The sequence below is a fragment of the Phacochoerus africanus genome, chromosome 9 (assembly GCF_016906955.1).
Source record: "Phacochoerus africanus isolate WHEZ1 chromosome 9, ROS_Pafr_v1, whole genome shotgun sequence".
NCBI classification, from domain to species: domain Eukaryota; kingdom Metazoa; phylum Chordata; class Mammalia; order Artiodactyla; family Suidae; genus Phacochoerus; species Phacochoerus africanus.
In genome coordinates, this window is record NC_062552.1 from 89,360,225 (window position 1) to 89,936,940 (window position 576,716).

The window sequence follows — 576,716 nt, forward strand, 5'->3', positions numbered from 1 at the left end:
AAGCTGAATAGGAAAAGAAAAAGGGATAGAAATGTGCAGTATCTTTTAGAAAGATTTCCTTGAAAGATTGTTAACAATAAGAGAAAATTTAATGCTCTTTGGGAAATGACTGGATATAATGACTCACTTCTCAAGATCTCTCGAGAAACAAGGGTTTTTGTTTTGTTTTGTTATAATGATGCTCAGGGTAAAAGTATTTTGCTGCAGTCAAAGCTCCGCATGGTTTAGGAACACTGTTGCTATTAGAAACTAATTGTCACCAAAGATAATATGGAGAATCTGTCTAGTAGTATGACATTTTTATCTAAGGCAGGACCATGAGTGCTAATATGGCAGCATTACCCAAATGTGTCACTTGAGCAGGTGATCAGGTTGGCACCTTGCTTGCAGTTAGCAGTTGCATGGTGCCAGAGTGAATTCCTCCTTAAATGTTGAGCCCCAGGTACCTCATGTGCCCCATCCTAGTCCTAGCCTTACTTCCAGACTTCAAAATATAGACAGCCTGAACAAACCAGTTTCTCAGCTGTAAGTTGGACGAGTGATTCAAGATTATCTCTAGAGCTCTAATTCTAAGATTCATAATAATAACTACTGAACATGGACTTCTGTTTTACCATTAGGCACCTTATCTATCAACATATTTAATCCCTACTAAAATCTTTTGAGGAACATCTTATCATTCTCATTTTACAAATAAGAAAACTGAGTTTCAGGAAAACAGAGTAAATTCCCCATAAACATGGAGCAAGAGGGTGAAGAAACTGGGAAGAGGATGACCAATCACCCTGGTTTTCCCAAGTCTGAAGGCTTTCCCCAGATGAGGGACTTCAGTACTAAAACTAATGAGATGAATTGGTTACCCTTGATGGGAGGCCAATCCTAGATTCCTGTGACTTCAGAGTCTGTATTCTTTCAGCTGTACCACACTAGCACTCCGTTTCTTAGAGACCCCCTGAGAATTGTAACTATTAAAGCAAGCAAGACAAATCATGTGTTTTCAAGGGGAAGTGGGAATAAAGATGTTGTCTTGAAAAACAGGAGAAAGTGGTAGGCAAGGAAACCTATATTTATATTCTATATTGTTCAGTTTCAAAAATAATTGGTGAATAGAAAGAATGGCAGACAAGCAATTAAACTTGAAATGTGTTAACATGAGAAAATAAGACAGAGGAACATGGAATTTATATATATTTTAAATGTCTTATAGAAGTTTTAATAAATAATGTATGCTCCTCAGAAGCAAATGCTAATAAAATAAATCTAGGAGGATGGTTTGCAGTAGGATTTGAGATCAACAGATGCAGAACATTAATCCAAAGTTTGGCAAGAGTTAATGGCCCTACACGCAAGAGAGCCTGCTTTCTCAGAATTGCAGCTTGCACAGATTTAACCTCCCTTCTCTCCATAACCTTGCTTTTTGAATAAGTGTTCCTTTGCTGAAAAAGTGTGGTGCATTCCTCAGGGAGCAGAGTAGCACATCAGGCAAAACACAGAACCAGCAACAGCTTGGAGGATGCCAAACCCAGTGACCGCTGGAGCAGAATTGGGTAGCAGATGTTGTGTTACCATGGCAACCAGTGGATGGCTCCAAATGAAGAAGGGACTCGATTTCCAAGGACTGAGACCTGAAGGAGACTTTGACCCTGCCTTTCTCCAGAGCTCAGTGGCTTTGGAAATGGTGGGGGCAAAAGGAGATATAAAGGAGGAGCTATCACAATTTTCTGTCCTCATTGCTATTGTGCTGTTGGTAAAAGAGAAAGACACACACACAAAAATCAACCTTTTGACAAGAAACATCTTGCCAGCTGTGAATTAATGAGTTGCCTTGCCTCCAGGAGACTTGATAATTCCCCTAACAGTTGAACTGCTGGCTCCTCCCACAATCTTCTTCCACTTCGTTCTATTCTCTGGCTAAGTAATCCTGCAGAATGACTGCTTGTAAAAGGCAATTCGCAAGCCACTTCCCTTCCTGCTCTCTGGTTCTCGTATTTTGCCCTAAAGCAAGGCATCCACCGGTCTACCACTGCAGGAGCCCAGCGTCCATTTAGCATGATTCACATACCCACGAGGGCTTCAGCCATCTCGCCAAGCACAATTATGCACATACCTGCCTAGAGACTGAACTGAATGGAGCCATAAGACACCATCTCCAAATATTCTTCATTACCATTCTACTGCTTCTGTGTGCTCTCAATTAACTTTTCTCAGAAACTCTCTAAATTATCTTGCGAATAGCACAATTATATTGCATTCTGTTTTATGTCACAAGCCTTATTTTTTTCAAGTATAAACAAAGTATTTCTTGATATTTTAACCGTTTTTGCATATCTTTGTTTTTCATTACTACATTGTGAACCTCAAAAAAAAAAAAAATAGCGGGGCTCCCTGGCCTCCCTCAACCTCCAGGAGGCCCTGGAGTCTGCACATTGTGTTAGGATGGGCAAAGGCTCTGTGAGCAGGCAGATTCCACAGCATTTGTGAACCTTAGCTTCTGCTTCTAGGACATGGATCTCCAGAAGCAGTCCACTGGGTTGCAGACAGAAAATATTAAAACCTCTATTTTTCATTTTATCCTCTAGAAATCTAGTTTCTATATTTGTGTTAATGCATTGGAGTGTGTATGTGCATAATTTTAAATTTAGTAAATATGGAGGTTGAATCCAGTCATTTCTTTAAGCAGCTTTAATTCACATTTCATACAATTCATCCATTTCAAGTATGCAATTCAGTGATTTTACTATTTTCCAACAGTTGTGTATCTACCACCAAGATCCATTTTAGAACACTTTTTTTAACCCCCCCAAAAGAAACTCCACATCCGTTAGCTATCATCTCCCTGAATCCCGTTCATCCCCCTTCCCTACCCCAGCAACCATTTATGTATTTTTGTCCTTAGAGATTTTCCTATTCTTAGTATTTTATGTAAATAGAATCATACTAATTGGCCTTTTGTCTCGGGATTGTTTCACTTAGCATCATATTTTCAAGGTTCATCCATGTTGTAGGATGAATAAAATTCTATTGGGGATATACCATCTCTTATTTACCCAGTTACCACTGGTCTCATGAATATGCAAACATTGTAGACCCCAATCTATATAATCTGTCTACTATATGCATTATACATCAAAGGTGATCTTCAAAATATTCAATAATAGGCACTAACAAAGAAGAACAGATGTTGTGTAAGTATTGAAAGTGGTTCTGGAAGCCCACTTAGTGCCCAGGGACAGCCGTCATTTGCTGAGACCCAGAAGGTTGAGGGGCAAGGTATTCAGGGGGCCCAGGACAGAGGCTCTTTATGAACTGTCATGGAAACACTTCAATTTTAAACAACTGGTGTGGCCGTATGTGTGCATTCAAGCTGACATCTCCCTGGCAGATCAGCCGTGAGGGTTAAATGAGGCCATGCACATGGAGGAGCTAGGGGTTCTTAGCACATGTAGCAAGCACAACTGTCGGCCTGAGGTCACTGTTCCTCATTCCCTTCTATCTTGGACTGCTCCCCGCAGCTGAGAAAGTCCCTATCCTAGAAGCCTATTTTGTTATGCATCTAAAGGGAGTCATAAGGTCGATGGCATGGGCCAGGCATCTCCCACTCAGACATCAGAAGGAAGATCTCTTGCCTGGTCCAATGATTCCTTCCCTGGCAAAACCCGGCTGGAGTTTGATGGAACAGCCTGGATGTGAGGCCCCTGGGATGCAGGAAAGAAAAAATGTCAAACAAAAATCCTATCTTTTGGTTCCCCACTTGCCTCACATTAGCCTTTGTTCCCAGAATATTCCCTGATTCCATCCAGAGCCTGTGGGTCACTTCCTATCTTTGCCATTAAGTCCCAGAATTTAGGAGGAAACCAAGAGAAACCCAGATAGAAAAAGTTACTTGCTGATGATCACATACAGATAGTCTGCTTGTGAAGAGCTGAGTCAAGAGCAGAGGTTTCCTGATCACATGCTAGAGCTTCTTGCAATTCAGCAGCCCTGTGAGGAAAGCCAGTCTAAGAGCATTGGCTAAAATGACTGTTTAATTCAGTTCAACAAATAGTGAGTTTCACTGAGTGCCTTCTCCATCTAGTAACGATGCCACACACATGTTCTATACTCAGCTTATGCTCATAAAGTGATTTCATATGCCCAGGCTCTTTCAGGCCCCCTTGGAACCACGTACAATTGAAGTTTTAATTAGAACCTTGGCTGCTAGATGATCTGGACTGGAACTGAATAATAAAGTTAGAAGATAACACTTAGGAGAATGGACTCAAAGGATTTAGTCTGAAGGAGAGAAAGATGTTGTGGCATGTTGATGACATTTCTGATGTTCTAGGCAACAAAGATTCACTATAAAGAGAGGAGAGGGAGGCTTCTCATTGCCCAGAGATGGTGGAGGAAGAGAATTGCAGTGGGGTCCAGGTGGCGTGTAAATGAAAGTGTGACCCTTGCCGATGAAATTTCATTGGTGGGCTAGGACTTATTTTCCCAGTAATGTTTGTCATAATCTCTTTCTGGGTATTTGAATGCACCAACCTATTTGGCAGTGTTTTTCTGAAAAGAGAGGAAGGTATTGAATGCAAAACAGCAGATGTTCTTGCTGAATGATATGAAGGAAGTCACAGATCACCTGAGCTGGGGCACAGTGCCACCTGCTCTACTCTTCCCACCTCTGTGTCATTAACTGGAATCCTGTATGGCACCCAGCCCCTATGGGACTCTTCAAAGTGTCCAGAGTTATAGGGGCTTTGAGATACAAGTAACAGATACCCCAGCTCCAAGTGGCTTAACCAATAATGAGAGGCATTATCTTCCATCATGGGACAAGGAGAACTGGTAAGGATTTCAGGGTGCAATGGTGAACTTCTTATCAATACCATCTAGGCTCTGACCTCTTCATTTCCTCATTGCAGGTGTCTTCAGCTTTGCCTTCATCCTAAAACTTCCCTTGATGGTTGCAAGATAGAAACAAAGAGCCATTGGGGTCACATGAATTTTTATTTTATTTTTTATTTTTTTATTTTTTTGCTATTTCTTGGGCTGCTCCCACGGCACATGGAGGTTCCCAGGTTAGGGGTCTAATTGGAGCTGTAGACACCGACCTACGCCAGAGCCACAGCAATGCAGAATCCGAGCCGCGTCTGCAACCTACACCACAGCTCGCGGCAACGCCGGATCGTCAATCCACTGAGCAAGGGCAGGTACCGAACCCGCAACCTCATGGTTCCTAGTCGGATTCGTTAACCACTGCGCCACGACGGGAACTCCAAAAATGAATTTTTATTGACAGAAGAGGGAAAAGATGGCCATCTATTTCCCAGCCATGACATAAACTTTTCCTTTTCACCTGTTTTGACTAAATTATGTGTCTGTCTGTCTCTCTCTCTCTCCCTCCCTCTCTCTCTCTCTCTCTCTCACACACACACACACTTGTTCTTAGGCCAAAATCAGTCACCAAGGAAATAACATGAACAACTGTTGGCTTTTAGACCAAAACAGTGTGATTGGACATTTGGGAGTTAACTACAATGCCCACCACACTTCTTTTCCAGCAAGACAAATTGTCTACACACAGAGCCTGTCTGTGTGAGGACCAAGGCTGGGGCTGCTGGCTCTCATCCTGCTGAGAATGAGTGTGTTTCTGAATCCAAATTCTGTCTTCTTTCTACTGCCATTTATGTTACACTTTGAAACATCTATCATGCAAGTGACACCTTCACATTATTTTTTGCAATATCAGCATACCATCTGTGGTATTCCTTACTAGTTTTCTTTAAACAAGCTCACTTCTTTCTTTAGCTTGTTTAAAATGAAACCTTATCGCTGTTGGAAATAGGAAAACTGTATCTCTTGCCAAAATGTAAGGTTGCCATAAAAACAACTATGATAAACAATGTTAATTAATTTTATCTAGACACAGGTACTAAGACAGCTTCTTTAGAAGAGATTAGCAAGTGTTTGAAAGTGTTAAGGACACACCAGCACCTGACAGAGAGACCAAGACATCCTCTTTAAGCAGATGAATTGAAAGAAATTAGAAATTCAAAAAAGAAATTGTAAGTAAAATAGCTTTCCCACGATATGACTCAATGTTATTTAATGACACATCTGAGTACCATATTTTAATAATCAGTGTGATTAACCAATAACCAAAGTAAATAACCAATTTGATTATAACATTCTTTCTGGGTAACATTGGACCTAACTGCAACTTGTGTACCATTAGTGACCTGTGCCCTTCTTTTGGCGAAACAGTTTATTATAGTCTGCTGCTTTCCTTCAATCTTCGTTCTTCCTCTTTATTTTTTGGCCACTCCCATGGTATATGGAATTTCCTGGGCCAGGGATTGAATTCAAGCTACAGCTGTGACCTGCACCACAGCTGCAACAACACGGAATACTTAATCCACTGTGCTGGGCCAAGGATCAAACCCACGCCTCAGTAAAGGCCTGAGCCACTGCAATCAGATCCTTAACCTATTGCATCACAGGGAGAATTCCCATTCCTCCTCTTTAGCACTCAAGTAGTGAGAGCTATTGGGAAGGTATGGACATTGTTTGCAACACATGGACCCACTATCAGTGATCAAACTATATAAGCATTTCTTGAGCACTTACTATGATTTTAGGGGGTATTAGGCAGAGCCCCTCTCTTCAGTGCAGTTACAGTCTAGGTGAAGAAAGAGGACCAAACAGCAGAATGAAGAAGGGGAAAATGTGAGTGGGCTAGAAAGAGCAGCCTCTGCCCTCCTCCTATAGCTCAGAGGAGATCCAAGGTGCCTAGTGCACTTTGGCTTCTGACTAGTGTCCACGGGATGAAGGGCAGGGACCTGGCTCACTATTTGGCTCCCTGATGTGGAATGGATTTTATACCCCAGTGAAGGCAGAGCTGAGAGCCCCACACTGTCTGCTCCTCCCATCAGCCTCACCAAGTTGCCAGCCAAGCCCTGAAGAAGAGAGATGTTCCTTGCCTTCTAAAATACCCTTTAATGGCCAGCAGAGGTAGAGGGCGCTTTGGTCTAGTTAAAGGAGATAGGTGCTCAAGTCTCCCTCCAAAGTTGAGGGAGTCTGGCCTTTTGTGGAGGCCTAGCCAGACCCTGGAAGCAGGAGGGAAAACAGGATGAGGCTGCTGCCTTGGGTGAACTGAAGGGTCACCCTCCCTCTGCATAGAAGGATGCAGTTCCTGAAGAGAGACTCTCTGTAAAGGCAGGTCCATTTGCTTAGTTTGAGACGATTCCCTGGGCTGGTTCGTAGCTGGAATTGACTCCTTTGTTTTGTGCTGATGTTGGTTGGAGCATTGTGCTCACTGCAGTGGGAGGGATGCCTTTGGAAAGTGGTGGGGGGAGGGTGGCAGGGGATGGAGAAGTGAGTGTCTACTCTGCCATGAATAACAACTAAAGCTCATGCTCCACCAGAGAGTTCTCCCTCTGGGCCATCAGCAGGCACATGGCTTCCCTTTTACGCCAATGTCATTCATCCATTGTCTCCTAAGGCTTGTTGAGAGCTGACCCAGTCAGGCTCAGGCCCCACACAGACCAGCCTATAGCCCACTGCTTGGATTCCACCAAATATGCTCTTTCCTCCTCCATGGCACCATGGCCATGTTCTCTTCTCTTGGTCCCTGACCTCCTGCTTTTACACTCCATCTGTCATCAGTTGGATTACTCATTTCTCATTCTTGCCCCTCTACCAAACTTGGCTTTTAAATTATTTGGCAAAACCTGACTAATTAAAAAGAGGCCTTTTCAGGAGTTCCCGTCGTGGCGCAGTGGTTAACGAATCCGACTAGGAACCATAAGGTTGCAGGTTTGGTCCCTGGCCTTGCTCAGTGGGTTGACGATCTGGCGTTGCCACGAGCTGTGGTGTCGGTTGCAGACGCGCCTCGGATTCTGCGTTGCTGTGGCTCTGGTGTAGGCCGGTGGCTACAGCTCCGATTAGACCCCTAGCCTGGGAACCTCCATATGCCGCAAGAGCGGCCCAAGAAAATGGCAAAAAAACAACAACAACAAAGAAAACAGGCCTTTTCAGCTCTCTGTTTAATGTTTTTAAAATTACCTTACTAGGTAAGGAGTCCAGGAGCTTCTTGTTGATTTGGGTTGGGACTGGGAGAATGTTTTACATCTTCGTGGCTTGCACCTGCTCTGGGTCCTACTCCTTAAATCAGTTCCCCACCCCCAGAAATGCCACCCCCAATATCAGCTCCCCCGAGGTGAAAACAGCATGGATCAGGGAGTTAGATGAGATACTGGGGAGGCAACCTCTCCAGCCTTCACATTTCTCATCTGTCACACAGATGTAGATGTAGATGTAAATTTCACAAACTCAGGTATACAATATGTGTGATTTTATTTTTCCATAAGAATTTAATTCATGTTTTGAGTCCCTATTCCACGTGGTGGAGGAAATGTCCTGTCAAATAATTTAGGATTTCTTGGCCTTTTCCCAGGTTTGCATTTATGTTCTAGGGTACTTATCTAAAACATCATCATCCCAAGGGCCTAATCTCTTAGCAATGTCATTTGGACATTTGCTGACCTCTCCTTCCTTTGTGGGTCTCTGTTGTTGATCTGTGCAGTTTCCAAAGACAGTCACCTATTTGGAGGATCCCTCCATCTGGAGGGATTTCCTCTCCTTCTCATCATTCTCCAACACTGTCTAAGTCTTCCTCCACCTCTCCAGTTGTGTGCAGGTAAATGTTTAATGACCTCCTCTGAGGGGTGGAGAGAGGAAGGTCCTAATTTTCAGAGTTTTCCAATTTCTGGGGTATAAATGCTCCCACCATGACTGATTTTAAGTTACTTATGATTTAACACTCAGCTCACAAAACTCCCGTAAGTGTACCAATCAACTCTAGCTAGCCAGGTCTAGCACACCACTGCATGACACATCTTGTAACCAAGTCTCTGGAGATGAACTATCTTCCTGCCACAGACAAGACAGAAGTCTTTTTGCTCTCACACCCCTAAAACAAATCTGAGATTTTTTCTACCTGCTCAGGTTCAGCCCAAGGAGAGAGGACAGGACCACATTTAGAGGGGCCTCCCATCTTCTATGCTGTCTCATTGTTTCTTTTCTGACTTCTTCTTCCAGCCTGGAGAACATTTTTCTAGTTGGCAAGATGGCTTTGAGCTGGAGGTAGTAACTTCTGTTACTCAGTCCAACTCTTAAGCTTGAGTGATTTTCCTTGCCAAAGGGCCTTGGCTTTTGAAATGGCTTTTTTATCTGCTCTGGTTCCACATCCTTCCCCTGAGCAACTAACAAAAATAGCCTACGTGATTGAGAGGAGAAAAAAGGGCCAAGGGAGAAAAGTAATTACAAAAAAGGAAAATTCATCAGTATTTCAGAAGCATTATTCTAGTACATTAATACAGTAGTACTTCACTATTGGGAGGAATGTTTGGAGGAATAAGACAAGATACGAGAAGAGCTCTAGACAGAGCATGACAGAAAAGTGATTCCATGGCATGGGTTAACCTTCTCTTTCCCCTCCGGCTGAAAGCACCCTGTCTCCTTCCCATCCCTGACCCCGAGAGAGTGTGACTGTCTGTGATCAGAATGGACATTGTGCCTTTCCATTTAGAAGTGAAAAAAGAATTACTCTTGGAGTTCCCACTGTAAATCATAGGTAATGAACCCAACTAGTATCCATTAGGAGGCACGTTCGATCCTTGGCCCTGCTCAGTAGGTTAAGGATTTGTCGTTGTGTGAGCTGTGATGTGGGTCACAGACATGGCTCATATCTAGTGTGGCTGTGGCGTAGGTCAGCAACTGCAGCTCTGATTTGACCCCTAGCCTGAGAACTTCCATATGCTATGGCTGTGGCTATCTGCAGATCTTATGTATAGCATATTTTAGCTAAAGAAGTTAAAGAGTAATGCCATGGAAGGCTTAATACATGTTTATATTGTTTGAGACTCTGTTTTGGCACTCACTGAATCCTCAGGGTGAAAAGTATATTAATGAGGATATCATCTACCTTAAAGGACTTGCCATCCTCTTGCTTTGTGTTGTGGTTAACTGTGTTTTTGACCTCAGCCTTCCTGCTAGATGCGGGAAGGACAGGACTAGCAGAGAACTGTGTCAGTGGTTACAAAATAGCTGCTGAGGATTTCCCATCATGGCTCAGCAGAAACAAGTCTGACTAGCATCCATGAGGATTCAGGTTCAATCCCTGGCCTCACTCAGTGGGTTAAGGATCCAGTGTTGCCATGAGTTGTGGTGTAGGTCTCAGATGAGGCTCATATCCTGCATGGCTGTGGCTGTGGCTAGCAGCTACAGCTCTGACTTGACCCCCTAGCCTGGGAACCTCCATATGCTGTGGATGAGGCCCTCAAAGACCAAAAAAAAAAAAAAAAAGCTGCTGAATTATTTTCTTGATTTCCTGGTTTCATTATGGGTTTCCCCCTATAGCAAGGTACCCACTTAAGAAAGAAATGGAAAATGTATAATTACTCAATTGCTTGACTCTTGGCTTCTAGCCCTATCTCGATCTATCATTTCTACTGGTTCTATTCTAAATGACCTTCTGCACTGGGAATACTAATTGCTCTTTCTCTAGGGGAGGGCTTGGAATGTGATAGTCCCATTCCAGCTTTATTCAGAGTCTTCTACCTTGGAGATGCCTTTCAACTTCCATAGGACATGGCTACATTTAGAAACAGAAGTGGTCTTTGGAAGCCCATGGGGGCTTGCTTTACTCTGGCTCAGGAAAGGAGGGAGATTTCAATTTGTCTCATCCTCTGAAGCACAGACACTCTGCATGGCTTCTTTTGATCTTGGGGAGATGGAAGTAAGGAAGAAAACTGGGCAGAGGGAATTGGAGAGCATTTGTTGGCAATGAACTACACCACGTCAACATTTACACTGGATTTCGTGAGTACCAACTGACAACAACCCTGGGTGGGTCCTTGAGGAAAATAACATGGCCAGGTTCTAGCCTGCAGATCAGGTCAAATACAAAGGCAGACTCTTGGCATGGGGGATAACAAAGGATTCCTGATATTTTTTTTTTCCTTTCAAGAAAAACTGAGTGGATATCTTTTCAGCTATGACATATCTAGAGGTTGGAATGGGAGAAGGAATCTCTGTAAATCTTGCTGCAGAGTCTCTGAGCTCGGAGTCTCAATCTCTATGCCTGCAGTGGCATAAAAATATTTTGTAGGATTAGGAAACAACATGATTCTAGTTATCCTCACCCTTATTAAAAATTATTTTAGTCCTTTCTCATTTAAACTACCCTCTTAGGCATCTATTGTCTCAATAAAGGATTGGTAGAGCAGGAAAGGAGAGGAAAAGACTTTTAAAGCTTAGAATTTTGAGTATCAAAATTCAAAGTCTTGGAGGAGGATTGTCAGAAGCAATTTCTTCCCTCACCCTCCTCACTAGTTAAAAGTCTTCTGAGGTAGGAGAGGGAGAGGGGAGAATTAGAGGGTGGGTGAGACACACAGGTTAAACTCTGGTGTGGGTTTTAAGAAGTATTTTGAGTTTTCATTAGTCATTCTGGGGTGGGGCAACCTCATTATGGAGCTCCCAGGTAGGATGGAGTTATGCGTCCAGAGTAGTTGTGTTTTACTGTTAGATTGGAGCCTGGGTAATTGGCAAGTTATAGAATCTCCTTGGGGTCAGCATGGCATGGAAAGGAATAGATTAGAAATGGCTGCTTGGTATTTCTTTAGGCAGAAACATCCTGGGACAGGGAGTTCCCATGGTGGCACAGTGGAAATGAATCTGAATAATATCCATGAGGATGGATGTTCAATCCCTGTTCTTGCTCAGTGGGTCAGGGATCCAGTGTTGCTGTGAGCTGTGGTGTAGCTTGCAGATGTGTCTTGAATCTGACATTGCTGTGGCTGTGGTGTAGGCTGGCAGCTACAGCTCGAATTTGACCCCTAGCCTGGGAACTTCCACATGCCATGGGCGCAGCCCTAAAAAGGAAAAAAAAAAAAAGATCATCCTGGGACAGTCTTAAGAGTTTCCTAGAGCTTCCATCAAGTATAGACAGCAAGAGGACAAGATGGCGGAGGAGTAGGGGGACACGCTCACCCTCTCCCACAAACACAACAAAAAAAGCACATATACAGAATAAATGACTCGCACAGAACAGCAACCAATCGCTGGCAGAGGAACCTAAACTCCAATAATGGCAAGAAGTTCGTGACATTACTGGACAGAACGGGAGAAAAGAGGAGAGTGAGAGAAGGTGAATCCGAGCGGGATGGGCGCTCCCGAAAGGGAACTGCGGAGGAGAAAGGGATCCCGCACCCTGGAAAGTCACCTACCAGGGGAAAGATCAAACAAACCGGAGGAATGTCCAGATGCAGAGAAGAGTGTAGCAGTAAGTTGGAGTACGGAAAAGCCGATCAAGAACCCAACAGACCATCTGAACTCTGGGCACAGTCACCAAAAATTGAGACGCCTGGGTGGGGGCTGGGCACCGAGACCTCGGCTCCAGAGGTTAGTCCCCAGGCTGGGGGGGCGGGGCGGAGCGGAAACTGCTTGGGAGGTCTAGAAACCATTTGACGGGGCAGAGACTGCCTGGGAGACTAGAAAACAAAGCTGTCACAGAGGAAGGGAACAATACTCTAGGGGCGGGGAAGTGGAAAGCCGCATCAGAGGGAACCTGGGAGAAGAGCCTGGTCTGCACCCGTGCTGGGGAGGGGAGAGAAGAAGGGGTGGGTCCCCATAGAATACCCCCCACACCACTGCAAGCTTACAGGCCTGCTAGCAGAAAGCTGTGCTTCCCAGTGCATCCCCTCCCCCCACCCCCGCCACCCCCTACGCTCTCCCCGGACCTGGGGCTGCCTGCCATCCAGGAGGGCTGGCCTCAACAATTGCCTGAAGCCTACCACCGCAGGGGCTGTCCCTGCACAGGCCTGCTTGCCCTTTGGAGGGGCTACACTTCCGCAGAGCAGCACCAATCACCACCAGCCCCCGAGAAAAGGCCTGCAGCCCAGAAAAGCTAGAACAAGCCTAGCCAGGCCGTGAATAGATCGGCCTAATTCTCGGATGGTTTTTCTGAGTCGGGCTGCCCCGGGGAGGAGCCTCTTCGGTTTCCAATGGCCCTGCTACCCGCCCAAGCCCCCAGGGGGTGCCTTAGTGGATCAGCTGCATAGGACTGCCAGCTCCAGGCAGGACCCCCTGCAGCCCAGAAAAGCTGCAACAAGCCTGGCTGAGTTGGGAAAAGATCTCAGACGGTCTTTCTGAGTCGGGCTGCCCCAGGGAGGAGCCTCTTGGGTTTCCAATGGCCCTGCTACTCGCCCAAGCCCCCAGGGGGTGCTGAGACCTAGTGGACCAGCTGCTCAGCACCATCAGCCCCCTGGAGGAGCCCCTGCAGCCCAGAAAAGCTGCAACAAGCCTGGCCAAGTCGGGAAAAGATCTCAGACGGTCTTTCTGAGTTGGGCTGCCCCGGGGAGGAGCCTCTTGGGTTTCCAGTGGCCCTGCTACCCGCCCAAGCCCCCAGGGGGTGCCCCACTCCCACGGAATAGCTGCTCAGCACCACCAGCCCCCTGGAAGAGCCCCTGCAGCCCAGAAAAGCTGCAACAAGCTCGGCCAGACTGTGAAAAGATCCGCCTACATTCTCAGGCTGTCCTTCTGAGTTGGGCTGCCCTAGGGAAGAGCCTCTTAGGTTCTCAGTGACCCAGATAGCTGCCCCAGCCCCCAGGGGGGGTGCTGCACTCCTGAGGAACAGCTGCCCAACACCGCCAACCCCCTGCAAGAACCCCACAGCCTAAAAACACCAGAGCAAGCTCTGCATGACCAAGTGAAATCTGCTACCATTGTGGTGTGGACCTCCCAGTCCTGTCTGCCCTCAGGAAGTCCTCCTTTGCTTCAAAGAAACACTGTCAGCCCCATCAACACTCCAGAAAAGCCACACTGCCTCAAAAAAGATTGACCAACAACGCTAGCCCTCAGGAAATATTCCACGGCAGTGACAAGGCAAACACTGCCCGATAACGGAGAGTACAACTCCCTCAGGAGAAAGAAAACAACAAGCAAGATGAATAAGATGAGAAACCACCCCCAGTCAAACCAACAAGAGAACTCACCTAAAACAGTCAACAATGAAACAGATCTCTGCAGTCTGACAGACCTGGAGTTCAAAAGAGAAATAGTGAAAATACTGAAGGAATTAAGAGAAGATATGAACAGTAATGCAGATACCCTCAGAAAGGAACTAGAAAATATAAGGAGGAGCCAAGAAAAACTAGAACATTCATTTGCAGAGATGCAAACTGAACTAGAGGCAGTAAAAACCAGAATGAATAATGCAGAAGAACAAATCAGTGATATTGAAGATAGAATAATGGAAATCACTCAATCCAGTCAACAGACAGAAAACCGAATCGAAAAGCTGGAAAGCAATATAAGAGACCTATGGGATAATATAAAGTGGGCCAATCTACGCATAATAGGAATTCCAGAAGGAGTAGAAAAAGATAAGGGGATGGAAAATATATTTGAAGAAATTATCGCTGGAAACTTCCCAAATCTAAAGGATACTGGGTTCAAGACACAAGAAGCACAGAGGGCCCCAAACAAACTGAACCCAAACAGACCCACACCAAGACACATCATAATAAAAATGGCAAAAGTTAGTGATAAAGAGAGGATCCTAAAGGCAGCAAGAGAAAAACAGAATGTTACCTACAAGGGAACCCCCATAAGAATATCAGCTGACTTCTCTACAGAAACACTACAGGCCAGGAGGGAATGGCAAGAGATATTTAAAGTGCTAAAAGGAAAAAATATGCAACCTAGAATACTCTATCCAGCAAGAATATCATTTAAAATAGAAGGGGAAATAAAATTTTTTTCCAACAAACAAAAACTTAAAGAATACAGCAATACAAAACCCAGGTTAAAGGAAATATTGAAAGGGCTTGTCTAAACCAAAAAGAAAGGAAGGAAAGGGAAGAAAAAAGAAAAGAAAAAAAAAGAAGAAGAAGAAGAGGAAGAACTAGGACTGAGGAAACCGCAATCAGAGAGCAGTCACTCAAATAAGCCAGCATACAGATTTAATCATGAACAGGCCTCAAACAAAATAACATTAAAAATAAAAAAATAAAAAAGAGTCATCAAAACCATAAAATGTGGGCAAGGGATGTTAGGAAGTAAATAACCCTTTTTGTTTGTTTGTATGTTTCTCTTCTTAATTTTTAATATAGTAATGAAGTGTTTGAACTTACAGGACCATCAGGCTAAAACACACAATTATGGGAAGGGGTTAGCATACTTAAAAAACAGGGCAACCACAAGCCAAAACCAAATATTGCATTTGCAAAAAATGAAAAAAAAAATACACTCAAGCAGATAATAACAGGAGACCATCCAACCAAAAAAAAAAAAAAGAAAGGAAGAATGGAGTACCATAGAATCAACTGGAACACGAGGTTCAAATGGCAATAAATAATCATCTATCAACTATCACCTTAAATGTCAATGGACTGAATGCCCCAATCAAAAGACACAGAGTGGCTGAGTGGATAAAAAGGCAAAAACCTTCAATATGCTGCCTACAAGAAACTCACCTTAGGACAAAGGATACATATAGATTGAAAGTGAAAGGGTGGGGAAAAATATTTCACGCCAATAGACATGACAGAAAAGCAGGAGTTGCAACGCTCATATCAGACAAAATAGACTTTAAAACAAAAGACATAAAGAAAGACAAAGAAGGACACTATTTAATGATTAAGGGATCCATCCAAGGAGAGGATGTTACTATCATCAACATATATGCCCCAAATACAGGAGCACCCAGATACATACAACAAATATTAGCAGACATAAAGGGAGATATTGATGAGAATACAATCATAGTAGGAGACCTTAATACCCCCCTCACATCAATGGACAGATCCTCTAGACAGAAAACCAATAAAGCAACAGAGATCCTAAAGGAAACAATAGAAAAGTTAGACTTAATTGATATCTTCAGGACACTACATCCAAAAAAAACAGAATACACATTCTTCTCAAAGGCTCATGGAACATTCTCAAGAATCAACCACATATTGGGACACAAAGCTAATCTCAATAAATTTAGGAGCATAGAAATTATCTCAAGTATCTTCTCTGACCACAATGCCATGAAATTAGAAACCAACCATGGGAAAAGGAAAGAGAAAAAACCTACTACATGGAGACTAAACAACATGCTACTAAAAAACCAATGGGTCAATGGGGAAATCAAGAAGGAAATTAAAAACTACCTTGAAACAAATGATAATGAAGACACAACCTCTCAAAATCTATGGGATGCTGTGAAAGCAGTGCTCAGAGGGAAATTTATAGCAATACAGGCCTTTCTCCAAAAAGAAGAAAGATCCCAAATTGACAACTTAACCCTCCACCTAAATGAATTAGAAAAAGAAGAACAAAAAAGGCCTAAAGTCAGCAGAAGGAAGGAAATTATAAAGATCAAAGAAGAAATCAATAAAATAGAGACTCAAAAAACAATAGAGAAAATTAATAAAACCAAGAGCTGGTTCTTTGAAAAGGTGAACAAAATTGACAAACCCCTGGCCAGACTCACTAAGACGAGGAGAGAAAGAACCCAAATAACCAAAATTAGAAATGAAAAAGGAGAAATCACAACGGATACAGCAGAAATACAAAAAACCATAAGAGAATACTATGAATAACTATATGGCAACAAGTTTGACAATCTGGAAGAAATGGACAATTTTCTAGAATCTTACAGCCTGCCAAAACTGAATCAAGTAGAAACAGACCAACTGAACAGACCGATCACTAGAAATGAAATTGAAGAGGTCATAAAATCACTCCCTACAAATAAAAGTCCAGGACCAGATGGCTTCACAGGTGAATTCTATCAAACATATAAAGAGGAATTGGTGCCCATCCTCCTTAAACTCTTGCAAAAGGTTGAAAAAGAATACTCCCAAAGACATTCTATGATGCCACCATCACCCTCATTCCAAAACCAGGCAGAGATACCACCAAAAAAAGAAAACTATCGCCCAATATCATTGATGAATATAGATGCAAAAATTCTCAACAAAATCTTAGCCAACCGAATCCAACAACATACCAAAAAATTATACACCATGACCAGGTTGGGTTCATCCCAGGTTCACAAGGATGGTTCAACATACGCAAATCAATCAGCATCATACACCACATTAACAAAAAAAAAAGTCAAAAATCATATGATCATCTCAATAGAAGCAGAAAAAGCATTTGACAAAGTCCAACATCCATTCATGATCAAGACCCTCGCCAAAGTGGGTATAGAGGGAACATTCCTGAATATAATCAAAGCCATTTATGAGAAACCCACAGCAAATATAATCCTCAATGGGGAAAAACTGAAAGCCTTCTCACTCAAATCTGGAACAAGACAGGGATGCCCACTCTCACCACTACTCTTCAACATAGTTTTGGAAGTCCTAGCCACAGCAATTAGACAAACCAAAGAAATAAAAGGCATCCATATAGGAAGAGAAGAGATAAAACTGTCACTGTATGCAGATGACATGATACTATACCTAGAAAACCCTAAGGACTCAACCCCAAAACTACTTGAACTGATTCATAAATTCAGCAAAGTAGCAGGATAGAAGATTAACATTCAGAAGTCAGTTGCATTTCTGTATACCAGCAATGAACTATTAGAAAAGGAATACAAAAATACGATACCTTTTAAAATTGCACCTCACAAAATCAAATACCTCGGAATACACCTGACCAAGGAGGTAAAGGACCTATATGCCGAGAACTATAAAACTTTCATCAAAGAAATCAAAGAAGATGGAAAGAAATGGAAAGATATTCCATGTTCCTGGATTGGGAAAATCAATATTGTAAAAATGGCCATACTACCCAAAGCAATCTACAGATTCAATGCAATCCCTATCAGATTACCCATGACATTTTTCACAGAACTAGAACAAACAATCTAAACATTTATATGGAACCACAAAAGACCCAGAATCGCCAAAGCAATCCTGAGAAACAAAAACCAAGCAGGAGACAGAACTCTCCCAGACTTCAAGAAATACTACAAAGCCACAGTCATCAAAACAGTGTGGTACTGGTACCAAAACAGACAGACAGACCAATGGAACAGAATAGAGAATCCGGAAATAAACCCTGACACCTATGGTCAATTCATCTTTGACAAGGGAGCCAAGAACATCAAATGGGAAAAAGAAAGTCTATTCAGCAAGCATTGCTGGGAAACCTGGACAGCTGCATGCAAAGCAATGAAACTAGAACACACCCTCACACCATGCACAAAAAGAAACTCCAAATGGCTGAAAGACTTAAATATACGACAGGACACCATCAAACTCCTAGAAGAAAACATAGGCAAAACATTCTCTGACATCAACATCATGAATATTTTCTCAGGTGAGTCTCCCAAAGCAATAGAAATTAGAGCAAAAATAAACCCATGGGAACTCATCAAACTGAAAAGCTTTTGCACAGCAAAGGAAACCAAAAAGAAAACAAAAAGACAACTTACAGAATGGGAGAAAACAGTTTCAAATGATGCAACGGACAAGGGCTTAATCTCTAGAATATATAAACAACTTATACAACCCAACAGCAAAAAAGCCAATCAATCAATGGAAAAATGGGCAAAAGACCTGAATAGACATTTCTCCAAAGAAGATATACAGATGGCCAACAAACACATGAAAAAATGCTCAACATCGCTGATTATAAGAGAAATGCAAATCAAAACTACCATGAGATATCACCTCACACCAGTCAGAATGGCCCTCATTAATAAATCCACAAATAACAAGTGCTGGAGGGGCTGTGGAGAAAAGGGAACCCTCCTGCACTGTTGGTGGGAATGTAAACTGGTACAGCCACTATGGAGAACAGTTTGGAGATACCTTAGAAATCTATACATAGAACTTCCACATGACCCCGCAATCCCACTCTTGGGCATCTATCCGGACAAAACTCTCCTTAAAAGAGACACGTGCACCCGCATGTTCATTGCAGCACTATTCACAATAGCCAGGACATGGAAACAACCGAAATGTCCATCGACAGAGGATTGGATTTGGAAGAGGTGGTATATATACACAATGGAATACTACTCAGCCATAAAAAAGAATGACATAATGCCATTTGCAGCAACATGGATGGAACTAGAGAATCTCATACTGAGTGAAATGAGCCAGAAAGACAAAGACAAATACCATATGATATCACTTATAACTGGAATCTAATATCCAGCACAAATGAATATCTCCTCAGAAAAGAAAATCATGGACTTGGAGAAGAGACTTGTGGCTGCCTGATGGGAGGGGGAGGGAGTGGGAGGGATCGGGAGCTTGGGCTTATCAGACACAACTTAGAATAGATGTACAAGGAGATCCTGCTGAATAGCATTGAGAACTTTGTCTAGATACTCATGTTGCAACAGAAGAAAGGGTGGGGGAAAAATGTAATGTATACATGTAAGGATAACCTGACCCCCTTGCTGTACAGTGGGAAAATAAAAAAAATATTAAAAAGTGTAGACAGCAGCTGAAATTCCTTAGAGCCCCAGAAAAGAGTGTGCAAGTGGCTAGGATAAAGCCAGCTTTGAAGAACCCAATGATGGCAACATATGTAGGGTATGTAATGATGGACTTCAGTCTCTATACCTTTGCAACAGATCTTTTTTCTAGTAGAAAAGAAGTAGTGGCTGCGATTTCTTGCAGAATATAAACTAATCCTTGCCCAGACACTTTCCCACCCTTTAACTTATGACCTCCTCCTCCTATAGAATTTCCACCTCTTAGCCCCTTATCTTCAAGAGGGGTGTAGTCTGATGTTCTAGGCATGTACTAGTAGCCACTTGATGCAAATGACCATTTAAGTTAATTAAAATAAAATCAAATTAAAAATTGAGTCCCTCAATTGTACTGAATGTTCAAAAGCCACATGTGGCTACCATTTGGGATAAGAGAGTACAGAGTGTTTCCATCATCACTGGAAGTAGTATTGATCAGTGGCCTTTGCCACTGCTCCTGCTAAGACAGTGACACTGACCACTTCCTCCTCCCCTGAGATCCCACACCCCCACCCACAAGCAGATTGAGTCCAGAGAATTCTGTCACCAACCTCTGAGCTGGCATTTTCCTGGATGTGGCCGCTTCCAATTAGTGGCGTTAATTTGCAGACATTTCTAGTCTCCACCACCACCATTTCTGACACTTCAATACTAAGTATAAGCGACCCAGCATCATGAAGCCTCAAGGTGGGCAGTCAACCAGGAAATTTGTCTGCTCCCCCAGCAGCTATCTCAGATATCAAATCTCTGCACAATCTGAAGCACATGGATGTTCCAGGACTCACAGGGCATCCTGTGCCCAACAGAGCCCACAGAGTTGTCAGCGACATGACGACATGGTGTTAAGGGATCCTCCTAGGGGCCTGTTGTCTGGAAAAACAGCAATAGAAGGATTTCCATTCAGAATCTAGAGTTTCCTTAGTCCCCAGAACCTACCAACCCCATCAAAACCATCTTCTGATGTCAGTCTCTTAAAACTAGAAAGAGAGGTGAGCACCCTCTAGTGGAGACAGAAGTCACAGAGGTTGGGTCTTGGACCCCAGCTCCACCCATTCTTAGCAGGGACTTTGAACACCTCTTTCCTTTTCTGAAAAAAATGAGATAACTATGCATACCTAATAAAATTGACTGTGGGGATAAAGGTAAGATACCTAGGACAGTGGCTGCCATATAATTGAGCCTCAATAAATAGCTGCTGTTTTTAATTTCTTAGCTGCCCTCTGGGATAATCTGCATATTTAGGGTAGAACAGTAAGAGGAAAGAAAAACAACAGTGGCTCCCTGCACCTCAGGTCACTCTGTCTTGCCATCTGGCATAATGAGATGTCATCCTGCTTAATTTGTGAAAACTACCTCAATGCTTAGGCTATACCTGATTTACTCTGGTGGGTGTTGGTCTTTTTTCAGGTGTGGCTGTGGCTTCACATGCTTGGAGGTGTGCATTTCAAAACAGACATTGGAGTCTGCCTTCAGGGCTTTTTGGAGAAGTAATCCAAAAGCTCTTTTAGGGTAGAGTAACCTAGGTCTGTGCTGGCCAATATCCAGCAGGATCTCTGGGAAAGAAAGAGGCACAGTTTCCCAGGTTATGAGTATTCAAAGTGAGTTGACCTTAATCCTTGTAAATGGGTATCAGCAGAGTCACAGGAGAAAAGACTGTTTACCTTGCTCTTCCAGACTAAGAGTGGCCCATTCTGCCTAGGTTGCACTGGAGAGATTCAGACGGAATACATAAATAATTCAGGCTACACACCCAACATGCTAGGAGAATGTAAATGTTCAGAAATGGATGGTAAGGGAATTGGATTAAGAGGTAAGAGGACCCACTGCAGCTAGAAATTTGTCCCAGCCTGAGTTCAGGATACTTCTGAACTACACAGAGTTTGGAGGAAGGCTTTGGATTGATTATTGCCAGAGGAGATGATGTTCGCCTCTCATCCAGAAGATGCCTATATTGAACATTCCAGTCTGCTGAGCAGCATTTATTTCTCACCTCAGAGCTCAGAGAAAAGCAATAACGCTAGAAGTCCCTCAGACTATGCCTGCCATTTTCTGACATAAGAGCTATACCCTAGCCAGGTGGACAAATCACAGTTGTCTCCTAGAAGTATGGACTGAGAATTGATGCATTGTCTACCATTTTCCCAGGGGCTATGAACTCTTCTACAGCTTCCTAGACCCATGCAATTTTACACAGTTAAAAACAAAATCCTGAAACCAAAAAAAAAAAAGAAAGAAATCCTGGTATCCCAAAGCAAGAGTTGGGTACTTGTCCTGTTCCATGTCCACCTGCAGCTCAGATATGAGTTGATTCTTGATTTTCCTTCAAAGACAGAAATAGTGCAGTGGAAGAAAAAACACTTAAATCTTGGAGGAAGTTACACTAAACTCCTAATTACAGCTCTATCACTTGCCAGTCAAGTAACCTTGGGTAAGTCACTTAACCCTTGCAGCCCCAATTATTCCTCTTTGTTGTTAGAGAATCAATAAAGATCATGATTGCAGGAAAACTTTGGGAATTCTAAAATCTTATGTAGGCATAAAGATCTATCAATCCAGAAAACTCTGATTTGAAAAAAAAATGCGTTTATTCCAATGTTCTTTGAGGAGCCATTTACAATAGCCAAGACATGGAAGCAACCTATGTGCCCATCAATAGATGACTATATTAAGAAGATGTGATATACACACACATCAATCTATCAATCCATATGTGATATACACACATATCTGGATCTATCCAAAAAACTCTGATTTGAAAAAAAAAATGTGTTTATCCCAATGTTCATTGAGGGACCATTTATAATAGCGAAGACATGGAATCAACCTATGTGCCTATCAATAGATGACTATATTAAGAAGATGTGATATACACACATACACACACAGTGGAATATTAGCCATAAAAAATGAAATTCTGCCATTTGCAGCAACATGGATGAACCTAGAGATTATACTAAGTAAATCAGATTTAGAAAGACAAATGTATGATATCACTTATAAGTGGAATCTAAAATATGACACATGGAATTCCCGTCATGGCGCAGTGGAAACGGATCCAACTAGGAACCATAAGGTTGTGGGTTTGACCCCTGGCCTCCCTCAGTGGGTTAAGGATCTGGCATTGCCATGAGTTGTGGTATAGGTTGTAGACATGGCTCAGATCTGGCGTGGCTGTGGCTGTGGTGTAGGCTGGCAGCTACAGCTCTGATTTGACCCCTAGCCTGGGAACCTCCATATGCTGTGGGTGCAGTCCTAAAAAAGACAAAAAAAAATGACACAAATGAAGTTAATTACCAAACAGAAACAGACCGACATAGAAAACAAACTTAGGGTTATGAAAGGGAAAGTGGGGGCGGATAATTGGGAGTATGGGATTAACAGATGCACACTGCCATATATATAATAGATAAAACAACAAAGATTTACTGTGTAGCACAGAGATCTCTATTCAATATCTTGTAATTATGATGGAAAAATAATTTCAAAAGAATATATATATCCAAATCACTTTGCTGTGCACATGAAACTAACACAATATTGTAAATCAACTATACTTCAGTAAAAAAATTATCAGTCCAGAGTGAATGGTTTAGATTATGCTAAAAGGAGATGGAGAATAATAAGACACTTTCAGTTCTGGTCTTCCTTATGTAATCTTAGGAGCAATTTTGTCAATCATGGATGACATGTATGGTTAGAGTGGCTGAGTATCAGACCTTCCTCCTGGCAATGTTATCTATCTTTTTAGACTACCATATAAGTAATTGACAATGCATTAAAATACCTAATGTGCTTTTATACATATGTTATCTCAAGCACTATCTGACCAAAGAATTTAAAAAGATACTGTCTTTAAGGAGTATATCTCTATAGAGGAATAGAACTGATGGACCCAAACATAATTAATACAGTAAGTATAAGTGCTGTGAAAGCAAAGGATTGTGGGATCTCATGGGAAGGCATCACTCCCAGTGAAGTTATGGGGAATGTGAATCAGTGGACTCTCCACTGACTCATCACTGAACTCGCTGGTGCATTAAGCCTTTCCCAGCCAAGTTGCTGCCTGTGAGGCCCCAGTGGAGGGGCCAACCTGAGTTTGAAAGATGCTTTACTATAACCATCCTGGGGATAACTGGGATTGGTAAAACATCACATAGAACTATAATGTGAACTAGAGACAATGAACTATTGGCAAAAAGCCAAGCTTAATGAACCAATCATAGAGAACCATCATGATTCTTTATAATATTTGTGCATGATGTTGAAAGACAGATGGAATTTAAACCACGGGAGGCAGTGGGGTCATAACAGGGATGTCAGGTCAAAGAAGCTGATGGAAAATGCCCGCCATGTTCTGTATACAGGTCTTGGGGAAAGATTAGAGGTGGCCGGGAACTTAAGTCTTGATTACAAGGGGTCCTAAAAACCCAAATCCTGTCATGTCCTTCCTCTGTCGTCCCCCCCCCACACCTTTATTTAGGATAGATGTAAAGAAATGTAATTATGGATCACATATTAAGAACACTTAAATTTTTAATAGACATTGGCAAATTGTCTTTTGGAAAGTCCTATAAATTTATACTCCTGAATCATATGAGAAAGTCAGTTGTCTTGTGCCCTGACATGAGATATTATCAAAAGAATTACCATCCTGATAAATATGGTCTTTAATTTTTAAAAGGTTTTTATTTCCTTGATTACTAATGAGTTCTAATACTTATGGGACATTTGCATTTCCTCTTACATAATTCCCACTCATGTTATTTGCTCTGTTTTCTATCAGATTTACAGAGATAACAATGGAAATGGCAGCCCTGGACCTGTGTAATTCAGCAGTTCTGGTTGTGTCTACTTTTTGTGTCAATATGTAGGGATTCATTATATGTTCTGACAGTAATTCTTTGTCATTTGTATATTTTAAATATTCTATTCTCTTTATATTTTGTATGCACTGTTGCTTATTTATCTATTTATTTATTTATTTATTTTAGGGCTGTACCTGCTGCATATGGAATTTACCAGGCTGGGGGTTGAGTCGGAGCTGTAGCTGCTGGCCTACACCACAGCCACAGCAATGCGGGATCCAAGCCATGTCTGTGACCTACATCACAGCTCACGGCAATAAGGGATCCTTAACCTACTGCATGAGGCCAGGGATCGAACCCTCATCCTCATGGATACTAGTCACATTCATTAACCACTGAACCATGATGGGAACTCCTGTTGTGCTGTTTTAGATTGCATAGATATTTTGATTTTGAAATAGTCAAATCTGTTATTTACAGATTTTTGTATTTTGGATCTTTTTTCATTCTGATCTTTTTAAAATTAAAAGATAGTTGATTTGTAATGCACCAATTTCTGCTATACAGCAAAGTGACCACTTCCCTTATATTATCTTCTATCACCGTCTATCCCAAGACATTGGATTTAGTTTCCTGTGCTATATAGTAGGACTTTCATCTGCTTATTACTCCAAATGCAATAGTTTGTATCTACTAACCCCACACTCCCAGTCTATCCCCCTCCCTCCCCCCTCCCTTTGTCAACCACAGTCTGTTCTCTATGACTGTGAGTCTGATTCTGTTTTGTAGATAGGTTCATTTGTGTCCTATTTTAGATTCCACATATAAATTACATTACATGGTATTTGTCTTATTTTTTTCTAACATACTTCACTTATTGTGATAATCTCTAGTTGCATCCACATAGTTGCAAATGGAAAGATTTTGTTCTTTTTTAAGACTGGGTAGTATTTCATTGTATATATGTACCACATCTGTATCCATTCATCTGTTAACAGACATTTAGGTTGTTTCCATGTCTTGGCTCTTGTGAATCATGCTGCAATGACCAGAGGGGTGCATGTATCTTTTTGAATGAAAGTTTTGTCTGGATATGTGACTAGCAGTGGAATTGCTAGATCATATGGTAATTCTATTTTAGATTTCTGAGGAAACTTCATGCTATCTTGCATAGTAGTTGTACCAAATTACATTCTCAGCAAAAACCTAGGAGGGTTCCCTTTACTGAACACCCTCTCCAGCATTAGTTATTTGTAGACTTATTAAGGATGGCCATTCTGACAGGTGTGAAGTGGTACCTCATTTTAGTTTAATTTGCGTTTATCTTATAATTAGTGATATTGAGCATATTTTCATATCCCTATTGGCCATTTGTATGTCTTCTTTGGAGAAAGGTGTATTTAGGTCTTCTGTCATTTTTTTAAATCTATTTATTTATTTATTTAGTCTTTTGGGGGTCATACCCATGGCACATGGAAGTACCCAAGCTAGGTGTCGATTCAGAGCCACAACTGCCAGCCTACACCACAGCCACAGCAACTGAGCCACATCTGCGATCTACATCACGGCTCATGGCAACACCAGATCCTTAACCCACTGAGCAAGGTCAGGGATTGAACGTGCGTACTGAAAGATGCTTAGTTGGGTTTGTTATTGCTGAACCATGACGGGAACTCCCATCTTCTGCCAATGTTTTGATTGGGTTGTTTGGGTTTTTTGTTGAGTTATGCAAGTTAGTATATCTTGAATATTAAGTGCTGGTCACTCATTTGCAACTATTTTCTCCCATTCGCTTAGGGTGTCTTTTCAGTTTATTTATTTATTTATGTTTTCCTTTGCTGTGCAAAACTTGTAAATTTGATTGGGTCCCATTTGTTCTTGTTTTTATTTCTATTGCCTTGGAACACTGACCTAAGAAAATATTTGTATGGTTTATGTTAGAGAATGACTTGCCTATGTTCTCTCCTAGGAGTTTTATGGTGTCATGTCTTAGATTTAAGTCTTTAAGCCATTTTGAGTTTATTTCTGTGCACAGCGTGAGGGTGTGTTATGGTTTCATTGATTTACATGCAGCTGTCCAGTTTTACCAGCACCACTTGCTGAAGAGACTGTCTTTTTTCCATTTTATATTTTTGCATCCTGTGTTGAAGATTAATTGACAGTAGGTGTCTAGGTTTATTTCTGGGCTCTCTCTTCTGTTCCATTGATCCATATGGCTGTGTTTGTACCAGTACCACACTCTCTTGATCACTGTAGCTTTCTTATATTATCTGAAGCCTTGGCAGACTTATGCCTCCAGCTTTGGTTTTATCCTCAGGATTGCTTTGGCAATTCTTGGTCTTTTATGGTTCCATATATGTTTTTGGATTATTTATTTCTAGTTCTGTGAAAAATGTCACTTGATAGGGATTCTGTTAAACTATAGATTTATTTGCATAGTATGGCCATTTTAACAATATTAATTTTTCCAATGCAGGAGCATGGGATATCTTACTACTTCTTTGAATCCTCTTTAATTTACTTGATTAATGTTTCGTAGCTCTCAATGTGTAAGTCTTCCACCTCCTTGGTCAGGTTTATTCCTATGTATTTTATTTTGGGTGGGGATATGATTTTTCAAGGTATTGTTTTTATATTCCTCCTCTAATGTTTCATAGTTAAGTAGAAACAAAATCAATTTGTTTTTTCTTTCCTCGGGTTTTTTTGTTTTGTTTTGTTTTTGGCTGCCCCATGACATATGGAATTCCTGGACCAGGGATCATATCTGAGCCTCAGTTGTGACTTAAGCCACAGTTGAGGCAACACCAGAACCTTAACCCACTGTGTCAGGCTGGGAATTGAACCTGCATCCCAGCACTCCCAAGATGCTGCTGATCCCATTACACCACAGCAGGAACTCCAACACAACCAATTTGTAAATATTAATCTTGTATCCTGCTCTACAAGATTTGCTGAATTTGTTGATCAGATTAAGTGGTTTTTGTGTGGCACCCTAATGGTTTTCTATAGATAGTATCATGTCATCTGCATACAGTGACAGTTTTACCTCTTCTCTTCCTATTTGGATGCCTTTTATTTCTTTTGTTTGATTCCTGTGGCTAGGACTTCCAATAATATGTTGAATGAAAGTGGTGAGAGTAGGCCTCCTTGTCTTGTTCCAGATTTTAGCAGGAATGCGTTCAGCTTTTCTCCATTGAGTGTTATATTGGCTGTGAGTTTGTCATAATGGCTTTTATATGTTGAGATATGTACCCTCTATACCCACTTTGGTAAGAGTTTTTATTACGAATGGATGTTGGATTTTGTCAAATACTTTTTCTGCATCTATTGAGATGATCATGTAGTTTTTGACTTTTCTTCTTAATGTGGTGTATTACGTTGATTGATTTGGGTATGTTGAACCATCTTTGTGAACTTGGGGTGAATCCCACTCAGTCATAGAATATGACATTTTTTTGTTTTGATTTGGTTTGCTAAAATTTTGTTGAGAATTTCTGCATCTGTAATCATCAACGATATTGACCAGTAATTTTTCTTTTTTGGTGGTATCTTTATCTGATTTTGGTATTAAAGTAATTGTGGCTTCACAGAATGTCTTTGAGAGTGTTCCCCTAACTTCAGTCTTCTAGAAGAGTTTGAGAAGAATTGGTATAATTTCTTCTTTGTATGTTTGGTAGAATTTGCTTGTGAAGCCATCTATCTTGTCCTGGACTTATGTTTGTAGGGAGTTTTTTTTGTTTGTTTGTTTGTCATATATTCTATTTCATTTTTAGTTATTAGTCTGTTCAAATTATCTATTTCTTCTTGATTTAATTTTGGTGGGTTGTGTGTTCCTAGAAAGTTGTCCATTTTGCCTACAATGTTGAATTTGTTAGCATATAATTGTTTAGAGTGTTCTATTTAATAGGTTTTTTTTTTTTTGTATTTTCACAGTATCAGTTTGGATTTCTCCTTTTCATTTCTTATTTTGTTTATTTGGGGTCTCATTCTTTTCTTCTTGGTGAGCCTGGTAAGAGGTTTGTCAACTTTGCTAACCCTTTTAAAAGAACAAGTTCTTTGTTTTATCGATTTCTTTCTATTTTTTGAATTTCTATTTATTTACTTCCTTTCTGATATTTATCATTTCCTTCCTTCTGCTGACTTTAAATTTGTTTGTTCTTCTTCTAGTTCTTTTAGGTGGTAGATTAGGTTGTTTATTTGAGATTATTTTTTGTTTTTTAAGGAAGGCCTGTATTTTTTTTGAACTTCCCTCTAAGAACGGCTTTTGTGGCATCATGTAGAGTAGATTTGTATGGTTTGTTTTCATTGTCATCTGTCTTAAGGTATTTTTTAATTTCCTTTTTGATTCCCCATTGACCCATTGGGTTGTGTTTTATTTATTTATTTATTTATTTATTTGGTAGCATGCTGCTTAGCCTCCATGTAATCAGTTTTCTCTCATTTCTCATGCTTGATTTCTAGTTTCATTCCATTGTGGATAGAGAAGATGCTTGAAATAATTTCTGTACTCTTAAATTTGTTGACAGTTTTATGCCCCGTTATGTAGTCAATGTTGGAGAATGTTCCATCTACACTTGAAAAGAATGTATATTCTGTGTTTGTATTTTTTTTCGATACAATGTCTTGAAAATAGCAGTTAAGTTTATTCTGTTGTGTCATTTAAGATCTCTCTTGCTTTATTGATTTCCTGTCTAGAAGATATGTCCATTGATGTCAGTGAGGTGTTAAATTGTCTGACTATTATATTTCCACACATTTCTCCTTTTATGTCTGTTCATATTTGTTGTATGTATTTGGATGCTCCTATATTAGGTGCATATACGTTGATGGGTATAATATCCTCTTGTTGAGTTGATCCTTTTATCATTAGTGTCATTTTTATCTTTCTTTATGGCCTTTGTTTTAAAGTCCTTTTTTTCTGATATAAGCATTATGACACTGCTTTCTTGTCTTTTCTATTTGCATGAAAAATCTTTTTCCATCCCCTCACTTCCACACTATGTGTCCCTGGCCCTAAGGTGGATCACTTTTAGGCAGCATGTTGTAGACTCTTGTATTTTCATCCAGTCTTCCACGCTATGTCTTTGGATTGGAGCATTCAGTCCTTTGACATTTAGGGTAATTACTGATAATATATATTTATTGCAATTTTAAATTACATTGTTTTAAAATTACATTGTTTTCTAATTGATTCTCTGTTTCTCCTTTGTTCCTTTCTTTTTCTTTTTGTGATTGGATAATTTCCTTTTAAGTATGTGCCCTCTTCTTTTTGGTATTTGTGAATCTATTGCTTGTTTTTGACTTGTGGTTAACATACCTGTTTTTCAAGTAATGTTAACTCCTTCCTATATCTGCTTACTTTAGACTGATATTTGTATAAACTCAAGCACATTCTTTAAAAAGATTCCAGATTTTTTTACTCCCCTTCCCCAAGTTTCATGATTTTGAAGTCCTTGTTTAAATCTTCATATTTATTCTTTTGCTTTTCCTTGTTTTATCATCACTTACAAAATTCACCTTTGATCTGTATACTGGCTTATTTAAGTGATTACTTTCCAATTTTGATTTCCTCTATGCTGTATCTTCTTACCTTCTTTTTCTGTTTAGAGGAGATCTTTCAGTATTTCTTTTAGTATGGGTTTAGTATTGCTGTATTCTTTTAGTTTTTGTTTGTCTGATAATTTCTTTATTTGAAATGATAATCTTGATGGGCAGAATATTCTATATTTCATATTTTTTCCCTTTTAGAAATGTGACTATGTCCTGCCAATCCCTTCTGGCCTGCAACATTTCTGCCGAGAAATCGGCTGATAGCCTTATAGGGGTTCCCTAGAATTAATTCTTGTTTTTCTCTTGCTGCTTTTAGTCTCCTCTCTTTTTCTTTAACTTTTGGCATTTTTATTATAATATGCATAGGTCTGTTTAGGTTCAACTTGTTTGGGACCTCTGTGCTTCCTATATCTGGACATCTGTTTCCTTCTTCAGATTTGGAAAGTTTTCAGACATAATTTCTTCAAATATATTTTCAATCCCCTTCTCTTTCTTCTCCTTCTAGAATCCCTATTATGTGTAGATTGTCATGCTTTATCTTACCCCATAGGTCTCTTATATGGCTTTCATTTTTTTCCATTTGGTTTTCTGATTGGATGTTTTCCATTATTCTATCTTCCAAGTTCCTTAGTCATTTCTCTGCATATTATTCATTTTGCTATTTATTGCCTTTAGCTCAGCTTTTGTCTCAGAAATGAATTATAATTATTATTGTTATTAAAGTATAATTTATTTACAATGTTCCATCAGGTTCTGTTGTACAACAAAATGATCCAATCACACAGATTTCCCTGTGCGGTACAATAGGATCCCATTGCCCATCCATTCCATATCCCACATAGAACAGTTTACATCTGAAAAACCCCCTAATTGCCCATTCATCTCACTCCCTCCCCTTTCCCCCTTGAGAACACCACATCTGTTCTTCTTGGTCATGATCTGTTTCCGTTTTTTTGTTGTTGGTTTTTTTTTAAAATATTTAGATAGGACCATCTGTTCCATATTTTAGATTCCACAAATAAGTGATATCATATGGTATTTGTCTTTTTCTTTCTGGCTTCACTTATTATGAGAGTCTTTAGATCCATCCATGTTGCTACAAATGGCACTAATTTGTCTTTTTTATGTCTGAGTAATATTCCATTTTATGTACGTACATCTTCTTAATCCATTCATCTGTTGATGGACACCTAGGTTGTTTCCACGTCTTGGCTATTGTGAATAATGCTGCTATGAACATAGGAGTGCATGTACCTTTTTCAATGAAAGTTTTGTCTGGATATGTGACTAGCAGTGGAATTTCTGGATCATATGATAGCTCTATATTTAGTTTTCCGAGGTATCCACACAGTTTTCCACAGTGGTTGTACCAATTTATATTACCACCAACAGTGGATGAAGGTACCTTTTTCTCCACACCCTCTCCCGCATTTGTTATTTGCTGACTTTTAATGATGGCCCTTCTGACAGGTGTGAGGTGGTACCTTGTTGTAGTTTTGATTTGCATTTCTCTAAAAATTGGTGATATTGGGCATTTTTTCATATGCCTGTTGGCCATCCATTTTTTTCTTTGGAGAAATGTTTATTTAGGTCTTCTGCCCATTTTCCCTTGAGTTGTTTGGTTTTTTGGCTGTTGAGTTGCATGATTTGTTTGTATATTTTGCATATTAGGCCTTTGTTTGTTGCATCATTTGCAAAGATTTTCTCCCATTCTCTGGGCTGTCTTCTAATACTTAAATGTTTTTCTTTGCTGATCAAAAGCTTTTGAGTTTGAATAGGTCCCATTGGTTTATTTGTGTCTTTATTGTCATTATTCTAGGAGGTGGATCAAAGAAGATCTTGCTGTGATTTATGTCGAAGAATGTTTTGCCTATGTTTTTCTCTAGGAGTTTTATAGTGTATGGCCTTATATTTAGGTTTTTAATCCATTTTGAGTTTGGTTTTGTATGTGGGGTTTGATAATGTTCTAATTTCCTTCTTTTACATATAGCTTTCCTGTTTTCCCAACACCACTTATTGAAGAGGCTATCTTTCTTCCACCTAAAGTTCTGTTCTCTTTTGTCATAAATTAGTTGATCATAGTTACTTGGGTTTATATCTGGGCTTTCAAATCTGTTCCATTGTTCTGTATTGTTGTTGTTGTGTCAGTACCATATTGTTTTGATGAACTGTAGCTTTCTAATATTCCTAAAGTCAGGAAGTTGATTCCTCCATTATTTTTCTTTTTAAATATTTCTTTGGCTATTTGGGGGTCTCTTGTGTTTCTATACAAATTTTAAAATACTCTGTTATAGTTCTGTAAAGAATGTCTTTGGTGATTAGATAGGGGTTGCACTGAATCTGTAGATTACCTTGGGTAGTATAGTCATTTTGATAATTGATTCTTCCAATCCAAGAGCATGGTATATATTTCCACCTGTTTGTGTTGTCTTTGATTTCTTTCATCAATGTTTTATAGTTTTCAGCATATAAGTCTTTTGTCTCTTTAGGTAGGTTTATTCCTAGGTATTTTATTATTTTTAATGTGATTGTAAATGGGATGTTTTCTCTGACTTATATTTCTGATCATTCATTATTACTATATAGAAGTGCAAATGATTACTGTGTATTAATTTTGCAGCCTGCAACTTTACCAAATTCATTGATGCGTTCTAAGTGTTTTCTAGTGCTGTCTTTAGGGTTTTCTAAGTAGAGTATCATGTTATCAGCAAACACTGATAGTTTTACTTCTTCTTTTCCAATTTGGATTCCTTTTCTTTCTTTTTCTTCTCTGATTGCCATGACTACGGCTTCCAAAACTATGTTGAATTATAGTGTTAAAAATGTGCATTCTTGTCTTGTTCCTGATCTCAGTGGAAATGTTTTCAATTTTTCACCATTTAGAATGATGTTAGCTGTGGGTTTTTCATATATGTTTTTTATTATGTTGAAGTAGGTTCCCTCTATGCCCACTCTCTGGAAAGATTATCAGAAAGGAGCATTGAATTTTGTGAAAAGTCTTTTCTGCATCTATTGACATGACTATGTGGTTTTTATTTTTCAGTTGATGTGGTGTATCACATTGACAGATTTGCAGATATTGAAATATCCTTGTATCCCTGGGATAAATCCTACTTGATCATGTCATATGATCCTTTTAATATATATTTTCATTCAGTTTTATAGTAATTTTGTTGAAGATTTTTGCATCTATGTACATCAGTGATATTGGTCTGTAATTTTCTTATTTGTGGTATCTTTGTCTGATTTTGGTATCAGGGTGACAGCAGCCTCATAGAATGAGCTTGGTAGTGTTCCATCCTCTGCCGTTTGTTTATGAGTGTATTTATTTATTTATTTATTTATTTATTTCTCAGTGAATTTATCACATCTGTAGTTGTATAATGATCATCACAATCTGATTTCACAGGATTTCCGTCCCACAACCCAAGCACATCCCCCCACCCCCCAAACTGTCTCCTCTGGAGACCATAAGTTTTTCAAAGTCTGCGAGTCAGTATCTATTCTGCAAAGAAGTTCAGTCTGTCCTTTTTTCTGATTCCACATGTCAGTGAAAGCATTTGATGTTGGTGTCTTATTGAATGGCTGACTTCACTTAGCATGATAATTTCTAGGTCCATCCATGTTGCTAAAAATGCTGGCATTTCATTCATTTTAATGGCTGAGTAATATTCCATTGTGTATATATACCACATCTTCTTGATCCACTACTCTGTCGATGGACATTTAGGTTGTTTCCATGTCTTGGCTATTGCAAAGAGTGCTGCAGTGAACATTGGAGTACATGTGTCTTTGCGAGTCATGGTTTTCTCTGGATAGATGCCCAGGAGTGGGATTGCTGGATCAAATGGTAGTTCTATGTTTAGTTTTCTGAGGCATCTCCATACTGCTTTCCACAGTGGTTGCACCAATTTACAATCCCACCAGCAGTGTGCTAGTGTTCCTTTTTCTCCACACCCTCTCTGGCACTTCTTGTTTGTAGACTTTTTGATGATGGCCATTCTGGCTGGTGTAAGGTGGTACCTCATAGTGATTTTGATTTGCATCTCTCTAATGATGAGTGATGTTGAGCATCTTTTCATGTGTTTTTTGGCCATCTGTATGTCTTCTTTGGAGAACTGTTTAGATCTTCTGCCCATTTTTGGATGGGGTTGTTTGTTTTTTTGGTATGGAGCGGTAGGAGGTGTTTATAAATTTTGGAGATTAATCCCTTGTCAGTTGATTCATTTGCAAAGATTTTCTCCCATTCTGTGGATTGTCTTTTCATTTTGTTTAGGGTTTCTTTGCTGTGCAGAAACTTTTAAGTTTCACTAGGTCTCATTTGTTTATTTTTGTTTTTACTGTCATTACTCTAAGAGGTGGATCCAAGAAGATGTTTTTGTCATTTATGTCAGAGAGTGTTTGGCCTATGTTTTCCTCTAGGAGTTTTATAGTGTCTGGTCTTATATCTAGGTCTTTAATCCATGTGGAGTTTATTTTTGTGTATGGTGTTAGGGAGTGTTCTCATTTCATTCTTTTCCATGTGGCTGTCCAGTTTTCCCAGCACCACGTATTGAATAAGCTGTCCTTTCTCCATTGTATATCCTTGCCTCCTTTGTCATAGATTAGTTGGCTGTAGGTACGTGGGTTTAATTCTGGGCTTTCTATCCTGTTCCACTGATCTATATTTGTGTCTTTGTGCCAGTACCATGTGGTTTTGATGACTGTTGCTTTGTAGTATAGTCTAAAGTCCGGGAGCCTGATTCCTCCAGCTCCATTTTTCTTTTTCAGGATGTCTTTGGCCATTTTGGGTCTTTTGTGCTTCCAAACAAACTTTAAAATAATTTTGTTCAAGTTCTGTGAAAAATGTCTATGGTAATTTAATAGGGATTGCACTGAATATGTAGATTGCCTTAGGTAGTATAGTCATTTTGATACTATTAACTCTTCCAATCCACAAGCATGGTATATCCTTCCATCTATTTGTGTCCTCTTGATTTCTTTCATCAGTGGCTTGTAGTTTTCAGAGTACAGGTCTTTTGTCTCTTTAGGTAGGTTTACTCCTAGGTATTTTATTCTTTTTGATGCGATGGTAAATGGGATTGCTTCCCTAATTTCTCTTTCTGCTCTTTCATTGTTAGTGTATAGAAATGCCATAGATTTCTGTGTATTAATTTTGTATCCTGTGACTTTGCCAAGTTCATGGATGAGCTCTAACAGTTTTCTGGTAGAATCTTTAGGATTCTCTATGTATGGTATCATATCATCTGCAAATAGTGATAGTTTTACTTCTTCCTTTCCAATTTGGATTCCTTTTATCTCTTTTACTTCTCTGCTGTGGCTAGGACTTCCAAAACTATGTTGAAGAATAGTGGCATCCTCTGCTATTTTTTTAGAGTTTCAGAAGAATAGGTGTTAACTATTCTCTGAATGTTTGATAGAATTCTGCTGTGTTTCCATTGGGTCCTGGACTTTTGTTTTTTGGAAAAATTTTAATCATATTTTCAATTTCAGTACTTGTGATTGGTCTGTTCAGACTTTCAATTTCTTCCTGATTTCAGTCTTAGTAAGTTGTGCATTTGTAAGAATCTATTTGTTCTAGGTTGTCCATTTTATTTTCATATAGTTGTTTTTATTAGTCTCTTATGATCCTTTGTCTTTCTGGGGAGTCAGTTGTAATTTCTCTTTTTTCACTTCTAATTTTATTGATTTTAGCCCTCTCCCTTTTTTTCTTGATGAGTCTGACTAAAGGTTTATCAGTTTTGTTGATCTTTTCAAAGAACCATCTTTTGGTTTCATTGATCTTCTCTATTATTTTCTTTGTCTCCATTTCATTTATTTCTGCTCTGATCTTTATGATTTCTTTCTTTCTGTTAATTTTGGGCTTTGTCTGTTCTTCTCTAATTGTTTTATGTGTAAGGTTAGGGTTTTTTTCATTTGTTTCTTTCTTCTTTCTTGAGGTAAGAGTGCATTGCCCTAAACTTTCCTCTCAGCTGCTTTTGCTGTGTCCCAGGTTTTGGGTTGCTCTGTCTTCATTGTCATTTGCCCCTAAGTATCTTTTGATTTCCTCAATGATCCATTGGTTGTTCAGTAGCATATTGTTTAGCTTCTAATATTTGTGGGTTTTGCTGTTTTTTTTTTTCTTTTTCTTATAGTTGATTTCTATTCTCACAGTCTTGTGGTCGGAGAAAATGCTTGGGATAATTTCAACTTTTTAAAATTTACCAGTGCTTGATCTGTGGCCCAAATTATGATCTATCCTGGAAAATGTTCCATGTGCACTTGAGAAGAATGTATATTCTGTTGCTTTGGGATGGAATGTTCTATATATATATATCAGTTAAATCTATCTGGTCTACAGTATTGTTTAAGGGCTATGTTTCCTTGTTGATTCTCTGGATGATCTGTCTCTTGATGTAAGTGGGGTGTTAAATTCCCCCCACTATTATTGTGTTGCTGTTGATTTCTCCTTTTATGGCTGTCAGAAGTTGCCTTATAAATTGAGGTTCTCATATGTTAGGTGCATATATATTTACAATTGTTATTTTTCTTCTTGGATTGATCCTTTAATTATTATGTAGTGTCTTTCTTTGTCCCTTGTGATTTTCTTAATCTTCAAGTCTATTTTGTCTGATATGAGTATTGCTACTCCTTCTTTCCTTTGATTTCCATTTGCATGTAATATCTTTGTCCATCCTCTCACTTTCAGTCTATGTGATCCTGGATCTGAAGTGGGTCTCTTGTAGACAACATATATATGGTTCTTGTTTTTGTATCCATTCAGGCAGTCTGTGTCATTTGGTTGGAGCATTTAATCCATTTACATTCAGTGTAATTATGGATAGGTGTGTATTTATTTTCATTTTATTAATTACTTTGTGTCTTTTTTTTTCTTCCCTTCTCTTGTGATTTGCTGACTATCTTTAGTGTCGTGTTTGGATTGCTTTTTCTTTTTTATATGTGTGTCTATTGTACTTATTATTGTGGTGTGGTTCTCTTCAAGTGCATTTTTGATGTTCTGTATTTGCCTTTCCTCTTCTCATGTCTGCTAGTTTTCACATCATTTTTGTCAATGGATGATTTTCTACGATTATATTATCTTTGTTTTTACCACTGATTTTTCTCTTTTGAAATTTTCTTGTTTCTAGTTGTGGCTGGGTGCATGAATTTCCAGGAAGGTGGGGGCAGTGGGCAGTGCCCAGTCACAGGGCCCTCCACAGTGGGATAGATCCCTGGCGTGGTCAGGATGGGAGGCAGTGGTGGGCCATGCCCACTTCTAGAGTTTGAGATGGCTCTGGAGGCTTGTGCCCACCCATGTAGCCTGCTTGAGAGCCCATGAGTGTGCAGAGAAATAACTTCCTATGGCTGTCCTGCCCCTGCCTCCTCTTGCACTCCCCAACAATGGTGCCTTGTTTCTCTGGGACTCCCCAGGCACTCTCTAGTTTTCCTTAGGCTGTTTCCATACTGCCAACTCTAGTCCTCTCCTTAGGACTGACCTCCAAAGCTTGAGCCTCAGCGCATATCCCCCACCCAAGTGTCTCAAGCTATAGGGTGTGAGGTGGTGGAACCAATCATCTGTACAGCTCTCCCTCTGCTTTGCACTTCTCAGCCTGGATGCATCACTTTTCTCTGAGGCTTTGAGGCTCCCCCTCTGACCTCCAAGCTGATCTCTCCACCACCCAGGGAACCTTCCTGTGTGCAGATTCTTCTCCTATTTTACAGCTCCCTCTCAGGGAGTGCTGATCCTGTTCTGATTCCTTTTTCTCTCTTTTTGCTCTGTTTTGTTCCCCTTTTGTCCTACCCAGTTATATGGAGGTTTTCTTGCCCTTTTGGAAGTCTTAGATCCTCTGCCAGCATTCATTAGATGTTCTGTGAGACTCATTCTATATGTAGATTTTTTTAAATGTATTTATGGGAAAAGTAGTGAGCTTTGTGAGCTCCACATCCTACTCCTTCACCATCTTGATCCAAAGTATATTTTGGATCTTTTTAGGAAATTCTCAAACCATAAATGTGTTTTGTTTTTCCTAAATCTTCCTTGTTTTTTTTGTTTTGTTTTGTTTTGGCTTTTGTAGGGGCACAACTATGGCATATGAAAGTTCCAAGGCCTAGGGGTTTAATCAGAGCTTCAGCTGCTGGCCTATACCACAGCCACAGCAACACCAGATCCAAGCTGCATCTGCATCCTACACACACCTTGCAGCAATGCTGGATCCTTAACCCACTGAACAAGGCCAGGGATTGAACCTGAATCCTCATAGATACTAGTTGGGCTCATAACCACTGAGCCACAATGGAAATACCATAAATCTTCATAGTTTTTAAATACTTTTAACTATAAAAAAACATGTAGGATATGTACTCTTCCCTGGTGAGAGATAGTGAGTCAAGTTCACTTCTAGATTATGTCACCATACTGTTAGTTGAATAATCCAGCATTTTCCCCATAATTTGCAATACTCTTACTATATTTCAAGTTCCCCAGTATATTTCACTGTCTGTTTATAGTTGCTCATCTGAGCCTTTGATCTATTTTCTGGTTCTGTACTAATGCCACAGCTTTTTAAGTACTAGAGCTTTATTAACACATTGATTTTTGAGGATACTACTATTCAGTCATTACTCTTTTTAATATTTATGTTCAGAATTACTTGGCTATTCTTGAGGTACTTCCATTTGAGTTTTGTAATTGGTTTGTGAATTTCCATAAAAATTCTTAAAATTGAGATTTTCTTGGGGATTGAATCACTGTTATTTCTGGGGGTAAAAAAATCACATTTTCCAAATATTTAGTCTTTCAATCTTGGAATATGGTAGAACTCTTTATTTCTCACGATATCACCTTTGTCTTTGAAGATGGCTTACAGTTTTTCTTTAAAAAATACTCTGCATTTCTGCTGGCATTTTCCCTGGTTATGTGTGTTGCTCTCATGAATGAGACAGCATCATTATTATTGTGATTTTATGAAGTATGAAATAGCAAAAGCTTTGTAAATGAACTCAGCTGAGTGTATACTTCCCTGTAGCTATGAATTTGCATTTTGCTCTTTTAGAAATTTGCACGCTAATCGGGTAGTTTTCTATTTATCAGGACTTGAGCAACGGAACCATGTCTCTACACTCAGTATGCCCCAGATAGAATGTGCTGATTTCTACCAATAAGGGATGACTTATCAGTTGTGAATCTGAGCCTACACAGGCAGCAAAGTGGTGAATGTCTACTTAACACATTACTAATTTGTATACACAACTACGGATGCTCTTACCGCCATGATGAGCCATCCATTCATACTAGACTCTTGAAAAGATGATCTTATATTTTTATAAAGGTACAAGAATCTTTCTAATATCAAAAGTTTCAGGTAAATATTTAGAATGGTCATTAAATGGTTTTCCAAATACTTGAGGATTGTACCAATTTGGCTATACTTCAGCTCTAGTCTTATTAGGTTAGATAATTCATGAGCTTGGTTTGGTCCAAGGATATATTTCAGTGTATCTTGATAACTAACCATGGTTTAGACTCTGAGGGAGTTTTTAAGTGTGCAGAAACTATTGAACATATCCATTTTTACTTCTCCAATAGCTTCATATGAAAATTTCTTTTTCATGTGTGGAAATGTGCGAGTGAACCATTCTTCTAGGCCAATAAAAGCTTGTGGTGCTCTCTGGCAAACATTTTGGAATTCAGTAAGAAGATACTTTTATTTTCCTCTGTCACAGAAATGAAGTAAGTACTACGGGGAAGACACCTTTCCTCTACTGAATTTTTCTGGTAGTAAAATAAAGTTCTATGCCTTCCTTATCTCTACCCCATATTAGTATTTCAAGCACCTGAGAAGAGCACTGATGTTGACTGCCACCAAAACTTATAAATGTAGAGCTGCATCTAAAGTTATGAAACTAACAGATACTAATTATCTTGAGGCTTTGGGAGTGATAAACAGTAGAAAAATATTAGAAATTAAAGTTTAGAGGCCTGTGTTCATAAGTATAAGAACATGTAGGGTATTGGGCAACCCCAAAAGGGAAAAGGAAAAATCCTTTATCACTCAAGGTCCATAAATTTGGACCCTACCAATTACTTCTAGTTTATGGGGAAGTTGATGAGAATTACATAGTTTGTAAACTCAATTTTAAAAGCTATTTTGAGCCAAATCTGCATATGATCACTATATAAATTTTTTATCCTTAAACTCTCCATGTTATTTAAATTTGCTTATTGAATACATTATGTCACATTTTTGCCCACAATTTAAAATAAAATTCTCAAACCATGAAACATATTATTCACTTGAAATACTTAAAGGATGGACTTTACTACAAATTCTATGTATTTTATACATCTATTCTTATATAAATATCAGGTGGATTAGTGTCTGTGTGGCTTACCAAACCATTTAGTCATAGCTTCTCAGAGGTCCATGGTGTTTATAAGAGTTGGATGCATGCTGATTTTGGAAAGGAATTAATATGTAATTTGAATTCAGAGTTACAAGCTTTTAAACATGATCCAGCTTGGAGAAGCATTTTGGAAATATCTCTGGGGAATAAATTTATTTTATTAATCCAATCAGCCATTGAATGACATTTTTCCAGTTTAATTACATTTATCTGCCAATGGGTGACTCTGCTTCTTATGCATGTAATTTCAGTAGGTGCAAATGGTGATGGCAAATAATTGTCCTCAGGGAGATAATTGCTTTTATAATTATTTACCCATGCAAGTTAGCTCAGTTAAAAATTTAATCCTGTCAAATGACCAGCAATATGGAAGAATGTGTTTCCTACATTCTCAAATGGAGTAAGAGCCTTTGCATTTCTTAGACATTTCCTGGGTGCCAGGCATAGAGCTAAGCGCCTTATGTACACTGTTCCACTGAATTCCGCAATCTTCTTGTAAAGTGGGCATGATTGGGAAACCTGCAGTCTTGTAGATGGCGAGTTAGGGAACATAGATTCAAACCAAGGCCAGCAAGCTGGTATGAAATAATTCCCATTTTATAGGGTGTTTGCAAGGCTTAAATGTGGAGGCAGCACATGTAAAGAATTTAGCCCCGTGCTTGGTACGTTTTTATCTTTATCCCCATATCTGTCAAGGACATTCTTACTTCTGTGACTCCTGCCTGCCTCTTTCCAGAAACCCATTCCAATGGACAGGGCAAATACCTGAAACCTAAATGAAAGAATGGGTTACTTGCATACCCCACCTCCTTGAGAATACTTCATCTGGCTGCTCTAATCCTTAGGGATTCTCTCCTCTCTGAAGAGTCATCACTGTCATGTCTCTGTTTCTTAATAATAGTGCCTGGATGTAGAGTGCATTGTAGAGGTCTTTTTATTATATGGTGACTTGCTTTTCCTCAATCTATTATTATTGTTGTTGTTGCCTTTTGTCTTTTTAGGGCCGTACTTGCAGCACATGGATGTTCCTGGGCCAGGGGTATAATTGGAGTTATTGCCGCCAGCCTACATCAGAGCCACAGCAATGCCAGTTCTGAGCCGCATCTGCAACCTACACCACAGCCCACTCAACACTGGAGCCTTAACCCACTGAGTGAGGCCAGTGATTGAACCTGCAACCTCACGGTTCCTAGTCAGATTTGTTTCTGCTGCGCCATGACAGGAACTCTGCTTTTCCTCAATCTAGATTGTAAATTTATTGTGTACAGGGCTTCCTTGGATCTCTGCACAGGGCATCCTATGGTACAGGGCTCCATACAAGGCCCTGTATAAATACTCTTTGCTTAAAGGTGAACCCTACAAGTCATTAACTACCTGAAGGCTAGAAGGTGCTGAGGGTTCCAGAGCAAGGCAGCAGCTCGTTATGCAAAGGTGGGAAACTTCTCTTGAGGGACCATCATCCATGATCAGTGCCACACATTGGCTGGCCTCTTTCGACGATATTAGCATAATGTGGTGGTGTGCCACTCCAGGGGAGATTGTTGGGTTTTTCCCTCTTCAGAAAAACTGGCAGTGACAACTCTTCCCTCTTTCCCTATGTCCCAACTGTGTCCCCACACAAAGGTCTATAGAAGGGGGTGAGAGGTCACTATTTTGCAGGGAGAAGTGATGTTTGTTAAGAGTGACATTGAATGGTTTTCTGCCCCCAAATTGAGGAAAAGGGGTCCCCAAAGAAATTGCTCATAAAATTTGCAGTTATATTAAGAAGGGGTGGCTGACAGCCTGCACCCTGGATGCAGAGGTGTGCTGCTTTGTCCTGTGCTATCAGAGCAGGCTGGGGAGAGGTGTAGGAGTACACTGGAGAGATGGAGCTGGGCAGGAGGGAGTCAAGGACAGTCCTTGGATCCAGTCTGTTACAGGAAGGGCCCTATAGTGGCCCTGCTCCTTACCCTAGGCCTAAGCTCAGGCTAGGAGAAGGTGAGTTTGGAGGCTAAAGGTTTCCTAGAGAATAACTCAGTGTTGGGGAAATAAGTGCTTACTGTAGGGCAATGAAGCCCATGGCTGGCGACTGAGATCTGCCTGCAGTTGGAGCTGTTTCTCAAATGAAGTCACAGAGCCCAGGGAAGCTCCTGGGATGGGCTCTTTCTTCAGCTGGACTTACTGTGGCCTGCCTGCTTCCACATCAGTACTTTGCAGAAGGGTCTCAGTTGGCAGTGATGGCAGGTGATAATAGCAAGTTTAGCCATGGGAAGTCTGGTAAGCAAACCATGCCTTTCTCTTCACTTCCACATCATGGTCTAGAGCGAAGTATAGGCAAAGAAGAGGATGGAGAGAACAGACCAAGCTTCTCTTCCCTTTAGGCCCTCAGAGCCACAGATCCATCAGGCCTGCCCTTGTGGGGGGAGGGCTTGAATGGAATATGTGTCTGGAGTTCTCAAATGGTCAGAACCAGGTCTTAATAATGAAGGGAAGCTATTTTAATAAGATGACTCAAAAATTAAGAAATTGACTAAGTTATTTAAGGAGTAGCTACACAGCAAGAAAGACAGTCTCCAAAAAGCAGAGCAGTAGCAAATATTCATAAATGGAAGGTGATTTGTATGTAAGTGGCCAAGAATGAGACTTCTCAGTGAAACTCATCACTTCTTAAGCCCCACTGGGGATAGATGCTGGACTGTGCATATGCTAACTTCTCACGATTTCTTTGCTGAGGAAATTGAAATCTCCCTTTCTCAGAGTTACATGCAGCTCAGGTTCAGAGTGGTGACTTGACTTGCTGCCCTGGCAAAGTTAGTAAGCAGCTGAGCCAAGATGCATACCTGTTACCTGCTCTTTCCGTCAGGCCATTCTGCTTTCCTACTGCCCCCAGCTGTAGGGTGCCTACGCTATGCAGACCACCTTGCAGGGTCCTGTCTATACTAACTGAAAATCATGGCCTTGCTCTAAACCTAACATACAGCAGTTTGACATGTGGAATGGATGGAGGAATACCAACCATCTCCCCCAGTGCTCATATTGCCAAGAAGCATAGATGATGTAAAGGATGGCAGGGGTGGGGGGTGGGGAACCAAGTCACATTGAGGGCCTCCGAGTGTTTGTTAAACCCTGCCCTCTCTCACATAATCTCAGTTCTCATCTCTCCTCCCTGTCGTGGTCATTTATTTTCAGGATTGTTCTGCTCCTGTCATCTGAGGGAATGATTGGCGACCACACGCTTCTTCAAGGGTCACGTTCACAGAGACAGTTGCCATTTATTTATTTATTTTTTTCTTTTTCAGCCACACTTGAAGCCTATGGAAGTTCCCAGGTCAGGGACTGACTCCAAGCTGCAGCTGCAGCCTACACCACAGCTGCATTGATGCCAGATCTTTAACCCACTGCTCTGGGCTAGGGATTGAACCCACACAGCTGCAAAGACAATGCCAAATTCCTAACCCACTGTGCCACAGTGGAAACTCCACAGTTGCTATTTAAATAAAATCTTATCTCAAGTGTCCTGCTCAAGACATCCGTCTCCTTTTCTAGCATGGCATTGTAAAGCTGAACCACTTGTATCAAACTTAAAGAGCTAGCCAATGATTGTTTTAAAAACAGCTGAAGGAGCAGCCATTGCAAGGAGGGGGCTTTTCTTTTTTTAATCTGTATTGAGCACTGATGTTACTATGAAAATTTAGTTGTCTTCATACAGGATAATTCCCTAAAGAAGTAGAAGTGTTGGCATGGGGGTGAGTTAAGCTTCTGGAGTTAGAAAGGAGCCTATTGCTAAGCTGGGGGTGTACAGCGCGAGGACAGGTTCCCGCATCCACTTCATGGGGAGGGGTTTCAAATGCACCTGTGGACCATGGTCAGGTTCTCCGTGACTCGTTATGAAGAGGAACCTCACCTGTGGATCAAGGCCAAATTCTCAGTGGTATGCCACAGACAGGAGCCTTACAGTCTCTCTTCCAAAGGAGGCTGCTGGCTTCTGCCATGCCATCTCTGAGTCCCTGAGGGACTCAGAGTTTTGTACATCCCTGGTCAACTGAACTCATGCCTTTGTCACCCTGCTTTTGTATGTTGGGTTAATTGCCTCCTTTATTTCATCCCTTAATTACCTTAGGAGGAAAAGAGAAGTGAGAGTGCCCATTGAAACACTCTTGTAGATCTGCAAAGCCCTCCTCTGGGGATCCAATAACTAGGTGTTTATGCATTTCAAACATGGGAACATTAGAACTTAGAAAGGTTAAGACTTTTTTATTAACGCGCCTTTTAGAAAGGGAAAGCTAGTCTCTGCACTCTGCATTAATTATAGACATTTCTCTGCAGAGTTATGGAAACAGTTCCATAGCAGGAGTTCTGTAAGTAATAAAGCCTAAAAGGAAAAAAGGTGGGGGGGGGAGGCAGTTTTTTGTAAAGTGGATATGCTCATGGTTCTGAATCCACATTCGAGGGCACAAAAACAGCCTGATTTTATTTAGGTTGAGCCAAACGCTTGAGTGCATGGCTAGCCCTTTCACGAAGACTGAAAAAAATGTCAAGTTGGATTTTCAGATCTGGATCAAGATGGACCAAATGTATATGTAGTTCAAAGCCTTAGTGGTCCATGGTAGCTGATAGGACATTGGGAGGAATTGGCATTGGGAATTTAATCTAAGCTGTATATTCTCCCTGAGTTGAACAACCTGTGTCAACAGTTCTCTCACAGGCCTGCTTAAATATTGAAGGATGAATCTCTGGATTCCAAATAAGTAACAGTTCTTTGTGAAGTTCAGATAAAATGGGGGGAAAATAAATTTCCCATAAATCAACCACCTTTATGGGGGAAAATTAGCAAGAGAAAAGAAATTGGACTATGGCTGAAAAACAAATGTGAAATATTGGATGGAGAGCATGGATGCCATAAGCAATACCCTCCCCAGCTTCCTTCTTCTGCCTGAAACTGAATTTCCAGTGCAAATGAAGCCCAGCTCCCGTGAGGAATCACTAACCACTTTTTCAGCCGTTTCAGCATCTTTTCACATCATGATGGAAAATGTTGAAATTGCATTTTCTTGGGATTTTTTATGCTGGAGAGAATAAATCATGTTGCTTTGCAAAAAAATAAACAATCACATGAATAACAGGGTCAGGCTAAAAAGAAGTCCTGAAGGCACCAACATTCCAGGTAAATGAGCCTCAGAGAAAGTAACTCGCCCAAGCACACTAAAAAATAATGCAGGGCTGAAGGAGGGTGCAGTCTTCAAGTCATATCAGCTTGAAAGCTCTGATTTCAGGTAAACTCAATTGCAAATGATGGGGTGTAGAGGGAAAGACCCAGGCTGGAAGGGGATATGAGAACGTGGGTCAGTTATTAGGGCAGGCCTCACAGGAGGAGTGAGGCCATCCTGGGTCTTTTGTTCAGATGGCAGAGAGTGACCATCAGTTCCCCGAGCTCCTGTCGGGCCAGGGATACACTGAATGCAGTGGGGACTCTAAGATGCACGTCAGTGGCAGGCATCAACCTGACTGTCCATGTGAGAGGTAGGGGTCCTGCCAATGAACTAAGGATGCAGAGGAGAAGCTAGCCAATTAGGAAGAGGCCTCACAAGGACTGGGAAGGCAACTGGAGCTCCTTCCAGGGGGTGAGGCTTGTGGGAGGATCTAAGGACCTAGAGAAGGGAAGGCAAATGCTCTCTCAGGGGAGTGGAGCTAAAATCAAAGCCCCAGAGGTTGGTGAGTCTGGGGTTGGGTTTGTTCATCATTCATTCATTCAATTGTACAATGAATATCTGCCAAATGTCATGCCCTAGCCTCAGCAGTATACCCCAAGAGGAAGTCATTCTCTGCTCTCCCAGAGTCTACCAGCAGTGCGAGAACCAGCAAAGAAAACCAGATGCTGACAGTACAGGACAATAGAATGTATCAATAGGAGCTATGTCAGTGCCGTGGAGCATCTAATTCCAGCCAGGGCCTGGGAAGCAGTGAACAAGTGCCATTTCTCTGTGCCTACTCTCCTGCGAGGCACCATGCCGCCTTCACCTGGGATCTCCCTCGAGTCTTACCACAATTGTGTAAAGCAGGTGACAATATTCCCATTTTACAGATGATGAAACTGGGGCTCAGAGGAGTCTGATCACTTCCCCAATGCCACACCAGTAGCAAGGGCTCGGGAAGACTTGAACCCAGGTCTGTCTTGGCTCCAAAGACCGTGCTCTTTTTGAATAATTCAAAGCCCATAAGTATAGAACACACACAGCCAGAAACACTCCCCTCAAGAGTCTTTTAAAATCATTCTACTCAAAGACATGAGAGAAAGACAATAGAGATTACAGCGTGAGACCGAGGAAGAATTAAAATAGTGCTTTTAATATAATTTTCAGCAAACGTACAGTGTGTTCTTTACATTGCGTATTTCTAAACTCATCTGGAAAATATAAGCTGCAAAAATACAGAATGCCACACTCAAAATCTATTGAGTATGTGCTTTTTCCCCCTTCCCTTCTGTGAAACAGGATATTTTTTACCTTCTCCTATGAAAAGCCAGCCTTGGCTGCTTGCAGAAGAATCGTTGGAGCCCTCGGTCAGAGAAGCGTTCCCAAGAGGGGTTTTCTAAAGCATGTCAGCAGGCCACCCCCACAGGAACCAAAGGGGGGATGGGTGGAAGGAAATTTGCACACCAGGCCAATATTACTCTTTAGTGATCCAGGAAAAATGCCTACTCCAAGGGTTTGGAGGACTCTTGGCCACAGACACCACCTTAGTCCTTGTCACAGGCCTGGGCTTGGGGCCTCAAAGGACCACACACTGGCCAAAGAGTCTATACAGGGACCCTTGGATTCTCGGGCAGGGCAGAGCACTCTAAGTCAGGCCCGCGAGGTCTGTTCTCTGCAGCAAGAGGAAGAGGGCCGGGCCCTCAGCTTCTTACAAAGGAGTCTTCTGAAGGTGACTGTGACTCGGGGCAGGTTTTCTCAGTCTCAATGTCTTGGTACTCAGTGCCTAAAGGGGGGAGGGGGGAAGAGAGCCAAGAGGAAAAAGAGATCGATCGGTCTTTTCTGGTTTTCCTACTTTTTTTTTTTTTTTAGGCTTATATAATAGCATCCTGTGACTGGACAAGAGCTGGAAACAATGCCAATAAAAAAACTGAGTTTTGCTCCATGTCACCCCGAGGAACCAGACCCCAAAGCCTAGCCCTTTGTCAAGGCTAAAACTTTCTGAGAAGCCTTGTTCGCTTTGAATCTATACCAACACCCATGTGGATGTTTCTTCTACAGCCATTAACTTCTCTTTATCTTATCTAAGTCACCAGTGACAGACCCTGTCACTGCAATCTCTATTGAAGAGGTGGCTGAGGGCTAGGGAGGGCCTCCGGGTGTCCTAATGTCATTTTTCTCCTCCAGCCAGTTTGCTTTTCATTCAGCCACCGAGTCACCACCTGCTGAGTGAAAGAATCTCTTCATTGGAACAATGTTTTTAAGCTTATGCCACGCTTCCAAAAGAGAGGTGTGGCTTCATTTAAAATGCATTAAGAACCCAGCTTAGTCCCACTGGTGATTTACAAGCTGTGTAGGTCTGCATGACCATGACATTCAGCTTTCCTGTTCTGTGACAGGCATGGTGGAGCCATAGAAACCCCTGCTCATTTCCTTGTCCTCTCTAGACTTGGACCCAGTGGTACAAAAGGTGACAAGTGTGGGAATGTCACGCCTTTCCTCAGGATTTTGCAGCTGAGATCTGGCTTGTAGAAGCAGGACCCCACATGCTCTGAGCAGTTTGGATCATGCTTCCTCAACTTTCATAAGGCTTGAGTTCTTAGGGGCTCTGTTAGAGAAGCCTCAGGAGAAGGGAGTTGGGGAAGGCGGGGGAGGGGGGGATAGAAATGAGAGAGCTGAAGTTGGTTCTTTGCACAGAATGAATAAAGGCAGAGAATGATGAGGGCTGGTCAATTTATGCTGACATGGCAAAGGTAAGAAAAGGAAGGTGTTTTTTTGTTGTTGTTTGTTTTTAAGGGCTGCACCTGCAGCATATAGAATTTCCCAGGTTAGGGCTCAAACTGAAGCTGCATACCACAGCCACACCACATCTAAGCTGCATATGCTTTCTTCATTGCAGCTCACAGCAACGCTGGATCCTTAACCCACTGAGCGAGGCCAGGGATCAAACCCACATCCTCATGGATACTAGTCAGGTTTGTTACCGCTGAGCCACAACAGGAACTCCAAGAGGTGTGTTTTTAAAGGTCTCCAATGTTTATTAAAGTAAAGAGTTCTTCTCATTTTAGATTTCTGTGCCTATAGGCAAAATTTGGCAGAGGTTTTCCCCTGCAGCTCTTGGTTCATTTCTCTATGAAACTATCAGGTTCTGTTGGCGGCAGGGGCTTGATTTCCTAACAGATGGCTTGCTGGCCTCATTGAAGCTTCCTAAGCAGCCAGATCTGTGTTCTCACTTTGGTAGCTTTTGAGATGAAGCAAAAAGAGCACTGGTTCAGGAGTCAGACAGACCTGGCATTGGCCTCTAGTGACTTTCTAACCAGCTGTGTGACCTTGGGAAGCTTTGGTTTACTGAGCCTTAGTTTTCTGATCTGTAAAGTGGAAACAGTTATACTTACCTCACAGGGCTGGGGTGAGGAAGCTGCTGAGAGCATTATCTGGGATCTTGCCTTAGGGCACCCAGCACATGGGTAGCAGGCTCTTAATAAACATGAGCTTCCCAGTCCCCTCTCCTCCTTTAAGGGGTTGGGCTAGAGAACAAGTGACGTGTTAGTGGGTTCCTCTTGTAAATGAAACTTCCTACATTGCATACTTCCACTTCATTTTATGGCCTTCCATTATAAAATCCAACAGTCTTTTTTTTTTTTCAATGGCTGCACCCATGGCATATGAAAGCTCCTGAATCTGAGCCACAGCTGTGACTTATGCTGCAGCCAGGGCCACACTGAATCCTTTAACCACTGCGCTGGCCTGGGGATCAAACCCATGCCTCCACAGGGACTCAAGTGGCCACAGTCAGATTCTTAACCCACTGCACCATGGTGGGAATTCCTGAAATCCAACAGTTTTGATAAATATATCTCTGGGAGAGTTACCTTCTATGAAGTCAGCTTGAATTTAAGAACATTACTTTCTGGGATTCCATGGGAGAGTAAAAGTTCAACCTACAGAATGTTTAATCTCCAGAAAATTTACTATGTCTTTCCAGCTGCTCCCAGTAAGAGAACATAATCACTTTAACTCACAGAAAAATATTCAGTATCTGTGCCAATCATCAACTATTGTTGATCTGAGTCATTGATTGTTGATCTAATACAAAAATGGAAAAATCTAGAGACTTTGTCCCTAAAAGTCTAATATCTGATAATAGAGCAATATATAGCTCCAACCACTGACCGGCACTGGTGAGTCCGAAGGCCCTGGGCTGGAGCCGAGCTCCTGAGGCTGATGCTGAGGACCCCAGGGGTGCCAGGTGGGAGAGGAGGCTGGCGACCAGGGCTGAGGGCTGCCTGCCTGGCATCTCAGCACTGTGACACTGCATTTCAGAATGCATTAGAGCAGAGGAATCTCCTGTTTCCTCTTATCTGCCTGCTTCTGGTAGAACTCCTCATAAATGTTGACCACTGGGCTCTGTGGTTAAGACCAGGTATAACACAGAAAGAGTGGATGCTGCCAGAATATAGCTGTTGCCATGTCCCAGGTGGTTACATTAGGGGGCATGTGAGACTGAGGGGCCAGAGTCTTCTGATAAGACAGTGCCTACAGGTGGGGAAGCTTCTCTCATTTCTTGCCCAGTATGGAGGGAGTCCTCATAAAGGCTAAAACTTGAGCTTTGGTTTCACAGACCAGGGTTTGAACCTCTGCTTTGTGATCTTGAGCTAATTCTGGGAGCTTTCCTATTGGAAACCATGGAACAGCAGAACACTGCAGAAGGCAAATATCTATGGACTCAAGAGTTTTAAAGTCCAGAGTTTCCTCCAAAGACAAGATGAAGGACTTATGCATTAACCAAGTTATTCTATAAACAGCTGCAGTATGTCCTAAGGATATTACTAAGATGATAATCTCCTTATTGCCCATGCCTGTCCCTGCCCACAAATCTTGCCACCTTCATTAATCCCATCAATAATAATCTCATCACCTTCCTTAATAAAAAGATAGGCTAAACCCTAGGTGCCTTTGTTCTTCACAACAGATTGCCTCCTGGTCCCCCACTTTCTAAATGTAAGAGTCTTGGGTGTTCTGTTATACCGCACTGCCCCCCTTCCAGGATTCCCCGTTTCCCTGCAACGCTGGATGCAGCACTTTCCCAGCCTCATTTTCCTCCTCTGTAAACTGAAGCTTAAAAACACTTTCTGCCTCCCAGAACTATGGTTGAGATTAAATGAGTTAATATAAGCAATAAGCTGGTTCACAGTAAGTGCTTGGTAAGTATTAGCTACTATATTATTAGTTATTATTAGTGCTTACCAGTTATTACACTTAGCATATCTATTAGCTTTACAATCCAATGTCTTGTGTTGGTAGGAAAGGGAGAAGGAATTTGAAATACTTTTCATTATCTGGATTCACTCTTCTTTGTCTAGTTCCTACGTTTTCCTCTCCCATGCCTGTTTCCATCCCTTAGGAAAAAAGAATGATTATTCTGGTAGAACTAGGGAGTAAGCATCAGAGCTGGAAGGGACTGTAAATTGTGTAGTTCAAATTCTCCTCATTACCCAGGAGAAAGACGATGTTGCTTTCATTATTAACCCTGACAATAGTGGGGTACTTACCTCATTCTTGGAAAATGGGATATGTGAATTAGGTCCTTGCAGCTGAAGGACCCTTCCAATGCTTGACTCAGCCCATGCTACAGCAGCCTTTGCTGCTATAGCCACCCCAGCCTGTATGCCTTGCTACTTCAGACCTCAGCCGTTTTCCAGAACAGATCAGCACACTACAGCCCTCCCTCGGCCAAAGCCAGCAAATGCCTGCCTTGTAAATACAGCTTTAGTGGAGCACAGCCTACTCATTTGTTTAGGCATTGTCTAGGGCCACTTCCATGCTAAGACAAAAGAGTTGAGTAGTGGTGACAGACATCATGGCCCTCAAAGCCTAAGAGGTTTGCCACCTGGCCCTTTATAGAAGGTCTGTGACCCTGCTCGGCTGGTCCTCTTAATGGAAGGGCTCTTTCCCCGTCTCCCAGGAAGACACCCACTTCTCTCTCGTTCTTGGTTTCTAGACCATCCACTCTCTGGAGCTTCCTGACCCTTAACACCGTGAGGCAGAACTTCCCAGCTCCCTGAATCAGCCATCCCGGTACCCAGACACAGACAGGCAGACCTGGGCTCTTAAAGTGACTATTACATTGCTTTTGTTTGTGTTCTGGTCTGACTTATTAAATTGTGAGTTCTTGTAGGATGGAACCATGACTTATTAACCTTTGTACCTAGTGTAGGGCCTGGCGTATAGTGAACATTTTATTAAAGGAGTGAGTGAATAAATACGTGTTTGGAAAATATCAGGCTCATACAATGCTCTCCCAAATGGCACGGATCCTGCAAAGAAAACCATGCTACCATGTGGGCGGCCTCTGAGAAGCATGAGCTCTGCCTGTCTCCATGGCAGTCCCAGATTTCTAAGAAGCTGGAAGATTCTTGCTTTTGCGAGTTCCCCACTTTAGGCTTTTTTTTTTTTTTTTTTTTTTCTGTTTTCTTTTCTAGGGCCACTCCCGCGGCCTATGGAGGTTCCCAGGCTAGGGGTCTAATTGGAGCTGTAGCGGCCGGCCTACACTAGGACCACAGCAATGTGGGATCTGAGCAGCGTCTGCGACCTACACCACAGCTCATGGCAACGCTGGATCCTTAACTCACTGAGCAAGGCCAGGGATAGAACCTGCAACCTCATGGTTCCTAGTCAGATTCGTTAACCACTGTGCCACGACAGGAACTCCCTCACTTTAGGCTTCTTAACTCGTGTCCTCCCTGCCACAATAACCAAGCGCTCAGAGGTCACCTACAAATGTGAGAAAGGGGGGCGTGGGCGGGTGGCTGCATGCAGACAGTGTAAATTCCACGTGTGATCCTCAGCAACAGGCCCTGTAAGAGGCATCTAAGCAAAAACATCTTCCTTTATATTCTGCTGGTTAGACATTACTCTGTTTCACCAGTTTACTCTTGGGCAACCATAATACCCTGGGAAGCAAAGTGCAAAGGCTGTCATCAGGGCTTGGTGGCGCTCAGAGTTTCAGTCTTCGTAGCTGTTCAGGATTTAGAGTTTGAACTGAGTTAGAAGAAGTGAATACAGAGGGATCAAGGAGCGAGAAGCAGAGAGGGGAGGAAAAGGACTCTCTTTACGTTCCAAACTAATTTCCCAGCCAGATTTAATTTCACTAGCACCCTCTCTCGGAAAATGTGACACCCCTTAGGTATCTGACTTGGATTCTAACCTAAAGGGAAACACAGATCTTGGCTGAGAGGAGGCTGTTGAGAGGTAGTGACATGAGGTCAAAGGAGCAATCAAGCCCCTACTCTGCATTTGGTACCTTCTACTGTCTTCTGGACCGATAGCTAATTCTCCCAAACCATCCAAACAGGTAAGAACAGCGCAAGATGGCAAATATTCTGTCTGTTGGACTGAAAAACTGCTTGCCTGGTTTTTGCCTCATCTCACCACACTTACAAACAATGATAAACCACACTTACAAATAAAGATAAAATACAGGATAACACCACCAAACCAGAGAGAAGCGGACCCTGTCCTGTCCCTCTGCTCTGGACTGGATGATTGGCTGCACTGATTTCTCCAGGTTGACCTGTGCTGTTTCACGCTGCTCAGGAGTGCACTCAAGACGCCCAAAGAGGGCTTGGGATACAGGCCCACCTGACGAATTTGACTGGGTGGAAAAGAAACCACCCTTCCTGGGACCTGAACTGCAGGCAGCGAGAAAACCAGCCCTGCAGGCTCACGGGGCTTTTCCTCGGAGGGGTTCTCTGTGAGTATATCTATATACATATTTCCATGTTGTGTGTTCCTCATGAATGGCTTGCTTCAGAAGCATAGAAGATAATCCATTAGCAACCATGGCAGAATCTTTTTCCTGAGAAAATTCCTCAGGAGTAGCATGGCTCCCACTCCAGGGACCGGCTGGTTCCCTGTATGGGACGTTTCTGCAGGTACCCTTGGGCCTGAGAGCTTCCCACCATGAAGGCAGGGGAAATCCTGCCATGGCTGAGTGAGGGGACACCCTAGGTCATTCCCGGAGAGGGGCAAGTGGAATCAGCCATGTGAATGTAGACGCCACTTAACTGTACACATCATTAGTAGGGGAGGCAATGCCACCAGAAGGCGGTGAGAAAGAAGCAATTTTTATGGAGAAGCACATTCCTTCCTGCTCTGAAGACACTGGGAAGCCTATCAAAGGAATCCTTAGAAGCTCTTGGTTTCTCATTATTTTGCCTGTTGAGCGCTGCAAGCAAACTCCTTAGGGGACCCCGCGGGCAGAGGCCTCTCTGGCTTCTTGGTTAGCTGTGAGGAAAGCCCATATGCTGCTGCCTCCTGGAGTGGCCATGTCCCCTGGGGTGCCTGGACTCTTCAAAGCCTTCCTCTGTGGAGGCATGAAGAAGGCAGCAAGGCTGCTGGGCTTCCCTGTCAGCCTTGGCAGGAAGAAGACAGCAAGCCCGGTTCCCCAGAGACAGATCCTTTTATAAAATGTGTTCATTTCATATGCAGGAATAATATGGGCAGAAAACTTCTTGGAGCGACACAAATCTGTCACATGCTGCAGCCAAGAGAGCCTTTTCCATCCATCCCTGGACACCTTCCACTAAGGTGGTGGAGGGGTTTGGAGCGGAAGAGAGAGAGTATTCACATTCACTTTCTAGGTTCTTCCGTCCCTTACATTTTTGTTTTCTGTAAGTCCAAGGGCACTCTCTCCAGGAAATCCTTCCCTTCAAAATCCTGCTCAAAACCAAACAAAGAGCCAAGGAGCTGGAGCGATCAGGGTATGCACAAGGGTTTTTTTGTAGCACAAAAGGAAAATTAAAGCTAGACTAGGTTTTCGGTTCTGGAGTATATGAGAGAAATCAAAATTTTTAAAGATGACAACAATACACACTAGAGCCATCTTAAAAGAGGGGACTTAAAATGTCTATCTGATTGCTAATAAAACTGAGCCCCGGATTTGCCCCGGAGGAGTTGTTTTCTTTTGTCATCCTAACATCTTATTCAGCTTAGAATCTTGGGGAAAATATCTGAAATGCAAAGAGTTTTCAAAAACCTTTTTTTTTTTTTTTTTTTAAAAAGCAAATAGCCCTGTAAAACCCGAGGTCTTGTGGCCTCAGTGGGTGTGGACTGTGTTTGGAGAACTACACAATCTTTTACAAGAGGACAGTCATCCATTAGCAATACATTTTCAAAACAAAACCAACCGCACACCTATACAAGATGGAATCCCAGCTTTTGGAGCAGAGACAAAGCATACATACTTTGTAAGTTGGCTGGAGAACAATCATGACTTTAACGAGTCAGCATATTGAGGAGTGTCCCATTTTCAGGAACAAGGACAGACTCAAGCAAGACAGATGAAAGGGCTGTTGCAGAAGCATCCTGTCCCCAGCAGCTGATCACTGTGGCCCCATGTCACCACACCAGCTTCTCTTTTGGGCATTTGCTCCATGCGTGGTTCTTTCCCTCGTTTGGGGCTGTCAATCAAACTGCCCTATTTACTGGGTTTGTTAACATTTTGGTACAACACCCCTCTCTTCTTCCACTCTTTTTTTGGTTGGTCTGTCACTAGATGAACCGCAAATACATGTCAGTGGTGAAAAAGCAAACCAACCAACCCACCCACCCTTGGGGTCCTTCCAGGGCCAGATGTGCTCTGGACCAAGGTCACCATAAAGGCACAGAAAGTGGATTAACTGGGCTCTTGTGTGTGTACCTGTGCTCTCACCTAAGCTCTGCCCCTTCTGCAAATGGCCTCATTGGGCCCCATTTGCTGGCTGCAAGAGGTTTTCTCATGATTCTTACCCTAAACAACTGTGGGTTTGCTTCCAGCTGTTTGAGGTTCCGTCACTTTCAAAACACACACAAAGGACTCTTAGTTCAAGACTGACCCTGAAAACATTACGGACATTTTCAGGCAGTGGACGTTGTGGAAGCTCCCAGGAGCTTGTGGGTCTATTCATTATCCCAGACACCACAGGCTGCTCAAAGCTTGTGCTAGGGAACCGTTCTTTCTCTCCTATCCCCAGAACACACAACCCACAACTATGTGCCTCCTCCACAGGCTGAAAAGAACGTCTCTTGGCATGTGAAACAGGAATATGAAAGGGCTTCCCATGACAGTGATCACTGAATCAGGGGAAAGAAATTGAGAAGGCACATTTGCAATTCATCACATTATCCCCTGTTGTCTCAAATGTGATTCTTTTAAAGGCAGGCTGCATATCCACTCTCTTTTTCAAGCATTTTCTTTCTTCTGTTAATACACTGCATATTCGTTTCCACAGAATATCCGAATGAGGATAAAATGATAAAAACATTACAATAGATTAATTGCATCCCTTGAATCACATTATATTTTTGGTGCATTAAAAAAAGGAGAAAAGTAAAAGCAACCAGCATTAATAAACTCGGCCTAGAGAACTGTGTTAGTGACTGAAGGGTTAACACAGATTTGAGAAGTAGTTAAAAATAGTATCAGAGGGTTATACATACAACAGTTTGAAATTCATATGCGTGGCATTTTTTTTTTTCTTCTTAAAAATGGCAAAATGTTTGGCAAATGTAAGCAAATGAGTTGGACTAGGTTGGGTTTCACCGGCTCTGAGCGAGGTCAGTCATAGCCAGGTGAGGCCCACTGCTTCCTGAGGTCACTCTGTGGGGCTGGGGGAGGGGGCACCCCCTGCTGGGAGGTGCTGCTGGGGAAGGGGTGGTGCTGGCCCCCCAACGCCGGGCCCCCCGGGGGGGCCCTCAGTCTTGAGAAAATGGAAATGGAGCTGGTGAGAGGTGCCAATTACAGACTCCAGCATGGGTCACCCTTTAGCATCGCTGAGAGAACTCTGGGGCCTTGAACCACATGTAGACTGGGTGAGTCGTCTACACAGCGACCCATATTGCAAAAGTTAGAGAGGAGCAGGCCTCCACTCCTCCGACTTTCGTGCCCCTGTACCCTGTGTGGACAGGGAGGGTGGCACCGGGTGTGTCACTAATGCTTTTCCTGGCAATGTTGTCAACTTGGGTTTTTTTTTTTAGTAGACTTTTTAAAAGTATTTTTTTGTTTTGTATGTGTGTGTATATCCAGAAAGGTCCGTCCTCCAAGCTGGCCACCACTGTTCCCTGAATTTGGCAGTGCCTGTTGCTTGCAGCTGTCAGCATCCTGAAAAACCATTGAGGTGCCTTCAAAGAGTAGACTCTGAGCCCCAAGGTCGCACGTCAACCACGTGATCCCACGCTCTCCTTATTCTGAATCCTGTCTGGCTCTGATTTTGAGAAAAAGGATAAAGGTGCCGTGTGTACGTGTGTGTGTGTCTCTGTGTGGGTTTTTTTTTGTTTTGTTTTTTTTGGAAACTTTTTTTCTTTTTTTCTTTTTCTTTTTTTTTAGGAAATATGACCCTTGGATGACTAATACAGAGTTCAACCCTCCTCGGTCACTATAAAACAGACTCCATGTTCTCACACCACTCATGATCTTCAAGGTTATAGATAAATTTTGTCCTATGTGTCTGGTTGGCGGGCACGGGGTCCCTCCCCAGATTGTCTAGGGTCAGAGTAGAGGCAAAGAACTCACTGGTGCTCAGCCCGCCCTCGTGGTTTTTGATGTAGCGTTTATAGTTTTTCCGCAGGCACTGCCACGTGGTGGTGTAGAGGATGAAGGCAAAGGACTTGAGCGCGATGGCGATGCTGACATACAGGTATCTGTAGGCCACGTTGTCGTAGAGGACGCAGGCGCCTTGCTCCCCACAGAACGTGCTCCAGAACAGGCAGGTGGAGTCGATGCCAGCCCCAAAGATGAGGGGCGGGGGGATGAAGCCTGTCAGAGGGAAAAGGACCGCTAATGAATATTCCCGCTCTGCCAGCCCATTGGATGGAGAGAAGGGGTCTCCTCCCTCTTATGTGCATGTGTCTTCCTATGTGACCACAGGGCTCCCGGGCCATATTGTGTTTCTGCGGCGCGGGGCGGGGGGGGGGGGGGGACCCTGTCGGGAGGTGGAACTGCTGGGGTTCAAATCTCAGCTCTGCCTGACTTACAGCACAAACCTGTGCCAGTTATGTAAGTCCTCTGGGCCTCAGCTTTCCCATCTACTAATTGGGGTTAATAGCATCAGATTGCTGTGAAGGTTGAGTCATTGAATACAGGGAAAGCATTTAGACTCGTGCCTGGCACACAGTAAACACAAAAATAAGTGGCAGCTGGTATCATCGCCATCATCCACTGAGAATCTGAGAAGGAAGAGAGAGTCTTCCTTTAAGGGAGGTTTTCTTGGTTTCACTCAAAGAAGTGCAACCTTGTAGAGGAAACTGCATTGTACTCTGTGCATTGTTCTTTTGCACGGGGTGTTCAGGGCTATGTGTGCTCTTGAGAGGATGGAGCTGGAACCCCAGAGGGACTAGAAGTTGAAAACAAGTACATTATACGTTACGTGTGTGTGTATACACATACATCCATGTGCACACACGTAGATAGACATGAAGTATGTGTTCACGGTTGTAAATATACATGTGTATATGGTTTACAATAGAAAATATCTGCATACGGAATTCCCATTGTGGCTCAGCAGGTTAAGGACCCAGAGCTGTCTCTGTGAGGATGCAGGTTCAATCCCTGGCCTCACTCAGTGAGTTAAGGATCCAGTGTTGCTACAAGCTGTGGCAGCTTGGATTTAGTGTTGCCACTGCAGCTCCAATTTGACCCCTGGCCTGGGAACTTCCATGTGCTTCAGGGGCAGCTTTTTTTTTTTTTTTTTTTTTTTTAAAAGGTATCTGCATGCATACAATTTTCCTTTCCCTAGATATCACCACTGGATCAGAATATTTTTCCTTCTGAACTGGGACCTGGTTTTAAAACCTTGACAATAGATCATTCCAGGCACTTACAACCAGTCATCGAAAAAGGCAGATTAGACGGAAACTGCTCACCACCCTTAATTCAGTTCCATGTTACTGTTTGTGTTCACGTGTCTGTTATTCTCAAGCGCAAAGGCCTGGCTGCACATTCAAATTATCTGAGGTATCCTACACCACAATCACAGCAATGCAAGAGTCAAGCCATATCTGCAAGCTACAGCTCGTAGCAATGCTGGATCCTTAACCCTCTGAGCAAGGCCAGGGATCAAAACCACACCCTCACGGATACAAGTCAGGTGCATTACCGCTGCACCACAATGGGAACTCCAAGTTTCACTTTTTTAAATTAAGGAAAGTCCTGCTAAATCAGATTCTTTTTGATTATAGGTTATTATAAGATACTGAACAGACTTCCCTGTGCTATACAGCAGGTCTTTGTTGTTTATCTGTTTGATATATAATTGCATGTATCTGCTAATCTCAAACTTCTAATTTATCCCTCCCCTGACTGTGCCCTTTGGTAACCATACATTTGTTTTCTAAGTCTGTGGGTCTGTTTCTTTGGTTTTAATGACAGGCCTGGGATGGGGTGGGGGAGGGCTGCACTATCCATCAGTGTGATGAGGTTGGCAGGGCTTCCTCCCTGGGCCCAGGCACCTTAGCACTTACCCTTAGCGCTCTCCAACTCTTGCTTGTAACGCCAAAGAAAAAAAAAAAAAACCAAAAGAAGGATTTTTCACTGAAACCTCATTAAACCTCCCTGGCAGCTTGATTGAATACATAAGCCCCAAGCTCAAAATCCCACACAACCTATTCCTTCTTTGCAGCTTCCAGGTCAGCCTGGCCTTGGTGGTAGAAACTCGCATTTCTATCATTCTCTGTCCTAAAGGCTGCCCAGGTATTTGAGACCTACCTTACCAACCAGTGTCTTCTCCCAGCTCCCCAACAAATGCCTTTCTTAACTGAAAAAGGGCCAACTGGTGGAACGGCCATGGCAGCCGCCAGAGACACGAAGCCACACTCCCCATGATGGGGTAAAGAAATGATGATCTGGAGCCAATTTAGATTATGGATAGACTGGGGATCAGTGGAACTCATCTGGCCTGTTTCTATGGCCCAAGGGGAGAATGCCGATCCATTCACCTTTCCATTCGTCGGGGTCTTACTAGGTGATGCATTCCCCACGCTCCTCCCTCCTCTTCCTTCTGCCTCTTTAGCCTCACCTGCCCATCAACGGGTAATGAGAAGATAAGAGCATGACGCTTCTGCTATGAGCTTTGCCAAGGGAATGGATGGTACAGGGGCCCCCTGTCCACAGTGCACAGGTGCTGAAGAGTTGTATGCAAATCCAGGTTGGGCAAGTCAGGTTTAAGCACACTGGAGGAAATCTGCATTCTAATGCGACCATTAATACTTGCTTAAACCAAAAGAAAAAAAAAAAATCCCTCTAAAGTGCCAGTATGTAACTCCTTCACATATCTGTATCCCAGTGAGAATTTTTATGATATTCAGTTGTCTTATAGTAGGGCATACTTCTATGTGCTAACGGTGTTGATTTTATCCTTGTCAAGCTCTACCATTGGATGACAGGGCCCTGGAAAATGTTGGAAGAAGCCTTCAAACAGAAATTAGAAAGCTAAGTGTCTGGCAAAGTTTTTCATATTTTGCTCAATATTTTGGAGAGCATTTGTGGATGAGATGAAAGACCCTCTGACTTAAGGAGCTGAAAGATTAGGGTAAGTCACCTTTCTTGGTGCCCCAGTTTCTTGATCTTTCAAATGGAACTAATACGATCTTGCCTGGTCAGGGTCAAGGTGAGCACTGGTACAAATGAGGGGAGTGCTATGCAAGGGTCTGGTCCTTCCACATGGCCAGAACTTTTGCTTCCTGATTCATCTTGTCCAGGTGACTCGGAGGTGAAAGTTTAGAATAAACTTTAGGCTGAGTACCTTGAAAGTAGTACCTCATAACCTTTATGAGATTCTATGTTTCTGGAGAGAAAATATTAGCTTCCTTTGCTGCCAAATTCATCTTTTCTTTTTTATTGACTTCAAATGCTTTCCCAAAGGGGAACTCTAGTGCTCAGGTCCTGGATTCCAGGTGTATAGAGATGAAGAACTTGCTAGATCTCTTTTATTAGAGGCCTTTGCTATCCTAGAACTCATCTGATTAATGACAGAAGGCAGTTCCACTTGGTGATTAATTTTCACACATGGCCACTCTTTTTTTTATGGCCGAACTCGCGGCTCATGGAGGTTCCCAGGCTAGGGGTCAAATTGGAACTACAGTTGCTGGCCTACACCACAGCCACAGCAACGCTGGATCCTTAACCCACTGAGTGAGGCCAGGGATCGAACCTGCAACCGCATGGTTCCTAGTCGGATTTGTTTCCGCTGCACCACAACGGGAATTCCCGGCCACTCATTTTTATGTGTTTACCATTCGGGGGGACCCTCTAAAAGCCCTTGCAGCCCCTGCATGATGCTGGTCCCCCAGGTACCAATGGGACACAGCTACGGTGTGATGACTATAATAGTAACTCCTGTCTACCAACTCCCCCCACCCCACACTGCATGGGGTGCTCATAATACAGCACAAACTCCCCGTAACCCCCTTATTATACCTACAGAGAAACTGAGGTTGAAAGGTTATTTTTCCCAGGCTTGGTATTTCAAAACCCCCAATCCAATTATCTCCTTCCTGCTAATTCAAAGTTTGCTGATTTGAGGAGAAGATTTTAGAGCTCTTATCAGAGATTTCCAGGGCTACACAGAAAACATTTACCCTTCCTCTGAGCTTCTGGGAATCACTGGTTTTGAAGCCTGGTTTTGAAGCTTTCCACAGGGGTTCTGGTCTCTGCAAAGTGTGGCAGGGGAAACACACACACCCACACATGCAGGGAGTTCTGATCTTTGCAAAGTTGAGATAGCATTTGTGAAAGGCCCTCATGTTGTGGGCATCTCAACAAATCTGGTTCCTTTTCTGTTCTTTGGCTTTTCATTTGCATCAATGAAAATTTGTCTTTTTTTTTTTTTTTGGGGTCTTTTTGCCTTTTAGGGCCACTCCTGCGGCATATGGAGGTTCCCAGGCTAAGGGGCTATCTAATTGGAGCTGTAGCCACTGGCCTACGCCAGAGCCACAACAACGTGGGATCTGAGCTACATGTGCGACCTATATCACAGCTCATGGCAATGCCGGATCCTTAATCCACTGAGCAAGGCGAGGGATTGGACTTGCAGCCTCATGGTTCCTAGTCGGATTCATTAACCACTGAGCCACGATGGGAACTCCTTTTTTTTAAATAAATTTTTTTTATGGCCACTCCCAAGGCATAAGGCAACTTCTGGGCCAAGGATCAAATCTGAGCTGCAGCTGCAACCTACGTGACAGCTGCAGTAACACGAGATCCTTTAACCCACTGCATCTGGCTGGGGATCAAACCCTCGCCTCCACAGTGACAGGAACCGCTGAAGTTGGATTCTTAACCCACTGCACAGAGTGGGAACTCCAAAACTTGTCTTACATCACCATCTCCGGAGAAAGATTTTCAGAACATCCTTCCAGCCAAGATTCAGCAAATAATCCCAACTGGCACGAATCTGTCACATGCTAAGAATAAGTCAGTTTTGGAGGATAATCAGCTGCTACCATGAAGGGATGAAACTGGATACAGCCCTGTGGGCTCCTGGGTGCAAGGACCTTTCTGCATCCCCCATTTCTCGTTCTTAGGAAATGGGCCTCCTTCGGTCACCATGACCTTCACTGAGTTCCTAGGGACAGGTCCAGACAGTTGCTGATCAGGGAAGGGAGGAACAGTCAAGCAACAATGATACAGCCTTGGGGCAGGATCCTGGTTCCCTCTCAAGGAATACACATAATAATATGGGCATCTACCTAAGAGAAAAGTGATATTCCTTACGTTTCTTTTAGAAATGAATACTTTAGGAGTTCCTGTCGTGGCACAGTGGAAACGAATGCAACTAGTAATTGTAAGTTTGCGGGTTCGATCCCTGGCCTCACTCAGTGAGTTAAGGATCTGGTGTTGCTGTGAGCTGTGGTGTAGGCCTGCATCTGCAGCTCCGATTAGACCCCTAGCCTGGGAACCTCCCTCCACATGCCATGCGTGTGGCCCTAAAAAGCAAAAAAAAAAAAAAAAGAAGAAGAAGAAGAATACTTTAAAACTGAACAGCTTAGATGCCTTCCTTGTCCTTCTCCCTGGTTTAACTGCACCCTAAACACAGTCTCCTGTAAGCTAAAGATTAGGCACCCTCAGCATACTTCCCTGTGGGTTAAAGATTATTAGCACATGATGTTTTTCAGGAACTTTCCTGGTTGGTTCTACTCTCTGATCCATCTGCCCTTTTTTGCAAGTATTCTTATTCGCGGCAATAACCCAGAAGACCACCATCATGGACATCTCCTGACTCCAGCTTTGATGACTAAGATTCCCCCAAAGAAAGAAGAATGCATGTTTGTCCCAATCCTGATTCCTATGTGAAAACCTGTTTTTCTCCTTTTTACTAGAAAACTCGCAATTCTTTCTAAGAAGTGGGGGGGGACAGTCTTTAAGGCATTAGCCTGCTATGGCCCCCCCTTTGCCTGGCAAAGCGATAAAGTTATTTTTTCCTCCTTTCCCCAAAACTCCGTCTCTGTGTTTCAGTTTGGCACAGAATTCTGGCAACAAGGAGGCTGCGTGGATCAGGTGTATGTTAGTGCCTGTGTCTGCTGTTAGGCCCTCAAGTGACCTAAGGAATAAGGAGGCAGGTGATAATGATACAGTATTTCTTTAGAAACTATACACACACACACACACACACACACACACACATATATTTTTTGCCATTTCTTGGGCCACTTCTGTGGCATATGGAGGTTCCCAGGGGAGGGGTCTAATTGGAGCTGTAGCCGCCAGCCTATGCCAGAGCCACAGCAACGCGGGATCCAAGCTGCGTCTGGGTTCTACACCACAGCTCACAGCAACGCCAGATCCTTAACCCACTGAGCAAGGCCAGGGATCGAACCTGCAACCTCATGGTTCCTAGTTGGATTCGTTAACCACTGAGCCACAATGGGAACTCCTAGAAACTATATTGTAAAAGAACACACTCCTCCCTGGAGCCTGAAGGAGCAGACCTCTCCCTTTTATGTTCTGTTCTTCCTGTGTCTCCTCAGGAACTCATGCAGGAAGCAGGCATTAACCAAGGTCTCATCACTGGGAACCCACCATATGTTGGGGAGGGTATCCGGAGGCTCGATGCTGTTACATGCTATTACAGAGAATATTAAAAGGATTAAATCTTACTTATTACACTGGAGCCCAAATTGCAGCCATATTTCAATGCAGAAATTTCAGCACTGCTTAAGGAAATTGTCTCTGTTTTCCTGAAATCTATTAACAAAGATTAAACCTCAGGGTCTTGTATCTTGGCTACTTAATTCACTAACCCTGGGCTGAAAAGGCCAGGCCTATTTTTATTCTTTGGTCTAAACTTAAAAGGTGAATTGAAAGGCTTTTGTAAGAAAAATAAATTCACATTCCTTTATGGGACAAAATGGAAGCTGCAAATTACTCTTGCATTTACATTTCCCTCCCAGCTTAACTGCCAAGACCTGAATTCACCACAGACTCTCTATTCAACCTAATGGAATTACTGTTATGTCCAGTGCGAGCTAGACAGAGGGCTATTGGGGAAAAAAGTACTTCTCTTGAAAGGATTGAGGAGTTTCTCTGTTTCAGCGATGCCAAGAAAGAGAATGGACTGTCGACATGGGCCTAACATTCACTTTTCTTAAATAGGAGAAGTTGTGGGGGAACTATTCTCATTTCATTCCTGGGTGCCTTGCTAAAACTCACTGAGGCTCAGAAGGCTTAAATAACCTGCCAAAGGTTTCCCAGCCAGAGATGGCAGAGCTGGACTCAACCTGGGTGTGCCTGTCGGCAGAGGGTTCCATGGCAAATATGTGGTGTCACCTTAGCACAGGTCAGGAAGGAGATCTTTGGTGCAGGTCCCTCAGGAGGTCAAACACATCATGGGTGCTTAGGAAATGTTTGCCGAATAAGCAAATAAATGCAGAGGTGAGTGGAAGGGGTCTCCTGTGCATCCTAGCCCCTGTAACCCGTGCCCAAACATCCTACAGCTGGGGGCACAGCCTCTTACTTGGGGTCTCCCGCACACCATGCTTACTTCCAATGTGTTTGTTTCTCTCACTTGCCTCTAGAACCTCTTTATATTCTAGACTTCACAATAGGAGCTCAACAAACGTTTGATGCACCATAGCAGAAGCTTCCAAGATGTACTTCTCCTAGACTAGTTCATCACCAGTCACCCAAGACCTAAGGAGCATCTGCTCAGGAATGAACCTTGTGTACAGAGGTGCACCCTGAGGTTGACCTTCCCAGTGCTCTTTGCCCAGCTGGTTGTTCTGGAAAACTAAGAGCAGGCATTTGTGGGAAGAGAGTTCGTGGTGGTGAGCCCAGCACTCATAATTCCCCTGAGACATCTGACTGTGGCTGTTACCTTATCCTATTAAAAGATTCTCTGTAGGTTCAGTCCCAGGGGCTCAAATCTAGTCATTGGGGTCAGGGTGGGGTGTCAAGAGATGTTACCACCACAGTATGGCTTCCGTCTGTTCTTGCCTTATAATCCTGCTGCTTTACCCTAGTCGGTTTCTTTTTATCTCAATGCTTTAGTTATTTTGCATCCTGCTGAACTACCTTGCACCTTTCTTCCAGGCTGATCTTCCTAAATCAGAATTCTGAATGTATATCCATTCTTCCACCTCATACTGTCATGCCTTTCACACTGGCAACTATTCAGCCAATCTATTTTCCGTTGAAATCAAGGTCCAAACTCTTCCAGCCCTATCTATTCCCTATACTTTCTTCATTCTCCTACTGGAGCCCCCTGAAGGCAGGCTCTGACTCCTGTTTATTTTTATATCCTTTGCAGCATCTAAAAGAGTTCTTGGACACAGCAGGATCTCAGTGAATATTTGCCTCCATTCATTTAATTTGATGTAACACCTATGGCATGCAGTAGACTCCAAGAGCAAGATTCTGGATCAGACCCTCGAGTGGATGTTATGCCCACATCCAGAGAGCAAAGCAGTGATCAAGGCATTTGCAAAAAGATGCAAGCCAAGGACGGATTTGATAACATCAGGCATTCTGCTTTGAGTAGGTCATTTGGTTTGCTCTGAATTTCCTACCTTTACCTAGCTCAGTCGTCTCCCCTACTCAACTTCCACTGCTGTCCAGGATGACCTGAACTTCTCCATGGACATAAGCTTTCAAAAACTCATCCTCAGAGTTCTCGTTGTGGCTCAGTGGTAACAAACCACTGAGTATCCATGAGGATGTGGGTTTGATCCCTGACCTTGATCAGTGGGTTAAGGATCCAGCGTTACTGTGAGGTGTGATGTAGGTCTCAGATCTAGTCTTGCTGTGGCTGTGGGGTAGAATGGCAGTTGCAACTCTGATTCGACCCCTAGCCTGGGAATTGCCATATGCCATGGGTGCAGCCCTTTAAAAAAAAAAAGGCAAAACTCATCGTTGATGTCAAGGCTGTTCCCATCCTCTCTGGTCATACTGCTGCACCCTGGGTTTTGACATCTCTCATGCAACAAAGCTTTGGCCCCAGATTCCAATCCTTTTTTTCCTATGAATTACTACATTCAGTGATCTCTTTGTCCTCTCTCCCGTCTCCTAGTCCCACCTCTTCCTTATCCAGCCCAGGCCCCATGGTCAATCACTGCAGCCCCCCTGTGAACACTGTCCTTAATTTCTTTGCTCCACACTCCTTCCACTGCGCCTGTCATTGATATCACCAACCATATTCCCACTTGACTCTAGGGTTGCCACTGGCTGCTTGGGAAGCTCTTGGTGTCACACTGACCCAGGCCACCGCAGTTTCTGCCTCTGCCCTTTCTAACGACTCCTTTCCAGTGGCATTTATAACAACAAGGGAAGACTACCTTGCATTCACTCCTGAGTCTTCACAGCCAAGCGTCTGTGAAGAGTAGTCTCCCCTTGCTACCTTCACTTCCTCAAGCTCAGATTCACCAATGGTGGTGCATCAAAGACTGAGCCTTGATACCCACACTGCCCTGCATGACAGCTACTGGCCACAGCTACTTAAATGAAAATAAAAATGAAGTAAAGCTAGTTTACAGAAGCCACATTTCAAGTGCTCAAGAGCCCCATGTGACACAGATGTGGAGTATTTTCACCAGCACGGGAAGTTGTGTTGGACAGTGTTGGTCTGTACCACTCCCTACTTGCTCCTCATCCTGCTCCTCCTGTTTTAATTAATAATATCCTGTGCACCATATATAGCCCAAACTTTTTATAAGGAGTTGTGACTGTGGGTTCCTCCTCCTTGGATACTCCACTCTGTAGACTTCCATTCAGAGACTAAGCCTTGACAATTCTTCCTCTACCCACATCTCCCCACCTCGGTAGCCAGCATCTCAGCACAGGTCTCCATCAGCTACTGTTATACCAGCAGCTGATTAGTTTCCACATTGTCCATGTGGCAGATAGTGACCCTTTGTAAAAGTGCACAATGGATCTCATCTAAAGTTCATCAGTGACTTCATTTGCCTTAGGGACAAAGGTCAAACTTGTCAGCAGGCCAGCAGCCCTTCCCGATCATGTTTCTGACAGCCACCCTACGCAGCCCCATCTTCTGCCAGTGCCCCCAGCCACATGGGCTTCCTGCAGCCCCAAACATGCTGCAGCCTTTGTTCACTTCCAGGCTGTTACTCCTTTAGGTCCCTCTGTCTAAAGCGCTCTCTCCCCTTTTTCAGCTGTGTAATTGTTCCTCCTCCTTCATAAGTGGACATCACTTCCTTTCAAATGCACGCCCCTGCCCCCACCCCAAGGCCAGCCTTGGTGGCTCTTCCACATGTCCCTCTTCTGCTTTGAGTAGGTCATTTGGTTTGCTAGATCTCATCTCACTCCACTGCAACGTCCTCACTGTATCTCCCTTCTCCACGTGAGGTCAAACACAAAGGTTGACAATGTCATGAAATCTGATTTCTCAGTTGGCCCTTCATTAACAGTAATGGTGGTTAATCGTATTGGGTACTGTAGGAAATGGAATCAGGCCAAATATGAAGACTTCTTTGATAAGCCACTTTTAATTAAAAGGTGAAACTGTGGCATATCATTCTAGAGCTGTTTTCTCAGCTGTGATTTAGGACCCATAAGGGCAATAAAATCAATACAGGGGGTCATGATCCACTATTTAAAAAGCATGGAAGAAAACAGAAGCGAAAATATCAGAACACATCATTCATATTAAGGGCGAACACTTTTTTCATGAAATCTTTGTTTCTGCTATATTTATGCCTATGTATTATGTACTGGGCCATAATGTAAAAGCTCATCTCTTGCTGTGGTTCACAGTCACAGAAGTTGGAATATACTCTTCTAAATAATGCCTGGCTGATTATTCCTGGGGCAGACATACAAATAAAGAAACTGCCTCAGAGCAACATACAATGATCTTAACAGTGTCACATCATACATGCTCTATAATTTTCAGTCCTGTCTTCAAGGGTCTTATGATTTTCATTAACTTTTCAAAAAATAGCTTGCAAGTTTTCTTTCATTTTATGCTACCAAGATTATTCCGAAGGATAACTCTCTCTTACTTGCTATACTGAGTCCTCAGCATTTGTTTAGAGATACAGAGACCTCTATAGTGATTCTATAGATGAGGCCTCTCACCTTCCCTGGTCAGTTTCCAAAAGAACTCCCTAAGGGCAGTGCAGGGTTCACGTGAGCATGGTCCATGGAGCTCTGAACACATTAGGCACTCCATAAATGTCAGTTTGTTGAATGAGTGTGTATGGGGAATGGTTTCACTATTTTCACAAATAAGGGTCCCTGACTTTCTACCAGATATTACATTTATCTATCTATCCATCCATCCCAAACAGGGTGGGAAGTTGAAGGGATCAAGACACATGCCATTTTCCATTATTTCAATGATAGAGAAAAAAATCAGCATAATTAGTTCTTGTGTAGCTACAGAGCTTTAAAAGCCTCCAAAATTTCCAGGAAGGACTGAAAGTTTTTGTTTGAATTACTGCTGAACTTGTTTTAACTAGGTATTATTACACCCAGAGATTTTCTATTCTCCATGAACTAGAAATAAGACAAAGACACCAGGTACGTTTCCCTATGTATATCAATAAACATGGATTGATAGTGGTTGAAGAGATTCAGAGGTCTTTCTTGGGCATGGCAAAAGTGATCTTGGCAAGTGATAGGAAGTTATTTGCAATAGGCAGAGAAGGGGCATACACCATGTATGTGCCATTCTCCAGGGAAGACCTTATCTTATTAATGAACTTAAGGGTGAATATTTTTCTTCTTTCATGTGTTAATAACATAGGAAGTAATGTCATTATGAGAGTAACAGACAAATATATATACTTATTCAAATTTTAAAAGACATTTAGAAATTATCACTTATTGCCTCGCTATTCAATGATAATAGTGGATATCATTTCCATGTCAAGCTTCTCAATATTCTTTCATGTTTATATGCACATTAAGAGTATTTGCATATATAACATACCATAGACTTCTTTTTCCCCTTCCACCTATCATGTGCCCTTTCCAAGTCTAGAAAATGTTTCTTTCCAGAATTTAAAAGGGGAACCCATAATGGATTTTACTAATTCCCTGCTTGTTGGACATTTAGGTTGTTGCCAATTTTTCACTTTTATAAACATTTTAACACTTCTATAGTTATTTCTTTGTGCCCTCCCCCCATGGTTATACAGGATTTAGAATGAGAAATTTTATTTTTACTCTGGAGATAGAGGCCATGGTTATTTCCCTTTCTCTATTTACCATTTAATGTCCATTAAAGAAGACCACTGCTTTATTATTTAAGAAAAAAAGTTATCCTATCTTGATCTTGGCCTTGACAAAGGGAGTTGACAAAGCACCAGTGTGGCCTAGAGGGAGAGAGGGTTAGGGCATAGCTGGGAGGTGGGATACCTGGTTGGACTCTCCAGCTTTTCCCTAGCTGGTCCCAGAACCTTGGGAGAACCGTGGGCCATTTCATTCTTGACTTCTCATCTTAAAACCTGGCGGGGGGGGGGGGGATGTCAGACTTAATTCCTTCTATCCATACCAAACCTTGGAATGCAGACTCTAAGGCATGGAAGTCATATTTGCCCCATCCTGGAAACCCAAGGTAAATAAACTAAATCAGTTTGGAAAAATTTAAAGGCTGCAGAGTTTCCATTTGTGAAGCACTGGGAGAATGGCTCTCCCCCCGCAGCTGGCAGCCCCATAAATGAAGCATTTCACAAGCTGCTCATGGGCTGCTTAATGAGGGTGCCAAATGACACCATCAAATTATTTTCCCCTTGGTGTCATCACTTTTCCTCCTTGTGTCAATGAGAATTCAGGGTGGCATGAAGGCAGAGTTGTTATCAACAAAAACTCTGCAAGATCCAGAGTCTAGGTGTAAACCCTGAGCAAAATTAACATTTCTCCTATTTACCAAACATTGAATTTCATAGGAAAAAAAAAGCAAACTAAAGAACGGGGACAATTTCACTGATATATACTCACCTAGTCATAGGCATCCGATTCATCATTGAGAGAATAAAGAGATAATACGTACCCAACAAACGGAGGAGGAGGAAAAGAACTCCCAGGGCATAAGACTTGAGTTCAGGGCTGACTGTCCTACATGCAGAGAGATGAAGAAGGAAAAGAGAAAAGATTCTTTAATTAACAGACCTCAGAGTCATCTGCTGCTGTCCATCAGTCTTTCTTTAGGAAATTATTAATGGTTTCGTGCTTTTGTTGTTTTTTTCTTTCACTTTCCCTGCCTAAAGTCTGAAAAATCACGGCAATTGCAATGACAGATAAGTTTAGGAATTTAACTTTTTTTTTTAATAACTAAAACTAATCTTGTTATTTGAAGGATGGAATGCAAATATGGTTCATAAAGTCTTCATTTAAAGGCATTTTGCATTTGCCAGGACAGAAAATCATCTTAAGTTGGTGGGTACTTGTATTAGGAAGTATCGATGGGGAAGATAGTTCCCCTCATGCTGCACAAACAGGCCAGAACCACAAACACCTCTGTCATTCTGGTACCGTTTTGTGAAATCACGCAGACCAGCATAGGGTTGATTCCCCAGATGGACCATTTGTGAAACAATCCATTCATCCATATCCAGTTCGTGTTCCTTTTAAATTGGAAAGGTACCTTCATATGATTGCATCTGTTTGAACTGACATCATCCTAGGCATTGGTTTACCCAGAACAGTCCCTGGGTGTGACTTTTTCACACATTTTCTAGAACAGTAGAGGGGCTTGTTTGGAAATGATGATAGATGATGATGATTGATTCCAGATGGAGAGGCCATCACAGCTGGTGACAGGGCTCCTTTGTTATGCCTCTTACTCTTTTTTAAAATTGAAGTATAGTTGATTTATAATGCGATGTTAATTTCTGCTCTACAGCAAAGTGATTCAGTTATGCGTATATACATTCTTTTTTATATTCTTTTCCATTATGGTTTAATCACAGGATATTGAGTATATTTCCCCGTGCTATACAGTAGAAGCTTTCTGTTTATCCACTCTATATATAATAGTCTGCATCTGCTAACCCATGCTTCTTACTCTCAAAACTAGTACTTACTCAACACTTGTCTAGTCTCCTTGAAGCCAAGGACTGTTTGTGTCTTGCCCATCATCAGCGTGGTGTGTGGCATGCAGCACATGCTGAGTGAATGTGTAGGGGGGGGTGCAGGGGCAGATATCTCCCACTGAGCCTGGGGGCCCCATCTCTCCAGTGTGCTGGTAGTGGGAGAGGCGTTCGACAGATCACATGTGCTTCAGGTCATCCTGAACACCACTGGCAGGGAAATTTCCTCTTGTCCCATTGCCATCATGAGTCCCTAGGGGAGATGGGGAGGTAAGCACTCTGCTATGCTCCCTGGAAGGACCAGGCTGGGCCTAGAGACAGTCGGAGGCGGCTGAGCCTTTGGAAACACCAAGAACATTTCAGTGTGGCTGAAAGACCGGAAAGACCCTCATGCAATCAATTCTGCAGAAAATAAGCATTAGAAATGAAGTTACCAATGGGCTATCTCAGTCCCATGGGCTGGTTGGTACCTGCCTGTGGACTTGGTAACTAGAATAATATTCTTTTCTTTCTTTCTTTCTTTCGTTTTAGGACTGCACCTGCAGCATATGGAAGTTCCCAGGCTAGGGGTCAGATCAGAGCTGTAGCTCCCGGCCTATGCCACAGCCATAGCAATGTGGGATCCGAGACACACCTGCAACCTACACCACAGATCATGGCAATGCCAGATCCTTGACCCACTGAGTGAGGCCAAAGATTGAACCCACATCCTCATGGATACTAGTTGGGTTCATTTTCGCTGAGTCACAACGGGAACTCCTGGAATAATATTCTTAACCCCAGGGGTCATTCCTCCAACCATCCAGTGGCATCCATCCAATGATCTACCACCTGGTTTGCGTGTCAGATGGGCATGCCTTTGGCTTTTTGGTATATGAGGCCAAAAGACACTGTCAAACCCAAATTACAAACCAAACTGTCAAACCGAAAACAACATGGATATCATTTTCACAATCTCTGCCCTCTTTCTGAGAGTTTCAGAGAAAACTAAACGTGTGATTCTTGGGGAAATATACATAATATGGGTTTCTTCTCAATTGTGAAGAGTACAGTATGGGTAAATAATCCCAGGGCACCAGGTCAAGACTTTGAGTGATGGGAAAACCACTCTCTGGCTAAGCCAGATGCCTGTGCAATATCAGGGATGAGGTCAGTGTGTCTGGACAGAAACAGTTCCCTTTAGAATGTGCATGGGACAACATCCAAGTTCTTCAGAATTAATACTGGCTTCGTGGTTTCAGTTTTCGCACATTCATTTGAAGGCATTGACTTGAAAGACACAAAGATAAAGGCAAATTCTCCTTATCAAGAAAACATTCTGGCATAATGAGCTAGAATATTTATCACTTGAAGTCTGATTTCCTTTTAGCTATCATGTCACTAGGAATAAAGTGAACAAGATACTAAGCTCTCCTTTGATATCCTTTTGGGAAACTGGTTCCCACAGGAGGAATAATTGTTCTGGGATTTAGCTGTGGAGCAATGGAGGGCTCAGGTCAACATTATTGAAAGTCCCAGGCAAGGCCAGGGAAAGAGCCTTGGTTGCACAACTTACTAGCTACATGACCTTGAGGACACTGGTTAATCACTCTCTGAGCCTCTGTCTCCCCTTTCGTATGTTAGTAAAGACACAAACACAGGAAGTTAAAACAAGAGCCCAGTGCTGGCACTTCAGTGACTACTACTATCCTCACCTGTGGACGTCCTGAGCCCTTTCGCTGGCAGGTACATTTCTGTCTGAGTGGATCCACTGCTCTGGGGCAGGACAAGGGCTGGTGCCCATCTGGGCTGTGGCTCAGAGTGTTTGTCCCCTTGTACCTCCCTACAACGTCTGTGATGGCATGTGGACGATGATGGACTATGTATGGTATTACCCTGGACCCTTCAAAAGGCACGTGGGCACCCTAGTAGTATGGAGCTATGAGGAGGACAAGGCTCAGCCTAGGTCATTCAGGCCAACTGTTTCTGGCTCATTGAAAAGGAACCAAGGAATTCCCGTTGTGGCTCAACACGTTAAGAAACCAAAAGAGTATCTGTGAGGATGTGGGTTCAATCCCTGGCCTATCTCAGTGGGTTAAGAATCCAGCATTACTGCAAGCTGTGATGTAGGTCGCAGGTGTGGCTTGGATCCAGTGCTTCCATGGCTGTGGCATAGGCCTAAGCTGCAGCTATGATTTGACCCCTAGCCTGACAACTTCCATATGCCACAGGTGTGGCTTTAAAAAAAAAAGGGAATCAAATATCTCCTGAAAAATTTCCAAGAGCTGCTTATCAAGCTAAGATACGGAAATGATTAAGATTTCAACTGACTTTCTGTGCTGGCTCTGCCAGTCCCAACTACTGAACTGGGGTTTTGCAGAGGAATCAAGGGGAGGAAAAAGAAAAAAGGGGACTAGTCATTGCTAATGGTGGTCATGAGGGTCATTTTTCCTGCTTCTTGGTGCCTTTTGTGTGTGAACAGTACAATATAACTTCCTGGGAATTTCTAAGAACAAAAAATAAACTCTCCATAATGCAGCCCCCCAAACCCACACCTAAGATCTGATGGGTTTTATCCACACGCACACTGCATATAATCATCCTCCATATATAATTTAAATTCAATGGTTCATTTCATAACACTGTTCACATTCTTAAGAATTTTCATTATTCCACTGAGCTGTGGCACTGTAATTTAACTCACTATTCCCATTCAGATTTTTCTGCTATTATAGTTAACACTGTAATAAAAATCTGTCTGGATTGAGCTTTTTTCTTGTAGAGAAGTATTTTCTTAAGATAAGTGGCAAGGGGTAGGGTTACCGCATAAAGAATCTGAACATTTTTATGGCTCTTGACTCATATTTACCATATTGCTTTTTTGAAAGGAGCCACATGCTTTTCAATGCCACCAGCAATATGTGATTTTACCCATTTTGCTGCAGCCTTATAAGCACTGGGTGTGAGTTTTTTAAATTTATTTTTCAAATTTAATAAGTATAAAATGGCAATTTGCTCTAGTACCCCTAATGGTTCTGCACATTTAAAAAGCTTTGCTAATGACTTTCTAGACAACATAATTACTTTTTGTTTTTTCTTTTTAGGGCTGTACCCTCAGCATATGGAGGTTCCCAGGCTAGGTGTCTAATCAGAGCTACAGCTGCCAGCTTATGCCACAGTCACAGCAATGCCAGATCGAGCCATGTCTGCAACCTACAGTACAGCTCACGGCAACGCCAGATCCTTAACCCACTGAGTGAGGCCAGGGATCGAACCTGTGTCATGGATGCTAGTCAGATTCGTTTCTGCTGAGCCACGATGGGAACTCCCATAGTTCCTTTTAAAATCACCCGCAGAGTCTTCTTGGGGACATGATGAAAGTGTAGTGTTCTCCCTTGGGTCCAGCTTTTGACTTTTGGTGTGAGGTTCCTATCGAAGGTAACTGATTTCTGCCAGCCCGGGAAGCTGGCTTGAAAGACTCCTATAGTCCCAGAAGTTCTGATTTCCAGGAGAACTGCAGACACACAGCAGGTGGGGAGGGGGAGAGGTGAAGCTGGCTCTCAAGGCCCTGGGGCCAAGCTTACCTGATAAGGATGATGACCGAGGGCGTCTGAGCCATTGCCCCAATCATGCTGCAGACACACATCACACACAGGAAGGTGAGGAAGGCCTCTTGGCACCCGGGACTGGGGCACTTTCCAGGAACCACAGTTGCATTCTCAGGCGGGACAGTCGTGAGGCATGCACAACCAGTGAGATTCTGAAAGGGAAGCATTCAGCCCTTTTAACCAGGGGTACATACCTCTAGTTTACAAATCCAAAGCCATCCATTGGCTGGAACTGTCACTGCCTTATTATGCATTCTGTAGCATTCCATTAATTAGGTCTGAATAAAACGAGTTAGCTTTTTAAAGGAGGATGCCAAACACATGCAAATAAAGGAATATTTATGGGGAGCAGAGCCTTGGCCTCCTGTGTATTTCATGACTATGGCTCAAGAATCCCTCAATAAGCAACACCATAGACACGTGTCCCCCCCCCCCCCAATACAATTAGAGAGGAAATTGTGCTTCCACAATGTGATAAAACATTGCCAAATTAACATTGTAATCACATGCTGATTTGTCCTCTCTTTTCTGCAGTTATAATTACCCTGAAGTGTATTAAAAGAGGTAATCAGGTAACCTGCATAGGGTGGCTGGTTCTGCCGCCGATGTGGCACTTGGAACAAAGGATATGCACTGTCATGCATGAAGCTGCTGTGCTCGCTCTAGGGCCGTGCAAGGAGAGAGCTAATGGGAAAGTTCTCCGGGGGCTGAGAGAGCCAAGAGGGTGCAGAGGTGTCAGGGAGCTGAGAGCAGGGCGTGGGGAGCGAGCTGAAGCCCAGCGAGATCCGTTTATTAATATATGATCAGAGCAGGGAAAGAAAAGCGGCTGCATTCCGTTTGATCTTTAGGTGGATTCTTGCCCAGCCACCCCTGCCCCCCAGCACGGTCCTGGCTCACGCTTCAGGAATTTCTGATGGTGAAGGGAGGAGCAGGGGCTGGGAGAGGCAGTGCCGAGCCAGCGGCCAAGACAATTAAGGTTCGATAATAATAGTGCGGAGGCCTTTAATGAATACAAAATGAAAACAATCATAAATGATTCATGGCTTTTCTTTCCAGGACTGCTCGGCTCTCAGAGCACATGTGGAGGTAAATCCTCCTGAGGGTCAAACAAATCCCCCTTGGCTTTTACATTTCTCCTCCTCAGCCCCTCTCCTCCTCCTCCCTTTTTCTTTCCCCATAGGACATACAGATTGAGGTTTTTCTTATCCCATAAAGATACGTGGGTAGCTTCAGGGGTGTCCAAAGCCTGGCCCCTCCATCCTGCATGGCCGTATCCTGCTCAGGAGATTTTATTCATGGGAAAGAGGGGGAGAAATTGTGTGGGGCTGGACCCTTCTTCCTAAGCCACCTGCCCAGAGCAGGTGTCTTTGTATAAATGGCCAAATTATAGGAGTTCCCATGTGGCGCAATGGGATCAGTGGCATCTTGGGAACGCTTGGACACAGGTTCTATCCCCTGCCCAGCAGAGTGGGTTAAGGATCCGGCGTTGCTGTAGCTGCTGCTTAGGCTGCAACTGCAGCTCAGATCTGATCCCTGGCTTAGGAATTCCATACGGCTCCAGGCAGCCAAAAAAAGAACAAAAAAATGGCCCCATTACAGCCCCTGGGGGGTTTTACTGTCATTCCCCAAAAGGTGCTGAGGCCCTGCCCCTCTGACCTTTCTGTTCACCTCTGCCTGGAAACATCCTAGCTCTTCTTCAGGAGCCAGTGCTGACATCTCTGTCTGGGAGGGCATACCTGCCAACCCCATCTGCGTCATTATTTCCTTCCAAAAGGATGCGCTCCACACCCCTCGGCAGAGACCCTCCCCATCCTCCTGGAGGAGACCTTGAGCTCCATGAATGAGAATGTCTCACCTGTGATTCATCACCTCCCAGCACAGCACTGAGACACAGTAGACAAACTCAGAAGATGGTTTTAGAATCCCTATGTGAACAGGACTTCCTCCGCTTTTATCAGGAAGCAGGGCTTCTCCCCAACTCTGAGGATGCTACTTCCCTTCCTTCTTGGGGAAAGAAACTGCTCCTTCTCCCCCTCTCCCCGACCCCAACTTCACAGCTAAACTTTTCTAGCTGCTCACAATCTCCATATCCTCCCGTGCTCTCAATTCACTCCAGATAGCTCAGATCCCCACATGCAGGAATCGGACTGGCTAAGCTGGCCATTGGCCTCTGAACGGCCCCACCATCCACTTCTCTCTGGAGCCCCACCCCCCACCTCCGATCACAGGCCTGTGACCTACTCCCCCTTGGCTTCCCCGGCTCACACTCTGGTTTCCTTCTTCCCTCTCTGGTTGCTCCTTTTTAACCTCCCTTGCTGGCACCTTGCCCATCTCCTACTTTAAAATGCCAGGGTTCCTTGGGAGTCTGGTCCAGACCTTATTCCCTTCTTGCCTTGACTCTTCCCTACATGGTTTTACATCTATGTGCTTTCTGAAGACTCTGCTAAATAATCTCTGGGAGATTCCATATCCCTCCCAGACCCACCAGGGATGATCCTTCCTAGATCCCAAGTGTACTGAGATTTCAACACTGACTCCAGGGAGGAAAGCCCTGTGTAAGACTCTGTGCCAGCATTTTGGCACTAGTTTTCCATCCATGGCGGGGAACTATTTCCATAGGATTCCCTTCCCTGCATGGATGAGAGCTGGGCCAGAAGAGAACACAGGTGAGATTTGGAAGGTGGAAGTGAAGCAGAGGCTTTTGCTCTCAAATGTTCAGACACCGGGACAGACACACACAGAAGTGCCCAGAAGGGGCTGGTTGGCCCTGGCTTCCCTCAGCATATCTCCCTTCTTTCCTGACTGCCCTGCTGACAGCAGAGACCCTGTGCCCACCTCTATTGACTTGGATACAGACTTGCTGGTGTGCTTCCCCAGATCCTTCCCTGAGCACCCCCTCATCTCACTGAGCAGCCACCTGAGCACAGCTTCTTGGGAATTTTCCATAAGCCTGGACTTGCCCACCTGAGCTTGTGCTTCTGGGGATGTAGTGAGTGACTGTTCTCTCTCAAATCCTTTATCTCACTTCCTCCACATCTTAATTCCCCAACTCCTCCATGTTCGTTAAGCTCTAATTCCCATGCTAAACCCTTTATTTCCACAAGACTAGTGGGTGCTGTTTTCCTGACCAAACCCTGACAGAGACATATCCCCCCAGCCCCAATCTCCTTTCCCTCCATATCTCTTGCCTAAGAAATGACACTCCTTGGAGTTTCCATTGTGGCTCAGTGGTAACAAACCTGACTAGTATCCATGAGGATGCACTTTGATCCCTGAACTCGCTCAGTGGGTTAAGGATCTGGCATTGCTATGAGCCACGGTGTAGGTTGCAGACATGGCTCCAATCTGGCATTGCTGTGGCTGTGGCATAAGCTGGCAGCTGCAGTTCTGATTTGACCCCTAGCCTGGGAACTTCTATATGCAGCAGGTGCGGCCCTAAAAAGACAAAAGGAAGGAAGGAGGGAAGGAAGGAAGGACCCTGTTACCTCTATAGAAATCAGGCAGTAATTCTGGACCTCTCTCCTTAACTCCTATGTCAAATCTTTCTCATGACCATAAGGCTAATAAAGAAGAAACCACTGTCGTATTTATTGAACACCATACCATTTATTGAATGAATGAATCAATTCTCAAGTCCTATTCATTTTACCATATCCTAAATCTCTCTCAAGCCCTACCCTAGTCCAAACCACTCCCATCCTTCTCTCTTTGATCCCTCCTGTAGCAGAGATCAGGGTCCTTAGAACAAAATGGACTCAAAGAGTGCTTAGGGAACAGGCTGCTCATGGATCGGATAAGGTCTTGTTTAGCCAAGTAACCCAGGAACTGAGTTCTGACTCATGTCGTCCATGATGAATGTGATAAGAGTATTGGAACTGAGCGCTTAGAGCCAGAATCCTCTGAATGAACTGTGTGACCAGAGAGCTTTGTTTAATTTATTAAGTAATCTGTAATTGGAAGTTACACACAGTCGTAGACTTTTGCCCCATATCTAGCCCATGGCTCAACTCTATTACATTTACCATAAGAGGAAACTGCCCCGCCCATCTCTGCTCTGAGAAGTAAAAAACCCCTTCTGCAATGGGTCTACTCTGGATTAGGCCTGTGATCATGGCCCTCACTGAATGGGACAGAAATGAGACACCTTTATCTCAGTGATTACACAGCTTGTCTGCTGCAGGTAAGATGAAAGGGTCCAGGAAGGCAACATCCTGTGAATGGCGTGAGTGGACGGCAAAGCTGAGCCACAGTGGGATCTGCAGCAAGGCAAAGGGGACCAATGAGAGCACAAAGCCAGGGGGTGGGAGGGGACAAAAGTGGGCCCAGGGAAAACCAGGCCAGCTGGATAGGAATGAGGTGTTTATATAGTTACTGACACCAGGAGAGGAGGAGCAGGAAACTGATACATGACCAGTGATGAGGTCCACTTGTTGGTGCCAAGGAGAGAAGCTGGAAATGGATGGGTCCCTCCCAAAGGCTCTAGGCAAGTTTGTACTTTATTCAGATTTAATGTATCCAAGAGGAGCTGTGAAAGAGGCTGGGGAGGAGGTAAGCCGGAGTGACCTAGGCAAGGACTTGGAGGGTTTCCTTTTCAGTTAAAGGAGTTAATTCAATAGAATGAACGGAAACCTGCAGCCCAGAGAGCAAGCTGGGATGTTCTGGGGCCTTTCCCGCAGGGTATCAAGGGAAAATGCTAAGCCTGCAGTCCTCAGGCAAGGGATGGGAAACATCCTTTATTTGGGCTTAGGTGGTACAGGAGACTACAGATTGACCTGGGTGTCGGGCTAAAAGAGATGTGGGGTTCTGGGCACATAAGGTGCTTGTTAGAGAGGAAATTTCCACCCCCACGTCACAGTGTGGTGGGAATAATCACCCCAGGATGTGTAATTGGAAGAAGTGATTTTCCACCAATGCGGTTTCACACTACAATCCCAAGCAAGAAGGAAATATCAGGACAGCCCTTCCGCTGATATAAACTGGGCATCATCTAAGTGGGGGCCCCTGGAACTCCAAAGCACCAGGCAGTAGGAAGTTTAAAAGGAGAGAGAGAACCTGGGTGTGAGAGAAGGAGATGACAGAGGTTGGGGTTCTAATTCTCACCCTGTCTGTTTACAATGCAGATACCTTAGCAACTGCCTGTGGCCGATCATGACCTGAATGAAGTGGGTACGTCTCTAGTGCTGTCCTTGGCAATCTCCAATATATTTAAAAGCGCACTAGGCTTCTGGAGATTAGTTCACCATTCCTGACGGGGCAAATGTCCAGTTTTCCCTCCTCATGGCAAAGGAATGTCTTCCCAGTTTGCCATTCTCTGAGGAGCTAGGTAGTCCCCCCTGCTTCCGTGAGAGTTGGAGTCTCTGCCTGGAGCCACATGTGCGTGTCAGATGGAGCTTTCCCAGAAGTAAGTGTGTCCTGACAGATCGTGCTGTAATCAGATGACACAGGTGCTCACAGCAGAACTGGCTTGATAAGATGTGGAAGCAGTGGTGATCTGGCAGACAGAGTGGGACTAGCTTATAAATTCTACAAGAACTTATCCTACAGAGAGACTTGCCCAGGCACAAAATGATATGATCAGACTATATAGCACAAGGAACTAGATCTAATTTCTTGGGATAGAACATGATGGAATACAGTGGGAAAAAAAGAATGCATACATATGTATGACTAGGTCACTATGCTGTACAACAGAAACTGGCCAAACACTGTAAATCAACTATGCTTTTCTAAAAAAAGAATGGCCATATGATTTAGGAATCCCACTCCTGGGCATATATCCAGAGAAAACCATAATTTGAAAAGATACACGCACCCCAATGTTCACTGTGGTGCTATTTACAATAGCCAAGACATGGGCGCAACGTAAATGTCCATCAACAGAGGAACAGATAAAGAAGATGTGATACATATATACAATGGAATATTACTCAGCCATAAAAAAGAATGAAATAATGCCATTTGCAGCAACATGGATGGACCTAGAAATTACGATACTGAGTGAAGTCAGAGAAAGACAAATATCATATAATATCACTTCTGTGTGGAATCTAACAAAAATGATACAAAAGGACTTATGTAATAAAAGGAAACCAACACAGATTTCAAAACCATGGGAAACCATGGTGGGAATGGAAGAAATAGGAGGATTGGAATAACATATACATACTACTATATAAAACAGATGATAAACAAGAATCTACTGTATAGCACAGGAAAATCTACTCAACAGTTTTCAATAAGCTATACGGGAAAAAAGAATGGATATATTTATATGTATGACTGATTTATTTGCTGTACACTTAAAACTAATACAAAATTGTAAATCAACTGTACGCCAATACAATTAAATTTAAAAAATAAATAAAATGATGTGAACAATCTGAGTCACAATGCTGTCTGCAGAAGTTAAACATCTGCAGTCATATGAATGTCCATCAGTAGGGATTGTTAAAGGGGACAAGTGGTGGGGTAGATGGACTGGGGACCTGCCATATACCACAGAGAACTCTATCAATAGTATGTGATAATCTATGAGGGAAAAGACTCTGAAAGAGAATGGGAAAAAAAGAAAAAAGATAGGGATTGGTTAGATACATTCCAGTACATCCAAACAATGGAAGATTATGCAACTGTCAAAAAGGAATTAGTGCTCTTCATGTACTAATGTGAAAAGAACTCCAAGGAAAATCGTTAGCAAAATTGAAAACCAAGAATAAAAAACTATGGTATAAAATAGACAACCAACAAGAACCTACTGTATAGCTGAGGGAACTATACACACGTGTGTGTGTAAACTGAATCACTGTATACCTTGATGAAATTAACATTATAAATCAACTATACGTCAACTAAAAAAAAATAAACAAGGTACAGGATAATGCCTTTATAGGTGGATTAAAATCCATAGGACATATAAGAAACTAATAATAGTAATTACCTATCAGGCAGGGTGATGGGTTGAAAAGTGAGTGAACAGGAGATAGAGGTGGAAAGCAGAATTTCTCCTCCTCCTTTTTATAGTTTTTGGTTTCTGAACTGTACAAATGTATTGTCTATTGAAATATTTAAAACTCCAGAACATTAAAAAATAAAGAAGAAATTAACCAAAGAATAAAAACACAGTCACTGAAAATTGTACTCTTACTCTACATTCGGTCATTAATTTAAATTGAGAAATGTTTCTATTCACATGCAATGATGGGGATAAATAATTACAATAAAGCCAGAGACCATAAAAACAGAAAAATGACTCTGTGGAATCTTGGATTCATTCTCTATTGATGAAGGAAATCATAAGCATGCTATTTTGACAGCTCATATTATAGGAACAAAATACTTCTCAGCAGTGTTTCAAAAACATCTGGCAAATAAAGTTGTTTTTGTTTGGTCTTTTCCTCCCATATTCAATACTGATGAATCAATTCCTATTAATTGCACAAATAAAACTAATCTCTAGGTTGAAAAATGACTTTTCTAAGGGGACAAGGGTGGGGGCGGATGATGTTATTTGTATTAAGAGAGAGCCTGTGAAAACGTGGAAGTTTCACTCTCACATCCTGGAATATTGTGTTTCGTTTTGTTTCTGAAATGTATTCAGTTACCAGGAAGAAATGACAATTTCTATTAACTGTCAGGCCCCTGTCCTGCAGTTCAGAGAGGGGGGTTGTCAGAGGGAGCGTTGACACATGCAGTGTTTTGCCCTGCTTTTGCCTGATGACCCAGATGGCAAAGGACTGAGATGGTACCACAATGGCTGGGATGTCTTCTTTTGAATAACAACATACTCCCATGTGTCTGAGACTTTTATGGACCCTTTCATGATTCAGTGAAGTTCCTCATACATTCTCCTGTCATTTATTACTGTCTTTTTGTAGCTTAGAATCTCTTCACCTCACTGGCCCAACCCAAGCCAGTATTTTCAGATGCAGACCTCAGAATGTGTCACAAAGAGCATCTCTGACAACGCACGTGCCTCCAGGCAAAGGGAATATTGAAACACTGCAAGAAGAAATGTGCTCCCTTTTTCCCTGGCAGGGTCACTGGCTGAAGGATAATGGCCAGGGAGAAAAACTCTGCAATGAAAGCAAGACTTCTGTCCACCTTTCACCCCCATAACCTGGACCTCGCAGGAGAAGAGCACATCCCCTTGGAGCCTTAATTATCTCCTGCCGAAGGGGAGGAAAGGGCTGTTCTTTGGGGAGTGGCCAAGCTCGCTTTTTGCTCCAGCTGCTGCAGATGGAAATGTGTGCAGAGCACGGAGGGGACAGATGTGCCTGCAGCTCAGAATGACAGTAGGCCCCTCCCTCCAGCTTTCTCTCCCCCCCCCCCCCATCCAAACCAACACCTTGCCCTTGTCATGAGGCTCAAGCCTCCCCACCATGCCTGTGTCTGCACACCTTCTGTGCTGGGATGTCTTTCCATCCCACCCACCAGGCAAGTACCCATGCCTTCTCTGAGGATGAGGCCGGCCCTGCCCCTCCTCCAGTAAATAACCTCCACACTCTCTCCTTCTAGCCCCAGTCTGCCCCGGATCAATTCCTACCCAAACAGGCATCAGCCTCTTTCTAGCCAGCCAACTGCTGCCCCTTTGCGGTGCAGATGCCATGTTAATTCTCAGCTTTAAGTTATTAGATTGTAACCATCTAACCTTTCATGTATGATTTTTAAATAAAGTTTTTCCTTATTAGAAAAAGGATGAATGTTCATTTTAGATAATTTAGAAGTATACAGAAAAAATATAAAGAAATATATACAAATTAAATTTTCAGTCCTAGCCAGAGATAATGTTCTACAAACATTACATATAATGGACATGGAAGCAACCCGAATGTACATTAACAGATAAGTGGATTAAGAAGGTATGGTCCATATATACAATGGAATACTACTCAGCCGTAAACAAGAATATAATAATACCATTTGTAGCAACATGGATGGACCTAGAGATTATCAAACTAAGTGAAGTTAGTCAGACAGTGAAGACAAACATTGTATGGTATCACTCATATGTGGACTCAAAAAAAGGATATAGATGAACTTATCTGCAGAACAGAAAACAGATTCATAGACTTTGAAAACGAACTTACAGTTACCAAAGAGGACAGCAGAGGAGAGGGACCGACTGGGGTTTGGAGTTGGCATAGGTACACTGAGGTATGTGGAATGACTGGCCAACAGGGACCTGGTATATAGCACTGGGAACACTTCCCAATATTCTCTGATAATCTATGTGGAAACAGAATCTGAAGGAGAATGGATTCGTGTACTTGTATAACTGAATCACTCTGCTGTACAGCAGAAATTATCACAAACATAAATAAATATACTTCAATAAAACTTTAAAAAATGAAAAAAAGATAACAAAAAAAATGTAACAGCCTATATATCCCACCAATGTTTTTCCATGCGGAGGTACACAAATATCTAGATTGTTCTTTTTCTTTACTAAAAGGGGGCATAATCTAGATACTGTTTCATAATGTGTTCTTTTCACTTAATGCTACATCATAAACATATAAGGCCAGATTAACTTCTGCTCTTGGGTGTTTCCCAGTATATAACTCGACTAATATACCTCTTCTTATAATAAACATGATCTATTTACCTTATTTATCTCTATATTTCTAATGTCTAGCCCAGGGCCTAGATCTATATTAAGTGTTCTGGGTGGAAATGCCACCGCCATTGGGCTTGATTTCAGAATATCCCCAAGGTCCCTTCTGACAAGCCATCACCAGGATGAGGACAGACTTTTAAATCAGTTCTGGAAAATGGGGTCAGGTTATACAAGAGGATTTGCCAATGCTAAACCATTAGAAGACAAATAAGAAAAATGGTACAGGTTTAAGGGGTGGGGACTGTGGCTAAGAGGCGATCAAGTGTTTCATCTAAAGGGTCAGCCATTTCTCAGCTCCAGCCAACTGCTGCCGCATCTGGGTAGAGGTGCCATGTTAATTCTCACCCACCTTTTACAGAGAGATGGGAAGCCTAGACTTGTATATGAAATGCCCAGGTAGTTAAACCTCAGTTCAGTCATGGTAAATACACCCTCAGGGCAGACAGGAGGTATAATCAGTTTGTTTCTTCTGAAGAAATATGCTAATATGGCACCTCTGACCTCCAGCTTGGTTTCTATCATGGGTGAATCCAGGAATGGTGAGAAGGGAGAGGAAGCTGAAGGATGAATGCTCAGCATCAGCTCTGATGACGCCGTGGTTCTAGAATTTTTTCCCCCCCATGGCTGTACCTGTGGCATATGGAAGTTTCTGGGCTAGGGGTCGAATTGGAACTGCAGCTGCACCCCTACGCCACAGCCACAGCAATTCCAGATCCCAGCCACATCTTAGAGGATTTGCAAACATAAATTTGATGTACACTGCCGCTTGCAGCAACGCTGGATCCTTAGCCCACTGAGGGAGGCCAGGGATCAAATGCTCATCCTCACAGAGACAACTTTGGGTCCTTAACCCACTGTGGCACAACGGGAACTCAAAAACTTCAAGAATTCATCCTTTTGACTACAGCAGTGGTTCATAACTGGGGTGGGTAAGGAAATACCCAGAGATGTTGGTGGTTTCACAAGTGGCAGGGGTAGGGCGAGGTGCGGTGCTGCTATTGGCCTCTGGTGGGTAGAACCCCAGGGATGTTGTTAAATATCCTCCAGTCCACAGGACAGTTTCCACAACAAAGAATGATGTAGCCCCAACTGCCAACAGTGCCGAGTGGTTCTCATCCTTGGTTATGTGTCAGACACACTTGCAGGGGAGAGAGGTGTTTAAAAGGTAATGGCTGGGTCCCGCTCCAGAGCGAGGGAGTCAGAATCTCTGAGGATGGGAGCTCCTGTGGCTCAGGGGGTTAAGACCCCAACTAGTATCTGTTAGGATGTGGTTTGATCCCTGGCCTCCCTCAGGCGGTTAAGGATCTGGCATTGCCAAGAGCTACAGGTTGCAGACACGGCTTGGATATGGTGTTGTGGTGACTGTGGTGCAGGCCAGCAGCTGCAGCTCTGATTCAACCCCTGGCCTGAGAACTTCCACATGCTGTGGTGGCTCAAAAAATTTAAAAAAAAAGAATCTCTGCAGATGGAGATCAGGCCTCATATTTTAAAAGCTTCCAAGTGATTCTGAAGTGCAGCCAGGACTGAGACCCATGATACTGAAAGAGGAACCCCCTGCATGTTTCAAAATGGGGCCATCCCCTCCCTCCCTGACACAGCACCTACTTGGGTCTCTGTTCAAAAAGGTTTTTGATAAATACTTGTCACCTGGATGGGGGTATAGATTAGTTGTATATCACTAGTCCCTTATAAACTGCTGTGCTGGACTGGGACTGACTTTCAACATTCTGTCAGTGGCTGATAGAAGCTTTTTTTTTTTAAGTCAATTATTCAGTACATCAAAAGGATACAACTTGCAGCAGTCAATCAGCAGCTACCAATATGCTTTCTCTCAGAATAATTACCTCTGAGAGAGAAGGATACAGAAACAATCCGGACAATATATTCATGCCAAAGGAAGCTCACAAAATTAACTTGCAATCTTTTTCATCACCCCTCCTGGCCATAGGCAAGGAGAAGAATTAGAAATTGTATATTTAATGCAATTCAGGAAACTTCCATCACTATCACTCAAGGAGAAATGAGATGAGACAACAGAAAACAAAGCCCAGACCAGGGCAGGAAGGAGAGTCGCATATCAGAAAACTGCTAACTTAGTGAACCAGATTTCCTAATAATCAGAATGATTTCGTCAGTGACTTATTCACATCTAATCAAGTTAGGGGAAATTCTCCTAAGTCTGGATGGAAGCTGTTAAGTGGTGAGAGATGAGCATTGATGAGGTGCTTAGCACTGAAATCTGCACCAGCCAACCTGCCCGCCTGCCAGTTGTGACATTATCACCCCCTGGCTCCCTGGGGCTCATTGAAGTCAGCTCTGGGCCTCCATCTGGGCTTGTGGGAAGCCTGGAGCCTTTATCCAGGGCTATGGCTAACACTGGGAATGCAAAAGTCCACAGCACAGCCATACCTCTGGATGCTAGAGACTAGTGAGGGAGCTGGGCAAGCATAGGGGCCATTAGATCTGGTGAGGGGATGGGCAAGAAGAGCCCTGCTGGGAGGGCAGGGGCTGGGGCCTCTCAGGAGGGGGGGGCCAGTGCAGCCTCAGAAGTGAGGAGGTGGGAGGAGGCTTCTCAGCTGAGGATAAGGAGGTGTTAGGCACATAAAGGGCTCAGGAGAAGACCAGCCCAGATAAAAGGGACAGCATGTCTGGAGCCAAAGGAGATGGTCAGGGGGTGGGGGGATGTGCTGGGGTCGTGGGATGGAAATCCTATAAAATTGGATTGTGATGATCATTGTACAACTGTAAAAGTAATGGATTCATTGAATAATAAAAAAAATTAAAAAAAAAGAAAATCAGGGAATACAAACCTCCAAAGCCCTCCTTTTCAATGAATATTCCTCCCATTCATCTGTATGTCCCTCAACCAGCCTGCCCAAGAAATGCACAGCAGCTGCCTGCCAGTCTGCCCACCTCCCCTCTAGAGGCATATTTCTCACTTAAATAAATCCTCCTTTACTTTCTCAAAAAAAAAAAAAAAAAGAGCTCGGTATGTTGGGGCACCCCAAGAAGTCTGATAGAGCCAGTAGTCCTGCTGGAGATGGGCAGAGTGGGCAGGTTGAGGCTAGGGAGGCAGCAGGGCCTTAATGGGAAGGCACCACATCCCACGTGTGGGGTGCAGGCCTGGAGAGCTTCCTTCAGGTGGGAAAGAGGTAGGGAAGCTATGCAGGGCTGTCACAGGGTCAGAGGAAGACACTGGGATTGCCGTCCGACAGACCTTACGTTCCAACGCCATTGTCACTGTGTTCTGCATGACATGGGGCAAGTGACTAATCTGAAATCAAGGAACAAGTATAACAGCTCCTTGATTTCAAGGTTATGAAGAGGATGAGTGAGAGAATATGTGGGGCTGGGATGTAGGTAGAAGAACAGCTGCATTGACTCTAAAAAAAGGACTCTAGCTGATGCAGAAGGAATGGATATGAACAGGGAAAGAGGGAAGAGAGATGGAGAAGGCTTTGAAAACTGAGGGAGTTTTGTTTTTATTTTCTGAAAGCTTGGCACCAAGAAGGAAAGGAGAGCAGGAGGGAGTAAACGTAGCAGGAATATAATGCACCATGTGGGCATTTTCTCAAATACTTTAAACGACTGAAATTGCTTTTTGCTCCTTTTTGGAGACTGGCCAGAGATTCTGCTGACTCTGAGCCAAGCTGCCATGGGCCATCACTGTCATGTGGAAGACTCGGTCACCTGGCTGGCACAGGCGCTCGGAAAAGCTTGCTGCTGTTGCAAGTTTCACAGTTGTGGTGGTTTTTAGGGCAAGGCTGTCACAAGGGCCCCTTTCTAAGATAAGCCTGTGTCCATCTGTTGGAAGCCAGGGCCTCCAGAGCTTTGCCTCCCTGCAGAGGAGTGTTCCCTGCATCCCAGTCCTGGGCCTTTCTCAATCTCTGCCTTGGAATCGCAGGGGGATATAACCTCTCTGCCTAGCCCCCAGCAGATGATATGAGGCTTCCAGTAATGTCAAGAAAAGGCAGGTGTCTGGAAAATAAATGATTATTCTCCAGACTAGCTTGCCCTGTGACGATAACTGCATTCCACGGCTTGCTGTTTCAGCAGCCAGAAGCAAACATAGGTCTGGTTAGGTTCTTATTCAATAAGACCTGTCCATGCAAGATCGGGGAACACACATTTCTTAGACAATGTTTTGCTCAGAGAAGCTCTGGAAATAGAGACTCATTTGGGCTCAAGACACTAGCCTATACTGAGTCAGTAATTCTTACCACAGCACAGTAACCCAAACTTATTTTTAATATAATGTTTTGGATATTAAAATGTTAATGAAATTGTTGTCATGAAAAAGAATAGCTTGGATTTTTATTTTAACCATTCTCAAGGTCCCATCCCCTTTTTAAAATTCATTTCCACTCACATAAAGGAACTACTTTATCACCTAATTAAAAAAAATCAGCTTCTCCCCGCCCTCCCCCCAGGGTGATTTATTTTCTCTATAGAAAAATATTAATAACCGGCCAAGAATCTAAATGTTAAGTGCAAGGAAAAAATGAGATCTTTGGAAATGAAAATAAATGATCGATTTTTCTTCCTTTAGAGAAATCACTGCTCCCAAAAGATATAGGGATGGAAAGAGGAAGAAATAAGATTTCAACTCTAAGTTTCCTTCAAAGCAACCACCCAGCCCTCATATCTTCCTTTTAATCTATGCATTTCTGGACATTTATGGAACACTTGTGGACGCTGGCTCTGGAAATTCATGGGTCAGAGCAGATGACAAACACTTTTAACATATCCTTGAAGTGAAACAAGAGAAATGCCCCCCATGAGAGACAGGTACCAAGACAGCAGAGGCAAAAACCCCAAAGATAAAGGAGGGCAAGGACGGTTTCACAGGGGAGGGGGCATTTGAGTAGGGTACTGACAGGTGAGTAGGAGTTGTCTAGTTGGAGGAAGAAGTATGAAAAGTCGTATGTGTAGGGAAAGCTGAACACTCCAAACTGAAAAGATGCACAGCTGTAGAACATGGCTGAGGATAGCCATGTGCTAAAGACATATACAAACCCAATTCAGTACCTAAATCTAATTTTCTAGCTGATAGTAGCTTTAGAAAGTGTCATATGCAGTGTTACCAGAAATCATTCTGGCTATAGTGTAGAAGACAGACACAAGGGGGCCATCACGAGTTGTGAGGCCAGGGAGTCAACTCCAACACTGGTCTAACAAGAGATCAGGGCCAGCACCAGGGCAATAGTGATGTGAATGCAGAAGAAGGACAGGTGCAAGACACACCTGCAAGGTAGGACCAGCAGGACTAGGTGGCCAGTCCCTTAGCATCAGGTTTTCAAGCAGAGAATGTGGAAAGCTGCAGGCTGACAGTTAATGGTACAATTCATACTGAGAAGAGACAAAAAAACAACAGACAAACAAAAAACAAGCTAATAGTGGGAGGATGGAAAAAGGTGTGAGGCATTTAGCTGAGGAAATAAAGGGAAATGGAACCTGGTAGAGGTTGAATTACGTGTCACATAATTCAGGTCTGGAAGAAGTCTTTCCTGATAAATGGTTTTCTAGCCCCCCCCCTCCTTTTTACATACTTCTGTTGACGGGGAGCTCATTACCTGTGGAGTCCTCCTACTCCACAGACATTTTTTGTGAGTGCTTTGAATCACAATCTTTTTCTCTGACTCCATATAGCTTCCTTTGAATTTTTTTACTTTCAGTTACTCAATGACATTTTTTGGAAACATATTTGATTTAGCAAGAAGCAGATGGATAGCCCGGCAGGCCTCCTATCCTGATGCTGGAGAATCCTCCACTAGAACAGGGTAGTGGCTGAGACAAAATCACAGTGCAGGAACACAAAGTGTGGAACACATGTGGTTGCCCACTCTTGCCCCAGATCTTGGGTTTCAAGCTACTCTGGCTGCCTGAGTCCCCCACCCCGTACCATTCCATCAGAAAATCACCCATACCGTGCTGTTGCAGCCAGCAAAGCAGGCAGACAGGTACGTGATGCCATCTGCCCCACACACGGGAGTGAAGGAATCAGTTTGGCATTCACAGTTTTTATTGCAGGGCGAGTAAGGGTCCAGGGTCGAGCCAGGTGCTGAGCTAGAAAAGAAAGGAAATATGGAACCCATCAGAGAAAGGTCAACTTCTGTTAGATCCCCCCAGTGACAGCCCTCTGACCTCTGTGGTCACGGTGGCCACTGCGGTCATGGTACAGGGATGGAGGCACATTGGTGCCTGGACCGTGCATGGATGTAGAGAAGCTGCCACTGCCTATGTTCTCCCATTCTGCCTGTGTGACCTCGCAGGGTGGCAGATAAGGCCAGCTCTACTATGTCCCCCAGTGTTTTTCTTTTTGGTTGCACCTGCACCATATGGAAGTTCTGAGGCCAGGGATTGAATCCGAGTTCAGCTGCAGCAACACTGGATCCTTTAACCCACTGTTCTAGGCTGGGGATCCAACTCACACCTCTGCAGTAACCCGAGCCACTGCAGCTGGATTCTTAACCCATTGTGCCACAGCGGGAACTCCACTCCTGCATCTTCTGACTTAACTTCAGAAGAAGGCCTAGTGTCCGGCCTCGAGGAGGAGACTGCCATGGAGAGGAACTGGCATCTTGCAGGCCAACCATGCTGCAGCTTCGATGCTCCAGCCTCAGAGTCTCACACAGAAAAGAGGACAGGTATTGGCTCTGGGTACATAAGGCCTCTCTGTAATTCCTTCGAAGGGCAGGTCTGATTGGAGTTTACTTCAGAGTCTTGGGATAATAACTAGGAGATAAGGAAAGTGGTCCCACAGAGCTAGCTAACTTCCTCCCTTCTCTCCTCTCTATCCCCATCTCTCCCTCCAACACTTACCAATACGTGCCATGGGCTGGACCCTGTGATTACTCTCTGAGTCTAATGTGAGCTTCTGATAGTTTAAGGAACTGTTGAAGGATCTTCCGTCTTTTATTTTAAGCTGAATTTTAAAATAAAACTTGCTTTTTACTATCTGTCTTCAGGTCATTTCTAAAGTCAAATAGGCATTCGAGTCCTTGGGGGATGAGCATCTGACTGTCTCCCCAGTGCTGCCCTGGCCACCCTGGGAGAGCGCTGCGCCAGTAAAGTCTGCCCTCTCTGCCTGGCACGTTCACCTTGACTTTTCCACCACGGAAGTAAGACGCAGAGGCATCACTGACTTCTGGGCTCATGGTTACCTAGGGACAAGGCTGGCTCCACTGACCTACCCCAGAGAGAGTCCTGGGCAGGCAGGGGGTGATGACACCTTTCTGGGACTTACGTGTTTCCATAGGGAACAGTAACCCCAGCCACAGGGCCCGTGTCACAGCCCAGGAAGAGGAAGGAGACGTAGCAAGCGGTGGACACCAGGTTGACGAGCATGGCCATCCGAATGGCCCCGAGGGCGGACAGGCTGAGTTTCTTCACCAAGAGACCGCCTAGGAAGATTCCCAGACAGGCACATGGGATCGCAGTCATCCCTGGGAGGAGGGCAGAGGGGCGGAACCATTAGCAGGGGAAGCTGGACCAATCGACACAGACAATGGGCGCCAGGCCCCCGGCTGAGCCCCGTACCGACAGAATTCCCTGAGTCTTCGCTCTCCACATCCTCCACCATGTCCTGAGGTTTCCATTAGGGGCCTCATTTTTGCCCTCCAGGAGCTCAAGGACAACCGGGGGCAACAGACACGCAAAAAACTCAACAATTAGGAATCCAAATCATGCATCTTTCACGCCAAGTGGAGGACCCTCATGGGAAAGACACAGCTGATTTAGGAACAACCAAGAGACAGCTTAGACTGGGAACATGCATGCACATTTGAGGAAGGCATCAGGGATCTGGGATGCGTTCCCAGGGTGTTTTCCAGGGGGTACAGAAAGGGGGGCTCAAGATCACTTGGGGATTTTTCCTCCCCTTCTTCTAATGAGACAAGGAATGGTCTGGAGGCTGTTTAAACAGAGGGACCAGAACTCACCAGCCTGTGGAGATAGTGTTTTAACCAGCTCCATGGCCTCTCAGGAAGTAGCATCAATCCAACCACTATGTTTCGTAGCTCCTGGTGAGTAACTGGCATAATTTTTTCCCCCTTTCTTATAAACAGAGCTATCTGCAAGGCAGCAGGACCATAAACCTGTTATTTCTGATTCTTGGAGACTCAGGGCATTTTAGGAGGACCAAAGGATCCTAGGGTTCCAATCTCCTGCTTGCTTTTGCTCTATTCAGATTCACTTCATCTAAAACTCAGCTTTAAATTACCATGTGTCATTTATCCACTGTGTAGATGCTGCATGGCCAATTTTCCAGTTTAGGCTGCCTCCTCCTTGCCAATCAACAGACCTCTAGGTCAACTGACTACATCAATCAGCTGGCATGTGCTAAGGGAATGCAAATTCATTTTAATATTAGGGTGAGAAAAACATAATCAGGAAAGCTGAGTTCTGCAAAGAAAATAGCACGAGTCATATATTTTTTTTAAAAAAACATAATATCTCGACATTATCTGATGCTCTTGGATTATTTGTGCTGGGTTCTTTCTTGTCCTGGTATAGAGCTGATATGCACAACCTCCTCACTTCTATTTGCCTCTCCATGCTGGCCCCATGCCTCACTGCCCCCTCCAACCATGCCCAATCCTCTTTCACTCTCTCCCTGAAACAGGCCAAACTCAGGCTCCCAGTCTTTGCATTTGTTGGTCGCTCTTCTAGAACATCCTAAGACTTTACTCGGCCGGGCCCTGCCCTCATTAGAGAGGCCCTGCCAGGTCTCTAGAGTGGTCCTGAAGCCCACTCTGGCATTTCCTACTGTTGCTTGCCCTGCTTTATTGTTTTTATGGCTCCCCCCACTATCTGAAACTGCCTCGTGTATTTTCAGTTTTCTTGTTTCTTGTTCTCTCTTCTCCACCTCCGATACAACTTCCCTGAGAACAAGAACCGTTCCATCCTGTTCAGTCCCGGTTCCCTATGCCTAGCATGGTGCCCAGCATAGAGTGGACACTCAAAGATTATGTTCAGGATGAATGAAACAGCAAGCAGACTGAATCTGATGACCACAGCCCACGCCTAGAAAGCAGGTGGCAGTTTGTTCCATTTTTTGTAAGAGGCAGCAGGGAGCGGCACCTGGTGATGATGGTAACTATGGCAATAACAGGCTTTGGGTACCATTTTTTTGAAAGCCATCATCAGCCCCTCCCCCCCCCCAATGTGTGTGCAGCCTTAGCATGTGGGTGGTTATCAGAACTTCCCCCAAACTCTATCCTCATTACCTTAACCTATGCAGATTGAGTCCTTTTTATCTTCATGCATAAATCAGTGCCATCAGCCCTTAATCATCTGTGTTGCTCTTTTATGAACTCTGCCCCATCTGCTGATGACTTCATGGGGGGCACAGAGCACTGCACTGATGGCCCAGATGACTGCATGAGTCCCATTCCCTAGATCTGCAGGAGCTACTAATGAAGCATTTTCAGACATGAGCCTTGCTTTATGCTTCTGGTGCCCCTCTCTGTCCCCTAAAGGTCCAATGACAGTCCCCCCCCTGCAGCCAGCCCTCCAGAGCCATGCTATCAGAGTAACGTTCCAGGCAGGGCACGGTGAGAGGGCACAAGTCCCGCTCGCTTGATGGGCAGACCGACAGACAGGCCACTGGGCTGCCTTTCCGTGAGGCAGGTGAGGGTTCTCCTGTGCCAAGTGCTCTAACAGACAGTCACTAGGAAAGCAGCAGGTGCAGGAAGGTGAGATTGTTTTTTGACCTTCTGCCCTGAAGGCTATTGATTTGTTTGTACTTAGAAAACTTCGGAATCTGTTCTGAAATAGAACAAAGTTCCGACTTTGAAGCAACTGTGCAAATGTAATCAGAATGTAAGGAGCTACAGCAGAGAAATCAGGAGGTGAGAGATAAACTCTTCGGGTGCTGGAGGGCAAAGGCTGAGAGATCACAGGTATAACGAAGAGGTTGTAACTTTAATTATACAGAGACACAATTTACCCTATTTCTGTCAGACAGGTATTAAAGGGCTGGCTCCATTTTGTTAAAACTTCTTGGAAGAAATACTTATAAAATAGTGGGATATAAAGAATTATTAATAAAAAGGGGGAAAAATAAGGCTTATGCTGCTCTCATAGTTCCCAGGGAGAGGTGCTGTGATCTGGCCATGACATTGCAGTAGGGTTTTCGTTTTTTTTTTTTTTTTTTTTTTTAACTTGATATCTTATGTCCTGAGAGATTCACAAAGCTGAAGGGACACTGATGAATGTTTGAATCTGTATACACTCTTGCATTAAAACATTTCCAGCAGCCCCAGGGGCTCCTTGGTACTTCTGTTCCCCTCCACCCTCAAGGGTAGCCATCATTCTGGCCTCTATCACTTTAACTTTTCCTCTTTTTAACTCTTATAAATGCTACTTCTCATGAGGGCAAATTGGTTTTCTTTTTTCTTTTTGTCTTTTTTATTTTAGGGATGTACCCGAGGCATATGGAGGTTCCCAGGCTGGGGTCAAATCAGAGCTGTAGCCACCAGCCTATACTACAGCCACAGCAACGTCTGCGACCTACACCACAGCTCAAGCTGGATCCTTAACCCACTGAGCAAGGCCAGGGATCGAACCTGTGTCCTCACGGATGCTAGTCAGATTCATTTCCACTGAGCCACGATGAGAACTCCACAAACTGGTTTTCTTTAGCATATCATTGCCAAAGGATTAGAAGCAGATGCCTGTCATCTACTATTGAAAAGACTGGTAAGGTCATGCTTGAGCTTGGGGAGATGAAGAGTCATGATCCATTAATTATATCTGTCATGGCCACAGGGATGGAGGGGAGCATATGGCTTCTGACCTCTGTATTTGCTGACCATGGTTTCATGCTGCCAAGAATATTCTTGCTTTTTAAAGTTCCTGACCAAAGCCTACTCACCTTTCAAGACCCACCTTGATTCCTCTCTGCCTTTATCGCATATTCCTCCAAATTCTCCAGAGCACACCAATTTATGCACACTTTATACTTTAGCTCTTTATTATCATGTACTTTTAGCAAATGCCTCAGACAGGTATATCTGACCCCAAGAATATACCTTGAAATTCCTCTGCACATGAAACATACATACATGCTGTAGGGGCAGCACAGTCTGGCCCTTTGGCGGGTCTCAGTCAATTCTTACAGAATTATAGGCATCATCAACCTCCCTCCGACTTCCCAGGGGACTGAGAAACAGACTCACCGAGCAGCTGGTTGGCAGAAGAGGTGGTGAGGTTAAACTGCTGCTCCAGATACTTCCCTAAGAAGGCAGCGAAGCCAGCCACCACTGCAATCTCCATGCAGGCGGCCAGGATAATGCAGGTGAACACAGGGTTTGAGAGCAGGTGCTTGGTGACCTTCGGGATCACTGAGGGAGAAAAGCAGAGGCCCAAGGTCACACAGGCTGCACTCTCAGGCCTTTTTCCCCCAAGATCTCACTTTGACCCATCTCAGTAAACAGCATCAAGAGTCACCTTGTTGTTCAGGCCAAAAGCTCTAACCTGTAAGTCCCCTAATTGTGAAAACTCTGGCTTTGAAATATACACTGATATTTCATCAATGAAACTGACAATGACTAAAGCAGGAGAGACTATACCATGCCTTTTTAGAGTGCACTGGCAAACTAAAATATTTTCTAAGCCAGCACAAGTTATTTTCATCTAAAAAAAGAAAGAAGAGTTTGAGTTTGTTTCTCGAGGGAAAATATAAATTATATACTATAAATTACAAAGGTATTAATTATGGTATAACAATATATCTAAGTATAGACATTGCAATATACCTATGATGAATATTCATAACTGTATAAGAAAATATTTAAACTTAACTATTTCAAGAAAAAATATACACATATATATATTATGCTTATATATGCACATACATATATATATGCATAAAATCCAACCTCCACCCCCTCTTCCTTCTCACAACCACATTTACCTGACCAAGCTTCCACGAGCTCTCACTCTGGGGAGACTAGGGTTTAGTTTTCACTCTTGATCTAACAGAATCCTTCCCTATATAGCAGTTGATGGGATCAGCTCAAATTATTTTCCTACTCAAAACTCTTCAATGGCCAAAATCCATACTTATTACGATGGCCCCTGGTCTGCACCTTGGCTATCTGATCATGCTCTATCCTCCCTCTGGACCAACCCTGCCTGTACCTGATCCTCCCCACCTGAGTCTTTGCACTGGGGCTCCTCCCTTCACTAGAATGCTCTCACCCCTGATCTTTCCTCCATCTATTCCCTCTTCCTCAAGTGGTTTTTTGGGGTTTTTTAAATGATTTTTATTTTTTTCCATTATAGCTAGTTAACAGTGTTCTGTCAATTTTCTACTGTATAACAAGGTGACCCAGTCACACATACATATAAACATTCTTTTTTTCTCACATTTTCACGATCCATCATAAGTGACTAACTCCAGTGGTCTTTCCTCATCACCCAAACCAAGCTAGAAGCCACCACCCACTCAGTCCTGGTGCTCAGGGTTCAGATGAGAGTTGATGGTGCAAAAGTGCTTTGTAGCTTGTGCCCCACTTTAATTACCAATGGAGCCGAAGCAGGTCTTGCTGAAGTGATGCATTTCAATTTTATTTTATTGTATCCTATTTTTCTTAAAGTATATGGCTTCATGAACCACTAATAAGACTTCCTTTTAATTGGTGCTTTTGCAAATGAGAGATTTGGTTTTATTAAAGTCCTTTGAAAGTAATCACGTTATGTGGATATTTCCAGTGATTAGAACCCCTGGTACGTGGTCTTAGACCAGATTGCCTGAACTGTGGTGTGCTAACAGTATGCAAGGGGCCAGAGGGTACCAGGACAACCCCATCATTTCAATATTTATGCCATTAGTTCAGTGTATACTTAGTAAAAAAAAGTTAACTAAGATAAAAGTGATATATCAAATGTGTTATTTCACAGTTATCATAGCTTAAGATGATGCTAGGTCAAAACAAGTAGGTTTAAAGTTATTTAAAGGTAAGTCTTATGTAAATAATGGTACAGGTGGTAAAGAGAGAAGGCAAATATTTGTAAAGGTGGTGCACAGTGACAAGTTAGGGACCTCTGCTCTACTGTAATTATAATAATGTGGAACATTTGGCATGTGATGTACTTGTTTCTACCTGTGTGCATAGAAAAAGATAAAACAGAGTCCCAGATGAAGTACTATTCCAAGTCTAGGAAAACCAGTCAGTGCCCATGGTCATAAAAGTAAACAGGTGAACAGTGTCTAACATTGCCTTCCAAGGTGATGGATTAGCCAGCTGTCCTAAAGAAGAGAGCTAATTACACAGGCTTAACTCATCTCCACAGAGGTGAAACCTCTAAATGGCCCAACTAATTAGAATAAAATAATAATAGAAGATACGTAAGTTTTTAATAATGTTAACAGACGAGCTCAATAAATCAAAATGACAGAACAATGGGTCAGGAACTGGCAGTTACACACAACTTAAAATTTATCATTTCTGGGAAAAATACCAAGTTTCAAAAATGAAAATCTAGGAGTACCCATCATGGCTCAGTGGTTAACAAATCCGACAAGGAACCATGAGGTTGTGGGTTCAATCCCTGGCCTTGCTTAGTGGGTTAAGGATCCGGCATTGCCTGTGAGCTGTGGTGTAGGTTGCAGACACAGCTTGGATCCCACGTTGCTGTGGCTCTGGCACAGGCTGGCAGCTACAGCTCTGATTCAACCCCTAGCCTGGGAACCTCCATATGCCATGGGAGCATCCCAAGAAATGGCAAAAAGACAAAAAAAAAAAAAAAAAGAAAATCTATATAAAAGATAGAGACTTAAGGATCCTTTGACATAATAAAAGGAACTTAGTTATGGGAATGGACTGAGCCAGATGACTGCAGAGCTAAAATCACTGTAGGCTGAGCCAGCTGATTCCATATTCCAACCAAGAAACAACCGGACAAATAACTACAAACTACCAGACAAGAACTAGTGCAGATAGCCTCAGCTGTTCCACAGTGGCTTCTGCTAAATTTCTAAAACCTTAGGACGGCGACTCTTTGATTAAATAAATGCATACATACACATTCTCTCTCACACACACACAGGGATAAAACAAAAATTTTTAAAAAGGGTCTGAATAAGAATAAAGGTGAGAAAACAACTTTACATCCATGCTATTCATTTACTCATACCTTACTTTATTGCAAGTATACTGGCCTTTATGTGTGTGTGTTTTATTTTTAACATGGTTTTAAGCTTTTGAGATAATCTGTTGTTTAGAAATGTCATTTCAAATAAACACCTAGAAGAGGTTACAGTTAAAATCTATGTTTAAATGTTGGAAAATTTTCCTTTGTTAAATCCACATTATTAAGTATTGTACACATATTTAGAGGGATGTTGACTGTGTAATGTTTAAAAATGTGCACTGTTTAACAAAAACAAAAGATGAAGATGTTAGGCATAAACCAAAGGTAATGAGGTATTTGTCTTCATGAACAAACCCCCCTGGACATTAAGACTCCATCATCATAAATCACAACTAATGAGTGAAAGCCGATTTGCTATAGCGTGTGGTACATCGTGATGGTGTAATGTACCCATGACAAGGGACCAGTTGATTATGACATGAAATACCAGGCTCCACAGAAAGTGGTACAGATCACATCAGGTGACCACGTGCTTCCTTGTAATAAATGAATTTGAAAGCCTCCAGCTGTTCATGTTTTGGCAGATAGAAACACTGTTGCTCAATCACTATAGTCTTTGGCATCAAGATATCTAAACTCTGGAAACATTGTCAATAATCGGTAGGTAGGTTGGGGACATTCCAGGAATACCATTCTTTGCCACACTTTTAGGGTGGGCGCCACTTCCTCTGTCACGGCACAGGCTCTTCAGATTTGGAGACTTCAGAAGAAGAAGGCACCATAGCCACACTTGCTTACAAATAAAATCGCTGCTGAACTACCACCACCAGCATCCTCTAATTAGGAAAGTTGTTTTGTGGCTCAGAAACGAGGCCTGTGAGGACTTGTTTGATCACATTATCTATCAGGGGCCTCGGAACCTCCTTGTCCTTGATCACGCCATCCCAGTTTATCCGGGGATGAGGAGGGCACCTCTCAACAGAGGCGACTCCAGCTAATGGAACATTTTCATCCTTCAGCAAGCATTTTAATTATTCCAGAGATAATTCCATTTCACTGGGAAGGACTCTTTGTTGAGATAGGAGCCTGCCTGCTTTGTCTTAATATCTAATGACTAATCTGGCCTTGGATCAGATGTGAAAATCATTAACTTTGAGAACATCTGACTGAAAGCCCAGGGAAGAGTCAGTGGGCCTTACTTACATGAGAAATATTCTTTTTTCCCCCTCTACCTGGCCGATTTGCCTCCAGAAACAACAGCTTTTCTTGTGTTCTGCTGTTTTCCTCCCAGGTTCTTCCTCCTATCCTGGGTTTTACTGCAATGACTTGCAGTGTTCTCAAAGAAGATTCCTCTTCAAAGGTTTAACCTACCCTTCAAAGCCTCAGTTTGAAAAGGGCTATTAATTAGCTTGATCCTAGGGCTATCCCAGTGTTCCAAGCTTTTTCAGGCCAATGGAAAGCCCATAAACCCTATAAAATTCTTATTTTCCAAGGTGACCGTAGCTAATGAAGTGGCCCAGACACATAGAAATTGGTGAACCTGCAAACGATTCAACCGACAAAGGCTTAATCTCTAAAATATACAAACAACTCATTCAGCACATGGCAAAAAAACAAAGAGCCCCATTTAAAAAATGTGCAGAAGACCTAAATAGACATTTCTCCAAAGAAAACACATGGATGGCCAACAGGCATGTGAAAAAATGCTCAACATCACTAATTATTAGAGAAATGCAAATCAAAACCACTATGAGGTACCACCTTACACCCACCAGAATGGTCATCAACAAAAAGTCTACAAACAAGAAGTGCCAGAGAGGGTGTGGAGAAAAAGGAACCCTATTACACTGTTGGTGGGATTGTAAATTGGTGCAACCACTGTGGAAAACAGTATGGAGCTGCCTCAGAAAACTAAAAATAGAACTACCATTTGATCCAGCAATCCCATTCCTGGGCATTTATCCAGAAAACACCATGACTCTAAAAGACACATGTACTCCAATGTTCATTGCAGCATTCTTTGCAATAGCCAAGACATGGAAACAACCTAAATGTCCATCGACAGAGGAGTGGATAAAGAAGACGTGGTACATATACATAATGGAATATTACTCAGCCATTAAAAGGAATGAAATGCCAGCATTTTTAGCAACATGGATGGACCGAGAAATTATCATGCTAAGTGAAGTCAGCCATACAATGAGACACCAACATCAAATGCTTTCACTGACATGTGGAATCAGAAAAAAAGGACAGACCGAACTTCTTTGCAGAACAGATGCTGACTCACAGACTTTGAAAAACGTATGGTTTCCAAAGGAGACAGTTCAGGGGGGTGGAGGGATGTGCTGGGGTTGTGGGATGGAAATCCTATAAAATTGGATTGTGATGATCATTGTTAATAAATTCATTAATAAAAAAAAGAAAAAAGAAAAAAATTTGTGAACCAAGGCCACACCATACCACCAAACCCCTACTGTTTCCTATAGCCATTTGCTCCCCACCTTTAGACTTAGCCTCAGAAGTTGGGAGCTGGGGTGGGAGGCAGGCAGGCTTGTATCATGCAGTATCACAGCTAGGGGGACGTTTTCACCTCTCATCAGGAGCATAGAGCTGCAACTAGCAGAGTGGTACAAAGCTGGAAAAAGTGGTAGGGGAGCAATCTCTAGGGAGAAAAGATTTTCTACTGCTAGTCTTTGGAAGGAAGTCTCGTAGGAAGGAGTTTCTTGCAAACTTGTGGGTCCTCCAAGAGAGAGAAAGGCAGGTCTGGAGAAATCGTGAGGACTACCGCTGACAGAGCATCACCTGTGTGCCAAGTACCATTCTAACTGCTTACACATCTCCTTATACAATCCTCACAACAAAACTGTGATCTGGGGATGGTTAAAGTCTTCCATTGGCAGATGAGAAAACTAAGGCAGAGAGTGGTCCCACGATTAAAGGAGCAAAGCTGAAACTCAAACCCTGGCACCTGCTGCCACGCAGTGTGTTGGTAACCTTTGTGTTATTCTGGCCTGGGTTCTGCGCAGTGCTGTTGTTGTCTGAGGACTAAGCATCAGGCTACCCCTGGCAGTCAAAGTTTGGCTTAATTCTCAGAATGAAGAATAATAAAATATTCCCAGTGGGTTTGGGGAAAATGGCCATGTCTGGCAGGACTAAGGGCATAGTCCATGTGTTTTGAAGGAGGAAAAGGACAGGAGTGAAAGAAAGAAAGGATTGGTGAGCCTGGAGAAGAGCCCTGAACTACAGAAAAGGTTTCACTGAATGGGGTTGTTTAAAATAATGGCTAAGAACATAGTCTAAGGAGCCAGGTCACTGGATTTGAATTCTGGCTTCAAGATGGAGTAGGTCTGTGAGCAGAACACACCACTCCATCCCATAAATTGCTGCAAAGATGAAATGAGACCCACTGCATGTAAAGTACATGGCCCAGTGCTTCTGGAACACAGGTCCAATAGGATTAACAACAAGGACTGACTGCACAGCCTGAAGAACCATATTCAATAGCTAGTAATAAACTAAAATGGAAAATAATAGAAAAAAAAATATATGCACATATATAAGTGAATCACCTTTCTGTACACCTGAAACTAATACAACATTGCAAATCAACTATACATCAATGAAAAAGAATCCAATAGGATTAATAATAATAAGTAGAATAGAATCCTTGGCTCTGTTAGAGAGAGACCCCTTGAGCTCAGAGGACATCGAGCTTCCTAAGAAATGCCTATGTGATCAGACATTGTGAGAAGATGGAGCAGGGAAGAGACTGTGGTGGGTCAGCCTGGGAGCAGAAGGCTTTCCAACAAGATCCCCCTTCACTGTACAGCAGGTCAGGGAGTCAGGAGGCACAATTCCTTGTCCACCGCCCTCCCCGGGAATGGGAGGTACTCTGGGAAGTGCTCACTGTGGGGCCCAGTTATCTTCCCCTCGACCCTCAGATATCTCTGCTTCAATCTCTATTGCAATTGGCCTTGCCTGTCTTTCTCATTAATAACACTGCTGTCAATACAGCATGGATAGAATTCCCAAAAGAGGAGATGGAGCCAGTCTATGCAACTGTTCAGTAATTATGACAATAACAGCCAAGGCTTGCCTGGCAACAGTGTTGGATGGGCACTGTGGTAAGGGTTTCTCACTTAACTCTCACCACTATTACAACAGGGGGGGTCCTTACCAACCTCCACTTAGACCCAATGAACAAAGGCTCCCTCGTGAGGCTGAAACCCAACAGCTCCTACCTGGAAGGGTAAAACTGAAAGGTGAAGAAAGGGAGATTCAAACTCAGGTCTGCCTGTACTTCAGAGCCCACCTCTCTATCTTCAGGTTTCTGGATGGGGCCTTGAATCAGTGGAAAAGCATTTTGCTAAAAGATGAGGGACTGTGAGGCCTTTCTCAACCTCCAGGACTCATGAGCAGGAGAGAACAGAGGTGGGCGAATTTGGATGGGATGAGATAAACAACAGTATTCAAGGCATTATCAAAAAAAAAAAAAAAAAAAGAAAAGAAAGAAAGAGGAAGGAAGAAATAATGATGATGTGGAAAAACGCCATCATGGAGGCTCAAGAGTAAAGCCAAGGTAGAACAAATCCTGTGAAAATCGAAGTTTCTTGGAGTAGCATGAGTATTCAGCACCCAACGGGCTGGTCCCCACATGCCCAGGGCAGGCTATCATCCTGGCACCTCTGACCCTGCTGGATGCCCTTGCCTGGGTCCTCCTGTCTTTCCCACATGAGCTGAGATGGAGCAGCTCCATCCCCAGACATGGGCACTGTGCCTAGTAAGAGCAGATGCTTAATACATGCAATGTAGAGGAAAGGATCCCATAAAAAAACAAACAAATTGCACAGCCTTGAAAAATAACTATCATCATCTCTTAAGGAACAGAGACCAATATATGTTCACACCATTAATAATATTCTACAGGTTCATGGGCTATGAGGGTAATAGGAATACTAAGCTAATAGGGTAATTTGCATCACTGATTCTGGAAGATCTCAAACCATCCCTCAGGTAGGGAGGCCTGCGGTACCTGTTAGCCTCCTGGAAGCGAATACCCACCACGCAATGGCCCCAAACCAGCAGCCAAGTGGTCTCATCACTACAGAGGAGCCCATCCCCCAATCTCCACCCCGGGAACCCAGGGGAGATTCTGGTACCCCCTCACTGCCAGCTTTGAGAGAAGCAGCTACGAGACTTGTGTCTACCCATCTTCAGTGAGGGAAAAGGCAGAAGGTAATACCTCCATGGTAAAGAGAAGGCTGTGGTTTGAGTGAACAAACAAGAAAGCATTACCGCAGGAAAAAAGTATCTTCAGTGAAACCCAAGTGTCAGATGGGTGTGGACCGGTCAGGACAACCCAGAGCCATCAATTCCACTGATTCTTTAAAACTCACAAGTTCCTTGCAGCTCCACCATGGAGGAGTAGTGTGTGGTTGCCCATTAGCGGGTTTAAAGCAAGAACAAAGCATCCACAGAGACATGCCCAGTGCCTGCAAGCTGTGGCTCTAAATTGGGGTCAGCCCCGCCATTTCCTGACATCAGGAGTGTAAAGTCAGAGACATGATCACCACAGGATTTCCGAGGTGGGAAAATGAGACTGGGAAGCTGAAGGCTCTCATTCAGACCCAAATATTGCATCTTTCCATGTTGGCAAAAGATAGGAAATGAGTAAGGAAATAGTCTTTTGTAAGCAAACCACTTTTATAACTTCAGGCCAGCCCCTAGAACCTTCGCTGGGAGCAAGGTGCCCCACCTCAGTGGTGGCCAGTATTCACAAAAACACTGACAATAGGAGGGTTCATTCCTGAGAAGTCTGGAGCAAGAAACAGCAATGGTCAGAAAAGAAATGTTGAGGCCAAACCACCCAAGTTGAGGTACATGCCTGTCTCTAAACCTAGGCTTCCTAATGCTGTTTCAGGAAGTGCTGGGTTTGCAGCAGTCCTTCTCAGAGCCTTCAGTATGCTAGCGTTGACCTCCAAGAGTCATGTCACAGACTGTCCCAAGCCAACCTCCACCCCACCAGTCTCAGGCAATGACAAGGCCCTAAATAGTTCATTCATAATTTTACTAAGACTTAGGGGTAGCTTTGGATGCCAGGAACTCTGCTGAGTGTGGGACCTGAGACCAGCCTACCTTCTATCATGACCTTCTCTAAATCCTATTCCCCAAACCAGAGGTCTCTCTCCCACATACATCTCGAGCATTTCTGTCCCCTGCCCCTGCTAACAACTGTCTCCCAGCCCGGAAACCCTTCTCCTCCCTCCATCCATGGGGATCCTGCTCATCCTTCCACATCCAGCTGAAAATGCCACATCCTTCCACACCCATCTTCAAATCCTCCCTCTGTGGTCCTTACTACATCCCTTTGAACTGTCCATAATCCTTGCCACATTCTACCCTGTGTTCTAGCAACATTGCGTGAGGGCCTGGAGAGTTAACATGAATGAAAGAGTCCTGGGATCACATGAGTCTGAGAAACATAAAGCAAAGTCAGCCAGTATTCCTTAGAGCTGGCCTTTTCAGAGCCTTTAATGCAAACACAATGTATTAATATCCAAGGGGGCCAGAGTATACAGACAGTTTCCCAACGTGTTGGGCTATGTAACCACTCCTCCCTATTACTGTCGATTTGGTTTTCCCTGAACACCTCAGAGGACTCATGTTCCAAGGAACCCTCACTGGGAAATGCTGTTCTCTAGTTATTTCCTCCCTCCCTTCCTTCCAAATCCAGGAAGGGCATCCACAATGTGCCAAGCATCGTGCTAGGTGCCCTCACCTATGATCATCTCAGGCACTTTGCTGAAATAGCTTGAGGAGGGGAGCCGTGGCTGATTCACAGACATAACCCCCAGCGCATCTTTCATCAATGCCGATACGGACGCGATGAAGCTACTGACAGGCTGGCCCCTGAGGACCTGTAAAAATGACTCGTGCGCCACGGCAGCACCTGACCCACAGCTTAGCACAGAATTCTAAGCGGTTAGGAAGGCAGATGGCTTCCTTGGCCATGGAATTAAGAAGGAAGAGTTTCATGGGAAGTCCACACGAGGGGAAAACACATTTCAGAAGACAAATCACAGGATAAAAAACACTCAGCCATTTAGCCTGCAGAACAAGGACGCTCAGATCACCAGGCTCCTCACATTAACATTATGTGGAAAAAGGCACAGGCCCCTAATTAAGAAAAATGTAGCAGAAACCGACTGCTGGCTGGCAGATGATGGAGGCGGCCTGGCAGAGATGCGGAAGCTGGAGGTGTGAGCTGGGACCCGTGGCCAGGCCAATGCATGTGAGCGCCTGCAGAACAGTGGAGGCACAACAGTGGGGGTAAGCGGGCACCCTGCCTAAGCAGCAAAATGCCTGCCAGGAAGATGGGAAAGACACACAGCCTGAAGTCACAGTGCAGGCCAACTGGGCCACTGAGCCAGAAGACCCTCTGCTTCAGTGGCCAGGGCACCAGGAGCAGACCCTCTTCCCTATACAGGGGTCACCTGTGGACCAGCCATGACACTGAGCACAGATGGAGCTCCTACTAAGCCAGTGTCTGCAGGTGGGTCAAACACAGGCAAAAGCTCTGGGAGTGGCAGCTTTAGCAAAAGCAGCAAACTGTGCTGGGCTGGGCCATACCTCTCCAGCAATCCATGCATCCTCCCATTTATCAGATGTGTACTGAGCACCAGTCATGCACAAGGGCGTGGACAAAGATGGGTTTGGTCCCAATCCTCATGGAGCTTTCAGAGTAAGTAAATGATTGGTCCTAGAAAGGCCTCATTCTGAATATGACACAGAGAGAAACATGCTATGGAGAAAGTGCCACCAGGAAAACATCCCTGGGCACACAATGCATGAGCTGATATCTGAAGGTGAGATCAGAATTCCAGTGGTTGGAACAGCAAGTGCCAAGTCCTGGGAGGAAGGCAGCCTGGGGAACACGGAGGGCTAAAAGGCCGATGATGTGAGGCTGGAGGGGCAGAACGTCACGGGGCTGTGGCCACGTGAAGGGCTTTGCCTCTCAGAATCAGGTGCATTCTGCAAACATCCTGCTATGGGTGACAGCCAGGAGGGGTCAGAGCAGCCGGGAGGGCTGGAGAGCCCAAGAGCAGGATGGAGAATTTTGTAGGGGTCAGATCAGCAGAACCCACTGACAGATGGCATCAGGGGTATGGGCAGGAGAAGGGTGGGCAGGTATCAATCCAGGCAGGTTTCATCTCCCCTAAAAACGAAGGTCTTCTAAAGTCGAGCTCTGCATTTTCTCTTTGGGGCAGGGAACAGGTAGACATTAAGAGTGGAAGTTCTGGGGAGTTCCCCATGTGGCTCAGCGGTAACAAATCTGACTAGTATCCACGAGGACGCAGGTTCAAGCCCTGGCCTCACTCAGTGGGTTAAGGATCCAGTGTTGTCATGAGCTGTGGTATAGGTCACAGACAGGCTTGGATTCTGTGTTGCTGTGGCTGTGGTGTAGGCCAGTAGCTGCAGCTCTGATTTGGACCCTAGCCTGGGAACTTCCGGTATGCCATATATGGCCTGAAAAATTAAAAAAAAAAAAAAATAGTGGAGGTTTCTCCAACACAGTAAGGGCTTCTGTTCCAACCACCTAGACAGATTCCTTCTTCTCAGGCAGTGCAGTAACACTTGAATGGCCCTTTATGGGAAACAGAGGGAACAGCTTGAGATTGGGAGTCCAAGACCTGGGTCCTGTCCCAGCTGCATGCTTCACAGCCACGGGCACCTGGCGGCATGGTTTAAGGCCCCAGGGCTCTGTGTCTCACAGGTGGCTCAGAGATTAGGAACAACACCTGCTTTACGGGGCTCGTGGGAAGATTTGTGCAAGGGCTTTTGCAAGTGGCCAACCATCCTCTGCATTTTGGGGGTGGTTTTTAAGACTCTGTGCCTGAAGCCCCACCCCTACCCTGCCAGCTCAGCCCTGCCATTGTCACCTGGTGCAGCTGTCTTTTCTGGGACCAGAAGAGGCCACTCGGCAGTCAGCGTGAAGCGCGTGGAGACAAGAGCACTCAGCTTTTGATTGCTCTGCTCTCTCTGTGATCAAAGGTGGGCTCTCCCTTCAGATTTTAAACCATGGCTACAGCGACACTCATCTCAGCTGGACATCCATCAGAAGGTCAGGACACACAAGTGCTTGCAGGAAGTTGGTCCTTCCCTCCCTTTTAGGCTGTACCTTTGTCTAGAAGACTCATTGCTTTAGGGCACATCCGTGTGGCTGGAGCCACAGCCGGGGTTTTAGTGCATGCAGTTGAAAAGTCACTTAGCATCTGCGGATACCACTTTTTCCTTTAATAGAGGGTCTGGTTATTGCCTGAAGACACAGGACAATGTCGTGGTTAAGAAGATAAGCCCTGAGTCCCTCCCATGGTTCAAATGCCTTTCTTTTCCATCTGTAAGCCTCAATTTCCTTGTTCGTAAAACAGTACTGATGTCTCATGGGGTTGGGGGGATTAAATATGATACTGTGTGGAAAACAAACATTAGTTGCTATTGTGGGTGTATGTGTGCGTGTGTGTGCGTGCGTGTGCATGCATGCTGGCAAGAAAGTGTTCATTTGTTTATTCCTTCCTTCATTCAACCTGTATCTCCTACCTGTGAGGCACTGTCCTAGGCATTGGGAACAAAAAGATGAATGAGAGCTTTGTCCTTGGAGAACCCACAAGCTTTGGGAAGATAAAGATAAGCAGACAGGCCACAACACATAGTGGGGTAACAAGCGCTTTGCAGGGACTTTGAGGGCGACAGAGGAATGTGGCTAATCTAGCAGTGAGAATACGGGAGCGTTTGTGCAGACGGGCTGTAGGGAGGGCCTCCTGGGGAGGTGGGGACCGAGTGCAGTCCAGAAATGGGCCAAGGGAGGTAGGGGGTTCCAGGCAGAAAGAGCAGCTGAGAGGATTGTGCCTGATGTGTTCTAGAAATTGTACAGAACGTGATGGGGAAGCTGGACAAACATGTGGCTGCAGAAAGGGCCCACATCCCAACTGTAAAGGCCCCTCCATGGCAAGTGACACTGGAGTCAATTTCCAAATACAACACAAAACTGTGGATGTGGGAGTAACACTAGTTAATGATGACACTGTACATGTGTGTATAACAGGCCCCTGATCTAGACTTTTAGAAACCGTTCTGCAAACTCTCAGCATCTAGGCTCGAGGAGGCCACACTAAGTGCAGTCCTAGCTCCCAGGGGCTCATGGCTCAGGAAAGGAGGGGGAGTGGACACAGTGAGTGCTGGACACAAGAGGAAGGATGTGGGGTGGGGGTCCTGAAAGCTGAATCAGTAAAATGCTTTGAAGAACAAGTTGAGGGAGGAGGGGCTTTAGAGCCAGGGAGAAAAGGAAAAGTTATCTGGTGGCCCAGCTGAGATGCAAGAATGTGTCTCAGATTGGCAGACCTAGGGGAGATGCCGGAGCTTTACAAGGCCAAGCATTTGTTTACCTGCCACCTGCTTTGCAAAATGGTTATGTGACTGTTACCTGGGGACTTCTGGGCTGTGCAAGAAGTGACAGCTTTTCCACACAGTTCTGGAACAAGACTCTGAGCTTTTCATCTCTCACCTTCTTACAACAATTGCAAAACCCAGAATTCCCACTGTGGCACAATGGGATTGGTGACATCCTGGGAGTGCTGGGATGCAGATTCGATCCCTGGCCCGATACAGTGGGTTAAGGATCTGGCATTGACACAGCTGCAGCTTAGGCTGCCACTGCAGCTTGACTTTGTTGGAAACAGACCTTCAAAGCCTGCTTTTGGGGAAAAGCACTCTGGAAAGTGACCACAGGCTTGATGTCCTCTGTCTCCCAAGTGGAGCTCAGTTTTTTCTCCTATAAATGGTCATAAGTAATAATATTGACCTTATACAGCTGTTGTAAAGATTAAACCAGACACCTTATGTTAAAGCCAAGGGGAGTTGAAAGGCACGGACAAGATAGCATGATGAGGAAGTGGCTGAGCTGGATTTGAACCCAGGTGAGTAGTTTCACGGCTCTCCCAGGAGCAAGAGGCTGGGTGTCTCCATCCCAGTGGGGAAGCAGGGTGGAGTGGCTGCTCCCAGGCCAACACCAGCTCTTCCCAGAGACCCTTGCTGCCTGAAGAGCTTGGCAGGGGACACTGATTGATGACCAGAGAAGAAACCCATTTGCAAGCTCAAATGAAATGGATGAGAAACTGCAACATTCATATCTGTAAAGCAATGTTAATTCCTCCGATATGTGCAAAGATGCTCCGCTTATCTGCAGCCATAAATGTGGTGCATGCTGCCTGCAGACCGGCAGGGCTTTCAAGGCTACAAATCGAAGGAAGCATCTGGGAGCACCCAGCAGCACCGCAGGGTACTTTTGGTGGGAATGCCCACGTGGCAAAAACATTTTGTCTCACACAGAGAAAAAATAAAGACTGCGAACCACCGTGGCCCCTACTCCTTGTGCTGGCCTGTGTAAAACTGGTTTGTTAGCGTAATAGCTCGCTCCACTGTGCCCTGGCTCCTGGGGATTCTTCCAGATGCACTCACTGCCTTCCTTTCCTGCTGGAACATCCTTTAGGGCCATTAATGGACCTGATGCCTCTGGGAACTGCTAATTCTAAATTAAAAATCATTAATTATCTGAGTGGAGGCCACATACACGTAGGCCACAACTTGTGATTGCAATGGTCTAGCAGCGCATCTCAGGCCATTGACCCAACGGCGCACTTGTCATCTCAGCTGTAGCCCGTCCACTGCTGACCTGGTCATTGACTTTGTCCACTGTGTGCCTCCCCGGCTACATTACAAGCTCCAGAATATAAGCTGCCTGGGTCACCGCCGTGTCCCTGGCAGGGTCTCAGTGAATGCTGGCTCAGTTAACAAATGGGTTAACAAGTGACTCCATTGGAGCCTGAGAATTCTGAGGCTGTGGTGTCCCTCAGGACGCAGCTCAGCTCTGCCTCGGACCCAAAAAGGGGGCCTTCCCTGCCTGTTGGCTGTATTTCCCTAACTTCCAGGGCTGCCTGGGACTGCAGTTCTTGCCAGATGAGGCTGCCTTTGGTGGCTTGCTGGCCTCTCCCTACGATGAATGGTGAGCTGTTTGATGTCATGATTGTATCTTTTTTCTCTGTGTATCCCCAGAGATGAAAGACGAGCAATTCCAGGGGAAGCTCTTTCCAGCAGAGCCTTAGGAAGGCAGGGCCATCATCTTGGGATGAGGAAGTGCCTGAAAGGGTTGCCAACACGCAGGTCATGGTGTCCCCTGCAAGGCCCACTCTCCCGCCAGCCCCATCTCCTCCTGTGGATTTGGCGTCTGGGACACTGTGTGTGGCAAAGGAGCAGCAAAGCACTTCTCTCCAGCCACCTGGGGGCTCCTGAAGGGGGCTGCTTCGGGGAACTTCTTTTATTAAGCGCATACTCCTGAGGGTCCCAACCAAGGCCACCTCAGAGGACACAAAGCAGGTGGCCTTCTCATCTAACACTGCATTCTGGGACCTAGAGATGAATGTTAAGATCCGCTATAGACAATTTCACAGCCTGACTCTGGTAGAAGCCAGCGCAGAACATGGAGTCAAACATGACATTAGGCTCTTAACTTAGTCGCTTCTGGGAAACATCTCAAGTTCTCTGAATTCCTCCCTGGCTCACGGTATTAGTGGTTTTAACAGACAGTCTTCCACAGGCAGTGTCTGAATTCTCATGACCACATTGTCACTGAGGAACGGTGTTACAACTTGACACTTGCGGAGCTTTAGCGCAGAGAAGTTAATGATCGCAGAGCCAGAGAAGGGCCGAATGGGGGTCAGAGCCCAAGGTTGCCTGGGGTTCTCAAGCATCTCCATAGAAAGTGCAGCTCATCAGACAGAAGCTCAGTAAAAAGACATTCATCAAATCTCTAAATGGAGCACTGCAAGACCATGGGGGCAGCGGCTGAAGGCAGGCCTGGCTGTGTGCCCGGATCCTGCCAAGAGGTGACCGTCCACCTCTTTCCCAGACACCCCAGCCTTGCTGAGAAGTAACCCCAGCCTTGCCCCTGCCCACTTCCAAATCCAGCAGGTTCTTCAGGACACCCGGCAGGAAAGGGTCCTATGAGTCAGGGAGCATTGCACATACCTCTCGGCGGGGAAAGGGCCAGGACAAACGCTGAGCTGCCTCAAGCCTGCCCTGTCATCGGCCCCACCTCTAAGAGACTGTGCCAAATGTGGAAGCCATGGGGGCTGGGGGGACCCCTCATTTGCATTCTGCATCACTGTTTGGGCCTTGCTGTGTTGTCAGAAAAGATGCACTTTTTTCTTCCAGAAATGATGATGAGCGCTTTGCAGCATTCTAAAGTGTGGCTCCGTTATCAAGCCTGAGTTAATATTTCTTTCCAGGGAACACGGCTCTCATCTCTAATGGAGGGGAGGGGAGGACAGAGAGAAGCTAAGGAAATGCACTTCGAATGTGACTTTTCAAGAATGCCTGCATCAGGCAAAGGGAACCGACTTCAAAGTCCTTTCTTGCTTCAATGCTCTTGTAAGTAGCCTGAAAGAGCTCAAGAGGGTGCTGTGAAGTGTCCAGCTCCCTCCTTTCCAGGCTCACTTTCTTCTTTCTACAGACATTTATATTTATTATACAGCAGGTGCTATGTTAGCCACTGGGGTCTCAGCTGCGGAGGTTTGTCTGCTGCCCTTTCACTAAATGATAGTGACTTTGCTTTTGCCCTCCCCGTTTTTTTCCTTTTTAGGGCCACACCTGCGGTATATGGAAGTTCCCAGGCAAGGAGTTGAATTGTAGCTGCAGCTGCCAGCCTATGCCATAGCCACAGCGAGGCTAGATCTGAGCTTCACTTGTGATCTATGCCGCAGCTCGTGGGAACACTGAATCCTTAACCCATCGAGAGAGGCCAGGGATGGAACCTGCATCTTCATGGACACTATATTGGGTTTTGAACCCACTGAGCCACAATGGAAGCTCTCTTTTGTTGTCATTGTTGTTGTTAATGGAACAACATGGAAGTTCCCTGGCCAGGGACTGAATCTGAGCTGCAGCTGTGACCTGGCAACACCAGATCCTTTAACCCACTGTGCTGGGCTAGGGCTCAAACTCATGCCTCCACAGCAATCTGAGCCACTGCAGTCAGGTTCTTAACCCACTGTGGCAGAGCAGGAACTCCTGCTTTTGCTTTATTAAGTGCATTCATTTCTCAGGGGTAAGTAAAGCACAGGACTCACTCAAAACCAAGGTGATTCAACCTCAAGTCCCCCAGTGTCCGGCCCTGAGTGCCACCCACAGACTGGGCACCCTTACCTCTCAGCTGCTGGAAGCAGGAGGCGCTGGTGTCCGGCTCCAGGGGGTGCCTCAGGACCCCGTTGCTGGGCTTGGGTCTCTCGTATTCTCTTTCGGGGAGCATGGCCTGCTCGCTCTCCAGGGCAGGGTCTGAGTGCGGGGGCAGAGACTGTGGAAACCCGAACATCAAGAGGGAAGAGAAGAAGAGTAAGGCACCGCAGAGCAGAAAGCCACCCCACCAGGCTCCAATCCAGCGGGGGTCGTCCGGGGTGATGTCCAGGTTACCTGCAATCGGAAAGAGCACAGTCAGCGGGACGGGAGGGGACCTGGTGGGGCCCGGCATTTGGCAGAGGTCTGGAACCAGTTGTCCAGATGGGCTGAGGGCTCTGGAGATGGCCTGGGATGGGGAAGACTGGACGGCAGGCAAAGCAGCCTATGGCTTCACACCCACGCTCCTGTTTCTCCCCAAGCTGAAGGCTGATCGCTTTTTCTCCTTATTTTCCCTGCCAACCCTGTGCCTGCATCAGTCTAAACAAAAACAGTGAGAAGCCAGACGCCCCCTGAATTTAGGCTGGAATCAACTGGCTTGGCAGAGTTACCAAGGTCTGCTAACAAAAACACAGGGAAGCAAATATATATATATATATAGTTTAAGGGTTTATTTTTACTCTGCATACCACTTGCACCCCCTACAGAGCAGCTAACCTGGGATCCACACCCCACTCCATCTTAAATCTGTTCACAGATCATATGAGGCGGCACTGACTGGAAAACAAGAGCCAGGATACCTGGATCGAAATCCTGCCTACTTCTCACCGTGCGACCTCAGGCCAGCGATGTAAACTTTTTGTGGCTCAGCTGACTGGTCTGGATAATACAGATGCTTATGATGTACTCACCCTTACCAAGCTGGGGCGATCAAATGAGCCACGCCAAGCAGAAAGTGCTCAAAACAGTGTGTAGTATGTGCTTAAGCAATTCATGGATGTTGGCTTAATATTTATGGCAAGGGTCCTGTTTCCAAGCTGTGAGGGGACGGGCTGATTCCAGCCTTGGTGGTGGCCTGTGGTGTGGGGCTAGGCCTCTAGGAGAAAGCTCTGCAGCCAATGTCTATGCTCAAATGCAGCAAGCATGTGGTCCGGCTGGCTCGCGCTGTTACTTCTTTGACTTGCCAACTGAAGTCAAGAAGACGACAACCAGATCTCACCCCTTGGTTGGTGTTTTCCCTTCTCTCTACGACTGCCTTTCAGAGCATCTCTCTCAGATGAGCTGCTTGTAGATGTTCCTTTAATGATAATCTCATACCCTTGGAGCCTGGAAAGAAATTCTTAAAGACCTGGACCACAGCATATGAGCTAAGAGCTAACTGGGTTGCAGGTCTGGACCGGATGGATGGACGGGCTTGGGAAGAGAGATGACCACAGTCACCAGATGAGCGTGTCCCTGTTTCTAAAGCATCTCTAAAGATTCTTTAGTTAACAGTAATGAAAATAGCAGCCATCTTTTTTTTTTTTTTTTTCCCATGGCTGCACCTGCAGCATAAGTTCCCAGACTAGGGGCTGAATCAGAGCTGCAGCTGCGGCCTGCACCATAGCCGCAGCCACACTGGATCTGAGCCACCTTGGCAACCCTCACCAAAACTTTCAGCAACGTCAGATCCTTAACTCTCTGAGCAAGGCCAGGGATCAAACCTGCACCCTCACAGACACTATGCCAGGTTCTTAACCCACTGAGCACAGTGGGAATGCCATCCTTTATTGAGGGCTGACTCTGCACAGCACTATGCAGAGTGCATTCTTAGGTGTTCCAACCAGCCCTCCCACAACCCTACAAGGGAGAGCCCTTAGCGTCCTACTTCGTGTAGATGGAGAAATCAAGGCTTAGAGGGGTTAGGTGCTTTGCTCACATCTATGGAGATGAACCTGGGAACACAAGCACCCAGGTGCCAAGGGCCACGCTCTTCTCCTTTTGACTGTTAGGTCTTTGTTTTAAGATCCTTGGGCTCCTGGAGGGCCTTAGTGGACCACTAATTCCCATGCTTTGCGCAATGGGCTACGACCACCAGCTCTTCTGGTAGGTGTCAAGGTGGCCTTTGGGACATCAGTGGTCTCTGTCCTGGAGACCTTGACATCAACCCAGCAGCAATAACCAGGGCACCAGAATGGACTAGATGCTTTTGCACTGCTGCACAGTGGAGAGGAGAGTGTACAAAATCTCAGGTGGGCGTGGGGTTGAATCCCTGCATTGTTACTTATTAGCATGTGATGCTGGGGAAGTTACTTACCCTCTCCCACCTTTAGTTTCATCATTTGCGAAATAAAGATGATATCCATGGAGAGTGGTTACCAGGATGAGAGGTAATGAGCAAACATCTCCTCACACACAGTAGGCTCTTTGTCTGCGGGAGCTCTTCTGTTTTTTTGTTTTGTTTTGTTTTGTTTTTTACTTTCAGGGATATGTTTATATAAATGCAAATTTTAAGATACAGATGTTTTTTCTTTTTTAAAGGCTGCACATGTGGCATATGGAAGTTCCCAGGTTAGGGATCAAATTGGACCTGCCACTGCTGGCCTACTCCACAGCCACAGCAACGCAGGATCCAAGCTACATCTACAACCTACGCCACAGCTTGCAGCAATGCCAAATCCTTAACCTGCTGAGTGGGGCCAGGGATTGAACCTGCATCCTCAGAGAGAGCTCTGTCTGGGTTCTTAACCTGCTGAGCCATGATGGGAATTCCTTTAAGATACAGACTTTTAAAAAGCAGTATGGTGTGGGAGAACTCTGGGTGATCTTGAAAACCTTTTTACGCAAACAAGAGAAAAGGAAGTCACACTGCCTCGGGTAGCAACACTGTTTGCACCCGTCACTTAACTGTTTTTCTTCACCTGCTGCCAAGCAATGAATGAAAACAAAAGACGGGAAGAGGGAGCTATGTATTTCCCCCTATGTCTACTGGCCCCATGAAGGGGGGGATGGAAAGCTAGCAGATGTGAGCCAGTAGGGAGAGAGGAATCCTGGCAGTTGTTGGGGAGAACCAAATTAGTAGCGCATGGAAAGCCATATTGTAGAAAGGAAGTTAGTGACTGCTCTACGTGTGAGAAAACATCCCCGGGAGAGGGCTGCACTGAAGGAAGCGGATGTTTACATGAACGTGGCACCTTCTCCCTGTGCCTGTGCCTGTAGGTGGAAAGCGTGTGATTCCTAAGACCAGGAAGGGTACCTGAGCATCAGAGCACGCCTGCCTCTTGGTTTTTCTTTTCTTTTTTCTTTCTTTCTTTTTTTTTTAAGCCTGCACTTGCAGCATATGGAGGGTCCCAGGCTAGGGGTCAAATCAGAACTGCAGCCGCCAGCCCAGGCATAGCAACACCAGATCCAAGCCACGTCTGCGACCTATACCACAGCTCACAGTGATGCCGGATCCTTAACCCACCGAGTGAGGCCAGGGATCAAACCCACCTTTTCATGGCTCCTCGTCAGTTTCATTACTGCTGAGCCATGACGGCAACTCCACGCCTGCCTCTTGAGAAGGAGAGGGAGACAGGGCTGCAGGGAGGCATGTGGAGGGCAGGGTTTTGCAAAGCCAGGAAAATCACAGTTGACTATTTGGGGAAGTATTGATTTTTCCCCTCCATTTCAATTATCCAGAGGACGATGGCAGGGAGAGAAATCACACTCTGAGAAGAAATCCCTCAGCTTGGAGCCTGCTGCCCTCAGGACAGCATGGGCCTCCTGAGTGGAGCTTCTTTTCAATTTTGGGAAGACCGTGGATGCTTGACTCAGGCCTGAGAAATGTTTTTCTCGGAGGCACTTTTCTCTACTCATTTCCACAATGAATGGTACTTTGAGGAGGCATTTTGGCAGTGAAGGTGGATATCTCTTCCCACTTTCCTGGCAACTGTCACTGCCCAGCAGATACTGTTCTAGTATCATGGATGTTGAGGGTAAGTTCTCTACGTGGACTGGCAAAGCATGCATGCTGGATGCACGGGTCTCCCTCTCTGAAAACAAGGAAGACTTTACCTCCCTTACTGTGGAGTTAGGTGTGGCCATGAGCCACACAGCTTTGCCAATGAAATGAGAGAGAGGGGACACAACGTCACTTCTGTGTGGAGGCATGGATGAGCTGCTGTGTGACACCCCCCCCCACGCTCTTTTTTCCTGCCTGGTCCCAAAGCATGTGAAATTCTCCCTAAGATGATACCCAAGAAGCTACAGTGAACAAAATGTTCCTGCTGACCCATATCTGGTATATAACACGATCAGGAAAAAAACTTTAAGTGCTCCAAGTGCTGACATTTTGGGGGTATTCATCATGGCAGCATAACTTGGCCTGCCCTGACTAGTACAAAAGGCTCAGGACACAAAAACTCATACCCTTTAAGAAAAGTGGTCCTGGGCAGGCTTAGCATAGCAAAGGTATTCTTTTAGGTTCAGGTAGGAGGCAAGGCCTGGAAACGTCTCTATCTGGGTCCCGTTAGTGTCTTAAAACGACTGCAGTTTCAGCCTTTTGGCAAAGGCTGCTATCAGGAAGCTGCCCAGAACACAACTAAAGAGCACCTGTCTGCCTCATTTACGTAGAATGTATCAAACTGCCAATGAAGGTAGAACCACGGATAAAGAAAGATGCTGAAAAGGACGGGGTGAGGACAGTATCCTGGGCCATGGGAACAGCCGAGCAAAGGCACAACATTCTCAGGGGACTCTGAATGGACTGGCTAAGCTCCCTTCAGCGACTTGCCTACCCCCTCTGCCCCAGGTCATTCCAGGCCCCAGGAAAATGTGCTGAGAAGGAAGCAGAGGAAACAGGGAGGGTCACACAGTGGGCCACCATGAGGCTGGCACCGGGTGGGCCTGACTTTGCATAGGCATCAGCGGGCTTGTTAGGATTTCTGCTTTATAAAATCCATTGATCTGACTCTTTCACCCTTGGAATCTGATGTCTGGAGTGCCTTGTGGTTTCGCTGGGTGAGCTGAGCAAGCTTTTGGCAGCTATTTGTCCCCTTTGTTGAAGGTCACATAAACACATGGGCTTTGTTGCGATTTCTCCCTATTTCCAGGGACCACTACCACTGTAGGTTCAAACAACAACAAATCCCTGGGAACAGGGTTAAACCGGTTTAAAGCTAACCAACCAACCCACCCATGAGGATACCCAAGACTGTGAGAAGGGCAGATCGAAGCAGCTTGGGAACATTTACTTCATCCCAGGCCATACACTGGCTTTCTGAGCAGTCCCCCCCCCCCCCCCGCTTCCCCCAGTCCATATACCTATTTGTCTAACCTATTTTGCAAAACTTTTGCTGTGGGACTCGAGAATTCCAAGAGTATCATTAAGGTACAGACCTAATTAGAAACTCGAGACAGCAAGGGTCTCGGGGTGGAGGGCAGCGTGAAGCATTCAGAATCCCAGCCGTGGGGCTCATTAGTCCAACATGAAGGAATCTGGTGGCAGCAGCCAGCCCTAGAGTGGCAGAGAGTTCAAGATTCTATGCTTTTTGATCTTTTTTGGTGAAGTTAACAGCTGGACATATCTTTTGCAGCTGTAGACGCTATGCAGCTGGAGCAGGGTGGGCTGGCGGGCTGGTGTACCTTAGGCTGTATGGAGTTGCTGGCCAAAGCAGGTCATCTCAGCATGAGATGTTCCTTTGTTCATGGAAGTGGGAAGCCTTCTGGCTAAACTCCTAGACAGGATTCGGGGCAGCCAGGTGCCCAGTGTGGGGTCAGACAGGCCTGGGCTTTGAATCCAAGTAGCTGTGGAAGTGAGTTTACCTCTCGGTTCCTAATTACCCCTAATTTTACTGTATGCTTCCTACCCCCTAGGCACTCTGCTAAGTGCTTTGCAGGATTAACTTCTGCTAAACACACACAGACCCATGAGGACAAATGTCCCCAGGATCACACAGCTCAAAAGGGGTGCAGCTGAGATCTGAAAGGAGGTCTATTTGACCCCAGAACACAAAATCACCATGGGAGAACACCTCCACTGTTAAAGGGGATCACAGCAGGGCCCGCCCTCCAACGGGATGCTCTGAGGTTCCATTGAGGCAGTTCACGTACAGCTTTAAGAAGCAGGTGATTCATGTCTGCCATTGTCATCAAGCTGTTAAACCCACACTGTGAAGGAGGGTTGATCAGTCGAACACTTAGGGGCCTACTCTGCTACCAAACACGTCTTTTTTTTTTTTTTTAAAGAGTCTGCAACATATGGGAGTTCCCAGGCTAGGGGTAGAACTGGAGCTGTAGCTGTTGGCCTACACCACAGGCACAGCAATGCAGGATCCAAGCAGCATCTACAACCCACACCACAGCTCGTGACAATGCCGGAACCTTAACCCCCTGAGTGAGGCCAGGGATCGAACCCACATCGTCATGGACACTAGGTCAGGTTCTTAATCTGCTGAGCCACAACGGGACCTGCCAAGCCCTTCTTTCTATGTCCTGTCCTTGACTGGTCTCAGTCTTACAAAGATATTCTAAAAAGATTCCTTGCCCAGGCTGTCAGAGGCGGTGTCCGTCCTCTTCAAGAAGAGGGGAAAGGGAGCCACAGAGGGATCAAACACAGATGAAAAGCAGTGGCGGCAGAATCCTCGTGTCTAAGCATTGCCCATGGAGCCCTCCCAGGGAGCTGCCCATGGGGTCTCTCTGGCCCACAGCTGGCCTGTTTTCACAACCCACCACCTCCCCGGCACCTCCAGCTTCATCTGCACACACATTCCAACCAGGGTCTCACTGATCTCTCCCTTTCAACCCTGCTTCCTCCGCAGCTGTCAGGCTACCAGGCAGGAAGCACATTCTGTCCGCCATCTGCCCTCTAACAGGGGCCTTCCAGGGACCTGCCTTGCCCACCTCGCACAGTTCCCAGGCTGCTGGTTCCCAGGTCCTTTGCCCAGGTCTCAGCTGGAATTTCAGAAACATATGGCTGCATGCATGGCCCCTGTATATGCAGGCTTAAGGGCACGCTCCCCTCAGCTCGATGGCCCTATAGACCGGCTCAGTCTCAGTGGGTGAGGAAAAGACAGGAAAGGGCCATCCCATTCCTTGAAATACAGCCACCCAGAGACAGAATGACAAGTTTCCACCGCTGGATTAGAAACAATAAAAACTGCTGGGAACTACAGAATTCTGTGGCTGGCTCTTGGAATAGAATAAATTATATTCTTCTGCCCTCTGCTGGTAAAGAGCAGCACCAGCCCTCCCGGGGCCTTCAGAAAGGCTGCAAACAAAGAGGGAGACTCACGCTGCAACATTAGATCTGAAGTCCACTATTAACTCTGTAGAAAAGAAGGCTGCTGGCAGCAGGATGCCGGGAGGGAATGGAAACAGCCCCTCTGTCTTAGGTGGGGAGGTGTCAAATTGCCAGTGAGCCCAGGACCACGGGTGACACCACCTCCCACTGGGCCCTGAAGGGCGAGGACAGAGGTGGAGCAGAAAGGGTGGGGACAGCGGTCCAGCCTGAGGGAACAGCCCAAGCAAAGGAAGGGTGCACCCAGGGGATACCCTCTAGCCACCTGTCTACTTCTTGGTCATCCCAGGCACTGAGAAAAGATGCAATTTCATCCCCAAGACGAATCTTGGCGAGGGGGGATCTGGAAGTGGAAATACCCACATGCTGGCTCGGATACATCCCTTAGATTAGGCACAGCCTTTTCTCTCACTAGGCATCAGCTTCCCGGTCTATAGAATGCAAGAGCTGAAAGTGAATGATGTCTGAGGTGCTTGCGGCTATGGAATTCTGGCATTTCACAAGCCCTGAGTAAAGGGGGGCATGGCTGGCATGCTGGGGGCAGGATACTGCCTGGACATCCGCCTTCTCACCCCAGGCAGCCTTCCCTGTGGCCCTGGGAATGTGCCCGCTTCCCTCCCCTTCTGTCTTGTGCTGCCTTTGGTGCAGCAGTGTAAGCTGCCTTTTCATCCATAGAAGCAAGATGGCAGCTGGCTCCCACCCTGGTGTGTTTCTCTGACCAGGCCACCCCGCCACCTGCTCGCCAGGAATATGGCACAAAGGGCCAACCAATGCTACAAAATGGCAGCATACAATCACTGCCTGAACAGACCCAGTGCTTTAAAAGAATAAATAAATAAATAAGGCTCCATTGGATTTTTTTTTCCCCTCCCTTTTGGAAATTTGTAACATCATTAGCTACAAGTAAATATATCAGTGGGATTAATGGAGTGAATCACCAAGTGACTTGATCGGATTTAAAACCACATTATTTCTTTGGGGTGAATTAGTAAATTTAGTACTGTCGAGAGATGATGAATTGAGAACCGGGGGACTGAGAGTCCTTATTGATCCTGAGACTAGATTGGGAGGGGGAAGAGAAGCTGGACCTGCTTCCTGCACTGTTTTCACAGACAGGAAACTTGGCTTTTCAACTAGCTAAGATGCACAGGAATACAGTGTCCTCTTTCGAGCATGCAGTTGTGACCCCACAGAGTGGGCAGTCCCAAGATGGTCTTCAATGATCCCCACCCCTGGAATCCATGTCCTTGTGGAATGATCCCTTCTCCCAAGTGCAGACAGAAACAAGTGGCTTGTTTCTAACATACGGGGTGCCACAGAAGCAATGAGGTGTCACTTCTTAGCCTAGGTTATAAAAAGACGATGGCTTTGTCCCAGGTGATCTTACCCTTTCTTGGGTTGAGGGCTCCAGGAGAGTCAGGCTGAGGTTAGCCCTATAGAGCGGTTGGTGGGAGCCAGCCTGAAAGCTGATTTTCCAAGGCTTGCCAACAGCCATGGAGTGAGCTTGGAAGCGGAGCCCCTCCAGTCGGGCTTTCAGATGATTTGAGACCAGTCCAACACCTTGACTGCAGCCTCCTGAGAGATTCTGAGCCAGAACCACCCAGCTAATTAAGCTGCTCCTGAATTCCAGACCCAGAGAAATAAACTGAGAGATAATAATGATTGTTTTAAGTCACTGAGCTTGGGATAATTTAGCACAAAGCAATAGAAGGCTAATACATCAGGTGGCTTGCTGTGGCTTTTGAAATGTGTGTAGAAACAATACATGTCATTTCTGAGCAGTTGCTCAGTGTGCCACAGTCTGGTTTCCTGCCTTGGCAACCAGGTGGATTGGGGTCAGACGAAATTTCTGGGTCCTAGAGGGCAAGCCTCACCCTGCCAACACCACCAACCTGCACTGGATATGGTACAGCTGAGAAATAAACTTTGGTTGCATAAACTCACTTAGATTTGAGCACTGGCTATTACCACTACATAGCCTAGCCCATCTCAACCAGTAGTCTATTTAATCAAAGTGTGCTCAGGGATCGGGGTTGGGGGGTGGGGAGGGGCGGCCCAGAGCAAGCTGAGAAATACATTTGCCCCTGCTGCTGAGAACACAAGAAGTGTTGCTTGAAATGGGCTTGAGGTGTGGTGTGTTTCTCTATAAAGCCCTTTACAACAGTATCTTTCTTACAGAAATGATTTTCAAATATCCTGTCCCCTTGACCCCATGCATACACTTGCATTTCTAGAACAAGTACTTCAACTTTTCGTTTAGAAAACAGGGTCCTCGTGTGGGTTAAGGGACCAGTGTTCAATGAGTATGTGACATGCCAGGCATTTCCACATCTGTTCTCTGATGTATCTTACAGTAGCCCCGTGAGGCAGATGTACATTTTATTGCTCTTAATTTACAGATGAGGAACGTTCAGATTTGAGGAGCAAAATCAATGACAATGGATTATTTATTTGGCTCCTAAGGAAACACGGGCAGAACACACACTTGAGTCCAGGTCCTGTGAACCACCACTCATGCTCTTTTCTCAAGTCTCAGACCGGCACCAGCTACACATCCTGCTGCTGAGTTGGGAAGGTCTTAGAACCCAGAGGCAGGGGCTCCTTTAAGTGGTGGAAGGGTTTATGGATGGCGCTTAGAAACTGAGATAAAACTCCTTACTTGTGTCAATGAAGACTGCATCCACATAGATTTTGGTACAGAAAGATCCCAGGATAAATCCGCAGGCGGGTCCAAACACCAGCATCGTGAACAGGATACCTGAAAGAAGAAGAGAAAACCAAGATTAGATTAAAAGCAGAAGCCATTCAATGAGCAAAACAGTCAAAGCTCAAGAAAACTATTTTTACATTGATCAGATGGGAGGTCTAATTAGACAAATGACTTTGGAGGAATCAGTCTAAAAATCCTAGAGAGGGAAGGTAGTATTTCACATTTTTGGAAACTCTATTAAAGTACTACTAGGCAGAAATTTTATAGTTTTTGATGGGTTGCTTTGAGATGACTGTGGGCTCCAAGCACACTTTTAGAGGACTCCACCCCACTTCAAACCTATTAAAATATATTCATGTCTGCTATGAGATCATTTTTTTCCTCCACAAACATTTTTGAAAGGATGTTTATAATTTTGCTTTCACATTTTTTTTTTGGCTTGATGTAATTCATTTAATTTAGTGTTGAGATTTCGCAGCACTCATTGTGCAAACTCAGGAATTCTTGTGAAGTGAGGAAAGTTGAAGCCACAAATTATTCGCAAATGTACTGAAATATTTACGGGCCTTGAATTTAGCAAATAACAAAGCTCACATAATGGTATGCTTTGAGCACATTTAATCAGACATTTTTAAAGTTTCGATTCTGCAGTCCCTCCATGTTTTTGGAATGGCTGTTATTGTTGTAACAGCTGTTCAGGACTCTCAGCTCTTCCGCTGGACTCAATAAGATGGTATAAGGCACATGCTTAGTGCATATCTGGTGGATATGTTACCCGGACTTTTGCAGAAAACTGTTGGATTACTGTGGAAAAAGCCCAAACTAAAACTCCACAGCCTGTATCTATTTAAATTTCAAAAAGGACAAAATAATGTCATTTGCAGCAACATGATGGAACTGGAGACTCTCATACTTAGTGAAGTAAGTCAGAAAGAGAAGGACAAACACCATATGATATCACTTATACATGGAATCTAAAATGTGGCACAAATGACCTGTCTACAGAACAGAAACAGATCATGGACATGGAGGGCAGACTTACATTTCCCAGGCGGGGAGAGGGGAGAGAGGGGGGCCATCGGAGAGTTTGGGGTTGGTAGATACAGATGGTTACATTTGGAATGGATGGGGGATGGGGCCCTGCTGTACGGCATAGGGAACTGTATCCAGTCTCTCCAGTAAGAAGCTGATGGAAAATGGGCAAAAAAAAAAAAAAAAAAAAGGGGTGTGTATGGGTAGCTGGGTCACTTGACTGTACAGCAGAAATGGAAGTATAAATTAACTATACTTTAATGAAAATCAAATGGAATAAATTTCAACTTGGTAGACATTTCCTAAGCACTGACAATTCCCAAGGCCCCAGGGATAAAAATAAGGGTAAAGAAGTGACCCTTTCACAAGAGGCTAGCCACCCATGGGGACAATCAGTATGTGCTGATTGGGTCAATTCAACCCAAGCAGAGGGTCCAGAGGGTGGGTGCTAACAGGTCCGTATGACGCTTAAAGAACAAGGTGGGAGACAGATTCAACCCGAGGGAATGTGAGCTCGGCAGAGGGTCATTCTGGTCTGTTCGCAGGGTGGACTATAACTCAGCCTGAAATCTCTCAGTGATGTCATCACGGAACCACTCAAATAGTCATCCATTTAATCAATACTTATCGAGTTCCTTCTATGTGCCAATAAGCAGCATGATCATTAGGATGGGGATTCAGCACTGGACCAAACAGTCAAAAATCCAGGCCTTCCTGGAGCTCACTGTCTTGGGGAGGCGGGGAACACAAGAAACCATAGACAGGAGCCTGACTGGTTTCTACATACCTGGCAAAGGAAGCCACATCTTCCCCATTCACGGACAAGAACCCAGAACCCCAACACAGCCATTTCAAGACGGCTTTTAAGGGATGAAGGAAGGAATGAAAAGAGGATGGGTTCTATCACAGGAATGGGGCTGAATCCGCCCTCAGTGAAATCCTGCTCTGTGATGGGGAGCAATCTAGAAGCTCAAGTGTCTCAAGGTAGCCTGTCCCATAGCCAGCTGGTGACCCTCAGTCTCACAGATAGTCCTCTTTACAGGAATCTGGAAAGGAGCACATTTGTTACAACACTGGCTCTGGTTGGTCACAACTTAGGTTCAGACAACTGAACAGAGAAAGCTGAGAAAGGTGGGGATATTATTGGAAAGTAGGGATCGTTCAGGTATGTGCTAGATTTAGGAGCGTTGTCCTTGGTGGGGTATCATTGGGGAGTAGAGCTGGCCTTGGCCCCATTCCACAGATGGAGGTAAGTGAAGCAGGAAGGGATGCTAAGAAGGATGCGGGAGGGCAGAGCCATGGGGAGGTGTCTAGGGCAAGAGCAGAACCCAGGAGAAGACTGAGTGAAGGGCAATACGGTGAAGCCAGCCGTGTCCTCCTGTCCAGGCTGCAGGCTGTGGTCACCCATTGGTGCTCTAAAGATGCCTCGGCAAGTAAATTAACCGCCCAGAAGAAAGGGACACAGAGATATAAACACAATTCTCTTGCAAACGGTGCCGCAACTGCCCTTCTGACTCTCCTCCCATCGTTGCAGCAGACACTCTGATCCCCAGCAGCAACCCCCCGCCCATCACGATAATGCACCTCCTTTCACGCAAATGAAATAAAAATGTCAATCAATGAAATAATCACTGGTCCATCCCCCATGGATGAAACAATGAAAATTATAACACTGAATAGGTCCAAGGACCAAGCTTTTAGTATCACTGGAAAGAAACATCCAGTGAGCCTTGGAACCTGTGTCCAGATTGTTGTCACTCTTTCCCGACATGGGGGCAGTGGAGAGTGTGGACAGGCCAGACAACACGGGAAAGCGGGAGACTCCAGGTCCTGGACCTCCTGCCCTTGTGCAAGTTATGACACAAAAGGAAGGGCATCCCTCAAGCTCAGCTCTCCAGAGGAGCCCAGCGGGGCCCAGAAGGGCCAGCCACCCATTCTGGCAGCGTGGATGGACAGAGCCTCATGGAGAAGCCATGTGCCAAGGTGGTCTCTCCATCCAGCCAAGGGCACCTCCCACCCCAGGCCTCCAGGACAGGGCACAGCTTTCCAAAATGCTGAACTGTGGCTTTCCATGTAATAGGACAGAGTTCTCTCCCAAAGAAACCTGATGAGACCCCCGTTCCAAAAATCAAAGAAAGAGGTAGGATGCCTATTTTTGTGTGGACAGCATTCCCCCACTCAGCTGAAATCTCGGGAACATTTTTCTAAGCATTTTCCTTTATCAGAAAGATGTCAAGTAAACCTCTAGCAGCAGTGGGGTCTCGAATATTTCCCAAGGGATGAAGGAGGGGGCCTTTCCGCATCAGGAAGTGCCCCTCTGCACTTGAGAAATGTCTCAGGATAAAAGCACAAATGAAGCAGCGTCAGAGAGCATGGCCCTGGGTGTTTAGGGGATGCTGTTCCCCAGAGAGCAAAGAGGCAGACTGTGATCTCCCAGAAAGGAACTTTTGAATTTGCTTCCTTGCTCTCTTTTTGATTCATCCCACCAGGCTGTGATTTTGCTCTTGTTTAGCAAAATCCCCTCAAAAAGTTCTGCCTAAATGACGAGAAACAGACGGTCGGGCACTAAAATCCTGAAGCCCTGCGTTGAGCGTCTCAGGTCCAGGAGAGAAGGTTCTTGAGTGGCTCAGTGCCTCCCCCTGCTGGCTGCAAGATTTATGTACACGGGAGGGGAGGAGACACGGAGATCAGAAATGCTCACTACCACCCTGAGCCCGCTGCTTTACAAGCATAACCTCCTGTAATCCTTTCAGTGATGCCCGCGGGGAGTCTACTGCACCCATTTCACAGGGAAGGAACAGAAACTCAGAAAAGTTTAAAAGGTAGAATGTGTATATATATATATATAACTGGGTCACTTTGCTGTACTGCAGAAATTGACAGAACATTGTAAAGCAATGATAATAAAAATTTAAAAATAAATAAAAAAAAAAGTTAGAAAGCAGCACAGGCAGGTTCTGAAGCCAGGTTTCTCTCATTCCCTCAGGGAAAACTGTACTGGAGGAAGCTCAGGAGACAGCACCGGCCACCTGAGTTCTAACCCCGCTCCACCACTTCTGAGCTCTGTGAACCTTGGGAAAAGTCTACTGAACTTCCCCGTGCCTCAGCTTTCTCATCTGTAAAATGGGAATGCTATTCAGCTTATTTCATGGGGCTTCTAGAGAAGATTTAATGACCTCATGTTTGTAAAGCTCTGAGAATAGCATCTGGCACCCAGAAAGTGCCCCAGAAGTGTTTGTTATGTAGATGACGCCCCTGTCCCTTCTGCTACAATGAGGGCCAGCACAGGTATGTTCCCCGGCCTCCTCTCTCCAGAGTGTACTGCACCCCCCGCCCCCAGTCTCATTTCCTAAAGCCACCACCGGGGGAGACAGGCTGGAGCTGGCAGCAGGCCAGACCCCCCAAGTGGGTTCCTCAGGAGAAGCAGCTGTGATCCCAAGACCAACTGGCCCTTCAGAGTCCAGAGTTCATCCCCCTGCCCACCCGCCAAGCTCATTCTGATGCTAACCTGGCTTTCTAGGGATGTGACAACTGGACAAAGGGAGAGGGTATGAGATGACCTGGGTGATGACATTCTGGTCTGGCATCCTGGTCTCAACACAGGCTTTCTGCATAAATCTCCAGTTCCCAAACTGTGTGCCGAGGCACTTCGGGGTTCCGCAGTGAATTCACAGGGGCACAGCAAAATGTTTTATGTTTTTGAGGGAAACTCAGCACTATCTGACATCTGTTAGAGGCCCCTCGTACAACTACCTACTCAAGGTAGCTGATGGTTTCGATACTGGATTGAGCTCCATTCCTTTCAACCACATCACACCTTTGTGAACTAAGTTTTCAGTGGTCGCCGTGATAAAAAGCAGATGCTGTGTGCAAATCAATGCAGAACAGGAAATGGGGGTGATGGAATCCAATTTGATTCCAAGGTTTGAGAATATGTGCAGTCCCCAGGCAGGGAAACACAACCTATTAGTAAGTAATTATGCTTACTTAAAAATAGAAATATTTTTTCTTTCACTTCATGTGTGTTCTTTTTCTAAACAGGCATGAAGTAACGACATGCTAAACATGACTGTGGGGCATTTCTTGCAGACTCTGGGCTTTAGGAAAATAAGACACTGAGGGCCCAGTGAACCAAGCACGTTTGGGGACCTCTGGTGTAACTGTGCAGCCCAGATATACATCATATACACCATGTATCTGATGCTATATAATCTTAAGGCTTAGTACCAGCCATCTCTGGACCTGGGGAAAGACATAAACTGGACAAGGCATTTTCTCTGAAGAAACTCACTGTCTTATTGGAGAGACTTCCAATCATTCTCCATCATTCAAAATATGTAATGGTGCTTGCAGGTGCTGGGTGCTGTGAAAGGAGCTGGGATATGCCTGTGGACAAAACAGACAGAAGTCCCTGCTTTTGTGGTGGAGTTTGTATTCGGGAAGAAGAAAGGCCACGACAAATCAACCTACCACAGGATGTCAAAGAGGAGAGTGCAAAATGGTGCGGGGCTAGAGAACGACCGCCCGCTGTACCGTGCGCTGTAAATAACACGAACAGCAGTGCATTATATGTGTTATCGAGCTGGGGTGAGCAGACTTGCAGGCTAAGTTCCATCATGTGGGAGGCAGAAAAACAGTCCCCAAAGTTGTCCGTACCCTAATCCCTGGACCTTGCATCTGTTACTGTAATTGACCAAAGAGAAATGAGGGCTGCAAGTGAAATTGAGGTCACTAATCAGTTGCTTTAAAATAAAGAGATTATGCTATTATCCCAATGAGCCAATGTAAACACAAAGGACCTTTAAATGTGGAAGAAGGAGGAAGATGACTCAGAGAAGGAGATGAGACCCCAGAACCTGAGCAATGGCATCACAAGAAAGCCCTGACTAGTGACTGCTCGCTTGGAGGATGGAGGGTGGGGTTGAGACCCCCCAGAATGTGAGCAGCCTCTAGGAGCTGAAAAGGCAAGAAAACGGATTCTCCCCTCTAGAAAGGATGCTCCAAAGGGAGGCAGCCCTGCTGACACCTTGACTTCAGCTCAGTGACAGGCATTATGGACTTCTGACCTCCACAATTAAAATCATAAATTTGTATTATCTTAAGCCATTAAGTTTCTGCTAACTTATTAATAGCAAAGACAGGAAACGAATACAATTGCTATGCGAATCTGAGGACAATCTCAGATCTGATACCTGCAAATATACATGTGAATCTCCAAGAACAGGATGCTGTGTGAAGCTGCTTGTTAATTACTTGACCACAGGACATTTTTTGTGGGTCATTTTTCAGACATGGCAATGAATGCTCAGGGCTCAGTCCCAGATACGCATGAGGCAGAGATGCTGCCTTATTCTTTTGTTCTGTTCCAAGTCTGGCCCAGTGTGATGGTCATCTCACCCTCTGCTGAAAGGATGTGTGAACGAGAACCCCAGTCACAGCAGTGACACAAAAGGGGAAGGGAGCAACTCTTCTCGGCCAAGGTCTGCCCAAGTTCAGCCAGCCGACTGGGGGCAGAGCTGGGACTCAGCCCCGAGCTGCTCTTTCCCTGAACAGTGGTCTCTGCATGTGGCTCTCTCAGTGCTGAGGACTCTCCCATCAACATGCCTCTTTCTAGATACAATGTGCCAAGGGGACTGACAGGATGGCCTGACAAAAAGGGGTCGGACCAGACACATAGAACCAAAAGAACCTGAATTTCCTGTTGTGGCTAGGCAGGTCAAGAACGCCACATAGTGTGAGGAGTGCAGGTTCGATCCCTGGCCTTGCTCAGTGAGTTAAGGATCCCGTGTTGCTGCAAGCTGTGGTGTAGGTTGCAGACGCAGCTCAGATCTGGCATTGCTGTGTCTGTGGCATAGGCCTGCAGCCGCAGTTCCAATTCAACCCCAGCCTGGGAACTTCCACATGACGCAGGAACAAACCTAAAAGGAAAAAAAGAGAGAGAACCAAACGAACTTGAAAAATCCCAATGAAGACTTTTATGTATTATATTTGGAATTGCCCGGCCTAGGAAGAATTAATTGACTTTATTATTATAATTAATAAAAAACGAGAGACTATCTTTTGTGTGTTCGTAGAATGTGACACACTGATTCCAAATTATGTGTAGACATGCTGAGGGTGGAGGCCAACCTGGATATCTTTGAAGAAGAATTGTCAAAACTTGCCCCACTGGATATCAGGACTTCTTTGAAAGCTATAAATGATGAAGACAGTGCGTTTCTGGCACAAGATACAGCAAATGCACAAGTGAAGGAGAAGAGAGAGGCCAGAAACAGATCCATGCTTGCGTGGACATCTGATTTACGACAAAGTATGCATACCAAGCAGCAGGGGAAAGAATGATCTTTTCCATAAATGGTGCGAGGACAACTCGAAATTACAGGGGAAAAAAGTCAGCTGCAGAACACATGTAAAAAATCAATTCCAGGCAGATTGGAGACCCGTGTGAAAAAGCAAAACAATAAAGCTTATGGAGGAAAATAGACAAAAGTACTGTCACGATGTTGGGAGCAGGGAGAGATTTCTTTTCTTCTTTCTTTTGATGGGGGGGGGATCTTTTTGTCTTTTATGGCTGCATCCATGGCATATGGAGGTTCCCAGGCTAGAGGTCCAGTCAGAACTGTAGCTGCTGGCCTATGCCAGAGCCACAGCAATGTGGGATCTGAGACGTGTCTGTGACCTACCCCACAGCTCACGGTAATGCTGGATCCTTAACCCACTGAGCGAGGCCAGGGATCAAACCCCCATTCTCATGGATCCTAGTTGGGTTCACTAACCTCTGAGCCACAATGGGAACTCCAGGGAGAGATTTCTTAAATCCAACAAAGACAGCCCTAACCATTAAAAGAAAAGCTTGACAGATTGGTCTACGATAAAATTAAGAAGGGTCACTCCTCAGATTTATCAAAAGAGCCCACTAAGAAAGCAAAAACATAGGAAACTATATGTGTAACACACATTCTTGAAAACACCCAAACAAGAATTACAGAGCTGAAATCAAGACTATACAAAAATTGCTGTAAATCAATGAGAAAAAGATGAACCACCTGAAAAGGAGGCAGAAACCTTAACAGGTACCTTGCCAAAGAGGAAATTCAAATAAACAATGGAAGAGGACAAGATGCTCAAGCTCATTAGACTCCAGGGACATGTATATCACAACCCCGATGAAATGTAAATGCATTTTCAGCTGATTAAAGAGCTTGACAGTACCGAGTATGGTCAAGGATGTGGGGGATCTGGGCCTCTTGCACACGCCTGGTAAGAGCATAGATTAGATAATCACTCTGGCAAAGCTTTGGCAGTGTCTATAAAAGCAAAGAGGAACTCACCTGATGACCCACAATCCTAACTCCTAGGTAAATACCCTACAGAGAGTCTGACACCTACTGGGAGACACATCCAATAATGCTTGTTCCTAACACTGTGAGATACCTGAACTGGAAACAACCCCCATGCCCATCAGCAGCACAACAGAGAAACAAACTGTGACATCTCCATATGCCGGAACTGCTACACGGCGAAGAAAACAAATCATTAATAACACAGATGAAACTCAAAAGATATAATTCCAAACAAAGGAAGGGACACAGGCAAGAATGCATACTGATGCGATGATACCACTTACACAGAATTGAAAACAGCCAAATTAAACCATCTAGGGATATATATGTATACATGTTTGTCTTTTGTTTTTTAGGGCCACACCAGCAGTATATGGAGGTTCCAAGGCTAAGGGTCCAATTGGAGTTGTAGCTGCTGGCCTAAACCACAGCCACAGCAACGCCAGATCCAAGCCACATCTGCGACCTATCTCACAGATCATGGCAGCACTGGATCCTTAACCCACTGAGCAAGGCCAGGGATCGAACCTGTAAACTCATGGTTTGCAGTCAGATTCGTTTCCGCTGTGCCACGACGGGAACTCCCATCTAGTGATATATAACTAGGCAGTCCAACGCTAAAGAAGAACAGAGCAATGAATAATAGAGAAGTCAGGACTGTGGTTACTGTTGCCTGGGAGTGAGAAACTATGCAGGAGGTGGGTTGGTGGGTGGGTATTCTTGAGTGCTGGTTTTGTTTGGTCTATTTACAGGCTGCATGGATGTTTGTTTCACAACCATTTGTTAAGCTGTAATATGTTTTCTGCATTGAAAACATGATTATTACATTTTCTTATCTGTCAATACACATGTAACAGAAGTATCTATAGAAAAATGACCATTGACTATTTATTGAGCGTTCCTTGTATGATGTCAGGGACTGGACTATGTCATTTATACACATTATCTTATGATTCCTTCTAACAATGCAATGGGGCGGGTATCCACAGAGGTTAAGCAACTTGCTCCAGGACACATGGCTTCTAGGGGGGCAGTTGACCCCTATGCCCTCTGAAGAACTGGGTCCTCAGTTAGCTCAAGCACAAAAAAGCAACGTTAAAGAGCAAACATCGAATCCAACCCCAAACCTGCTACTCACAGGTAGCCAGCCACCTGCTTCTCATACTTGCCCCACAGAGGAGGAGGATGTGGATAGAAACTATCTGGCTTCAGAGGTGGATGTGGTGGGGTTAACACTGGGTTCTACTGGGTTGGGTGGGACTCCTGCTGGCCGTCCCCCAGAGGAGCCCCTCACCCTCTCTGTCAGTTGCCACATCTGAAAAGGGGAGATGCTAATATGGCATATTTCATAGCGCTCTACGGAGGGATAAACGGGTAAACGAGAGCAGATGTTAAGGGCCCCGCATGACCTCTGGAACAGAAGCACTTCATAAATGCTGATTTCCACCCATGCTCCGTGGCTTTGCTGGGTGCTGTAGGAGTTAGAAGAACCTGGGGAAGGGAAATGCAATGTGGGTCTTTTCCTCCTCTCAGCGGGCCTTGAGGCTTAAGCATTCAGGCCCACCTGAAGGTCTGCACTTTGCTGCCCCCTAGTGGACCCACAGAAGACCCCTGTCCCTGGTCTGGCTACAGTAGCACACAGGGTGTTGTGTGAAGGAGAAAATGCTGACCTTTCCCTTCCAGCCTTTATTTTTCCTCTCTGCTGGAGGGTGACACAGGGCCTGGCTTCTGTGCCAACATCCCACCAGGCCCAGGACCCAGGGGTGAAGGCTGTCCCTGGGGAGCTGAAAGCACAAACTCTTTTATGTTGCGGAAAGAAAAGCAAAAAGGCCATCCAGACCTCCAGGGTTTTCTCCTAGCCCCTCTACTCACTCTGTAATCAGACAAACCCACTCGTGTTTCTGAGAAGCACCAGTGGAACAGAACAGGGATCACACACCTTAAGGGTAGGTCAGGATACTATAGGAAGGGCAGGGTCAGGCTCCATTGTTCACCGTTTATCTGTGAGCACAGAGCAAACGCTCCCTGCACCTCAGTTCCCACCTCTGTAAAATGGGCTCACAATAGCTTAGACCTCCTTAGGTACCTTTGAGGAGCAAATCAGATAATTTCTTGGAACGCAGACTCTCTAAAGAAACATTAGCTGTTACTCTTCTCACTGGTACTTCTAACAGCAGGATTTTCTTTTCTGCTTTATATGTATTACTTTTTTGATTACTTAGGTAAGAGATGCTTACTTTAGAGAATGTGGGTGATCAATACAGAATCATATAAAGAAATACCATCGTTCCTATATTTCCCATGGACATTACTGTATTTGTATCAAATTTATTTCTATGTGTTTTTTGCACTGGTGGGAAAATAGAGGTTCATTTAAAAACAAAACCTCTCTTCTTCATCTTAAAAGACATATAGGCTCACTGAAAAATCATCCGAGAATAAAGCAAGGATGGAGAGGCACCACCACACAGGGGCCAAGAATACAGACCTGCCTGGAGCTGGCCAGTGTCTGAACTCGCTGTGTGACCTAGAGAAAGGTATTCACCTTCTCTGAACCTACATGCTCTCACCTGAGAGTGGAAATAGTAACAGCACCTACCTTGCAAGGTTGTTTCAAGGTCGAAGTGATTAATACAGGTCAAGGGCTCTCCACAGTGCCTGGCATATGATATGTGTTTAATGCATTTTAGCTATTGTTATTATTAAAAGGAAGATGGCACAAATCGCCATCTCTCATCACCCAGAGGGAAACACTCCTATTCATTGAGACATTCACTTCCAGTCTGTCCCTATATATAAGGTCAATTTTAGTAAAGAGTCATTTAAAACATACCCAATAAAGTCAGGAAACAAATGACAATATTTTCCAAAGAACGTATTTTTATTGGTTTGTATTTTTAAGGCCACTTCTGTGGCATATGGAAGTTCCCAGGCTAGGGGTCCAATAGGAGCTGTAGCTGCCGGCCTACACCACAGCCAGGCCAGATCCGAGCTGCACCTGTGACCTACATCAGAGCTCACGGCAACACCGGATCCTTAACCCACTGAGCAAGGCCAAAGATCGAACCTGCGTCCTCATGGATACTAGTCAGATGGATACTGCAGAGCCACGACAGGAACTCCCAGAGTATACTTTTAAAGAACAGAATTTTCTATGGCAGTAGAATTTATGGTGAGGAAAAAAGGGAATTTAGGGGGCAGGCATTTCTCGGTGGCCCTCAGGGCAGTCAGTGGTGAAGGAGGAAGCATATACACTTAAAAACCACAATGCCTGACACCCAAGTTCTAGCTCCAGATCCCTTCCTGGGAGGGAGGACACCTGAGGACACTGGGATCTCATGTGACAGTCCTGACTTAGCACTGAGGTGGGCAGGGGCAAGGCAATGTGGGGCTGAGGGTTCTGTGCTTGACAAGAGGACAGACCCCTTCAGGGCAAGTCAGGTTTGCTCTGGAGAGATCCTCAGATTTGCTTAATACAACTTCAAGAAAATGAGGGAGTTCCCATCGTGGCTCAGTGGAAACAAATCTGACTAGTATCCATGAGAACACAGGTTCGATCCCTGGCCTTGCTCAGTGGGTTAAGGATCTGGTGTTGCCGTGAGCTGTGGCATAGGCTCCGGTCTCGAGTTGCTGTGGCTCTGGCGTAGGCCGGCAGCTACAGCTCCGATTAGACCCCTAGCCTGGGAAACTCCATATGCCGTGGGTGCAGCCCTAAAAAGACAAAAAAAAAAAAAAAAAAAAAGAAGAAAGTAAGAAAGAAAATGAGACAACACCTTTCCAGTAGTATCTATCTGGGCTAGAACATGGGGGTGAATCTTTTGACCTCTTTTCTGAGGAAAGTGGGCTAATTAATCCTTTGTTTTTGTCTGATTGTAAAAGTAATGCAATCAGATATTTCATTATTAGTATACATAAAACAGACAAGCAACAAGGATTCACCATATAGCACAGGGAATTATACCTTACACCTTTTAATAATCTAAATGGAATATCATCTACAAAAAAAAAGAGCCACTATTCCATACACCTAAAACTAACACAATATTGTAAGCCAACTGTACTTCAATAAAAAAGTAATGCATTCAAAACGGGTGATAACTTCCTATTATCCTATTGTCCCGAGACAATCACTTTCAAGTTTTTTTTTTTTCCTTTTGGATATAATTGAGGTCAAACGAAGGCTCTCACGATCGCTTGATAAGTAAGATACATGTTATTATAAGCTCTTTTTACAGATGAGGAAACAGTGAGGCTAGTCAATTGCCCCAAGTCCACACAGCTTATACACAGTAGAAGTGGATTTGAACTCAGGCCTCCAGGACCACCTAGGTTCTCAGAGAAAGAACAGACAGGGAGTTTCTGTTGTGGCTCGGTGGTTAATAAACTCGACTAGTATCCATGAGGGTGTGGGTTCGATCCCTGGCCTCGCTCAGTGAGTTAAGGATCCAGCGTTGCCTTGAGCTGTGATGTAAGCCGGCAGCTCCACCTCCAGTTTGACACCCTGGCTTGGGAACCTCCGTGTGCTGTGGGTTCAACCCTTAAAAAAAATAAAGCTGGTGATTCTAGAAAGTAATGATAGTTTTATTGTGATATCACAAATGTAGCTCTGAAGGCTTTAATGAAAAGAAGAGTCCCAAAATTATTTAGATAAATAAAGCATTTGGAGATAAGATATTGAAGGATCTTGATTGAATTTAAAAATTCTGATACAGTTATACCTCATAAGGTGAAATAATGTTGACCATTCTTTGAAAGTTGTATTTAGATTTGACATTTAGTTTCAGAGCTATAGACACCCCCAAAATAATTATCATATATCTGGTAAGTATAAGAAAAAGGATGCGGAGTTCCCGTCGTGGCGCAGTGGTTAACGAATCCGACTAGGAACCATGAGGTTGCGGGTTCGGTCCCTGCGCTTGCTCAGTGGGTTAACGATCCGGCGTTGCCGTAAGCTGTGGTGTAGGTTGCAGACGCGGCTCGGATCCCGAGTTGCTGTGGCTCTGGCGCAGGCCAGTGGCCACAGCTCCGATTCAACCCCTAGCCTGGGAACCTCCATATGCCGCGGGATCGGCCCAAGAAATAGCAAAAAGACAAAAAAAAAAAAAAGAAAGAAAAAGGATGGGAGTTCCCATAATGGCTCAGTGGAAATGAACCTGACTAGTATCCATGAGGATGCAGGTTCGATCACTGGCCTCACTCAGTGGGTTATGGATCCGGCATTCCCGTGGGCTGTGGTGTAGGTCACAGATGTGGCTCAGATCTTATGTTGCTGTGGCTGTGGTGTAGGCTGGAGGCTACAACTCCAATTGGACCCCTAGCCTGGGAACCTTCATATGTCACGAGTGTGGCCCTTAAAAGACCAAAAAAAAAAAAAAAAATCAGACAGAACCTCATGGTGAAGCCTTTGGAAACAGCCAGACATGTCTGGGAACAAGAATATCCGCCTTGCAGGACAGTGAGACTTAGAGGTAGTGAGTGCAAAGCTTCTGGTACCTAAACTATACATGCTTTCTAGAATTTTCTTTGTGTCTTTGGGATGATGAGTCCAAGACAGGAGGCCTGCAGAGCTGGTCTTCCCAGGCATGTGCCTGCTTCCTTAGCTGGTCTCAGAGCGATTTAGACCCTGGAGGGTCTCCTCAAGTCGGCAGCAAGCAGGAAGCGGGGTCGACTGTGGCTCTTCCCCACTAGAGGGCAGCGCTGGCTCAGAAGAGAGAGAGAGAGCTCAGGTTTGCAGAACTTCCTTGTCCAACTGCCCACCAAGCCCTCAGTCAGAGAATTGCTTTTCTCTTCTCTCACTTGCCTTCCGTGCCCTCAATTTATCTAAATGTATTCTTCCATCTCGAAATCTGCAGGCTGAAATTTCTCCTCTAAGAAGGAACATTCTGCATCATACGTACATGAATAAAACATGATGCATAAACAGCAGGCAGCCTGCAAAACATGCGATACCTATTTATCCGGTGGCCTCTGCCAACAGCCTGACAGCATTACATAACTGCCCTTGCTTAGCTAGGAGGGGGAGGGGGGCGGAGGGGAGAGGATGAAGGGGTGACCATTTGCTGAACATGAACACAGATAATGGGCCAGACAGTGCACGCAATTGGTGTAATAGCATCGTCCCCATGGCAAAGTTTATAAACAAAACTAAATAAAACACTCATGTTGCTAAGGCTGCCAGAGCTTACGGGCCCCTCCTCCCAGTGTCATACATGTTGCCTCCAAGGTCAGCTATGTTACTGGGTCTCAAAGTTGGGTGCATTTTAGAATCACCTGGGAAACTTAATACTAACCCCCAGGCCCTGCCCCCTGAGAGCTGATGTAGGGGGTCTGGGGTGCAGCCCAGGCCCGGGGATTTTTTTTTTCCAGGCTCTCCAGGTGATTCTATGTGCAGCCAAGTTGAGAAGCACTGGCCCTGCCCTTGCTGACCTTGCCCAAGGAATCAGCTGGGACCCAAAATGCATTTAGGCATGTGGGAAAAGGGAAGGATGTCAGAGCCATCTGATGTCAGCTCTGCGAGGTGGAGGCATGTGGCCAGACCTGGTCACCGTGCATAGTGGCAGAACCCAAGTTGCTCTTGTGCAGCCAGTCAAAGCAGCCCTGCATGCCACCACAACTGTGTGCTCCACTCCAGAACCCTGCCTGGCATACCCGACCTCGGTGCTGCCTGCGTTCCAGGCTTCCCTGTTGGTTTTCAACCCAGCTTCTCGCTTTCCTCCAGGCCCTGGGCAGTGCATCAAAGCTCTCCCCTCCACTTAAAGCCTGCCTTGAATACCACCTCCTCCAAGGAGCCTTCCGAGATTTTCTTTCTTCTTCCTTCTTCCCTCTTCTGCCATGGTACCTAGTCTGAGACTTTTCCTATAGTTCTGCTTACTGTCCTCCTGGATGCAAAAATAAAGTTTCATGGAATAGGCGTGCTGTAATAACTGTAGACTCATGGAAGGCAGAGATTTTTTTTTTTTTTAAGGAAAAAAAAATCCTGTTTTCCATAGAGAGGGATGCAGTTCTTTGCCTGGACAAGGGACTCCATGTTTGTCTGTTGAACCATGAACTGATGACCACCCAGTCCCAGGAGAGGCGGGGAGCCCTGGCACCCTGGAGAACCATGTATCTAATGAAAGCATCTACAAGGCCAGGATTCTTAGAATGCTCGGCAAGAGTCAGTAATTGGTCAAAGCTACAGTTGTTGCTGGTCTTGTTTCTCAGTCCAGCTAAGAGAAGCTTCTCTCCCCACCGTCCTGCCCAGCAGGGCCTCGCCAGGGTGAGGGCACATGTCTCTTTGTCTGGCCAGCTGCTGGGCCTCTGGATGTGACGCCCACTATCAGGAGGAGCCAGGCCATGACTCCTCATTCAGAGCCCCGTGGGGCTGAAGTGTCACAGCTGGAACTACCAGCACATCGCTTTCTTTGCGGCAGGTACCGAGGAGCAGGGCTGGAGCTGGCTGGCTCTCTTCAAAGCAAGTGAGATCGGCCTGCCCTTCCTCATCCCCCGTGAAAGCCCCGGGAAAGCCGTGGGTCCAAGCATGCTGAGACCACCCTGGCTGATGAAATGAGAAAAGGCTGCGGGCAGAGCAAGGGCTAGGAAGCCACGAGCCACACAAGCAGGAAACCCTCTCTAATAAACAAGAGACTGCTTCTTCCTGAAGGGCCCACATCCTGTTTGCAAGCTAAGTAGGCTCTTCCCAGAAGTTCTCTCTAGAGATCCTCTGAGCTCGAAGGGCAGCAGGGTTCCTGGCTTCCTGTTGTTCCTGCCCTTTGCCTCCAGCAGGGGGCAGTGGAGAGATGGCTCGGCCTGGAGTCCTCCAGAGTCAGCCTGGGTGCAGAGCCACTACAGAAGGAGGCTGTGCTCAAGGCACTCACCCTCCCTCAGCCTTGGCATCTCCAGCTGTCAAATGGAGCAAGCACCTGCCTTGCTTACCTCCTGCTGGGGGATGAACTGTGCCCACCTCCATCCATTTGTGTATGTCCTATCACCTCCATCCCGCCCCACAAAGGACCTCAGCATGTGGCCTCTAAGGAGGTGATTAAGTCAGAATGGAGCCCTTAGGATGGACTCTAATCCACCAGGACTGGTGTCCTTATAAGAAGAGGAGACATCAGACATGGGCAGAGAAAATGCCTGTGAAGCACAGGGAGAAGGCAGCCGTCTGCAAGCCAAGGACAGAGGCTTCAGGAGAGACCAACCCCGATGACACATTGATCTCAGGCTTTCAGCATCCAGAACAGTGAGAAATAAACGTCTGTTGTTTAAGCCACCTGGTCTGGGATGTTCTATAGCAGCACCCTAGCAGGTATACGCCTCCCAAGACTGGTGTGAAGAGTACACGTGGCAATTTGTGAGGAGGTGCTTGGAAACTCAGAGGGCACCCAAATGGCATGGAAATCAGACACAGAAGTTGCGCTAATAAGCATGAATGAAACTGTCTCAGGATGTCCGCACAACATCAGGAAAGAATCAACAAACAGTTCCCTGCATAGGTGTTACCCCCTGGGTAGTGCTGGCAGAATGCAAAACCAGCAGGGGGCTCTCTTGCCTGTGTGGGACCCTCGTCTTATTTAGTACCTCCCTCCGAACCCTTCTCTGGGTCCACAGGGGTATGTTTGCCGCACATTGTATAAATGGCCAGTGGTTCTGACACAGGATGTGGGCTGCAGAAAGAACTGCAGTAAACCAGATGCAGGCAGCAGCCATCCAGAACCAAGAGCTGGAGTCAGGTTTTGAATGAGGACTATCATGAGGGACGATGACAGGGTGTGGGTGGTGACGGGGGCACGGACACCTGGCCAGTGGAAGGACTTTCCACTATCCCGTTCGATCCTCACAGCAGCCTCAGCAGCAGATGAGGCCCCATTTCACCCCTCCGGAAACTGAGGCACAGAGAGATCAAGGTACTTGCCAATGATTTACAGACACTGAAGTGGGAAGCAGAAATAAGAACCAAGGATTTAAGGAAAAGGAGGAAGGAGCAGAAGGGCGGTCCAGGAGAGAGCAGCAGAGGTGGCTGAGGCCGGGATATGAAGCAACCCTGGCGCGTGCATGGAGCCTCAGGCCACAGGGCTCCAGCAGCTCCTGGGCAACGTGTGTGTGTGTCCCACAAAAGCTGTGTGTCAGGAAGAGAAACCTGGTGCCAGGACATGGGGGCAACAGAGAAAATGAGTGGGGAAGCTCGTAGGGATCCAGAGAGCAGGGGAGGGCCGGAATGTGGGTGGGATGAACCGGGCACTGAAGGCGCCCGGATCTCTGACTGGGAGCAGGAGATGTATGTGCCCTGCCCTCCCCCGGCAGTGCTGCATCTTAGACCCCTGCCTCAGAAGTGGGTCACCGCCCAGTGAACTTGCTGGACTCGGGGGACCCCATACTAGCTTCCTCTGGCCCTCCGCTAGCTGCTCCTCAAAGAAAAGTTACTTGCTAAAGAGGGTGTGTCTTGTTCCCTGACAGGCACAGCCTCTACCTTCAAAGGGCTTTGGAATCTTCATGAATGTTCTCTGTGGCTTCGGGAGGCTCTCTGATGGCAGGGATGCTGCTGTGGAGGTTGCTGAGGCTCAGAGAACCGGAGTGATGCACCCAGGCCTCAGGGAGGCAGCAGGACCCTGCATAGGAGGTCAGACCCAGCCCCTGGGGTGGGAGCTCCTGCAGGTCAGTTCTTAGACCTTGGTAAGCATTTCTCATGCTCATTCACCCAAGTCCTCAGGTGTTCATGCAAGGCGAGCTCATTTTGTCTTCAGTGCTCAGGTTCAGAAAGCCCACCACTACTTCCATCTGGCCATACAGATGCCATTGCTAATCAAAAGGAGATAACTCTTCCTTAAGCATCTTTCAGGTACCAGGTGCCTCAGACTTGGTACATAACTGAATCCTTATGCTAACCCTGAGACCTGGATCTGTCCATCTCGTTTCCAAATGAGGAAACTGAGGCCCAGAGAAGTTAGGTTACCCACCCAGAGCCACACAACCAGATAGGAGCCCAGATTCCATGGGCTCCCAATCCTGTCCACGCTCCACCTACCATCCAGCGGGGGGAAAGGGCAACAGAATGCTTGTGGGTTGTGGAAAAATCCTTCTAGTCACTCTAAAGGAGCTGGCACCTGATGGACAGAATTACTGGACCCGAGCATAGAGATATGTACACTCAGCCTGTCTTTAACTTGTGTTCACTTGGCTTTAACTCAACAAGTGTGCTTTCCACCATCAGCGGAAACAGAAGGCAAATGCCTAGGCGTTTCCTGGTCACCAGAGGGAGCCAGACACCTGCTCATGCCCAGGATGGATGCTTCAGGGAAGCAGAGAGATTCTGGCAGAAGCAGCAAGGTCCCCCACCTGCTCCTCTAAGGGCAGCTTCCTCACATGCAGGAGGACACAGCGGGCAAAGGACTTGGCAGATCTGTGGTCCTCAGGGAAGGTCCTGGTACTGTGCCGTCAAGAAAAGGACTGTCTCCAAAATGCCTTGGCAGCTGGAAGGAGGTCTTTGGGATCATAACTTGTTAACCCAACCGTGGTGCCTCGAACCCCACAACCTGCAGAGTCTGTCCTTGACTAGATTCACCTTCCTAAAACTTGTCCAATCATACCCCCTGCCTGAAACTATAAAGTCGGGGCTCCGTACTTTACAACATAATGTACAAATGTGAGGCGGCGGGCACTGTCATGGGCAGGGGGAAGGTTGCAGTGCCAGCCAGCAGAACCAGGTCCCTGCCTGCCACAGTGTCTGCAGCATGCGCTCAGAGGCCAGTCTACCCAGCACGAGGGGCCTCTGAGTAGGCTGAATAGACTTGGGTAGCCTCTGGGTAGACTGGCCTCTGAGAGCATGCTGGGGACACCGAGGCAGGCCGGGACCTGGTAAGTCTCCCCCTGAGTGTACACTGAAGGGCAGGGCTGCCTGGCTCTGAGCTGATGGGTGCAGAACACACATTAGCAGTAAGCCTGGTGTCCAGGAAGGCTTTTGGTGTCCAGAGTGCCAACCTAGTGTGAGTGAAGCGTCAGAAGCAGGCTTTGGGGCCAAGGAGGGTGGGCTAGAGGAGGTCCCCGGCATTGTCCATCAGGCTATCAGTGGAATGAGAGCCCCTCCATGTAAGGAAATGAGCAGAAGGCCAGCTGGTATTCACGGGGCAGAAGACGGGGATGGGAGCTGGGAGACTGCATGGAAGCAGAAATTCCACCATCAAAACTGTATCCTGTGTCCAGAACTAACTGCACTGTAGCCTTGAAAGGTGCCCCAGAACAAGGGCTGCCACTGCAGAAATCTCTCCATTGAGAGGTGGGGAGGCGGGGAGGGGCATTCTGAGGTCCTAACCAGGGCAAGACAAGCAGATCACAGAGGTGATGGCTAGTGGGACCTGATGGCTGCCTTCTTCTGTTTCTGATCCTATCTCCAGCAGTGCCTCTGCACCAGGGGTTTTGTTTGAAGAACACTGGAAAACAGAGGAGGTATGAGTGAAATGCAAATTTCATCCTGACTCATCATGAAGAGGGCACGGCTGCTTGCTGAAAGATCAGGCTGGTGAGGTTGAAACCTGACAGAATTCGGGAATGGGGTATTCAATGAGCGTTCTCAGAGACGGGGGCCGTCGCTGTCAGAAGTCAGCAGAGTGCCCCAGGAAGCGAACCCACCAGCTTCATTTCCTCTGTGGTTTTCTGATGGGGTTGGGAGGCTGATTAGATTGGGGGATGTCATCAACACACGATACCATGAGGCAGGCACAGGCTGGGCGAGGACACAGACCCAGAGCCGGTGGAACACCTATGGCCACCAGAGCAGGTGCAGGGAGTCTTGTCAGGCAGGAGGGAGTTTCGCGCCTACCCCACTGGTAAACACGATGGTGCACAGGCACATTTGCAATACTGAAGGAAGGATAAAGGCTCAAGATAAATGGATGCAATAGGTTAAATCCATGGACCGAACTACCAGGATGAAACATAGCCAGCACCCGTGGATGGGAACTTGAGGATGGGCTGGAGAAGGTGCAGTGGGCCAACTGGTCAAGGCAGGAAGCCTCAGCATGAATCATCATTAGCGAAGAAGCACTTGTCTCAGATGCCGATGCTCCCTCAGCAGCACTGACAGAACCTGGGATGTGAGTGGGTGGCCCCCCAACCTCACGTGTCAGCCCCAGTGTGAGGCCAGAATATGGTCAAGCCAGAATATGCCATCAGAAAGGGCCATGCCATGCTGGATTATCTCCTGGAAGGGCACCTGGGGGAGGGAGCGATCTAGAAGCCATGCCGTGAAATGCCTAAAGGGCTGAAAAACAGGAAGGGACCTCTCAAAAAAAAAAAAAAAAGAATGAGCTGGTGGTGTGACTGATGCCCTGGGGTGGGGACAGGGGCTCCACCACTGTGTATTTTTCCAGAAGCCAGACCCAGATTCAGGATGCTGCTGTAGGGAAGCAGATGACCAGAATGCTGGGCACAGGTGGACTGGCTGTCTTAGGAGGGAGTGAGCTCCTTGCCACTGGGGGTGTTCAAGTAGAAGCCAAGGTGTTGGGTTGAAAGGATGGCTTTCCTGCCAGATGGTTGGAAGGCAGACAAGGCAGATTCTGAGATTTTTATGATTTTCATCTAGGCCAGGGATTTCTCAAGTTCCTCCCCGCACTGGGCATGCAGGGATTGAGGCACCTCCCTACCCACTGCTCCAGAAGAGCGGGTGGGAGGGCCCTTTCCAGAGGGACAGGGGAGGCAGGACAGGGTGAGGATCAACCAGAAAGCCATGTCACCCCCGCCGTCCTCCCACTGCCCTGCCGTCTGCCCCCTCAAGAGTCTGAGTCTGAATCAACACCAGGTGCTTGATTTCCCTGTGTCTAAGTCCCAGGAGATGGGCTTTCTGCAAAAGTCATCTCTGCAGATACTGAATTTCTCTAGGGAATGTGGAGGGGCAGGGTTCCAAGTCACTGACTGGGGCATGGGGAAGAGGAGTTGCTGAGCGATGGCCATTTCTGAAAGTGCCACAGGACAGATGGAAAGCATGTCTCCGGAAGAACCTCGCCCACCTGGGGGACTGGGAGAGGTCCTCAAGGCCCTTTTGAGATCCAATAACTGGACCCAACACTGCGAGCCTCCTATTCCTGGGAAACCCCTTCTGGTTCTGTGTGGAGAGGAGGGGGAGGTCATTAGGCAAACAAGAAAACCCAGTGGTTTCCTGGTGATTCTGGCTGTACTTTTTTTGGTTAGAGGTTAACTAAAGTGACTGGATCAAAATCCTCTGCCAGAAGCCCTGGGCAGGCTGCAGCTTGTGTGGTTTTGTTATTTTATTTTATTGCCTTTTTAGTGCCGCACCCATGGCATATGGAGGTTGCCAGGCTAGAGGTCGAATTGGAGCTGCAACAGTCAGCCTGCACCACAGCCACAGCAATGCAGGATCCAAGCTGAATCTCCAACCTACACCACAGCTCATGGCAATGCTGGATCCTTAACTCACTGATCAAAGCTTCGTCCTCATGGATACTAGTCAGGTTTGTCACCCCTGAGCCATGACAGGAACTCCATTTTAATTTTTACAAGGAGAATGGCTGTCTCAGTTCTGACCCCTGACAGGCTGGCTCAGGAGGGGACAGTTTCTCTAAAGCAGTGGTTCTCAACCAGTGGCAATTCTGTGCCCCAGGGGAAGCCATGTCTGGAGACATTTCTGGTTGTCACACTGGGGTGGGGAGTGCCACTGGCCACTAGCGGGTAGAGGCCAGGAATGCTGCTGGAGAGCCTAGGATGCACAGGACAGCCCTCATGACAAAGAAGGATGCAGCCTAAAATGTCACTAGGGCCGAGGTTCAGAAGACCTGCTCAGAAGCAGCAGGCTGCCCTGGACCTCAGCTTGGCCCAGCTCCAGCCTGTGGTGTAGGCAGGCAGAGGTAGGGGCAGGGTGTGGGGAGAGCATGTCTATTTATCACACCCTGTCTTCTGGCACTTAGAATCGAATAAGCTTGAGATGCACCTTCATTTCTGCAGGGAAAAAGAAAAGACATCTCTGATCCCTACAACTTTAGATGCTCTCAATTGCCTCTAAAAGCCATTAATGACTTTTTCCACTGGTTCCTGACGCCCCCTTGCTGTGCAGTCAGATGCATCCCTATAATCCCCGGTCCTCTGTCACCTGTTTCCAGCAGGGGGTGGGAGTGAGGCAAGAGGAAACTGATGCCTGAGGACAGTCAATGTCACGGAGACCACAAGTCAACACTGCAGTGTAGATCCAATACTTCTCACGGACAATGACACAGAGAGGTCCAGGTGTCCTTCCCAAGCCTAGGATTTGACTCCAAAGTCCCCCAAACTCTCGCTACTACAGCTCTGGTTTCCAAACTCGGCTCCTTGGTGCCAAAGGCTGTCAGGTGGAGGGCACTGAATGTGTGAGGTTGAGGGCTTGGATGTGATGGACCCAGGGCCCCTCCTTCTCCAGTCTATCATGTGGACCTCTGTGTAAGGTTTCACAGAGGGCTGAAGGATGATCCCCCAAAGGGATGCCCACACCCCAGAACTGATGAATGTGATTTGGAAAGATGGTCTTTGCAGATGTAATTAATTAAGGACCTGGAGAAGTGAGGGCCCATAAATCCAAGTGTCCCTAAAATATACACAAGATGGAGAAAAGAAGGCCATGTGAGGTCAGAGCCTGGAAGGACACAGTCATAAATCAAAGAATGCCCAGAACCACTGGAAGCTGGAAGAAGCAAGGAGGGAATTCTTCCTCGAGCTTTTGGAGGGAGGCTGGCACTGCCAACACCTTGATTTCAAGGTAGCCTCTGGAGCCATTGGAGAAGAAATCTGGGTTGTTTTAAGCCAAGTGTATGGCAATTTGTTGTGACAGCCCCAGGAAATGAACATAATTTTCTTTAAAGAAAGAGTCTCATGGGCCAAAAATTTAAAAGTCGCTGCCACTCTTGGGCCATCTATTGGGCCCTGGGTCTTCCATCAAGTTCAGGGACTCAGAAAACAACTGTTAAATGGAGGTTGAGTGAATAATGGTTTGAGGTTGGGCTGGGCCAAATATCCTTGAAAATATATGATTCAAAATCCAGTGTGCATGCATGTGTGTGCGTGTGTGTGTGTGTGGTGAGTAGGTGTGGAGGAATAAAGGGGGGTGATACTTGGAATTTCTCAGTTATTTCCCAAAGCCTCCATTTTGCACCATCCCAAATCCTTTGAAACCTATTAACTAACTGAGAAGTTACTGGAATCCATGAGGGAAATGGAAAAATCCGAGCACCTTGTAAGGAAGAGGGGATTAGCGCCACTAACTGTACTCTCAGTGACAGAGGAAGAAAGGCGGGCCCCTGCTCTAGAGACCTTCCCAGGTTCTGGCGCAAGTTACTCAGTGGAAGGAACAAGAACGCACCGTGTCTGAGCCCCCAAATCACAATGAAGACACGTGCTGTGTGACTGGCCTGCGGGGGCGACCCTAAAGTGGCCTTTCTGCATAAACTCAGTCACAGAGCAGTCAACCAGGGTCCTTAGAGATGGCCTGGCTTATTTCACAGACGGAGACACAGAGAACCCAAAGATGAAGTAACGTGTCCCCAGGTGTCACAACTGAAGAATCAGGACCAGAAGGGAAGTCACATTCTGCCTAAGACCCTCGGCTCTGTCTCAGCACCCCTCACTTTCACCTCCAGTGGCAGGTGAGCACCATTCCTCGGGAAGAGTGCTCTGGGCCATCAATCATTTCTGTAAATGCTAATGCTGGAGGAAAATGGTTCTGAGACAGGTGACACTTAGCTTCAAATGACTCAATCTCTGACATGTACTTTTTTTAAAAGGCTAGAAACGGAGTGGTGATGGCTCCGCCTTCATCTGTTCTGGAGTTGAAATTACTGAGCCAGGCACTCGGACGGCCCCACACTCTTGTCTGAATGCCTTCCATCTGCACTGCATCGCAGCCAAACAGGAGGACTTGGCCTTCTCTGAACTGCTTCCTCTGCAAGCTGTGAGCCTCCCCAAACACAGGGCCCTCCCTCCTTCCTGCTCACCCTCCTGGGGAAGGAGAATCAGGGCTTGTCTGTTGCTCCCTCTTCCACTCCATCCATAAGCTCCCACTCTTCCAGGTCCAGTTGGGCCTTGGCAGCTCAGGGCAGCGGTGCCAAAGCTCACCTCCAGGCCCCCACCTGGGGAGAGGCCATCCTTTCACCAGCTCTTAGCTCCCCAGGGCTGAGCTGTACCCTCTTCATCCAGGCTTGCTTTTTCCCTCTGATCCTGGGTATCTCATGCACCCTCTGCCCCAAACATACAGATTTGAAAAACTGACTTTAAAAGACATACAGCTATACTTAAAACAGTGATAAAATTTAACAGAAAACTGACCATCATACCTACTTTGAAGTCTACAGTTCAGAAGGGTTAATATATTTACATTGTGTGTGATCAGCCTCCCAAGCTCTTTACTAAGATATCTTCTAAATATTCACAAAGAATGGAAAATTTCAAATATGAAAGTAGAGAGCCCAGACTACAATAATGAAGGTCCGGGTTACCCATCACTAGCCCCAACCTTCCTCCTGATACTCGTGGTCTACTTTCCATGTATATTCCATCTACTTATCCTACTATCTGTTACCTTAAAGCAAACCCCAGACCTCATTTTGTCCATAACAATGCCAGGATCTATCTTTAAAAGACAAAGACAGCTAGGTCTTTAATCCATTTTGAGTTTAGATGGATTAAAGACCTAGATATAAGACCAGATACTATAAAACTCTTAGAGGAAAACATAGGCCAAACACTCTCCAAAATAAATGATAGCAACATCTTCTCAGATCCACCTCTTAAGAGTAATGACAGTAAAAACAAAAATAAACACATGGGACCTAATTAAACTTAAAAGTTTCTGCACAGCAAAGGAAACCCTAAACAAAACGAAAAGACAACCCACAGAATGGGACAAAATATTTGCAAATGAATGGACTGACAAGAGATTGATCTCCAAAACTTATGAATACCTCCTACCACTCAATACCAAAAAAAAAAAAAAAAAAAAAACCCATCAAAAAATGGGCAGAAGCTCTAAACAGACAATTCTCCAAAGAAGACATACGGATGGCCAAAAAACACATGAAAAGATGTTCAACATCACTCATTACTAGAGAAATGCAAATCAAAACCACTATGAGGAGTTCCCATCGTGGCATAGTGGTTAACAAATCCGACTAGGAACCATGAGGTTGCAGGTTTGATCCCTGGCCTTGCTCAGTGGGTTAAAGATCCGGCATTGCCGTGAGCTGTGGTGAAGGTCGAAGACGTGGCTCAGATCCCACCTTGCTGTGGCTCTGGCGTAGGCCGGTAGCTACAGCTCCAATTAGACCCCTAGCCTGGGAATCTTCATGTGCCACGGGTGCAGCCCTAGAAAAGACAAAAAGACAAAAAAAACCCCAACGAAACAAAACACTATGAGGTACCACCTTACAGCTGCCAGAATGGCCATCATCAAAAAGTCTACAAACAAGAAGTGCTGGAGAGGGTGTGGAGACAAAGGAACCCTAGTACACTGTTGGTGGGATTGTAAATTGGTGCAACCACTGTGGAAAACAGTATGGAGATGCCTCAGAAAACTAAAATTAAAACTACCATTTGATCCAGCAATCCCACTCCTGGGCATCTATCCAGAGAAAACCACAACTCGCAAAGACACATGTACTCTGATGTTCATTGCCACACTATTTTCAATAGCCAAGACATGGAAACAACCTAAATGTCCATCGAAAGAGGAGTGGATCAAGAAGATGTGGTACATATGCACAATGGAATATTACTCAGCCATTAAAAGGAACGAAATACTGGCATTTTTAGCAGCATGGATGGACCTAGAAATTATCATGCTAAGTGAAGTTAGACAATGAGACACCAACATCAAATGCTATCACTTACATGTGGAATCTGAACAAAGGACACAATAAATTTCTTTGCAGAACAGATACTGACTCACAGGCTTTGAAAAACGTATGGTTTCCAAAGGAGACAGGTTGGAGGTAGGGGGGATGTGCTGGAGATGTAGAATGGAAATCCTGTAAAATTGGATTGTGATGATCACTGTACAACTATAAATGTAATAAATTATTGAGGAATAAAATTAAAAAAAAGACAAAGACAAAACCACAATGTTCTTATCAGACCCCCAGCCATTCACCTAACTACAGAAGGCTGTTTAACTTTCAAAGCCTGAACTCATTTATCTCCCAAACAAGGCTTTGAGGTGCCAGCAAGACCCATTGTGAAGACTGGAAAACAGATGCTCGGAGGATGAGTGATTCCTCAGAACACCGACACTGAGACTGGAGACTTTCTGTGTCAGAGGCTCCTGTTCTGTCCACTCTCCCTTCCTCTGTTCGGGAGGACAATCTGCTTGGAGAAGCCAGTTCTGAATGAGCCCAAAGCCCTCGCAATGGAAGAAAATCCTCACCATGCTCTGACCTTCCCAGATCCTCACTTGGGTTGCCTCCCAGTTTGGCCCCTTTCAGCACTTCTGCTTTCTTTTCCTGTTATAAAAGTACAAAAGTGACTGGAGTAAATCATCTTAAGTAGTTTACATGTTATTTTTAGTCTTTGCGGGCAGAGGCAAGAAAGGAACTGGGAAAGTGGATTTATGTCACCTGGGTGGGTTCTGAGCCACTACCGTCAGGGAGGCCTTTCCCCAATGAGTCACCAGGTGACTCATTTATAATTCTGCCTGGAGGACCTCTGTCGAGGACTGAAAGCCACCTCCCAGCTCTGGTTTGGGTTCCCTCCGTCCTTTGGGACCCTTGATGGGGGTGGAATGTGACGGAGTAGGAACAGAGTGTCAGAAGAGCACTGGGTTCCATGAGTTGGGTTTCTGTCAGCTGGAGGGCTGCTTCCCTTGTGCAGCACACGCAAAGACCACTTTCTTTCTTGGATGTTTGCACCCAGCCTGAGTCCTTGCAGAAGTATTGCAATGCATGAGGACAAAAAGGACAACCTTCTACTGAGAACCGTCAGATCTAGGCCCCTGTGTGCAGAGCATTTGGTCTAATTCTCGTAACTGCCACCTCAGTGCACTGACACGTTTTTGCTTGCACATCTGGGTTGACCTACCTAGACCAGGTTCTCAACCTTGGCACTACTTAGAGGGTGAGTCATTCTTGGTTGTGGAGGGCCGTCCTGTGCATTGGAGCATCCTGAGCCCCACCCCCTGGTGTCTTCCTATGAGATGCCCCCGTCTTAACCACCAAAAATGTCTCAAGCTATGCCTGATGTGCTCTGAGGGCAACGTTGCCCAGATTGAGAACTACCAATCTAAAGCATGGACTTCTTTTTTAACCATACCATAAAAATCATGGCTAATATTTATTGGGTACTCACTACATAATTAGTATTGGATATAAAAATTAGAGCCAGGAAGGCAGTTCCCATTGTGACTCTGTGGGTTAAGAATCTGACTAGTATCCATGAGGATGCGGGTTCGATTCCTGGCCTCACTTAGTGAGTTAAGGATCCAGCATTGCTACCAGCTGCGGTGTAGGTCGCAGAAGTGGCTCAGATCCCTCATTGCCGTGGCTGTGGCAGTGGCTGGAAGCTGCAGCTCCAATTCAACCCCTAGCCTGGGAACTTCCATATGCCACTGGTGTGGCCCTTAAAAAAAAAAAAAAAAATTAGAGCATGGGCTTCTGAGGGCAAGAGTCTCTGTCTTATTCCCCTTTACCTCCCAAGAGCCCCGCACAATGCCCAGCACAGAGTAGGAATCTCCAAATATTTGTGGATCTCTGAGAATCACCCTGTGAAAATGGACATGTGACCAAGCATGTTAGAGATGGGGCAAGGGAGGCCCAGAGAGGTTCTGGATTTCCTGGGTCACGTGACTAGGGAGGGACCAGGTGAGTAACTCCGCAGCTGCACTGCTTCCAAATGCTGCGATAAGGGGAGGGAGCGAGCAGGTAGCTTGAAAGAGGATCCTTCTGAGTTCAACGTTCAAGCTCTGGCCGCCACAGAAGCGAGTCTGTTAACGCCATTTGGACAGAACATTCCAAGTGCCTGCAGCTGTTAATTAATGAGGAGGGTGTCTTGAGACATTTCTGGTGTGGAGCCTCTGTGCTGACTGCGATCAAAGGACTGGAGCCACGTGGCCCCACCAAGTATGAGAAAAGCCGCCTTCTTTTTTAAATCTTTCTAGTAGCTTAAACCTGAATAAGAGATACTGATCTGAATCAGGTTTGCAATAGGTCAGAGGAAGCTTGGTGCCCAGTGCAGTGGGGCTGTGAATGAATTTAGTTAGAGACTTGAAGTGCTATCTTAATTAGGTTTGGAGCCTGCTTTCCTTTCTGAAGAGGAAAGTAGAACAGAGTAAACCATCTGATTCATATTTAAATGTGGGAGCCAGGTGGGGGTGGGGGCTGGACTCATGTGTTCTGGAAGCTAGTGAGCGATTCGCTGAGCAGAAGAGTCTAATTTCTAACTCCATCGCTGCCTGGGCGACTGTGATGTTTGCCTTTAAAAGCATGCTAATGAGGGAGAAAACAAATTACTTTTTTTTCTTTTTGTTATTATTATTTTTTAATAGTTATTTCCCCAATATAATTTTTTTTCTACTGCACAGCCTGGTGACCCAGTTACACATATATGTACATGTTCTTTTTTCTCACATTATCAAGCTCCATCATAAGTGACTAGACATAGTTTCCAGGGCTCCACAGCAGGATCTCATTGCCAAACCATTCCAAAGGCAATAGTTTGTATCTATTAACCCCAAGCTCCCCAACCACCCCACTCCCTCCTCCTCGGCAATCACAAATCTATCCATGATTTTCTTTTCTGCGGAAAGGTTCATTTGTGCCTTATATTAGATTCCAGATATAAGTGATATCATATGGTATTTGTCTTGAATCTCTACCCTGGAGCTCAGGCAGGCCTGCACCCCACCCTCACTCCCCATCCCCAATGTCCTTAAGAGGTAGCCTGAGCCAGATGTTTCTAATTCCAAGTGGTCAAGTGGCTGCAAAGGAGAATAGTCTGCACCGATCCTGGTTTCAGTCCCAAAAGATGCACATGGTCCTCGTGCAGTCTTGCAATGCTTAATGACTCTTATTTAATGATTCAGTTGTTGACATGTGACACGAGGTTAATGCCTTAACCACGATAGGCTTGTAGGTTTCACTACTGCCAATGTGTGAGAAGTCCCTTGTATCCGAGGAAGGGTTCTAGTGTCACCATATGACATCCTCCATCAGCTTACTATCCTGTAAGAATTCCCTCACTCCTTCATCAGGGGTGCAGGACATGTGGCCTGGGACATGGAAGGTGGCCCTGAGGTGGTCTGGAGGAAGGTGAGGGGACACCATTCCAGGCTACAGAAACCACATGGGAAGTGGAGGGAGGTGGGGATGAGATTTGGTCTGGAGCAGAGGGCTGCAAAAGCAGATCTGGGCTGGATCATGGCACACCCAGAATGCCAGACTCACAGCTGTGGTCACCAGCAAACAGCTGTGGGAGGACAGAAAGGTTTCCAGGAAGAAGAGCCACACTGTGGGAAGATGACCCTGACAGCTCTTTGGTGTGGGTAGGGAGGACTGAAAAAGAGAAAGAGGTTCTCGTCGTGGCGCAGCAGAAATGAATTGGACTAGGAACCATGAGATTGCGGGTTTGATCCCTGGCCTTGATCAGTGGGTTAAGGATCTGGCATTGCTGTGAGCTGTGGTGTAGGTTGCAGACACAGCTTAGATCCCACACTGCTGTCTGTGGCTGTGGTGTAGGCCGGCAGCTGTAGCTCCAATTTGACCCCTAGCCTGGGAACCTCCATATGCCGCAGGTGAAGTCCTAAAAAGCAAAAAAAAAAAAGAAAGAAAAAAAGAAAGAAAAAGAGAAAAATTAAGATGCATACATGGTGCCTGGCAGATGCAGTGGCCCCCACTAGCTGATGAGAATCCCAATAGGAGGATCCTTTTAACCACGCCTTTCTCCCCACAGCTAGCATAATGTCTACCATTTTTTTAAGCTCTCCCAAAAATGTTTGCTGAGTTGACTCAACAGGGCATGTATTTATTGCCATGCTCAATAACCATGTTCTCAAGTTGCTGGTTAAGTTCTTGGTGAAAGAGGCAGACACCCAGGCAGGCAGTGAATCCCTAGGATCACAGAGTCCCCTATGAACACTTGGTGGCTCTGGTGGGGTCGTCTTCTATTTTTTTTTTTTTTTAAAGGGCCACACCTGTGGCATATGGCTGTTCCCAGGCTAGGGGTGGAATCGGAGTTAAAGCTGCTGGCCTTCCCACAACCACAGCCATGCCAGGCCAGAGCCGCATCTATGACCCATGCCACAGCTCCTGGTAACACCAGACCCTTAACCCCCTGAGTGAGGCCAGGAATCGAACCCACATCCTTAGAGATACTAGTTAGGTTCATTTCCACTGAGCCACAATGGGAACTCCTGGTGGGGTCTTCTTGTGGTGGCCTCAGAAACCCTCCACAAGCAATTATCTGAAACATGAATAGGCTGGAGCTCCTAAAACATGCAGTGACACTGAAGAGAAGCCTTCCAGCGGGTCAGACTTGACAGCTCAGGAGCTCACGTGTGATGTGGAAATGCTGGCATGGAAGAGCCTTTCTGCGAGAGCCACAGGACGGGATGTGGGTGATGAAGAGGCTGGAGGGGTGGCCTCCCCTTACTGAGGGCTTAGGTTGCTCTGCTCTCGCACGGTGAAGCACCTGTGGAAGGAATCTTGATATGGAAGGAAAAGCTCCCTTTTCTCAACACTGATCCCCCACAGGTGTTTCCCAACAATGTACCCTCCTGACATTGCCCCACGAAGCACGAAGACAGCAGCATCTGTACGGCTCCTGGAAAATGGACAGGGTTGCTCTCTCCTATAGTGACCAGCCCCAGGCTCAGTGCCCCCCAGGCCCTGCCCAGCTAACTCCAGGGGCATCACATCTTGCCACACCTATTACCCTTGCCTGGGGTTGGGCAGGCTTTTCCCTGGAGAGAAGTATCCAAGAACCACAGTGTTTCAAGGAGCTTGAAGATACTCCAGCTCAGCATCCGCCCAACTTGACTTTTCTCTTTTTGCAGTGAAACCCTTTCTTTGATCTAAACCAGATGAACAAAAGGATGCTCTGATTGAAGGTGGGTGACCCCCTCTTCCTGGCTCCTCCTTGGCTCCAGAGACAACTTGGTGAACCCCCAGGCTCCCTGGAACGTAATTTCGAATTCAAGGCTCTAATCTAGTCCAACCTTTCCATTTTACAAAAAGAGCAGCCATGAGACACAGGGTGTGAGTGTCCCCACAGGGTCCATGCTTGCTAGGACTCCATGGCATTTCCTAATATGATGCCGGAACCAGCAGCCTGGCACTCCTTCTAAGCTGCCTTCTTACTACCTTCCCTAAGAGGCTGGGGAAGCTTCTAGCCTTCTAAGGCGGAGCTTCTTCATGTTAAACTTTCCACTCACGGGTGCAACAGGACCAGCCCATAACTTTTTATCTGCTTTTAAACAGAAATAGCAGGGAGGTTGTAAATGTTTTAATATTAGATTGTGGTGATGGTTGGACAACTCTGTAAACCCTGCACGTAAACCGAGTAAATTTTACGGGATATAAATTATACCTCAATATAAAGGAAAGACATAATGAGGTTTTTAAAAAGAGCTATAAAGGAGTTTGAGCACACAGACCTTCCTTAATTACCGCAGGAAGCAGGGGCTACATGGGAAAGGCTGGCCACATATTTACGGTAACTCAGCTGAATGATCCAGCTCACTCCCTTTTTCTCCTTTGCCGGAAAAACTGAAATTGGGACTCCAATTCATCCAACTGACTTTTAAGCTCTGGTGAAGGTTGGGGGGGGGGGATGTCAGAGACTCCAAAGCAGAGTTTTGCATAAGGTGGGGCTCATCCATGGGGGTCAGTGCCTGAAGGCCCAGTGGGTTAGGAGACTGCCCAAGGCAGGACCCAAGGCAGCTGCAAGGTCAGCCTGATGCAGAGGTTAACTTGCCCCTGAGCACTAGTAAGCTCAGAGTAAACACATCCCTAAGACTCACCCATTTCCCTGATAAAATTTACAAAACTCAATGAAATTAAATTTAGTACTTACTCCATAAAATTGCCCTAAGGGTTAAACAAGGTAATCTATGGAAAATGCAAAAACTTAGAACAACGCCTGGCTGGCTGATTTAAAAAAAAAATAATATACTACTGCAAGTCTAGGCAGAGCCCCCAACTAATGGAATCTTATGATTTCGAGTCTTCACAATAATCCTGTGCAATGACTTTTACTGTCCCCATTTTGCAGACAGGAAAAGAGAGGTTCCCAGAAATTAAAACAATGGTCCAAAGTCATCCAGTGGATGGGCAGCAGAGCTAGGATTTGAACCCAGGCCTGCCCTTGACGCAGTCGTGGCTCCACTATCCCATTATGACAAGGACCCCACCCTTCTAGGGTTTGGACTGAAATGAATTTAACTGATTACCCACATGAGGGGGTGCTGATCAGTATCTGTCCCATCAGCAAAATACCCCCTCTTTGCTGAGGTCCACGTTCCCAGTTGTCAAACCTCAAAACAGGCCTCAGTGAAACATCACAGCCCTCGAGGTTCCCGAATGGTTAAACAGCCCTTCAGCTTGGTGCTAAGTACTTAAAAGCAGAACCTGAACTAGCCCTCAGGGGCTATTTTTAGCTTCCCGTTTTTTTTTTTTTGTTGTTGTCCTTTTTGGGTGATCTGATAGCATAGGCTGAGCTAACATTTCCTGTTCTGGTGTTTTCTTCTCACCAACTCCCACCTTGAGAAATGCTGAGACTCCAAAGGGCTGGCCCAGTTATAGAGCCGCAGCTCCTGACTTAAGGAAAAAGACCTGCAGGAGGCTGGCAGGGAGGCTCTGACCTAGGCACCCTCCCAGGGCTGCCTGGGGTGGGACATGGATTGGATGGGAGCCAATGGCTTCCAGGCACACCCATTTCCAAGGAAAGCCTTAATGAGCCTCTGGCAGAGGGACAGCAAAGAAAATACCAGTGGCTACGCTCCAAGCCATGGGCATGCCACATGAGCAGGAGCCTGAGAGAGTGGCCTGGCTTGTCAGAAACTGCCTTGGGGCTGTGGCTCTGGATCTCACCACTCACTTGTAACTCCCCTAATAGCTTGCTGGAATCTAAGAGTCCACAATTAGAAATGCACTCCTTGGGCCAACTGATCGCCTGGTCGCCAAGCCCTGCCCTTTCCAAGTTTCTTCTGGTGCTGCCAGCAGAGTTGCATTCTCCGAGACACAGGTGTGACCATGCCAACCCCTTTCAAAACTCATCAGGAGACCTTTATTGCCTTCTTGTGAAGTTCACACATCCTGGCACAATTTATAGGAACTCTAGCCCCTTCCCAGAGTTCCCTTCCCTACGTGCCATTCTCCAGGTTGCTGAGTCCCTGCACTTCTCAGCAAGCCTGATGTGACTTGGACAGGGTCTAGCTGCTCCCTGAGCCACCCCTATAAAATCCATAGGGAACTCAAATGTCACCTCCCTCTTAAAGCTGCCCCCACCCACCCCACTGAGCTCTCTGAATCTTATTCCTCTGAGCATAATAAATGCTCAACCCAAGTTTGCTGCATTGAATTAACTCAAGGCATCTGCCCTCAATTAAAATATGCAAATTCATCTGGAAAAGGAAGCATTCCTTAGTCACTGGCGCTTCTGTGCCAAAGTGCTGGCTGGGTGCTTCCCTGAGTGCAGAATCTGATGGCAGAAGGATGACTGAGGGCCAGATGCAGGGAGAAAGGAGAGGGCACGAAGCTAACCCTGGGAAGTCCTTGACCCCTGCCTGGGACTGATGAGGGAGAGCCGTGGGGGCAGCCAGCTGGAGTCTGTGGCCTCTCTTTTCTCCCACTCCCCAAATCCAACTGAGAGTGTGTTTCCGAATCTTATTTGTCATAATAGTATAATGGAATGTTACTAAACCATACAAGTCTAGCTTAAAAAAAAAAAAAAATCTCTAAACGACAGAAGTTTGTCTTCTGTTATTTTGTTCCTGTTGTGCTTCTGCTGAAACTGGATCAAGAAGCTCACAGTCTGATGGGAGATACTGGGGTGGGGGGTGGGGGGGGAAATGGATCCTTTTGGAACAGACTGTGACCTGCTGCAGTAGGAGGTGAGAGTTTCTAAGTAACCATAACCGCCTGCTGTCGTCAAAGTAGTTTCCTTCTGTCTCATTTATGGATGGAGAACCTGAGGCCCTGACAATGCGTGACTTGCCCAAGATCTCTGTCGCCTCCAACATGCTCACGAGTTTGACCACAGGACATTAGGGCCGGTGGAGCTTGGTGCTGGTCATATACCAGGTGGCACCAGATACAGGGGGCTTGGGATCCTTTCCCCATCTTGAGAGAACTTCAACTTCAGCTTGGGGCTGATGCAAGTGACATTCAGCATGACTTTGTATCAAAAAAAAAAAAAAAAAAGTGTTCACATAGAGAAAGGAAGGGGACTGACTCTGGAATTCCTCTGACTCCCGGGGCTGAATGCAGCCAAAGGCTGATGTCAACTAGTGTCATCTCCTCTGTGGTGTCCAAGCAGGCTGCCACCTGCAGGCACACAGACAACACATGTGCAGCTCTCTGGCCACACAGAGACCTCAGAAACAGCTGAACAGGACAGCTCATGGGGGCACTAGAAGGATTCGTACCCAACAATCCCCTCCAAACAACCTATTAAGAGCTAACCCTTATTATCAAGTGCTAACCCAGTGATAAGCGCTTTTATCTTATTTAAGATACTAACTAAATGGTCAACCTAAGATAGGTTGTTTTCATTCACATTTTATAGGGAAGAAGCTGAACATCAGAGATGCTAAGTCACTTACTGACGGTCACACAGCAACTCACGGTGGAGTCAATATGTGAACCCAGAAAGGGCGAACTTCAAAGTCAGCTCCTTTCACTGTGGTACCACACAAGAAGCAAGAAACTCAGCTTTACATCTTCATACTCAGCTTGGAGCCTGGATCCCAGCTATGTGCTCAGGAGATATTTATGAATGAGTGAGCAAATGAGCTCATGTTTGTAAGCTACAGGTAAGCATTACCCAGAATTCTTAGGGAGCTGGTAGCCCCGGGGGGCACCCTGAATGTGGTCAGTCACCCCTTCCTCCTTCCTCTGAGTAAATGCTCTTCTAGTGCCCAGAAGGAAGGAATTAGGAAGAACTGTCAGCGCCCTGGGGCCCAGCCTCCTTGCTTACGGTTCCTGTGGGGTTTCTCTGCTCTTACCCTCTGGCTGCCCTTTGCCTGGAGGAGCAAGGCTGCCCGATGGAAGCAAATCACAGGAAAAGGTCACGCAGACAGGGATCCCTTCCTTTTTTCTGCAGTCTGCAGTGGAATGCAAATAAGCCCTGAACCGCTTGACAAAAACAGCGAGGAGGAGGGACCCTTGAGAAAGAGGAGGGGGTGGTGACCGTCTTCAGTGTCACACACAAGCCTCCTTTGGCCACAAGGGCCATGTGACAGGTCCAACCAGACTGGGCTCTGGGGAGCCACAGACGCTGTCCATTTGGTACCCCAGCTTCAGACTGGCTCCGCTCCTCAACAATGCCAGGGAAGGTCAACCACCATGGTTTCCATGGGCCAAGGGTGCACCTCCAGGGACTCCTGGGGCAAGAGCAGTGGGCTCGGGGGACTTGCTGCTCTTGACCTTGCCCCCTCCTCTGGTGGTAGGGAGAGGACCGGGGGCCACACCATCCCACCCAGCCCGGGACACGAAGCTTTTCTTCCCAGGTGAGGCCAGCCACTGGAGGATGTATAGGCAGCCCTTCTGGACCACATCTAGGGGGGGGCACAGCTTAGTGTGGGCTGGAGCTGAAGGTGCAGAACATGGACTTTGGTCCCTATGCTGCCATCCTTTTCCCCTAGTGGTGCCTCCGCTTGATTGAACAGTTTTCCAAAATGAAAACACCGCCTCCCTACTCCACTGTCCAGATGATAATGATGAATCAGATTATTAAAATTATGCAAAGCCCTCTGAGGCCCTCAGGATTCTGGAAAGAACCAGTATCAGAGATTGCTGTGATAATCCTGGGGGAATAAAGCCCTCTCTTTAGTGGTACAACCTGAAATTCTACTATTATTTTAGACACTGATCATTTAAGATGTCAACAAGTGTCTCCAGAGCTCCCCCCCCCAAAAAAATAAGCTGCCTTTTCAGGCCCTCAAATACCAGTTTCCAGCAGGATGACCTCAGTGAGTGTCCCCAACTGCCAGGGGACCCCTCACTCACAGCGGGAGGTTCTCATGCCAAGGGCCTGCTTCTAAGGGACTAGGAGTTCCCTCACGCTCATTCTGCAAGGATTTTTGTCACCTTAAAAACTTTCTGGGACAGAATGTGATATAAGTTGTGTGAGTGTGTGTGTATGTGTGTGTGTGTGTCTGTCTGTCTGCCTTGTGCAGGTATCTGAAAGGCTCAGAGTTGGGTAATGGCTCGGGTTTTCCTCCTGGTTGAATTTCCTCAATGTTCAGGGTTTGCTCGTCACCATATTTTGGCAGTGCCTCCAGAAAGGGCCTGCGCAGTGCATGGAGGCAGCAGAGAGCATCATCCCTGGGGCGGGCCGGTATGTTGGGCACAGTCTGTCAGTGCCTCATTGGACAGCAGCAGGAAGGCAGCTGCTGCGGGTTTGCCCAGAGCCTCCACATCACCTTGCAGCCAGATCTTGTGGCTCAAAAGGGGAACCCCTTCTGGGAAGGGTGGGCCTGTGCTCTTGGGACCAAGCCATAGGGGCATCTGAAGGGGTGACATGGGTGCCTGGAAGCCAACCTTGCCAGGTCCCTCCTTCTCTCCAGTGCGCTGCTTACCCCTCAGTGTTCCCACAGCCCAGAAGCCCCTATAGCCCCACCTCCACCAAGATGGCCAGTAGTGGGGAGTGGGGGAGGGGTGTGTGCACACCCCCTACCTCTTAGGTTTCTTGGGATCTGCCCAGCAGTTCCACCAGCCCTTGGGTTTTAGAGATTGTATAGCTAATCACTCACTGCAGGCAAACACCTCCGCAGTGATTCAATGAACAAACCCCAGGGAAGTCTCAGAATTTCAGGACTCTCTGGGGGCAGTTATTCATAACGAAAAGTTTGATTCAAATATGAGTCAGGGAGAGAAGGCTTCTGCCATGATTTTTCTTCCTCTTTAATCCCTGGGATGCAGCTCAGCTGAGTCCTCGCTACCATCCAGGTCTATGATCATTTCTGCCTGCTCTCAGCCCGGTGTGCAGCAGCTTGATGTGGGATCTCAGTTCCCAGATCAGAAATAGAACCTGGGCTGCAGCAGGGAATGGGCTGAATCCTAACTACTAGGCCAACAGGGAACTCACTCCCTGCAGCCCTGTAATTCAGACAGGGCTGAGGAATAGGCCTGAGCCAACTGACTTTCAAACACTCCTGGACCCAAGCAAGGGGGAGTCCCCAGAAGAACAAGACTCACTTATTAGGCACCTACTATATGCCAGACCCAGTGCAAAGGAGAAGGGAAATGGTTATTAATTCAAAACCTAAACTGTACTTAACATGGGTAAGGCACATCCTTAGGTCCCATGGATACCAAAACGCAGATACCAGTGCCTGCGAGAGCTCAGATACAACATGCTAATAAGCATATATCAGAGGCTTTTCTCGACACAGTCTGAGCTGTGTTAGGGCTGCAGAGTGCTCAATGGCTAGTTTGATGCAGTAACAGGGTCTGCCATGCTCACAGAGGCCACTCTATCTATACACTCCCTCCACTCCATCCATCGAGGTTCTGGTTTCTAGATCCAGAGAAGTCAGCCACTAGCCTTACAGTGGAACGTGGAGCCCTGAGCTCCTCATGTGCCATCTGATCAGGGGCACGGAACCCACAGCGGGCATGATACCAGCTGCTGCTCACAGGCTGGATAACAAGTGAAGCGACAAGCTTGCCGACAGGCCAGGCATGTGTCCTGCCAAGCTGGACACAGGTGATGGAGGCGGGGTGGTGAAGGTGACATCTCCCAGGAAGCATGTGTGCTGCCCGGGAAGGGGATGTGTGCCAAGGTGGGGGGAAGGCTTGGGAAATCAGGGGCTCTAGCTCCATGCCTCAGGGTGGAGGGAGGCCTACATCGGCCCTGATACAAGGCACACATCTGCTTCCTCGGGATGGCCAGACACACATTTTGCTTTGCTTTTTTTTTTTTGCTTTTTTTAGGGCCACAGCAGAGGTATATGGAGGTTCCCAGGCTAGGGGTCCAATCAGAGCCACAGCTGCCGGCCTACACCACAGCCACAGCAACACCATATCTGAGCCTCATCTGCGACCTACATACACCACAGCTCACAGCAACACTGTATCCTTAACCCACTGAGCGAAGCCAGGGATTGAACACACAACCTCATGGTTCCTGGCCAGGTTCATTTCCACTGCGCCACGATGGGAACTCCAGTGCAGCTCGCTTATTTATTTATTTATTTATTTATTTATTTATTTATTTATCCTTTTAGGGCCATACTTGTGGCACATGGAAGTTCCCAGGCTAGGGGTCAAATGGCATCTATAGCTGCCAGCCCACGCCATAGCCGCAGCAACGCCAGAGCTGAGCTGCATCTGTGACCTACACCACACCATCAGGAAAAGTCAGATCCTTAACCCGCTGAGCGAGGATGGGGATCAAACCCATATCCTCATGGATACTAGTTGTGTTCTTAACCCGCTGAGCCACAACGAGAACTCTCATATGTGCAGCTCTTTTTTAGAAACCTGTTCCAGGACCTTGGCTTCTGGCTTTCTCTTCCGCTGGGACTCGCTCCCTGAGAAGGAAGTTGGTTTACTTGGTAAGCAAGGTTGGGACAGAAAGCACTCATTTCCTTTTCACCTACACCACAACCTTCCATGGCTTCCTGAACTGCTGATAAACCATGATAGAATGCTGATATAAAGGGCTGAACAGTGGCTCCCAAATATATATGATCAAATCCCAACCCCAGTACCAGTAACCTTGACCACATTTGAACTTATTTGCAAACAGGGTCAGTGCCAATTTAATGAAATTACAAATCTCACAATGAGATCATTCGGGATTTAGGGAGGGCCCCAAATCCAATAACAGGTGTCTTTACAAGAGAAAGGAGAGGGAGACACAGACCCAGAAGGCAAGGCCACATGATGATGGAGGCAGAGGATGGAGTGATGTTTCTACACACCAAATAATGCCAAGGATTGCCAGAACCACCAGGAGCCAGGAAGGAGGCATGGAATAGATTCTCCCTCAGAGCTGCTAGAAGGAATCGACCTGCTGACACCTTAACCTTAGTCTTCTGGTCCTCAGAGCTATGGGAGAAAGCACTTCTGTGGTTTTACACCACCAAATGCATGCTACTCTGTCACAGCGGCCCCAGGAAACTCAGAGACTCAGGACTCTGCTGCCATGTGTCTCTGATGGGGCCTGTGATGTGGGCTCAAGTTAACTGCCTCCCAGAGAACAAGCATCCTTAAGTGGATGGAAGGATGGTCCATGTTTGCCAGTTCTCCTCTTCCACAATCTGCCAGATGGGTCACCCAAGGGGGGTGGGTAGCCACACTCAGAAGGACATCCCGTATCCTGCCTTCAAGGTTATCTGAGCACCACTCCCTACAGGGAAAGGACTGAGGGTGTGCGTTAAGGTTGACCTCAGCCTTCTGGTTGATTTTAACTCATTGAGTAAAAGGAGAAAAACTCAAGGAATGAGTCCTGCTTATTCTTTAACTCTATAGCCAGGTTAGAGCTCATGGACCTCTTAAGATTAAATAGTAGAAAGGGCAGGATTTGATCTCAGTTTCCCAGTCTGCGGAATAATACTCCCACTTCCCAGGGACAAAGAGAAGCTTCATAGATCAGAGTGTGTGTGTGTGTGTGTGTGTGTGGTGCACGTGCACAAGCCTGCTAGTAAGGGAATCCAGCACAGCACTCAAAGCTGGCTGCATTTTAATCAGGGGTGATGATGAGGCTCAAGTCCAAGGCCAGCTTGACTCCTTCCCCATCTCTGGGTAAGTCATATCCTTTTTCTGGGACTGAGTTTCCACATCTACAAATCTAGGGATAATACTAGGTACCTTTCAGAGTTCCAATAAACATGAGAGGTGACAAGTAGCATAAAGCTTCAACACTGCCTGGCACACGTTAGGCTTACATTTGATGTTAGACATGATTGTTGACCATTACTGGAGCCGGATGGAATCTGAATACTGTCATTCTCCTGCTATCACCTGGGGCAAGGAGCCTCTCCTTCTGCAACCCAGGGGTCCTCATCTGTCCACTGAGGGATAGGCGCTGACAACTCAAGGACCCATTCAGCCTCTGACAATTAGTAAGATGGCCTAGGAGGTCCGGCAGGAGGCAGGAAAACTCAGCAGGAAGCAAAAAAATGCTCTTGTCAATCAATGTCTGGGTACCGCTTACCTGCTTTCTTCCCTGCTCTTTGAAGATGGGGAGATTCAAGAGTGAGATTTGGGCTGGGTTCTCCATGCCCTGAGTGGGGCCCAAGGAGACCCATCTCTTTAGGACTCGGGTCTGCATGGATGGACTGGTTTTTTTTTTTTTTTTTGGAGGGGGGTGCTGCACCTGTGGCATATGAAAGTTTCCAGGCTAGGGGTCAAATCAGAGCTACAGCTGCCGGCCTACACCACAGCCATAGCAACGTAGGATCTGAGTTATATCTGTAACCTACACCACAGCCACAGCAACGCAGGATCCGAGCCGTGTCTGTGACCTGCACCACAACTCACAGCAATGCCCAATCCTTAAACCCACTGACTGAGGCCAGGGATCGAATCCACATCCTCATGGATACTAGTCAGGTTTGTAACCCATTGAGCCACAGCAGGAACTCCTGGATGGGCTGGTCTTATGTGTCCATCTGCAGAAGTGCTTTAGCACTTCCAGGGAGACAGCCCTGTCAGTCCCTGAGACCTGCCTCAATGTTCTGATTGAAAATCTACTGCATATTTTCTTCTCCAAGCACTGCATGTGATGTTTGGTGCCTGCTGACATTCTAGGCTCTAAACCTTATTTCCAGGCAAAAGTAAGCAGCTCAGAAGTAGTAAGAAAATGACTACAATAACCTCTCTCCCAGAGCTAGCATTTCCCGGTCCCTTCACTCAGTGTAAAGATACACCACACAGGCTACAGTGGGGAAGGGTGGGGGCATGGGATTCATCCTTCCCTCTGCAGCCCTGTCTCAGCCTGAACATTTTCACCCGCAATTCAAGTGGAAGTTGGGGCCCAGAGCCTTCCTTCCAGTGACAGGCAACCAAGGACTGACTCATGAGGCAACCAAGGACTGACTCATGAGCCCACCAGGCTTGCTGAGGCTGGCATGGCAGAGGAGCTGGCTGGCCACTCTGACAAATGAGAAGGGCAGCCGCCAGGAAAGCACTGCCCTCTGGAAGGGAACAGGCAGAGAAGCTGTTAGATATTTGGGAATGTATTTTTTTGGCTGGAAGGGAAAAAGTGGTGTGATATTTGTCTATCCATGATGAAAGAACCAACGAGGTGACATGGTAAAGGAAACCAGAAATATGTCCAGACACAAAAATGGGAAGGGGCTGAGCTTGTTCTTTTCCTTGCAAATCCAGGCACTGGAGTTAACCTGAGGGTCTTGAAGGCCAGGTACCTATAAATGTAGACATCCTCCTGCCAGCAAGACTTTCTTAGGCAGACAACCAAAGGGGTGTCTTCTCATCAATGGAGGAAGTAGGGAAGGTCTGGACAGACCCACTCTGTCCCAGAATCAGTACTAGCATTGGAGGGCAGATCCACTCTGGATGTGAAGTACCACCACTCAGGAGGAAAATGGCGAGATGAGTCAATAGTTGAAATGCAAACCCTTAGATCAACCTAGGGTTGCTAATGAATGACCTGCTCTGAAGGATGGATGCAGAGTGGCAGGAACTTCTAAGCAAGGGTTGGTGCTGCTATAAGCCCTGAAGTGACTGAGATTCTAAAAAATAAAGGCTCTAGAAGGGCATTTTTGGAGCAGGAGGAAACAGCAGCAAAGGATGAGTCTTTCAATTTAGAGCAGATGGTTCAGCAAAAAATCATACTCACTTAACTATGATTTTGTATATATATTTTTTTCTTTCAAGGGAAATGTTCTTCAAGCCCCAAAGGCTGAACAAATGTGGTTATAAGAGAACCAGAACCCAGAAGTAAAGGAAAAAAAAGGAAAAGACTTCTAAAGATGTTTTCCAATGACTTCCAGACTCCTGGCTTACCCTAGGTACTGGAGGCAGACAAAAGCATATAAGCACACAGAGACTGCATGGGAAAAACATGTAAAAATGAAGAAAATACCACAAAACTGGCACTAGGCAAGTATCCCATTTTTAAAGACTTATAGGCAGATTCTGGAAAATCATGAAGGGAATTTCACCAATGGTTTATGGGCCTTTAAGGGAAAATGACAATAAATATGGGTAAGGATAGGTTTCCTGAAAATACATCGAAGGTAATGACCTCATTTCCTGTTTTCAAGAGGTCACTAGGTTGAATAAATTAGAGAAAGCCGACAGAGAGGGACTCTTATCTGACAATGTCTTTCCTGGCAGCCATGATTCAAAACGGCGAAATGTGGCCAAGGAGGACCACACGTAGACTCATGCTGGTTGCCGGGTGCAGCAAGCTGGAGGGGCCACAGGTGGCCCTGTCCTTGCCTTGTCTGCATGGCAGACCTATACATCAAATGGGGGGAGGGCATGCAGTGGAATCCAGGAATCCAGACTGCAGGAGACTGGAAGGCTGCCAGAATGAAGTGGGATCAAGATGAGAATGACCAGGGGAAGAAAGTTCTGCATTACAAAAAAAATAAATAACTACACAAGTACAGAACAGGGAGCTTGAATGTAGGAGATGCTTCAATGAAAACAGACTTCCGAGTCACCTTCAGTGTGGGGATACAGCTGTTAAAGATGGCTGTGAAAGAAGCATTAAGGGTAGTTCCCGTCATGGCTCAGTGGTTAATGAATCCGATTAGGAACCATGAGGTTGCAAGTTCGATCCCTGGCCTTGCTCAGTGGGTTAAGGATCCGGCGTTGTCATGAGCTGTGGTGTAGGTTGCAGATGCGGCTTGGATCCCATGTGGCTGTGGCTGTGGCTCTCGCGTAGGCCGGCGGCTAAAGCTCCAATTGGACCCCTAGCCTAGGAACCTCCATATGCCACGGGAGTGGCCCAAGAAAATGGCAAAACAACAACAACAAAAAAGTATTAAGGGATTGGCAAAATGAGTGAAGCAAATCAAAAGGTACTAACTTCCAGTAATAAATAAGTCCTCGGGATATAATTCCAACGTGGTGACTAGAGTTAGCAATGCTGTATTCTATATTTGCAAATTGCTAAGAAAGTAGATCTTAAGTTCTCATCACAAGAAAAAAAAATTGTAACTACGTGTGGTGATGGATGTTAACTAGAATTATTGCGGTGACCATTCTGCAATATATATACAGGTCTAGTCACTGCATTGTATACCTGAAACTAATATAGGGTTATATGTCAATTACAGCTCAATAAAATAAGTCTGGGGGGAAAGGCAGGACTTGTGGCAACTCATTTTATCTTTACTACAACTCCACAAGATAGGTACAAAAATACTCCTATTTAATACAAGATGAGTTTTGTAAGTAGTGGTGCCAAGAAGTAAGGAATTGCTCAACAAACAAACGAACAAAAACTAAACTCAAGTCTCACGTGGATGGGGGTATGTCAGAAGGTCACAGAAGCCACAGAAAGAGCACCCAATGGCTAAAGCTAGAACAATTTTAGCAATCTATCCCAAGATAACTAGCCTTTTAAAAAACCACCACCAACAACAGCTTTTTCTTTTAAAGTCAAGGAAACAGAGGCTCAGAGAGGTTAAGAGGCTGCACCAGTCACTCAGGCTTGACCCCTTCCCAAGGTGAAGGAGAGGATGGTGGTGCACCCCGCTGGGTCTAGGTGCTCTGTCTAAGGAAAATTCTCTCAAAGGCCCCAGGCCAAGTGCACTAAGCTCACTTGGCAGTATGGGGTGAGGAAGGGCAGAGGACATGCACTGTGATACAGGGAACACTGCTTCTGCTCTGAATTCAGGGCCCTGGGATACAGGCACTAGGTGAGCAGAGGCTAGCTTTGCTCACAGTAGCTGTGTCATCTGGTCTGTAAAGTCACACCCTAGTGAGGTCATCACCTGCTCCCAGAACATCTGCCCAAAATAGCCCTGACATCTGGATGTTCCAACAAAGACTCATCACTGTGGAATTATAGAGAGCATCTGACCCTCATCGTGCAGCACTTGTGTTTCGGTCTGGCTTGAGCCAGCAGGGGTGGGAGAAAGCCATCGGGAGAAAACGCGTGTCTTCTTGCCAGGCTCATGGCCGTTTCCCTTCACCTTCTCTCAGACCAGCACGAACCCACCCCACAACGGAACGCTGCATGGACTTTCAGTTCTAGATGGGTTTAGAAAACAGGATCTTGGCACTCCAAAGCTTTTTCTAGAGTCTCACCTGAAGCTGAAACTCAAGCTCCTGATTTCAATACATTCTCCCTCTCTTGCCAGGCTTGGCTTCCAGTGACTCCTGTCTATTTAAAAAAAAAAAAAAAACTCGGAGCTCCCATTGTGGTGCAGCAGAAACAAATCTGACTAGGAACCATGAGGTTGCGGGTTTGATCCCTGGCCTGGCTCAGCAGGTTAAGGATCCAGCATTGCCGTGAGCCATGGTGTAGGTCGCAGATGTGGCTCAGATCTGGCATTGCTGTGGCTCTGGCGTAGGCTTGGCAGCTACAGCTCTGATTAGACCCCTAGCTTAGGAACCTCCATATGCCATGGGTGTGGCCCTAAAAGGACAAAAGACAAAAAAACAAAACAAAACAAAAAAACTCAACTTCTCTTTCAAACGTTGACTATTGGGTTCCATTGTGCAAATCCAGGAGGTCTGGTGTGTTGTTCACTGAGCATGCCTAACCCCCTACTGCCCACCGGATGAAGTCCACATGCTCTGGCGTGGCGTTTCTGCCTGCGTCGACTCTCATCCCGCCTTCCTGTGCAGTTGCGTGACAGGCACATGGCCCAAAAGCTGTTTCCTGAAATGACACACTCGCTGGCCTCTGTGCCTTTGCTTATGCTGTTCCCTTCTATCCACTCTTTTTTTTTTTTTAATTTTAAATTTAGGGCCGCACTTGTGGCATATGGGGGTCAAATTGGAGCTACAGCTGCCACCTACACCACAACCACGGCAATACCAGATCCAAGCCATATCTGCCACCTACACCACAGCCTGGCAACACTGGATCCTTAACCCACTAACCGGGGCCAGGGATCAAATCCACATCCTCATAGATACTAGTCGGGTTCATTTCCACTGAGCAACAACAGGAACTCCCCTATCCACTTCTTGACCTGGCAGGTCACACCTCTGCTTCAAGTGCCAGCTCATATGTCATCCCCACCCCTGCCTCTGTCCCTAAGTGTGATGTGTTTCTTACCTAGTTCTGATGATCTGTATCTCTATCACAGCAAAATAAACAAACAAGGTAATTCCAGAAATAACAAAGAAAACACAACAGGAAAACGTGACAGGGGGGACGTGGGGTGGGAGGCAGGGTGGAAGGGTGGCCAGAGAGTCTGCTCAGAGGTGAGTCTGAGCTGGGGCCTGAGAGATGAGAAGGAGGCAGTTTCTGGGGGCTGAGACCCACGTGGAAGGAAGAGGGAGTGTGAAAGCCTGAGGTGGGCTTGAAGGATCTCAGGAACAGCAAGAGGGGCTGGGAGGCTGCATCATGACAAGGAGGGACTAGAGACAGAGTGTAAGCACTCAGGTTGGGAAGGAAGGCAGGCCCTCTCACGGTTCAGGGTAAACACTCTGGGTTTATGGTACAGCGAATGGGAAACCATGGGAGCATTTTAAGAATGGACAGGGAATAAAGATGATTCTGGCTGCTGAGTAAGTAATGGATTACAGAATGGATGTAGCTGGTGGTGGCGAGGGTGCACTGGACTGACCCAGAGGTCAGGGGACAGAGCAAGGTGATGGGCTGAAGAGAAATTCAGAGATGGGGCTGAGAGCACTTATTGATGGATGAAATGCAGGGAATAGAGGCAAGGGATTCTGACCCCTTCCCACAAGACAAGCTTCTAGAGAGCTAAAGCCTACTTTATGAATCCCTGGATGGCACGCCATGCTCCCATGGGTGCAGGCTCTGTGCAACTGCACCCTATCTGCACGACGAGCCTTAGAAAGTGCTCCGCCTGTGCATTATTTCTATTCCCCTTAGAGCTCACAGCACCCTGTGCTGTCATCTTTGCTCTCAGGTCAGTCATCCCTCTGTGCCCCCTGAGACCCCACATTCAGAAGCCAGGCAGAGCAGGTAGTCTGCGGCGGGTACCCTCTCACTCTACTGGAGGTTGACAACTCATACTGAGAGCGATAGGCGTAGCCTCCCAGAAGCAAGAAGCACTGCTCAGGTGCCTGCGAGAGCCGCCTAAGTGTGTTGGTTAGAGGTCAGTTACACTGACCTTCAGTCACCCAGTTATAGGGCAGGGAGAGGACCAGACCCCGTGGAGACAGCCTTGATGACACCAAGGGGTTCTGGGCCTCTGGGGCTGGTTGGGTTCCTTCTGAGTTTAAGGGAATTCTGCCCAGATCTGTTGCTCCTTCTGTTCTCAACTCTCCTATGATGAAAAGACTCCATGCCCCACTTGTGCTCTTGCCCAGAGATGCTAATGCCACTGTACATCACCAAGCTGCCACCTAGGCTTCTCCCTCCACCTCCCTCGCTGTACCCGAGACCCTCTGTGACCATTTCCTCCCGGATACCTTCCCGAGTGGCCCCGAATGGCAGTAATCTCTTGGAAATTGGCCACTGCTGCTGCTAATGTCTGGGTTGTCAGACCCCTAACAGCCTTTGGATTTGTCATGGGCTATTAACTAGCTAACTCTTCATTAAGTGTTGGTAAAGATCAATTTCTGGGGGCTGATCTGGCTCCACTTGTTTGCTAAAGACAGATGTGTCTGCTCTCATCTTTTGCGGTTTCACTCAGTAGGACCCGGTGGCCTAGGTGCTGGTCTGTAAAATCCTCCACCTTTGAGGTGTTGGGTAGATGGGCCTCTGTTGTCATGGTGACAGTCCAGCAAGGGCAGCAAAGGGGTGGTGACAAGGGTTCAGGGTGTCTGGGAGGCCAATCACTTCCTCCCCTCGCCTCCCCTGCCCTCAAACCACACAGCTGATTGGACCAAGAACAAATCACTCAGCCTGGCTGAGCCAGTCACCGTGCTTCTGGGAATCTGGATTTCCCACAGATACTGGAGCATTTCAGCCAGGTTGGGAACTTGGCACCGTAGCAGAGTTGGGGAGGGGAAGCCACTGTGTGGAAAGAGGTGTACGTGCAGTCATGAGCACTGAGAGGAGAGAATGTGAAACTGGCTCTCAATCTTCCAGTTCTATTTCTGTGAGGCCCAGTCAAACCTCACTTCCTGTCTTGAGCTGCCTGTGAAACACCCTATTGTGTCCTTAAAATAAACTCTGCCTGTGGGTTTTCTTTTCCTTGCAACTATACTTCTGTAAGATAATCGGCTTCGACATCAGAACAACTTGGATTCAAATCTGGGTCTTGGGACTTACTATGTCATCCAATCCATTCACATGTAACCCCTTCAGGCCTCAGTTTCCTCTTCTGTAAAATGGGGCTAATGCCACTTGCCTTATGGGGTTATTGCAAGGACCCAGTCAATGCAGATGAAAGCTTCCTAGTTTCCCAGTAACATCTGTTGACTGGCTCAGTTTTGGTGTATGAAGATATCCGTGATGATCACATCTGCCGGGGTGAGGGGGCTGCTTATGTCTAGTGGGTAGAGGCCAGGAATGCAGCTGAAATCCTGCAATGCATCGGACATCCCCACAGCAAAGGATTATTCAGCCCCAAGTGTCAACAGTTCGAAGGCTGAGAAGCTCTCCCCTGAATCTGGATCACTACCACCAGGGACCCATGGTCACATTTCACACCAGCTACAGCACTTCTTCTTCTTCTTTTTTTGGTCTTTTTTCCATTTTCTTGGGCTGCTCCCATGGCATATGGAGGTTCCCAGGCTAGGGGTCGAATTGGAGCTGTAGCTGCCAGCCTACCCCAGAGCCACAGCCACGTGGGATCTGAGCCGTGTCTGCGACCTACACCACAGCTCACAGCAATGCCAGATCCTTAACCCATGAGCAAGACCAGGGATCGAACCCACAATCACATGATTCCTAGTTGGATTCGTTAACCACTGAGCCATGACGGGAACTCCTACAACACTTCTAAAGTGACCCTTTCTGGGACCCCCTGTCTCCCCAACAACTCCTCGTCTATCCCCCTGCTCCCATTGCACCTCCTCTCCCCCACCCCACCCTCCCTTTCTTGAGGGGAATGGAAGTGCCTTGAGCTATGCCCCAATCAGGACTCCCCTTTCTCTGAGAGAAGCCCATGGAGACGTGATAATGAGAGCCTGGAGGCAAAGGCTTTGTGCCTACTTGCTCTTGTCTTTGGCTTGGAAAGGAGGAGAGAAAGCACCCCTTTGGCTGGTGACACATGGAACCCACCGTGTGTGCCAGTAGCCGACAGGGGAGTGGGTCAGGCCAGGGGGCTGGGCATGACGCAAGCCCTTCTCCTGGCCCCTCCTCTCAGCAGTCTCAGCTCCTGGGATCTATTCTTCTCCCACTAGTTCGGCTGTTCTCCCAAGACCCATCAGACAGTCCAGCTTTACCCGGAAGGTCTCATAATCACCTTGATGGTTAGATGCACATTTAAGAGCCACAGAGCCAGCAGCACTAGGGAAATGGGGGGCAGTTTTAGATTTGGGAGTGAAAGGAGAAAATATGATTGTATTCAGACTGGTTTTGGCCATGAGTACTTGGGACACTTCACAAGGATGGGCAGAAGGGAAATGAGTAGACAGGTGTGGTACTGGGACTAGGGGACTTCTGGGACTTCCCCAGGAGAAGAGGGGGGTGGCAGTCCTATTTCAGAATCAGATGTGGTAAGGCAAAGAACTCCATCAGGCTGGCTGCCTGTTCCCGGGTCTGATGGAAGAGCATGGATGGCAGGAGAAGGTCCAGACATCAGTGAAATGTGCATGTCGGGGGTGGAGGTGGGGTGGAGTTAGATATTAGGGTTCTTGGGGGGGGGGAACTTGTGGTAGTTCAAACAGGCCTCAGATTCCACTTAGGGACAGATCAGGAAAGCAGTTCTTGCAGAGAAGAGATGGTCCAAGGCAGGCAAGGTGGCGGATCTAAGCCACATCTGCAACCTATGCCACAGCTTGTGGCAATGCCAGATCCTTAACCCACTGAGCGTGGCAGTCAAGGGCCCCAGGTAAATGGCTGGGGTCCATTAGGGGCACACACAGGTGAGCATAGGCACCATAGTTCAGCAAGCACATGATGGTCTTGTGGACCTAATCCCTGGTTCTCAAGATCCTCCGTCTGGGCAACGAGGTGAGTTCAGTCTCCACCAGCTGCTCAGATGTGGCCTCTGCTCAACTGCCAGACTTGGGGAGGATTCAGGCATGAGGAGGGGCTGAAACTGTAGCAGGAGGGCCTGAGGCTGAACAGAAAGGCAAAAGCACTTTGGATTTCAAATGATGTACAGGAGTGAATGATTTGCATCACGTGGGTTCTGCCATCTTAAATAGCAGGGCTGATGACATGAGAACCAGTGGCATGACCTGCCCTCTAGCATCTTTTTAATGGCCTAAGATTGTGGCTTTAAAGTGTGGTCCTCAACCAGCTGCAACAGCATCCACCTGGGAACTTGTCAGAAATGCAAACCATCAGGCTCCATCTCAGCCCCAAAGAATCAGAAACTCGGGGAAGGGGGCCAGGCCAGCTGTGTAGGAAGGGGCCTCCAGGTAACTGACAGTCTTGCCTAAAGAAAAGAGATCCAGGCAAACGGGCAATTAAAAGCTGGATTTTAGGAGTTCCCATCCTGGCTCAGTGGTTAATGAACCCAGCTGGTAACCATGAGGTTGCAGATTCGATCCCTGGCCTCGCTCAGTGGGTTGGGGATTGGGCGTTGCTGTGAGCTGTGGTGTAGGTCACAGATGCAGTTCGGATCTGGTATTGCTGTGGCTGTGGCGTAGGCCAGTGGCTACAGCTCTGATTCGACCCCTAGCCTGAGAACCTACATATGCCATGGGTATGGCCCTAAAAAGACAAAAAACAAAAACAGAACAACAAAAAAAAGAAGTTGGATTTTAATACTGTAGGGGATGAAATTCTTGGCTGGGATCATACTCTTCTTATGGCTCTGTTCCACCTGGAGTTCATGAAGGCACCTGCAGCTGAGGAACGGCAGGGCCCAGCACGGACTCTCCAATCTTGATGTGGTACAGTGGCTACAGCCCCTGCTGCATTAGATGAGACAGCCTCTTCCACACGTCCATGTAGCCACAGACGCTGACACATGAGCACAGGAAAAATAAGTCTACATGATGAAGACAATAACTCTTTAATGATTGCCTTTTATGTAGCTACCATAGGCTATCCAATAGAGCTGACACCCTGACATTGTAGATGCCTGGTAAGCCTCTCAGCTTCTTCATTTATAAGATGAGCAAGTCCCTTCTGGCTCTAATGAGGTCTAAGATTAAGCCTAGAGGTTCACAAAAGACATCTGAGGGCATCTTATAATCCAGCTGGGAAATGGTGGTAAAATCCATGAGGCTGTTCACTGCTTTCATTAAGTCTTAGCTCGCCTGCAGATGTCCATGGCTATGCACTCTGAACACCATCAGAGGGCAGGGTGATGGGGGTTGGGCATGGGATCAAAGGCTGGGCCTGAACTGGGACCTCATCACCTACTTAGTGGGTGACTTCAGTCAAGTGACATGAGACACTGATGATGTCTACTTTGCAAGGTAGCTCTGAGGCGTAAGTAAGAAAGGAAAGCACTAAGCAGGGAGGTTGGCACCCAGCAGTAGTTCAATCAATGTCATTTGGCTCTGCATTATTAAAAGAAGCTAAATCATATGATATAGAAAACAAACAGCTAGAGTGAGGGGAAAAGGACATTTGTTATTTACAATATTGGAAGGCTAGAATCCATGACATGCCCTCTGGCAGGAGACAGGCTAAATAAATCAACGGCACATCCATATGATGGGCTATTATATGGCTTTAAAAAATGCTGCTGCAAGATAATTCTCTAGGATGGGAAAATTCCCCTAACAATTACAGAATAAAGAAAGAGCAAATGTACCAATAGCACAATGCCAATGATGTAAAAAGAATATATACATACCCTTTTGTATGCATGTGCATTTCATCTTTGAAAGTCATGTGCAAATTATAACCAGAATGTCTGGGTGGTAAAATTATAAGTTTTTTCATCTCTTCTGTATGCTTTTCTGTACTGTATGGATGTATATGTTTATTTATTTACTTTTCTTTTTAGGGCCACACCCGCAGCATATGGAAGGTCCCAGGCTAGGGGTCCAATTGGAGCTGCACCTGGTGGTCTATGGCACAGTCACAGCAACACTGGATCTGAGCCACACCTGCAACCTATGCCACAGCTCGTGGCAATGCCAGATCCTTAACCCACTGAGCAAGGCCAGGGATCAAACCCACATCCTCGTGGAGACTACTTTGGGTCCCTAACCTGCTGAGTCACAATGGAAACTCCTCTCTGTACTTTAAAACACATTTTACAATGAGTATGGGTTATTCTAAGAGAGGATACATTTTACCTCTAAGTGTTATAAGAGGAATCAGGGTTGGAGGCAAGACTTGGTGGTTGGCTAGGAGATGGAAAGAAAGCAGAGGAGGGGTTCAGGGCAGGGAGGAACAGAGGGAAGCACAGAGCAGGTGTGTGGAGGGTGCAGGTAAGGATGCAGGGACCCGCCTGTCTGCAAGGGCGAGGGAGAAACATCTCACTAGACAGACTGGGTGGTGGTTTGGGAAGAAGCTGGAGTGTCTGGCAGGCTAGATGTGATACAGCAGCTGAGAGGAGCGGGGGTGGTTTCTCAAGGAGGGGACAACATAATGCAGATGCGGCCCCTGAGTTCAGGGTGGCCTGATGACTTGGGGGCCTAGATAGAAGAGGAGGAGGTCGGAGTTCCTGTCGTGGCTCAGTGGTTAACGAATCCAACTAGTAACCATGAGGTTGTGGGTTGGATCCCTGGCCTCGCTCAGTGGGTTAAGGATCCCCTGTTGCCTTGAGCTGTGGCGTAGGTTGCAGATGCTCAGATCTGGTGTTGCTGTGGCTCTGGCGTAGGCCAGCAGCTACAGCTCCAATTAGACCCCTAGCCTGGGAACCTCCATATGCCGTGGGTGTGGCCCTAGAAAAGACAAAAAAAAAAAAAAAGAGGAGGAGCCACTGACCATAATGGGATTCAGGGCGGGCTCTTGGGCCAGGAGGCGTCCGGAAATGAAGATCCAGCAGGACTTATGCTCTGCTCTGGCAGGAAGGGAAATGGTTGGGAGTAGCTGGAGATGCCTCCCATCTGCTGGCCTGAGAGACTGTGTGCGCAGCTGGGCTGTGACAGAAACTGGCCGAACAGGCGATGTGACCTAGCAGACACCTTCGGGGAGCTGGGCTCATCTAGAAAGGGAGGGGATGAGTTCCCTGAGAGATAGGAACAGAGATCCAGGAAACTGGCATCTCCTTTGGGGCTGGAGATGGAAGGGGAGGCCCTCAGGGGAGGAAGCAGGGGTCAGCAAGGGAGGTAGTTAGCCTGCTGCTCTCTCCCAGGAAGCCGAGAGAGGATAGCACATCAGGGAAGGTGATGGTGGTGATGAAACAGGGGTCACCTTTGAGAGGCAGGGCTGAAAATCATCCTAGGAGGCCAAAAGTCTGTACCTCAGACCATGGAGCCACTGGATATGGTTATGGGAAGAGAAAAAGAAAGCCAGACCTCAGCTGGAAGGAGCAGCTGAGCCAAGAGAAAGGTTTAAGAGAGGGGAGGTGGAAATGATGGAAGTGTGTCTGAAGGCACAAGGGAAGAAGGCTGTCCGTAGGGATGGCAAAAACCAGACAGAAAGAGGAGGAGAGAGGAGGAGAGAGGTGCCGAGGGCTGCTTAAGCTTCTCTGAGCTTCCCCAGACTCACCTCCATTATAACCAGGGTTATTATAATTTTAATCTTTCCAAGTTCTAAGGAAGGACATAATGATTTAACACATGCAAAACGCCTGGCAGAGCAGACATTCCATGCATGGAAGTGGTTGTCATTATATGGAAATAACTAGAGAAAACGGAGGAGGTGGCAGTGGATCAAAAAATGAACCAGGAACCAGGTGAGAACCTCACTTAGGAAAATGATGCACATGAAACAAAGATCCCCTGTGCATGAAGCTTGTTTACCACCTGACACTCGAATCCCGGCACCACAGAAAAAAACGTACCAAAGGTTTTATCTATGGGACACCAAGTTCTCTATTCAAGGTTGGACGGGGTGGCCCAAGAATGGGTCTTACTCTTCACGCCTTGCTCTTCCAATCTTCAAAAAGCTTGTATCTACTCACTCCCAAACTAATCAAGCGCCTCTTCTTGAGTTTCGATCCAAAACCAAGTCAGGCTGACACATAATGGATCCATGAAGGATACTGAGTATTTGTCAGAAAATGGCTGTTGGGCATCTTTTGGTTTTCATGGCCTGCCCTGGGGAGATGAAGAATATCTATCACCCCTTGGGTGATGCCCTTCTCCCAGTCCAAGCACTTCCACTGGTCCTTGGGGTAAGGCCAAGCCATGTCCAGGAGGTTGACCTCAGCCAAGGAACAAAGTCAAGTTGAATGGCATCCATGGAAAGAAAACACATGCTTTTGGCCAATTACTAACATCTCAGCCCAAACGCCAGGGCCAGTGACCCTCAGCTGATCTGGCAGTCGTGGCTATGATGCCTGCACAGAGGTGGGTCACAAGAAATCTTACAATTTACCTGGAACAGAAGAGCTCTTCCTGGTCATTTTGTTTCTAGAATTTCTCCCCTATCTTCTAATCACTCTGTGGCCACCTGAGTCATCCTCCTAAAATAAACATCTGAAAACCTGCTGATGACTTCCTATGGCCAAGAATCACCTGAGCCCCTGGGGAAGACACACTCCCCATAATATGACATCAACTTTTTAATTCTCCTTGACCTTGTCCTCTGCTTGCTGGTTTCCCAGTGCACCTTGTTCTCTTATCTATCTATACTTCTGCATCTTGGCACACACTATCCCCTCAGCTGGGCTGTCCGTCCACCTCCCTTTCTAACTGGGGTATTCCAATTCACCCTCTGAGGCTCGGCTGACGCTGCGCCTTATCTGTGGAGCCTGACCCTCATACTCTGACCCTATTCCCCCTCCCTCCAGTCCATGATGAGCTACCTGCGTTTTCACTAGGCACGGGCAATGCCAGGCTGCCCTGTGAGCTCCTCTGAAGCAGAAAGTGCCTCCTGCATCTCACGGTGCCCGGCACAGTGCCTGCCACAAAGCTCCTAGGTGTTCAGAGATGCATAAATAAGCCAAGACCGCCTGAAAACCTCACCCCCACTTGAACTGGCTGGACATGTGTGTGCCCCAGAAAGCATTTTCTAGGTGCCATGGCAAAAGAATCCCATCACGGCCCTTAGGTCAACCTCTACTATCATCTCCAATATTTGACATCTTTTCGCATTTGAAAATAATTTTAGGTTCACGAGGTTTTGCACAGCCTCTGACTGGCACATTTTTGATATCGTATGAATGTTAAATGCTAACAGTCAAACGAAGACTAGAAGGGTTTGCTTAAGGAGAGATGCCAACAGCTGAGCTGCTCGGCTGAGCTCAGATGATCTACCTGGCTGAGGGTGGGCCCCAGCCCTCAGCTGAGAGAGGAAGACCGCTAACCCACTCCTAGCCCCTCTCTCAAGAAGGTGAACTCTGCTCACCGCTTAGTCTGAAGCTGAGCGTTCATGGCTCTTAAAGGAAATAAACCTCCTCTTCCTGCCAATCCTCCAATTAAATGATTAGACTGCGCTCAGCATCACTTAGCTAGGCATCTACGGCGAAGAGATTTTCTGAAAGATTCAAATTAAACATTTCAGCTTTGTTTCAATTACCTTCTGTGTTTATACACTTCAAATTCATCATCCCTTTTAGTACCTAAGCCACTCCAGCTCCCTGGGCCTTGTGGTTCTGACCTCTAACACTCAGCGTGTGTGGGAAGGATGGGAGGCGTGGTAGAGCCTCTAGATGAGTGTAAGGTCCTTTTAGATCCTAAAACTCTTAAGATTCTATTCATACATATGTACACATAGGTTCAGTGAACCCTGACTGTCTCCATCTGCATTTAAAATATACATGCTGAAAGGTCATACAGTTCATCCTGGAAGCAAGGGCAGGAATTGAAAGCACTGTTTTCCCCCCTTCTCTGCATCCCTAGCATGCAAAACACTGTACAATTTAGTCTTCTGCTGCATTTCAGCTGATTTCCTAAGAGGTCTGTTTGTTTAGCAAACATGATTTGGCTCAAATGCCAAAGCTCTCCTCCAAAAGCAGGACTTCCAGTCCATGGTGCAGGCAACCCTGGACAAGAAGGAGAACTGGATTTTTTTTCACACTCCCTAGGATGTAGGGCAGCTTATGGGGCCGTTCCCACAAGCCCTTTGGGTGCATACAGGTGTGCTTGCATCACTCAGCGGTTTTTTATCTGGAGCGTCCACCTCGCTCAGCAGGCACTGCAGGGGCAGGGAGGGAGACACAAGTGATGTGTCCAGGGTTGCTCCGAGAAAAGGGCTGGCACTAATGCTTACTGAGCCCCTCTCTAGTCACCTGTTTGCCTTCATGAGAAAATGTCCTTTTTTGAGACTATAATCACTGCTATTTTTGAAAAGATGAAGGCATACAGAAATGTTATAGTGATATTAGTGAAATTGAGTATCAAAATTACACATAGCCTTCCAGCCTCTTCTACATCCCCATGCATTTTCCTCTTCCACAGATCACCTTTTTTCCTGTTTGCAGATGAGTAATGATCTTTCACATTTGTACAGAACTTCATAATTTGCCAAGTACTTTTATGCATATTAGCACAAACATTTTCCCCTGGCCAGCCAGGGAGATTTTTCAGTCTGGGAGCATTATCTCCTTTTTAGAGATGACACAGGGTCAGAGAGATGAGGAGGCTCACCCACACACCTGGCTCTACCTGTTCCCGGAGAAAAAGCTGCACCTGAACACAGATATTCTAGCTCCAGTGCACTTTGCTATGCTGTATCTGACCTTTATGGGAGGCTCATACTCATCTCCAAATAATTTTTGCAGTGAGCAAAGGATGGCTTCAGGTTTTATCACTGCACGTGTGAGGCTAATTGCTCTTTTCATCCCATGGGACAATAGTGGTCCAGGAGCAATGGTTAAGGATGGACCATCCTGTCATTCAACAGAGACCCAGATGATGGTGTTGAAGTCAAGACTGCCAGGATACTCACCACCAACTGCTATGCTGGAGAGTAGGTGGTGGGGAAGGGGAGAGGGATCAAAAGCAAAAGCGGACGATTTTCCATCGTGGCTCAGTGGAAATGAATCTGACTAGTATCCATGAGGACGCAGGTTCAATCCCTGGCCTTGCTCAGTGGGTTAAGGATCCGGCATTGGTGTGAACTGTGATGAAGGTTGCAGACACGGCTCAGATCTGGACTTGCTATAGCTGTGGTTTAGGCCAGCAACTATAATTCCAACTCAACCCCTAGCCTGCGAACTTCCATATGCAGTGGGTGCAGCCCTAGAAAAGACCAAAAAAAAAAAAAAAAAAAAAACGCTGAGAGAATGGAATCCTCATGCATCAGTAGGTCCAAGAAGGTTGATAAGGTTCTAATAACTGAATGAATTACTGGAGCAGGGCAGTGTGAGTTGCAGAGACGTTTGGGTCTCAGACTGTGCCTTCCAGGGGACGCTGTAGCCAATTTCGCACTGAGAGTAAGAATGAATAAGAATAAAGTAACAGTTTGGCATGTCTTTTGGCAACTCAAAACAGGTGTCACAGCAACAGTAAGCAATAGAAGCTTAGTAAGGATAGCTTCAGAAATCTGTCCGGAACTTGACTTAATGCTGGGGGTGGAGGATCACGGCTAGCAAATAGGACCTGTATAGCAAGTTCTAGATTTAGAGTTCTAGAAACCAACTCCCTTCATATAAACACATGACTTTATTATTGAGATTTCAGTTGCAAGAAGCATGGATTTAGGATCAGAAAACTCGGTTGGATAGCTACCTTACCCATTTTCTTCAAAATGTTACCGTACACCAGCCTCTGAGCCTTGGGTTCCTATCTAGTCACAGATGAGTAGTTTGGAGGGTCTAATGAATGATGCATGAATTTCCCCCAAGTCAGGCCAGATAAGAAAAGACAGTCCTGTCTGGCAGTAAAACACATCATTTGGCATAGACATGATTACAAAAACACTATGTGGGAGAAGATGTCTGTTCATCTTAAAGAGGATGGTTATAAGCAACAGGCAGATCACAGAGGATCAAGGCTCTAGGCTTCTAAGATGCAATCAAGCATCCCACAGCATGCTGCTGCAGTATAAGCTCCAAGGGCTTTTGTTCCATTTGCTGCATCCTCAGCACTCAGAACAGTGAGTGGCCCCTAGAAGGCATTCAGTTACTGGTTTTTGAAATAATGAACCCTCTCGAGTTGGTCACCAGAGAGCAGGACTTGGAGTAATAAACCCAAACACTCACAACGTGCCTCCCCTAGCCCCATCTCCTTCGAGGTCACATTCTAATGCTCTGGTGAATGAAGATGTAACTTTGCCATGAAATCTGGGAGCTTTCCAGCACAGCACAAGGTGAGAAGTTACAAATCCACCAAGTCACAAGACTTTAAGGCTGAGGATATCGCAGAGGCAGCCTGACTTCACCCTTCCAGAGAGAGGATGAGGCTGAGGCCTGGGAGGTGAGTTCCTAGTTACATAACTGGAGAGAAGCAAAGCTAGAACTCAGAACCAGGAAGTGGTAACCGAAGCAATGTTATTTTTTTTTTATTAAAAAAAAAATACAGACTTTGGCTTGGAAGGAGGCATATGGTTCCCTATCAAGGTGAGTGAAAAAGCTGGATTAACAGATGCCTCTGCCCAGGTGGGGAGGAGGCAGGGCTGTCACTTTCTAAAACTGAAGGACAGTCCTCAGGAGATGAAGCCCCTTAATTCTTGGCACACTGGAATCTTCAGTGAGCGGAGAAGAAAAACTTGAACAGAATCATTAAAAAGCCCCAGGAGCTTTCTCAGATACTAAGCAGCCCCTCTTCAACAACAGGCTGGCAAAGGAAGTGCATAGATTAGATTTCCCAGAACAAACTCTCAGGCTGGCTTTAAACATTAGACAAGAATGTGCTTCAGGCAAGACTCATTTTGGGTTTCACGAAGCCCAGCCGGCTAGAAGGACTGTCAGACACGCAGGAGAAATCCAGAAAACAGATGGGTGTCTTCCTTTAATTGCAACATGGCCCGGGGAGGTTCTGCAGTTGGAGCGTTGCCTGGTGGTGCTGGTCCAGACCTGGGGCAGGGGTCCTGCCGAGTTACACCGGATAAGATGGTTTTGGCCATCTCTGGCTGTCACCATAGTCTGAACTACGCATGTATGAGCACCCCTCGCTATCAATGTCCAGCCTCCAGGACCCCAAACTGTGGTGTCTTCTCCAGCCATCAGCCCCTACACCCCAAAGGCGCTGCCAACAGCACTGAGCTGCACTGCCACCCTGGAGGAGGAAGGGAGCAGACTGGGGACTTTGATGGGTTAGGGAGGGAAACTCGATGGGGGCAGGTACTCAGGCTCTCAGGGCCCTCTCAGGGATGGGACTTCTCATGGATGGGCCACTGCAAGTAGGGGCACCCTGAGGTCTGGGGCTCCATGGGTGTTAGAACTCAGTCTTGCTAGTTGGTTGTAATTCGGGCATTGGAAAGCTCCCCAGGGAGGGAGAATTCAGTTTGCTGCCCTTCACCAGGTGCTGGTCGAAACTCAAATCAGGTGACCAGCAGCCTCATTCCTGGTCCCCCACCCCCACTCCCCACCCCAGATCACTCCGCCCGAATGAGAATTGTCTTAGAATTCACAGTTCTATATGTGCCTATGTACGTGAGTTTGTATATTTTAAATTCAAACATATCTGGGTTTCAATATCCCTTCAGGCCATACAACAGGGATTTTTTTTTTTTTTTTTAAACCAAACCTAGTTTTGACAAAGGAAAAAGCAAAGGAAAAGAGTGACATTTCCCTCTGGCAAAGTTTACCTTTGCACCATTATTGACATAACACACACAGCACAGAAGGAGTTTTATTAGCCCTGTTACCAACCTAGTCTTACTTCTTTATACAAATGCATTGAGAGGGCTCTGGGGACTCATGAGGTCCCCTGCGTGGCTGGCTCAGGTGTCAGAGACTAGTAGCACGTGGCTCCCTCGGGGGCTGTTCTGTGCCTATAGGACTAACTGGCCTGGCCTGAAAAGCCGTGGACCTGGGAGCCTGTCCTGGATTCTTGGTCCCGCTCTGCCCCTTTCCCTCTGACTTTGGATAAGCCGTTGAACCTCTCTGAACCTCAGTTCCCTTGGCTGTAAAAGGAGGTGACTTCACAGCACTGCAGTGGGAACTAAATGAGAGTGTGCATGTGTGGCCCCTGACACATCACAGGATACCCAGAGGTGGTGGTTAGGCCTGTCAGGATGAAAGCAGAGACACAACTGATCAATGGAGGCGTTATCCTCACTGGGTCTTTTCACGACAGCTACATGTCACTGCTAGAGGGACCAAAGGGGATGAGGCTTCCTCAGGTATGAATGGATGAATCCAATGGCCACTGTCATCCTACCTGATCCTCTGCCACCTTGGCCCAGGTGACCCCTCCTCCTCCTGGAAGTCCTTTCTTCCCTGGGCTGCCCAGATCCCACCCACTCCAGCCTCCCACCCTGCTCCTTCTGGTCTCTGGTCCAGGTCCTCCTCTCCTGCCCGCTCAGCATGGGAGGGCCCCAGGCTCCCTTTTTGACCCACACCCACTCCCTGGGCCACCTTGTCCAGCCTCTCAGTTTTAAGTACGATCTCTACACCAATGACTCCTGCACTGATGGCTGCAATGCCGGGCAGGGGGGGTTTGGGTGCAGATGGCGTGGGTCTCACTGAGATTGGGACATGCAAGGAAGGACTTCAAGGGAGCGAGGGATAAGCCATGAGGTTATCAGGAGAAGACATTCCACACTGGGAAGCAAGGGCCAAGGCCAAGGCCTGGGAGCCCATCTGCTCTGTAGCGGGAAGCAGGGAGGCTGGCCTGGCTCAGGCACAGTGAGGTAGCGGGAGGAGGGCAGAGTCTGGGGGCTGCGGCAGATTGCATAGGATCATGGAATCTTGTCCACTGCTGGGGTGATCTTGTTTTTTTGCGTTTTTTTTTGTTGTTGTTGTTGTTGTTATTTGTCTTTTTAGGGCCACACCCATGGCATATGGAAGTTCTCAGACTAGGGGTCGAATTGGAGCTGTGGCCACCGGTCTACACCACAGCCACAGCAACGTGGGATCTGAGCTGTGTCTGTGACCTATACCACAGCTCACAGCAACGCCGGATCCTTAACCCACTGAGAGGACAAGGATCAAACCTGCATCCTCATGGATACTAGTTGGGTTCATAACCCGCTGAGCCACCACGGGAACTCCCGTGATCTTGGTTTCAGGCAGAAGGATGGAGAGCCACTGCAGGGTCCTGAGCAGGGAAGTGACCGGATGTGAGGACTCCTGTGTACCCTGTTGACAGTGGGCTGTGAAGGGACGGGGAGAGTGGCAGGGCTCCATGCAGGGGGATGCAGAGGGATCTCTGGGAGCTGAGGCGGGGAGGGGTGGGGGGGGGATACCGACAGAGTGTTCTGAAAACTACTGTGTGGAAAGTGGGGGGTGGGAGAAGGCAAGAAGGGGCTGAGCCACTGGATGGGTGGGGCTGCCTTTAGGATGGTCAGGGCTGCCGAGAGCAAGGGTGAGGCTGAGAGTCAAAAGCTCCTGTGTGGAAGTGCTGGGTTTGAGAACACACAGATGAAGACGTCCCCCGATATGTCAGACAAAATGCTCAGGCAGGGCTTGTTTTCTCTCATCCTCCCCTTCTTCCCCACCCAGACGTCCTATCACCCCCCCCAGCTACACAGATTTGGAACCACAGAGTAAGCGTCGTCACTTCCCGGCCCTTAGAAGCCCAATCCAACCAGACCCCCCATCTTTCTCACACTGCTGCTGTCATGTTCCTCAAAGCTGTCTTCTCATTGCATCTCTGATGTGGTCTGTGCCTTTCCGATGGCTTGCCAGGAGTATGACAAAAACCTTCCAGGGACCCGAACATCTGCAGCTATTTCCCACTCCAGCCCACCCAATCACCACAGCCAGAGCTTTCTGCCAAAAACTCAACGCCTCTCCACTAGTCAAAAGCTTCCAGCGGCTCACTCATTACATATAAAGTAAAAACCTGAAAATCAGCAACCTTCTCCAAAATTCCTCCCTTGCAGTTTCAATTTCATTTATGCCTTCCACGTCCTCTAGGCTGGTGGAAGCAGAGCACAGCCCTGAGACCCTAAACCTCACTTTCCCAGCCTTCCCTGCGGCTCTTCCCACCATCAAAGACACCACTCCAAAGCCCCCTCTTGTTTTGAGACTCAGGTCACGCATCGTCAAGAAGCACCCCAGATGCTCCTGGTGAGGCTCAGTTTTAGTCTTCACACCTGGCCCCTGATGCCCTCCCCCCTTCTCCCCTGGTCACATGCCGGCAAATACTGTGGTCCTCTGCGTTTGAGACAATCCTGGACAAAGTTTATCACCAGCCCTCTCTTAGGGAACGCTGTCTCCTGGTCCCTGTCTTGGCCAAAGATCGCTACTGTGGAGACTTGCACATGGGCAAGAGCCCAAGGTTAAGGGTAGGCTGACTATCACCACCACCATGATGCCCACGGATCGACTAACTCAGCACTTAGTTCAGCTGGGTGGGCACAGCTGACAATCCATTTACAGGGGCACAGAAAAGTCTTTGCCACTTGGCCAGCACCACATAGCTGGTTAAGTGGCAGAACCTAGGATGAACCATCTCAGCCTTGCTCCCAAGACTGTGCTCTCCCCATGGCCCTTGACCCCTTCCCCAGGAGGGAAAGTGGCAAAGGCAGAGAGAGACCAACCAAAGACACACCACACCTCTCCATTTCTCCTCAATGAAATTCCAAAGAGAGTCAAGGTTAGGGATCCATGCGAGCCTTTGGAGGTCTTAAGGAGCATGAGGGGCTTATTAGCAGAACAACGGAGCAACCAAGGAATCCCCCTTATTTGGGGTTGTGGAAAGTATTTATCATCAGATGGCTGCTTTCAACCAAACAAAACAGGCTCCCGTTCCTGCTGCGTGCCGCACAATTTCTTAAAGGTTAACGTAATTAACACTCTTTCTTTCCTCTCATGCTTTTCAAGTTCTTTTTTTACTGCTATTATTTCTCTACTGACTCATCTCTTTGAAAAACCCTCTTAGTGTTTAGCTCCTTTACTTTTTGCCTCATTCAAGGCACCACCAATTTCCTTTGTCTTTTTCTTCCTTGCTCCTGGCTTTCATCCGGGCCTTGGCACAAGGAAATGAGGCCCGAGGGGATCCTGGGCATCCTCTGTGCAGAACATTTCTTTGAAAGGATAACGGATATTCATGCCACCCTCACAGGGCATGACCCAGCTACAGATCAGATGCCAAAGTGCTGCTAGGGGTGTGTGTACCCAATTCCACAGGCACTTAGTCCAGTTCTTCACAAAGTGGCAACGACATAAGTTGGCATCTGTTTTCAAGTAATCAGACCCCTGAGCAAAGGGTGTTTCTCATTTCCATGGTACCCTGTGACACATTTCCGGTGCTCTTAAAACATGAGCACAAAGAAGTTCCCTGGGGGCACAGGAGAGGCATGGCTTGGGTTTCAGGTGACAAGGGTTCTAACCCCACTCTGTCCTGGTGGGTGTGACTCAGTACATGATCCTTGACCCTGGCAGACCCTCAGGTTCCTCATCTGTAGATCCAAGGTCTAGGAAAAGATGACCTCACAGACCCTGTTAGATCTAAAATTTCCCAAATCTTTTATCCCTGAGGACAGAGCCCTTCAAAGTTCACACTGGGTTACTCGATCCAATCAACAGTAATGACGGGTGGGATGGTAGTGGTCCCTCTGTCTACTGTGTCTCTGGCAAGGAGATTAATCACAGAGGCCTAGGCCCCTCCCACCAGCACGCCCTCCTCCCACAGACACGCCCCTTCCCACAGACACACCTCCCTCCTCCCTTGCTTTTGAGCTCCTGCCAGAGGCGCTCCAGAAGGTGAGAAATCCTCCACTGTGTGTTCCCAGGATGAAATTTTCTATTTTGCAAAGATCTTTCCCCCTGGTATTTGTCTAAGAAAAGCATCAATGCTTAAATCTCAAGGCCAGAGAAGGGGGAAAAAAAAAAAACAGCCAACTGTGTTGAACACGCGGCTTTTGAAAACCAACTAACCCTTTGGGGCATTCTGCAGAATAAAATACACAGAAAAGAATCAACAGGAGGATGACATTTAAATTATTCAAAGGAACATCATTAAAGCAAACTTTGCCATGCAGGTGGGGGCTTGGGCACAGCTCCTGTTCAAGATAAATGCCTAATCCCTCTGGGACTCCTAGTAGCAACTGTTACAAAATTAGAGCTGAGAACATTTTATTAGAGCAATCATGCACCTTGATAAGTGTGACTGAGCAGGCAGGCTGCAATTCTGAACCGCTCTGGGGGAACTGACCTGTGCCTTACAGCTCACAGGCACACCGAAGCTTCACCTGAGCCAGGAATGTGCCTGATTGAATCATAGCTCTTTTTACCTTTCATGACACCAGATGGAAGAGTTCTTTTAAAATGTATGAAGGCAAGTGAGCAGGCCTCAGCTGGAAGGAACACCCAGCTCCTTGGGGCAGAGGCCATTCACCTTTCCTTTCAACAAAATCCTATGAAATAATTCATTTATACAGACTGCATAGATGTAGATGGGGAAAAAAAATACTGGGGGAAAAAAAAAAAGACAAAAATGTCCTTTATCCCAGAGGTGTGGGAAAAATGAATGGTTCTTATTTTTCTTCTTAGCTTTTATTATGTTTCCAAATTTTCCATGGGGAGTATGTATTCTCTTATGCAAAAATATAAACATTTTTCAAAAACAAGTATTCATACAGGTCTTTGCTCCGGCAAATGACTATGTTTATGTAGGTAAAAGAAGCAAAATGGGGAACTGTATACCAACGCTTACCAAGCCCGGTAATAATCCCTGCTTTGGGCCAGCACAAATATCTTTAATTTCCAGAGCACAGGGGCCCGTGGCTCACCCTCATATCAGTGCACGGACCTGGTCAGAATGCAGAAGGATCCCTGACAGCTGTTCCCACACCGCCAGAGGCAAATCCTAAATTTGGCATCTTTTGGAAGTGAACACAGTTTCTCTCTGTCCCTCAGTTAGAGACCTGAGATGTAAATATTTCATACTGTGGAGAGTTTTCAAATAAATATTTTCCCCTTGAAGAAAGCCATCTAGTAACTGCAGCATAACTTTCCCAGAAGGGATTCCATTTACTGCCTCTTCTTTAAGAAATTCCTTGGCAACAGGATGCAATTTAATTATTTACTTAAATGTATACCCCCTGGGGCCTGAAGGAAACTGGGGTACTTTTTCAAGCAAGAGACAGTTTGGGGGGCTGTATGACTATGGGTCAAGCTTTGTCTGATGTTTAAACACACATGTGGGTGCGCGCACACATACACACACACTTCTGAAGCCAGGAGTCAAGATCTCCTAATCAATATGCCTGCAAAAAGCAAAACTCTCTCATTTTCAGATCCTACAAAATTCCCTGGGCATGCCAAACTCCTGGCATTCTGCACTTGGCCTCAGAAGGGATGGAAAAAGCCCCAGCTGCCGTATGTTCTCAATGAAAATTAGAAACTGCGATTTCTTTGTGGAATAAAATCCACTTGGGGGAAAGAAAAAAAAAAAAAGTCCTGACCTTTTTAGCCTAAAGAAGTTATTGTCTACTTGAGCTACCTGAATGTTACATTACGTCCAATATCCCAGTAGTCCTCTTTCTGAGTTAGAAGAACGTTTCCCAATGCTGAGGGCTGGTATTTGTGTCTTTTTCTCTCCTTTTCTTTTCTATTTTTTATTAAAAATGTTCCCAGGGCCTAGAAAATTGTCTGGTGCTGTTGGTTGTCAATAAACATTTACTGAATAAATATGTTTGCTGAATGGAGTATGGCCAGAAGAGTCCCACTGCAAAGGAACAGGTGTGCCTTTCTGCTCCCGGGGCCAGCATGCCAAGCCAGGCTGGAGGGACAGTCTTCATCACCGTGGCTTCCCCGTAGTACTAACTGGGGCCAGGGGCCCGGATTCTGGTTCTACAAGATCATCCCATCCCTGGAGACTTGATCAAATCAGGGACATGCCCTGGATGCCTGCAGCCTGCACTGTTACTCCTCTCATTCTGGCTCCATCACCACCTGACATAAGAGTGACTAGCTTTCCCCACAGCCCTCACCTTCTCTTTCTCCATCAGGTGCTCTGCATCAACCCAGCCCTAATGGCACCCAGCCGGCATTGATGGCAACAAGTCTGCAGAAGGTTCTGGTCTTCTGCCTGCTGTTAACCCTCAGCAGGAATTCTAGGGAAGATTCTCAAATAGGTGGTTTGTGCAGATTGAGCAGAAGGTTGTGACGGAGGAGTCACCACAGGCCCTTCACTGTCCTCATCCCTTTCACGGACTCCACTCATTTTTTTTTCCTTTTCTTTTTTCTTTTTTTTTTTTTTTAGGGATGTACCTGAGGCATATGGAGGTTCCCAGGCTATGGAGCCAACTGGAGCGGCAGCTGCTGGCCTACACCACAGCCACAGCCACAGCCACACAGGATCCGAGCCACATCTGCGATCTACACCACAGCTCACAGCAACGTTGGATCCTTAACCCACTGAGCGAGGCCAGGGATTGAACGTGCATCCTTATGGATATAGTTGGGTTCATAACCCACTGAGCCACAATGGGAACTCCCTGGACTCCATTCTTTTTTTTTTTGTCTTTTGTCTTTTTTTTTTGTTGTTATTGTTATTGTTGTTGTTGTTGCTATTTCTTGGGCCGCTCCCTCGGCATATGGAGGTTCCCAGGCTAGGGGTTGAATCGGAGCTGTAGCCACCGGCCCACACCAGAGCCACAGCAACGCGGGATCCGAGCCGCGTCTGCAACCTACACCACAGCTCACGGCAACGCCGGATCGTCAACCCACTGAGCAAGGGCAGGGACCTAACCCACAACCTCATGGTTCCTAGTGGGATTCGTTAACCACTGCGCCACGACGGGAACTCCTGGACTCCATTCTTAAGTGCCTCTCTTGCCCAGGTGTGGCTCACCTAAACATTCAACTGAAAGCCATGATGCAGAAATGGACAGTTTGCAGTGGCTCTCATGGTTTCTGCTCACTATGGGGACAGAGGAGATTATTTTCTGTCATTCTGTGCATGACCTGTTCCTCCAGCCTGGCCCAACGGTTTCACTTACATGGAAAGTGTGCCTTTATGTTTTCACTCCAGTCATGGATAAAAAAATATTGAACAGCACAAAGCAAAAGGAAGCTCCTGTGGCACTCCACGCCAGAGGTCTTTCCAAACCAATGTCAATCCATTAATGAATCCTTCGAGGGCAAATGGTGCAGCTACAGTAGACCCTAAGAGGCAGTGTGGTATCAAGGTCAAGTGTAGGGAAGGCTGAGAATCCAGGATAAGACTCCTACTCTGCCCTGGCAGGCTGTGGGACCTTGGGCAAGTTGCTTAATCTCTCTGAGCCTCAATTTGATCATCCGCAAGATAGGAAAAACAATGATGAGAGTATCTTCTTCAGATGTGGGATCTGAGGCTTATGGGTGACAAGGTGCAAAAAGGCCTTAGCCTGTGTCTATACATGACTTCTCCCTCAATAAATGGAAACGCAGTGTTTCTGTTTAACAAGCTCATAAGGATATTAAAAGAAAAATTGTGATGCATCTCCAGGAAGTCACATCTTGGGCCGTCTATTTGGCCTAACAGCAGCCTTAACAAAAATGGAAAGCATTTATTTGACTTTGTTTTTACAGAATTCAAGACAACTCCCAGTAATCTATCAAAGCCCCCATCTGTTTACTAATCCACTCCAGACACTTTTGGGCAATACCGCCACTCTCTTGTGGGTCCTGTCTGTTGTTTTCAGATCCATCTTTTTCCTGCTTAATGAGAACCATGACAACTTTCTCACCTCCTTTGCCCACCTGACTTTTCTCATTCCTCCTGACTCTTTTGAAAGAACCAGACAGCAGATCCATGCACTCACAACTCCAAATTCTCCAAAAGAAAGAGACAGGAGAACTCAAAGAGCCCCAGAGCCCCCGTTGCTCTTTTTCATAATTGCCAGGGACTCTGGTCACTCTGTGAAGCTGTCTGCCCCACTCCTCCCATGGTAAGCTGTTCTAATCAGTGGGAAAAATAAGCCTGAAATGGGAATGAACTAGTTCCACTTTCTCTCTGACCTGTGTTAAACCTACCACCTGTCCTGGTCATTCCTGTGCTCTTGGTGAGAAATTCTTAAAGACTCAGAAGAGGAAGAGCCCAGGCAAAGAACCAACCAACAAATAAACAAAACCCCTCTTCCTCCTTCATAACCCCATTTTGCTGGTGAGAAAGCCCAGGCTCATGTCCGTTGCCAATTCTATTAAAGCAACCATGGTGAGAGGGACACCTATCCAGACTGTAGTTCCCCCTGATCAAATTTCCTAATGATAGTAACTCAAAGAGTCACAGGACACAGAACCAGAATCCCCTGTCCCCACACTTGGTAACCAGCGGTGGACGCTGGCTTGGGCGGGAGCAGGGCAGAGTGTCCCAGTGACGCCCTGGCTGGGGCAGAAGGAACAGGTGAATGGACTCAGATGTGCAAACAGTCAGTGCCAATAAGCCATCACCCTGGCCCAATAAAAGGCCTTTATGAGATAATTAGTGATTCATAAAATCTGTTCAGCAACTTAGAAACCTCTGCAATCTCTCCTTTAGCCTTTGCCACTGCTAAAGAGGCCCTGGGGAAATATTAGCTCCTACTCAGCCATGAATCACACAGCATTGGCAAGGGGGCTAGCGGAGCATAACTCAGACATTCTTCCTGCTTTGTGGACTTGAGAGGATGGCCTCAAGTTACCCCAGTTTAAGGGGAAGGTTAATAGGAGACCATGTGGGGACTGGCAAGGAAGGGACAGAATAGACAGTTGCCTGAACTACAGCCTTATTTCCCTCCCACATGGAAGGAGGTCAAAAACTAGAAGCCAAGAATGTACAGGGCCTGGCCCAGTGTCTGGCAAGTGCTCCCAAACCATTGGTGGCCTCCATCAGTGTTTGCCAGTCATGGCAGAGTTGGCATTTATAATCTGCATGTACTCGGTAACCCTCTAGTCTTCAGAAGAACCCTGTGAAGTATCACCTGCGACCCTGGGACCTAAGATGTAAGGACCTTACCTATGAGCTCATAACCGTAAGTGCTTCTTCAATGTTAAAATCTCTTAGGACTGAAAAACTCACTCTTCTAACACAATTAAGAAACTCAAAAGTAAACTCTTTTGTAGCTAAAAAGCTCTAAAGGAAGAAATAACTTTCATTTTGGCAGCATAATATTTTCATAAACTTTCTTTTTTTTTTTCTTTTTAGGGCCACTCCCATGGCATATGGAGGTTCCCGGGCTAAGGGTTGAATCCAAGCTGTAGCTGCCAGTCCACAGCCACAGCCACGCCATATCTGAGCCACATCTGCAACCTACACCACAGCTCAAGGCAATGCCACATCCTTAACCCATTGAATGAGGCCAGGGATTGAACCTGTGTTCTCATGGATACTAGACAGATTCGTTTTCACTGAGCCATGATGGGAACTCCATATTTTCATAACCTTTACAATGGCTGAGGCCTGATTTTCTTTGGAGACTAAGGCCTGGTGGTCTTGGGGGTGGTGGTGGCGGGGAGTCTCAGCCAGGCCCGTATAATTACAAGACTGTAATCTAGACACGAGTAGAAAGAGATTCTCCTTAGAGAAATCACTGAGATGGAAAAAAAAAAAGGGGGGGGGGGTTCCGGTTGTGGGTCAGTGGTAACAAACCCAACTAGCATCCATGAGGATGGGGTTTGATCCCTGGCCTCACTCAGTGGTTAAGGATCTGGTGTTGCGTGTGAGCTTCAGTGTAGGTTACAAATGTGGCTCACATCTTGCGTTGCTACGGCTGTGGTGCGAGCCAGTAGCTGTAGCACCAATTCTATCCCTAGCCTGGGAACTTCCATACGCCTTGGGTGTGGCCCTAAAAAAAAATAAAAATAAAGAAATCACTGGGCTGAACTCTGCCTGTCGTATGTAAAGCAGTGGGGTTACATCAGTTTCTTTCATTTGCTTTTTCGTTCATTTTCTTACCCATCAGGGGACAGGCCTGTGCTCTATTTGGAGTCCTGCAGCCTGGAGAACTCACAGCAAGGAAGGGACCATTTCAACACTAGGTGCTAACCAGGCATGGCGAGAAGTGCTGGGAGCCCAAGAGGCAGAAGTACCAGGGAGCAGACTGTCCAACTGATTCACTAGATGGTTCCAGATACTGCATGCTGGGCTCTACAAGAAAACACATCCACCCCACCACCACTGTGAAAGCAAAGATAAAGGTTTCAGCTCAAAAGCCATTCGGGGAATAAAGATCAAGGGAGAAGGGTCCAGCTTTCCAGGGTGACTTCCTGAGGGAGGAGGGTAAGGTCCATCGCCACTTTCAAGGTTGTAAATTAAAAATCAATCTTGTCCCTTCAATGGCTCCGCTTTCTGAAAGTCCCAGTTTGCTTCTCATAGAGATTAACAAAAGACAAAAGAGAATTTTTCAAAACGTAGTGAATTTCAATCCACTTGTCTTGAAAACAGCCTAGCCTTTTGGCACATGTGTGGCCATTTAGGATACAAACAGCCACTAGGCTTTTTTCCCTGTAAGTTCTGTAAAGAGCGGTGGAGTCCCTTTAAGCTGAGTCTTATCCTGGGAGGCTGCAGAGAAACATCAAGAAATCTCGAGAGGCCTTAACACACTTCTCCCCAAGCCCTCATGTCACACTTGAAGAAGCTGAACCCCAAAGGGCACACCCAGGTTCTGGCTCAGATTCTTCCCTATAGTTGTGTGACCCCGGGCAAAAGCCACCCAACCCTCTCTGAGCTTCCACAGCTATAAAATGCGTGGGTTTGTTGGGATGACCATCCACTCCGCCATTCCAAGAATCAGATCATCTGTCTCTGCCCCAAGACCCGCAGCTCCAAGCTTTCCTTGAAGGCAGGACGGTATACACATCTCCCACCACCCAGCGTCCTTTCTTCCTCAGCAATTCTTGGAGCCATGGATGTCAGCAGCTATTTCAGAGATGATTCCCTGACAGACCATGCAGTTAGCTTCTCGAGTCCTCTATACGCTTCTCATGGATGTGTCAGACCATTTATCAAAGCAGCTTTTAACGGTATGTTTGCAGTCCTGGCTGTGCCCCCCTGAGAGCAAGAGACCAAGTTCAAAGAGAGATGAGGTGAGTGAATTCTCGATGGATGGATTCATAAACAGAAGAATGCATTGATTTAGGTTTATGTCTTCTCTCACAGGTACTTAGTAAGAAGGCAAAAATAATGCATTTTGAGAAAATTACCACTTCGACAAGGCACAAGCTTTTTCTTCCATCCCAGAACTTTCCACACGTTAGAGCAAATGGGCTAATGCCATCTATTTCCGTAAGAGTTTTACTGGTGACTATGACCCTGGGACTAATTATTACTTTGTGCCACCCCCCCCCCACCCCAAGGTGCTGTCCTTTTGAGACTAACCACAAACATGCACCGGCCTTAAAACATCCCAACTCTAACAGGAGGATGTGTCTTATTTTTGCTCCCAAACACAATGGGTCTAATCCACATACGGCACCTAAATTGGCATGAGAAACTGTATAGCTGGAAGCTAAAAATAATTTTGGAAAAAAAGCACCTCTAAATATCCAACTTCCCTGGCTAAAAATTTCATCCTTTTAAAGTCAAGAATTCTTCGGCATCACTTGAATATTACTAGACTTTTTTTTTTTTTCCCCTTCCCTTTAAGGGCTCATTAGGATTTCATGCCAGCGGATGGGAAGTTTGGTTTCAGACAGGATTTCCTGCCTCATCTCTACACCTTCTGCTTCAGTCTAGTCCCAAAGCACTAAAATGGATTGACTCTGTCTTCCTGCCACTCCCAACAAGTGGGAGGCTCTCATTCCACACTGGCTCTGGCCTTTCTTTTCTAAAATCCAGGGGTCAATTCTAAAAAGTGACATGGAATGGTGAGAAAAGGGGGACTCCCCCTGCCTCCCGCAGACTCCCTTCCTTTCCTGGGGGGGGTTCCCCGTGTCTCTGGAACCTGCTGACCTCAGAGTCATCATTAGAGAGAGAAATGATGTGGAGGCTCACGTGAGCATCTTTCCACAGGGGAAGCTGCTTCAGGGCAGGGCCTTATTATTTTTTATTTAATTTGTATTAATTTTATTATTGTCATTACTCATTTTTGTGGCCTTAATTTCCTGGTACATAAAGAAGTTCAATAACTCTCTGAATGAAAACCATGTCTTTGATAAGCTGCACCATCCAAGATACAGTATACTTGGGCCACCCCAAAATGTGAGGATGTGAAGAGGACAAGAGGCGCCTCAGTCATGTTGGTGACCAGAGGACTGTGGCTGCTTTGCACTGAGTGCTTCCTCTACGTCTAGGAAAACCCCCATATTATTTCATTTAATCCCTGCAAAAATTCTCTGGATGCTAAAAATTCCACGTAACATTTCCTGAACATTCCATTCCATTTCCTTAACAGCCAAAGAAGATGGTTTGGAGAGAATATGCAATTTGGATGACGTCACACACCAGTGAAGCCAGGAGATATATATATATATATATGTGTGTGTGTGTGTGTGTCTTTTTGCCATTTTCTTGGGCCGCTCCTGTGGCATATGGAGGTTCCCAGGCTAGGGGTCGAATCGGAGCTTTAGCCACCAGCCTACGCCACAGCCACAGCAACATGGGATCCAAGCCATGTCTGCGACCTACACCACAGCTCATGGCAACGCTGGATCCTTAACCCACTGAACAAGGCCAGGGATCGAACCCGCAACCTCATGGTTCCTAGTCAGATGCGTTAACCACTGCGCCACAACGGGAACTCCTAGATATGTTTTTTATGTTGTTAAGATCACTTCTGACCATATAGCCCACAAAAAATGAAATGATTACAAATAGCTCTGAGGTGACCTGGGAGAATACATATTTTTGGAAAACGCTGCCCTGTGCACTATGCTACCTTCTGGATTTACTAAATTCTCCCCTGGTGAGCACAGTGATTAAGATGTGGAAACAGGTCTCTTTCGAGCGCTGATGTCAAAGAGGAGAGCAGCCCGCCTTTAGTCACCGCCCTGCTGAGCCAGCTTTCTCTCTGTAGGGGGACTGGTGGGTGGGACACAAGCCTGGCCGTCTTGTCTTCCTTCCTGCCCACCCTGCTCACTTCCTAAACACCACTCCACACAACACAACAGGACAGCCAATAGCGGTCGTGTAGAAACCTAAGAAAATAGAAACAAAACGTGACTGCTTTTCAATTCTAGTTAGCTCCCTAAACCTAAATGTGCTTTGTTTCTTTTTTTTCTTTCTTTCTTCTTCTTCTTTTTTTTTTTTTTTAAATCTCTCAGGGCAGAGTTCATGCAGGCCAGCCCACATGGTTTCAGGAATTCAGTATTTCTTCCAAAAAAGTCTGCTTTTTTGGGACTGTTAACTCACGGAGCTGACAGATTTCAACATTGCTTTAAACCAGAAGCATCAGGACCTGACAAAGGTGTGCTATGGAGGGAAAGAAATATTGTCTGAGGTTATAAGCCTACATGGCTGGTGAAAATCTTGATGTAATTAGAGAAAAACTTGTGTCCCAGACATACAACCGCTGGGAAAACCCGTCTCCCACCCCCACCTCTCCACCCCTGGAGAAGGGGCACATCCTGGGGGATGCTGAGAGTTGGGGAGCCATGGGGGCACGCTCCCTCTCGGGCCCTGCTTCTACTCTCTTCCCCCATGTCTCTTCTCCCACAAGGCTTCTTGTGACACCCCATAGAGGCACCAGGCAGAGCAGAGCCATGAGCAGCTGGGGTATGTCCTCCAGGACCACAAGGGCTCTGTGCAGAGCTGACCCAGACAGGCAATCCTCATGGAAGGTGACAAAGCCTCCTCCCCCTTTCCTGCCTGCCCAGGAAGAGAGAGAGAGTGCTGTCATAAGAGAACCATCCTCTCTGACCCTGACTCCCTGCTGTCAGCAAACTGCTAGACATCCTTCAGGGCTCAGCTCAAAAGGCTTCCTGTTCATCCACAGAGGAATGGATTTAAGAAGATGTGTTACATATACACAATGGACTACTACTCAGCCAAAAAAAAGAACAAAATCATGCCATTTGCAGCCACCTGGGTGGACCTAGAGATTCTCATACTAAGTGAGGTCAGTCAGAAAGAGAAAGACAGATACCATGAGATATCACTTATATGTTGGATCGAAAATATGGCACAGAACAGAAACAGACCTGCAGAAATGGAGATCAGACTTGTGGTTGCCAAGGGGTGGGGGGAGGGAGTGGGATGGACGGGGAGTTTGCAGTTAATAGATGCGAACTGTTACATTTAGAATGGCTAAGCAATGAGGTCCTACTGCACAGCACAGGGAACTATATCCAACCACTTGGGACAGACATGATGAAAGATAACATGAGAAAAAGAGTGTGTATGTATTTCTGACTGGGTCACTTTGCTCTACAGCATAAATTGACAGAACAATATAAATCAACTATAATAAAATTTGGAGAAAAAAGGCTTCCTGCTGTCCCACCAGCATGCCTGGGCCAGGGGCAGGACTTAGCCATAGCAGTGATTAACAAAGTTTATAAATGAAAGGAAACCTCTGGCGGGGGGGGGGGGAGGGCCTGACACTTACTGACCCCTGATCAAGGAAGAGCTAGATGCTTCCCCTGATCTGACCCTCCCGTGAATGTCATGAAATCAGTCCTCTCATTATCCCAAGGTACAGATGAGTACACTGAGGTTCCAGAACAAGGTCAAGGACATAGCTTGCCCAAGGTCACAGAGCTGTTCAGTAGCAGGGCCAAGGTTTGAAAGCCAGCAGTCTGACTCCCGAGCACCAGGAATCTCACACCCAGGGAGACAACTTCCATGGTATCTTCCGAGATATAATAAGCAAAGCCACAGTGGCAGCACCAAAAGCAGTGGCCAGCAGACGCACATCCCGTTAGGAACAGCGTCAGCCCCTCTGGGGTGCACCCACCTGCAACCTCCTTAATGACGCACATGCTCCTACTTAAGATATAGCATTCACAGCGGCGATGCAGCTGGAGCACTCTAAATATAGCCTCCTGGGGAAAAAACATGTTCTTACGTGGCACCTTGTCCCCAGGTCAGGCACAAGGGGAGCATGGGCAGTGGCATCAGATGCTGCAGTCACATTGCTGTAGCTGAGGGGCACACAGTTTGCACCCAATAGTCACAGTGTCTGGACACTGAGGTTCACAGACCTGTGAGGTGGGAACGGGAAGGATGCTGGGGGCACCCCTGTATTTGGATTCCCCACTCCCAGGCTGCTCTCTGTATTCACCCAATCAGGTAGAGCCCACCTGAGACCGGGGCGGCTCCTCTGGGTGGTCCTCTCCCCTGTCTCACTTTACCTGACTCACTGTGATGGCCCTGGTTTACCTGCCAGAAAGTTGGTGAGAGCACTGATTTAAACCTGGCTGGGAAATTCAGAGCTTCCGATTCTAGAAGAAGGAGAGTGGGGATGTCACAAAGCACCGGGCTGCCTGCTGTTGCTCCTGACACCACAAGCAAGGTTTGTGGACACTCGGACTTGAAACAGGCTGGAAGGAGGTGCCAACCCGAGTGGCTGTGGAGTCTTGAGACTGGTGCACCCAAGGCTGTGCTAGGATTCCCCTCCAGGGTCCCGGGTGTCCCGCTGGACCACCTTGCGGAGTTAACAATGTAGGGATTACTGCTGATGGAGCCCCTGATCCAGCAAAAGCAAGGGATGTGGCCAAGGCCACATAGCCACTTAGCAGCAGAACTGTTAAAACTAAAATAGCTGCCTCGCAGCCAGTGGCCTCCGACTACACCACTCGTATCCCCTTCGCAGGGCCGGCCTGCACCTCTCATCTTCAGCCTGTGCCTCTCCATCCCCCAGAAGGCTTGATCCCTCGCACTTGGCTCTGCATCGGCCACAGTGCAGCCCTGAGCAACAGCATCACCCTCCTGGCTCCACATCTGTGGTCTCAGTTTGGAACAACCCCCCCCAACACACACACACACTGCCCTGTCCCACCGTGTGCCCCATCCAGCTTTTCTACCCATCATCTGCTTAGCTTCCCCCTCCCAGAAGCTCCTTCCAACTTCTCCAAACCTCATGCCATCAAGGGCCTCCCTTTATGTTTCAGCTAACTCATGTGTGTCCCAGGCTCATCCACCCCTCCAGCCTGGTCTGTGGAGCAAAGCCCAGTTCAGGGTCCCCTGCACACACTCTTCTGACCATTGTGGGGGGTGTCATGGAGCCCTGTGGCTCACTTCACCCTGCCCTCTTCCCCTACTGATACCTGAGCCAATCCCCTGCAGTGGTCCCTCCTGCATTTCTCTTTGTCCCCAAAGCCGACATTTGCCTTCCCCTTCCCTCCCCCTGCCCCGCCACCCATAGCCACTGCCCCTCTCACTGCGTGTTTCTAAGAAGACAGCAGCTATGTGGTGGAAGCACCCCTTCTCTGGTCCTCTCCACTCCCAAATATTTGCACCTCTACAACCATTTCTTCTATGGCCCCGTGTTCTTTGAAGCATAAGCTCCCTGCTCACGTTCATCTTTCCTAGAGCACCCTTCCTGCAAGATCCCCTTTTCCTCTCCTATCCATTAAATACCAGCTCGTTTCCCCTCAGGGAATATCATTGTGTCTCACTTCTAGCTTTGGAAGTTTGGTGGCCCCTCTGCATCCTTTTCCAGGCTTTTTGTCCACACCACCCACTCTTTCCCTATGCCCACAATTCCAGCTCCTCTGACTCTTTGGAAACAACATGTTTGAACATCCTCTAGACCTCGGAGGGGTCAGTTCCAATGACTGGATATTAACCATTTTCTCAAATCTACCTGCAGCAGCTTAAATTGCCCATGTCCAATGTTTTCTTCTTTGGACGCTCCCTCACCGTGGCAAAGGGCACCTAATAGCTTTGTGGGGCTCCCTCTTAACCTTGGATTTTCCCTTGAGCTTCTCCTTGTCCTTCTTCAACCCACCCCACCTGGTGTTATGCTGACCCTCTGCATCCTTTCCCTAGAGTTTCCTCAGACGAAGTGGTCTCCACCACAACTGCCCGAGATCCACTCCACAGAGGAGACTTTGAAATCCACAACCCAGCCTGACCCTTCCTGCCTCTTGACCTCATCTGACAACCTTGAGATAGCAACACCCAGATGCCCACTGCCACCTCAAATCCACCTGCTCAAAGCTCACCCACCATCTTCTCCTAATCATCCCCTCCTCCTCTTTTTATGACTGTGACCACCTGTCATTTACTCATGTAGTATCTATGGGCTTTTCTCTCAGTCCTGTCCTCTCTTGCTCTGATCAATCTCTGGAATCTATTTCTTCTCCTCCATTTCCACTGTCACATTCCTGACTCAGGCTCTTGTTGATTCATAATCTTCCCACTGGTCTCTCTGCTTCCCGCAGGAGTCCTCCCCATTGGTCTCTCTGCTTCTCGCAGGAGTCCTCCCCATTGGTCTCTCTGCTTCCCGCAGGAGTCCTCCCCATTGGTCTCTCTGCTTCCCGCAGGAGTCCTCCCCATTGGTCTCTCTGCTTCCCGCAGGAGTCCTTCCCATTGGTCTCTCTGCTTCCTGCCTCTTTGCCCCATGCTGAATACTTCTGCCATGTCAACCTACAGAGGCTGTAGAGTCCCAGTGCCTAAAAACCATGGTCAGGATCAGGCCCCTTCATTGGCCTCTAAGCCTTTCCTAGTCACATCCCACACATCTGCAACATCAGAACCTGGTTTGCAGTCTGCCAGCCTTCCAGGCCCGGGTCTTCTTCCACCTCGCTCCTTTCGGACCTGAGAAAATCCTCTAAGGCTGAGCAGAAACTTCAGCTCCTCCCTGGAAGTACCCCAGCCCGAAATCCTTTCCTGCCATCCGTCAACCCTCTAACAAGCAATGTCTTTCCAATTCCCTTGGTAATGACTCATGTGCTGACTTACTGCAGCTCTTCCAGCAGCCCTACATCTTACGTCTCCAACTAAACTATAAGCTTCTGCCTTCACCAGGTTTCGGGGCCACTGTTTCAGAAGCCATCCCTCCACAAGCTCAGGCCCTCCCGATTCAGGGGCAGAAGAGGTCAGGTGCCCCAACCCTACCAGTGAGCGGGGGAATAGCCTCAGGCTCACAGCTGGAAGGCAGGGGCGGTGCCCCAATGCTTATCCTCAGCTTGCAGCAGATTGTGCACCCAGCACCTCACAGCCCAGTGGAAACACTGGCTTCTGCCCCAACTTTCTGCTCGCTTAGCTTTCCAGCTCTCCCTTAGGAACGGAAGCTTCCCTGGACACCATCCTACTGGCAGGATGTATGGAAGGCTCCCTTAAAATGGCATTACATTTACCAAAATGCTCATCTCCAGGACTAGCTTTTGTCTGGCTCAGCATCCTTGAGGATGGAGCTTGCCTCTCATAGGCCACTCCAGATGGCTCTTCCACCTGGAACTAGAAACTGCTGCTCCCCTGCCTTCAAGTAGCTCCTGCTTTCTAAGGCTTTTGTCTGCCCTACCTGCTTAGCTATGGAACCAAGTCAGAATGCAGCTGACTCTGGGGCTTGCACTCTGGACAGTGGAGCTTTTCCCCTGGGAACCTACCCATCAGCAAGGTCTGTTTCCCCATATCGGCTCCTGGCCACTGCCTCCTCCTCTGTGCTCCATCCTCCCCTCCCCTCGTCACCAGGCCGTGCTGCTGAATTCCCAGAGTGCTTTGGGTCTGAGCCCTCCCAGCTTCTCCCTGTACAAAGAAGGACAATGCCCTGAAAGTTTCCATTTCCCTCTTTGCATCCAGCAAGAGCCTGGCACACTGGGCATTTGGTAAATTTTGTAGATCTGATTTTGGAAGGCAGGTATCTGACTGGGCAAATGGAGCAGAGGAGGTGGATGCTTGAGTAATCAGCCTGGAGGAGCAGGCATGTTTTCTTTCTCCTACTGCTCTTTAACCATTAAGTCTCTTTTTCTTAGAGCTGTTTGCACACCACTTCTAAGAGGCCTGGCTGATTTCCTGGGTTTACAGAGCCCAGGGCAAGTACAGTTCAGTGCCCATAATAGCAATAAATTATGACTGTAATTTAAACTTCAGGCCTGGAAGAAAACCCTCATCGTAGGGTTTTCTCACCCCTGTAGCCCTCCCAAGAGTGCCAGTTTTCTTTCCAGTGCTTTCCCTGCCTCTTTGCACCCATGCTTCATATCCGTGCACAGGTGTTTGGCTCACACCAGGGTTGCACTGAGAAGGGCCAGCAGGTGGTCAGTTGCCTACACAGCCCCGGGAACTGTGGGCTCTGGAGGTAAGCTACCCAACTGCTTATGTGCCTTACTTGTTCTTGGGAGGCCCAAAGGCACTGACTTTCCCCATATATTTTTCCTCTGTGAGGTCCCAAGGGCAATGTATTAAAGCTTTGGCCTGATGGGGGAGATGAGGAGGCCTTAACCTGACTCTTTGGAGGAAGGGCAGATAACAGGGAGCATGGAGGCTTCACCATCATTGTTTCCATTTGTGGGAAGTACCCTCAATGGACCAATTCCCCCCCCCTCCCCCAGGGCTACATCCATGGCATGTAAAATTCCCAGGCTAGGGGTCAAATCGGAGCTGTAGCTTCCAGCCTACACCACAGTCACAGCCATGCCAGATCCTTAACCCACAGAGCAAGGCCAAGGATCATCCCTACATCCACACGGACACTAGTCAGGTCTGTAATCCGCTGAACCATAATGGGAACTCCAGGCCTAATCTTTTACATACAGTATCCAGCTCAATCTGCCAGGCCTCTGTCACCCATTGGATGAGCACTAATTTTGTGCCATTCAACAAGGTGAGAAACTGAGGCTCAGCATCCTGCCCAAGGTCACAGAGCTGTGTGGGGCAAGTCCAGGAATGAAATCCAGTGTGTCTGACAAAGTTCAAGCTCTCTGCCAACATCCTCCTGCCAGCAGGATCTCTGAAGGTCCTTTTGGATGCCACGATTTTATGATGGGTCTATGTCTCGGCTGGATTTAAAACCAAGTAATGAAGTCTGGTTATGAGTGACATTTTCTATCTCATTGGAAAATGACCTTTTGCCTATTTTTAATAGTTTACATCCTCAGCTGACAAGTCCAGTCCCACTCAGGTGGTGGCCCCAGCTTGCCTCACCACTGACGGGCTCCCTGGAGCTCATCAGACCACAGGAACAAAACCCACATCCTCTGGCCTTTTGCCACAGCGGGGTCTCTGCCAGGAAGACCTGCGGGGGTGGCATTGGATCACACTACCCCTTCTCTCACAGCTGCAGCCAACCCAGCACTGGGGCCTAAGCATGGGCCACACATCTTGGAAATACTAGAAAAGGGCAATGGCCTTTCCTCCAGCAGCAGTGTCTGTGTGACCTGGAGCGAGCCACACATCTGTGTGCCTCCACATTCCCATCTGTGAAATGGGGCTAATCATACTAAACTCACAGCACTGCTGAGACAGCTGCTGAGCTTAAGGTGTGAAAGAATTTCAATCTAAAATAAAATTGAAGAATTGACTATGTCTTGATACTTATATTGCAACAGAACAAAGCAGGGGGGAAAAATGTATACATGTAAGAGGAACTTGGTCCCCATGCTGCACAGTGGAAAAAAATTAAAATAATAAAACAAGAAAAAATAAAGTTGGAGAATTTACAATGCACAGCCTCACGTTCTCAGGAAAACAAAACCCAAGGACCAAGACACTGACTTCCCATAAATGCCTGATTTACAGCAAAGTGATACTGCTGGAATTTTCTCAGATAATCAGCACCTGTCTCCTATCAGTCTGGGGAAGTCCTCCAGAGCCATGACCAGAGGTGACCCAGGGCAAGCTGGAAGCACCAAGTGAGCTTTGTTTGTGTGACTGGACTGGTTTTGTCTGCTAGGGAAGCTTGCAAGGCTGGTCTCCATTTGTTTTTGATTTGACCTGAATGGAGCTTGAACTCTCCCCTCTTTGGGTTCCCTGTGCCTAAGCACACCTGCCCCACACCCTCAGTGACTGTCCCGTAGCTAGTTTCAGTTTGCTTGTCCCGAATAGCAATTCCTCTCTAATCCTTAATAAACTCATCTTTTGGAGCTTGCCTCAGTTTACCTCTTTCTTGAGGTCAACAAGGGGTTTATAGTTCACACTCCCCTTGTATTGGGTAAGCAGGGTCCTGTCTTGCCCCATGAGGGAGCCCAGAAGAGCCGCCCTCTCCTCTAGCTTCCGGGTCTGCTGTATCGGAAACCCACCCCCCATCCCCACTCCCCACTGGCACAGTCTCCCTCTCTCTTTCCAGCCCTGCAGGGACACTGGTCCCCCAGGAAACTGTGTTCCCAGAACAGCTGGGCCATTGTCTGGCTTCTTGCCAGATCATGTGACCCGGAACCATCCAGCTTTCCATGTGCGGCAGCTGTGGTCAGTGAGCTGCTACCTGGGAGCTTCTGTCGTGGCTCAGAGGTAATGAACCTGACTAGTATCCATGAGGATACAGGTTCAATCCCTGGCCTCGCTCAATGGGTTAAGGATCGGGTGTTGCTGTGAGCTGTAGTATAGGTCACAGACGCAGCTCAGATCCTGTGTCGCTATGGCTGTGGAGTAAGCTGCAGCTACAGCTCCAATTTGACCCCTAGCCTGGGAACGTCTATATGCTGCCGGTATGGCCCTGAAAAGACAAAAAAAAAAAAAAAAAAAAAGAGCTGCTACCAAACTTGTACTTTTACATCCAGCAAATGGCCCCTCCTTTCTTTGCAATGCCCTTCTCTGAAGTTCTCTAGCCTTCTATTCATCTGTGATTCTTCTGTATGTTCTCTGGCCCCCTGGAGAGTCTCTGAATTTGCTTGTACTTCAATCCTATGAGGCCGAGCATGGAATCTGGCTGCACAGCCTGAGCTCAGAAGTGTCCTCATCACAGGAAGACCCTTCCCATGTCACCTCTGGGTGAAACCATTTCTAAAGCCAAATAGGCAGTAGCAGGAAGGGGACCCTCTCCTTGAGGCCACCAGCACCTTTGGTTGTCACTGCAATTTTCTTATTGGACTTTGCCAAGCTGAGTCATGGAATGAATGATATCTGTGGTCCTATGGCTTCAAGGTGACTTGATTCCTAGAATCATGGAACTTCTGGGACAGGCAGGGGCTTTCACAGCCTTCACTTCTGATTTGCTCACTTCATTGCAGGGAAACTGAGGCCCAGGAAGACTGAGCCGTTTTTGCCCTGTCAACCAAAGCGACCCCTCCTGGTGAGTTGCTCAGGTGCAAACCACTATATTCTCAAAGGCAATTCAAATACAAATGAGAGTATGAGAGGCAACGAGGACAAAAGCACTCATGCAAAAACCAATCACTACTATTACAGGAAAACCACTGTAAAGGGATGGGGCCCTGCTGGCATCACAGCCGGGGGGGTTCTGCAGACTTTGCCCTTGGCCTTGTCTTTAGTTGTCTCTGCCCCACCCCTCCTCCTCTGAGGCTCGGCCCCTGCCCACACACACCACTGAGGCTCTGTCTCTCGCCTTCAGCCCTGACAATTTTACTCAGAAGCCTCTGAACCTGGGAAGAGCTGCCAGGCTGAACAACTCCAAATAACACCGCAGACTGAAAAGATCCCTGGTGTTCAAAACCTCCTACATGTAACTCATCACGGTCGCGTCACTAGCGAAGGATGGCGATAGCTATTACTCATCCATTCAACCCCTAGATTCTAAAGTCGGTCTGCTTGACAAGCATGATGCTAGGAGCTGGGGAAAAAGGCCCTGCCTGGAGCCATCTGATGCCCCCTTCCCCCCAACCCAGGAGGAGACAGTAAACAAACAACTGATAAATGTATCACATGTCAGGCAGAACGGATGTTGGGGGGCTGGGAAGAAGTGAAGAATATAGAGGACAACTACTGGGGAAGGCGTGTGGGGTAGGAGAGGGCTGCTCTTTTATACAAGACAGCCCGGGCAAGCCTCTGTGGTAAGACAGCATCTGACAGGCACCAGAAGTAAATGAGGGGGCAAGCCACTTGGATATCACAGGAGAGAGTGTCCTGGGCAAAGGGAAAGAGCATGTAAAGCTTGTGAGGCTGGCCCCTGCCTGGAGCATTCTGGTGAGAGCAAGGAGTCTGGGGTAGCTGCGGCCGGGTGGGGAGGAGAGGGGGAGGGACCCTGGTCATGCATAGCCTGAAGGGCCATTGTCAGGACTCTGGCATTTCCAGGGTATTGGACTGCCTTGTTCTGACTTGGGTTTTTGCAGGATCTCTCTGGCTACCGTGTTGGGAACAGTCTGGTTGGGCAGCTACTGTGATGGTCCAAGTGAGACAGAATGATACCTGGAGCAGGGTGATGGGAGAGGGAGGTGCTGAGAGATAGGGGGCCTCCTGGATGTATAACACAGCAAAGTTAATTGGATGATTCCTATAGCTGTTAAAATAATCAGGGCCTCTCTGGGACTGCCCAGTGGGTCTTGTCCCATCACTTGCAAGTGATTTGAGGCTTAAGGCAGCTCATGGGTCATCATGCAAAGAGATCAGCAGGAATTCTGAAGTGGGAAAATGAGACGGGCCAAATACTCAGTCCCTACTGATATCAACAGCAAAGCATGGGTAGGGGGAAAAGTTACATGAAGTTTGTTTTGCAGTCAGCCCGGGACAGTAGACCATAAAGGAAGCAAATATCTCATGGAGGTCTCACAATGACATGAAAATGTATGAGGATTAATGATTATAGACTTATTCTAGTCAATATGTCATTGATGAGAGTCCCCAATATGCGTGGCCTGGAAACAAGTGGGAAAAAAAATTCCCCAGATCAAAATGAAGCTGGAAAACACTGGGATGAATGATACTAAACGGGTTTCTTTGTACAGGACTTTTCAGGGCCTTTAACACATATGCATCACCAGTTTCCAAAAGAGATCTTCAACAAGCTTATGTATTTTCTTGTTGTTGTTTAAATGGGGCTCCTTCCTAAAGTAGTATCATTCGATACGCTTTGGGGAAACACTGACTAGATAGAACACATCACTTGAGCACCTCTTCTGTGCACTAGCATCCCATAACTCAAAGTTTCCCAGGGACCTTCTCTGTGTCCCCATCACTGTGCTGAGTAAAGGGACACAAAGAAAAATAAGGACGCCCAGTATCATGTGGTAGTTTGGGGTCTCAGGGGTACCTGCTCCCTCCCTCCTAGGCTGCCAGGAGTTAAGGAAAGGCTGCAAGGTGAGAAGAAAGCCTGGAGCAGTCCAGCCCCAAGGGTGCTCCTCCTCCATAAGACTTCTTGGCCCCGTGTCCCTTTCCATGAGCACAGGGATTTGGAAAATGCCTCTGTGGAATGCACATTCCTCTTTTCACATCACTTGCACACCTGAACTAGTCAAAAGGGAATCAAGGAAAGCAACATGTGTAGAATGAGCTTCTTCAGCCCCTTTTACACAGATCCTTTCCCTTTAATCCTCATTATAGCTCCACAGCAATGGAGCTAACATTTAGGAAACTCTGAGGAGCCTTTTGGGAAGCCTTTTCATGCAGCATCCACTTGGAGCTCAGAACATACCTTTGAAGAAGGTGGTTACTGTTATCCAAACTAGAGAAAGTGGGACCTGTAGACATTTGGTACCTGCCCCAGATCACACAGATCATAGTGGCAGAACCCAATTCAAAGGTGGATCTATGTCAGAATCTTCTCTCTTCCTGATACACCAGTACCTGGTTTATTCACTGCACAGCTGTCCAACAAGCAGAGGGCCCTTCTGATAACCCTATCAAATGGACTCGCAAAGTTCAGAAACTGAGTAGGCTGAAGGAATTTAACCCAGGCCACTGCTCGGAGCCTGAGCCACCTAACCAGACCCCTAAGTGGTAGAAAGGTGGAGACATGGCAGAGCCCAGGGCACCTTGTATGTATTCCACCAAGACTGAGCTACGTGCTCAGTTTATGGCCCCAGAAGAACTGGCTCTTGCTTATTTCAATTCCAGAGTTGTTCCTTTGGAAAACATTTTGATGGTAAGGCTTAAAGGTTCACTGACTTCCCAACTGTCACTCAGCAGATGGCTCAGCAGAGCACAAAATTTGGGGCAACAGGCAGCCCTTGACTACTTGGATGATGGCTGGGGTCACTGAGAAGGAAAACAAGTTGGAGCAAAGAAATGTCATAGTATACAAATGTCACTTCAAAAAAAAAAAAGACGTCAGAAGGAACATATTTTTCATTCTCCCTACAAATGACTTCATCTTTGATATGGTACAAACTCATTTTACACATCAGAAATCCAGAAATCTATAAAATCTCTCCAAATAGAGTCTCTATAGCTATAGCATTGCTCTTCTGGATAAGCATTGACTTTATTTGCCTTCCTTGATCATGAATGATGCTATCCAAAGCATATCTGTTTTAGGTAAAGACTCACATTTAGTTTCAATTTTACATTTGCGCTTATCATATAAAAGCTCATATTAGTGTTTTCTGCGCAGAACAACCACATTTGCCAATTTTAACTGAAACATATCATTGAGAAAACAACCTAGGCCTGTTGAGTGTGTGTGTTTCTGTGTCTGTGTGTGTTTACAAGAAGGGGGGAAATGTTTTCTGATTTTGCTCAAGGGCCATTTGTCGATCAAGTATTTAGAGTTGCTCAGCTCACTCAAGAAGTGATGTCGGTAGTGGGTACTCTGAGATAGCTGACTTCTTTATCAAAGGCAACCTCTTTGGTCCCACTGAAGACTGGACTGGACATGTATCCCATTGGTCTAGGAATGGCAAGTTGCCCCAAGACTATCAATCTGGCTTCTTCTAAAGGCATCTACTTACTTCTTAAACAGAGTCTTTCAAAGATTTAGAAAATAAATAACTTTGCACCCTCATTGAGCTAGTACCCTGCAAGTCAGGAGAGTTTGGCTCTCCATTTCCAATTAAAAAAACTTATATTAACCTTAGGACACCCCTGTTTTATGTTTAGGGGATTATTTTAATACATTTGACCTGTGATGCCTTGAAAATTACAAGACGGGAAAAAACAAATGTAGCAATCTCTCTCCCTCCACCCACTTCTTCTGATTTTCAAAAGAGCCCACTTCTACAGACCTATGAAGAGTTCTTGCCACCAATTAAAATGATCCACTTCTCGTGTGCCTCCTTGAAGAGGTGCCGTGATGCACCACCAGGCAAGCGCCTCATGCAAAAAGACGCCCCTTCCTCTGTGTTGGCCTTAAACATCTGACACCTTTTCTCCTCTCTCATACATCCTTGTATGAGGGTTTTCATTGATTCAGTGTAGGAGAGGCCACCCAGCCTCACATCCCAGCCATGCACCCGACATGTCTGTCACCTCCAGCTCAGAGTCTGCAATGACCGAACACCACTGTCCTTTCCCTACAGAACAATGCCTGCCTAACTTGTATTTGCTTGTTATCCCATCAACTTTCACATGAACCAGGAAGGTTTTAGAAGGAAGTCCTTCCCTTACTCTTAGCAGCATTTGACATGAATCAGGCCCTTGCCTAGACAAGAACACATTCTGCTGGCCTGAATGATTCACCACAGACACACATCAGCCCTCTTTTGCATAGGCTGGAAGGTTGCTTATTTCGAGTATAAACCCTTGTACCATACACGAGTGCTTAGTAAGTATGACATGATGTGGAAAGTTACATAACTCGATGTGGCACAATTCTCAAAATATCATTTAATGGGCCTTTCTGCAACTTCTTTTAGAAGTTCCTTCATCTAGCAAAGGACTCCAGCCTTCTTAAAGAGAGATCAAACGAAGGGAGATATTGCTAAGAGGATAAATGTGGGGGCTTAAACGGGCATCTTAATTAGCATTTTCTCTAGAAGGGAACTCCATTTCTGGATGTGGTACTTAATGAAGTACATTTAGTCAGTAAAGAAATGACTGACTCATCGTTGAATACATATATCCTATTTATTTATTTTTTATTCATTTTTTAATTTTTTTTTGTCTTTTTGCCTTTTTCTAGGGCCGCTCCTGCGGAATATGGAGGTTCCCAGGCTAGGGGTCCAATCAGAGCTACAGCTGCCAGCCTAGGCCACAGCCACAGCAACACGGGATCCAAGCCACGTCTGTGGCCTACAACACAGCTCATGGCAACGCCAGATCCTTAACCCACTAAGCAAGTCCAGGGACCGAACCCGCAACCTCATGGTTTCCAGTTGGATTCGTTAACCACTGAGCCACGATGGGAACTCCATATATCCTATTTATTAAGTTCACTATATTTTGTCTTCTGGGGCTCAAGTTTTGATAAGAGTTGAGTTGTTATCAATGACTGCAGTCATTAAATGAATAGAAAATCGGTTTTTAGGGGTTTTTTTTTTCCCCCAAGCTGGATTTTTTAAAAACTCAGCATACCTTAACATACTTGACAGGTAGAAGTGTCAGAAGCAGGAAAGGCAGGATCAGGCAGAAACAATGTCTGATCTGAACAGAAGGTTCAGCAAGAACCTCAGAACTTTCCTTTTTTTTTTTTTTTTCTTTCTTCTCTAACCAAAAAGCATCTTTCCTCTTGAACTAACTCAGGAGCTGTACTGGGTCCAGTAGAACTCATTTGTGCCTGACAAAGAACTTGTGTTATCTGATTCACAGGCAAGTTTTAGCTCCTCTTATGCACCTTTAGCTAATGTCACCTCTTTGCAGATGTCAGTAAGACGAGACGTCTACTCTTAGAACTAGAATGGGAAGAAGCCTTGCCTTTCCCCCAGGTGCAGAAGAAACAATAGCAACATCCTTCAGCAACTCCAGCACAAGCCGAATAGGTGAACCTAATTAACCTCTGGATTCTTTTCTCCTTGGTGCCTTGCAGGCTTTATGAAAAATAGATTAGCAAGTTACCTAATTGCATGCCCAAGCTTGAGACCACAGAGCACTCAGCAGTGCACCAGGCTACATGGAGCACTCCTGGAACGGAGATACCTACTTCCATGTATATGATATCTTCCTTATTCTTCATTAGAGCTAATTAACCAGCATATTCCTCGGGTGACAGAAGGGCTGAGGCTCAGAGAGGCTATCACTGAGTCCCCAGGTCCGTCTGGAGCAGACTCAGGAGTTGAATTCAGAAACACCTGATTCCATAGCCTTGTTTCTTCTTCCACATGGATGGGCTGCCCTTACAGAGGTGAGAGTGTCTCAGACACAAGTGGATTATATTGTGCATGAGGCTGGGGACTCCCTCCAGGTTACCCAAAAAGTAACCTGGAAATGAGCAAGCTGGAATGGCTTCCCTGGGGGCAGGACTGTACCCAAACTCAATTCCTCCACAGCACCAGGTGCCCCCCAACTTTCCAGGTAAGGGGCAGCTGGCATTTCTGAGCACTTCTTTAAAGAAGCAGCGAGGTGCTTGAGACTACCAAGTATTCCTCTGCGTGGGTCACCCTCAGGCTCGCCTTGAAACATGGAGACCAACTGGAAGGGGGTCTCTTACCAACACCCCAGACACACTGTGAGTCCAACAGCAGGACATCAATATGACAGGACCTGTGTGCCTGCTCATGACAGGGACAGGTGGGCCATCAAATTCTGGGTGCTCCTGAAGTCACCACATGTGGCCGTCACCACAATTTCACGCAAGTTCTGAGTGCTGAGCTAGTAGCTGGTTCAAGCCATGAGGGCATTAACCCACTGATGGTTTCCATATGCAAATGACAAATTTGCAGGGCGACCATGGTGGCTCTATTGATTTTTCAAAGGCCAGTCACATTTCAGAGACTCACTTCCTCCAGGGAGTTCCTGGATCCAGGAAAGCTCCTCAATCGGGTTTTATATACCACTCTTTCAAAACAGCTAGGAGAAAATTGGGCTATTTATTGAATTAGGCTATATTTAAAATAAATAGAATGCAGACATCAAGAACTTTTCATTTCACCCATGTGCTGCTCTTTAGTGAGGTGTAGCAAATCAAGGCATTGCTGTTTATTATGGTTCAATAAAGGTGTTTCAGAGATTTCAGGGCTTAGAGCCACGTACCATGCTTTGAGTGCTATTTTACTTATTGCCAAACACCACTGCCTTAGGTAAATGCTCAAATACAAGCCTTGGATGCATCTAGAACCTGGGTCTCCCAGATTACAAAATAAAAGAAAGATGTTTTAACATAAGAAAAATCATCAGAGTTCAGTTGGGACTAATGCATTTAAGGGGCAACAGAGAGGAAGCTCTATTGCTTCTGTGGCTTTATCTGCTTTATATTCTCAAATCACACACAAGCATACATCCTCTGACAACTCAGTTACAAGGCTTGCCTGAAATTGGTTTTTTTTTTTTTGGGGGGGGGGGGGGTTGCACAGACGACAGTGACAGCTCATCCAGGGAGCTGAGGTCTTTAGTGTTCAGGTTTCAAAAAGTGCCCCACAATTCATTCTGTGTTCAATCTCACTCAAGCATCTCTTTGCTGGACATTGTGGTAAGCAGAATTAGGGAAACTCCACCCCCAGGTTGGTCTTCATTGTCTTGTCACCACTGTGTCACCAACTAACACTCATAAGTACTTGCTGCAGGGCAAACACATGGATGGTGCCTCCCACACATTAACTTAATGAATCCTAACAAGTCTGTGATCCAGACACCACCATCATCATCCCTATCATACATCATCCCTATCATACCCCCTCCAGGGGTCCAGGAGGGGTGGCATGCCACAAGCCACGCACATGGCAGAGCCTGGACTCACACCCAGGTCTGTCCAGATCTGAAAGTCAGCCTCCACCTCTCCCATGAATGAGAATCCACTGGAGCCTGTTTAAGCTGGAGCCTTCTCAAGCCTCTCCATCCCACCCCCAGAACCTCTCCCAGAAGGTTTGGCTGGGATCCAGGAATCTGCATCTCTAATAAGTGCCTGAGATGCTCCAGGTACCAGCTACCCGACGCACTTGCCCCTCGTGCACATTTCAGTTAATGTGGCTGATCATCAGGAATCGGAGATAGAGGCTGACAGCTCCAGCTGTGGAGCAGGTGACAGCACAACTCCCATGGGAACCATGAGGCTGGCTGGTCCCCGGCTGAGCAGGGCTGACAGGTGGCACTGCCAGGAGATGCCAGCTCCAGTACTGCCCAGCCAGAGCCAACTGGCAAGGACTATAATCTAACCAGGTGTCATCTGCTGCCCTGGTCTCCGTGAATCCCATGGGGAACTGGCTGTACTGTGTACCTGACTTGTTCACTCTTGTAGTTAAGGCACACGTCAGATGGGAAAGCTCATCACTACTGGATTTGCTCTTGCTCTCACTCACCAATCCGTGGCCTTTCCCACAAGCTGAGGATCCCTCGTCCATTCAGCAGAGAAAATAAGTGTGTTTGCTGAAGGAATAATGTGAGGTCCACACTGACCAATGGAGCTTAATACCAGGAGGCATAATGACTAGATTTGTTGGTGGATGCCGAGACCAGTGTAGGATGGGTCAGCTGATGGAACCTAAGCAAAAGGGGTATTTATTCTCTGTAGTCAAGGGCATTTATTAACACTAACCACTGGTCATGAGACGAGTTGTGTGTAAATTATTCCAGCAAATCTGTATCCAAGCACATAACATGAATTGGACCCCTATCTTGCATGCGTGCACTTATTCAGTGAATAAAAATTTATACCATGCCTGCACTATGCCAGACACTGTTCCAGGCACAGAGATACAGCAATAAACTGTGTCCAGAATGCCCTGTCCCCATCAAGAAGTTCCAGAACATGAGGTGGTGGGTTGGAAAATATAAAGGCACATAAGATGTGTTTCCTACTATCTAGGTACACACAACCTGGAAGGAGTCCAGCAAGGTGATTTTAACACAAGAAGAGTGATAATATATATGTATATACACACACAAACATATACATACACATATATGTTTGTGTGTGTGTATAATCTCATCTTTATGACACACTATGAAGACAAGTAAGTGTCTTACTCCCCCTTACAGATTTGAGAACTGAGACTCATGGTACTAAGTAACTGATTACATCATAAAGCTGGTAAGTATAAGAAAAGGGATGTGGCAATGGAGATGCCTGCGCAGAGTTACTATTTGGTGTTATCAGCACAGGCATGCATTGTGTTCTATCACAAAAGGGTATTTTAATGAACCAAGTTCACTTAAGTTGCAAACAGTACACATTGGGAAAAATTTTAATTCAAATCCTACAAAGATAGTCAATGAAAAATGAGTCTCTTGCCCAGCTCAGACCTTTCCAGAGAGACAATCACTATTATCCAATTCTGGGAAGAACTTTGCTATGAAACTCTTCATTTACCAAGTGTGCATCAAGCAAATAAGATTGTTTGGAAAGGCTAGAAGCAGTAAGAAGAAAAATTCTCAGAATGTCAGATAGGAACCAACAGATCCCAATTCCACATTCATAATGCTTTTTCTTACTAAAAAAGAGAGAAAGCACTAAATAAGTTTATGCTAGGCTGCTCCCAGTACCTGGGCTTTAAAGAATTTTAAGAACAGTTATCAGACTTATAAAATGCATCACTTTGTCCAGACAGGTCCTGAGCAGGTGGCTTTGCAGAGTAAACCCATTGGCCAGTTTCTCCCTCTTGATGCTTTGCACCAGGGCTGAGGTCAGGGTACCGCCTGCCTGGACAAAGGGCCTGGCCCATTATCAGGGACAATCAATACCTGCGGTGGTGACAGGTGCATCTGTGAATGTGCATCTGTACTGAGACTGATGGGAAAACCACACATCTTCTCCACGGGTTCAGAATCTTTGTGTCTTCACTGGATCGAGATCCTGAGTCCCAGCAGCTAAGGGCTCCTCCTGACCCATTTATTCCTTACCCAAGGGCTCTGTGTGATGGTCTCAGAAATGTGGTAGGAAAAGGAGGCTCTGAAGACCCTATAAGCAAGATGGAGGAGCCTGTATTGACTTGCACCTGTCTAGGGGAGGTGCCAACTTGGCTAACAGAAATCATGCAGTCTCCGTGGACTTGATTTCCCATTCCAAAAGGCGGATAGGAAGTACTCAGTAGACACTAGCTGGCTGGCTGATTAGGTTAGACCAGAAATCTTTCACGTGATCAGCTTTAACATTGACAAATTTAAATCGTTCTGTGCTGATAAAAAGCACATGTTTAATTTGTGTTTCTTTATGCAGCCTTCAACTCACCAAGAAATCTCCCGGGGGGTATATCTGAAATCAAGAGCCTAAGCAACACTTAGGTATCTTTCTCACATCAGTTTCTGTCCTTCAGCCCCGAGCACCGGGCTCAATCACTCCAAGTGACACCCTGGAAGACTGGTACACACAGCAGGCCAGTGGGCCCAGGAGGCTGGGCAGGAAATGCTGGCATGCTCCCCACTAAAGTCCAGGCTGGACAAGAAGCAGTTCAAGCCAGGAGATTCTTACAGACCACAGGGACCAGAGGAAGGCATCTACTTCCTGGGCACTAGGCAGCATCCTGTGACATGCACTCGTGTCCAGTTTCACAGCCCTCCCCACCCTGCCCACCCCCTCCATGGCACTCCCAGTGATGGGAAAAGGGTCTACGATGCAAATAGAGCATCTTTCCCTTCAGATCTTTAAAGCATATTGACTGCTTATTTAGAGGAATGGTTTCAGATGGTAAATCTGGTTTGTTTTTGATTAGACACTTAAGAGTTATCTCCTAGGAATGGCTGGAAATGAGATATATGAGCTGAAAGAATAGCTAAAAGATGATGAAGATGAGGTGAACTGCATATTTAGAAGACAGGGAGACAAAGGCAGACAGACAGACAGACGGATCAGCCTTGCTTCGGACTGCATTCCTTGAAGGGAAAGGAACAGCCAACAGCCAACGTGCAAAGCCATTCACCTATCCCCAATTCCGCAGATGCGGGGCATTCCAAGTTGCCAAGGCAACACCAGCTGAGCAGGAGATGAATACAAGCCTGGGCACACAGAGGCACGGGTGCCGGTGCACAACACCTCCCTCGACGCAGGGACATGCCTGTAGAGAATGGTTCCACCAGCAAGGGATTCATTTCCACAAAGCTCCTCTGGGCAAATCAGAAAGGTGCTGGTGGTTACTGCTTCCAGAAGGATTTGAAACATACATCTAGGGCAAATAACTTAATTTCCATAACCTAGCTTAAATCTAATGTTAACATTTTACAAGACTGATTTCAGGTCCCTCTTTTTCATTTTGATTCTATTTTTTTTTAATTTGTTTGTTTCTTAAGAAATAAAACATTACAGAGTTGAAGCCTACTTTTTACTCCAGCTCCATCCAACCTTCCCACTTTCCCTTCCAGAGGGCACTGCTCTTCTGACTTTCCACATCTTTTCCATGCATGATTTTATAATTTTGGTACTTAGGTATTACTATAAGCCATAACATGCTATTCTGTGCTTTCTTTTAAAAAAAAGTTACATGAATGGAATATTACTTGGCTGCAACTTCTTTTCTGATTCAACATTAAGCTATCCAGATTCATCTAATCCATTCATTTAATGTCTATAGAGTGTTCTATCTTATGCATATACAATACTTTATTCATCCATTCCCTAAATGATGGACATTTGATTGTTCTCAGGTTTTCATTCTTTCAAAGAATGCCATAGCAAACACTCTTATGTGAATATACTTCCACATTTGCACACCTGGATTTCCTCTGGAGTCTATCTATAGATGGATCTTCTCCAGAGTGTACCTGTAAATGGAGAACTGCTGAATTGTAAGAGAAACTGTCACTTATTCTCCAAAGTAACGTTATCAGTTTTCATTCCCAGCAGCACTGTATGAAAACCCCAGATTTTTGCCAACCCTTGGTGTGGTCAGATTTTCATTTTTGCCAGTCTGAGAGGTGTGGGGATATACCTCACTGTGCTGTTTTTAAACTGCCTCTCCCTGATTACTGGTGAGTTTGAATATCTTTCATGCTTACAGTCCATTCAGTTTTCTTGCCTCTGATTTCTCCCAGTTTCCATCCTGTACCCATTTTTCTACAGCTTAGCCCTTTATCTTAGTGATTTGTAGGAATTCTTCAAATATTCTGGATATTAATCCCTGACTGATTATGCAGAGCAGTTGTCTCACATTATGTGATACATCTTTTAATTCAGTTTATGGCATCCTACTATGAAAAAGGTTTTGATTTTAACGCAATCGATTTCTTTTTAAGGGTTTGTTCTTTTCTTCCTGAAAGTTCTAAACTTGGGGATTTTCATATTTAGGGCTTTAATCATCCTTTTAAATTGATTAAAATACTTAACATAGTAAGAAGTATCTGATTTTACTTTTGTTCCTTTAAGCTTGCTGACCATTCAGGAGATACTCAATGAACAAATAATTTTCCCTCACTTATTATAACATCGCTGCTCTTATTTATATGTCAATGCATGTATAGATTGGCTTCTGGTCATACCAGGCAGTTTTAAATGATATATATTCCTATGTCCCTGTGCCAATACCACACACTTGAATCACTATAATTTATAATCCAGATAATTACTAGAGCAATTTCCCCTCCTATATAATCTGTTTATATAAAACTACGTTAATTATTCTTGGTTTTTTTAAATGGCCACACCCACAGCATATGGAAGTTCCTGGGCCAGGGAATGAATCTGAGCCACAGCTGCAATCTATACCACAGCCACAGTGATGTCAGGTCTTTAACCCACTGTGCTGGGCTGGGGATCAAACCCACACCTCCAGAGCAACCTGAGCCACTGCAGTTAAATTCTTAACCCCCTGCACCATTGTAGGAACACCTGCATTAATTATTTTTGATCAATTACTTTTCTCCATGATCTTAGGATTATCTTGTATTGTTATACACACACTTATACATATATACACATGCACGCGTATACATACACACACATGCACAGCCTGTTTTTTATTGCAATGGCACTGCAATTACAGATTATATTTGGAGAGATATAACTTTTTTATTTCTTTTTTTCTTTTTTCTTTCTTTGTTTTTTGTTTTTGTTTTTGTTTTGTCTTTTTAGGGCCGCACCCACACATATGGAGGTTCCCAGGCTAGGGGTGGAATCCCAGCTGTAGCCACTGGCCTACACCAAGCCACAGCAACACCAGATCCAAGCCATGTCTTCGACCTATACTACAGCTCACAGCAACGCTGATCCTTAACCCACTGAGCAAGGCCAGGGATCCTCATGGATACTAGTCAGATTCATTTTCCACTGAGTCATGACAGGAACTCCAATAATAACTTTTTGATACTGAGTCATTCCATCCATGAACATGGTATATTTTACTCTTTGTTTGTTTAAGTCTCCTTTTATGCCCTTCAATAGGGTTTTAAATATTGTCCATAAATGTCTTGCTTATTTTTGTCGATTTCTTTTCCTTACGTTATGTCACAGTTTTTGAAGCTGACATGAGTTTTTGGCTTTTTTTTTTTAACTTTTTCTTTTTCTACTTGGTTTGTGTTTCTCTATAGGAACACTATTGATTTTTGTACACAGATCTTGTATCCATCAAACTTGAATTCTTACTAATAGTTCACAGATTCTCTTTTTTGACACTGATAACCATCTCATCTGCAAATGTTGACAATTTTGTTTGTTCTTTTCTGACTTTGTACCCCTTTTTTTCTTGTCTGATTAAGCAGCCCGAATATCCAATGTGATAGTGAATTAAAGAAGTGAAAGCATCCTGAAATCATTCCTAAAGTTTCACAATGAAGTATCATCTTTACCATAGTTTTTTAAAGACATATTTTATCAGAATAAGGAAGTTCCCTTCTATTTCTAAATTGCTCAGACTTTTCTGTTTTTTTTTTCTAGTTTTGTATTTTTAATCATGAATATGTATTATACTTTAAGTTGTTAGGTTTTTTTTCCTTTCACCTGCCTTATAAGAGATGCACAAGATTTTAAAAGAAAAAGTATTATCAGTGTGTATAACTACTTTTATCCTGCAGGGTCAGAAAAATAGACTTGAAAAGGTGAAATCTCTCATCTCCCAGCCATGCTAGGTCTAAGCAGCCAAGGCTGGGCTCTGACATCCCACTGGGCACCACCAAGGACCACTCAGGTCTGAAACTCTTCTGTAGTTGCCTGGTGGGTTGCTGCAATGCTGTTTTGGTTGAACTTATCCATCAATTTCCTTTGGGACAGAGGAAAATCTTGTAGAGATTTTAATTCCTAACCATCATCTGTCCAAGACACTTGCTATCCAACACAGTCACGATGAAGAGAAAAAGAACTCATCCTGATACAGGGCATCTACATTATCCCACAGGATCTTCACAGAAATGAATGAAGTCAGCATCATTATCCTCATTTTCTATTCAATGAATCTCAGGAAGGTTAAGTAACTTGCCTAGTGTCTCATGTCAGAAAGTGCTGGAACTGGATTAGAACCCCAGTCTGTGTGACTTCCACACCGTGCACTTTCCACTGCATGTAGCTTTATCCCTGAATCTCCAAGTACAGTAGGCCCTCTGTATCTGCAATTCGTGTCCATGGACTCAACCAACCCCAACCAACTGTGGATCAATTGTGTACTATGCTTACCATCTGCTGATGGTTAAATCTGCAGATGTGGAACTGTGGATATGGAGGGCCATCTGAGGAACTTGGGCACCCATGGGATTTGGTATCCATAGGGTGCTCCAGACCCAATCCCCTGCGGATACTGAGGGACAACTATATACCCAATAGAGGTAACATAATTACCTCTGGCTTCATAATGTAGAGCTCAAAAAGCCAGCAGAACCACTCTCCTTTCTTTGTTTTATTTTTGCCTTTCCAACTACTTGGTAAATTAGTGGTTGGGGTTCCAAACCGCCCACTCTTCAGAGTGCTGTGAATAATGCAATTAAGCACAGGAAATGGTTTGCTGTTGTTAGTCTGCATCCTGGCAATGAAGGTCAGGGGATGCTCAGGAAGTTGGTTTTTCCTACGTGAGAATTCAGGGCAGAGGCCCAAATGGGTGTCTCCTTCAGAGAGCTATGATCACGTGGGCAGGCACACCAAGGAGCCTCCTAGCCTCAGAGCACAGGCAGCACCCAGGCATGGTGCCTGGCTGCAGGACCCTGGGCAGAGAGCAGTCACTATCTCCAGATGACCAAATTCCCCTTGAGTGGCGACAAACAAAAGGTACTGAGGAAGGCAAGGGGAACTCAGGTGTGCTGACTCACCAGCTATAGGCCTGTTGTGCCTTACCTCATTTAATCTTCAAAATACCCAAAATAGGAATTGGTATTATTTCAGGTTTTCAGTCACATGGACAGAGACTCAGAGAAGTGATTTATTCAAGACCCCCCCCCAACACATATATACACACAATCCTGGAAGGTGACAGGGCTGGGTTCAGAATGCAGTTCCCTCCTCTCCTTGATCCTAACCCTGCCTTTCATCAGCCACCTGATTTTAGAACTGATTTCCTAAATCATTTCCCTCTTAAACGACTACATGATATACTTGCTGAGAACAAGGACTCTGGCTAAACTGCTTATTTCAAATCCCAGTTCGGCCTTCTACAACTTGCGTTAACTTTGGGCAAGTCATTTAAACATCTCTGGACTTCAGTTTCCATATATATAAAATGACTATAACAACAGTACCTACTTCAAAGGGTTGTTATGACGGTTAATAGGCCACTATTTGCAAAGGTCTTAAAAACACGCCTGGCACATGCTCAGGGACATGTATTAATTATCTATTGCTGTATAACAAACTGCCTCGAAACCTAGAGGCTTAAAACAACAACAAGCATTTATTATCTCACACAAGTAGAGGTCGGGAATTTGAGCAGTTCTGGCTTACAGTCTCTCATGAGGCTGCAATCAAGACCTGAGCTGGGCTGCAGGCATCTGAAGGCTTGACTGGAGCAAGAGCTGCTTCTAAGATGGCTTGTTCACATGGCTGGCAAGTTGGTGCTGGCTGTGGCAGGAGGCCTCAGTTCTCCACATGGGAGAGTCCTCCCAACATGCAGCTAGCTTCACCCCAGAGCAAGTGGCCCCAGAGAACAAGGAGGAAGCAGTACCATCTTTTATATCCTAACCTTGACAGTCACACAGCATCACATCCCCATCATTGCACTGGTTACACAATTCACAGTGTATGAATACCAGGAAGCTAGGATTACTGGAGGACAACCTAGCAGGCTAGTTACCATAAGACCAGGTTGGTTAAATGAAGAAAGGTCATGGATCTCAACTGTTCTTGCATTCTGTGTGCCTGGCATTTGGTGAGATAGTCAATACATATTCATGAGAAGAATGCATGTATGAATGAAAAGAAATACTCAAGTCATGCGGCCAGGTTCCACTTTTGCTCTCCGTTGTTTTAATACCTGCTTTCTGAGCCACTCCCAAGGAAGGAATGATTTGCTCTCTATTTCTGCTATTAATCATTATCCCTGTAAATTAGCTCTCAAATTTCATCTTCCCATAAAAGCATCTGGAACGTTAACCTCACACAAGAAGTGCTCCGTAACTTTCTCCTTTACCAGGTATATCGCTATGAAATACTTCCTCTAGAATCAGGAAGGCTCAAAACAAGGTTGACTGAAATTATACTTCTTGGCTGACACATCTGCACCACTGCGATCACAGAGAGACCAACATATGCCCCCAGACAATTGTGGGAATGTTCCTCCCTTGCACAAAGGCAGACAAACTGTGTCCTCCTCTCCCCACCAAAGCTGTACCCAGGAGATAAGCCTGGCTGGAATGCACAGGAGGCTGCTCCTTGAAGCCAGTGAGCCCAGAAGCAGGGAGGGATGGAGTGCCTAAGGACGGGGAAACAACACCTCTGTGAGCCTTTGGGGTCCCCTTCAAGGTCCCGCCAACTCCTGCTTCTTAGCAGCTTTCCCATGTCAGATCCATGCCAGGGATTTTTGACATGGGGACTGGTCACAGCAATGGAAGCCCCCTCGGCCCTAGGATGGCCTTTCCAACAGTCTTGGCAGTTCAACCCAGAATGACATTCTCAACTGCACCACTGCCCTAACTCACCAGAGATGCAACCACTGGTTCCTAGAAAGCACTGATGACGAGGATCTTCCAAGTTACCAATGTGGTCTCTGACGACATTATACTCAGGTCAAATTAAGTATGGTGACAGCGTCCCAAGAAGATGTCCTACTGTCCCTGGTTCCCTCCAGTAGGAAAAGAGCATACATGACCACGTTTTGGTTTTAATAAAGGTGTACAGGACCTGGTGAGAGTACAATATGTTCAGAGTATGATTGCCATGTTGTTGAGACTTTACTCTTGGAAGATGCCAAGGTGGTTTCTATGATCATGACCATCAGTTTTGCAGCCTCAATGGATTCTTGAGTGTACCAAGCTTGGGGTAATAAGAAAACACAAAAACAGTGGAGTTGGGAGTCAAAAAAGGGATCACTGGTGGTCACAGTCTTCACTGGCCAAAGGGGACAACAGCTCCAAGGCTCTGATCCCCAGTAGGAATGTACAGTGAAAGTAGGTATATTGGAAATGCTTATTTTTAGCAGTGAGTGTATTTGCTAAAACTTAATTGAATGACAAAGTCATCACTGATTTCAGCACATCTGCCCCCATTTTACCCTCACTTCTATGATACTCACTTTATTTGTTTGTTTTGCTTTTTAGGGCCACACCCTTGGCACATGGAGGTTCCCAGGCTAGGGGTTGAATTGGAGCTGTAGCTGCTGGCCTACACCACAGCCACAGCAACTTGGGATCCAAGCTGCGTCTGCGACCTACACCACAGCTCACAGAAACACCAGATCCTCAACCCACTCAGAGGGGCCAGGGATCAAGCCCACAACCTCATGGAGACTAGTCAGCTTGGTTACCACTGAGTCACAATGGGAACTCCCAATATATTTTAAATGCTTAAGGACAAAAGCTCACCTTGACATTTCAGAAGGACAGCAGCATAGTACTGATCCAAAGTGTAACCCCAGCTCAAAGTGTGGATTAGAACGTCAGCTATAAATTCCTGTGTGACAGGTAGAGCTCCAAGCAGAAAAATCTCATTAAAAAAACTGATCAGCCATGCACGAGAGGCTTTCGAAAGTCTAACTGATCACTCTGGTGCCACTCAGAATTTTTTCCCATGTAGTTCTCTGTCATTTTTAGACTCATCCTTCTCAGAGCTGTTATCTTCCACTTTGGTTTATCCTAAATTCAAACCATCGAGCTCTATGCAAACATAAGAATAAAATATCTCCTTATTTTCTGTGCATGTAATTAATTCTTGTTCTTCACCATCAGAGCTATGATGTCCAATACAGCAGCCAGAAGCCCCACGGACCTTGTCCACAGTGAGTCGTGCCATACGTGTAAAGCACACTCCAGATTTCAAAGACTTAGTGTGCAAAAAACAGAAGGCAAAATATCTCATCAGCATTTTTTTCTATTGATTACATGATGAAATATTTTGGCAATACTGGGTTAAATATATCATTAAAATCAATCACCCTTGTTCTTTTTTTACTTTTTATACTGTGGCTGCTAGACAATTTTATTTATTTATTTAATTTTGTCTTTTTAGGGCCACACCCATGGCATATGGAAGTTCCCAGGCTAGGGGTCCAATCAGAGCTGTGGCTGCTTGCCTACTGCTGGCCTACGCCACAGCCACAGCAATGTGGGATCGAGCCGCATCTTCAAACTACACCACAGCTCACTGCAATGCCGGATCCTTAAGCCACTAAACAAGGTCAGGGATGGAATCTGCATCCTCATGGATATTAGTCAGGTTCGTCAACCGCTAAGCCGGGAACTCCTGCTAGACAATTTTAGATCCTACATATGGTTCACATCTGTTTATAGGACGGTGCTGGGTATCTTGAAATTAGAGACTGCAAACTGGCAGCTGAGGTCCACACAGGACTGATACAGTCTGTATGAGTTATGAAGTGTTAGGTCAAAAGGTGATTTTAATGTCAACCACATTAAAATGGTCACATTTTGACCATTCACAAAATCAGGTGACTAAAAACAAATAAATAGACTCCGTATTCCCTTTAAAAGCAAAGAAATGTGTAACACCAGGCCCTAGATGGCACATTCTTAGATGCTAAGAATGGCCGGGAGCTGCCCCTTTTTGGACAGGGCATCCACCCTGCACTGCTTCTCTGTCCCCACCAGGCCCTGTTGTTCCCCAACACTGAAGCTAAATATCAGTTGCCATTTTCTGCGCCACCCCTGCCAGCATCACATATTCAGATTCCCTTCCTGGCTTTCTTAGGCATTTGTATTTGAGAGCCCCATTCCAGAGTGGGGGTGGGAGGGATTTTAGGCAAAAGCAAAGGCAGTGGGAAGGCACTGGGCAAGGCAAGTGCAACAAGAGAAAAGATCTGGAGTTCCCATTGTGGCACAGCAGAAACGAATCCGACTAGGAACCATGAGGTTGCGGGTTTGATCCCTGGCCTCGCTCAGTGGGTTAGCATCCAGCATTGTCATGACCTGTGGTGTAGGTGGCAGATGTGGCTCAGATCTGGTGTTTCTGTGGCTGTGGTGTAGGCCGGCAGCTATACCTCCAATTAGACCCCCAGCCTGGGAACCTCCATATATGCCACTGGTGCAGCCCTAAAGAGACAACAGACAAAAAAAAAAAAAAAAGAGAGAGAGAGAGAGAGAGAGAAAAGATCTGGCAAGAGAGGTGGGTTTCAGCTGAGGGCTCTTTTCCGTTTTTTCTTTTTTCAAGGCTGGACATCCAAGTGGAGATGTCTCAGGGGTCTTTGGAAATACATAACTGAATACATATATATATATTCTGAATACATAATATTCAATTTATATATATTGAATATTATGTATTCATAATATTCACACACACACATATGTGAGCCAGAGGTAGGAACAGAGCCTTAGGGACACCCAGAGGCAAGAGGAAGAAAGATGAAATGAAACCAGCTCAAGGGTTTGAGAAGGATGGGTGAGTCAAGACGGAGGGAGGTACACGGGGTGAGTGGTGTGGAAGGAACCAAGCTTGCCGAGGGGCTGACAACAGAGGGCACAAGCTTGCTCTGGTCCTCGGATGGACTGCCATGACAGCCCTGCTATCATCTTCTTTTAATCAAAACTACTGCATTACCTCAGGCAGTGGATAAGGAGAAAAAGGCCAAACCTAAAGCAATTTCACAGAACTCTAGCATGCCACAATTTCTTCCAAACTCTGCCTTCCCCTGCCCACACTATAGTCTCCCAGCTAATGCTTATCTCTCAAAAAATTGCCCATTTTCTTCAGCAGAAACCACTGTTCTCCCCACTCCATAATTTCAAAAATTCTATTGTATGTAGAGCACAGAAGTGATGAACGCTGTAATTGAAAATACGCATTAGACATCATGGACCCTAGTCCATGATAGTGGATTTTGAAATATTCTAGATGATTACAATTCTGCAGCTACTCTTTTCTAGGTAAATGGAAGAAATTTTCATTCTCATAATCTTTTTACCATCTCATCAAATATTTTCCCAAGTGATTATGTTAGAGCTGAGGATTCAGACACTGGTCCTCTGATTCATTTGATAACCTCTCATTGTGACCAAAATATAGAGGAGACTACAGGCGCTTATGGGTAACGATTTTGTAATATTCACTCATGTCCCTGGGCTGGTATCAGCAAATTGCTTTCTATTCGTAAATAACATTTTGGTTCTTCCATGAAGCAATTAATAGAAGCAGAGTTAGATTCGGACTTGGCTGTGATGCAGAGCAACGTAATGGAAATCTCAGGAATTCTCATTATCGCCTTATTTGTACCATGACTCTGCAACTCTTTTCCAAATATCAGTTATATGAACGTGCTGCATTCCATTTATTGGTCGTGATTTCATTCTATTTATTTTTATAGCCTGAGAAATCCGGGATGCCTTCACTAAAGCATCCAATCATGAAGTCCATAAATATTTACTGTGCATCTGTTATGTGTAGGCTGGGAATGGGGTTACAACACTGAAGAAGCTATGTCAGATGTCCCCCAGTAGCTCTGGCAAAGTAAGGGGACTATATGCATTACAAAGAATAATATATAAGTGCTGTAGCAGGGTCCTTGAGGAAGGACAAAACCTCACGTGGGTTAATGCAGGGGAGGAGTTTATACAAGGGCATAGCAGGACGAACAGCAACGTGGTGGGTCTGGGAAGCCATGAGCGCTGGTTGTTGCAGCTTCTGCAGAAGGGCAGTGTCGGAATATGAGCCAAAGAGAAGGGCCAGGTCACTGAGAGGCGAATGTTAATACCCCCACAGGGAAACACAGACAGACTGTTGACTTCATCAACCACACCAAGGTCAGCCTAAGGCTGTGATGAAAGCATATACCGAGTTGCTGTGTTTTTCCCCCAATTCTTGCTGCACCCATGATTGGACAATATCCTATCTTTTCTGCATTATAGGATGTGTGCCCCAAGCTGACACCAACCACATGAAACTGAGGCATGAGGTTGCTGCACATCTAATAACAGCAATGTAATGAAAGAGACTAGACTCGAAGCGTGATTCCTGGACCAACAGCTAGCCCCTGGGAACCTGTCAGAAATGCAGATTTCCAGGCCCCACCCAGACCTACACATTACAAACTCTGGGGGTGGGAGCCAGCAATGTGTGTTGTAACAAGTCCCCCAGGTGATCCTGACTTCACTCATGACTGAAGGCCACCAATAGAGACACAAAAGCTCTCGTTATTTTCCTAACTGAGCTCCAAGTTTTCTTTTCCTCCCAACTCCTTACATCAAACCATCCCATGGGATAAAATTTTTCTTTGGCTCACTTGATTTTTATCTTTTAAAATACTATATACATTTATTTATTTATTTATTTATTTTGATTTTTAGGGCTGCATCTGCAGCACATGGAGCTTCCCAGGCTAGGAGTTGAATTGGAGCTGTAGCTGCCGGCCTACACCATAGCCACAGCCACAGCCATGCCAGATCCGAGCCATGTCTGCAACCTACATCACAGCTCATGGCAACGCCAGATCCTTAACCCACTGAGTGGGGTCAGGGATCGAACCTACATCCTCATGGATACTAGTCAGATTCGTTACAGCTGAGCCACAATCGGAACTCTGAAAATACTGTACGTTTTTCAATGAGAACTTATTTAATTTTTTCACATGTTGTTTGACTGATGTGCCAGACTTCTGATCTATGCCATCACTTTAATTTATATCTCCTTCCCAGCAGCCTCTAGAAAACCCTAAATCTGTAAATGGGAAACAACTATTTGTCAAGTTACAGACAACAGCCCAGAAATAGGTTTACGGACCAAACTCAGTTTACAGCACGTGTTCTTAAAGGGATCCCCTTAATCCCTGGCAGCCAAATCCCACATCCTACTAGTGTGGCCAAGAGATACTTTGAATATCTGTTGTACCTGCTGACTAGTTAAATTTCTAAGGCTCAAGATAATTACTGTTTTTTTCCTCTGAGTACTTTCAGAGTAAGTCACATGTCAGAATTTTATTTGAACTGTGTCAACCTTGAGTGGTGGTGTTATTATTGTTACTACTACTACTACTTTTTTTTTCAGGCTTTTATCTATTTATTTGTTTTATTTATTTATTTATTTATTTATTTATTTATTTAGTGTTTTCTAGGGCCAGACCTGCAGCATAGGGAGGTTCCCAGGTAGGGGTCTAATCGGAGCTGTAGCCACTGGCCCACACCAGAGCCACAGCAACGCGAGATCCGAGCCTCATCTGTGCCCTACAGAACAGCTCACAGCAACACTGGATCCTTAACCCACTGAGCGAGGCCAGGGATTGAACCCGAAACCTCATGGTTCCTAGTCGGATTCATTAACCACTGCGCCACGATGAGAACTCCACTACTACTACTTCTAACAAGAACACAACAGGCTTCTCATCAATGACACAAATTCTAAAAGAGCAGGAACTCCATCTTTTCACCATTGTATCCTCAGAGTCTAGAACAGCACCTGACCCCCAATACATGATGGGCGCTCAATGAACGCACATTGAATGAATGAGGTGATACATTCGTATCTCTAGGAATGTATGGGAAGAACAAGGTAGATCTAATTTCGGAGTTCCCATCGTGGCTCAGTGGTTAACCCTGGTTTATGCCAGATCCCTGGCCTCGCTCAGTGGGTTAGGGATCTGGGGTTGCCATGAGCTGTGGTGCAGGTGGCTGATGTGGCTCAGATCCCAAGTTGCCGTGGCTGTGGTATAGGCCAGTGGCTACAGCTCTGAATGGACCCCTAGCCTGGAAACCTCCATATGCTGCAGGTGCGGACCAAAAAGACCAAAAAAAAAAAAAAAAAGGTAGATCTAATTTCTTTCTTAATATGTTAGTATCTCTAGGAATATATGGCAACAACAAGGCAGATCTAATCTCCTTCTTCATAAAGCACCTACCTACATGCAAAAAGCAAAGGCCTAGGTGCTGTACAGCCCCAAAGATGAATACTAATTGGACATGGACACACAGAGATGGACAGGACCAGATCGCCCCAGCTGACCATAGCTGCCTCCAGCTGTCCTCACTCTTTACATTCACCCCTCCTGGCATCTATGAGCACAAGCCCAAATGACAACATATTTACCATATGCTTTAATGGTAAAAGTTTGACTCACAGACATAGAGAACAGACTAGTGGCTGCCAAGGGGGAAAGAGATGGGGGAGAGATTGACTGGGAGTTTGGGACTAGCCACTAGAAACTATAATATATAGAATGGATAAACAATAAGCTCCTACTGTATACCACAGGGAACTCTATTTAGTATCTTGGGATAAACCATAATGGAAAAGAATATAAAAAAGGAATACAGAGTTCCCGTCGTGGCTCAGTGGTTAACGAACCCGACCAGCATCCATAAGGATGTGGGTTCGATCCCTGGCCTTGCTCAGTTGCTCAGTGGGTTAAGGATCCGGCGTTCCCATGAGCTGCAGTGTAGGTCACAGACGCGGCTCAGATCCCGAGTTGCTGTGGCTGTGGCATAGGCCGGCGACTATAGCTGCGATTCGACCCCTAGCCTGGGAACCTCCATGTGCTGTAAGTGCAGCCCTAAAAAAGACAAAAAGACCAAAAAAAAAAAAAAAAGGAATATACGTATGTGCATAACTGAATCACTCTGCTGTACAGCAGAAATTAACACACTGTACATCAACTGCACTTTAATAAAATATAAGAAAAAGTCTAAAAGCAAGCTAATAAGTTGTTAAATAAAATGTTCCCCTCCTAATTTTAAAAATATACCTTTATAACAACAAAATTCAAACTATACAAAAGCCATAGTTCACATCAGATAACATGGAAAGTGCAAAATCAAATTAATTTCACTTCCCACCACAGGACTGTACCACCCAGGAGAGGAGCCAAAACCACTGGTCTGACCTGAGACATGCTATGTGCACATTTACACATTGAATTTCACCACTTAGCACACAAAAAGAATATAAATTTCTTGCCAATAACTTCTGTCTATTGACCACTTGTTGAAATTACAATATTTTGGCTACACTAGGTTAAAATACATTAAAATTGATTTCACCAGTTTCTATATTTTCTTTTTTAATGCGCGCACTAGAGCATTTAAAATTACACCTGTGGCCCACAGTAAGCTTCTGCAGGACGGGGCTGCACTAAGAAGACGCAGCCCAGGAGGCTGGAGCAGGATGGGAGGGAGGGAAGGCGAGGGGTGCTGCTTCCAGGGTCCAGCCGTTTGCTCCACTTCCTATTCCCATGGCTCTGCGATACACAGGATAAATGTCACTTTCCGGTCTTCTTCACTTCGGGGTGCAGGGAGGCTCTTCATCTACCAGCCAAGGCCCAGCAGCCGGCATGCCATCACTCACCCCCAAGTCCCTACCTGGACACCCAGCAAAGGTGGAGCATCACACAGCCTCTGCCCACAGGTGCTCCCAGCACCTTCCTCCACTGGGTTTGTCTTTCCACACTCCTCAGAGGAACTTGAACTTGGAAGGACATGTCTAAACTTGGAATTCTCAGCTGCGCAGCATTGGCAGCTCGCTAGGAGGGGAAGAGCTGGCTCATGGTTCTGGTGCCCCCTTCTCCCACCGTAGGCTCCATTCTCTCTCATGGGCATGGAGATCCAGGAGCCCACAGATGCAACTTCCATGCACTCACTCCTCCATCAATCTCATCACCACCAAGAGCATCTCCTGGAGACACTTGGGGCCACTGTCTGCAGGACATGGAAGCCCTGGAAGTGGTCCCATGGCCCTTGAAACAGGGAACTCCAGGGCCCCTAGTGACTAGAACTCCAGGGGGTGGGGGTAGCCCTCTGGACGCCTCAGCCTTCTGAGGAGCAGTAGAGCGGAGCCCTCTAAAGGGTCCCCAGGGCCTAAAGACCCTTGTCTGACCTTGACTTGAGCTGCTTCACTAGAGCAGCTCAAGTCAAACAGACGAAAGAAAATGTGGTACATATACACAATGGAATACTACTCAGCCATAAAAATGAATGAAAGTTTGCCACTTGCAGAGTTCCCTTCGTGGCTCAGTGGAAACGAATTTGACTGGCATCCATGAGGATGCAGGTTTGATCCCTGGCCCTGCTCAGTAGGTTAAGGATCCGGTGTTGCCGTGAGCTGTGGTATAGGCTGACAGCTACAGCTCTAAGTCAAGCCCTAGCCTCCACATGCTGCAGGTGCAGCCCTAAAAAGACAAAACAAAACAAAAAAATTTAATTAAAAAAGGAAAGGAAGTTCAGGAGTTCCCACTGTGATGCAGTGGGTTAAGAATTTGATTGCAGTGGCTTGGGTTACTGTGGAGGTGCAGATTTGGTCTCCAGCCTGGCACAGTGGGTTAAAGGACCCAGTGTTGCCACAGCTGCAGCTCACGTCTTAGCTGTGGCTCAGATTCTGGCCAAGGGAACTTCAATATGCTATCGGTGCGGCCATAAAAAGACAAAAAAACAAAACAAAACAAAAAAACAGTTCACTTAAAAAGAATGGTTCCTACAGAGAAAAGGGTTGAAGATATATGAGCAATACAAACACAAGTAAATAACAAAAAACAAACAAACAAAAAGGGCAGGGCCTCATGCTTCCCTAGTAAGAGCTTTCGCCAGCCATATTACAAAGTTTAAAACAATGACCAAAAAAATCAGCATAAACAATGTGAATTATAAAGAAAATAACTTAAAATATGGATTTATACTCAAAATCATTTACAATAAACATCACTCAAGTGTACATTTTTGTCTTGAGATATCAGTGGATAGTAGAAAACGATCAGGATTAGTTAGACATTTAAAAATATTCGTCTTTATCTCTTTTTATGTACATTTTGGCTTGTTCTTTAATTTGTATTTTATATGAACAAAGAAATCCAAGTATGAATGTATACATAAATAAAAAGTATTATTGGTACTTACAGAAACTTTCACTGACAGGTTTAAGCAAAACCATTTGGAAATCCTTATTTAGAGACATTCCCATAAATATACCATCTTATCTCTCAGAAAAAGGCACAATGGTATCTAGACTTTGTGGAAATTTTTCTCTTTTAAAATTATTCACAAATCTCCCATAAGATGGACAGTTGAATCCTCCTGGAAATCCATTTTAAACTTTCATTTTCTTCTTTACTTGTGAAAACACAGCTGAAGAAAGGTTATCAAATAGACCTTTCTCTCCTTTTGAAGCTTTGGAAAGAGTCTGGAAAGAGGATTTAGGTCTCTGCGCTGGGTTCCCACCACTGCCCCTTGAGAAAAATCAACAAATTGGGTAGCCCAGCAGCTCATGGGGCGGCCAGGCAAGCCAGCAGAAATGAAGGTGCAGACCCCTCTTTTCAAGGGGTATGACCAAGTGCACATCTGACCCTGCAGCTCCCAGTCTAGATAAACAGAACCCTTGTTTGGCTGGGAGAGGGTCAGAGGTACAGCGGCTGAACTGGAAAACCAGGGAGCCAGAATCAAGTCCACTCTCACGAGCATCTCACCTCTTCCATAGCAACCGTCTTCACTGTCCTCCTTTGATTGATTATCCTAGTTACCATAGATGGATTCACTCCATAACATATGGCAGCATCCAGACCCAAATTAGGGTGCTGCTAGGATTCAGGAATGTACCACGAGTTGAGGATCTTACCGCAGGGCTTCTACAATCAGAGATCTGTACATGTGTTTGTGAATTCCAGCTGCCCTTCATCCCCTTTCTGCTCCCACGGCAAATTTCATATAGCTCTCACACTTCCATCCTTCAACACTATTTTATCGCTTTTGGTCACAAACATTAAACCTTGATTTTTGCCAAGTTACAGTCCCCACAGCCTTCCCATGCCACAGCCAAACAAATGTGCTTTTACCGCTTTGAGGAAATAAATACTTTTAAAAGTGTGCTGAGCACTCGGAGGAAATTCAGCCTCGTGTTTCCTCCTGATGGGTTTCAGCTCTCAATCTGTCCAAGAAAGTCAATTAAAGATTAAGTTGGAATTGGAGAGAAACTGTTTCCGCTGGCTCAGCTGGGGCAGCTCACCCACTAGATCAGGCAAAGGATAAAGACGAAGGATACAGACCCACCTTTCCTCACAGGGGCAGCCTAAGGATTGTCTCTAGAAATAAGTAGCTACCACTCCCCCTGCCCAGTGATTCTCAGGGCCATGCTTCAAGAAAAATGTGGGGAAAAAGCACCTGACCTTGTTATCAAAATTCTTAACTGGACGACATTTCTAAGATGGGAATGTTGTAAGAAATGAAATGCATAGCACCCAGGACCTTGCCTGCTCAGGTTACTGATTCTACAGAAAAATCAAGTGCATCTTGTAAACCACAACTTGTTAAAAAATAAAAATAAAAAATGACTCCTACGTCTGACTAGCCCTCCCCCCGGCCTAATGGACCTAAGTCCGGTGCGGGGTGGGGGTGTACACGGAGAAGATACTCCACTTTGGATGCAGCCTGTCTTTCGCTGCTGCTCCTACAGACACACATAGGGATGCCATTCTGAGAAGGGACAAAGCCCTCCAGTGCTTGATCTGTGGCTGATGCAGGTAAGTCACACCTGATTCCTGTTCCCCTCATTAGGTGCGGTACAGAAAACCTGGGCTTGGGACTCACAGGGGTGCTTTCCTGATCAAGCTGTGTGGTTCTGGGCAAGCCCGGGCAGCACCTGCCCACCAGCATTCACTGCATGCCTCCCGCAAGGCTGGTGGACAACACCTGTCCTTCTGCCATGCTTAGCCTGTGTTTTCCAGCAACCCAAGCCACTGATGATTCTGGGGTATTGATCTTCTTCACTAAAGGCTGTTTTCTCAGATACTCAGTAGAGGGAGCCGGCTGGTGGGAGCACAGAATTTCAAGCCCCATTGTACCCTTCACCCAGAAGACTCTACTTTGTCATTTACTATTTTGGATGCCCCCCTAAGGTTTTGTTTCATTTTACTGTTTCTTTTTTGACCCCAGCTAAAAAAAGGGGGGGGGGTAGTTATCTCTCTACTAGGTGGGTTTAATCTCATTAATTCTTCAAGGAAACTTCAAAAGGGCTCTTAAAGTGTAGAAGTGATAGGGATGGAGTAAGCTAGTTACAGAGGTAGTTGTAGAGGTCCCAATAGGGGACAAATAGGGAACTTTGGGAAATCACTGTAAATTAATAATCGCTCCAGAAAGCCATCAGAATGAAGCAGGCTTACCACCAATAAAAGCATGAGCTATGCCTCAGGTCATTGCCCTTAGGACCAAGGGCAGGAGTTTAAGGACTGCCCTTCTATTGATTTGAATAAGCACCTAGACCATCCTAGTTCGACCTTATAGGGTCAATTACTCTCTTACCGGATGCTAAGTTGGAGCTGCTACTCTAAGAAAGAGGAAGAGGCGGTCTTTTCCGACCCCTACCTTCCCTTAGATGATAAAACTCTAGCCCAGCTAATCCTCAGGGCAGAGCCTCCTTGCCTGCCCACCTGTATCTCTCCCAAGCATCCTATCTTAATAAATCTATGTCTTTCCTATCACTTTGTCTCTCAATGAATTCCTTCTGCACTGAGGCACAAAGAACCTGAACCTCAGTTAAGTCCAGACACCAGGTGAGTGATTCTAATTTAAAAACTGTGGGTTCAAGTCCTAAACTGGGTTTGAGTCCTGCCACATGGGTTCAAGTCAGTCTGGGCTCTGGCTTGGTTCAAGTCATAAGTGTTGTCAGTTTCAGAAGTAACTTTTCTTACAACTATTTCTCATACAGTCCCCCCGACCCCCACCCCACAAAGCCAAGGCCAGACTGTAAGGTTCATTCAACAGGCACTCTTGCGTGTAAGCTAAGTTACACTACAGAGAGCTGGGGCTTTGCTCTGATCACTGAGTGATCCAGTGATGCAGCACAAGAAGCCATGGCTGGCCTTCCATCTCAAGGAACATGTGGTTGGCATGACCTGTAGGTGATCCTTTTCTGGCAACCATCAACTGTTTCCTGCCACAAATTTGGCAGGATTTCCTCTGGTAGCTGCTTGAAGTTGGGAGAGCTTGGTCTGCCAGCTAAATCAGGGTCTGAGCCTGGAGTGCCAAGGCTTTGTGGCAGGGGCTCGCCTGCTCTTGTGCTGATGTGGGTCACTTGGTGGAGCAGCACTGGGGTGCAGAGGAATGCATGTAGAGCCAGTAGCTCTGTGCCTGGCACGCAGCATCCAAACTCGCTCCCTAACAGGTGGCTTCTCTGAATAGAAATGAACACCATCTTTAAGCAATGAGCTGTGCTGGGTGCTGGGGAGGGGCTGGCAGTCCCCAGGGAGTTTAGATCCCAGGGCAGGAACTGAACATTTAGCTGGATGCCCATATTCTGCAGTGGCACGGGATCTATTCCAACAGTTTTTCCAAGAAAGAATAGAGGGAGCCTGTAAAGGGAGGGACCCGTTTCTTTTCAAAAGAGGGTGACCTCACAACCTGAATTGCCCAGGCACTTCTGGTGTGTGAATTTTGTTTTGAGACAGTCCAGGGTAAATGATAAATCCTACGATGTCCTTACAGAGGGAGGACTTGGCACGCGAGCTGGTCCTTGAAGGAAGCAATCCTTGAGGATGCGGGCGGCGGAGCGGGGTCGGGGGAGGAAAGAGCTGGAGCAAAAGCCACTAGTGTTTGGGAAATGCTGAGGAGCCAGTTTTGGCTGGAGCACAAAGGGCACGGGGAGGAGTCGGATGGCAGGTTCCCAGGGGCCTCACAGGCTGAGTCAGGTTTGCTTCCCCTTGGTTGATGATGGCGTCCCAGTGGAACTTTCTGAGCAGGACCAGGGGGCTCGGAGGAGAGGTTTAGCACAAAGGAGTGGAGGAATGGGAGGACGGAGCCAGGAGAGGAAGGCAAGCCTAGCTGGACAGGAACCCTGGCATCCCAAACATCTGGCCCAGCCCAGCCCAGCCGCTACCCAGGTCTCCGCCCTCCCTGGCCCCCTGGGATGAGGAGCCCTGGCTCACCCTCCCCGTTGGAGGCAACCCGCTCACCACTTCCTGGACGCACACTGTTCCCAGGATGGGCTATTTTTGGCCCTCCCAGGCCAGTGTTTGACAAGAAAGGCGCAGCTGCTGGGCACTGACCCACTGTTCCATAAAGGGCCTGAGTTATGGTCCCCTGGAGGGCATGGGGTGGGGGAGGGGGTTGCTCCTTCCTAGTGCCACCTTGCACGTATCTCCTGGGTCTGGGGAAAGACAGTGAATGGCCTTTGCTCGGCACATGCTGAACCCAGAAAGCTGTCATTCCGGGGCCGTGTCTGCTCACGGATCGCTAGTGGCAGGGGACACTCACATCACAGTGACTCTAGCCTGCCCTCTGTTCAACCACAGCTGTAGCCTGTGAGGGAGAACACTGCCTAGGGAGGCACAGCCTGACCAGTCCCGCAGAATAATCCCTGAGCAAGAGGGATTTATAGTCAAGGAGTCAGGTTTAGAAAGAACCCACTCAAAACAAGCTTAGAAACTTCACACAGACTGAGCTTCATCCTAGCCTCTCACCCACCTCCGCTCCATCACCCTCATCCACTCACCATGTTATGCCTGGATTGCTTTAAAACTCCCTACTTTCCCAGGCCCCAAGTTCTTGCCTCTCCAACACATCCTCAAAATCCAGGCCCCAGATGACTGGCCCTTTGATGACAAAGTTAAATCTCCCTTGATGTTGCAGTGCAAGGGATAGTAAAATATACGTTAAGTGAGAAAATGAATGAATGCACAAAGGAATGAATGGACTGACTCAGGCAGCTCCATCTGGGCAGAAGAGGGTCTTCTCCCAGCAGCCTCCTTAGAACTGTGTGGGGTGGGAAACACATGGTGCACAGCTAAGGCTGGGCAGATTGGCAGAGGACACATCGAGGGCTCTGAAGGAAACCAGGCAGTGGATCCAAAGTAAATGTGCAAACCCAGCCTCTCGAATGCCTCCCCTTTATTTTTAGTGACACCACATTTCAGAAGGTGAAACTCAGAATGTATTTCCCCCAGGAAGACACCTGTTCTCTTTGTTTGTGAGAGCAGACCTCAAATGGCAGAGGTGAGGCAGACAAGTGTGGGCAGAGCCGATGAAAGCCACGATCCTCACCAACACTTTGCGCCTCGGGAAGAAACTAACGATGATTATTACACTGATGATGACAATAATATGTGGGACCATTTAGTTAGTACACACCAGGTGCAAGGCTTTCTGCTAAGTGCTTAACATGCATTAATTATTCACTGAATAGTCACAATACTACTAGGAGACAAATACTATTATGATTGCTGTTTTGGGAGGAGGTTTAATGAGATTATGCATCTTGCCTGAGGTCACATAGCTGGTAAGGGTAGAGCAGTGATTTAAACCCAAGCTGTCTGATTGCAAATTTATCAGTACCGTGCACCATAGCACCATTTAATTTTTTCTTTCATGGATAAATGGTCATGCTCATTGGGGAAGAGGTAGAAAGAAGGAAGAGAAATACAGATGGTGGGTCTGCTAACTGCCAGGTATCATGCTAGGTGCTTTATATATGGAAACTCAGTGTAACACTCAAAAGTAGCCACCTGTATGTCAGAGGTGAAACTGCAGGTATGAGGTCATAATTAGTCCAAGTGGTGAGTACAGGGATTGGTAATTGATTTAGGCAACCAATCAGGAAGATGTGGTAGAGATCAGAGAAGGAGATGGGGTAGGTGGGTGGCAGCTTTAGTCTTAAGTGTTGAACTAGAGCAGAGGTTGGCATTGTTTTCCTGTAAAAGTCACTGTTATAGGCTTTACTGATAAAAACAGGATTTGGCCCGTGGGCCATAGTTTGCTGATCCCTGAGTCAGATGACGACACATGGAAAGTATGAAATCTCCAGAGACTCCTGTTCCAAAGAGCAGCTTTCATATATCAATTCATTCATGATTTCCGAGAGAGTACTTTGTTCTATGAACCTAGACTCATTAGCATATGCTGTCAAAAGGCAAACGCCTGGGTAACTACTAAATTGACTCTGGTGGGAAAATTCTAAGGCACGTACAACTTTTCTAGTGGGAACAGAAAGGGGAGCATTTTCCACTGAGTGGGATTGAAAAAAAAAAGGGAGGGCACATTCTCGTACTCTGAGCCCTGAATAACAGAACAGATGCTAAGACTTAAATTGACATCCAAATCCTTTCCTCCTCTTTGGAATATGGACCGGGGCTTAGACGAGTTGGTGGTTTGTGAAATTAAGAATGCTAAAGATCACTGGCTTTCATTCTAAAGGCCACAAGCACACAGAAAGCTTCTTCCTTGTGCGGATGCCAGAAACTTAGGCACAGCACCATTTTCACTGAAGAATGAAGGAGCTTAGTTCACTGAGGAAAGAAAGAATTAAAGGATTGGAAATATCGACATCAGAAGTAATCCATCTTCATAGACAGTAATTGGGGGACAGGGGGTTCAGGATTGAGGCCATCTCTTATGGGAGAGAAAATCCCTCCAGTGACTGATTTATGGGTTTGACTTTGACCAACGGCCTCCAGCAGACATGCTTCCTAGCCCTGGAGCATCTCAGAAATCCATAAAACTCCCCAGAAGTGGTGATGAGAGAAAGCCAGCAAGAAGCAAAAGGCAGATTTGTTTATTTAGGAGATTATCTGGTCCAATATCTGATTTGATCATCGATATTTCTATTTTCACTATCTGAGTCAATATTCAGTGTTTACTGAGTGAGAGTCTACCCTGCGCCTGGCCCCATGCAAGGACTGAGGAGACAACCGCTGCGGGGACATCATTTGGAAGATACATTTTTATTTTTAACCTCAACCATTAAAAGTATCTCTCGTAGGGTTGAGCTTGCAAAAGAAAGCTCTGCCTCTGGTCCTTCTTTACAGAGATGTCTTAGGACTCCATTTCCCCAGGGGTACATTCTCAACATTTTTTCTTTCTGCCCTAGTTAAACCAAAATGTACTGAGCTACCTGGGCTTCTCTGGAGCTGCTAGGAGATGCCTCCTCTAAATGCATCACATGGAATGTATCATGATATCCTTGGACAGCAACTTCACTTCTCCCCATGGACCATGAGGACATAGCTAGGTGGTTAGGAGCTTGAAACTGAAGCAGCGTGTAACTTGCATACAAAGAACAGTGGTCAGACTGATCTTAGCTTACTCCCCTTTCCCACCAGAAGTCAACAGCCCCCTAGTTATAGGAGAAAGTGACAGTGACAAATAAGTTTTCTATCTGGGCAACTTATTATTGAGGTGGAAAGAAACATAAAAGCCTTCTCTGATACTCAAGAACTCTGAAAACATATCACCCACATGCCTTCAATGAGAAAACATTTCAGACATACTCTGACTAAATAAATAGCTAAAATCAAGGTCTCAAGAATGAGAAAGTCTCAGTATAGGAGGAAGAGCAAGGAGCAATGACATCATCTAAGTTTAAAGAGCTAAGTATAAACAGCTGTTAAAATTATGGTTTAAAAGTTGGTTATAAAAGCCAAAAATTAAGCTTGAAGAAATATTTTATGCTATAAATAATTATGCAATGGTAACCTCAGTCTATACAGAATTAGAAACTGTATAACCTTTGATTACATTAACAATCGGAAACTGGCTGGGGGCAAGATGAAAAAAGAAGGAGGAAAGTGCAATGAATTTATTTTGTCACAGGGAAAGGAAGATCTTACTCCTAGGTTTTTTTTTTTTCTTGTCTGTAATGATTAGAGAAATGCAGGTCTACAACTTAATGAAAAGCATTACTAGCGTTAAAAAATAAGCTATCTTCCAAATCATACCATTAACTAACAAAGGGAAAGATAAAATGTATAAACAGCAAGTAAACACAAAATATAAAACTCCATATAAGAGGACAAAGACAAAACAATCAGAAATTTCATTAAAATCCAAAAAAAATCCCAGAACGAATTAAAAAGTAAATCATAATCTAATTATATGCTGTTTGATGAAGCACATAAAACACAGGAACTATGAAGTATAGACATAAAACAATGGACGGATAAATATCAGGAGCATAAATAAAAGGGGGAACAATATTAAAATAAGATAAAGTAAATTCATATTAGAAAAGCATTATATATTATACAACCCAACAGTCCCACACCGAGATATTTGCCAGAAAGAAATGAAAACAGACTGCTGACAAGTGTTCATAGCTATATTATTCATAGTAGTCAAAAACTGGGAACAGCCCAATGTCCTTTGACTGATAAACAAATTGTGGTACGTTCACACAACAGAATACTATTCAGCAATAAAAAGGAACAAACTACAGGTAAATGTTCCAGCAATGCTGAATTTCAGAAGCACTGAGCTGGATAAAAGAAGTCAGACACAAAAGGCAGCATTCTATATAATTCCATTTACATGACATTCTAGAAAGGCAAGTCTATAGGGATAGGATTCAGACCTGCCGCTGCAAGGGACGAGGGGAGGCAGGAGGGGATGGTCTGGGAAGACGGAAGAGAGAACTTTCAGGAGTGATGGAAATTCTCTATCTTGATTACAAGGGTGCTCATACAACTGTATACATTTGTCAAAACTCAAACTGTACATACAAAACTCAAATGTAAACTTGCAAGTGTACATTTTATTATAGGTAATAAAATAAATCTGACATTTAAAGAAAAAAAGGAACAGGAACAAAGTCATCTTTATAACATACTGCATAAAGAAAGAATATTTCAGCATCTGAAAATTAGAACAAGGAGACATTGAAAAGGACAGCATCATATGTGTGAGATTAACACACTCTGTTTTCAGTTTTTAATCAACTAGACTTTTTTATAACGAAGAATACGGAAAATCACTACTTATCACAAATATGAATGAATGAAGTGCAAACAATAATAAACTCTACCTACTGGAAATTAATAACTATGTTCCTTCATTTTTACCTATTTACATATTTATAATATCGCTATCAGACAGTCATCAGGCTCAGCTCACAGACAAGGAAACTGAGACACGTAAAGAATGGGCCATTTGGCAAAGGTCTCATAGCCAGTGGAAAAGGGATTCAAAAACCAGATCAGCTGTCACGAAGGTAACAAGAGCCAATTCTCATCATTCTACTGGTAAGTCCATGACTATCAAATGGAAAAAGTAGTATTTCCTTATGCCTCCTCCCCTCATTTTCACTCTTCCACTGCACAATAAAAGAGGGCAAAAACAAATTCATGTCTAATCTGTTCCACCTGAGCTTCTGGAGTCCAACCTTGGCCAAACCTCGTACACCTAGAAATTTATACCTGAAAACATGTAAATTCAAAACTGTATGAAGCAATAAATAGAATACCATGTAACTGACAGCAAAACACACAAAAAAAGTGACCCCATAGAATCAGGGTAGAGAGTAAACAGAAATACATCTGTCAATGTTCCTTTGGACTGACGTGCATAACTGTCCATAGCTGCCTCTTCAATTTCAAATATTCCCTCGCCGCTGCTCCTATGATCCACCCATAGGTCCCGATATATATGCAATGGTCAGGAATCAGGGAGGAGAGGCCCTATCTCAGACTTTAAGGGGACTTTAAAGAATCTGATGCCAGGAGTTCCCGTCGTGGCGCAGTGGTTAAGAAATCCGACTAGGAACCATGAGGTTGCAGGTTCGATCCCTGCCCTTGCTCAGTGGGTTAAGGATCTGGGGTTGCCGTGAGCTGCGGTGTAGGTTGCACACGCAGCTCGGATCCCTCGTTGCTGTGGCCCTGGTGTAGGCTGGTGGCTACAGCTCTGATTAGACCCCTAGCCTGGGAACCTCCATATGCAGAGGGAGCGGCCCTAGAAAAGGTGAAAAGACAAAAAAAAAAAAAGAATCTGATGCCAGACCTCACAGTGGCAGACACTCAGGAGTAACCCAATAAAGAACTTGGAGCTGGTGAGGAAGAACACAATGAACAAAAGTCTTGAGGGATGACAGTACATTTTAGAAGTGGTTGGTATATACGGTAAAGCTCTGTTGACCAATACCATACCTGCTAGCCACACAGAACTTTTGAGCACTTAAAATGTAGCTGTTAAGTGTAACATATACATTGGATTTCAAAGACTTAGTACCCAAAGAAGACTGAAACATCTTACTGCCATTTGTATCGATGGGGTGTTGAAATGACATTTGCAGGTATTTTATTATTTTACTTGATTTTTTCCTTTTTGGCCACACCTATGGCATGTAGAAGTTTCTGGGCCAGGGATCGAACCTGTGCCATAGCAGTGCCCTGAGCAGCTGCAGTGACAACACCGGATCCTTAACCCACTGAGCCACAAGAGAACTCCTAGATATTTCAGATTAAATAAAATACATTGTCAAAATTAGGTTCTCCTGTTCTACTTTTTTTTTTTTTTTAACGGTGGCTAATTCTTTTTAAGGTGGTAGAAAATAACAATTATGAGGTTTGTATTCGTGGCCCCATCATGTTTCTAGTGTCTGACAACACGAGCGTCAGAGTGGCTAAAGATGCTAATCATATAGATATCTTAGATCATTTTTCATAATGATAGTGAATATGTATTAAGCACTCAGTGTTCTCAGTACTCACCAGCATTAGCATATTTAATGGTCCCTGCAGTTCCCTGGACTGGGCTCTACCGTTCAATTCAGTATTTCCATTTTAAAGGATAAAGAGGTTGAGGCAAAGTAGTGTGTTCCCCCATCACACAACGAGGGGTAGAGCAACAATACAACATCCCTTTTGGCCCAGAGTCTCCCCTCCCAGGGTGCTTTCGACAAGGCGCAGAGCTGGTATTATCCTCCCTCAATTCAAAGGCAGGCGGAGGGGGTGCGAAGGAGAGGGCCTTACACCAGAAGCAGCCCACTCCCCACCTGGGGGAAACGAGCTCAGTGTGGAGGTGGGACAGCAGAGTCACAGTGAATCTGAGGACCCGCCACTCTGGCTACAAAATAAGCCTGAGAGCAGCCGCAAAGCAAGACGCAGCCTGGCACACTTTAGCATAAAATCCTCTGCCTGTATGATATACCCTCCCTTCCACCTACCCTCTCCTCAGTGCAGTCTGGGACCCTCACCCCAATCACCACACTCATTTCTGCAGATACTTTGAGAAATAATACACCATACTAGTTTAATGATTTTAAATTGTAGACTAAGCACCTCATACTTTTTTAAGTCCTCGCTATATATATCGCCTCTCTCTGGCATCCTAACAATCACAGGCAATGCTACAAGCCAAACTCACACCCAGATGTCACAGACAGGATGTCACACCCACCCACTATGAGACTCAGTGACCTGAGTCACACTTTAGCCTGGAGCTCTGCCTCCAGGGCCAGCAGTCTTTCCCTGTTCCATCGCTAGCTCTGCTCTCCAGGCTGCTTGCTGTGTGCCAGGGAAGGCAGGCTGCACTTCCTGCTTAGAGCACCCCCTGCATGGCGGGGTGGGAGTGCAAGCTGAGTGTTGGGTGGAAAAGGGGAGGAGGAGGGGAAAGACCTTGCCAGCTGGGCAAGAGCTAAGTCCCAGAGAAAGGCTCTCCTGGGCAGGAGCCCACAGCTACCACCTGTGCTTGCCGGGTTCCCTGGCCTGGGAACCTGCTGCCATGGAGACTGAGCAGCAGTGAGCTCCTGGACCGAATCCAGCCTTTGAAAATACTCCACTGCCTTATGAACAGGGATCAGGTCCATGTATGTGGGCGTGACAGCTGGCTCAAAATTCAGGGCTAATTCTGCAAACAGTTTCTCCTGTATCTTCTCCCCAATGGACCACAACTTCCTGTGTTCTCTGCCCCGGTGTCCAGGGAGCCAAGAGCAGGGGACGTTAAGCGTGCGCGGCTAGACAGGTTTGAGAAATTTTGGGAATGGGGGTGGGGTGCAGGATCGCCTGTGGATCTTGCCAACCCCACGTAAAGGCATTCAAATTCAATTAAAAACAATGCACATCTGACAGCCAAGAGCAGCATAAGGGGTTGCTAGTTCTCAAGTTCAGCCTGGAGCTTGACACTCTTTAAGTTCTTTTTCACTGCCTCCCATAAAAGGTAAAGAGGGAAGCACATTAGCTAATGTTAATTGAGGATTTACTTTACTTCCAGACACTTTATTTGTACGAAGTCATTTTATCTCATAAAAAACCCAATGATATAGGTGCAGTTATTCCACTCATTTTACAGACAGGAAACTAAGGCACAGAGAAATGAAGTTAATCACTCACAAGCACACAGTGAGGAGGCAGAGATGCTGGGTGGGAATCCAGGCAGCCTGGCTTCTAAGCTCCCATCCTCTGGAAGCACCCAGCAAGGTTTGCCTTTTTTTTTGGTCTTTTATATTTTTAGGACTGCACCCACTGCATATGGAGGTTCCCAGGCCAGTGGTCGAATCAGAGCTACAACTGCTGACCTACACCACAGTCGCAGCAATGCTAGATCCTTAACCCACTGAGCAAGGCCAAGGATCGAACCCACGTCCTCATGGATACCAGTTGGGTTCGTTATCCACTGAACCACTACAGAAACTCCAAGGTTTTTTGGGGTTTTTTTTGCTTTTTAGGTCCGCACCTGCGGCATATGGAAGTTTCCGGGCCAGGGTCAAATCGTAGCTACAGCTGCTGGCCTATACCACAGCCACAGCAACGCAGGATCCGAGCTGCGTCTGAGACCTACACCACAGCTCATAGCAATGCCGGATCCTTAACCCACTGAGTGAGGCCAGGGATCAAACTGGTATCCTCATGGTTACTAGTCGGATTCGTTTCCACTGTGCCACAATGGGAATTTCCAAGGTTTGCTTTTTTGATGCCAAACGGGGCACTAGTTTTATCACACCTCTTGGAGAGAAGTCACACACTTTCCCCCTGCAGAGGGGCTGGAAACAGCTCTGCCGTCTTGGAGGGACAGCCCATCTTTCGGGGTGAGAAAATGCTGATGGTCAACAGGCCCCTGAAAAGATACTCAACATCGCTGATCATCAGAATAACACACATCAAAACCACAACAAGATATCACCTCACACCTGTCAGAATGGCTGTCATCAAAAAGAACACAAATAACAAATGCTGGCAAGGATATGGAGAAAGGAGAACCCTTCTACAATGTTGGTGGGAATGTAAATTAGCACAGTAACTATGGAAAACAGGACTGAGGTTCCTCAAAAAATAAAAATAGAACTACCACATGACCTAGCAGTTTCATTCCTGCGTATAAACCCTGAAAAACAAAAACACTAATTTGAAAAGATATAAGCACCCCCTTGTTCACAGCAGCATTATTTCCAATTGCCAACAACCTAAGTTGGAAGGGAAAACATTCCATAGAGTGGAAACAACCTAAGTGCCCACCAACAGATGACTGGCTAAGGAAGAAGCGGCACGTATATTCAATGGAATACTCAGCCCTAAAAAGAATGAAATTTTGCCATTGGTGGCAACATGGAAAGACCTGGAGGGCCTTATGCTAAGTGGAACAAGTCAGACAGAGGAAAACAAATATCATACCGTATCACTTACAACAAACTAGTGAACATACAAAAAAGAAGCTGACTCGAAGCTACAGAGAACAAACTCTTGTTACCAGTAGGGGGAGGGAAGGTCAACTTAAGGGTGGGAGAGTGGGAGGTACAAACCACTGAGCATAAGATAGGCTCAAGGATGTATTGTGCAACCAGGAGAATATAGCCAATATGTTGTAATAAGTGTCAATGGAAAGTAACCTTTAAGGAGTTCCTGTTGTGGCACAGAGGATACGAATTCAACTAGTATCCATGAGGACAAGAGTTTGATCCCTGGCCTTGCTCAGTGGATTAAGGATCTGTCGTTGCCATGAGCTGTGGTGTAGGTCGCAGACACAGCTTGGATCTGGCATTGCTGTGGCTGTGGTGGAGGCCCCCTAGCCTGGGAAATTCCATATGCTGTGGGTGCGGCCCAAGAAAGAAAAAAAAAAAACAAGAAAAAGAAAGTAACCTTTAAAAATTATACAAAAATAAATAAAATTTTAAAAAAATTTTAAAGAGAGAGTCTCCCTTGAAGCCTTAGAGATGACTCTTCTGGAGGCACTCAGGTCTTTGCTGCCTTGTGTTGTCCCCGACCTTCCCTGGACCAAGGCTGAGCACCCACAGCAAGCCCCCAGTCTCCCGGTTGCTTCCCACTTTTCAGCACATTCCCCTCTCTCCCTGGACTCCTCCTCCACCTTCTGGGCCTGACGGTGACTCACCTGAGTCTTCCCCAGCCGTCCTCAGGCATCTCCCACCTAAGGCACCTGCCCCCACTTCTGGGCTCCCACCACCCTTGACAAATGCACCCAGTACAGGAAGGAACTGGCACAGTTCATGTTTATTCATGAGTCTGTCTCTGGAAATGTCACCAGCTCCCCCAGGACACACAGCTAATCTACATTGCAAATATGCCCCCAGAATTAAGACTTAGAGAAGTAAAAAAGCCAATGGTGCCCCTAAACTTGGGTCAGCCTGAACCCTTCCAATAAGGGGTGTGCTTTTCTGGGACCTGCCACTGCCCCTGGCCTTGCCCTGACTGTCAGACCCCCCAGTGGAGACTCCCCACTGCCCGTGAGCCCTGAATGGTGCCATATCTGAGATCATTACAGACAGCCTGGCCTCCCAGGTCCAAGGTCACTCTTTTGCCTGACTTGTCACTGATCTACCGTCTGCCACCATGTGATGGCATGGCTCATGACAGAGCACGTCTTATTTAATACAGAGAATGCACAAAGAGAATGTCAACTTTGAGCCAGGAATAATGACTGGTTAGAAGGAAATAATTTTACTGAAGTTTCTGGATTGTAGTCTCTACTTTTTCAGCAGAGTAAATATAACCAGAAACCCCAAGTAAAAATGCTGCCCTGTGCTGTCACAACACTGTGGTCTCCCCTCTGGCCTGTCTGCAGGCACCTCTGGGTTCTCTGCACTCTGACCCTAGATATCCAACCCACACGCCTCCTTCAAGAATCTGCTTTCAGGAATTCCCATTGTGGCTTCAGCAGGTTAAAAATCTAATATCCATGAGGACGCGGGTTCGATCCCAGGCCTTGCTTAGTGGGTTAAGGATCCGGTATTGCCATGAGCTGTGGTGTACGTCGCAGACACAGCTGGGATCTGCTGTGGCATAGGCTGGCCACTGTAGCTTTGATTCAACCCCTAGCCTCGGAACTTCCATACTCTGTACATGCAGACCTAAAAAAAAACCCCAAAACCACCTGCTTTCATTTTATTTCAGGTCCTCTCAGCCTGTGCGCTACTGACATGAGGGATTGAAAAACTCTTTGTTGCGGGGGCTGCCTTGTGCATCACAGGATGTTTTGCAGCCCCCCTGGCCTCTGCCCCTAGGTGCCCATCATGTTCCCCTGTCCCCAACAACCCAAAATGAACCCTGACATTGCCAAACATCCTCCAAGGGGCAAAACCATCCCAGATTAAGAACCAGTTTTAACTCATGTTTGTCCTCTGCTATTAACCTTCTTTATTTCCCTTAAAGGAACCACTGTTTTAGACACTCAGACCAAAAAAAACCAGAAAGACAAAAACCTCAGCCTCTTCCTGCTGTTCTGTTTTTCCAGTCACCCACCAAGTCCTATTCATTGTATCTTTGGTTAACCTAGGCTTGAATCTAAATCCTATCCTTTATTAGCCTAGTCCTCTGACAATTCAGGTAACCTCTCTGTGCCTGCTCTGTATCCGCTAAGTGGAGATGAGCACGCTGAGTGCTGTGGGCAAGTTCAAGTTCAGATGCGATCAAATTCACAGTGCCCAGCTGCAGTGGGCGCTCAGGAAGTTGTAGGTGTCTGGATATCCATCACCCTTTCTTCTCTGGGGAGTGAGACAGTGGAGAGAGAAAACCCTCACCCCTCCGTCTCAGTTCCCTGCCCCAGCGCCTCACCCACTGTCCTCTCCAGTGGTTATGTGGAGGCGCAGTTCATTTCATAGCTGAGACCCGAAGAGGACCAGGTAGGGCCAGGAACCAGACGGCAGGTGATGCCATGGCATTTCCTGGGCCTCTGTTCTCAGCCACAGTCCACAGGACTCTGGGCGTTACCACCCTCACCAGTAAACACTGTACTGCAAGATCCATCGGAGGCATTTTCCTGGGGCCCTGTTCCCAGCAGCATCTTCCCCTCCATCCCCAGACCCCCAACCCAGCACCAGGCCTGTGTGAACACACATCTGTGCCAGCAAGGCTTTTCCATAAGGCCGCAGATACATAACTCTGTAAAACTCTCCCGAAGCACTTTAGTCAGTGAATTCTCAATATTTGTGATTCACGGGAGTTCTATGAAGTTGCTGCAAACACTGAATTAGCAAATACGGAACCACTGCTCCCAGGGGAAATACAAGGGCAGGCTCTTGCCAGCCCCTGGCCACAGCAGTTTCATCAATAGATCATTATATAACCTTCTTTTGGATGCTTCTGCTTACAGACACCTTATTTAATATGTCTGTGATGCCTGAACATGGAATTTGCAATCCAACAGCTCTATCACTCATGCCTGAACAAAGTTTATTTAACACCTTATTTCTCCATAAAGCACATCACAGCCTCCTTACACTTAGGAACTCAAGACAGCACTTCAGTATTGTGCATGGGGGCCATTTCAAACAGCAAAATCACCAACAAACAGTACGAAAATGCAGCATTAAACATACCACAGAAAGGACACATTTACAGAGTGTGGAGTGACTCAATTTTTCTCCACCCTCTGTATGTGGCAGATGATCACAAAAGTGCTATGAGCGTTGATTTTGAGATCTCAAAGAATGTTTAGCAAGTAGGTGAGTTTGCAAATATAGAATCCACAATAGGGAGGCCCAAACATATAAGCTTATGCCTACTTAAGGATCTATACTAATACCTGTCTTTGTGCTGACCTGCATCTCAGCACAGGCTGGAGGCTGGTTAGACACAAGCGATTCATGATGATGGACCCATGACACCCCAGCTCAGAGTCCTAGGGGAGGCAAACAGGTGTTAGCTTGAGGAGGCTGCTGGTGTCAGAAGGAAACTTCACCTCTGCATAGGCACTGTCTAGTCAAGGCAAGACAACGCACGGTAGCAGGATCTACCCTCACTGCCTGTTTTTGGTCAGAAGAGACCTGGAGGTCTGAGGGTCTAATGGGGAAAGTGGGCCCACCTTTTTTTTTTTTTTTAAGGAACTGTCTTGCTTCACTGGGGCTCCTTCTGGGTCCCTGGAAGCCACTTACTGCCCATCTCCTAGCTACCTGCTTTTATGCTGCGGGAGTGTCACAGCAAATGGTCAACAGACCTGGAGTTCCATTTCAGCCCTGATATGCCAGCTGCAGGGACAGGAGTGGGTGGACTCAGGCCTCTCCCCACCCTGTAGGCACCTCATGTTAGAGACTCCACAGCCTTACTGGAGCCCAAGCTGCCCAGGCTTGGGGCCAGCTCACCAGCTGCAGATTTCATCACAACTCTCCTTGTTTGAAAAACAGAGCCCAAAGACAGGCATGCAAATATCCTGCACTGTGGCCATATTTTCAATTACACACTAGAGTACAGTCCAGAACACACCCTACCTCTCTCCCGTGTGCAGCCAGGACATTTCTTAGGAAGTGTTTTGTATAGCTTGGGAAAAGGTGCTATATTTCAATGCCAATGCCTTTTTTTTTTTTTTTTTTAATGGCTGTAAGACTTGTTTTTTTCTTTTCTGGCCAGAGTTAAATGTTTTTCCACGTGAGCAAGAGAAGTCTTTCTGCCTTTTAGCACTTAGCTGAGAGGGGAAAATTCTATACTACCTCGGTCACCATGGCAATTGTGATGCTAGAGAATTCTGGCACAAAAAGCCAGGAAATTAGAGGCCTCGCTGACCATTGCTCCCAGCTCCAATTTTCTTCTAGCCAGCAATTCAAAGGGCTAACCCTGGCCAACTCCCTACATTCAATCTGGATCTGTGTCCCGTTTCCACCCTCAGGAGGACCAGAGGCAGAGCTAAATCTCTTCCATGGGGGAAGGGACATTTCTCCTGGAAGAACCAGGGGACAAGTCTTGGAGACAGCAGGAGCATGACTACCAGAAAAGAAATTATATAGGTTGAGTGTCAAAGTAAAGACATCAAAGTAGACTTCGGTAGTATTCCTGATGGAAAGACAATAGTAATTACAAACATGAGAAATTTTACTCTGCAAGAATAATTCATTCATTCTCTCTCTTTTTTTTTTTTTCCTTGTCTTTTCAGGGCCACACCCGCAGCACATGGAAGTTCCCAGGTAAGGGGTCGAATCAGAGCCGTAGCCTCTGGCCTATGCCACAGCCACAGCCACGTGGGATCCAAGCCTCGTCTGCAACCTACACCACAGCTCATGGCAACATCAGATCCTTAACCCACTGAGCAAGGCCCGGGATCAAACCCACTTCCTCATGGATACTAGTCGAGTTCATTAATTGCTGAGCCACAACAGGAATTCCAGATTCTTAGTGTCCACATACAGTGGTCAGCTATTTTAAACCAACCCGTCCCCCCCAAAATCTATTCACTCATTCCTTTGTTTAATAAATACTAACTACCTGTATGTGCCAAGTGTGATGATGCACAAACGTTTGCTTTGTACAATGAATACACATGATTCACCCTTCAAGGTAGGGTAGGGAGACAGGTCCATGAGCAACAGATGCAGTACCACAGAAAGATGGAGAAGGACGCAGGGTCACAAGCAGTGCAGCATTGGCAGCGAGCTCCTGTATGCGCAGGGGGATGGGGCGGGTGCAGAGGAGACCCTTGCACTGACTCTACAGGAAGCAACCAGGGTTTGCCTGAGGCACTGGGTGGAGGAAAAAGGCAGAGGCTCCGTGCAGAGGAACCAGGACATGCAAAGCCTAAAGGAACTAATACACCAGCCCACCCTAAAGGTGACCGAAAGCAGTGCAGTGCCTGTCACTAGGGCATAAAGATCATGGGCCAACTGCAAACACTGTGTGAGTGTGAGCACCTGTGCTAAGTGCTCTGCACATGTGTGTATGCGTGGTGTGCCTGTGTGTGTGAGGTGTCACATGTCTCTGGCCCAGCCCTCTTTACTTCCTATCTGTGATGAAACTTCCTTTTATTAGCACTAAAATTTCATGCAATCTGTCCCATGATGGTCTATCCCCCTATTCATCTCACCTAGTGACCAGATGTGATAAATTAGAGGTACTGTTCTGTTCTGGGGGGACACCTTCATGCTGCATAATAAGCAGAGTCCGGAGAATTCTAGATGGCCAGTCTATTACTCACACTCTGTCTCCAACAATCCCAGCAGAACTCCACAGAGTTTACTTAAGAGAAAGTTCTTGGGAGGCTAGAAAGCATCATCTAAATGATGCCAGCTAAACTCCCCTCCCACTCCGCCCCCTCCATTTCCCAAGGAGAAATAGAGGGAGCCAAGATAGGACTGGGGAGGGCCATGCAGACAACTTGTCCAGTCTCTGATCCTACACTGAAACCAGGCACACACTCTTCCCTCTGCAGCGTTTGTGAGCATTTCCTCTGTCTGAGAAAGTGGACATGCACTGCACTTTGACAGATGGGCTACGCCTGGGTACCTTTTGAGGCGACTAGGCAGAGGAACGCAGCAAGAGCTCGGGATGGAAGCATCTGAACAAATAAGGCGATCAGAAGGAAAAGAAGATATGGGCATTTCAAAGGCGCCTTGCATCTCTGCAGGAAAAGAGACAGAGCTAGAAGTGGAGCCTTCCTGGTGGTTCCTGGAGGCCTGAAGACCCGCCCTTGAGAGCTCTTGGCACCGAATCGCAGCAACACAGACAGGAAGCGCACTTATGCCAGTGGGATTTGGGGGATTGTTGAAGAAGTGACCTTGACCTTTATTCCTGCTAATCTGTTCTAGTGCCTCTCAAAGGGCCGGCTGGTGGAAAGTAAACACAGCCCTCAACTGTGCTTTTGATATGTGATAGCTCCCAGGATCTAGATATTTAATATCAGAGAGGTAACAGGATCCAGATAACAGGATGGAAAACAGGAGCTGGGTGTCAACAAGACAGGACAAAATGGTGAATCCATCCGTACAATGGGTTTGATTTATTTCATGCGGGATTAACTGTATGCCATGTGATTTATCTAAGAATGGATTATTATATTACGTCAAGTTCTGTCTGCCCTCACCATGTGACAATGCTTCTGGGTTATGTCCCCACATCAGCTCCTGTGAACTAGGAAAGAAGGGATAGAAACAGATAGCATTATTATCCAAAGAAAAGCCTAACTAGAATAGATATTCTACCACAGGACACTACATAAAGCTTAAAGTGGGTAGCTATTCACACTCTTACAGATTAATCTAGGACCCCCCCTCCGCTTCACTTCTGTGTAAAGCAATTGAACTACAAAATGTACTCTGTGCTTCGTTATGCTTCTCCAGTAGGCTCTGATCATCAAAAAGCTCCTTTTTCACTTGAAAGTTTTTATTTAAAATAAATATAAATGCAAGAGTTATTGCATTTATTTAGACATAAAATTCTTATCATCTAACTACTTCTGTGCATACTTAAAAAGAAAACCATAAGCAACACAAAAAGATTAAGACATTTCAGAGGCAACTCTTCTGGATCATTTACAAAGAGTTTTTTTTAATGGGTTGAACATCTGTGTCCCCCCAAAATTAGTATGGTAAAATCCTAATTCCCAACAAGATGGTATTAAGTAAGAGGTGGGGTTTTGGAGAGAGAATTACTTAGGCCACGAGTGCAGAACACTCATTAATGGGATTAGTGCCTTATAAGTGTGACCCCAGGAGTTCCCATTGTGGCTCAGTGATAACAAACCTGATCAGCATTCATGGAGATGCAGGTTTGATCCCTCGCCTTGCTCAGTGGATTAAGGATCCAGCGTTGCTGTGGGCTGTGGTATAGGTCACAGATGCGGCTTGGATCTGGTGTTTCTGTGCCTGTGGCTTAGGCTGGCAGCTGCAGCTCTGACTCAACCCCTGTCCCAGGAACTTCTATATGCTGTAGGTGCGGCCCTAAAAAGACAAAACAAAACAAAACAAAACAAAAACAAAAAACAAACAAAAAAACAACTGAGACTCCGAAGAACAAGCGTGTCCCTTCTGCCAAGTGAGGACACAGTGAGAAGCCAACCATCTAAATGAACTGGAAAGTGAGTTCTTACTAGACACTGAAACTGCCTGGGCCTTGACCTTGGACTTCCCAGCCCCCCAGCCTCAATACTGTGAGAAACAAATACTTGTTTAAGCCAGCCAGTCTGTGGTTATTTTTGTTACAGCCGCCTAAACACAATAAGACAGTTTTAAAGTCATTTATAAAGTGATTTGATTTGAGAGCAGAGTTCAAAAATGCAAATCATGTCTCATCTCTCTTGCTGTCCAAAAAAAGAGGCAAGAACACTTACACGAAGCTTTTGTCTTCTCCGTGACTAAAGCTGATCTTTGTAAGTAAAATGCCATACAAATGTGATCTGTGATGCAGCAGCCAAGCTCTCTGCAGAAGCAAGGGTTCAAAGTTTTTTGCATTCTGCAAAGCGCCACCTTATCACCCAGCCTCGCGTTGAAAGCACCTTGCCAGCTGCTGGCTCCGAGAAGTATCACCAAGGCCCAGGCATAGATTCCTCCCACTGCTGAGGCATTCATTCTCAGACACCCAGGTTAATTGGGATCTGGGAACGCTTACTGCTCCTCAGGGAACCATTGAAGTAAAATGTTCCTAAAATTTGCATTCGAAAAGCACATCTCTGCCTAGTGCCTTAACACAAATTCCAGCCCACAAAATTCAGGCACTGGGCTCAATACCATAGCCTGGACTGCTCAGAAGCACAATTTTCTGCCCAGATCCAAGAGGGATTTTTCCACCCAGGCACCCTGGGACACAGTGATGCTGTGCTGTGTTCAGTGAGAAGAACAGCTCACTGAGAGATGCTGGTGCTTGTGATGCATCAGAGGATATTTGTTTGCCAGTCATCAGAATCCTCCTCGGGTTTAACTCAGTGCTGTCCACACTCCCTGAATGTGGACCACTCCATCTGCTCTGGCGTCAGCGCTGGCCTCGGTCAGTACCAAGCCTCGACCCCTCTTTCCTCCGTGTCCCAAATCTGTCACAAAGCAGAAACGCCCTGACCTCATCGCCAGCCATGAGTGCAGGCACCGTGCAGCGGGAGCAGCCAGCCCGAGCCCCGGTTTCCGTCGGGGTCATTTCTCAACCTAGCTCCACTCAACCTTGTTACTTCAGATCAGAGCTGCCCATGATTAGCCGGGCACAATGGCCCTGTGGCTGCCAGAAGGAGGCCTGGATGGATGCCTTCTGTGTGACTCACTGAAGGAGCCAGGCTGAGATGAACCACACAGATTCTAACAGAACTGCCTGAGAAGGATCTTGAAGACAGCCAGCTTCACAAGGTCCCCTTCCCGGCTCCTCTTTGCGCTTCACCCCACCCCCACTTCAGCAAAGCTGGGAGCTGGAATCACTGTCCTCAGGGCCCAACAGTCTCAAATGACTGGCTCACTCCTGCCAGAGGCCTCCAGGAGCCAATTCCGGGAGTAGAAGCCACTCAGACAAAAGCACCTACACCAGCTCCCAAGAACTGCCCCCAGAGCGCGCGCGCACACACACACATACACACACACAGACTCTCACTCATAGAGTCATACACACAGACTCACATTCACATATAGACTCATAGACAGACTCGCACACACAGACACAATCACCCAGAGAGAATCACAGACTCACAAATTCTCACACACACACACACACACTTACATACCCAGACTCACATACAGAGACTCTCTCACACATACACACTCAAGAGACACAGACTCACGCACTCAGGCTCTCACAGGCCGCCTGCTAACTTCCCACCATCCAAGTGTGCCCATGGGCAAACCTTCTTTTCCCACTTGTTGCATCGGCACAGGTTCCGCCCTAACTCAAGTCCTGCCAATACCACCATGCAGGCCAGGCCAGGCTGGGCGAAGAAAAAGGAGGCAGCTGGCAAGACAGCAAAAGAGGCATGAAGGCAAGCTGGGGATGCACGGGAGTGGGTAAGGAAGTGAGCGGTCAATGAAGGACAGTGGAGAGAGCTCGAAGCTGAAAAAGCCACAGAGACCCAAGTGAGATTGTTCCTGGTGAGGGAGGATATTTACTTTGAGCCATCAGGTCTAGGTTTTTTTTTTTTTTCGTCTTTTTGACTTTTTGGGGCCACACCCTCAGCATATGGAGGTTCCCAGGCTAGGGGGTCTAATCAGCACTATTGCTGCTGGTCTACACCACAGCCACACCAGATCCGAGCTGAGTCTGCAACCCACACCACAGCTCACGGCAACGCCAGATCCTTAACCCGCTGAGCAAGGCCAGGGATCGAATCCACAACCTCATGGTTCCTAGTTGGATTTGTTAACCACTGAGCCACAAAGGGAACTACAGGTCTAGTTTTAAAAGTCCTTCTTCAATACCGCAGAATCCGGGGACTTGAGCAGGATCTCAGGCTTCTAACTCATTATGGGATATTCAACCATGTGAGGGGCTAAGGTCTCCTCAGCAGAGCCTGAGGGCAAGGCCTGGCTTGGGTTCCCAGGCACAGGGATGGGGGGGTGGGTCCTCAGGTGTTTGTCCCCTTAATCCCACGCCTTCTTGGATTCCCCTGCTCTTTGAGGCACTGGATTTAATGCACATCTCTTTCTTCCCCAAAGTTTCTGAAAACTCTGCCCACCATGGTGTCCTGGTCTGTGTGCTGTCACTGAGGAGACAAGTCCCCAGAGCCCATCAGATGGGGGTTATGGCCAAGACTCTCCAGAGAGTCAGCGCAGCACACATCAAAAAGTCTAAAGGTAGGACTCGAGGCCACGTTCAAAAATGCATGGGAAGAAAGCCCAGAGCCAGGAACAGTATGAGGCCTCAGATGGCCTGGATTCCAGTCCTGACGCCAGCACCTGCTCCTCTGGGGCCATGAGCAAGTTACCTGTATCATCTGAGCCTCTGTGTTCCCATCTGCAAAATGGGAACAATAACAACTTTCCTGTGGGGATCAAAGGAAACACTTCTCAAGAATGTACTTGGCAGCGCATAAAGGGCAATACCCCTTAAAGGGAGTATTGTACTAAAAACCACTGACTCCTCATGGCAGAGAGGGGCTGCTGTTGACTAAGCTTCTCTCTTTCCATACTCAGCACTATTTCCCAGCCTCCCAGGGACACCACAGGGCACCCCTTCTGCCATGTCCCTTCCTTTTCCTCAATGCAAATGAGCCCAGCAACCACACACGTGACATGTTGGATATGGCAATAACGAAGTGGAAAGAGCCACCACCCCTTGGTGACGAGCAGCCCTATGAGTAAAATCTGTTTTGGACGTCACACAAGTAAGAAATAAATATTTAAGCAATGATGTATGTGAGGCCTTGCTTGTTATAGCAGCTACATCTCAACATTTACCATACCCGAAAAAGGGAACTATAAAATGTATCACTTCATAATGAGAGCGACAGCAAAAAAAAAAAAAAATCAAATGACCAGACCATTGTATCTTTTACTTTTATCATTGTAATTTTAAGAATTTGCTCTTGATTATTTCCACAGAAGTCATGTGACCTACGGATCATTCCAGGGAAGTTTATAATCTTGAGTGAGTTTTTTGGTGCCACCACAGGTTCCCTTTTCCTGCAAACTTATTTTCACAAGTTGAAGACATGCAGATTCCCCATCCAAAAAAGTACAACCTACTGCAATAAAATCACATAATGCAGTCCCCAGTCAGATCCAGTGAGACTCGAGGTGTCTGCTCATGTTATCCCAGCCCCTTTCTCCTCAACACCACACTCAGGAGTTCAGCACCCCAGGCTGCCATCCCTCCTGTCCCTCAAAACCCTCAGTAGAGAGGCATCTGGGCATACTGGGGGATGAGGCTGGGCCCAGTGAACAGCCTGAGATGAACCAGTGGGCCAGTGTGCGTTGATCCCAAGGTTCCTAAAACAACACTATGGAAGCTTTCCTTTGGGTTTATGACCCTCCGCAGCCACTGAGGCTGTGACATCCTCCCTCCTTCCCCCTCCAGCCCTTGCCTCAGCACCAAGTCTCTTCCACTGCTGTTTTTCCAGGTTTCACTTATTTCCTGTTTTCCCTCTCAGGTCACACACAGGAAATCCTGACTCCCTAACTCTGAAAATTTCTACTCCCTTCAGTACACCTCATGTGCCACTTCCTGCTGAAGTCTGTGGCCCTTTCTGAGAACTTCCAAAATACCTACAGAGGACTTCCTGGGGCCCTGTAAGCCTGGGCCATGGCTGCACTGGGACTCAGCAGAGTTGAGCTCAATTTGGATGAGCTCAAGTTGAGCTCAGCTACATTCCGCCCCATGATCTTGGAATAATTACCTCAAATCATCTGACTCTGAGTTCTTTCCCCCACATGACACAGATAATAGGACCTTTGCCCCCAGAGTTTTCACATAAGTAAATGCACCCATTCATTCACTCACTGAACACACATTTACTCAGACCCTTCCATGTTCTGAGAACGGTGTTAAGCTCTAAAGATGTAACAGTGGATGACACGTGGTCACGGAGCTTGCACTGTATTGAGGAAAAGCAATGAATAAACAGATTAATATACACTATGCAAAGTGGAGGTAAATGCTCCAAAGAAAAAAAGAAGGAGGGGACCAGGGGTGAGTGGGGATAGAGTGTTCAGGGAAGGCCTTTCTGATGTGCTCACAGATGGACAGAGGACTGAGTGAAAGACAAGACACATGCAAAGGCCCTGAGGTACAATCTGTAACATAATGTGCAGGGAAATGCACTTAAAAGTGCACTAAAAATGTGAGACATGGTTCTCTGGAATCCCACCCACCTTAAACTGAGATGTTTTCTCAAAGTAGAAGTAGAGAGCTGCCTTCTGCCCTACCATTCTGCCCTGCACAGATGCTTTTTGGAATTCTATTGGAGTTGTAGATAAAGCAATCAGGAGATAAAGACATTGACTAGAATGAGATGAACTAAAAACTCAAAGATCACGTTTGGGACAAGTCTGCTTAAAGTCAAGAGTTCTTGGAGCAGAATGGCAGATTTCACTCAGAAAAGGGCAGCTCAAAGGAGAAAGTAACACAACTGGTTCTGAGAACAGAGTCAAACAGAGCCAGGTGGCTGAGCAGAGTGCAGCCTAGGAGTGCAGCCTAGGATCAAGAAGATAACAAGTATGCCCCAAAGAGAGGAATTGCAGGTAGCAAAAAATCAAATGAATAACCAGCCAGTCATATAAAAAAGTGAAAAAATAATGATCAATCAATACTATAGAAAAGAATGTCTGCTGGGATATATAACAGCTTTCTACAAATACAATCATAATTTGAGAGGAATGAGTTTAGGAGCTACTGAGGGATTTGGGACCTGGCTCCAGGTATGAACACCCCTCAAAGGAAGCATCCCTGAGCTGGCTTGGAGCTATCCAGTGAAAGCTCTCCTCAGGAGTTCCTTTTGTGGCTCAGTGGTTAACAAACCCAACTAGGATCCATGAGGATGTGCGTTCAATAACTGGCCTCACTCAGTGGGTTAAGGATCCGGTGTTGCCATGAGCTGTGGTGTAGGTTGAAGATGCAGCTCAGATCCCTTGTGGCTGTGGCTGTGGCCATCGGCTGTAGCTCCATTTCAACTCTGAGCCTGGGAACTTCCATATGCCACAGGTATGGCCCTAAAAAGCAAAAACAAACAAACAAACAAACAAAAACAAACAAAACCTCTCCTCGTTCACATGAAACTTGTACACGAGAGTTCATAGCAGCATTATTTGTAATGATGAAAAACTGGTAACAACCCAAATGTCCATCAATGGATGAATGGATGATTGTCAATGACAATCTGTGATATATCTGGACAATGATATAAAAACTTTTTTGTCATAAAAACATATGCAGTACTGATGCATGCTACAACATGGATAAGTCTGGAAGCAAAAGTGGAAGAAGCCAATCACAAAAGGCCACATACTGTATGATTCCACTTATATCAAATGCCAAAAATGGGCAACTCTATAGTAGACAGAATATAAAGTAGTCATTGCCAGGGACTGGGAGAGGAAGTAACAGGGAATGAAGCTAAGGGGCACAGGGTCCCGTTTCGAAGGTGATGAAGATGTCCCAAAACTGGATTGTGCTGATGGTTGTACCACTCTTTGCACATACCAAAGTGCTGAACTGCATGCTCTACATGGGTAAATTTTATTGGATGGGAATTATATCTCGATAAAACTGTAGTTAATTTTTTAAGTCATTTTCTCTGTTTGTGGACAATAAACTAACACAACACACAGGGTAACAGATCCTGAACACCCAAACTTCCTTTCCTACAACAGCCCTGTAAGGCATGGTACGCTCCCTCCATTGGCAAGTGAAGCAATGAAGGCTCAGGCAGGAAGCTGATCTGCCCAGCAACACCTGACCAGGGAATGGAAGAGCCAGACTTCAAACCCAGGGCTGCTGAAATCCAAAGCTCCCCTTTGCTCCACAATAGGGTGGTGGGTGAACATGAAGGAGCAACTAGAGACTCAGTCCTTCATTTATACAACAAAGACGTGGTTCTGGGCCAGACGTAGCTCTATGCATGGGGAGCACAGCAACGAACTGAACAAACTATCCTTGTCTTTATGACACATTTCAGTGTTGCAGGACAGAAAACAAACATACAAGTATCTGTGCACTACAACCAGCAACACTGAGTTCTATTGAGAAAAGTAAAGCTGAGAATGGGGAAAAGGGGGTGCGGAAGACAGAGCCGGGGTGCTATTCTTCATAAGGCTGACAGGGTATTTCTGAAAAGATGATATTCAATGGAGAGCCCTCAACAAAGTGAGGGAGAACCAGGCAAGTGAGACAAGTAAGAGAAAGAAGGAATAGCAAATGCAAAGGCCCTGAGGTAGGAACGAGCATGATGTACATGAGAACAGCAAAGAAGCCAGTGTGGCTGCAGCAGGAAATGGGGACAGAAAGTCAGAAGGGCCTGATCATACCAGGCCACGTGGGCCTTGGTAAGGCCAGCTTTTATTTTGAATGGAAGGCTTTACACTGTTTCTACACTGATGCGGGAGGCACCAGTAGCCTTGCTCACAAGTGTAATGGAGAAGATTCCCTTTGGACTTTTAGGAGATCATACTGATGGCTGAAGTATTCAGAGAGGAAACTGCCAGGGTGCTGAGGCAGAAACCAGGCGACAAGGGTTGGTGGGGGGACTACAGTAAAAGTCTAGGGGACAGAAACCACGGAGGCTTGAGCAGGAGGGGCCCAGACGTTGACCGGACGGGGCAAAGAGACATCGCCTATCCAATTCTCAAAGGGTCCTGGGTTGGGTTTTAGGCTCTTTCTCCCCAGGATCTAGCCGCAGCAGGGAAACAGAAAGGATCTTTCTCTAAGATGATACAGACGCCAAGTTCCCTGCTGCTTGTTCAGACAAGGTTAAAGAGCTCTCAATGCCAGAGGCTGTTTCCCATTGCCAGATGAGCCATTTACCCCAAGTTGTTTTCTTTGCAGCTTTTGCAAACTGCTTCCCTTTGAAAAATTCTGCTTACTCCACTTCCAAATAAATATGCCAGTAGATCTGCAACACTGAAAGGAAAAACCCACAGAGCAGGGGCAACTGGGTCTGCCCAAAAGAGGGGGAAATGGTAATGACCAACACTGGGTTTTTATCTCCAACACCTGAAGCCCATTTTGCACCAAGACCCCCTCAAGTGTTTGCTCACAGCCTGTGCACAGATTCTGGATCTCAGCTCCCCTGCTGAGAGGCCACCCAGATTCTGCGCAGCTCAGACACCAGCCAGCCAGCCCCAGCAGGAAGTCAGAGATAAGGGAATTATAAGGCCAGACTTCAACTCATTTTCATCCTCCAAAAGCCAGCTCTGACCTCAGAGCACCCTGGTGTGGGGAAAGCACTCCTCCTCTGGTCCTTGCTTTGAACCCCAGCCCAGGCCTCAGAGATGGCATGTCCCAAGAGGCTTTGGCTTTTGATTACGGTAAGAACAGTACCTCATGTTAGCCAGGGATGTTACAGTGACAAAGTCATTTCAGAACTGCATTCACCAGCAATGGGGATGATTTGAGAACCCATCTAGTCATTTTGAACTCACACCTCTGCCCTGAAAAACGCTGGTAATTACAGCTTCCACACACAGTAACAGGTGGCAGTCATCTGCTCTTTGTCTGCTCATCAGCCCATGTACTCATTTCTTTATTAACAGCAAATGCACAAGGCATGACGCCCAGGCGAGCAGGATAGAAAGATGAAATTCATTTGTCAAACCTCTAGTGAGCACCTACTATGTGGCTCCCTGGGAATAAACTCGTGGCTCGAGAGCTGGCATGAAAACTACATAAGATGAAAAGCAGCCAGCCCCGTGCAGTGTTAGGAGTATAGACTGAAACCAGACTGCCTGAATTTCAAATCCCAGTCGCATCACCTCCGAGCTCTGTGGTCTTGTGCCGGGTACTTAACCTCTCTGGGTCGTGATTTCCTCATCCGTGAAATGGGGATAGCAGACCTGCTCCAGGGAGTTGTGGAACAGTGGCTCGTAGTATGAAACTGAGCTCATTCATGATTCTTATGAATGAGCTACAGTAGGAAGCAGAGGTAGACGAGTTGACTAGGGTATGGTGGGGAATGGTGGGGAGAGGCAGTGGAACTGGGGTGTGCAGACAGGGGCATCTGACAAGTGTCTCTAGGTAGCAGGAAGAAGGCAGCTTAAGGCACAGAAGTAGGGGAAGGGCGTGGCCAGGAACTGGGAGGTGTGGCCAGGTTTGGGGGCGTGGCCAGGAGCTGGGGGCGTGGCCAGGAACCGGGAGGTGTGGCAATGTGCACCCCTAGGGAGGCACCAGAGAGGAAGGCCACACTCAGGGCCAGTAGTTAGATGGTCCAGGGTGCAGTGTCCAGGCCAGTGACACTCCTTCCACTCAGATCTTCCAGTGGACAGGGAAGGGAATGTGGAGGGTGCTATGCAAGTCAACCCTCTCTGCCTCCAATGTGCCCCCCCTTCCCCCAGCTCCTTGGGCTCTAACCTCCATCCTGATCAAATTTCTACATGGCCACTTTCTCGACGTACAGTGCTCTTCATCTGGCCAACTTACAGCTCAGAATCTGGATTCACTGTCCCCCTCCCTCACCAAAGCCTTGCAGGCACCTAATTAGGCTCGGCCTGTCGCCCTCCCTCATAGTCTCATCACCGATGCAACAGAAGTTATCTGCTTCTGCAATTTCTCACTGAACTTCTGCTTCCTGGGAACTGCAGCGGGCAGGAATTTCTTATTCTGTGGTATCTGCCCTTTCTCCCCCAACATAGTGCCCACATCCAAGACCTGCCCACTCAGTGGGTGGACGATTTATACTGAGACATTCACTGGGGCTCCGGAACAAAGCAGAATGTGGACCTACATATATAGCTGCTAATCCAACAGAACCCTCAAGAATATTTCTGGAAACCCTGGGGGTCCTCAACACCCTTTTGGGAGGGCCTGTGAGGTCAAAACTGTTTTCATAATGCCTAGACATTTTCCTGTTCATTCTCATTCCCTCTCAAGTGCACGGACGTGGTTTCTACATGGTGTGTGAAGACATGGTCATTTGATGGCCGACAGAAAGTGTGCCTGTGTATTCTCACTTTTCGTGACTAGTACAGTCCAAATCCAAAAACACAACCCACATAAACACACACTGGGGTCCTCAATAATTCCGAAGTGTTTAAGAGTCCAAGAACAAAAGTGTGAGACTTGCTTACTATTCCAGTCCATCTCCTCCCCCTTCCCCCCCACCCCCAGGAAGATGTTCTTTCAAAGACAAATCAGCCTCAGAGAGCTGAGGAGACTGGGGGTCTCTGGAATGGGGCAGCCCCAGAAAGACTCACCAAGCAGCACAGGTAGGATGCCACCACTGCACCCTGAGACCAACCCAGCGGAGTTCTGGAACGTGCCCTTCCAGATCCGCCACGTCCCACCCTACGCACCCCCTCACCCCACCACCACTCAGCAGAGTTGACCGCTGGGTGGGAAATTCCCACTGCCAACCTCACTGTCCCCATTCCTGGGGACAGCTCACGGCTGCCATCACAGCCGACTCCCTGCTTCCCATGCATGCCTTGTGGTTTTACAGGTGCAGGCTCCAACAGGGACCACCCTCCTCCACCTGCAATGCCCCAGGCTGCCTGACACCTGCTCCTCATTGCAGGCTCCAGCGGCCCCTGGAGCCCCTCCTGGGCCCCCAAGGAAACCTGACCCCATTCCACCTCCCCATCCCATTCACCACCTCTGGGTCTTCTTTGCACTCATCTGCCTCCCTGCCTGGGTTTTCAAGGAGGGAACCAGCTGCTGAAGGGCAGATGCAGACCTTGAGTCCTCTCCACAGCCCCTCGCAAGACCCTTTCTGGAACAGCCGTGAGCTCAAAAGGTGTTGCCCAATGAATGAAAGAATGAATGAAAGAATGAGTGAGTGACTTATGCTTTCTAAGATGACAGTTTATCTGACATTTAGTTGCTTTATGAACAGACGTCCTCTTCTACAGGGATGGTCTGGGACCCCTTTCTAGGATTATAGAAGCCTCCCTCCAGGTCTTATCTGCAGAATGAGAAATCCTTCTCTCTGCAGATGATTCCAAGAGGAATCCTCCTCCCCTGAGGTCGACACCTTCCCATTTCTTGGGATTCTCTGATTTCACTTCTTAGAGTGACATCATCTCATCTTTTTGCTAAAATTGAGATTCTCCCAGCTGCCTCTTCCCTGACCAAGGTGATAATAACAATATAGCTGGCAACTCCTTCGGTGGATTTCACTCCTTTTTCCCTCCTGGACCCAGCAGTTTGGGGAGAGGTCACTGAGGATTTGATTTTGGAGCCGGGGTGGAATGGGGGCAGGAGGAAATGTGCAAAGTCTTGCTGAGAGGATGGAATCAATAGGTGACAAGCGTAATTCTCAGCACAATAATTACACATTTACAGGGCTGTGCAGAGTCACCCTATTGATCTCAGAAAAGTATATTTACTGCGTCAGAAACGCAGGTGCAAGCCCTCTCTGTATTCCAGTCTTTGCCTTCATTGATCGTAAAATGACATCCAGATACAAGACGCCTGAGTGTGCAAATGTGCATCTTTTGCTTCTGCGGTTTTTCCAGCAATTTATTATCCATTTCCGCCTACCTTACCCAGATCCATTTTAAACCTCAGAGAAGCAATAGAAAACCATTCATTTATTTACTCAAATCACTGGCACTTATTTCATGCCGGGCGCTGGGTAAGAGGCTACAGATACAAAGATGCAACTGTTTGCTGGTGGAGTGTCTGCACACAAGCCTTTGTGGCTACCGACAGCTCACAATTCTGGTGAAAGGCCCCTGTCCAAATGTATACTTAAGACAACCACAGGACTGGGAGGAATATACTTGCAAAGTATGTATCTGATAAGGACCTAGTAATCAGAAAATATAAAGAACTCTTTTTAAGTCAACATTAAAAAAGATCAATAACTCAGAGTTCTTGTCATGGCTCAGTGGAAATGAACCTGACTAACATCCACGAGGATGCAGGGGCCTTGTTCAATGGGTTAAGGATCCAATGTTGCCATGAGCGGTGGTGTAGGTTGCAGACGTGGCTCCGATCTGGCATTGCTGTGGCTATGGCATAGGTCGGCAGCTATAGCTCTGATTCGACCCGTAGCCTGGGAACCTCCATATGCCGTGGGTAAGGCCCTTAAAAAAAAAAAAAGAAAAAAGAATATAAAAAAAATTAAAAATTAAAATACAAAAATAAAAAGATCAATAACTCAATTTCAAGATAGGCAAAGGATATGGACATACATTTCTCCAAAGAATATATATCCAAATGACCAGTAAGTATGTGAAATGATGCTCAACATGATCAGGCATTAGGGAATTGCAAACCAAAACCACTTCAAACTCACCAGCATGGCTACAATCAAAAAGATGGGAAGAAGTGTTGGCAAGGTTGTCAAGAAATTGGAACCCTCGTCGGTTCCTTCTGGAAATGTAACATGGTACAGTCACCTTGGAAGCCAGTTTGGCAGCTCCTCAAAATGTTAAATCCAGTTACCATATGACCCAGCACTTCCACTCCTGGGTATAAACTCATGAGAATTGGAAATGTGTATCTGCATAGAAAATTATACATAAACGTTTGGAGCAGCATCACCTACAGCAGCCAAAAACCAGGAACCGATCCAAAGAGCCAATGACTCTTTGGATGAATGAATAAGCCAAATCTGCTATATCCATACAAAGAAATATTACTCAGCTATAAAAAGGAATGAAGTTTTGACACATACTACAATGTGGATGAACCTTAAAACCGTGACACTAAGTGACAGTAGCCAGACCCAGAAGGCCAGGTATTATATGATTCGATTTGTCTGAAACGTCCAGAACAGGCAAATCCAGAGACAGGAAGTGGATGCTGGGGGAAGGGAGGTGGGAAGGTGATTACTCAATGGGTTTCTTTGAGGATGACAGAAAGGTTCTGAAATTAGATAATGGTGACGGTCGTGCAACTTTGTGACTATCCGCAGGATTCTACATTGTAAGAGGGTAAACTTTATGGTATGTAAATTATATCTCAATAAAATGACATATACTTAAGGATGTGAATAAATGAGGTGAGATTTGGCAAATACCTTAAAGCCACACCACCCTCTGGGAACTGTGGGAACTGGCTTTAGTTGAGAATATGCATAAGAGCTTAAGCTCTCCTGTCAAGGGGGTGAAAGCCAAAGAAATATCTGTTGGATTTTTTTCCCTTACTCAGATTGGATATTAGCTATCTGCTGTAAGAGTCACAGAGGGTGTTTCCCAAGACATCTTTGTCATCAAGCTACTAAAGGCACAACAGGCATTCTGCATACCATGAAACTCGGCACTGCCAAAGGCATTTCACAGCGTTGCTCACCAGTCCCCATCCCAAAAAGCAGGGGCACTGCTTGGGACATACAGAAACAGGTGAATCTGGACCAGATCTAAATTAGTTTGAGAGAGAGAAATAGAGTGAACATGTGTTGCATGGGAGATGGAAGAGAAACTAGTTAAGGACCAGGGATCCAGGTGACTAGACAGACTGGACCAGAAGATGGAGCCCACAGCACAAAGCCAGGGGAGCATGTGCCTGTGTGTGTCTTATCTGCTCTGCACTCGAGGTCCCCCTGCAGCAGCTCCTGTGCCCTTCCCCACTCACCCCCACCCCAAAGTCGGGGATCAGAGACCACCCCCACTCCCCACAGTCAAGGCCTAGGATCAAGAGCCAGAGTGGCAAGGAGACCACATGGAGCACATGTGATTCTCTTCACCCACTGGGCCAGGTCCTACCATCGCTCCTAGGCTGATTCCTGCTTCTCCAGCCCCTACTGACGCCCCGCCCCCACTAACCATACACTCTGAACTCCAGCAAAGAGGGGGCTCCGCATCATCCGTGCACACAGACCCCTCACCTTCAGGCTTCTCCGTGTCCCAGATGCTTCCTGTATCTGCTACAACCTTCTTCACGAAGGGCAGCCTCAGTGCCCAGCTCTCCTAAAAGCCCCCTTGTCAGAACTCATTTTTCCTCCTGTTTCCACAGAGAAGCACTTCTCTCTCTCCATCACAGGGTGTCTTCTGTGCCGACCACCACCGCCAACACACTCCTGGGGCTTCCCAGTTCCCATGCATTGTTTGGGCACTTCTAGAGTTATTCTTTTAATCCTCACAGCAACCTCTGAGGTGGGCACTACTCTGTTTACAGGGCAAGGACATCAGAGCCAGGAAATCATGGAGCCGGGACGGAACCCAGGCAGTCTGGTCCTGTTGTTCACATGCTTCCCCACAGCGTCATCCTTCTGAGCTCAGCTGTGGGTGCGTCAGCCTTTTTTTGTTTTGTTTAGGGCCACACCTGTGGCATATGGAAGTCCCCAGGCCAGGGGTCAAATCGGAGCTGTAGCTGCCGGCCACAGCAATGCAGGGTCCGAGCCATATCTGCAACCTACACCACAGCTCATGGTAACATGAATACCTAACCCACGGAGCGAGGCCAGGGATCGAACCTGCATCCTCATGGATACTAGTTGGGTTCATTACCACTGAGCCATGTTGGGAACTCCCAGACTTTTTTAAAAATTTTAATGGCCACTCCATGATGTACAGAAGTTCCCAGGCTAGAGGTCAAATCAGAGCTGTAGCTGAGGCCTACACCACAGCCATAGGAATGCCAGATCCGAGCCTCATCTGCGACCTATGCCATAGCTAATGCCATATCCTTAACCCCCTAAGGGAGCCCAGGGATTGAACCTGCAATCTCAGAGAGACAGCGTAAGGTCTCTTAACACGCTGAACCACAAGGGGAACTCCCCCAGACTTTTTTGATATTTGCAATATCCTTTTCTCTAGCAGCCACCACGTCCACACCCAGACCCACAGATGCGAGGGTAAGCCCTCAATGAAGTGTGATGAAAACTCTGTAAAGAGGCTTCGGGGCATGAAGACATCTGCCAGAGGGCAAGTGAGGTTACACCAGGGGTCATAACAGAGGGAATTATTCCCACAAAGAATGATGGAAGGAAGAAGCCAAAGAGGATTTTCCAAAGAACTGATTCATTTAAGAATGACTCATTCCTTTGGTTATTAAAGGAAAGGAGGATGTGGGGTGCTCCTTGGTCTCTGAGAACCTTGACACAAAGGCTGAGCACATGCCATCCAGAATGCCCTTGGGGGCATTAGTTGTGATACAAGGCTGACCTTGACCTTCAACCTTACACGTGTCCAGGACTATGGCTCTCCTTCGTCATGCCTCCCCTACTCCTTAGAGTGCCTTCCCTTGTCAGGGATGACCCAGCCCTCATACCCATGAGCACCAGGCAGCAGTGCAGCACACCAAGGAAACCCCTACCGGAATTCCCCATGCTGTTTTGAAAGCTTTTCAACCTTGGGGACAAAGCACGTGTTTCATCCGCAACAACCCAAAGTACTGGGATGCATGTTTCCTACAAAGATGGGTTTATGTTCGACCTTTCCCAGTGAGCACTCATTTGGGAGAACACTGGAGATGGGAAGGAGAGCCCCTGCCGCCCGACTCCTAACCAGGGAGCCCTGCCTCCCATCCCATGGGGCCATGTGCATGTGGCACTTTTGCAGGGTCCTCCATTTGTCTGCAGGAACACGGTGTGGGGCTGGCATCACATCTCTTCTAACTTGGCTAGAACTCCTGATCTAAAGACCCTGCATGCTGACAACACCTGATTAGCAGGGTTACACGGGAACAATGGGCAGGTATGGTTGGGGGCCGGGGCCTCAGAGTCACTGCTGGCTCAAGCTGGGTGGAGGGTGTGGAAAGCTGAGCAAGGAAGGTGGAAGTCAACCTCTATTTTATCTCCATGTGGCAGAATCTCTGCCATCTGAGTCCTCCGTCTGCCCCCGTGGCCCTGCCGGAACAGCTAGCTGGGAGAATAAACAATATTCAGGTAGAACTGGAAAGCCAGTGCCAACTAGGATACAGCCCCTTCCTGTCTCCTGTGCAGGTGGGCAAAGAGGAGCAGCCCCCAGGACAGCACTCTACAATGCAGAGATCGGGCGTCCTGAAGGCATCTGCCTACAGGGCACAGAGCACACACAGGGAAAGCAGGTTGGGTGGGAATGGGGCAGTCAACTCTCGGTTCAACCATTACTGCCCAAGAGAAGCCCTCATCCAGAGTTAATCTCCAGGACGAACTTATATCTTTAATGAACACTGAAGTGGATTAAACCACCAATGGACAGAATTACTGAAGGCTGAAGGGGCTCTGCTGGCCTCTGGTGCAGAGGATAAGGGGCCCTTTATATAGAGTCTGTTTCCTGTCTGAGATAACCAGGCTCCTAATGTCATCATCTGAAGACCCATGAGTATTTGAGAAGTCCCCAAAGGGCCACTGCAAACAGTCCTGGAGCAGAGAAGAGAGGGAAGAGGGGTGCCGGGGACACAGGCCACATGGCACTCTGGGGGCCAGAAGCTGAAAGATGCTCCCTCAGCCAGCAGCCACCAGACCGAGGCCACGGAACCACATCCAGGAGAGGCCAAGCCTGAGAATCCTCAAAAGTTCACAGAACGGCCAGCGTACAAATTGAATTTCTGGGTTAAAGACAAGCTGCCTTTGCTGGGGGCAAGCATCACTTTCTGCCGCATGGCATTCTGAGAAGGCCAGGCTTATCTTGGACATGCAACAGGAGGAAGGTCCGAGCATGGCTATTTCTAAGAACCACGCTTCCTGTGCCCTGTGGTTTTGCCCTCCAAGGTCCCACCCAAGGGCTGAGAAGAATATGCCAAGGACCCAAGGCCAATATTCACAGTCCCTACCCCAGCATCACATCCTGTGGTCACCCCATTCACTCAGGGTCCCAACAGCACGCTTCCTTTGTGCTGCTCTCCTGGGTGTGATGCTGGGGACTGAGAATGTTCCACGGATCCCCACTGGCAGTTTCCTCTTTGCAGTCACTAGTCCTGACCTCTGCCACTGCACTGTGGCACACTTCCACTGACTGCTGAATGGTCCCCAAAGGATGTTCAACCTGTCCTCCCTTAGAGGGGGATTCTGGTGACTCAGGTCACTTGCTTTCTCCCCTTGGCCTTTAAGCATTAAAATAAACTGCAGGAAATGGGTCCTGGTTGCATACTCTCTTTAAAAAAAAAAAGAAAGGAAAAAAGGAGTTCCCGTTGTGGCTCAGCAAGTTACAAACCTGACTAGTATCCACATGAGGATGCGGGTTCAATCCCTGGCCTTGCTTAGCGGGTTAAGAATCCGGCATTGCTGTGAACTGTAGTGAAGGTCACAGATGCAGCTCAGGTCTGGCATTGCTGTGGCTGTGGCATAGGCCAGGCTGGGAACTTCCAAATGCCACACGTGCGAACAAACAAAAAACTACCTTAGAGACATGTGGGGAGGAAAGGATATAATTACATCAGGTCCCTTTCCTTAAAGGTATTGCATAGCCAATCTATGCTGTAGTTCCAGGTCTGTTTTTCACTGGGTCCTCCACCATGTACATTCCTAAATAACGGAATAGTCTGATTATTATTTTTAATGGTTACACGGTATTCTGTCGTGTTCATAAATCATAACTGACTGGACCATTTCCTCTGGGAGGCTCTTCTGATGATATCTCAGTTCTTGATAGCGCTGCTATATTCATACCCTTGCTTTTCATCTTAGGCCCATTTGAAAAATTCTTCTGCAGCAAAGGGGCCCAGGGTCCACATTAGGTACCCCCTTTCTCTGTTCATGTAAAAACAGGCCACTTGCTGCCTTTTCGCTCTTTTAAAAACAAAGCTCCTTACATGATGTTTCTCTTTAATAGGTCTACCAGGTCAAGGGCACTTGTATTTCCTAAGTTATGATGTTACTAGAAGGAGGGAAGCTTCTTCATGACAGGAAGACAGCAGAGGGAAAAGAGTGGACTCTGATATCAGAGTCCTTATTTTGCCTGTAGAGAAGGCCAGTTGTGCCCTGAAGTTTCCATGTGTAAACATATCCAAGGCTCCTGTCCCTGAGGCCTTGGTAGAGATGAATGCGCCTTTGTGAGTCACCAGCACCAGTGACTTTCGAGTCTCTCCCATGAGCCGTGAACCCTGTCCACCATGGCCTTGAGCCCTCCTCAAGAGTGCTGTGGCACTGCCCGGAGCCCACAGTTATCTGGGAACCTCTGGGAAGGGATGTAACCACATTCCCACCTGCTGCCCAGGGCTTTTGCCCTGTTCTCCTCTGGCAAAAATGTAGACAGGCTCCTACCACTGATGAGCTATGTGACACCAGATGAGTTGCTCAACTCCAGACAAAAGGAATTAACCTTGTGATCTTTTTTTTTTTTTTGGGGTGTGTGTGTGTGTGTGTCTTTTCTAGGGCCACGCCCATGGCATATGAATGTTTCCAAGCTAGGGGTCTAATTGGAGCTGTAGATACCGGTCTATGCCAGAGCCACAGGAACACGGGATCCTAGCCGTGTCTGCAACCTACACCACAGCTCATGGCAATGCCGGATCCTTAAGCCACTGAACGAGGCCAGGGATCAAACCCGCAACCTCATGGTTCCTAGTCGGATTCGTTAACCACTGAGCCAGGACAGGAACTCCAACCTTGTGATCTTGAAGTCTTCTCAGTTCTTGAATTACAAAAGGCCTGCCCTCATGGGCCAGGGACCCCAAGGGACCCAAGTACTTGCACCTCATGAAAGAGGTCCATCCCAAACCCACAATCATGAGTCAGTGCAAAGCACTGCCAGACATTTGACTCTGCCATCACCAGCGCACCCAGCACTCCACCTCTTGGGTGGACAAGACTTAGAGCATCCTGGTTGTTACTGCTCCCTCCTGTCGGCCTTGGCCTTCTTGCCCCTCAGCCCAGAAATCTGGAGCTACCAAATCCCCAAGGGGCTCACGCTCTAACAGAAGGGCCCTGGAGGGCTAAGGCAGCATTAGAGTCTTAAGAGGGGCTTTGCACAAAGGGTTCTGCAGGCATAAAAACAAGAGCAATGCTTATGGAGGGCTTCCTTATGAGCCAGTGGCTGTTCTAAGCCTGTTGCATGTTTTAGTTGAGAATTAGCTAACATGTTCCCATCGACAACCCTAAGGAGGCAACACAGACCAAGGAAACTGAGGCATGGTGAGGTTGTGCAACATGCGCAAGGTCACCCTGCAGGTGGATCAGGGAAGATGGGCAGGTAGCTAATAGTTACACTCGAAGGTCTCCACTGAAGAACACCCAATGAATGTTGATTTGTAGAGGTGAGAGCAGGCCTAGGGACCCACCAAGGGACACTAAGGCACTAGGACTAGCAGTGGTGGAAGACAGTCATCAATCCTTATGCTGGAAGGGGCAAGAGGAGAGAGCCATGCCATTGGTGCCCAGCAAGAGCTGGCCGGGGCTGAAGAAGGCAGCTATGCCCAAACCACGGCCCAGCAGGGATGGGGGAGAGTTCAGGATGACACATTCCCAGCCATCTCTCTCTCTCACTCAGGGCTCTGAGGTCCCACTAAAGCCTCCCAGTGGGCTCCCATTCCATCATCAATAAAATAGGGTAATCATGCAGCCACTAGAGAAAACAGTATAATGGATCCTCAAAAAAATTATGTATCAATTATCATATGACCCAACAATCCCACTTCTGGGTGTATATATCCACAAGAATTGAAAGTATGACCTCACAGAGATATTCACACATCTGTGTTCAGAGCAGCAATACTCACAATAGCCAAGAGGTGGAAGCAACCCAAATGTCCATCGATGGATGAATGGATAAGCAAAAATGTGGTGTATACATACGATGGAATATTATTCAGCCATAAAAGAAAGCAATTTTGACATATGCCGTTAACATGGATGACCCTTGAGGACATTATGCCAAGTGAAGTACAAACATTATATGATTCTACCTCTATGAGGTCTCTAGAGTCACCCGATTCACAGAGATGAAAAGTAGCATGGTGGCTGCCGGGGGCTGGGGGTATGAGGGAGTGGGGAGTTGTTTAATGGGTACAGAGTTCCAGCTTTATAAGATGCAGATGTTCTGGAGACCAATTTCACAATGGTATGCATACACTGAACTGTATACTAAAAAATGGTTAAGACAGTGAACTGTATGTTATGCGTATTTCATAAAAAAAATCTTTTTAAAAACTTTAAAACAGAGAAATTAGACTAGATTCAAGGTTTCTGGTGTGTTCCGTGGAGTCCTAGGATTGCAGAAACAGAAGGTCCATGAGACACTTTCAAGGGGGAGAGGGAAGGAACGGGGAGGCCAAACAGGGAGCCCCGGGCCCCACGCTCACTCAGGCAAGGCAGCTGTGCTGTTTGTGTGATGTGGGGAGTTCCACTCAAGATGTCCAAGAGGCAAGGAGTTTTGCCAAGCTTAAGTCTGAAAACCAGAGCGCCTAGTATTTTTAAATCTAAGAGGGAGGACCTCTGACACTCAACTCGAGGATGCTTTGTTCAAACTGTAGCCTGTGTCTGGTGCCCCCTTCAGGTGTGCTGTGGCAGCGCTGCGAAGAAGCACGTTACACCTGCATAGCTTTAGGAAAAAACACAAAATAAATTCTCAACAAAGGTCAGACGTGCTTTCACATCAGATTTGTGCAATCATATCTAATTTAGAATGGGAGGCTCATAAGCGCCTACTATGGATCAGCCACGTTCGAGTCCAGCAGTTCCTGAATTTTTGGATTCTGTGGACCAAACAAATGTAAAAACTGAGGCAATATATGACAGAGGTACCATCTTTTTATTCCTACAAGTACAATTTTAAAAAGAAAAGCTATAGCAATGCAGAATTAGGTATCTTTAAATGGAAAAACAGTAGGTAGGGGCATCATCTCTGAATAAAGAACAGGTCTCTACATGGAAAAAATTAAGTTTATGTCATAAACTCGTTTTCGTCCTGGATGGGCGAGCCCTGCATCAAAAGCAGGCGGTCCTGAGGCAACCAGCATTTGGGTGCCTTGGTGTAGACCCCTGTTTGTAGCCCAGGAGCTGTCCCTCTAACACCAGCCCCTCACCCTCACTCTACGACTGCAGGCTCCTGGAAATCAGTTTGCAACTACAGAGCACCTACAGCATACAAAGCACCGAGGGAGGCTGAGAGGAAAAGGGTGCTTGGGCGCTGTGAGATATAGTCACACACTCATGGAGACAAGCGCAGTGGACATTAGTAGCTGGAAGATATTTTAGACTAAAAAGGGAAGGAAAGGAGTTCCCATTGTGGCTCAGCAGGTGAAGAACCCGACTAGTATCCATGGGGATGCCGGTTCGATCCCTGGCCTTGCTCAGTGGGTTACGGATCCAGTGTTGCCATGAGCTGTGGTGTAGGTCACAGATGCGGCTCATATCCTGTGTTGTGGCGGCTGTGGTGTAGGCCAGCAGCCACAGCTCCAATTCGATCCCTAGCCTGGGCACTTCCATATGCTGTGGGTGCAGCTAGGAGGGAAAAAAAAAAAAAGGGAGGGAAACTTTTTTTTTAAGGGAATGAGTGAGAAACAAATATCTCAAGTGAGAAAAAGTACAAACCCACTGGAGATTAGAAGCTTCAACCTCTGCAGGATGAAGGGAGAGAGAAGGTCTTGGATGGAGTTGTACACCCACCTGCCTTTCCTCCAACCCCTGGGAGCCTGACATCCTCATTTCCATCATCTTCCTTTTACAGAGGAGGAAAGAAGGCTCAAAGAAGCTACGTAACTTGGCCAAGGTCACACAGACTTAATTAGCCTCAGAGTTGGGTTCCAGCCTTTCCCAAGGGCAGAAGGAGGCAGCCCCCATCACAGGATGGCCCTGCCACCCCCGGATGGAAAACCACTGGGTAGCAGCTGACACCACTGCCTCCCAGGGGCTCTCAAGGCCTTGGGCTCAGTCTGAGCTGGTCAATCACTCAATTATTCAATGTCCTTCCCCGTCACAAATGTGCAAATGAACACACACCACACACACCCCAGGGCAAGTGCTCAGTCCCTTCCCAGGAGAACAGTACAACCTTCTCACCAGGCCAGTGGAACAGGCCTGCTTTCTCCCTGCCCTGGAGCAGTTTCGCCCACAATCACGCAGGGAAGGGGAGGAAGGACTGCAGAATTAATTTCGCATTGTAGCTGCCTAACGACCCTTAATTGCATGGCTGGAGGCTTGCACACTAATTCAGGCAAAACTGGCCATCCGTTTCAAAGGGCGATTTCCTCCCACCATCCCCCTCGGCCTCCCTTTCAATAAATCACCCTCCTAAAATGGCAGAGTGGCAAAGCCCAAGGCCAGAGGTCAAGGGGGCCCTCCCCTGGCTGGATCTCTCCTGAACATTTAGTAGGCCTGCCCAGATGTTCTCAGGCTGCCAGGAGAGGCCTGGGGCAGGCGGAAAGTGGCAAAAACAACTCTGAGAGGCAGCAGCCAGGATGGAAGATATTTACCCAGGTCATAGAAAATGAGATTTACTCAGCACAAAACACTTGCTGGCGCGGGGGCATGTGAGCACAGGAGGCTCTCTGGGGTGCCAAAGAGCCCCTGAGCTGTGATTAATACCTGCAGGTGCACTGACGCAAACACAGGCAGGAGGGCACAGCAGGCTCACAAGAGCCTGTCCAGGTGTTTGCAGTGGGGGCTGGGGTACCCGAGTGATGCTCCTGGACCACCCTGTTGCACTGCAATTCCCTGGACCACAAAAAAAGGCTATCAGTTTCTGGGGGCTGGAAACATGGGCCCCAGGGCTAGATGGCTGATGCTCAATGCCTGACTCTGAGGTAGGAGATGGATGTGCCCCTGGGCTGAGAACAGCTGGGACTTGTTAGGCCAAGTATATTGGGCCTTGCTGCTCTTTGACACTTCAAGGAAACAGCTAATTGCAGGAGCTGAGCTCTGCTGGAGTAGAAAGATAAGATGACTGCTTCGGTCACTCCTGGTCAAGGACACCTCCCCGATTACACATGTGCAGTGATGCTCCTAGGGATTAAGAAGGGAGGGGAGTGTCAGGCCATAATACGTCCTGATACCGTCCCGGCACCCTTGGCTCTGGAATCCATCTAGACCAAAAGATGTGCACGCACATCAGGAAGGGTCCTGTATCCGCTCAGGTGTGAGAAATAAAACAAGATAACTGGCCTCAGTTTCCCGATCTGTAAAATGGGACCAATAGTCCTATTTATGGTTGTCTTGAGAGTTAAATCAGTAAATATATGCAAAACATTTAGAGCAGCCTGGCACCTAGAAAGAGCTATTGTAATCATTAAAAAAAAAAAAAAAACCCCATCCTGTAACTATGATACAAATACCCAGCTATCAAAAGGCCATGTTTTGACTTCTATTTAAGCAGCAGTGTAGCACATAAGCTGACCCACCCCATACACCGCTGCTGGATTAATTTTCCTCAAATGCCATTCCATCCCATTACTTTTCTACTAAGTGGGTTACAAGCGACTACTGGGAAAGTTGGCTGGGAAGAGAAGGACAGGAGAAAACTAAGATTATTGAGGACATTCCATATTCCTGGCCCTGTTGCAGCATTTTATAGATAATACCTCATGCATACTTCATAAGAAGCCCCATACCACAGACAGTACTCTCCCCATTTTAATGATGAACAAATGAAGGCTCGGAAAGCCAAAGGGGCTTGCACAGGGTCAGCTGCAAAGCTGAGATCCAAATTCAACACCAAAGCCTACTTCTCTTTTAACAATAATGAAATACTAAGAGGAAGAGGAAAGCTGCTATGGTGACAGCTAATTTTCACTGAGGGCTTTCCCTGAGCCAGGTGATACTCTGAATGCCTCGCATGCATTAGTTCATTAATCCTCAGAATAGCCCTAGAGGTGGGGACTGCACTACCCCCACTCCCATTTTACAGATGGAAGAACTGAGGTCAAGTAACTTACCCAACTGTACAACTTGGAAGTGATGGAATTGTTTTAATACATTATTTCTTGCCTCAAGTTAAAACTTGGCACAATCTGTTCTTCCTGAAGGTCCCCTGCCCTCCTTCCTCTGTCCCCAGTTTACCAGCCTCCCTCCTCTTTATAATGCAGCTTGGAGAGCCCCCTCCAGTAGGCTGCCTCCCCAGAGATCCTGCTTACTCCAAAGGCAGGGAGCAATCATAGCTCCTAGCTCCATCCCTTGCTCCCCAAAGGGCCCGGCACCTGGAGAGCGCTTTTCTATGTTCCATGCTCCTAGGAGAGGCAGAGAGATGACAGCAGAGAACAGGAGTCCTTTTGAAGGCCATCTCTAATGAGCCCTCAGGAGTTCATAAACAGAAACACATTTTCATGTAAGGTGGTTTCCTTTTATATCGGCTGGAATGACAGCTGGTTATTTAGCTACAAAATGCAGCTCACACTTTCTTGAAGAGATGAAACCCAAAGGAAAGGGAGACACGGGTGTCCTGACTCTCTGGCCCCTTCCAGGCCTGAGTTTCCTTCTTTGCACATGCTGGGAGCAGAGCTGGGACAATATTAACTTCCTATACTCAGCTAATGAATGAAAGGCCTTCAGTGTCCCAGAATCACAGTGACCTTGTTTAGGGACACAAACTGGGTGCCTATGAGGGAAACAGAATGGACTATGAGAACTTGAGTGTGTCTTGAGGACTGAAGCAAAAGGGGGAAATGTGGCCGCTGTGTCATCTGCAGGGTCTGTGAAGCTGAAAGACACTTGATGGCCCTCAGTCACCACTCAGGGCAAACCCAGCCTTCACCTTGGAGAAACTCCCTTCTCTTCAACTTTACCTGAAGGGCTCCATTATTCAAGCAGTCACTGAAATAGTCTGTTCAGTCCCATGTCAGCACTATGGAGGTTCTTCTCTACTTGTAGCAAAGTGCACAGAGAGGGAACTGGTATCAGGAAAAAGTTCCAAAATTAAACAGCCGTTATAATGTCATCAAAACCCTTAGGGTTTAAACCTTCCAACCTAGAGCTATCCAAAAGAACTTTCTACAATAATGGAAATGTTCAATAGCCTACACCTTCCAAAACAAGAGCCAAGAGCCACATGTGGCTCTTGCATCTTGAAATTCAGCCAGTGCAACTGTATAATTGTGTGTTTTACTTTGCGGGGGCTTGAATCTATTTACATAGCCAGGTGGCTAGTGGGTGCCATACTGGTCAGTGCAACTTCAGGTCAGATTTAGGAAAAAAAAAATTTTTTTTGATTATAGCTTACGTCCAGAAGTCATGTGAAAATTGGTAGACTGCACTTGTCCTCTACTTTAATAACATTAAGGACTTACTATCCACTAGCAATGGCACATTTTCATGTTACTTCCTATAATCATCACATCTCTAACAAGAGAAATGGTATTATAGCTCTCACTGGACGTATAAGGAAACTGAGTCACAGAGGTAGGAAGCAACGAGGAGCCAGGACTGAGTGCTGGCCAAGCAATCACTAAGCCCCGTGCATTCCTCGCTCAGTGCTTTGCTAATGAATTTCTTCTCTCTATTCACACCTGTAAAAATGCTAATAATCAGCTTTATATTTTCTCTTATGTTCCCAAGGCTAATTGTTCCTGAAACAGTTTTAAGGTCCTGAAAGATCCCACATAGCCTGGTTAAACAAAAGATCCTTCCAACAAGAAGCATAAAAGCTCCTAAAAGGGAGACTCTGTATAAGTGCTGATTGCCACGCAGTAACACGCCCTGAGCAAGGTCACATGAAATACTCCCTTACAGCACCAGGAAGGGAGGGATAAGCCTTCCAGCTCTCCCTCACACAGGAACCCTCTGAAAAAACGCCCTTCCTTCAGCCTCAAGAGTCAACTGCCTTTCATTCAAATTCACAAGAGAAGAGTCTAAGGCTTATCCACATCTTGCATATTAGACTCAATAGTCAGGTTGGTTGAATTAAACAGTGTCCACCCTGGTAGCTAATAGGGGTGGGCTGGCCGGGAAAGGCTATTTTGTGGCAAGAATGGTCTCACTGGTCTCCCCTCACTGGTCTCCCCTCCCTCCTCAAACCCAGGATCTGTTTTTTCCACTCTCTCTCCAGGCCTCTGGCCCCAGGCTCCCAGTTTCTTTCAGGGATCAGAGCTGATGTTAGCACGTTGACAAAAGCTCATTATGTTGCCTTTTCCACTCCCAGCTTACAAGGCCACTTCTTACCCTCAAACGTACAAGGCTTGGACCCATAATACTTCTAAATTAGCATAAGCAACCCAATCAGGAAATTCAGTGAGAAGGCCAACCTGCTGGAGGGGCTGCCTCCCCAGAGTGTTATCATTCAAAGCTCAATGTGTTACTATGAAAAGGTGAAGTTATAATCAGGGTATTAGGCAGAGCAGTAATTTATGGAATTATAAAAATCATGAGCAAGAAAATCTGGGCTCAACATTCAACCAGGAAAAAGAAAAGGAAATAAAAAAAGAAACCTCCCATTATGTAGCAATGAAACTGATCGATGCTTGTCAACCACATCCCTCTGGCTGGTTTCAAAATGTTAACGGTTACAAATAATAAAGAGAAGCCACAGGTTTGCAACGTGGTGAGTGTTGATAATTTGTTAAGGGTGGCCTTCAAAACAGATCTCACTGGGTTTGGGGGTTTTTGTTTTTTACTGTACTTAGAATCTGATAACTAAAAAGCCTGGAGTAAATACGTAAGGGAACTGGCAAATGTCTTAAAAAGCAACAGTTTGTCAAAGAAACAGTATACATACCTACTTGACTCTTTATTCTAAAGCAAATAAGACACATACAGGGAAGCACTGGGAGAAGCAGCCCTTGAAGGCTCTCTAAGCTCCTACATACCCTCCAAGTATGAGTAGAATGTAAGGGCATTTATCACCCAGCCATTTCTCAGCAAGCCACCTTAAGGAAGGAGATAACTACCCCCCCCCCACACACACACACACACACTACGACAAAGAATAGATTTGCTTACTGTTTGCTAGAAAAGCAGTGGACTCCCCAGATGCAGTGCTCTCCTATGACACAACTCACTGCAGGAGCAGACATCCATCCAGGCCCTCTGCATCACCCCCATGGTACTGCCAAGGCCAAGGCAACAGTCATAACATGCTGAGTACTGTGCAAAGAGTAATAAATCCTTTCTCTCTGACCCAGGCATCTCATGTCTTTTGAGCACCCATGAAGTAATAGCAGGCTAAGTTTTTAGCTTATGATGAGATAAAATCAAATTCTAGACTCCACAAGAAGCTCAAGGCAAGCTAGTGACCACTTGAAAAAGGAATGTATGTACAGACAAGGCACATGGACATACACCTGCTCAGGGGTTGTAGCTTCTTTACTCATGAAAACCAGAAAATCACACCCTGGCAGTTCTAAAGCATAATGTGGTATATAAGAATAGACAGCTGCATTCAAAATCCATCCACCATCTCTCAGACTTTGGGCAAGTTACCTAACCCTGTGCCTCCGGTTTCTTCACCCACAGAATGGGGACAATCATAACACATCCCCCAGAGGATGATTATTATGAAAATTATTGAATTATTAAAGCACTTAAAAAATGCATAGCACAGAGTAAATGCCACATGAGTATCTGCTATTATTACCACCAGCTCTCAAAATTCAATGATTCTACATCTTTATATAATGCTAGTTATCCTAATCCTTCATATAATATTTTATTCATATGATATTTTATTTACAGGCTATACTGTCAATAAAAAGAAAGTCTGGTGGAGGAAAATGTATATAAGTAGTTACATTTTATTCAAGAAAAGGGAGATATTAACATATAAGTGCAGGAGTTCCCATCGTGGCTCAGCGGAAACATCTTACTGGCATCCATGAGGACACAGGTTTGATCCCTGACCTTGCTCAGTGGGTTAAGGATCTGGCGTTGCTGTGAGCTATGGTGTAGGTTTTAGATGCTGCTTGGATCCTGCATTGCTGTGGCTGTGTGTAGGCCAGAGTCTACAGTTCCGATTCGACCCCTAGCCTGGGAGCCTCCATATCCTATGGGTGTGGCCCTAAAAAGACAAAAAATATATATATGTGCATTTGGTTACATTTTAAAAACAGAAAAATAAAAACTGAAAGCTTTTTAAAAATGGATACCTTGAAGGTAAAGAAAGTACAGGATAGAACTGGCTGGTTTAGAGGCTAGAATTCTCAGGATATTCCTATTTTGTAGATTTGACTTTGAAACCATGTAAACAGTTTACATAATTATAAAACAAAATTATATTTCAAAAACTATCCTATAAGAAGACAACATGGAATGAGTTTAATCAGTGAATTAGAGTCCTAACCACAGAGAAGGCATTTTCAATGATTTTTAAACACAGTAATTTAACTATATATCCCTAATAGGATATATCTCAAGGAAAAAAAGAACTAGAAAAAAAAATCTTAAATTGTTTTTTGGTAATCATTGTGATATATAAGATATATATAAATATATACCTATAAGATATAAATACATATCTCTACCTATAAGATATAGATATCAATATATCTATCGATATCTATATCTATCTATACCTATCTGTCTATGTATGCTTGTATTTGGGCATTCTGATAACCAAAATATTCTTCTGAGATATTTGGTCTTCTTCCACAGATGCCTTTGGAATTTTCTGATAAAAGTAAGGGGAGCATCTTTTGTTATAATATGTGGTCTCTTCTTTTCAGTTCTGAAAACACTGCAGGGCCAGAAAGGGAAAATGGGTGCCACGTTATTTCACAGTAAATCCTTTCCATCACACTTGGGCTTATGTTAATGAAGGTGACTTCTGATCCCACCCCAGGGTGGGGCCAGTTGCCAGAAGAACCAATCAGGTGATTAGAAAGTTGAAACTTTCAGTCCCACCCTCTGATTTCTGGGGAGGGGAAAAGGGCTAGAGGTTGAAACAATGCCAGTGGCCAATGATTTAGTTAATTGTGACTATGTAATGAGGCCTCCATAAAAACCCAGAAGGACGGGTTTTTGGTCCCTTTTTCAGAGAGCGTCTATGTTGGGGAACCACAGTGTTCCCATGTGCCACTGTGTGAGGCCAGAAACTCTATGTATCTCTTCATCTGCCTATTGACTCATATCTTTAAATGTTCTTATATAATGAATTGGAAATCTAGTGAGTAAACGAGTTTTCCTGAGTTCTGTGAGGCATTCTAGGGAAGTAACAGAACAGGAGGGGGTCATGGGAACCTATGATTTATATGCTTCAGTCAGAAAGACTGGTGACAACCTGGACTTGCAAGTGGCATCTGAAATGGAGGGAGGCCGTGTGGGACTGAGCCCTTTAACTGTAGAATCTTATTTCACCTCTGGGTAGAATGGATCATCAGAATCGAGTGGAATTCATGGACACAGCGTGTGGGTGTGGGGAAGCCTCCAGGTGCATGCATTGGAACTGGGTCCAAGAACTCAAGGGACCATATAGCACTTCTGCTTTTTCTTATTCGAATGCTACCTCGGGATAATAAAATAGTTGAAATGAGAAATTCTCTCTTAATAGAAGTAATACATGAAGAAGGAATGATGGAACATGACTGTCACCACTATCAAGGCCATGATCAACAATGGCTGTCAATACCAATGAAAGAGGGAGAGACATTGTGTGTGTAATAATGAGAGTATACCTCACTACCTAGGCAGAGTTCTTTGGCAAAAAAAAAAACAACAAAAAACAAAAACAAACAAATTTTGGTCCCTAAAGCTCTAACAACCAAGAAATACAAGTAGGGGACAGAAGAACATGATAAAAAGAGCCACCCAAACTGTACAAAACTGCAGGAGAAAGGATCCAGTTTCTTTAATCTGGCAGAAAGAGACAAAAACCTATCAATTAAAAGATATGTAAGAGACAAGGCAACTAACTGCAAAGATAAGCGTTTTGGGGATCTGATTAAACGTTTTTATCTGAGACAACTGGAAACATTTGAACACTGAGTAGATATTTGCTGATATATTTATTCTTAAGAAATGACAATAGTATTTTGATTACATTTTTAAAGAGTTCTTATCTTTTAGAAATAAATACTAAATATTTGCCCAAAAATGACACATCTGAAAATTTCTGAAAAGATGTCTGAAATAATCAAGAAGATGGGAGACTGGGTAGAGGTACAGATGAAACAAGAAAGGCCACGTTGATGATTATTGGGCAATGGGCACAATGAGGTTCATTCAACTATTTTTGGATAGGTCTCAAATTTCCCATGATTAAAAAAATTAGTTATTCTCCAAAATCTCTTCTGAGCCAGTAACAATCAGTGAACATTACACTCAAATCTTGTCACTTACTTATAAGAGACATGGCTTTTTTTTTTTGAGAATAGTTAATCTTTTGGGGCTGCACCTGTGGCATATGTAAGTTTCCAGACCAGGGGTCAAATTGGAGCTGCAGCTGCCAGCCTGTGCCACAGCCATGCCAGATCTGTGCTGCATCTGTGACCCATGCTGCAGCTCGCAGCAACAATGGATCCTTAATGCACTAAGCGAGGTCAGGGATAGAACCCACATCCTCACAGACACTATGTTGGGCTCTTAACCCACTGAGCCACAATGGGAACTACTAACCTCTCTTTTTTTAATTGAAGTACAGTTGATTTACATTTCAAATATATAGCAAAGTGATTCAGTTATATATATATGCGTGTGTATATGTATATACCCTTTTTCAGATTCTTTTCATGCTAAGTATTACAAGACATTGAATATAGTTCCCTGTGCTAAACAGTAGGTCCTTGTTCTTTACCTGTCTACAGTAGTGTGTATCTGTTAATCCTGAATTCCTAATTTATCCCCTTCTACCTTTCTCCTTCAGTAACCATTAGTTTGTTCTCAGTGTCCATGAGTCTGTTTCTGCTTTGTAGATAGGTTCATTTGTGCCATATTTTAGATTCCACATATAACTGAAATCCTATGGTACCTATCTTTCTCTTTTTGACTTGCTTCATTTAGTATGATATTCTCTAGTTGCATTCATGTTGTCACAAATGGCAAAAATTCATTATTTTTTATGGCTGAGTAATATTCCATTTACTAAGAGATAAGACTTTGGACAAGGGTACTTCATTCTGCTGAGCCTCAGTTTCCTATGCTGTAAAATGGTCATGAGGAAGTAAGATGAGGACATACTAAGGCCAACATGGAGCTCAGTGCCCAGCATATGGTGTGTGCTCTCCCAAAGCTTCCCACCAACCACAGCTTTCTAAGTCCTCCCTACTGCACGTGGCAAAGGGTGGCCCTAATCTCCCAGTCTGACTTCATGTTAAAAACCTATCTAACACTCATGGATTATTTGATTGATAGTCTCCAAGAGGGGTGAAATGATGTCTTAAATGAACATGCTTGTATTTGGTGTGATGAACAGCAATCTGTTTTCTCCCTTCATCTACAAACACACCACACACCACACACACCACACACACAGTGCTAGGTGGCCCCTCTCAGGCTGGCCTCCATGATTCACAGAAAGTCAACACCACTTCCCCAGCTATGAATGCTCCAAGTTCTGGAAAAGCTTCCCCCAGACATTCAGCTCAGATATCACCTTCCTTTCTGAGCCTGGCTGAGAGGCTCTGTCATGTTGCTTCCTTGCCTGGAAAACGCATCACATCAGGGAACAGCATTTGACACCTATGAGAAACGGAGTCTCCTTGCTTTCAGAACAGGCAGAGCATTGCTTCTTTTCTCTAATAGTAGCTGTGGTTTGAAAGCTGGCCTGTCTCTCTGCAAGTCCTAGAATCATTACTCACACTTGTAAAACATTCCTGGGCACATTGGGTCAATATTTCCCAAACTCATATACAAAAGTGTGTGAGGTTCCCATTAGTCCGGTGTTTCATTCCACCCTATCTTTCAAGCTCTTGTTTTGCATGACAGTTGCTGATAGAGTTTGCTGGGAACACATTCCTTGGAGAGAGAAACCCGCCCCTCTCAAATCTCCACGCTGTCCCTCATCAGGCAGGTTACTCAATCTATGTCTTGATTTCCTTCCATAAAATGCAAACAATAAAACCGAACTCAAAAGACTGTTTGGAGAATCACAGCAAATCATATACTAAAGAGCTCTGCCAATCTCTGGCTTATAAACATTTGTCGATATTGTTATTACTCTTATAGACTGGTGCCAGGTCTGAGCAATCCATGGATCCCCAGCACCCTGGCTGACACGTGGTAAATTTCTCAATCATTGTTGGTTAAACCAATGAGTGAATGAATAAAATGTAGACAATTCAATTTAACATGCCTCTGCTTGTGTAAAGGGGTCAAGTTATTTTCGTTCTCTCGAAAATGACAATACTGTTATTTTAAACATATGCATTCTATTAATATACACATCCATATTGTTATTATTCACTGGGCATATAATAAAATTCAATTAAACTCCATGCAGATGCCTTGGGACTTTGGTAACACAGAGTCCAGAAAAATGCACATCTCTCCAGATTCATAAGAATTCAGAACATGCTTTGGAGCAGTAGTACCATGGAGATAATTGGAGACATGCCAGCTTAGGCATAGTAACATTCATCAGAAGTAGATGCAATTGTTCAGGCGAGAGGGGCTGAGAGCCTGGCCTGGGACAGTGAGTGTAGAGGGGACTTCGAGCCAGATATAGGGGATCTTCATGATTCATGACCTTAAGGGGTGGGGGCTTTTAAATGCAGGAGGTAGGAGGGAGAGAACAAGGCAGGTCAATGACAAAGGGAAACTGCGGTGAAATTAAGGAGTCAAATTTGGGACTTAAACTGAGCTTGACACCCAAGTAAATGTCATTTAAAGAGCCAGAAACAGGCTGCACAGAGATGTTCACAGCAGCATGATTTACAACAGCCAGGCGGTGGATGCAACCCAAATGTCCATCAAGGAATGAATGGATAAACAAAATGTGATATATACATACAAGGGACATTATTCAGCCCTTAAATAGGAAATTCTGACACATGCTACAACATGGATAAACCTGGAGGCCAGATGCGACATAAAATAAGTCAGTCATGAGATGACAAATATGGTATGATTCCATTTATATGAGATAACTAAAATAATCAAATCCATAAAGACACAAAGTAGAAGGGTGGTTGTCAGAGGCAGGAGTTGTTTATTGGGTACAGAGTTTCAGTTTTGCAAGATCAAAGAGTTTCGGAGATCTGTTACACAACTATGTGAATACACTTAACACTATTGACCTATACAATTAAAAATGGTTACTTTGGGGAGTTCCTGTTGTGGCGGCCGTGGAAACGAACCCAACTAGGATCCATGGGGATGCAGGTTCAGTCCCTGGCCTCACTCAGTGGGTCGGGAACAGAACATTGCTGTGAGCTGTGGTATAGGTCACTGACACAGCTTGGAGCTGGCGTTGCTGTGTCTGTGGTGTAGGCCGGCAGCTATAGCTCCAATTCGACCCCTGGCATGGCAACTTCCATATGCTGTGGATGCAGCCCTAAAAAAGACCAAAAAAAAAAGTCTAGAAATACGGATCTGGAGTCATGAACTGGAAAAGCTCACTTTCCCAACTTTCCAACTTCATTGCTAACTGATTCCTAGATTGAACACTTGGTCACTTAACACCTGGTTTCTGACCTCTGAACCTTCTCTCTACTCCTCCAGGCAGACTAGTAAAAAATGGTTATTTGTCTACAGGCCACCAACAAGATCTCAGCAAAATAGGGCTTAAAGACATAAATGGCACACCTCGTTTTATTGCACTTGGCTTTATTGCACTTTGCACATATTGCACTTTTGCAGACTGAAGTTTGTGACACCCCTGCATTGAGATCTATCATCATCATTTTTCCAACAGTATTTGATCACTACTGCCTCTGTGTCATGTGTTGATAATTCTGGCAATACTTCAAATCCTTCACCAGCAAAAAGATTCTGACTCGCTGAAGGCTCAGGTGATGGTTAGCATTTTTTAGCAATAAAATATTACTTATTTATTTATTATTTAGTCTTTTGTCTTTTTAGGGCTGCACCTGCAGCATACAGAGGTTCCCTAGGGGTCTAATTGGAGCTGCAGCTGCTGGCCTACGCCACAGCCGCAGCAAGGCTGGATCCAAGCCCTGTTTATGACCTACACCACAGCTCACGGCAACACCGGATCCTTGACCCACTGAGTGAGGCCAGGGATTGAACCTGCAACCTCATGGTTCCTAGTCGGATTCGTTTCCGCTGCTCCATTTTTAATATTTTTAATTAAGGCTTATACATTGTATTTTTAGACATAATGCTACTGTGCACTTAACAGACTACAGTATAGGAGTTCCCATCATGGCTCAGCGGTTAACGAATCTGACTAGGAACCATGTGATTGCAGGTTCCATCCCTGTCCTTGCTCAGTGGGTTCAGGATCCGGCGTTGCCGTGAGTTGTGGTGTAGGTCGCAGACATGGCTCGGATCCCGCGTTGCTGTGGCTCTGGCATAGGCCAGTGGCTACAGTTCCGACTAGACCCCTAGCCTGGGAACCTCCATAGGCTGCGGGAAGCAGCCCTAGAAAAGGCAAAAAGACAAAAAAAAAAAAAAAAGATTACAGTACAAACATAACTCTTATATGCAATTTTATCTGCTTCCAAAATTTGTAGGACCCACTTTATCACAACAGTCACCTTGGAGGTGAACCTGCAGTCTCTCTGAGGTCTGCCTATACTGGGAAGAGTGTTCAGCTACTTGGACATTACGTCCTCCAAGGCAGCTTAAAGAGGCCTTTACCACTCTCTGATCCATCCTGTAACTACCTTCCCCAGCTAAGTTCATTTCTATAGATGATCTATTCTGGAAGTTCTTCAGAACCCCAGTGGGCTTGAACAATTGTGGAGGCCAATTATTTTCCCAGGTTGAAAGGCCCTGGGAATTACCTTCTTGTAACCTGTGGATCACTACTTGTTTTTTATCTTCCACATGTGTTCATTTGTGACCCTACCTTCTCACCAATTTTGCCCCAGCTGTGGTCTAGTACGTTCTAAAGTCACTCCCCGACTTGCACAGTAAAGCAAGTGAGCTGGGCCAAGCCTGGGAATGAAAAAAAAAAACAACAAAAAAGAACTGAAGTTGCATAACAGGGATGAATGTATACCAATTAAATGCTGCTAGGTCTCCAACGTAAACAAGACAGTCTGGTGAGTGCGTTTGTCTCACTCCACTGCAGGGAGATGGTGAAAACATACCATGTGGGGTCTTTTTGGTAGAAGAAAGCTTTATCTGATGACAGTTTGAAAATTTCCCATGGGGAAAGCCAGGCTCTGAGCTCTCCTGACCTAGAAATTCATCACCATTTCATACTTTAGTGCTAAAATAACCAACATGAAAAGGAAAGAAGAAAGGAAGAAAGGAAGGGAGGGAGGGGGAGAGAGAGAAAGAGAGGAAAGAAGGAAGGAGGGAAAGGAGGAAGAGAGAGAGAGAGACAGAGAGAGAAAGAAAGAAAAAGAAAGAAAGAAAGAGAAAAAATAAATTAGGTAGTTGGGTTAAGCCACTTTTAACACTTAGCACACTTGGGGTCCCATATTAATCCAGGTGCACCATCATTGTAGCGTCTAAGGACAGGGGAGGAGAGCATATGGTGGAAAAGATACCAGGTAATGGTGACCAGGCCTTGCCACCCACTAGCTATATGACCCTGGCCAAGCTGCTTAACCTCCCCCAGGAAGGACCTATACAATAAAAATAACAACCCCTGTCTCTCTGGGCTTTAGGAGTAGGAAGCAAGAGTGACCACTGGTAAAGCTCCCATACTCTGTAACACAGCAGAGGCCCCGTAAACAAGAGCTAGTGCATTCAGTGTTATTAAGGTCATCGTTCAAACCCATGGGTGCTTCACGCACTTGTCTAAATAAGCAGACAGCTGTTAAATTTTCTTTGCGACAACAATGGATCCTAAAATTAAACACTTGCTCAGGGCCAGTAACAAGGGCAGTATTAAAAAATAAATAAATAAAAGCACCAGTGTGGGAGACATTTTGTCCTTCATACTGCCTGATGGCTTTGGAATCTTGTCTTTAGCTCCCGCACCATAAGCATTCATGCTTGCTTAAACCAATACAGTTGATCTGGCTGGATCCAGACGAGGTTCTTTCCCCCATGATACAAATGTACAGACTGAGGCCAGGAGAGCAGGTGAAATGATTTAGATCTAAGTATAGACACTGCTGGGTTTCAAATGGTTCCAAGTGTCCATGCACAATTTTAGAATCTATTAGATCCTTGCTGTGTTAATGAGGCCCCTTGCTGGGAATCCAAATTCCCTTTGTAAACTCCATTAACAACCCACAAGGCAGGTGGGCAACTGTGGATGTTCTTATGGTAATAATGCCTTGCCCAGAAAGAGGGCAGGGGGAAAATCACATCCATTTGGACCACATGCTTAGAACATTAGAGAGAACAGGAGAAAAGCATCTCTTCTTGGAGAGGGATTAGGATGAGCTCTACCCCAAGGCCCGCTTCCACTTCCCACATAAGAGGCAATGTTAATTGGTAAAGAAAATAAGGAGGTTTCTCAGACACAGCAACCATCCCAAAAACACTGGGATGAAAATTTTACCCATAAAAAGTTTGCAGAGGTCATTTGTGTCCTCAGATGATTTCCAGGGTCCCTCACAACTGTCTGCCCATTTGCTTTGCTTTTAATGGCCCCCAGAGAATTTGCCTTAGTAAGAACACACGGAAACTTTTGACTTTGAGAGTTCAGATTCCATTAATCCAAGTGCATTTTTTAAATGTTTTTGCCTTTAGAGGGGAAAAAAAAAAAGTTCTGATTTTCCTATCTGTGCATCAGTTCAAACCAGCACAGAAAATTTGCTGAATATTATCCCAAACACTCATGGCTAGGCTGATAGTCCGGATGGAAAATTTTAGCTTCAAAGGAATTGGGGGGGGGGCGGCGATGAAGGGGCCAGCCCAGGAAGATAAGCCCTGAGAGGGTGTCACCAGGGCCACTGGGAACACATCTGACTTTTCACCCACAGTTGCCTAAGTGATGCTCCAATACTTCCTGTTGTAAGCACAGCTGCTCCCCAGAGAGCACATCAAGTCAAAGGCCGAGCACTAAACAACATTCCAGATGCCATCTGTCACAGCACACAGCATTATTTCGACTATCTTGGTTTATCTCATCCCAAGTCACCTGTCATCAAGGTCTGTTCAACATAAGGACTTTCTATGGTTTTAACCTTTTTTGGGTCACAAACCTCCCTGAGAATCCAGTGAAAGCTTCCCCACAAGAGCACACATACATCTGCCTACAACTTTGAAAGGTTGTGGATCCCTCCCCTAAAGCACATCTAAGAACCTCTAGCTTCAAGCAGCCCAGTTAATTTCTCTCGGCATTCTTGAGGCACATTCACGAATCCCAGCTCTAAAGATTACACCTAAGTTTTTATGAGTGTCCATTGGGCCACCTAATGCTTTATTTAGTATTTTCTGATTTTTATCTGTATGTGGGCAAAAATAAGCACATGTATGCATACACAATACATACATCACACACACACACACACACACACACCCCACAGCTTGGCAAAAATGAACTGGCAAAGCCAAGCTGGGATTGGAACATATTCACTGAGCTCATTCATTCCTGACAATATGAAGTCATTAGAGGGAGTTAAGGTAGCTTTGGCAAGTGCAGCCATAGAAAGCAGCCAGGGTGGGCTCTGTTTTTTCCACTCAATAAACAGCACCACTGAATAAGCTCTATGTGCTCACCACTCTCCTGCCCACGTAGGTGATTTGCTTTTAAATACTTATGTTTCAGACAAAGCCTGCCACCAGATTATTTTTAAATACTTTGTTTGGGGGAGATTTTGGGGGTTGGTAGGGAGAAAGTAAAGGGGGCATTACTTTTGGCCTCTGGGTCCCTATTCTGCATTTTAAATGTTTATGAAATAAAGAATAAAGAGCTAAGCCCAAACTTTCAACCTAATCCTTGTATTGTTTGTATAGGTTCATGCGCTCTTCAGTTCTTTAGAATATCATGGGTGAACACCTTGATATTATGAAAGAACTAGTGTTCTGATCAGAGGACAACTGCCTTACATGGGGACAAAAATAGTCAACCCTGTTGGAAGTTGCTTGATCAAACCTCAAGAAGAAATCGATCCAGTCCAACTCTGACATGACATGACTGGGCATTTAAGCCTGATTAGGCAGGATCGTAATCCAAAACATTTGGTTGCAAATGCTGGAAAGGATAAGTTATGTGCTTAAGGGGATCCTAAGGGGAATGCTAATTGGGATGGAAGCTTCAGGCATAGCTGGATCCAGGGATCCCTCATGCCTTCTCTTTCTTTGGTCTACTTTCCTTTGCTGTCTTCACTCCTAGGTCAAGTTCATCACATGTGAAAACAAAGATGGACACTGGAATCTGTGGGTATTCAAAGTAGTTACAACCTGCTGTCCTAGAAGAGAAAGTAACATGTCTCTTTCTCCCTGCTGCAGCTCTCCAATTTTCAAACCCCATGGTAGACTCTGGTTGTACTACTCCTTGGGCCAATCGCTGGAGACCAGAGCCTTTCTCAGTCTCGCGATTGGTCATGCCCGGGACACATGATCATCTCTGCAGCCCATAAGAACCACCTGAAAAGGAGAGAGGTCTATGGGGGAAAAAAATGAGGTTCTTGACAGACAAAAGCAGAGTCTTATGTGAGACATTTTAACACTAAAGAATTCTCTAGCAATGAAGAACTCATTTCCCACTGAAGAGGAAGGCCATTAGCCTCTAATCCCTAATCTAACAACAGCAGGTCACAATCCCCTACAGAAACCAAACCCTTCATGGCATCTGCTCTCCTAGAGAGCTTCTCATAGGTGAAAGGAAAAAAGGAAGTAAAGCCAAGATTATTCTAAGAAAGAAGTAAATAGTCTAGAACTAAAGAAAAAATATGCATGTTATTCAGGAAAAATATCTCAAGAACTTCTATTTAAACATAGTACCTGTGATATGTTTGAAAAGAAAAATGAAATGGGTCTGCGTTCACTAGTCAGGTGCACTGAAAGGCTGATGGTACAGAAGGAACGAGCGGTAGACTTGGAGATGGTGATGGAAGGAAAACTCCTTCATGTGCGTCTTTACCTTTCGCAGGAATCCTCTCCGGTCTTACTCCCTGTCTGTCAAATACTTTGAGGCTCTTCTACAATCTCTGAGCAAAGATGCTCTCACACACAGTAAACATCCTCAGGCCCCAACCAGTGTTCAGTGGTCCTGCTTTCTGCGTTCCAATACTCCCTTCAGGGAGCCCTGAGTAGGATCCTTCTTTCTCTTGCCCATGCTTGGCTGGGAAAAATGGTTTCCTTCCTGTTTCATTCTGCAACGCCCATTCATATGCAGCAGGAGCAGAGCCTCAGCCAGTACAGCACCCTGAGAGGCCACTGTGTCCTGTGTCTGGGGAAGAGCCCCACTGCCTCCCCAGCCCAATGCCCGTATCACAGGAGATAATGCTACGTATTATGGCTGTGGTGTTCATGTGTGCAACTGCTTTCCTTCCCTCCTTTCTTATTTGTCTAATTTATTTGCTGCTCAGAAGGTGGGTGCCCTCTGAAATGGAACGTCTGGAGTAAAGAACTCAAAACAGTAGGCTGTTCCTACGTGGTCAAGCTGGATTCTACGGCCGTTGGCCCACAGAGGGTTTAGAGAGGATTTCAATGAGCAGGCAATTCACTCCACTTGAAAAATGTGAATCTCTAGTCTCTCTCAAAAATCAGAAGATCTGGCAAGACTGTCTTTGAGTTCCCATGGGGCAACAGGGCTGAGGATGATGATGCAAAGCCCCTTGGTTCCCCAGCCTCCATGCAGCCTGCCTCCCCCAATTGCTAGCTGAGCCCAGGCAGCACTTCTGATTGCCACTCTGAGCAGAGACATGGGAGTGGGGGGGCTGCAAAAAACAAGGACACCAATGCTCCCCGCCAGCCCAAAGTCTCTTTTTGTGACATCCTCTCATTTATCTTCTGGGAAAAGCCACCGCAAGGACAAATGGCTAATTTCCAGCTCCCACTGAATCTATCCAAATGAACTTGAGCTTTGAATATTTTCAGCATATGTGGATTAGGCTAGGGCCACAACGATTCATCACCTAAATGTCCAGTGAACTAATTCCAGCATTTCTAGATCGGCAAACTATTATACAATCATCTAAAATGATGTTTACTATTTATGAGATACAAAAAAAGTTTGTCATTGATTGAAAAGCAGATTTACTTAAGAGTATGGTATTAACTAAGTAAAAAATAAATACAAGGAAAAAAGGCTGGCATGAAATATACCTAAATATCAACAATAATTTTCTATAGGTACCTGGATTACAAATTCCTTGGTTTCGTACTCTTATTTTTTTTTTTTTCCAATTTGGCTAAAACAAGAGTCAATTCTTTAAAACAAACAAACAAACAAAACAAACTGAAACAATGTTAAGAAGCAAATTAAGAATCAATGTGCTGAAACCAGAAAGCCAATCAATATGCCATGCTGGGGCAATGGCCATCCTCTGGGGGGCTTCCAACTTAATACAAACCAGATCGCCCGCTGCTTGGGGCAGCTCTAGCCCTTTCTGTGCTTTGAGACGAGCCCCAGCAAGGGGTCTGCAGGCAAATAAGAGCCCTGCTGGTTTAATTCAGGACTGAAGAGGTTGCTATTCTCAGATCTACGAGATGAACTCTATCCCAGGCTGAAAATCAAGATCCAAGCGCTCTTGTCAAACGACCTGCCAGTGTGTTTCAATAAGCCAACCACTTATTCCCACCTCCATTTCTACATCTGTAAACAGAGGTGGAGTGACCACAAAGATGAACAGAGCAGCCTTTGAGCTCCACCTTGGATAAAACACCTGATGTCCAGACAGAGCCTCACTTGGTAGATCGCAGGCTCACTTTACTGGTAAGGAAACAGGCTCAGGTCAACTGAAAATGTGTCCAAAATCCTAGTGGCAGGTCTGTGGAGGAGCCAGGATTTGAATGTTAAGACTGTTGGACTCCAGAGCTCATGCTTGGAGCCTTGTCCAAGGTCACCCAGGCAATGAGCACAGCAGTGATTCCGTGAATCACGGGGCATGAATCGTGAGTAGCTGAAAATGAATGAGAAACATGAGAAACATCCACCAGGCCGGGCAATATGGAAGTGCCAGATAAGAGCCACACATACGTCTCCTAGCAAGTGGCTGAAACACACGGAAAATGGCATGTGATCGGCTACTGAAGAAAGGGAGTGGAACCCGGCCAAAACGAACTGACTGGTTTTACAGTATCATTTATTTAAAAAAAAAGAAATTAATGAGAGTAACTTCGACATCAATGAAGTTGCAAGAATATAACAAGCTGTGCTTGCTCCCATGAGGGATGGCTTTTAATTATTTTTTCAGATGAACTGCAGTCACAGTGTACTTGATCCATACCCGACCCACACTCTTTGGAGAGTTAAAACACATTTTACCCAATGTCAAGTTAAAATAAAAACTCATCAGAAGCAAAATGACTCTGAGCTCCCAGGGCTCCAAAGGGAAATTTGGTTCTCTTTGGTTGCTGCCTGGTATTAGAGTGACCTTTGTGCTAAACAAACACTTGGCAGATGAAATCTGAGAATAATTCTCTTTGCATCATTAACTGGAACATGGGAGGGCTCGGCTGGGTTTCAACAGAAGTGATAAACAAAGAAAACGTAACACATTTGTGTCGAATATATGTGCCTCCCCACCTAGAGGAAATGCTTTGTGTATCTGGGTACCTTGCAAGGATCCCCTTTTTTTTTGTGAGAATGCAGACACCCTCTTCAAAGAATCCATTTCCTCTAGCCAGCTCCCACTCCGACAACAGCCTTCTGGCTCCCTATCTTCCCACATGTGTGTATGTCTGTGTGTCGGTATTGCATGGATGTCTGTTTGCCAAACACTCAAAGGACTCAAAACAATCTGGTTTCTGGGGGGTTGGGACTGGCATGTGCACACTCAGGTATACGGAGTGACTGGCCAAAGAGGACCTGCTATATAGCAAAGAGAACTCTACCCAGTATTCTGTGATAATCTATATGGGAAAAGAATCTGAGAGAGAATGGATATGTGTATATGTATGGCTGTGTCCTTTGTTGTACAGCAGAAATTATCACAGCCTTGTAAATTAACTTCAATAAAACTTAAAAAAAGATCCAGTTTCATCTTGATCCCATTCTGCATTTTTAAAACAACATTGTCCCTAGGTAATAAAGTTGCACTATATACAGACAGACACAAATTGGTTCACATAAAACTGGTAAAATCTGAACAAACCCCGTGGATTGTAACCACACTGATTTCCTAATTTTGATATTGTACTATAGTGATGCGAGACGTTCCCATTGGGGGAAACTGGATGAAGGGTACAGAGAATCTTCCTGCATTTCATTACAACTTGTGATTCTAATTATTTCAAAATAAAACATCTGAAAAAGAAAACAACACATCCTCAAATAATACCTGGAGTAACTGGAAAAAAACAAACATGATAATGCAGCTCCTTATAGAAAAGTTAGGACAAAAGAGACAGGAATATTGGCTTGATTTGGTTCTGGTCTCCTTGGTACCTGTTATGGGCTGAGTCATGTCCCTCAAAATTTACATGTTGAAGCCCTAACTCCCAGTACCTTGGTATGTGACTGTATTTGGAAATAGGACCTTAAAGGGGTGATTAAGCCTAAATGGGATCATGAGGTGGACTCTAATCCAATCCGACTGGTGTCCTTATAGGAGGAGGAAATTAGGACACCAGGGACCACGCACACAGAAGGAAGACACAGGGAAGAGGGAGTTCCCTTCGTGGCTCAGCGGTTAACAAGTCCGACTAGGATCCATGAGGATGGGGATTCAATCCCTGGCCTCACTCAGTGGGTTGAGGATCCGGTGCTGCCATAAGCTGTGTGGTGTAGGTCGAAGATGCAGTTTGGATCCCACATTGCCGTGGCTGTGGCATAGGCCAGTAGCTGCAGCTCCAGTTCGACCCCTAACCTGGGAACCTCCACATGCTATGGGTGCAGCCCCAAAAAGCAAAAAAAAAAAAAAAAAAGACACAGGGATGAGACAGCACCATCTGCAAGCCAAGGAGCGAGGGCTCAGAGGAAGCCAACTCCAACACCTTAATCTTGGACTTCTGGCCTCAAGAACTGTGAGCAAATAAATCTCCACTGTTTAAGCCATTCACTCTGCAAGGTTATGTTGTGACCAACCTAGAAAACTAATATAGTACCCAAATTTTGCTTGCCCCCTCACCTGGTTTTGTCCCCTAGTAACAAGCCCCCAGTCTCGGCATCCCTCCTTAAGGGGCAAATGGCAGCTAAGTGTGGTGCGAAACCGCATCATGGACATGGACAGAGCAGAGGTCCCAGCACAGAAGAGCCACATTTTAGGTGCCCTTTCCCGTCCACACGACGCTGGTGCTCAGCCATCTGTGGAATTATCAACACATGAGAGAGGAATCATCATCTCTCGGCGTGGGCCCAGAGGGCAGAACCAGAACCAGCGTGTGTGTACAACGTTTAAGGAGACAGATGTCTCACACAACACAGGGTCATTTCCTAATGGCCATCATGGTTCCAAAATAGAAGGAACAGCCAAGTAAGGGTATGGTGCCCACAGTTCTGGAGAGAGGTAAGCAGAACACGGAATCCACAGCTGGAGTTCCCTGATGGCCTAGCAGTTAAGGATTCAGCATTGTCACTGCTGTGGCTCAGCTTTGATCTCTGGCCTGGGAACTTCTGCATGCTGCAGGCAGAGCCAAAAAAGCAAAAAGAAATACAGTTCTGATCTGCGCCCATCTCTACTCAAGGCAACCATGAAACAGGGGCACAACCTCCTTCCAGAACACTGACTTGAACTGTCAGCAGCCATCCTCTTCTCTTTCCTCTCCCTCCTTCCTCCTCCCAACTCTCTGTCCTGCCTTTCACTTCCATTCTCTGATCCAATCACACCTCTCCCTTTGGACTTGAGACCATAAGGCTCTCTTCTCACCTTCCTGGCTCCTTTGATTTCTATTTCCTAAAGGCTCAGTCTGTCTCACAGAATGCCCCTACTTGCACCTGATCCCCTGTACCATGCTCCAGCCCTCCGTCCCCCACCCAGGCTTGTCAGAGATCCCAGACGCACCTGGAAAAAAAAAAAACCATTTTACTCTCAGACCCTGTGCTCAGTCCCATTCATTATCTTAGGCAAGTTATTTAACCTCTCAGAATCACAGTTCACCATCTGCTTTGTTTCTTACGGCAACATTTAAAAAATCCATGTTCAATAGCAGAGGGCATGTAAATATCATAAATATCATGATATAGATCCACAAGGGAATATTATGTATGCAGACATAACATCATAGAAGAATATTTAGTGACATGGATAAATGCTCATGGAATATTAAGAGAGAAACAAAGTTACAAATATTGTTTATTATAAACACATTTTTTTGCGTGTATAGGAAAGCATTTAAATACAAGAGGGAAAGGATTTTATAGAACCATAAAACTAAATGTAATCATTCTTCAAAGGTTCTATACTTCCAAAGTTGTCAACAATGAACATGTAATACTTTTTAACTAAAAATATAGTTATATTAAAAATCCTTACCACTCTCAGTTGGAGCTTTTTCCTCCTCAGGAAAAAAAAAAAAAAGGCACCAACCAATTGACACAGCAACCTAATGAAAGGACTCAGTGAGTCCATTTCATTAGCCTACTTACTCTTGCCTACAACACAACAGGCCATGCTTTGAACTTGGAGAAGCACGGCGGCTGAGAAAACAGCTCATCGAAGGTCACAACATGGGCCAGCCATGCGAGTAACTCCCAAAGGGTGGATTCATGGACCCCAGTCACGCAGCCACATCAAACAGTCCCCTCTGCCACTCAGGCCCTCTAGGAAGAAAGAGAGCCACGTGCCACCCACGGGTCACCATCCTGCCACACTGTGAGGCTTGGCTCCACACTGTGTGGTCCTGAAAAGCCTGCCAGCTGAGCTGTGTCCCCATTCATCAGGTTTTGTCCCCTGGTAATGAGCTCCCCTGGCTCCCTCCCCAGGCTGGGCAGCAGCAGCTACAGAACAGTGGCAGCCCGAGAAGCCCCCGGTGAATGACCCATCGAGGAATCCAGGAGTTTGGCAGAGGCTCGGCCACAAGAGGCTGAGGCAAATAGTCGCCTGGGTGGAAAATATCAGCTTGATTCAAGATGGAACGGTTCCCTTTCCCCCTGGTGGTAGGGTGTCTAGGACACTGCTACAGACGTGCTGACAGTACCCAGCTACTGATCCTCCATGCAGGCCACCCAGGGGCAGGGCTTGTTGCCAGCGACCTGCGGCCTGAGCATCACATAGCTATCATCCCTTTCCCTGCTGACACCCACAAGAAGGGAATGAAGGACCTCTGTTTCACACATGTAGTATTTATAATCCTTTCAACTTCCAGGCCACACTCATATGTTAGATGCATGATCAGATGGCTGGGCCTCTCCCTCTTAACCAGTTTTGCAGGAGCTAGAACCAAGAGACACACGTGCTATTACACCCCAAAGGGTCCCCATCAACACCCACAGTCCCAGGACCAGTCCCTTCAGACTGCCCTTCTCTCTGCAGAGAGTTTTAAAAGCCATGATTCATTTCCATCGCATTCAGTGGCCTTTCCCCTTTTTCTAAAGCCACTTAATTCGGCTTCAGAAACTAGCTCCCTATTAGAGGAGATAAATGCTAAAACAGTCTCCTGATCACAAACACCTTTTACGCCCTGTACAATAAATGACTGAACCAGTTATGCTCTGCATATGCCATGGTCTTCTTAAATTGTACCCAGAGAATTCAAACCATGCACAGAGTAAAAGGCCACCTACAGAGGCCAATCTGTGCAGAAGGCTTGCTCTCTGTTGTAACCAGTCCACAAACACAGGCCCATGAAACCAGTCGGAGATGCTCAGGAAGGCCACCTCCACAGCCCTGTGTGGTCACGTTTTGGAATTTGGCCAGATGCCACCAAAACCTTCATGCACCATGCAAACGGACACTCCCAACTCCGAATGCGTAACTATCACAAAGGAAATGGATCCCCTAGTATAAATTTGGCTTCGACATTCTTCCTACCAAAGACTTACTGTAAATCCCACAGACGAGATCTCAAAATGAGACCAGGCTCCCATGCCTTGTGGGGTCAGCCCTACCTCCCGCTGCTCCACCTCCCAGAAAACCAAAACGATTCCATATCCTAAAATCTCGCACCGACAGACCAGGCTCCATCCAATGCTGGGAAATACCACAGCCTAACTCAGTCAGGTGGACTTCTGGAAGGGGACCCTGAGCCTGCTCCCCCAAACAGGGGTGATTTAGCACTGGTGTGACGTCAGGAGGGATGCCAGGGAGAAATTTTTCTACTTGATTTTTATCGTAGACAAGAACTCAGCTTTTCACTCCCCATTTCTTTCCCTGTGCTCTGATTTATCTACTTGGTATTACGGCCGCCAGAAAACATCTATCCTAAGGTCCTAGGCTGACAACAATCAAGCCAGAGACCAATTGCCCAGCTGGATGTCGGGAAACTAAATTTTGCCTACATGCTGTGGCCCTGGTCTGCAACAGACTCATAAGGAGCGGCTTTCACTGAAGCCTTAAAAGCATCAAAATGTCAAAGATTTCCTTTGTCCCCTTTCCCCATGGTGCCCACCATCAGACACGATGATGGGAACCCCTACCCATAGGGAGGAGGAACTGGCCCTCTCCGGCCTGTGCAATCTTCTTTTCTGTATTCCACAGGTTGGTCGTGACCAGACCCCCAGGGGCTCCATTCCTGGGTGGAAAGGCACATACTCTCCACCCCTTTTGCCTAGAGTCTGTTCACAGAGGGCTGAGACATACATCTGTGACATATTTACTCAACAAAGTCATCTACTCCACCGCTGGGACAGAAAATTACAGGGGGGAAGAAAAAATCAGCCTGTGAGTGTGTAACTGTTCCAAAACCTCCCGTCTCAGAAAGCTTGGGCAGCGTCTAGAGGAAGCTTGGCAGATATGAATCTTTAGGACAAATTCTGTGCAAATTCTATTTTAACCTAAAGCTCCATGTTATAATTAACTTTATACTCCAAGGCGCACTGCTTTCCGGAGGCACAAGGCTTCCACAGGCAGAGGTAATTTTTTCAAAGCTTAGCACTCAGTGACAGGGGCTGTGTCATACAATTCAATTGTTGGTTGGAGGCAGAATCAGATTTGGTAAACAAGGGATGGAGATGCTTGGCAGGACAGCCCTCACTCTGCAAATGACCACCCAACAGGGCCCAGAAGCAGTGACGAAGGGCCACGTTTGCTGTAAGTTCCATTTGCCACTTGAATATTTCTTAAACCCTACACGGACAAACGGCTTCCATCCTTCCAGTATAAAACAGCAGAGACCACTACAGAGCAAAACAATTTTTTTTTCAAAATTCTCCTTATTTCTTCCTAAATATCCAGTTCCACTGCATACCCCCACTAGAGAAAAGAAACTTACGAGAAGTCACCACCTTTGAGTAACACCAAAAACTGGAGATGCAATCACCTCTCTCATTGGGCTTCAACAGGGCAATGACCAGGAGATAATTTTGATGATTAAATATACATAGACACCCCAAGCATACCTCCATGACTAATGCCAGAAGGCCCCAAATCCTCACACACACACACACAAAGGCAGATTAATGAACATAAAACCCCTCCTCACCATGTCTTCCCACTCAAGGTCTGCTGAGGCTCCAGCAAGGTAGAGATCAAATTCCCCTGCACACTGCAATCACCTGGGGCGCTCCTTAAAAGAGGGGTGACACCCAGGATGCACCCCTGACTGACTACACCGTTATTGCCAAGGATGAAATTCAGGCATCAACATTTTTCAAAACACCCGAGATGTGTAGCCAGGTCTGAGAACTGGTGCTCTGGCAAAATTAAAAGCTGAGGAGCCCACTTTTTTCCTGTCTTTGTTAACACGCCCCAGTTACTAACAATCAAAAGTGAACAGCGCCCCCCGACGCTGGGGCATCTCCTACCTATGTAGAGTGAGGAATCCTTCCTCCGCACGTGATCGTCGATGTAGGAGACACCCAGGGGCTGCACGGGGGTAGCACCGATGCCCAGGAGCACCTGGGCCCCAATGAGCAGCAAGTACATCATGTTGGTGGCGGTGCGACTGCGGCAGATGAGGTCCGGGTCGGGCCCCTGGTCCCCGCCCGAGCCGTTGGCAGCGCAGACGTCGCGGCCCTCGGCACCCCAGCGGATCTCACCCGCCTCGTACTTGTACTGGTGGGTCAGGAACTCCGGCAGCGCCGACAGCAGCGCGCCCAGGGCCATGACGATGCCTCCGCAACCGATGAGGCGGGGCCGGTGACCGCGAGCTCCGAAGTAGCTCACGAAGAGGATGAGTGCCAGGTTCCCGATCTCGAAGCTGCTGGCGATCACGCCCACGTCGGCGCTCTGCAGGTTGAACCTCCGCTCCAGGGTGGTGAGGACGCTCACCTGTGGGATGCAAAACGCAGTCTCAACACCAATGCAAACCACCCAGGAGGCCCCCTTTGCGCGAAGCGCGGCGCACGTGCCTATCCCAGGCTCTCTAGCCAGGCAGTTTTTTAACTAGATGTGCCAAGTGATTTCAACCGGAAGAGTCCAAAAACCATTTACTTGGTATGATAACCCAAGGGTTAAAGAATTTCAATGGTTAAAGAAATAACCTTCCCCCTGGTGAAGAAGTTTTCCTTGGCACCTGTTTCCATCCTGAAAGGTTCTGCCTCTATGTGGAAGAAACGCCTCCCCATCCCCACAGCTGCCACCATTTAGGGCTCATGAGTCCCGCCAGAGTCCTAAAGTCCACAGCTTTCACAGGCTTTTTCCCAACTACATCCTATTTATAAAAGTCCATGCTGGAGGATAAAGGATCCACAGGCTTTTTCCCAGGAGGTTATTAGCAAAGCATACCTGAAGGAAAGAAACAAAAACACAGAGACACTAAAACCTGGGGGTGGGGGGGAGATGAACAAGCTAGAGTAGCTCATTAGGATAATCGTTAATTCTTTGCTCCTTTCTGGAAATTTCCAAACAACGGACATTTCCCTAGAGGTCATCCGGTATAAACATCCCTAACTATTCTGTCTACTCTAGCCCCACCAAGGTCCCCTGGGTGGAATAGTTTTATGCCTTTTCCCACCTCTGCGTTCTCGTCTGCCTTTCATTGGCTTAACGAATACCTACAAAACATCTGCTATGGGTTGGTGTTGCCATAGGCACAAAAAATAGAAACAGGAGGAAGGGGTGACACCTGGCCTCAAGATGCCACCTGGCAGAAAGGCAGTCGTGTATGTTTGTAACCTGCTACATTCATGATGCAGAAATCACACAAGGAGAGTCAAGAGGCAGTGCACTAGCTTAGGGCTCCTGGAGGCAGAGGGAAAATGCGAATGCCCTGCCTAGGGTCCACGTAGGGTATTGGCAACAAGACAGGAGTCCCTGTCCTGAGAGGTCCAGCAACCCTAGCTAGTTAGGGAACCACACTCCAGGTGAAAGGAACAGCATGAGCAAAAGTCAGGCAGCATGATTTAATAATGGAATGGAAAATACATAGTTGGAAAGACAGGTTGGCCACAGACCGCAAGGAGCCAACAAGGATGCCACCCTAAAGGAATTAATCCCTTCAGTGTGGTGGAAAGAAGGCAGAGCGTGGAGGGAGGAGCCCCTGATCTGAACCTCACCCATTGTTTCCTTAATTAGCTTGGTGACTTTGGTCAAGTTATTTAACTCTCCAAGCCTTGATTTCTATGAATTAGGAATTATGATACACACAGGTGGGATGGATGTGAAGATCAGACAGAATGGATGAAAAGTCCATTAGCACTGAGCAGCCTTTCCCTACCTGGCCGGAGAGCCGCCAGGAGAGGCAAGGAAGCAGGGGTGGGGCAGCAGAACCACAGCAGCTCTTGGGCCGTCCTGACTCTGTGTCACCTTGGGTATGCCACCCTGTGCTTTCACTGTACCATCTGTAAAATGGGGATAAGAGGGCTATCCCTTAGAACGGGTGCCAGGAGTAAACACATGTATGTATAAATGCTAGGCAGGGGCTATCCACAGCCATCATCACCATTTATCTGTGGGTATGGGGAATGATGGCAAAGACTCTAAAACCCTAAGAGTAACAGAGGTGGGGCCGTAGTGTGGAGGATGGATGGCAGAAGAATGAAGAAGTGAATGCCAAGAGAAGAAGACCAGACTATGATTGAGAGAAGGGAGAAGGAAAGGTCCGAGTCAGTACCGTGGCAGTGGAAATGAACAGGAAAATCTAAGCAGCACTGACGAGACAGAATTACATCTTTGGGGAGATTGGGCTGCCCCTGATGATGGATTGAGTGTGTGCTGCTAAGGAAAGGGAGGAAAGAGAGTCAGGTGGAACTAGCCTTCCTCCAAACGCATAAACATGTGCACTGGTGTCAGCATCCACAGCCTCTCTGCATCCACACACATGACACACACCTGTAGTGATATGCATGCCTCTATTCCACTTACCTTTATTATCAAAAACAGACAGTAGCCCAGTAACTCCTGTTAGCCTCATTTCAACCCCACACATTTAAACAGACTCCTTTAAGCCAGGGGTTTTCAATGCTACCTTCTGATGGGATGCACTTGGGAACCACTAAAAATTTCAGATGCCTGGCTCCTCTGTGACTTTCTGAGCTAGGGCATCCTGGGCCCTGGGATTTTGTTAAAGCCCCCCACCCACCCCAGGTGATTCTACGTGGGTTAGCACAGTGCCAAAACACCACAAATGACTGCAGCCTTTCTGCCAGCACTGGTCCTGGGGCGAGCTCTGCAGAGCACCACCCAACACAGATGCAGGTCTTGATGGAGGCAGGATGTCTGAGTGGCCTTCTACGGCCGGCATTCTAATTCTGATGCCAGTTTACATTGTGTTTCTCACCAAGGCAAGGCCAGCTCACAATTCAGGCAGCCCTGCTGATGTGATGAAACTATTTTTCGAGCACCAGGTATGGCAAATGTTGAGAAAAGAAGTTGAGCCAGTCCTGGTCTCCTTAAAAGTGGCTTTAAAAGTACTCCCAGGGACGATCAAAGATCTTTCTGAAAAGTCTGGGCGAGTGAAAACAAGGCTTCGTTTAGTCTCTTCTTTGCTCCTTAACACAAACAAGCATGATGGAATAAAGGCTCCAACAGAGGCCTGTCATCTGCAACGCCGCTGGGAAGTGCAAAAGCAGACAGCCTGACTGCCTGGGAGGTGGAGGACCCTCCCCAGGGTGGGTGTCCTTCAGGCCTTGGTAATGAGGCTTGAGAGATGCCCAGAAGAAGCCAGATGCAGAGTGAACACATCTAAGCAAGGTCCCCCTGAGTGCACCAGAGTCACCTTGAGTGGGCTGGCAGGGCTGCAGCCTGGTGACCTCCACCTTAGGAGTGAAAGGCAACGGTGGTGGGAGGAAGGGTGGGCAGGGCTGGAGCAGATGTCATATTTCATGAGCCTTCACGACATTCATACTAGGCAGCATATCTGAAACATGACAACTGCTCCATTCTAGCAGGTGTGCCCTGTCATAAATTATCACACAGGTGTGGACATTTATAATGACAGGTAAGGGTGGTGGGGAGAGAGCCAGCTGTGGGCAAAACAACAAAGAATCAGCTCTTCCAGAGAAAGCTGAGGCCTGTGCCTGCCCGTCTTGTCCTGCCACAAACCTGCTCTTTGCAGAACAACCCACAGGGGTGACAGAAACTAGGAGGGTCTTTATTTCCTTGACCCCATGGCCTCTCAAAGGCCTCAGGGACACCTCTCTGGACCCAGGGTTAAGTGACACAAACCTTCTGAAAAGATGCTTTGTGGATCAATTAGATCAGAGACCATTTTCACTCACTTAAAACACAATTTGGAGAAGCTGGACTAATTAAGTATGCATGAGGCCATAAGCCCACTTGTGGCTTTTATGTGGCAATGAACAATCCAGGAATGAGGAAGATGCCTGCTAACGGCAATGACTGTCTGTACTTAATGGGTAACAGGACTGATGGAAATGTCTTGATAATTAGAGACAAAGGAGCTGCAACTCCAGGAGGAAAAGAAGAGAGGAAGTGTCCTCACCCTGTGCCAAGTAGATACTAAGTTATTATTAAAAGAATGCAATATTTATCAGGTTGATGCTACCACGATTCCAAAAAAATAAAAAATAAAATAAAAAGCCCACTTGCACTACAGAATCTCCTGCAGAACTTCTTAAAAATATAGATTCCCAAACCCTGGGATGAGGCCCAGGGGTCTGAGATTTTATAAAACTCTCTGATGCCCGGCGTCAGGGAGGGGGGAATGCCACTGGCATTCCAGGTGTCTACACACATGCTCACCACCAATCGAGAACTGTGGTTTTCAACCTTCACTGGCAGCAAAATCACCTGGAAGGTATCAGAGCTGAACCCCAACCTCAGTCAGAGTCTCAGCTTCAGTGGTTCAAGGAGGCATCTGGGAATTTTCTTTTTCTTCTTCTTTTTTTTTTTTTTTTTGGCTTTTTAGGGCGGCACCAGCAGCATATGGAAGTTCCCAGGCTAGGGGTCAAATCACAGCTGCAGCTGCAAACCTACACACAGCCACAGCCACAGCAGTGCCAGATCCAAGCCGCATCTTCAACCTACACCACACTCATGGCAACGCCAGATCCTTAACTCACTGAGCAAGGCCAGGGATCCAACCTGCATCCTCATGGATGTTAGTCAGATTTGTTTCTGCTAAGCCATGACAGCAATTCCCAGAATTTACATTTTCTAACAAGCTACTAGGTGATGCGGATGCTGCTGATTCAGGGACCAGATTTTGAGAACTACTGCTCCAAGGGGGTCTCCTTCCTCAAGAAGCCCACCCCCACTCAAGACTGCAGAGCTTGTTTTGTTTTTCTTTTTAGTACTGCACCCACTGCATATGCAATTTCCCAGCCTAGGGGTCCAACTGGGGAGCTGCAATTGCTGGCCTATGCATCACAAGATCTGAGCCACGTCTGCAACCTATGCAACAATTCAAGGCAATGCTGGATCCTCAATCCACTGAGCGAGGGCAAGGATGGAACCTGTATCCTCATGGATACTAGTGGGGTTCATTACCACTGAGCCACAAGAGGAACTCCCTCCAGAGCTTGTTTTCTTTATGGATACCAATTGAAAGCACTCTCTCGATTCTAGTTCAAGTCCAATCTGCCCCTCCTATGGGAAATCTGGGTTTCATTTCAGGGAGGCTTGCCTCTTAGGGAGTCTGAGGCACACACTCAAGCCACCGACAGCAAAGGGGGCCCAGCCCCAAAGGGAGACCTTCAGTCTTGCTGTCAGAAATGCTGTAGGACAGGAGGCACCCAGAGACCACAGCCAGGGACAGATGAGCCCTTCCTCAATCTGAAAGGGCCAAGGTTATCAGGGAGGCACGGAATAAGCAGCCAAGTTCTTGGGGTGGCAGCTGAAGCTCAGGACTGTCCTTGTAAAGCCTCCCCCTGTCTATTTTCTTACTCTGGCCTGGGAGGGGGGGTTGGGCCAGGACTGGAATCACCTGGAGAAACACACCAGCATCTGCCCCCCTCCCTGACCAGGTCTGTGATATAACGTGTGAGAGCTGGGCCTGGGCATAAGTATTTTCAAAGTTCTCAAGTGATTCTAACGAACAGGCAGGTAGAGATGTGTGTGTGTGCGTATGTGCATGCCCGTGTGTGCAGAGGAGACACATGGTATGGATACTGGAGGGGGCCATGTGTGCGTGGATGGTTATACCAGTGCACCCTGGCCATGTCCATGCAGCACTGGAGCACGGGAGCCTCAAGTTCAAATCTGGCTCTGATAACGCCTAGCCAAGTCAGCCTTTCTGAGCTGTTTTCTTACCTGTGCAATGAGGATAACAATACTTGCATTGCGAGTCCATGCTTCAGAGCAGCTGGCCCATAGTAGGCACACTGAAAAGAGTCAAGGAGTTCCTATTGTGGCTCAGTAGGTTAAGGACCTGACATTGTCTCTGTGAGGATGTAGGTTCAATCCCTGGCCTTGCTCAGTGGGTAAAGGATCTGGCACTGCCACAAGCTGCAGCGTAGGTCGCAGATGCAGCTCAGATCTGGCGTTGCCATGGCTGTGGCCTAGGTTGGCAGCTGCAGCTCTGATTCCACCCCTAGCTTGGGAACATCCATATGCCACAGGTGCAACTATTTAAAAAAAAAAAAGGGCCATCACTAACTATCCCAGGTTCACATGCTGTGTGACTTCCAATCCAATGCCACACACAGAGCGCCTGCCCCCTGTGCCTCCTGGAAGGTGCAAGTAACATGACTACGGCTGAGAGGGAATCCCTGCCCAGTGGGATTTACAATCTGGGGAGAGCAGAAAGAAACGGTCCTAACAACCCAGCCTACCATCCAGGGAAATGCAATGGAGCGGCAGCCTGTGGAGGAAGATCTACGTGGGATGCAACAAGGATGAACTGGATTTTTTTTTTTTTTTGTCTTTTTAGAGCATATGGAAGGGGTCAAATTGGAGCTGCAGCTGCTGCCCTACACCACAGCCACACATACACGGGATCCGAGCCGCATCTTCGACCTACACCGCAGCTCACAGCAACACCAGATCCTTAACCCACTGAGTGGAGCCAGGGATCAAACCCACATCCTCATGGATACTAGTCGGGTTCATTACTGCTAAGCCACAATGGGAACTCCCAGGATGAAAGGGATTTTTATAGCCGGTAGGTAGGGGGTGAGGCCACAACACTGTAAGAGCAAAAAGATCAATGGTGTGGAGAAGGCAGGGTGGAGGGGAAGTTCACACCACCCCAGGGAAAGGGAGGAAGAAGACATTTTGGGCTGTGAGCACTTTGAGGAGATAAAGTGGCCTTGGAGGCTAGGCTGAGGGTCCCACTGAAGGTCAATGGGGAGCCAAGGGAGGCTCTTGAGCAAGAGCCATCCTTCAGCAACAGTATCCTGGCGGTACTGCACGGTATGGAGGGCGGAGAAACCACCCAGACAGCTATTTCAAGGTCCTGATGAGAAAGGAGGCGGTGCTGGCAGGACCACCCAGAAGGAAGCCTGTGTATGATGCCTCGGGTGTGAAATGTGGTGGAGCCGGCAGCTGATGAGAGGCCTGGGTCAAGGAAGACTGTGCGGAAGAGGACCTGGGGGAGTCTCCTCCCAGGCTCAATCTGGAGCCAGAGTGAGGGCTAAGAGCGCTGGGAGGCAGGGAAGAGCCCGAGAGTACAAAGAACCTGTATCGAAAAGCTCTTCTGCCCTGAGGGACACGGATGTCAGAGCGCAGCAGGCCACCCCTGGGGAACTTGCAAGGGCCCTGTACCCTCAAACTACACACCCAGCACAGGGCCCAGGGCTGCTGGGAACAGCTGCAGAAATAATCTGGATGTCAATCTCATAGTAAACAGTAGTCGGAGAAAGGTCCCCTTCCTGGGGTTCCTGAACAGAAATCAGCGTTCTTCTTCCACGAAGGGTCAGACACTGAATATTTTAGGCTTCTGGGCCACATAATCCGTGTAGCAACTACTCAACTCTGCCATCGCAGCACAAAAGCACCATACATCCACAGGCAGTCTGTACAGGATGGGCAGGGCTGGGCTCCAAGAAAACTTTATTAGCGAAAACAAGCCGGGACTGGATCTGGCCGCAGGTTTTGCCCCATTTCTGTGCTACCCTTCTCCATCCATCCAGTTTGGGAAATGGCCTTATTCCTGTGTCTGGCAGTAACAACCCCGGCCCTTTGTAACAAGTTCGTGAAGCGCTCCTATTGCTGACACAGAGAAGTCATTCCAGGAACCACTTTAACACAGGTCTGTTTGTTTTTTAATCCCATGAAAAGAATTCGCAAGCCAAGTTCAATTTCTTGCCTCATATACCAGGACATCCTCTTGCAGGCAAAGCAAGGGGCTTAACCGCATAAGCCTGGGCACCAACCTCCCCGTGATGAAGTAGTAGCGACAACAGCAACTGCATCAGGTGCGGGGAGGCGTATTGTGTGGTTTTGTTTCTCATCTGAACAGCTCCTTGGAGAGGGTAATTTAGGACACAGGGGAAATGGCATGCACCAGGCGTTCACTTGTGAATTGCAGGATCCGAGGCCTGCAGAACCAGGTAACAAAAGACAACACAACAGCACGTCCTGTAATTGCCCTGGTGGCAAACAGATTGCCCGGCTGCCTCGCAGGTCAACCAGGGAAGACCAACAGTCAATGTTGCTTTGTTTCTGGTGGAATGATTTAGCCTGTACTATGACCCAGAAAATAAATGGGTGTAAATTTACAACCATTTCTCTTGAAAAGGAGAGTTAGAATTACAAGGAGGATCTCTGATTCGGACCTGACTCTGGCCTCCGGCGCCCAAAGGCATCAGCATGTGTAAAGGGGTGAGAAGCTGGGACCCAGGAGCGATTTTAAGAGCCACACACTGAGGCACTTAACATGCCTGCAACGCCCTCTTTGTTTTTTGTTTTTGTTTTTTTTTTTATTGTTGTTTGTTTGTTTTGCTTTTTAGGGCCGCACTCACGGCATATGAAGCTGCAGCTGTCAGCCTACAACACAGCCACAGCAATGCCAGATCTGAGCTGCATCCGTGACCCACCACAGCTTGCGGCAATGTGGGATCCTTAACCCACTGAATAAGGTCAGGGATTGAACCTGCATCCTCATGGATACTAGTCAGATTCTTAACCCGCTGAGCTACAACAGGAACTCCAATTCTCTAGAAAAAAAAAAAAAAAAAAACCTCTAAATTTTCTTCTATAAATCTTGTCACTGATTTTCCTCTATAGCTCAATGGTCCATCACTGAAAAACAAGGATTCTCCATCCCTTCTGGATACAGCAAATAGACTTTTCTTCCACTCAGTGAGCGAGCTATAAAGTCATGACTAAAAATTTTTGCATGAGTCCTGACTACTATTAATAGTTTGTGCTTAGCACCTTTCACAGGACTTGAGACCATTCTTTCAAGTCATAATGTATGTGGTGCCAGGTCTCTCTTATAAGAGAAATTTCAAGAGCAGGAAGAGTTAAATGATTTCTTCAGCATTTAGCAAAAACGTATAGAGGACCAGAGTCTTAAGAAAGAGATTTCCATCTATCACACTATCAATGTACGTACACACACACACACACAACTCCCCAGGCAGAACTGTGTTCACTGGGTCAGGTTCTCCATATACCAGAGGGCTGGTATATCAGAAGGACTGAAAACCCCAGACTGAGTAGCCGTGCCAGGTTGTAATCCCAGGGCTGTAGGTGCCCTCTGCCAGCTCACAGTATAATGGAGAAAACAACTCTGAAAAGAGGCAATTATCACCCAGGGCAAACAGGGCTCCTCTCTGCCAGAATAAAGAGAAGCACCGCCAGTACCCAAAGAAGCACTGCAGTTAGTACCCAGTCACGTGGGAAGAACCCAGCATCAGGGCAAAGCGTCCTCCGGGCTGCAGGTAACATTAATTACAACCCAGAGAACACTTATCAAGTGGCTTATCCAGGACAGTACGAGGGTTGTACATCTATTGACAGAGTTACCCTCCACGATGACTTCAGGGGGTAGGTCATGGTATTATCCAGCTTTACACAAGAGGAAACCTGAGGCTGGAGAAGATGACGGTCCCGCTGCTGGTCATGCAGCTGGTGAGTGGAGGGGCCAGGACTGAAGCCCAGCCGCCCTGACCCACGCCCGAGTGACTGAGCACCCGGCTCCAGGCCTCGGGGAGGTGCCCCTGACTCCAATGATGAAGGCTCACGGCCTCTATCACACAAACTTGATGTTTTGTTTTTTTTAAAAAAAGCTTCATTATTATTATTAGAAGCTATAAAGGAGGAAAAGCATTATGAAGTCATAGATAATTTTGAAAACTCTGGGTTGAACAAAGATAAACAGGTTTCTCTGCAAGACTTACGAGAGATTTCGAAATGGTAATAGTCATTGTTAATCATCCGCCAAAATACATATTATGTAGCCTTTCCTGAAACTCTCCTGATATGGAGCCTTATTTATTTTTTTAAATACTGTACATCCCTTGGGGGGAAAAAAAAACATAGATACTTTCAGAAACACTGGATTAAGGCTGATATGAGAAATGCTTTTCATTAAGCACTAGAAAAAGCTCTGCTTTGCCTAGGAACTAACTGTACTGCTTTCCCATACAAAAGCTACTAAACAGGATGATGATAGCTATATTTCCCTTTTCACTCTGCTTACCAGGAACCTCTGACTCAAGCCTGCCGCCATGCTAGGGCAATAGTGTGGGATGCCAGGGCTGTACTGAAGCATTGCATTTCTTCTTCTTCCTGGTCTCCAGGTTTTACTTGTAATTCCACAGGAATATGCTACTTATAAACTGCTTCGACTAGGACAGTGTACACAAAATCATTATACGTAATTCCTCAAGAGCAAACCACCAGACAGAGAAGTTTAGTCCTAAACACCAAGAATCATCTGCTTCCACCTAATGACAACCTCTCTCCGAAATGAACCATACAAATAAGCTGATAAGAAAATAACATGGTTGCCAAAGTTTGTGCATCCAGGTGTGAGATATAAGATAAATAAGGATCAGAACCAAACAATGCCTGCTCATGTGCATTAAAAAGCTTCCAAAAGACAGACTAAGAAAGTCCAGTTTTGGTGTCAGAGCAACGAAGGAAGCAGCCACACATCTTAGGAGTTCATCTTCCCCGACCTACTCAAATCCATTGTTATTTCAGTGCATCTCAGATACAAAACACCCTCAAGCTTCACCGAAGACACACAGTGTTGTCTCACAGGACAATGGGGTTACTACCGAAGGGTATGTTGAGGATGTTCTAGCCCCTTCCCCACGTTTTACTGGGGGGAAGCCCAGAGCAGCACAGTACATAGCCCAGGTCAGGCACCTGCTAAGGGACAGGCTGTCTCCCGATGCCCAGTCCAGTTCTGCCCCACCACCCCGCCACGTTAGACTAAAAGCACTCAGTACCACTTGGCCTCACCACCCCTGAGTAAAGCGGTCTATTACTTGTTGGATGCACGTTACCTTGTTCAAGGAGTTAACAATGCTGTACCAATTTATACCAAGCTAAGTACCAAAGGGGGTTCCTGTAATTAAACAGAGAAGTGAAGTTGACCTAAGTGTGGATGTGACACAGTGTCTCTTCCTGCTGGAGCAAGAGGTGGGGTCCAACTTGGATGAAGGGGCTTCGAAGGGAAAGAAGGCCCTGGGGTGCCCACTTCACCTGCACCCAGGGAAGAATTGCCCTCCCTCCACTCAGCACAGACCCCTCTGCCCACCCATCCCTTCTTGGCTCCCAAAGACCTTTCTCTACCTCTTTGCCCACTTTTCTTTCCCTCCCCACTCCACTGGCTGTGTCACTATTCTACCCACAAGCTTGCCCAATGCTCATGCATGTAAAAACCACAACATAAAACCACTCTTCTTATCACCGACCTTCTTTTTTTTTCTTTTGTTCGCTTTTTAGGGCCACACATAGACATATGGAAGTTCTCAGGCTAGGGGTCAAATCTGAGCTGCAGCTGCCGGCCACAGCCACACAAGATCCAAGCTGCATCTGCGACCTACATCACAGCTTATGGCAACACCGAATCCTTAACCCCCTGAGTGAGACCAAGGATCGAACCCACATCCTCATGGATACCAGTCAGATTTGTTCCTGCTGAACCACAATGGGAACACGCCATCACTGCCATTCTTCGTCTTTCCTTCCATCAAGGTCATAAAGAAAGTCCACATTTGCCAGGTTGACAGCTGTTTTCCATGCTCAAGACAACACAGAGTGACGGGGCATCACCACTCTGCTAGAGCCATGGAGGCTGCTCTTGATAAAGCTTCCCAGTGAGCTCCTATGTCTTCAAGGCTGTTGGTTTTTTCCCGCCTATACACCAGGTTTCTGGGCTTTCTGACACAGCCAGCCACTCCTGCACAACTGAGCTGCCTTCCATGCTTCTCCTCCCTCCCACCTGCTCCCTCTCCTCCTTGTCTCCTGGTCTGTATGGCCATGATTCCCCAAGGTCACATATGACGGTCCTTGAGTCACTGTACCATTCTCCTGGAGGGATACCCACGTTCTTCTGTCTCCCACATGCTGAGGGCACCCTCCCCCCTCCCACAGCCCTAGATGGCCACTGCACCCAGCCTCCACGGGTCCCAACACAGGATTCTGCCTCCTCACCGCTAAGCCCACCCTCCATGAACATCAGAATTTCAGGGAGTTCCCTGTGCGGCTCAGCAGTTAATGAACCCAACTAGCATCCATGAGGATGCGGGTTCAATCACTGGCCTCGCTGAATGGGTTGGGGATCCAGCATTGCTGTCGTGTGGGTCACAGACGAGGTATGGATCCTACATTGCTGTGGCTGTGGCATAGGCCAGTGGCTGTAGCTCCAATTTGACCCCTAGCCTGGGAACCTCCATATACCACAAGTATAGCCCTAAAAGGGCAAAAAAGAATGTCACTGATATCTGCACGGTCCTAGGCCCGGGAAAAGCTAACAGGCATCCTCAGTTCTGCATCCCACTGGCTCCTGCTCCTCCTCCTCTCCCCCCTCCTCCAGACCCCACTGGTCTCAATTCTGTTTCTCGTTCCCTCTTTTCTGAATTCTCCCAAGTATATCCACACTGGTGGCTGTCCTCCTTCCCATTTTACCTCATTCAATCCATCCCCAACTAAGACTCTCTATAAAAACCTCCAGTGACGCCCACTGCCCACGAAAAGAGCCTGAGCTCCTTGTCTTGGGCTGACAGACCTGCCGAGATCTGGCCGAATTCCGTCTCTCAGTGCGCCTCCTGCAGTCATCCCTGCTTGCACTTTCCTGCACTGGCCTGGATCTTTCTCATCCCCTGGCCTTCCAATGGCCCCAAATACCCCCCACCCATCCTACTCCACTCACCTCAGAAACCCCTACCTATTCAGTTCAAATGATACCTCCTCTGTGAAAACCCCGCCTTCACTTCTCCCTGGCCGTCATGATTTGGGCCCATCTGGATGAAAACTCCTTGCAGGCTGTCTTCATCATCTCCGCAGCCCTGCTCCTGAGCACAGAGTAGGATGCATGGTGGCCAAGCTAGGTCACTACATGCAATTGTGCAGGACTGTCCTGCTGAAAGATGTCCCACCAAGGTGGTGAGGGGGTTCAGCCCGTACTCTTTTCGTCTCACTTGTGTCCACTGGAGGCAAGAGTACCAGCTGGCCGGATGGCTCTGCACAGGCACACAGCCACCTGGGCTTGTGGACACACACCGTAAGTTCCTCTGTCCTCCTGCAGCTCCCCAGGGGTCCTTCCCTCTCTAGAAACAGTGTGGCCATGCTGCTTTATTCACCCATGGGGCTGTCTGATGCAAGAAAACTTCTGAAATGTGAGAACTGTGCTCACCAACTGCTTGGAAACACAAATGTGCAGACCGATCTCAAACTCAATGTGGTATGTGAGTGGCACTTGGACATTTTAAGCAGTTCCTGGAGCTGGGAGGAAAAACATACATGAGCCCAAGACAAAGACTGACCAATATTTGGCCTCAACAAGGCACAAAGCCATCTGTTCCTTGGGTCCCCTGCAGTCTTTCCTCCTCGCACCCATGGATACTCTGAGAGCTGCCCTCATTTCCTGCACACATTGAGCATCGCTTAGGAAAGATGATCTGGAGGTCAGAGGAGCTGACAACGTGTAAGGCACCAGGGCAAGGATATGGGGGCTAAAGTCCCAGATAAGCCTCTGCCCTCCCTGAAATAATAATAAAAGCTCACATTTTATAGCATTTAAGGTTTGCCAAGCACTGCTCCTGTCACTGTATGTATATTAACCTATTTCATTCTCACAACAATCCCATTATGTAGGTACTAGTGTTATCCTCACTTTACAGATGGGTAAACAGAGGCCTAGAGGTTAAGTAATTTGCCCAAGTTCATGCATGCAATTAATGGCAGGGCCAGTTAAAGCCCAGGCAGTCTGGCGTCAGAGTCCATACCTTTAACAGGTACATGATTTTTCCTCTCTGAAAGATAAGAAGACAATGGAGCTAGAAGAGCAGTGTGAAAAGCCTGACAAATCCTCTCCTCAAAAAATAATAATAAAACTAGACAAAAATTGTCAAAAACAACTATTTCGAGACCCTAAATTGACTAAAACATACAACAAATTGAGGAGCATTTATCCATGAAAAACTTCTGAACCTCTGATAAGAAAAATGGGGATCTAGGTTCTTTCTCTCCCTCCCACACCCCTCCCACGTTGACTGGCACAGCAGTTCTACCAGGTGGGCCTGAGGATGGAGGGAGTCTACTTGATTTGAAGTGGACATGAAAACCCCACTCCACACTCAGTAGTGTTGTAAGTAAGAATAGCAATCCCAAGGGCAAATGAACAGGGGGTCCACCTTAAGACTCTGAGGTCATGGTGCTGGTTGGGTCAAGCAACAGACTGGCAGACTAGTCAGAAATTTAACAGGAAGATCAGCCACAGGGTCCTTGATAACCTCTTCACAGGTCTCTGTTGACTGAAAGCTGTGTACAAGTGGAAAAGAGACCAGAGAGGGTCCACTTTCTCTACTCATTCCTGCCTGTCTGTGAGCCTGTGGGCACTGGCAAAGGAGATGAAAAAAGAAGAAAGTAAAACCTGGGAAGGTTTAAAACCTGCCTTATTTTTGAATAAAATCTTTTTTTTTTTTTTTTTTTTTGCTTTATAAGGCCACACCTACAGCATATGGAGGTTCCAAGGTTACGGGTCAAATCGGAGCTTACAGCTGCTGGCCCACGCCACAACCATAGCAATGCCAGATCCAAGCCATGTCTGTGACCTACACCACAGCTCACAGCAATGCCGGATCCTTAACCCACTGAGCAAGGCCAAGGATTCAACCCACAACCTCATGGTTCCTAGTCAGATTTGTTTCCACTGCGCCACGATGGGATCTCCATTAATTTTGAGTAAAATCTTAATGCTGCAGGCACTGGAGCTCAAACTCTTACCAATCATTGACTGCAGACACAGGGGTGACCCCTAGGAAGATAGGTATAAAAATAAAAACAAGAATTTAACACGTTTAAAAAAAAAACCAGGGGAGTTCCCGTCGTGGCGCAGTGGTTAACGAATCCGACTAGGAACCATGAGGTTGCGGGTTCGGTCCCTGCCCTTGCTCAGTGGGTTAACGACCCGGCGTTGCCGTGAGCTGTGGTGTAGGTTGCAGACGTGGCTCGGATCCCGCGTTGCTGTGGCTCTGGCGTAGGCCGGTGGCTACAGCTCCGATTCAACCCCTAGCCTGGGAACCTCCATATGCCGCGGGAGCGGCCCAAGAAATAGCAACAACAACAACAACAATAACAACAAAAAGACAAAAAAAAAGACAAAAAAAACCCCACACACACGAGAATTAAAAACAAAAACCTGAGCCAAGATATCCATGACACACACCATGAGAGAAACAGATTCGACAGATTTAGTCTAGATGAGTAATTAAACAAACAGCAATGACAACAAATCTCAGGTGCACAGAAAACTGAATCCAGAGTTTCTAGAGTATATTATCTCATATGCTCAATTTTTAACAAAAAATAGAGTCATGCAAAAAACAAACAGGAGAGCATGGCCTTTCCTTACTCAGGGAAAAAAAAGTAGTCAACAAAAGTTGTCTCACAGTGGATCCCAATGTTGGACATAAACCAAGATTCAAAGCACCTAATATAATATGTGCAGAACACTAAAGAAAGTCATGTTTAAAATTTTAAATAATAGCTATGTTTAAATTTAAATACGATAATCAATGAATAGAAACTCTGAACAGTTATAACAACAATAAACAAACAAATGGCAATTCTAAAGTTGAAAGTATGACTGAAATAAAAAATTTACTGCAGGAGCTCAATACCAGATGTGAAATGTCAGAAGAAAGAATCAGTGAACTGGAAAATAAATTAATAAATTATATTATCAATCTGAAGAACCAAGAAAAAGAATGAATAGGACCTCAGAGACCTGTGGGACAACAGCAAGCACACTAACATACATATAATGGGAGTCCCATAAGGAAAGAAGAGAGGAAAAGGGCAGAAAAAGTATTTGAAGAAATAATGCCCAACATATCCAAAATGTAGTGAAAAACATGAATCTATAGATTTAAGACATTTGACAAACTCCAAGTTGGGCAAAAGCCAAGAGATCCACGCCCAGATACATTATAACCTGTGTACATACATGCTAAAAGGCAAAAAACAACACATGATCTTCAAAGCAGCAAAGAAAAAAAAATACTCATCACATACAAGCAACTCTCAATAAGATTAAAGAGCGGATTTTTCAGTGGAAACAAGGTAAGTCAGAGAGCAGTGGGATTGTATTTTTAAAAAACTAAAAAAAGGAGTTCCTTTGTGGTGCAGAAGGTTAAGGATCCAGCATTGTCACTTCAGCAGCTGAATCACAGCATTGTCACTGTTGTGGTGTGGGTTCAACCCCTGGCCCAGGAACTTCCACATAGTACTATGGCTGTGAAAAAAAAACAAAAACAAAAACAAAAAAACCTATCAATCAAGAATTCCATAATCAACAAAACTACAACTTGAAATTGAAGGCAAAATAGAGACACTCCTAGATAAACAAGACTGGAAGAATTCATTGCTAGTAGATGTTCCTTGCAAGAAATACTAAAGGAATTCCTTTGGGTAGAAAGGAAATTATACCGTATGTAACTCAAATAGAAACACTAAGAAATAAAAATACCAGGAAAGTTAAATGAGTGGATAAATATTTTCCCTCTTCACTTCTTTAAAAGGTATAGGACTGCATAAAACAGTAACTATATTGTTCAATTCATGATATATAGACAGATAGGATAGATAGATGTCATATATAAACATATGACACTAGCACAAAGGAGGAAAGAGAAATGAAGGTGTATTAGAGCAAAGTTTCCGTATTTTACATGAATTAAGTTACTATTAATCTGAAGTAGCCTGTGCTATTATAGATGGAATCACTAAGAAAATAATTCAAAACATAAGGAGAAAAGTAATTAAAATGAAACATGAGACAGTATCTAACACAGAAGAAGACAAAAAGGAACAAAGGAACAAAAAAAGATATGAGACATAAAGCAAATTACACAATGTCAGATGTCAACCAAACCACATCAAACTAATAACAGAACCCTCAAAATACATGAAGCAAAAACTGTCAAGTTAAAGGAAAAATAAACAATTCAATGATAACAGTTGGAGGCTTTAATATCCCTCTCAGTAACTGATAAAACAACTAGACAGAAAATCTTTAAGAATAAAGAGATTTGAATAACACTTTATACCAATGTTACAACTCAACAATAAAATGACAAGGGACTGAACCCGAATCTTCATGGATACTAGTTGGGTTCTTAACCTGCTGAGACACATGGGAACTCCACATGTATCTTTTCAAGTCATGGTTTTCTCCAGATAGATGCCTAGGAGTGGGACTGCTGGATTATGTGGTAATCTTATTTATAGTTTTTTGAGGAAACTAAAAATAATAAGTTTTTTTACTTCCATAGTAGTTATATCAATTTGCATTCTCACCAACAGTGTAAGAGGGTTCCCTTTTCTCCACATCCTCTCCAGCATTTATTGCTTTTAATCTAAGTCACTTTCTCTCCTTCTTCTAGATCAGCAGTTGTGGACCTTGAGTCTGACTACTTGTGGTCTGACAATTTAGGAATCACCCAAATGATGTCCAGAGTTCCAGAAGAGTCTAGGGTACATTTGAGGTGTAGTCCAGGAGTTGCAACTTCGAAATCTCTGAGGTGATTCCTTTGCTATTAAAGACACATGCATGACTTTCCCTTCAAGAATTCTGAACAACTTTCAGCTGGAAACACACTAGCCATCCCCTCCTCCCAAAACTACACCTGGTAATATCTTCACCCCAAGTGGAGAGCCAAGAGTCTCCATTCAGGCATTAGTTTTTTTGAATAATGAATATGAGATACCAAGAGTAAAATTCTAGAGCAGTGTTTTTCAACCTTTTTTCATTATCCCACACCCAAGAGCCTTTTTAGACATTTCTTCTTAATTGGCCTCCTATGATATTTTAATACCAGAGACATACTGTATATCTGTTTATATGCTGTATAAGTATCTATGCTTTACACATAAAAAGAGCAATAAATTTTTTGCATCCCTCTTCCACCCACAAGAAGCAATCTTCCCTCCATTAGCAGTGATATTACCTCCACTGAGAATGCATGCACGGGGGTGGGGAGGGGGCGTCTCAGGATGAAGGCAAGAAGAGGACCCCAACCCACTGACTATAACACTAGGATTTTAGGGATCTAAATGTCAAATTTCTTTAGATGAATTTTTCCAGATCTCAATTGGAAATGAGGAAGTGAGTACAGCCTTCCAGGCCCTTTGAGAAGAGATCCAAATGGCTCTGGGGGCCAGAGAATAATAGAGCCAGGCCTGACAAGGAAAATAATTATGCACATGGGATGTTTTATGTCTAATAAAAGTGAGAGGCCAGGAGAGATACCCTGTTGGGGAAATTGCACAGACAAGCAGGTCTAAGAGGGTCTTAGAAATATTACCAACATAAAACAAAATATGTTCTGTGAAGACTGCAATCTCCAGGTTCTAGATCAGAGGCACAGCCTCTCCAATGGGATGTACAAAGAAGTACATCCTTCACCTCAGTAAGAAAGCAACGATTGCCTCACTCGGGACCAGAGAGTCAAAAGCATGTTGCTCTGTGCACCCCTGACATGGGGTCAGGGCTCTTCTCTTGAGCAGGGAGCTGTGTGTATGATGATAGATGGTCAATGGATGCATCCCCTGGGACGTGCTGGAGCCCTATCAGGTTAACTGGGTTATATTATCTCCCTTTGACTTCATGCTTAACAAATAAGATGTGTTGAAGGAGATACCTTCATGCAAGCCAAGAACATCAGAAACAAACCATGCTGTTTTCTACCTCTCATTCCAACTCAACACTGTGTGTCTGCAGCAAAGACTCTCATGCACGCAAATGCACCTGGCTCTGTCCAGCAGTTACAGCTCCCGTGGCCCTCCCCCTGCTAACATGTCATCCACTGCAGGATGCCTCGGCAGGTCAGAAAACAGAGGTGATGCCCTTGCCATCACAGACCCTGGACATTCCGTTCTAACACTGCCTTTGGCACACTGCTGCTGGAGCCTGGGCTGCAGGGTAGGTTCAGCTTGGCAATGGGAACAAAGCCATCCACTCAGCCACCAGTGTCTCGGGAGACTGGCTTTATTAAGATGACACTCCCAGCATTTGCAGCAGCAGAGAAAACTGCTTGCAATAGAGTCTAAAGAGCCAGGAGGAAAGAAATGGTCAGAATCAGTTGAAGGTTGTTGATTTTCTTTAAATTTTGATCCAAAGAATGTAAAAACTAGAATAAAAGATTAGTGGTAATGTCCAACTTAACATTTTTGTTTTGCTTTGAAAGAAACAATTTGTATAGGCAATGGTACCCAGTGTGGTAGAAAGTTAGCATGTATTATTGTGAATTCTTACAACCCTCTAGCAGCCAAGAAGGCATGATTCTATTCTCCAGAGGAGACTAAAGAGCAGAACAGTTACCTATCTTTCCTAAGATCACACAGTGAGAAAGTGGCAGAGATAGGATTTCCACCCAGGACTGTCTGGCTCCTAAGCTTGTGATGCCTCTTGGCAGAATCAAAGCTGGCATCACAGAGACTTTTCTATGGACATTTCTGACTATTTCCTTGCCAGAAACAGCCTCTTGGGATGGCAAGCATCTTATGTAAGGCTCATCTTTATTCACACTGGGAAGAGGGTCCCTTCTGAAGGAACACCTCCATGTACCATTTCTGCCTGGAGTCCTATCCCTGAAAAGCAATTGTGGCTGCGCCATGGATCTGACTTTTATCTCTACTGGCAAGTAAGAGTTGCTTTGTGTTGATCGGGGCCATCACTCTGAATCCCCCTCCAGGAAGTAACATGCTGATTTACAGAGGAGGGAGGTGTGTATAATTTTGCTGGGAGCACTTCTATAAACACGGGAAAAGCTGCGGCCTTAATTCTAAGACCATATTATGAACTGAACACATTTCATTAAGAGCTCCCTTAGACTGTGCCTGATTCTTCCTATTAAGCAGCTATCTCCAGAGTAAGCAGTAATTCCAGAAAGAAAAGAGAAATAAATAGAAAAAAAAAAAAAAAAAAAAACGAGCACTGGGAATTGGAGGAATCAGGCTTCTCCGGAGCGGCAAACCCACAGAGCGAGTGGCTTTATTGAAGAGCTTCCCACTCAGAAACAAGAAAAGATATCGGTCATTTTGACTGAGGTGGGCTGAGACAGTTCAACGTTCCTCCTTCTGCCTAGTGAAAAAAATCTATGTGGGCTCTAACGGGAAGATCTGCATATATTAGAAGGGAAGAACATAATAAAAATGCAAACTACCACATGATAATTTAATAACCTGTAATGATAAATGCTGCAGCACTTGAGAACTCAAAAAATTAGATCGAAGAAAGCTGGAGTGCAAGCTTGGTGCAATAACCCTAAATGTTTAGACTGGAGCAGTCAGGAAAATAGCTTCAATATCTCATACAATATGAAATGGGACAGATTATTAGGAACTACTACAAGCACCATGAATCAATGGTATTGGCTGGGAAACCAGATGGCAAGTCGCAGTAATTTTCTCCCAGTAATCAAATGTTAGTTTCATTTACAAAAAGCTTCCATATGAAATCCTGCCTCAATAAAACATCCTGTGCTGGCCCCGGATGATCAATACGGTTGAACCAGCCCCCTTTTACAAGGGCGTACACTTGTTTCCAAACAGCCCTAAATCCTGCAGCCTGGTAATAGGTTTCACTTATAGTAATGCTCTTCAGCGAAATGCATCATATTAAACTTCTTGACACTTCCTTTCCTGTTTCATTAAGAAATGGATCCAGAGCCAGAGGCACTGCTTTGGAGTGGAACTGCCTCTCCACTGAAACTGATCATCCCATTGTTAATATCTCTGGTGATCAAGTCTCATTTCTCCCACCCACACACCCGAGTAAATGCATTGTGCTAATACCACGAGGTTGCTGATCCAGAGGGAGTCATGTGCCTTCTTGCCCACGGGTCATTTTGCTTTAAAGGCTTCTTTTTTCATGTAAAATACGTCTCCTCAAATGGCGTTCTGGAGATTGGACTTGAAGAGCTGTGCCTACACTGCTACAGGCTGTGAAATAATTGCTGAGGAATTATGTTCCCAAAGGACAAACAAAAGGGCAAGGACTTTTGTCTACTCACCAAGCAAATTCCTTGAGTCTCTAGAGAGGGCTCGGCCAAGTCCAAGATGCCCATGTAGATCCAGAAGAATGGACTCAAGTGTGTTCTTATGCATTCTTCCTGGCTACCTACCACCTGCTCCTAAGACACACAGGTTCCAGGGATCATGGTTTTGAGCCCCTGGGTGGCAGGAGTAAGCCTTCCCTAGGTAAAGTGGGGCTCGAGCCAAGGTGGCCCCTGCATCACCGAAGAGCCTTTTAGAAATGCAAAATCTCAGACCCCAGCCCAGACCTACAAAGTCTGATTCTGCATTTTAACAAGATCCCCAAGGTGATGTGCACTTTCAAGTCAGAGCAACACCGCTTCAGGCTACATGCTTTATCATCCCCTCACCTACACTCCATGGCCTCTCAAAGCTTCTGAGCAACCTCCTGAAGATGGAAGGAAGGGAAACTTATTCAGTCAGTGGGAATACCAAATACCCAGTCTCACTGTGTAGGGCTAATAAAAAACACTCTGTGACCTTCAAGAGCCAATCCACCCAGCAGTAAGTTCTGTCGGCTCTACCTTGGTAGATTCCTGTCTGCCACACTCTTGTATCTGCACTGCCACCATCTGTGCCCCAGCCACCACTTAGCCCCTCCTCATCACCCAGGTACAGTATGGCAACTAAAGAGCTGCTCTGAGCACAGAGCAGCTCAGGATCTTCTTGTGGTTCCCCACGGCACTTAGAATAAAATTTGAACACAGGACCTTGGCCCCAGAGGCCCTGAAAAATAACACCCTGCCCTCCTCTCCAAGCTTACCTACAACTACAGTCCTATGTCCTCGCCATTCCTATTGCACTGCCCTTTCACCTGTTTCTCAAATAGGCCAGGCACAGCCCCAATTTCAGGACAACTTGCTGTTCCCTCTGCCTGGAACAGGAATCCCAGATCAGGACAAGGCTGTCTCCTTCTCATCAAACAGGTCTCAGCTCAAGGGGTCCCCTCCTGAGGGAGGCTTTCCTTTAAACAAGTACCACCATCCCCTCCAAGCCAGTCATCACAGCAAAACCCTCTTCTGTCCTGATTGCACTCAAGCACCTTGTCTAGGAGTGGCCTATTTCTTTTTTTTTTTTTTTTTTTTGCTTTTTAGGGTCACACCCACAGCACATGGAGGTTCCCAGGTTAAGGGTCTAATTGGAGCTACAGCTGCTGGCCTACACCACTGCCACAGCAACTTGGGATCTGAGCCACATCTGTGTCCTACACCACAGCTCACAGCAATGCTGGACCTATGACCCACAGAGCAAGGCCAGGGATCAAACCCAAATCCTCAAGGATACTAGTTGAAATCATTTCCACTGCACCACAATGGGAACTCCTGGGAGTGGCCTGTTTATTGTGTGCTTTTATGGTACCTATTCCCCCACCAGCACACAAATTCTTTGATAGCCAAGACCTTCTCTCCCTTTGCTGACTGCTTCTGCCCAGAAGAGAAACTAGCACATAGCTGGAACTTAATAGTTACTTCTTGAATTTACCTCTTGATAGATGGATAGGTGGATGGATGGATGAGAAAGTACTGGCTTAAAAGCCCTAGTCCTGTGGTTCTCAATTCTACCTGCATGTGAATCACCTACAGACGTTCAAAAAATGCCAAACACTGAATCATAATATCTAAACACTAGAGTGTTCAAAGGACTGCACTGTCCAACACTGAAGGACCTAGCCGCACATGGCTGTACATATTTATATTTAGATTGAATAAAATTTCAAGTGTAGTTCCTCAATCATACCATTCATATGTCCAGTCCTCATCAGCCAAATGTGGTTGGTGGCTACTCTACTGGACAGCACAGAGGCAGCACACTCCCATCACCACAGAGTTCTGTTGGAGAGCACTGTTCCAGAACTTAATCTGAATCTAATCTATAATGGGGCTCATTTATGCACTGAATTATACTTATTGTGTCCCTAAGACTAGTAGGACCTCACAGCAAGTGCTAAAAATAATAGTAACAGTAGGAGTTCCCATTGTGGCTCAGCAGGTTACAAACCTGACTAGTATCCATGAGGACATGGGTTTGATCCCTGGCCTCGCTCAGAGGGTTAAGGATCCAGGGTTGCCGTGAACTGTGGTATAGGTCGCAGACATGGCTTGGATCACACTAGGCTGGCAGCTGCAGCTCTGATTCGACCCCTAGCCTGGGAACTTCCATATGCCACAGATGCTGCCCTAAAAAGAAAAAAAAAAAAGTAAACAATAAAAAAACAATAAAAACACCAACATAAAATACTTTCATAGTGCTCACTATGTTAGATACTGTTCTACAAGCTTCTTATTTCTTTATTTATTTTGGTCTTTTTAGGGCTGTACCCACAGCATATGGAGGTTCCCAGACTAGGGATTCAATCGAAGCTATAGCTGCTGGCCTACACCAGAGCCACAGCAACGCGGGATCCAAGCTGCATCTGTGACCTACACAACAGCTCACGGCAACACCAGATCCTTAACCCACTGAGCTAGTGTAGGGATCCAAGCCACATCCTCATGGATGCTACTCAGGTTCATTAACTGCTAGGCCACAACAGGAACTCCCTGTTCTACAAGCTTTACATGGATAGATTCATTTCGTTTTCATATTAAACAGATACCATAATTATCCCCATTTATAGATGAAGAAACTGAGGCACAGAACACCTTAAGAAACTGGCCTGTGGTCACACAGTTGGTGAGATGGGGAGTCAGAATTCGAATCCAGACCTTGTTTAATGGACTTTCTGCAAAATGAGAGTTGGAAGAGATTACTTCACATTTCATAGCAGTGCTAATAGAGTCTCAGGCTAACCAAGGGGCTTCGTCAATGGCACAGGTAGCATATGGCACAGCCCAGTAAGACCTCTACCTCCTTGTATAAGCTATTCTTACCTCCTGCTGGTGTCAGAGGAATGCATCCCAGAAAACAAGGTCCAGGCAGGACAATTCCTTTAGGACCTTAATGGATAAAGGATATCTACATTCGAATTGCCTTACTCGTAGGTAACTGCACCAATTCTGTGACAACTCCAGGACCAAGGCAAAGAATTGATGCTGGGCAGGGCCTCTCTAGGTACCTCTGGGCTCTATGAATCTGCAGTCTGCTCTGGTTTGGGGGTGCTTTTCTCCAAAGAGTCACTCAAACCTCTGCTTCCCATGACTCAGTGAAGGAGGCTGGTGGAAGGGGGCATAGCCAGTCTCAAGGCTAGATCCACACTCATTTCCAGAAACTACCATCTACTTAAACAGTACGACCACGCAGAGCCCTCCCAGCTGTTGGTACTAGGCTCATTTGTGAAATGGTAAGATGATCCCCTTGCAGGCAGTTGAAGTATTTAAAATTATAGTCTATAAGCATCAAATGGGGCAAAGGTGGCAGGTACCTTGTACTTTCAATGTCATAATATTGTTTAACAGTCTACCCAGGGTTACTTAACGTATTTAGGGCAGGGGTCAGCACCCTGGCCCTAGGGCCAGATCCCATCCTCCACCTGTTTTTATAAGTAATGTTATTGGAACAAAGCCATTTGTTTGGTCTTCATGACTATTTTCCTGCTCCCAGCACAGAGCTGAAGTTAGCGCTACAGAGACAGAGGGCCTGCAAAGCCTAAAATATTTACTATCTGGCTCTTTACAGATGAGCCAAACCCTGAGATCTAGAACTTTATATCTGGGTTTGCTTTTCCTATTGACTATACATTAAAGGCTTGGACACTGAGAAGCTGTGCATTAAGTTGCAGATTTCTGGGGAGAGAGAGAAAGTAAGCTGGGATACAGTCAAGACAGAAGCCTAGGTGGACGCTATGGGCAGTTCTGAAGATAGGACCACCCTGAAGAGATGCAAGCAGGGGGTAAGCAGTCCAGCCTTTATACCCAGACATGGATCAGATATGGGGTGCAGGCTGCCCAGGAGACCAGGAGACTCTGCTCAGTTAAGGCAACCCCCTGATGGGATTCCAGGGAGGCCACTCCAAAATATACCACTTTGGCATATTAATTTTTTTTTTGTTCTAAGGGATGCAGGTGCAGCATATGGAAGTTCCCAAGCCAGGGGGCAAATGGGAGCTACAGCTCCCTGCCTGCACCACAGCCACAGCAACGTGGGATCCAAGTTGTGTCTACGACCTACACCACAGCTGGCAGCAACAAACCCAGGGATCAAACCCAGGAGCCAGGGATTGAACCCGCATCCTCGGAGATACTAGGCGGGTTTGCTTCCACTGAGCCACAATAGGAACTCCCAGCACATTGATTATTTTGAATTAAAATTGTGTAAGGAACAGCTAGTGCAAGAAAAACAGTCTGACCTTCCTCTGTCCCCCTAAAAGCAGGAACTAAATCTCCCATGTGAAAGTCACCCTCCCTGTACCAGAAAGAAGACAGACATTCTTGTCACCAGAGATAAGGATTTCAAGGCCAAGAGGCTGTATAAACAAACCTTGTTACTTCTTTACTAATCTACTACCCCAAACCCAAAGCCCTTTGTCTTATTCACTCTTCAAAATGTATTGTTTCTTTGTTTAAAAGGTATAAAAGCTGCCTGCTTTGGTCACTTCTTAGGGTGTAATGTTTGTATGAGCTCCTGTTTATACGAAATGAGTTTTTCCTGTTCATCTGTCTTATGTCAATTTAATTATCACACCAACCACAGGGCCTAGAAGAAGGGAAAGGTCTTCCTCCCTTAGACCCTGAAGGGGGCTGACAGTGAAGCCCTTTTGCCGGCAGCTCCCAGAAGCTGGGGTACCTCAAGGCTGATCTGCATGGCACCTCGCCATTCCCTCCACACTTACACACACATTCTCTTCTATCCTTTTTTCTCCCCAAAATGCCTATGAATAGTCAGTTCTTCCAATGCTCTTTGAGCCAGCTTTACCAATTTCTTGGGTCCCTCATTGATGAGTTAAATAAAATATTGATTCAAGTTCACTCTACAATTACATGAGGGACATGTTTGTTCACAATTATTTTTTGACAGAACTGCACATGTTAAGCGGCCACTTTTGTGATACTGTTATAAAAATAATTATGGAAAGGAGTTCCTGCCGTGGTGCAGTGGAAATGAATCTGACTAGGAACCATGAGGTTGCGGGTTCGATCCCTGGCCTCACTCAGTGGGTTACAGACCCGGTGTTGCCTTGAGTCATGGTGTAGGCCACAGACATGGCTCGGATCTGGCGTTGCTGTAGCTGCCGTGTAGGCCGGCAGTTACAGCTCCAATTCGACCCCTAGCCTGGGAACCCCCATACGCTGCAGGTGTGGCACTAAAAAAAAAAAGAGAGAGAGAGAGAGAGAGAAAATAAAATAAAAGGAATAATGGAGAAAACAGTGATTTTTAAATGAATGGGAAGTTCACACCCAGCAAGGCCTCCTTTCCCACCTACCTCAGAGCCGTGCTGTCCAGCCAGGATAGAACTGGGGCCCCGGTGAGTCAGGACAGCAGAGTGTTCCTTCTCCTTAAAGGTCAGCCCCATCGGCTAGCTGGAGCAGCAGAGGAGACGGCCCAGACCAAAGAAGGTTGGAAAGTAACCAAAGTGGAAACCGGAGACTAACTCAGGCGGCCTTTGAAGCTGCTGTTCGGTGGACCCTTTATTTAGCTTGTACCAAAGGGTGGAGAGCAGACAGCATATCCTGGGGAGTCTAGTTAAGTCTCTTGGCTTAAGGAAGTAAAAAAGTAAAAAGTAAAAAGGAGTTCTCGTCGTGATTCAGAGGGTTAAAAATCTAACTAGTATCCATGAAGATGTGGGTTCAATCCCTGGCCTCGCTCAGTTGGTTAAGGATCCAGCATTGCTGTGAGCTATGACACAGATCGAAGATGTGGCTTGGATCTGGTGTGGCTGTGGCTGTGGTGTAGGCCAGCAGCTGCAGCTCTGATTCAACCTCTAGCCTGGGAAACTCCGTATGTCACAGGTGTGGCCCTAAAAGGAAAGAAAAAAAAAAAAAAAGGTAGATAAAGCATCTTGAACACCCTTGCTTTAAAAGGCACCATGAGAATCGGAACTGTCCAGCCACACATAGAAGGGTAAAGCCCTGGGCAAGGCCACTGGGAGGGTTCTGGGTCTGCTGGTGAGGCTGTGGCCTGAGTCATGAGAGGTTCAGGGAAGGCTCAGGGAAGACCCAAGATGTAATACATGCTTTCCACCAGCAGAGCACTTGGCCATGATTACGAGCAATAATAAATGCTCAAATATTGCTTATTACCAATACTAGTAGAAGCAATTTAATTTTACTTAAGGAGCAGTTTCTGTGCTAACCACTTTTACAGGTTAATCCTCCTAAATCCTCATACAAGCCTGTGAGACAACTGCTATCACTATTCGACTTTTTATATAAAGAAACTGAGGTTCCCCACCCCCAAGATCACCTGGTATGAAATGGCCTGGAATCCAGGCAGTGTGACAACAAAGTCACACCAAACACTCCAGCTACCTGCTGGTTACAAATGACAGTGATGCGCATCCTCTGCATCAACTGGAAGATTGCAGCTAAAATTAATGGATTGAAAAACAAAGAGCAAGAGCAAGTGTAAGCACAGGGGCCAAAGACACACACGCCAAAGGTGTGACAAGGGAGCAAGCAGCCCAGGCTGACTCAGCAGGCGGGTCCCTGAACCACGGCCCATCCAGAGGAGACCAGCAACCCCATCTCTGAGCCCCAGACACTTGGGAGTTTCAGGAGAAAGTACTGACTTTCCACTCCTGACTCCCAGCCAGCCCTGCACTTTGCAGCATCGACAGGGCGGCAACCAAACTAAACCACAAATGAGGGCGTAATTAAAGCTCTTTCACTTTTGTTTGAAAATATCTGAAATCTGCCACACCCAGATTACAGCCACGAGCAAAGCAGCATGTCTTGAAGTTGATCTGGCCTTTTTTTTCTTCTGTCTGGGATCCTATCTGAAAAAGGGAAGAAAGTTCATTATCTAGGGAGGCATACGTGTCCCCAAGACCCAGCCCAGGTGCTTTCCCCGAGCATTACCTCATTAAATCCTGACATGGACTGTGTGGCATAGGTATTAAGTTAAATACAGAGATACAGAGATAAGCAATGAGATCCTGTCTGTCTGCTGTATAGCACAGGGAACTATATCCAATCACTTGCGATAGAACATGATAGAAGATAATAAAAGAAAGGACTGTGTGTGTATATACACACACACACACACACACACACACACACACACGCATGACTGGGTCACTCTGCTGTATAGCAGAAATTGACAGAACATCATAAATCAACTATAATTAAAAAATTTAAAAAATATATAGGGATACAGAAGGACAGGTTCAGAGAGGTTAAGTAACTTATCCAGAGCACACAGCTAGCACAGCAGAATGATATTTCAAACCTCGGCAGTCACATCCAGCCTGGTTTCATTAATATCTTTCATCACAAAAACAGTCAGGAGACAGGGTGAGAAGAGCCCTCAGAAGTTCCTTGGATTGAAATGAGTTTATTAGCACAAAGTGGCAAACTGCCTCTGCAGGGCAACCCAGCGACTCCAGCCCCAGCCGGGCTCTGAATGGCCAAAGCTGCCAGGCCATTCTGGGATGGCCAGATGAGAATGAGCATTGTTTGGCGCCAGCTGCTGCGGGGGCCCCCATGCGCACAGGCGGTACCATGGCACCCGATGGGGTGGGTGTGGGCAAGGGGGGCAGGCTTGGTGTTTGTAGTGTCTCATCCTAGCAGACTTAGGGTCATTTTGCGGAGAGTTGGGTGGCCAGGGATGTTCAGACAGAACATCTAGAACAGACTGGAAATGGCTAGAGCCAGCCTGCACTTAGAGAGATACGCTGATGGGGGCGGGGGGGGGGCAAAGGAGGACAACATTCTAAACGAGAAAAGGAAAGTATTGAAGAATAAAGCAAAACATCATCAGTCTATTCACATGACCTGTATCAACTCTAAAATCGAAGGCATTTCTAAACCCATCCATGACTGAGCACTGCGGAACAGGCACTTGACAGTGACAATGATGCCTGGTATTCAGGCACGTCGGCTTCCCTGTGCCTTCTCACAAAGGCCATAAAAGCCAGCACGGATTCCACTGGGAGAGTGAGTCTTGGCCATCACACAGACACAGGCAGAAAGGGAGCAGGACATTAACTCCTGCTCCCTCTCCCGGTCAACCGCAATATCCAGCCGTAAGGACACTCCTCTGACCTCCGAGCTTTGGGTTCTGAATAATGACATATCAGTGGAGGTTATAAGGCACTTGTCAGCACCTGCCATCCTGCAGGAGCTCATTAAGTACCCATTATCCCTCATCTTCACAACTTTTAAAGAGAATCAGCAATGTGCCATCACATGACACCCTAATTCTCATCTGCAGTTACGCTGGACTAACTCAGATTGATGGAGTCAGTGTGAGGTCCTGAGAACAACAGCCACAAAGATAAGGACATTGAATGAGCCCTGCACTAGGGTGACTTAGCAATCAGTAAGCACATAAATACGGTCACCCCACAGAAACGTACTGATGCTGGCAGCCTGGCTTTTACATCTCTCTTTGGAAGGGCAAAGCATAAAGAGGCAAATCACCCTCTCCAGTTCATACTCGTGCAGGGCCTTCAGGCACTGCAGACGACTTCACACACTTGTCCCATGGGGAAGACAAGTCAGGAAGCTGCCTTGACCCAGGGCAGGTGTGGGGGGCCAGGGGCTCCTGACAAACAAATCTCACCTAATAGGAGGATCTGCATGGGGTGGGAGGATCTTAAAGAAAAGCATAAGAGATGAGCTCTGCCATCATTGTCCAGCTAAAAAGAAGAGTTAGGTCATAGAAAAAGATATAATCCTCTAAGCTTCCCTGGATTTCTGTGCTATTCTTAACAATATTCAAAACTCTTCCATTGCACAAGGAAGGGGACGAAGGGAAAGCACAGGACACCCTGAAGGAAAGGAATAATGAAAGACAAAGACACAGAGGCTACTGGGGATACTGGGGAAATGGACTGATCATACGTGCTGGCCCCAAATAAACTTTAAAGCAGTCAATTTAGTCTTATGATGGCTCACGGGGCCCTGCGGGATATGATCTTCAGCAACCTCTCTAGTCTCATCTCCCACGGCTTTTCCCCTTGCTTCCTCTGTGAGAGACTCCCTAGCCTTTCCTTTCCCTGACCATAAAAAGCAAGCTTCAACCCCAGGGCCTTTGCACGTCCTATTCCCTCTGCCTAAAACACTCTTGCTCAGAACAGCTGTAGACTTTAAATCTACTCAAATGTCACCATCCCAGAACAGCCTTCTTGATCTTCCCATATGTTGGCAGCAAAATTAAAAGGGCGGGCGGAGGCTGTCAATTCACATAGTATATGGCTACTCACAATAAGGATGGATTTTCCCCAAAGTGCCTACTATGAATGGAACTGAGGACAGAGGATGATGCCCACGATCAAGGATCATCACAGCAGTTTAAGGGTTGATTATCTTACAAAAGCTAGAGACCAGTCAAAGTCCCATTCTAAGCAGCACTCGAAGGCTGTGGTTCCAGACCCATCGCCCAGCAGAGAAAGGTTCCCTTTTCATGTAACATATGAATTCAGACACTCTGGTCTTGGGCTGCTGGAAGAAAGAGGCATCTTCTCAGCTACTGCCAGAGACATCAGAGCCAGGGCAGCTTTGGGAAGAGCACTCTGACCTCAAATGTCCTTCTAACAGGAACCTGGGAAGCTCCTGGCCTCTGAGCTTACTTACAGAATGAGTGCTGCAATGGCAGAAATGGCACAGCCAGGCCTAGAGCTGGCCAGTGATGGGGAAAGGGACAAAGAAGACCACCTCGTTTCTCTGCAGACCCTCTACCAGCTGACCCAGAGCAGAGGGTGGGCTCAGCACCCTCTGTGCCTCCCATCAGCCCTTTTCTTCCTGGGCTCCACATGGGATGCGTAGGCTTTTTCCTACTAAGTGAGAGAGCATCAGACAGCCCACACAACTGCATCTTTTCCCAGAGAGCTTCCCTGATGCACAGCGGAAGGACCTCAGAGTCTATGCTCTCGGAATTCAGGTGTGCTTACAAGGAGGGCTCCAGCCACTGAACCCAAGCAATTAATCTCCATGGTGTTCCGTTTCCTCAGCTCTCAAAGAATATTGCTATTACAAGAGTTAAGTGAGATAATAGATGAAAAACACTCAGCACAGGGCCTGGCACGGAGGAGGCATTCCCAAAATGTTCATTTCAAACACATGATTCTGATGATTTAAAAAGGAAGTGTCAAAATTATAACTGGATTCTGATGATCCCAGCTTCCTAGAAAGATGCTAATTGCAGAAACCACTTAAACTCTATTTAATACTAGAAAATAGACATTGCATGATAATTTCTGACTTTGGCAATTCACATAATCTCTCTTGAAGACATTAATACTGGTTTCTTTATTTGAATACAATTTCTTATTATTTAAAAGAAGAAGCTCAGGAAGTCAGAATTCTGTTTTTGGTGCCCAGCACTGCCACAGTGAACTTAAGTGACACTGAGAAAGTTTTCTAGTCTCTCAGGACCTCAGAATCAGCTGTAAAATAATGATAATAGTCATACTTATTTCAGAGGGTTTAGAGAGGATTGAAGAGGTTAAAATATATAAAAACCTTAGAGCAGTGTTAGACATTATCACTATGATTATTTTTTTTAATTTATCTTATTGTAGTTGATTTACAATGTTGTGCTAATTTCTACAGAGCAAAGTGATTCAATTATACATACACGATCTTTTTCGTATTCTTTTCCATTACAGTTTATCATAGGATAGCGAATGTAATTCCCTGTGTAACATAGCAGGACCTTGTTGTTTATCTATTCTATATATAAGGTTTTGTACCTGCTAAACCCAAACTCCCCAGCCCATTCCTCTCCCTCACCCGCAAACTTGGCAACCAAAAGTCCATCCTTTATGTCTTTGAGTCTGTTTCTGTTTGATATATAAGTTCATTTGTGTCATATTTTAGATGCCACATATAAGTGATATCATATATTTGTCTTTCTCTTTCTGACTTACTTCACTTAGTATGATAATCTCTAGGTCCGTCCATGTTGCTGCAAATGGTATGAGTAACATTCTGCTGTATAAACACCACATCTTGTTTATTCATTCATCTGTCAATGGGCATTGAGGTTGCGTCCATGCCTTGGCTATTATAAATAGCGCGCTATGAACATAGGGGTGCATGTATCTTGTCAAATTATAGTTTTGTCTGGATATACGCCCAGGAGTGGAATTGTTGGATCATACAGTGGCTCTATTTTTAGTTTTCTAAGGAACTTCCACACTGTTTTCCATAATGTCTGCACCAATTTACATTCCCACAAATGGTTTGGAAGGCTTCCCACTTCTCCACAACTTCTCCAGCATCTTTTATGCGTAAATTTTTTTATTTTTTATTGATTTTTAGGGCCTCACCCACAGCATATGGAGGTTCCCAGACGAGGGGGTCTAATCGGAGCTACAGCTGCCAGCCTACACCACAGCTCATGGCAATGCCAAATAAATACTTAACCTGCTGAGTGAGGCCAGGGATCAAACCCACAACCTCATGGTTCCTAGTCGAATTCATTTCTGCTGCGCCACAATGGGTACCGCTGTAAATTTTTTCATAATGGACATTCTGACTGATGGGAGGTAGTACCTCATCATAGTTTTGATTTGTATTTCTCTAATTATTCTTATCATTCTCAGGACCACGATTTTGATATCATCCATGTGACTTTATGCTATGGTGGCAACACTTTCCACCCTGAAGTTTCTGTGGGCATATTGGCCAGAGGATTAAGTAGACGGCAGATAAAAAGCATTTAGCACAGTTCCTGGCCTGAAGTGTGGCATCCCATGGCTGCAGCCATGACATGTGAAGGTGCGGCACCCAGAGACACCACCAATACGATTCTGCTTGCAAAAGGGCTGGAACCAAAGTTTCTACACATAAGTCAGCAGAGCACATTAAGTAATTAGAAGAGTATGAATAATACGCAAAAGGATTGCCTTAGTCATTAAGCAAGATAAATCACCACTTGGAATTTACAACCAAGTTGAAAGGTACATAATGGCATAAAATAAGCTCATTACAAGCAACTGCAAAGGGAAATCCCTGTGGAAATGACAGCTACATGTAAGGAAATGCACAGGGCGGAATGTTAAGGACAGGTGGCTTCTAAGGGCCCGGCAAAGCCAAACCAAGGTAGTCCCACTTCACTCCTAGTCCCGGCATCGGAGCAAGAGGGCCAGGCAGAGACCGCCCATTCTAATCCCGCACAAGAGCTTCTTTTACCAAGAGGCCTAGGTTTCTGACATTCCTTCTGGTGCCTCAGCAGACAGAATGAAAAGACAAACCAGGAAAAGAGAATTTGAGGGTCTCAGTACCAAGTTTCTCTTTTCATGCTCAGGACAAGCAGATTTCACAAAGCAAGCCTCCAGACACCTGGTGAAAGAGAAAGCCAATCATTTATTGCCAGGTGTTTCCAAAAAATAAAAGTGGAGAGTGGGGAGGAAGAAAGGAATTATTTTATTACCTACCAGCCTCAAAGCATCCTGGCAACTTGAAGATTGAGTTGGGTTGATAGAGAGGCCTGGAATCTGAGCAGAGGGAGCCTGGGGCTCTTCCCCAAGTCCATGCTACTTGCCTGTTTTTTAGCAGATGGAGCCAGCCAGCCTGGACAGCACCATGACAGGTGGCTCATCCTCAATGCCTGGTGAGTCAAGGCCCATTCTTGCACAAAGAGTGCAGCCCAACCAACTTCTTAAAGAACCAGATGATATTATAGTTCCTGGTGCTACCTAATTGCAAAGAAAATTCCAGTTCTTTCTAGGCCATAATTTATTAGCCTTGATGGAGTGTTACTTTTTGCACACATTCCGTAAAACCAGAGTGGGGGGTGAAAAGTCACATACGGTGCTTATGGGAATGGAGGGTGGAAACCCTCTCCCCACCAATCCATCCCATACTAGTAAACTTCACATCTCCCTGCTTGACGCTGCCTGATTATTCATTCATTCATTTAGCAAACATTTACCAAACACTACCACATGCTCAACCCTGAGCTGGGAGCTGTGAACACAAAGATAAGCAAATACGCAGCTTCCACAACACATTATTTAAAGAGTGTGATTAGTTTAATCCCCAATTCCACTCAGTAGAGGCATGTCCTGAGCATGTGCTTGAGAAAGGAGACATGACCTTGGCATCCTCCCACTAAGGGCCAATCCTCACCTGCCCTCTCCTTGTACACCCATCTCACTGATGCTAAGCGTGATTCAGTCTGAGCATTTTTCATACTGCATGACCCTTGAATGCGCTATTTACCTTCCAGACAGCCGAGGAACATTCTTGGGTAATATTCTACCTACTCACAATGTTAGTGTCCCAGGCTGCCTGAGAAGCAAACTCCCCAGGAAGTGGTGACTATACTTCATGGCATTGATCTTAAGGGTTTTGTGTTATAAAGTGTCAATGGCAAAGGAGATCCCAGGAGAAGGGCATCTGACCTGGTGGGACGGAGGCAGGGAAGGTGGTGGCGGGAGGGACAGTTATCCCTCTTAGGCATGACATCCCAGGTTAGTGCTAGAAAATGAGGAGGAGACTGCCTGCAAATAAATCACTGCTTGGAGTCCCACTGTGGCACAACAGGATCAGTGGCATCTTGGGAGTGCTGGGACGTGGGTTCGATCCCCGACCTGGCACAGTGGGTTAAGGATGTGGCATTGCTGCAACTGCAGCTTAGGTTGAAACTGCAGCTCAGATCTGATCCCTGGCCTGGGAACAGCATATGTTTCAGGGCAGTCAAAAAAAAAAAAAAGAAAGAAAGAAAGAAAGAGAGGGAGGGAGGATGGAATGGAAGGAAGGAAAAGGAGAAAGGACGAAAGGAAGGAATCAGTGCTCATGCTCTGAAAACCGTCTTCTGACATCTGGGCCAAAGGCACGTGTTTCTGCGTCCTTTGTGGGCTTACTCCCCTGCTTACTGGCATTCACTGTGTGGTTCTAAAAGTCCAAGAGCTGACTCTGACTGACAGCTATTGTTATCAAAAGCTTCCGATCCAAACCACCAGGTTTCTCTGCATGGCCTTTAAACCTCCAGTCCCAGTGCTAAAACCCATTTCTTTCTTTAGGTCAACAGCTTAAACAGCAGAGGATGAGGGGAGAGCCTGCGGGTTGCATAAAAACACAGGGTAATTAAAAGTCTTTCGATGGGAAAAGCAATGTCAGATCACTGGGTCTGTTATTCAGGCTGCTTGCCATGAACCTCAGACCAGAAACACAGACATGAGGCTGGTACTCTGAGAAAGATTTTCGTGTTTAAATTCCGTCATGTGGCTCCAGTCTTGGGGCATATTTTTGAAAAGGCCAAGTGGAACACTTTCAAAATGAAAATTCAATCGGTGAGACCAAGGAAACAGTTCCCTCGGTGACCTGTCCCAGAACAAGAGTTCAGGTTTTCATCTTCCCCAGAAGGGCTTTCGGGGGGGTGGGGGGGTCAAGCAGGCTGAGTAGTTACTGTTACAGCTCCTTCTATCAGGAAAAATACTTTGTTCCATTAATCCTGGAAGAAAGATGAAGATGCTTAAATGCAGGTCTCAGAGCACAGAGTACCTCTGCTCCCCTTTGCAAGGGAACAAACTACAGTAGATACCAAGCCCTTCCCCTCCCCCAACCAAAAGGAGACATAGGACCTGGGCAGCCAGCTCTCCTGGGCTTCCATTTGTGCTCTGTACCTCATCCATTCCTTTTAAATAATCCAGGCCTCACTGCTCTAGAGGGAGACCTTCTGAAAACTCCTGCATTCCTTTAAAGTGCTCAATGACTCTGTGCTGTTAGGACCCCAGCAGCCCTCTCCCAGCTATTTCTTTTCTTCTTTTGTCTTTTTAAGGCCACACCCTTGGCATATGTAAGTTCCCAGGCTAGGGGTAGAATCAGAGCTGCAGCTGCCAACCTATGCCACAGCCACAGCAATGCCAGATCCAAGCTGCATGTGTAACCTATACCACGACAGAGACTAACCCACTGAATGAGGCAAGGGGTCAAACCCACATCCTCATGGATACTGGTTCGTTTCCGCTGAGCCACGACGGGAACTCCTCCCAAGTATTTCTGTTTAAAAAGACAAGCACAGCCCAAGGCCCTTCAAGGAGTGAATGTTTAAGCTACTGGTGGTAACGTCCACATCATGGACTATTACTCAGCAATTAAAATGAATGGATTGTTGACATATGCCAATCTCAAAAGGCTGCCTGCTCTATGATTCCATTTATATAACATTTCTTAAAATGACGTTACCAAGATGGAAAACAGTTTCCAGCTGGCCCTCCATATTCCTGGGTTCTCCATTCACAGATACAGAGGGCTGACTGTACGAGGCCATCTTACATAAACGACTTGAGCACCTATGGATTCTTGGCAACCACAGGGTCCTGGAACCAATCCCCTTCAGATACTGAAGGACGACTACAGGGTTGCCTGGGGCTGGGGAGCAGGGGAGGGTGTGGCTGGACAAGGGGAGCAGGCGGGATCCATATAATAGAAGTGTTCTGTGCGGAGACCATGGCAGCAGTCACAACAATCTACCCTTGAGATAAAACTGCAAGGACTAAATATATTCACACAAATGAGGGCACGTAACCCTAGCAAAACCTGCAAGTGGACTGCATCTTTGTCAATTTCCTGACTGTGGTATATACTATAGCTATGCAAGATGCTACCATTGAGCAAGACTGGCATCCTTCTCTATTCTATCTTTTATGTGCCAGTGAATGTACAATGATCTCAAAATTAAAGGTGTTTTTTTTTTTTTAAAGAGGCACAAAAAAAAAATGATACAAAAAACTTATTTTAAAAAACAGAAACAAGATGCAAACTATTGGAGTTCCCATCGTGGCTCAGTGGTTAATGAATCCGACTAGGAACCATGAGGTTGTGGGTTCGATCCCTGGCCTTGCTCCATGGTGTAGGCCAGCGGCTACAGCTCTAATTCAACCCCTAGCCTGGGAACTTCCATATGCCACGGGAATGGCCCTACAAAAGGCAAAAAGACAAAAAAAAAATGCAAACTATTGCATTTGCAGTGGGTAAGCAATGAGACCCTGCTGTATAGCACAGGGAACTATATCTAGTCATTGTGATGGAACATGATGGAGGATAATGTGAGAAAAAGAATATGTATATATATGTATGACTGGATCACTTTGCTGTCCAGTAAGAATCGACAGAATGCTATAAATCAACTATAATGGAAAAAATAAAAATCATTAAAAAAAAATGGAAACAAACTCACAGATTTCAAAAACCAATCTTATGGTTACCATAGGTGAAACCATTGGGGGGCGGGAAGAATGGGGAGGGTGGGAATAACGTACACACACTACCGTGTAAAGAGATGATTAACGAGAACCTACTATATAGCACAGGAAAATGTACTCAATAGTTTGTAATAACCTATATGGGAAAAAAAAGAATGGATATGCTTATATTAATGACTGATTCACTTCGCTGTACACCTGAAACTAATACAACATTGTAAATCAACTATACTCCAAAAAAATTAAAAAATAAAATAAAAGAGACGTGCAGGTTGAAGGAAAACACAGACCAGCGTCATTAGGACACTCTACTCAGCACCCTGAGCACCTATTAAAGGGACCCAGGGCCCTCCCTGGGCCTTCCCACAGCTTCTCTGCTGTCACACACATGACTGTAGTCACATAAAAGCTCCTTCTAAAGCTTCTGAGACCACCCACACCTTGTTAGGGATCTTGTCAAAAGTTCAGTTGTACATCAGAATTAATCAGTCCCTGCCTGGAATACGTATGAGTTTCACTCAGAAAGCCAAAGACCTCTCCTATAACAATATTTTTATGGGGGAAAATGGGCCTTACTTACATAAACCATCCCTACAGCAGGAACACTATGCATTTGTTGTAACTGTGAGCCCCAACCAGTTGGAAATTATATGAATGCCTTGACCTTCCTTTTTCTTTCCTTAACTTTCTGGCATATTTTTGTCTGCAACTTAAAAACCACACAAATGCTGACTTTTGTTACGTGCACATGCGTCCCGCCAGCTATAATTGCCTAAGCGCATCATCCTCTCAAACATACTCCTAAGTTTCCCCAGGCGTGGTGTAAATTTCAAACCATTAAATCAAATGATTTTACACTGTCATTGCGGATGTCACTAACCCTCACCCCCACCAATGACATCACTGTTTCCATGGTAACTAATGTACCTCAAAGTAGACAATGCAGATAGTGGCTTTAAAAAAAAAAAAAAAAAAAAGACAGACAAAATAAGCGATAGAAACCAAGCATCTCATGGTGTAAGTGGTGATGCAAAATGTACCTGCATTATGGAGCGCTGGCTCAGGGACAAGCAATAAATATTTTACGAGAACCCTTACGCTAACAGATAGTCAATATAACAGTGACCTATCACATTACACAACTGCCTTTAGAAGCAAGGCTGCCCAATTCCATGCATGTGGGTAAAGGCGTGTGTTTGACAGCACCAGCACAGAACACAGGCTGAGTTTCAGAACAGAGTCATGTCCTTTGTTTTACCATTATGCTGTTATTAGCCTGAGAATAGCTATTTCAAAAATATTTAAATGCCAGGAAGAGAGAATGCTACTGTTCATAAGAAAGAGGTGGAGGAAACTGGTAAAAAGGGAAAAAAGCCTCCATTCCTATTTCCTCATTGTAAGAAAAAAAGGATAAAATCTCCAGGAAATGCAACACTTCTCTCTCTTAGCAGAAGACCCTTTTGGTGAAACGTGGGTACTTTTTCAGTTACTATCAGTATTTCTTCATTTGGATATTGGTGAACAAAGACTTTTCTGGATGTGAAAATCCACGCTCTGAGTTGTAAGGAAGGCAGCTAAGAGGTGACAATTCTGGATGGTTTGACATAAAACTAGAGTCTGCTTTTAAAACATAACAGAATGCTTGCTCTGCCCCTGTCAAAATGTCAAACTTAACACGTAACATTTAACATCCTTAACAGAAGCTTCCAGAGGTTCTCTCATTTATTTAGGCTCTGTGCTGTGGGAGCCAGTGTTGAGAGGCCTACCTCATGACAGTATGTCCTACAAACACCCACGGAGACTTTCTTCTGATGCCCTTGGGTCACCACCAAGGACCAGGAATGGGACTGAGCCATGGAGCCAGTTTTTTTATTTTTGTTTTTAGCTTTTTAGGGCCGTGCCCAAGGCATATGGAGGTTCTCAGGCTAGGGGTCAAATTGGAGCTACAGCTGCCAGCCCATACCACAGCCACAGCAACTCGGGATCCGAGCTGCATCTGCTGCACCACAGCTTATGGCAATGCTAGATCCTTAACCCACTGAGTAAGGCCAGGGATCGAACCCGCAATCTCATGGTTTCTAGTCAGATTCATTTCCACTGTGCCATGACAGGAACTCCCCATGGAGCCAATTTAAATGCCCCAATCTACACCCTGCTCAGGCTCTCCTGCGAGGATGGCTGCACTTCTGGGACGCTGGCTCTTGCCCCATTTTGTCAGCCCAGTTCCCTGTGTTTCAGCCAAGCTTCAGAGAGGCTCCCTCCCCAGGACAGGCCCTGCCACCTAGAGCACAGAGGACTGGGGAGGTGACACAGCCATATAGCAATGCCCCCCCCCCACAACTTCCGGCAGTGTGCTCAGACCAGGCTAAGAGTCCCCCATGGCTTTGAGGACCGCTGGCTACTTTCACCCTAAAACACCTCTTTGTACAGACTCTATCTCTTGCAGGAGACTAGGTCTAGAATTCAAGGCATTCCCTTACTTAATGGCAACCTCCACCCAACAGGGCCATCTCCCTTTCCTTTCTCAGTGGTGGGCCTGGTGCCCCAGCCAAAAGCCTCCCATCAGACCACACCCCCATTTCTCTGTAGAGCACCTCCCCCCACCCCACTGCTTTGTCTGATCCTGTTTTTTCTGTGGGATTCACATCAGAGTCTTCCTCCTCCCCGTCTCCACAAAGGGGCTTTTTACATCCAGCCTCCCCACCCACTCTTCTAAGAATCTCAGCCGTTGCTCTGATGTCATCTGCAAAGGTTTAGAGGAAGCACCACAATGTAAGCTCCTTTAGAGCAGAGATCACTGGGTGTTTTGAGAGTGGCTATGTCCTTAACACCAAGAAGAGTACCTGGCAAGTCACAGAAGCCCAATAAAGAGATGTGGAATTAATACGGTAGCATCAGAGAGTACAAACATCATAAAGGCTTTAAGGGCAAGAGAGAAAAAAAGAGAGTGGGGGGGCTGGACATCAAAATTAAAAATGATTAGATTAGGAAGATGTGGTGTATATATACACAATGGAATACTACTCAGCCATAAAAAAGAACAAAATAATGCCATTTGCAGCAACATGGATGGAATTAGAAACTCTCATCCTGAGTGAAGTCAGAAAGAGAAAGACAAATACCATATGATATCACTTATATCTGGAATCTAATATATGGCACAAATGAACCTTTCCACAGAAAATAAAATCATGGACTTGGAGAATAGACTTGTAACCACAAGGAGGGAGAGGGAGGGAGCAGGATGGATTGGGGGCTTGAGGTTAATAGATGCAAACTATTGCCTTTGGAATGGATTAGCCGTGAGATCCTGCTGTGTAGCACTGGGAACTATGTCTAGTCACTTATGATGGAGCATGATAATGGGAGAAAAAAGAATGTATACCTGTATGTATAACTGGGTCACCATGCTGTACAGCAGAAAAAAAAATGTATTGGGGAGATAACAATTAAAAATAAAAATACATACAAGGAGAGCTGCCATCATCATTTGCAGAATTTCACACCAAATTAATTAAGATATTAAATGTTATTTAAGTGGTGAGGCAAGAGCATAAAATATAACGAAAGAGATTCTTCCCTGTCAGAATTCAATTTAATGCCTCAGATCAATAAAAACTCTCTTAAAGACCAGGAAATAAATCAAGTAATACAAGCCACCAATAATGTGAAATGGCTTTGGGAAAGTGGTCTATTTCCATCCAAATGCCGAAGGAACTGATGGAAATGAGGTTTCTCATTCCGTGGAGTTGAATCCATTCCATTTGGGTCAAACAGCAGGACCCCAAACGTATTGGCAAAAATAAAATACCTATAATTAGCCATCAGGGTGTCCGTGGTCCAGGAATACAAATAGAGGGGGGGGCTAGGATATACACCCCCTGGCACAGGCACCACATCTACATGGGGCGGCTGGCCAAGAGCAGCCCAAAGGTGCTCACTGCAGAGTCATCTAGGAGATGCTGTGAGAAACGCTATGGCCCATTGGACAAGAACCACTGCCCCCCCCCCCCCCCCCGCCGCCAGCCCCAGTGCAGGAACACATCCAGTTTGGTGGCCCTCAGAACACCCGTCTAAAGCACATGTCTTCTGTTTCCAGGCAGCCAGCCTAGGAGGAGCAGGAAGGCCCACCCAGAGGACAGAGCCAGCCTTAGGAACACGGGGAAACACCACTCCCGGGAGGGGCAGCTAAAAGCAGATATTCACTAGGAGGGCAGCATCTACAGCAGGGGTCAGCAAACAATCTGGAAGAGACCAGACTGTAAATAGTTTAGGCTTCGCAGGTCACAAGGTCTCTGTCACAACTCCTCAACTCTGCTGTTGTGGCGCAAAAGCAGCTGCAGACAAGAACCTGTAAATGAACCAGCAAGCCTATGTTCCAAGAAAACACCACTTACGAAGCCTGCTTGCAGGCTGCATTCAGCCCGCGGGCCATAGTTTGCAGGCCCTGTTCCAGAACCACCATCACCACTGGGCACCTGCTCCTGATTTCCAGCCATCCCCAGTGTCTCTCCATGGTGCTCACCCAAAACCGAAAAGGCAGAAAAGGCCTGACAAACATCTTTAGGGACTCAAGGCAGGAAGGGGTAACAGTGAGGACAAGGCCGAGAGTCACTAAGCACATGTGCCAGGCACCCCATTCCGCCTTTCCCATGTGCTAACTCGGTTCACACTCATGAGAACCCTCTGAGGCAGGACCTTTTATCATCTCCAAGTTACAGGTGAGGACACTGAGGTCCAGAGGGGAAGGAACCAACCCAGAGGCACACAGGAGGGGTGGAGCTGGGGCTGGAATTCAGGTAGTCTGACTCCAGAGCCAAGGTCTTACCTGGAGACTTATAAACTGGACAGACAGTGCCCACATCACGCCAGCCAGCCTGGGGGAAAGAGCATGACTCACTGAGGGTGGGAGCAGAAAGAAGAAAAGAAAGCAGGAGGGGCAGAGGCCAGAGAAGTATCTTCAAAACACTTTTATGCCCAAAAGAAAGGGCATAAAACACAGATAACACTGAGGGACTCAATGAGATTATACATGCCAAGTGTGGCATCAGTGCTGCGCACACAGCAAAAAAAAAAAAAAATCAATAAACAGGAGAGATTATTATGTACTGTTCTTGGTAAACCAGTCAGCGCCTAGCCAGAATTTCAGCAAGAGCCTCATCTGTTAAGAGGGTGCGAGCAGATCACTTAGCAACTTCAAGAGAGGGAACACGCCTTTCACTTGGAGAGGTCTGGTTGTCGCTACCCATCTCAATCCAGCAGTCAACCTCAGCATCACCAACAGAGCTCAATCAGACACTTTAATATGAGATACTTAAACGCACCCTTACCAGTGATCTAGCATTACCAAGAAAAACGTAAACCCAGTCACGTAAAAAACTAGCATCCAATGAGAAGAGGGGACAAGTTAGATCAAACCATGGGGAAGTAACTAGACACATTTAGAATAAAGAACACTCTGCAGAAGGTTCTATATAATAATGATCTCTTCAAAAAGTCAACATGAGTGGCAAAAAGTGGGGGAATTAGTCTAGGTTACAAGAGACTGGAAATCGTACACTTAGGTTGATCACGGCATCACTCACAGGAGCTCAAATGTGGAAGCAACCCAGGTGTCCATCAACAGATAAGCAAGTATATATTTACAATGAAATACTATTTCAGCTTTTTTTTTTTTGTCTTTTTAGGGCCACACCTGCAGCATATGGAGGTTCTCAGGCTAGGGGTCAAATCAGAGCTCTAGCTGCTGGCCTACACCACAGCCACAGCAACATGGGATCTGAGCCATGTCTGCAACCTACACCACAGCTCAGGGCAACACTGGATCCTTAACCCACTGAGTGAGGCCAGGGATTGAACCTGCATCCTCACGGCTACTAGTCAGATTCATTTCCACTGAGCCTTGACAGGAACCCCTATTTCAGCTGTTAAAAGGATGGAAATTCTGAAATGTGGTACAACATGGATGCACCTTAAGACATCACGTTAATGGAAATAATCCCCAGATAAAAGAACAAATATTGTATGATTCCATTTCTATGTGGTACTTAGAGTAGTCAAATCATACAGACGGTAAGCAGAACAGGTTGCCAGGAGGAGGGAAGAGAAGGGAACAGAGAGGTATTGTTTAATGGGTTGAGAGTTTCAGTTTTTCAAGATGAAAAGAGTTCTGGAGATGGACAGTGATGATGGTTAACGCTACAACAGAAATGTACTTAATATCACTTAAGAATGTTAACAACGATGGTAAGTTTCATATTACATGTTATTTTGCCACAATAAAAAGAATAGAAAAAAAAAGAGATTGACAATCCCATAACAAATGAAATGCATGATCTTTAATTGGCTTGTGGCTGTTTATAAAAAGAGAGAAAGGGCTCTAGAGATTGAGCTAGCGATAGAGCAAGCAATGCCAAGGGAGCTATGTTAGGAACATTTGGAGATATTTGATAATGTAACAGGTATTAGTTGAAATTAGGAAACAGCCAATTTATTAGGTGTGATAATAAGGTTGTAGTTTTAGAGGGAAGGGATCATAGTTTATGGAGAAGCAAAACAGAATATTTAGGTGTGAAGTGTCTTCATTTCTATAATTTACTTTTTTTGCCTTTTTTTTTTGGTGGGGGGGGGCTGTGCCTGTAGGCATATGGAGGTTCCCAGGCTAGGGGTTGCATTAGAGCTACAGCTGCTGGCCTACACCACAGCCACAGCAATGCCAAATCCAAGCTGCATCTGCGACCTACACCACAGCTCACAGCAGTGCCAGATACTTAACCTACTGTGCGGGGCTAGGGATTGAACCTGCATCCTCATGGATACTGGTCAGATTGATTACCACTGAGCTACAACAGGAACTCCCATAATTTACTTTGAAGTGGTCAAAAAGAAGGTATATGCATATATGCATATATATATCTACATGTGTATATATATATGAAGCAAATATGCCAAATTTTAACAACTATTCAATCCTAGGTGGTGAGTACATGGGTGCTCACTGTACTATAATTACTATTTTTGTTTGTTTGAGAATTTATGACATAGAATTAAAAATAAATGTGGGGTAAAAATGCCCACCTATCTCCCAGAATTTCAATAGGGCTGAAATGACATAAACCAGGACAACACTTTAAAACCCACCACACCCAGAGAAAAGAGAACCCATCTACACGGTTGGTAGGAATGTAAATTGTTACAATCACTGTGGAAATCAGTATGGAGGGTCCTCAGAAGACTAAATATAGAACTACCATATGATCCAGCAAGCCCACTCCTTGGCCTATGTCTCAGCAAACCTGTATGTTCATAACAACACTATTCACAACAGCCAAGACATGGAAACAATCTAAATGTCAATCGACAGATGAATGGACTAGGAAGATGCGGTACTTATATACAATGGAATACTAGTCAACCATAAAAAAGAATGAAATAATGCCATTTGCAGCAACATGGATGCAACTAGAGATTCGCATACTAAATGAAGCCAGAAAGAGAGAGACAGATACCATATGATATCACTTATATGTAGAATCTAAAATACAGCACAAATGAACCTATCTGGAGAACAAAAACAGACTCACAGACTAGGAGAATAGACTTGTGGCTGCCAAGGGGCAGGAGGGAGGAAGGGGATGGACTGGAAGTTTGGGGTAAGTAGATGCAAACTATTACATACAGAATGGATAAGCAGTGAGGTCTTACTGTACAGCGCAGGAAACTATATCCAGTCTCTTGTGATAGACCATGATGGAAGATAATATGAGAAAAAGAATGTGTGTGTGTGTGTGTGTATACGTATATGACTGAGTCACTTTGCTGTACAGCAGAAATTGATACAATGTAAGTCACCTATAATAAAAACATAGGAAATTAAAAAAATAAATCTTTATATAAGTTAAAAAAAAACAACCACACCCATAAAATGGTGGGGTGGGCTTGTTCCCATTTTTGGTGTTGATGCTAACACCAAAAGACTGAGACTGAAGGTAAATAAATGACTCCCCAATCAGGAGTCATTTGATAAATATCCATTTATTTGTGATAAGTCCTGTGAAATACTTTTTGAATAAGGTACATGTAATTTTGTACTAAGGTTTTGAAAAATGACTATCTGTTGAAGAAGTGAACATTAATTAGAGTGTCTGTTCCCACTGGCACAGAGCAGTCTGTAATTTTGTGGGGGTTGTTATGGCAGAATTATTACATAATGGCCCTTGTTTTGGAGGAGCTGGCTGCTCAGGGAGAGAATGTGGTCGACGGCTGAGCACGCAGGTAACAACATGCCAGGAGCCAGAGCCCTGTGACTGACCATGGAATGTTCACCAGCTGACTTGCTGAGCGCTCACATCACCTGCAAATGCCACCTTGTGCTCACTAGGGACCAAGAGCACGGGTCTCTGCCCAACAAAGTCATGCTGAACCTTCACGACCTTCTTCCTCAGTTAAAAAATTTCAAACAGAAAAACAGCAGTGTTCTCTCACACGTAGCAACGTGTTAAAACGATAGCAAAACATCAAACTCACTTGAGCATGCGATTCGGCTGCTATTTCTTCAGGTGGAGGAAAGAGAAGGGATTTTAGGGCCAAGGACAACTGAGACACCCAGGACGAGTCACTCATTGTGTCAATTTGGGCAAGGCATTTAATTTCTCTGAGCCCTAGTTTCCTTGGTTGTAAAGCAGAAATAATGGGATTTACCACACAGGGTTGTGGTGAGAGTCAAATCAGACCATTCATGTACTTCCTGATTTGTGCCAGACCCTCAAAAATGTCTGTTCCCCTCTCCTCAGCTGTGACCATCCTCTTTAATCTCCTTACTCCATTTCACATTCTGAAAAGCACAATGAAAATGAATGAGGAATACGGATGTATAGTAGCAAAACAAAGCTGTCAACACCTGCCATGCAGAAATAAGGGAGCTAAAACAATAAAATACGGTGGAATGTTGTGCAATCTTTGAAAATGATGCTAGGGGAGCTCCCGTCGTGGCGCAGTGGTTAACGAATCCGACTAGGAACCATGAGGTTGCAGGTTCAGTCCCTGCCCTTGCTCAGTGGGTTAAAGATCCGGCGTTGCCTTGAGCTGTGGTGTAGGTTGCAGACGCGGCTCGGATCCCGCGTTGCTGTGGCTCTGGCGTAGGCCGGTGGCTACAGCTCCGATTGGACCCCTAGCCTGGGAACCTCCATATGACGCGGGAGCGGCCCAAGAAATAGCAGCAACAACAACAACAACAACAACAAAAAAAAAAAAAAAAAGAAAAGAAAATGATGCTAGGCACTTCTCAATTAAAATGGTACAAACTTTCACACAAAAATCTCACTCTTCAGAAACTTAACCGGGGGGGGGGGGGGGGAATGTTGATGCACCCTAAGGACTCAACCCAAAAACTGCTCAAACTGATCAACAAATTAAGCAAAGTAGCAGGATATAAGATTAACATTCAGAAATCCGTCGCATTTCTGTATACTAACAATGAAATATTAGAAAAGGAATACAAAAACAAAATACCTTTTAAAATTGCACCCCCTAAGAAAATCAAATACTTGGGAATAAACCTGACCAAGGAGGTGAAAGACTTATATGCTGAGAACTACAAAAACTTAATCAAGGAAATTAAAGAGGATTCAAAGAGAGGGAAAGCTACTCCATGCTCCTGGGTTGGAAAAATTAATATTGTAAAAATGGCCGTACTACCCAAAGCAATCTACAGATTCAATACAATCCCTATCAAATTACCTAGGACATTTTTCATAGAACTAGAACAAACAATTCAAAAATTTATATGGAACCACAAAAGGCCCAGAATTGCCAAAGCAATCCTGAGGAACAAAAACCAAGCAGGAGGTATAACTCTCCCAGACTTCAAGCAATACTACAAAGCCACAGCAATCAAGACAGTATGGTATTGGTTCCAAAACAGACAGACCGACCAATGGAACAGAATAGAGAACCCAGAAATAAACCCAGACACCTATGGGCAATTAATCTTCAACAAAGGAGGCAAGACTATAAAATGGGAGAAAGACAGTGTTTTCAGAAAGTGGCGCTGGAAAACCTGGACAGCTGCATGTAAATCAATGAAGCTGGAACACACCCTCACACCATGCACAAAAATAAACTCAAAATGGCTTAAAGACTTAAACCAAAGACAAGACACCATCAAACTCATGGAAGAGAACATAGGCAAAACATTCTCTGACATCAAACCCTATAAGTGTTTTCTCAGGTCAGTCTCCCAAAGCAACAGAAATTAAAGCAATAAAAAACCAATGGGACCTAATCAAACGGACAAGGTTTTGCACAGCAAAAGAAACCATAAAAAAAGAACAAAAAGACAACTTACAAAATGGGAGAAAATAGTTTCAAATGATGCAACAAGGGCTTAATCTCTAAAATACACAAACAATTTATATAACTCAACAGCAAAAATTAGCCAACAATCCAATTGAAAAATGGGCAAAAGACCTGAATAGACATTTCTCCAAAGAAGATATACAGATGGCCAACAAGCACATGAAAAAATGCTCAACATCACTGATTATTAGAGAAATGTCAATCAAAACTACTGTGAGGTACCACCTCACACCAGTCAGAATGGCCATCATTAATAAGTCCACAAATAACAAATGCTGGAGAGGGTGTGGAGAAAAGGGAACCCTCCTGCACTGTTGGTGGGAATGTAAGTTGGTACAGCCACTATGGAGAACAGTATGGAGGTACCTTAGAAAACTATATATAGAACTACCATATGACCCAGCAATCCCTATCATATGACTATATATAGAACTACCATATATCCTATTCGTGGGCATATATCCAGACAAAACTTTCCTTGAAAAAGACACATGCACCTGCATGTTCATTGCAGCACTATTCACAAAGCCAAGACATGGAAACAACCTAAATGTCCATCAACAGATGAATGGATTGAGAACATGTGAGTGGGGTAGTGGGGGAGCTTGGGGTTAATAGATGTAAATTATTGCCTTTGGAGTGGATTAGCAATGAGATTCTGCAGAGTAGCACTGGGAACTATGACTAGTCACTTATGAAGGAGCATGATAATGTGTGAAAATAGAATGTGTACATGTATGTGTAACTGGGTCACCATGCTGTACAGTAGAAAAAAAATTGTATTGGGGAAATAACTATTAAAAAATAATAACAAAAAAGAAGAAAACTCAGGTAATACCAAATTCCATCTCACAGAGATAAAAAAATAAAATAAAATAAAATTTTGATATAAAAAAAGATGTGACGGAGTTCCCGTCGTGGCGCAGTGGTTACCGAATCCGACTAGGAACCATGGGGTTGCGGGTTTGATCCCTGCCCTTGCTCAGTGGGTTGACAATCCGGCATTGCCATGAGCTGTGGTGTGGGTCGCAGACGCGGCTCAGATCCAGCGTTGCTGTGGCTCTGGCGTAGGCGGGTGGCTACAGCTCCGATTGGACCCCTAGCCTGGGAACCTCCATATGCCGCGGGAGCGGCCCCAGAAAAGACAAAAAAAAAAAAAAGAAGAAGATGTGGTATATATACACAATGGAATATTACTAAGCCATAAAAAAGAACAAAATCATGCCATTTGCAGCAACATAGATGGAACTAGAGACTCATACTAAGTGAGGTCAGAAAAAGACAAATACCGTAATACCATATGATATCACTTATATCTGGAATCTAATATATGGCACAAATGAACCTTTCCACAGAAAAGAAAATCATGGACGTGGAGAACAGACTTGTGGTTGCTAAGGGGGAGGGAGAGGGAGTGGGATGGACTGGGAATTTGGGGTTAATAGATGTAAACTATTGCCTTTGGAATGGATAAGCAATGAGATCCTGCTGTATAGCACTGGGAACTACATCTAGTCATTTATGATGGAGCATGATAAAGTGAGAAAAAAGAATGTATATATGTATGTGTGAGTGGGTCATTTTACTGTATAGTAGAATATTGACTGAACACTGTAAACCAGCTATAATGGAAAAAAATATTTTAAAATGTTAATGCAGAAATAAAATAATCACCAGTCAAAAAAAAAAAAAAAAGAAGAAGAAGAAAATGAGCACACCCCGGTGTCATAAATTCATACCGCCTACCACAGAAAGTAAAGGAAGAGGCTAGAGCAGAGCAGAATGGCATAGCTTAGCAAGGTCCATAACCCTGTATCTACAACCTTCAGGAAGATAAGCTGGTGAATAAATAAAAAATCCTGAGTGTTTTCCTTAGTATCACCAAGCTGTAAAAAAGTACCCCAAGAAGTATCCATGTATTCCTCTTTTCTGACTGGGGAACAGTAAAAACATCCACTGGGGAGGAAAGGATGGAGGAGCCATGAGCCCTGATGCTGATCATCCCTGCTAGAAGGAAGTGAAGGCTCTAGGGGTACGTAATGAAATTCAGGCCACAAAATACTGCCCGTGGATATGCAGTGGGTGCCCCCACATAGGAAGACTGAACTCACTTCAAAGGGCCTATAAAAGATCCCAAGAGCAAATGCCACCAAGCCCACATCTTCTGGCTATGACTGGCCGGCAGCCTGCACACCACCTGCTATAGCTTAGCAAGCCCTGGCTGCTGTGTATGTCTTCAGACTACAGAAAGCATGGACAGAAACAAACAAAAGATGCCCTCTTCATACTTCGACTTGGTAGTAAGGGGGAAAAAAAACAGAGAGGCTTCAAATTGAGAAATCACCCATATCCAGAACAAAAAGATCTGGGCAGACTTACTCTGGCAGAAACAGAGTGGGAAAAAGCAAACAAAAAGGCATGGCAGCTATAAACATGGACTCTTGAAGAAAACGAACAAATGAGGCATTGTATCAAAAACAAAGTATTTATCCTAAAAGAAAACACAACCCAAGAAGAAGAGGATTACCACCCCCCCACCAAAAGATCTTTGAGAAACAGGGCTTAATATGAATACGAGTTCAATAAATTGAGAACTCAAAGGAAATATTAGTAAACAAACAAAAAGAAGATTGTAGGCTTACCTAAAGCAATAAATTAGGGGAGTTGTGGTGCATCGGAAACAAATCTGACTAGTAACCATGAGGTTGCGGGTTCCAGCCCTGGCCTCACTCAGTGGGTTAAGGATCTGGCGTTGCCATGAGCTGTGGTATAGGTCGCAGACACGAGCTCGGATCCTGCATTGCTGTGGCTGTGGCGGAGGCTGGCAACTACAGCTCCGATTCGAACCCTAGCCTGGGAACCTCCCTATATGCCATAGGTGTGGCCTTAAAAAGACAAAAAAAAATTTTTTTTAATAAATTTTAAAAATCAAAGCAAAAGAAATAACTAAGGAGTTAAAAGACAATCCAGCATACAGATAACTGGCCTCCCTATAGCAGAGAACTCACTGTATAGAACCAAGAAAGTGTTCAGGAGTTCTCATTGTGGCTCAGCAGGTTAAGGACCTGACATTTTCTCTGTGAGGACGTAGATTCCATCCCTAGCCTCACTAAGTGAGTTAAGGATCCAGCATTGCAGCAACCTGCAGTGTAGGTTGCAGATGCGGCTCGGATCCAGTGTTGCCGTGGCTGTGGTGTAGGCCAACAGCTGCAGCTCCAATTCAACCCCTAATCTGGGAACCTCCATTTGCAGCAAGTAAAAATAAAAAAAAAATTTTAAAAAATGCGTTCCAAGAGACAATATAAGAAAAGTCCCAAGATTAATAAAGAATTGACTATGCTAACTCAATGAAAATATCAAGCTCCACAAAACCAGGACACATGCCATGCACCGGTAACCTACAGTGTGATTAAGTTATATATATGCCAACTATTAAGAAAGAATTCCTCAGGCATCTCATCTGTAAGCAAATAATCTGTAAAGGAGGAAAACGTACACTGGCCTTGGCCTCTTCTACAGTAACACTCAAGGGCAGAAGACGGCGACGGCTTTCGAGTCTGAATTAAGTCTTCTGCTAAAGTTGCCTGAAATGATCATCCTAAGTGTAGTCACCATAAAGTTACTTTCCTTGAAAACCGTGACCCCAGAGAAGAACAGCTGATATTACAGAAAGTGGTCACAGAGTTTAGGGGGAAAGCAGGTTCCCAAACAGAATGTGGAGTGCAATCTGTTTGGACTTTGCATCTTGAGAACATGGATTTTATAAAGTCCAGCCAGCCTGCCAGCCATTTTTCCAGGTAAGAACAGAAGAACTCCACAACGCTGTGGTGCTACTGAGAATGATAAGCAGGAATTCCCTCTCCTCCTCCTGGACACCTTGATCCATACTAGAGAAACCTCTACCTTCTGGAAGTAACAGAGAGAAACCCATCTATCCCTCTGATGTCCCCCCTCAGTCCTTCCCAAAGGGGGCTGGAGCAACATATCCAATCGGTTGGCCTGCAGAAAAAACCTCGCCAGCTTGCTCTTCCTCTCCTTCTGTGACCAGTCCTCAGGATGCACACATTCTTTGCTCTCCCGGGAAGGCACCCTTACCCAAAGGTGTAGCCCTACGGGAACACACAGCCTGTCATTCTGACTAGCTGAGTAGTGAGAAGCCTGAACCCATCCATAAACTGAGTTCTCCAACCCCGACTCCAAGATGATATTTTTATACCCCTGCAGCTGGATGTTAGAGGTCTACCCCCTGGCTGATTCTTAATTGGGGAGACGAGGAAGCAGAGGGGGCGGCGTGATTAATGAACACTCCCGAGACCTCAGCATCAGTCATGATGACTTCTGAAGGGTAGGATCTGGAATTCCTTAAAATACTTTTGGCTGAACTTTTTCTTCATTTAAAAATTCCTCATAATGAACATATATTGTTTTTACAAAAACAGTAAAGTCATTTTTCTTTTAAAAAAAACTTCTCCAGTTTTGTTGAGATATAATTGGCATACACCACTAAGTTTAAGGTGTACAGCAGAATGATTTGACTTATGTGCACCATGAAATGATTACAGTAAGTCTAGTGAACATCCATCACCTCACATAAACACAAAGTTAAAGAAGAAAAATGTGTTTTTCCCTGTGATGAGAACACTTAAGATTTACTCTTAATTTTCATATGCAACATACAGTGCCATTAATTATCTTTCTACATTCCTATTACTCATTTATCTTATAACTGGAAGTCTAGCATCGACTGCTTCATGCATTTCCCCCACCCCTGCTTCAGAAATCCGATCTCTTTTTCTATGAATTTGGATTTGTGGTTATTAATTGTTTTATTATAAATTAATTAACACTAACATAATCTCCTGAAACTCATCAAATTATGTTATCATTATAGAAAGTTTATTTTAAAAAAATTATTTTTTGGCCACGCTCACAGAACGCAGAAGTTCCTGGGCCAGGGATCGAACTGGTGCCACAGCAGTGACCCAAGGCACAGCAGTGATAATGCAAATCCTTAACCACCAGGCCACCAGGGAACTCCCAAATTTTATTTTTTTATTGAAGTATAGTTGATTCACAATGTTTTGTTAGTTTCAGGTGTATAGCAAATTGATTCAGTTTTATATAAGTATGTGTGTGTGTGTTCTTTTTTTGATTCTTTTTGAAAAAAACTTGACTGACAACCCTACGTTCGTTTCTAGTATATAACATAGTGATTCGATGCTTCTGTATGTTTCAAAATGATCGTCCCAAGTCTAGTTACCACAAAGTCATTTTCCTTGAAAACCATGACCCCAGAGAACATGTAATATTATAGAAAGTGATCACAAGGGTTTAGGGGGAAAGCAGGTTCCCAAACAGAATGTGGAGTGTGATCTGATTTTACTATTAAAGTAACAACAACAGTAGCATGCTGCAGAGAGGCATGGGCTAAAATGGCTTTGCATGGACTTCCTCCTTCAGCATTCTCAAGCTCAATGAAGTAGGCGTATTCACCACTCTATCCTCAAAGCCATAAAGGAACGAGGGACAGGGGGGGGGGTGGAGATCACCCAGAGACAATGAAAGGACCCCCCTCTCCAAGATGCCAACAGTGCATCTCCAGGTCAAGGCATTATAGATGATGTTTCTTCTTCTCTTTCACCCTGCATCGATATTTACCCATATTTTCCAAATTTTCAACACAAGTATTCCTTGTGTAATAAGTAAAACAGTAATGCTTTTATAGTAAGAAAAAAAGCCACAAGCATGAACGTGAAGTTCAAGTGAATGGTTGAGCCAAGTGATGTGACCACACGGGGCTCTGAGCGGTCTCAGCCAGAGCTTCAGTCAGCCCCATGCAACAACAGGTGTGGAGCAGCAGACCAGAGACATTCTGCACGGGCTCGGCACACCCTCGACCCAGGCTTTGAAGCTGAAGGGCAACAAGCTCAGTAAATTCCCCTCCAGCCTTCTAGCCCCCAGTAGCCGGCTCTGTTCACAGGGTATATTCTCTCTGGACCCGCATGATGATTCTGAGGCCGAGTGCCCCTTTCGGCAGCTTGCCAAGTTCTTCTCAGGGAGAGCAGGATGGGAAGTCTGAATGGCCTCCATCCAACTTTTAAACTGAAAGCTGCACGCCCACTTTTTGTTGGGAGACATTTCCTGTGTGTGAACACAGTGTGTTCTCTTACCAGCTTTAAAGTTAACCAGAACTGATACATCCAAGGCCAAGCTAAAGTGTTGTTTTGTTTTGTTTAAAGTCCAATAGGACAGGACCTTTCTGAATGTCAGCCCATCTTGCAGAATCTTTGGAGATAACTCAAAAGAGAGGTTGAATACAGATGTGCCACTGTGTATGGATGCTACAGCAGCACCCCCGCCACAGCCCCCACCCTGGGAAACACAGCATTCCAGGACAAGCAGCATTCTTCAGCCCCTCAGCTACCTCAGGCAACACAGCCATGCCTGCTTCCAGCTGAGTCTGAGAATGCCCTGATGTGGCCTCCCTCTCCATGCTTAAAGTCTGGCTTCTAGCAGCATTTTAGGGCACTATTTCAAAGCTGGATGGTGGGCGGATGGATGGAAGCCTAGACAAGAGAGATACTGAGAGCCCCTGTACGGCTGGCTGGAGCTGAGATGCCCTGGTGCCAGCCTGACATGCCCTGGTATGTGGCCATGGCCCTGTGTTCCCAGCCTGCCCCTTCTCATCAGAGGCTTCCCCAAGCAGACTCTTTCAACACAAACCCTGACCTCTCATTCCCTTAGATTGACCCTGACCAAGTTTGTGAAAATTACTTTAGGAGTTCCCGTCATGGTGCAGCAGAAATGAATCTGACTAGGAACCCTAAGGTTATGGGTTCAATCCCTGGCCTCGCTCAGTGGGTTAAGGATCTGGTGTTGCCGTGAGCTGTGGTGTAGGTCACAGATGCAGCTTGGATCCTGCGTTGCTGTGGCTGTGGTGTAGGCCGGCAGCTAGCTCCAATTTGATCCCTAGCCTGGGAACCTCCATATGCCATGGGTGCAGCCCTAAAAAGCAAAAAAAAAAAAAAAAAGAGAGAGAGAGAGACAAAATTACTTTACATCTGCAACCATAAACATTCTCTTCATCCACTCAGGCCCCCTCCAATGCTACCTCCCACCTTGACCCAAAACTTTGCTTCTGTGGTCAGGTCACACCGTCCTGTGTCACATAGCTGTGAGGCTCAGAGAGGGCTGAGCCACTGCCTGGCCCGGGATCTAAAACAGTCTAATGAATGAGTCATCAATGAAAGCATCATAAACATGCCATCTTCCCCACCAGGATACATAAACTCCATGAGGGCCAAGAACACGCCTTCCTCAGCTCTCTCTTGCTTATAGCACTTAAGGAAGTTGTCCAAGTTAATTAGTTTGGCAGAGACCGAGCTCAAGTCTTTTAAAAGGAGTGTGTGCTGAGAAATTCCGAGAATCATGCGGCTCCCACCTCCAGCAAAAAAACACGGAGATGAATGAGACTAGAAGGCAGATGTCTGGTCTCCATAGAACATGTACCTGGCCAAATCGGAGACTGGCTGACATAGCAATAAAGTGTCTTTCAGCCTGACCAAATTGGGGGGGGGGGGATGGTGTCAGGGAAGGGACAGGGCCAGCTAGACATTTTATCAGGCCTGGTTCCTGTGAAGGAGTCCTGGTGTAAGACACAAACACACTCACACCCAAAATACATATACACACAATGCTTACCCGCATGTTATTTCTAGGCATTTCTGTTTTGTTTTTTAATATGCATTTCCCTTAATCAGAGAATGTGATGACCCAGTCCAATCTCTGCATTTGGCTATGCTCAGAATAGAGAAAGGCCTTGTTCTAAGCGACTCATTGATCCGATCAGGCCCATTCCCACAAGCCACGCCACCCCCGCAGAGATCAACATGGCTGTTTTCTTACAGAAAGGGAGCAAAGCTGGCATATGCTCACCAAGGTCTATAACAATTGACCAACCGGGACCTGCTGCTGTATAACACAGAGAACGCTACCCAGTATTCTGTGATGATCTATGTAGGAAAAGAATCAGAGAGAATGGATATGTGTACACATATGACTGAGTCACTTTGTTTGTACAGGAGAAATGACCACAACCTTGTAAATTAAATATACATCAATAAAACTTTTACAAAAGAGAGAAAAGAAAAAAAAAGGAAGCAAGGATTGCCACAGGACAGCATTTTTTCAAAGACAGGGCCTTCTTGGTGAGAAGGATTCCCCAACGAACATCCCATAATCTTCCCCTACAACTCAAAACCCTAAAGAGGGCAAAGAGTTGGTCTTTTTTTCTTTTTTCCCCTTTGTACCCGCAGATTGTTTTAGGATCCTCTGCTCTTTTGCTTCCCTGGCGTTATGGGTTGAATGTGTCCTCTCAAAAGATATGGCAAAGTTCTAACACCCGGATCTATGAATGTGACTTATTCAGAAACAATATCTTAGCAGATGTAATTAAGGTCAGATGAGGTCATGGGGCGGGCAGCAGGGGGAGCATCATTCAACAAGACTGGTGTCCTTATAAGAGGAGGAGAGAGGATTTCCCTTAGTGGTTCAGCAGGTTAAGAACCTGACTAGTATCCATGAGGCTGAGGTTCGATCCCTGGCCTCACTCAGCGGGTTAAGGATCTGGCATTGACACAAGCTGCAGTGTAGGTTGCAGAAGTGGCTCAGATTTGACCCCTTGCTTGGGAATTTCCATATGCCATGGGTGCAGCCCTAAAAGAGAGAGGGGGGGAAAAAAAAGAGAAAAGACACACATGGAGGGGCAAAGCCACATGGCCTCAGGGCATACACGAGAGGGGTGTAGCTGCAAACTAAAAAACCCCAAGGATCAGGGTCCACCACGAGAAGCAGAGGCTCGGAGGAAGCTAGAAAGGGGTCAGCCCAGAGTCTCAGAAGTACAGACCCGCCGACACCTTGATTTCAGTCTCCTGGCCTCCAGGACTGTGAGAAAAGAAATCCGGTGTTAGAAGCCACCCTGTTTGTGGTGATTTATTGCAGCAGCCCCAGGGGATAAATACACCTGGTTTCTTCTTTCAAGAACATTCAGAGAAATGCACTTATATTCATCCACCTTCCCACCTGTGGGTCCGTGTCCAGCTCCCAATCCAAGGATAAAGTGTCAAAATCACCTTCTCTTTTAGCACATATTGCATCTTTCCACACCTAAGGGGGAAAATATAACCCAATTTTGGTCTTCTAACATCTGAGATTCCCCAAAATGTCTGAGAATAACCCTACTTACTGCCCTATGAACACCATAGAACAAAAGGTTTAAATATGAAGACCCCACTTCCTGACTCCCACTTCCAAATGCAATATAATAAAGCTCAGAAATGGTCCAGGATGGCAAAGATTAACATGCAGTCCGTGGTGAAGGGTGGGACTGAATCATTAGCGCCTTCAAGAAAAAGACAAGGGCTCAGCTGCCTTGTCCACTGAACAAGGATGGTGGGAAGCCCGCAAAGGAGGAGCTGGAAGGCACATATTAACAGTCCCCATGGCATTAGCCTGGCAGAGAGTCCCACTCAAGAGTGACCTGGGTTTGGACTCCTGGGAGTACATCCTCACTCACAGACCTGGATGACATGCTGCCAGTGCTGGTGAAGCATGGCACTGTTGGGGTCAGGGGCCAGCAGAAGGAGGCAAGACTAAAATTAATGAACAACCGGGAGGCAACAGAACTGAGCTGATCACCAGGACCCCCGAAGCTCAGCTCAAATGGCATAAAGAGAAAGGCAGCCACAAGGCAACAGACCTCAACACAAAAACACTCAACATTCTCTTTTTTGAGGGTGGCGGGGGGAGTCTAAAATGTTCCTCTTGTCACATGGAATCGTCTCCCTGATAGCTTTGGGTGCTAGGAGCCCTGGAGTTATTTTTAATTGCTGCCTTGGTACTCTCATTTTTAAGTGGCAAAAGCATTCCCCAATGAAATCCAAAGTATCAGATGACAGGTAAATATAAATGCATTTTTTTTAAATCTGGTCACTGGATTAAGGATAGGTATGATGCCTAGTAGGACACCCTGTGTCTATTAAAAAAAGGGGGGGGGGTGGAGGGATGTTTTAAAAGAGCGTAAGAGAAATGAGTGATTTTTTTCCAAGTATTCCCCAAAACATTATTTTTATTTATATATGTTTCAAGTCATTATTTCTAAAAACAAAGGGCATGTTTACCTGCTCACACCTGCTGGCTAATGGGGGCACCTCTAGAGCACATTTGGGTAAGTGACTTACTCTCTGCCCTGAGTTTGCCTAAGATGAAAGCAACAAATGTAGAGCTTCCGCAATGTTATCTTTAGAAAGACCTAAGGACGGATGTCCCAAGGCAGGCCAAGGCCAACCTTGGGGCACAGGGACACTAGGCCTATTAGACAATCTTCCACCTGTGCATCTTACACGTTCCACGGGCTGCCTTTGGATTTAGCCCAAGTGCTGCTGGCTCCATGCGCCACTCTAAGCCCGGGTGCAGCAAGGCAGACCTCCCCATCTGCTCTCGCCAACTGCAGGCTGCAAAGCTGCAAAAACTGTTCTGTGACTTTTGATCTATTTATATGAATTGGCAAAAGGAAAGGGAAGGTGCTCTTTTTTTTTTTCCCCCCCAAAAGATATCCTTCCTTGAACTGGCTGAAAAACCTGTTGTTGGCATATCAAGCCTTGCAACCAACATAGCACTTACCAATACTGGGGAGGCAACCTAACATGCCACATAATAAATCATGGGTCGTCCCCTAAATTGTTTGCATAAAGACTAGAGAAGCCTGTCTGAAACCCTTCTATAACTATTTCAAGTGATCTCATTTCCTTTAAGTCTCTTCCCCCCAGCGTTCACTGTGGCCACAGAATAAGTTCCTTGTCTACGGTTCAGGAGGCTGGAAATCTGAAATCAACCGTGTGGCACGCTATGCTATGCACCCTATGCAGGTCTGGCCTTTGAGAATAGAATGGGACGATGTGCCACACTGCAATGCATGCCAGTTACATGTCAGTTATGCAAAACAATACAAAGTACATCCCAAGAACCATCACGGCAGCGCTTTAGGAAATGAAACGGTCGAAAGATGAAGCCGGTCACAGTTAACGGCGATTTTCCCGGAGGTCCCCCTGAGTGGCATGAGCAATCTCTACAGCCAACGTTAACGGATGGATACCTGCCCTCTGCAACCTTGACAGCTTCAGTGACCACAGACCCAGAATAAGCCTGTGCACCCTGGAGAGAAGGGGGGCTGGAGCTAAAGCAGCGCCTGGCCTACTTTTGGGGGGTGAGCCCTAGGTGGCTCTGTGGGTCTACTTCAAACAATTCTCTGACCCAAAAAGCCAATGGAGAGATGAACTCATCAACGCCATTCTTTATTTTACAGGTTGCATCACAATAACTGAATCTTACATAATAAAAACATGTGCGTCCAGGCTGCTCAGAGATTTCTATCTTCATTAAGGGAATTCTCAAACCCAAGATTTCAGGTACAGTATTTTCGAGCTTACATAATCAGTTAGAGGGCAGCTTTCCAATTTCAACTTACTTATATTCAAGGTGGTAATTTCTCATTCTCATCAGCTGAAAATGGAGAATAGCAGTGTCAGAAAGGGGGGGAGGGCCCAAATCCAACAATTAAAAGGAGGCTGCCTATTTTACATAAGCATTGTCCAAAGGTGGGGGAGAAGGGAAAGACAACAGCCATACCTAAGACCATTTTACAATAGTCTGTAATTGAAAGACACCATTCGACACTGTTTTCCCGACACCTATCTTGCAAGTACAGAAAAGGAGGTAAAAGTATTCATTTCTACCTTCCCCAGATTCCCATGGTTGTGTGTGTGTGTGTGCGTGGGGAGGGGGGGGGGTTAGGAACTGGCTATTCTAGTCTAGTCTATACCATTCCATTCCATTCCCAGGACTATTTGTCCAAAGACTGCTCGAATTCCTATTTCTGCTAACGCTACACAGCTAACAGCTTAAGGGGCTCTGAAGTGACGGCCACAATAGGCTTTACCAAAGAAGAGGTTTCAAGGATTACCTGGACAGTCAGGTTCATTATCCAGAGACCCGTCCCCAAGGGCACCCTGTCAGACAAATTCGTATCTGCAGGTAGTACCGACTTCCCATAGGGAGTGTGGATGGATAGATGATGAACATGCAGATGCACAGACAGAAGAGCAAATAGCATACTTCAGTCTTTTGAATGGACTCACCCTACTAACTCAGACCTTCTGCCACATCTTAGCAATGCAACAGTCACACCATCGCCTGGTTGGATGGTTCTGAGGCCACAGCCTGCTCAGGGCAGATTTCAACCAAAACCAGCCTCAAGTAAATAAAACCCCCTCGTTATAGTCAGTACCCTCTGACTCTGTTACCAGGTAACTTACGATGCCATATGGGATATAACATCCCACGAGAGGAGGATACTAAAGAGCTGTTGCCAAAATATTTTTATGACGGAATCATAAAAGCAAAGGGGGAAGAATCAATTCACACCTCTCCCCCACAGTTAATTACTTTGGCAGAGACCAAGTTGAACTCTTTTAAAAGGGTTCAGACATTCAACCAGTAAGGCCCAGAGCAACCTGTGTTGCCTTTTGCTTTTAAGAATTTCCAAGGAGTGCTGGCTGGAAGGGATAAATGAGACTTCAGCTTTAAGTCCAGGAAAATCCTAATGACCAACTCTCATAACTTAGTGAACTAACTATTCTCCACTTGGAGAGGAATGTCCAGGCATTTAAGAAACAACAGACTTGGTTACTATCATTTCTATTAAAGAACAAGCAATGGAACATTCCATCAGAAAGGACTTCCTGGGAGTTCTCATTGTGGCTCAGCAGGTTAAGAACCCCACATGGTGCCTGTGAGGATATGGGTTCCGTCCCTGGCCTCCCTCAGTGGGTTAAGGATCTGGCATTGCGGTGGCTGTAGCATAGGCCCCCCAGCTGAAGTTCCAACCCTTTGCCTGGGAATTTCCATATGTGGCAGGTGTGGCCAAAAAAGGAAAAAAAAAAAAATAAGGCTTCCCTTTTCAGAAGGGCTTGACTCAGAGCCACAAAGAAGAACTGAAATAAAGAAGCTGGGAAGAGGCAACAGTGGAGACTGATTCTGCCAGCATCCAGTTTCCGCCCTACATATTGTCATGAAATGCTGGAAAGAAGGCTCCCCATGCTTTTGCTGACTCCACAACCATGGCTGCAGAAAGTTCAGCATGTTAGAAACCTGGCAGGTTCCTTCCTCAGTGAGGTAGGCACAGAGCCACCAGGGTTTGGGGATCAGGGGTCCTCAGCTGCACATTCTCTCTTGCGAATCCCATGACACTTGAACATGAACCTAAGAACTCACCTAAAATACACACTGCAACTTGAAGGACTGAGAAGGGCCCAGTTCATGCCCTGTCCTTCCCAAGGTCAGGACTGACCAGGCTGAGGAAGGCAAGATGCTTCTAATACCACCGACAGCAGGTGCGTGGCGCCGGGTAAGAGGTATCCTCCTAAACAATCCCCGTTAAACCATAAACTGAGATGGACGAATTTACATTTACGGGATGGGCAGCAAGACTGTGTTAAGAGTTCATGTGCTCTGCTTCTACGAAACCACAAAGAGGAGTTCCCATCGTGGCTCAGTAGTAACAAACTTGACTAGTATCCAGAAGGACACAGGTTCGATCTCTGGTCTTGCTCAGTGAGTTAGGGATCTGGCGTTGCTGTGAGCTGTGGTGTAGGTCACAGACACAGCTCAGATCCCAAATTGCTGTGGCTGTGGTGTAGGTCGGCAGCTGTAGCTCCGATTTAACACCCAGCCTGGGAACTTCCATGTGCCACAAGTGCAGCCCTAAAAAGACCTAAAAAAAAAAAAGGAAACCACAAAGAACCAAGACCATGGAACTGTCCACAACTGTGCCTGCTGAGCCCTGCTTAGTCCTGCAAAAGGACTAAGGTGAAGGCAGCGGGTGCAGCATGGGACCTGAGCCCTTCCCCTCAACCAGGGCTGAGCTCTGAGGTGGCACATCTTAAACAAGGCTGCCTGGAGGGTAGCATATGTCCACAATATATGTCTCTTGGTCCCCTTTTCTGACACCTCAGTCTGCCTTGAAGTGGCCGCTATTCTTCCAGAGGAGCAGAACAAGCTCTAAGGGCTCACTCATATCGCCAGTTTAGGAAACAGAGCCCAGGCCACACACAATCCCCCCAATCCTCGGATTCCTAGAAGGGATGTCTGCTGTGCCGAGGTCCATGAGTAGGGTTGTGCCATTGCTCTTCGAGTAAGTATTGAATACGGCACCCTACAAGAGGCACTCTATCATGTGTCCTTTCATGTAAATCTCTCAACCATCTGTAGGACAGGCTCTATCAGCATCCCCAGTTTTCAGATAAGGATACTGAGGCTCAGGTAAGTCAAGTCAATTGGGAACTGGTAAGGAGAAGGTCCAGGTTCAAACCTAGATTTTTTTTTTTCTGTTTTTTAGGGCCGCGCCCGAGGCGTATGGAGGTTCCCAGGCCAGGGGTCTAATCGGGGCTACAGCTGCCAGCCTATACCAGCCTATACCACAGACACAGCAATGCCAGATCTGAGCCATGTCTGCCACCTACACCACAGCTCACAGCAACGCCGGATCGTTAACCCACTGAGCTAGGCCAGAGATGGAACCCACAACCTCATGGTTCCTAGTCAGATTCGTTTCCACTGCGCCACGACGGGAACTCCAAAACCTAGATATTTTTGACTCTAAGCTCAACACTCTCTTCCCTGCCTCTCAGCTGCCTACAAACCTACAAGATCTACACAGTTTTCTCCACCCTACGGCCATGGGCCAGAGCAAAATCCTGAGGGACACCCAAAGATAGGCATCGGTGCACCTGTCCTCCCAGCTGTCCCCATCCTGTCCCTTCTCCACCCACCACAAAGCACCCACCAACTGTAAGTGGCCAGCAGAACCATCACTGTAGCAGGCTCCTTTCCCATGTGATTAGTAATTCTTATAGCACCTCTAAGATAAAATGGATTGCTGTATTTATAATAAGGTAATAAACAAAATTAGCAACTTATTAGTACTTATATCTTGCTCTAAAAAAGTTTTCACCTTGGAATTTCTGCTGTGGCAGAGTGGGTTAAGAGTCCAACTGCAGAAGCTCAGCTCACTGCAGAGGTGCAGGTTGATCCCCTGCCCGGAGCAGTGGGTTAGAGGATCAGCCTTTGCCACAGGTGCTGCATAGGTCACAGCTGCAGCTCAGATTCAGTCCCTGGCCCGGAAACTTCCATATCCTGCAGGAGCAGCCATAAGGGGAAAAAAAATTTTTTTTCACCTCTCAAACAAAATGATCAGCAAAACAGGAAACAATGTGTACAATTCATGAAACCCAAACCAAAGCTTGACTGAAATAATTTCTCATAGGTTGAGGCTTATAGTTATATAAATATGTATAATCCTATTATTAATAATAATAATAGTTTTATAGGGTACCCACCATGTGTTATTGTTCAAAGTACTTTAGATGTATTGACTCAGTGAATCCTCATAGCAACACTGTGAGTTTTAAAATTAAATACGAAGGCACAGAGAGGTTAAGTCATCAGCCCAAGCTCACAGAGCTGGCAAGGGGCAGACACAGGAATGAATCCCAGGTCTTCGAGATGCTCATTCAATGAACCAGAGCTGCCACAGTCGCTTGCTCTTCTCCACCCGGGAATTTTAACTATTTAACTTGGAGTTCTAATCATTAAGCAATTCTGCCTCTCCGGTGAACACCTAAGCACTTAGATCGCATTAAACACAAGTGTTTTAAACCACATCAATTCACTTATGCTATGAACCAAAATCGGTGATTCCACTTTTGTTTCTTGTTTCTCACCTATTCTGCAAATACAGATAGCAATGCTAAATAAAAAGAGTAAGGATGCTATCTTCCTGGCCTACCGATTACCAAAGGCATTTCTGAGAGGGAATAAAATATAGGTGACTTGTCTTCAGGGGAGATTAGGTTCTAAATCCATGTGGGAGCCATATAATCAAATTATCACTGAAATGTCCTTTAATATCCTCACAAAAAGACAGGATACTGTATTTGGCAACTACAACCTTTTACAAGAATATGTATGTAAACGGATAATGCACACGAATGCACAGAATATAATAGCGAAACACGTCCTACAAAATCCAGTGATGATAAGTATTCTGACTCTATTTCACAGGAACATGGTTATTCAGTGATATGGGCAGTTAAACCTGTACAAGTTAAATGTGTTCGTGAAATTGGAAGTAAGGTGCTGGATAGATGCTGCCAGTACGGTTTAATTCTCTACCTCAGCAAGGGCTCAGCATCTTGTACCCACCTGCCTGCCCACTGCCACCTGGCAGGCCCCACCCTCCCTCATCCATGGACCAAGGTCAGCTCAGCATGAGCCCCTGTGGCTCCCACAGGCTCTGCAGGAGGCCTGGCACAGACCCTGAAACCAGTGCCAACCTGTGTTCTATCTCTGTAACCAGCCAATAACATACACTTTTTTTTTTTTTTAAGTTTTTTTCTTTCTATAGGAAAGGCAGCTGTCTCCTCATTATTTTTGCAACATTACACGTACTCATGCCTGGCCGGTCTGCTAAGTGAACCTGGTCCCTGAACAAGGCAGCACCTCAAAGCTTGCTTTAATAAGAGGAGCAAGAGAAATTCACAGAGACCCTCCTGCTCAAGTGGCCTTGGCACAAGAAGAAAATTTTCCAGCCTCATACAGAACAGCACCGTTCAGGCAGCCAGCGAAAAGATGAGTTGAAAAAGAAGCTGAGCAATTGATTAGCAGGGCAGAGCTGCCGTGGAGAGGCCTCTAGGTCACCTTCTTTATAAGGTATCTAAAACTGAAATGGGGCGAGTTACCCAATTCAGGAAAGAGATCTTGTTCACTTCACAACTGATTTCAGTTTCTTCGATTGCTAAATACACAAGAGGAAAACCCCCATGGAAACTGAGGTATGTACACAAAGCTGACTGAATGGAACTTTCAGAAATAATTTTTGCCCTAAGTGATTATTAGCTAAACATTTTTCAACCAAGCTGTAAGAAAAGAAAAAAAAAATCAGAGTAAATTTATTTCTTCCTACCTGGGGCTATATAGTAATTATGCAAATGGCAGGGAATTTGTCACTTTGAGTAACCATAAGTGTGTAAAATAATTTGATTAAGGAAAAGACAGTTGCCTTAGTCATCCTACTGATTTGACAAGGACTTTAAAAATGTCTCTCAGCTGCCTGCTTCTAGGTTGGATATGCAAAAAAAAAAAAAAAAACCCACCTTCACAATGATGCCTCTTTAGAAAAAAACAGAAAAAGAGCAAATCCAGCCATTTCACCTCAGCCATTAATTGCAAGCCCACTCAATGCTCTCAGACCAAAAAAAAAAGTATACAGTAGTGAGATGGAACCTTGTTCACATACTCAGACTGCTGACACTGTCACCAAAACCTCAGACTTTATTTTTGCATAACTCTAGTGGGAAGTAAGATAAAGACAAACATCATACAATAATGCTTATATATGGAAACAAAAAAAAATGATACAAATGAACTTATTTACAAAACAGAGACTTACAGTCATAGAAAACAAACTCGTGGTTCCCATAGGGGAAAGTGGAGTAGGGTTAAATTAGGAAGTTAGGATTAACATATACGCACTACAATATACAAAAGAGATAATCAACAAGGACTTAACTGGATAGCACAGGGAACTATACTCAATATTTATAGTAATCTATTAGGGAAAAGAATCTGAACAAGAATATATATGTATAATGTATGTATAACTGAACCACTATGCTAATGCAACACTAGAAATTAACTATACTTAAACAAAAAATAAATAAAAATAACTTAATAACAACCTACAAAAAAAAAGGGATATGCCCACCTCTGGTTCATAGGAACCTCCTGGGTGCTCTACACAGAGGCTAAACTGGCTTTTTTAAGTTTTCGTCCTGAGGAAATTCAAACCCAAGAGTAACTGAGCCTCATTTATAACTCCCAGAGGTGCCTGAGGTTTTAATTTCCTGCACACATCCTTATCAGCTCCAGTCCTCAGTAATGTGAGAATGCACACACATGTCTATAGGCAGGCCACCCCTCAGTGAATGTCTTGGAACATCTCAGTGGCTCCCCAGCAAACACCATCAAGTGCACACGACTTTCGCTCTGTGCAGTTCCCATATGCCTGTGCCTTCTCCAAACAGCCCAAGACTTAAGCAGATGTTACAGCCTTGCAAGTAGGTCAGTGCAGGCTGGAGCCATCCGAAGCAAAGACCCGAGTCGAGGAAAATTAAATTGCATTCTCTCGTCAGCACACAGTGACAATCAAACTGAACAGGTCCCTCTTCTTAGGCAGAAAAAAATATTTCATAACCAGTGGGCAGCCTAAGTAACTACAAGAGACCATCGCTGTGACTGCTGGCTTAGCTGAAGCATGATTTCCAGTTAAAACACTGGAAAGGGTAATTCATTTCAGAATCCACACCTGGCTTGGGTTGCACCCAGGTCGCTTTATCTATATCATCATCGCTATAGAGTCTAGGTATCACGGTCAGTGTCCTTCTGCACTCCTCTAGAAGGCCCCACTACCCAGGCCAAAAGTTGCAGGTCTCCTGCCCAGCTTAACAATTAGTGGCATTTCCTATAGGTCTACCTTGAGTTGAGGCAGGTTCTTGAGGGAAAACAGACATAGCCACAGACCCAGGGACACACTCAGAGGGAGAGAGTGAGTCTAGCTTTTCAAAGTTGCTTCCCAAAACAGGTGATTTCCTGCTTTAGTTCTATAGTCAGGAAACCTATACCAGTGCCAGCGAAGACAGCGGGTAATCTGTCTCTTCAGGGAGAAAAGGTAAAAATGAAATGAAGCCTCCAAATATTAAAAAAAAAAAAAAATGGTATCTGGGAAGACAAATAAGGTAGCTACGACATGGACTCTGGGAATTAAATAGGAAATAACGTCATCGGCATAGAATCTGCAATCACCCTCCCCTCCCTGAAAGTAAGCAGTGTTGGCAGTGCCCCAAGATGTGCTCCTTCACCAGGTATCTGAAAATGCTTCATCAGAGGGGCAAGCTGATTGCCAGCATAAAGATCATATATAACACACACCTTGCACATGTACCCTGTGTGTGTGATCAGCTTCAAACACAGGTTCTCAGGTTTCCTAAGAAGGCCTTGATGAATGGAGAAAGTTGCCTTTCCTGCAAACATCCTGCAATGTTTCATTCTCAAATTAGCCATAAAGAAGTCTCACATGGCTGAAGGAACAACATCATCTCCCAAATAACAGATGAAAACTCCCAAGCAGCGGTGAAGAGCAAAACCCAGAGCAAGCTGATTCAGTCACCCCTGGCAAGCAAACTATTTATTTTCATGAGGTTCAGATGGCAAGGTGGAGCCCTGAGCACCTTATGCCTCCACTCCTGGTAATTACAATGAATTCAATTTCCTAAGCCTGTCCTCTCGTGGGCCTCTATCTGCTTTCTGCCAGTCACCTGTTGACTCCTGTTACCCTACCCCTCGAACCAGGCTCTTTATCAGCCCAGGCTGGAAATGCCAGGAGGTCCCCACCAGGTGGACTCAATTCCTCCTCTGCCTGCCACTCGCCTATTCTAGGATCAAAAGTCTGCCAGCCCGACCTGCAACAGCCACCCCTCCACTAGCCCCCTGCTTCGTAACTTTCTAAAGGGGCTTAGACCACTCATCTGATTGAAGTCCAGCTTCATTTCTTTCCAAAACCCTTAGGTCACTGAAAGCTAAAACTAAGCCCATGCCTTCATCATCTGTGGTGTAAAACGTTCTGTTGTTTTTTTAGGTGGCAAATATTTTATTTGTAAACGGTGATCTTCTAAATCTTTGTCCACAAATTCCAACCCCCATAGTACTCTGTATACTTCAAAAAATCAATTTTTGCCAACATTAGATAATATTATACAGAACATGAATAATGCACTCTATTGAACAAAATTGGTTTGAGGCAAACTGTTAAAACTAGAGGCAGCTGTTGATCTACTGATCACCTCCTTTTAAATATAGCCCCAGTTAGGTATTACCTACTTCACATATGCTACAGTCCTGACCCACCTGTACTTTTATTACTCTGCATTTGTGTTTTAGTAATATATGTCTCGATTTTAGTATTTTTAACACTCAAATACCCTCCAAGGACACTGATACCCTGACCCCCAAGACACGGTTATCCCCTAACTCCAAATCTCCAAAGGCCACAGGTACCGTCTGCAACTATGCAGCTGAACTACAAAGTGCGTTTTATAAAACAAAAATCTAAACAGAAAAGGAAATGTGCTTTTGGCTTTAGGATTCACTAGAAGCATAAAAGTCATGGATGCAGACAGTAACAGGGATTTAAATGCAAGGAGCAAAGAAAATACATTTGATTTTCAGAAGCCCTCTAAGTGTGCCACCCCAGGAACTTGAGCTGAGTTTGAACAACCCTCTCATAACCACATAACTGACTTTTCGCCACACCAGAGACCAAGCCTGCTTGTACTTCCCTCTGATAGTAAGCCCCAAGCCTGTGAATGGTCCAGGGCACTCCGTGTCTGGCTCTCATTAACTGCACCCCAAGGCCAGGAATGAGGAATTAATGGTGCCATCAGGAAGAGTGTAGCTGTATCTCCAGATATGGTTATCCAAAAGCCAAAATCTTGTCCAATTCTATCTCCATCAAACTTGGTCACTAACACTCAAAAAAGTCTGACATTTGATACCAGTTTCAGGTCAATAGCCAACTAATATCTTAACACTATACACACTGAAAAATCTTTTCCCGTTTGGTCAGAACTGTACTTGGGTCTGGAAGTGCACTCTCTCCAACCCAAGTTGGGAACACCTGCGCGGGGCAGGAGGCATCGGTAAAGTAGGTATTTGACAGTGCTGAGTCATTACAAGCTGTTTCCTCTGAAATGCACCCCTGGCTATTTCAGCATTAATATCCCCCTTTCGGAAGGCAAATGAAAGCAGTGTATATTGTGCACAATAATACAATACCCCCTTGTGAACCAGTTGGGGTAGGGGTAATTTAGGTCCAGGAATGGGTAGCAAAAACTACACAAACTCAGTTGCTCTCAAGGTACTATAACTTCATCCCAGACGCTGAGAGATGGCTATTAAGAAATGGAGTGGGAATATTCCCCCCGCCCCCGCCGCAGCTCCGGCTCGGATCGGGGCCACATTCGGACGCATTTTACTCTAAATTGTTAAATCCCTCCGTAATTGGCGAATGGAGAGCGCCTGGAGAAAATGATGCATAATGGATTTGTTCGCCAGGCGGATGGAACGGAGAGTAGAGGACGCAGGATGCTAAGGGGCTTTTCTTTCTATGTGCAGGTCACCTGAAAACCGCGAAGCCTTCCTCTCCAGGAGAGCTCCTGAACTCACCCTCTGGCTGTGCTTTCAAGAAGGGAGAAGAACGGCTTCACACCCACCTGCCCGCCGCCTCTCCTGCCCGGTCCCCCCCTCCCCAGCCTCCGCCAGCCGCGCGAGCAGCTGCCGGCATCCCCGGTCCCGCCGGCTCCCCGCTCGCTCAGCAGCCGGAGCCGGCAGCTCCCCCGGCGGCCGCCTCTGCACCACTCGCCAACCTCCACACCGGGCGGAGGTCATGCCCGCCTGCCCCCGGCGCCCGGGCTGCCCCTCCTCGCATCAGCCGAACACCCGGGAGCTGGGCTGGGGAAGGGGCCCCACGGCGGAGTTGGCACGGGGACTCACCAGGTAGGCGCCCACCGTGCCCTGCGCTAGCATCAGGGCGCACTCGGACACCAGGAAGATCTTGATGTTGGAGAAGCAGGACACCTTCTTTTTCTTCTTCTTGTTCCTCTGCGCCTCGTCCCCTTGCAGCTCGCCGCTCCGGCCGCCGCCCGACGAGCCGCCCGGCTTCTTCCCCTGCATCCTTCCCCCGGCCGCCGCTGCCGCTACCGCCGCCGCCGCTTTCCCGCTCGCCCCGGGAGTCGGGGCCGCTGCCGGGCGGGGGTGCGCGCGGCGAGGCTGCGTGCTGTCTCCGCCCCGGGCCCGCGGCAACCGCCCCCGTCCTGCCGGGGCTGGAAAGGTGGAAGGCAAGGCTCCTCGCAGCCGCAGCCGCCGCCGCCGCTGCCGCGCTCGCCCCCTTCCTCCTCCTCCGCCCTCCCCCCCGCCTCCTCCTCCGACTCAGGCTGTGCCAATCACAGGGGCTCCTCGCGCCGCCCGCCGCCGCCGCCTCGCCGCCCGCGGACGCCCGCCACTGCCATCGCCTGCTTCCCGTCGCCGGCGGGCCGCGCCTGCCCTCGCTTCCCCTGCTTCTGCCGCGAGGCCCGGGCCTCGATCGCCGCTCTACGCCTCCGCCGCGCAGCTCCCTGCTGCCTGTGCGTCCTCGGGGGAGGTGTGAGAGTACCTGACCGGGGCGCCAAGCGCGGCCGCGCGGCCGAGGTTGGGAGGGTCCCGCTGCCCAAAAGACGTGGGAGAGGGGGAGTCCTTGTGGAGTAAGGGAGGAGGTGCCCCAGCGGGAGGAAGGCAATGCCCGACCCCCAGATGGCGCTGCGGGGCCCGGGGCGCCGCCGTAGACACCGGATGGTACTGCAGGAGGAACTCAGGGCGCCGAGACCGGGTGCGGAGGCGCCCCCCTAGGGCGGGGACGTAGAGTTCGGGCAACAGCACTCTAGACCGGAGGAGAGGGGTGGTTTCTAGGAAGAAAGATAAGATCGAGAACCCAAGAAAAGGTTGGGGCACATCCTTCACCTCCGCCTGGGTGTTTCTGGGGACACATGTTGCACTTTGGAGCTTGGGGAGGTGACAGAGGTCAGAGCTGTTGAGGCATCTGCAGCCTACCGGTCTCTGCTTCTGCTCTCCTGGGCCACTGGGTGTACCTCATGGGCCAGAGACCCAAAGGAGAGAAAAGAACCAAATCACAGCAAAAGGGAAGTTCCGTTAATCCTTCGGGAGCCTCTCAGACTATCTGTGGCCTCCAGCCAGTGTTTAGGTGGCTGCAGGGTCGCAGTGACCCCAGTGGAGCGCCTGGAGCCCATCCTCAAGAATGATGGAGCAGCGAGGCTGGAGCCAGGCAGAGGTGATTAGCCACAGGCCTGCCTTTGTCCCCACCCCTCCCCTATCTTTGTGGCTCAGGCCACCTTCCTTGGCCTGAATGCCCAGATCCGGCAGCAGCTGCTCTTTCTAATCATTACCAGGAGTTTGGGCCACAAGGCACTACCAGTAGGACCGATAGTCCTCAGACAGCTTTTGGAAGTTCAGAGGAGACTGGAAAGGACTGGACAAGTACCCAAGAAGCACTCAGCATCTTCCACCTGGACTACTGGGGGCTCAACCAATCACTTGAAAAGTCTTTTCTTAATCGTTTCAAAGAAAATGACCCAGTCTCCTAGGCTCCTGGGTACCAAAGCCGGTTTAAATATGAAACTGAATAGTAATTAACACTTTCATAATTTTTACTTACTCCCAAAGAACTTGAATGAGAGCGGATGGTGTAATGGTGGGGGTTTTGTCTTGCTATACTATTTAAATCCTTCTGTGGTTCCAGACATGATCTCACCTAGGCTTGATGTCCCTTTCAGGTGCTCTCCTCCCCTTGTCTGGGCTGTTGCCTAGCCTAAGTGGCTCCCACCACAGAGGTCTTTTTCCATTTTCCCCAATTCCTGTCATTATTGGCTGTACAATTCCCCAAGAATCTGTCCCCTTACTGCAGCTACTCCCTTACTCCCTACACTGTCCCCCTCACTAATAGCCAGCTTTTCTACAGAATCTTTCCCCTCATCCCCTTGGCACTCTCCGTCACTCTGGCATCACATGTACCTCGTCACTTTTTCCTGAGAAGATCCTTGAGGTTCCAGTTCTTTTCCCTGCCACCCCCTGCCTACTGTGAGCTACAAAGCTGAGCTGAGACATTTAACTTGTTTCCGAACCCACAATCCTGTCGCTATTGAAATGGCATTCAAAGTGTGAGTATATTCTTCAAATCTCATTTACATACTTTACAATAACAAGAGTTAACATTTATTGTGTGCTAACTCTGGCCAGGCACCCTTTGTTTTAAGTGCTTTGCCCACGTTTTCAATTTAACCTGCACAACCCTTTTCTAAAGTAGGTACTATTATTATAGGCCCTGTCTTGGAAATAAAACAGGCCCAGAAATGTTAAGGAAACTTACCAATGTCTCATGTGTCTAATAAATGGCAAGGCTGGCTTTTGAAACAAAGGCATCTGCTATCATAGTCCCAGTACTGAACTCCCTATATATCATCTCTCGTTTATCACCCAGTGGCATCTGTCTCTTGGGGAGGACGGGATTCATACTGTTCCTGTTTTATAAATGGAGACACGGAGTTGTGGAGTGACTAGTTCAGGGTCACACAGCTGAAAAGGGACAGGACTTGAATCCAAGTTCAGCTCTCTTTGTCTCTACTACCTTGCCTTGGGTACAATCCAAAAGGGGCGCAGGTTTTTTATCAGCTTTGACCATTTATTTTACATACTACTTAGCTGTCTTTAGAGAAATCAAGCACTTTTGCTATCAGAGGATTCTGGATTAGGATTATAGATTTTTTTTCCCCTATGATTAATGGTGAGCAGCCATGTAAATAATCTAGTGCCTGAAGCTAAAAATAATCAAAGTCTGCCAGAAGGAAATCAGGTGTCAGCCTCATGACAGAAAGAAGGAATTTAAGATGTTCAATTTCTCTTTCTTCTCCATCATCCTTTGTTTACCTGCAGATCAGGGTTCCAGGAATAATGAGGTGGGTTTTATGAGCAGCAGGTGCTCCACTTGGCTCCTCTCCTGGGCAGACAGGGAGCAGCAGAAAAATAGTAACTGTCTTCATCTCTATATAGTACGTGACTGCTGGATAGAGTTTTCTGATGTCCTGTATCTCACTCAGATCTCACAACAGGGAGAGCAGATTTTATTAGCCTTGTTTCACTCAAAAGAAAGAGCAACAAGGAGTTCCTGCTGTGGCACATGGGTTAAGAATCTGCAGGAGTTCCCATTGTGGCTTAGAGAGTTAAGGAGCTGATGTCTTTGTGAGGCTGTGGGTTCAATCCCTGAACTTGATCAGTGGGTTAAGGATCTGTGTTGCCACAAGTTGCAGTGGAGTCTACAGATGTGGCTCAGATCTGGTGTTTCTGTAGCTGTGGCATAGGCCTGCAGCTGCAGCTCTGATTCCATCCCTAGCCCAGGGACTTCCATATGCTGCAGGTGTGGCCTTAAAAAGAAAAAGAATCTGACTGTAGCGACTTGGGTTGCTGAAGAGGCATGGGGTTCCATCCCCAGCCCTCACATTGGATTAAAGGACCCAGCGTCTTGCCACTGCAGTGTAGGTCATAGCTGCCACTTGGATTCAATCCCTGGCCCAGGAGTTTCCATATGCCACAGATGCAGCCATCAAAATTTTTAAAAAGAAGAAAAAAGGAAGAGCAACAAGTGGCTTTTTGGAGCTCACACCTAGCTAATGGCAGGAATTGTATTTTCCTGCATTTTCCATCCCAAATTGGTGAAGCTACAAAGAGGAAGGAGGAGATTAAGGGAGTTTGTAGGCCTCCCATAATGTGCTGGGCCCCCTCCAGCCAGCCTCTGGATGAACAGTTGACCATCACACTATGAGCAAGGCAAACAGACTTAAACCCCACCCACCAACTGGGTGACCTTGAATGTTCCTTTGGGGAAATGATATAGCCACCATCTCTAGGCTGGAGCCTTTTTCATTCATCTATCCCCATGGTGGTGGATGATGGATTTAGAACTGGTCAGTATGAATGACCATAGAACCTTGTGATTATTTTTGACCTCCTAACTACTTTTCTGGGTTAGGTGACTTTTCTAAGTTACATGAAAATATTGCTAGCTGAGGCTCTGGTTCCATGAGTTTTTACTTTACTGACTACTAGAATTGGCCGCTACAGCTCCAATTCGACCCCTAGAGGGAACCTCCATATGCCATGGGAGCGGCCCAAGAAATGGCAAAAAGACAATAAAATAAAATAAAAATAATAATTAGAGGTATTCTAAACATTGAGATGGCATATACTCTAGAAATCTGATCTAGGGAAACCTAAAGAAGATTGGGTAACATGGGAGATGAACTGGCTTTTGATTCCTAAAATGTTAATAAGCTGTATGTATATGCTTAGTGATTAGGATTTGGAGAGCTTTTCTTCTCCGCTTTAGAAAGGACCATCAATTCATTTATGTAGGAGAGAAGTGGGTTAACTTCGTGGGCCTGGGGAAAAAAATGACAATATCTTCCACTGTTACTGGGCTGTAGCAAGATTTCACAGCAAGCAGCCTCAGTGTAATTCAACACAATGAGAAACTGTTGTTCAAGTAATTCACATGAACCATCTTTTGCCAGCTTCAATTTTGTTCATAGGCAAATACAAAGTTGAAAAATAAATGCAAAGAATGATTTCTGATTGTCACTGGGATGGAAAATAGATGCTTAGATTCTCACCTAAAGATGGATTTTTTTTTTTTTAAGAAAATACACCAATCATATGTTGTGTCCAACCAAGGATAGAATTGGTTTGAGGCCAACTTCCTTTGGTTTGAAACTAATATTTGGACTGAGATGAAGCTTATTTTCTTTTCCACAGGGTTTTTCTCTCCCAAGCCCTACTTTCCAGTTAGCCTGATCCATATGCTTTTAAACCATATAGCCTGTGTTTGCAGCTTACTGTATCCATAGTTCTATATTTTTAATTATAGCTCTTAATTTGAATATATCCTAAAACTCAGGAAAGAAGTGAAAAGGAGAAACATCAGTGTAGATGCCATTTTAAAAAGGGTGAATCTAAAATCCAAGTGGAGAAATAGAATCAGATTTGGAATCCATTAATCAAATTTGGATTAAGGATCAGAAAAGAATATGAAAAAGAATGTATACATAGCTGAATCACTTTGCTGTATAGCAGAAATTAATACAACATTTTAAGTCAACCATACTTCAATAAAATTAAAAACAAAAACAGGGAGTTGCTGTTGTGGCTCAGCAGTAATGAACCCAACTAGTGTCCATGAGGATGCAGGTTCGATCCCTGGCCTTGCTCAGTGGGTTAGGGATCTAGCATTGCCATGAGCTGTGGTGTAGGTCGCAGACGCGGCTTCGATCCTGCATTGCTGTGGCTCTGATGTAAGCTGGCCGCTACAGCTCCAATTCGACCCCTAGAGGGAACCTCCATATGCCATGGGAGCGGCCCAAGAAATGGCAAAAAGACAATAAAATAAAATAAAAATAATAATAATAATAAACAAAAACATAATGGTTACAGACAGCAACTGTTGGCAAATGAAATAAGCCAGTGCTGAAAATGTTTTGAAGGCCCCACAGCATCTCCAGCCAAGGAAGTATGAAATTTAGAGGCTAATATGTCAAACTTTAGGGAGTTCCCTTGTGGTGTAAGGCGTTAAGAATCCATTGTTACTGCAGCAGCTTGGGTTGTTGCTATGGTATGGGTTCAGTTCCTGGCCTGGGAACTTCCACATGCTGCTCTGGTGGCCAGGAGGCAGGGAAAGATTTTCATGTGCTCCAAGCCTGACAGAAAGTGGCCACAGCTGCCCGCCTACCTGAGGGGCTAGAGGCTCCAGGACCTGTACCCTTGGCAGACCTGGTATAGGTACAAGTGAATTAATGCTCCAGCTCATCTAAGAGATGAAGTGTTCCTGGAGAGCACATATAAAGACCATGACAGAAAATCCATAAGGTGCAGCAGGCCACTGACCCCTCAGTCAAGACTATGAGGAATAGAGAAATCATAGACAAAAGAGAGAGAAGAGGAACATCCCTGCTCAGATTAGGGTCCTCCCCATACCCTAACTTCCTCACTCTAATGCCTTTCCGGCTCCTGCAGGCACTCTCCTCCCCTACGGAATGATGGAAAGGAAGGCTGAGGGCGTGACACACTGAACAAGAAGGCTGGCCAGTCTCCCACTGCTTGTGACAGGCTCAGAGTGGTCTGTAACTCATACTGGAAAGAGAACGAACGAGGGAAAACACAAGGAAAAGGAACCCTTCCCCACCAGATGCTTCAGAATCTAACTGAATTTGAAAAAGAAGCTGACAGATAAGAACTGGATTTACATAAACCAAAACTAAAGTTTTGGAATTGAAATCCAATTTTGAAGATCAAAAGTGAAATTGCAGAAAACCCAAACAAATGATGTGGAATCAGGCTAGAAAAGTTCTCTATCAATGTAGAGAAAAGAAAATCAGATGAGAGAAAAGATGGGCAACTTGGTAGATCAAAATAAAAGACTTAATATGTGGATAAGAAGGATGCCATCAAAGAAGATATAACCAGAATAAAATTACGTTGCTGCAGTTTCGAAGAAAAACAATGGAAGAAAACTTCTCAAGCTGTAAAAAGAAGTTGAATGCACAATTTAAAATAGCATACCAGGAGTTCCTGTTGTGGCTCAGTGGGTTAAGAACCTGGCTAGTATCCATGAGGATGCGAGTTCAATCTCTGGCCTTGCTCAGTGGGTTAAGGATTCTGCAATGCAGCAAGCTGTGGTATAGGTCACAGATGCAGCTCAGATCTGACATGGCTGTGGCATAGCAGCTGCAACTGCAGCTCCAGTTCAACCCCTAGCTTGGGAACTTCCCTATACCACAGAGGCAGCCTAAAATAGAAAAACAAACAAACAAACAAAAAGATAAATAAAACAGTGAACCATTTCCAGGCAAAACTAATGAAGATGCACAATTCAATATATTCTAGAAAATTTCTTTGAATATAAAGGCTTTTTAAAAATTCTATAAATATCCAGACAAAACATTAAAGTCACTTATCATCAAATGAAAACAGGCTGATTTGAGAAAGCATCACAAGAGTGGATGCCAAACGATAATGGCAAAGTCTAAATGGTAAAAAGAGAAAATGCTTATGATTCAAGCTGAATGTTGTTAATTTGCAAAGAAAACAAAAAAGACATTCTTAGTATTCTAATAAGGGGCTTGAAAAAGATACCACCCAGGCACTTTTCTTGAAAAATTTATGGAAAGATGGGTTCAAATGAACATATTAATTAAAGACAAAAACTCAAGAATAGCAAAAGTGGGTTCAAAAACATTGTGACAGTCCCCGCTAAACCTACAGAATTAAGTTAAAAAAAAAAAAAGGTTGTAAATAGAGTACCAGCCAGATGGAAAGTTTTTGTTGTTATTATTTCTTAAAAATAACTGAAAATAAAACTAATAATAAATAGGTTTATAATTCCAAATGATATTGGCAAAGAATGGGGAAAGAAGGGTAAGTGAGGATTTAGAAGGGCACTAAATTTCTCATCTTCCAAAAGAAGGAATCAAGTTATTATATTATTAATGAATTGAATAATTAGAGAAGCTATGCGTTCAAGTGTGATTTTTGAAAAACCCAATTAGAAGAATTCAAATATATATATATATAGTTTTTGTTGTTGTTGTTGTCATCTTTTTGTCTTTTCTAGGGCCACACCCGCAGCATATGGAGGTTCCCAGGCTAGGGGTCAAATCAGAGCTGTAGCTGCCAAGCCTACGCCAGAGCCACAGCAACTCAGGATCCGAGCCACATCTTCGACACACACCACAGCTCACGGCAATGCCAGATCCTTAACCCACTGAGGAAGGCCAGGGATCAAACCTGCAACCTCATGGTTCCTAGTCGGATTCATTAACCACTGCGCCATGACAGGAACTCCTTGAATATATACAGTTTTTGTAAAAATGGGGAAAATAAGCACCAAGAAAAAAATGTAATAGTGGGAAGGAAAGAGACTATTACAGTGGTTCAAATCATGGGCTTTCTAGTCAGGGAAAACTGGGTCTTGAAAGAGGTTCTGGCCCTTGCTAATACTGGTCTGGAAAATGTCTTACCTACTCAGACCTTCTCTTTTCCTGACTGTAAAACTGGAATAACATGTACTTCACAGGGTAGTTGTGGAGATTAAAGGAAATCTTTATCTAAAGAAATTAGTTCAATGCTTGGCCTAAGCATGAATCAATAGATGAGTTGTTGTTGCATACTGGTGTTGCCTTCATTTCTGCTTTCATTATCACTTACAGTAAATGATTGAGAATAGTCTCCCTGGTGCCCCTCCTTAGAGATGCTCTCCTGGCCCTGTTTCCTGAGCCCTCTCTTCAGTTGTGTCTGCTCTTTTAAAATTCTTTGATTTAGATCCTGTTCTAGATTTCTGACCAATTGCACAAACTTGACATTGAGAATGTTCCTTTCTCTGCAAGATGAACTTGCCCTTGACCAAGTGTGAGCATATCCTTATTTTCCTGCCTGCAGCTGCTTCTCATATCAATGTTCTTACTCAGTTCCCCTGAAAGCTGCCTGAGCAAAAGTCCCAAATATCCCAGAATGAGAGGATGGACAGTTATAACAATAAATTTAAACGATTTAACCTCCTAAGACTTCAGGATTGTGTTAAGAAAGATCCAACTGCATTCTACTCATAAGAAACATCCAAAACAAAAGCACAAAAGCAGATTAAAAATAAAAGAATGAGGCGTTCCCGTCGTGGCTCAGTGGTTAACAAATCCGACTAGGAACCATGAGGTTGCAGGTTCCATCCCTGTCCTCGCTTAGTGGGTTAAGGATCCTGGCGTTGCCATAAGCTGTGGTGTAGGTCCCAGACGCAGCTCGGATCCCGCATTGCTGTGGCTCTGGCGTAGGCTGGCGGCTACAGCTCTGATTGGACCCCTTGCCTGGGAACCTCCATATCCTGCAGAAGCAGCCCTAGAAAAGGCAAAAAGACAAAAAATTAAAAAATAAAAAAAATGAAAGAATGAATAAAGACTTACCAGGAAAAGCATAAAGAAAAAGTGAAGGTATTATTATAAAATTCGTACAAGAATGGGTACAAGGACAAAAAATATCAAATGAGTCAAAGAATGCATAAAAATATGCAGTCTTCAATGATGATATCAAAGGAATATGTATTTTATGCATTCAATATATAAAGCAAAGATGTATAAGAAGAAATGGACAGAACACAATTATTTCATTCAAAGACCAGAGTCATTTTACAGAATAACTATTCTTTGAAAAACAAGTAGACAAAGTAGCTACATTTCAAAGGATTTGTACTATAAATATTTAAAATGTATTTAAAAAAATCCAAGGAAAAAAGATTTTCTAAAGTATATAAAATGAACAAATTTTTAAAAATAAAAGTAGTAAAGTTGATACACAAATTTGAGAACTACTTTTTTACACTCGGGAATGTGTGAAAAGTAAAGAGAGAAAATTTAAAAGTAGAAAAGAAAAATAAAAGCAAGAAAATTTAAAAACAAAAATATTATTTAAAAGCACTATATTAATAAATTTGATAAACTGAATAAATGATTATTTTCATGGCAAATTTTACATGACCCTAAGACCTCTAAAGATGTCTCACTGTCTAAAAATTTCTATTGTCATAACTTTCAGATTTTTCACAAAGAGGTAATTTCATGTTTTATGATTTGTCCAAATGTAAAAACAAAAGCTGAAAATATAGGGATTCATTTTATGAAGTCAATGTAACACTAATATAAAACTGACAAAGATAGCACAATGAAAGAACAGTAAAAACTATTACGATTTTGGAGTTCCCCTCGTGGCTCAGTGGTTAACGAATCCGACTAGGAATCATGAGGTTGCGGGTTCTATCCCTGGCCTTGCTCAGTGGGTTAAGGATCCAGTGTTGCCGTGAGCTGTGGTGTAGGCCAGCGGCTACAGCTTCGATTCGACCCCTAGCCTGGGAACCTCCATATGCTGCAGAAGCGGCCCTAGAAAAGACAAAAAAAAAAAAGACTATTATTGATTTTGCAATGATGTGTTAAATATTCAATGACATGATGGAAACCAAAAATAAGCAATATTATCTTTCTTAATGACATAGCAATCCTAAAGTTCACATAGAGGAATAACAAGTAAAACAAATTAAGAACACATTAACACAGGAAAAACTGTGCAATTAGATTAAGGAGGAATGTTTTACTAGGAATTAAAATATATTGCAAGCAACATCAAACAAAGCAGTATGGTACTGGTTCAAAGAACTGGCAGACAGATTGATAGAATACAGCAATCAGCCTTGAAATAGACTCCAGTATATATTCCAGCTTAATAAAGTAAGCACAACAAAAAATGGAAGAGGTTATTCATCAAATGGTGGAGAAAATTGATTAACTCAAATTATAGCCTCACCATGCAACAGCCCAAAACAAAAATAACAATAAAAATAGATGGATTAAAGAATCATACATAGACAAAAATATCAACGAATAATCATTATCAGATATCTGAAGCAGGAAAGACATTCTAAGCATAAAAGCAATGCAAGTAATTACAAAAGAAAAGTTAAACAGATTTTACTATTACACAATTAGAACTCCTCTACATCAAGGCACTTGGTTCTCAACAATAAGATCACAACTTGGGAAAAGAAATTTAGCAATAGGGAAAAAGGATAATATTAAAACATGAAGCACTCTAACAAATCAATAAATAAAACTCTAATACTCCAAAAGAAATGTGGGCAGAGGATCCACACAGACAATGTAATATGTATATTGGCGGTACAAAAGCCAATATACATATTAAAATGTTCATGTTCATGACTAATCAAATAAATACTAATTAGAACAAATACAAGGTAGACATTTTATTCACCCACTAAAATGGGTGAATGGGTAGCAAAAATGGTGGTAAGAATTTGAAATTATAATCCTGATCCATTAAAAAAAAGAAAATGCAGAGTTCCTGTCGTGGCACAGCAAAAATGAATCCAGCTAAGAACCATAAGGTTGCCGGTTCAATCCCTGGCCTTGCTCAGTGGGTTAAGGATCTAGCATTGCCATAAGCTGTGGTGTAGGTCGCAACACGGCTCAGATCTGGCATTGCTGTGGCTCTGGCCTAGGCTAGCAGCAACAGCTCCAATTAGACCCCTAGCCTGAGAGCCTCCATATACCATGGGTGCAACCCTATAAAGACAAAATACCCCCCCCCAAAAAGCATCAAGATTATAATTTTTAAAACAATTCACCAATATTTAAAAAATACACTCCATTATTTCTGGACCCAAATTGCCTCATTTAATGGGCAAACACCAGCAAACTGACATTTCTTATGCTCTCTATTCCAGTTCAAAGGCATAAAATGAAACCCAGGCTGCTGCCAAAACAAAACTCCATCCTGGTAAGGTTATTTGAATAAGAGATCATATATAAGCCCCTCTATGATCTCTACTTTCTAGCTTCTCTCTCTAAGCCGGTGTTCTGCAACCCCTCTTCCTCAGTGTAATTGTGAGAGGGTGTCTGGCACAGACTGCAAGGGGGTGGTGGCCCCCATTCCCCACCTAACCCATGGAGGTAGGCTGAGCAAACTCTTGTGGAGCTCCAGATCCCTTGACCAAAAGGAGTCACCAGTCAAGGAGGATCCTTCTTATAAAAAATGTAAGAACACCTAGATTTCCAGAAGACAATATATTAACCAAGCTGAGATGGGGAAAAGGTGCTGCAGTCCTTTCAATGTTGTCATTAAGGAGACCATTCAGAGACCACATATTTCTTCCTAGATTAAAATGTGCTGGAAGTCAATGGCTGAAAATTGTAGGGTCAGATATAGAACTGGTGGCAGAGGAAAAGTGGACTAAGGGAAATGTGGTATCCTCCAAAACTGAGTCCTAAACAGAAGAGTCTTCCCGATGAGTATAGCCAAGCCTGTCTTTGAATAGCAGAAAGCAACATCTCAGCATCCAAAATAATTACTCCTCAGGGGAAAGAAACACTTAGGGACATTTCCCAGGAGCCAAGAAGTCATCTGGGGTGAGATTGGAAATCTGTGTGATAAGGACCATGAGGAACAAACACCAAGTCCTCAGAGTCTTCGAATGTCCATGCAGCTCAATGACAAGCATAAAAGCCGACAGCATGGCTGGAACTATGAAAGAAACGAGGTTCATGCTGAGGTCATTTGTTGCAGCAATATATTAGAAAGTCTTAGAGGTCATCAATAAAACCTCATGGTACAAGATGAGTCAAATACAGTGACTTAATTATGTTAATAATATTAGAAAAATAATCAATGTGGACTTAATGATGTTAAAAAGCATTATTTTTCCTACTAGAAGTATCTCAACAGTAGTGTAGTTTTTTCCACTGCCTATTCTCACATAAACTCTTAAATGTCCAGATTTGGATCTCTAATATTTTACTAGATGAAATTAGCACTCCTGGCTCACGTGTGTGCGCGCGCACACACACACACACACACACACACACACACTAGAATGGGCTTTGAATACCATATGTTACCAGAAAGCAGAGATACAGAGGACTATATTGAAAAGACAAAAGAGCTAGCTTAGAGGTCTCCCACTGACCAAATTGGTTATTTGAACATCAGAAAAGGGTATAGTAATCATGATTATTTGAAATATGATGAGTTTGCGAAAGGCCATAACTTCATAATGATGTTAAGAAAAAAGTTGATACGAAGTATACCACAGGTAATTAGGATGAACATAGAAGTTTGGCTATAAAGGGACCTGTTTAATTTTTTATTAATTTTAATGAGAGGAGGTTAACATAAATTGGTATTGGTATTTCTTCTATTAACTCCACTTGCTTTTAAATGGAGATATGAAATTCACACCTGTCTGCATAAGTAGAGAAGGAGAAATACAGGGAACTGTGAATTACCAAATTGCTTTGGGAAAATATACAGAACCAAGAACAGGAGGGACTTATTGGCACCAGTGCTCACAAATAGTAACTATGCAGAAAAGAGTTTCAAACTGTGTTCCAGTATGACTCAAAAAGGCCAAATGTCTTGAAAAAGAGTGCTCATTGCACAGCCTCAATGCTACCTTTCCTGGGAGACAAAAACCTCTAGATGGCTCCATGAATTACAGAGAGACACTAGTATGGCATCCATATATTTTAAATTATACCAAGAGACTAGGTTATTACAATGACAGGACAATGAGCTCTATCATGCTGGCCAAGAAAGACTTCAGCATTTGATGGGGAAATTCCAGGCTACTAGAAACTAAAATCCGTGAGAAAAGCATGAACCTATTTTTTTCTTAATTTAATATAAAAAGAAAAGATTACCTCCAAATGAAAGTTGCAGCCTGATGTCCATAGCTTTAGTTTGAATAGACTTAGTTGAAGTAACCTGGGTTTATGCCATCATCAAGAATAAATTGGTTAACTGGATCCTGTAATCTTGGCTGTCTGAATTGATATTCATTTTCTCTTTGGTTTAGCTAAGAATACTATAACTTTGGGAAGGTTTTTAATTAAGAACTGCTATAATTTTAGAATGTATAGAAGGGTATTATCATAATAAAGAAATGTAGGGAACAAACTGGTTATCAGTGAGGAACAAGGAAGGGGAAGGGGCAAGATAGGGGTATGGAATTGATGCAAAAGCTACTATGTATAAAATAAATAAGCTACAGGGATATATTGAACAGCGCAGAATATAGCCAATACTTTTAAATAACTTTAAATGGAGTATAATTAATAATAAATATTGAATCACGGTTGTACACTGGAACTAATATACTGTAAATCAACTATACTTGAATAAAAGAATATAAAACAAGAAAGAAATAGGGATGAAAGTAAGATGACACGACATTTTAGGAACAGGTTTAGGTATAAGTAGAGTAACTTTTTTGGTAATAAATATATTTGTATATTTTGTTTGTTGTCTGATGTTTTGAAATGCTCAGTAGCTTGTCAGCTACAACAGGAGTTGAAGTATATCTCTTAAAATGACACTCTGAGGATTTTTTATAACTCTTTCAATGTTACTTTCTAATAGTTTCAGGAGCAAAGCCAGTTCATGATGGGTTGAGGAGTAAATAGAACTGGATTGGGACTAGGGTAAGGCAGGTGAGGAATTCCCCTTGGGAAGCAAAATGTAAGGGGGTGCTGAAACACCAAGTAACCAAAATTAATACTATTTTAAGGCAGTATTTTAAAATATTCAAAATTAATGCAAAAAAATACAATGAGCAATATTTCAACACTAAATATTGAGAGAGTGGAAATTAAGAGAATGTGGACAGTATGTACACACAGTGGGTTCTTTTTCTGAAGCTGTGTGCAAGAAAGGAGAGAGGTTAGGGAACCCAGAGTCCATGGAGGTGAGCTGGCTTGCTGGTTGGTTGAAGATGGAACATATTTATATGAAGATGGACCATATTTATATGCGGAAGAGGGGACCTAAGCCCATTCCTGTCTCATCAGGCTTTGTAATAACAGGGAGGTATAGGATTGGGGCATCCCAGATGGAGATGCAGGGCCAGTCATTTCTTCCCACATGCATAGTCTTGGGGTGGGGGGCAAGGGAAGCATTCTCATGGGGGAGCAGGTGTCCTACCTCAAATGGCAAGAGATTCTGTCCTCGTAGGTGGTGCAGATTCCTTATCTTTTTTTCCAGGCTGTGGTGATGTGATGAGCCTCTCAGGATAACCTCACACACCACAGTCCTCTCTGCCCGATTAAGCTAACTACCAGGAATTTCTGCCCCAGGCCCACTTCTCCCCAACCCCCCCCCCCCGCTCCTTTCATTTTTCTGGGGGAACACTAGGGAGTGGAATGGGGAGAGAAACCCTACACCTTGTTATTGGAAGTGCATTCTAGGGGCCAGCAGTATGGGCACCACCTGGGAGGTTGCTAGAAATGCAGACACTCAGGCTCCACCTAATTGAAAAACACCACTTCTACACCTAGTCTGATACTTGCTATGTATTGCAGACACCTGGGGGTCTCTGGCAATTGTGAACACCTGGTATTCACCCACCCACTTCCTAGATCCTGATTTAATTAGTTGATCCCATCACCACCCCCTCACCCCGCGGCATGGCCTGGGTGTCAGAATTTTTCTAAACTCCTCCGTGGTTCTAATGTGTAGCAATGCAGCAAAGTTTGAGAGCCACTATTTTACGTCTCTGGCGACTCCACCTTCTCAGTCCGCTTTTTGGCATCTCCGCTGCCATCTCCAGGCAGCTGGGGGAGGGCAGAGGAGAAAAGATCATTTCTTCTGCCTTTGACTCAGGAGCATAGGCAGATTGGCAATACCGGATGATTTTCCTTCAAAGGACCTGTGCCCGAAGCTGGTCCACAGGCCAGCCCATCATTTATCTGGTAAGTATATTAGCAGCAGATTCTGTGTTGTCTCTAGTGCTGGGTTCCCAGAATGTGTGTCCATGCAGGAGTTTGTGCTCATCTCTTAGCATCTCCCTTTGAAATTCCGATAAGCCCTCCAGGTTGGAATGGCCCTTGTGTATTGGGCCACAACTCTTTAGCTTTTATTTTCAAACTTCAAAGTTTAGTTTTGAAATAAAAGGTGTATTTCTCCACCTAAGCCAACAATATTTTTCCCCAGGTGAAAGAGACAGATTTAAGCTTAATCAACTGTTTTGGAACTTTATTGGTGTCAGCCAGTTGGCTGTGTTCTCTGAGAGTGCTTCAGAACTACTACAGCTGAATGTTTGCCTTATTTTTTGATCTTTGAAGTAGAACAGCAGCTTTGTTCCACTAAGCCTGAAATTAACAGTTGAAGTCAGGATGTAACTACTTTGAGGCCTCCTTTCTTTTCAGGAAACCAAATATAATTATTTGATCTAATAACCAATAATATAAACCTTAAAAAGGAGTTCCCACTGTGGCACAATGGGTTAAGAACCCAAGGTTGCAGCAGTTGCAGCATAGGTCGCATCTACAGCTTGGATTGAAAAAAACAAGGAGTAGAAGGGAGGAAGGGAAGTGAAAAGGAAGAAGATTCAGAGACAGACACAACAGCTTCAGTGAGAGACTTTGGGAACAGCACTAGCATCTAGTAGGATTTTTTAAAATTTAAAGATAGAATGTATTCTCTGGTGGTTTACTCATGCAAACTGCACATAAAATAAAACAGTACAGTTTGTGTAACATTGCAAATACAAGGACTCAAAACACTAGGTCCAGAAGTAGTGTTCCATCCTGAAAGTCAAAATGCAATGTGTGTTTATGCAGCTAATAATGATTTTTATTTGCTGAGTACAAACTGATTTACTGATTTATTACCGTGGTAATACGCTTATCAACTGTTTACATGACTTCTTACATTGCGTAGTTTTATTTTTCAGTTGCAAGAACTCCTGTTACAAAAGAACTTTAACTTGTGTAAATAATAAAATGAAAAATGCACTATTAATTACTGTTTGAATGAATGAATGATCCATTAGTCTGTCATCACTGTTCTTTAGCAAAGCCGAAGCCTTTCTCTAAATGATAAATCACAGTAGTACATAGCGAGGAAGAGAGATTCCTTCTTCTGGACTCCAATGATTAACCTGAAGTCTGGATGAAATAAAATTAGGGGCCAGCTGGTGAGATGTGCCCCACCTCTTCCACCCAACATAGGACTTGGCTGCAGGTGGGAGGGACAGTCATCTCAAAACCCATTCCAGGGGCCCACCTCTCCTATTTGAGGATGGCAGTTGAGTAACAAAGAGCAGCTTAACACGACTCCCTTAACTCTGTGGACAGAATGTGCCCCTGCTCCCAGCGCGAGACCTGCCCAGCGTGAGACCTGCCTGCAAAGGAGCTCCACGTTCTAGCCTAGTAAACGCAAACTGACATTTACATCTGCTTGTCACACAACCCAGATATAGATTAGGACAAATGCTGAACACCCTCCTAGGAATTCACGTGGGTGTTTTGGTCACTTAAGATCAGAGCGCCTCCTTGAAAAAAAGAATCAGGCATTTCATCTGGATGAGCTATACTGTAACTGGGCGCTTCTCCAATATAGTAAATCATGTGCTTCTATCAAGAAGCTCTTAGAGGAGAACTCTGAAAATACAAGTAGGCTTTTTTTGTCTGATCTCCCAACAAACTGGGATTTCAAATCCACTTTGGAGATAGCCCAGTTAAAGCCGACATTCTCAGGTCCTATTTGCTGTAGAGCCACACACATGAAAATAAAATATGAATTGTCCTTTTTTTTACTCTCACTTCTCTTTTTTTTTTTTTGCCTTTTCTGGGGCCGCTCCTGCGGCGTATGGAGATTCCCAGGCTGGGGTCAAATTGGAGCTGTAGCCACCGGCCTACACCAGAGCCACAGCAACGCGGGATCTGAGCCGCGTCTGCAAACTACACCACAGCTCAGGGCAAACGCCGGACCCTTAACCCACTGAGCAAAGCCAGGAATCGAACCCGTAACCTCATGGTTCCTAGTCGGATTCGTTAACCACTGAGCCACGACGGGAATCCCGGCTCTCACTTTTCTAATGTCCTAGGAATGCACCTATGGAGGAAGGCTGGGATGGGCAAGGGCTTTTGCACTGATTTAAAGAAGATGATCTGAGAGAAATGGCACCCTCCATGCACCTGATGGAACACATCCTTCCACGAGCCTGTTACAGATCATCATTTATTCTCTGATGCCACAGGCTGTTCACCGTGTCTGGAATGCTCGGCCCTTGGAGATGAGGCTGGTCTAAAAAAGCAGGGAGAGGGAATGGTTTTAATCCTTCCCCATCCAAAAGGCATATGTAATGGTGGTAATTTATCCTGTTAGAGAGCCTCATGTCAATTCACAGTGCATTTACTGCAGCAACAGGGCACAAAGGCAACTTCAGATGGAGGAAATCATGGGTGATAATTATAATCAAAGGGCATAATACTACTTACTTTTAAAAATATGATTTTAAAATTAATTGATAATCAGGAATCCACTATATTTTTATTTCAGATTTCGAGAGAAACTCATTCATTGAAATGACATTCTTTTCCCTTGGATATAAACACTTTGGAGAATCACATTAAAGGAATTTAAAACTAGCTTTGGGGAGTTCCCATTGTGGCTCAGGGACAACAAACCTTGACAAATATCCATGAGGATGCAGATTCGATCCCTGGCCTCACTCAGTGGATTAAGGATCCAGCATTGCCAAGAGCTGCGGTGTAGGTCACAGGCACAGTTTGGATCTGGCGTTGCTGTGGCTGTGGTGTAGACTAGAAGCTACAGCTCCCTCTGATTAGACTCCTAGCCTGGGAACTTCCATATGCCACAGGTGTGGCCCTAAAAAGCAAAAAAACAAAAAACAAAAAAAACAAAAAAGCAAAAACCAAAACAAACAAACACCAAAAAAAAACCCCTAGCTCTGGCCTCCTTATCTAAGAGGGCCTTGCATAGGCTAACCCCTTGTCTGGAATTCTCAGCTCCTAGGTCATTTGTCCCATTTTCCAGGCCTCAGTTTATGTTATGGACTGAATTATGTGCCCCCCAAATTTGTATCAAGTCCTAGCCCCGAGGACCTCAGAATGTGACTGTACTTATAAGTAAGGTTGGTAAAGATGAGATTATGGTTATATGAGGTCATTGAGAGTGGGCCTTAATTTAATAGTACTGGTGTCCTTATAAAGATCTAAACAGACATTTCTCCAAAGAAGACATACATATGATCAACAGGCACATGAAAAGATATTCAATTTCACTATTAGAGCAATGCAAATCAAAACTACAGTGAAGTATTTCCTCACACCAGTCAGAATGGCCATCACCAAAAAGTCCACAAACAATAGATGCTGGAGAGGGTGTGGAGAAAAGGGAACCCTCCTACACTGCTGGTGGGAATGTAAATTGGTGCAGCCACAAGGGAAAAACAGTAAGGAGGTGTCTCAGAAAACTAAAAATAGAACTACCATATGATCCAGCAATCTCACTCCTGGGTATATATCCCAGAATAAACTCTAATTCAAAAAGACACATGCTGAGTGTGGCTCAGTGGTTAACGAATCTGACTAAGAACCATGAGATTTTGGGTTCGATCCCTGGTCTGCTCAGTGGGTTAAGGATCTGGTGTTGCCGTGAGCTGTGGTGTAGGTCGCAGACGTGGCTCAGATCCCACATTGCTGTGGCTCTGGTGGAGGCTGGTGGCAACAACTCTGATTCAACCCCTAGCCTGAGAACCTCCATATGCCATGGGAGCGGCCCTAGAAAAGGCAAAAAGACAAAAAAAAAAAAAAGAAGATACATGCGCCCCAATATTCATAACAGCACTATTCTTACAATAGCCAAGACATGGAAACAGCCTAAACATCCATCTACAGAGACATGGATAAAGATATATATGTACACACACACACACACAAACACACACATGCACACATATACACACTAGAATATCACTCAACCATAAGAAAGAATGAAATAATGCCATTTGCAGCAACATGAATGGGCCTAGAGATCATTGTACTAAGTGAAGCCAAAGGCAAATATATATCACATAGGTGGAATCTAAAAAAATCTAAATATATATCACATAGGTGGAATCTAAAAATTTGAGTAATAAATAAAAAAATAAATAAATAAAATAAAAAGTAAAAATAATAATAAAAAAAGAAAAATAAACAACAAAGACTGGCAAAAAAATTTTTTAAAAATTTAAAAATGATACAAAGGAACTTATTTACAAAACAGAAATAGACTCAGACCTACAAGGCGAATTTATGATTACCAAAGGGGAAAGGAGAGGAAGGGATAAATTAGGAGTTTAGGATTAACGTATATACCCTACTATACATAAAATGCATAATGAATAAGGGTCTACTGTATAGCACAGGGAACTATATTCAATATCTTGTAATAACCTATAAAGAAAAGAATCAGGAAAAGAATAGATTTATGTGTGTGTGTGTATAAAACTGAATCACTGCTGTGCATCTGAAACTAATAAAATATTGTAAATCGACTATACTTCAATTAAAAAATAAAGAAAAAAAGAAAAGGTCCTTTGTGCACACAAAGGACCGTGTGCAGACGTAGGGAGAAGATGACCATCCTCAGGTCAAGGAGGGAGACTTCAGAAGAAATCAACTTTGCCCACATCTTGATCTTGGATTTTTCAGGCTCCAGAACTGCGAGAAAATAAATTTCTGTTGTTTAAGCCCCCTGGTGTGTGGTACTTGTTCTGGCAACCCTGGCAAACTCATATGGTTTACATGTCCCTTCTTGGTAGGGCTTTCAGTCTAAATTATCACTCTCATGATCTTTGTGCCCCACTGACTTATTTCACAGTTCGTATCATAATCTATGGTTACCGTATTGCAGAGAACTGAGGATGCTCTTGATTGTAAAATGCACCATTATTGTCTATATCTCTGAAAAATTTGGGAAAAAAAAGAAAAAACCAACCCACTGAAACTCACGAAGAGAATTTAGCATGAGACTCCACACACAAAGCTGGTCCATCAATGTAAGGGCACATCAGAAACAAACTCAGCCTAGAGAAAGGGACTGCAAGGAAACCCTGCTTTAGCCCTGATGGGAGGAGGAAGAAAAGTCTGGTAATTTGAACCACAGGTGATCGTCATGCAAGTTTCTGTCCTAAAGTCCAACTGCAAGAGTGGAACAGAAAAGCTCAGAGAATGTAGTTTATTTTTGTTTTACTTTATTTTATTTTATGGCTGTACTCACAGCATATAGAAGTTCCCAGGCCATCTATGCTGCAGCTGCAGCAATGTCGGATTGTTTAACCCAATACTCCAAGTCAGGGATACAACCCACACCTCTGTCTGAGCCATAGCAGAAACTTTGAGAGGGTAGTTTAAAGGGGGTTGCATGCTGGGAAAATGCAAATAGTCTCTGGAAGAACTTGCCTTCCTTCATGGCCAATGAGCTGGTTAGACACATTCCTGGTACAGTGAGACTTGATATTGGACATGCTGATATGTTTAAAAGAGAACAGTTATATCTGAATGAGATATGGTATGATCTGTTTGTATGGATATTTGCTTAGTGTCTGAGGTTCATGTACAGCATTGACATCTGTTTGCTCCCATGTTTATCTCCTTTTCCCAGTAGTGCTGGTATATAGTGGGCATCTGATAAATAGGAATAGAATGACTGAATGAAACAAAGTCTTCTTGAGCTTGTGCCACTGATGTCTTGGCTTTAAAAAAAAAATTCCAGAGTTCCCGTCATGGCTCAGTGGTTAACGAATCCAACTAGGAACCACGAGGTTGCAGGGTCGATCCCTGGCCTCGATCAGTGGGTTAAGGATCCCGCATTGCGGTGAGCTGTGGTGTAGGTCGCAAATGCCGCTCAGATTCTGCGTTGCTGCGTCTCTGGCGTAGGCCAGCAGCTACAGCTCCAGTTAGACCCCTAGCCTGGGAATCTCCAAATGCTGCGGGTGTGGCCCTAGAAAAGGCAAAAAGACCAAAAAAAAATTCTAATTCTATTTTTATTTACTTATGTGTATTGAGTGAGTTTTTAATGTGGTGGAAAGAGCATCTGGACCTGGGAATCAGGAAGCCTAGGTTTTGGTCTTAGCCTCTTTATTGATTAGTCCTAAGACTTTGGGCAAAGGCTTTAAACTGTCAACTCCACTACTTACTTCTCTGTAAAATGGTTGATTATTTCCTATAATCTCCACGGTCCCTTCCCATTCTCACAGACTGTGCTCCAGTTGCAAGAAGAAAATGAATAAATCTGTGGTAATCCATAAGGGAAAAGAATCTGACAAAAGAATGGGTGTGTATTTATGTATAACTGAATCACGCTGTTGTACAGAAGAAGTCATCAGAACATTGTAAATCAACTATACTTCAATAGCAATTTAAAGAAAGAAAAGAAGAAAGAAACATACAGTTGGGAGGTAGTCACCTTTCTCATTATCACCTGAACTCTCCTGATCAGATAGGCAGTTGACATGGTGCTGAGAATTTGGTCATGGATGAAATTCTCACATGACTCTTGCTCTTCGCTAACCCCTTAGTACATGAAGAGGACAACTTTCATGACTGCTTCAAATATTTTCATACAATGATGAAAATAGCAGTGGATTGCAGAGAAAGGGTAAGAAGCAGAGCTTGAGGAAAATAAAACATGATTGCAAAAATCAGGTATTTATCATGGATAAGAGAAAGCCTGAAGCTTTGAATGATGGCAGAAACATATTACTGAGATCGAGGCAAATTGTGTGCAAGAGGTAAGGTAGGGAGTTCCCGTAGTGGCTCAGTGGTTAATGAACCTGACTGGTATCCATGAGGACGTGGGTTCAATCCCTGGCCTCACTCGGTGGGTTGAAGATCCAGCGTTGCCATGGGCTGTGGTGTAGGTCGAAGATATGGCTTGGATCCCATGTTGCTTGGATCCCATAGCTCCGATTAGACCCCTAGCCTGGGAACCTCCATATGCCACGCATGCGGCCCTAAAAAGACAAAAGATAAAAAAAAAAAAGAAGAAGAAGATGTAAGGTAGACTTATAAGAAATAGGCCAAACAATTTAAACCCTGATACTCTGAGCCATTCAGAACACACTTTATGAGCAATCAGGAACCAAGGGAATCCTTAGGAGTTGAGGGCAGTGACAGAGCAAGGGGAACGCAAGAGGGAGCCTGTGTATCAGGGGCAGAGTGTCCACTGCTGCCCTGGCTCAGGAAAACTAGTCTATTCTGTCCAGTCCCACCTTGGTCAGGGCAAGTTCTCTTCTTGCATAAAAGTCAAGTGCTAACAAGTGTCTAGGGCCAAAGCAGTGTGTTGTCCACAGGCAATGGGTCAGACATGGAGGGGACCCCCGTATAGCCTCTGGGCACTGAATGCTCAGCAGCTACATTGTTGACACTCAGCAATGGCTCAGAGCTGGCCTGCTTCCATCCAGTTTCCTGATCCTTAGAAGAAGCTCCTTCCTGCATGCTTCCAGGACTAAGATATAGTCACTCCTTCCACTAATTTAGTCACCCTGGGCCTTCTGCTGACATTGGCCTCTACTGTGGACAACCCACCTTGGCAGGTCTGCACACTCAGGGGGCTCACTCTGGGTCTTCCCTCTCACCTGCCAATGGCTTCCCATCTTCCTCCTTCCAGCACCGCCACCCTCTCACCTGCCAATGGCTTCCCATCTTCCTCCTTCCAGCACCGCCATCCCAAATATGTCCCAGGCCCTTCACTCTTGACCTCAGGTTATGCCACGGAGTTGGGTTTATTTTCTGTTCTAGAAAGGGACTTCCTCTTTCAAAGACTACAAATCCATGAAGGGGCTTTGAAGATAAAAAGCGGTCACCCTCCCTTTTCTCCTTCTGCTGACAGTCCTGCAGTCCTGCATCCATGCCTGGATACCCTCCCTTATGGTTTTGATCCAGGCCTCCCAGGTTCTCTAATTTTTATCAGATCAACCCTGTGAAATACAGATGCATATGATTTACAAACTGTTAAATATCCTGGGAAAGACCTCCCCCAACCTAGGTAACTGGGTGGGGGTGGAGTGTGGGGGTTGGGGGTTGTAGCCTGAGAGATCCTAGGAAGCTGTGCTCAGCGAGCACCTACCTCTTTCTGGAGCCAAGCTCTGGAGGCAATAGACAGGCTGAGGTGGCAGGTAGTGTTGGCAGGAGAGCTAGTCCACACAGAAGACAGCTTGGTCTGATGGTGCGTGGCTAGCTTCCACTGAAGATAGAGCCCATGTCAGGAAAGTCAAGCTTCTTTGGAGAATGAGAAAGAACGCGCATTGCAGGAAGTGAGACTTTTGAGCCAATAATAAGGTTCATTTGGCCAGATTCTGGGGCCTTGGAAGATGAACAAGGACTCACGTGTAGGACAATAATTACTTCCCACTTTTTTGGAAGGAGTTAGATTCCTGCACAAAAGGAAACGTCCTTAGAGTGTGTGGAGGGGAGGGTTTATTAGGAGGAGAATGCATTGAATGCAATTTTTGAAAATATGAAACTGTGTGATTTATTCTCCTTGTAAATGAAGCAACAGTTTATGATATAATCCCAGGAGAGACAGGGAGGTATATGCTACCTCTGGAGTAGAGAAGGCATATGACATAGTCCCAGAGAGCAGGAAGAAGAGAAACACCTGCCACTTCATTGGTGGGCTGTGGAAAGACACAAAGGAAGAGGAAGTGGGAAGTCAGACCTGCACGGACCACATCCTTGCTCCAGGTTGAAGATTAGGCTGCACTCTTCACTGTCCGAAACATATGTCCAGGCAGCCACTCTTCCAGGTTTCATTTATGTTCAACCCTTGGGTTTTTCTCCTGCATATTTAATTCCTTCAGTTTTGGAAATTGTATCATGTGTGTTTGTAATCCATTGCAAATCTCTGTGGAATGAAGAGCAATATGCATTCATTATGAGAAAATCAAAAAATTGGAGACCCAACCAGTATCTAGATTTAGTCCAGATAATGGTAATTTGTAATGGCAATATTAGACAAAAAAATGAAAGCTTTGGGGAATTTATTTTATAGATTTAAGAAGTACAGTAGAATCCCAGCCTTTTAATTTGTTCCCCCTAAGAAATGATGTGTGTGAGTGTGTGTGTGTGAGTGTGTGTATGTGTGTGTGTGTGTTGGAGGAATGGCGGGCATAGAGGTGGTGCTAAGGGTGCTGAATACTGCATGTAACTAAAAAAGACAATCATACATTCCTTATATATTTTCAAGGAATCAGAACATATCACACACACACACACACACACACACACACATATGCACACATGCACATACCATATGTCAGTTTTCAGAGAATTAGAACACAATCAAATTCACGTAACACTAAAATATGCCGAAGATAATTTGAATCTTTCTTTGATGATTCAGAAGATATTTTAGGCTCCTTACGCCTCTGGGTTTATTACTATGAACATAAATTATTATCATGCAATTCTTCACAGTCTAGGTTGTTCAAATTTTTCTGATTATTTTATCATGAATGAATGGGAGCCTTCCATAATACTTTAATTACTATGCAGAATTAGTAATGAATGGGCAGGTCATTTGAGGCTATGATTAGGTCCACTTACAGGACAAGAATAAAACTTGTCCTAAGATGAAAATTTAAGTAGAAGCTTTGTTAGTTATGCCTTTTGGGTGATTGATATCCCATATAAAACATCCAAAAATCCCAGGGAGGCAGAGTTCATATTTACTTCACGAGATAAAAGAAAGTTTTAGTGAGGAGGTTGCATTTGAGCTTGGCTTTGAGGGATTAACCAATTAACTAATAGAGCCCAGAGTACATTCTAGGCAGAAGAAGCAGGAACACAGGGACAGAGGTGGCTTGGAGGTTAGTCACTCACTACTCAAAGTTGTAGCCTAGGGAGCAGCAACACCACCTGAACTTTGTTAGAAATGCAGAGTCTCAGGCCCTCACTCCAGTTCCCTCTGAATCAATATATATTTTGAGCGGCATCCCTCAAATGTTTCATATACATATTAAGTTTTGAGATGTATAGAATATCATAGGTATCATTTAGTAAATTATGCATTGTATCCAATTACAAAGGGCCTTGATAACATGCCAAGGAAAGTAGATGTTTTTTGATAGGTTATGTGAAATATTGGCACCTTCTAAAACAGATTCTGATGTGTAGACTGAACTCCAATCTGGTGGAATCAATGCTGGTCTTACTGTGGGGACAGGTCCTACAAATCCTCAGATGTGTCTAATTCCTCCAACTTGAAGTCTGGGGGTGGAGGTAGAGGTGTCTGGGGGTGGTGGCAGCTAGTGGGGTAGGACCTCCTTGGTGGACTGGATCGGTGGTTATTTACCAATTGCCCATGTGCAAATAATGCTCAGGGAATGTTACTCTAACTTCTCTGTTTTGGATGGACATCACTGAGGAGACAGAACACAGGAGAAAATAAGTTAAAGGCTTTGTGATGGTCCAGGTAAAAGGCTTAACTCTTTAGTGTGAGAGGCAACAGAGTGTAGGGAGGAGGATAAAGAGAGCTGAGAAATTGCAGAGGAAAACCAACAGGACCTTGTTTACCCGAAAATGTTTGATTCATTTTCCTGTAATGCACCAGGATAACTGTTGATAACTCAAGGTTATCAACAGGAAATATGTTCTTTTTAGAGATGGAAGCAGGCATACAGCCAACTGTTTCTGGGTGGCAAGTTGATGTTGAGCCCAGGAATTTTGGGGAAGTCAGAGATCCTCCGCTGGGTTAGCCTGTAAAAGCAGAGGAAGGGAGGGTTGGAAGAGCATGATCAGCTTAAAGAGAAGCCCTTTCATATCACTGGACAATAAAGTTTCTAAGGAGATGAATAGGGGACCAGGCTGCAAGGATAGGCAGGAGCAAGTTTCAAAGGGCCTTTCTATATAGTAGTGGGGAAATGATACTTTCTCCCATAGGCCATAGGCAGACGCTGATGAGTTCTAAACAGGAGAATAATATGGGAAGAATTAGATTTTTAGTAAATACCTTTGCCAACAAAGAAGTTGAATTAAAGGTGAATTAAAGGGAAGCAACCCAAGCACACCTGGAGAGAAATCAAAGGATGAGAGAAACCTGAGAAAAGAGCAGTCAACTATGTTAGAAACTAGGAAGAAACCAAGTCAGCCAAGAGCTGGGGGTGGGTGGGGGTGGGGGGGCATTGTCTTATTGCTGAAGAGGTTATTGGTATCCCCTGAGAAAATGATTCAGTGGGGAGCAGGTGTATGCTAAAGAGCTGAGGTGTGTCAGGGGAAAGAGAGAACACCTGTATGGGCAGCTGACAGGGTATGGAGCCCCATAAAGAGACGAGAGATCAAAGATGTGTTTTATCTATCAAATTCTCTTTGTGGGAACAAAGGTTATTGCCGTACATTTTTTCTCTAGGATAGTGCTACACATATATCTGCTAGCTGCCAAATGAATGAAGATCCACATAAATGGATGAATGAAGCATGTGAGTCATTTTGCTCTACCTTGGAGTGTCTTAACCTTTCGATTGCAAAATTTTAGTACAGTTTCTAATGAAACTAGGACCATTGGACTGAACAGACTTATTCATTCAGATGGTTAGGTAATAAGAATGAATGAAGCCCAATCAATGTGGCAGTTTTATTCCCCTTGATTATGCCTAAAATGAATGGTAGGTGTGCACTTTGCCTTCAAAACATAGATCAGCTGGGCTTCAATTTTAAAAGCATCTGAAAGACTTAGTTGCTCCACATGAAAAGAGAGGAAGGGCATGTTGGCAGGGAGTGGCAGAGTCTTTCAAGTCATTGTGTCAGTATAGTGAACACATCATTTTTATTGACAAAGGGAGAAAACCAGCATTTATAGAGTATGTTCCAAGTTTTGATTACTAGATAAGTGACCTTCATTTCCCTTCCACAACAAACCCATGAGGTAGTTATTTTCACTCTCATGCCAACAAGAAAGATAGGGACTGGCACAGTTTGCCTGCTCAACATTCCTGGGGTCTGAGCCACAGGATTGAGATTCAGGGCTGCTTGACCCCATGGGCTGTGCTTTCTCTCCTTTCCATGCTATCCCTTGGGGAAGTAAGTTTTAGAAAATCTTGTAATTAGGATAGGAGCTAAAAATGTTAAATAAAATGGATAGGAAAAGAAGACATGAAAAAGGAAGAAATGTGGGAAGTCAGGCCTCAGAGAGTCTCTGGGGACCTTAGAGCTGGTTTTAGATTTGCTGTGTAGTAGGGGGCTACCTCAGTGTCTTTTAGAAGAGCTAAAAATGATGAAGCTAAAAGACTTGGACAGGAGTTCCTGTTGTGGCTTAGTGGTAAAAAACCCAACTGTTGTCCATGAGGACACGGGTTCAATCCCTGACCTCGCTCAGTGGGTTGGGGATCCAGCATTTCCGTGAGCTGCGGTGTAGGTCTCAGACATGGGTTGGATCCCGTGTTGCTGTGGCTGCAGTAATTCTACTCCTATCCTGGGAACTTCCATATGCCACCATGGGTGCGGCCCTAAAAAGACAAAAAAAAAAAAAAAAGACTTGGACAAAAAAAGAGTGGCCTCTTCAAATAGGAGCTTTATGGTGTTGTAGATTATGGAAATTTTGTAAAATAACAATGGCAGCTTTTGCCCATGATTGGGTTTGCACAGCATAGGAACTCTGGGTAACTGACTTATAATTGTCCGTTCAGAGTTTGTCACATGTTTATGAGTTCAGGGCTTTTAAGCAAGCTTTCTCTGAGCTCCCATTCTGCCATCCATGATGAAAGCCAATGGTGGCCACTTACTGAGTGTTTACCATAGCTGGGCCTGTGCTGAGCCCTTCGCATACACAAGCTTCCTGCTTATTCCTAGCAACTGTCCTGTGAGGTAGGTATTTTTATCCTCACTAGCACATGAGGATGTTGGAACTTAGAGAAGTGAGGAAATTTGCTTAAGTGCACATAGTAAGTGCAAAACTATGGTTTGGAATCAAATCTGGGTTGATCACAAGGGTAAGTTCTCAGAACCACTAAGCTCTACTACCCTTATACATCTGATTTGTTCCAACTATTTAATTCACTGACTTTCTCATTGGACTTTGAGGTGCTTGAGGGCAGAACTAACTCTATCTTTGGACACCTGGAGCCTAGGTCAGTGCCTGACGCCCAGTAGGTATTCAAGAGACATTGGAAGGAAGGATGGATAGGGGAAGGGAACGAGGAAGAAAGGGCAAACTATTAGTATTTCATGTCTATCCTTGTTTTGTCTATATGTACACATAAATCTTTCTATATGTTTAATGTGAGAGCATCATAAAATACATACTATTTCTTGGCTGTACTATATAGTAAGCTTCTTCCTAGGTCATTAAACATTCGTATTTTGACATTCAAAGAAATAATATTGTTCCCTGTTTCCCCTTTTTTTTTTCCACCAGAAAAATGAGCTGCTTATTGGGAAAATATCAAGATTCTCTCGTGGGCCATACAAGCTTCTAGAACTCTATTCAAAACATAATTTTTCACAAAAAATTAACCATCTTCAAGGTAGGACTATATACAGTTATAAGGACAAAGATAGGTAAGATTATTTCCAAATTTAAATATCTCATCACAGACACACAGCATTTCATGAAATGAATCAAAAAGCTCCAAACGGTACAAAATGAAGTTCTGAAGCTCTTAATAAATGACATGGGTACTGCAGATTTCTATGTTTTAAAAGGAAAAAGTAGGTTACCACAAAAACACTGTGTATTTAGACATGAACACATCTGGTTGGTGTTCTCTGAATGTTGATTGTTGATTGGATTTGGTAGGTTAATCTCTTTTAACCTTGTTTTCAACAACTAATATTTTTCAATCAAGGCTTGGGGGTGGGGGTGGGGCTGGGGTGCCAGGAATGCAATTTGGGGACTTGGAGCCTTAAAACTTAATTCCCAGAGTGTGCTGGGTTTGGAGAATCCATGTAGAGTCTTGTGGATCTTGCCTAAGTCAGGGCACTTGGTTTCCATGGTTCTAAACTAGCCTAAGATCTCCTTGCCCATACTGGAGATTGGACTTGTATGGAACCATCTAGCATGAGGGAGGCCCTGCTAAGAGTGTCAAAGTGCAGGTCCTGCCCATCCTCCTCCCTATAGAAGCAGACCTGAGGCTTCCTATCCTAACCAGTCAAGCTTGTTCTTGTGCTTTCTTGCAGGAGCAGATGGCAGTTACACCTCCACAGGAGCTTTGGCACATTCTAGCCCAGTTGCCAGAATTCTGAGGATAGGTGTGGGAAGAACAAGTCTCTAACTGATAGTGCAGCAAGTGCAAAAACACATCTCAGTGTGGCTGGACCCTAAGTCCATAGAACTGCTACAGACACCTGTGTGAGTCTCCGGTCCCAGAGTCCCAGAGATGCTAGAATCTATTTACATTATCTTTCTAAGCCTCAGATTTACTTACCTGTAAAACAAGAATAAAAAATATACTTTATAAAATATCCATAGGAAGTGAGAAAATATATGTAAAGTGAATAACATACCAGTCATGTAACTAAGGTCTTATCATTTATTGAATCAACAAATATGTATTGAGGTCTGACTTTGGGCCAGTGCATGGAGGTTCCAGTGGTGAGACAAACAGATAGGATTCCTTTTTGCAAGGAGATTATGTTCTAGTAAACTCAACAAGTGTCAGTAATTTTTTGTTGCTATTATTATATGGCATATTAGTTATCTATTTCTGTGTAACAAAGTATCCCAAAATAAATCTTTCTTTTCTTAGCTTCTGTGGGTCAAGAATTTGGGGGCGGTTAAGCTAGTGGTTCTGGCTCACATGTTGGTGGAGGCTACAGTCATCAGAAAGCTTGATTAGGGCTGGAGGATTAACTTCTAAGGTGGTGTACTCCCATGGCTGTTGGGCAGGAAGCCTCCATTCCCCACATGTGGACTTTTTCACAGGGCTGCCTAAGTGTCCTCACAACATGGCAACTGGCTTCCCCCATCATGAGTGTTCCGAGAAAGAGAAAGGAGGAAGCTGTGATATCCTTTATAATGAATGTTCAGGAGCCACAAACTGGCACTTCCACCATATTCTATCTGTTAGAAGTAAGTCCAGAAGCCTGGCCCACACTTGAAATGAGGTCGCATTCTTTGGAAGGTGGAATTTGGAGGAACTAGTGGACATATTTGAAAACCACCACATAAAGTACAGAAGAGAGATCAGAGAAGAGAGTGGCAACATTGTGAAGGCCAGACTCAGAGGAGTTGACTCTGGCTGAGTTTCCAGCTTGCTACTTTTGTAGAAAGTAATATGTGAATATCAGATTTGTGAACAGAACATATTGTCATCATGGAATGGCCTTATCTGAGTTCCCTCTGCTGTCCAAAGTCCAACAAAATGAAAGACCCATCTTCTTGAGCGTTCCTGATTTTCTTTCCGTTTCTGCTTCTTTTGAGATCTGTTATAAGAACCTTGTCCTTTCTGAAGCACGGGGAACTGAACTTGAGACTCTTTTACTTTTTAATCTATAAAGAAAATTAAGTTAAAAAAACTTATGAATATTCATAAAGCCAGAGTAGTATGTTCTGTCACCATAAATAAACACAAAACTTCTGATCTTACTAGAAATGGCTGAAAATGTTAGATGTTCAAGTCCTTTCTCTTATGCCACAGTTTTGTCTCAGAGCTGATGAACATGTCGCTTCAGTAAAAGAAATGAAATCAACTTTGACTTGCCTCATTTTATTTATTTATTTCTTCTAAGAACTCTTTATATCTAAAAGGGCCTAGGATCCTTTAACAAAGAAAGAAAACTCCCCACACATCATACAAAACACCAGCAATAACTTGAAATGCAGGAACTGAGTGTATCCATTGCTGTGTTTGATTTACATGTGTGTTTAGTCTTACTAACCACCACACTGGGTGAGTAGGCGCTTTAAATCTGTTGGTTTATATACAAAGCAAATAAAACTCATCTGTTTATCATATAACTATGTTTTAAGAATGAGAACTGGTGCAAGAATTCCATTGGTAAAGAATTTTGGAAGCCAGGTTGGGCCCTTTGTGGGTTTTCATGGAATATTTGTCACCATAGACCACTTACCTTATGGCTAGTGATCTGTAGTTAGGCCAATATAATCAAGGAGAAAAAGCATAAATCACTGTCCCCTTCTTTCAGTTTCCTTCCTTCTCCTGATTTGGGTGTTCACTGGCCTCATTTCCACTGGCAAAATAAGGAAGGGAATTTACACCTTGCTTAGCAGCTCAATATTTTTCCTGCTCAGAACTTTTCTTTTCTTTTCTTTCTTTTTTTTTTTTGTTGTTGTTGTTGTATTTTTGCCATTTCTTGTGCTGCTCCCTTGGAATATGGAGGTTCCCAGGCTAGGGGTCTGATTGGAGCTGCAGCCACCGGCCTACACCAGAGCCACAGCAACGTGGGATCCGAGCCGAGTCTGTGACCTACACCACAGCTCACGGCAACTCGGGATCCTTAAACCACTGAACAAGGCCAGGAATCAAACCCGCAACCTCATGGTTCCTAGTTGGATTCATTAACCACTCAGCCACGACGGGAATTCCCTCAGAACTTTTCTTAGAGGTCCCATTGCTCTTAGAAGAAAGAAAAAATTCCTCACTTTGGTCCACAGGGCTTTGCATGTCCTGCCTATCTCCCTCCCCAGGTGCATTATGTACCATTCTTATTCTTTCTCTCTATGCTTCAGTCACACTGGCTTTCTCTTAATCCCTCATAGTTCCTTCCATTCTTCCTGCCACAGGACTTTGCACATGCTTTCCCCCTTCTCATGACGATCTTCCCAATCTCATTCTTTAGGCACATCAAGGGAACATTTCCCAACCTTCCTGACTGAGTCCAATCCCTCTATTACAGGCTCTTCAAGTGCCATGTAACTCTTCTTTCCATTTTTGACTTTGTTGCCATTCTAACACATGTTGGTTTGTACAAGGAATTTCTATTCATCCCCCTTGGTAGATGAAGGTAGGTTGTATTTGTTTTTAATCACCCTGGCACCTAGGTACCTACCACAGTGTTTGGGACATCATATGTATTTAATATTTACTGAATACACCAGGGTTTGGCCTATACCACTGCCATTTTCTACCTATGTGAACTTAGGGCATATTTAGAATTTTTGTCTCACTTTAAGTTTGTCCTCTTCAAATGGAGTTGATAATATATACTGACCTCATGATGTTGTCATGAAGATTAAATGAGATAATTAATGTAAAAATGCTTAATGCCGAATGAATACATAACACATGCCCAGCATGTAGTAGAAGATAAAAGGTGGAATATTTGTATTAATCTTCAGTGATCAGATATGCCCTCAAAAGAAAAAAAATGGATTTTTTACATTTAAAAGTCAATATTGAGTACAGCAAAGGGAGAGTGTGAAGGTGGTGCTTGTCCATCTCTATCCCTAGAGATTGTTCCTGACATGCACGTTAAATTAGATGCTTTCCCCTCAGGCCAACACTGTAATATAAGCGAGTGAGCTGCCTTTAAGTCTGGAGTTTCTACATGCACCTAGAATGATTTTTTGTGGCCACCATTCAGGACAGACCTCTTGATTGTCTAGCTCTGGAGGCCAGTAGTTTGTGTTCTTGTCCTGTGGGACTGCAATATGTAGTGTCACCCAGAAGCTCTTACCTCTCTCTGGCATCCTGAATTTTGTGACTGAAGCGAGGGACACCTTTACATAATCTAGCTCTTATGGCTAGTGGGGCTTTGCTTGTGGGTCCCACAGGACTCTAAGCAATGGCAAAAGGATTCTTTTTTTTTTTTTAGGACCACATCTGCAGCATATGGAGGTTCCCAGGCTAGGGGTTGAACTAGGGCTGTAGCCACTGGCCTACACCACAGCTATAGCCATGTGGGATCTGAGCCATATCTGTGACCTACATTACAGCTCATGGCAACATCAGATCTTCAACCCACTGAGTGACTCCAGGGATCGAATCTGCATCCTCATGGATATTAGTCAGATTCATTTCCACTGAGCCATGACAGGAACTCCCGCAAAAGCATTCTTAAATATCTACCACCCCCAAGGCATAGCAAGAGGCAACAGACCCAGGAACCTGGTCTTTCCATGAAGAGGCTTAGTAGCCAATCATTATGGTTGTGCCCTGAGGGGTAGGCTTCTCATTAAACATGAATCTAGGGGCTGACTATAATCCTTTCCAGAGAATTTGGAGGACCAGTGCTATCTTCCTGCTCACCATCTGCAAATCTTCAGAACCTCAGTGTCTTCTGGAAGGGAGATTTATATGTGTCTGGCACTGTAGCTTTTTTGTCTGGTGTCCTAATTTTTGTGGCTGCTTCCTTAGGGATAACACTTGATCATCTGGCTCTGGTGGCCAAGGGGCTTACATTCTTGGTTCCATGAGCCTGTGGCAATTGGAGAAATGGTTTGTGGTAAGCTACCACTCCCAGACATTGCACAGACAGTGCACCGAGGCACCCACCCCACCAGTCTCTGCTTGTCCTTGGAGTTTTGGTCTGAGGGGCAGGTTTCAGGGTTGGCACATACCTCAGGAACTATGAAGCTGCTCTCAAGAAGTATAGGTTATGAATGCCATCTTGGTGCTCTCCCTCTGCCTTAATCAAGCTTGGCAGTATCTGCCAGTAAAAAGCTTATACACTTCGATGGCTCCAAAAAGAAAAAGAAGAGAGAGAAAGAGGCAGAAACCTTACTTGAAGAAATAATGGCCAAAAACTTCCTTAACTTGGGAAAGGAAACAGACATCAGGATCTGTGGAGCCCAGAGAGTTCCAAAAAATATGAACACAAAGACACCCACAGAAAGACACATTATCAAATGTCAAAAGTTAAAGACAAGGAGAAAATTTTAAAAGTAGCAAGAGGAAAACAACTTGCTCTATACAAGGGAAGCCCCATAAGACAATTAGCAGATTGTTCAACAGGAGCTTTGCAGGCCAGAAGGGAGTGACACAATATGGTAAAAGTGCTGAAAGAGGAGTTCCCGTCATGGCTCAGTGGTTAACGAATCCAACTAGGAACCACGAGGTTGTGGGTTCAATCCCTGGCCTTGCTCAGTGGGTTAAGGATCCGGCATTGCTGTGAGCTGTGGTGTAGGTCAAAGACACAGCTCAGAACCCACGTTGCTGTGGCTCTGGTGTAGGCCAGTGGCTACAGCTCTGATTAGACCCCTAGCCTGGGAACCTCCATATGCCAAGGGAGTGGCCCTAGAAATGGCAAAAAGACCAAAAAAAAAAAAAAAGTTCTGAAAGAAAAAAACTTCCAACCAAGAATACTCTACTTGGCAAGGTTAGTATTCAGAAACAAAGGAGAGGGAATTTTTCAGGCACACAAGAAACTACAGGAGTTCATTACCACTAAACTGGCCTTAGGAGAAATGTTAAAGAAACTTCTTTAAAGAGAAGAATGAGTGCTAATAAGTAACAAGAACATGCTGAAAATAAAAATCTCACTGTAAAAGTAAATATTAGTAAAGGTAGTGGATTAATTACTTATAAAACTTGTATGAAGGTTAAAAACAAAGTAGTAAAAATAACTATGATTAAAACAATCATTTAAAGAATATCAAGATAAAAATAGATGTAACATGCATCATCAAAAATGTAAAATGGGGGAGTAAAAAGGTTGAACTTTAAAACTGGATCAAAATTAAGTTTTATTAACTTAAAATAGACTGTCATAGATATAGGTTATTACATGGAAGCCTCATGATAACCTCAAAACAAAAATCTATAGTAAAAACACAAAAGATAAAGAGAAAGGAATATAAGCATACTAGTAAAGAAAGTCCTCAAACCAGAAAGGAAGAGAACAAGAGAAGAAAGCAACACAAAGAACTGCAAAACAGCCAGAAACAACTACCTATAAATAAGATCACACCTAATAATAATTACTTTAAAGGTAAATAGGCTTAATTCTCTAATCAAAAGACAGAGATTAGTTGAATTATTATTATTTTTTTTTTTTTAGGGCTGCACCCGCGGCATATGTAAGTTCCCAGGCTAAGGGTTGAATTGAACCTGAAGCTGCTGGCCACAGCCACAGCCATAGTCTTAGCAATGCCAGATACAAGCTGCATTTTCAACCCATTCTGCGGCCCACCACAATGCCAGATCCTTAACCCTCTGAGTGAGGTCAGGGATCGAACCTGCATCCTCATTGATACTAGTTGGGTTGTTAACTGAGCCACAACAGATTTTTAAAAAAGACTCCCTTATGTTCTGTCTATAATGGACTGATTTTAGATATAAAGACACACACAGACTGAGAGTGAAGGAATGGAAGATATTCCATGCAAACTGAAACGAAAACAAAACTGGAAAGCTATACTTATATCAGAGAAAAGCGACTTTAAAATAAAGACTGTAATAAGAGACAAACAAAGGTGTTACATAATGATAAAGGGGTCAATTCAACAAGAAGATATAACATTTGTAAACATTTATGCACCTCACATAGAAACACATAAATATATAAAGCAAATATTAACAGACCTAATGGGAGAAATAGACAGCAGAACAATAATTATAGGAGACTTTAGTGCCTTACTTATACCACTGTATAGATCATCCAGGTAGAAAATCAATAAGAAAACATAAGTTTTAAATGACACATTAGGCCAGGGGGACTTAGATGCTTATAGAACATTCGAACATTCCTTCCAAAGCAACAGAATGCACATTCTTCTCAAGTGCACATGGAATATTTTCCAATAAAGATCACTTTTAGGCCACAAAACTAGTGTTAATAAATTTAATAGGCTTAAATCATATCTTTCACCTTTCCTATTATAATAATATTAAAGTAGAAATTAAATATATGAAGAAACCTGGAAAATTAACATATATATGGAGATTAAGAAACATGCTATTAAACAAAAGATGAGTCCAAAGAAAAATCAAAAGAAATTATAAAAATACCTTTAGACAAATGAAAATGGAAATGTAACATACCAAAATGTATGTAATGCAGCAACAGTTTTCTAAGAGAGCAGTTCATAGTGATAAATGCCTACCCCAAGAAATAAGAGAAATCTCAAATAAATAGCTTAATTTTATTTTATTTTACTTTTTAAAATTTGTACAGTAGTAACTATTTATTTTCTTTAAGATTTTTATTTTTTCCATTATAGGTGATTTACAGTGTTCTGTCAATTTCTACTATACAACAAAGTGACCCAGTCATATATATATGACTAGATATAGTTCCCTGTGCTATTCAGCAGGATTAATTTTAATACCTCAAGGAATTGGAGAAGTGAAAAATGAAGCCCAAAGTTAGTAGATAGAGGGAAACAGCAAAGACTAAATAGCAGAAATAAATAAAATATATAGAGAGAGAAAGATCAATAGAAATATCACTGAAATTGAGTTGGCTTTTTGAAACAATAAATGAAATTGATGAACCTTTAGCTTAGACTCAACAAGAAAAACAGAGAGATAATTAAACAAATAAAATCAGAAATGAAAGGGAAGTCATTACAACTGATACCACTGAAATACAAAAGATCATAAGAGACTACTGTGAACAATTATATGCCAACAAATTGGGCAACCTAGAAGAAATGGATCAATTCCTAGATACATAAACTTTACCAGGACTGAAAAATGATGAAATAGAAAATCTGAACAGATCAACTACTAGTAAGGGATTGAATTAGCAATCAAAAAACCTCCCGACAAACAAAAGTCCAGGACCAGATGTCTTCATTGGTGAATTCTACCAAATGTTCAAAGAATTAATAGCAATTTTTCTCAAACTAGAAACTTTCCAAAACTCAAACTCTTTAAAAAGAAAAGGAAGGAACTTTTCCAAACTCATTTAATGAGGCCAGCATTACCCTGACACCAAAACCAGACAAGGGTGCCACAGGAAAAGAAAATTATAGGTCAATATCCCTGACGAATGTTGATGCAAAAAATCCTTAACAAAATATTAGCAAACTAAATCCAATAGTACATTAAAACCATTATATACTGTGATTAATTTGAATTTATTCCAGGGATGCAGATTGTTCAATATCTGCAAATAAGTCTATGCTATACATCACATTAAGAAAATGAAACATAATGGAGTTCCTGTGTGGCTCAGTGGGTTAAGGATCCAACATTGTCACTGTAGCATCTCATATCGCTGCCATGGTGTGGGTTCAGTCCCTGTGCTGGGAATTTCCACATGCTGCAGGTGGGACCAGGGGGAAAAAAAAAAAAGAAAAAAAGAAGAAAAGCAAAAAGGAAAGAAAATGAAATGTAAAAGTCATATGATCATCTCAATAGGTACAGAAAAATCATTTGACAAAATTCAATTTCAATTTATGATAAAAACTTTCAACAAAGCATGTTAAAGAGAATTAACCTCAATGTAATAAAGGCCGTATATGACAAGCTCACAGCCAGCATCCCCACACTCAATAGTGAAAAGCTGAAAGCATTTCCTATAAGATCAGGAGCAAGTCAAGGATGCCCCCTTTCATCATTTATATTCAACATATTATTGGAAGCCAGAACAATTAGGCAAAAAAAAAAAAAAAAGACATCCAAATGGGAAACGAAGAAAGAAAACTGTTGCTATTTACAAAAACATTATATTATATATAGAAAATATGAAAGAATTCATAAGAAAACTATCACAACCAATAAACATAAACAACAAAATTGCAGCATACAAAATCAATTCATAAAAATCTGTTGTGTTTCTATATACTAACAAACTATCAGAAAAATTAAGAAAACAATCTGATTTACAATTGCCTCAGAAAAAATAAAATACCTAGGAATAAATTTAACCAAGGAAGTTAAAGACATACATACTGAAAACTATAAGACATTAGGGAACCTATTGAAGAAGACACAAATAAATGGAAAGATATTACATGTTCATAGATGAGAAAAATTAACATTGTTAAAATGTTCATACTATCCAAAACAATATACAGATTCAATGCAATCCCTATCAAAATTTCAATGGCATTTTTCATGAAAATAGAACAAACAATCCTAAAATTTGTGTGGAACCACAAAAGACCCTGAATAGCCAAAGTAATCTTGAGAAAAAATAACGTCAAAGGCATCATGCTTCCTGATCTCAAATTGCATTACAAAGCTGTAGACTGGCATAAAAACAGACACAAAGATCAATGGAACAGAATAGAGAGCCCAGAAACAAACCCACACATACATGGCCAGTTAATTTATGACAAAGAAAGCAAAAGTATAAAATGAAAAGAAATTTCTCTTTCAATGAATGGTGTTGGGAAAATTGATATAGCCACATGTGAAAAAATAAAACTGAACCGTTATCTTACACCATAAGCAAAAATTAACTCAAAATGGGTCAAAGATAAGTTCTGAAAGAGTACAACTCCTAGAAGGAAACATCGAGTGGTAAATGTCTTGATGTAGACTTGATGATAATTTTTAAAATCCAACACCAAAAATAAATGCAATAGAAGCAAAAATAAACAAGTGGGACCACATCAAACTAACAGCTTCTGCACAGCAAAGGAAACCATCATCAAAAGAAAAGCCTTAATGGGAGAAAATGTTTGCAAATCAAATATCTAATAAGGGGCTATTAACCAAAATGCATAATGAACTCATAAAACTCAATGGCAAAAACTGAGTTCCCATGTGGCTACAGCTTAGGTTGCTCCTGGGGAGCGGGTTCCATCCCTGGCCTGGGAACATGCCATAGGTGTGGCCAAAAAATAGAGAAGAAAAATAGCAAAAAAAAAAAAAAACCCCAAAACCCCCAAACGAACAACCCCCCCCCCCCAAACAATCTTGTTAAAAAATGGACAGGAGAGCTGTCTGAGGATTTTGCTTTTTTTTAAAAAGGGCTGCGCCCATGACATATGGAAGTTCCCAGGCTAGGGGTCAAATTGGAGCTGCAGCAGCCAGCCACAGCAAGGTCAGATCTGAGCCTCATCTGCAACCTACACTACAGCTCTCAGCAAATGAGATGTTTAACCCATTGATGGAGGGCAGTGATTGAACCTGTGTTCTCATGGATACTAGTTGGATTCCTAACCCTCTGAGCCACAATGAGAACTCCAGGACAGGAGATCTGAATGGATATTTTTCCAGGGAATATGTATATAGATAGCCAGCAGGTACATGCAAAGACACTCAATATCATTAATATCAGGGAAATGTAAATTGAAGCCAGAGAGATAACACTTCATACCTGGCAGAATGGCTATTATTAAAAAGACAAGAAAGAACAAATGTTGACAAGGATCTGGAAAAAAGGGAGCCCCTGTGCTCTCTGTTGGTGGGAAGGTAAATTGGTATGGCCACTATGGAAACAATATGGACCTCCCTGAAAAAACTAAAAAAAGAACTACCATATGACCCAGAAATTCCATTTCTGAGTATTTATCCAAAGAAAACCAGAACACTAATTTGAAAAGATATATGCACCCCCATAGCAGTTGCCACATTATTTAGAATAGACACAATGTTGAAACAACCTAAGTATCCACCGATGGATGAATGGATAAAGTAGAAGTGGTATATAAATACAATGGAATGTTATCCAGTCATAAAAACTTGAAATGAAATGAAACCTTGCCATTTTTAACAAAATGGATGGACCTTGAGGACATTATGCTAAGTGAAATAAATTAGATAGAGAAAGGCAAACACTGTAAAATCTCTTACTTGCAAAATCTAAAAGACAGAAATAAAACAACCAAGCCCGTAGATACAGAAGACTGTTGGTTGTCAGAGTGGGGCGGGAGGGAAGGGGAGGGAGAAGAGGGTGAACTCTGCGTGTGTGTGTGTTTAAATAAACTTAAAAATAGAGTCAAGAGGGCTGCCATCAATTCCATCAGACTTCCTGGCAGGCCAAATATTTCTACAGGCTTTGTTTCCATTATTGTGTAAAAGACAAGAATTAAGTTTAAAGAAGCCTAGCTTGTTTTTAGTCATCATATTGTGTTATCAATGTTATGAAATAACATGAAATGTTAGAAAAAGAAGCACAGCAAAAGGGACTTCTTCATAAGATCTTTTTATTTCTTCCCTATTAAAGATAAACACGAGAGGCTAAAATGTTTCTTCTACCTTATAAATACATGTAATACAAAATCTCCTTAATTTGGAATCAATTTAGCTGGAACCCCTGAGTGGAGATCTCTCGGAGAAGATTTCAAACATGCCTTAATTTTTTTCTTGTACAACCAGTCGCAGCTATTAATGATACCATAACGGCAGAGTATAAGATCAAAAAAAAAGTTAACATGCTTTTCAATAGTCTAGACTCATGCTTTTCCATTTCACAGATAAGGAATTGGAGAAGGAGAATGGTTAATTTCTTGCCCAGGGTCAATGATTACTCAAAGTCCATTCTTAATTTTGGCGAAGAGGACATTACTTTCTTAAACACAGAATTCACTCATAAATACTAAATGTAAGAAGCCAGTAACTTCTTTCTTGTTTGTTTTTCAGTCTTTGATGCCTTTTTCTTCCCATCAAAGCCTCCTCCCTCATTTTTCCCAGAGGTTCTCTCTTCTCTCATATTTGTGCCTGAACAAATAAAGTAATATGAACACTCCTTCCAAAGAACTGAATTTGGATCTGTGGCTGAGAGGACAGGACTGCATTGTTTTTCTTTTCATGTTCACACAACCCCAGCCCTAGGAGAGGGGAGAGAAAGATGACATCTATGGATGGATGGTATCCGGAAGCTCTCATCAGACAAGCTGCATCCTGGGTCTGGGCACATGAGAGGCGCTCCAAAACCCACCCGCTGGTAGAGAGTATTGACCCTATCCTATGCATTTAAACAAGCCTCACCCATTCACATTTCACATAACTTGCAGCCAGTTTAGAGAGGTGCACAGGCATTCCAGCTTTGATGTCACACTCCCTAGGAATCACTTCAGTCCCATTCAGATTTTTGGTTTTGTCTGCCATTTTTTGAAACTGTTCCTACCCTTTGGACTTGCTAACTGAGTTTGGTATCTTCAGCTTGGTCCTTAGCTTTGAAGATGATAATGATGACAATGAATAATGATGAGGATAATGATGAAGATGATAATGAATCATTCACATTTATCACACACCTACCATGTGCCAGATGTACTACATATTATTTGCAATATTTGAAATGTTTTATTATACTCAGTTTAAAGTAGTAGTTATGAAATGACTTTCTCGAGGCCATACAATTTATAAGGGGCTGCACTGAAATTTATATTCAGACCTTTCTGACACCTAGGTTTTGCCCTTTCTACCAGAGCACATTGTCTTTCTTGTGGCTTTGTTTTAGGCACTTTCTTGGTCTTTTTTCTGTTCTTGGTTTTCCTTGAGAGATTATTTCCCTTTAGCTCTTACTCACAGGAGCCAAACCCTACATACTACCTACCCTCATTTGGACCATCCCAGTCCCTAGTAAAACACCATCATAGAAATGTATTCAATACTGCTAGGCATAGATAATATTATCTCGATATTGTTAGGGGCCACATGGGGGCTCATTGTTAAAACGGCTCATTGTGCTGATCTCGCAAACAAAATCTGAGGTCACAGTGACCTGTCAGACTGACCACCTTGCTCAGCGGCATCTTGTTTCCGCCACTGGTGCCTACTTTCCCAAGACCATGAGACCACTCTACCGTGGCACACCTCCGGTTTTCTCAAGACTACCTGACCACCAGAATCTAGCTGCAGACTAAAGATAAACTAACCCCCCTTCAGGGGATCCAATTTTCCATCTGCGGTATAAGAAGGACCCGCCAGAAGGGCAGGGAGCTGGCTCTTCTCAAGGGTCAGTCACCCTCTCATTTCCCTTTAATAAATTTCCTTCTCTTTGCCTGACCACCTGGTTCATTCTCTTTTTCTCCACAATCGCCTTACAAATATTGAGTCTAAGTTCTTCTGTACCTGCTAATTATGGGCAAACTGGAGAATGGGGTGAGGTGTAGGAGGAAGGAGCTGGTTAGGAAAGTGATATAGTAGGATTGTGGGGCCTAGGGAAGATAGAAAGACAAAATAGTATTCAGTAGCCAAAGATTTTTTTATGGCACAGTAACCCATTAAACCATAGACCCATTTATATTGGGACTTCATCCAAGGATGCAGTTATTTAATCACTGTCCCTCTTCTACCTCTCACCCCACTCCGCAGCCCATGAGACCCTTGGTCATTCCTAGCACTGAGAATGTATGGTCTTATTTCATAATTGACTGGTCCCAGAAGGAATGAATGCTAGTCAAAGAGCCAGACTGCTGGAAGTGGGACAAAGACTAAAAGGCATGTGGTTATTTTAATGCCTCTATTGAATGGAATGACCAAGGCAGTGGAGACCTTGAGTGATGGCACTTAAAGCAATAAATCACAGGCAAATTTCAAAGATGATGTTCGATTTCATGATCATTATAGCCTAGGGCCATTTTCACCAAGCACAGTCCAATCTCGTCTCAAAATAGATGCTGTCCTTCAACGCCTCCATGTGGACAACAGTCACATCATTTCCAAGACATGAGACAATGTCACAAAAAATATTGGCTTCTTTCACCTTAGATAATGTCGCATTTGGACACGGAGATGAGACAAGGATAAACTCTTTGTCTTGGCCTAGTTATATCAATAGGCTTTGCAGCAAGAACCCTTCACAGTTGACCCATTGATTGCTGGGAGCATCCTGACAACCCAAGGCAGACCACTGAACCTTTTTGATCCAGTTGACATGGATCCTATTCTCATTTTCCAGAATCCAAATTGCTCTTGACCGTTTTGTCTTTTTTGTCTTTTTTTGTCTTTTCAGGGCTGCACCCGTGGCATATGGAGCTTCCCAGGCTAGGGGTCTAATTGGAGCTATTGCTGCTGGCCTACACCACAAACACAGCAATGCCAGATCTAAGCCAATCTGAGCCGAATCTGTGAACTACACTGCAGCTCACAGCAACACCAGATCTTTAGCCCACTGAGCGAGGCCAGAGATTGAACCTCCAACCTCATGGTTCCTAGTGGGATTCATTTCCACTGCAACAAGTGCTGCAACTCCGTGCCCTTGACCACTTTGAAGTCAGTTTAGACCTCAAACTGGTCTAACATTTATGGAAACTCTGTTAGGAAATGGAAACCTCTCTTGACCCGGACAAGCCTGAGATAGTGTTAAGTTCCCCTCTGACCAGAAAGAAGCCCATGTTGTGTCTGTTCTGAATTAGTGACATGTGGAGGAAGTGATTCTGATGGTGATGAAGCAGTAGATTGCCAGTTAATTGCTGATTCCAACAGGCTTTTAGTGGCATGAGGCTCATATCAATAGCAAAAGCCAGAGTCATTGCTCAGATGTGGCTTTTCCATTGCTTGTTAAATTTATTTCCTTTCTGTGATAAGAATAAAATAATGCAAGAAACCCATGCTTGGGTGGATTTCATCATGCAGTCCTTGACTTTTATTTAATAATGACTTAAAAATCCCACAAACCTGCTACCTCTGAAATTATTATCTTTTAGAATTATCTATCTGAGCTATATATTCTCTTTTTAAACTTAAAAAAAAATATTCTTGATTCGCAATTCTCCAGCCCCATTTCCTACTTACCCTCACCTTTCATTCACTGATGACCCTGGATTGCTTTATTATACCTCTTTTATATTATACCCTTTCCCCATTTTATGAATCTGAACACGTTTTCTCAATTCTCTCCCTGCTTTTCTCATGAACTATTTCGTAGGGTAGGACTCCTAGTGGTCCTTCAAAGTCCAACGAAACAAAGAGGGTAGTGGTGGCGACAAAGGTAACTCTGTCTCAACATCAGGGTCATAAACCAAAGGAGGAAAAATTCTCAACAACTTCTCAGCTGTCTCTTCATTTAACAAATATTTGACTTCAAAAAATTAAAAATATTCAGATACCACCTTCTTTGAGAAGCTCTAGTTCTCTTTAAAATGCCTAAAATACAAAAATATGGACTCGAGAAAGCTTGGCATTGAGAGGGTGGGCTATCATATGGAGAGTGTCAGGGTTGCCATGGCATGTGGGTTTTTTAAAAACAATAAAAGGACTTTAGTTCTTAGTCCGAAGAGATTTCAGGGAGATGCATTGAGAACAGCTAACAGGGCTGGAGGTAATGTGTTTTAAACCATTGTACGCTAAACTTCTTAGTTCTGTGCTCACTTGGTTTCTAACATACGCTAATATATATATCATATAGCTCATAGCTGCTTCTACAGCCCTGACCTTGCCTTCTAGCAAATGGAGGAGCAATTGTGTCCCACACTTAAACTGAGTGATGAACACATTGCCAGAGGCCATTCTGGAGATGCTCTTCCATATCTGCAAAAAAGTATAAAACTAAATCAAATAAATATAAACAGAATCATCCCAGCTAGCCTCGAGGCTGATCTCTGCACAGCATAACATCCAAAAGACATAAATCAGACTCAAAAGAGCCTTGAAAATAATGTGAGTATTTGGAGAAGTCCTTCTGAGGAGGCAGAAATGAGGAAAAAGATCACAAAATACACTGAATCTAATATTCTTAAATCTCTAAAGGTTGAACCACGAAGTTCAACTCATTAGTAAAATGAATTCCTCTAAATGCATGCATCTGTTTCCGATTCCTTTGACACAAAGGGAAACAAGTTACCTAACCAATAAAAGAGAGAGACGTTTGAAGAGGGGTGATGCTGGCCTCAGGGTATTTGGGTGGCTGCACACCATGCAAGATTGGCATTTCCAGAGCCATCTGTTTGCTACCCTGTATGATGCAGGACATCCAACAAGCAGAACTCATAGTTATGTCATTCTGACTTTATAATAGGGGACTTTACTTGGGGAAGGATTGTTTTCAGGGAAAAAAAATAAAGGTGGCTTTCTATGGTACTGTCCCCTTCTTCTCACTAAAGAAATGACTCTATGATAGATTTTTTAAAAATATCTCTTCCAATGCCATTAAATTGTACTTCTAACTAGGGGAAAGAAAGAACAGAAAACAATGTTTCATGTTGCTCTCTCCAACACTGAAGCACTGGGCCTATATTAAGAAGTCCACTGCTTATCTTATCTGATCCAGCTAATACATTTTTTCAAATTTTAGATTTGCATATCAATTAAGCATATATACTTATGACCTTTGACTTAATAATGCCAGGTGATGGAACTAAGTTGTACTTTCTTTAAATTTTACTTAAACTTGATTTTTTTTTTCTTCTTCTTTAGGGCTGAACCTGTGGCATATGGAAGTTCTTGGGCCAAGAGTAGATTGGAACTGCAACTGCAGGCCTAAACCTCAGTCACAGCAATGCCAGATCCAAGATGCATCTGTGACTTAACACTGCAGCTTGAAGCTGTGATGGATCCTTAACCCACTGAGCGAGGCCAGGGATTGAACCCGCATCCTCATGGACACTATGCCAAGTTCTTACTGAGCCACAAAGGGAACTCCTAAACTTGATTTTGAAACAAACGACGGCTCAATGTGCATTCTTTTCTGTATTTATGGTTTTCTCTTCATAATTTTAAAATTTATCTTTGAGATAAAAGTGGATTAATGCCTGTGCTTCAGATAGTCAATGTTAGCTTGAAGTGATATAGGCGATGGGTTCTGTGATACTCACTCAGTGCAAAAGACGGATGGAACACCCATCTGAGGAGATCATTTCAATGGTCATAGGAGTCAGGTCAGCCTGAAACGTCCTATCTCAGCCCTGGAATATGTTGCCAGAATGTAGTGTTGTGAATCAGGCTGAAAGGAGCCAGGATAGTAACGGGGAAAGGTAAGCAAATAGGATGAACGGGAAAGGGAGGTTGACTATTGAGATTGGTGGCCAGGAAGTTCCTGTTGTAGCTCAGTGGTTAACAAACCCGACTAGTATCCATGAGGATGAGGATTCAATCCCTGGCCCTGCTCAGTGGTTTAAGGATCTGGCATTGCCCTGAGCTGTGGTGTAGGTCATAGATGCGGGCTCGGATCCTGAGTTGCTATGGCTGTGGCTGTAGCTGTGTCTAGCAGCTACAGCTCTGATTTGAGTCCTAGCCTGGAACCTCCATATGCCATGGGTGCGGCCCTAAAAAGACAAACACACACACACACACACAAAGAGAAAGAGAGACAGAGAGAGATTGGTGGCCAGGCAGGGCTACACGGGGTGAGTGTGTGGTGCAACTAGGATGAGCAACTCTGAACTTTATCCAAGAGAGAAGCAGTGTTTGAAACTCTTGGTATCAGTATTGCAGAGGTAGATGTCCAGAGCAGAAGGTGACAAAAGTCCCTCTCCACCAATGAATTGTGTGGCAGAAACTGTCAGTTAGGCACCAAAATCTCTTTTCCCCTTCCTGCTCACTAAAAATATCCCAAACAGTAGCTGGGCACTTGAATGCTTAGAATCAAAGCCTACACTTACCAGACTCCCTTGCAACTAGGTGCTACTGTGATTGTGTTCTATCAGGACATGAACAGAAGTGCAAGTGCCCAGAAAGGGTGAAGTCTTGCTCTTCTCCTACAATTTTCTCTTTGAACAGTGATGTGATGGCCAGAATGGAGCATCCGTCTTGGACCACACAGTGAAATGTTCCATTGACAGCCGAAAAATAAAGTGAGAGGATCCAGATTTGGGCTGCCTGAATTTTTAGGAGAAGGAAATATATTTCCTTAAAAAAAATTTTTTAGCATTAAAGTCTAGTTGATTTACAATATTGTGCCAATTTTTGCTGTACCACAAGGTGACCCAGTTTTCTATATGTGTGTGTGTGTGTGTGTGTGTGTGTGTGTATGTGTGTGTATTCCCTTTTTTTTTTTTTTTGCCTTTTTAGGGCTGTACCCACGGCATAGAGACATCCCAGGCCAGGGGTTGGATGGGAGTTGCAGCTGCCAGCCTACACCACAGCCACAGCAATGCTAGGACTGAGCTGCATCTGCAACATATCTGCAACTTGAGGCAATGCTGGATCCTTAACCCACTGAGCAAGGCCAGGATCAAACATACATCCTCATGGATACTAGTCAGGTTCTTAACTTGCTAAGCCACAATGGGAACACCTACATTCCCTTTCTTATATTATTTTCCATTATGGTCTATCCCAAGAGACTGGATATGGTTCTCTGTGCTATACAGCAGGACCTCATTGCTTATCCATTCTATTTTTTAAATTAAAAAAAATTTTTTTTTTTGCTTTTTAGGGCCACACCCACAGCATATGAAATTCCCAGGCCAGGGGTCTAATCGGAGCTACACCTACTGGCCTACGCCACGGCCACAGCAACAGCAACACAGGATCCGAGCTATGTCTGTGACCTACGCCACAGCTCATGGCAATGCCAGATCCTTAACCCACTGATTGAGGCCAGGGATCCAACCCACAACCTCATGGTTCCTAGTTAGATTCGTTTCCTCTGCACCATGAGGGGAACTCCATTTATCCATTCTAAATGTAATAGTTCGCTTCTACTAACCTCAAACTCCCAGGCCAGCTCACTCCCTCCCACTCCTGGAAATTATTTTTTTTGTGTGTTATTCATGCCCTTGTTATTTTAGGGTTTCAATTGTCTGTAGACAATATTATGTAATACAGGTGAGAAGGAAGGAATCAATGACAGCAGGAGTCGGGACTATGCTATTTTCAGACCCATAATTGTCAGATTCCCTCCTCTTGGTTTGCTTTCTCCCTTCTCAAAGAGCAAGGGAGTTAAAATGTGTTGGGAAACCTTGGATTGCCCTGGATAGTGAAGGGCTGCACCTGAGAGACTTTGCAGATTTATTGGTTATTCTTGGCATCTCAATTTACAATGTAACAGCCTATGGTAGTAAAAGACCATGGGGCTTAATAGAACAATCACATTTTCCTGCCATATCAGGGTCACCTCATTCCTTGGTTTAAACTTCAAAGCACACATAAATTTTTCCCAGATTTCCTCTATTTTTCCTCAAACCTTCTTCCCAGACACCCACAGCACCCCCTTGCCTCTACAGGGGGCAGAAGTAGAATGTAGTAGGTCAGCTGTTGGCAAACTATAGCCTTTATGTCAAATCCAGCCCACCACCTGGTTTTGCATAGCCTGCAGCTAAGCACAGTTTTTAAATTTTTGAATGGCTAAAAAAAATTTAAAATGAAGAATGTTTTGTGACACATGAAAATTGTATGAAATTGGTATTCTGGAGTCCAAAGTGAAGTTTTACTGGCATAAATAATTCATACTCATTGGTTACTTATCCGCTGGCCATTTTCAAGTTCCATCAGCAGAGTTGAGAATTCAGGCTGGAGATTGTATGGCCCGAAAAATTCTAACTTTTGCTATCTGGCTCTTTATTTAAAAAAATCTGCCAACCTCTAATAGTTGGTAAAAGCTGTAGATTTGATTTAATTACTGGTCATATCACTGGTTAGCTGAGTTGATCTTGGAGGTCTTTTATCCTCTCTTATCTTCAGTTTCCTCAATGTAAAACTTGGATAATAATACCTTTTTTGATATAGTTTAGGGAGAAGAAAATGAGATAAACACTTAGAAGATATCCTAGCTTGAGGTATGCACTTAAATATGGTAGCTACTATTATCTCAAATCCCCTACTCCAGGCAAGCTTAAGTCTTCTATTAAGATAACCTTTTTCCATGGGCACATGAAAAATTCCTATTTCAGATATAAATCTGAGTCCTTAATGTTGATTGTAAGATTAAAGCAAAGGGCATGAGAGTGAAACCAATATACCTGTGCCTCCAAGAGGGTTTTTAAACTTCAACCAGAGCTCTTGACTCAAGTAGATCTCCATATGATAAACTATATGGATGATATATCCATTGAGCTGTGGGCTCTTGGATATTTCTGTTTTATTCTGAAAACACTGACTGTACTGGTCCTCATTAACATATGTGGAGCCTACCTTCTCCTTTTAATGCCTCTATTCACTGACACCATCATTCAGTGAGTATTTATTAGGCTCACTAAATGATGAGTGAGAGGCTTTTATTAGGGTGAGAGGCACTAGGGCTAGGTTCTGGGGATAAACTGTAGAAGGGACAGCCATGGTCCTTGTCCTTGTGGCGTTTACTGTCTATAGGAAGTCATGAGTAAAATCTTTAGGGAAAAAAAAAAAAAAACTTTTATGATCAGTCAGATGATTAATAGATGATTTGGGTGGAATATTGTTCATCACTGAACTAAAAGAAATTTAAGAAGTCCTGCTTGATATTGAATTTTGTATTCTGCCATTTCTACTTGATCACCTTATGACCACCTTAGGATGGCAAGACTTAATAAACTATCTTTTCTCTAATGATAGGTCTTAGCTATGTTGTAAGAATGTTCTAGTGTGCTTAGATGAGGAAAAATTTTAAAAAGCAATGACATAATCATTTTAATGAAAAGTAGAAAACATAATCACTTGATGAGAAAATTGACATTTCATTTAAGTTAACAAAGCTATTCTTGGAGCAAATGGTAGGGACGTTTTTCTTCAGGTTTGAACTTGGTCTTCCCATGGAAGAGGATGCCTTTGTACTGTACTGTGTGGACTATCAGCCTCACAAAAACCAAACCAACATACCTACATGGCATTATCATATTTTTGTGCTATCGAATTCCAAGGTTGTTAAATAACTGTATCTAAAAATTATTACAATATGTTCAATTTCATTCCAATGCTTGGTAGTCAGATTAGATGAGACAATTTTTTTAATGCACCCCCTGGGATTCCTTCAATAATCCTTTTTTCTTTTTGATGTATTTTTTTTTTTTGGCAATAACAATGATCAAAATAGTTATAACTCCATTACAAATCATTAGATTCAGAAAAAAAAGAGGACTGTTGAGAAACACAATTTTAAAAAAATTTAAAAGGATGCTTTTTTAGTATATGCTATGTCTCTTTCTAATATGATCTTCTCCCATTATCTGCCTGCAAAATCCTAGCCTCCTTCAGAACTATGATCAAACACTAGCTCCTCTGCAAAACCTTCCTAGTCCCACTTCTTTCTTGGCGGAGCTGGTGTCTTCGTGTTTAGGGATTCTGTGGCATTTCATTAAAGTGCTCCTCATACTGCATTGTAATTATGTGTATACATCTGTCTCTCCCATTAGACCCTGCCATTCCTCAAAGGTATACACTGTATCTTTTTCATCTTTGGATCCTCTGCATCGGAAACACTTATCAGGGCTCAGTGAGCATGGGATAAACAGATTAATAAGGAAAGGACCTGATAGGAAATCAACACTAAATAGCATTTGCCAGGGGCTCTGCTTGTCAAGATAAAGATCTAGGTCTCCAAGCTGTTCCTTAGATAAGGACAGGGTCCCAGATTCCCTCTCTCACATCCATCAAAAATTAAATCTGTGACTGGTACGATTTAATTCTGACTCCTACTTTCTTTGCACCATTCCCTTCAGCAAGTGCTCCTGCTGGCGTTTGCCATCCAGAAAGTGTTTGAAATTTCTCATTGGCTAATAATCTTGTTGCCCTTAAACTTTCCCTCTCTTACCTATTTTCTTTAATGGTTTAGTGGTTTAGCCTTTTTTATACTTCTTTTCTGTTTTACTGGGGTCTTGAGAATGAAAGCAGGCAAAAAAGTGTGCTCTGTACACCCATATAAACTAGAAGCTGTTGATTTTTTTTTTTTTTTTTTTTGGGCTGCTCCTCCTGTGGCGTGTGGCAGTTCCCCAGCAAGGGATGGAACCTGGGCCACAGCAGCAGAGACCCAAGTCACTGCAGAGATGATACTGGATTCTTGAACTGCTGCACCATCAGAGAAATCCAGAAACTTTTAATTTTTAAAAAGATAAATAGAGGGCAGAAAAAATGATAGAACTCTCTTTTTTTTTTTTTTCTTTTTAGAGCAGCATATGGAAGTTCTCAGGCTAAGGGTTAAATTGGAGCCGCAGCCGCTGGCCGATGCTGCAGCTCTCTGAAACACAGGATCCTTAACACACCGAGCAAGGCCAGGGATCGAACCTGTATCCTCATGGATACTAGTCGGGTTCATAACTCACTAAGCCACAATGGGAGCTCTGAGAGACCCCTTCTCACATCATTTCACTTGAAAATAAAGGTTGAAGTAATCTTTTGTGTGGTACTTACAATTAATGTGGTGCAGTAGTTTAAAAAGTCAATATAAATGTTATGTCATTAATAGAAGTCCAGCACCCACATGAAGGAGTTGGGGGTAAACTCAGCCCATTTATTTCTCCACCAACCAGAACTCACCTGGCTAAAGCGTTCAATTCGACAGGCGTGCATCCAAATGGAAATAGGCAGAATGAAATGTCTAGGATAATGCCATGTAATGAAAAGTTGAGCAAAGAGATAAGGTGTTAGACAGTACATGATTTTAACAGCCCAGGATAAGCAGATAAGCTCTTACTAGCATTTGCGACAGAATCATGCAAATTTGGAAAAATTTACTTTGAAGTCCAAATGAACTTTTTTTTTTAAGTTTAGGAAGATTGAAATTTTATCTTTATTTCAGTTAAACTGGACACAAGTATAGAATTTGAGGGAGTCCTATAAAATATTTAATCTCTAGAAGAAACTATGAGAAATGTCTCCATGGAAATTCAAAAGCAAAAAATTATTCTCAGAAGCTTTTGAAAATAAAGGTAAGAAGAGCTTTTCCTTTGTATTGAATTTTGGCATGCCTTAAAATATGACAAGATTTTTTTCCTAAGAATTAAGCAAGAATTCTAACAAGATTATATCCAATTTTTCTAAGCTAAAGTAATCATATAAATTTAAAAGTAGGGAAAAAAAGGATCCCCAGGAGGAAGTTCTGGTTCCCAGAATGAAGTGCCTTTTTTTTTTTCTTCCTCACCTGTGTTTTTTTTCTGTGTTTAGGTCAGTCTGTGTTGTGTTTGGAGCTGAAATTAACCTGAAAGGAATCCTTGTGTGTAGATTTATTCTTACATCCATAGGTTTTGCATCTCCACTTCAAAATCCAGACAGTCATTGCTTCTTCACAGGAAAATTTCCCTCAAAAAATTGTATATTATATGGTGTGCTAGACATCAGTAAATGAGAAGAAGAAATGTTCTCAATGCCACAATCCATGGCATAATTTGCAGTATCCTTTAAAATGTTAATTTGACCCCAATTCATTTCCACTACAAATTTAAAATGAGAAAGCAATAGGGCAGAAAGTAAGGATGGTATTAGACTATTTTTGTCTTGATTTTTGTATGCTTTTGAGGTTCCATTTGTTTTTTTTCTTCATGTTTTAAAAGTTTTATTAAGTATAGTTGACTTTCAAGGTTGTGATAATTTCTGCTATACAAAAAGCTATTCAGTTATACATATCACACTTTCATTTAGTCTTACTCGTCACTTATGAGCTCTAGAAATTTTGTTTAGTGAGTTAACCTCTGTGAGAACCCACCCCTTTATTATAAATTGAGGAAAGAAAACTTTTCATTCCAGAGTTCTCTTGTGTATCAAAGGAGATCAGCTTTGTGCTAGATCAGCTATGATCTAATTCAATACCTGGGCACAGATGCATTTCCTAATTTAATTCTCATTAAAATCCAATAAGGCAAGCACTGTTCTTCCTGATTTAACAAATGAAGAAACTGATGCTCACGGAGATTATGGAACTTGCCTATCTGTGTAAATGCAGTAGACCTTCAATAAACGAGTCCATTACAAGCAAACAAACGAGGAAGAGGCCTTATTCTAGGTTGTTCCAGAAATCTTCATGAGCATTCCAGCACATGGAAACTACCAGCTCAAGGAAAATTCTTGTTACATTTTAGAGCTGCCTAATAGTGAAACAGTTTTCTCAAAAACCCAGAAATCTCCTTGGCCCTTGATATAGTCACACTGGGGCTGGCAAAGAAGTTTCAGGGAATCTGGAACTGAGATTTCCTCACTGAGTGGAAGGCAAGACTCCAAGGCCTGTACTATCTCTGGCTGCTGGCAGTTATTCCATCTAGACACCTGTTACCCCCAAAAAAATGCACACCCTGACAATTATGTCATTCCCCATCCCCTTGGCCAGTTAATCTTCCTGCATAGCAGTGTGTCTCTATATGCAGTAACATCCTTTCTTTATTTGTTACATTGTATTTCCTGCCATCTGGATCAGAATGGAAACTCCATGAGGCCAGGGACTGGGTCCTATTCACTGCTGAATCCTCGCAGCAGGGACTAGCCCTCCCAAACACTGGTGAATATTTGCTGAATGAGTGAATAACAAATGCCTCGCTTATATCCTCAAAGCTATGTATAGACTCTGAAAAATATCCACTCTCTTACTTGTTCTTTCCCCTGAAATCCTTCATTCTGCCATGATACCATCACACCCCCATATACACACTTCAAATGATTTGGCATTCCCCATGAGGAAGGATTCCTTGAAAGAGTTCCCTTGCCATTTTGTGAAAGACCTGAGTCGATTGCTGGAAGCCCTGCCAAATCCTGTGTGTGGTGCTCTAGCCATTTAGCAGTCCCTTTGCCATTTCCACGAACATATGGAAAACCCTTAGCTGTCAACCTACATGTGTCACAGAGTATTCACATCCAGTGTACCATTCCAAGGACCATGATGCTGAAGAAGGAAAAGAGATGCTTCCCTCCCTTTGAGAGAGAAATGGCAAATGAAAGAAGTAAATAAAAAGCATTATAGGAAGCATCACATCTCACCCTGATACTTCCTTTTGTGAGGACAGACTTCTGTTGGAGATAAATGCTCCTGGCCTTTCTCCTTCCTCTGGCTTATGCATCGCTTGTGTATCTGGCTTATGTATCTGAGTGGTACATGTGGGAGATGGAACCTTTCCTTCCTTTCTTGGGAGATGGCTGCTGAGAGGAACTTATGCACTAGTTCTTTGCCTAATGGTCAGCTTAGCAGTCACGGCTCTGCTCCTGGGGGGAGACCTAATGTTTTCTAGCAATGCCTGACCTTTGGTGGATTGATGTGGGGTGCACTTTTGGGGAGCTCATTATAATTGCAACATCTAAGTTATGTCTTTCAATTAAGTCTCTATCAGAAATAAAACACATATTGTAACTTCATTTGTTTGACAGCCTTTTGTCTCTCTTTCAGTTAATTGGTTTTAAACTCAAATGATAAGAAGGGACCCGCTTCACTTATCTATTTTTAAATTTTATGGCCACACCCATAGCATATGGATGTTCCCAGACCAGGGATTGAATCTGAGCCACAGGTGTGACCTACGCTGTAGCTGTAGCAAAGCCAGATTCTTTAACTCACTGCGCTGGGCCAGGGATTGAACCCATGCATCCACAGTGAACTGAGCTCCTGCAGTTGGATTCTTAACCCACTGCACTACAGCAGAAACTCTGGTACACACTTTATTAACCCCTTGAGATCCTAATAAAATTGAAAAGGTCCATAATACACTTAAAGTCCTTTCATTCAGGTAGCATGGAACAAGTAGAGTTGGGTCCTCTTAGATTTTCCTCTCAGGTCTAGGAAAATGATGGTTTCAAAACTCAGGTGATAGACAGGCGTTATTCCCTTCCAAGGAAGTTGGAAGTCACTGCTCTCTCCATGGCCAAGTCTGGGTTGAGAATGTCATCTTGAAATCCCGATAAGAATCTTCTGGGACCTCCATCATCTGGCCAATAACTTAATATTTTCTTCAGCCCCCACCTTCTATGTTTGCCTCTCCTCAAAAGAGAGGCAGACCCCTGGTAAGGGGTGAGTCCTGCAACCTAATTGTGTTGCATTTCTGATCAGATTCCAAGGATGAGTTAAATTCTAGTGGAATCTATCTCTGATTCACAATCTTGCATAATATTTTGATTTTCACTAAACTCTCAGGATGAGGACAGTAATGATGGTTCCAGAGGAAGATCTCATTCTTTCATTAGACACATGGTCAGGATGAAGACCTGGGGGGAGCGTCTCTCTAAACTTTATCTTGCATCTGGACTTCCAGTCTCTTCCAACATCTTTGCCCTCTACTGTACTTAATGCTCTGGAACTTGGGAGACTTGGTGGACACAAATTAACTGGCTTTAGTCCATCTGCCCCTTGTCTCTTCATGTTTACCTAAGTCCAGAGCTCCTGATCATTTCCTTCTGTCGCACGTCTTACTATTTTTGTTAACCATTCTTTCCTCCTATGCCAGAACCACAACAATGGAAGTCCATGTGAAATCTATATATAGATAATCAATTGCTCCTGTCCCTAAGAGTAGGAATAAATGTTTCATGCTAATGGGATTAGTGAAGGGCAAAGGATCAAACTCAATAAGCTGTATGCTAATAATTAGATCTATTTTATTTTATTTTTTACTTCAGTCACAAATATTTCTTGCTAGTTTGTTTTTAAGGCAGTGAACAGATAGTTGCAAACAGACTGTCCGCTGGGGAAGGCAGAGTGGACACTGAGGCATATGGAGGTAAAGGGAAAAATTCAGTGATAATACAAGGGCTGAAGGTTTACTATTATTGTTAAAATCTACAAAAGTCAAGGTTTATTAATTACTAATTTAAGCCTAAGTAAAATGTTAAAGGCCTAGTCCCGACAGTCTTTATAGCAAAGAGCAGTCCAGCCACCATAGCTGGAGGCAACTAATTCTCAGAAATGGATTTGCTCATTTATATCGCCTGGGGACTGAAGTACTGTGTACCGTGCAATGCACTTTATATATGTTGCCATGTGTAATTTTCACAAGCCTCCTGTGAAGTAGGTGTCATGCTTCTCCCAACAGAAGAAGAAATTGGAGCAAAGAGAGAGCAAAGTAACTTGTGTGGTCAAAGGGCTCATGAATGTAGAGGCCAGAACTTGAATGAGATCTGCCATCTGTGAGACCAAAACATTCACAACATACCCTTCAGCTGATTCCTGTGGTTCTCTCCATCAATATTAAAATAAAAATTGAAATACATTAAAAATATACCATTGGATATATCTAAGGTGTACAACATGTTGATTTGATACATTTCTATGTTGTAACATGATTGTCCTTGTATCCTCTATCACATCCCACTATCATTTCTATCTTTTTTTTTTTTGTGGCAATAATTAAGATCTAGTCTCTTAGCAAATGTGATGATTATACTATAATATCACCGTCTATATTCACCACAGTATGCATCAGATCTCCAGAACTTATTTGTCTACTATTTATATTTGTTCCCCTACACGGCATCTTTGATCCATTCAATCAACCACTGCAGATTCCTTGCCCTTTATACGATCACATCCTGTTCCCAAAGGAGCAAATTAGGCACTTGTCTCTGGTGTCGGAGGTGGGACCGCCCAGAGCTCTAGGAGTGCTCTCTGCTGGCTCTGTTGGGTGGTGGCAGACAAAGCATTTTGCAAGATGTATTAGTGTTCCTCAGAGTGAAGGGAAGAATCCAGGAAGGGCCAAAGATGCTTTTCTCCCTTGGAATCCCTTTCCCCTTAATCTGAACTCATATAGATAAAGATGATAATGAGGCACCAATAATGAGTGCACACGGGGGGCTCACAGCATGTTGACAGATATGAGAAACCACTATGCTCCTCTCCGACCTTCCTAAGACTCCAGCCAAGACATTTCATGTGCCTGTCTCTCGGCAGGAGGGGCGTCCATGCTTGTCTGCAACAATGAGGTGAGTGAGACTTCATGACAGTTATAGCTGGCTTTATGAAAAGCTATAACTTTAGCTTTTTTATGTTTTAAAACTTTAACATACACAACTGGGTAGTTATCTTTTATGAAACTACTCTGCTTACTTAAATAGTCCTTGAAAATCATATAGGGCATGATTTGGGTTATGAAAATTCATTCAGACTCAAACTTGAGACCCAAACATGGAATATGAAATAAACAATAGACACAGGCTTACCCATTGAATTAGAAGCTCATGGTGAGAGAAATAGCACAAAGACAAAATGTTGGAAGTATTTGCAACCTAGGTACAGACTAAAATACATGTTTAACTGCTCTCCTGCATGTGAGGTTGTTGAGGCTTCTAAACCTGCCTAGGCATCCTCTTCTGGCCAAGAGCAGTGACATTTTCACCTCTTGCCATCTCATCCTCTAAAATCTGGGACAGCTAGCAACATTATCCACGTTTGGGGCTGGGAAAAAGCAAGCCTCAGCCCAAGGGCACAAGTGGGTTATCGCCACAGAACTGTCTTAGAGAGCTGCTGAATTTTTTAAGTCCACACTTAACCCTCAGGCCCCAGGCCTGCCCTGGTTCAAAGCAAGGGCACCGAGGAACACTCTGGGCTGTCCATATCCCTGCTACTTCACAAGGATCAGATGAACAGGTCACACCATACCCCACACCGGTCATACCATCTCAGCAGGAATTTATTCTGGGCTCTGTTTCACAGATACTAACACTCACCACTCAGTTTCAGGACTGGAAATAGCACAGGCCCTTTTTAGAACCTACAAATGGCTCCCAATAAGCTCAACTTGAATTAAAACCCTGAGCCCCATTTTGAGGATTTTCCAGTGTCAGCCTGCTTATGCATGTGGATAAGGTTTCTTTCCTTTTCCATTTCTCGCTTTTATGCATTCACTGCTCAGACTTGGATGATGCTGCCAATCTCTACTTTGAAATTAAGCTTTTCTCCCCACCCCCTATACCATCCTATTAGAAGTGGACCCTCACCAGGTCGATGACTCTAGTTTTACTTATGTTTGTATCTCCGTAAGTAGCCCATTCCTTGAATCATGCCTCCTGTGACTGTACCACCAAATGTTAAGATAAACTCTAAACCCTCAGTAATTAAACTAGTGTGAGACTGATGCACAAACAAACAGATTCCTGGCACTGAAAAGATAGTCCAGAAACAAACTGAAGGATATGTAAAGGTGGCTTGTGGTAATTTGTGCCTTTTATAGAGACTTATTGGGGAAGTGCATGTACCATTGCATCATAGTGGGAAAAACTGGTGAATAAGCCAGATACCATCCTTGTCCTAATGAAGCTTCCAGAGGATGGTGGGAAAAACAAACTTTAGGTGAATAGTTTTACATGCAATAAATGCTCAAAAGGTTTATGTTTTGTTTTTTGTTTTTTTCTTTTCAGGGCCACACCCATGGCATATGGAAGTTCGCAGCCTGGGGATCAAATCAGAGCTGCAATTGCCAGCCTACACCACAGCCACAGCAATGCCATATCCGAGCCAAGTCTGCAACCTGGATTGCAGCTATGGCAACTCAGGATCCTTAACCCACTGAGCGAGGCTAGGTGTAAAACCTGCATCCTCATGGATACTTGTGTTCGTAACCCACTGAGCCACATTGGGAAATCCGGAAGAATTAGATTTTATGCTCCCATTTCAGGAACTTTACACTCATTGCTCCCTTCATTTGGAATTCTCCTTCCCTCTTTCCCCAAGATATTGGCATGACTGTTTCAGATCTTGCCTGAATGTCACCTCCATAGAAAAGTCTTCTATCATCAACCTTTTCTAAAGATCAGGGTCTGTCACCCTCTACATTGAGGCTCTTTATCTTTTATTTTTTGGCTACACTTACCTACATAATATTATGTTACATAATAGTGTGTTATTTCATGTTATTTGTTTATTGCATATCTCTGTCCCAAGAATAGAAGCATTGTTGAGTTTTGTATTCCCAGCCCCTGGCAGAGTTCTTACCTGCAGGCAGGTACTGATCAAACATATATATAGTGAGTGAATAAGCAAGAGCTTGATGAGGAAGGAACTTTCCAATCAGCAGAAAAGTCATACACATTAATTAATACATGATTTGCAGATAATTAATTTTCCATATACCCCTGCATTAGTCTACATTGATGATAGGTTGCTCAGTAAATTCATTAGTGAAGTATATATGAAAAAAAAAAGACATCATCAATGTATAGCCAGTTGTCTTATCACAAAGTGATTGCCATGAAACCACTACTGAGATGTAGAAAGAGAATATCCACAACTCAGCAGAGGCATCTCTTGGAATCCTGTCAGTTTTGGTGACCAACCATTCAAGTTTGTTTGGGATTAACCAAGTCGTAACATTGAAAGTCCTGTGTTATGGTTAACTCTTCAGTCCCAGGCAAATCAGGATGGTCAGCCACTATATTTTCAGTTACCATCCACACTGTTCTACGAAAGTAGAAATCCCCTTTCTTGATTTCTAATACCATAGATTAGCCTTATCTATTTTTTAACTTCAAAAAATAAAATCGGAAGTTTCCATTGTGGCACAGTGGAAATGAATCTAACTAGTATCCATGAGGATAGGGTTTCGATCCCTTGCCTCTCTCAGTGGGTCAGGGACCCAGTGTTGCTGTGAGCTGTGGTGTAGTTTGTAGACGAGGCTTGGATCCTGTGTTGCTGTAGCTATGGTGTAGGCCCGTGTCTGTAGCTCTGATTCGACCCGTAACCTGGGAACTTCCATATGCCTTGGGTGCAACTCTAAAAAAAGCAAAAAAAAAGAGAAAAAAATAATAAAATAAAATAAAGCAGTTTTCTTTGATCATTATTTTCATAATATTTATTCATGTTTTGCATGCAGAAGAACTCATTCATCTCCTTGCTATAAAATTTTCCATTCTGTATCCTACTCCGGATGGCCATTTAGTTTGTTTCTAGTTTTTGCCTCTTATAAATAAAGCTGTTGTGAAATTTTGGGGGTTTTTTGTTTTTCTTTTTTCTTTTTTTTTTTTTGTCTTTGTTGTTGTTGTTGTTGTTGCTATTTCTTGGGCCGCTCCCGCGGCATATGGAGGTTCCCAGGCTAGGGGTCAAATCGGAGCTGTAGCCACCAGCCTACGCCAGAGCCACAGCAACGCGGGATCCGAGCCGCGTCTGCAACCTACACCACAGCTCACGGCAACGCCGGATCGTTAACCCACTGAGCAAGGGCAGGGACCGAACCTGCAACCTCATGGTTCCTAGTCGGGTTCGTTAACCACTGCGCCACGACGGGAACTCCTGTTTTGCTTTTTTTTAAGGGCTGCTCCTGCAGCATATGGAAGTTCCCAGGCTAGGGGTCAAATCAGAGCTGCAGCTGCTGGCCCGCACCACAGTCACAGCAATGCCAGATCTAAGCTGCGTCTGCGAACTATACCACAGCTCATGGCAACGCTGGATTCCTGACCCACAGAGCAAGGCCAGGGATCAAACTGGATCCCTGTGGATAGTAGCCAGGTTTGTTTCTGCTGAGCCACAACAGGAACTCCATGTTGGGAGTATTCTCGACCCTTTATTGGTGAACCTGTGTATGCATTTCTGTTGAATATATCTATTCCTAGGGATGGAACAGCTGGATCATAGAGTGTGAGTATATTCAGCCTGAGCAGAAAATTTCACATAGTTTTCCAAAGTAATTGCACTAACATATGTGGATTCCACCAGGAATGTATAAATATTTGATATTGCCAGTCCTTCTAATTTTTACCTATTCTTCTGAATATGTAGAGTTATTTTACTGCAGTTTTCTATTTTCCTAGTGATTATTATTATATGTTTTTAAAATGACTTCAATTATTTTTTTCTGTTTTTCCATATTTTCTTTTATTTCTATTGATCTTTTCCTTATTCATATTTTTCTTTATATTCTGGATATAAGTTTTTCATTATATACATAGATTAAAATATAGTATCGAAATCTGTGGCTTGGAATTCCATTCTTTCAATAGTATCTGATGTACCTGCTTTCTTTTATCTAAGTAGGCCTATATTTTGCTGTTTAAGAAATCTTTGCCACACTAAATGGCCCTAAAGATATTTTCCTGTATCTTCAGGAGTCCAATTTAAAATCGATCTATGCAAAAATAAGTAAATAAATAAATAAATAAATACAAATAAAAAGTAAAATTGAGCTGTGCATGTAGGTTGAGGTAAGACTTATGTTTTGGTTTATTGCATTTTATTTTTTTCATATAAATACTCAGTTGATCCAGCGTCACTATTGTCAACAACATCCTCTTTTCACTCTGTCATAAATCATGTGCCTTTTACATATCAATCTATGGACTTTTATTCTGTTTTACCAAACTCCTCATCTATTCTTGTGCTAATTAATATCTTAATCACAATTCCTTTATAATACATTTTAACATCTGATGGTGGAGGTTTTCAAGTTAATTCTGGCTTCCTTTGGTTCTTGTTATTTCCACATAAACTTCAAAATTGAGTCTCATTTTCCACACACATATAAAAATAAACCTCGTGGAATTTAGATCAACCTGGAAAAAATCAACATATTTAACGCATTGACTCTTCCAATCCATGGAACATGATATAGTCTTCCACTTACTTAGGTTTTATTTATGTTCTTTCAATATTGTTCTTCTGTCTTGCAGAAGTTTATATTTAAGTATTTGAATTTTTTGGATACTATTCTACGTGGTATAATTCATTTAATTATAAGGTCTAATTCACTTAAAAATTTTGCTGTTGGTCTATGGGAATAAAATTATTTTTATATTGGTCTTATATCCAACCATCTTGCTAAATTTATTTAGTAATTTTACTAATTTATAGATTTAAAAATATTTTCTATGTATACAATCATCTTGTCTGTGAATGACTTTGTTTTCTTCCTTTTAAACCCATTTATGTTTATTTTAGGTAGGTATATATGCCTGTGTGAATTCTATTTAGTAATGTATTGCAGTGGTCACAGGCTTTAATACAATGTTAAATAGGAATGGACAGAGCAGGGTCATTGTCTTATTCCTAATATCTGAAAAAATTGTAAGAATCATTAAGTTTGCTGTTGGTATTTTGTAGATTCTCTTTATTGGATTAAGGAGATTCCCTTTTAGAGCTGATTTGCTAAGAGATTATTTTTTAAAATTATGAATCAGGGTTGAGTTTTATCATATACTTGTCAAAAACTTAAAAAAATTTATGGCTGTACCCATGGAATATGGAGGTTCTTAGGCCAGGGATTGAATCTGGACTGCAGCTGTGGCCTATGATGATCCTTTAAACCACTGCACCTGGCTGGGGGTCGAACTCATGCCTCTGCAGCAACCAGAGCTGCTGCAGTCAGATTCTTAACCCACTGTGCCACAGCAGGAACTCCTCAAATACTTTTTCTTCATATATTCAGATAATTATTTAGTTTTTTTTCCCTTTATTCTATTAACAGGATGGATTACATTGATTGATACTGAATTTTAAACCAAACTTGACTCCTAGGCTAAGCTGAATATCAGTCCTGATGTAGTATCTTTTTAATTTATTCTTGATCTCCATGTGAAACATAATATTTTTTTGAGAGAAATTTACCTGTAATTTTTATTTCTTGTAATGTCATGCCAGTTTGTGTAATAAAAATTATACTAGCCTTGGGAGTTCCCAGTGTGGCTCAGCAGGCTAAGGATTAAACATGGTCTCCCTGAGGATATGGGTTTGTTCCCTGGCCTCCCTCAGTGGGTTAACTACCTAGAGTTGCCACAAGCTGGGAGTAGGTTGCAGGTGCAGCTCAGATACAGCTTGCTATGGCTGTCATTGATGTGGCTGTGTCATAGGTCTTCAGCATCAACTCGTATTCAATCCCTAGCCTGGGAACTTCCATATGCCACAGGCGGATGCAAAAAGAAAAAAAGTTCTACTGGCCTCATAGTATTAGTTAGAAAGTGTTGGATTTCCCATTGTGGCTCAGAGGATTATGAACCCATCCAGTATCCATGAGGATGCTGGTTGGATCCCTGGCCTGTCTCAGAGGGTTAAGGATCTGGCACTGCTGTGAGCTGTAGTGTAGGCCACAGACACAGTTCAGATCTGGTATTGCTGTGGCTGTCACTGTAGTTAGTGTAGGCTATGATTTGACCCCTATCCTGGAAACTTCCATATGACACAAGTACGGCCCTAAAAAAGAAAAAAGAAAAAAAAAAGAGAGAGAGAAAGAGAAAGTGTTCAATGTACTCTCTTTCTAACATTAGAAAGATGTCAGTGGAGACATCTGGTCTTGGAGTTCTCTTTGGAAGGTTGTGTGCGTGCGTGTGTGTGTGCATGTGCACGCGCACGCGTGTGTAAAACAATAGCCATTTTATCATTCTTATTATTTTGTTGGTCAATGATTCAGACAAGATGCAGGAGAAATAGCTCCTATCTGCTCTGTGATGCACGAGGAAAAATGTATCCATCATATATAGTCAGAATTTTAGGAGTAAGATTATCACTGAAGATAATCTAGTCAATCTGTCTGGAAGCCATCTGGTCTTGGAGTTTGGGGGAAATTTTCTTAAAACTCTGTTTAGAGTTCAAAAAACTTTTGAATCTTTGATTTGATGCCTTTCCTCAGTTTTCCAATGTTTTTCTTAGTTATATCTTCAAACACAGTTTCTGCTCCATCTTTTTCTTCTGGTGCACCAATTGTCCAAATATTAAAAATATCATATCTTCTTAATGCATCTCATATGTTTAATATAAACATTTATACACTTTCATGTTTTCTTCTCTACCTCATTTAATCTGAATAGATTCTATTAACCTATCTTTCAGTTCACTAATTATCTTTTTTACTGGAGCTAACCTACTCATCTACTAATTAACTCATCTAGTGAGTCCTTGTTTTCATATTTTCAATTCTGGGATTTCCACGAATCTCTTATTAAAATGAAACGCTCTAATGAAATCCTCCAGCTTGTCACATTTTTCTGTTTTATTTTTTCTCTTGATTTTAAATTTTTAGTCACTTTTCCTAAATCCTAGCATGCATGGTAATTTCTTTTTTTCATATATATATATTTTTTTGCTTTTTAGGACCATACCTGTGACACATGGAAGTGCCCAGACTAGGGACCAAATTGGAGCTGCTGCTGCAGGCATTTGCCACAACCATAGCAATGCCAGACCCGAGCTGCATCTGTGACCTACACCACAGCTCACAACAACACCGGATCCTTTACCCACTGAGAGAGGCCAGGGATCGAACCTGCATCCTCATGGATACTAACGCTGAGCCATGACAGAAACTCCGGTAATTTCTTTATTGAGAATCATATATTCGTTATGGAAAATTATTGAGATCAAATGACATATTCTTCAATAGAGAATTTATTTTTTCTTTCTGCAGGCAGTTAGAATTGAGTCAGATGTCTTTAATTCAGTTTATGATTGAGTGGTTTGGACAGTGCTTTCAGATTTTGTGAGGGATGGTATATTTCCTGTTTACCTTTGCTCCTAGGGTTTATGCTTTGTATGGTTCTAACTAGAAGTCTGGGGTGTTTACCAGAGCTCCTTCTCTTTGGTGAGCTCTGACCTTCAATTGCTGTCTTTAAGGCTCTATGAGATTACCAAAATCTCTTAGCCTCTCAGCCTCTTAGACACCACTTTATACTCTCTTCTTAGTCTCTTGGCTCTGAGCTGCTTTAATATTAGTAAATGCTTCAAGAGGAAATATGTCTAGAATATCAGACTCACATTAATGTGCTTTTCTTTTCTGCTGCTTTTTTTTTACAAGCCAGTATCTATTTCTTTCTCACGGCGATCTTTTCTTTTTTAATGACTCCTTTATTGATATAATTGACATATTACATTAGTTTCAGGTGTACAACTTAATATTTGTGAATAGTGTGAAATAATTGCAAAAATAGACCTAGTTAACATCTGTCACCATACAAGTTAATAATTTTTTTTCTTGTGATGAGAAGGTTCAGAATTTCCTTTCTTAGTGACTTTTAGGTGACAATATAATATTTAGTTATCATGCTGTACATACTATCCCCATGACTAATTTTATTACTAGAAATTTGTATCTTTTTATCACATTTACCTATTTTATGTACCTTCTGGCTCTGGAGACCATCAGCCTATTCTACGCTGCTTTGATAGTGTTCCAGTGCCTTCAAATGGAACATTTTCTGCAGTCATTTGTCTGTTCATGTTTTCAACTTGCTCCTACCTTTGTCCTGAACTACTGGTCCTGATTCTGTTTGTGTACTCATGTCTATACATTCCTGCTCCTTTTGGCTTCAGATCTTTGTACCCATTCTCCCACTTGGAGCCTCACCTCACCCTTCAGCCCTGGAGTTTGACTCTGTTCTCCCAGCCAAGATCATGCTCCACTCCTTGACTACAATTTCCATTTGATTCACTTTTTTGTTACACTGCTTTAGGTCAATAGCAGTGGTGATGAGCAGAACAGATGGGATAACATGGAGTCATGAAGATGGATGGTTTGGCAGGAATGCTGGACATATTCAGCATCCCAAATGTTCTCATTCCCAAGGACTCAGCTTCTTTCCTATATTTACCATTCAAGTTGTTCACCATTTTACTCTTTGTTCTCCACCCAACCCCTCTATGGTACTTTCTTCAAATGGGATGCTAAAGACCCTTTGAAGCTCATCCCAAGTTATATTGCTACATTACCTGCATGTGATTTTGCTTCTATATGTCATTAACATGTGCTCTTGGATCCCATAACAAGACAACGAATTCCAATCTTCATGGTAACTTCTGCTCTACAGGCCAGATTCTAAACATTTTTTTTTCCTCATTTTTTTTTTCCTTACTCCATTGTATGGATCTCAAGAATGTAGAATTTTCATGGAATTTTACTCTATAACACCATTTCCATGTCTTCAATTTATTGACTAGGACTTGCCTAAATCCACCAGATTAAAATATTTCTCCACTACATCATGAATAACATTTATAAGCAAAATTAACCATACAATTTTTCCGTTAAGACCTTCTAACCACATAATTTTATTTTTAAGACTTTCTAACCTTAAATTATGTACTTAATTTTTAGCCTCGTAAATATCCTTACTCTAGTACAATAAATTCCCTTTACTTAATGCTATCTATCAAAAGAGACAATGACATTGAAAGCATATTTTCCAAAAGCCAAATCTATCTTTTTATTTCCAGTTGAATAATGCTGCTGTGGTACTGCCCTGCCCTCCATCCTTCTAAGCCAGGGATTGGCAAACTACCGCCTATGAGACAAATGTTGTTCTCCAATTGTTTTGGAGGGGTCTGTGAGCTAGGAATAGTCCCCCCTCCCTTTATTTTGGCCTCACCCATGCCATATGGAAGTTCCCAGGCCAGGGATCGAATCCAGAGTTGGAGCTGTGACCTCTGCCACAATTGCAGCAATGCTGCATCCTTAATCCTGCTCTACTACAGTGGGAACTCCTACTTTTCACATTTTAAAATGATTCTGTAAGTACCTGCATTTTTTTCTTTGCTTTTGCCTCTGGACCTGTTAAACCTAAAGCAAGTATTATCTGGTCCTTTAAAAGAGAATATTCTGACCCCTTGGAGAGTTCTGAATGACCCTATGCCTTTAAGGCACTAAGTAAGGTGACAGAGGAGGTTAAAAATCGCTGATTCTCTGAGTGCAATTGCAGGATCATAGGTTATCTTTGTTGAGGGTCACCAAGTTGGGCTCTACTGATTTTGAAACAAAGACAAGATGATTTTTCTGGAAAAGTCGAACTAAAAGGTCACTTATGTTGCATATGAAAAAGTTTTGGGTAAAAACGTGTTCTTCACCAAAGTGATCATTGAAGTTTCTTCTCTCATAGTTACACAGTGTCAAAGACTCAGCTGAAAACAGAACTGCCCATTCCAGTGCGCAATCGGTTTGGTTTCCATAGTTAATAATCTTCCAATCTCACTTTTCCAGGCTGGGGCAAATGGAAAGGAGTGGGAGAGGGAAGGCAGTGCTTTGCGAGATGAGACATTTTGGAATCCAGTCCATGGTTTTGTAGGCTCCAGAATATGACTTCTTTTTCCATTCAAGTCTGGTCAGGCTCTTGGGCAATGACTCACAGTAATTCAACTCATGACCAGATGCCAGGTTGTTGATTTGCACTGGGAGGAGGACTTGTCATGAGACCTGGGGCTGGCTATTTCTGCTGTTGGAAGAACTCTCTCTCTCCATGAGGGTGGATTGATTCAGGAGGCCAAATTGAGGTTGTTAGCAAGCTCTGCAATGAACTTAGAGACACAGATGGTTTTTAAGGCAATTTGAATTATAGTCTCATAGTCCTTTAGGACATTTCTACCTAAAAAACTTGAGTTCGTCTAGAACAGGGTTCAGCAGACTATGACCAGGGGGCTGGCAACCTGATTTTGTAAATGAGGTTCATTGAAACACAGCCAGGCTCATTTATTTATGCATTGTCTGTGACTGCTTTCTCCAACAGAAACTCTGTGGCCTGCAGAGCCTAAGATATTTACTACCTGGCCCTTTAGAGGGAGTCTACTGATCCCTAATCTAGACTAGTATTTTTTAGGCTGAGTTTTAACCAAATCAAGTTTAAGAATTATAATCAGCATTTTATTTCAAGTAGAATGGAGAAGAATAGAACATATCAGAGTCCCTTTTATTTTCAAGGTAAGTCTTGTGAAATTTTTGTTTTTGAATGCTGTAGTGGTTAATTTCAGGTGTCAACCTGGCTGGGCCAAGAGATACTCAGAAGTCCATGAAAGTGTGTCTGGAAGAGATTAAGCTTTGGAATCGGTGGATTTAGGAAAGCAATTGCCCTCCCCCAAAGTGGGTGAGCATCATTCAATCTCTCAAAGGCCTGGATAGAATAGAAAATGTAGAGAAAGTTTGAATTTACTCTCTATCTGACTGACTGAACTGAGGCATTGATCTTCTGCCCTTGGCATTCCTGGTTCTTAGGCCTTCAGTCTCACCCTGTAATCTATACCGTTGGCTTCCTGGGACTCTAGCTTGCAGATGGCAGATTATAAGAATTCTCAGTCTTTGTAATTAGGTGAGCCAATGGCTTTTTAATAAGTATCTTTGTATACCTCCTATTGGTCCTGTTTCTCTGGGGAATCAATATATATGTACACACAGAGACATATGTATATAGATCCTGGCTCCACAATGTAAACTGATTTTTCTTATTGAAGGTCACGTCAAATAACATTTCAGGAGTTCCCGTCGTGGCACAGTAGTTAACGAATCTGACTAGGAACCATGAGGTTGCGGGTTCAGTCCCCGCCCTTGCTCAGTGGGTTAACGATCCAGCGTTGCCGTGAGCTGTGGTGTAGGTTGCAGATGCGGCTTGGATCCCACGTTGCTGTGGCTCTGGTGTAGGCCGGTGGCTACAGCTCCGATTTGACCCCTAGCCTGGGAACCTCCATATGTGTGGGAGCGGCCCAAGAAATAGCAAAAAGACTAAAAAAAAAAAAAACAAACAAAACATTTCAAAAACACTGACCTTAACAAATGTCTTCTATTCTTAGACAATTTGGAGAAGCACTGAAGAACTTTCCTTTTTACTATCATTATTATTCATAATTTTTGATAATAGTATTGTGTTACATGGTCATTTTTAAATGTGTTTCACACAGATCCCCATAAATCTTCACACTAAACTGGTGAAAAAGAGCCTACTACCCCTTAGGTAGAGCTGAGAAAACTATGGTCCCCAGAGTTCAGCTGTCTTGTTAAGGTTGATGTTTGTTTTGAGAACCCTGTCTTCTGACTCATTGCCCAGGGCTTTTCCTATCATGAACTGTCTTCCTAGAGTCTAAGAAACTCCTTCCTGTTTGATAATTGCTCTAAAAAGGTTTTAGGATTTTCAGGATTATCTTTTTTCTTTTTTTTCTTTTTGCCTTTTCTAAGGCCACTCCCTTGGCATATGGAGGTTCCTAGGCTAGGGGTCTAACTGGCTGGAGCCCTTGGCCTACACCAGAGCCAGAGCAACGTGGGATCCAAGCCGTGTCGCAACCTACACCACGGCTCACGGCAACCCCGGATCCTTGACCCACTGAGTGAGGCCAGGGATTGAACACGCAACCTCATGGTTCCTTGTTGGATTCGTTAACCACTGAGCCATGACGGGAACCCCCAGGATTATCTTTTTTATATTGTTTTTTGTGCTAAAGGCTTCAGGATAAAATGCCCTCAACATGCCTCTTACCAAAACCATCCCTATAACTCTCTGGAAGGCCAAGATGTAGCAGCTTCAGAGTGTTTCTCACCACCCCTCCCCTGCCCCTATGGAGGACCTACAAAGATAAGGATCTTCTACTACATGGCAAGACTGGGAAAGTGGAGTGACAATGACCCACCTGGACACTGCTTTGCCTCTGCCCTCCCCTTCTCTTCCAAGGGTAGAAATTTTTTTTTTTTTTTTAACTTGTCAGATATGTGGCGGCACTGGGAGGTAGATAACATCATTTGGGAGACACATTTTTTTTTTCTTTTTGGCTCTGAAAAATGCCTTCTGCTTTTACCTTGTCAGAGAACTAAGAGAACTTGGGTGGGAGCAGAAGAAGCAGGAGTGGACTCCAGGTCCCAAGGCTTGCATGGAACTGGAGCCTTGACCCCGATGAGTTCAGTTTAGTGCCCCCAGCCCTATGTGACAATGAGGTTTAAGAAAAGCCGGTGGCCTGGGCCAACTCTCATAGATGGCAGTGGCAGAGCTGGGCCTCAAACTTGGGCCAACTGACTCCTGAGCCTATGTCTTTTATCACTCTGGGCACTGTCCCTTTTTGAATGAAGGGAGTACAGAAGCTCTCAAGGCTCACTCTTTCTAGATTGTGCAGTGTAAGCCAAGAAAATTGGAAAGTGGGGCCTAGAGCGAAGGCTACCTCGAAATCAGTGCACACTCAGCTTGACCCCCCTCTGGGCTGTGTTTGGACTTCATCACAAGAGATGAAATGTACCAAGGGCAGCAGGGAACTCTGACATTTGCTAAAGACAGTCTGATTAATAAGATAAAAGACTAAAGAGTCCTGTCATGGTGCAGCAGAAACAAATCCAACTAGGAACCGTGAGTTTGCAGGTTCGATCCCTGGCCCCGCTCACTGCGTTAGGGATCCGGCGTTGCCATGACCTGTGATGTAGGTCACAGACGCGGCTCAGATCTGGCATTGCTGTGGCTGTGGTGTAGGCTGGCAGTTAAAGCTCCGATTAGACCCCTAGCCTGGGAACCTCCATATGCCGCCAAGGCTGAGGCCCTAAAAAAAAAAAAAAAAAAAAAGACAAAAGACTATATGCACGGATACAAAAGTCCCCCTCCAGATTTTGGAAAATGGGCGTGAGGGTTAAGCTCTTCCTGTTGTGACCCTGATGCTCAGAGGAAGACATCTGGCTTGAAGATGATGGTGTGAAAGTTGATATTCTTCCCCTGCCCCCTTCTTCCCAAAAATCAACAGAAGAAAAGAGGAAAGTGAGAACTAAACACATCAATTCCATTTTCAGCACTGGGACCTCCCTTCAGCGAGGCAGCTGAAGGATGTGAGGGAGTACAGGGCTGTTCTGCTAACCCTGAATTTTGAAGTCCTGCCCAGGCAGGGCCAGTGGCTGCTGAGATAGCAGAGATGGTAGGGGCTGCCTGTCACCCACCTGTCCCTTCAGCAGACACAGCTAAAGACATTTTCTAAAAATCCTTCAAGTCCTGGTGGGAGGCTAGTGATTAATAGGCCCAATCCTCTAAACATTGATTTTTAGAGGCTGACACTTCCTTACCTAGTTTCTGATGACCGCTAGTCAATGGTCATCTTATCATTGGTAACGCTTCCTTACCTGATTGCTGATGACCACAACCGTAAATCAGATGGTAGTCTGGGGAATTCCCACTGTGGTGCAGCAGGTTCAGGATACTATTGCAGCAGCTTGGGTTGCTGCTGCAGAGGTGTGGGTTTGATCCCCAGCCCAGCACCGTGGGTTAAAGAGCTGGCATTGCTGCAGCTGTGGTGTAGTTCATGCTTATGGCTTGGATTCAGTCCCTGGCCCTGGAACTTCCATGTGCCAGGGGTGAAGGTTGTCAGGACATGGCCAATAAGAGGCTGTGACTTTGAGTGGCCACTGGTTTTGAAGGACTGGGCCATTCCACAAGCTAAGTCAGGGATGATGACTTCTTGAGGAGGAAATCCATGTGGGGCAAGGTATTTTCTAACCAGCATATTAGCACATCCTAGAGACTGATCTGTGGTCTCTAAGGGAACCCTCAGGAGTGAGGGAGAAGGGAGGAGGGGAGGAAAAAGAAAGGTATTGAACTGTGAACGCTGTCAGGGAGGAGAGGAGATGCAAGAGCTAATCCTTTGTTTCAAGGACTACGAACCGGCAGCAATGAAGTACTGTTTTAGAGTCAGAGAAGTGTTTTAAAGTAGCTGACTCTCTCAGGTATTTGTGTATTAATTAGATAAGGTGCTCTTTTACAAGCCTTCCAATGCCTGCTGGGAACACCTATGTTGCAGTTTATTTTGAGCTCCAGCAGGCCAGTATAAGGTCAGGAGAAAGATAAAAAAGGTGTAGGAAAGGAAAATTTTTCCTCTACCCTCAGATTCTGCAACTAACATCTGCAAATTAAACTGAAAAAAAGAAAAGATTAACAGGAGAAAAGGCATATACACTTTGTTTGACGTTAATTTTCACATATATGTAAGGAGTTCATAAAAAAAAAAGAATGAAGATCCAAAGAGGTGGTTTGACCTGGGAGTTTATATAGCATGTTAACAAAAGGTGATAAATTGTGAAGATATGACTTGACAAAGAAAAGGGGTTTTGGGCTTCTAGGAATGTTAAATTGTGAAAAGGTGAATATTTGAGGGGAACTAATGGAAAGTAATGATTATTTAATAAAGTTTTGTTTGTATGGACTCACCTCAGGACTATTGGCATCTCTGATCATAAAGACTGTTCTTCTCTTCCTTATGGGGGGGGCATCAAGAGGCAACCTTCACAAAGGGAAAATTAAGCCCTTTTTTAAATACAGGTAAGGGACGGTTAGGAAGATTTTCCTGTGTCCACAATTTCTCAATTGCCCTCAACAATAACAAAAAAATCCTTATATCAAAACGGTGCATTTTGAGGTGGCATATACTGATCCCCTTCTAGGGGGAATATCTGGGGGTGGCAGTAGTGTTAGAGTGGGCAGAATGTCATAGTTTGAGGTACGAGCTGATATATAAAAGGATGCGTACAGCAAGCCTAACCACCTGCCATTATTGTCAGCCTTGGGTCATGGAAAAGATAATACTTACAAGTCTTTAAAAAATAGGGTAAACACTTATTTTTTAAAAATTCACCTATGATTTTGGACTATGGCTGATATAGGTAGCCAAAACAACAAATGTGCCACCTATATCCATCCATCCATCCATCCTTTCATCCATCCCTCCATCCATCCATCCTAAACAAATATGTACCAGGAGCTCTGCAAGGCAGGTGAGACACAGAACACACTGAAATGAATGCTCCACGCTCCACATGCACAAAAAAACCCTCACAGTTTTGCACAGGAGAAAGACAGATGCACAGATAATTACACTGAAACTTGATTAGTGATACAATCTAGTTAACCACATACATCAGAAGAGTTGGGTGTGGGTGTTATCCCCCAGGTGTGGCAGATGTTTCTTATTCCCACCAGAGGCACAGAGCTGTGCGTGCATTCCTTCTCTTGTTTGAAGGCTGGAAGAAATCCTAAAGAGGCTTCTTAGTTCTGTTAAAGGTTAGTGCCCTGTTTCTTTCTTGTGGCAACCAGGTGAACTGGGGCTGCTAGTCCAGCCCAGACGGTACCTGAGTTTAAGAACTGGCAACTAAGGTGCCCTGGGAAAACTCTTACCAGCAGGTTTGTTTACAATAACGAGACACAGTGATGTTAATTCAGTGCAGCAATGATAATTCCTTAGTGAGGAGGGGCTGAAAATTAATGCTGGAAATGAATACTCATCACATCTGCAATTAGAGGTGTGGTACCTGTATGTGCATGTGCACACACACACATATGCAACCTCAGGTACCTAGGTTAGGATATATAAGTATATGTACAAAAACATATTTTATAAAGATGTGGCTAAACTCATGTCAACCCATTAGCAAACCAAAAGTAATTTTTTAAACTTGTAGTAGTTTTTTAAAAAGAGCGTGGGTTCAGTTTTTCTTAAAAATCATTAAAATACAAAGAACAGGAGTATCTGTTTGGCTCAGCAGGTTAAGAACACAGCACAGTATCTGTGAGGATATGGGTTCAATCCCTGGCCTCACTCAGTGGGTTAAGGATCCAGTGTTGCCACAGCTGCAGCATATATTACAATTGCAGCTCAGATCCCCTGTTGCCATGGCTGTAGGGTAGGCCTGCAGCTCCAATTTGACTCCTAGCCCAGGAACTTCCATATGCTGCAGGTGTGACTGTAAAAAGAAAAATAATACAAAGGCCTACTGTATAGGACAGGGAAATCTACTCAAAACACTGCAATAACTAATATAGGAAAATGATTTGAAAAAGAATGTATATATGTGTACATATAACTCATTCACTTTGCTGTACATCTGAAACTAACACAGCATTGTAAGTCAACTATACTCCAACAAAATTTAAAAAAAAAGAAAACGAGAAAACAAACTTATGGTTTACTAAAGGAGAAAGGAACAGACTGGTAGACATTAGAATTTTAGGATTAACATATACGCACTTCTATATATAAAATAAACAACAAGGGCCTACTCCAGGGAACTCAGTATTTTCTAGTAACCTATAAGGGAAAAAATCTGAAAAAAGAATATAAATATTCTTTATATATGTATAAAGAATATATGTATATTTAATGTATAACTGAGGCACTTTGCTATATGTCTGAAACTAATACATTGTAAATCAACTCTGTCAATAAAATATTAAAAAATTAAATTTAAATTAAAAACAGTGAAATCTAAAGAAGGAAGGTTGTATACAGCTATCATTCACTAAATGACTTCTATAACCCAGACTCGTATATTTACAACTTTCTGAAATAGTTACTGTTTATCTTTTTATAATAAGAGAAACAGAGCCTTAAAAGAGTTTACATTTAATATTTTGCCCACAGAGCTCGTAATTACCAAATGTGCTCTTTCAGCTGTTTGCCTGACTTGGGGGTCATTTCTCTTTCTGTGCTATTAAGCTGCTTCATCCTACTGGGGAGAAAAACTTCCGCTAAAGGATGCAACACACCAGGCCTTTAGGATTCTGGTAGCCAGAATGGGTAGAGCAGAGGTCTTGAAAAATAGGCCAGAATAAAGTTGCCCCCATAGAAGGGCTGACTTACACAAAGCATCCTAATGTGTAGCCAGAGAACAGCATCCCCAAAAAGTAACCTTACCTACTTACTCAGCCCCAGATTGTCCCCGTGCTAGATGAGACCACCACAGAACCAACCAAGCCAGTGGTCAAGCCTCGCAGAGCGCCACTGTGCAAGATCCTTTGAGAAAATGAGTTTTAAAAATGACTTTTCTACTCTGAAGTCCGCATATAGTTTTGAGAGTAGGACAATTTTAAGTCAAGCTTCCACGAAAATATGTAGCCAAGAGTCCATTTGCATAAGAAAGAGGAAAACAATTCACACTTAGGAAATAGACACTCAGGGTGGGGTTATTTGCATTCCAAATGAGCATTTTGTTTAACAAGGATTTCCTGCAGGGTAATACTAAGCATCTCTAGTTTTTTTTTTGTTTTTTTTTGTTTTTTTTTTTTGTCTTTTTGCCATTTCTTGGGCCCTCCCCATGGCATATGGAGGTTCCCAGGCTAGGAGTTGAATCGGGAGAGCTGTAGCCACCGGCCTACACCAGAGCCACAGCAATGCCGGATCCTAGCCGCGTCTGCAACCTACACCACAGCTCACGGCAATGGCAACGCCGGATCCTTAACCCACTGAGCAAGACCAGAGATGGAACCTGCAACTTCATGGCTCCTAATTGGATTCGTTCACCACTGAGCCATGACGGGAACTCCAAGCATCTCTAGTATTTTTCAAATATGACTTGGAGAACAGACTGGCTCTCTCCCTTCTTTTTCAGGAGTATGGCCATTTGTTAATGGGAGGTGCGCTTGGATCCAGAGAGATCTAAGTGTAGCCATATAGCCTTGCATGCTTGAGGGAAAGGGGATTCGACAACAAAGTCACAGGAGGAAGCTGACCTTAGACCACTTCATGGTGGAGAGGTCATCAGCGATCTTCGGGAGGAGAGAGCATGTTTCACTGGAAAGACAGGCAGGCGATCTTCGGGAGGAGAGAGCATGTTTCACTGGAAAGACAGGCAGACTAGGGTATAGTCTTTCCTTTTGAGGTCAGAGGTAGCCACGAAGGATGACCAAGGAGTTTGCCTGCATGACTGAAATGGACCAGCTAGAGAGGAACAGAAGGGGCCCATGACATGTAGACCAGGGTCACCCCAGACCTGAAGGTCAGTCCTGCAGCCTACACCTCCAGACCCCACACCCCTTCTTGTTCTCCTTACAGCAAAGTTCACCAGATCATCCTAGTGCCCCTCCTGCTTTCTCCTGCTTCTAGAAGTTCTCTCCCTCCTGTTATTATGCAGAGCCTCTGCTTTGCTCCTCCACATGGTCCTTATCACATGTGACCTGATAGTGTAACTGTTCCAATTTGTGTTCTATCTTCTCTACTGGATTGTAAACTTCAGGAGGTAGAATCTAGGTCTGTCTCACTAACTCATCTCCTGTGACACATAGCACAAAAGCTGGCTTTTGTCTTTTTATACCCAGAGCAAAATACACCCCATTGCATGGTACTGCAGTGGCACTATCTCTTATAGGAATGAAAGAATCAGAGGAGCATAAAAGAGCATTTGGTGACTTGGTTTCAGAGTGGGAGGCAGGCCTAGATGGGGTGAATGGATATCCCATTTTCCTGGGCTCACCCTGCCACTGTGGTGTCTGGATGTGACGGGCAGAAGGAAACCAAAACCTTCCAAAAGATGCCAGCCCTGGCAGTTGTTAAGATAGAGCCAGGGCACTGTGAAGATCCTTGGCGTACTCTCCAGGCAGGGGGTTGGTGCCCATGTTAAGCATGAATAATAAAAGGCCAGAATCTTCCATGAGCTCTAGTGAGTGAGAGTCTGGAACTTTGCTCTATTTTTAATACTGATTTTCTCCCAGTCTTGCTTCGCTCTCAGATACAAAGATGACCTCAAGTGCAAAAATATGATTCCACTAAAGTAGGAGAGAGCCAAAGAATTTCTAGCTGATTAGACTTGGGAATTTTTCCTGTTACTGCTATAGTTAAATAGATATTGGCAAATAGTGAAACCCGTGGGGAACCAAACTGAGTATGGAAGAGCCTGGTCAGTTATAATTAGAAGTATACATCATTACATCATTCCTTTTCCCCAAAGAGCAAGAGAGTGATATTTAAAGGGACATTGAGATATGGTACATGAACAGCCTTGACTCAGCAACAGATGAGAGCCACCTTATAAATGACTGCACATTTTGGAATGGAGTTGAAGCTCTTTCTCCCTAATCTTTTCTAATGTACCTAAACCTAATTGATGTGAGTACAAGATGGTTACATGTCAACAACAATTACATTCGCATTTTGTCTGCAGTTTTTGCTGAGCCTGCATGAATTGATGAGAAAGATGATTATCCTGTAACTAAGGAAAAAATGAGATTAGTATATTTAAATCTCATACATATAAAAAGACCTGTTCATTTCTCCTGGCTTTGATGAAAGCTGTAGGAATGTAATTTCTGTATCTATAAACAGCTGAGTCCATTACAGTTGTATTAGACAGAAACCAAATGAGCACCAAACCCATACTGGCCCCCTGCTGAGAATAAGGGGCTGAGGACTGGGAGTTGGGTGGGAAGATGAATGAGGCCATTGAGCTGAGTGGTTAAGTACATGGACTTTCAGGTCTGACAGATTGGATTTGAAGCTCTAAACAGGAGAAGGATACAAAGATAGCACATGCCATGTGGGCACTGTTCAGAGGGAGGCACAGGAGAGTGACAAGGTGAGGTAAGAGGCCGCATATGTGGGCCAGAGCTGTTTTGAAAATACTGGGCACAAGGGCAGAGAGTGGATGGTGGGCTTGTTTTCTCAGTGCGAAGGGAGGTGAGAGGGACCATGAATAGAGACACACTCTAGCATTGTTTAACCTCTGGCTGGAACTCTGAAAACTGGAAGGTTTGAAAGTTTTCCTTGTGATGTTATTGTCAAGTTGCAAGGGCTGACTAGGTCCTAAATTGTGTAGGAAGCACACACCGGTTCAAAGTGTGGAAAGGGACCCTGCTCACTATCATTCCAAAGGGGATTAATTTCCTTGCATTCTGCTCTAGCATTGATCCTGGTGTACCAGGTGAAATAAAGCAGACACGAAACAAGTGCAAGCTAGTTATCCAAGTGCTAGGATGTTCTCCAGGACTATAGACTCTGACAGACTTCTAGCTGGAAATGATCCATCCTTTAATTTAATCTTAGCCTGTTGCACGAATTGCCTCCAAAAGACATGCAACCTCAACCTGAACCCTTTCAGTAAAGACAGCTCGCAATGCCTTTCGTGCTTCAATATTACAAAATATTTCAAGCACAGAGGTGTATATTAATAATTACAATGGAAGTAATAATAGAAATAATTGAAAATATGTATCCACCACCCACATTTGTTAAATTGTACTATTTTTTCCAAATATGCTTCCAGTTAAAAAAAAAAAATTGAGACAAAGCCCAAACCCACTTTGTAATTGCTCTAATGCCATTCCCTACCTATCCCTTGAAATAGCCACCTGGAAGTTGGTGGAATCATCACCATGCACATTTTTTCTATTTTGCTATATGCACATGTGTACTTACACACTATATTATTTATTTTTTCATAACTTTAAAGTTTACATGGAGAATGACAGATTGTATATAGCCTTTTAAAAAAATTTGCATTGAGAATTTGTGTTGAGATGTGTCTGCCTTGATACGTGTATCTCTAGTTTGTTGATTTTAGCTTCTATTCACTTTCCATTCTGTGGCTAGTCTATATTTTTGGAACCCATTCTCCTGTTGATAAATATATAGGCTTTAAAATTTTTTTCTTTCTTTTTTTGGTTCTTTTTATTCCTGCTATTATACACAATGCTATAATAAAATTCTCCTCCTTGGCTCCTTGGACACATGGGTAAGAATTTCTCTGTGGATGGGTAGCATTGCCAAGTTATAGAATATTCATGTTTTTAGATTAGTACACATCACCACAGTGCTCTTCAAAGTGGGTGTACCATTTAAGTTCCTATTCTCAATGTCTGAGGGTTCCTTTCACCCTCTGTTCCTCCAACTGTTCTTTGCATTAAGTGGATTCTTGAGGCAACAGCCATTGTAGTTTTTCCCCTCTGGCTCTTCCCTAGTTGGTCACAGGCCTTCCTAACTATGGCACTCAGTGGATGGGATGCACTTGGATATAACTTGCTCTGTGTAAAACTTGGTGGGACTCTCTACTCCCTTAAGCTTGTCAGAGAATTTCTTCTAAGGACCTATTAATTCCTTTTAAAGTAGCTACTTCCTCTTGGCTGATATTGTCCATCCTCTCACAGTCCATTAGGGCTCCAGTGGCTTGGAGGTTAATAATAGTTCTGTGAATCTATGCCACTGACTCCTAATGTTCTTTGGAATTGAGGCATTTCTGAAAAATGAAAGTTGCAGACACACACACAGACACACAGACTCTCTCTCTCACACACACACACTCACACTTAATATTATATATAATTCCAGAAGGTTCATTGACCACTCCAGCAAATCTGTGGATCTTGAGTGAAGATCCTTGCACTACTGTATGGAGAGATTCAAGAAGATGGATTGGGGAACAGTTTACCTATTGAAATATGTCTAAACTTTGGACTATTGGGAAAATGTCCCAATGCCCTAAAGATTTGCAGGAATTTTAATGAAACTTAATATGTTTTTAGGGTTAATGTTTTAATTTCAAATTTCAGCTATACTCCATGAGGCAGCAGGATAAGAATGGAAAGAGTCAGGAATCAACAGAGCCAAGTTCAACTTGTCACTTCTTGTTTGGGTGAGACACATTACCTCTGCAAGGCTCAGTTTCCTCACCTGTAAAATGGATTCGTATCTCAAAGGATTCTTGTAAGGGTTAAACACAGTGTTTGTAAGGAATGTGATGAAAATTGAATAAATGCTGGTTTTCCCTGCCCTATGAAAATCACCTAGCAGATCTATGAATAGATTTGACATTAGGATTTTTCTGGGCTTTTCTGGGCTTTGATGAGATTGCATTTGTAATATTCCCTAGGCAGAGTTGGCCATCAATACATGTTCATTTTCTCAAAGACCTTTTTTTTTGGTGGGGGGGAGATCATATTTTGGAGACAAATCCAAAATTTAATTTTGTTTTCTAAATTTGCTCAATATTATATTTCTGTACTGAGGAGAAACTGCTACTTCTTTTTAACCTCCAGCCCCTTGACATCTCCCTAGACCTTTGCCTTTTTTCCTCACTAGAGCTGCAGCCACCTCTGCTGCTTGGCACTGCCTAGTCAGGTCCTATTGTGAAAGAATTATTATCCAGGGTGCTCTCTGGGGGGTTTGGGGAGCTCCTGATTCCCCACATGTCTTTAAAGGCATATTGTTTCAGGCACCTGTAAAAATAATAGTCATGGATCATTTGTAGATAAATATTAATGCTGCATCCATATTGAAGCAAAGCACAAATTGAAGAGCTTTAGCTACATAAGGCCCCAAATAGCTTTCATAGAAATTTCATCCCAAGTCATATATTATTTACTCTTGATATTCAATAAAAATTCACACCAGTGAACATAATGGTTTTGACACCCTTCACTTATAAACATTAGGAAAAAATGTCTTGAGAGAGATTTAAATTATGGTTACTAAACATGTTCCAATTCTGTCTCTGTCAACTCTGAAATTCCTAGCAAGAACTGCTTTTCTTAAGAAAAGAATTGCCATTTGGAAAACATATATTGATGATGAGAAATTCCCTGCCCCCAACCACCCCAAAGGATTACAGAATCAGAGCTGGGAAAAGGGACCTCAGAGGTCAACTGCACAAGGCTCTCATTTTCTGTGTCCAGAGAGATGAACTGATGAACCCAGGATTACTCAGAGTTAATGGTAACTGAGGACAAAGATGGTATATCAACAGGTGCTGTGACTACTGGTATGATGCGTTGGAGAGAGAAAAATGGAGTCCAATCTGTTTCCTTTATGTACCGCAATATCAAATAAGACTTTCTCATAATGAAAACTGTGTCAAGCCAAATGGAGAATTTGGGGCTTATTATTTCAAAATAACAAACATAAAAAAGGCACACTTTGTATGCTCTTCCTATGTTGAATTCAGCCAAGCCATTCTGTGCTTGAAAGTGTTGCACAATATGTATAGGATTTTTCTTGCTCTCTCTCAATATGCAGTGATAGCTCTATCTATCATCTACCATCTATTGAGGGCAGCACAACCACCAAAGAGAAGAAAAGAAGGCAGGTAGAGACACAGGCTAAACTTGATTTTTCAGTGGCTTCTGATTTTTTTAAAAATAAAATTGTGAATCTTTCATTATATTAACACCAAGCCATTTTAATAGAGTGAGGTATGATTTTCCATTTCACTGACTGTGGTTGGCTGATGGGAAATATGCCTATCATGTAAACATGTCACTGACATAAGTAATAAAATAGCTATTATTCATTCAGCCAGGCAGAATGTGTATCTTCCTGTGAGGTCAATTTGTCCTAAGGACCACTCAGTCACACTTTGAATCCCAGGAGAAGGAGAACACAGTCCCTGTCCTAGATGAGCTAAATACTCGCTTTACAGCTATTATAAACCTGAAAGGGGAGTAAATGCAATATATGATAGAATCAAGAGTTTGAGTGATTTTGATGGCATATATTCCAAACCAAAATTATATAAAATACACATGTAGTCTTGTCACTGAGTATAAAGAAGAAAAAAATTTCACAGTAGAGCACAGGGGAGATCTGGCAGGTTGGAAAGATTTTGGGGAGCCATACATTAATTTGCTAGGGCTGCTGTGACAAGATGCCACCATCTCAGTGGTTTAAGCAGCATTAAAATATATTGTCTCAGTTCTGAAGGCTAGGAGCCTGAGATGAAGGTGTCATATGTTGGTTTCTTCCAATGGCTGCGAGGAAGAGTCTGCTCCATGTCTTCCTCCTAGGTTTGGGTGGTTTGCTGGCAAGCTTTGGCATGTCTTGTCTTGTAGATTCTCTGCCTTTACCATCACATGGCATTTCCCCTGTGTGTGTGTCTCCAAATATCCCCGTTTGAAAACACACCATTCCTATTGGATTGGGGCCCACCCTAGTGACCACATCTTGACTATGACATTTGCAATGATACTGTTTCCAAATAAGGCCACATTTATAAGGTATTGGGGTTAAGATTTCAACATACGAATTTTTTTTTTGGGGGGGGGACAATGACACAATCTAATCCATAACAGAGGGCTTTCAAGGCTTAACTTGTATCTTAGTTGATATTTATAGTCTAATCAGAAAAGGTGAGGTCTAGCACAATCTTTGACCATATTTATTATAGTTTATAAATTCTAGCAGGAATGGTCCCACTGGACTCTTTTTAAAAAATCTTCCTATTGTTGTGCAACCAATCTCTAAAACTCTTCATCTTGCAAAAATGAAACTTTGTATCCATTAAACAACAATTCCCCATTTCTGCCTCCCTCCCAGGTCCTGGTAACCATCCTACTTTCTATTTTTATGAGTGTGACTATTCTAGGTACTTCATATACTTGGAACCACTCAGTTTTTGTTATTTTATGAGTGGCTTATTTCACAGAGCATAATGTTCACAAAGTTTATCCAGGCCATCATGCCATAGCATAAGACAGGATTCATTCTTAAGCCTGCATAATATTTCACCTCTCTTTCTCTCTCTGTTGGTATGTATATATATGTGTGTGTGTGTATACACACACACACACACACATATACATATAGCAACAAACTGTGAAATTTTAGTATGACCTCCTGGGTAGCATGAAATTTTCCTGATCCAGGCAATAGACAGACCTATGTGGCTATTCTGGTTCTGGTGACTGGAAAGGGAAAAGGAGTCAGAGTTCATTTTAGCTGGGGTTTCCTGGGGAAAAGGCATCTGGTGTCATTACTAAATAGGGGGTATCTCAGGGAGTGAGGGAGAGAAGGAGGCAAATCTAACACAAGGATGACTTACTGAGTCGTTCATCAACAAGTTACCAGGTTCTGAGGGGCCAAGGGTCTTGGGGATAAAGGGAAAGACCTCTGAGCAGCCTTATAAATGGTCTCAGTGGAATAGAAAATATGAAAGGGTCTATTCTGGGCTATGTCTCCCTTTGGCCAAAAATTCACTCTATGATGGTAACTCTCCTACCATTCAAGGTCATGAACAGGAGGGTGCCAGGGGGTGGGAGCCTCCTCTACCTCCCAGTGAGCCGGGATGGCCTATGATGGAGAGGAGCAGGAATAGGCAAGAGGGAAGCTCTGCCACGTTGTTCCTGTTTGAAATAAGGAAGAGGCCCTACAGAGCCGCTTGCTGATATAGTAGCTGAAACAAGAGCAAATGAAGCTGAGAGCTTCTGAAGAAGTGCAGGAGAGGAGTCTGGTACAGAAGGTGAGGGAACACAAGTGACATGTTCTGAGTCCTTGTAGCACACACGCACTTCACAGAGAACCACTCATGCAACCCTCACACCAACCACAGGCATTACTTAGGCTCAGAGAAGTTAATAAACTTGCAAAAGTCACAGGATAAGAAATTCAGGGGCCAAGTTTGTATCCAGATCAGATTCAAACCTAGTACTTTTGAATTGAGAAATTGGAATCCTGTTCTACCCATCCATCATATTATAAATGTGTTTGAATTAAGTAGTCCATTCTAGATTCCCTGGATAAGTTGAGTTTCTGGACCTACAAAGCCAAGGACCAGAATTTGGGATATAGCAACCTCATTGAGGGTAGCTTCTGTATCTCCACCCTTTCTCTCTTAGTCTTAAAATAGTGCAAGTCTGTCAGGAGACCTGTTTTGAGCTGCTCCAGAGAGTATACATTACTGGAAGCAGTTTCCAGCCCTGTCTAAGGTTTCATAACCATAGGTTGCCTCAGGAGGTGAAACCTTTTAGTGTTAAATGACCTGGGTGGACCAGGGAAGCTTTAGTTTCCATGAACAGAAAGATCCTCTCACTGAGTTGAAATCACTCAAGGGAAACCATAATGTCTTCTCTGGGCATGGAGCTATTTTCACTCAAGAAAGATGTGAGTTGCTAAGCCTTGTAACCTTTTGATTCTTCTACCCCTTCTCTTTTTTCTGCCCCATACATCTATTTCTTTAACTCTTTATTCTTTCCTTTCAATTTCCTATCCTAATGTATTTTTCCTTCTTCCTCCTTCCATCTGTCCCCCTCTGTTGTAAGCTTCTTTCTGTTCATCCTTCCACTTACCATTACCAGCTATGGCTTTTTTTTTGGGTTGCAAGCAATAGATCCAAACTCTGGCTAATTTAAGTAAAAGAGAATTTGAGGAAAGAATATTGAGGAGCCTTGAGAATCAGCAATAAGGGCAGAAAACCAGACTTAGGAGCAGGATATTCTGACACATTGGACTATCAGATCTCTTTGGGAGAAATTAATAAAACCCAACAATTTTTCCTTATATCCTTATATCACTTTAATGGGACACAGTGTTCCAAGCAAGTATAACCAGTTAGCCAACTAAGGAGGTTGTTTTACCTCCTTATATGTACAGAGTTGGCAAAAGGAAGGATCCAGCAGAAGATGTTCACACGGATCTCTCAGCTCCTCTGGAGGGACTGCAGGGCATTTTCACAGCACCTAGTGTAGGGGATTGGGGAGGGAAGCTCCCAAAGGAAATCTGAGTACAGTATGAAACAGAATGGAGGCCCAGTGGCCAAAATAGGAATAAAAATAATCCCATATGTGTTCACACTCTTTACCACTTTTTCCACCCTTTATCCCTCACAAAAAAAAAAAAAAAAAAAAAAGCTTGAAGGTGGCTTCCATGGGCCACTTGATCCTAGTGGAGTTCTGGAGCATTATGTTCTGACATTTCCTTCCCGATGATAATGGATTATGCCATAAAGCACCTTGCAGTTTCTCATGTACTTGAATATCCATTATCTCCTTGCATATGAACATTGGCTATGTGTGTGCTGTGGGTTGAATTGTGTCCCCTGCCCCCAAATTTATAGGTTGGAGCCCCAACCTATAAATTACATGGGACTGTGACTCTATTTGGACATCAGGCTTTAAAGAGGTGATTAAGGGAGTTCCTGTCGTGGCACAGTGGAAACGAATCCAACTGGGAACCATGAGATTGAAGGTTCGATCTGGTGTTTCCATGAGCTGTGGTGTATGTTGCAGACTCGGCTTGGATCTGGCATTGCTGTGGCTGTGGCGTAGGCTGGCAGCTACAGCTCTGATGAGACCCCTAGCCTGGGAACCTCCATATGCCACGGGTGTGGCTTTAAAAAGACAAAAAAAAAAAAGTAAAAAATTAAAAATAAATAAATAAATAAAGAGGTGATTAAGTTGAAATGGGGTTCTTGGGGTGGACCTTCATTTGATAGGACTGATACCCTACAAGAAGAAGTCATTTGGACACACAGAGTAACACCAAGGAGGTGAGGACACAGAGGAACAATGACATGAAGCCATGTCTGCAGTGAGAAAGCAGCTGTCTGCAAGTCAAGGAGAGAGGCCTCGGGAGAAACCAACTTGAGATTTTGGATCCTCGCCTCCAGAACTATAAGAAAATAGATTTGCATTGTTTAAGCTGTCCAGTCTGTGGTATTTTGTTATGGCAGCCCCAGGAAACTAATACCCTCCATATATAATGCCATCAGTCAGGTAAGAAAACCAAGGCTCCCAAATTTATAGGTCATGATATGTATCAAAGCCCACAGCAAACCTAGACCTGTTTCCAATGCAGGTTTCTCTCTGCTACATCATTCTGCTTCTCTACTTCCTGCTACAGTTTTCCTCTGTAGTAGACAACCCCACCCTGATGGGGTCTCTATTCTCCCCCATAGAGTTCTAATCTCTGCGGAGTAGAAACAGCCTCTAGCTCCTGGTTGGCTGTACACTGTGGAGGATATCGCTGCCCATGAACGTCAGCCTTGTCCATTCCTTCCTAAATTCCCCTTCTTCAGTCCCTCTAGATAATGAAATAAGATGCGCCTTTAATTCAGTGACTGCTGTTGACAGCAGAGCAGATGACGCCACGGTCACTCACTCTTTCTCTCACCAAGAGTGCGATATGGAGCTTTAAGGGTATTTGATTTATTACTGATTTAATCAAGGAATCTTATATCTTGATTAGCTATCTTGTTGAAAATAGTCATAGTAAATGTGATAATGCCTCTACCAAGATTATATGCAAACGATAGTAGTGTTATATTTAAAGGGGCCACCTGCCAGCCCAAAAGATTCTGGGTTTATAGTGAGAGTTGTATTTTGCTCTCATCTAAATTGTATATTTTAACTGGGGTGAGGCATACACATCTATAAATAAAGAACTCTTCCAGAGGAAGTGTTGAGAGACCACTTAATGAAACAATTCCCCTTATGTCACTTATTATCTCCTTAGGTATTGAACATATCAATGTCTCTTTGGCTTTAACCTCCATTGTAGCCAATTATTCTTCCTAACAAGACGCCTCAACAAATAAATGTCCATTGTATCCAATTCTTAAACTTTATATTTCAGAGTATAAAGTCGATCCAGATGGATGGATGGCTTCTCAATGTAACCATGATGTGTGATAACATATCCAGCAGGAGAATTTTTCACTCACACCCACACAGTCCTGAAGTAGCTGGTGTGTGCCTGGCCTTGGAAGGCTCTGTGTGTATTGGCACAGATAACTTCCTTAGGAATGTAGCCCCGTTACAGTGCAGAACAGGGGAGAGGTGCTTTGCAATGTGCTGAAAAATTTGTAGCACAGTCATATTTTTCTTTCTTTCAGGACAATGCCTCTCACTTAGTGCTCTTAGACCAATAAAGAATGCTCATTGATTCTGACATGGTGGAGGACAAATTGCCCCAACACACAGCAGTGCAATGCCATTACCAAATGAAACAAGAGTCTGAATAGCATAAGTCATACAAATAAGGGCTGATCTGAAGGAAAGGTGGGCATTTGTTTCCAGTTCAGTAGAAGAGTCTTAATCATCTCCATTTGCTCCTGCCATATAAATAATGCTCATTGGTGTACTCAGCACAATTTTAACAAGAGGAAACTAGTGAGGACATTCATGTACTTTAATATTGAAACAGAAGAGCTTGTTTGCATAGACTTCTCTAGCTGCGTATTAGCCTAATACCCATGACAAATGTTGGGAAAACAGAAGGATATTCAAATACTTAATTGTCAGACTCTAGATATTAGGATAACAAGCCCTTAACAGGAATTTTGTTTCATAGTGTTTCTCTGTCTTTATAGCTTTCTATATCAAATCATCAGTGTGAATTTCATAGTTTTCCTAGGTTTTCATGAGTTCTATGTTTATATAAATATAAAAATTTCCCATTTGTATATAATCCATTCCTATGATTGGAGTGGAAGGAGGGCAAAGGGGATGAGACTTGACCCTGAAGGCTTAATAAGATAATAATGCAAATAACATTTTTAAAAAGTTTTATTGAAGTACAGTTGATGTACTGTGTTGTGATCATTTCTGGTACACAACAAGGTGATTCAGTTACATATACACACATCCATTCTTTTTTAGATTCTTTCCCCATGTAGATTATCACAGAATATTGGGTAGAGTTTCCTGTGCTACACAGCAGGTCCTCAAATAACAAATAACATTGATTGATATGTGGATTCTGAAGGATGGGGGCAAGTGGGCTGAAGAAAGCCTCTTAAGCACAGTTCATGGTGCTTGAAACCATGCAGCTAGTATGGAATAATGTGCAAGAGAGAAGGAAACTAAACTCAAGATAATGGAGAGAAAACTGTGAGAGGCTTTTGTGGCTATTCACACCTAAATTATTAGAGAATGAAATGGAAGACAGCAAAAATCTATGGATATAAATTAGCCAAGTGTGAGGGTGTTTGCTAGGTAAATACAATACCAAAGAGGAGAGAGTTTTAACCAAGTATTTTGAGTTCCGTCCTGTGGGGGTTTGGGGGTGAGCAGGGGTGGTATATGGATGGATATCATCCAGCAGGCCTTCTTAAAAATGTTGCATTTTGAGTGTTTTCAAAATAATATCTTTACACAAATATCTCAGCCAGAAAGTAGGTTCAGATAAAGTAAGAAGATAAAAAGCAGTCAAGCCAAATTACCTTATGCAAAAGTGAAAAATGTGTGTGCAGTTATTTCCAAAATGGGAACATGTAATTATAACTTATGAACAGCTTTTCATGTCAATAATATATATTTCCACAATGTAATTTTAATTGTTGGGTTGTGTCCAATAATATGAAATGATTTATTCCATTCCCTATTGTTGGACCTCTAGGATGTTTCAAGCCTATATAATAAATAATGTTATACTGGACAACTTTACAACTAAATCTTTGTGCTTACCCCTAGGAACAAATTGTGAAAATGGAAGTGCTGGAACAAAGTATATACACAATTTAAAATCTTTTCAGAGGGGTGGCCAAATTGTCCTTCGGAAATGTACTAAATTCACTCTCACCTATATTCTATGAGAATCCCTGCCTCCTTGTACCTCTGCCAGCATTGAGTACTATAATTTTGAAAATTCTGCCAGGTTAGTTCAGTTGAATTTGCTATTTCAGCATTTCTGCATTCATGGGGATGATCCTGCCAGCCCCCTTCCTGTGCCACACACACACACACACACACACACACACACACACACACACACACACACACATCTGAGACAGGACCAGTGTCATCAGTGAGCTACAATATATACAGGGGCAGTGATCATGGTCAGAGAATTTATCTTGAGTCATTTTCAAATATTTGAGAGCCCCGATGGCAGAGCATGGAGACCATCAATACCAAGTCTTATGAGTCACCTTAGCAAGTACTAGGCATTCAGAATGCTTACATTTCTTATTGACTTCTGTTTCTTCTACATGTGTATAAAGCATTGTCAACTAATTGTCAGATCCCCATTTCCTATTGTTGAGGGGTGTGTGTGTGTGTGAGTGCATGTTTGTGTTTGTGTGAGTGGGTGGGTGACTCGTATGAAGGTTCACTGGAAGAGGGCAAGGGCAGAGATACAACTAGAATTCCAGAAAAGGGTTCAGGATGTCATAAAATCAGGGAAAGGTTGAGAGGGAATTGGAAGTCACGCATCTGGGATAAGGGAAAAGGAGAGGAGTTCTGGTGGACTTTCAGATATCATAAACAGCCCGTTCTTCCCTACTTCCTGGGCACCTGGAGTTTTACTTCCCAGCTCCTTTCATTTAGGTGAGGCCATGTGAGTGTTATGGACAATGGCAAAAGTAAAAGTGTTTATCACCTCTAGGTTGTAAATTTTGAATTTCCAGTGCACGACCTTCAGTCTCCCTCTTGCCCTACCTTGTAACATGGAGGTCTTAGATGGAGATGGTGGGAAACTAGTCAACCTGGGCCCCTCAATGTCTAGTGAAGCAAGACTCTCTCTCAATCTGTGCTGGTCATCGAAGTTGGTATGAGTTAGTAAAAAGCCATTGTTGTGGTAACTCACTGAGATTCCTGGACTTGGTTTGTTATTGTGGTCTTGTCTAGTTATTAATATGTAACCATCAAAGAGTTAATTCCAACAAAGGTCATGAGGAATAATTGAGAAAGATTCCTAAATAATTGCCTAGAAACTTTTATAGTCATGGACCTTCTGTTCAAGGACATCTTTATATGTCTGTTCAAGGACGTCTTTACATATATAGTCCATATGTAAAACATTTAGAAGCAGAGCAGCTCTAGAGGAACCTCTTCACAAACCCCTAAGATGATGGTTTGGAACCACTGGCCTGAAAATACAGTTAGAATTTGTTGACTGGCAAGGGTTTTGTGCTCAATGGTATCAATCCAGTTTATTTACTTTTTTTTAAATTTATTTTTTTTGGTCTTTTTTGCTATTTCTTGGGCTGCTCCCGTGGCATATGGAGGTTCCCAGGGTAGGGGTCGAATTGGAGCTGTAGCCACCGGCCTACGCCAGAGCCACAGCAACGCGGGATCCGAGCTGCGTCTGCAACCTACACCACAGCTCACGGCAACGCTGGATCGTTAACCCACTGAGCAAGGGCAGGGACCGAACCCGCAACCTCATGGTTCCTAGTCGGATTCGTTAACCACTGCGCCACGACGGGAACTCCTCAATCCAGTTTAGAAGGTGACTGCTCAAAGTAGGCCAATGGTCCCCATTTTTTTCTCTTTAGAAAATTGCGATTGAAAAACTTAATTTCAGAAATTGAGTTCACCATTTATAAATGCCCTAAAACATAGTCAACATAAATTCAGGTTATTAATAGGTACAGTATTTTTAAAAAATAACTTTTTAAAAAGGTTATAGGCAAGTGAGTGACTTGTTTCACCCAGAATATTTAATTGGTTTGAAATAAGAAAATGAACACTTTCTAGATGTTAAAGCAAAAGCTTTGAAGATATATTACTGTTAAAAGGATCAGACAACTGATACTTGATTCTGATGTCCTTGGGATTCTAAATATCCCAGTGACGGCTGACTCTTCCCTATTAGGAAAAAAAAATCTCAGCACTGAAGGTTATTCTTACAACTTGTGCTATAATCCATTTTCTTCCCTACTAATAAGCCATCTCTTGCTAGTATAAAATATTTATTAGTATAAATTATTATTCTAGAAAAATTTTATACATATTTTGATCAAATTGGGGAATCAGTGTGCAAATTTGGAAAGACAGCTTATTAGCATAGAGACATTAATTAGGGCTAGTAAATCCACTTGGCTTCTGGATTCAAGGATGCACCAGTGAACCAGGCGCAGAGGAGGAAGTAATGCCAGAATGAACTCTATATCCTTAAGGCATTAAATGAGGTGCAAAAAAAGAGTGGCCAAGTGGATACTTCAAGGGGGAAAGTTCTTAATTAAATCCGACTCTCTTCTTATTTTGGGAGAAGGGTTTTGTGGGAGATAGTTATGATGGAGTTTTTTTTTTTTTTTTAAACCTTAAGTGAAACTCCCTGGGGATTTCAAACAGCAGGCAGCCCAGTGGAAAGCTCACAATTAACCAATTAATGGGATCCATGTGCAGAGAAAAGACTGGTAAATAAGACAAAAGAAAAATCACCCTAGCCCTGAATTAACAGGACTGGCTATTCACATCTATCAGATAAGTGATTGCCAGAACTTTGTTTCAGTTAGTGCTGTGTGGGCAGCTGTAAAGGCCTGTTCTCTCTGGGAGCAGGATTTTAATGATACCTCTTTTATAAAGAACAGCCACATGCTGCCTTGGAAACTTAGCAGAGTCATATCCTGTGATGGCTGAGTATCTCTCTCTCCCTGTCTCATTATTAGAATACTCAGAGCTGCTTGTTATAAATTGCAAATATTTGGAGCCCTTCTGATAATCCTCTACCACATTATACCTTGCTACAGAATTGACAGAAATTGAAGAGGTTAAGGAAATACAAATCAGATCTTCTGAACTCTGAAGATGTTTTTCCTGATTGTAAATCTTATACCCCCAGTTTGGAGTATGATAATAATCTTTGGTATTACGATTAACAATTTTCTGAAAAAAATTCCACCATGTGCAATGCAAATGCCAAACAATATATCACACCAACTAAGGAGATGATGGTTAATTTAATGCGTCAGCTTGGTTGGGCTACGAAGTGCCCAGATATTTCATCAAACATTGTTCGGAGTATGTCTAAGAGGGTGTTTTTGGGTGAGCTTAGCCTTTGACTCATTAGACTGAATAAAGTAGATAGTCTCCCTTCTGTGGGTGGGTTTCATTCAAGTTCTGATAGAACAAAAAGGCTGACTTTTCTGAGTAAGAACTTTCTTCCGCTTGACTGCCTTCAAGCTGGGACATCAGTTTTTTCTTGTCTTCAGGCTAGAAGTGAAACACTGGCTCTTCCTAGGTCTTTGAAACTACATAACCTGCTTTCTTAGCTCTTCTTTTTTTTTTTTTAATGGCCACATCCATGGTATAGGGAAGTTCCTGGGTCAAGGACTGAATCCGAGCCACAGCTGTGACCTACACCACAGCTGTGGCAATGCCAGATCCTTTAACCCATTGCAAGCCAGGTGGGAAACTGAACCTGTACCTCTGAAGTGACCTAAGCCACTGCAGTAGGATTCTTAACCCATTGCACCATAGCGGGAACTCCTGCTTTCTTCTTAAGCCTTCAGACTTGGACTGAAATTAAATCATTAACTCTCTTGGATCTATAGCTTGCCAGCTACAGAGCTGGGGACTTAGCCTTTATAATCACAAGAGTTTCCTTATAAACACAACTATAAGGAATTCACCAATTCCTTGTAATAAATATCTAGATATGTAGGTAGTGATATAGAGCAATACAGAAGTATGTCTGTCGTATATTTCTCCAGAGAACCCTGGCTAATACAGTAGGAAATGACACCAAGTCTGGTTGAGGGTCTTGATGCTTTTTAATAACTGGAAAACAGGACACTTAAATAATACTTTTGACTTTACATTGGCTCTAGCTACACTGAGAGTGACTGCCTCGAGGTTTATTTCAGATCCTGTATATTATTTACTTTTTTTAAAATTAACTTTTTATTTCAAAATAATTTAAAACTCACAGACGAGAGGAGTTCCCGTCATAGCTCAGTGGTTAACGAATCCGACTAGGAGTCACAAGGTTGCAGGTTCGATCCCTGGCCTCCCTCGATAGGTTAAGGATCTGGCGTTGCCATGAGCTGTGGTGTAGGTTGCAGATGCGGCTCAGATCCCTCATTGCCTGTGGCTCTGGCGTAGGCTGGCTGCTGCAGCTCTGATGAGACCCCTAGCCTGGGAACTTCCATATGCCGTGGGAGGGGCCCTAGAAAAGGAAGGAAAAAAAAAAGGCAAAAAATGCACAGACAAGAGACAAGAGTATCAAAGATAATTCCAGGATACTCTTTACTCAGATTCACCAGTTACTATCATTTGACCATATTTGCTTTATCATTATTTCTCTAAAAACACATTAGTATTTTCTCTGAACCATTTGAGAATAAATTGCACATGATAGATAGCTTTCCTTTTAAACACGTCAATGTGAATTTCTTAAGAACAAGAATGCTTTTTTACTTAACCAAGCATAACTATCAAAATCAGGAAACTTAGATTGATTAATACTATTGTCTAATCGGCAGTCCATATTCAAAATTTTCCAATAGCCCCATAATATCTTTTATAATGATTTTTTTTTATGGTCCAGGATCTAATCTAGGATGATGCATTTCATTTTATTTGTCTTGTCTTTTCAGTCTCCTTTATTTTAACAAGATAAAAAGACACAGTTCCTGAGACTTACTTTTCCATTACATTGACATTTTTGAAGAGTACAGGTCAGTTTTTTAGCAGACTGATCCTAAATTTATGTCTCTGATGATGTTTCTTCAGTTTATACGTTTTTGGTCAGGAATACCACAGAAGTGATGTTGTGTCTTCAGTGCATCACATCAGGAGACACAAGGTCCAACAGCATTTTTTTTTTCTTTTTCTTTTTCTTTTTCTTTTTCTTTTTTTGGTCAGTCTGTGGCATATGGAGTTCCTGGGCAGGGGATCAGATCTGAGCTGCAGTTTCGATCTATGCTGCGGCTGCAGCAATGTCAGATCCCTTAACCCCATCTACGGCCGGGGCATCAAACCCGAGTTCTGGTGCTGCAGAGGACGCTGCTGATCCCATTGTGTCACAGTGGGGAACTCTCAACTTCATTTATTTATTTATTTATTTTTGTCTTTTTAGGGCTGCGCAAGCAGCATATGGAAATTCCCAGGCTAGAGGTCCAATTGGAGCTGCAACTGCCAGCCTACCCCAGAGCCGTGGCAACACAGGATCTGAACCACGTCTGCGACCTACACCACAGCTCATGGCAACGACGGATCCTTAACCCACTGAAAGAGGCCAGGGATCAAACCTGCATCCTCATGGATACTGGACAGATTCGTTTCCGCTGAGCCACGTCGGGAACTCTCCCAACGTCATTCTTAATGGTTGAATAGTATTCCACTCTTTGGTGAGCCCTAGTTCACTGAAATCAGTCACTGTGTTAGGGTACTTAGGTGGAGCTCAGTCTTTTAAAATATGATAAACTCTGCTGCAATAAATATTCCTTTTTTTTTGTCTTTTTGCCATTTCTAGGGCCTCTCCTGCGGCATCTGGAGGTTCCCAGGCTAGGGGTTGAATTGTAACTGTAGCCACCGGCCTACACTAGGACCACAGCATCGTGGGATCCGAGCCTCGTCTGCAACCTTGCAACCTACACCACAGCTCACAGCAACGCCGGATCGTTAACCCACTGAGCAAGGCCAGGGATCGAACCCGCAACCTCATGGTTCCTAGTCAGATTCATTAACCATTGAACCACGGTGGGAACTCCTGCAATAAATATTCTTGAATATACATATTTGAGTTGTTTTCTATTTCCTTAGGCTAAATTCCTTGAATGGAAACTGCTGAGTCAAAGGGTCAAAGGATAGGCTTAAAAAAAAAAAAATTGGCCTTGAGGAGTGGGCAGTGGGTTAAGAATGTGACCACAGCGGTTTGGGGTGCAGTATTTACCTAATTAGGATAATTTCCAGAGAATATATTCAGTGTTAATCCATTGCTCTGGAACTTACTAATAGCTTAGAAGCAGAAACATCTAAGGCTTTCCTTTAAACAGGAAGCCTGATGTTATCAACTGTGTGGTTAAGAGGTATGAATTGGTTTTTACTTGCTTGAGTTTTCACATTTCTGGCAGTTAAAAAAATCGTATTGCTGATTTAGTTTACACTTGACTCGTAATGAGCAACCCTAGAGTACAAGATCTGAAGTATTTGCAATTCCCAAAAGCCACTGTTCTCTTGCACCTATGTGCCTTGCACATTCCATATTCTTGACCTGTAAAAAAAATTCTACAAGGTGTTCATGTGGAAGACACCACTGCCATGCATCCTTGATCCTAATAACCCTAATCCAAGCTCAAATGCCATCTTCTTTGGGGATCTTTCCTTATCTTCCAGAAAACTTGGGGAAAACTCTCCTAGAATTTCCAAATGCACTCACCTCCACTACAGGAATTATCTATTATCTTATTTTTTCTATCTGTTTATTTTAATCCCTGCCTTCCCACTAGGCGGCAAGCTTAATGGAGACAGTATCTTATTTTATCCTTTCCAAATGGTGTTGTTGTAATAGGAACATTAGTATTTATTGAGCACTTATGTTCTAAAATCTTTTTATGAATTAATCAATTCAATTTTCATGACAGCACCTTTTTATCAATCAATTCAATCTTCAGTAGGTTAGGTTTTTTTTGGTATGTCTCTCTCTCTCTCTCTTTTTTTTTTTGGTCTTTTTAGGGCCACACCTGCAGTATATGGAAGTTTCCAGGCTAGGGGTCCAATCAGAGCTGCAGCTGTCAGCCTATGCCACAGCCACAGCAACACCAGATTTGAGCCACGTCTGTGACCTATACCACAGCTCACAGCAATGCTGGATCCTTAACCCACTGAGGGAGGTCAGGGATTGAGCCTGCGTCCTCATGGATTAGTATCCGAGTTTGTTACCACTGAGTCACAAGGGGAACTCCACTATCTATCTTAAAGGAGGAACTTAGGTGTGGAGAGCTTAAGGAACTTCCTTACTCTCATATAGCTCATCTTCTTTTCCAATTGGCTCATCTATAGAGCTTCCAGTTTAGAATATTCTTTCTTTGGAAACACTCTCTGGGTGTCTGCTGCCAGTAGTTCTAGAATTTCCTTTTTCCTGAAGAATCTGGCTTTTGTTAGCTGGAGGGGAGTTACCTAACCGCACTGTAGTGACCACCAGCAAACCCCCAAAGAGGGACAAGTTCGGTTCCAGGGAGGTGGTCTAGGGGGCTCAGCAAGTACTTGAGAAAGTGTTACCTTCATTCGTTTTATGCGTTGTTGAGGTATAATTGACGAATAAAAATGTATGTATTTGAAGTGAACATGATATTTTGATAAATGTATATATTGTGAAATGATCACCACAGTCAAAGTAATTAACACATGCATCACCTCACTTACTTACCTTTTTCTTCTGATGAGAACATTTAAGGTCTACCCTCTCAGCAAATTTCAAGTATATCATAGAGTAATGTTAATTATATTTACCATGCTGTACCTAAGACCTCTGGAATGTATTCATCCTGCATAACTGAAACTTTGTACTTTTTGATGAATATCTCCCCCTTCCCCCTAACCCCTAGCCCTTAGCAACCACTTTTCTACCCTCTGCTTGCAGGAGTTTGGCTATGAATTTTTGCATATGAATGAGGTCATATACTATTTGTCTTTTTATGTCTGGCTAATCTAACTCAGCATAATATCCTCCAGGTTCATCTGTGTTGTTGCAAGTGTATTTTCTCTTTTGTTTTAAGGCTTAATTCTATTCTGTTGTATGTATATACCGCATTCTCTTTATCCATGCATCCATTGATGAACACTTAACTTGTTTCTGTATCTTGGCTATGATGAGTAATGTTGCGCTGAGCACAGGATGCAGATGTCTCTTCAAGGTATCGTTTTCACTTTCTTTGGACACATACCCAGAGGTGGGATTGCTGAATCATATGGTAGCAATATTTAATTTTAATTAAAATTTAATTATTCCCAAATTAATTATTTTAATCTAATTAAAATGGTAATTTTTAACTTAATTGAAATTTAAATCCATTTTTAATTTTGTGAAGAACCTCTATACTGTTTTTTCATAGTGGCTGAACCAATTTACAGTCCCACCAACAGTGCCCAAGGATACCCTTTTCTCTACTTTCTTGCCAGTACTTGTTACCTCCATCCTCTTGTTAACCCGCTTTTTAAAAAACTTTCTCTCTCACATACATATGCAGTTTCCAAGTTTTTTACATGATCTCCACATTTTCTATTTAATGGCAATTTTGAGGAGAATGCAGAGAGGACTGGCACAGAGAGAACGCTGTTTGTGACTGGTGGAGGGACCGTGTCCTAGGAAGTGAGTTCATCAGACCCTTATGTTCTTAGGACTGGGTTAGCTGCCCCCCACAGCTCACTTGTATCATTTCCTGCAGCATCCTCTGCTCCTCATTCAATCTTCCAGTGCTTCAAAAGGTCTCTGTCCGTCCGTGTGCCCTTCTAAGGCTGTAATGGAATACCTCAGAGAAATCCCTGAGAGACCAAGTGATTTCAGACAGCTTTAATTATGGTTTGGAGTGGGATTTTAATTCTCTGTTCAGGAACTGAACCTGGGCAGCCTGAGTGAAAACCAGAAATCCTAGCCACTACACCAGCTAGAGGCTGAAAGCAGAATTGCTCTGATTTTTGACCCTGTTGAAAGCACGACTGTTTCAAGGATGCAGACTGTAAAAACAGATACAAACTGTATTGTTAGAAACACAGTACGATATGTGGGAATGCACACAGAGAAGTGGTCCATTTATCTAAGGCAGAAGCAGAGCAGTAATACACACCCAAAGGAGGGGCACAGGTTCGGAAGTCCCCCTGAATGAGGAGTGCACCAGAGATGACTTAAACCACTTCCATAGAACAGTTCTTCTGGATCTTTGTTTTCATTTGGAAAATTATCTTTTATCTTTCACACCTGACCAGACCCAATCTGCATGCACATCTTTTGGCCAAGGTGGATTCCGAAGCAAAGCATGGCGGGAAGTTTATCCTGATGTATTACTTCCTGGCATCCCCTCCTTTTCTGACCCAGAGGGATCTCTCTGCACATGTGTAGTTGGGGGTCTCCCTGACCCTGAGGATGGGGAATACCTGAACTCTTGGTCTTTTGTCCAAGCAGGGTTCAGCCCCTCTTTTGATCTTGTCATTACCATTGTTTAACAAGTTCACAGAAGATAAGTACCAGTTATTTGCCTTGTGACTATAATTTCTATCTTGAAGCACAGATAGGTGGTTGGATGTAAATATTTTCCCTAAGCCCACCTATCACCTGCCTCAGAAAGTGTATATGAGGCTAGTGTTACCTATCTCCTAACTCAAGAAGTGTAAATAAGAGGCTAGTTGCAAATACCTATCCTGGAGTCCATCTACCTCTTGCCTCACAAGGAAGGGTGGAGTCCCTCCCGAAAGGGGCTTGATTCTGATGAGGATGTTGAAGTTGAAGAAAAAGGCTTGTTCTTATCATATGGAGTTTCAACCTAGTGGAACCACTCAAGGAGAAGGACAGGTGGTCAAAATAGGGCTCCAGCTCACAGGAGGCCTGGAAAAGATGATGTAAGAATCAATCTAGTTTTCTGGAAGACCTGGACATTTGCGGGAGGTCCCTGAGGTCAAGCTCAGTTTGGAAGATTCCAGTTTTGAGCTAGCTGAGGCAAAAGAAAACCAAAAACCTGTCTGTAGCAAGGGAGCTTAGAATACCTAACAGTATTCTCCCTCTAGAGACTCACCCAGCAATCTTTAGATTTATGTTATGTATTTCATCATTTTCTCTGTGTTCATTGGAATAAATCTCCTAGTAAATAAATAAACCTCTGAGTAAATGAATATATCTTTGACTAAAACAACTTAGAGAGGACTGGTGGCCCCGAAACAAGATCTTTGAGCCTCTAGCAAATCTTTGAAGCAGCTTGTGATGGATGCTCTCCTTAGATAAGGATGCAAATTACCTTGGTGTGACTTCTCAGAAGATGGCTCCTTTTGGTTTGGATATAAAGTTGCTTCCAGGCCCTTGAGAGAAGAGATAGTGAGCACCTCTTTCAAAGAAGATTTGTGCCCAATATCTGTATTGTTTTCAAGTCCTCCCCATGACCAGGGAAGCAGGCAAGAAGCCAGTGAGTTGTTGGATTAAACAGTAGAGTGTTAAAGAGACTTCTTTTTTTCATAGTAATAAGGTGGGTCCAGTGTTGGCTAGTCACTCACATAATTCTTGACTCATCACTTAAGGATGTCAGTAGTTAGAAAATAAAACCCAAAGAGGTAGTTAAAAAGTGAAAGTTTAGATTCATTCAGAATTTTATTCTCTTTTGCCTACCTGTGGTGAGGTCCCCATCACAGGTGAGCATCCCTGTTCTAGGAAATAAAAAGTTATCAGGAGTTTCCTCCTTGTGGTGGGGGCAGCTCTATTTTGTCAAGGTGCCTCTGTTTCTTTGACAAACAGTTTCTACTTGCAGATACTTCTCCATCTGTGAAGAGAAAGGCTTGTCGAAATTTTATACACACATATTTTTCTCTAAGTTAAAGGAAACTGGACTAGGAGGCTAATCATGTTCACTGCTTTCTTGGTTGAATGGAGCCCATCTTCCCAGGGGAATGAGGACCTCTGCAGCAGTGGTCAGGTGGTCAAGTGGTTCAAGTGGTTCTACATAAATCACTATAGACATTAGGGTCCCATAAACAGGGCACTCCATTGAATGTCCCCTTGAGGTGAGAGGCTTTTCTGCAAAGGGCACTGATGCCACTACCCCCAGACAGAGCATGCTATAATCTGAACCTTTGTTCTGAGAGCTGATCTGGGCCACTGTGTTCCCAAAGTGGGGATCAGTAACTCCCTTACCTAATAAGAAGGGTCACAGACCCACCAAATGACCTCATCACACTTAAACTTGATATTCGGCACAGACTTGGGAGCGTCTCCCTATTGTAATTTCATGCACAGCTATCACTATGACCAGTATAAAATGAAAACTTGTGACAGGGGCTTATTTTAAATGTCCTTGCCAGTCAGTGCAGATTGTGAACCATGGGAGACACAAGGATGCTATTTTCTTGTAAAATGTAGCTAATAAATATGTAAATCAGACTATCTTTATTCATAACCTGGCAGGGATCAGACATGAGATAACAGCCAAAAAACACTCTTATCTATAATATTAAGTGATTTAATATCTCAAAACCTCAAACATTGGGAAAATAGCATGAAAAACACATTTTTTTCCTGGTCAACTTCTGAGTGAGCAATATTTAATGCGCCTGTCAATTCTCCCTGTGCACAAGCCTGGAACTTGAACTGATAGATGTGTTTTTGCCTTTCCTAAGCCACCTCATACTTTCAACTGCACGTGTAGTACTCCATTTTCTAAAGAAAGTAACTTGGGCAGCCCCTTCTGAAAGTTACCTCACTGTCAGAAGGTACTTCTTCACTGGTGGTCCATCCTTATTTTGTTATTCAGAAGCTTGGAAGTCCCAGGAAAATTCTTCATGCTTTTAGTTTCTTCTTGGGTTCCAGGATCCTGCAGGTGGAGGCAGCCCCTTGAGTCAAGCTCCCATCACTCCCCCATTCATCTTGACCCTCCAGCTTGCTGACGTCCGTCTCCCTGGGATCTATGTTGCCCGAAGAGCTGAGAAACAGCCTTCCTGTTAGAAACGAAGGAACTCATTTCCTTCCGAGACATGTGTTTTTCTCTGGGTCATCCAATTATCCTCACCCAGCAGTGTAGTCACTGAGATGTTGGGCACTCTTGGAATTGAAGGACTTTTAGAGGTCAGCCAACTGGGATAACACAGTGGATCCCCTGAGGAAAGAGCCCTGGAAACACAGAGATGAATCCTCAGCTCAGCGCCGTCATCTCTCAGCTCTGTGACCTGACCTGGGGCGGGTTTCTTCATGGCTCAGCCTTGTTCTTCTCAGCCACAAAACTGGGATAATGATGCCCACCTTGGAGATGAGAGGAAGTCCCTGAAGTGAGGGGCTAACACAGTAAGTGGTGCAAGGTAGGAACTCAGCAAATGTGAATTTCTGTCTTTTACTGTTTTATTGTCCAAAGGGGGGGGGGTTTATTTTCAACTTGGAGTAATCCAGATGAGAAGCGTCTTCCTCAGAGTAAACATTCATCTCCTGGCTTATGATTTATACAGCCCTTTCATGCTTATTATCTCATTCCTTCCTGGCCAGATTTCACTTACATTTTATATTTGTGCAGATGGGGTCTTGGAGAGGGTATCCCCTTGTGGTCATTCCTCATGCCATTTTGTACATTCTTGTAATATTGCTCCATGATTCTTTCTTCCATGGCACTTACCCTATTCTAACTTATGTAATTACTATGTTTATTGTTTATAGTCCATCTGTGTCTGCTAGAATCTGAGCTTCATGAGGACAGCCATCTATTCTTCTTATTTCCTATATACTAGCCCATGGACCCAGAATGGGTCACTCAATATTGAATGAACAACCTGACCAAGCTTATGTACTTAATGAGTGACAAAGAGGGCTCAAACTTCCATTAAGATGGAGAGATGTCAGGGAAGAAGGAAACAGAGAAAGAGGGAAGGAAGGAGGAAAGAGGGGACGCAAGGAGAGAGGAGGAGAGAGTGAGGATGGTGAACTGGAGTTTGGGCCTGCCTTTACATGGATTAAATCATGAGCCACTGCAGCTGCCAACCCTCAGCATCCCTTGAATGGCGCTCAGGGTAGAGATCAGGAGTGAAGTGGTCTGTGCTCTGGAAAAACTAGAACAGGTCTCTGCAAGGCCAGATATTTTTTAGAATATTTATGTGCCCAATTCCTGCATCTCCCCATATCTAGAAAAACACTAAAATTGTTCATGGTGATTGATGTCTGCTCATGACTAGCGCTAACATTCACGAGACCAGCAACAAACTTTTGTAAAGTGTGTGGCTGTATGCACCTCTCTCTCACTTTTATCATATCCTGATATTCCCCCTTTCCTCTTTGGGGGCAGTATTTCCAAACTATCAGAGCCAGGGGAGCATGAACAATAGTTAAGTCAACAAAACAAAGGATGTCACAGTCATCTGCAAATGCAGTCTCCTCCAAAGTTGAGCCAGTGAGCCCTGAGGGCTGTGAAAACTCAGGCTACTTACTGCCTCCACCCCACAGTTGAGGTGCAGATCAAAGGAATGATTTCCATGATCCTAGACCCCTTTTGTTCCTGCTACCTGCACTTTGATGCAAAAACTCCTATATATCCTAGCTCGATGCTCACTTCCTCAGAGCAGTTTCTCAGGGCTACCTGAGATGCTGTCTCCAGGGCTTAGTCCTAATTTTGTTCCAAATAAAACTTAACTCTTAACTTTCAGCTTGTGCATTTCTTAACGCCAACAGCATCTGGGGAAGTGCTGCCCAGAGAACTGGCAAACACTGTCTCAACCAGTGCATGAGCAGGGTCTTTTTATGCCCACATCACACATGCCCAGCTGCTTAGTGGATAATGCCCTGAAGTAAATGATGAGCAATGAAGTGTCTGTGGGCCAAGCAATACTCTATATCGTCAAATCATAATCAAATTACTCCACATTCATTCCATATTTGGTCCTGGAAGCCAAGATGTGGCAGTAGGGGGTAAGGGACCAAGAAAAGTGGAAATCATTACTGTCATCGACATCAACACCATCAGCACTACCACCAATCACCACTAACATTATCATCCCCTCCCTTACCACCACCACCGCTGCATCATCAGCATCATCACCATCCTCACTACCACCACCAGTAGCATCATCATCATCACTATCAACTATAGAACACTGAGCATTTATAAATACTCACATTGCTCTAACCACTCTACATGGTTAATTTTCACAACAACCCCATGAGACAGGTTCTGTTAGTACCCTTATGCTATCAAAAAGATACTAAGTCTCAGTGAGGTTATACACCTGGCTAGTTTCAATAAGGCAAAATGTGTGTCTCTCCTGTGAACAATAAATTAGTATCTTTCAAAAACTGCATAGTCAAATTCTGATTTTCTTCCTATATGGCACGCCTTTGAAAAAAGTGGATGTGCATGACCATCTGTCTTCAGAAGGTTCCCATGTGAATGCACCTAATGCCATTGAGCTGTATACCTAAAATGGTAAGACTTACAATGTATATTTTACCACAATAAACACACACACACACACACACACACACACACAATGGGTAGAATAGTCTGTATTTCCCCAAACTTACCATGTGGTTCAACAGCTCATGTGCCTTTGCACATGCTCTTCCTTTCCTCTGCACACCCTTTCTCAGAGTGTCTGCTTTTTCACCATTCAAAACATGCCATAAGGAAGGTCACTTCCTTTGTGAATTCCTTTCCTTTCCTTCTTTCTTCACCTTCTCTGCCCACAGTTCATCTCTCCCTCCTCAGAAGCAATTCTGGACCTCTTGCCAATCTATTATTATTTCACATAAGACTGTTCATTGCAAATATTTGTTCATGCCTATTTTTGCCTGTGCTTGTATGTGTCTCTCAGGCCTAATCTAGTCTCTGACACCTAGTAAGTGTTCAATAGGTGTATGTTGCACAGAAGATAATTTTTACTAACAAATTTACAATAGCACTCAAATGATTACCTCTGGATGTCCTAAGACATCCAATGAAGGGAGAAATCGTCATCTTGAGTTTGGACCCATATTCCTCTGCAGCCCAGAGGTGTGTTTGAAAGGGGAAATTGCTTCTTATTATCAGGGTGGCCTGTCCTCTGCGATGTCAATCTAAAAACCATCTAGGAATGTCATCCATGGAATTATCAAAACTTTTCTGTAAGAAATGACATCATATGACATTTTCATTTTACTCAGAGCTTTCTTATAGATCTCTTTATTTCCCCATCAACCATGGGCAGGGTGGCAAATTGGGGTGGTGACAAGAATATTTGAACTGAAAAACTGGAGACCTGGGTTCCAGTCCCAGGTCTAGCCCTGTGGGTATGGATAAGAACTTCAATGATCTGGCTCACAGTTTTCCTCTCTGTAACATGGGACTAATCCTCCTTTCTTTGTCTTAACAGGATTGTCCCAAGTGTCAAATGAAATAGTACACATTAAATGTTTTTGAAATTTGTAAAGCATTATGGAAATTTGTAAAGCATTTTGTTTCTGTAATCAGGTGTAGAGTAAGAATGTTACCTGCCATATCAGTAAACAAAGGATGTTATGGTCATCATGCCAACAGCTACTGCTGCCACTCGCAACTGTGGACCCTCATGGGTTTCAGGATGGAGGAAAGCAGAATACTGGCCCCAGATAGTGAAGGTGCTTGACAAATAAATGATTTCGAAGACCCCAGACTCTTATATCTTCCTGCAAAATCTTTTGACAAAATTCAACACACACTTCTGATAAAAATTCTCCAGAAAGTGGGCATAGAGGGAAGCTACATAAACATAATAAAAGCCATATATGGCAAACCCACAGCTAACATCATCCTCAGTGGTGAAAAGATGAAAGCATTTCCACTAAGATGAAGAGCAAGACTAAGGATGTCCACTTTCACCACTGCTATTCAATATAGTTTTGGAAGTCTCAGCAATGGCAATCATAGAAGAAAAAGAAATAAAAGGACTCCAGTTTGGAAAAAAAGGAAAACTATCACTGTTTGCAGATGACATGATGATATACCTAGAAAATCCTAAAGACACTATCAGAAAACTGTTAGAGCTCATCAAAGAATTTAGTAAAGTTGAGGGATACAAAGTTACTACTCAGAAATCAATCTCATTTCTATGCACTAACAATGAAAAATCAGAAAGGGAAATTAGGGAAACGATCCACTTACTATTGCATCAAAAAGAATAAAATACCCAGGAATAAACCTACCTAAAGAGATAAAAACCTGTACTCTAAAACTATAAGATGCTGATGAAAGCATCTTCCTATACATTGAAAAGCACTAAATTTATTAACTTGAGACACCTAGTTTTCTTTAATTAACAGTGATCTTTTGATATTCTAACCCCCAGGACTTTGTTGCAAATCTCCCATATATCCTGCTCCTACCTTATTTCTTTGGAGCCATCTCTCAGAGCTATCCGAGAGCCTGCCTCTGGGGCTTGAGTCCTCAGAAAGCCCACCAAATAAAACATAATCCTTAACTTTAGGTTATGCACTTATTTTTTTTTCTTTCAGTTGGCACAGGTTCTAGCTTCCTTTCCCCATATATGTCTCTTTTAAAGATCTAAGTGGGGTCCACTGTAAATGGAGTACACGACGTGGCAGAAAGGGCATAGCATGTCTTGAACATCACTGCCTCCTATCTCCAAGCTCAGGGCAGACATCATTAATCAACCACAGAACTGTTCTGATTCTTCTAAATGCACTGCCATAGGGTACAGAGCACATAGGGTAGAGAGCACTTTTTTTTTTTCTTTCAAATGACCTACTGTGAAAGACCAGTTTTTTCTCTCTTTTAATTTCTAACCAATTGCAGACTAAAATGCCAGTCCTACTGCACATGACTAGTATATCGCTCATGCTGCATAAGACTCACCCTGTGAATCTGATAACACCTAAAGTGGTTGGTCCATACCCTACTCAATGAAACAAGTCTATTAATCACACACTTGGATGTTAGGGCAATATTAAATTGCTATGAGAGCTCCTCAATACTTATTTTCTATTTCTACATAGCCCTGCTCTAGGCAACAGGTTCAACCGATGTGGGTTAGCTTGTGAGATTAACCTCCTTTGCCACTTACGATCCTGGGTTTTCTTCTGTCAAATGAGATGAACAGCACCAACCTTGCAGGCTTTTTTTTTTTTTTTTTTTTTTGTCTTTTGTTGTTGTTGTTGCTATTTCTTGGGCCACTCCCGCGCCATATGGAGGTTCCCAGGCTAGGGGTTGAATCGGAGCTGTAGCCACCGGCCTACGCCAGAGCCACAGCAACGCGGGATCCGAGCCGCGTCTGCAACCTACACCACAGCTCAGGGCAACGCCGGATCGTTAACCCACTGAGCAAGGGCAGGGACCGAACCCGCAACCTCATGGTTCCTAGTCGGATTCATTAACCACTGCGCCACGACAGGAACTCCCCTTGCAGGCTTCTTATGAGAATCAAATGAGACAATTTGTGAGAAAGCTCTTTGTAAACTCTGCCTTGTTATCCAAATGTTAGGTTATTACTGTGATCCTCATATCCACTTCCAGTCCTTGAAAATTATATAACAATATGTGTAAAAGCTTGCTCAATAAGTGCTATATATTTTCTCATTATTATCATCTTTTTGTGTTTATTTTCCCAGATCAAATATGTTCATAATTTTTTTGTTGTTCAGTTCTTATCTGCTAGCACTTCAACTCTATTGTAAGAGGATGTTAAAATGTCACTCAGACTGTGTAGAACTTCCAGCAGGGCCCAGAAGTCTTAGAACAGCACAATAGGTACCAAGTACCCCCGCATCCTTAGCAGGACATGCTGAGAGATTGGAAAATCAGTTCTGTAAGCAATAACCCTTCACCCACTTTCAGGCTTCGGGAAGGAGGACTGGGCGGTAGAAGGAGGAGTTTCTTTGACAAGGCTCTGTGCTTTTGCCACTGTCTTCCACTGAGGGTGGAAGGGGCTTTTCCCTGACTTTAAGTCAAGGGAGAGGGCTTTGATAGGACCTCCCAGAGAGTCCAGCACATTCCTGTTGGCATCTGGGGCACATAGAAACATATGTCTTATCATAATCAAGAGAATCCAAAGAGGAGTGGCCGTGGCTGACACTGCACTCATCTGATCAAAGGGAGCAAAGGCGAGTGTTCTCCCAGGGCCAGATGCAGGCTTGGTGAAAGGAACCAATGAAGACAGCCTGGGAGGACCATGTGACCTCAGATGAGGGATGGGCCATCAGAAGTCCAGAGCCTTTGAAATGATGTCTTGCCTGTGCTGAGAAAGCTAGTCTCAGAGGTGGGGTGTGGTGGTGGTGGTGGTGTGGGGGCAAGGGCAGAGTGTGAAGGATCCTGCAAAAATGCCTATGAGGGCAAAACCTAGCAAATGAGTACCTTCTATCTTCCATCCAGCCCAAGTGACAACATATCAGCTTTCAAGACAATTTCCATTTCCCCCAATTTTCTCACCCTCTTGGACTTTCCTGGAGTGTTCAGAAACTCCCCCAGGAGTGGCAGAGATCAAGCTTGTATTGGGTGAGAAATTCACAATGTTTTGATTATTGTATTTTACTCCACTGGAAATGGGTTAGTATAAGATAAAACAATAAAAAAATAGTGAGTCCTGTTGATTTCATCTAGGAAAGGGGGAAAAGTTGGGTTTGATGGGACAGAGGGAAAAATAAATAAATTGATCATCTAACCCTATACTGAGTTAGGTTAATTCAATAAATAGGCTTTATCATCAGTAATTTTAGTTCCCTTCTAGACTTTCTGCAGCCACAGGAAGTGTCATGAGCTGTGACATAACACTGTAGGGTGCAGAGCTATAAACCTAATAAAGACCTACCTAAAGAGATGGTTTTCAACACCTCTCATGAATGCCTTTGAAAAGATTCCGATAACCAAGCTAGTCAGAGTTGTATTCCTTCTAGTGGAACCACTCTGGCTTTAAGAAGTAAACACAGTACAGTTACCACCACAGCTGCCTCCACCACCTCCTCCATCACCACCTCCACATCCATCGGCTTTACATTTACTTCCACCACCACCACCTCCACCACTTGGACCACCTCCTTCACCTCTGCCTCCACCACCTAATGTCAAAATGTCCAAGAGTATTTTCAAGCTCTTGTTGATTGGGAAAAGGGCAACCAGTGGAGAGTGAATAGGAGAAACTCTTCTTCTGGAGGGAGGGCTTTTGTGCATCCTTTGTGGTTGCTTCATTAATTTCCTGAAACATTTACGTGTTCTATAATGACAAAGGTTTTGCACTTCTCGGTGAAATCACTACATCAGTGAGGTAATTCCTTTTTGGGAACACTTATGATTATTTAATGAGGAACAAAATTGCTCCCAGTCTCAGTGCCATCTTAAAGACTTTTTGCTGGACTCTTGCTCTCTGATGACTTCTGCTTTTGTACCAGCATCATCCTCCTTGATACTCAGCAGAGTAATAACTCTGTTGCCCCAAAGCATCAGTTTTACTTTTCGTTTTCCTTTCTCTGAAACAGGGGTCCTAGTTCTGACTTGAACGTGCTGTGTTTGAGTTGCCATTGAGTGGTCATGGTGGGCACGCTAAGAGGGCAACTGGATACATAGCTTTAGAGTTCAAAGGCGAGATCTAGGATATGGAGTATATGTTTGGGAATTATTAGTGTGTAGATTATAACTGTAGCAATAGCAATAGACAAGTTTTCCTAGGTAGAGCATAAAGAGTGGGAAAGGAAGAGGGCTGGGGTACAGAGAAAATCCTGAGCATAGAGTGAACGGAATATGGAAGTAGTTAGTTGCAGGAATACAAATTGACATATAATTGCTGTAATATGGGAAGGGATGCTTTAAGAAAAAATAATACTTAAAAAAACTACTGATATATATTAAGGTAGAAGCCTAGGAGAATGAAAAAGACAGAGCACAAGTTTATCATCATTGTGTAACCCAGAGTTCATTATGAACATTTTATATACTTCCCAGCCATTTAAAATTGATTTTCTATTACATATTTTTATGTCAATTAGGTTATAGAATACATATCTTGTTTAGTATATTTTTAAATTTGCTTCTCATAATGTTAACGAATGATTTGAAAACATCATTTAAATATGTGCCTAAAAGAATACTTTAACATTTTCCTCCTGCCAGCACAGTTTATAGGTAGAAATTTGTCCTTTGTCTGCGTATAGGAGAGCAGACTGGATTTAGGTTCAATTTGGAAGGGAGAGGAGAGCCCATTTTGAGAAGCATTTGTGCATGAAATATCTTGAGACTTTCATGAAATTATAATTACTTTCTATGAGCTCAGCACTTGTTTTCCTCTTTAAAATTGAACTTGTTCTTTCTCTTCTATTTTCAAAACTTGCCAACTACATGAGGGAGTTGCAGGCTTTGAATATAATATTGAATTCTTGAGACATTATTATAATTATATAAGAATAGAAAATTTGCCTAAATTACAGGCAAAATAAGCCATCTTCTGCCATTTTTGGTTTTCTGTAATAAGAACATTCCACAAATAAAAACACTGGAGACTAACACACATTTGCTGTATCGTCCAGAGGTGGATGTAGTGACACAGCGTGTTATGTACATGAAAAATGCCTCCTGAATTAGTATTTATACATCGTTTAGAGTGTTGGAACTGATGGGGATTCATAATAAACAAATGGAAGGGAGGTAATTAAAAACAACAAAACAACAGCACTGAATTGGGAGGATGTAGAAAGAAGTAGTTAGCCAGTATGATTTCCAGGGAAGCCTATAAAATTAGGCATCCTGGATTAATGATGGAATTTGAAGAACCGATGTCTTGATAGCCTAGTTGTTCTGTTGGATCCTAGTTGAGGTAGCCTAGTTGCTACATCAAGAAAAAGAGGCAACCAAACAGTTGTTTCTTTTCTTTTGTAGCTCAATGTAGGATGTTATTAGTGGTGAAATGTAATTCTTTGCCAATGAGACCAAATAGTCATTGCCATTGAGGGTCTGAACCCTGACAAGTCACTAAATGTCCTGAGGCTCTGTTTCCTCACTGTGACACTGCATCAGAGTTTAGTCTAACTATGATACAAGATAATAGGTGTTAAAACACATTGTAAAACATCAAGAATCATATGAATGATAGTGTTCATTTTTCTAGCAATTTTGCAGATCACAGAATTTTATAGACCAATATATCTGCAAGTATGATTTGTTTCTGCCAATTTTAAAGTAGGTACCAATGATAAGGAGAAATTATTTTTAATCCCTCATCATCATCCTCTGTCTTTGATTTATATCTGATATTTGATACAATAATTTTCATTTGCTTTTGAAGTCAATGAAATGGCCACTTCATGTACTCCGACTCTCCCTGGGTGATCAGACTGGCTTTGAAGTTTCATTATTGATGACAAACACAGAACTCCTAGGAAGACTCGTTGGTAAATAATTTGTGGGTAGGGTTGAGAGCTGAAATGTTAGTTCATTCCTAAATCCCCCCTGCATGGGCTGTGAACCCAGTCTTTCCTCACAGCAGCCCTATCAGCAATGGTGATGGACAGACTGTAGTCTGGACCAAATACTTTTCACACACTCATGAGACACCTGTGGGGCTGAGTCTAGTGCTTAGTGTGAAGGGTGACTTCCTGGTTTGATATTTCTTGCTCAAGGTCAGTTGTGATGTAAAATCCACTTTAGTCTGTGCTTTAAATATCTCTCAATGACAAAACCTAAGAGCATCCAATAAATGCATAATCCAGCAATGTCCCAGACTGAGGCAGAGATGCAGTCGCTAGTGACTTGGGCTCTGGCCATATTTCTCTGCTAGCAAATACTTTTTAAATTCATTCTTTAAAAAATTATAGTTGTAGTTCCCTTTGTGGCTCAGTGGTAACGATGCCCACTAGTATCCATGAGGACACGGGTTCGAGCCCTGGCTTCACTCAGTGGGTTAAGTATCTGTTGTTGCCGTGAGCTGTGGTGTAGGTCACAGACTTGGCTCAGATCCTGTGTTTCTGTGGCTGTGGTGTAGGCTGGCAGCTGCAGCTCCATTTCTACCCCTAATCTGAGAACTTCCATATGCTGCGCATGTGGTCCTAACAAGCAAAATAAAATAAAATTATAGTTGATTTACAATGTTATGCCAGTTTCCGCTGGGCAGCAAAGTGACCCAGTCATACATACATTATGCATAAATATATATGCACACGCATATGTATATACATATGTATACACACACACACACACACACACATATATTTCCTTTCTCACATTATCTTCCATTATGGTCTATCCCAAGAGACTGGATATAGTTCTCCATGCTGTACAGTAGAACCTTATTGCTTATCCATTCCAAATATAAGTTTGCATCTACTAAGTCCATCCCACTCCCTCCCCCTCCCCCTTGGCAACCACAAGTCTGTTCTTTATGTCTGTGTGTCTGTTTCTGTTTTGTAGATAGGTTCATTTGCTCCATATTTTAGATTCCACATATAAATGATATCATACGGTACCAAATATTTTTTATTAAAGTATAGTTGGTTGTGACTATTTCTATTGCACAGCAAAGTGACTCAGTTATACATATATTCACACACTTTTAAAATTCTTTTCCGTCATAGTCTATCCAAGGAAATTGGATATAGTTCTATGTGCTATACAGTAGGACCTTGTTGTTTGTTCATCCTAAATGCAATAGTTTGTATCTACTATTGTTAACAAATATTTTTGGTTTTGTTTTTCTGCCTAGAATGAATACTGTACAGCTTATTTCTACGAAAGAGAGGAAGAGAGAGACTCAACCCCTATCCATTCCCAACTACTAAAGAAGATAGATATCTAGGACTTTCTATCCCTTGCAGTTGATTTCACAGATTTGTCTCTTTCTCTACTGGCTAATGTTTTTTTTTTTGTGGCCCTAGTCCTAATTCCTCTTGGACTTCCTTGGACAGTCACTCAGTTTTTCCAGCTCAACAATGGGCTTGCTTACTTGTCAGTGGCCAAGAAATCCTTAAAATCCTCTCTCCTAGGGTTTACCACCATTTTTGCATCCACTGCCTTTTGGCATGTGTTCATTGAGTGACATGGCCTCATGGTCTGCATGATTTGAATTATTCACTCTTTATCTTGTTATTTTTCCTTTTAATTTCCTTGTGTGTGCAGTGGAATTAATGAAAGTGAAATGTGCCTATGATGCAACTCTGTTTTATTACTCAGGATCAGTCCATGTGCTCTGCATACTGATTTTGTTATCTCAGCTCTAATACCATATTTGTCCCATTTCCATTCTGTACCAGTCACAATTTAGAAACTGACAGGACAATATTCTGGCTCCCCTGGCCATGCTTTTGTGGACCAGACTCTATGGCCTTCCAGATTTGGCTGAGGTTTATCAGATTCTAAGCTTTAGGAGCCTCTTGCTAATACACTGAATCTTAAGGGTGTTTGGTCTCCTGTTTTGTACTTTTATTGTCTGTCTTGCTTGCATTACTATGGGACCTGTACTTCTGGAACACTGTTTAGAATTAGAAGGCACAGAAAATAACTCCATATGTTCAAGTGTATAAAACTCAAAACTGTTAACAAAGAATTTGTAAAACAATTTTTAGAAATCTTAGTGGCTTGTCAATCTCTTTTGCTATATTTTAGAAACAAACATGGCAGAAAGTTTGGGAGGCTCTTGGGCTCTCCATAGGGATGGTTGCCAGGCATCTATGGGTGTTCCAGAAAGAAAATACAAGTGAATGAGTGTGTATTCATTTTCGTGGAAGAAATTCTGTAGCTTTCATCACATTCTCAAAGGAGTCCTAAACCCTCCAATTATACATCACTGTTCTGAAGAGGCTTTCTTATCCAGTCAGGGAATGCCTGCACATCTGATTAACTAGCACTGAACTTCCAATCAAAAAGGAAAAGTGAGACTATTGATTTTATTTAAGATAAAAATTTTTATGTAGAACAATATACCTATCTAAGTCTCCATAAACAGATGAATGGATAGAGGAAATGCTGTGTATATATGTATAAGTGTGTGTGTGTGTGTGTGTCTGTATACCACATACAACAGAGTACTATCCAACCATAAAAGAATGAAACTTTGGAGTTCCCATTGTGGCTCAGTGGTTAAGGACCCAACATTGTCTTTGTGAGGATGCAGGTTCCATTCCTGGCCTCTCTCAGGGGCTTAAGGATCCAGCATTGTTGCAAGCTGTGGTGTAGGTTGCCAATGTGGCTTGGATCCCATGTTGCCTTGGCTGTGGTATGAGCCTCAGTTGCAGCTCCAATTCAGCCCTTGGCGCAGGATATTTCATATGCTGCAGGTAGGTCATTAAAAAAAATAAAATTTTGCCATTTGTAGCACCGTGAATCGACTTGAAGGGCATTATGCTAAGTGAAATAAGTCAGACGGATGAAGACTAACACTGTGTGATATAACATATGTGGGATATAAAAAAATATGACAAACTAGTGAATAAAACAAAAAGGAAGCAGACTCACAAAGAATAAGTTGTTACCAGTAGGGAGAAGGAAGGTGTGAGAAGAAACATAGAGTGAAAAAATGTTATTATGGGATTACATGAAATGGTGTATGTGAAACTTGAAAGTTGTAAAGCACTATAGAATTTTAAAGATTAAAAAAAAAAGAAAATTTAGGAGTTCCTGCTTAATGAATCCAACTAGTATCCATGAGGATGTGGGTTTGATCCCTGGTCTTGCTCAGTGGGTTAAGGATCTGGCATTGCCATGAGATGCAGTGTAGTTCACAGATATGGCTCAGATCCCGAGTTGCTGTGGCTGTGGTGTAGGGCCAGGGGCTGTAGCTCCAATTTGACCATTAGCCTGGGAACTTCCATATGCTGCAGGTGTGGCCCTAAAAAGACGAAAATAAATAAATAAATAAAATATAAAAAAAATTTAAATAAATAAAAATAAAACAATATGCCTTCTTTTATATTTTAGGTTTGTAGGTTACAATTTTTCATATCTATATATAAATATACTTTTGCGTTTTATATCTCTCCATCTAATCATGTTATGTATATTTATGTATATAGAGAAAGAGATGAAAGTATACAAACCTAGGTTATAACAAGGCATATGTATGTCATCTATGATCCAAAATATTTAGATACATATATAAAAGACAGCTGAGGTTTGGTCATCCTGCATCCTCCCTGCCTGTCCGAGTCTCGCTCTCATTTCTGGAGTGTGCATTATAGGCCTGTGACTCTGAAGCTTTCTGCTGTGCCGCCTTCTGTTTACCAAGCCTCACCTTATACCTTTGTAAAGTGTGTTTAATGTTTCTTTTGGGAGAAAACAATGTTACTGTAGGTTTTCGCTGAACCTGTTTTTTGTGCTTCTGCTCAAGAGACTGTTTTCTCATAGTTCATACTTACATCGTTTCCTATTTTTGAAACTACAAACAGTTTCTTGTGACTTGGGAGAAAAACATTCAAAAGCTATTTCCTGGATTATACCTTGAACAGGTGTCTCTGCTGTTGCGAACTCTCACTTTCTTCCAATGTTTACATGGAACTTAGGGCATAACTTCTGAAGAGAAAAATAGGGACAATTTGAGTTAACTAGTAACCAAATGCTGTTGAACTGATCTTTCATGCTTTTCAAAAAACGACTTATTTAAATAATGACTTAGAAAAAAAAAAAGTCAGATGACTTTCACTTAAAGAATTACTTTTTCTCTTTTAGTTTGCCTGGAGTAAAGGGTCTGTGCTGTGTGGTCCAGTTAGCAAAGACGTTCTGTGAGAAAACAGTGCTGTGTCTGGGGAAATGCTTTGGATTTAAAGCCAGGGAGATCTATGGAGTTCCCGTCGTGGCTGAGTGGTTAATGAATCTGACTAGGAACCATGAGGTTGTGGGTTCAATCCCTGGCCTTGTTCAGTGGGTTAAGGATCCAGCGTTGCCATGAGCTGTGGTGTAGGTGGCAGACACAGCTCAGATCCCGTGTTGCTGTGGCTCTGGCGTAGGCTGGCGGCTGCAGCTCCGATTGGACCCCTAGCCTGGGAACCTCCATATGCCGAGGGAGCGGCCCTAGAAAAGGTGAAAAGACAAAAAAAAAAAAAAGCCAGGGAAATCTAGATTTGATGCACCACTAACAATATGGCTTAATGCTTAAAATTCTCAATCTTTTCATCTCCAGCAGTGGGGATAATAATGCCTTTTTGTAGGGTTGGTAAAAAAAAATAATGATCATACAGGTTATTTTTATGAATTTCAAAGGTAGATACTCAATAAATATGTGGTTATTAAATGCCAGTTGCATTGAAAAGACTTGGTACTTCTGTGGATTGTAACCAGAAGAAATCTAGCTGCTATGAAGAAGGCAGGCCCTTGACTTTGCTTCTCTGTAATTACACTTCATTTCCTTTGTTTGTAGAGTCCATTCACTGTCTATATTGATTCACCAGCATGATGTTGCAGTGGAGATAGAAATACATTAAATATATTCATCAAAGAGGCCAATTTTTCAAGCAAATGCATAATGAAGCTTCTGATTGTCTCAAATAATTTATCCCAGTGGCTATTCATCAAGGCTGGTACAGGATTTTGTTGGTGAAGTTGGAGATTTTTAGCAAAAGATGCAAGACCTGTGGTTTTCATAAATACTTAGAGAAAAATTCAACAACTGAAACTGGTAGCTGATAGTAGAGTTGCTGAGTTTATTAAATCATGCACAGTTGTTAATGGTGCAGTCTCGTTGATGCAATCTTTATAAACTTGAGAATTAATCAACTCCTATGTTTTTCTTTTAGCCTTTCTTTATTTTCTCTATTAATTGGACAGAGAGGCAAATTTTCTTTCACCCATGACTAAATATTCCCAAGTGAAAAGGGGAGTTTCATCCAATACCATGGGGAGTTTTATCCAATACCATGACTCAGAGGCAATCTATATAGTGGTCCATTTTCTTAAATTAAACAATTTTTTTCTTTGCAATAATTTTTGATTTACACCCCCCCCCCCAAATAGTTGCAGACTTAGTACAGAGAATTTCCACATCCCTAGGCTATATTTGCCAAAACTAAGGCATCTGTCATGGTACAATACTTTAAACTACAGGTTTTAGTTTGCTAGTTGTTTTTTAACTAGTACCCTACTTCTATTCCGGGATCCAGGCCAGGACACCACATTGCATTTATATGCTAGGTCTCCTTAGTCTTCTTCAATCTGCAACAATTTTTCAGTCTTTCCTTTTTTTTTTTTTTCCATGACTTTGGCAGTTTTGAAGAGTGCTGGTCAGATGTTTTGTAGGCTGTCCTTCAATTTGGGTTTGTTTCATGTTTTCTCATGATTTGAGTAGGGTTGGGAGGGTTTTTTTTTTTTTTTTTTTTTTGAAAAAGACCACAGATAAGTGCCCTTCTCATGGTACCATATCAGGAACACATGATATCAATATGACTTATTACTGATGATCTTGGCTTAGGGAGTATCTGCCAGCTTTCTCCACTGTCAAGTGACTCTTTTCCTCTTTCTATAAGTTGGCTTTTAAGTCCACCCTGAACTCAAGGGGAGAGGAATTAAGTTCCATCTCTTCGGGGAGAGGTAACAACATATTTTATTTAGAATTCTTCTGTAAGAAAAATTTGTCCCTTTTCCTCCACATATTTATGTATTCAATCAACTAGTTTTTTTAATTTTATTTTTTTGTCTTTTTGCCATTTCTTGGGCCACTCCCGCGGCATATGGAGGTTCCCAGGCTAGGGGTCCAATCCGAGCTGTAGCCACCAGCCTACACTAGAGCCACAGCAACTCGGGATCTGAGCCTCGTCTGCAACCCACACCACAGCTCATGGCAATGCTGGATCCTTAACCCACTGAGCAAGGCCAGGTATCAAACTCACAACCTCATGGTTCCTAGTCGGATTCATTAACCACTGAGCCACGATGGGAACTCCTTCAACCAATTGTTTATATCAGTATAAATTCATGGACATTTGTTTTAATCTTTGGGTTATAATCTGATATTAGTGCTATTTATTTTATTATTTAAATTATTCTAGATTTGACTCACAATTGAGTGATTTTAGATTGGCTCCTCTATTCTTTTTTTTTTTTTCTTTTTTAGTTGCACCCACAGCATATAGAAGTTCTGGCGCCAGGGATTGAATCTGAGCCCCAGTTACAGCAGTGCCTGGATCCTTTAACCTACTGCACTGGGCCAGGGATTGAACCCAAGCCTCTTCAGTGACCCAAGCCACTACAGTCGGACTCTTAACCCACTGCACCACAGCAGGAACTCCATTCTGTATGCTTTCCCCACCTATCTTCTTTCCTTTCTCCTTTCCTCCTTTCTTTCCTTCTCACTTCCTTCCTTCCTCTTCTTTTTTTTTTTTTTTTGGTGGGGTAGGAGGGACACTTCCTCTTTTTTTTGACACTCTTAAGTTGCTTCTCATTTATATTTTCTCTCCTCCAACCCTGTAATCAGTCAATACAATGGTTTTATTTTTGAGCACAATTTTTGCGTTTTTTTTGTGTTTTTTTTGTTTTTGTTTTTTGTTTTTTGCCAGAAAGCCTGGATTTTAGTCCTAGTCATGGTCATTAGCTAGCTGATCCTCTTGGGTACATTTAAATCTTAAACTCCTCAGGTCTCAGTTTGCATAGCCACAAAAGATAGGTGGTAACAGTGCCTGCTTTGTGGGGTTGTGATGTGGACTAACCCAGGCAAAGCATCAAACATAGTCTCTTGACTTATTGCCGCATTTCCTTTGCTGCCAGAGGTAATGTGAGGGGTACCAAGAAGAAGGAAAAGACTGAATCCCTGAATGGCAGTCCTGGCAGAAGTATTGCAGGAAGAGAAAGCAAATCCATATCTGGAATATGTATCTACTACTGTGAAAAAAAATTTGCTCTCTCCATGAAGTGAGGGGTGTAGTATAATCAAGTGAATGCCAAGTGACTGGCAGGTCCCCGAGGGAATGGTCTCATGTCAGGGACTCAACATTGGTGACCCATATTGAGAAGGTGGCTTCTCAGTAAAAGTACTAACCAAAAGTCCAGGCTTTTGAGCCCAAGTGTTTTCCGCATCTGCTGTCAGGGCCACTTTGTCCATGGCCCTGTCAGCAAACACTACCATGAATGGAAAATGAGACTGACTGACATTTATAGGACAGAAAATCTGTCTATCTGATTGTTGATAGCCTCCTCCAGTATGGATATCCTTTAGGAGGCATCATGTAGAATATGAATATCCTGACATTCTACCACCAGTGGACTGGCTAGTCTCCAAAAGAATGGTGCAATGTGGGTGGTCCAACTCCAAAACCCTGCAGGTCTCCCAGTGCTTCTTCTGCTAGGGTGCACCAGTTCTTTCACGATGCAGCCCTGTCCTCTGCAGACAATTTGGTTATCACTGGATCTGCTGGATCAGCCTCCAGGAGTTCAGAGCTTATGGCGAAGGGTGGACAGTGGGTCTGTTGGAACAAATGGAGGATATTCAGCAAGGAGGCCTCCCCTCACCACCCTACCTAAATAAGCTCTCCCACACCTCTCAGTTGCTGGAGTTGTTGTGAATAGTGCTACAGTGAACATCGTAAACCTAGTTGGTTTCCATCATAGCAGTTGTAATGATCAGAATTTACTTTATTTATTTACTTTTTAAAAAATATTTATTTATTTATTTATTATTTCCCCAATACAATTTTTTTTCTACTGTACAGCATGGTGACCCAGTTACACATACATGTATACATTCTATTTTCTCACATTATCATGCTTCATCATAAGTGACTAGACATAGTTCCCAGTGCTGCACAGCAGGATCTCATTGCTAATCCATTCCAAAGGCAATAGTTTGCATCTATTAATCCCAAGCTCCCCATCCACCCCACTCCCCCGCCCCTTGGCAACCAAAAGTCTATTCTCCAAGTCTGTGATTTTCTTTTCTGTGGAAAGGTTCATTTGTGCTGTATATTAGATTTCAGATATAAATGATATCATTTGGTATTTGGCTTTCTCTTTTTGACTTACTTCACTCAGTATGAGAGTCTCTAGTTCCATCCATGTTGCTGTGAATGGCATTATTTTGTTCTTTTTTATGGCTGCGTAGTATTCCATTGTGTATATATACCACATCTTCCTAATCCAATTGTCTGTTGATGGACATTTGGGGTGTTTCCAAGTCCTGGCTATTGTGAATAGTGCTGCAATGAACATGTGGGTGCATGGGTCTTTTTAAGGAAAGTTTTGTCCGGATATATGCCCAAGAGGGGGATTGCAGGGTCATATGGGCATTCTCTATATACTTTTCTAAGGTTTGTATCTATTAACCCCAAGCTCCCCAGCCACCCTACTCACCTTTTCTTAGTCCATTCATCTGTCGATGGACATTTAGGTTGTTTCCATGTCTCGGCTGTTATGAATAGTGCTGCAATGAACATGAAGGTGCATGTGTCTTTTTCAAGGAAAGTTTTGTCTGGATATGTGCCCAAGAATAGGATATATGGTAGTTCTATATATAGTCATATGATAGGGATTGCTGGGTCATATGGTCGTTCTCTATATACTTTTCTAAGTTACCTCCATACTGTTTTCCATAGTGGCTGTACCAACTTACATTCCCACCAACAGTGCAGGAGGATTCCCTTTTCTCTACACCCCCTCCAGCATTTGTTATATGTGGACTTATTAATGATGGCCATTCCGACTGGTGTGAGGTGGTATATCATGGTAGTTTTGATTGACATTTCTCTAATAATCAGTGATGTTGAGCACTTTTTCATGTGCTTGTTGGCCATCCATACATCTTCCTTGGAGAACAGTCTATTCAGGTCTTTTGTCCATTTTTCCATTGGGTTGTTGGCTTTTTTTGCTGTTGAGTTGTATAAGTTACTTGTATATTCTAGAGATTAAGCCCTTGTCAGTTGCATCATTTGAAACTATTTTCTCCCATTCTGTAAGTTGTCCTTTTGTTTTCTTTTGGGTTTCCTTTGCTGTGCAAAAGCTTGACAGTTTTATTAGGTCCCATTGGTTTATTTTTGCTTTTATTTCTGTTGCTTTGGGAGACTGATCTGAGAAAATATTCGTAAGGTTGATGTCAGAATGTTTTGCCTATATTCTCTTCCAGGAGTTTGATGGTATCTTCTCTTATATTTAAGTTTTAAGCCATTTTGAGTTTATTTTGGTGCATGGTGTGAGGGTGTGTTCCAGTTTCACTGATTTGCATGTAGCTGTCCAGGTTTCCCGCAATACTTACTGAAAAGACTTTTTCCCATTTTATGTTCTTGCCTCCTTTGTCAAAGATTAATTGATCATAAGGGTCTGTGTTTATTTCTGGGTTCTCTATTCTGTTCCATTGGTCTGTATGTCTGTTTTGGTACCAGTACCACACTGTCTTGATGACTGTAGCTTTGTAGTATTTCTTGAAGACTTGGAGAGTTATGCCTCCTGCTTGGTTTTTTATTCCTTGGAATTGGCAATTCTGGGTATTTTTTGGTTCCATATACATTTTTGGATTGCTTGTTCTAGTTCTGTGAAAAATGTCATGGGATAGAAAACCCTAAGGTCTCAACCCCAAAACTACTCGAATTGATCAACAAATTCAGCAAAGTAGCAGGATATAAGAATAACTTTCAGAAGTCAGTCACATTTCTGTATAACAATGAAATATTAGTAAATGAATACGAAAATACAATACCTTTTAAAATTGTGCCCCCAAAAATCAAATAACTGGGAATACACCTGATCAAGGATGTAAAGGACTTACATGCTGAGAGCTATAAAACATTAATCAAGGAAATTAAAGAAGATGCAAATAAATGGAAAGATATTCCATGCTCCTATGTTGGAAAAATTAATATTATAAAAATGGCATACTACCCAAAGCAATCTATAGATTCAATTCAATCCCTATTTATTTGCTTGTTAATTATTGGTTTCCTCTACTAGGATATCAACTCCATAAGAGCACATTATCTGCCTATCTCATTCATTTCTCTATCCTCTGTGCATGGAACAGTGAATGTCATGTAATAGGTGCCTAATAAACATTTGTTGAAGCCGTAATTCATTGTAAGGCCTCTTTTAGCTCCAATATTTTATCCTTCACTGTGTCAATATGCATTCAATAACTGTTAGGTATTCTTATGATGGCATATTGTATTTCAACTCATCACATAGTCTACATAGCTCAGGGGTTCTAGAACACTGTTTTTATTTTCTGAGTCTAGGGAATCTCTTTTATTTTTTATTTTTTAAATTAAAAAAATTTTTCGGCCACCTACAAGGCACATGGAAGTTCCTGGGCCAGGGATCAAATCTGAGCCAGCTATGCCAAGTATGCCACAGCTGAAGCAATGCTGGATCTTTAACCCACAGTACAGGGCTGGGGGTCAAACCAGCACCTTCACAGAGACAAGCTGGATCATTAACCCTGCACCACAGCGGGAACTCCCTAGGCAATCTCTTTTAATGAGACAGCCGGCTGTGGAGCAGAATAGCTATGAACTTTAGAATCAGTCAGCAAATCTAAGTAACTATGAGCCAGTATGAGGTCCATAATCATTTTTCTAATGTTTGCCATATATGCACAAACACCACACACACACACACACACACACACACACACAGACACACACAAGCATGGCATTTGCTTTCTAGAATTCCAGAGGGGCACATGCATGGTGCCTTTTGCCCAAGTGAGAATGGGCCTTTGTAACCAGGGAAAGGACCTGGTCTCAGTCCAGTGCAGCACTGGTAAATTCCTCAGCCAAAGATCAAGAACAGGGACATAGTGTTCTGTTAAACCCTTGTGTCTGGGTTATCTTAACTCCTCAGTTCCCATGTCCACTTGACCCCAGTTGGTATCACAGGAATAGGAGCCAGTCTCCATCTACTGGGCAGACTGAGGTCCAGTCAAGAGTGGGCATCTATAACCTTCCATACTGGTTGACAATAGAACAATTGTATTCAAGATTGAGCTGGCCAAAGGGTCACTGGCTGGGGGCCATTTTGAGGGGAGCAGTCTTCAATTTATGTTTTAAACAAAAAGTGACCCAAACAAAGAAATTATAGACTTTTTATAGACCATCAACCATAGCTTCATTTTTTTTTCCTCTTTGTTAGATGGCCTCAGAACCCGAGTTTCTTGTCTTGGCTACATCATGAGGGCCAAATGGCAGATAGAGGGCAATTGTGTGGGGAGACAATGAAGAGGGGACTTTCTTAAAGATACTCTTATTATCTCTCAAACCCACCTCATCCTGAGAAGCTTGCTTTGCAGAGAGGTGTGAGTGCCTCACTTGAGCCCTCTCTGGGACCCTCCTGGGGGGTCTTCTAAAGTCATTCCCTATTGGCATTTCTTGGTGTCATTCTCCTGATGGGCTCAAGCTCCTTCCCCCTGGGAGCCTGAGCTCAAGTGAGGAAAAGTAGCCCCATCTCCTTCCTACCCTGTCCTCTCAATCTGCACAAGACAAACACATGCGCCCATGTAAAATTCTCTGCTGAACAAGGAAGGACATTTTTGGAAAGTAAATTCAAAGAAAGAAAGACAACAGATAGTGGTATAGCCATTTTAAAACTTCTTAGCTGCATCCAATGGAAGTTACATCTAAATATAGGTAAAGATACACCTGGATATAGGCAAAGAAGCTTTAGCTGCAGTTCTTCACTTACACGGACTCTTTACGAGGCCCTGGAAGTAGGCTTAGCAATGTGTCCAATTGCCTGTAGATCTTTGTACAACATGAAGTAAATTTTTTTTTTTTTGGCCACCTCATGGCATATGGGGTTTCTGGGCTAGGGATCAGATCTGAGCTGCAGTCACGGCAATGTGGGATCCCAACCCACTATGGGGGGCCTGCGATCAAATGCACGTCCTGGAGCTCCCAAGACAGTGCTGATCCCACTGTGCAGGAGCTCCAGAAGTAAGATATGTTAATTGCAAGCAATTAAGAACCACTGCCATTTCATTTTACTCTCTGTCATACACCTGGCCTGATTCAGGGATATTAACACCTGTACTTCAATGTAAAATATGTTATATGGTTGCTCTCAGCACACACTGCTGTATAGTTACTAATAGCTGTTCTGTAACAGAATGGCTTCAAGGAATAGACATTGTGCCCCATGTGCTGACTCACCCAGCATTGTCACACAAAGGAGCATGTCCCAAGATCATAAGAAGATCTCATATGGAGCCCAGAAACCAAGTATGTAGGTAGTGGTGGAGAGAAATGAAGATATGAAATACATAGTTAGATAAGAGCCTGGAAATTTCTTCCAAATCTAACAGCTCATAGAAGAAGGAAAGAAAGTAGATACTAATTCTCAGGAATTAATTTTTAAAAATGAAAAAAATCATGTCACATTATCAAAAATAATTTTTGAAACTAAAGGAAATTTCCTAATATCTCAATAATAAAAACCCAAGTTTTACTTACCAGGCTAAAGGAAAGACTGACCTACATTCCTATTCTCTCTATAGGAAATATTACAAAATCCCAAGGGATATCTAAAAACTATGGGCAAACACTATTTAGGAGGCATGTTAAATAATTAAATTGTGGTAATGCTTTAAAAATTGTAATTTGTTGTAATTTCCTTCCACATAATAAATAAATGATCACTTTTGAAATTAATTTTTGTATCTTTAGTACTATATTCTTTTTTTCTAAAAAGACCTTCAAAATGTATGTGTCAAGTCTTGTGAAATCTAGAGCTGCTCTCTTCTTCATGGGGAGACCTGATTTGTCTTTCTGTCCTCAGGACCACAGCATACAGCCCTCTTAAGCCCTTGCAGTCTGACAGGCCCATCACCTGCTTTGGGAAAGCCCACCCCTCCTACAAAAGAGTGCTTATCTTCTACTTTCATACTCTGGTCTCAAGCTCCAGGTTCCATGACACCTTTTTTGGGCTCCAAAGCTAGGTGGGTGATGACACTTTATATGTGCTGGGGTGATGATAGGCTCAATTGGGTGGGCAAGAGTAAAACTTGATCCTTCCAACTGAGTGTCCTTTTCAGTTATGGCCTGTGGGTCCCTTTGCCAGGCTACCTGTGATACTCCTCATCCAAGTACAAATGTGTTTTTCTTAAAGACTGCAGAATATAAAATTACAATGGGGAAAATTATTTCTCTTTAGGCAGGGCTATGGCTCTGCCCTTAGAGATAGAAGGACTCCATAATTTTCCTTAGAAGTATTAGGTTCTTCTGGCTTTTGGGGGGATAGAGGTGAGAATGGCTGATGACAGTCCAAAATGATTTTACTGACTGCCTCTGGCTCATGATTTAGTCCTGCTGATGGAAATCACCATTATTTTAGAGTCAATGGAATGAAATAAGTAATCACTAGCAATGCGTTGACTTAAATCCCTTCGATTAACCTATTCAACATATATTAATTGAGTAACTGAACATCTATTATTTGAAGGAATATAAATAAATATAAACTCAGTCTTTTTGACATTTGGGTAAGAGAGCAACTAAAAATGAATGAGGAGGAGAAACAAAAAAGACACTGAGATCAATATGAATAATCATACTCATTAACTCAGTGTTAGCTGGCACTTTGTATGATTATCAGGCTTTGGGCACTGAGAAACACCTTGCATATTATTTCACTAAGTCCTTGCAATACTATGAGGTAGGTACAATTATTATTCTACATTAAAATGAGTATTTTGTGATTCAGAAAATCTCACAAAGTCACACTTTGGAAAATGCTAGTTACAGGTATAATTGTAACTCAGGCCTATATTTGACAGCAGATGCTAGTAATTCAGGTACTATTTCATATCTTCTCATATCTTATACCATGAGGTCATTCTTTTTAGGGCTGCACCCATGGCATATGAAGTTCCCGGGCTAGGGGTTGAATCAGAGTTATATATGCCAGCTGCCAGTCCACACTGCAGCCACAGCAAAGCAGATATAAACCATGTCTGCAACATACACCACAGCTCATGACAACACAGGATCCTTAACCCATTGAATGGAGCCAGGAATTGAACTTGTGTCCTCATGGATACCACTTGGGTTCATTACCACTCAGCCATGATGGAAACTCCCATGAGGTCGTTCTTGAGAGTACTGCCATCTAGTATTCTTTCAACCAAAGAAGGAGCAATGAGAAATGTTTCAATATGAGATAAACCTTAAAGAGGATTACATTTCTTCTTTGGGTTACAATAAAGAGTTTGCTCCTGGGAGCAACACCTATACAATCTGGATTTTGAAAAGCTATTGAAGCCATCATGGAGCAATCAGGACACCCAAGTTTCTTGAAGGGGTAAGATACTAAAAGGAGAGGAACAGATTAACATGAGCTCCACATTTACCACTTTCCCACTTGGAGCATTTGAGGATGTGTGTCACGGAGCATAGAGATCAACGGCTTGCAAGTGGAGAAAAAATAAAATTGGAATTTAGGGGTATTAAGGCAGACAGGCTTTAAAAAGCCAAAAACCCAGAGAAAAGGGGGACTTTAAAGAAATGAGCTTAACTTTCAGCATGCATAAAAAAGTAGAAAAATAAGGTACAGTCTTCAACATATTCTCAATCTGTTTTATGAGGTTTTCATAGACTTAATAACACAATTAAACAAGTACATTAGAGGGAAAGCATAGTCTTCCAGCTCTTTCCTTAATTCAGGTGTGAAAGTCCTAACCAAAATATTAGCAACTAGAATTTAGTGTTATATACAAAGGATTAAACATCTCAGCTGGGTTGGGATTATTTCAGGAATGCAAAGTTGGTTTAACATTTGATAATTAAATGTTAATTCACTGAATAAATGGAAAATGGAAATAAATAAATGGAAAATGCTATTGTCTCAATAAGTGCATAAGATATACAATATAATTCATATCCATTCATGATAGAAACTCCTAGCAAAATAGAAATAAAGAGAAGCTGATTTAATCTGATAAAGGAAAGGTTATCAAATCTTATATTTAATGATGAGATATTGGAAACTTTCCCCTGAGATCAGAAAGAAGACATGGATCTCTGCTATTACCATTTTTATTTAATATTTTACTGAAGGTGTTATCAAGTGCATTAAAACAAAAAGAATAAATGGAAAAATAAATTAGAAAGGAAGAAATAAAATGTTATTTGCAGATGAGATCTATATGTATATAGATAATCAAAAGAGAGTTCTTTCCTATACATTACTTTATTTAAAAAAATTTTTTTATTACTCAAATGAATTTATCACATCTGTAGTTGTATAATGATCATCACAATCCAATTTCACAGGATTTCCATCCCACAGCCCAAGCACATCCCCCCATCCCCCAAACTGTCTCCTCCAGAGACCATAAGTTATTCAGTCTGTGAGTCAACACCTGTTCTGCAAAGAAGTTCAGTCTGTCATTTTTTCAGATTCCACATGTCAGTGAATGCATTTGATGTTGGTGTCTCATTGTATGGCTGACTTCACTTAGCATGATAATTTCTAGGTCCATCCATGTTGCTTAAAATGCTGGTATTTCGTTCCTTTTGATGGTTGATTAATATTCCATTGTGTATACGTACCACATCTTCTTGATCCACTCCTCCATTGAAGTGAAAATAGTGCCACAATGAACATAGGAGTACATGTGTCTTTGCTATTGAAAACAGTGCTGGAATGAACATCAGAGTACATGTGTCTTTGTGAGTCATGGTTTTCTCTGGATAGATGCCCAGGAGTGGGATTGCTGGATCAAATGGTAGTTCTATGTTTAGTTTTCTGAGGACTCTCCATACTGTTTTCCACAGTGGCTGCACCAATTTACAATCCCACCAACAGTGTGATAGTGTTCCTTTTTCTCCACACCCTCTCCAGCACTTATTGTTTGTAGACTTTTAGATGATGGCCATTCTGGCTGGTGCAGGGTTGTACTTCATAGAGGTTTTGATTTGCATTTCTCTAATAATGAGTGATGTTGAATATCCTAGACATTACTTTAAACCTATAACCTTTTTGTTATACCCAATCCCTCTTCCTCAGTTCAATAGCTACCCACACTGAAGCCTTTTGAAACAATAGGCTGGGTTGAAAGTCAACATTTGCAATTTGATACTAGGTCAGCAATGGCTACTTTTGTTTGATTTACTGTTTAACTAAAAGGTTTCAATTCAATATATCTTCAAAAAAAAAAAAAAAAACAACCGCTTTGAACGATAGTCCCTTCTCTAACTATGTGCGACATAAATAGCATGGCCATAGAATTTATTCTTCAAAGTAAGACACCCTTGAGCATGTAAACAAGGACTATGTCAAGGACTGGTTCAAGAAAATCAGGTATAGAAGCTGTTGCCTTTTCCAACATGGTGAAGACCTTAGTTCCTGGACTCCCTCTTCCCTTCCATCTTTGCTTAAGCTCCAGGAAATCCTTGCTAGAGCTCAGTTTTTCTCGAAATACCTTGTGAGGAGCAACCATCAAAAACTAATCCTCTAGTTCTTTATAATTCTTTCCTGTTGACTTCGTGGCTTGGTAGGTATATGGACTCACTTCCAAGTGATAGAAGGTAACAACTTTATTAAATATTTTCCCTGAGCATAAACAGGTCAGCTTTGCAAGCTGCAAATCCATTTGCTCTATTAGTCAGCATTCAGCGCAAGAAATGTAAGTCACCTCAGGAGTTTTAAGCAGAAAGAAATCCAATTCAAAGAAATGAGTACTTATGAAATTATTGGGAAGGCTGGAAGGGCAGGAGCAGGAGATGCTGCTCAGCTTTGAAATCCTTCCATAGCAATTGCGATCTGAGGTTCCCTGCTGCCACCAATGTCAGAGTATCCCAAATCCATGAGGTTGGTGGAATGTGGAGTCTAATTACCACAAAACCCCATATCTGTTGGATCCCAGTTGTCTGCAACCCCATCGCAGAGAGATTAATGTCTCCCTTCCATCTCCTTTCCAAATCTCCTGCAAGAACATCTCAGAGGCAGAACTTCAATATCCAAAACCCTCAAGGCAAGGGGTTCTGGGAAATAAACTGAGTATGTCAATGTGGGTCCTTCAAGGAGCAAACACAAAAGTGGAATTAGAAAAGCTTAGATGTGCAAGATATTTACTGGGGGGATCTCCTTTGAGTAATAAAGGCAAAGAAAGCACAACTAAGCAGGGAGAATCTTCAGACCCCAAAACAGATCAAATACCTGTATGAGGAGAGAGGGCAGGAAGGATTGTGTGGGCCGAGCCACAGACTTCAGTTCTAAGAAAGTTTTGGCCAAGCCAATGGGGCATCCTCAGCAATAGTTGCTCATTAAAAGAATCCCATGTTGGTGGCAGGAATGGCCTGGCACTAAGACCCCTGCTGTGCTTAGTCACTTACTCTCAACCATGTGGGGAAAATGGGATCTTGGCACACACCTGGTGGATGCAGATGGAAAAATGAGGAGTTGTCCACCAAGCATGCCCCCTGCAGCAAGTTCTTTTGGAAGTCTGAATGGCATACACTCACAGCCACTCCACAAGGGGGTGAGAGGGAGTAGACACAAGTGCTGAGTCCAACAATCCCTAGAACAGCATCCTTATTGGGTTCTTCCAATATTCCCTTCCTCATCTGTCCCTCTGAAATAGCTTGTGTTGATTAAAACAAGAAATTACCTTTTTTTTTTTGTCTTATAATTCTTTGTGGAAAAAAATCCATCAGGAGCATTATGTGACATTAAAACTGTTTTAATGAAAAGTACTTTAATCTGATTAGAGAAGGCACAAAAGATCAGCTTACATTAATACATTGGGTAACCTTTCTAGTTTCTGTAAAATTCTTTGAATACCAACACAAGTTGAGCTGTTTTCTCAAGTTTGCTGTAATGTCACGTCTTTTCTAAAAGAGTAATCTTAATATACATGTAAGAGTTTAATAATTATAATTATAGCTAACACTAGTGCTTATTATGTACCAAGTAACTTACCAAGTACTTTGTATATATTCATTAATTTAGTGATAACTTAGGGTATCATGGTCATTGTCCTCATTTTTTTTCACAATGGGAAACCTCAAGGTTATTCAGATCACTCAAGGTCATGCAGGATGGCAGTGGAATGGGTTTCAGACAGACCCTGGCAGTTTGGTGCCAAGTCTGTGCTCTGTGCCCTGCTCACACTCACTGAGCCCTTTCAAGTGCTCTGCCCTGTTTTATAGAGATGGACCCATCAGCCCACAACCCCATGAAGTGAGTTCTACACCCTGGTCTACACTGCCTGGTCTAAGACTCTGAGATCAGATTCTCTTCTGAATTCAAAAATTTTCAAATTCTCAGAAGGCAATTCAACTCATGTACTATAGGTAATAAAATACCCTCAGCAAGGTCTAGGGCAGAACTTCATCGTCATTGTGAATCTTTCTACCAAGCAGGATAGAGACTGATTGGAAATCACATCCTGACAGTGGAAATTATATTTGGTCAGCAATGGAGTTAGTGTTATCTGAAGTGGGGTCCTGCTGCTTGCTGCTGCTATAAAGCCAATAAGGAAACTTATATAGGGAAAGAATCTGAAAAAGAATGGGTATATTTATATATATGGCTGTTTCACTTGGCTGTATACCTGAAACTAACACAACATTTAAGTCACTCCTACTCCAATAAAATTTATTTAAAATGTCAAAAAAAGAAGAAGAGGAAGAAGAGGAGAAGCAGCAGCAAAGTTGTTGGAAATGGAAGCTTGCTTTATTTCAGAGTCTGACAGTGAGTTGGGTAGGGGGGTAAAGGTGTGCTTATGTCCAAAAGCCGACTCCTTCCACTAGAAATTAGTGGGCAAGAGATTTTATAGGCAGAGGAAGGAGGCTACAAGCAGAAATAGCACAAACATCTCTGACAGTCATCTTGAAATTGGTCATGCAGTTGTCTGATCAGCATCATCTTTTTTTTTTTAGGGCCACACTCACGCATATGGAGGTTCCCAGGCTAGGGGTCTAATCGGAGCGGTAGCTGCCGGCCTACACCACAGCCATAGCAACACTAGATTCAAGTGGCATCTGTTACCTACACCACAGCTCACGGCAATGCTGGATCCTTAATCCACTAAGCGAGGCCATGGATCAAATCCGAGTCTTCACTGATACTAGTCAGGTTCATTAACCACTCAGCCATGATGGAAACTCCCTGATCAGAATCATCTTGATTGCTTTTAAGTATAGTTGATCTTCAGTACAGGGTCAGTTTGTTCCCATTTCTTTGAGGCCAGTTCTTAGAATTGTGGCAGCTTATGTCCTGGCTACAATTTGGTCATCATGTAGTAAATATCTTTGCCTAGTGGGGGGTTACAATCTCTACAAGATAGCTCACAGTATATGGCTCAGAATATTATCTATAGCCCTTGAGGAGGAAGTAAATGTCCTTGACTTTGCTTAATGACTAAACTATTATTATTTGGTCTTTTTTGACTGTTTTCCTTTGCTTCTGCACTTTTTCTTTTGCATTTTCACTTACTCTTTGGCTGAAGTTTCACTATAGACAAAAGGCTGGCGGAGGACTTTGGTGGGTGGAGGGAATGGCCATAGGGTCCTGCTCGATTTCATTAGGAAAAAATGTTTTGATTTTCTAAAGTTTGGGAATTTGGAAATTGAGTTTAATGTGTTGTGGTCATGCCTAATGATTCTCATTTTATCGGTGCAGAAACTGAGATACAAAGAAGTTAAATTTCCCAAGATCCCATGGTGAGTAATTGAGTCAGGATGTGAGTCCTGACATTTGAACCATGGACTGGTGGGTCTCCCCCTCTCAATTCAACCTCTAACATGCAGTGTCACTGACTATCTGTCATTGGGTGTTTATTCTGTTCCAGGCATTTTGTACACCTGTCTCATTAAATCATTTTGACTGACTTAGAAGATAGGAATTATCTCCCCTTCTCAGTTGAAGTAACTGAGACTGAGAGGTTAAGTAATTTCCCCATAGTCAGAGAGCTAGGATGTGGCATAGCCTAGTTTTGAATCAAGGTCTAATGGACTCCAAAACACCACAGCACCGTAGTTTTAAAAAGGCAAGCCCAGTACCTCAAAGAACTTGACACCTGGCCCCTGCAGAGTTTCTAGCCTTTTCAGCATTAAGACACTTGGCCACACCAGCCATCATCCTGTTCTCACTCTTTGACAGTAACATATGCCTTAACATTCCTGGCATCTCAGACTGTGCCTTTAGTTTATTTTTCCTTGATGGCAAAGTACAATCTGAGATTTGGCCAGAAACATGCAGCTGGATTTCTTTCCTCTCCTCATCCTTATCCTCCTGGAAAGACTTTCTAATTCATGAAAAGTGAAAATTCATTCACATCTGTCCCAGGAGAGCAGGGACACTGACCACTGACATAGTTTTGTACCTTCGCTACCTCTGAACGCTTTCTTGAGTAGGGCGTCCCTCTGACAGATTCTTTTAACAGACAGCAAAGGGAAAGAACACTGAAACAGAGGATGGTAGTCCACAGTCATCTCCTGGCTGAGTTAGAGAGATTAGTGAGGACCAGGGAGCTAACTGTTCTGGGTCAACTCCACCATAAGTCATCATCCTTCATTTTTCCCATTTTGCCACATAGTTATGGCAATTGCATGGCCTGGATTTTTAGCAGAGTTCACATATATCTATATATAATGTGTGTCTTATATAGTCTACCATTTGCTGATTGTTTTTATATCCTAGATGCCATACTAAGTGCATATTAAGATAACCTCAGTCAGTCTTCCCAGTAACCTTAGGTAGAATAAATAAAGCATTATTAATCCAGTTTAAAGATTAGGAAACTAAGACTCAGACTTAGTTTGAGCTAAGATGGGATGCAAGACTTGAGCCCAGGCCCTTCTATTTACGCCTATGCCTCTGAGGGTCACTTTCATTACCCTAACCCTACACTGTACTCTTTATACCACCTACTCTGGTTTGGGGATTAGAAATGCCCACCCTGGATATTACGTAAATTCTGCTCTTCTGATAATTAGTCTTACTCTGATTTCACCTAAAATTTGGTCTAAGTACACTTAAGCTATCTCCAAACATTTGACCAGTCAAATTAAATTTACTAGTAGGAAGAAGAATGCTATGTTCTATTGCCATTAATGTCTTTCAACTCACAAATATATATGGGGTCAAAACAGGTATCACCTGTTGCAAATGAGGAAAATTATATAGTACAGAAAGGTTAAGAGATGGGGCAAGCAAATTTCTTTCATCTATTTAATCACTCTTATGGATTATATTGTATCCCCTAAAGAAAAGTATGTTGAAGCCCTAACGCCCAGTACCTGTGTATGTGACCTTCTAAAGAAGTAGGTTATTTTACAAAGGTAATTAAGTTAAAATGAGATCACAGGACAGGTCCTAATCCAACATGAGGGACAACCTTATAAAAAGAGAAAATCTGAACCCAGAGAGATGTGCACAGAGGGAAGACAATGTGAGGACACACAGGGAGAAGAGAGCTGTATGGCTGGAGGGATGTGCCTGTGAGCCAAGGAGAGAAGGCAAATGCCAGATGCTAGAAGAGGCAAGGAAGGATTCTTTCCTACCACTATGAGAGTGAGTCTGACTCTGCTGACAGTTTGTGAATGTCCATTGCATGGACATTGTGTATGAGGCTAGAGATAGAACAAAGAATAAGACATGTAATGTATAACCAGGTGCCAACCATGGATATCTGATGCACAGTTGCACAAGTAAATATTCATGGCTGTGATACACACAAGCGTGTCCCCTGGCACAGGAAGATAAGGGATGACCTCTTCTGGGGGTCAGGATGATTTCTGTGAAAAAGGAGCTTTAAAGCTGACACTTAAAGGGTCTGAGGAGTTGGGGATGGGGCTTTTATGGGCATCAACAAATATTCAAGGCAGAGGAGATAGCTCGTGTAGTCATGAATATAGTGACAAAAAGAAAGGGAGTTGGGGAGAGAGGATGAGGAAAGACCCAGAGAACTGGTTGTGCTAATAAATGTAGGTCTTCTAATCTCAAATTCTTTGATTCCCACCATCCACCCCACCTGATCACTGATCCTGAAGGATCTGTACAGTGAAGGACCAGTCTTAGCTAGAAGAGTTGATAGCTTATACCACTCAGCTGGGTTTTTGTACTTGGCCACTAAGAGGTCACCAACCCCTGCCTTGTCCAGTTCTCAGTCATAGGGGCACCAGCTGGGAGGATTGAGTGCTTACCTGCCATTGACTCAAACTCAAAGGTCTTGGGAAGGTTTACAGACCAATCAAATGGTCTGCAAGTTTAGTTTATTGCTATAAGGGTGTTCAGTTTCTTAGATGTCATAACTCCGAGCTCTGCTGTATTTGTAAAGGAGGGTTTTAGTATAATATAAAAGTAAATGATTTATTCCTTCAGTTCCTAAGACACGTAGGCCATCAAAGCCCTGGAGTTGCATATACTTGGGTTCAAGTTTCAGCTTTCACTTTGACCCTAACCTTCACCTCAGGCTTTTAATGGGCAAGGTGGAGAGAAAAATAATAGTGCCTGCTTCTAATTGAAGTTCTTGTGAGGATTAAATAAAAATCACTTAGCAGAATACCTGGTCCTTGGTAAGCACTCCATTGATGTTAAATAGGAATAATAATATTATTATTACCATTAATTAAAGCCTGCTACAGTAGGGGCACACTTTTAGACTTTTAGATGACTAAGTACATTCACATATTCTTTGCAATCAAGACTAAGCACGGGTAAGTGATTAGTGGATGTGTTGTTAATTAACTCTCTCCAGTAAAAGGGGACCTTGGAGAACTCTGCACTTAAACAGCTGATTGCAATACAATGAGCTCTATTATGCAAAGGCTCTCCTTGGGGTTGGGGTTCCTCTGCTTTCCACTCAGAGAAAGCAGAAGTTACACAGCAAAAAGATCACCACTCTCCTCCTTTTTAATTAGAAAGCACTAAGAAGATGAAAATGCATAATAAGGCTCTGCAGTAGTTAAGTGTAATTCAAGTAATGTGTGCCTGGGGACTCTCCATCATCGCTCCTCCATGCAAAGAAGTGCAGTGGAGAAGTAGCCTGCCAGAGGAGGGCAATGCTGGAGTTTGCATATCTGCACCTCCACTCAGCCACTACCTACTTGTGGGACATTTTCAGGGCGCTTTACCTTTAAGAAGCCTCCGTCTCCTCATTAGTAAAAATTGTGATCATGAAACCTACATCTGATTGTTGTCAGGAAAGTAAAATCTGGTCATGTGATAAATGATGGTATTGACCACCACGTAATGAGAATTTCACACATCCTAGTACATGATAGGCACCTCATGGACATTACCCCCTGGTATTATTTGGGGGGAAATCAAGCATCCAAATGAAATTCTTTCATTTGTGAGATCATGGATCTGAAGAGTTTGAGGGGGCAGGGGACTCAAGCAGATGACATCTTTATTTTCTGAATCAAAGACCAATTCTTCAAAACAAATAAGCTGTGTGAAATAAGGAGTAAGAATGTGTGGTGATGAGGCAGGAAAGGAAGGTGGGAAAATTCTCAAGATTCTTTATTACAGCTTCAGACTCAAGAAAATTCTTAGCAACAAGGGTTGGTGGCTTTGACTAACGAAGTCAGTGTAGCACAAGGAAGGGTTGAGTGAAGAGGCTGTAAACTCACAATGAATGTGTTCTTAGGGAAGGTTAAATTCAATACCTCCATATACTCATCTGTAAAATAGGTGTAACATAATGCCTACCTCTTTGGGGAGCTGGCACTTAGTCCAGTGCCTAGCATGTGGCAGACACAGCTATTACAGATCTGAACTGACTTGCAACAAATTTGTTGCTGGGATTAATTCAAGGTGACAGCTTGATATCTTATTCTTCAAGTATTAAGTCTGGTCAAAGTTTTATCCCTTTGATTTTGATGAAGCCAATAAGGTATTCCTAGAGGCCCCTGAGACACAATCAATACACCGAAACATTTCCAGAAAGACATTTGATGCAATGGGGAATCCAGTGCAAGGGCTTTCATTACATAAGTACTAAGAATTGAAACGAGGTTTCACATTATAATCATCACGGTCAGTATTTATTATTTTGAGACACAGAAATATTAATTGGCTTTTCTCTTTGTCTTTGCTGCATAATATCTAGGTCCTCATTGCCCATTGACTCAAGAAGTTAGGCAGAATGTCAAAAGAAAGAGTTTGCTTGGATTTATTTCCAAAATTCCCAGCCCTAAGGAAAATGGAGGTTTTCTGAGCTGTTAAGAAGTGGAGGGGATGAGGGATGAATAGGAAATGAGAGAAATAGAGATATTAGTGGGTCTTGGAGAGGGAAATGAACTTGAATCTATACTCAGCTTCCTGGGTATGTGTCCCTGGAAGGGTAAAAATTTGGGGGCCTTTGAGAGACTAAGTTTGCTGAAAAGATTAGTTTGCCTTCATGAGGGCTGTGTGGAATTTGTGGCTCTGGAGTAAGAACTGGGAGGTTTTATTCACTGTTGAACAAGGTCTATGATCCATTAGAAAATTCCAAGAGTAGAAAATTCCAGTGCTCCCAATTGTTCCCTGTTCCTGCCTTTCTTTGGATTTATCCTCTTCTGCGGTTTCTTCCTCAAGTCAGCCAAAGACTTTCCACAAAAGGAAGATACTCAATGTAGCTCTGGGTAAAGGCAAAGGGATCATTTTCTAATGGTAGATGGCTGGTATCCCTGGAGTTCTGGGGTGTCTGTGTTTATATGCCTTGCAGTCTATTCCCCAAAATTATTGACATATTTGAGATATGTGGCTGGAGTAATTAAATGAAATAGAATGGCGGCCTGGGTTTGCTGATCCCCAGGGAGGTAGTTTTCATGCCGTGCTTGCTCTGAAGAGACCCAGGGCCCATGGATAGAGTGAGGACACTTTGTAGGTATAGCTCAAAGCTGTGCTCTACTGGAGCCAGCTCTTCCTGGCTGGTGGGAGCTAACTGTTAAATTTGCAGAAATTCTGTGACCCAGCTGTCAAATAGAGCCATTCAAAAATGAAAGTTAAAATAAATAACAAATAAATTATATTAAAAAGAAAGGCTATAAATACTCAACACATCATTTAAATTATTTTACTACATGTTTCTATGATTCATACTCTTGAGATTATTGATCTATTTTATCTTTATGATGAAATTACTATGTAATGAAGTATGACTGTGTATCTCCCTTCAATTTCATGTTCAGTGAAGTTGGCCTTGATGGGAATATTTATACACCCCAGAAATCAGAAAATCTATAAAACAAGACTTCCCCTCCACCCCGCCCCAGTTGAGCCAGTTACTAACAATCAGGGAACTTTATGTAGGCTTGGGAATTTGAAAAATCTTGAGGAAGACCAGAGCAGTAAGCTGTGAACTATGGTACAAGGGTGGGTATTGGGGACTTGAGCATGAGATCAGAATGGGGGCTGGAGTGGCGACTGGAACTTGAGCATTGAAACCACAAGAAGAGTGATGCAGAATCCAACAGAGGAATCCAGGGGTAGGCATGGGGCCTGCCAATCAGGGCATCTTAACAGGGACATTGGCACCATATGAAGCCTCATAGAGGGTGCAGAGGAGGGAACAGGAGCCAAAAATATATTTTAGAAGCCAGTATCAGCCAGGTGCTGGTGTGATTTGTCTTCTTTCATAAGCAGAAATCATACCAGTTATTGAAACAGAGAGAATTTAATATAAAGAAATATTCACCTGAAACTAATACAACATTGTAAGTCACCTATACTCCAATAATAATTTTTTTGAAAAAAATACTTGTTAGCTAAGTATAAAGTTGTTACCTAGTTAAAAGAGAAGAAAAATTAAGACAATTCTTAGGTTTCAAGGTGTCAGCTGCAGAAGCTTCAGCACCCTAGTGTTGGAGAAACAAAGCAAGATGATTGGAATTTTTAAAAAAATGTTAGAAAGGAGGACTCCTGGAATTGAAACTCAGATTCTTTAGGGGGGATGTTGCTTGGCTGCATCTGGGGTCTTTAGAGATGGGGTGCAATATGCAATAAGTCATTTTCTGCAAATGTTGAAAACTGGACTCATCTGCTGCCTCATAAAGGAGCTGCTACTGCAGAGGTGAAGAAGCTACAGTGAGTAAAAGTACAGAAAACAGAGACAGAAGCAAGTTCCTGTGCCTTACTGCAGTCTCACAGTCCCTCTCTAGCGCCCCCTATTGACAGTGCCCAATAGGACATGGCTGGCCAAGTGGAAAGGTGATTGATAGAGAGCTGAATACAAGGTTACCCCTAGACAAGAGAGATGATTAGGTCTAACTGTGGGCAAAAAGCGTGAAGCTCAATGATGGACAGCACTTCTTTTCTGCTATATCTGAAACTGAAAGAAGAGGAGCCCTCTCTACTACCTTGCCCAGGTATTACTTTGACTCTTCTAAGGTCAATTTAGGAAGGAGAAAACATCACTTCACCTTTTTCACAAGTTGAAAGATTGAGAGGTGTCTGAAAAAGAGATGGGATTCTGGGAAAAAAATACAGATGTTTGAGAGAGAAGGATCTGAAACCCAATGAAAGCCTTGATAAGCACATGTCCTGTCAGCACTTATTTAAGTGGCCCGTTTAAAGTGAGTTTCTGTTAAGCTATTTTGCATTAGATGGGAATTCAGTCATTTTACATATTGGAGATTTTTAGGTATATTTTAAGGTTCAGGCTCTTCTCTTATTCCCAGTTGACATCCTTTCTAAAAAGAATTGAAAAAAATCACATCTTTGCCGTGGCATCCACTGATAATTAACAAGACCTTAGGAGGTCACCTTTTCCAATCACAATACAAGTTTCAGTAGAGAAAAATTTTCATCCTCTTGAAATGTATCTTAGCAACTGAATCTCACAGCTATAATCTACTCCTCACCTTTCTTGTGCCAAGTTCTGGGTTAAATACTGAAGACTGATGCAGTGGTAAGAGAGACACAGTCTCTGCCTACAAGAGGTCATCATTTAATGGAAGAGGTAGTAACACAACCAAGACAGTACTTGAAGGAGGGACGGTTCTGCCTAAGGATGTGTTAGGAAGCTGCAAAGTAGTTCCAGGATGGGGAATCGGCAGAGGAAATAGAACATCTGTGATAGCCTCTGAAGAACAAGTAGAAGTTTGCTAAGTAGAGAAGAGAGAACATTCTGGGCAAAGAGAATTTGCAAATATGTAAGAACAGGAGTAATAAGGAGGGGCTGGAGAGGTGTCAGAAAAGCACCTTCCCTGTTCTGTGGAGGTATTTAACATTTATCCCACAGGTGATGGGAACCATCATAAGGTGTTCTTTAGGCAGCAACTCTGCAGTTGCCAGTCCTCTGCTGCCCATCAGCCAGATCGCACCTGAAAATAAAATCACTTTAGAAAAACTCTGAATACTATCAAATCCTAACTTCCTCTGGGCACAACTTAGTTTCAGCTTCCTCTAATTTGTAGGCTCAAGTTGCGGATCTATGGCTGGCCAGAGGTAGTCCCCATCAGAGATGTCTTCTTTCCCTTGAGAGCTACAAACTGTATGCTCCTACTCCACACGGTTCATTGTACAAAAGCAGTTGCAAGGACTGCACAAAAACACAGGACTTCTCATAATTGGAGAACTGTGTAGCCGGTAGTGAAACTCATGCAAACGTTAAGCTTTAGCTGCTCAGAGAGAGGCCTCTGACTGCTTTGAGTCGTATTGATTAACTAGTGTTGTGTAAACTCCACAACACAGAGCTTAAAACAATCATGAATCGTCATCACTAGTCCATCTGCATTGGTGCTGGATGACTCTGCTCTGTGCGTTTCTGGTAGTCTTCCTAGGCGCTTCTCACGGAGACAGAAGAGAAGAGGGCAAGTGGAAACATGTGTGGCCTCTTGATATCTAGGCTCAAATATACCTCACTATTACTTCCACCTGTAGGTTATTGGCCAAAGTCAGTTTCATGGCCACACCCAAAGTCAAGGCTCAGGAAAGATCAACCTACTCACTATGAGGCCATCAATGGTGCAGATGCAGAGAGGAGCCAATAATGCAATCTGCCATAGCCACCTCGTGATTACGTTCTCCAGCTCTTCTTCTAATTATCTCTTTCTCATTTGCATAGGCTCTAATTGAGATGAAAACTCAAATTTCAAAATGAGTCTTGGGTCTCACTTTGGGTGGGCAATGACTGTGTACCTAACTGGGGGTGGCTTTGTGCAGTATCAAGTTGGTTAAGCTGGAACTACATCTCCCAGAATTCCTGTCCCTATTCCATGGCTCCTGGTGAAGGCTGACCATGAAAAAATAATTTTGTGCCAGATTTGGAAGGTCACTGTAGGTTCATCAAGCATGCTTGTAGCCCATGATCTGTTGGCTTGCCTAGTTGGCAGGGAGCCTCGGCCCTGTACTTCAGCTTGTGTTGGACCTCCTCTATTAGCTGTTCTGAATCTTGGCCAAGGTACACATACAATTCCATTGTTTAAGGCACCAATATCACCTGCACTGTTGAGGTTGGAGATTGTTTTCATGGGTTCTAGTTTGTCCTTAACTTTCCCCACTTCATTTCCACTTTTCCTTCCTAATTGCCTGCACTGCTGACTTCAGCCTTGGCATCAGATAAAGAAGCAATGGCTTTAAATAGACTGCTTAATATGCTTTCACAACTGAGTATGGTCCAATTCTTATAATATCTTTTATTCTATATCTATATCACTCCTTTTGTTCTGTTTTTCTAATCAAACTCTGATACCCCCATGGCTAGAATAGGTAATTGAGAATAGCCGAAAGGTGGATTGAGAGTTGGCCCATTTATTTATCTGTTCATGTTTTCATCAACTAGCTATCTACATGTTTACTAGGTATTTTCTTCATGGTAACCCTCTTAATCTGAGTATTAAAGATCTATAATATAGATTCTACACAGTAGTTTTGCTGTCCCAGAGATATGCATTCTCTACTGACAGCAATGCAATAAATGAAGGATTTCAATGTTCTATGGTAACTGCTATAATAAGGAAGCACAAAGTGCCACTAGGAGAGGTTGTATCTCATACTTCTTGGGGGGACTAAGGAAAGACTTTCATAAGAGGTATTGGATAAACAGGAACTTAGAGAATGAATGGGGGCTCACTAATTGGATAAGATTGGGAAAGGCTTCAGGAGTGGTTGTGTTATGTTCATGGATGGGAAGCCACCACTGAGTTGTATGGAAATGTTTGAGTAATATTAGTGAGTTTCCTTGTAGAGAGCCTTATTCTATTCATGACTGTCAATGTTTTTGAAGAATGTTTAAGATGATTTAACATGCATGGTTTATACACTTCCTTGTGCCACTCAATTTCTTTTCTTCTCTATTCCCTCCTTACCAATCTGAATTGTCCCATGGCAACAACAACAACAACAAAATGTCAGGTAGTGAAATTGCAATGGAATAGGTATCACAGGCCCAGTCATTGAGGATCGTAGAACCATAATAGGGAGCCCCAATCTGATGTCCCTTTGGTCACCAGTGTGAACTGGGCAGCTACCAATTGATCTGTGCTGCCCACAGATTTAGGGTAGTAGTACTTCCATTAGAAAGCACTACTCTCCCTCTATGATGCTGCATACTTTCTAGTAGGAAACCTTAAACTTTGATATTCATACAACTGGTCATAAAACAAGTTTTTTCTCTTTCATTTAGTGGTTTGTGTTCATGGATGAATTTTCCTCTGGCCCTTTCAACTGCCCTCCACACTGGACACAGTCACCACTCTGCCAGGGAGCACTTTCACCAATACATGCTATTAGATGGTATCAGCCTATTGGGGTGAGAAGGCAAATCTCTTGCAGACACAACTGTGAATTGAATTTGACCTTTATGCCTTTTTTGTGTTCCATCTCGTACTAGTGGTGTAACTTGTGTGAGTTACTTAAACCCAATGCTTCAACTCTTATCTATAATTTTACTGTGCCCTCAACCTAGAATTGTTGGAGGGTAAAATGAGGTAAAATATACAAAATGTTTAGAAGAATGCCTGACTTATACGGTAAATTATCTAGGAATACTAGTTGTTACTGTTATAACTAGGTTACTTATCATCCTCTTTATGTCCTCTGGCTGGCCTAGAACAATGGGATAACACTGAGCAAAGTAATGACTAACCAGAATAAATATAAGGAAGAACATACACTCCTGTAGTTCTGAAATACAGTCTATCTGGTGAGACAAAGGGCTAATTAAGACGTCAGTAAATAGAATTGTGATGCCTCTCAAGTTTCCTGTAAGCACCAATTGTGCTCTTAAAACATGGTGGTCTGTTTTATTTCTCTTGCTCTTTCCAAAATGCATTGTACTTGCAGAGGTTCTTGGAGGCCAAATATTCTGTGATCATAAAATGTATGATGGCATCAAAAATGGCTCTAACCCAGAAGGAAACAATCAATGTGAAACCTAGTATTAAATAAGAGCCGAGGTACTAAAGGTAAGGAAGGATGGAGACTATAAACTGTGTAAAAATAATGGGTTTAACCAAAAGGGAAACCATGTGATGAGAAAGATTATAGTGGTGCTTAAGTCGAATTGCATAAAAAAAGAAAAAGAGTTTGCACTGCATAAAAAAAGAAAAAGAGTTTCACTGACGGTGAGGCAAAGGATTTGCTGATACAGAAGAAGAAGCAGGAAAAAGCAGCAAAAGAATTGAAGTGAGAACAGACATTTTCAAAGCAGGAGAAGGAAACAAAGTTCAGGCAAACAGAAAGCCATAGACGGGACCAAATTGGAGGCAGCATTTGGACCGGAAGTGAGGTTTTTAAAAGTGAGGGACTAGGAGAAAATTAGCATAGAAAGCCAGCCATCTGTGGATATTCTGAAAATCAAAGACTAAGGTACATATATTGGAGATGAAAGAAGATGGCTTTAAGAATTCATGAAAAGAAGTGTATGGTAGGGAAGAGGATCTTTCAAGACAATGTCATGAAAAGTACTCTTTGAGAAAGAAGGGATCCCTTCAACAGTATTTACCGAGTGCCTGTGATGGGCCATATGCTGATGTATGTGTTGGAGTTATGGCACCGATCACCATAGTCCTAATTATTGTCCTCAAACATTTGTCAGTTCTAGTGATGCACAGTGGAAAGTACCTACTTTCCAGCTGGTTTTGCAGGAGATATTTTACTTGATTCTCCCAATGGTCCCCTGGGGGCATAGAAGGCAGATATTATTATTTTAATTTCACACCCCAGGAAGCGCAAGCCAGGGGCCATGAAGAGAATGGCCCATTTGGCACAGAGGCCAGATACACAGCAGGACTGGAGACCCAGCCATCTGACTCCTGCCCCCAAACCTGTCCAAGAAGAAGCTGCCTGACAACTGGGTACCATTTGTGTCGCTTAAACCCAGAACATTGCCTGTGATACTTACAACTCTGTATTTCTATGTTATACTTCTAGTATATTATTCTTCTAAGAAGCCTGAGGCATTTTACACATCTTAAATTAGGATTCATTCAATCCTTCTTGGGAGATAAGAGAATAACACATAATTCCCAAGTGGTAGATGTTTCAAGGAAAAACAGAAATACAGCAATTTACATTTCCTTGTAAAAAATACCCTCTGACCTCCTGGTAGGGAGGTAAATGTAAATTTGTAATGAACTGAGGTTTGAACTAATAATGAAGTCAGAACATAATGAGAGTCCCAAGGAAGAGCTAAAATATTTGTATTCAAAGGCATTGGTCCAAAGGTCTCAAGGCCAAAAACATGAAAGGGAGGCCTGACCTCCGAGAATAGTCAAATAAACTGGATCCAAATAATGTCAAGGTTGGATGTAATCCTGGAAAATCTGTCTCCACAACACAGCCAGTTTTTTCTTCTTTCTGTAATTGCATTTTTCATCCTACTGGGTATAAATTAATTGATTTAGTTTGTCGGAAGCTCATATTTTCAGAGTTCTCTGGTTGTAACTTGCCTTCCCAAATATGTGTTTGTTTTCACAAGTTTGGTCTGTACTTTCTAAGAAGAACTAGATCTTTTTCTGAAAAGGAAGTTAACAAGAATATAAATATCAAATTCCTTCTTTTTCATTGCTAACTCACTTCATTATCTCTACAGTGTGGCAGCAAACTGAATTGTTCCTTCCTTTCGTCACCCTGTTCCCTCAACATCCCTTCTGGGAGGACCCCTGGATTTCAGCCCTGCTCTCCTTGGATGTGGAGGATGGTCTACAGGGTCACCCCATTCAGTCCATTTTTCAAATGGCCACGAGGGAGATAGTTTTAGAAGAAGGTAGCACTGAAGATGTCGTTTCTTTCCTTAAAGTATCTCAATGGCTCCTCATTGTCATTAGGATAAGGCTCAGCTCTCTTAATTTGGTGCATGACCCCTTCAATTTCTCATCTTACCTTTATTACCAATCCCATTAAAATTTTTTGAATTCATTTACCTTACTGATATAGGGAGTTCATCTGTGTTTCCCTGTCTTTGCACAAGTCAAGTTGTCTGACTAGGACTCTTTTCTCTCTACTTTTTCAGGCCCAGGATCTCCTATCCATCCCCTGTATGGGATACCCCACCTATTTGTCCCTTACTTCTCTATCTCACACTTACCCATTAAATTTTAATTTTCTATATCCTGTCTCTTTCTTCTTTGAGAGTATCATTATCTAGTATTACATGTGCCACATGAATAATTTAAAGTTTTCTAGTAGCCACATTTTAAAAAGTAAAATTAAAACCATAGGTGATTAATTTTAACATGTTTTATTTAACCCCGTTGATCCAAAATATTATCATTTCAACATGTAATAAATATATACATTATTCATGGGACATTTTACATTCTTTTCATAAGTCTGAGAAATTCGGTGTGTGTTTTATACTTATAACACATCTCAATGTGGATGCTAAATTTTCATCGGAAATACTTGATCTGTATTTATATTCCATAACATTTAGAGTTCAAAAGGAGACATGTTCTCAAGCTGTTCCAAACGTACTTAAAATTTCCCAGTAATGGGATCAAGTATTGGTTTTTAAATTTATGTTAATTGGAACTAAAGAAAATGACAAATTCAGTCCTTTAGTTACATTCCAAATGCTCAATATCCACAGATGGCCAGTGGCTGAGTATTGGTAGCCTGAGTCTAGGTAGTAAAATACTTGAGGGTAGGTGGTCCTCTATTTGTACAACTCCAGGGGGGCACCGCCTCACTCTATTTTGTCCTGTACTGGGACAGCCTTAGGGCACAGACAGTATTTTTCTCTCTCTCATCTCCATGCCTCCTGAAGCATGGAGACTGGCACACAGCACGGGCTCACTGCATGTTTGAATAAAGGGACAGCTGGAAATGGGAGTTAGTGGTAAGGGCAAAAGAAATGACTTTAAATTGCACTCTCTTCAATTTTCAATGAAGATATGAACACATAAGAAGCTCCCAGATTCTCCTTCTGAGTGACAGGAGGTTTCATACAGTGAGATTAAAAAGAACAAAAATGTCTTAGCTAAATTTATTCCCAGAAAGTTTGCCCAATTTTTAAGTGCCTCTGTGATTCTGGATTTCATCCAAACCCCAATGTGGTGCTGTCAGGTTTTTTTTTAAAAAAAAAAAAAAAGAGAAATTTCAGAGGCAGGTTGGTCCCCATGGGAAAAAGAGTCCCAGAAGTGTGACAAGGGTTTTACAATTTCTTTGGGTTGATGTAGGAGCTTTAAGCAATTCTATAATAAGTTTAAAAAGGAAAAAGATCTGACTATCTGATTGCTTTTGGTCTAATTAGGGGCTATGTTATATGTTATAAACATGTGGAGGTGGGGGCAAGCTCACACCTACTAGACCTTCCCAACCTTCACATGGAAAGAAGTGTTCCCATGGCCATAACCCCACAGCACTGCAACTGGAGGCAAAGGGAAGAGGAAAGGGGAGAGAATGTCAGGACCGGGATCCTAGAAAATGAGTGTATTGTGTGGCTGAGGGGCTGTGGCTGACATTAGGAACAAAGTGTTTATAAATAATTGCCCTTTGTCTGGACCGAGATGGAGAGAGCCTATCACTGCCACTTAGGTGAATAATTCGAACCTGACTTAGGGAGCATCTGGATTCTTGCTTTTAAGAGGCCAGATAGCAGGTTTGTCTCTGGGATCCATCCTTCCTACAGCCAACCCCTGCTACAGCTCTGTGTAGCTTGACGCAAGTCTCAGTGAGTGCTGGAGGCTCTGGGGGCCTCCTTGTCAGTTGCTGCTGAACTGCAGTGGAGGACAAGCAGCTCCCTCTGAAAATGGGAAGGGAGGCAAGGGAGCAAGCAGCTGGGGCCCACGGCACTGCCCAGAGCTATGAAACTCCCTGACTCACATCTATGTGCACCATTTCGCTTCCTAAGGGAAAAATGAGCATATAGCCTCACCCTTAGGAAAGACATTTCATTCTTTCTTGGAGGAACAGGACACTTCCACTTGCCTTTATCCACTGATCAGCACCTGCTCAAGATGGCAATGGATGGAATTATTGTGAAGCCAAAGGGCCTAAAATCGTTTACTCAGAGTTCCCATTGTGACTCAGTGGTAACAAATCCTTCTAGTATCCATGAGGACATAGGTTCAATCCCTAGCCTCACTCAGTGGGTTAAGGATCTGGCATTGCCATGAGCTGTGGTGTAGGTCACAGATGTGGCTCAGATCTGGCATTGCTGTGCTGTGGTGTAGGCCAGCAGTTACAGCTCCAATTTGACCCCTAGCCTGGGAACTTCTATTTGCTGTGGATGTGACCCTAAAAAAACTAAAAAAGAAAAAAAAATAGTTTACACCCTATCACCCCAAAGCCCACCTTCAGGATGAAGACATTCCCGGAGTTCCCACTGTGGCTCGGCACAAACACATCTGACTGAGATCCATGAGGACACAGGTTTGATCCCTGACCTCACTCAGTGGGTTAAGGATCCGGCATTGTTATGAGCTAGCTGTGGTGTAGGTCAAAGACTCGGCTCGGAGGGGGAGGGAGTGGGAGGGATCGGGAGCTTGGGCTTATCAGACACAACTTAGAATAATTTACAAGGAGATCCTGCTGAATAGCATTGAGAATTTTGTCTAGATACTCATGTTGCAACAGAAGAAAGGCTGGGGGAAAAATGTAGTTGTAAGGTATACATGTAAGGATAACTTGACCCCCTTGCTGTACAGTGGGAAAAAAATAATAATAAATAATTAAAAAAAATAAAATAAAATAAACAAAGACTCGGCTCAGATCTGGTGTTACTGTTGCTGTGGTGTAGGCCAGCCGCTACAGCTCCGATTCAACCCTAGCCCAGGAAACTCCATATGCCTTGTGTGCAGCACTAAAAAGAAAAGAAAAGAAAAAAAAAAAAAGATAAAGACTCTCAGTTTCTGAGTGTTTCCTATGCCTGCTCGTTGCTGAACTTCTCCCCAGGAATTGCCCTCAACTTAACAGTGTTGCTTCATCTAAGGGTCCCCCCATTGCTGGGGCATCCTATATCCAGTGGCTGCTCAGGGTGCAGATTCAAAGGCTCAGCCCCATTGCTTGACTTCAGGACAACTCAGGAGGGCCATCCCAGTTCTAGAGCTCCTTATGGAATTGGCGAAGGCCTTTGTTGAGTCTTCATTAGGGCTCACCTCCTCTCTCTAACCTTTTAATTCCTTTCGAAGGTCATCTTCACTTTAGTCAAACACAAAATGAAGTAGGTGGCTTGTGTAAGGTCTATGATATAAGAAACATACCGATGTTCAAGTACTAGAATCAGTGTCCCTGAGAAAAGATGTTAGTAGGAATTCAGCCTGAATGAGGGCGTAGAATATTTAGACCTTCTCAATCATGCTGACATCCTGAGGCATAAAACACGACATGTAAAATGTCTTTTTGTGGTGGAGGTGAGGCATATGTAATTGAATCCATGTACCTTAGAAGAGTGTAGTGTGTGACTTCACTAATTTACATTCACACTTACATTCACCCTTATTAGACTATAAGGTACTTGGGGAAGGGATCTGTCTGGCTCAGGGTCTGGCACATATAGGTGCTCAATATTTGAATTGGAACACAGTGGTGTCTCTTATTTCCTATCCATTCTTTTTATTTTATTTTATTTTTTTTTGGGCCCTACCTGTGGCATATGGAGGCTCCCAGGCTAGAGGCAATGCCAGATCTGAGCTGCATCTGCAACCTATACCACAGCTCAAGTCAACACCGGATCCCTGACCCTCTGAATGAGGCCAGGGATCGAACCTGCATCCTCATGGATCCCAGTCGGGTTCATCACCACTGAGCCACAAAGGGAACTCCCCTCCTATCCATTCTTCAACATTGGTGATCTTTCCAATGATCCACCATTGACCAGCTGCACTTTCTCAATGTTGGTGACTGTTCTCAGCCTCCATTTAGCCAGTGCCATTCCTTCATTGTTTTACCTGCTACCTTTAAAGCATCTCATCTATGCTAGGCTCTTGGGAGACCAAGATACACAAGACAAATAGAATTTTTATTTTCATGGAACTTAATTCTAGAAGGGACAAAAGAAAAGTATTTTACACATGGCTATGTGGTTACAGTTGCAGTAAATTTCTCTAAATATATGTACACTGTGCAAGGAAAGTTTAAGACCCAAACTAGGCTGGGAACTCAGCAAAGGCTTATTTGGGCAACTGGCATTTCAGTTAAGGCTGAAGGGTAAGTAGAAGTCAGCCTGGAGCAAGGGGCAGGGGGAGGAGTTCTCAGGACATGGTGTGAAGGAGGGGACCTGGGTATGTGGCTGGGGTGTTGGAAATGCAGACGAGGTGGCTTCAGGCTGTGCTGGGGACGTGGGAGGGGGCCACTCACGCAGAGCCATGCTAGGGTTTTGGATTTTAATCCAAGGCAGAGATGAGTCATTAAAACGTTTGAGACAAGACAGGGACATGGTCAGATTTAGGTTTTCAAAAACATTGCTCTGGTCCTGCAGTGAATGGGGCTAAGAGGGGGTCTTGGAGATGAATCAAGGCTACTATAATGATGGTGGCTTGGGAGAGGGTAAACTTAGAGATATTCAGAGTGCATTAATGAGGATTTGAAACTTGACTGGGAGAGGGAGAATTTGAAGAGGGACTTAACATGGCCACATCTGGAACCATTTTCCTCCAAGTGACTATGAACTTCCAACTCGGGACTTCTCATGGTTATTGAAATGGCATGATTCATCACCATAGTAACAAGTACACATTCTTGCAAATGAAGAGTATTCTTTGAAATTAGACCTCAAGCTTAGGGAGAACAGGGTGTCCACAAAGCTTGAATTAACTCAAGGAATAGAACAATGGTCAGCAGAGCACACTGGGCACAAGAAGGTTCTATGCCTTGGCTGATGCTCTATTTAGGCATGAATGGTAGGTGAGGCAGCAACATTTTTGCCCAGTGAAAGAGAATGCAACTTTCTAGCTCTGGTGAGAATCCCAGAGGACTGCTGGAGAATGCAAGCTTTCAGTCTGAATTTTTTTGTGTAAGAAATGATTCAGCTCTTGTCTCTCTTCAGTATCACTTACAATTATGAAAGTTGAGAGAAGAAGAGCAAGAATGAAATTATACCTCGTGTCACTGAAAACCATATCCTTTACCTCCTAAAAAAGACAACTTGTCCAGAAAGCACTAAGCAGGTTCTAAAAGCTGTCACTCCCTCACTTTGTAATGATGGTGAAAGGAGTCATGTAGAATAAGATAAATATTAACAGTTTGATAGTGTCTTCCTATTCCAAACACTCTGCACTGCCTCCAATCATGTGATACATACATTAACTCAACAGGCTTTTATTTCACTGATTATAGTGAGCGAAAATTTATAAAATAATGTATAGCATTTATGAGTAAAACTTCTAAAAGGGAGTAAGCAATAACTACAGTATAAGAATTCAGCTGGAGCTGCCTGGGGTAAGGAGAATGAAAGTAAAGCTAGCTAGAACTCTGGAATCCTTTGTTAAACCGGTGACAGTGTGGGAAGGATTCCAGAGACAAATGCATGAGCCCTAAGATGTGAGGCATTTGCCACTTTGGCCTCAGGTTCTTCATCTGAAAACTGCTCCTGGTAATTGAATTGCCTGAGACCATGTAAGATCCCTTCCACTTCAAGGATTCAGTGCATTTTGCTCTAAGGTTTGTCCTGTTCTCATAGGACATATCAGGGCTCACAGGTTACAGGGAATCTGTCTCCATGAAAGACACAGATTGCTTTGGGGCCTAACTTAAGCCCCCTAAGTGAAATATCTGGCAAAGACAGACATATGAAATCATACTGTTCAAAATAAAGGGGCAAGGCGCTACTTCTTTCTATTTTAAACAAAACATAACTTCATCAGGATAGTGCCTAGAAACAATTATTTAAATTTTAGATCTTCCCAAAGAGTCTGCAAGAATATGCACAATAAAAGGAGATTGGAGGAGCCACAAAATTCTAAGGACATTGCCGACACAACCAGAGTGAACCTGGAGGCACACTGTTAACTCCCATCAGCTGTGAAAAATGAAGCAGCTCATGAACAATGAAGAATGAACTGGCCTCTCCAGCACTGGCAAAGCCCAGGGAGCAGCCTGGTGTGACTCACTATCCTTCTGGGGTGGGGACACAGCCTAGGGAAATCACTTCTGGGATGCAGACTCCCACAAGAAAACCACTGGCATGATGATCTCTTAGAGCAAGTTTCCAAAGATGAGTCCAAAAAAAAGCATTCCCAATTTCTCCATCCCTCAGCAATACTTTGGAATCAACTCTTTCTCATTTGCTCCGGATGCCCAGACCCCACGAATGACTTTTCTGACATTGTGCTACATTAACCTCTCATTGGAGGCAGCTGCTTTCTGTGATTCAAAGATGGGGGGGGGGGCGGTGTCAGGGAAAGCAAAACAAAACCTAATATTGCAGGAAGCTGTAAATGTAGGCCAGGACGAAGCTTCCACCACCAGTCCATCTGCCTCCAGGACTGAATCTTATCTGATCATTTCCATGGCAACAGCTGTGGGATTAGAATAGGATGAAGGCTTAGGAAGAGTTGCTGGAATTCAGTCATAGACCAGTGAGGATTATTTAACTACACACTTGCGTTGCTATGGAAACACAAATTTACAAATCAGGCAGGATTTTTGTAGCTCAGTAGCACAGTATTATATTCTTAGGGCTGCTTCAAATCCCCCAATTCCATCTCCTCTCCCATTGGGTGGGGGGGAGGATTTGGGGGAAATAGCCCACCAGATACAATTTAATTATTCCTCAGATACTTTCTCTTTGAATTTTTTAAAGTAGAAACAGGAATAGACTAAGACTAGGACCGAAGCAATTTTCTTAAAATGCTTTTCCATTTTACTTATATTTAAATTTTTTTAATACTTATTGTGTGTTTTTATTTTTTCATTTTTAAATTTTATTTTTATTATAGTTCATTTACAGCACTGTGTCAATTTCTGCTGCACAGCATAGTATTTTTTAAAGACAAATTCAACTTAGTCTAAAGAAAGAATGTAAAAGAGGAGTTCTCGTGGTGGCGCAGTGGTTAACGAATCCAACTAGGAACCATGAGGTTGCCGGTTTGATCCCTGGCCTTGCTCAGTGGGTTAAGGATCCGGTGTTGCTGTGAGCTGTGGTGTAGGTTGCAGACACAGTTCAGATCTGGCGTTGCTGTGGCTGTGGTATAGGCTGTTGGCTACAGCTCTGATAGGACCCCTAGCCTGGGAACCTCCATATAGCTCAGGAAGTGGCCCTAGAAAAAAAAACAAAATGACAAAAAAAAAGAGAAAAGAACATAAAAGATATGATGGTGAGCATATTCATCTAAGGGTCATCTAAGTACCATGTAAGTCCAAACCAAAATCATGCTGATTTCAAAAATGATGTTTCAATATTGTAAATCAATTGTACTTCAATAAAAAATAAAAAATTTTTAAATGTTTATTTCTTTAAGGACTGTCACCCCTGGACTTTTCACTCATTTAACTCCTAGTTAAATTCAGGAAGTCAGCAATACTTCATTGTTGACCACTGTCGTAGAATTGACAATCCACTTTCACCACCACCAATAACTTGTTTGGTTTCACTTGGAGAACAGACTTGCGGTTGTTAAGGGGGAGGGGGAGGGAGTGGGATGGACTGGGAATTTGGGGTTAATAGATACAAACTATTGCCTTTGGAATGGAGAAGCAATGAGATCCTGCTGTATAGCACTGGGAACTATATCTAGTCTCTTACGATGGGACATGATGGAGAATAATGTGAGAAAAAGAATGTATATATGTATGAGTGACTCAGTCTTTTTGCTGTACAGTAGAAAATTAACAGAACACTGTAAACCAGCTATAATGGAAAAAATAAAAATCATTAAAAAAAAACTTGTTTGGTTTCACAAGGAGCTCATGCAGAAGGAAGGGCAGGAGTCGTAATCTGTATTTGGAGATGAGACACTGGGGTCTGAAGCCTTCGTGGGGCTCACCTAAGACAGGCAGCCTTTCCTCATTTCCCAAGCTCCCCCCGCCCCCGACCTCTCTTTGGTCTGTTGATGGGCATACGGTTTAGGACTCCTGTGAGGACCTCAACGTTTTATGACGTTACATAGAGAATGCCTCTGAAATGGACTCATTCTATCTTTTCTTGCCTCTTCATTTTTCCTCAAATTGTCTTTCTTCTTGGAGGAGCACATTCCTTTAGACTGGGAAGACCTGTGACCTTTTTTACCCCTGATTTCTCAAGTGGGGTTTGGGGTTCATGGGAATATGCATGACAGTATATCTCAGAACTTGCTCCAATAGGGGCCACTCGAATAGAGCAGAAATACCTGGGCTGAGAAGGGCTGGGTTTAGGACCAATTCCACTCCTGAAGTGAAGCAGGTACTGTGGTAGAGCAGGGGCAGACCCACCCTGCATGTACCAAAAGAAAGTCCCAGTAGAAGCCAGGGTGGGGAGCAAGGCAACAGCAGGAACAGGAGCTGGTGTGGAGTGTCTGGTAGGAGGTGGGAGAGGTCTGAGGGTGATTGTTTCTCACCATCTAACAATCTGCAGTCCAGATATCCAGAGTCCTGTAGGGAAAGCTGGGAGGTGGGGAGAAGAGGAGGAGGATGGATGAAGTGGAGACACCCAGCACATGGCTGGGATGCAGCTCAGGCTGATGCCAAAGGACATGAAAAATGTGTGTGCTGAGACTCGTGCTGGGTTCAGTGTGAGCTGAACTAGCCACCAGGAGGAATTTATGTTGACTTCTGAGCATCAGGCTGGGACTATTGGGACTGGGCTCAGGAGCTGGGTGGTGTAGCACACAAGGAGGGGGGTCAGATGGTCCTGCTGCGGAAAGAAGACATTATCAGAGGCTGGGCTGAGGAATGGACTTGTTAGGGTACCACATATCTCTGTGGTTAAGACCCTGCATACATGTCAGACTCATCTGAAATAGATACCTAGTCCCACCACTTGCTAGAAAAATCAGGTCAGAAGAGTTACTTCATTTCACTGTCTTTGTAAAATGCGGAGATTACAGTCTGTATCACTGGCGTAGTTCAAGATGTTAGTAAGCTAATTCTTACTAAGCGTTTGCATGGAGCTTAATTTGATCAAAAGCTAAGAACAGGAAGCATTTCTCTTTATCTGAAAAAATGACCACTTCTGGGCCACTTATGTTAAGGTGGTATCAAAATTCTATTTTATGGAGTTCCCTGGTGGCTCAGTGGGTTAAGGATCTAGCATTGTCACTGTTGTGGCTCTGGTTACTGCTGTGGCATGGATTTGATCCCTGGACCAGGAATTTCCACATGCTGCTAGCCAAAAAGAAAAAAAAAAAAAGAAAAAGAAAAGAAAAAAGATAAAAGAAAGAAAACAACACTATTCTAGCTGGGGCTGGAAATTTTGACTTCAGAAGGAGGTAATATGGCGCAATGGGAGTGGCAGCATCCTTGGGAGCCCTATGATGAAGTTTGATCCCCGGCCTGCACAGTGGGTTAAGGATACTGAGTTGCTACAGCTGCAACTTAGGTCGCAACCATGGCTCAGATCTGATCCCTGGCCTGGGAACTCCATATGGCGTGGGGGAGCCAAAAAAGAAAAAAAGAAAAAGAAAAAAAAAAAAGGAAGTAATATGATAACGGAGGTAGAATCGGGACCCTTCTGATAGCCTAAGAGCATAACACAAGTGGGCCTGATTCTGATGGTATGTGTGATGGGCCTTAGGCAGGCATGAATTTTTCTGTTCCACAAAAGTTCTTTCCTAAGAGTGACAACCCTATATCACAGCTAAAACTACATCCCTTTTAGTTGTATCAAACCATCTATAAGAGAAACAAAATGTTCACAATGTTGTTCTAGCCATAATTTTTTGGTTCCCTAAAAACTCAAAGATAGCTTTTTAGTATTATGCCCACCTCCATGCCTTCTGCAACCCTTCACACACACAAATACTCAAAACCTCATACCTGGCTAATACCACCTTCTGACACTATCCTCATCAGCTACTTAAGTTACCGCAGTGACAGAAGCTGGCAGAAGTTAAGTGATTTTCCTCAAGGTTAAACAGGGATGCAAAGAGAGAACTAGGGCCATCCATCAGAGAATCATAAAATCAGAACAGAAGCTGACATGGCCCTTTCTTGGACAGGGAAATAATGGCTCATTTCCATATAGATTGTTTTTTTTTTCTTTTTGTCTTTTTAGGGCCACATCCCTGGCATATGGAAGTTCCCAGGCTAGGGGTCAAATTGGAACTGCAGCTGCCAGCCTGTGCCACAACCACAGCAATGCTGGATCCCCAACCCACTGAGTTGAGGCCAGGGATGGAACCTGAGTCCTCAAGTATACTTCATTTCCACTGCATCATAATGGGAACTCCCATTTCCACATAGATTGTGTCTCTGGTGCAATGCCTGGCTGCCAAGAAGGAAAACTACTGGAGTTCCCATTGTGGTGCGGTGGAAATGATCTATTATCCGTGAGGATGCAGGTTCGATTCCTGGCCTCACTCTGTGGGTTAAGGATCCAGTATTGCTATGAGCTGTGGTAAAGGTCACAGACATGGCTAGGATCTGGCGTGGTTGTGGCTGTGGTTGGCAGCTACAGACCTGGTTTGACCCCTAGCCTGGAACCTCTGTAAAAAGCAAGAAGAATAAAAAGATGAAGAAGAAGAAGAAGAGGAAGAGGAAGAGAAAGAAGAAGAAGAGGAGAAAGAAGAAGAAGAAGAAGAGGAAAACCAACTGAGAACAGAGTAAGGTGAACATCTTCTGGTGAAGAAGGCAGCATTCCAAGAACAAAGTACATCATGATGGTGTTAGTACAGGACTTCAACCTGCAAACTGCTTGGGTATGATTAAGGCTTTTGGGTGAGAGAGAGTGGAACTCATCCCTGGCTAAGAGAGTTTTTAAAATCCATATCAGCTCTCACAGCTCATCCACAAGGATGGGATTTTATGTGGGGGGCACTATTTTGCAGGGCAACCTAGTCACACTTATCAACATCCAAAGTCAAAGTCACGTGGCTTTTCACCCCCTGAACAGTTCCCAGTAATTATGCTACATGCATCAACACACAAATATGTTTATTGTGGTATAGTTTGTAATAGTGAAACATAAGATAAGAACCACTCACATCTGGAGACAACTTCAATATCTCTTATTAGGGAACTGATAGTATAAATATGGCATAAATATTCAATGAACACCATGCTGCTGTTAAATAGATGTAATTGGTCTATATGTACAAAAGATCTCCAAAATGCACCACTAAATGAGACAAACAAGATGCAGAACAGAGTGCGGTCCAATTTGGGTAAAAATATTGGCACCATATGGATGCAGACTGCAAATGTGTAAACAATTTCTAAAGGGACCCATACAAACAGTTGACAGTAGTTACTTCTGAGAGTGGGATAGTGGTTCATAGAGAAAAGGAAGTATTTATTTCTCATCCTATGCTTTTCAGTACTCACTGTAATTTTTAAATGAGTACGTGTATAACTTATTAGTAAAATTAGTCTTAGAAAATAATGGAAGGGGTCAAGTGGGTACAGCACACCAACAAAAGGTTGGCAAGGGAAAAGGGAAACAAAGAGCTACTTTAATTGGTAGGAGTGAAATGATCTTTATAGGATCTCAATAAAATAGTTTAACAGCTTCCTTGATATATAATTTACATACCATAAAATTCCATGCCGATGTAGAATTCCATGGTTTGGAAATACATTTATAGAATTATGCCATCATCACCATAAGTTAAGTTTAGTACATTTTATCACCTTAAGAGAAACCTCTTACCCATTAGCAGTCACACCTCAGTCCCCACTGCCTTCACCCCTACTGCTTAGCAGACATTAATTTGCTTTCTGTCTCTATAGATTTGCTATTCTGGACATCTATAAGCAGAATCATACAGTATGTAATCTTTTGTGCTAGGCTTCTTGTGAGTAGCATAAGGTCTTCAACCATGAGATCAAACTTTTAATTATTCCAAAGGGTACACTGGTGACTCAATACTGAAACACTCCATAGAAAAGGAGTGCCATGATTCCATGGTTAAATAACCTTGGGAAATACTGCATATTCTGTACACATCACAGAGACTGAAGACTGAGAAGTCTTGCTGTAGAGAAATCTGCTCAACTTTGTTGGACTCTGCAATTTTCCAGTGGTGTTTAGGTCCTGATCCAAGATGGAGAGCCCCTTCCATGTGCTGAGGGAAGAGAGATGACCTTGATGCAAGATTCACAGCAGATTATAGAGGAGGAAATTTGGAAAAACAAATGAACCTACTAGTCACACAAAAGGCTCACTTCATTTTAATAATTTTCCCAAACAAGTCAAGCCTTAAAGACACTTGGGTATTTTGGCTGCCCTCCAGTATTCCTAAACTAAACTTTCGTCTGTTTAATAAATGCATGTTCTCCTCCCTGCATAAAGCCTGTGGAGTTTCAGACACTTAGATTTTGTTTCATCATCATCTTCACAGAGATGCTAGAAAAAATGCTGGAAAGATTTCAGAAGCCACGCCAAGCCTTTTGCATCCCCCGGTTGGTTGAACAAACCGTGGGTAGGTGTTCTCTGGCAATCCTATTGCAGAGAAATTCATTAAAATGCCAGCCAGCTTGTCTCTTGGCTAAAATGTTCCAATGTGGTGTGTCTGAGATCCGGGGAAGGAATTCTTTAGTCTAGACCTAAAATGATTAAAGCATTGAGTTTGAAGTGTTTCCTGTGGGAGGGGCAAAGGAATTTCTTTCCTATAGGCATCACTTCACCACCAGCTGCTGGAAATTGAGACCAGGGAATGAACAACCAACTCCTGTGGCCTTCTTTCTGGTTGTTTGTCCTCTGATGCAGAATAATCCTAGGACCATGTTTATATCTCCCTTTCAGCCTGATTGTGCTTAACACATTTGTGATATTGCAGTTTATAATAAGAAATATGTATTTGGTCATCACTGTTGCTGGCATAGAGTGCCTGAAACTCTTAGAATTGCCTAAATGATGAGAGCACTAGGAGCATCTTTTGTTCTAATGAGGTGACTCTGGATGGGTTCCTGGATGGGGACTCATCACCAGAAAGACCAAGGCAGGCTTAGAGCCTTAGAAATTTAATCCCCATCCTCCATTCTCCAGAGAGGGGAGAGGGGCTGGAAGTGGAGTTAGTAATTGATATGCCCATGAGAGGATATCCCAATGGTGTGAGGTTTGGAGAGCTCCCAAGTGGGTGAACATATCCCAGCTCCATGGGGACAGAAGCTCAGGAGCTGGGGACCCTCCCAGCCTCGCCCTATGTATCTCTTCATCTTGCCCTATGTATCCCTGTATCCTTTATCATATCCTTTAATAAACTGGTAACCTAAGTGTTTCCCTGAGTTCTGTGAGCTGTTCTGGCAAAATAATCAAACCCAAGGAAGAGGTCGTGGGAGCCACAGTTTTCTAACCCATCTGTCAGAAACACAGGTGATAATCTGGAACTTATGACTGGGGTCTGAAATGGGGGTGGGGGCAGCCTTGTGGGAGCCCTTAGCCTGCAGGATTTGATGATGTCTCCAGGTAGATAGTGTGAAAATTGAATCCAGTTGTATGGACAGCCAGCTGGAGTCATGGAGAACTGCTTGGTGGGGGAAAACCCACACACATCTGGTGCCAGAAGTGTTGTGTGACAGCAGTGTGAATACAAAGGAAAAACCCAGGAGGAAGACTGTTTTATTTCTCTACAATGATGCTACAGCTCATTGCACGTGCTCAAAAATTACAGAGGTGGAGTTCCCATTGTGGCTCAGTGCTAACAAACCCAACTAGTGTCCATGAAGACGTGGGTTTGATTCCTGGGATCTGGCATTGCCGTGAGCTGCAGTGTAGGCTGCAGATGCAGCTCAGATCTGGAGATGCTGTGGATGTGCCTATGGCATAGGATCTGGAGTTGCTGTTGACCCCTAGCTTAGGAAGTTCCTAAAAAAAGATTACAAACTCATAGGCTGCCAAGATGATATTTGAGCACATCCTCTTGTCCAACACTTTGGGGATAGTATTAGTTAGTAAGCTTCCTTAACTCCATGACTAGTCATGCTGTGATGTACCTCATTGTAGCGCCTTGGATTTCAGCTCAGTTCTTTAATATTCCTGTTGTAGGTATTACAGTAGTGTTTGCTGCAAAGATGGAGGTGGCACCGTCCCTTCCCTCAGGAGGCTTATACTCTAAAAAAAGAAAAAAAAAAGACCATCTGTGTGCATTAGATGAGTAAGGACAGGGTGTCTGTGTACACAGTGGAGAAACAGGAGACTAGGAGAGTCTAGGATGGCTTCTTAAGGGAAGCAACACAACACTGGAGAAGAATCTTGAAGGACAAATAGGAGTTCCTAGAGCCAACAGGAGGGAAACTTATTTCAGGAAGAGAGAACTGTGTGAGTGAAAGTGTAAAATCATGAAACACTAGTGGGTCACTGAGGACCTGTGTGTCATCTTGGTGCTGGAGCACAAACTACAAAGGAAACAATGGTGAGGGATAAACAGCATTGGCCACTTCCCCAAAGGCAATTGACTAAACCTGAGTGTCCCTCATGGTCTGCTCATAGGGCTGCTGCAGATTTTAAGTCCCACACAAAATAAGCACTCTTTAAGCATTTTCCACTTTATTAAGTGGTGCTAATATCTAAGTTTTGTGCTAATATCTAATTATAATTAGGATGTCTTGAGGAAATAGGACTTCTAAAATAGTCTGTCCTTTTTTTTTTTTTTTGTCTTTTTAGGGCCACACTCATGGCATATGGAAGTTCCCGGGCTAGGGGTTTAATCAGATCTGTAGCTGCCGGCCTACACCAGAGCCACAGCAACGCCAGATCTGAGCTGCATCTGTGACCTACACCACAGCTCACGGCAACACAAGATCCTTAACTCACTGAGCAAGGCCCGGGATTGAACCTGCAACCTCATGGTTCCTAGTTGGATTTGTTTCCGCTGTGCCAGGACAGGAACTTAAAACAGTCTGTTTTGATATAATTCTATAAAAAAATTTTGCTGAAATATGTTCATTCACATAAGACAATTTTATATTCTTCTTTTGGAAGATACATTAACAACTCCTAATCAGTCAACACTTAGTCAGAACTTCACGTCTACTAAGTATTTTTATCTCTCTCTCTCTCTCGCCAGGTAGGAGGGAGTTATGGATAAAGCATCTCTCTTTGGTTGTTTGATTCCTGGGCTTCCACCCCAAATTCCCATATTTTAGTAAGATAGCAGAAGAAGTTGGGGTAACATAAATGTGCCAGCTAATGCTGAAGCTGTTCTCTGATGAGGTGGCAGGTGAAAGTTGGGGCTTTGGAGTCAAGTGGCCCCAAGTTCATGTCCCAACTCTGTCACTGATGAGCTGGGAGACATGAATGACTTATCTGAGATTTCCAAGCCTCCCTCCTCTCATGGGGCTAAAGCTGCTCAAGTTGTCTGAGAACTAAATAAGAAAATGCATCTGTAGCACTTAGCATTTACCTGGTACATGGTGAGCCTTACGTAAGAGTTATTATTAATCAGTATTATTATTCAATCAGTCTCTATTGACATGGAGTAAACAGTAGCCAAATCTGAAGCCTAATATCGTCTAAGACTTATCCTTTAGAGTAACAATGGCCAAGGGCAGGAAGAGGGTATGCTATTTTCCAGGACCTCTCGGCTGATTGATTAGGAGGTGTCCATCCTTGAACATTTATTGAGCATTTACCATGTACCAGGTACTTCCCTAAATATTGTGGATGTAACAATGAGCAAAACAGGCAAAATTACGCTCTCTTAAACCTTACAATCTAGTAGAGGAGGGAAGACAACAAAAACTTGAATAAGTAAAGCATATAGTATGCCAGATGGTGGTAAGTACTAAGCTGAAAAAGAAAGCAAAGATGCCGGAGTATGCATGCTAGAGTTTGGAAGAGGGTTTGTAATTTTAAACAGGGTGGTCAGTGCCAAAATCTCTCTGTGGAGGTGATTCAGAATTTGTACCCATTCACAGAAGAACATGCATAGGACCCAAACTGGCACCTACAACTCAAAGCAGAAATATGGAGCCAGGAGGTGGGTATGTGGGTGACACACCCAAACAGTCTCCTTGTAAGCAGCTCAGCTGATGTTCCCCACTAGAGTTTTTTCACTGTGCAATGTGGGTCAGTCCCTCTAGAACAGTACTCACACACAAGTCATAAATGCCACACAAGCATGTTTGAGATGTAGAGAGCTCCCTGCTGCCATCTGGAGCACACTTGGAGATAAAGCTCCAAGTAATTAAAAGAGCGCTGCAATAGGAGGAAGCTGCCAAGCACAGCCCACTGTGCTGTAGAATTGACATGATTCCCTTGTTCCACCAGATCTTGGGAAAGCAAGAAACGGTGTTCAGTGATGTGTCCTGACAGTAGGAATTAGACAGGAGCAGATATGTCTCAAGTGAGACTTTCTTGGTAGGACTTTCATTCCCGGTGGACTTCCCCTTTCTGAATGGGGATAAGGCAAACGGTAATTCCAAGGAGATGGCACCAAGACACCTTGCTTCTGGGATCATATGCATAAGTGACTTCCTCCAATCAAGACATGTCTTTATAACATTCAAAACTGCCTTTTCAGAGTTCCTGTCATGGCTCAGTAGGTTAAGAACCTAATTAGTATCCATAAAGATGCAGGTTCAATCCCTGGCCTCACTCAATGGGTTAAGGATCTGGCATTGCCATGAGCTGTGGTGCAGGTCTCAGACACGTCTCGGATCCTGTGTTGCTGTGGCTGTGGTGTAGGCTGGCAGCTGCAGCTCCTATTCGACCCCTAGCCTGGGAACTTCCATGTGCCATAGGAGCAGCCCTGAAAAGAAGAAGGAGAAGGAGAAGGAAAGAGGAGGAGGGGAAAACTGCTTTCTTTTATACAAGGTATGTAGGAATAGTAGAAAGTTACTCAAAGCTGTGATCTTCATGAGGAGAAAAAAAAGCCACTTAGCAGATGTGTCCTCTCCAGAAATGTGTTGAATAAATAGATTAAATATTTTTCTGATTTTTTTCAAGGAGAACTATCACTTACGATCTTCTACTAAGTGCCAGGTATAGACTTGACACAGATATCAGTTAGGAATTCATTCAGTTATGAGGAGCAGAATACCCAGTTGACAATGAATTGAATAATAAATGCATCAAATTATGTAAAGGTAGATAGTCCAGGCCTGGTATAAAGCACATTAATGTTATCAAGAACCCCAACTCTTGGATTTTTCTGTCCCACCACCCTCAGCCTGCTGGAATTATTCAGGCTTCAGACCTTTTGCCACTTGGTCCAAACGTCAATCAGCATTTATGGCAGGGAGAAGTTGAATGGACAGTCCCAGTTTCATCTGTCCTTTTTGTTAGGAACAAGTTTTCCTACAAGAATGCTGAGTGGACTTCCTCTCATGTTTCATTGGCCAGAACTGACATCACATAATCATCCCTAGCTGTGAGGGCGGCTAGAATTTAGTCTAAAGGAGTGATTCCCAAATTGAATGAGCCTCAGAATCACTTGGGAGGTTTGTTAGATGGTTGAGCATCTCCTATAGACATTCTGACTTAGTAGGATCTGGGACAGATCTGAGAGGTTGCATAGTAGCAACTTCCCAGATGAGCTGGCTGCTACTCCGTGACTTTGAGAATCCTTGGTTGAAAGAAAGCCTTTTATACTTTTGTTGGCATTCTCCTAAGCATACTCTTACAGGTTCTCAGTGAACTTTTGTAATAAATTTTAATCTTTTCTTCCTTCATGTCATATACATCATTGCCACATTTGCTTTCCTAATTCCACATCTGATCATATTATCCCTCTACTCAAAAACTGTCAGGGATCCCCATTGTTCAGTATTTTCTGGAATCCATGGTCTTTCACAATTAAATACTTGTGTGTATATGTTTCCAACCATTTGTTGTTCAAAATCTATGCTGCATTTATCCATGGCCCCCAAAATAGGACCTGTAATGACTCAGTTCTATCAAATCACCATCTTAACTGAGAATGATTATAAAATCTGGCTAAAATTTTAAAAAGAGATGTGTGAAAGCATCACAAAGTAGCCAAAACAGTCAGAATGTTAGCAAAGTTCAAGAAAAAAAGAGAAATGCTTAGATAAATTCTTCCAAACATTCAAGGAAGGAAGAATCCATTGTCCTTCAAATAATAATACATTACTTCACATGTGCCAAAAGAACCTTGTAACAGCATACTTCCATTTTCCCCATTCCTGTATCGTTATTATCATACATTTATTTCTATTTATGTTATGAAACCTACAATTTATTATTTTGCTTTAAAGTCAATCAGATTTTACATAAATTATAAAAATTCATCATTTCTGAGTTTCTTATTTCTTTGTAAAAAAGAACGTTTCTGTTTCCATCTGGAATCACTATCTTCACTACCTTTCAATATGTAGAATTTCCTTTAATATTCCTTTAACATTCCTCCTGCTGGGGATGAATTCTTTCTTTAGTTTTTTTTTGTCCAAAATTGTATTTCACCTTCATTTCTGGAGGACATTTTATGTCATATGGAATCCTCGGTTGATTCTTTTTTCTTTAGCACGTTAAAGATATTATTCTATTGTGTCCTGGTTTGCATAATTTATCACTGTAGTTTTCCTGTCTTTGTTCCCCCTTATATAATATGTCATTTTTCTTCCAGCTGCTTTTATTTTCTCTTTATCACTAGTTTTCAGTCATTTGATTAAGAAGTAGGTGCCTTGGTATAATTTCTTTTTATTTATTCTCTTTGAGGTTCATTGAGTTTCTTGGATCTGAGAATTCATTTATTTTTAAATCAAATTTGGAAACTTTCAATTATAGTTTCTTCATATATTTTCCTCAATGTCTTTCTGTTCTCCTTCCATATGTACACATGCTAGAGAACTTGATATTATCCTATGGGTTACTGAGACTCTGCTCATTTTTTAAGCTTTTTTTTTTTTCTCTGCATGTTTCTGTTGGGATAATTTCAATTACAACTTGAAGTTCACTGACTGATCATTCTTCGGTAGTACCTAATCTGCTGTTAGACCCATATAGTATTTTTGTTTTAGGTGTTATCATTTTCTACTCATATTTCTATTTGGTTCCTTTTTTCTAATTTGTATTGAAAAATAGTTGAATTACAATGTGTTAGTTTTGGATGTATAGCACAATTACACATATTCTTTTCCACATTATTTTCCATTGTAGGTTTGTTTTTTGTTTTTGTTGTTGTTGTTTTTGTTTTGTTTTTTTGGGCCACACCTGTGGCATATGGAAGTTCCCAGGCTAGGGATTGAATCAGAGCTGCAGCTGCTGACCTATGCCACAGCCACAGCACTGTCAGATCCGAGCCACATCTGTGACCTACACTACAGCTCTAGTCAACATGGGATCCTTAACCCACTGAGTGAGGCCAGGGATCAAACCTGCCTCCTCATGGATCCTAGATTAACTGCTGAACCACCTACAGGAACTCCTCCCTTGTAGGTTTTAATAGTTTCCTTTTCTTCATTAAGATTACCTATTTTTTTTTCACTTTTGCCATTATGTCAATATAGTCTTTCAAATCCTTGAACATGTTTATAATAACTTATTTGATAATTCTATTGTATTTATCATCAGGTTTGTTTTTATTTATTAATTTTTCTCTGGTAATAGACCACATGTTTCTGCATTCTCATAAGTCTAGTAATTTTCTACTTTATATCAGACATTAGGAGTGCTACATTATTGAGTATCTGAATTTCGTTGTCTTTGTTTTTCTTTTTATGGCCACACCTGTGGCATATGAAAGTTCCCAGGCTAGGGGCAGCAATGGAGTTGGAGCTGCAGCTGTCAGCCTATGCCATAGCCACAGCAGCCATAGCAATGTGGGATCCGAGCTGAATCTGTGATATATACTGCAGTTTGTGGGGAGAAAGGTACCACATGTGAGTCTAGGCAAATATTGAAAAATGCAATCAACCCCAACATTTCCTGAGGCTTGGTGAGGCGAGAATCAGGAATTTCCCTGGGAAATATTAACATTTATTTGGCCAGTGGCTGGTTGAGTATCTTTAGGGTCCCAGCAGGAAAGAGATAACCATTCAAAATATGTAAGCTTATTTAAGTGTGGGCAGAGGATAGGGAGACTTCAAGAGATGATGTGGTATCTGGGGCTAGGGACTGCTGGGTCTCTTACCATTCTTAGACTTCAAGGGTCAAGGAGAGAGTGCAGCCACTGAGACGAGAGATGACTTCATGGAGAGGACCAACTGATAGGAGCTGTCCCCTTCATCTGAGGGAAGCAGCCAGTCAACAGGATCCTAAAGAGGGGGCTGGGAAAACAAATACCCTGGTTTTGCTTTTTCCATTTCTTCATCCAATTTCCTGTCCATGCTTCTTGACCAAGCCTATTCAGAAGGCAGAGAGAAGGAAGCTTATTCATGTGGTTCATAGGGGGCAGCCTCCTGGGGATCAGCACAGTATGAATAGTGCACCTGAGGGTCAAAAGGAAAATATCAAATATGGGTCCTTTCAAACAGACAGAACTAAGAGTCCCCAAAGTCAGGGATGATGGCCATCCCTTCACCCTCCAGGAATGGTCTAGTGCTCTGAGGGCATTCAAATGGAAAGCTGAATAAGCATAATAAGTCTCCAAACACTGCGTGGGAGTTGTAATAGAGGATGTTTACAAAGTAGCGTGGTGTGATCATGCTCAGGTGTCCTAGAAGCCCTGCTCCAGGGAGTCTGTGCCAGAGAGAGAGGCTGTAGTTTTAAAAAGTCAGTTGAAAACATGAAATATGTCACTAGACATCCTTCAAAAGCTAGTGTGCCAAGCAGTTTTGCTCTGTGGACTCCTCAGAGTCTCACATGGCCAAAGGAAAGCTATTTCTTTATTTCAAGAGGATGCAACAAGAGCAGAAATAGCAGCTACCTCAAGGACTGGTCATCAGCAATAACGACAGAAACAGCAATGCCAGGAGTGGAAGTAGCCCATCATGGTCTGTTAGAGCACAGTTGAGACAGACCTTCTTTTAGACACTTTTGGTCTCAAGTAACAGGAGTCCAATCAGAACAGAGTAATTCAAAAAGGGAGAGTTTTCAAACATAAAGAACTGTATTTAAGTTGTGCAAACAGGGTATAAATTACACCAGGGCAAGTTTGTGGTCCTTTGTTGTGACAGCCCTAGGATACTAATACTGCAGTCTTCAGAGTTTACTTCTGGGTCAAGAACCAAGAGCATTTTATTGCCTAAGTCAGGATCAGATCTAATCAGCAATGGTAGTGATTCTCCAAGTGTGGTCCCCAGACCAGCAGTAAGAGAAAAACCTGGGGGACTGTTAGAAATGTAAATTTTCAAGCCCTCTCCCAATCTAACTGAATCAGAAATTCGGGGTGGGGGCAGGAATCTGTTATCACAAACCCTCCTGTGATTCTGATGTGTCCTCAAATTTAAAATTCTTTGAGCTATGACAAGAAGTGAGGAGGGGATTATAGGAGTGTGGGAAGCAGGGTTATAGATCATATCCATAACTTTAGCGGCCCATTTCTGTGAGTAAGTAGAGCTCATGTATTTCAACCTAATGTGAAAATTGGGATAGGAAGAAATCTCAGAAGCTGAACGAATCCTAAGAGAGGCATCTGAGATTCTAATAATTCCCCTGGAGTGGACCATATCAGAGATTAATATTTTGTTACTGCTCTTATTAAACCATTATACTCCTACCAGTGAGCTGGACTAGAGCAGCATAAAACTTGAGGAATTCCTGTTGTAGCTAAGCAGTAATGGACTCAACTATTATCCATGAGCATGTGGGTTTGATCCCTGGCCCCACTCAGTGGATTAAGGATCTGGCATTGCTGTCAGCTGCAGTGTAGTTCACAGATGCAGCTTGCATCTGGTGTTGCCGTTACTATGGCGTAGGCTGGTGGCTGCAGCTCCGATTCAACCCCTAGCCTGGGAATTTCTATATGCCACAGGTGCAGCCCTAAAAGGAAAAACAAAACAAAACAAACAGATCAAACGAAACCAAACAAAAACCTGATATAAAGATAATACAGGAACTATATAAGGTTTGTTCTACTACAGTGTTTCACAACCTTAGCTGTGTGCTGGAATCACTTGAATTACCTGGGAAGGGGTTAATAAATGCAAACCATTGCGTTTGGATAAGCAATGAAATCCTGCTGTATAGCACACGGAACTATATCCAATTACTTGTGATGGAACATGATGGAGGATAATGTGAAAAAAAAATGCATATAAATGTGTAACTGGGTCACTTTGCAGTACAGCAGAGATTGACAGAATTTGTAAATCGACTATAATAAAAAATTAAAAAATTAAAAAAATAGCACTGACACATGGTTCTTAACCTCAGCAACTCTGACTCAATTGATCTGTGGTACAACTTGTGCTTCAGGAACTTAAAAATCTCTCTAGGTGATTCTAGCATGCAGCTAAGTTTGAGAAGTACTAGGTTAATAATTCATCATTAAGGATGTGTGCTCTAAGTATCTTCTGAAGGTGGCAAGGAATATGATTTGCTCCAGATGAGTTTTCCAATCAGAGGAAAGAACAGGTATGCTTTTTTTTTTTTTTTTTTTTTTGTAAAGCGGAGAGTGAGGTTGTATCTGTTTACAATAGAAGATGAGGTTCAGCAAATATTAATTGAGCTTCCTGAGTCAAGCACTCTGCTGGCTGATAGGGACACAGCGCCAAAAAGTCATTATGTTCAACTGCCTCTTTTTTAGAAAATAAATTTTATTGGCGTATAGTTGACTTAGAAAGTTGTGTTAGTTTCAGGTGTGAAGCAAACTAAATCAGCTATCCATTCCTTTTCAAATTCCTATCCATTACATATATCCATTCCTTTTCAAATTCTTTTCCCATATAGGTTATTACACAGTATTGTGTAGATTTCCTGTGCTATATAGTAGGTCCTTTTTATCTATCTACTTTATATATAGTAGTGTGTATATGTCAATCCAAACCCCCTAATTTATCCCTCCTGCCCCACATTTCCACTTTGGTTTCAAAATCTTTGAGTCTGTTTCTGTTTTAACTCCCTCTTTATGGCAAGAATTAGGCACACAATGTGATCTGGACTTTTGCGTTGTTTACACATCCATGGTTTTCTATTTTGGTGCTCAACTGGTGAGATGAATCTGTTGTTAGTGTGCCCTAAGTAATGTCATATCTAAGGAATGAACATTCGCAATGAAGTTACTCTAGATAAATAAATAATGGTGCATTTATAGCTATCCCCCAAATAATAACACACGCTTACTTAAATTCCAGCTTTTAATGAAATTGGAAACAGGGTTATGGTCGGGAATCATTCCTAGCCCACACCGGATGACTGACATGATCTTAAATTATCTGTGGAATACCCAGTTACATCTGTTGTTTGACCAATTTTATCAGTAAATTCAGCTTATTCAGTCACAATGTGAGATTGATTGTCGCAGGCATAACTGTAATAGATGTGAGGGGATATCAGCACTTTAGGATAGAATATGGAGAAGTCTGAATGGATAGGGCCGAGGCCAGTGATCCCACGTGGCTAAATATTAAATAGCAGCTGAAATTCTCTGAACGTAGGTTCTTCATCTCGCACATCCTTGTGCATAGTAGGCAATCAACAAATGTTTAAATATTGAATTGAATGGCAAGTTTGCTGGGTAACCTGAAGTCACAGGATTGCCAACGTTGTAGGGTATTGGTTAGGGCACTAGCAGCTTAAGATGACAGAAGTCTTTTCAAACTGATGCAGCATAATTCAGATGTGCCATGAGATTTTATCTCTGGCTTTAGACCCTGGGGTCCACTGTGTTGGCTTCAAATTCTCCCTCTATGTCAGCTTTACGTGTATGTTTTATTAGTTTAGAGGCCCAGTGAAAAAAGAATTCTTATTGGTTACAGCAATATCTGAAGTGGGCGGGGGGGGGGGGTAGAGTGGAGAGAAAAGTCAATCCAGATTGATCTGGCTTGGGCCATGTGCCCAGTGGCAAGTAGTTATTTTATGGGTCAAGTCGTATAACCAACCCATGAAGTCTAAGGTAGATTCTGACAAGTTAGCTGAGAGGAGAGGAGGGGTGGTTCCCCCAAAAGTAAATTGGGTTACTCTTTCCAACTCTGCAAGCAGATACTATTTGAAGTAGGCATCATTCAAAGAAGGTATTATTTAAAGAAATGACTGTTTAGAAAAATGAAGTGATTTACCTAAAATCAGATGGGTGGTAAGAGACAGAGACTGGCTTGCCCTCAGTCCACTTGACCCAAAAACATGGCCTCAAAACCAGGATACCCATTAGGCTGAGGAAACTCAAGCTTCAGGGACCATGATGTACCTGGAAGCGTCCTGTCATGTAGCAAAAAACAAAGTTCGGTATCTGTCTTCTCAAAGAGAGCTTTGATAGCTGCTTACACTTCTGGTCCTCCCAAAGCATAAACTGGAGTCCTGCTTACCTTCCTTCTCATATTTGAATGTTCTACTTACTTGTCCTAACAGCCTAATTTGGGAAATAATCTCCCTAAATTCAATTCTTATATCATTTCTGCGTTGAAACTTTCTCTGGCCTCCCCTGTAGAACATGATTACTTTCTATGCATGGAACCTTCTTTGAAGATCTCCTAGGACACTTATCACAGGCTTCTTGTGTTGTTTTAATTGTTTGTGTGACTATCTTATTTTTCCTACTAAAATGGAAGTCACTTTCAGGTGGACATTTATCTTCCCAGTTTTATAGTAGTAAGTATATTGCTTACCAGAGTGTTATGTCCCAATTCATGGATGTTGGGTGGATGGATAAAGGGTGAACGCATGCCAAAAGTTTTTTTGTAGAATCTTTGCAGAACTCTTGAAAAAAAATTTTTTTTGTATTTTGGAACAACTCCCTATCTTAGTTTTCCAAAAATAGAAAATTATTGTTTTATGTTGATAAAGATTAGGCTTTGAAGACAAAGGTGTGAAATACATTGCTGACCAGATATTCTTTAGTTTTCCAGGGATCATAAAGGATGCATGAAGGGAGTTGCTAGGAGTACTTTATCTTATAATTTTCCCAAGTTTCTCCCCTCTGGGACAGTTTTCACCCCTTGTTTGAAAGCCTCAGAGGTAGTTGTGTTGTTGTCAATTCTTTACTGGTAAATATTTAATCAGTAAAAGCTTTTTTCAAGTCTTTCTAATGGTGGATGTCCCAAATAATATAAGAAATAATAGACTTTTCTGACTACCTGTGGAATGTATCCTGGACTACCTACAGAAAATACACAAATCTCCAGAATCAAGAATGCAATTTTCTGCACCTGACTATTCTGTTTTGTGTTCAGTACATTTTTAAGCACTGTATTCTTTCCTAACTACTTTTAAGTGCAATTTATTTTTACCTATCGAAAATGTAATACACACTCCTTGTGGAAAACACACAAAGAATACACACGAGGGGAAAATGCCAATATGAATATCCTCTTTTGTAGATTTCTGAAGTGTTTTAACCAAGGTTTTTAGTGATTTGATAGAGCATTGTCAATTTCCTTTTACAGTATATCTCTTTGTGTGCCCCCAATGAGACCTTAATGCTATTTTAAAACAAATGGGGAGGAAACATCACTTCACCAAGCAGTAGAAACTGCCTTACCAATCTATTAATGGATATGATTAAGACAAAGCAAGTGAGCCAGACAAATAGGTGTGTATACGTCAAGGAAGATGAATCAGAGCCTCTGTGGGACATGGCTGCAGATTGCTCTTATTTGCATTCAGGACTCTAGTTACATTTTCATTTCAATGAGCAGATTACACTTTGAAAACCTCTCTTGTTAGGCTTTTGGAATTTTCATTACTGTTGTTCATTTCCTCCAGTAAAAGTTGCTTTTAGAAAAAATGCCTGACTTCTTTGGGGGCAAAATATAAAAGCAAGTGAGTTTTCTTACTGGGGAGCAGAGCACGAGGTCTTCAAAATGGATCATTTCATATATATTTTTTTTCTTTTTTGGTTGCACCAGTGACATTTGGAAGTGTCCAGGCCAGGGAGCAAACCCACCCCACAGCTGCAATCCAAGCGGCTGCAGTGACAAGGCTGGATCCTTAGCCCGCTGAGCCATAAGGGAACCTCCCAAATGGATCATTTCCCACTGAGTCTTCCCTCGCCTGCTCTGCCTTGGCCCTCAGAGATCTCTGTCATCTCATGGATTGCTCACCAGCACTGTACTGTGAAAAGCCATCTCAACATGACCACTTCCTTCAAGCGCCAGCCTGACCATGACCAGTCTCCTGCAAACAGCGTTATTTCTACTGAATGCACCGTCACTCTCCTAATATCCCCAGTCCGTAACCGTAGTCACTTTTGGATCCTCTCTGTCATTTGCCTTCTACCACAGCTTCTCCTCTGTCCCTCACCACAATAACTAAGAGTTCCTATTAGTTAGTCTTTATAATTCCTTTTATCTCTCCCGCCCCCCACTACATGATACCATGTCTTCCCCATGTGACGTCACCTTTAGTTATTCTCACTAGTCCCAACACCAATTTAAAAAGTCGCTATGTCCACCATTTTTTAAATCAGTTTTTCTCTTGCTATAGGCTTAACGTCCATTTTCTAAAACATCCTGACTGCCATCCCTTCTTAATTTCAGTAATTAATCTTCTCGCCTGTCTTCACAGTGTTCTGCATTTTCTTGCTCATGATCTGGCAGTGCTTCCTGCCCCTCCAGCCCCTCTCTACTTCCCGAACTCTCCCTGGACCCACTGACACTGCTGCCAGGGTCAGGACTGGGGTGAGACAAGTAAGGCCCTCACCTGGGTTGCAGCATTTAAGGATGTCCCAGAAAACTCCGTCCATTCAAGATAAATACTTAAAGATGATACAAAAAAAACCTTGGAGTTTCCATTGTGGCTCTGTGGAAATGAACCTGACCAGTATCCATGAGGACGCAGGTTCAATCCCTGGCCTTGCTCAGTGGGTTAAGGATCTGGTGTTGCCATGAACTGTGGTGTAGGTCACGGATGTGTCTCAGATCCTATGTTGCTGTGGCTGTGGTGTAGGTGGGCAGCTGCAGCTCCGATTAGACCCATAGCCTGGAAATTTCCATATGCTGCACCTGTGGCCTTAAGAAGAGGAACAAACAAATAAACAAAAACTTTCTTTAAAAAACAGAAACAAACTCACAAATTTCAAAACCAATCTTAGAGTTCCCATAGGTGAAACCATTGCAGGGGAAGGTAGAATTGGGAGTATGAGAATAACATATACACACTGCTATATCAAATAGATGATTAATGACTACCTACTTATAGCACAGGAAAATCTACTCCATAGTTTGTAATAACTTATATGGGAAAAAGAATAGATATATTTATACTTATGACTGATTCACTTTGCTGTACAGCTGGAACCAATACAACATTGTAAATCAACTATACTCCAATAAAATTAAATTAAAAAAAGATAAATAATATTTTATTACAATGGTTTTTAAGTGAAAATTTATACAAAAATTTACTATACAAGCAACTAGATAGAGCTGCCCATGCTATACAGCAGGAGCTTATTGCTTATCCACTCCAGATGCAATAGTTGGCATCTATGAACCCCGAACTCCCAGTCCTTCCCACTTTAAATGAATTGAAGCATTTCATCCTCTATTATCATTCCTGTGTTCAATTCAGCTTGCTTGTCAGGTCCCTATACAAACCTCATTAAGATCTCCAGGCAGTGGATCACTCTCTCTCCAAATCCATCAGTCCCCTCCTCACATTTATCCTTCTCCAGACCATCTTTAAAGCAAAACTCTTGTAAGTATGCTAAACATCTCTGTCCCTCTGTTTTTTTTGTTTGTTTGTTTTACTTCTCCACATGGTAAAAACCCAAACTTTGGTAAATTCATCTATTTATTTCCTCCTGTTTGTACTTTAGTAGATGTGGGCTCTGTAGAAAGACTATTCTACCATGAAACCATGATTGCCAATTTCAAATGGGTGCCAAGAACTCTCTAATAACCCTATTTAAGTCCTCTGGTTAGCTTTCCTACCTGTTCTGCACAGCTATTTCTATCTATCTTCACTCTCCTCAAAATTATATCACCCACCTATATCCTCTCAACCTGCAGTCACGAGCTCTTACTTCTCAGCATGTGGTCTGTCCCCTACCTTCTAGAGGAAATAGATACCATTAGATAGAAATGCCACAAATGTCCTATGATTATGCTTATAACCCTCACTTCATCTTTATCTGTGCTATTTTCCTCATTATTTCCACTTATTACTGGGGATCTCTAATTTTCAGGACAGGTGCATTTCCATCTCTCCTGGTTATTGTCTCTTTCCTCAGCACCCAGTCATCTGATAATACTTTCAACACCTTTCTGCTAAGATCCATTTACACATGCAAATGGATCTCAGAGACAGGCCCTAAAATCACTCCACTCCAGCTCTCCCTTGCAGGTGGCCCATCTCTAACCCTCCAGGCAACACTTAATCTTTTTTTTGGCCTGGAAATTTCTTGAAGTGCAGCTTGATCCCAGTGCAGCCCCCTTCCTTTTGCTTCTACATTGCTCTCACAGGCTACTTCCACCAATCTTTCAACCTTTAGATTTATGAGGCATGAGTCAGATCTTAGGCAATTGTTTTAACTCCCTACCTACATTGAGGGGACATGTATTAAGCGCACTCTCTCTCGACTTATGCTGAAGAGGAGGCATCACCCTACTCATCTATTTTTGAAGTGTTGGGATTCCCAACATTCCAAAATTATCTTTAAATATCTTGGGTGAATCCTCTATTTGGATCCCGTATCACCATGCTTTGATCTAAGGGATAGTACCTCTGTTCATAATACATGTGTACACTTTTGAAGTAGGTGAGATGTTTCATTGTATAACTAGATTATGGCTGCATCCTTCGCATATTTTGCATATAGTCTAACAACTCCTTTGGAATATAATTTTGATTGCCTCATGGTGCAGCAGCAGAAATATACATTTAACAAAGTAGTTGTTCTGAAAAAAAAAAAGGAGTGGTTCTGCATATAGAAACTTTGTGGGTGAATAATATGGAGAAAGGAATGCTGGACAAGCAAAAAACATCTACCCTAACCTGCAGTATTATGCCCAGATGACACACATTTCTATCTCCAGCCTGTAACTCTGCCTTGAGCTACGGGTTTATCAATCCAACCACTGACTTGGCTTCTCCACTTAGGAGACTCAAAGATATTTCTAATATGACAAATCCAGAACCCCTCATAATCTGCTTCCCCAAATCTGATCTTCTTTCAGAATCCTCTAACTTGGTGGATGGCAGTACAATTCATCTCCTTCCTTCATCCACTCAAACTCAGTACAAAGACCTACTTATTTTATCCACTAAAAATGACCTGTAGTGTTTCTATACCTCTTGATTGGCTTTTCCATCCTCTGAGGCCATCTGACTAACCATAATCTGTCACCTAACTAGCCTTTCTATCTCTACCCTTGACCAACTTCAGGCTGGCTGTTCTCCATACTGCAGCCTAAATTATCTTGATTAGGTTCAGTTTTCCTACCTGTATCAGGGTCTAGTCATAAGGCAAACACCACATGGTGATTTGAACTGAGAGGGATTGAAATAAAGAATTGCTTGCAGCAACATGGGTGGACCTAGAAATTATACTAAGGACAGAAAAAGACAAATATCATACAGTACCACTTATATGTGGAATTTTTAAAATGATGCAAATGAGCTTATTTGCAAAACAGAAAAAGACTCACAGACTTTGAAAATAAACTGATGATTACCAAAGGGGAAGGATGGGAGGGGGGATAGATTGGGGGCTTGGGATTGGCAAATGCACACTTCCGTATATGAAATGGATGATCAACAGGAACCTGTTGTGTAGCACAGGGGAATAGACTCAATGTTATATGCTAACCTATATGGGAATGGATATATGTATATGTAGGCAAAGAGCCAGGAATATTTGGTAAACAACAGTAATGACAGACACAAAGTTGAACAACTTTGCTCTATAGTAAAAATTAACTCAGCCATGTAAATCAAAGATACTTCAATAAAATTTAAAAAGAAGCATTTTTAATCATGTACAGGTATTAGTTATTAAAAGAGAATACTAAAAAATACTCTAAGGATGCAGTGGGTGCCTAAACTTGGGAGAGAGCCCTCCTCCCCAAGGCCAAGAGTCCAACCTCAGTAGGGAGGATGTGGTTGTAACTCCTTGATGGCAAATAAATTCTCTGGGTTGCCTTGACCAGAACTAGTCCACAATTGGTGGGTTGAGGTTGGCAGGCAGAGAACTGTGGGGTGGAGCTGGCAAGCTCATCTCCTGTTGGGGTACTGCCAGGTTAAGGCTGGTTGGCAGGAAGCCATCTACTGATGTGTTAGAAAAACACAGTGGAAGCTACTTTTGGGGGATGCTATTGAACTCACTGGGGAGCTGGCTAGGTCATCAGTATACTAGAAAGCCACCAGGAAGACACCTGCCGAGGATACTGCTGTACATGCTGGGGAGTTGGCTGAAGCATTTTCAGAACTTGCTAGGCTACCCTCGAGGGTGCCTCTGAAACTTTCTGGGCTGAGTTCCACTGGTAGCTCTCAAGCCAGATGAGCACTGAATGGTAAAGGGATAGAGACATCACACCAGAATTGGGAAGAAGCTCTTTCCTTCTGCAGTATCTGTCTGCAACCTCTACTAGCCAAGTATCCCCAGCAGGGAAATAAAGAGTGGATTATGAGTTGAGAGGCAATAAATTGATCCCATATCATCCATGTTTAAAGCTCTTCTGCTTCCTATTTTTATTGCTCTTAGGTTAAAGTCAAAGGTGTCCTTTTTTTTTTTTTTTTTTTAAGGGTCACACCGGGGCATATGGAAGTTCCCACGCTAGGGGTTGAATTGGAGCTTCAACTGCCAGCCTACACCACAGCCACAGCAATGCAGGATCCAGGCTTCATCTGTGACTTACACCACAGCTCAAGGCAATGCTAGATCCTTAACCCGCTGGGTGGGGCCAGGGATTGAACCCAAATCCTCATCTATACTAGTCAGGTTCTTAACCCACTGAGCCACGAAGGGAACTGCGGAAGTGTTCCATTATTGAATGAATATATAAATGAATGAACATTTGGATGCTTGCATTATCTTCTGACTGTCATTACCGTTGTTTATTCCTGGCTCTCTGCCTACAGGGAAAACGGTTGGATTGGACTTCTCCATTCCTTTTCGTTTGGGTTGAGCCATGTGAATAGTTCTTGCCAATGAATTGTGAGTGAAAGTGAAGTGAATTAAGAGGTGTATTGGTAACCATTTAACAATTGTTTCTTTTGGTGATGGGGGTGTGAGGCATGTGATTTGTAGAACTTGCTTATTTCTTTGGTGCAACTGCTCTTGCCACAGCCGATTTCAAGCTACGGACTTGATATCATTGAATACAGAGTTGGGAAGAGATGTACACAATTGGCTCCTATGAACCCATGTAAGCTGACTCTGTATGAATCACTTCAGTGCCAAAGACTTAATTTTTGGTGTGAGACCCTCCAGAGCTTTCTTTTCTTTGTCGTGGTAACTGTCAAAGTTTAAGACAGTGGTACCACTGTCACTATCAGGCTGGGTCCTTGTGTGAACTAAAGAGCAGAGTTCCCTGCTTCCTGGCAATGAACGGGTCATATGAGTAAGAAAAAAACATGTTTGTGTGTGTCTTTGTTTTAAGTCATGAGAGTTTTGGCATTATTTGTCTCTTTAGCATAACCTAGCCTAACCTGTCTGATAGCCTCCAAACTGGCTCATTTGGAGTTCATGGTACTCCTTCCAATTATTTTTTATACTACTGCCATATTTCGTTCTATAATCTTGGGTTCTTCATGTTTCATCTCCAGTTAAAATATTTAATGATCCCAGTCCGTCCCCAGCCTCATGCCAAAAATACAAAGTCCCAACATTTTAGCATAGGTCTCAAAATTCTCCAAATGTGTCTTCACACTGCATTTTCTGTCATGTGCTCACTCTTTCTCGATAGGAACTCACCATATACCTCAGCATTTCTTTTGCTTTTTCTGTGCTTCGCCTTTGCCTCTACCTGGCATTTAGCATAGTGAACATTAAATATTTGTTGAATGTTCTTTCTGCCTATCTCCACTTATCTCAGTCAACTAATTCCAGTTTCAAATGTAATACTAAAGACATAATTATACAGGCATATAGAAAGAACATTTTCTGGTTCTCTTCAATAACTGTTATGTTCTCCCAGGGTCTGAAAATGTTGACTAAGGGAAGAAATTCTGTCTCTTATGAACCATGAATATATCTTAAACACACATGTACCCACAAGTTATAATGTTTAGAGAGAAAAATTACAGTAGAGTTAGAGTCTGGACAAAGAAAAAAAGCAGAAAAGAAATAGACAAGGCAGAGGAGGAAAATGAGTGATAGAGAACCCAAATAAAAGAGGCTAGGAACAGCGATGAGTCACAAGAAATAAATTTATGGAGAGTGCCAAAAATGAGTGACGGATAACAGTACATTTCACAAGAAAGCAGGCAGAAAAGTTATGAACAGGGTATAGTACAGACTCTAATTAACCAAAACAAACTGCTAACATTTCTGTTGCGAAGAGTAAAGGGAAGCACAGGAAAGCACGTGGTACCCTATGTGGATCTTTTCAGTATGCGTCTCCTGCAACATTTGGGTCACCTTTTCTAATTCTTACATTTCTGTGAGATGCAGGTATTATTTTCATTTTTCTTTTCTTTTTTTTATTTCTCTCATTCCTCTATTTCTTTTTTTATTTTATTTTCCCACTGTACAGCAAGGGGATCAAGTAATCCTTACATGTATACATTACATTTACATTTCTTTCCCCACCCTTTGTTCTGTTGCAACATGAGTATCTAGACATGGTTCTCAATGCTACTCAGCAGGATCTCCTTGTAAATCTCTTCTAAATTGTGTCTAATAATCCCAAGCTCCCAGTCCCTTCCACTCCCTCCCTCTCCCATCAGGCAGCCACAAGTCTCTTCTCCAAGTCCATAATTTTCTTTTCTGAGGAGACGTTCATTTGTGCTGGATATTAGATTCCAGTTATAAGTGATATCATATGGTATTTGTCTTTGTCTTTCTGGCTCATTTCACTCAGTATGAGATTCTCTAGCTCCATCCATGTTGCTGCAAATGGCATTATGTCATTCTTTTTGATGGCTGAGTAGTATTCCATTGTGTATATAGACCACCTCTTCCGAATCCAATCATCTGTTGATGGACATTTGGGTTGTTTCCATGTCCTGGCTATTGTGAATAGTGCTGCAATGAACATGCGGGTGCATGTGTCTCTTTTAAGTAGAGTTTTGTCCGGATAGATGCCCAAGAGTGGGATTGTGGGGTCATATGGAAGTTCTATGTATAGATTTCTAAGGTATCTCCAAACTGTTCTCCATAGTGGTTGTACCAGTTGACATTCCCACCAACAGTGCAGGAGGGTTCCCTTTTCTCCACAGCCCCTCCAGCACTTGTTATTTGTGGATTTATTAATGATGGCCATTCTGACTGGTGTGAGGTGGTATCTCATGATAGTTTTGATTTGCATTTCTCTTATAACCAGCGATGTTGAGCATTTTTTCATGTGTTTGCTGGCCATCTGTGTATATTCCTTGGAGAACAGTCTATTCAGGTCTTTTGCCCATTTTTCCATTGATTGATTGGCTTTTTTTGCTGTTGGGTTGTATAAGTTGCTTATATATTCTAGAGATTAAGCCCTTGTCAGTTGCATCATTTGAAACTTTTCAAATTTAGAAATTAAGACTGAAAGATGTTGGAATTCCCGTGGTGGTTCAGTGGACATGAACCCAGCTAGTATTCATGAGGATGCAGCAGGTTAGATCCTTGCCTTGGCTCAATGGGTTAAGGATCTGGCATTGTTATGAGCTGTAGTGTAGGTCAAAGATGCAGCTCAGATCCCACGTTGCTGTGGCTGTGGCATAGGCCGGCAGCTGTAGCTCTGACTTGACTATGAACTTCTACATGCCATGGGTGCAGCCCTAAAAAGGAAAAAAAAAAAAAGAAAGACCTAAAGATGTTAAGTAATGTGCCCTGGTTCTCATAGCTAGTGCACTATGGTTTCTGCCTTTCACTTCCTTCTTTTTGTACAGCTCCAGTTTTTTGTTTGTTTGTTTGTTTTGTTTTGAGGGGTGTTTGTTTTTGTGTTTTTTTTTGTTTTTTTGTTTTTTGTTTTTGGCTGCACCCACAGCATGTGTGGAAGTTACCCAGGCCAGAGATCAAACCTGCATCACAGCAGCAACCTGAGCCACTGCAGTGACAGTTCCCACTGAGCCAACATGGGTACTCCATGCACAGCCCCAGTTTTGCTCTCCCTCCTCCATAATGCTATGTGTTCAGTCTGGGAGGTAAATCCTGATTGGTCTAAGCCGATCCTGATAATCCCATCCCCCTGTCCGTTTTTTGGTTAAAGGGCATGCATATGACCCAATTCTAAGTGAGAAGACATGAGGAGAAGGCTTCTCTGAAGCTTCCAGGAAAGATTTTGTCCCTTTCAAAAGAAAACCTAAAGAAGAAACTATTTCTCCTCTTCCTGGATATGATTGTGGCAGACTGCGGCAAGTACAACTGCCATAACATCCAGCTGTAGCCTGAAGACAAATCCAAAACACTAAGCATGGCTAAGAAAAGAGACAGAAAGGATCAGGTTCTGTGATGACTTCCTGAGGTGAAAATTTAACTATTCTGAAGCCATTTTACCTCCTAACTTCTTGAGGTGAAAAATTTTCTTTATTGTGTAAGGCACATGAGTTAGGGTTTTAAGTTACTTTCACTTAAAAGCATGCTAAATAATAAAGCAAGAATTTATTTAAATCCATGTCCTTTTTATTCCAAATCCCTATTCTGTATGACTATATATATCTTGCCTGTAGGGGCACTGGTTTGTAAGAATTACCCTAACTCATGAAGACAATGTAAATTGTGTCATACATGATGCTCTATTTTCTTAGGCAAAGAAAATTGTCAGGTATTTTAGAATTGCAAATTTTTTTTAAATCTCTAATTTCTTAAGATTCATGTTTTTTTAATTCCAAAATGGATTCCTCCTTACCCTTCAGGACACTCTTCACATGCTGGTACTGATTATGGTCTCCATATGCTAAGTGTTAGTGAATTTCAGGTATTTAGCAAATATCATGAAATCTGTCAGCTCCTTGAAAGACAAATGTGACCTGAGGTCAAAGTAATATTATTATCAAGTTGGATAACCTATTATAATGGCTTGTAATGATGAAGGTTTAATTTTATTGCTCACCACAGTTACTCTCTGCCTCTGATAATAATTCCAATGACATAAATAGAGTGTAGTTGATATAATGAATACATCCAAGTGGTTGGCTTGAGTATCTCCTAATGGTCAAGAATCATTATGGTTATTGAAGAGATACTAAATGTAATAAGCAGTATGACTTTGAATTTATAACTGTATGAGGGCACTAAAATAGATGAGTGCTTAGGAAGAAAAAGTCATAGAGTTCAAATTTCAAAAGAACCAAACTTGAGAACCAAACCCTGGAAGTTCTCTGGGTCAAAAATGTGGTGATACACAGAATGGGAGAAAATCTTTGTAAATGATGCAACTGACAAGGGTCTCATCTCCAAAATATACAAACAACTCATACAACTCAAAACAACAACAACAAAAAACAAACAACTCAATTAAAAAATGGGCAGAAGACCTGAACAGACATTTCTTCAAAGAAGACATACGGATGGCCAGTAGGCACATGAAAAAATGCTCACCATCACTAATTATTAGATAAATGCAAATCAAAACTACCATGAGGTACTACCTCACACAAGTCAGAATGGCCACTATTAACAAGTCCACAAGTAACAAATGCTGGAGAGGGTATGAAGAATAGGGAACCCTCCTTCACTGTTGGTGGGAATGTAAATTGGTACAACCACTATGGAAAACAGTAAGAAGGTTACTCAGAAAACTGAATATAGAACTACAATTTGATCCTGTAATCCCACTCCTGGGCATATATTCAGACAAAACTTTCATTCAAAAAGATACACGTACTCCTATGTTCATTGTAGCACTATTCACAATAGCCAAGACAAGGAAACAACCTAAATTTCCATTGACAGGTGAATAGATTAAGAAGATGTGGTACATATATACAATGGAATACTACTCAGCCACTAGAAAAAAAAATAATGCCATTTGCAGTAATGTGGATGCAATTATAGATTCTTACGTTAGGTAAAGTAATAAAAAGAGAGACAAATACCATATGATATCACTAATTTGTGGAATCTCAAATATGGCAAAAATGAGCCTATCTACCAAAGAGAAACAGACTCATGGACATAGAACTTGTGTTTGCCAATGGGGAGTGGAAGGAAGTGGGATAGACAGGGAGTTTGGGGTTGGTAGATGCAAACCACCACATTTATGATGGATAAGCAATGAGGTCCTACTGTATAGCAGGGAACTATATCCAATCTCTTGGTATAGAACATGTAAATCAACTATATGCGAATAAAAAATTTAAAATGTGGTAAGTTAAAAAGAAAAACCAGCAATGGAAAGTAACAAAGAAGAATACAATTAAAGGTACACCAAATGCACATTTTAAAAGACATGGGCCATGAAAATTAATTAGTGATATAGTAGCAATACTATAATAAATTCAAAGGAAATATGAGTCCATTCAGTAGTTCCTCATAACTCATGATTTGTGAGCAGGTGATTTTCTCAACGTGACATGATTATTGAAATGATCTTGCAAGTAAGGGATTTATAAAGAGCTATGAGAGAAGGTAGAACACATTTTTAGGTGAGAGAAATGTATGCAAACACAGGAGAAAATATATGCAAACACAGGAGAAAAGAATGACCAAATTATATATTAGTAGCATTTGAGCATGATTGTTACTGAAGACATTATTGGAGCTATAAGGAGGAAGGAAGTTGGTGAGATACTAATGCAATATAGTAAGATGTCCTGGGAATCCAGGAATTGATCATTCAAATTTAAAGGTTATGCCATCTTTCACATGAGAGGTATTGGTTTATTAGTGGAAAGAACCCTAGAGTTAGAATTTGAAGAACTGGGGGTAACTTCTATGTCCACTGCTTTTTCCACCACAGCCTTCTCATTTATAAAATCAGAGTGATGAACTGACACAACACTGTAAATCAACTATACTCTAATAAAAAAAAATGAAGTGATGATATTAGCTAACTTGGGTTTTCATTAGGAAAGTTAAGTGGGGTAAGGTGGGTAGACGTATCTAGCTTGGTAGTACTAGATGCATCCAAGGCTTCCTGGGTATTCCTTCTTGAGAGTTATCCAGATTGAAAGCATGTACAACCCCATAGTAGTTATATCTGCCTTATTTCTTCTTAAAACACTATAAATAAGGTCATAACCCACTAGAAAATCCATCAAGTAGTAGCAGACCCACATGAATTTATTGAGTAACCAGATAGCATATCACATCTCGAGTCTTGAATACCTTCTTTCTTAAATAAGTTTCTTGATTATTGAGGTGAATACATCTCCATTTTGCTGAACTGAGGATGTTCTGTAAGACCAGAGCCTCTCCTAGAAGTCCAACTGTCCTGTACTATGGCAAGACTGACCTCAAGTTATTTCAGGGCTTCCTTTGCTATGGCCTTGGCAGTCAACAGGTGGTGCTGTGCTGGACATCTGTAATTGGATTTCCCACGAAAAGGCTCTTTTCCCCAAAGTTTCAGCTGAGCAGTAACCAGCACTGTAATCAAGCTGACATCACAATTTATCTTCCTCCTAACCACTGTAATTCCTTTTCTGGCCCACAGAGTACTGTGGCCCAATTGCTTTCAAAGATCTTTTCAGGAAATGCTCTGTGAGCAAATGAAAGGGGAGGCAGAAATAACTGGTAATTATCTATGCACCAAACAGCACGATGCTAGATTCTCCTGTGGCCACAAGGAGGAAGCCCTGGAAATGGTGGAGGGAACCTGAGTACAAAATCCACAGCCCAGTGGATGCAGCAGTGGAAAGGCATTTGTTGGCGAGGAGCTAGGTATGTGTGTAGGTATCAGAGGATCTGAAATGTTAATACTTAGACCAGAAAATAAAGGTCTCATCCTCAATTTTGTCATTTATGAAATCAGGATAGTTACTCACCCTGCTTTTCTCGAAGGCATAGAGTGTTCTAAAAGGAAGATTTTACAGTTTTGAACAACGCTGTGCAGTAGAACTTTCCACGATGCTGGGGATGTTCTCTACACCTGCCCTACCCAATGTGGTAACCACAGTCATATGTGGCTTTGAGTGCATGAAATGTGGCTAGAGTGGCTAAGGCACGAAATTTGTAACTATAGTTTAAATAGTCACATGTGGATTGTGGCTGTTGTGCTGGATAGCACAGATAACTTAATCCAAATGACTGTATTTTGGCGGTTTTTTTTTTTTTTTTTTTTGTCTTTTGTTGTTGTTGTTGCTATTTCTTGGGCCACTCCCGCGCCATATGGAGGTTCCCAGGCTAGGGGTTGAATCGGAGCTGTAGCCACCGGCCTACGCCAGAGCCACAGCAACGCGGGATCCGAGCCGCGTCTGCAACCTACACCACAGCTCAGGGCAACGCCGGATCGTTAACCCACTGAGCAAGGGCAGGGACCGAACCCGCAACCTCATGGTTCCTAGTCGGATTCGTTAACCACTGCGCCACGACGGGAACTCCTGGAGGTTTTTTTTTTTTCTTAGGGTTGCACACGCAGCATATAGAAGTTCCCAGGCTAGGGGCTGAACTGGAGCTGTAGCTGCCAGCAACCCAGGATCTGAGCCATGTCTGCAACCTACACCACAGCTCACGGCAACAACAGATCTTTAAACCCACTGAGTGAGGCCAGGGATCAGACTTGCTCCCTCTTGAATACTAGTAGGGTTCATTTCCTCTGAGCCACAATGGGAACTCCCAAATGGCACTTTTTAATTCACATTCTTTCTCCAAGTGTCCCACACATGTAATGCAGTATTTTTGTCTGGGCAACTCCAATGATGAGAAAATCAGTGTCTTTAGACGGTTCCTTCCACTTTAGGCCCTGATAAAAGAAAGATGAACTTATTACTGACTGTCTGCAGGTGAGCCTTCTTGTATCTTCTACCCTGTAGAATGCCTAGGAAGAACTAGAATTGGACATATAGTCCCATCAATAGAATGCATGGTCCATTATCAACACTTCCAAAGTATAATCACCTCTCACTGTTATTGGTCTCTGGATGTGCTCCCATTTATCAATGCCTCTTAAAATGCAGCACCCGGAACTATGAGGACATGTGCACAAGTGCTTCAGAAACTAAATAAAGTAAGGAGTACATTGCTTTTTCTCTTATTATTCTTATTGTGGTCACCAGGGCTCCTCTCTCTCCTCTTCATCTCTTACTTTGTTGTCAGAGTGTTTTGAGGTTCTTCTGTACCCTAAAGAAATACAACTTTTTTTTTTTCTTTTTAGGACCATACCCATGACATACGGAAGTTCCCAGTCTAGGAGCTGAATTGGAGCTATAGCTACCAGACTACACCACAGCCACAGCAACACCATATCTGAGCCTCATCTGTGACCTACACCACAGCTCACAGCAGTGCTGGATCCTTAACCCAGTGAGCAGCACCAAGGATCAAACCTGTATCTTCATGGATCCTAGTTGGATTGGTTAGTGCTGAGCCACGACAGGAACTCCAGAAATACAACTTCTTGACTAGAATAATCATAGAACATTTTATGGGTTCAAGCCTGACACAGATAGAAGATTTCACAAATGCTTATAAATCAAAATATTACCATATTTCCCAGTCTCTGTTTATGAGCAGTTCCCTTTCATCAGGCCACATGCCAGAAAGAGTTGGAGAAGAAATACTTGAAAGGGTATAGCCACAAGAATATCTCTTTTTTTTCATATGGCAGAACCTAGCCCATACTGCCAAGGAGTAATTTGCTTACATTTTACATATCAGTGAGACTGCAAAAAATATATTTGGACAATCAAAAACAAATAGAACAACAAAACATTACTATTATGCAAGCATGTGATAGCCAAAACCATGTCTTCAGGTGGTAATTCATAGAAAGTAGGACAGGCAGAGCCAGCATTGTCCTGGAGTCTTCTCAAAAGTAGTTGAGAGCTAATTGCTAAATTTTCAAAAATTTGGCAAGCTAGTTGACTTCACAGTGGTAGTAGCTTGAAGTTGGCCATGCTGGGAGAATTTATATCATGGAAATCAGCATTCAAATGACTATCCCCTATGCTCACCATCTTGAGCCCTTCTTCCCTGTTCCAATCCCCCTTACTTCCTGTGAATCTCACTTCTCCCTTGAATGCAAAAACAAAGGACACCCATCCATTGAGTTTAGATGGCAATCTGGAAGGTTTGATGTTACCAGATCATCTTAGACAAATTGAAATAACAATGCACCCGAGAAAGAAATCTTTAGATATTGTTTTAGAAGAATTTTTGCTCGCATAGCTTGAGGACTCAGCTTTTATTGCATGGAATGTGAGCACCAGATGAACAATTGGAAACTGAGTTCTAATGCTGCCTGTATTGTGTGGCTCATGGTGGGCCCCTGGAGAAATCATGTAGGTTTGATTAGCTGCCTGGGCTAATTTTCTCAAGTCTTCTCTGGCATGGATCTTTGATAGGTTACCTGAGAATAGAGTATAAACTATAGTGGAAAATATAAAAAGAAATTTCATAAAATCCTTATGAAATCCTGTTCGATGGCTGACTTCTTTAGGATACCGGCCATGTGGAGTCTACCGTAAAATGTATGTGGATTATAGGAGGCTGGTGTCAGTTTTAGCTCAAGAGAACCAAGAAATGATGCTGAAAGGGCAATACTGATCATAACTTCCAATGGGGGATGTATGAGGGCAGAGGCAGTGGACAGAGCAGTGTTCATGCAAGCAGCATTGCTCACGGGCTATGAGGGATCCACCAGACGTCATTCAAGGCAGGAGTGAAGTATCTATGGCCAATTCAGTGCTGATCAAAGGGGAAAACAATCAAAGCTGTTCTGAAGTAATACAGAACAGCACAGATGGGTCAATATAGATAGATTTGGAGAAGATACAGATATGATTTGGAATTATGGAACCAAGCATTACTCCAACTGCTAAAACAGTGCAGAGCAAAAACTGAAGCCAGACAGAGGCTAGCATCTTACAATGGCTCCAGTAGGTTAATTTTGCCAGTACTTCCATAAGGGCCACAACTCCTGGTCAGGTTCTGGACTGTTGTCCTGTTTACAGTAACCAAGTGCTGGGTGTCATGAAACATGCACCTAAGTGCACAGCTGACTTTGACATCTAGCAAAACCATTCTGCAGCCTCCAGAACCTCACTGAGGCATTCCATTTTTATTTGTTGAACTCCTTCTCTACCATTTAGGTTGGGGAAAAAAACTTATCCCCGAAGAATTGTGTTCTTGCTTAGCTATTTTTATCTCTTCTGCTCACAAATGATGTTCATTTTGTGCAGAGAGAAGTCAATTTTAGACCTTGCATAGGGAGGCATTTTTCTTATTTTTGCCACAACTTCTTCCTTGTTGACAGAAGCTCAGCCTCAAGAGTATCAAGCTTCCAGGCACCAGAAAGGCAGCAGAGGGCAAGGAAAAGCCAGAGGTGCCAGGGTTCCTGCTATCTAAGTCACAGGTCAGTTGATTTAACAGCACGTAACTGGGCTGGATAACTGGAGGTAGGGGAAACTCAAAGGGAATCACTGAAGTGTTTTATCATTTTTTAAGTATATTAAAACATTTTTTTATGCTGAACACTTGACCCTGGGAATACTGAATAAAATTATATTTGACAACACTTAGCCAGTGCTGCATTGTTAGTGGGACTTCAAAAGCCAGTAATTTCAGAGTAATTATGGTTTTATATGAGATGAGATTTTTAGTATAACATTTATTCCATCTTCTAACATCTCTCTTTACTATCTGTATAAGGCAGGAATAGTGTTCCCGTCATATTTTGCAAGTTCTATTTTGTTATGCTGTGAGCCTTTGCACGAATTTCACGTTTGCAAGCCCCTTTGTAATCAATTATTAATCTCTTCCAGGATCAGTCTTTGGTTATACAAATTATTTCTTCTCTTTCCGTTTTTCATTGAAAAAGCTGTACAGTAGTAATATTAATAGCAGCAAAATAAAAATGGTCCATAATCCCCAAAGCCTAATGTAACTTTTCTTATTTGCATGTACTTTTATACCTTTTGCTTTTATGAATAAATATTTATTACAGCAACATAACTGTATACAAAATTTAATACTTTAATTTTAGCATTGTGTCTCAAAAAGCGACCTTTTTCCTATGTAATTTTGGAATATAATTTTCATATTTTGCTGTATTTAAGCAAGTAAATGCATCAGAATATATAAAATAACCCTACATTATTAAGGTTTTTTTCCATTTTTACTTATTAAAATGAGGACTGAAATGAAGGCTCGTGGAATGAAGTTTTTGCTTATCTTCACCTCCCCAGATCCTAGCACAGAATCTGGTAGACAATAGGCACAAATAAATATTTAAAAATTAGTAAATGATATTTTTGTTTCCTTTTGATGAATTACTTCTTCAGATTGAATTTCCAAGAATAAGAAAGAATATTGTGTCAAAGAGACTGAACATTCTGAAGTTCTTAATATATATTTATATTTTTTCATTAAAAACATAAATTCTTTAAGATTTTCAACTATTATTATTATTTCAAATGTAGGCTTGGCCATCAAGATGGTGCCTCCTATGTTGTTTTAATTTGTGTCATGGAATATACACAGCATCATATTTTTAGTGGTTATTTTACTTGCCTCTTTCCCCCACTGGTCAGACAGTATTTTGATCTGTCTGGAATTCCAGGTGCCTGGCACAGGGCTTGGTATAGAGTAGATGCTCAATGAATATTTAAGTCAATGAATTGCAGAATGCTTTTGACCATTTATGATGTTTTATATTTTGAAATATCTAAAAGAAAAAAATTAAAGTGGTGGTTAAAACAAAAGTTCCAGTCTCTGCTTTCTATGTCTCTGGGACAAAGTGGGTTAATGTCTATAAAATAGAGATATTAATATCACTAGTCTCGTAGAATTATGGTGAGGATTATATGATCTAATATAAATGGTTGGCTCAATGAAAACACTCACCAAATATTACTTGCTTCTATCTGGGCCCACCTCTCTATGGAGTTTTCAAGCTTCCTGTATAAAATCGAATGGTATCTTAATATTAATTTCTTATTTTAATAAATTTAGTGAAAAATTTTACATATTATATACTTTTAAACTTAAATTTTATTTTTTACTATAAGATGAATGTGTTTTTAATATTTTACATATTTGAAAAGGTTAGTCCTTTGTTTAGTGATTTTTTTTCAGATTCATGTTGATCATTTCACCAATTATCTGCTTAATACTTTATTGTATTGTTTGTTTTTAAAAACTAAAATTTAAAATCTATTCAGCCCTTTAATGTAGCCAGAGTTTATTTGGTTGTATAGAATGGCATGGAAACCTAAAAACTCACTCTTTCTTCCCTCACCTTGCTATCTCATCATTATTAATTAATAATTCTTTCTCACTTACTTGATTTGAACATGTTACTTATGCAATGTTTCATGTATTGATCCATTTCTGAAGATTTATATTTAAATTTTGGTGCCAGTGCCATACTGCTTAATAGGTTTTGGTTTTAAAACATGTTCTAATGTTAATGGGCTAGAGACAACTATATGCCCTGTTTCCAGCTCCTAAATACCACAATGATCTTATTTTGAACCATCTTTTGAACATATGTCTCACTAATTTTAAATATGTTTGGTTAGAATTTTGATTGGAATTGTTTTTAGTGTATGAATAGCATGCTCTACTTATTTAAGTATCTTCACTTTGGGAAATGATTAATTTCTCCTAAGAAAGCTTGGTTATATTTTAAATGCACATGTCATTTTTCAAGTTTTCTTCTAAGTATTTTACAGTTTTTGATTTTGTAAATAATAGTCAATTTTCTCATAATTTGTAGTTGAATTTTATACATATATCATAATGCTATGAATTTCTGAGCATTTCCTTTGTGTCTGGCCATTTTAATGAATGCTTATTTATGATTTTATCACAGTAATATAGTTTTTCACATATATAATAATGCTAGCCACAAGTAACAATGCCTTCGCCTTTTTTTTCCAATGGGGATTTATGATTTCATGATTATTGCTGTTTCATGGGTACAGAGTTTCAGTTTTGCATTTGAAAAAATTCTGGAGACAGATGATGGTAATGGTTGCATAACAATGTAAATATATCTAATGCCTCTGAACTATACACTTAAAAATTTTTAGGTAGTAAATTTTATTTTTTATATGTTTTACCACAATTAAAAATAAATAAATAAACAATAAGATAATGGCGATAGTTATTTTTAAACTGAATTTAAGGTAATATTTCTCTTTATTCATGCTGATTATAATATCTATTTAGGTTATAAATAGTAACCTATTATGAAAGTCTCTATTCTAAGTTCTTTGAAATGGGTATTAAATGTTGGCTTATTGTGTTTTCTATATTCTCTGACCAATAAGTAGTATTTTGACAATAGATTTTCTTAGGCTTATTTGCAAACACCTAACACTTTATTGAAGACCTTATATGTACCAGACACTCTGCTGGAAGGTTTATTTACTCTGAAAATAACTAATGGATTTTTCAGATGCTGAATCTGAGAGCCAAGTGGTCCAACAGTGCCCCCAGCCACATGGCAGAAATGAATGGAGCCAGGATTCCTCTCTTCTGACTTCCAGAGTAGACCTCTTTCCTTCACTAGCCGCTGCTGCAACGTACACCTGGAATGATGGTCTTTAACAAGGTGCTTAAAATTTTTTTGAGCCAACATTTAAAATGTGTTCCTCTCTTTATCAGTTGGTGGATTTTCTGTACAGTATACTCTTACCAATTTGCCATGCCTCTTTGGATGAAGTGCTTGCCCCCAGGCCTCTGCAGTCTCAGTGGATTGAGGTCAACAACCATTTGCCACCTGCTCACACTGGTGTTTTCTTTATAGTGAAGGAATATTTCTCTGCAAATATGCCCTCATGAAAATAAAAAGATAGATTTAGAGGGATGATGGAAGAGAGCATATTTCTTGCAAAAATGAAGTTTATTTCAATGCATTTGGTGTGAAAGTAGCCTCCCTGCCTGGTCCCCTGATAGGTTTAGAAATGCTGCAGGATATGAACAGACTACTCGATCCTTGTAAGAGTCTCGTTCTATGCATACCTAAATTTTATTTCTACTATAGTCTTTTATAAAATGTTTATGGTGCCAAGACTTGAACTATAAAGGCAATTAATTCAGTGGGGACAAAGATGTCTTGTGATTTAGAGTTTCAGCCTGGCAATAACAACATTATCTTCCTTCAGGAGTAACAAGAGTAAAGGTGTTTTTAGAGCTGTAAAAGAACAGCTATAAAAACTTGACATCACTGAGTGATCAGATTTGATCATAGGAGCTGATATGTGGAAGTGACAATTTTTCCTTTTTTATTCCTACACTTAACATTATTGGCACAAAGATACTCTCACAGGATTCCTCCCACTTTTATTACCTGGTGAACAAAGCTCAAAGCCACCTAAACAAATGCCTTGTAGCTAAGCCCAGTGGCTCTCCTGAGCCTAAGTGGCTGTTTCCAAATGCTGATTATAACATTACCAATGCAGCTCCTAAGAATTCAAACCACTCTCCCCAACCAATCAATTAAGTTAACAGAAAGTATTGTTATGAAAATCTATTTATAGAAATAATAAATGCTTCAAATTTTTTCAATATTATCCAACGAGATTATTTTTATTGGGAAAGAAAGAAAAAGAGAGAGAGAGGGAGGGAGGGAGGAAGGAAGAAAGGAAGGAAGGGAAATTTGCCTTATAAAAACACTTAAAACCTGATTCTATTTTTGATATCAATTTGTTTATATAACAAGCAATTATGTATTCATTGAACATCTCAAACAATTTTTCCTACCTATATTTTTTCACTGTTCAAATACTTTTTTATGTAGTTGATTTACAAGGTTATGATAATTTCTGCTGTACGCAAAGTGATTCAGTTGTACATATAAACATATCCATTCTCTTCCAGATTCTTTTTCAACATAGAATACTAGCTAGAGTTCTCTGTGCTATACCACAAGTTCCTGTCAGCCATTCATTCCATATATCTCAGTGTGCATATGCCAGTCCCAAACCTCCGGTCCATCCCTCCCCCTCAACCTGTCCTCTTTGGTAACCATAAGTTTTTCAAAGCCTGTGAGTGTATTTTTGTTCTGCAAATAAGTTCATTCATATCCTTTTTTAAGATTCTACATATAAGTGATATCATATGACGTTTCTCTTTCACTAACTTTGCTTAGTGTAATAATTTCTAGGTTCATTGATGTTGCTGCAAACAGCATTGTTTTGTCCTTTTTATGGCTAAGTAGTATTTCATTGCATATATGTACCACATCTTCTTTATCCAATCCTCTGTTATGGACATTTATGTTGCTTCCATATCTTGGTTATTGTAAATAGTGCTGCAATGAACATTGGGGTGCATGGATATTTTTGAATTATGGTTTTCTCCAGATAGACACCCAGGAGTGGGACTGCTGGAGCATATGGTAGTTCTATTTTCAGTTTTTTGAGTAACCTCCATACTGTTTTCCATAGAGGTCACACCAGTTTACATTCCCACCAATAGAGTAAGAGGGTTCCCTTTTCTCCACACCATCTCTAGCATTTATTGTTTGTAGACATTTTGAGATGGCCATTCTGGCTGGAGTAAGGTGGTACACACTGTAGTTTTGATTTACATTTCTCTAATAATTAGTGATGTTGAGCATCTTTTTATGTGTTTTTTTGGCCATCTGTATGTCTTCTTTGGAGAAATGTCTATTTAGACCTTCTTCTCATCTTTTGATTGGGTTTTTTTGATATAAAGTGTTATGAGACATTTATATATTTTGGAAATTCATTGATTGCTTTGTTTGCAAAGATTTTCTTCCATCCTTTGAAATGTCTTTTCATTTTGTTTGTGGTTTTCTTCACTGTGCAAAAACTTTTAAGTCTAATTAGGTCCCATTTGTTTATTTTTGTTTTTATTGTCGTTACTCTAAGAGGAGAATCTGAAAAGATATTGCTGTGGTTTGAAACAATTTTTAAAAATACCTTTAATATATGAGTTTTAGGTGCACAGTGTTATAATTTGACATCTGTATACACTTCAAAATGACCACCACCAAAGGTCTAGCTGCCATCCTTCATCTAAAGTCGACTCACTTCAAACAACTCCAACCCTCTTCCCTTCTGGTGACCACTAATCTGTTCTCTGTATCTAGGAGTTTGTTTTTGTTTTTATTTTGTTTCATTTGCTCTGTTTTAAGATTCTACATATGAGTGAAATTATAAGGCATTTGTCTTTCTCCATCTGACTTATTTCACTTAGTATAATACTTTCAAGATCCATCTGTGTTATCACAAATGGCAGAATGACATATTTTTTCAAGACTGAGTAGCTTTCCACTGTTTATATGTGTGTGTGTGTGTAGTTTTTCTTTATCCATTAATCCATCAATGGACACCTAGGTCACCTCTATACCTTGGCAATTGAAAATAATGATATAACAAACCTATGGGTTGCATGTATTTTTTTGAAGTAGTGTTTTCACATTCTTTGGATAAATACTCAAAAAATGGAATAGCCAGCAATTATAGTTGTTCTATTTTTAATTTTTGAGGACTCTTTATACTGTTTTCCATAATGGCTGCATCAATTTACAGTCTCATCAATAGTGTATGAGGATTCCCTTTTCTTCACATTCTCTCCTACATTTGTTATTGCTTGTCTATTACATAATAGCCATCCTAACAGATGTGATATAATATCTCATTACGATTTTGATTTGCATTCTCTAATAATTATTGATGTTGAATATCTTTTCATGTGTCTGATGGCCATTTGTATGTATTTAGAAAAATGTCTATTCAGATCCTCTGCCAATTTTTTAATCAGGTTTTTTTTTTTGCTATTGAGTTGTGTGAATTCTTTATATATTTTAGATATTAACTCCTTATCAAATAGTTGATTTGAAAATATCTTTTCTCATTTAATAGGTTGGCTTTATGTTTTGATGGTGATTTCCTTATCCATGCAGATGCTTTTTAGGTTGGTGAAGTCCCATTTGTTTATATTTGTCTTTGTTATCCTTGCCTTTGGAGTCATATCCACAAATACATCACTAAGACTTATGTTACTGAAGTTACCTTTATGTTTTTGTCTAGGAATTTTATGATTCAGGTACTACATTTAAGCCTTTAATACATTTTGAATTAATTTTTTGTATGGTATAAGATTGTGGTTTAGTTTCATTATTTTGCATGTAGCTGTCCATTTTTCCGAACACCATTTATTGTAGAGTCTTCTTCATTGTTTATTCTTTGTTTCTTTGTCGTAAATTGCCCATATATATATGGGTTTAATTCTGGGCTCTCAATTCTGTTTCATTGATCTGTGTGAAATTAGAGAGCATGCTATCTCCAGTTTTGTTCTTGTTCAAGATTGTTTTGGCTATTCCGGACCTTTTGTGGTTCCAAACAAAATTTAGAATTATTTACTCTAGTTCTGTGAAATATCCCATGGGAATTTTCTCTCCATCTCCCTCTCTCTCTCTGACGTTCCTGGGCTAGGGTTTGAATCAGAGCTAAAGCTGTGACCTATGCCACAGCCATGGCAACACCAGATCCAAGTAGCACCTGCAAACTGCACTGCAGCTCGCAGCAGCGCCAGATTCTTAACTCACTGAGCAAGGCCATGAATTTAATATGCATCCTCACAGAGATGATGCCTTGTCTTTAACCTGCTAATCCATAGCAGGAATTCCCACATTGGAATCTGGACAGGAGTTGCATTGAATATGTAAATTACTTTGGGTGGTACAGCTATTTAAACATTAATTATTTCAGTCCATGAATATTGAATATCTTTCCATTTATTTGTGTAATCTTTAGTTTCTTTTATCAGTGTCTTATAGTTTTCAGTGTACTTGTCTTTCACATCCTTGGTTAAATTTATTGCTAGATATTTTGTCCCTTTTGAGTCAATTGTAAACAGATTGTTTTCTTAATTTCTCTTTCTAATATTTGGTGTGTAGAAATGCCACAAATGCTACAAATGTCTGCAACTTTACTGAATTCATTTATTAGTTCTAAGAGTTTCTTTGGTGGAGACTTTAGTGTTCTTCCTATATGTATAGTGCCATTTTACCTCTTCCTTCCCAATATCTTTTCAAAGTTAATATGTTAATTATACATTAATTTATTATATATTAATGTGGTGTCATGAAGTTAATCTCTTTTATATGATTTGTTTACCTTTCTCATTTTAAATGTTTTATTTATTATTTTTCTCTATTTTTCCATTGTTTGGTTTATCAGCAATTCTTATTTTAATAGAATTTTCAAAGTTGTGTCAAAGTTTTTAAATATTTGTCAAATTTTTTCTTATCTTTATTTGCTTTCCCTAATGTCTCTTGAAATGTTTGTCCTTTTATACTTTTAAAATTCTAACCAAATTCACAAATTGTTAATTTTCTCCAAATAATTTATCTTAAGAGCTACATTGTCAACTACTCATGAGTTTTATAAAGGAATGCAGCAATTTTACTTCTATCATTATTAAATATTCTAATCTTATATTCCTAATTACTTAAACAACAAGTTATGCAGAGAGTGGGGTTGTTCTTTTGTGTTCCTTGAGGGTATTTGGGCTAATCCTTGAGAAAGTGACCCAGCAGTAGGCTAGTATTTCAAGATGCATTACAGGACTGCCACATAAGTGTGCACAGGTCAGGTGCTGCAAACTGCAGGGGCACCATTCACAATGTAAAATTTTGTGAGTATGAGTGCTTTATGAATCGTACCCCTCCTTGAATTTGTGCTGGCACAATCTGCAAGAAGGCATTTAGGAAACCAACAGACAGGGTTTATGCTGTTTTGCCTCAGTAATTTCGGTCTTAGAATTTAATCTCAAGAAATAATTCAACAGAAGAAAAAACGTATTAACTCTTATCCATGATAATGAAAAATCGGGGACAATTACCATATATTAGATTTTTATATCCACTATTAGAAATGATCATAAATTTTATCAATTTATATATTATATATCTCAAATACATGAGCATCACACATTTATTAATAATAATGATGATGAAAAATCCAAGCAAATATCTGAACTACACTATTACACCAAAAATTATAAATTATTATATCCATTTTGATTTTAACTTTTTATGTCAATATTTATTCACATGACTAAAATGTGAATTTTAAATTTGTATTAAAAATGAAAATAATTATGGACTTTTTTCATTTGTAAAAGTATTCCCAAATATTACAGTTACATACATTTTTTTCTTTAAGGCAAGCAAAAAATAAAAGAGCTATGGCTCTTAGAAAATTAACATTCGGTGCTTTAAAAGTCAGAGCATTATTCTTTTGACTGAAACGTGTTTTTTTAAAAGGCATTTCAAGCATAATGAGTGTTCCAGCCTAGTGTCCCCTCCCTGACTCCCTGTGGCATAAATGGTTATGTTCTCCTTTGTCGCAGGTTGCCCTGGCCTCTTCCTGTCATTTTTTGTCTTTGTACCCTTACGAATTTTCCAAGATCCAGGATGCAAAGCGTCTTGATCAGTTAACCACAATCAGCAAGTGTAGAAGCAGATTTTTCTCTACCAGCAGTGATAATCCATGAGAAGGCTAGTTTTCATACTGTGGAGCAGAAATCAGCAGCAGGTGGTTTTCAGTCATTTCGACACCACCTCATTGAGCTGGCATCTCTTTTTAAGGCACAGCAGGAAAATTGCCCAGCTATCAATCCATACATGAGGACATGCTGATTCTTTTTTTTTTTTTTTTTAAGAATTTCCTTCAAAAGCCTGCCTAATTTATGATAAAGCTGTTGGCTGCCTTCGACCACAGCTAGAGCATTAAAACAATGTAATCAAGTTGTTCAGTTCCATGGAGATGTTGTTTGAATTCAGCCATGTTTTATTTCAAGAGTCCAGGTTACATATATGACAGCATATGCAGTATTATAACTTTAGGAAAGTATAAAGCAGATTTTCTTGATAGGATCTGGGTAAATTCTCATTCCTGGTCCCAAGACCAGTACCCTTGTTAATGTTAGTACCCTGAAAAGAAATAACATTCTGTGTGTAAACACACAAGTTTTTTTTTTTTTTTTAAAGTTTAACTCCATGCTACAGTGTAGTCATTGGTGACAGTTAAGCAAGGATTATCTGAAGAACAAACGTAAACATTTGATTCAAGTGGATTTATTTCCCTGAGAAATGAACACCATAAATGATAAATTTGACATCTTGACTCCAGCAAAATCCCAAACCCTGTTATTCAGAACCAGTTGGGTGCTCTACAGATGTTGGTTTCAAGTGAACTCAGAAAATAATCACCTAGAGAAATAATGGGTTTTTCAATTTACAAATTTGATGTGGTTGGTTGTGCTACTATATCATCTCATGTAGTTCTCTCTCATATATGGTTTTCAATTTTATGCTTAATATCTCTTACTAAAGTGGGAAAAATTGGTTAAATACCTTAAATCCATATGAATAATGCTTTCAGAAGTTTTTTGAAAGTATGAATCATTCTTTTTTCTCTTTCATTTCCACTGCTCTGTGTCTAGTCACCATGCCTTGGTCCACTGGGGCTAGAGATATCCTGGAATTAGGAGAAACAAATGAGGACAGATCTCTTACCTGAGGCTTTAACACTAAATCAGAAGGTCAGTTCCAGAAGCAGAACCTCATGGGTAGGTCAGGTCAGAACCAGGGAGAAGGTCAAGATTCAGGTCAATAATCCACATGAACCAGCCAATGTGAACTGACAAATATGATGAAGTTAGGGGTGGGGAAACTTCAAAGGTCAATATTAAGAAAGACAGGCCGAGTAGGCCTGTCCTAAGGCAAAGTGTAAGTAGCTATAGTACTTAGTCTCCCTGTCCTTTGGTGGCTGACTTTATCACAAAATTATGTTTGAGTGCTCAACACAATAAATCCAAATCACAACAGTTGGAGGCAGAACAACATCACTTCATACTGGATGTATCACCTTCAGAAATCAGACACCAGGAAGCCCACTAGTTCTTCCTTTGGGATGTAATGATGCAATATATAAATAGAGGGCAATCTTCAGAGGATTCCAGAAGCCCTGAGTTTGAAAGACTCTCAAGAACACTAAGAATTATGACAATTACTCTGTACCCTAGACATGGACTGATTATTTCTACAAGGAGGAAGGTGGCTCTATCTAATCCTTTCTTACCCAAAGGAGGGCAGAGGATGGAAAGAAGACAGTATATCCTCATGGTAAAGAAAACCTGAAGTGTACCTGCAGACATTCAGCCCAGGAGCCCTATCAGGATCTCTCCCTTTTCCTTTCCACAAACGCACTGACCCTTACATATGATGCCTTTGATGATGCCCTATCACATTTAAGACTTCCACTGATACACATTGAGCCTGATCATATATTTCATCATTTGCATTCCTCCAGAAGCAAAGACTAAGGACTAATTTGAATACAGGTTGTTTATTTGGGAAGTGACCTCAGGTGGATGAAGGAAAACCAATAAAGGGTAAATTAATGATCAGATTATCTCAGTGGGTGACTGAGACTCAGTTCTGCTGGATACCCTCTGAGAGATATAGAATACAGGATGTATTAGTTGACTTGAGCTGCTATAACAAAATAACCCAGACTGAGTGGCTTGAACAACAGAAGCATACTTTCTCACAGTTCTGAAGGCTAGAAGTACAATATTAAGGTGCTAGCAAAATTAATTACTGGTGAGAGCTTTCTTCTGGTTTGCAGATGGTTGCCTTCTCACCATGTCCTTGTATGACATTTCCTCCATGCTTTCACAGCAAGAGAGAGAAAGAGATCAAGCTCTCTTCTTATAATGACACTAATCCTATCTGATCTCCAAATACAGCCACACTGGGGGATTAGGGCTTCAACATAGGAATGGGAGGCGGGGCACAAACGTTCTGTCCAGATACAAAGGAATTATTAGCAAGCTCTTTTTCCACCAGTCCCCACCCCTTGTTAGGTGAGGATTCCACACTAGAGAATTCCATCTAGCACAGACACAGGAAACTGAAGAATCTGCATCAAGTTGTAACTGAGCAGAACCATATCCTGTTTTAGCTCCCCTCTGAAGTACCCACATAATAATAGCTGATCCCTATTTCCCAAGTTTTTTTGATGCTAAAACCACCCAAATGGAAGAAATCAACTACTTAATGATCCTGAGCATCTAGTCCCCAGACCTTTTGGCACCTAAGTATTGACCACCATCAACCAATTGTACAGGAGCTGATCACTTACCCTGCAACTCCCCCCGCCCCTGACTTTGCCTTTAAAAAAGGGCTTTGCTGAAACGCTTTGGGGAGTTCAGGGTTTTTTATTGAGTATGAACCACCTGCTCTTGCTTGGCCTCGCAATAAGTCATTCTCTGCTCCAAATTCCGATATTTCAGTTTGCTTGACCTCATTGTGCATTGGGAACATGAACTTGTGTTTGGTAACAAGGTCAACACCAAAGTGGACTAAGGAGGTATGGGCTGTGAGTGAGTCTGCTTTACTCACTGGCCTTGGCCCTGAACCCTGGGACATAATCCTGGGCAATAGTATCTGGATGCTCCCAATGTTTGAGTGCTGACTGCCTTTGGCTGCCCAGTACATGGATGTCAGCCTTCCAGCAATGGGTCAAAGACAGAACGAAACCAGGGAGACCATAAAGGAAATGAAATTTTACATCCAAAGAAATCAAATGCCACATGCTTTACATTTTCAGGACATTTTAAGAATTCGTGAATTGGAAGGATATCCCAAGAAACTCTTTTTCCAGCTGTCATTCAGGGTCATTCTTTCCCTAAACACATATGAAATGACTCCTATGTGCTCATCAAGTGAATTCTTTTTTTTAATTTTATGATCACACCCGTGGCATATGGAATTGAATCTGAGCCACAGCTGCAACCTACATGGCAGCTGTGGTAATGCCATATCTTTTAACCCACTGGGCCAGGCTGGGTAAGGAACACACATCTCCACAGCAATCCAAGCCTCTGTGGTCGGATTCTTAGTCCACTGTGCCACTGCGGAAACTTCTAGATGAATTTCTTAACTAGTGACCAGGACACATCCTATCCTTTCTCTTCCAAAAGACTCAGGAAAGACAGCATCAGAGCCCACCACCACAACGTGTATTAGTATCACAATAGTAAGCTTAGCAGTCTGGAAATTCTTCCTTTTGTCCAAAGCCTCTCCTACTTTAACATCAGTTATTAGTATTTATAATAACATTATATAGTAGTATTTATTAGTATGTATTAGCTATTTATAAACAATTAAGCTGGCTTATATGTATAATAGCAACTATCATGTACATTATACGAGTGTCTGCCCTCCATGGAACAAGAAAATAGCAGAGCCTATTATAAAATCTGCAGAAGAAGGAAAGGAAAACAGTGAATATTTATTGAACATCTTACTGTAATCATAACGGCTAATACTTTTATGGTATTTACCAAGTCCCAGACATGTTGTAAAGGTTTTCCTATTTAAACCTCATGAAACCTTATGAAAACACAACGCAGTAGGTATTACTACTTTCACATTTTACGGATGTTAAAGTTGAGCACAGAGAGGTTAAAGTAGCTTTCCCAGAGTCACACAGATATAAGATGTTACCCAAGCAGGCTGCCTCCCTTGCCACAGTCTTAACCACTGGGATGTCTTTCTTCAGGATGTGTAATTACGTGGTCTTACAGTGGTCAAGGAACTTGCCAAAGACATGTAGATAGTAAGTGGTAAAAAGAGATTCACTCCTAGGTCTACCTGTCGGTAAGCCCTTTTCACTCTATGTTCTGAAGTCCTAGCCAGGTAACTCCTTAGGTTATTATTATTCTCTCTCTCTCTCTCTTTTTTTTTTTTTTTGCTTTGTATGGGTGCACTTGCAGCATATGCAAGTTCCCAGGCCAGGGTCAAATCAGAGGTACAACTGCCAGCCTACACCACTGCCCACAGCTACGCAGGATCCTTAACCCACTGAGCGAGGCCAGGGATCGAACCAGCATTCTCATGGGTCCTAGTCAGGTTCATTAATCGCTGAGCCATGAAGGGAACTCCTTTTTTTGTCTTTTTAGGGCCAAACCCGTGGCATATGGAAGTTCCCAAGCTAGGTGTTCAAGCAGAGCTGTAGCTGCCGGCCTACTCCATGGCCACAGCAATGCCAGATCCTAGCTATGTCTGCGACCTACACCACAGCTCATGGCAACACCAGATCCTTAACCCACTGAGCAAGGTCAGGGATCAAACTCAAGTCCTCACGGATAATAGTTGGGTTCACTACTGCTGAGACACATCGGGAACTCCTCCTTAGGCTATTTTAAAATATTTCTTTAAACAAACAATCCAAACATTTATATGGAACAACAAAAGACCCAGAATCGCCAAAGCAATCCTGAGAAACAAAAACCAAGCAGGAGGCATAACTCTCCCAGAATTCAAGAAATACTACAAAGCCACAGTCATCAAAACAGTGTGGTACTGGTATCAAAACAGACAGACAGACCAATGGAACAGAATAGAGAACCCGGAAATAAACCCTGACACCTATGGTCAATTAATCTTTGACAAGGGAGGCAAGAACATAAAATGGGAAAAAGAAAGTCTATTCAGCAAGCATTGCTGGGAAACCTGGACAGCTGCATGCAAAGCAATGAAACTAGAACACACCCTCACACCATGCACAAAAATAAACTCAAAATGGCTGAAAGCCTTAAATATACGACAGGACACCATCAAACTCCTAGAAGAAAACATAGGCAAAACACTCTCTGACATCAACATCATGAATATTTTCTCAGGTCAGTCTCCCAAAGCAATAGAAATTAGAGCAAAAATAAACCCATGGGACCTCATCAAACTGAAAAGCTTTTGCACAGCAAAGGAAACCAATAAGAAAACAAAAAGACAACTTTCAGAATGGGAGAAAGTAGTTTCAAATGATGCAATGGACAAGGGCTTAATCTCTAGAATATATAAACAACTTATACAACCCAACAGCAAAAAAGCCAATCAATCAATGGAAAAATGGGCAAAAGACCTGAATAGACTGTTCTCCAAAGAAGATATACAGAGGGCCAACAAACACATGAAAAAATGCTCAACATCGCTGGTTATAAGAGAAATGCAAATCAAAACTACCATGAGATACCACCTCACACCAGTCAGAATGGCCATCATTAATAAATCCACAAATAACAAGTGATGGAGGGGGTATGGAGAAAAGGGAACCCTCCTACACTGTTGGTGGGAACGTCAACTGGTACAGCCACTATGGAGAACAGTTTGGAGATACCTTAGAAATCTATACATAGAACTTCCATATGACCCCGCAATCCCACTCTTGGGCATCCATCCAGACAAAACTCTACTTCAAAGAGACCCGCATGTTCACTGCAGCACTATTCACAATAGCCAAGACATGGAAACAACCCAAATGTCCATCAACAGATGATTGGATTCGGAAGAGGTGGTCTATATACACAATGGAATACTACTCAGCCATCAAAAAGAATGACATAATGCCATTTGCAGCAACATGGATGGAGCTAGAGAATCTCATACTGAGTGAAATGAGCCAGAAAGACAAAGACAAATACCATATGATATCACTTATAACTGGAATCTAATATCCATCACAAATGAACATCTCCTTAGAAAAGAAAATCATGGACTTGGAGAAGAGACTTGTGGCTGCCTGATGGGGGGGGGGAGGGGGAGGGAGTGGGAGGGATCAGGAGCTTGGGCTTATCAGACACAACTTAGAATAGATTTACAAGGAGATCCCGCTGAATAGCATTGAGAACTTTGTCTAGACACTCATGTTGCAACAGAAGAAAGGCTGGGGGAAAAAATGTAATTGTAATGTATACATGTAGGGATAACCTGACCCCCTTGCTGTACAGTGGGAAAATAAAAAAAAAAGAAAAAAAATATTTCTTTCTTTCATCTTTGTGTCATACTTTTTCTGACACGGTTTTCATAGGAATCTGTTTGATGGGAAAACTCCATGTATTTCATTGTTATGCATTTCTATATTTACATCTAGGTTTACTTAACAAAGAATTCAACATGGCTAATTTTCAGTGTATTTTGTTTCACAGCTTAGATTTTTGAATTTGCTAAACCTGGTCACACAGAGAGAAGGAGGTGGTAGATTACTAAAACTGGCTTGTAGGAGGTAAATTTAGGCTATATAAATATAAACATGATATGGAGCTTGTTTTCCCAAGACTGTGAAAGTATAAATGGATTCAAGTATGGCTGATATAAATTTGTAAATGACAACCCTCAAAGGAGTTGTTAAGGAAAATTGGTATGTAGGAGAAATACATTCCTATCCTATTTATGGAATTTTGTCTTGTTTGTACATTTTCTTATCCCATCATTTCTGAAATGCCTCTTCTTTGTCTCATGCCAGTTTCTTAATGAGCAAAGGGGTTCTTGGCCTCCTGGTTTACTGTTGTCACTAGTAGAATTCTGAATGAAAGGAGAACAGAGTCAGCAAGGTGTCCTGTGCATCACCAGAGTGAACCCCCATTCACAGTGTGCTCTGAGGCTCCCATTTGGTCAAGCATTCCAATTTCAGAGCAAATCCTCAGGGCTAAAGAAATTTCTCAAAAATGTATTTCTTGCTGCAATCCAAGTGCTAGAAGGAATAGCACAATATCACACAGTCACACATTTATTGAACACTCAGGTTAAACAGGTTAACCTGATAGCAAGAGATTCTTAGAGGATTGTCAAGATTCTTGGAGGTCATGAAATCCTCCAAGAATCCGAATAAATAAAAAGAAGGAGCTCCAAAAAAGAATGAACTCCTTCTTTTTATTTTACAGATGAGGAGTCTGAGGCCCAAGTATCCAGTTATCTATTGATGCATCAGGAACTACACCCAAATTTAGTGGCATAAACAACTATGTATTATTATAGCTCCCAAATTTGTGCATCATAACTTGGGTAGAGCTCAGCTGGGTGATTCCTCTGCTCCATGTCGTGGTGTTATTTGACTGGTGGAGGGTCTTTTCCTCTCTCTAGACTTCAAACCAGACAGCTCCCATTTGATTCTGGAGCATCTTCCTCAAGAGGAGTAGGTCACCCAGAGAATTCCAAACTGCTTCCCAAAGTTGTCTGTCAATGATCCAGGCTACATCATGGGGTCTGGGACAAAAGGCATCAGGGGGCTCGTTTCTTGCCTTCAGTTCTATATCCTACCAGGTCTTGCATCAAGTTCTTCTCTTCTAAAGTAGGTTAGCATCTCTAAGCTCTTAACTGTTTTGTTATCACTTTCCCACACTTCCTTTGTTTGTGTACCTTCTCTCCTTTCCAGCCGATGGAGAGCCCTAGAGCTTTGCCTTGCTTGGCATGTGGTCATGTCAGAAGGATGTAAGAGACTTTGGACTTGGGTCTGAGTGAGTTGGAGCCCTGCTATTAAAGCTAGAATTTCCGAATTGTGTGGTTCCCAGTATCACGGCTTCTATTTTTCACTAGATAGTGAAAAGGGGTAGCAGGTGTTGAGGGAACACGGCAGCCAGGCTATCATTATTTCTGGATGAACCAGCCGTTCTGATGATTGCTATCTAATATGAATCTGGGACTAGGTGTTCCTTAGTCCTTCTTGGCATCTTCGACTCACTTCCTCTCAAAGATAAAATGTGGGAAAGCACATGCCCTCTATAAATTACTTTCCAGAGCAGACACCATAGAAAGCATATTCACAAATTACTGCTTTTCCCCTTGGTTCTATGTGGCTGTGAACTTCACTTTCAATTTACTTTTTCATATGTATCTTTTTATTTTCTGTTTCCCATCTCAACCCCAAATCTACAGAGGACTGAATAAGAGCATATGTAAGGATCAGCTGTACATCAATGGACTGTTTGTTAAAATTGTGAAATAGAAGAATTGATTGATATAGAGGGTTTCTGAGGCTAATAGAAGGGGCCAAAAAGTAGAAAATTGGGGAAATTTAAAACTGATACAATGTGTTTTTAATGTAATTTTTTAAATTGGTTAATTTAGAAACAATACATATGTACTTCTACATGTCAGAAGTTATTTTTCCATTTGAAAATTATCTCAAATTTAGAGAAAATTTGCACAAATAGTTCTTAGAATTCCTAAATAATCTTTACTGTGGTTTCTCAGCTGGTAACATTTTAACACCTTTTGGTTCCCAGGCCAGGGGCTGAATTGCAGCAATGCCAGGTCCAAGCCACATCTGTGACCTACGCCGCAGCTCAGGGCACTGCCAGATCAGATCCTCACCCACTGAACGAGGCCAGGGATTGAACCCGCATCCTCATGCATACTAGTTGGGTTCATTTCACTGAGCGGCAATAGGAACTCTACTTTTGCCTAGCTTTAGCATCTTTGATGACTCTTATTTGGAAGAAGTATTCCTATAGTAGCTGCCAAGTGGCAATATTCTAATTCCATCATTTTTTTTATTGAAGTATAGTTGATTCACAATGTTTCAGGTATACAGCAAAGTGATTCAATTGTGTATATATTTTAGATTCTTTTCCATTAGTTTATTAGAAGATATTGAAGAAGATATTGAATATAGTTCCCTGTGCCATACAGTAAATCCTTGTTGTTTATCTAGTTTATACATAGTAGTGTGTATCAGTTAATCCCAAATCATGTCTTCTACATTTAGCTTGAATGTTTCTGTGAGGGAGAGTTTTTCTTCTGCAACATCAATTGATTTATTCATTGACATGTTTATCTTGTTGAGAACTCATGGGTTCTTATTTTATTCAATGGGTTACTAACTCATTCTGCTGCTCAAGTCATTCTGTATTTGATTAGTGGAACCCCCTTCAGGTTAGCTTCTGTGTTCTTTTAACAAAAACCTCATTTTGTTTTATATATGCCCAGCCCTGGAATCAGCCATTTCTCTAAGAAGCCCTAGTTCCTTCTATTGGGAAATGTGTTTTATTTAATTTTAAAGTACAATTTATTCTTTTTCGTTTTCAGCAATAATTGACCATCCATTATATTTAAGTTGGTGAATGTGGTACACTGGAAACTCAAGATGAGATTCTTTATCCAAGGAATTTCTATACTAAAGGATAAATAAGGCACATGCACAAATCCCCATAGAAGATAGAAGTGATGCATTATAAGAAGGTTAAACATAAGGTATTGTGGGATACAGAAAAGGGGGAAATCCCTTCAGGCTGTGAGGGTTCAAGCAGGCTATGAAAGAGAAATTGCATTCAAGTGCTAAAGGAACATTTAAATAAGGAGTAAATGGGGAGAGATGGACAGATGAGCAAGGAGAGAAAAGTAATTCACTCGTTGAAATAACAGATGCAAATTTACTAACTAAATTTACTTAATTATTTTTAAAGCTATTGAGCTTTTAAGATTTTGAAGATCTGTTGTCCCCTCTATTTTATTTTATTTTTTTTTTCTTTTTCTCTTTTTTTTTCCCACTGTACAGCAAAGGGGTCAAGTTATCCTTACATGTATACATTACAATTACATTTTTTCCCCACCCTTTGTTCTGTTGCAACATGAGTATCTAGACAAAGTTCTCAATGCTATTCAGCAGGATTTCCTTGTAAATCTATTTTAAGTTGTGTCTGATAAACCCAAGCTCCTGATCCCTCCCACTCCCTCCCCCTCCCATCAGGCAGCCACAAGTCTTTTCTCCAAGTCCATGATTTTCTTTTCTGAGGCACTCCTCTATTTTAAAGTAATTTTTGACACCACAAAGCAGGTACAAGCTGTCTCAAGAGGGGGGACAGGGCTTCTCCCCAGCCTGACCTTGGCCTGTCTCTAACCCTGGGCTGAGGGAAAGCTTGCCCTGATCAGTTTCCAGCATCAAGCAGGGTCAGAAGACCTGGTCCCACTTCACCCAATCCCTCTTGGCTCCATTAGGAGGTCCTGGCTTTGGCTACAGAGCACAGACCTGTCCTCAGATGCTACTGGGGATGGCAGAACTTTGCCTGGATGTGGGATTATCTTAGGTCCTCTACCTCCCACTGAACCTGAGGCTCTGGTCCATGAATTTGTTACAAAGAGTAAAAGCATGCACAGGAAAGCACTTGATAACCTCTGTGAAATTTCTAAATATGTGTCTCGTACAATATTGGAGACCTACTTGTACTAAAATTGTCCTTTGTTTATCTGAAATTTGAATTTAACTAAGTCTTCTGTATTTTACCTGGCAGCTATACTCTTGGGAAATAGAAATCAGTACTGACCTCCTATAATACCCTCCCACCCAGTGCTGAGCACCCAGAGGAGACAACACCCTTTGGAATGCCTTGAGGACCATGCTCTGCATGCTCAATAATTGTGCAGTGTGAGATTGGTGGGTAAATTGGATATTATGGGAATTTATAATCAGATGGTACATACAAACACCAAGAGATAAATTACCCATATTAGTTTTTATTTAAACTGTAATTGAATATGTGAATAGAAAATTAGTGTAATGTATTGATACCATCTGGTGCTCCAATTTTACACCAGTTTTTTCATCTGTCTTAATTTAAACAAGATCGAATTCTACCCCTGCACATGATTTTATTTCATTAATTACTGTTTTCACTTAGGTACCATTGTGTTGACCACAATCCTAAGTGGATGTAATAATGTAAAAATAATAAAACAGGTGTGTTGTCTTCAATAAACCAATGTTCTTCCTAGTTATACAAATGCTAAAACTCAATAGTTCACCTGCATAGCAAGATTATATTTAATTTCCAACATAACAGTGCATTCCCCAGAAATATTTAAATAGATTTGAATTTGTTCACTCATGTAGCCCTCTGTAACCCTTTGTTAACTGCCCACTCTGTGCCAGGGACTTATTAAGTATCAAAGCTAGAATGAGAAGACAGCTTTAGCAGCTATAGCAACTGAGTCTGGAGACATAGTCAAAGTTATAAACAGATAATGGCAGTGTGAGTCAATAAGGCACATTTACAGTGGTCTGGGGACACAGAGTCCCTGCTATAATAGAAGGCAGAGAATTGAGCAGAGAAGCAGCAGGAATAGGCAATCCTATTTTCTAGCTCTATTGTTTAGCTAATGTTTTTAGACTCGTATATTCAAAGCATATTCAAAGACTTACACAAGCACAAACACTCATACTGTGGGAAAGAGTTGCATGAGGTTGTCTTTAAGGGCATAAAAGCACAGCATGGGAGAGACAAAAGACAAGTGGTATGTGGGTGCTCATCAAGGAGAGCAGGGAAGTTGGACATGGTCAACTTAACTGGTTCCAGGTCTGGGCTTACAGGTGATTTTCTTCTTTTGTGTATATTATACTTGCATTGCTATGGTATGATTTTTTTAAAGGTATTTTTATAAGATAAAGAAAGGCTATGCAAATGCTCTAAATTAAATAAGGCTAGACACATTCAACTGAATACAAAGCCTAACCCTAGGCTGGATGCCATAGTTCAGGGGAAACTGTGAAAATCAGAATTGGGTCCACTGACAAAACTGGAACATTAACAACAAATTAGATAAAACTATTGTATCCTGTTCAATTTATGAAGTTGATAACTGTACTAAACTGACGTAACAGAATATTCTTATTGTTAGGATATACAGATAGAGGTATTAGGTGTTAAGGGCCATGGTATATGTAACAATCTCAAGTGGTTCAAATATTTTATATATACAAATATACACCTATGTATATACATAATACATATACACATATATGCATACACATATACACACATGTGTATAGAAACTATATATATTTTATATGCATCATATTTTAATATGTATATATGAGTGGAGAGAGTGCAAATGATAAACGGAGAAGCAAATAGAGGAAATTTTAACAATGGTGAAATTCAGCAAATATATATATGTGTTCACCCTATTATCATTTTTTTTTTTTGAGGCTCACAGGTGCAGCATATGGAAGTTCCCAGGCTAGGGGTCAAATTGGAGCTACAACTGTTGGTCTACACCACAGCCACAGCAATGCCAAATTCAAGACCTACACCATAGCTCGTGGCAATGCCAGATCCTTAACCCACTGAGTGGAGCCAGGGATCAACCCTGCCTCCTCATGGGTACTAATTAGGTTCGTTTCTGCTGAGCCACAATGGGAACTCATGAAATTACTCTTTTTTTTTTCTGTTTAGGGCCATACTCACAGCACATGGAGGTTCCCAGGCTAGGGGTCAAATCAGAGATACAGCTGCTGGCATACACCACAGCCACAGCAATGCCAGATCCGAGCCATGTCTGCCGCATACACCACAGCTCATGGCAATGCTGGATCCTTAACCCATGGAGCAAGGCCAGGGATTGAACCTGCATCCTCATGGATACTAGTCAGATTCTTTTCCACTGAGCCATGATGGGAACTCTCTGAAATTATTCTTAAAAGCAATTTTATACATTATCTTTCTTTCCTTTTTTTTTTGGTAAATGCCACACCACACCCACAGCATGTGGAAGTTCCCTGGCCAGGGACTGAATCCAAGCCACCTGCACCACAGCTGCAGCAATGCTGGATCATTTGACCTCCTGCACCACAGTGGGAACTCCTATACATTATCTTTCTGACCCTCACAACAATCAATATGGGCCTTATTATTTCAGTTATACAAACGAACTTACCAAAATGAGGTATTTAAGGAGTTCCCTCCATGGCTCACAAGGATGCAGGTTCTATCCCTGACCCCGCTCAGTGGGTTAAGAATCTGGCGTGGCCATGAGCTGTGGTGTAGGTCACAGATGTGGCTCGGATCCTGAATTGCTGTGGCTCTGGCGTAGGCCGGTGGCTACAGCTCTGATTGGACCTCCAGCCTGGGGAACCTCCATATGCCACGAGTGCAGCCCTAAAAAGACAAAAAGACCAAAAAAAAATGAGGTATTTAAAAATCACATAGTGGAAATCGGAGGACTAGAATCCAACTTTTCATGCCCAAAGCCTGTGCTCATCTCATCAGTCTACTTAGGCAGCCACATTGCAATTGCATGTGAAGGGGGGATTAATTTTTTGGACCACTTTGTCCTACCTAAACTCACAGTGCCTCATCTTGGCCCTGGGCTGGTTGTCCTCCTGTCCTGTCTTGTATCTACCTTTCCCATGAGATCACGAGCTGCCTCCTGCAGATGGGATGTCCTAGTGCTCTCCTCAAGAAGCTGTCACCATGTTCTATGGAACATCTTTCCCTGGTAGGCAACTCGCCTATACCTTTCATCTCACTCTAAACACTCTTTGGAGCTCATGTCTCAGTTCTGCTATGAGGACATAGCTGCCCTCCTTCTCTTCCACACACAGACCTTAGGGTCAGGATTTGGGTCTAAATTTCCCTTGCTTCCCAGTGCCTGCTTCACCCCCTAACTTCTCAACCTTGTATCAAAATAATCTCTGCTCCTCTGAGACTTGATCTATTTGGCTAAATCATTCTATGCCAACATCCTCATTCTCTTTCAAGTGGTCAAATGGTCACGTCCCCTTGTTTTCTGAAGATTTTGGCATCTGGCTTACCACATTCCTCTTCTGAATGTTCTAACACCATCAAGCATGACATCAGCTTTCCACGCCAGGCATATCCAAGGCTCTGGCTCTTCCCTGACCACCTTTTCTCCAAGGAGCTGCATTTTCAGAACACTTTCCCATCCATTCCAGGCTATGTCCCAAACCTTCCCATTACACAAGCTACTTGTTCCAGGCAGAGTGATTGGTCACAAACAACAGAAATCAATCTAGCTTACTAAAGCAGATGAATGACTCAATAGAAATATACCTGCTAGTTTACAGAATGACAGGGAAAAACAGAACGCCACGTTGGAAAACATTCAGGGGGCAAGAGAATGTGGACAGTTGAGAACACTGCTTGATTTCTGGTCCTGGGTCCCAAGATCACCACCATTGCTGATGCTACTGCACCCTCACCACCACGCCACTGGAGTTTTGGCTCTACCATCATATCTATTGCAAGTAATTGCTAGCTTCCTCTTCTCCTGGGATTACCTTAAATCGGAAGAGTATGGGATACTGGGAAGCCAAAATTGACAAAGTCCCATACTGTTCATCTGCTTGGCAACCTTGCGTCCTCATTTATATCCTTCTTCCCATAATCACCTTTCAAAATAAAGTCCACATCTAGCTACTGCAACTCACTCTTGTATGTTGAAAACTCATTCATAACCCTACCACACAATAACCACACAATCAAGGCGATATTAACAAATCTCTCAGCAAATGCATCCAGCTCTGAGTCCAGGATTTCTTAACCCAGTCTCAACATTTTAAAACCTTTGAAACAAAACATGCTATAGACAATAGTTGAGGGAGAAATGGAGTAAATCAAAGAAAAAATAGTGTATATTTAGAGAAAAAAAGACATATGAGGGAAAGCCAATCTCTTGTACTGCATCTGATCTCAAGGCTGATATACATGACTCTCCCCTGTGACCTATGCTTTCCTTTTTCTCTAGGCCTTCAGCCAGCATCCAAGGTGATCAGGGATGTTTGCCTGGTGAGATGGCTCAAAACCTCTTTCCTGAAGGATGTGAGCTTGACCTGGTTGTCCTGCCAATTAACATTGCAGGAATGGCTGAACTAAGAGGCACCCCAGGGAATACCTGCATTTCATTTATAGCTCTTTCTACCTCACTGCTTGATTCAACACTATTTCCCCTTGGTGGGATTAAGTGCCATAACCAACAATCTAGTGTCCTTATTTTTCTGGTTAATTGAATGGCATGAGGTGCTCAAAGTGCTACATGGTATTCTTAGATTCCAAATCCATGGAATTATTGTTGTACTGGTAGGTGGAAGCATTCTGTAACTTGACACTAAATTTTCTAACCTAATAAGAATCTATAGATTCAAGAAGAAAAGCAAAATTTTCTAGTGAATAACTAGAGCTAATTATGTCATATGCTCCCCAATTCTAATCCCTGTAATGGACTCTTGTATTATGACTGTGAGATTCACAAAATGATATGCTGGAAGCTGGAAATGCATGGTTCTAAGTATATCCTTTAATCTGCATGGCTGCATCCCTTCCAAGAAAGGTATTGTCCCTTAGGAAAGTGGTTGTTCAAAACAGGCACACACATACATAATATATAATATGACATGTATAGGTAACTAGCAGAAGTATAAATGGCAAGGAAAGCAAACTCAAATTCAGAATGTATCTCTTTCATAAGAAGGGATTAGTCTCTCTATCATGAAAGGGGGCTAATGGAATCAATCAGCCTCCAGGTCCCAATATGTTCCTCCAACTACACTGCAGACATGCATCTAGCTGTTGTTGTCGGAAAGTTGGCCACTTAGCAATGGGGTAGCCAGATAAGTTCTGAGAAAGAGAAAAATCCATATTGTTGAGTATGTGTTGGCCTCCCTTCCTGCTATCATTCATCTGCCCACTGGGTAGGCACTAGGAGGCTTTGATATTCCAGATGAGGTCAGGTTTCTATCCTCATTACTAAGAAGCAAGTGATGTGAAAGGGCTTCGTTGGACCCCGATGTAAAATATAGATTTTTTTTATATTCTTGAGCCATTCAACAAGCTCTATATACCTCTTCTCCAACAGTCTTGTTCCCCAGTGCTCTAGTAATGCCTCTTCCAAGTTCCTGATCAAAGAGCCAGACCATTAGCCACTGCCTATGAATATGTATAAATCCTTGAGTCAGACTATCTCTCCTTCCAAATAAAATGACCAAGA

General features: G+C 43.7%; 1 protein-coding gene and 1 long non-coding RNA gene across 3 annotated transcripts; one reads left to right on the top strand and one right to left on the bottom strand.

The window, feature by feature from the left end:
• Window positions 1-46,569: 46,569 nt before the first annotated feature.
• Window positions 46,570-368,604, bottom strand: SLCO3A1 (solute carrier organic anion transporter family member 3A1). Of its 2 annotated transcripts, XM_047795306.1 has the most exons (11): window positions 368,214-368,604; window positions 298,630-299,095; window positions 122,399-122,497; window positions 112,515-112,778; window positions 95,336-95,500; window positions 91,402-91,600; window positions 90,083-90,221; window positions 74,516-74,691; window positions 69,914-69,978; window positions 56,986-57,228; window positions 46,570-47,220 (listed from the first exon to the last, which is right to left on the bottom strand). In XM_047795306.1, the coding sequence occupies exons 1-11, from the start codon at window positions 368,391-368,393 to the stop codon at window positions 47,138-47,140; spliced, it is 2,079 nt and encodes a 692-aa protein (XP_047651262.1). In that variant the 5' UTR covers window positions 368,394-368,604; the 3' UTR covers window positions 46,570-47,137. The 2 variants fall into 2 exon arrangements, with proteins under 2 accessions (XP_047651262.1, XP_047651261.1); XM_047795305.1 differs by lacking the exon at window positions 46,570-47,220 and having other exon boundaries at window positions 54,635-57,228; window positions 368,214-368,581.
• LOC125135308 (uncharacterized) lies at window positions 367,749-374,853 on the top strand. The gene is made up of 3 exons (XR_007136942.1): window positions 367,749-368,216; window positions 370,231-370,429; window positions 374,331-374,853. It is a non-coding gene; the product is annotated as an uncharacterized LOC125135308 (long non-coding RNA).
• The last annotated feature ends 201,863 nt before the right edge of the window (window positions 374,854-576,716 follow it).

What these genes read in the sequence shown, in the direction of transcription:
- SLCO3A1 (XM_047795305.1), bottom strand. Translation starts at nt 368,393, where the DNA reads ATGCAGGGGAAGAAGCCGGGCGGCTCGTCGGGCGGCGGCCGGAGCGGC. An exon ending in CTGCTTCCAGCAGCTGAGAG is followed by an intron (nt 95,501 to 112,514) that starts GTAAGGGTGCCC and finishes TTTCTCCCTCAG; the next exon opens with TGATCCCGAAGGTCACCAAG. An exon ending in CCTCCTCCTCCGTTTGTTGG is followed by an intron (nt 57,229 to 69,913) that starts GTACGTATTATC and finishes TCCCTCTGACAG; the next exon opens with GCTTCATCCCCCCGCCCCTC.